Below are 576,716 nucleotides of genomic sequence, written 5' to 3' on the forward strand. Positions count from 1 at the left end.
CTTTGTGTCACTCCCTCAATATTCAAAATCCATTGAGTATCTGATTGGATAAGCCTAGGTTGCTGACCCACATCCTGGTTGTCTTCCACCGTGGGAGGTAAAGCCCTGAATTCTTCACCTCTTGGGGCTTCCCCTAAATCAGCTCAGGTTTGGGTAGACAAAATGAAATAAAATAAAATAAAATAAATAAAACACAACAACCCACAAACCCAACTATTTATTATAAAGATGTTTAGATATTTTTCTTTATTTTCATGCTATTTTAAATGACAGTCTGGTAAATAGCAAGGTTTTTGGTTATTTTCAGGATAGATTCTCAGAAGTAAAGTTTTTGAGTCAAAGGTCTTATAAAAATTTTAAGACTTATGATATATACTGTCAAGTGACTTTTAAAAATTTTTGTACCAATTTTGTTCTCACTCCAGCCATATTGGACTGATCCCATTTCACTGCGCCTACACTCCCACTGACCAAGACATTTTCTTTTCTGTCAACAGTCCATCGTTCTTTCTTGAAAACATTCTGTAGCCCCTTAAGAATACATGGAGTGAGAAGGACACAATGTCATTTCTTTGGGATTCTTGCCCCAAATATACAACCCTTAAGCTGATTATGAGAGAATGTCAAACTCACTTGGATATTCCACAAAAAACCTGGCCTTCAAAAGTGTCAAGGTCATAAAGACAAAGAAAGATTCAGAAGTTGTCCCAGACTAGGAGAGACTAAGGAGATAAGATTACTAAATGCAAAGTGAGATCCTGAACTGGGTCCTGGACCAGAAAAGGGCTATTCATGGAAAAACTAGTGAAATTTGAATAATCTCTCTATATTAGTTAATGATATAATCTCTATGTTTATTTCCTGGGTTTGATAATTTCACTATGGTTATATAAGATGTTAACATTAAGAGAAGCTGGGTGAAGGGTGTATGATAGTACCTTTCTGTACTAGTATCATGACTTTTCTGTAAGTCCAAACTTATTTCAAAATAAAGTTAAAAAACACTCCTGGTTTGTGATGCTTGTATCTTGTGTTTTTTCTGTAAATAGTAAAAAATAAGCAGCAAAAGTTAGTGTAGAGATCCTAGTCTTATTTCTTCTCTCCCCTATTTTTACTTTCCAATGTCTCCTTATCTTATGAATAATGGTAAAGAGGTGTCATAAATGTGGCAAATCCCGCATACCTCATCCAAGGCAGACATAGCTAACGGATCCAGAGTCTTTTTCCAGTTGAGCTCATTTTCTGCCATCATGGCTTGGTTGGAATTGTCATGCTAGTTAAGATGTACTTATTGTCTCTGCATGATGGGATGCCTTACTGTTCTGTAATTCTTAATTGATTTCTGAAATTTGATTTGAAACCATGTATTTGCACCACTTTACATTTTAATACATGCTTCATTTTTTCTAATGTTTTCTTTAAATAATTTAAGTACGCTTCTTCCATTTGTTTCATAACCATGTACTCTGAGCTCTTTAAGCTGTGCTTGACATTTTGTTATTTCAGGAGCAAAAAAGAATTGGAATACAGGCCGGGTACAGTGGCTCACACCTGTAATCTCAGCACTTTGGGAGGCCAAGTCAGGTGGATCACCTGAGGTCAAGAGTTTGAAACCAGCCTGGTGAATATGGCGAAACCCCATCTCTACTAAAAATACAAAAATTAGCTGGGTATGGTGGCTGCACCTGTAATCCCATCTGTTTGGGAGGCTGAGGCAGGAGAATCGCTTGAACCCAGGAGGCAGAGTTTGCAGTGAGCCTAGATTGTGCCACTGCACTCCAGCCTAGGTGACACAGTGAGACTCCACTGCCTCAAAAAAAAAAAAAAATTGGAATACATGATTCCACTCTTCAAATAACTCAGAGTGCAAGTAAAGAGATGAAATATAATCACAAGAAAAACTAGATAATGTGTAAAAACCACATAATAAATATGATATAAAAACTGAATGACTAAATTCTTAGACATTACAAATACACTAATGATTTGAAGGGCCAGTTTACAGAGGGAATATCTTCTGGAGAAGTTGCGTTTCCTGTATTTGTGTAATGTGGAATTGCCTAGGCCTCACCAAATATGAATATAAATGCAGATCATATTAATAGTGACAACACAAATTTCACCCCACCTACTCTTTATGAACTTGCAGCTGTTCTCCAAGTGTTGTGGAAATCCTTCAAAGATGGTGCACATGAATGTACAAATGATCACCTCCTGGCCTTTGATTCTGGCTTCTAGTTGATTTCTGCTACCTGGGAAGGCACTTGACTTGGCTGCTCCCTCCTGGACTTGCTGCTCATGCACTCGATAAGAGAGCTGATGTCCGAGCTGATGCCACTCTTTTTCTGCTGCTTGCTGGAGTCTCAATAGGTCTGAGTCACACTAAAGTCTGCAGAAAACTAAAGGGAGAATTCCTGTTATCCAGTCTGTATCCTACCTCATCTCTCTACACCAAATAGCATTCCTTGTGCCCATGAATTTCTCAGAATTCTTTGGAAATACAGCTCCTCACCTGGAACTGGATGAGAGAGCAACATTCAAGATAGATACCATGGATTTTTCCTCCTAGTACTCATGCAAAAAAAAAAAAAAATTCTCCTCAAGCCCAACAACCCTCATGCAAATTTACCCCTGGAAGAGCTAGTCATGGCATCAGACTAGTTCAGATATTAGATTTTCCAGATAAAGCTCAAGATGCACTGTTGAGATCTCACTCTGTTTCTTACTTGATATCATTGTTTTTCATGTGGTGATTAAAGTTCTGAAATGTACTTTCATTTAGATTGTTTGATTTACATCTTTGGGTAGACATCTCTGTTAACCAATATTGGGAGAATCTTCTAAGGGTCTGCCCTATATGTAATGTCATGGACAACACAGTAATGGATGAAGATACTGTCTGGATTTGGTGACAGTAAGGCTTTTCATTTCTAAATGTTTTTTATACTCTGTTTTACTCAGAAATATCATTAATCCTTGTACTGCGGTCATTTCCCTTAATGTTTTGTCCAAGGCTTATTTAAATTGTCAAGGGCCTTGATAAAATCCACCAGTGAAATTCTCCAACCAAAGAATACTCTGTGCCCTCTGGAGCCTCACCCTATTATGCTTCTGCTTGTTTATTATCTTCTCATCTTTAACACATCTCCACCCACACTCCTGGAGACAGCTCCTCAGTATTTCCGGGAAAATCAATGAAAGTTCCATACGAAGCATATATTTTTTTTAAATTGTTGTTGTTGACTATTACACACTCTCCATTGCGTAGGACTCTCATGCACTGTTTCTGACCTACTATGTCCATTGGTCTTAGAAGCCTGAGGGTTGCTCCTGTTTTCCCTCTCAGTCTCCTGGCATGGACACGGATAGCACTGAATGTAATCTTAGTGCTTACTGGTCCCTCTTGTTCAGGAGTACACATTTACTAATGCAAATTCTTGATGATACTTACATGCCCTTGTACATAATTCCCATTGTCACTCAATTGGTCAGGATGGGGTTTTCTGTCTGCAGTTCAGTAGATGTATAGTAGCTTTTCCACAAAGTGTGGTCCATGGGTCACCTGTACCAGAAGTCCTAGGAGTGCTTTTAAACGTGTATGATCATTTTACTCCTGTCACACCTGCCACTGTGTCAGAATCACTGGACTCATGAAGAAATATTTGCGTGTCTGAACCATCTTCATTCTTTTCTTATTCTTGATTGAAAGTTCCTTTTTGAATATACAACTGAAAACAGAAAATATCAGTTCCTCAGAATTTGAAGAAAATGTTTGATTGTGAGAATTTCCTGGGAGAGCTGTTTCTTCCTAAACCTAGAGCCAGAATTAGAGAGCTGGCCAGAAAGTTTGAATCAAAATCTCTTGGTATGAAAACAAAAAAATAATCTGTATTGTTAATAAGATTTGCTTAGTTTTATTAGGTTCTGTTTGGTCTTTGGCCATAACTACTTCACTCCATATTTGACTTTTCTGGACTTATTTTTACATTCATATCTATACCTCCATTTCATGGAAAGACTAGTTGATTCATTCTTTTAACACACATCTCTTTACTGAGACTCTAATTTGAATGAGACTCTGATACAAAGAAGAGTCAACGTCTCAGCTTTCAAGGAATTCACCTTTGAAGAGGGTAACAGACAAGAGGACAATTACTACATATCAACGATGAGAGCTGCGGTTGAGGAGGGCAGGCCATAGCACAGCAGAGTCAACTCAGTCTGGGAAGGTCAGGCAGAGCTTTCTACAAGTACTAACACTGAGCAGGCAAAGACTGAGGGCAGCAAAGTGTCAGAGCTTTCTGGTGCGTGTGTGTACGTGTCCATGAGTGCCTCTATTAGTTTGATTTACTTTAGTCATCTTCTTTCTACTATTTTTATTCTAGTAGTTAAATCCTTATTGTTTTCACATCCCTCTCTACCTCCTTTCATCCCCTCCTCCCATTTTTACTGAGCCATTTTGAGGGAACCAATCCTCTCATCCCCACTAGCATTGGCCAGCCATACTTCTCCAAGTGTTCCTTCTGCTTCCATTTCCCTCTCTTCTCCCTTGTTCTTGTTGGACCTTGAACGAGTAAGTGCAGGTATTCCTTCAGGATCCCTGCATACCTGCACCTTGTGCAGTGGTCCCCATCAAAGACTGAACTGGCCAATCTCTGAGACTGAATGACATTGAATGAGGAGGGATGATTGGCCCAAAAGAGGCGCAATGATTTCTCTCCACCCCCTAGTGAGAGTCAAGAGCGAGTAGTTTGTTATAGCCTTCCCCTGCCCTAGCTCTGCCTAATACCCTAGCTCTGCCTAAGTTCCTCCAGTCTGCTTGCTGCCCCATATGGATAAGTAAAGGTTGCCACATTACCAGCTCTTCAGAAAGATGTTAGAGACTTTGTTTATTAAGTGTCAGCCATACTGTATGATCTCTGGATCAAATACCTTGGGGCATTTAAGGTACCAGTAGTTTCGATTCACTTACGAATTAGTTGCTGCCTTCTCTAGGGTATTCTTATATTACCCCAAATTATCTTTGGGGGCCTTCTCTAGGGTAGTTTTATATTACAGCAAATTATCTTTAGGGGCCTTGCGATCCCTCGTTTCTCCTTTAGAAACCATATACATTTAAATTTCTCATTCTCTTCCTGTGAAACAGGCTTCAAGATAGGGCAACTGCTTGCACAATATTTAATGCACAGTATTTAAAAGTATTTGGAAAGACTTGCGCTAAGGAAAGGTTAAAAATTTGACAGGGAAGGAGTTCTCAGTAGTGTGCTGTATGAGACACTTCTTGTGCATCACTTTGCCTCCTCTTAGCTGTGCTTCAGTGACTAGTTCCATGCAGCTTTCCATGGGTGTCCTCTGTTAGCACCTCACCTCAGGCTGCTTCATGTTATCATGGCGTTTTTAGTGACAGCAGCTTGAGTTCTGTGCATGTGCAACCTGGAAGTGCCTGTGGACTCATCCTTGACCACTGGGAGACAGAAGCCAATGGATAAAATGTGTCTGTCTCTCTTTTGTCTCCTGAGTGGACAGCTCTGATATTTTCTGAGACTACTTCGAATGCTTCAGCCAGGTCAGATACGAGTCATCCGTAATGCAGTGGCAGTCTCAGCATTGCATCCTTGTATTGCTGTTTCTTTCTCCTTCTCTGTTTCATTCTAACTGGTCCCTCACTCCTGCTCCTTGCATCACATTCCCAAATAAACTACCTGTGCCTAAGGCTTTACATCAGTCTTTGCCTTCAGAGGAATCTCAGACTGTGACATCATGAACGTTTTAGCACATATATTTAATAGTACCATATTTCTTTCTTTTTTCACTCTAGGAATTTTGGGGCCATCACTGAAGCACTAGGAACATTTTATTCTATTTTTGCACTTCTCTCTCCTTTTCACATATTTCTTCCTTCTTTCATTCTTTTTTATTTCTTAAGCACTTGCTATGTACTAAGGATTATTTTATCAGTTTGGGATACATACATGAATAAAACAGACAAAGATTCCTGCCTTTAGAGAGCTGACATTCTGGTGGAGGGAGACAAGCAATAAATAGTAAACCACATAGTCGGTTAGAAGGTGATAAAAAGTATGAGAAAAACAAAAATTAAGGAGGGTAAGGGGAAATCAAGAATTCCAGGGGTTGGATGGGTGTTGTAGATTTAAATAGGGCAGTAAGAGTAGGCTTATTGAAAAGATGACATATGATTAAAGACTTGAGGAAGAGGAGGGAATTACCCTTGCAGATAACAGGAGGAAAAACTTTCCATCAGAGGCAAAAGCTGGAGTAGGCATGACACATTCAAAGAACAGCAAGAGTGAATTCCTTTTCTTTTTGTCTTCAGTCATCTTACTTTCTGCTATTGGCTATTCACTTATGGCAGGTGAGCTTCGCACACCATGATGCACTTTCCTGTATGGTTATTTATGGCTCCTGCTCAGTCTCCCATGAACTTCTAATTTCTTCACATTGTCCTCCCCATTTTCCTCTTTTTCCTTCACACACTCCTAACAATATTTTGCCATTTATTCAAAGGTAATCTTAGGTATATCCTTCCTCTCATGTTGATGGAGCAAACATTTTTGTTTTCATTTTGTAAGACAAGAAGAGGGACTATCCCAATTTTGTACAAGAAGAGACTAAAACACAGGAAATTTGTGATTGCCTCAAAAGAGGAGGAACTTCCAGTCTCATGTGCTATGGATTTCCTAGTTTGATTGTGTAAAATAAAATCTAGTACTTCACACGCTTTAGGATGGTTACTGTCAAAACAAAAACAAAAAACCAAAAATCTGAAAACAATAAGCATTGGTAAGGATATGGAAAAAAATGGAACCCTTGTGTACTGTTGATGGGAATGTAAAATGGTGCAATTGCTGTGGAAAACAATACGGCAGTTCCTCAAAAAATTACAAATAAAATTACCATATGATCCAGCAATTCCACTTCTGGGCACATATCCAAAAGAATTGAAAGCAAGATCTCAAAGAGATATTTATACACACATGTTCCTAGCAGTATTATTTACAATAGCCAAAAGGCAAAAGCAGCACACGTGACCATTGATAGATGATTGGATAAACAAAAGTGGCATACACATACATTGAGGTATTATTTAGTCTGAAGAAGGAAAGATTCTGACACATGCATCAGCATGAATGAACCCTGAGATCACTGTTAAGTGAAATAAGCCAGTCACAGAAAGACAATTACTGTATGATTCCACTTATATGAGGTACCTGGAATAGTCCCATTCATAGACAGAAAGTAGAAGGGTGGTTTTCAGGTACTGAAGGGAGGGGGAATGGGGAGTTGTTTAATGGGTTTAAAGTTTTAGTTTTGCAAGAAGAAAAGATTTCTGAAGATTGGCCATATAACAATATGAATGTACTTAACTATTGAACTGTACAGTTAAAAATGGTTAAAATGGTAAATTTTATGCTGCATATATTTTACTATAGTTAGAAAAATAAAAACTAGTAACAGAAGAAGTTTTCAAAAGACTTTGATAACCAGTTTAGGATGGTACTTGGAGAATCAACAGGCTACAGGAATTACTGACAACCATGACCCTGTCATCACTTTGCTCATATAGAACCTAGACTGTGTTGAGTGTCTGTCTCGCCAGCCTGGAGCTGTGCTCATGAGCATAAAACAGGGGAAGAAGAAAAGCCAAGGCTCAGATGACCAGCTTGGGGCTCGCTTTCCTTACGAGCCAGAAGCTTAGATCTCTTAGCCCGGAATTCACAGGCTAAGCTGTGCCGTTGTACTTTGCCCAGCTTTTGCTAATATTAGTATCTCAAACAACCATGGTACATTTATCAAAACTAAAATAATTAACATTTGTACAGATTTTACAGATTGGTGCAGATTTCTTCAACTTTCTCTGGTGATGCTTTTTCTTTTTTCTTTTTCTTTTTCATTTTGGGATAACATGTTGCATTTAGTGGTTGGGTCTTCTTAGGCTCTTCAATCTGTGACAGTTTCTCAGTCTTTCCTTGCCTTTCATGACCTTGACAGTTTTTGAAGAGTACTTGCCAGGTATTTTGTAGAATGTTTATCAATTTGGGTCTTTCTTATGTGTTGTCATGGATAGACTGGGGTTATGCATTTATTTTAATTTTTTTAAATTTTACTCTAAGTTCCGGGATACATGTGCAGAATGTGCAGGTTTGTTACATAGGTATACACGTGCCATGGTGGTTTGCTGCACCTATCAACCCATCATCTAGGTTTTAAGCAGAACACGCATTAGGTATTTGTCTTAATGCCCTCTCTCCCCTTGCTCCCCACTCCCCAACAGGCCCTGGTATGTGTCATTCCCCTCCCTGTGTCCACGTATTCTCATTGTTCAACTCCCACTTATGACTGAGAACATGTGGTGTTTGGTTTTCTGTTCCTGTGTTAGTTTGCTGAGAATGATGGCTTCCAAATTCATCCATGTCCCTGCAAAAGACATGATCTCATTCTTTTTTATGGCTGCCTAGTATTCCGTGGTGTATACGTGCCACATTTTCTTTATCTAGTCTATCACTGATGGTCATTTGGGTTGGTTCCAAGTCTTTGTTGTTGTAAATAGTGCTTCAATAAATGCAAATCAAAACTACAATGAGATACCATCTCATGCCAGTCAGAATGGCGATTATTAAAAAGTCAGGAAACAATAGATGCTGGTGAGTTTGTGGAGAAATAGGAATGCTTTTACAGTGTTGGTGGCAGTAAAAATTAATTCAACCATTGTGGAAGACAGTGTGGTGATTCCTCAAAGACCTAGAACTGGAAATACCATTTGACCCAGAAATCCCACTACTGGGTATATACCCAAAGGATTATAAATCATCCTACTATAAAGACACATGCACATGTATTTTTACTGCAGCACTATTTACATTAGCAAAGACTTTGGGTTATGCATTTTTAAGAATACCACAGATGTGAAGTGCTCTCCATTGTATCGTATCAGGAGTAACAGGATATCAACATGACTCACTACTGGTGATGTTAACCTTAATCTATTTTGTAAATGGTATATGCCAGGTTTCTTCACTGTAAAGTTACCATTTTCCTTTCCATCTTCTATTTGATAGAAGAGAGTCACTAAATCCAGTTCATGTTCAAGGAAAGAGGAATTCAGTTCTACCTCCTAGAGGGAAGAGTATTAGAGAATGTGAATATATGTTAAAACCACAACAGTAATTAATACTTATTTTGGGGGAGGTTCTTTGAAGCTATTCAACTATTCTGTTTCTCATTGAAATTTTACCCACTAATTTTAACATGCCTGACTGAATCTTATCAGCAGCAATTATTACTGCAGTATTTTGATGGAGATTTTCTGTTTCACTCCTTCCTGCCTGGCTTTACTCATAGCGAGGCAACTATATAAGAAAGATTTGTTTCTTCTCTATTTACTTATTTATTCAATCATTTGTTTATGTCAGTATAGATCCATGAATCTTTATTTTATATTTTGGGTTATAAATCAGTGCTATTGCTATTTATTTTATTGCTCAATTTCTTTCAGCTTTGGTCATTGAGAACCCTTTCAAGTTGACTTCTGTGTCCTTTTGACAGGTTTTTATTCTCCCTCCCTCCTTCCTTTCCTCCTCCTTTCTCTGTCTGTCTCTTTCTTCCTTTCCACATTCTTATTTTCTGTAATTACAAGATTTTCCAGGTTCATCTTGTATTATCCCTGCCCCAGACCTACACTCAGCCATTTCTTCAAGGCGCACTGGTTCCTTTTATTGGAGAATAGTATTCAGAAACCAAGATCTGGATGCTAGATAAGAAAATTAGTTTTAAGAAAGAGTATATGTGAATGTTGAGGATCTAGAAATGAATTTCCTTAAAAGTTATGTCTACATGTCCTCTGGAGGCTCTTGTATGTTGGACATTAGGTATTATGAGGTTTATAATGTATGTCTTAAAATCTGTATGTGAGAAATAAGTTCTATAAGATGCTGAAAGAGTGACTACATGTTTACATCCATGCCATATGGAATAGCTACCATGTTTTATCAGAAATAAGTGCAGGGGCAGATCAAAGCTGGTGAGAAAGAAGGATGCCTGCTAACTCCCTGCTAACTAAATACAACAGATTAACCCCCTTTCCTTTCTTCGTAAGCTTCCTTAAAGCTAATCAAGCCCAAATCTATAATTAATTAGGTGACATTTAACTTCTTGAGTGCTTACTCTGTACCTTTTAGTCTCTGTTGTAGTGGCTTTTGGTAGATATTAAAATCTTGGCATCTTTGCTTGATATCCTTACGTGTCCTCTCTTTTTCCATATATGCTGCATTAACAATTTCCTGCTTCACTGCTCCTTCCTATAAAACAGTTGTAAGGTTTTGCAGTCTTACAGCAGAGTTGAGTAACAGTGCTTCCATTTTGCTTTATAAAAATTGGTCTCCTTTATTTTTGCCTAGTGTTAGTCTTAGCGCAGTCACTCACTCAAGCTTTGAGGATATTTAAATGGTAGCAAAGGAATCCACTGCCCCCATCAGCCGATGAGGGCTCAGCTTCCCTATAGTTCCTCTTGATCCTACACTGACTACATGTCTGATCTACACTGTGGGAAATGCCTGAGATCAATGTTAGAGACTGGGCACACACATATAATAACTGAAGATTTGTGTTGTGCTTACATTCACCCAAATTCATACTGTGGGCTTAAGGAAAATTTTGGCCTTCAGTGTGGGTGCCATTGTTAATTTTTAAACTTTTTTTAGATTGTTGCAGCATCCCTCACTGAAAGAAGACAGTGCTTGAACATCTCAGAAAAGGATACGATAACTGGCCTGGTGTGGTGGCTCACGCCTGTAATCCCAGCACTTTGGGAGGCCCAGGCGGGTGGCTTACCTGAGGTCAGGAGTTTGAGACCAGCCTGGCCAACATGGTGAAACCCCATCTTTACTAAAAATACAATAATTAGCCGGGTGCGGTGCTGGGCACCTGTAACCCCAGCTACTTGGGAAGCTGAGCCAGGAGAATCACTTGAACATGGGAGGTGGAGGTTGCAGTGAGCAGAGACCTTGCCACTGCACTCCAGCCTGGGCAACAGAGTGAGACTCTGTCTCAGAAACAAACAAACAAACAAAAAAACAAACAAAAAACCGAAACCCCCCCCCCCAAAAGCCCCTCAGTTTTTACCTAATGTTGAACACAAGCTGAAGAAGAACTATTTGAATGACATTTGGTTTAATGTGTTTAGCAAGTGCATGCCTTGCCTAATGCCACCAAATGTACACATGTGCTCTGAAACATATTTAAGCAGTGTTCAACATTTTTGAATATGATGAAAACTTTTTAATGTTCCCTCACCCCTAAAACTTCCATAATAGCTTTGTATTTTCAGGATCTTCTGAGAAAACACTTGGTGACAAAAGCTCTTATGAATTCAGCAGTGCTTTGAAGTAAATCTGTATTTTTCACAATAACAGACACATACATTGGAAAATAGTGGTCTGCCTTTATGAGATATATAATATGTATTCAATGTACAAATAAGTCTTGGTTAACATGTTGATTTTGGAACTCCTTACAATAAGCTTGGGGCCAAGATCAGAGCATGATAGCCAGGGAACTACAGATACAAATAGCGGTTGATTTATTTTACTGATCTTATCAGAAATTCTTAATTAAAGAGTGGTAAGCAAGCCAAGACTAAGCCTTAAAGGCAGAAGCATATTCTGTCAAAAGACTTATTAATAAGAACTATGCTTTATAATATGGGGGAGGGCAGAAAAAATAAATACATACTTTATAATGTCAAAAGACAATACACTTTTTCATTGTTTAATCAGGATTCTGTAGAAAAAGCTGAACTTTTTTTTTTTTTTACAATCACTTAATATCTGGAAGTAGGGGCTTGGGTAAATTCAATTGAAGTTTGTCATAATAAGAACAAGGCTCAACTCTGATGACCATTTGTAGAGCAGAGATTTCTCTTAAACAATAATATTAAGATGTGTCAGTGAAACAACCATTCAGATAATATTGGGGAGAGTTAAATTAGCACAACTTCCTATGATAGCAATTTGGCAAGATGCATTAAAAGCCTTAAATAGTTTGGCCCAGTAATCCTATTTAGTGGATATACAAATGCATTTAAACATTTTTTACATTGGTGAAGAATATGAAACCATCTACATTTCCAGCAATGGAAGTATGGTTAAGCAGATTATGGTTCACTGACTGAATGGAACATTAAGCAGTTATTAAAAATTATACTTACAAAGCACTTATTAAGTAAAAAATGCATTTTAAATTGTTTATGTTGTATAACATTATTGGACAAATAAAGATTTCCAGATTTTTATAATAAACACAAACATCTTTTATAGTGAAAACAATACATTTGTTTATTTTCAAACTGTATATTACAAAGTAGTTTTCCATTTTTTATATTATTGGAAAGCAATATGTAAACTAGCAAGGTCATTGACTTTTTATACAGGCAGATTTTGATTCAAATTTCAGTTCTGGGACTTGGTAGGTGTGTGATCTTGGGAAAGTAGTTTAAAAGCTCTAGTATCAGTTTCCTCATCTATATGAGTTGTTATGAAGATGAAATATAATAACAGACATGTAAAATTCTTAATGTTAAGAAACAGTTAACAGTTTCTATGTATGTATACTGGATTTGAACAAATGAAGAAATGAATGGTGGATGATGGGAATCAGTTTTCTCACTGCTGGAGAGTGATGTTAGATAAGCCAGGAGGAGGCAAGAGTGAGCCATGTGAATCAACTATGGATTAGAGATAGAAATCTCCATATGATGTCATGTTTCCCTTAATATAAAGATGCATAAATGCAGACATAATTGTAGATATGTATAAGCCATTTACATGGATTAGGATATATATATATATATATATATATATATATATATTTTTTTTTTTTTTTCTAGCTCTGTCTGCTGAGAGGATCTAGAAATAGTGACACCCTATTAGCGAGGAGCATACCCAGAGTACAGATCTTGGTTTCTAATACAATTCTTTCATTTAAGGAATGATGGCTCCTTGGGGAAATGGCTGACTCTAGGGGTGGGGCAGGGAAAATACAAGATGAGCCTGGAGCATCTTGTATTGCTAGAAAGTAAGGAAGCAGTCAAAAAACAAAAACACGGGAACATGTCTAAGAAGCACAGGAGGTAAAAGAATTACCAATGGCCAAAGCTGGAAGAAGAACAAAAAGAAAAACAAAAAGCAAAAAACAAAAAAAAAAATTTGCAGAAGAGAGAAAAAAATGTAGTGGTAGTACTGGATTGTAACCTAAAGATAAAATACATGCTTATGAATCCATACTTGTATAAATGATTGATCAAGTAAACAAATAAATAAATGGGGGAGAGACACATCTTACTTATGGAAAGATTCCAAATAATTTACATAGACACTATCTCCTGCAAGAGATGGAGCTCAATTCCTCCTACCCCTGAATGTGGGCTGGGTATAGTGATTTTCTTCCAAAGAACATAAGGATGAAAAAAGGGGAAAAACAGTAACTTTATAATGGAGAGATCTGACAAACACTACCTCAGCTTGATGATCAGTGTTAACATCAACAGTGGTACCACATTGATAGTATGTACTCTTGATATAATGTAATTAAAAATGACACTTTACCTCTGTTGTCTTTCCCCTCCAAATTTATAACCTCAGTTTAATAATGAGGAAAACATTAGGCAAATTCAAATTGAAGGACATTCTACAGTATACTAGGTGATTCCTTCTCAAAACTGTCAAGGTCATCAAAAACAAAGGAATTCTGAGAGACTTTCACAGTCAAAGGCACCTAAGGAGGCATGACAACTAAATGTCGTCTTCCATCCTGAATGGAATCCTGGAACAGAAAAAGATTACTACTGGAAAAGCTAGTGAAATCTGAACAAAGTGTGATGATTAGTAAATAGTGATGTTAGTTCTTTAGTTGTGGCAAAGGTACCATAGTAATGTAAGATCATGTTTACTACATCCTGGAAAGTGGTTGAAAAGTTCCCTTTGAACTTTCTAATCCACAAATTGAGGGAGGCTGTTCCAACTTTGGTTAGCTATGAAGATTACTCACTCTTCATTCCCATCCATCCATTTAATTAACACTGATTATGCACCTTAAGGCCCATGCTAGGGCATTAAGGTACATTGGTGAAGAAAATGAATGTAGCCTCTGCCCTCCAGGAGTGACTAAAAAGTGCTTTCTGTAAATTTGTTGAAGTTCCTTATAGATTCTGGATATTAGCCCTTTGTCAGATGGATAGATTGCAAAAATTTTCTCCCATTCTGTAGGTTGCCTGTTCACTCTGATGATAGCTTCTTTTGCTGTGCAGAAGCTCTTTAGTTTAATTAGGTCCCATTTGTCAATTTTGGCTTTTGTTGCCATTGCTTTTGGTGTTTTAGTCATGAAGTCTTTGCCCATGGAAACAAACAAACAACCCCATCAAAAAGTGGGCGAAGGATATGAACAGACACTTCTCAAAAGAAGACATTTATGTGGCCAACAAACTATGAAAAAAACTCATCATCACTGGTCATTAGAGAAATGCAAATGAAAATCACAATGAGATATTTCCATATGTTTCCTTCTAAAAGCTTTATAGTTTTAACTTTATTTTTGGTCTATGATCTGCTCAAAATAAGTAAAGTTTTATTGAAACACAGCCACACTCATTTGTTTACGTATTGTCAATGGCTGCTTTCCCCCTATAACAGCAGAGTTGAGAAGCTGCAACAGAGACCCGTGTGACCCACAAAGCCAACAATATTTCCTACATGGCCTTTTACATAAAAAGTTGGCTGATCCATGTTCTAGGGATTGAGCAGGGACAGGGTTGGTTAGACAAAAAAGGAGATAGAAAAAATACACTAGCGAGTGATATATGTCAGATGGTGATAGATGCAATGGAGAAGGATGAAGCAAGGGAAAAGGGATACCAAGAGCAGCTGCAAAGGATGTGGGGGGTCATTAGGTAGTTTAGGGTTCAAGAGGACCTCTCCAAAATGGTGGCTTGGGATTGAAGGGAGTGATTCATGAGGGTATTTTAGAGAAGCACATTGGGAACTGCAAAGACCCCAGGCTCTAAGAGAAAAGGGTCCTTAGATTTGAGAAACAATAAGCGGCCACTGTGACAGAAGAGAACGTGGGGGACAGGGAGAGTGGAAGGAGCTGAGGTCAGAGAGGAGAGGAGAAGGGGAGGAGGGGCTGAGTAGGCATGTTTGAGACCATTTTTTTCTCTGACATGGGGAATCTGTAGAAGATTTGGGGCCAGGAATGGTGGCTCATGCCTTAAATCCCAGCACTTTGGGAGGCTGAGGCAGGAGGATCACTTGAGCCTAGGAGTTCAAGACCAGCCTGGACAATATAGGGAGACCCTGCCTTTACAAACAATTTAAAAATTTAGAACAAAATTTAAAAAATTTGCTGGGTGTGGTGGTGTTGCACCTGTAGTCTCAGCTATTTGTGAGGCTGGGCTGGGAGGATCGCTTGAGCCTGGAAAATCTAGGTTACAGGGAGCTTTGATAGCACCACTACACTCCAGCCTGGGTGACAGAATGAGATCCTATCTCAAAAAGGAAAAAATAAAAGATTTGGGGCAGAGGAGTCAGGTAATGGGACTCCTTGTAAAGGATTGGTCTGGCTGCTATATTGAGAATGGACGGAAGAAGGGCAAGGACAGAAGCAGGGAAAGCATTTAGTGAGCTACTGTGGGGATCCAGGCAGCACAAATGGTGGCTCAGACCATAGCCACACATGGAATGAGGGGCAAAGCAGGACTGCAGCTCCAGATCAGCCTCACTCCAGAGTCTGTGCTCTGTCAAATGCAAGTGCTAATCACAGAAACTGATACTTTAGGTTTGGGAAATGCAAGGAAACATTTACCTGCAAAGGGTCTGGCCTCCTCAAGGATTCTCTGAGTCCTATCAGGGGAATTTGGGTAGTTCTGATAGACAAATCCATAATAACAAGATAATTGGGGGATGCTAGTTAAATCCCTCGGGCAGCACTCCTTGGGTCTTTTGAGTCAGAGTAGGGACATCTTTAGCATCTGATTAAAGCTATGGAACACACTCTCTGGAAAAGAAAAAGGACACACACACACACAGATTCGCAATATTTTGCATACATTTTTAGAGTGTTGATAGTCTTTGCCTCTAGGATTTAAGATTCTGTTGAGGTTATCTACATCTGAGCAAACTTCAAAATTGAGAATTGGAAGTTCATCAGTAAGAGGAGGTGGGCCTTCACGGAGTCAGTGGAGAGATACTGGGTTGGTGCAAAAGTAATTGTGGTTTTTGTTATTGAAATTAATGTAGTAAAGTAGTTAGGCACATGTGAATGTTATAGCAAGCTTTAAGCCATACTGAGCAAGTCACCTATTGTGACAACATGCAGACTGACGTTTTGCATATGTGTTAGTGAGAAATAACGTTCATTGTAGAACTTAAGACTTGTACATTTTCAATGTTCTAGTTAGCATAATAATATTAATATGTTAGGCCCTGTTATACTACACAGTTCCCTCTGATGAATTTACTGATTATTTTTTAAACACTACAGGAAAGAACTATTTTAACCTCGATGTACTTCTATTGTATTGAAACAAAATGATGTCTTTGGTGGTGTATTTTTCAAAAAATAAATTTATGAATGCTAGAAAATACAGACATATTTGGTTTTATTGCACTTTGCTTTATTGCACTTTGTAGATATTGTTTTTACAGACCGAAGGCTTTTGGCAAACCTGCATCCAGGAAGTCTATTGGCACCATTTTCAAACAGCATGTGCTTACTTCGTGTCTCTGTTTCACATTTTGGCAATTCTTGCAATATTTCAAACTTTTTCATTATCATTATATCTGTTATGGTGATCTGTGTTCAGTGGTCTTTGATATTATTACAATTGTTTTGGGGTACCATGAACCATGCCTGTATAAGATGGCAAACTTAATGAATTTGTGGGTGTTCTGACTTTTCCACTCACTGGCCAGTCCTCTTCGCTTCCTTTCTTCAGGCCTAATCCCTGAGACACACAATATTAAAACCAGGCCAATTAATAACTTAAAAATGGCCTTTAAGTATTCAAGTGAGAGTTTCACATCTCTCATTTTAAATCAAAAACTAGAAATGGTTGCGCGTAGTGAGGAAGGCATGCCCAAAGCCAAGACAGGCCAAAATCTAGGTCTCTTGAGCTACACAATTAGGCAAGCTGTGAATGAAAGAAAAAGTTCTTCAAGAAAATTAAAAATGCTACTACAGGGAACACATGAATAATAAGAAAGCAAAACAACCTTGAATAGATCAAACCAGACACAATATTCTCTTAAACCAATGCCTAATCCAGAGCAAGGCCTTAATTCATTTAAATTGTATGAAGATTGAGAGAGGTGAGAAAACTGCAAAAGAACAATCTGAAGCTAGTAGAGGTTGATTCATGAGGTTCAAGAAAAGAAGCCATCTCCATAATATAAAAGTGCAAGGCGAAGCAACAAATGCTGATACAGAAGCCGCAGTAAGTTTTCCGGAAGACCTATCTAAGGCAATTGATGAAGGTGGCTACAATAAACAACAGATTTTCAAGATGGACAAAACAGCTTTTTAGTGGAAGATGTCATCTAGGACTTTCATAGCTAGAGAGGAGAAGTCAATGCCTGGCTTCAAGGCTTCAAAGGGCAGGCTAACTCTCTTCTTTGAGGCTAATGAAGCGATGAACTTAAGTTGAAGCCAATTCTTGTTTACCATTCTGAAAATCGTGGGGCCTGTAAGAATTATGCTAAATCTCTTCCTGCCTCTATAAATAAAACAACACAGCCCGGATGACAGCAAATCTGTTTACAACATGGTTTACAGAATATTTAAAGCCAACTATTGAGACCTACTGCTCAGCAAAAAGGATCCCTTTCCAGATAGCACTGCTTATTGACAATATACCTAGTAACCTAAGAGCTTTGATAGAGATGTACAAGGTTAATGTTTTTTTCATGCCTGCTAATACAACATCCATTCTGTAGCCCATGTATCAAGAAGTAATTTTGACTTTCAAGTCTCATTGTTTAAAAAATACATTTTATAATGCTATAGCTGCCATTCATAGTTCCTCTGATGAATCTGGGCAAAGTAAATAGAAAACCTTCTGAAAAGGATTCACCATTCTAGATGCCACCCAAGAACAGATGTGTTTCATGGGAGGAGGTTAAAATATCAACATCAATAGGAGTTTGGAAAAAGTTGATTCCAACCCTCATGGATGACTTTGAAATGTTCAAGACTTCAGTGGAGGAAGCCACTTCAGATGTGGTAGAAATAGCAAGAAAACTAGAATTAGAAGTAGAGCCTGAAGATGTGACTGAATTGCTGCAGTCTCATAATAAAAGTAGAGCAGATGATGACTTGCTTCTTATGGATGAACAGAGAAAGTGGTTTATAGAGATAGAATCTACTTCCGGTGAAGTGACGATGAACATTTTTGAGATGACAACACAAGATTTAGAATATTTCATTAAACTTAGCTGATAAGGCAGCAGCAGAGTTTGAGAGGACTGACTCCAGTTTTGAAGGAAGTCTACCATGAGTAAAAGGCTATCAGCTAGCATTGTGTTCTATCTTTCGTGAAAGAGTTAATCAGTGTGCAAACTTTGCTGTTGTCTTTTTTAAGAAATTGCCACAGCCACAGGTATGATCTGCCACAGTCAGACCTGCAGGAACCACCACCCTGATCAGTCAGCCACCATCAAAATCAAGGCAAGACCCTCCACCAGCAAAAAGATTATGACTGGCTGAAAACTCAGAAGATCATTAGCATATTTTAAGCAAATGAGTATTTTAAAATTAAGGTATGCATATTGCTTTTTTAGACATAATATCATTACACCCTTAATAGACTACAGTGTAGCACAAGCATAACTTTTGTATGCATTGGGAAATCAGAAAGTCTGTATGATTTGCTTCATTGCAATAGGCTGGAACTGAACTCTCAATCTCTCTTAGGTATGCCTGTATTGTCAATTTTCTTTGGTCTCTTTTGATATATTTATTTGACAGTTGAGTACAAGGCAATATCACAATTCCTCTTGTTACATTTATGCTACCATTCCCACTTTGTAAATGAAGAGATTGAAAAAGCTTTATAGGGAATGTAGATTCTTTTTCATTTATTAACTTGGCTTGAAATAGAATAAAAAAAGGCATTCAGGCCTAAATGGTGAGTTTTCTCCTTCCTCCTGACAAGTGCAGCATGATGAGAGTTGCACAGTAATGCTGGGTTTTCCATGAGCGGTCTAAACTAGCTATTAACCTGGTATGTATCTGGATTTGAAAGATTCAGACTGCAATTCTATTTCCTTAGACAATGCTCTTTATCTGACCCAATTCTAGCACTTCTTATCTAGAAGCAAAGACATTTTTCTAGTTGTTGTATTACTTTGATAAAGAGATTTGAGAGAGAGTAAATCAGAACAAGAATAATATAATATTTTCTCAAGGCATGCATGTAGAAGGTCTCATTCTCATGTGTGTTCAAGAACAAAGGGGTACATGTTTCCTTAGTCACTGTCATGCAGTGGCATACCGAACATATTTGACACTTGAAGCTGATCATTTTCTTTTCTTTTTTTTCTTTTCTTTTCTTTCTTTTTTTTTTTGGGGGGGGGATGGATTCTCGCTGTGTTGCCCAGGCTGGAGTGCAGTAGCATGATCTTGGCTCACTGCAACCTCCGCCTCCTGGGTTCAAGCGATTCTCCTGCCTCAGCCTTCCGAGTAGCTGGGATTACAGGCCTGTGCCACCACGCCCGGCTAATTTTTGTGTTTTTAGTAGAGTCGGGGTTTCACAACGTTGGCCAGGCTGGTCTCGAACTCCTGACCTTGTGATCTGCCCGCCTTGGCCTCCCAAAGTGCTGGGATTACAGGCGTGAGCCACCGTGCCTGACCAAAGTGGATCATTTTTTAACAACACATTTCCTCTCTATGACAAAACCATCTTCAGTAATTATCATAAAATAAAATTAGAGGCCTGTAGCCTTCATCCATAGGGATAGTGCCTAAATCTTTACTTGTAAGTGTTTCTGTGTCCAGCCATTGGTTTAGGATAATTTCTGGTTTCCTGACGCTGATCATAATATAACAAAATTTTGTTTCAAGGATTTGTTACACCTGCCTCTAGTGAATCTCTCATGCAAGGTAGTTATTTGAGCACTGTTAGATATGAGTTCTAAATTTCTCTTCAAAGATTCAATATGTCCGTATGTTCAATTCTTTGCCTTCTACTTTTAAACTTAACTTCCTCATAAAACAACCTTTTTTGATCACCTGCTCCACCCTGACTCATTCCGATTACCTGCTCCACCCTGACTCATTGCGATTTCCTACTCTGCCATAATCATTTTTCCCTCCAAACCATCACCCCATCTCTCTCTTTAAATTAGCCAATCGGAATTAGTTTAGCCTGTGCTGCCTAACCCTAGCCAATAGGGGAACTACACAACAGCAGGGGCCACCTGCGTCAGGAATAAGAACCCCTTCCCCTTCCTTGTCCAGGTGTGCGCTCACCATTGCTCCGTCGGTGAGAGCGCACCTTTCTATAGAAGTAAATTGCCCTTCTGAGAAGAAAAAAAGAACATTTTATATATGAGTGCTATTTCTTTTGTGGCACCGAAGCTTTATTTATAACAGGACTATAAAGAATACAGCTGAGACTTTATTTAGATCAAGATATATTGTATGAACAGTTCTTTTTTACTTGCTTGCAATTTCATATTTATTTAATAAATGTCTATATAAATGTGTCATAATCTGGTCTGAGATATGCTTTTATTACAATTTGGTAATGAGGTTACGGGGAAGTGGCTGACACCCGCCTTAACATTCTTTTGAGACCAACAAGAGTAACTTCAGAGTGTGCTCAACCAATTTTGTCAGCTCACAAAAACTAGGTATTCAATGGTCACCTTTATTTTCATGTTGCTTTGCTCCTTCTTATATGTGTAGGTATTGCACTCTAAAATGAATCGATTATGAAATGACTTATCTTATAAAAACAGGGTTAACCTTATAGTTACTCTGGTTTTCCAGGGAACAATGGCAATTAGGCATTTATCAATGGGATGAACCCAAACATGCAAAAGACTTAGTTCAACAAAAGAGACAAAGGCTTTTCAGCAATTTAAGAGTATTAAAACAATAGAAAATACTTTGACTATGAGATATCAAAATTAAACTTTGAGGTCTTCTTGTTTCCTTTTATTTGGGATGTATGACTATTATTAGTTTGGTTTCATAGGTGAACTGGGCTATAACATCATATGGCAAACACTAGGTGGCGCTGAAGGACTGTAATAACTGACCACAATTAGAGCGCTTTACAAATCACATCATTGTTGGAATCAAGAAGAATGTGAATGTTTACATTAAAAATGATGCATATGATCAGATTTCTCTCTCTTCTGACTATGGCTTTGCTTAGTAAAAATCCAAGTGCAGTTTTGTCATGAGTGAAATAGAATTTATGCAGTGCTTACTAGGCAATAACTTTTCAAAACAAATTACACTGGGGAAACAACATCCTTTTGTTTGGGAGCTCCTATCTTCAAATTTTGCTGCTCCTCAAAGTCATGGTCTTAGTCTGGTTAACAGTCATCAACTCATTGTAAAGCATTCACAGGAAAATATACTTGATAGTCACCTCCCTAGTGACTGACAATTTCCCATTTTGTGCAGGTTTTTAATTTATTTTTAATTTTTTATCTTAAAGAGTTACTGTAAATCTTGGAGCATAGTAGAGCATGTGAAAGGTGAAGGCTGTTTCTTCATCCTCCATTTGCTCACATTGTAAAAAAGAATGAAAAATGCCTGCTGCAGAAGCTCATATTTTTCATGTCTCATCTTTACTCCTCAATGAGAAAACTCATTTGGTAATCGTTTCATCGAGGGCTATTTTTGTTCATTTTCATTGAAGGGTATCCACTTCCCAGAACCTAATTAAGGTTTGGCAAAAGAGAGGATAGTATGCAAGGTTAATTAGTTACATTTTTATTCTCTTTTTAGAAATGAGAAAAGAAAGCATATACCTAGTTTGTCAATCAGCTTATTTGTTATATTCCTCTGCAATATATGGAGAGTTTCTGTCTCATTCATTAATTCTGAAACCTAAGACACAAGATAGAAGTAGTGAACCTGGGGCTTGACATATAGAAATATATAGTCTTAAGATACAAAGTCTACAGTGTCTTAATATCTTACTCAATAGGAAGATCATTCCTACAAAATTAACATGAGTCTAATATAATTCATTTTATTTTGAATTATAGAAGCTTTTAAAATCCAAAACCTCTACATTATAGATTCACAGTTCACCATGAAAATAACCAAAAAGCATTTAGTGTTATATAAAATAAGAAATTTATTCACTAATATATGGTTAAATTTAAGTTAAATTATCCCAACTTTATATTCCTTTATCAAAGATAATTATAAAAATAGCACTTTGGTTTTGTACACAATTTCTCTGAAAATCTCAACACAACTTCAAGTTTTAGGACAGCTGACTTTAGGGTATAAGCTATACACTGAGGGCACTTGGGATGCTGAGTGACTGTCTTAACTAGAGAATATATTTCCTTTATAGCATCATATGTTGCCATATAACTCTTATTTCTTAGGTTTTTTTCCTTAGAGCCCATGAACAAAAATAAAGCAAATGAGATTGTCAGATTTGTATTGTTAATCTTGAAGGATTCAATTATGTTGGGGTACCTGCTAGTTAATTATTCACTCAGATCTCGAATGGAATGGTATCTCAATGATCTAAGATGGTTAAGAAAGCTTTCAAAATTCACAAGAGTTTCCACACTAAGGAAGTAAGTAGAACATCTTTTAAAATATATCTAAGGTATGGAGTTCAAATAGGCTCAAGAAAACATTTGATTAATAAACCATTCTTTGTTTTGTGTTCTTAAGATCAGAAATCTAAGAGAATGAACATGTGGCAGAAAGATGTTCACTCCAAAGAGAAAATGTATTCCCAGAGTACATTTCTAGCTTGCATACCATTACCGTTTGAGTCAGTGGTAGTCTGACAAAGCTTTGTAGAGGTACAGAACCAAAAGGAAAGAAAGTTGTTAAAGAACTATGTACTTTGCCGTGCTGTTATTTTGTTAAGTTAAGTAATCAAAACAGTTGTGAGACTATAAGTTTGTTATTAAGGAGGAAAAGAGTATAATAGTAGAATTACAATTTCACTGGAAAACAGATTCAGCAAAATCTCATCAATTCTAAATGAACATGCTTTGAAAACAATTTTGAGTTAGGATTCCAGTGGTTTTACTTATGTATTTATTTCCAGCAAGCAACCATGGTGGAAAGAGAAAATAACTGGATTTTAGTAGTTTTGGAATTGGATTCTGAATCTAGTACTGAATTAGGAAGTTTGGGTTCCAGTGTCCTGGAAAAACTTTGGGAAGGTTAACCTTTTTAAAACTATTTTATCATCTGTTAAATGTATGCTACCTACACCTGACAGCTGTCGTGTAGATTAAACGGGATAATGTATGCTCTATCAGATAACTGTACAACGTAAAAGCCATTTCCTTCCATCCATCCATCCATCCACCCACCCATCCATCCAACCATCATTTATTTATTCATTCTATCATGTATTAATCCTTAATTAAAAGCCTTTACCTGTAGTAATACTTTATTTCTCATTTTATTTTTCATTGATACTGAAAGTGCTAGTTAATGAATAGGAGAAACAGAAAACCAAAAATGCTAAGCTTGGTCTAGGATGTTTTTTAAAGTGGAACAAATATAAAAGTAGAATTATGGAGTGCAATAGACAGCACAGGAAATACCTCATGAGGTTGACATAGATATGATACCTAAAATCTGGGGTAGCTATATATTAAAGCAAAAAGCATCCAAATATGGGACCAGAGCTATTCCTTGGTTAGTTTCTAAGAGGACAAAAGCCCTTGGATTGAATGAGGAATTTCCAAAAGATAATATCATAATTAAAATAATATGTGAAAATGAGCAGCTTTTTTTCAGTAAAGTCAACAAAATATCCTGACTAAAGCAGAGGGCTGTATAAGAAAATACTAAAAGACAAATTTTGGGTAGGGCCATTTTATGAAGGTCCTTAAATGTCAAATTGAAGAACAGAAATTTAATCTACAAGTTGCTTGAAGTAGTTAAAAGCTAGGAAAAGGGACAGAGAAAGACATCGGAGAAATATTTATTTGGTTTGCCATGTATTTTTGGATACTCATTGATATGGTTTGGATTTGTGTCCCCGCCAACAACTCATGTCCAAATTGTAATCTCCAATATTGGAGGAGGGGCCTGGTGGGAGGCGATTGGATCATGGGGGCAGACTTTCTCCTTGCTGTTTTAGTGATAGTGAGTCAGTTATCACAAGACCTGGCTGTTCAAAAGTGTGTAGCACCTCCCTGTTGTCTCTCTTCCTCCTTCTCCGGCCATGTAAGACATGCCTGCTTCCCCTTCGCTTTCCACCATGATTGTAAGTTTCCTGAGGCCTCCCAGCTGTGCTTCTTGTACAGCCTGTGGAACCGTGAGTCAGTTAAAACTCTTTTCTTTATAAATTACCCAGTCTCAGATAGTTCTTTATGGCAATGTGAGAACAGACTAATATACTCATTATGGGCACAGAATTGTGCAAAGCAGTGAGGGGAGTGTTGCAGATGTGAAATGAGATACTGATTCTTTCCAATAAGAGCTTCCAAATTAGCTGGAAAGAAGATATAAACACAATTGAAAACTAAGTATCACTGAGGGTGATCGTAAAAATGTGCAAGTAAGAAGATTAGTCCTAGTTGGTGTAGAGACTGAGGGAGAAGAAAATTAAGTAGGATAAAAGTAACGTCCTGAAAGATGATCCATATTCACTGTCTGTACACCTCTCTCCTTACCAATGAATCCCCTCCATTCTAGCTCTCCCTTTATTTACTCACTGAAACTGCTCTTGTCATGGTCAGCAAAGACTTCCATATGTTTTAATTAAATGGTAATTTTTTAAAATCTTACTTGACTTATCAAAGCATTTGATTCCATTGCTAACTCCTCTTTTTTGGTCTCTGCCTGCATCAGTGTGTGCTCATTCTCAGTCTCTTTTTCTGGGTCCTCCTCACTCCTCCACACCGACTGTTTAACATTTAAGTGCTCCAGGACTCTTTTCTCCTTTTTCTTTATTATTATTATTATTATTATTATTTTTTATTATTATAGTTTAAGTTTTAGGGTACATGTGCACATTGTGCAGGTTAGTTACATATGTATACATGTGCCATGCTGGTGCGCTGCACCCACTAACTCGTCATCTAGCATTAGGTATATCTCCCAGTGCTATCCCTCCCCACTCCCCCCTCCCCACCACAGTCCCCATAGTGTGATATTCCCCTTCCTGTGTCCATGTGATCTCATTGTTCAATTCCCACCTATGAGTGAGAATATGCGGTGTTTGGCTTTTTGTTCTTGCGATAGTTTACTGAGAATGATGGTTTCCTTGATGATCTCATGTCTTTAAATACCATCTATATGCTGATAATACCCAAATTTATGTTTCCAGCACCGACATTTACCCTGAATCCTAACTCATAATACTCAATAGCTCCACATGGACGTCCAATGTACATCTCAAACTTAACATGCCTCAAACTGAGCTATCGATCTCTCCCCTTCCTCTGTCTACCTTTTTCTTCCACAGTCTTCCTCAAATTAATGGTGACTTCCATTCTCTCAAGTGTTCAGGGCAAAAACCTTGGAGACAAGTGTCTCTCACATTCCATATTCAATCCATCAGCAAATTATGTCATCTCTCCCTTCAAAATATATCCAGAATTGGTTCATTTCTCACAACCTCTGCTGCAATCCATGTCATGAAGTCACCATTGCTTCTTGTTTGGACTATTACGGTAGCCTCCTAACTGCTGCTCTTGCCCTGCTTCAGACTGTTGTTGACACAGGATGTACAATACTGTGGTTAAAATATGAGTCAGGACATGCTTCTCTGCTCGGTGTAAAGCTATCCAGCAAGGACTTGTGAAGCGGAGTCCTTCCAGTGCCCTTCAGATGCTGCTCAGTCTGTCACCTCTGATATCAGCTCTTTGCCACTTCTTCCTAGCTCACCAGGAATGTGTCTGTTCTTCCCCAGACAAATTGGCATTCTTGCTGTCCCTCTAATGCCCAATGTGTACTCTTGCCTCAGCTTTTTTCACTTGATCTTCCCTCTACTTGAAAAGCTTTTGCTCCAAATATCCACATGGTCTACTTCCTCACCTCCTTCCATCTTTATTCAGTTTTCACTATCCTCAACCACTCCACTTAAAATTGCTTCTGCATTTTACTCCTGCCATTCTCTCTCTCTTCCCTTCTTTATTTTCTCCATAGAACTTATTGCCATCTAACTTAACCACATATTTTATCTTACATTACAATTTGTTTGTCAGTCTTTATGCACTAGAATATACACTCTCTGAGGACTAGGATTTGTGTTTATTTCTTCAGTGATATATCCACAGTACCTCATTCAATAAATTTGCCTTGAATGGATGGATGGATGGATGGATGGGGGAAGCTTGTTCCAGATGATGAACAATGGTTGGATTTGGAGATGTACAAAGGAAGAGGAAGTGGATGGAGAAGAGCATTCTAGTTAGGGGGAAGCTGCATAAGAAAGAACATAAGGGCCGGGCATGGTGGCTCACACCTGTAATCCCAGCACTTTGGGAGGCTGAGGTGGGCAGATCACCTGAGGTCAGGAGTTTGAGACCCGCCTGACCAATACGGTGAAATAGAAAAAAATTACTAAAAATAGAAAAAAATTAGCCGGGCCTCGTGGCATGGGCCTGTAGTCTCAGCTACTCAGGAGGCTGAGACAGGAGAATTGCTTGAACCCGGGAGGCAGAGGTTGCAGGGAGCCAAGATCGCACCACTGCACTCCAGCCTGGGTGACAGAAACTCTGAAAACAAAAAAAAAAAAAGAAAGAACTTAAGACTTGAATCAAGCCCGATATTAATATGATTGGGGGCAATAGGGCAATAAAGTGAAGCAAATGTTCTTGGGTGCACTTGCTATTAAATCTTTTTAAAAAATATATTTTATTTTTAATTAACAAATAATAATTGTATATATGTTTAGAGTACAACATGACTTTATGATATAGTTGGCCCTCCATAGCCATGGGTTTTGCATCTGTGGATTCAACCAAAACAGAATTGAAAATATTTGGAAAAAAATTAACAATACAACAATATAAAATAGTACATATTTTTATTGTAACAATACAACAATAAAAAATAATACATTGTATTAGGTATTGTAAGTAGAGATGATTTGAAGTATGCAGGAAAATGTGCATGGGTTATACGCAAACACTATACCTTTTTATATAAGCGACCTGAGCTCCCACGGACTCTGTGGAGAGGTGGTCCTAGAACTAATTCCCTGTGGATACCAAAGGACAATTGTGTATGTATACATCATGCAATGATTGAATCAAACTAATTAATGTATCCATGTTATCAAATCTTGATGGGTGGGGTAAACAGGAGACTTTGACAAACTTTAATGTCTGCCACAAGGGGTTCAAATGTCATTCTGTGAGATGGAGTTTTAAAATTCCAATTTATCACCTTCTAGGATAAGGTTTCTCAAAGTGTATTCTTCTGACGACCTTCATCGGATCACCTGGATGCTTGCTAAAATGCATCTTTTTAAAGATCAAAGCCCAGACTAGTAAATCCTAATCTAAAGTAGGGCCTGATAATGTGCATTTTACTTAACCCTCCAGGTGGAAATTAAGCAAACTAAGGTTTGGGAATTTCTGTCTTGGGGTATCTTAGATAGTTTCTAGCTCTAGGTTTGCTTGGGGATGGGAGAGAGGAGAGGAGGTAAGGTGGGAAAGGCTGTAGGTATGGATGTAAACATTTTACCCTAGATTCAACCAGAGAAGCTTTGAATTTCTCTATTTTACCTACCATGTTTTTGAGTGAGAATTCTCTTGAATAAATAATTTCTTGGAAAAAATTAATGAATACATAAAAAGTAACCCTGTTCTAGACATGGGAAGATAAGAGGAGATTTTCTGTGTGTGTGCCGAGGAGTAACAGGGCAAATATGTTGTGTAAGCAATAATCTATGGGTAGTATAAGGAAATGATCCACCCATCAAGTAAACATTTATTGGGCATCTACTGTGCAGTAGGCATCACACTAAGTGTTGGAGGTACAAAGATGGATAAGACCTTTGTACCATACAGTCCTTACCACTATAGTGCTCATAGAAGTGAGATTAGTGAGAACTGGAAAACTAGTTAGGAACTGGAAAACCATTTATAAGGTGTCTGTCCACATATGAGATGATGAAGCCTTGTCCACGGTGCAAGGAGGTGGATGCAAGAGATATTCCGAAGGAAGGCTTGACGAGACAATGTGCCTGACTGGTCTATGAGATGAACACAAAAATAACCAGATTAATTCTGAGGTGTAAAGCTACATAGAAAGTTTGGGTGCCACAAATGAAGTCATGGGAGCTGTGAATAGGAAGATATGTGTTGGGGGTGGGGGTGGAGTATAGTGTTGGGGGTATTGTCTAGTTTACCATTGAACATTTTGTATCAAAGAATGGCGGGCATTTGAGTGAAGATTCCGTCTGGCAGATAGAGATATTAGCCTGTAGTTTCAAACCAAAGGGGTGGGCTGGAGGGCAAATTGTCAGCCTGGGAGTGGTTAGTAGGAACAACCAGCACAGGAGACAAAAGGAAACTGTCACAGGTGTAGAAAAGAGACCTGGAAAGAGTGGTTTTATTAAATAGTTACTGGTAAGGTTAATTCAATAGCCCAGGGCTCCAAGGCCTAGTGTTGTTTTTCTCCGGGGATGGCTAACTCCATTTCCCAGGTCCAGAGTTGGTGGTAGTTATGATAATGGTATGCACAGTGCTTTCTGTAACTCTTCTCCCTCTATCTCCTTTCCCTGTTTCATCTGGTCCTGAAGGTAGAGTGATAAGGTGAGGTCTGGTTGTAACAAACTGTTGGGTAAGATACTAATAAGTGGTGAAGCAACTGAACTGTGAGATAGGATTTGGGGTGTACCTGTGCAGAGTGAGCTAGAATTTGGGGACATTGGGGTCTTTTTGGTATCACCACATACTTGGCTCTGGACATGAGGGGGTTAATGAATCTGTCCTGAGTAACCCATTCAGCGCAAATTTTCCATTCAGTTTCTGATTCTGAGCAGAGTCTCTGAGGATGTTTGGGATGAAGGAGCTTGTGCCTTCTGGCCAAAATTTCCCACTCTAGTACTGTTCCTTTTGCTCATTTCACTTGGCTGATGTTTGCCTGAAAACTTCCTCCAACGACGCACTCTGTGAGAACTTCCTAGATGAGGACTTGCTGCTCCAGAGGCTCTGATATGCTCTCCTGCAGTGGGGTACACAAGGCTGTTTTTCGGACACTGAGCTTTCTGAGCATGATTGAACATTCAGCTCAATCTAGTTCAAGGTAAGGCTGGGGGTGCAAAACTGAATGTTGCTGTCCAGTAGAGAAGGGACATGTATAAACAGCATGGTGCAAATAGTAAGAATACGTTTTAGTACACAAGTCCCTGAGAAAAGTGGAGAGGATGAGAGGTGATCTTTGAGCAGAGGTTGTAGGAAGGTGAGGAGTTTACCTAGAGATTGAATTGAGAGGCGTCAAAGCAAAGGAAAGAAGGTGCAGAGGCTCCAAGTTGAGACATATGGTTGTGTGTTAGAAGCTGTAAGGATAGGTAACTGATGAATGTGAAGCATGTAGTTGAGGAAGGGCCAGATGGAAGGAAAAAAAAATGGAGTGGACAGAGGCCAGCTCACAGGGGGTCTCCTGTGCTGAGCTAGGGAGCTGGACTTGATTCTGTAAGCAGTGGAGAGTTTATGAGGAGATTTAAACAAGTGTCTGATGTGGGAACATTTTGGTTTTAGCTCCATCATTGAGGTAACAGTGAGGAGGATATATTTATGGAGATAGAAGCTGAAATGAGGGGAGATCAGTGAAAAGACTATTTCCACAGCCCAGATGACTAATGATATGAGCCTGGGTTATGAGCAGGAGCAGGAGCAGGAGCAGAGAAGAGAGGAGATAAGAGATAATTAGAAATAAAATTGAGATGTGTTGGTAATTTTATGTTTGATGTGGAGGACCAAAAAGAAGGCATAAGAAAATCTGGTACTTAAGTTTTCCAGTATGTTAGTGGGATCAGTTAGTCAGCTTTGCCTGTGATATGCTGCAAAACAACACCGAAATCTAAACAGTTAAAGAGTGAACAATTGCTTCTCACTTTTGGATCTGCAGAACTACAGGTCAGCTTGGTGGCTATGCTCCAGATCCAGGTCGGGCTCTGGTCTTCATGTGCTTTCTCATTTTAGGTCTCAGGCTGAAGGACACAGCATCTACATGGTGTGTGCTGTTCTCCTGGTGGCTGAAGGAGCAAGTGGAAACATGCTATGCCTCTTAAAGACTCTGATTGTGATGGAAAAGAATAAGTAAGTAACACAGGAATGAAAGAAAGAGAGAGAAAGGAAGGAAGGAAGGAAAGAAGGAAGGAAGGAAGAGAGAAAGAAAGAAAAAGAAAATAAAATAAAAAAAGAAAAAAAAGAAAGGCTTTGCATATATGAAGAGGTGTACTTCTCCATTCCACCAAGAGATCTTTTGGCAAAGGGCATGAGCTTAGTCCCATTACAAGTGGAGAACTCCACAGTGTGTGACACCAACTAACAGGATATATGTGTAATATAATGACATAATTTCTTCTGTTTTAGGCATGTTAATTTTAGGTTCCTCTAGCACATCTAAGTGGACATGATGGCAATTGAATATTCAGACAAAGAAAAAGATCAGAAATGGACTTTATGAACTTGGTGGTCACTAGATGTTAGTATATAATAAAAACATGGAACTAGACAGGATTGTCTAGTAGGAGTGAAAAGAAAGTTATTGATGGAACCCTGAGGAGCACCAATGTTTAATGTAGGAAGATTAGTGCACAGATAATCTGAAAAGGAATGGTTAGTGGGTTATTTAAAATACTTGGAGAGAATAGTGGCACTGAAACTAAAATAGTGGAGACAGTTACTAGAGAGAGGGGTATACATTAACGGGCCAGTGATTCTCAGATTTTCAAGTCAGCCTTCATGGAGATGAGTGTGAATGAGATCTTCTCATCTAACCCGGGAAGTTTATTTTTAAAACTAAATTGCTGATTGATGCTCATGGACTCACTAGGGATACAGTGGAATGATATAAATAAAACACAGGGTAGGGTTCCTGGCATTTGCCTGGCACTTGGTAATTGGTAGCCATTACCCTGTTGAAAGCTATGGAGCTTTGAGAAATTACCATCTACTTAATACAAAATTTCATGTTAGACTATTTTGCTTTGAACTTTATCAAAAGCATTTTATTATTGAAACTAAAAGAAGCAGAAAAAATGTAATATTATGTGATTTTTATAGCATGACCCCTGAAGTTAATTATGGTGAAATTGTAATATAGTTGTTTTCATTAATTTGATATTAAAAAGGGAGATTGAAAGGTTTGTTGCATCCCTGTGATATCTCCTATTTAAAAGGTGTCTAATCCAAAACACTGTTATCACTATGACACTATGATATTTGGGTTGAAGCAGTTCTTTGTTCCCTGCCTGTATAAGTCATCTTGTTTTAGAGTGATGTATTCATATTGTCAAATCAGGATAAAAGCTGGACAAACATGAATGTTTCAAAATATCTAGGTACTTTAGATTATGGAGATGAACTATGCATTTACAGACTCATTTTCAGCTTCTGATAACCAAAGAGCTTGTAGCCTTTGTCCTTATAATTTCTTCCATCCCTACGTGGTTGAGAGTCCCAGTGTTCTTTCTGGCTGAAAGCAGATACTGTATTTTGCTTTGTTAACAGAACTTTGGTTATCAAGTTCTTTGTCTCTAATGATTCTGCTTTAGGGAACTGTCAATTAATAATCTCTGGAGGAATCATAAAGAATTTCTGTAATGAGATTATAATGCAAAGGTTTGCTTAGTCACAATATTTTTTAAAATTTTAATTATGATTTTCAGGCGATGACCCCAATCTTTCCATCTTTTACATTCAACTGCCTTTTAAATGCTGGCTTTCTTCAATTTCTCTTATTATGTTTATCCTCTTTTTAAAGTTTTTGAGCATAACTAAAACTACCCTACCTTTGAGAACCCTCTGTCTTCACCTAGTAGAATAAATGAAATGTGGATACAAAGGCTGAGCATATAAATTACCTTTAAAAAAGAAAATGCCTTCTACATAAAGCTTTTAGATTCCCTTTAGTTTTTTTTTATTCTAGAGCTTGACGGCTATTTTTCCTCTCTAGTCCAGTGATCTTGTTATTAAAGCATTCTTGTAAAGGTAATTTAGCACACATGCCTCATAGTTATTAAACAAGTTCTACTACATTCAAATGCCAAATATTCCAGGCTGGTAAAAATCACTTTGCAAATAATCCTTCCTTCCACTAGCAAAATATGTTGGGGGAGTGGAGAGGCCAGGGGCTTTTTTAGTAGTTCTGAGTGACATTTAAGAATTCTGCTAAAGGCCAGGCGCGTTGGCTCACGCCTGTAATCCCAGCACATTGGGAGGCCAAGACGGGCAGATCACGAGATCAGGAGACTGAGACCATCCTAGCTAATATGGTGAAACCCCGTCTCTATTAAAAATACAAAAAATTAGCCAGGCGTGGCGGCGGGCTCCCGTAGTCCCAGTTACTCGGGAGGTTGAGGCAGGAGAAGGGCATGAACCTGGAAGGCGGAGCTGGCAGTGAGCCCAGATCGCGCCACTGCACTCCTGCCTGGGCGACAGAGCGAGACTCCGTCTCAAAAAAAAAAAAAAGAATTCTGCAAAAGTAGTGGAAATAGCTTTGGATCTTTGGATCTTTTCTAACCAATATTCATAAGTATAATAAGGATGCCACTTTGAGTGTAGATTCTCATAAATCAGTGACATTAAAAACATGTACAGAACAATTTACATGAAAAAGTAATATGATGAATTCAATACAGTCAACCTCTGACCTAGAAGAAAGGTTATGAGGGTGGAGCAGGGAAGAAATGCAGAAAAAATCTTTGGCTCAAACCTATAAACACACTTGACTAAAAAATCTTTGAAATGCACCAAAAAAGAATGTTTTTTCAAACTGTTAATATCTTTGAAAATCATAATGCAGTATACAATTGTTTTTTGGGAAGCAGGTAAATTTTTTAAACCTGCATTTAATCATAAAAGGTAAAATGAAGGAACTTTAGAATTAGAAATCACTTAAAACATCATATAACCTTACTTCTGCATTATACGGAGGAGGGTACCAAGGCCGGGGAATATTTAGGCACTTGTCCAGGACTATACAACATGCAAATGCCAGGTTATACTGAATTAAGGGCAGGAGGGTGATACAGTCTTTGTAAGTTTTCTATCACTATTAGGAAAAAAAATAGGTACAATGAAGTACTATGTGCAAAGTGATGTAATTTGGCCTGAAGCTTAAGCAAGACCATAGCTGGATGGTTTGTAACAATAGTTCTCTGTTTTTACTTGGATTTTGGGTAGAATATGATGATATTAAGGTGTTTAAGACAGGTTCATTTTAGGACAAAGTTTTGTAGAACTCAATCTCTCTCTTTATGTCTCTCTTCTCTCCAGCCCCAAGATAATTCAAACCTCTCCCTTCCCTCTCCCCTGCCAAAATAGAGAATCATACAAATGAACCAAACCAAAATAGATAATTACATTTAACAGAACTATCAGTATATGTCAGAAGATTCTAGTTTAATTTCTTCTGGTTTTAACTTTCAGGAAAGTTAATTTCACTATTTTCTTTTGATGCAGCCCATTTTAACCCTTTAAAAATATATTTCTTAGAGACAAAGATCCATATTATTTCTCGTACTGTTCATTTCAGGTTGGACCAGGGAAAAGCAGATGCAAAGGGTTGTGTTTTACAGTGGTTATCATTCATACTAAGTTTATATGTGTATTAAGTTGCATTGCACACAAAGTTTGGAAACAGTATTTCTGAAAGAATTTTCAGCATGAGTAAAGTCAGTAAAAATTGGTACAAACACTATACTTCTTAAGGTAATCACACTTTTGTTCTCACTCAATGAAGCTGACTGTTCATGCATTCTAAGAGTGCATTTTAGAGTAGGATACTACTTTAAACAGAAGAATGTAAGAAAATCATGCTTTTATTGCTCCATGTTCTTTATAAAGCAAATGATAGGAAAAAAGGAGGGTGAATGAACCATTCTTGTCCACTTCTCCCCCAATATTATATTATTAAAACTGGAGTGGTTTAGCAGAAACAATGATACATTTTTCAGTGTTACTTGGTGGCTCGGTATCCTTTTCTGGTTGAGTATTATAGGAGATGAAGACCCCTGTGAAATATGAAAAATGACAATCTGCCACTGTTTTATATCCCAGGCCAAGTGTCTCATAGGATCCAGCGAAGGTTGAATGTCTGGGAAGAAGATCTCAGGTCATTAACAGAAAAAGCTCTTTGGCATCCTGTGTCATAGAACAAAGTGTCAAACCTGTTCCCATTACTAGGTAGCCTGTGGTGCTTTTCTTAAATAATCAGTCCCATTCAGACAGACATTTTAAGGTCTCTGATCATCTTTCTATTTCACAAGCATTTTTTAAAGGCTAAATGGCACTAGAAGCAGAATGTTTTTAAAGTAAGGTTTAGAAAAGAACTTGGTATATTCCAAAGCTAGCCGGATTCTTTCTCATTTTCCCAAAGGTCAGACAGAAGTTCAGCTCTGACAGCGTTGTAACTGGGCATCCAGATAGAGGCAGGCAACATTTGCTCCAGCTCTACACTCCGGTCTGGGAGGCCTGGGAGCTCCTGTACAAATAGGAATCAATTTTAGGATAGCCTCATGAATCCTAGAGGATGGAATTAGACAAAGCTTTTTTTGCCCCTGCTTTGACCATTTGGCCTCAGATACGGGTGCCCCAATACTTTAATTTTTCTTCTTTAAAGTTTAAAGTTTTTAAGAAAATGAAATAGCTGGTAAGTGAAAATAGTCAAGAAAACGTTGTAATTATGCTATATGTACATGTGCGTTTTTTCTGAAGTGGATTTTCAGAGACCCAGTTAGAAGGTGTGCTTCACTGCTTTATTCTGCATATGCCCCAATGAATTCCAGGAGGTCACAGCAGCAGAGTACAACTTTTGAGATTAGAAGAGCTTGCTCTTTAAAGAGTTATTTTTAGCTGGAAGGGAGAGTGTAGACCTCAAAGTGCTGGTAGGTATGTTCTACAGTGGGGATCTAATTTGGAGGTCTTTGGAGATCTGATTCCAGGGGAAGGTCTCAGTGGGGCTCCTCTTGCCTCTGCTGCAGGACTGGGTGGCTCTGCTGATTGTCACTGCCTTGTTTGAGGGGTGGTCTCCATCATCCAGGGGAATTCAGCCTGGGACCTATTGTCTAGAGTGTACACTGTATCTAGGCCCAGACCTGCCAGAGTGTCCACAGCCACACTTGAGGAAAGGACATTCCAGACTCATTAAATATCACAATTCGATTTTGATGTCACTAACTCAGGTTCCTGAGATAAATTTCCATACAATTCCTACAGATTGATATGGATATGTGCATCACCCCAGGAGAGGCTCTGGTGAAGGGCAGGCTTGGAGATGCAATGGGCAAGGTTGGGGAAGAGATACCCTCTTCCGGGTTCCGATTTGTGCCCTGAATTTGGGCAAGTTCAAGGAGCACTGGCAACCCCACCAGCACCAGAAGAAGCTGGTCCTGGCTGTCTCCCAAGACTGGTGAAACTGCTCTGGTGGTGGTGCACTGGAAGGGTGGAGGAAAAAAAGGCAAAAAACAAAACAGGGTTTGAGGGGGAATGGCAGGGACACGGTAGAGGCACAGAGATACAGAGACCTAGAGTCAGAAATCCTGAGTGAGACACACAGAAAGGCAGAAAAAGGCAGAAAGATGCTGAGGGACACAGACGCAGACCACAAGAACGACAGAAGAAGGAGACAGAGAGAGAGAGGGAGTGAGAAAGATACTGAGAAATAGGGACAGTAAGGGAGAGACTGAGAAAGACAGAGACAGCCAGAGCCGGAGCACAGAGGCCGGGTCTGGGAGACGCTGGTTGAGTGGGAGGTGTCAGTAGCGAGGGAGGTGGTGACGGCTCGAAGCATCCCCCGTCCTCCTCCTCCCCCTTCACGCTCAGCCCAGCCGGCGGCGAGGAGTCCAGAGCCCAAGGTCGCCCAGTCCTCTCGGCTGTCTCGAGCTGAATGGCTGGCAGTCTGCGGCTCCCCCGCCTCCGGCCCGGCAGCCACAGGTCGGAGGCGCCCGGCGTCCGCGCTCGAGGCCGGCAGGGGCGCCCTGCACCCTCCCGCGCCCTTCCCCGCCCTACGCTACTCCGGGCTGCTCTTCCCGCCACTCCCCTGGGCTTTGCCATCTTCCCTACGCCCCCCGGGAAGGGGGCGCTGCGGCCACCGAAGACACCGCGGGAGCCACTTGTCCCTGTGGGCCCAGCCCGCGAGAGCCTGAGAGCCGGATCTGTTTACACAGGGTACTAATTAGTCTTTGAGGAATCATTCACCCACGTGCCAAAGTAATTGTCCGTGTCGGGAAGGTAGGCGTGCCAAGCCGCGGCTCTGCGGAGAAACCACGACCACCGCGGCCGCCGGAAACCCAAAGCGCTCCAGAGCGTCCCCGGGTGGCCGGGCAGCACCAGGGACAGCGCCCGGGACTCCACTGGGGACCGGCTCCTGGGCTTCCCAGCGTCGCGGGTAGAGGTACGGCTGCTCCGTGTGCCGCAGGCTCCAGGTTCTCGCCACCCCACCCCTCCCTCAGAAACTCGGACTGCTCTCGTCTGCCGTGTGGTTCTCTTTTCTTCCGAAAGGCCAGTGTCTTATCTCTCAACTTCAAGTCCAGAGGACTTGTTCAGTCTCCTCCCCTTAAGTCATTTCCACCATCCTCAGGCAGCTGTGGGAAGCCGAGAGTCCTGGACTGTTCGTCCGGGTGCCAGCGCTGGCAGTCCCAGTCCGTCCGGTGCAGCAGCCCGGCGCATTCCCCTCTCTCCCTCCCTCTTGCTCTCCCTCCCTTTCTGTCTTCCTCTCTTTCCTCCTCTACTGCTCCCTCCCTCTCTTGCCTCTTAAGTTTCCTGCACCGTGAATCCAACTGTGCCAAGCCTTGGCTCCCGCGAACCAATCCTGAGCGCGACCCGGGCACTGGGACGGCGACTCCGCCAAAGCTGGACGAGGCAGCCGGACCCGTCTGCGCTCGAGCATGGAGACGGAGCGCCTGGGAGGGCACGTCCGGGGCGCTGGAGACGCCAGGCCCGAGTAGCTCCTCCATGGAGCCTGCCCAGAGCTGTCCCTTCTCGCAGGATTCGCCCCAAGTCCTGTGCGGTACGTACCCTTTGCCTCCACTGTTCCCGGAGGATACACCTGGGAGCGGGGTGGTGGGCACGAGGAAGGGACGGCAGCGAGGGGCGCTGGTTAGGAAAGAGAACAAGCCTGGCAGGTGACCCTCACAGCTCGGAGGAGGCTTCTTCTCTAGAAGTTAGCGACCGGCTGTACCCTTTGGCTCGAAAAAAGTAGTGCTAGAGATGTGACTGTGAGCATTCGTGGGTATCTCTGTGTGCGCCAGGGGTTCGAATGGGTAAACTGAGCCCTGCTTTCCTGTATGCAAATTGCATTCTCTTTCCCCACCCCCACTTCACCGAACGTGTTGAGATACCTAGCACCTAATCGCGGTCAGTTCTACCTACCCCTTCCTCTCACCGCGCCCCCCTCGCTCAATCTCTCTCTCCCTTTATCTTTCCCCTCTATCTCTCTCTGCTGGTGTGTACGTGTGTGAGCACTGCCAGGGCTGGCGAAGAACCAGCCGCCGCCTTTAGTCCGAGCCGCCGGGCCACCCAACACTAGGGCAGGTCTCGCTGCCGGAGAAGGCTGGGCTCCGAACCAGCCTGCACGCGGCTCAGTGTGCTCCGCCGCCTGGGAACTCGCACCCGAGGAGCGCAGGGGGCAAGGAGACCCTCACCCTCCCTCTCGTCCGCCCGCCCGCCTGCCCAGCTGCGGACCGCGCGCTTGCTGGTCTCAGGCGCTGGATTTACTCGCTTTTCAATTTTTCGTACCCTCCCTCCCTTTTTTTTTTTGGTCCCCCACTCCCCGCTACGACCCCCTTTCCCCGCTTGATTGTCAAGCCTAACCTTGCCCGCGTAGTCATGGGATGTCTAATTTTATTTGCATCTAGGCTGCTGAGAGCGCTCCTTGCTCTGTAAAGTGGATGTCAGGTGGATCTATGTTTCTGAAGGAACAAAGACTCAAAGAAGGCACCGCCAAGGAAGTTTGAGACGCGGGAGAATGCAGGCTGCGTGCTGGTACGTGCTTTTCCTCCTGCAGCCCACCGTCTACTTGGTAAGTCTTGGAGGGTTCGGGGCTTTCGCATTCTTACCCCGGCCGGGAGGCAAGGAAACTGGGAACACGCGGGAGAAGGGTTACGCCGCCAGTTCAGCGAGAGCAGCTTCCTAGCAGCTGTGTTGGAGCAACTTTGGCAAGCTGGTCTCTGGATTCCTGCGGATTTTCCGGGGTTCCCACCCCATTTTCTGCTCCAATCCCCCAGTCTCCTGCGCGTGATTCTTGAAAGAGGCTAGGGCGCCCCAGACACCCTAAACCCAAGGAGGTAGTGAGATGGGGTGCTTTATGTGATAGAGGGCCAACGAGAAGAAGTGGAAGGCAGGAACTCTCAGTAGCTCATGCACAGAGTTTAAACGAAGGGAAGTGGGGGTGTAGTTGGGTGGTGGAAAGAACAAATCTGCCCAGGTCTGTGAGTTTAAAAGTGAATCTACCCACCCACTTCCCCGATTTGGAGATGAGACACATAAAGAAGCGCAGTTAACTTTCTTTGACTTGTAAGGGTTCCGATAGGATAAGTTTAACTATCAGGGGTACTGCAAGCAATCGGAGTTAGGTCAGAGATACTCCAGCAAACATGTCCACCTTCCTCTCGTCTCGACCTCCCCTTTTCATCAAATAACTAAATCCCATCTCCAGTGACTAGTCCATTATTAGGGAATGGTAGGCCTTGTCGCCAGGGAGAGAATTCTAAACAAAGCCGCGGTCCTTGTCCTTCAGTAGCAGAGTTTTCCGGGGGGCTGGACTTTGTACGCTGCTGGAACTCGGTTCCTGGTTGAAGAGCTTTGTTGTGGTGAATTGGAAGCTGTTTGTGCCATGTTGAGACAAGGAGAATGAGATATTTCAGGTCTGGCTTCTGGGGTGGGAATGGGGGAATGGGGGTAAGGGACACTTGTGCCCTGCTGGTGAAGTTGTGTTCAGTGTCCCGACCCCCATAGCCCATCCTGGGCTGCGGGAGTGCACCGAGGGCTCGCTATGTTCTGTCTAGGGGTGAGGTGCGCTAAAGCAGCCCGAACTCTCTGATGGGCTACACCTCTGATTGGAGGTGATACTGGCGCTCCTCAATCCCAAGAGCCTTAGATAGAACCCAGAAGCCTGAAAATTGCCATCCCTACAATTGACAGCGTTTCTCGGCCGTTGCCCTGGTGCATGTGACTGCAAAGCTGCGAGTTGTGTGAATTCTGTGTATGGGAGTGACTACGTATATATATATGTGTGTGTGAATGTGTATTTAACCGATTTCAGCTTCAATCCAAGAACCCTCAATGTTGCCTGTCTTTGCACCTTTATCGCCTGACCGTAGCAGCCGCGGACGCCAGAGGGCGCTGCGCATCAGCGTCCTCGCCCACAGGACACCTTGGGGTAAACAGGTGAAAGCCAGGGCAGCCAATCCAAAAGAACAGCCTTTCTGACTCTGTCACCGAAGTCTGTGCCTTTACCCGCTGGAACGCAGGCGGAATGCAAAAAGTGTCCTTCCCATTTCCCATCTTCAATCATTTTCACCCCCACCTGTGTTCAGTAAGCCCACTGACATTGAGAGACCATGGATGGGGGCAGAAAGTTTGGCCAGAAGAAATATAGAATTTTTTTATTGAGAGATGGGGGGAGGGAATGCAAAGTGAAAGCGACGGGGGCGGGGGGGAGGTAATTTTAAGGATTCCCTTGACCATCGTAACCCGCTTGCCCTTTTCCTCTGCATACCTTTACGCATGACCTGAACTTGAGGACTGTTCTTACGTCCTTGGGCTGTGCTCACACACACGGCAAGGGCTTGTGGCTATGGTGCAGTTTATTGCTTGGAGCAAGTATTTCGATAGTCTGGAAAATAATCTATCAAAAGCAGAAGTGAAATCAATACGTTGTGTTAAATTTTAAATGTGTTTGTTGGCAGTTAAACCGTTTTCCACTCATTACAACAACAGTGCTGGATTTATTCTAATGCGCTGCGTTCTCAACAACAAGCGCATTAATTCTCCTTTAATTGTAAACTGGGAGCATTTGAAAACCATTCAGTGTGCAAATTATGCTGATTCAATTACCGTTTAGTTACAGACTTCATTACCTGAATGCCTTTTGGCAATACAGAGAAAGGAGACAATTTTTCCAATTTCACTCAAAACAATACGAAATGTGAACAATAAAATAGAGAAGGCGATTTAGAAGTCCATTCTTTTTTCTCCAATCTAAAGTACTTTTGTGTGTCGGGGACTAGAAACCACATGCACCACAAAAACTACAGCTGATGGCTGTGACCCAAGGCAGTATTTCCAGGGATTGTAATCCCATAGATATTTGCCAGCAGAATTCCGAGCTGTTTTCCTGAAGGAGCAAAAAGCTGACTTCTACCATGGAAATGAATTTAAAAGGGTGAATTGGGCAGTCATTTCGGGATGGTTTTAGGCAAATAAAGAAGTAGAGAGCCTTGATTAAAACTCTAGGGCAATGACCCGATCAAGAAGTGATCAAGGCTTCTTTCTTCATCTATTTCATTAAATACCAGATACAGTTAACTGGATTGATTATTTGTTTGTAGCTGCACATTGGAAGATCTTATCCCTTTGTAAGAACCTGCACTGGATGCATACAGATTGTCAGGAGCTGCTTTAAGTTACATTCAAAGAAGGCAAGAGTGGCAAAATCATTATTTTAATTTTCTCTTGAACTGACATAAGCCAGGGAAGAATTTGATGGATAATTTTTGTCTTTGTGAGCTCACACCACTAGTTAAGTGCCTGCATCACTCTGTTAGTGCCTTACCTCTTAGCTGATATCTCAGTGCACCTTGACCTTTAAGCCCATGGTATCCTAGTTATGTTTCCCAGGGAGTAATCACCACATTAACTCCAGGAAACAAGGCTTGTCTAGTTATCTCCTAAAGAAATATTTAGGCTTCTGTTTAAAGAGAATACCTTAAATACCCCCAAATTTGAGAATAACTTCTTATGAAAACTCTGCAGTAGGTCAATGCCCCACACCAAGCCACAGTTTCCTACCTGTATTTGGGTGAATGTTTGCAAAGTATGTTTCTGGGCCTGGGATTCTTTGAATGCTTTAGGTTGAGGATTTTTGTGTTTTTTGAGAGATAAGTCTGTCCTAGTTCAAAATAGAAGCTTATTTTAGTACTTTAAAGGGAAACTAATTAGATATGTGCCCACAGAGTTACCGTCTGAAGCATGTTAGCTGGAATACTCAAAATCCACCACAGGACAAGCTCCAGCCATAAATGCATGGGGGTGGGAAACTAACTTTTAAAAATAAAGGTAAATAAAATTTCAGACTATTGAATGTTATGTATTGCAGATTTAAAAGCCTGAATTCAATAGGAGAGAAGTCTATGGTTAACAATGCTTATTAAAAATAATAAAAAAAAGTTTTGCAATCTTTATACTCTTATTATTCCTGGACCAATTCCAGGATATTTTCAGTATGATACAATGGGATGGCAGGATGATAGCATTTTAACTTTATTGAAGTATATATTGAATAAGCTAGAAAAATATGGTTTCTTGCTGTGAAGAGTGGGGGTTCTAACTTGAATCAGCCTCATTGGATCAAGTAGAAGGATAGGCCAGGACACCAGGAGAGCATCTCCCACAGGGTGTGGCATTCTGTTTGGGGGCTCACCTGTGGTAATTCTCAGTTAGAGAGGTGAGTCTAATGAGCACTTTCTGAGCATGCTAATGAAAAAGTTACTCAGAAATTGAATCCAATGCATCTGACAAGGCATTGTATAATGTTACTGTGACTAGTCACCCATCCACAGCTCTATTCTAATGAGAAGGGGTCCCACCATTTCTGCTAGGAATTAAATTGCTAATATCGAGGTGCTTTCTAAATCAAAATAGGCGGGAATTAAAAATCCTTTCTAAACTTGTGCCACAACATTATGAGCCATCTATTCTCTCAAATTTGGGATATCCTTAAAATGTGAATTCTACACCAATTGTTTAATAGAGTTTGGAGAGTAATTAGTGTATCTATGGGACCACTACCTCTGCACTGTTAAAAGCTAGACCATTTGGGTGAAATCCACTCATTATGAAGATGGCTGTTAAGGTATATTGGAGCTGGGGGAAAAGCAGAGGGAGAGAGACCAGCAATGTCTTTTCTTTGGACTAGGTATGTGTGCTTCTCATTCTTTAAAAATTAAGCCAGCTGCACACTGAAAATTCTAATCAATTTGAGCTTCTTACTGAAAATAAACAAAATAAAATAAATTTCCTGACAGTGGCTATTAAGTGTTCCCTATTAAGGCTAGTTCTTGGAGGCAGTACTAAAATTTTCTCATTCCACTGCATTTCCTGACTCTTCTACTACAGACCAGTCTTTTAGATAGATACAGGATTCAGACTAGATTTTTGGAAGGCCCTCTACCCCAGCAGCACAGCCTTAGAACTCATCAGTTTTAAGATGTATTCCTGAGCTCTGGGGGACACAGAAGTTGCTACTATTCTAGGCATTTCCCTGAAATGTTCAACTTTCCATTGACCAAGAAAGCAGCTCGCCCAAGTGTGTGGGAAGCACTTGGGTGGGACACTTTTCTGCCCCATTTCCAGAAGGATTATCTTGGTCTGAGGCCTTCTAGTGACAGCTTTAGAGAAGCTGACTTTAGTATTCGGAGAGAACCAGGATTGCTCCAACTTTCTCAGCGGTATTTTTTCGGAAAGCCGTTAAATTCGTGGCTCCTCTGTGCGAAGTTGATTTCTATTTGGCTTTGAATTGTTGACGGCTATTTCTTCCTTAATGAAAGTGTTGTCTGGGTGAAAAATATATCAGGTGGCTGGGAAATTGGTTGATGTTTTTTTGAGATAGGTGCCCAATGTCCTATTTTTCTATCTGAGGAAAGATTTTCTGCAGACTACAGAAATTGACAGCATTGTCCGGGTAATAACCGTCGTCGACAATATTTTCGAAAGGGCATTTGAGTGACGAAAGCATTTGGATATTGCTTTTTCAAATAAGAAATTTTCTGCCCTGAGCTTCTTTGATTTTACAGGGGGTGGGGAGTTGACTAGGGGGGCGATGGGGAAGAAGGAGCCTCGCATTGGCAAAGAGATGCCTTCCCCATCCTCCCAGTCCTGGAATACCAAGGTGCTTGTCAGCTTCACCTGGAATTCCTGGATCTGAAGAGCCCTCAAATAATTCGGCTGCGAGTCAAAAGGGAATTTCGGGAATGAGGAATAACACTCTTCTTGCGCTCCTGTAAAGCAAGTGATGGAAGCTCTGAAAGTTTGCCTGCTCTCAAGTGGGAAGTTAGGAAGTGTGCGTTCTTTCTGATTTTTTTAAAAATAAAAAGTGTCTAGCTTTGATTCGATTCAGGAAAGCTCCTCTTGGTCAACCATTGTCCGTTAGGGGCTTCAGATCTCATTTTAAGACCTTAACAGTCCTCGCCGTTCTAATTAAGGAAAGGCAGGCGAGCCTGCCAGCCGAGAGCGGTTGGGTCAGCGGCTTCATGGTGCAGCCGAGTCTCAAAGCGGGTCTGCACTCTCGCCTCCCTCTGCATTCTCTTAGCCACTATTTGCCTGGTCCCGTCGCGTATGTGCAGGAAGTTTCAGTCTTGATTTATCCACTAGTCAAGTTCCCGACCAGCTCTTTTTCTGGATGTCAGCACTAAACCCCTCCCGGAGCTTGGTAAACACAGCGCGCGCATTTTTCTGCCTCAGATTGGCATGTTGACGACTCTGCTTGAAGGAATGTGACAATAAAGTGGGAAACCAAAGCTTGGCAAGCACTTAATCAAGGATAAAAAGGTTCCGCTGTAAGGATGTCACTCAATTTATTGTGAAAGTCGAATGAATTACGTTTAATGAAAGTGCTCCCCAGATGAATATTACCAGCAATTTCCTGAGTTGGCTCTGTCAGCTCGAGATGAGGAAATGCCAACCCAGATCAGAAAAGAGCGCCCGTCTCAATTACTATGCAAGCTTTCCAAGAGCGGCTTTTTATTGAGATGATATATATTGGCGGCTTCTTCAAACCCCTCCGCGCGCCCAAGAGCGCGTTTGCGCATTTTCCAAGTTTGCCCTGCCCTCGCGTGTTGGTGGCTGTTGTTTAAACTTCTGATGAGCGCGCTGCGTTTCTGCTACGGGATGAAAACCTAATTACCTCCTCTGTAAACAGCTTTCCCTAGTATATTTTATTGATTGCGGACGTGGGAGCCGGCAGGGGGTCTGTGGGGGTGGGCGGGGAGGGGATTCTCTTGCTCCGGTGCCCTCTGTTGCCGAAAGTTCCTTAGGCGTCTAGTCAGGGGTTCGGGGTGGTGGAAAGCGAGATGGCGTTGGGAGCCAGGGTGTTGGGACGGCACAAGCAGTGGGGTCCCAGGAGCAGCAAGACAGTAGCGCCTCTCGGGCCACGGCTTGCGAAAAGCTTTCCTAGCTCCTTCTTCCTATAAATTAATGAGGGTATTTTACTCGTTCAAGCCGGAAATACGATGGGGAGGGGGAGACACAGGCCGCATCCAGAGCGCATCCTCATCTGCATGAGAATGGAGAACCGGGAGGCTTTTCTTGTACTGTTTCTTTCTCCCACAATAAGACAAATTGCTGCTTAGAAAAACTGAGTGTTTCCTTAGAAACTGGCTTGCGGGGGCTCTGCGCGTCCCCGCTGAACCTGCCTCTGGCCGCGCCTCGCCATCACCCCCGCCGCCCTAATGGTTTCTGAAGCGAAGGATCCTAGCTGCCGCCGCTAAGGGCGCAGGGGGAGGCCGCGCGTCCTCGCCACACCGGAAGGAGAGGGCATCCGGCTCACACATCCCACCCTATGTCTTAGACCCCGTTCTCACACATTGACTTTAAAAGGCCGTTTTCCTTCTTCTTCTACAAGAAGCAAGAAACTTTTTTCGACGTAGGCTTCATACCCTCCCTTCGGAAACTCAGTCCGCTGACCAAAGCCGCAGTGTTCAGGCCCCGGGGTTTCCCAGCCGTAGTGGCCGCCGCCACAGCTGCGCGCTTTATTGTCTGCTTTCAGTCGCAGGTGACCTCGAGCGATCCCGACAGGTTTATGGAAACACAGATGCAGCCCTCTCGCGTCCGGAGCCCAAGTCCCCATGCAAAAGCGCTGTTTCTGGGTAATTTTCGTCGACGCCACCAAGCTTCGGTGCTTTTGGGACAACGGGCTGGATAGCGGCAGTTCTCGGGAGATAGGCCGCGGGCTATAAGATTTGATCGCGGGCAGGAGGGCGTGGGGCACGCCAGGGCCGGGAGAGCGACTCTTCAGCACCATGGCCAGCGCCACAGGCTCCGCCCCGCCCGGTGCCAGCAGTAGCGCCTCCCTCCCCCGCTGCCGCTCCGGCTGGGTCCTTAAAGTCCAGTTAGCACTCTCGGTTTCCGCAGATACCTCCTCAAGGCCCGCTCGCGACTGTGACGACCCGCCTACCCCTTCCAGTTATTCGGGGGGCAGCTAGCTCCAGTCGCTAGGTCCCCAGCATGACCTGCGGTGAGGAACTCTTGCTTGCACCCCTCTCCATTCCCACACTCCGTGGTTGCGGCGTCACGTGATCACCACGGAGATTATGCGAATCCTTCTTTTCCCCAACTTCTCCCCCTACCCAGTCTCCCATTCTTTCACAGTTCATTAAATCTACCCCTCCCCCGAAACAGAAACGTGAAGCCTGTAACGAAGAGCTAGAAGTGTCTTTAGTAATGTAAAAGTCTCAACTGACAGACAAGGAAACTGAGGCAACCAACTTATTCGCAAGAGTAAAACCCTATGGGGAGAAGCGATTCCTGCCCCTCTTCCCCCGGCGAGGAACACGGCTGGAGCCACCCAGGCGCCTTCCAGGCTAAGGCGCCTTTAGCGGCGCGCAGGGGTGAGGGAGAGGGTGGGGAGAGTCCTAATTATTATGAATTTCTAAGGGCGCAGTAATTATTCACGGGGAGCAGGACAAACCACGGCCAGGCAGGGAAATCGATATATTTGCTATGGAAAGTTCCTGGCTCGCCTTTAATGCAGACGAATGGGGGATGCAGCCTCATTATTCTCCGTGGTTAGGCTCGCCAGCGTGGGGCCTGATGCAGCGTGAAATCTATCATCATTAGACCCGGGATGGAGCGGGGTGGGGGGGGGGGGGGGGAATTTCTCTTTACTTACCAAACCGCAACAACAAACAAACAACGACAAACAACCGCCCCCTACAAACACTCATTCTCACACAACGTTGCCCTACCTCCCTCGCCCCTTGCCCTGGCCGCTGTTGCACACTCCCCTGGGGGCTGTCTGCACGCCCTAGAGCAGACACTGCGGTCACTTAAAGTGCGCCCAGTTCCTCCACCGCAGCGGTCACACCGTTGATTTGATCCGGAAATAAGACGGATAGTACCGAGCGTTGGCGCTAGGGGTTGTCTATGTCAAAGGCGAAGGTTAGCTGGGAAGTTCTGTCCGTTTCTCTTGCCTTAGCATAGGAGTCAATCCTTTTCTTGTCACCCGATTCTGCAAATTCTCGCTGTATTAAAGGAGCAGAGATCTGGCATGTAATGCTCCATTAACCCGTAGCATAAGTTAGCTCGGACGTAAGGCAAGCCCTCGAGAAGGGAACGAATCAGAAGGTGAAAAGAGCGGTCGGAAGGTGAGGAAGAGAAGGTTTAGGCGCAACGCCTCGGAGGTATTCTCTGAGGCCCTGGCGAGATTTCGGCCTTTAGCTTAAGGGCCAGCCCGCTTTAGTTTTCTAGGACTGGGTATAGGCCCCGCCTCCACCCACCGAGGTCACTGAACTGTCCAGGGTCTTGCCTGCTGGATTACAAGCCTATTCCCATTTCTCCTCTCTTCCGCAGTCCACCCTCCCTGGCACAGTCTTTTTCACACTCAGAAGTTGCCTGATGCCCCCGGTGGACAGCTGCTGGGATGAAACTTGTATTCCTGTACAGGTGTCTTCGCAGTTACCTGCAATGCCATAGTACTTAGGGTTAACTGAGGTGTGTGTGTGTGGTATGCATTTGTCAGTGCCTCATCTTCAACGTCTTCATCTAGCTCGCCCCTCCCTTATAACAGTGAATCAATCGCTGCAAAGAAGACAGGATGTAGCAGTTTTAAAATAACCTAACTCCTCCTTCATTGCAGTAAAATGATCGTATTTATAATAACATTAATGAGAACAAAATTAAAAATTATGGCTTTCCAGGCATTAAAGTAATAATATCTGCCCTCTTCTCTTGGATTTTCTTTTCCTCAGAGCCCAGCCTTTTTATGGCATATTGTGATTACCTGAGTGTCTTTGTTTCCTTGTGGTCAGAGACAGCTAGCCAACACAATACTAGGACTGTATGATGTAGGGCATCATTTCCTCCCACCCTCTTCATTTTTAGAGGCTTTGTAATTAAACTCTGTGAGATATATGTAACTTACATCCAGTGGAGAGCTCTTTTATTTATATTTATGTAGCATGCTGAGAAAGGAAAATTAAGGAAGTGCTTATATTGAAGTAATAAGCCTGCTTTGATATTAACAGAATTGTCCTCTTAATTTACTTTTCTCAAGTCTAAAGGACTATCTCTCTGAGATCAGACCCCACAGTCAAGCCTCTTTAAAGAGAGATCCCAATAAAGCGAAAAAGACATTTATTAGCTTGTACTAACTTAGAGGAACAAAAGGCCAGGCTTACCACTCACTGAAAATGTACACTATGGTAAAGTGCAGTATGATGCAGGAAGCTGAGCAGAAAGAGGTGACTGGAAACAGCTGCAGGGCCCTACATTTTTCTGCCTCCCTGCCTCTAACCCACCACAATGCATAAATTTACACATAGTGTAACAGGGCCTTCTAGAGCTAAGATAAAGATACAAATTGGCAGGAATTTTAATACAATTGAAAACCACAGACTAAAAGAAAGAGGCACTTTCTTCTCTAAGAGGTTATTGGCACAAAAATTACGACAAAGATTTAGAGAAAATTTCCTGGTTTTAAAGAGCCTTTTTCATTTACAGATTACACATACACATATACACAAAGCAAAGCAAGGTTATATGTTTCTATGTATTCACCTCTTTAGAGGATTCCATGGAAACTAATTGTGGAGAATTCTTTTGTTTTCATATAAGTTGTTCCAACATGGATTTGAAAGTACCATTTCCTTGGTAGGAATCTGATACCTGACATTGCACTGTTGTCCTGTTTATGTCAGTGTTTTCAGCTACAGAATGAAAGCAATTTTGGTAAAGAGGAACTACAATGGCATGATAGCTGAAATTTTAGTCATGCGCACTCCAACCTCTTCAACTGAACTTTAGAAAATGATTCTTCTCCTTGTAACCTTGTAGCTGGATGTTATTAGAGGCCCATAGGTATATAAAACAGCTTATATGAAATTAATGGACTGCTTTACATTCACAATCTCTTACTTGTGAAGCCCTTGTAAAATATTGCATCTACTTAAAATAGGAAGAATATAAAGTTAGGTTTGGTGTGCAATCAATAGTTGTAAACGGTTCAGTGAAATATTTGATTGTTTTGAGTGAGTTTGACAATATAATGGAAATTTATTGTCTGTCTTAGTGCAGTGATATGAACACTGGTATGCTAATCATGAGTTGTCCCTTCTTTTATGTACTTGACCTGTTTTGAAAGTGATTGTAAGAGTCCAAGGTAACATCTAAGTACATAATCAAAATTTTAGGAATGATGCATTTTCTTAACTTACCAGATACAAAGAAATTTATGGGTCACAAAGAAGTCATGGCTAAGAAAGAAAAAGGCCTCTCTAACATTGCTTTAATATTTTGCTTAAAATAATCAACAATATATGAGTTATGTATTGTTGATATTCTATATGCATTTTTGAATAAATGAATAGAGGTTTTGATTTTAGCATCAAACATAATAAAAATGAGACTTTTTGAATGTAGTTAAATCATTAAAACCAAATCTCTTCCTGTTTTCCACAGGCACAATTTGAGGTCCTTATTTTTTTCTTCCTCTAAACAGAAATTAAAACTACATTTTCTCATTTATTCTGTTACATAGTGTATGGATCTCTAAGAAATGCCATAAATTCCACTATGATTTCCTTTTTTCCTCACTGTATATTTATATTGGGGGAATGAAGCATTTTTTTTTTCTTACCTTCCTGGACTGAGAATTATACACGGTTAAAAATCATGGTGACATTTTAAAAAGCTGTTCCCCTCCCCATTTCATTCCAATGATAACTAGAATAGTAATATTCTTTTTTTTTTCTTATAAGAATGACCACTGCACTATCCTGTTAACATCTCCTCTAAATCAGAAACAGTGCCCTGACTTATCAACTGGCTAGATGCACTGCTGATGCTGCCCAATACTTGATGGAAAACTCTTAAAAGCATGAGCTGGGCTATATGAGACCTGTTATATTTTCTGTTTGAGAAATTTTAAGTGAAAATTCCGTAATTAATCCTAAGTTTAATTCTAAAGCCTGTTTGCAGAATGATGAGTTGTGATTTGTTGTTGGAACAGCTGTGGTGTTAGTAATAGAGCTGTCTATCTAATCTCTGAAATTGAAGATACAAAACACCTTTACTCACATATTTTTTTCCAGTTATTTGTGAATAGTTTCTTTCACCAGGGCACCATCATTTACTGTGTTAGAGAATTAAATGCAGAGAAAGATGCAAGCCACTGCATGTGAAAGGAAGTTATTCATGCATGGTCAGTGTAGTATTTCTCTGGTCTTGATGTGGAACTTAATTGCTATTGATGTGGAGATTTTGCAGAACATGGCAGAGTTTTTGCGTCTTTCACAAGAAATATATAATTGAATGATGAGTGCCTGGTGTTAGCTTTTCAACCTTATTTCTTTCGGTTTAACAATGCAGAATTGTGAACAGCTGCAGCAAATAGGCAGCTACAATATCTAGCTATTATCAAATAAATGCAGATCTGGCATATGAGCTGAGCTACCACTTTTGGATCTGCACCTCTTGAATAAACATTCTGAAGTGTGGAAGCATGAAGAGTGAATGATTTGCCCTGAGGTGTTTAATCCTGCCTTGCATTCTTGACTGAAATTCTTCACAATTTGGGTGACTAACATTAATATGTGGCCAGATGCATTTGCACAGATTGATGGATTCCCCCCCACCCTTGATGTTCCTCGAACAAGTGGTCAAAAGTGTGAGAGGCTTTAAAGGCAAAGCCACGTGCCTCCAGGTGGCTGATATTTTCCCAAAGACCATCATCAAACTTCCAGCCAGGTGGATAATATCATGGCACCCAACCAGGTGTCAACACTGAATTCACTTGGCTCCAATGAGGACCTGGCCATAAGAGAGAGAAAACAGGCCTGTTTTCAGTTATCCCAGGACCTCTCTCTCAGATCCCTCACTGCAATTCTTAAGGGAAGCAGCATCGTGAAAGACTGGCTAGGAGAAAAGAGAAGGTAATGGCAAAGTATTTCCTTAATTCTGTGACTTTGGGCAAGCTTAACTTCTCAAATCCTCAATTTCCCTACTTGAGAAATGGGGCTGACAATACCTCCCACCCATTAGAGTTATTATTGAGAATTCACAAAGTTAATGTATTTTAAAGAGCTTAGAAAGGTGACTGGTACAATGCAATGATGAACTAACAAAGAAAAAAGTCTTGCTAACATTTTAGAAAGAAGGGTTTCCGGACCAGGTTCCCATGTGCTTCCAGCACAGTCCTTATGAATATGACACAGAAGGGCTGATTCTATCCTAGGGCCATATTTTTTGTTTCCTTCTTTCAGCTAGTTGATGGCTATATAGTTGCTCAGTGCTGCCCAGAAAGCCATATGTATTTAGAGTGGATAGTTACCTTTACGATTACAGCCAGAAGAAAATGGACATTTGGCTGGGTGCGGTGACTCACGCCTGTAATCCTAGCACTTTGGGAGGCCGAGGCGGGCGGATTGCTTGAGCTCAGGAGTTTGAGACCAGCCTGGGCAACATGGTGAAACCCTGTCTCTACTAAAATACAAAAAACTAGCCGGGTGTGGTGGCACATGCCTGTAGTCCCAGCTTTGGGAGGCTGAGGCAAGAGAATTGCTTGAACCTGGGAGGGGGAGGTTGCCATGAGCTGAGATTGTGCCACTGCACTCCAGCCTGGAAGACAGAGCAAGACGTCGTCTCGGGGAAAAAAAAAAAAAGGACATTTCTACAGCAACTAGCCAATTGTTTATGGAAATGTAGAGACAAGTCATCAATAGGCTCAATAAATAGATTGCCTAATTGAGATGAGAATCCTTGTGATGTTTTAATTCCATGTGGCAAACACTATGGCCATTTACTAAGATGTGATTTTAAATATTAATTTGTGAGTAGTATTTGCTTTAAACTACTTTTAACATTTGAGAGTATCTTAAAATTTGCACACAGTATAATCAAAACTTATAATAGCCTACTGGGTTTCAAAGTCCAGGGGCCTTTGGCCAGGGGGCTTTTTCCTATTGAAGTTCATTCTAGCTGAATATCTGAGTGTGACACATTAACTCCGTGGAAGGACTTGTCGAAACAGTTTGGTGGAATGAGAGCCACAGTATCCCTCTCATATGCTGCTAAAAATATCTTGTATAGGTTACCCTGTGCCCCCTTCCAAGGCATTGCCCTGGGTATGCAAGAAGAGTTCCTACACAAAAACACTATTTTGTTGTATATTTGACATTAGAGTGGGGAAGGTGTAAAGACTACTAGAAAGGATAAAACGTTCCATATTTCTGTTTATATTTGAGGCAAGCACTGTGCCAGGATCTTAACATGGAGTTTTTTTTCCATTTAGTTATTTTAATGACCCTATAAGATGACATGTACTATTAATATTAGGTCATATTAATATCTTTACTGTTAATACATTAATATGCTCATGCTAGTGATATGGTTGATAATACCCATTTTATAGATGAGGAAATTGAGGCACTGAGAGTGTGTCTGGTGTAAGGTGGCAAGATTCTATCTCAGGCAGTCTTATTCTTGAGCCAGGGCTTTTAATCATTAACCCATGTTATGTTTGTGTTGGAGAGTCTCATAAAAATATTTCAAAAGAAAAAACTGTTGCCTTCCATTTCAATTAAGAGTTCTTTTTTTCTCCCTCCTTTGGGCAGATCTTATTTGGGGAACTGGGGTCTGCATAAAATTGCTGTTGGTACTACTGTAGTTAAGTAGTTTTATTAGATGCAGTTTTTATTCTTTAGGGACTTCCCATCAAATGGGGATACAAAGTTAAGAAATGCAAGCTTTATACTGATGATTGTGACTGCAGCTTCTGCTCGTGGCATGTGGGACACAAGCATTTTAGGAAGTCTGCATCTATTGACCTGACCAATATGAAAAATGATCCCTGGGCCTCAGGGTAAGGTAAGAAGCGAGACTGGGACATAAAGTACAACCCTCAGTCATCTGTAGTAGATTTAAAAATGATACATAACATCTGTATCTCTTCTAACAAATCACACTCATGTTTTTTGAATTATTTGCCATGTCTTGGCAGCAGGAGGTGGGGAGAGAAGAGCAGAGTTCACTTCTAAGGGGGAAACCATATATACAAAGCATAAACTCTAACTTTCCTGTGGCATTTAATCTAATCAGTCCTGCCGTGCTGACAGCTTACTGGATTTAAAAGGAGATGCAAATCTACACTCTTTTTAAAGTAAAATATTTGCACAATTTTACAAACTATGAAACTTCAAATCTGCTTAGTTTAAAACCTTACAGTCAAAAGAGTTTCAGACATCCAACTGACTTAGCACAGGTCTTTCATTGCATTCTGCATGTGTAAAGATGAAGTAGAAAACTTCCTTGACAATATTTTATAGAATTATTCAGTCTATGTTGGATCTAGGAATTTATCTGTCTCTGAAAAATAAAAGTAGATCCAAGACACTTTTGCCCCAAGTGGAAATCCTCTGGTAAGAGATGAGGGAGGAGAGTCTGGCTTCATTTCAGTCTTGTACTACTTTTGACCTTGGGAGAGCTTAGTTATGCCTTGGGGCAAAAAATTAAATGTTCCATTTTGCAGCAGTATCATCTTTCACCTTTATGTGGATTTAAAAATGTAAATAAAATTGCTTTCTGTAAATGGTATACATGAAGGTCATATTCATATTCTCCGCAAGAATTCAAAATGCCATTTGACCCATCATTGGCTCAATAGATAATAATGTGTTCTATTAGTTTCTAGTAATCTACTTTTTAAGCATTTTATGACCCAATATTTTAATGCCTAGTTCCTAGTTTGTGAAATAAGTCAGAAATAAACCTTCTAGCACTTCATTGTAGATTTATTTATAGAATGTGTGCTTTCAACTTTGAACTTTAAAAAATGCCAAATCTTCCCAGAATATGTTTCCTTAGTTATAAAAGTGGTCTGGATGAACATCTGCACTGTGGAAGAATATGCATTTGAAAGATTTTGAGGGATCTAGCTTTTTTTTTTTTTTCAGCTATCATCTGTGTTCCTTTTGCTTATTTTTTCTTGTAGAGCCCTTAGGAATTAGGGTTTAGGAATCCTGATAACAGAGTGCAGCCAACAGACTTGGGAAGTTAAGTGACTGTTCTGTCTTTCAGAGAGCGGGTGTCTGAATTATTTTTATTGCAATTTGGATAATAAGACCCTGATAGATCCTTGTATTTAATTGTCATGATTTTGATCGCTAATGACTTTTGATTGCTTCTTCTGGAGACACCTGTCAGCCGCTTCCGAAGCACAGATGGCTTTATCAGCAGCAGTAGGAGTTTCTTTTTCTTACTAACCTTGAGCTGAACAAATTATTTTGGGAATATGAACATACCAATGTCATCCCAAGTTTTTCTGTCTTTGGAACATTATTTTGTTCATTGAATAACGAATTGAGACTGCTCTTTTTCAAAAGCTTTTGGATTTTGTTCGATAGTAAAAAGCATTAGTCTTTTGTCTGAGTAGGTATGTGACAATTATTCAGTGGCCAAGGCCATACAACTATGGTGAGAGAATACTTCTCTGTTTACTTGGAACAGTTCTGTTTTATGCCCATTGCCTATATCAAAAAAACCCTCCTCTTATATTCAGAAGTATCCTGGTTTGGATGATTAAATCATATCATCGTCTTACATGTGATTCAATGTTCAAATGGCTGACTGAGAAAGGTCGATCATGAGCTATGAAAGATTGCTGCATAGGCAAGAAGAGTATTTCCATTTCTTTTTCATGATCCTTTCCCCATTAGGCATTCAGGGTCCTCATGGACTTGGGTGCATAGGGTTCACCATGGTATGTCTCATGGAACATAGCCCAAACTCTTTTCCTTAAAAATCTGGTAAAATTTTTGAATGAAAATTGGGCAGTACACAGTTAGTTACTGGAAAAGCTGACAGAAGAAAACTGACTGATTAGCCACTCAGATGTCCCGCGGTTTGCATCAGCCTGGTGAAATTGATTTGGTCCCAGGCCCGGAAATGGAACTTTGTCAGTGATTCTAGAGTTAATAGATATTCAGGAATAAACTGACTCTCACCAGAATACGTTTTTGATATACCCTTTTCTTGTGAGAAGAATATCTGAAACACTAGCGTACTTTCCTTTCTAGCAATCCAATAACCGAATCCAAGTTTTCTATGCTGACAAGCCCATCCAGTCTTTCTGATATACTCTTTCTTTAAATATGTTACCACCACTGATGAAACTTCAGTTAAATAGCTGTACCATGGACCTGTTGAATATTCCTCCTATTCCCATTTTTGATTTATTATATCCACTGAAGGCATTTTTATCTCCCTTAATGCCTTGGTTCCTTGATAGGCTAGAATCTCATTGACAGCCTTGATTTTTTCATCATGTTTTACAGCTCTCTTTGTAAGGAGATGTAAAGGCCTTGGGAGTAGAACTGTGAATGTATGATGTTGATTTAATAGGTCAGATTATTCATGGTGGGGAATTCAAGCAATTAGTTAGGATCCTAGGCAAAGCCATTTAGGTATCTGGTGGAAAGAGGGGAAAAGAAAGCCTTTTCCATGCTTCTATTCAAATGTTTGACTGTTTTTCTAGTGGGCATCCTAAAGACATATCTCAGTTTTCCTAAATTTCTTAGGATTATAGAAGTTGGTGCCTCATAAAGTATTAAAAAGAATGGGGGGTAGGGTGAGGTGGTCCTGGGGATTGATACTAGAGCCACTTCACAAATCTTCTCTTTTTGTAAATGTATTGGCAAAAATTAACTGGATCCTTCTTGGTAAGAAGCATCAATGCAGATTGCTACTTCTGACAGCCCAGAAGATGAGGTTACTTCTTAGTTTGCTTTTCTGTGGAAAGTCTCATCAGAACATGTACCCCAGGAATATAGTATCTGCAGGCCTCTGGCACGAACAGAGTTAATAATGATAACATACCAGAATTTCACTCCAGTTAGGAAAGTAAAATGGTCTAAAAGACAGAAAGAATTAAGTTTACTTTCAAAGATACTTTTTTATTTTTTACAGAATTAGAAGGAGAGGGGGAAAGGGGAGAGAGGGAGAGGAAGAAAGAAATACTTGTATTTATATTTATACTGTATTCAGAAACTGTCATCATAAACCTATTACCCTCTCCAATGAGCTGAACAATTGACATGCGATCTTGCCTTCTTAGTCACCGAACATCTGAAAATCATTCTAAATATTTTAATCGGCAGGAAAGAGGCAAAAAAACCCACCCAAACATCAAACATGCACAATCACCAAAAATGTTATAGAAATGCATCATTGGTTGCCAAGGTGGCTGTATATCCCAAACACGGCATTTTTATTTCCAACTGTGGCATTTTGCAGTGGGGTTGTTTTACAAACTTAGTATATGAACAAATATGCTCGTACTCATGAGTTGTAAAGAACCATTTTCTTTAAGAAAATTTAATATGTTTTATTTATGAAACTGCCTTAGAGGAATATTGTGTAGGTTATTGTTGATCTGAGGACTAATGATATTGGTACTACTGCATCTCAGAAGTGAGTAATTCCTCTAACATGCTTTACACATAATGGTTTTAAGATATTTGTTGGTTCACTAAGGATAACGGCTTCCAGCTCTACCCATGTCCCTGCAAAGGAAATGATCTTGTTCTTTTTTATGGCTGCATAGTATTCCATCTTATATATATACCAAATTTTTTTTATCCAGTCTACCATTGAATGGGCATTTAGGTTGATTCCATGTCTTTGCTATTGTGTATAGTGCTTCACTGAACATATGCATGCATGTGCATTTATAATAGAGTGATTTATATTCTTTTGGGCCCGTATCCAGCAATGACATTGCTGGGTTGAATGGTCTTTCTCCTTAGCAAACTAAGGAACAGAAAACCAAATACTGCATGTTTGCACTCAGAAGTGCGAGCTAAATGATGAGAACACATGGACATATACAGGAGAACAACACACACTGGGGCCTTTTGGAGGGTGGAGTGGGGGAGGAGAGAGAGGATCTGGAAAACTAACTAATGGGTACTAGGCTTAATACCTGGGTGATGAAATAATCTATAAAACAACTCCCCATGACACTTATGTAACAAACCTGCACTTGTACGCCTGAACTTAAAATGAAAGTTTAAAAAAGGAATTTGTAGAATTGAATTTTGAAAGAGAAAGTTAGTGGACTGCCTTTGGAACCCAGTAGTTTACCAGTGAACTCTGTGATATGGTTGAAATAATGGGTAATTTTCAATGTCTTAGGTGTTTAGAATTTAAAAGGGAGATAGATTTTAACCACCACAAGGTCTGAGACAAAGCATTTATCCTCTGCTTTGTGCATCATGCTTCTCCTTCTACAGGATGTTTCAGTTTTTCCAAGCCCTTTGTTCATTTGTAAATTTGACTTGTATTGATTGGGAAGTGTCAGAATTAGGGCCAGTCATGGAGCTAGATGTAGAAGATTTTCTGATGACATGCATTGGCCACTAGCCCCTCTTTCTGGCCCCCACCATATCTCTCCTCCTCTATGATATACTCAAAATTACAAATAAGTGCAAAAAGGCTCTTTAAAAAGAGAAACGTGGCTCTAGAGGAACATTGGTGGCTTGTGGTAGAGTTAGAATAAGTCAACTTTTCCAGCAATCAGTGCTCAATGGAATCCCGTGATTGAAACTAGAGTCCACGTCCCTATTGGGCAATATGACACTCTTAGTGAATTATAAATTTCTCCATTCCTGTGGCTTACTACATTAGACAGTCATCTTTCCTAGGAGCCACTGCATTATATATATGTGCTCATGGTAAGTTGTATTTCAGAGACAGAAAATGGATGAAGAGATTTCAAAAGAAGTATGTTTTCTTTGATAATTGCAAAAGATATTAAAAAATAGTCTAGAAGTCTAATTTATGATGCTGTTTTCTTCATTTGTGTAGCCATTAACAGTAGAGTAAATTGTGGACCAGAGGGGCTACATGTTTGTGTCTTCTATTATCAGAGGTAACCTTGCAATCGTATGCCACGCCATTATTTTTTGTTAGACTGCCACATGAATCAATGAATTATTCCACCCACTATATTGTCGGTTCTCCTATATACATAAATCTAATAAAAGGAGATTAAAGCTGTGTTTGCAGAACGGTGGCATACGGCTAAAAAGAAAATAAATTGGCTTAAATTAAAGAGCAACTTGTGGCCACTTTAAAAGAATAATCCTGAGACTTTAATGAGTTGTCATGATATTCCATGTATGAAGAAAATTGATGTGCAGTATATTGTGTCTTGGTGCATAATCTCTGGCCCTATTTTCATCTGTGGTGCCATTGAAAAAGGAAATGAGTGGATCTTTTAATGGAAATCAGGACTGTTAACAGCTTTAGCAGAAGGGTGAAAGGTAAAGCTTTATTTCCTAGCCAGGACATTTCAGCTCACAATGAGAACAGACTTCCCTCTTTCTGTACACCATCTGCACAGCCTCGTGGCCTGCATTGCCATTACTGTCCAGAGAGAATGTTACTTCCCAGAAAGGATCAGAATTTGAGCAATGTTCCAGCCTGGAATTTCAACTGTCATAGGCTGTTTGTGAACACATGTTGGGAGGAAATTGCCTGCTGCTTATCAGCATCCTCTCTTCGTTGCTTCTTCCAAAAGGGTTTCAGCCAATATTCAATATCAGATGCTGTTGGAGCCACTAGCCTATAAAATATCAAGTGGCTTGTTACAAAGCACATTGGCATACTTATAATTTGTTCAAACCAAATATGAGATGGCAGGGTTTTCTTCCCATGTGTCCTAGGGGATATTTTCTTGCCAATCATTTATTTCCTGACCCTTATAGAGAAGGACAATTCTCTGGAATGGTACACATGATCCTTGCAAGGTCATTAGGCAATTTTCTAGATGTAGCCTCTGCTCTGAAAATGGGAAGAGAGGAAAGCCAGGCATGGGTAAGTCATTTGATAAGTGGTGAATATGAGGCATAGGGTAGTTAATTGTCTTACCTGGGTTACACATGTTAGAATGAGAACTCTAGTCTGATGATTTCCATTTTGCCCATGACAGAAATTAAAGCCACAGGATTTTACTGCTTCCCCATCTACATAAGGGTAAAAGTCTAATATGTTACTAAGGAGGGGCTTACCTAACAACACTATGTTTTTAAGGGAGGTAGAGTTCTGGTTTGTCTTGGTAGTAGCTGATTACCTTGGTGATCACTGAATTGGAAATAATAATGAATGCATATTATAATTGTTCATCACTATTTCTTGATTCTAATGTTACAATAATTTCAGCAATTTTACAATATAATCTGTCTATCTCTGTAGAATTCACAGAGGCTGTGGGACCTTGAGTCTGGTCCAAGTGGCTCTGTTTGCTTAGCATGTGACAAAAATGATGAATGGAATTGCAGGTTTAAGGAAACAGAGGTCTTATTGGAATGACATCTGCTTCTCTTCCAGGCCAGACATGACATACCAGGGGTCAGTGAATCATGGTGGAAGAGAAATTTGACAGGCTTGAAAATGTAACATTTTTTTTGTCTATTTGATTTTGAGCTGAAAAACCAAAACAAAAGTAGTTGAATTTTTCTATTATCCATAACTTTGTACATCCAAATCCATAAAGCTATATTCAAATAACTGCAGTAAGAAACACATTTTTGACTTTATGAGACTTACAGTTTAAGGCATGTTGCCCTTTTATATCTATTCCATGGGTAAAGTCTAGCTTGGTGAAAGAGACATTTTGCTTTTGATTTGTGTTTTAAGTTTATTCCTTGCCAGTGATTTCTAACTCCATTTATACCACTCTCCCCACCACAGCCTAGATAAGGTCTCTAACTCTCTATCCTTCTTAGATTGTCAAAATGGTGGCACAATATCTTCTAAACATTGTCCATGGCATCTAGGACAAAGAACCCCTAATGTCCGCAAAGGTCAGTTGGATATTTATGCTTGATACAAGGGTTTTTAAAAACATTGTGTAGGAACTGGGGGTTCTTCCCATTTTAAAATGGCTTTTAAGTGGTGTTTTCAAACTCTTTACCTGTGGAAGAGGCATTAATTCTTGGCTTTTCCACTTAATTTGTGGTGGCCTTGAAGAAATTCTCTTTACTGTGCAACCATTTTACAACAGTTGGCAACTGACACAAGGGAAATAAATGTCTACTTCTCTGGTCTATGTAGCCTAAATTTCTCAGACAATCACAGAGCCTCTTCCTAAATGGGGGAAGAAAACAACCCAGAGATGCAATCTGTGTCTGGGTCAGGATTGGTACACCGATGGAGAAGGCACTTGTCAAGCTATGCAGCAAAGAATCAGGGTGCCTGTGACAGCTAGGCCTGGAGGCCCACATTCTTAACATAGTTGGAAAACCGAGGGTCTAGTCACATACACTTCTTTTTTTGCCATTGGTAGAATGCTTTTCATTGCCCTAATTCTTAGTTTTTTAAAAATTTTATTAAAAAAAAAACTTGAAAGGAGCCTCAGAAGGCAGGTAAGACAATTTCACTGGTTCATTTGGTCTCATATAGCTCCTGGCATTCTCCCATTGTTCATACTTATATTTTCTCAGCATTCTCCTTGACTGGAGTGCTCAGTTCCTGGCTCACCTGAAATATTTGCATACTTATCCCTTGCTTCTCAGCCTTCTGGCAAAGACTAAGTGGAGGCTATGTGTGTATATTGATGTGTTTAAGATCAAGGTTGGCATTTCTGTCATCTTTGTTGCCATTGATTAAAATAATTGAAAAAAAAGTTAGAGCTATAAAAAATTAGCAACAATTCAGCCCAATTTCTTCATTTCAAGAACCAAGGCCAGGAATGGTTCACTTTCTTCCTTCAAGAGTTAGTCACATGCCAGAGGCAGGTTCCCAAAGCAATTCTTAATAATGTCATATTAAATGTTTTTATTTAATTATTTGAGAAAAATTTTAATGGGAACTGATGCATTTCAAAAATTATGAAAATAAATGCTATTCCATAAAAATAAAATGTTAGTGCTAGTGCAATTGAGATTTAATCTGATTGCATATATTCTACGCTTCTTCCTATGTAATCTGTGGGACTGTACTGATGTGAAAAGATGAACAACGGTGTTGCAAAGAGACGTGGAGAATCATTGACTTTAGGGTCTCTGGAATTGACTAGTGGGAAGAAGACCAGATGAGGAATTTTCTCAGGCAGTTCCAGAACCTCTTTCTAAGTGGGGGAACGAAACAATCCACAGATTCATGCTGTGGTTGATATATACTGGATCATAATTAACACATTGATATAGAAAACATTCTAATACAGATTCCTAATATACCCTGATACAGATTCTCTCAGTTTTGGGTAAGGCTTAGAATGTAGAGCTGAAAAGTACTTTGGAGTTAATTTACTTCATCCCCTCATCCTTATTCCTTAAGAAAATGAACCAAAGAGTGATGAAGTGACTAATTCAAGATCACATAGCTAGTTTTAGGGGCACTTAAGAAGAGAATCCCAGACTTCGACTTTATGTCCTTCAGTATTTCTCCTACAATAAACTGCTCTCAGTCATTCAGTTTCTTGAAGTCTCAGTTTTCTAATATGTAAAGTGATGATTGTGGCATTTGGTTAACTATTCAATAGAGTTGTTGAAAAGAATAACCTTTAATGAGAGAGAAGACAAGAGAGAGGGAGAAAGAGAGAAAGGTAGGGTTTACCATAACTTCATAGAGTAGGAATTATGAGTAAAACACTGCAAATTTAGTAGGTTGAAATGATCTTGATAGAAGGAATCACTTTACACAACTATTTGAAAAGATCCCTCCTGGCATGGAAATAGAATTTTGGGGTGAGGTTAAGAAGGAGCAAATGACACATTCCTTTCCTTAAACTAAATTTATAAATTGATTATTGTCTTGGGAGCATTCTTACTCATAAAACTGTAATTACATAAAGCATTCCCCTTACCATAAAGTAGCTTTTTGATTCTGATCTATTCATGATTTTTCCTTGATTTTTTTTTTCTTCCAAGGAGAAGGAGTTAACTTAATGAACATCTTGGGTTGTCTCTGTGGTCTAATAATTTAATGCTTATCTAAGAATTTTAGTATTTCGCATGGAAAGTGGTTAATGAGGACAAAAAATTATTCATTTTTACCTGAATTCCAGATGAAATGATATGAGAGAAGGATGATTAATTTTATCATGTAGAGACTTTACTGGATTTTACAAATTAAAGGCAAACACCCTTCACAAAAGTTCTTGGAGATGTGACAAACTGATTTATATTCCATTAATTTAACTCTATTTAGGCAGAATCATGGACTTGTGTAATAAAACACAAAATTAATTAAATTGCCCAATAGTATAATTACAGTTTCATCAATAGAGAAAACAACTTTGAGTGCCAGAGTTTTAAAATGTTAAACTGCATTTTCAGTTTAATTTGGTTAAAAATGTGTAATTGTACTCTGCCCTGCCATCTTCTTTCTTCTAGAAATATTAATGCAAATGCAGTCACTGCTTTCCCCTACTAATGACTTCAGCTTTGATTCCAGTCTACTAAACTTGTCCACTGTGGGTCCTCAAGACTGAAAGAGACTGAGGTTGGGGCAGCAAAAGCATTGAAATGGAGTGGAAAGGGTAAGGAAAATCTAGGGGAAAAGAGTAAGGATGTGCAGTAGATATAAAATCCCATTATGAAGTCTGCGTGTCTGTAAAGAATATGACAGAAAGCAATATAGACCCAGATATGCAATAAATATTTGTTGCACGAATGAATTCGTGAATGAACATTGCAGGGCTGAAGATCCCTTGAAAATAAAAGCAAACATGAGTTATATGAAACATGGGTGCTTAGCCAAACTGAGCTATGCTGTGACAACCCCAAAGGTTTAATTGAATAAGTGACTTTCTGTAGGATTACATTTTAATGTGTGACCTTCCTTGTTTCCATGTTAGGTCTTCTGTTAGTTTTGTTCAGATGAGTAAATCAAAAGCTTATTTTTATACAAAAGAAGCTCAATAAATATTTAATTTACAAACGTAAGGATGATATAAATATATCATTTTTCCCTAGGCTAGATTTTTGAAGTTAAACTTTTGTTAATTTTATATAAAATTTGTGCTTGCTTCAGCAGCACATATAGTAAAAAAATTTTACCTGGAATTTATTATTTACTAATTTTGTACCTCTGATCTTTTTTATTCATTCTCCCTAATGGCCTTAGACTTCCCATTCCAAAAGAAGATGAAAGTAAAGAGGGACTGTCTTTATATCTATCTTTCCTCGTCCATTTAGTTGTTGCTGTTTTGGACTATATTTTTGTTAAGAATTAATTTTTTAAAATCAAGCAGTAGAGTACAAATTCAGGGGTTTGAGCCTTGATAGCAAACTTGACTCCTCTTTGCATGGCACTCTCCTTAGGATTTTCCTGAAGCAGGTTTGTTTAGTTAGTAATAGAATGTGATCAATGGGAAGGTTTGGATTCAATGAGAAGGCTAACTTTTACATTTTGCGTTGACCATTGGACATGCCTAGCTCTGATCCCTCTAGATGAGTAGAAAGTTAGGGGAAATAAGCCAACAGTGTTTTGAATGGTTATTGCACTCCAGGCTTTTGTTTCTTGCTTAATGGAAAGTAGAAAGGAAAACAACATGAGCCTCGCAATGGACATGCTTGAGTGTGAATCTCAGCACTCCCAATTATTGACCACCTATCTTGGGAAAAATTACTCAACAGCAGTCAAACATCTGTTGCCTATCTATAAAAAGGAAGATTGGAGTGATCATCTCCTAAGACTTTGTGAAAAATCAATGAAATAATCCATGTGAAAGTACCTGGCACTCACTCAGTAGGGCCTCATCACATTTCCTCAACTTCATTTCCCTTACTTTTGGCTATTTGTGTTTGGATCTTCTCAATATTAGGTATTCAAAAACTGCCTTACACTGATGGATAAGTATTGGATGGACTAGAAATGTGGTAGCCATTGTCTCTTTGGAGGGTTATGAAAATACACAAAGATTGGAGAATTGCTTGGAGAAGATCTCAGCACTGGGTTGCAGAGGAAGAGAACATTTGGGGAGTGAACCATGCCCCCTTGCATTCAGTCTCTAATTGTTGAGTTTTCAATTCTCCATCCTCCCTCTGTCACATTACATGGTTAGGAAGAGATTCCAGTTGGCACACATCCCTTTCTCTTTCTCCAGGTTGTATTTTTTTTTTCCTTTCTCTCTTCTTTTGCTTAAAACACCAGTTGAAGAAAGAGTAACTTCAGCTACTCCCAAGCTCTAAGGTGGTGAGAGAAATAGAAAAGATAAAAGAATTAAGGAGACTTGAAGACAGGGGAAGCCTTTGTAGAGACTCTGAAGATGGTATTATTAATGTGAAGTAGATAGCGTTATCTAGGTCACTGTATTTTCCTCAAATCCAAATAGCTTTGTTGTTTTGCTCACTTTAAGAATAAACACACAAGGGCATACGTGCACACCTACATATACTCAAACACCATTTAACACAAATGGAGTCATATTCCACAAGCTACTTGGGGTTTATATGTAGTATATTATTTTTATATTAATATAGATCAATGTTCTTTTCTTAAAAACATTACTCTTTTAAATGACCACACTGTTATATATATCTATATATCTATATCTCTATCTCTGTCTATTTTTTGAGACAGAGTCTCACTCTTGTTACCCAGGCTGGAGTGCAGTGGCGTGATCTTGGCTCACAGCAACCCCTGCCTCATGGGTTCAAGTGATTGTCCCACCTCAGCCTCCCAAATAGCTGGGACTACAGGCATGCACCACCATGCCCAGCTAATTTTTGTATTTTTAGTAGAGATGGGGTTTCACCATGTTGGCCAGGATGGCCTCGATCTCTTGACCTCATGATCCACCCACCTTAGCCTCCCAAAGTTCTGTGATTACAGGCATGAACCACTGCACCCGACCTTGTATTATGATTTATAAATATTTTATGTATTTAAAGAACATATATGTGCTAGGCACTTTACAAATGTTAACTCATTTAATCTAGATAACAGCTCCCTGGTAATAGGTTCTGCTGTTGTCATCACTGAGAAATGGAGAAAAAACTGAAGGATACAGAGGTCAAATAGCTTCCTACAGTCACTCAGCTAATGATGACAGAACTGAGATTCAAATGCAGGAAAGCTGGCTCCACAGACTGTGCTCTTAGCTGCTAAGCTATGCTCCTTCCAGTCTCCTATTGATGAACATTTACATTATTTTCAGTTTTATGGTTTGTGTCAGAGAAAATGCTGATCCCACAATGTATAGATATCTCAGGACAACATGTTGTACATGATATATACAATTTTTATTTGCCAATGAAAAAATAAATAAAACAGAATACTTGAGATGAATACCTTTGCATATTTCTTTTATCCTTTTACTCTTATCACTGTTACTTATCTCTGTATCATTTTGCATTTACTTAGTTATTTCCTTTGGATAAATTGCTAAAAGAGGAATTGCTGGATTGAGAGGCTTATTTTATAGTTAGACTAATAAAATCTCAAAGTTTGAAGCGACATTACAGACTACCATGTTGCTGCCCAGCTTCTCTTTAATCTCTTACTTGAGGTAGGTGTTACATAGATTCCTTTCTCTTTTGTAATCTCCCTTCTAGCCCAGAAAATTCTTTACTTTTTAAGTAAACAGTGGAATTTACTGACAAATATAATTCATAAGTTTAGGGGTAATTATTCAGTCATAGCCAAGGCAATGGAAAATAAGCCTTTTATAATAGATCTGAAATTCTCAAAAGTGAAATACATACTGCTCCTTTAAAACACAAATTGAGGCATATTTACATATACTGACACTTCCTTCTTTTTCACTTACCATCTTGGAGGTATTACCAAATGGTATCTATAAATGTATCTTTTTTTTTTCACGGCCACATAGTATTTTTTTTTTTTTATCATGAACTGTAATTTACTTATTGAAGTCCTCAAATAGACATTTATATTTTTTAACCCTTTGAAAATATAAACAGTGTTGCAATGACTACATACACACTCTTTTATGTGCAGCTATATTAGTATTACCAATTCTTGGAAGTGAACTTGCTGCGTCAAGGATATGCCAATTTAAAATTTTGATATTTCCAAATTGCCATTCAAAAGTTTTGTCTCAAGTTATGTTTCCACCAAGAATGTATATGAGAGCTGTTTTTCATATCCTTTCCAACTTTTTGATTATTAGTATTTTCTTAGATTAAAAAATAGCTACTTATTTCAATTATTTGCATTTACTTAATTTTGAGTGAGGTTGAGTACCTTTTACGTGCCTAAGGCCATTTATATTGCATTGTTCTATGGACTGTTCATTCCCTTTTTGAGTTAGTCGCTTAAGCTTTCTAAGTTTAGTTTCCTTATCTGTAAAATGAAGGTTTTGAGGGATTAAAGATTATCTAAGGGGTTTTGTACAGTGTCTGGCAGAAAATAGGCAATTAATATGAATGTTGACTATTGCTGGCATTATTTCTACTACTCCATACTTGCATCTTTGTCTGTCATTTGGACCTTTCTTAGGAGTTCCTGATTCATATTTCTATTCATATATTTTGTTCAAAACCGTATGTTCCCAGAGACGTCTCTCCTCTTCCTCCTCCTCCTGTTCTTTGTTCTCTACCTTAGTGGCTCTTACGTGCTCCTGCATAATCAGATTTGACAATTCTCAGTGCTCTTTGTCCTTCACTCCTCACTCTTCCTTCTCCCCCATATCTAATCAGCTGCCAAATTGTATCAGTTCCACTTTAATGATCTATCTCCATTTAACCTCCTTCTTTCTTAGCCATCCCTAGACATCTTTATATCCCCCCGTAAAACCTTTTACCAACAATGTATGAGAGGTCCTTATCTGTGACCACTTGCCACTTCCATCCATCATTTTCACTCTTTTAGGAATATTTCTTTATGAAAACAAAGGTGATAGTATGCATCTTTTTCAAATTATTTGATAGCCATCTGTTGCTCATAGGTTAAAGTCCAAACTCCTGAGTCAGACATTCAAAGCATCTTGCAATTTTAATCTTCCAGTCTTTTTACCCCACTACACTAATTCTTTCATGATCCCAAAATGTCTTCCTGATATTTAACCATCCTAATCAATCTTTTGTCTGCTCCCTACACATGCTCAAGGAACCTCCTTAACATATATCACTTGCCTGTAGGAGTCAAGAAGATCTAGATTTGAATTCTGTTTAGTTCTGTTAAGGTAACCTAGAAAAGATAACCAATTTCCTTGTTTATTAAAATCTAGGACAATAAAGGTGGAATGATGCTTCTACAGAGTTTAGTGGAGTGAGAGGCACAGAGCAAATGTGTAATGCATGTAGTTTTTTTTTTTGTACTTGAATACTATTATTGATAGCTTATCTGGAAATGTTTTACTCTCCTAAGAATTCATATAGCAAGTGTATCACTCATTGGGATGGCATCCTTTATAGCCAAGGATTCATATGCCCATGTTCTGGAGGGCCTTAAAGTTAGCCTAACTAGTTTAGACTTTGGACTTTTGATGTTTTTTTTTGAATGAGGGAGGGAAGGACCAAAATGTGCTTTAGGAAACAAATCTGGCAGCCTAAAATAATCCAGATGGGAGAGAAGGAGACACGAAGACCTATTAAGAGGTGGATATAGATACCAGGACTTGGGAAGGAGAACAATTCTAACTAGAAACAGTGGGACTTAGAAAGGACAACAGGAAAATTTATAGTATAGGGGATCTCCCCAAAATCTAAAAGAAAAGCTTTCAATTGCACAAGGAGGTCTCAGTTTGATGGAGAAGTATGGGTAAAATCCAGCTGAAACCCCCAGAGGATTATTGTAGCATCTTTACAGAAATATTTTTCTACTGGAATTTCTGATATAGCCCCCTTTCAGTGTGATCTATATAAAGAATTTAGAATAGTGGAATTTTCCACTCGCTTCTCTATGCTCAGGTGACATTGGGGATTGTGCCTCCTGAAGGATTAATTACCTTTTATAAGGCCTCTCACCCCTGAAAGACTTCCTTTTAGGTCATGGTCCAGCTCAGCTTGGGTTGAGTTGGGAAGGGTTGTATGTGGGATGCCTGCAGTGTCCCTGACAAGTAGACAGATGAGCTCTCATTTCTCATATTGTGCTATTAGGCTCCCAAGCTAGTGTAGCGCAAGACACCAGGAAAGTATTGCAAAGCAGGGGGCATTTTCACGGTCGCTTTCCAGCTGTTGGCTGTTAGCAACAACATCCATTCTGCTGCTGACACTCTGCTCTCCCTGGTGGCACTTATACTTAGAAATTATTTAAACCACTTAAAGACAGTAGAATATTTAAAAGTCAAAATGCCTGCTTTCTAATTATTCCCTAGACCTCACTTACCAATGGCTGGCTTCATGTCACACAACATGACTCTCATGGGGATTACAGCAGCCCCCTGAACAGAAGTGATGGTGTTGGCATGCTACTAACTAAACTGGAGACTGTTGTGTCCACAGCCTTGAAAAAGAAAGAGAATCCCCTTTTGTCTCCCATGTACTGCAAAGTCTCTAATTCAGAGGATAGGGCAATTTCAATGGGTTGTTCTTAGGTGGTTGGGGGAATCTTGAGGCTATTCCTTGACTTGCTTTAATTCACTCAGGTCATTCCTAATGAAACGATCTGTGAAAAATGTGAAGTAGTGAAAAGGGGATTTGGTACTGTTGGCTTCTCTTGACCCTCACTGACTTTTGTGAGTACCTTGAAAAGTCATTAAAAAATACAAAAGGATTAATGAGTTAAAGGAAATCAAGACAGGGACCATGATATTATCAGGAAGTTTGTTGAATGAGCTTTTGAATTTGCTTTGTTAAATCTTGAAAATGGCATTAAGCAGCTAATGGAGTTGATATATTAAATACAACCCTAGTCTGTATACAAGATGGACACTAGCTAATCAGTGATGTGCTACATCAATTGGTATGGGAATGATGAGCTCTTTTTATTAGGTCAGCAGAACCAGTGATGTATGGAAGCACTAAAATGAAGGAACAGATTAGGCTGCTCTTTGCAATTTGAATTATGAATTTTTATGAACAGAAAAACGTAGACATTTTTGACTGCAAGAATAAAGGTGTCTGCAACATTTGCTGGAGTTCTGATCTATTCATGTTCTTTTTTTCTTTAGCCTCACACCTAGATAAAGACTCGAAGGGACATTGTAAATTAACGTATTCTTAGTTTTTAGTATATCATTAAGGAAGATGGTGTGGGGAAAATCCTTTCATCTGACGGCTTGTGATATTACTCATATTACCCATTTTTAAAAAAGTAAAAAACCTAAAACTTTATACCTTGAAGAAACTTTGGGAAGTCAAGTTCTAGTCTTTCGTTCCCTAGTCTTGAAAATTTACTTTTCTTTCAGTTTCCGATCCGCCCCTCCCACCCTGCCCCGCTCCATTTTGTGTTTGGGAGGTGGTATAGGATAGTGGTAATGAGCACAGGGTCTAGAGTCATTAGAGCTGATGGGAATGTGGACTCTACCACTTGCTAACTATGTGACCTGGGACCATTTCCTTAATTTTCCCAAACCGTAGTAGTTTCTGCATCTGTAAAATGGACATAATAGCCTCCCCTCCTTCCAGGGCTGTTGTGAGGATGAATAATATAAATGCAAGAAATATACAGCAGCTAGCACACTGACACTCAATATTCAGTGAATTTAAAAAATTATTTGGTATATGAATCTTGGAAAGTCTTCCTATTATAGAGTACTTTCTTTTTTATATGAAAGTCTGTCACTACTTTGGGTCTCTTGGATTTTTCTGATAATGATACTTAAAGTATGCACAAGTTTAACTAAAATCTGGTTTAAAAGGTCCATGTATTTTATAGATCTATGAAAGGGTATTAATAGCTAAAGACTGTGAAATGAGGAGCCACAGAAACATCAGGTGATGAAGCCTCTTCTAGAATTCTCCCTAAGGTCATATCATGCACATTTGCATATAGTTGGCATATGATTTACAGAAGCTTCCTGTCTGTTCTGAGATATTTTTAACTTATGCTTTTATTATGGCTCCCCTTAGGACACTAATTTCCTGAGTTTCCCTAATCTTCTTCCAGACTATCTTACATCTTACACTCTTTATGTTGTTAACTTTCTAAAAACATGAGCCTGAGATAGTAGATATATAAGTTAAGTGAGGGATATATAGCGGTGGGGGCTAGCACATACCTTTGACTGGGCTTCTTAACCTGTAAATGAAAATGTTGCATTTTTGGTCTAGCATCTTTAGATCTTGTGAGAGCATCTTGGAAGTTCAGGGGAATCAGGTTGAAACTATGACCAGTTAGTTAATACAGTGGTCAGTAACAAGATAGCAACCTCTTTCAATTTAGAACATTTTATTTAAAGTGAGTAATCATGAATACACAGTTCCTTAGAAGAAAGGAGTTATCAGGTGTTCAGCCTGTTTTCTTCTAGAAAATTTATTATCAAGCATGGCTATTTATTTTGAGGCAGCTTCTAAGTTTTTTGGGCATTGTATACTATCAGTATTATTGATTGTACTCTGTAGGAATGCCTGTAATTTGTGTGCAGTTAATTAATAAAGTTTATTGAGCATTTAGTTGTGAGATAAATTGCACAAAAAGAAAAATTTGTGATCCATCCATACTCCATTTAAATAAAGCAAGAAAGATAAGGAAAATGGTTTGTGCCATGTTTTAATATACTTTCACCAAAATTTCTAAAACAAAGCAGGCTATAGAATAAATAATCAATATAAATGCTTCCAGAATGTAGCATATGAGATATTCTATAAAGATAAATCTAGAACTTGGCTAGAGCATTAAAAATAAAGTCAGACAAATGTCAGACAAATGGCCAAGTAAGAATGATCTTTCCTTGGAGTTTTCCTAAAATGGTTACATAGGTGAGTTTAGACAGTTGAAGGGGATTTAAACCCAGTTCAGAAATTTAAAGCCTATTCACATTTTATCTTGAAAAATGTCTTCTTTGAAAATGCTGACCGTTAGATAAAAGCTATGCTTGCAACAATCTGCATCTGTTTTACTATATCTCATTTTAAGATATTTTGTCCATGAATATAAAATCTTTTGCTTTGGTTTTTGGTTTTGAATTTGTGTTGTGTAATCAAAGATAATATCCCATGTCCTGCTAACTTATTTTTCATCAATACTCAACCAATGATCAGGAAACTATGGCCTGGGATTCTTTTCTGTACCTTAGGATGTGTACATTCCCTGGAAGTCTCCAAGATAATACTGGCTTTGGAAAGTTCAAAGCTTGGGGTTAAGTTTCTATGTTGCTTGCAGTTGATTGATTGAAAATGCTTTTTTTATTTGTAAGTTTTTCCCTAATGGTTAAGTTGTTATGATAGTTCAGTTCTTAGATTTGAGCTACTATTCTAGTTGTGCTAGTGTAAAAGACAGTGTAAAAAATTACCCAGGATAATAAAATTAAGGAAAGGTAGTTTCATCTAAAATAATTTATTTTCTTCTATTTCTGGAAAAGTATATAAGGCAATTTTTAAGACTGTTAAATTTTTATCTGTGATTTTGAGACCATTTCTTTTCCATGCAATTGATATAACAGTCTTGTTTTTAACTGAATGCTCATGTTGAAATTCTTATTTTTTAATTCATAAATTTGAAGTTTACATAAAAAGTAGATTTAAGTATCTTTAAGATACAGAAAAAAGAAATATTAAAATGTAGAAAAAGGATGTCAATTTTCTTAGAGTCCCATATTATACAAAGAAAGGGGTGAATGTTATTTTTTTTAAAAAGTAACATTATAGTGATTTTTTTGGGAAATTCTACAATCTCTGAAATTTAAATTCTTGGACTATTTTAGACTTTCACTTGAATTTATCTAGACTTTGAAAATGACTTCTATAGGGACCCATGGACTTTCTGTGATAATAGTCACATGAACATTAAAAAAAAATCTTTATTTGCTAACACATTTTTATTGAGTATTTACCATGTGCCAGACACTGTGCTGGATGATTTAGCTCCAGCTCAGCAGCTCTCGGTTTTGTGAGTATAATCATCTAGGATCTAATGACAGAGAGCGTCAAATGTATGTGTGCTCTCAGTTTCTTTTCTAAGTCCTGAACAATCGTTCCCTCTCCTCTTATCCTTTCATGAAACTACTAGTCTTTTATCTCTCTCTTTCAAAGTATGGTCCCAGGAAACAGTCAGATAATCAGATAACTTACATCTTATATTGAATAAGCTAACTTCATTATGAAGATTACCAGGGATCTTTACACTTTAATTCTATCGAATTGTGGATTGAAATGCACACTATGATGAGGGTAAAATACACACTATTACTATTATTGCTAACTATAGAAGTCTTCCATATATATGATAACTACCAAAGACTAGACATGCTGGGCATTTAATATACATTGTCTCTAATCCATGCAACAATGTTTGTGAAATGTCATTATCCTTACTCTCAGTTTACAGATAAGGAAACTGAGCTTCAGTGATACTGGCTTGCTAAAGTCCATATGGCTAATTATTAGAAGAGCTGCAATTCTATCCTAGTTCTGACTGCTTCCAAAGCCCATGTCCCTCTCATTCTACTAAACTGGTCTCCAACTGTATCTTAACATTGCATACATTAGACAATATGGATTATATGTCTTGTGTATGTAGTTGACATGCATGCACTACAGGAATCCAGCTCAGGTATGGTCAAATTGGTTGAAATTACTTTTGGGCTGAGTTTAGCTTAAGCATCTAGAGTTGGCCATGGCCCAACATGTCAGGCTTACAAAGAAAAGTCTATTTCCCATTTACACTGTACTTTTATCGCTGGATAGATTATGCAGAGATCTACATTGACTATTAAGTTGGCTGAAATGTGGATTTCTATCATTTGATGCACATATAAGTGATGTTAATGCATGTCAACCAAGAATGAGAGGGAAGTTTTTGATATGTGGTCAAGAGTAACAGACTAACATTCTTGAGGACGCCTGAATTTTTTGAAATAATTTTCCTACAAAGGGAAACATTTTGCTTTGTTCAAGTTGTGGCTGTTCCCTAGATTCTCAGAAATTCATGTTTTGCTTGAAGCTGAATCACTTCTGAATATTAGACCATTTAGGGCAAACTTTATCTTTGTAGGGAAAAAATGCAGAGTAGGAACAGATCTCAGGAAAAGGTAGACCTGGTGCCTGGCTAAGCCAGTGGTGAAGTGTCAAACCTTTACTGGAAGTTCAAGAGAGGGTGAGCATGAGATAAACACCCACCTTTAAGACTCTTGCTTAGGCATTACATAGCCTGGTTTACATATGGATTAGTATAATGGCTGTTTATCAAATTCTTTAAAATGTCCTGTCAACTTGTCACCATAAAAACATTGTTGCAAAGGTGCTACTTTTGTAGCATGTTTTCAAGGCTGGCAATTGTGAACAGTCTTCCTCTTCACCAGCTATGGCTCCGCGATGATGAAAATAGATTTTTGTTTTTTAAGAAGAAGGAAATAGCAGAATGGCCTAGACATGGGAATGGGATCTTATAAAATTCTATGGTTCAGAGGGGATCTTACAAATTTTTCTGGAGGTTAGGGCAAGAACAGGAAAAGTGAACAGCTAATTGGAACTTCTTGGGTTTCCTTTTTTTGGGTGATTGGGGTAGTGGGCAGATACAAAGTGATAGCTTGGGTTTTCAGTGAGTTTATATCTGAAAATCAGAGCTAGTGCAGTAGGCCTGGTTTTACCCAAATTGGATTTGAATGACTTATGTGGAACTGCCGAGTTTAGCGTCTCCAAATTAAAGAAAACAATGGGATGTGGTCACCTTTGAATGTTACTCTTTAAGGCAGAGATCAGGCCAATGTGGCGGTACTCTACAAGAAAAGCTGTGCTTAAGGGAATTTATAAGTGGAATGAACCCTCACTCTGAGGGGAAGGATTTGCGAAGTGTAAAAACTCTGGGTCACACGACTATCATTAACATAGAAGATATATTCTTATAAAACTGACCTTTAGTTTAGAAGAGGGTTGGAAGAACAGAGGGTTAAGGATGAGTATTAAAAAATCACAGTCTCAATTCTGCTACTTAAGATGGGAACTGCTGAATCAATGGCTGCTTTGGAAATGGGTTGTAAATACAACAGCAGACAACCTCCCTTAGGAACTCATTTTGTTGCTTCCTACAGAAAAGATCTTGACTTGGCATGGAACAGTAGGAGGAAGGATTCATCCATGGCCTTCAACTAACTAGAGAAATCACTTTTTACCTTTTTATTCTTGAACTATCTATATTTATTTTTTTCTTCCCTGGAGACTAGAGCAAAATCTTTGTGAAGGTTTTTCTTTACTCATGAAAACAAGTATGCTATTACTCTTACATTTCTCATTTTTAACATGTTTCACTGATGTTCCTTTGTTCAACTATACAGGAGAGCATCTTAAATTCTTTTCATTTAAAATAACAAGTTACAAAAACCGTAGGTAGAGTATAAGCTCATGGTAAATGGTGTTTACCATAAAGCTAACATTGATATTTTTCCTGAGAGAGACATTACGGGTAATTTTAATTCATTTATTATTTTTTTGATATCCTACACGATGGCCATAAAAACTTAAAATATAAATAATATTATTTTATCATATTTATAATATAGTAACAATAAGCCATTATTTTGTATCCCAAACATAGTAGCTATTATTTTATTTCCATAGGTGATGTGCCTTCTTTTTGTGCTAAGGATATATAAAAATAACTTACTGATATAGGTATATTCATATTGGAACTGTACAAATTTGTAATAATTGTGCTTTGACTTGTACAACAGCTCTGCTTCTGTTTGACTTTGTTCAAGTCATTTAAGCCCTTGGGGATTGTTTCCTCATCTGTATAATAAGGGACTGCAATAAATGATCTCTAAGGCCCTTCTAAAATTCTGTGATTTCATGAGTGAACACATTCTTCAAAGTACTTTGATATTCATGATTTCATTTGATTCCTTGACCACCTGGTGAGGGATATAATAACATTGCCATTTTACAAATGAGAGACTGAGCCAACGAGGGGTCGGGTGGTTTGTCCAAAGTCACCCTGAGTTGGTATGAGACCCTGTGTGAGGCTATGGCTGTCCTTCTGTGGGCCCAGGCTTTTTGCCTCTAGTGCTGTCAGAGACTCCAGGATCTGGATGCCACACTTCCGTGGTGGAAGGAAGGGCCCAATTTCCTGGTAGGGAAGAGAGTCTGGATAGGATACCACAATCTGAGTTCCCTAATGGCAGAGAGGAGATGGAATAAATCCCAGGCCAAGTCAGGGAAGCTGTTGGTTTAAAATTCTCCTTCTCAGTCTTATAAAGAGTTAAACTAGGCTGCTGAAGGAATTGACTCATTAGCTGCAATAGATTCCCACTTGTCTAATGAAGGCAGAAGCCTCAAACAGAAAGATCTAGACTAAACAAGGGGAACTCACTTGGTTTTAGCACCTAGTCCTGGCATTCCTACAGGCTTCTAGAAGTTTGGAAAAGCCATTACTGTTCTGAGATCTCAGTTTCTCTATAGTCCAACAATAGGGCCAGTCTACCTTGTCACTGAAACATCTCCTTGTGGGCCTTGCATAAGAGGCACATATTACTACCAGTGTTATGTGCTGCTCTCCAATTCTAAAAACAGACCAAGATCTGCACCCAAGAACCACTTTTCTGGTTATGGGGTTTAGACATGGCATAACTGATGGTCTTTTAAAATCTTTCTTACCATGTTCGTATCTGAAGTTTTCAGGGAACACCCTTCAGATTAATTCTTCAATGTAGGGAAATGGCCATTGTCAAGTGCCTAGGACTATACATGCTTTATCGAGCGGCTGTTCCCAACCAAGGCTTGAAAATCATTGACAAAAGCAGGCTACTTAGATAACTTATTATCTAAGTTAGTTGTTTCAATGCATTACACCCAGGCTATGTTATCCATCATAAATGTACAAGAAAGCCTTTTTCCCACTGCTATTGATTTTCGCATGGTGACTATTTGTTTGTATTCTTGACAGGATGATAGTCGGCTGACATTGCTAAGCTCTAGTGTCCTATACCCCCTGCCATCTAAAACTGGCATGCGGGTGTGAGGCTTCAGATTAACACCTACTTAAATAATTGCTCTCTTACTGGAGTTTTCCCGTGTAGCTTATTATTGTACTGTATTATCAGTTTAACATCTTTTCGCTCCCACACAAACTTTTGTTATATTTTTTCAGTTTCCATCTCTCTATGCTGTGTTTTCTGTATAAATAAGCTTATATTATCATTTGCTAGATTCTAAAGGCATTCTAAGGCAGTACACAGTGATTTGAGGTAGACATCAGAGTGCTGTGTTTTGTTTTTTTTTTAAAGAGAACGCAAATTGCCAAAAGATAGACCAGCAATGATAGACTTTCCATTTAGTTAATTTCACAGCCCAATTTGACTAGTCTAGATGAATCTACCCCCAAAGAACCGACGGTTTCAGCTTGGGCAGGATGTCATTTCTCTTTTATAGGCTACTCAGATTTCATTTTCCACTTGAACTGCTGCAGGTATCCTGAGCTCCCTTCAAATTACCCAGGAGCTTGATGAATAGCTGGACTCACCAGTGAGTGGACAGCTCATTAGCCAATCTACAAGAGCCTGCTGTGACTACTCTGAATCAAAAAGCCAGTTTCTAATGGTGGATAGCCAATTAACAGCAAAGTATAACCTCGTGAATTTTAACTTACCCTGTCAAAAGTCTGAGTTTGTTCTCTTCATGATGTTTATTTTCCTTATTGTAATTAGGAATGTGAGAGGACATAGAATCAAGAATCAGGTGTATAAAAATAATTTTAGGATTGCTACACATATTTTGTGTTTTTTTTCTTTCTTTTCAATTGGTGCAAACAATTTTGATCAGTTTCTATCGAATAGGTGCTGAGAGAAATGATACAGAAAAAGAAGTAGTAGCAAAGCTTTCTTGTTTTTATTAATAACTATTATTGTTTTATATATAGTACCAAATTGGGAAATATAGGGAAGTCTAAAAATGAAGATAATCACCCACAATCTCATCATGCATAATAGACTCATGCTACCATTTGATTATACATCTTTCTGTCTTCTTGGCCTTTGTCTCTACTCCTTACTCTCTCACACACATCTAATTAACACATACCAAGTATGTATGTTTAAACACATTTACAAAAAACAGGTTGATGCTCTGCAAACTACTTCGAAATCTGCTTTTATAGTTGATCATTATATTGTGAGGATCCCTATATCATATATCTGACAAAACTTTAATAGTCGCATACTAACTCTCAAGGTTTCACTCAATCTAGCCCTGATCAGTCACCTTTTTCTTCTAGTTCACTTCATCCAGGTCTATACTTTTTCATGTCTCTTTTTTCCAACCTCACTTTTATACCCCTCTCTCCATCTCTAGTACATTGTCCACTTCCCACTGGCTTTTTCTTCCCTCTCAGCTGGAATTTAAGAGGAACACATCATGAAGCTGCAGCCATGCTGGTTGGTTCTTCTAAGTACCTTCTCCCAGGGTGAGCAGAATGAATGCTCCTGAGGCTTATGCGTGAGGACAGTCCCAGGTCTGAGAGCAGAAATGCCACTACCAAAGTCCCAGCCCTGGATATCACCCCTACTTGTGGGAGGCCATCCTGGTTTATGGAGAGGCACTCTGACTGGGGGGTGGGAAGAGGGTGTTGAGAACTTGTTTTCCTGCAGTGTATTATTCTCTTTGCCTTTTCACCTCTACATTCCTAGATTCCTTCTTTAGAGACCCCTAAACTTCAGTTGTTTAACTCTTGTGTAAAGAGATCAAGGGTGTGAAGCCTGATTCCCAATATGGCCTGTCCCTCAGAGGCTCTATTTGAACCCTGCTGCTTGGTGTCCCCAGAGAGAATCTCAGGGACTTTGTTTCCTTTGAGGTTTACCTTTATTAGGAACCTTTCTGTTCTATAACTAAGCCATAAGGTTGAACTATGTAGCTCTGGCCTAAAATCAATGGATAATTTGGGAAAATTTGGTATTAGGTATGTGAGGGCAAATTAGGACTTGATTTACAGTTGAATAGTAACTAAACCCATGGAATGAAGATTTCTAAATAAAAAATAACAATAGCCATGCTGAAAACCCAACTAGAGCAGAAAAGTGATCCTCTGTGAATTGCATAAAGTGGATGTCTTCATATGACTTTCTTCTCTGCTAACTGCAACAAGGGAATCGGGACTGATTGCTGGGGAAAGTTTAGTGTTCAAAGGTTTTCTTCTTCGGTGGGAAGCTCTTTTTTTTCCCCTTTCAGGATATTAATGCTAGTGTTTTCTAATTTTTAAAATCCTTTTACCTCTTCACCTCTTCTTTTCTTTCGCTCCTGTTAAAATAAGAAGGATATAATATCACATATATAATTATTGATTAGGAACACTAAGCCATTTGATTGAAGTAAAATTTAGTCATATTAAAAATGTTATCTTGAACTGGCATTTGAATTCTGTAATCTTTATCTCTGTTTTAATTCCAGATAATACCCATGTCTGCCACCCCTGCACAACCTCTCCAACTTCCACTCACCTTGCCAGCAAGGAATATTTTTGTTTATTTTTAAGGCAATGAGAGTGGAGGTAGGGTGAATCTGAAATGATGCTAATATTGCTCTTACATGATGCAAGTAATGTTCTGAAAATAATTTGATAAGTTCTTCTACAGTAGGTTTCTTAACATTTTGGGGACCATAGGCCCTTTTCTAAATCTGAAAATATTTATGGATCTTCCATTTTAAAGACTTAATTACCTTTCCCTATTCTGCATGTATTTAAAAGATGCCCATGAATCTCTGGCCTGTTCTTGGCAACACTCTGAGCGGTGCAAGTGAGTGTGGATATTCACAGTAGAATGCCCTGTTCTTTCTCTGTCAGCTGACAAGTTTCTTCCCTCAAACACTTAACCTACTTTTTCTAATCTTTTTCTGTTCTTTCAGGCCTGGGTTTGTATCTTCATGTCCCCAGCACACACATGCCTTTTGAGTCTCTCCTATAGAATCCTCTTACCCTATCTGAGTTTAGACGCAATTCATTTTTTTTTCCTTTCTAACATTACTCAAACCTTAGCTTGTTTTTCTTTTCCCTCATATTCATATGAGGGATTCATATAGATTCATATTTGGTGTTCTTTGATATACAGGTGTTATGTTGTTTTTTAATGATGTTTTTACACTAACCTTCCTGATCTGACATCCTTAAATGCAATGCTATACATTCTTTATTTTTTCTACCTTAGCTATGAAGTATATCATTATTAAAAGGCTTCATGTTAATAAAGATAATAAAAAATAAAAACTGTAATGTGTTATACAAAATAAGCTAAAACTGTAAGAAAATGGCTCAATACATGGATTAATTAAATAAAAATACCCAGCAATGAGAGGGTGTAACTCAGGAAAGAACCAGAAATTTTAACCAGGCACAACCAGGTATTGTTGTACTTAAAAATCTAACAACCATATAGAACTATTCCCAGAGCTGACTATAGGAGATCACAATGTACCTATTTCCTTATACTTGCCTTCAAATTTATTTTAAATTGAAGAGTAGCTGGGAATCTTATGCCAGAAGAAGACACCTAAGTACAAATATGTTCACGTTTTTGTGAGACTTGGGGTTTGTCTGTATGTTAAGCAGTACCCAAAAATACATCATGTCTGTGTAGTTGGGAGAGTAAGCAAATGAAGAATTCCTTTTCTCCTTCTTGGTTCTAAAATGGAGACAACCATATGGGGCATGACTCTATAAAAAGTACTTCCCTGGTGGATGACCTGGGACAGCAAATGTCCACAGTTTCTATAAGCAATTAAAGGAAGGTCTACCCAAAGATTGATATGCTTGTACACGTTGTGTTTTACTTACTCTTACTTGTTCCCCTCCCTACAAATCCCCTGCTGTTCCGGAGCTGTATTTTTTAAAAAATAATTATGTTGCTAGAGTGCAGGTGATTGATGGCTATAGATCATCACTCCAGTGGTCAAGCTGAGTTGTTAATCCAGCTAATAAACATACATTTTTTGGACATGAGGATGACTGGGAAAATGGCAATAAATTTTCTTTCTTTCCTAGACTTTTGCCTAGCAATACATACAAATGTACAATAGGATAGAGAGAGCTATGTAATTAAAAAAGAAATATGCAAATGTGCCTAATTTTCTCACAAGTCTTAATGCGCCTCTTAATGTAATTCTAGATTTAATGGCATTTTGGTGCTTGGGTCAGACCAGTGATTCTTAATAGGAATCACCTCCTGCTGCAGGGACAGTGCTGGGGGAGGATGGCTGCATCAGGATCACATAGATGAGTGTTTAATGTGCTGCCTTAAGGAAACATGCTTTCTGAGCTGAAAAATCATCACTGTCTAGTTAGCCATTATTGCTATTCTATTTCTTATGTGTCTTATTGTAGAGAAAGATTGAGAACCACGTAAGCTGATTGTCCAGGGACTTTATTACAATTATGTGTTTGAATTTCTGACTCCCTTATCAGCTTTTAAATCTAGGATTTAAAAGGCCTGAACCATGTCTGCCTCATTAATCATTCTTCTTGCTAATCATTAATAATCTTGTTAATAATTTGATTCCCACTGCTACACTTACAGTAGGTGCTCGTTGGATATTTGCTGAATGAATAAAAAGATGAATGCATGATGACAAGGAGACATTGCAGTTGGAGATTTCTCTGAGATTGGATTGTCTAGTTGGAAATTACCTTGCATGAGAACTTGCAAAAATGTGTAACTGTCTCCTTTCCTCCAAAAGCCACCAGAAAAACATGCTGTAGGTTTCTTAACATTTGATAAGTTCTTCTACAGTAGGTTTCTTAACATTTTGGGGACCAAAAACTGTAATGTGATATATAAAAATAAGCTAAAACTTTAAGAAAATGGCTCAATATATGGATTAATTAAATAAAAATAAAAATACCCAGCAATGAGGGGGTGTAACTCAGGAAACAATCAGAAATTTAAAAAATATCAGTTAAGAAAGAATAAACATAAAACCAAATAAACAGAATGGATAATTCCTTAAAAGAAATATAAAGTAAAATGGACAAATTTTAAGATCAAAAAGAAATGAAGAAGTAAAGTTTTTGTAAAGAAAGATCCAACATAAGTATAATGGAAATTTCTGAAGAAATAAACCAAGAGAACAGAACAAATTCTAAAACCATAATTCAAGAAAACTTTCCAGAAATAAAAAACTGATTTGAAACTACATAGTGAAATATGTAGCTGAGAAAGTCCATCCAGAACAACAAATGCCAAGACATGTTCTAGCAAAATTTGATACAAAAGGAAACAAAGGCCATTTGAGCATATTGATCAAACCAAAAGTGATTTGTAAGTGAAAGAAAATTAGATTATTATCAGACTTTTTTGATAGCAATTCTTTATAGCAGAACAAAATGGAGTAACATACTTAAGAAATTCAAAGAAAGAAAATATGAGCCAAAGATTTTTATATCTAGAAAAACTGACTTACAAGTATAAAGGGCTCAGACTATTATTGGCATACAATGACCCAAATAATGTTGTTCCATGTGGGCAGGCTTTTCCTGTGCTCTCTTTGTGATAGTGAATGAGTCTCATGAAATTTGATGGTTTTATAAAAGGGCAGTTCCCCTGCACGTGCTCTCTTGCCTGCCTCCATGTAAGATGTGACTTTGCTCCTCATTCACCTTCTGCCATGATTGTGAGCCCTCCCCAGACATGTGGAACTGTGAGTCCATTAAACCTTTTTCTTTTATAAATCACCCAGTCTTGGGTATGTCTTTATTAGCAGCATGAGAACAGACTAATACACCAAGCCGAAAACTGAAGCCAAACTAAATAAAAACGTGTCAACGCATCCTCCAGAGGGTCTTGTTCATGGATACCTCAGAAGTTCCTCAGAGGAACTTCTAATTTCTCATTATCTTTCCTCACTCCACAGAAGGATGGCACAAACAATGACTCTGTTCTTCTCCGGGCCCCATGAGCTCCCATTGTCTTCCAGGAGATAGGTAGGGGTGGAGGTGGGATAGACTAGAGGTGTAGTATTTCGCTTAAGTGGGGGTGGGGGGGGCTCAAAAGACTTCTCATTTGCCAAAGTTCTTTGTAGTCTAAATATTATATTAAAAACAACTATTTTTCAACTGTAGGCTAATAAGTTTCAAGGGACACATCAGAGGCAATAATTACAAATTATTTTCCTGAAGAGAACATTTTGGATTCAGGTATTGATTAGGACCCTCTGTGAAAATGAAAAGAAAGCCAAGATGAATAAACTTAAATCAATGTCATAAAAATTAGAACAGCAGCTGCCAGAACCATCTGTGGGTTAAACTTCATTGGTGTTCATCTGGCATTGACTTTAGTTATAAAGATCAGTTTCAACTTATCTGGTGTTCCCTCTCCAGCCTGACTTATGAAGATAAAATGCCTAGAAAGAGTTACTCTTGGGATTTTAAAACATATGATGGGATTTGAGGTACCCCATAAATGCCATTTCTTTCCCCATCTGAATGAGTCAAAAATATTTTATTTCTGATAAAATCGATTTTGGAGATTGTAATTTTTATCTGCTTGCAAGTAGTTTCCCTCCTTCTGAAGGAAGAACTAGACAGAATTCCCTTCAGCCACAGGGAGCAAAATGGCATGGTGCCTCTCCTAATGTAGGAAGACCTAGAGGAGTAGAGCAGAATATATTCTTTAAGGAAGTAGAATGTTCTTTAAGGATAAAGCTAGAAAGCAGGGCCTTGGTTCTGACTGCCGGTTTTACCTTCCAAACTCAGTCTGATTAATTTTCTCCTCTGCAACAGATAAAGGCTGGCCTATTGTTTTAGTAAGCTCCTTTACTTGTAAGAATCATTTGGAAAGGAGTATTCCCTTAAAGGATACATTCTTCTTTTAATAAGACTGCCTTCTGCCACAGACCAGCTGTGTGAACTCAGACAAGTCATTTAACTTTTCTCAATCATTGTTTCCTCATCCGTAAGACAGGGATCATAAAGACCTGCTTAGTAGATTAATTAAGCGAGATAATAAATTCCATGCTGGATCCAGCCCTGCCTGTCTCTCCAAACTCATCCTGTGCTAGTCTACACTTATTTCTAATGTTCTGGCTTTCCCATCTTTCTTTGCATTCCTGGCATACATAATGTTCTTTCTGACCTCATAATTTTTGGTGTGCAGTTCTCTCTATCTGGATAGGTCTCTTCTCATTATTTTTGTTCTGGTTAATTCCTACCTTTTAATCAGTTCTCAGATTAAATATAACTTCCTTAGTTAAACCATTCTAATCTCCCTCATTTATTTAAATTACAGGCCCTTTATTATTTCTTGCTTATAGCCCTTATGAGTTATAATTTATCTTTCTTTGATTATTAGTTTAATCTCTATTTTCCATGATCAGATATTATGCATATAAGAACAAGAACCTGTGTTTTTTTCATTTATCATTGCACATTGAGAGCCTTTAGAGTACTTAACATAATAGTTTCTCAGTACATATTTTTGAATGAATATGTAATCTACTTATCATATAATATATTCTATAAATAGAGGTTTCCTTTTGTTTCTCCTCAATATGTTATCAGTTCACTGGTTTGTATGATGGTAGATCCATCATTTGTGATATGGTTTGGCTGTGCCTCCACCCAAATCTCACCTTGAATTGTAGCTCCCATGGTGGGAGGTAACTGAATCACAGGGGTGGGTTTTCCCATGTTGTTCTTATGATAGTGAATAAGTCTCACGAAATCTGATGGTTTTGTAAGGGAGAGTTCCCCTGCACATGCTCTCTTGTCTGCTGCCATGTAAGATGTGACTTTGCTCCTCATTTGCCTTCTTCCTTGATTGTGAGGCCTCTCCAGTGATGTGGAACTGTGAATCAATTAAACCCCTTTCCTTTATAAATTACCTATTCATGGGTATGTCTTTATTGCAGCAGTGGGAACAGACTAATACTGTAAATTAATCTAGCTTCTCTCTTGTCCTTCCATTTTATCACTCTACTTCCATACTACTTATGCATTGGTACTGTATCTCTCTAATCACTGTGTAACAATTTTAAGTGTCTTGAAATATAAATCTTTTTACTTCATTCACTAGCTTGCTCTGAAACAAGTGACTCTACTCAAAATAGAAAGAATAAAATTTTGGAATTTGTTTAACAAGGGAAGCTTCCCCATTTGGAGTGAGACCGTGGGACATGAGACAGCTTCGGACTGTGGGAAGGGCTCAGAGTTTAATATTAGAGGAGGTGTTTTGAGTTTCTCTTTCAATACCAGATTGCCTTATTAAGTAATTTAAGCTTCTGAAACTTAATTTCCTTATCTGAAGAATTTTAAGGGTCACATAGAATAACATATTAAAAAGTTAAATTATAAAAGGCCATTACAAGGCTTACAAAGGTCATCAGTTGTAACTTGGCAGGATTAGGTACTTATCAGGCTCTGCCACCAGATTATAAGCCAGTTTAGGGCAAAGTCTTTACTCATTATTTTGTCTTCCATAGTTCTTGCTCTTCATTTGTTTAATGGTGATAACAATATCTAACTTATAGATCTCATGAACACATTTTATGGAAAGCATTATCCTACAGTAGGTAACTTTTCTTTTTCTTCTTTTACCACTATCCCATACCATGGGACACATACTGCATCTTACATATTACATCTTACATACTACGTCTTACATAATACATCTTACATACACATTTATGTATGACCATAATGTGATCTGTCAGTTTATAAATCATACATCCATTAGTTGTGATATCAGGCTTCAAAAAAAGTAATGACTTCCCTCTTAAATGTTTATAACATTTGACCATTTAATAACTCTAGAGATTAAATTGATTAAGTGATTTTCCCAGAAGCATAAAGCCAATCTTATAGAAATCAAAATGACTGAAACCCAGGCCTCATCTCCCTTGGTTTTGTAATTCTTTCTCCAACCGTGGCCGCTTATAGTGCTACCAGAAGGTACATAATGGGAATTTTATTTTGTGCCTTTTATTCTAATTTGTATGTTTTTGGTCTTCTGAAGGCTAATCGAGGACTTGCCTCTTTCATGTTCGCCTTCATATAGGAATTTCTGACCTAGATCAATCACCCTTAGCTGTGGAACCAACAATAAATCTACACTGAGTTTCTACATCTGTAAAATGGGTACAATGGTAGGACTCATCTCAAAGCTTCTGAGGGTTAAATGAGATAATCTCTGTATCAGACTGTGTACAGTTTCTGGAAGATAGTAAGAGCTCAATAAAAACAGCTAATGCCATTGCTTCTGTTAAGATGATGGGTTTTGTAACTGTCAACTTTATCTTGTAGCAGCCTACTGAACTTCAACAACTCTGTTTTGAATTCTGCAGTAAGTTCTCTTAATGTCTCAATACTAATTGTGGTTGAAGAGTCTTTGGACTCAAACCTTTCAGAGGCAGATAATTTTGTTCCTTGCATTTGCAAATCATCACGTATGGGGCTCTGATAGATGGGATGTGATTACAAGATTCGTGTCCAAGAGAATTTCATGTGATTGGCTGTTTCGTTGTCAGGGCTGTGACGGGAGGGTAAAATAACTGCAACATCTGTCCCCACGTGCTGGGGAAGATTCAGCCTATCTAGGGATGTTCTCTTCCTTCTTCAGTGTTCTATACAGAACTCTCTGGAAAGGGGGTGGCCTTCTCATATCGAAAAGGACCCTTCTTCATTCTAGGGAGTCTGAATTTTCATAGCACCATTGAGTTATCTGTTCCAGTTCCAGAAAATTCTAGTGGTATAATACAGGGGATCAAGCTACTAACCACAATGAACAAAGAGAAAGGAACTAAAATTTATTGAGTGTATATGATGTGCCAGGTACTTCACTTGGGTAGTTTAGAGCTATTCTCACATTTAGTGTCACCAACTCCACTGAAGTCTGACTGGGGCTAATGGTTGAGTGGGTGGTGCTCTTACTATTAAACGGTTGATTTATGAGACCTGGGCTGTGCAGACTGAACATTTTCTTAGCCAACATTGGCCCATCTGAAAATAATGGACAAATATTAGGATACTGTGATTTAGAAAGAAAAGCTCAAGATTCCTGCTTTGCTATTCCATTTGAAAAAACTACTCAGACTCATGGCATATTAGTATTATGAATGACATGTTGAAAGGACCTGCCTTAACATACCCTTAATTCCCTTAGCTGGACACTTAACCTCCACCTACAAATTCAAACCTGCTCTCAGTTAAGGGACCAATTTAATGGATGTATCAGGAGAATTTCTCTGCATCTCAGTAGCTTTGCTGGGTCATGTTTTGGTCTGATGCCCTGGTTCAAGGTAAATTGGTTCTTGATTTAATTAAGCCAAACAAATCTTACTCAATTGAGCCTATGTCTTGGTCCCTCCAACACTCAAGTTCTGCGGTATCTTCAGTGGAAAAGCCAGAGGCTATTGTATTTCTGAGTCCCAGCCTTAAAAGGAGTGTCCTTCAGTATCCTACTGACTTAGTCTGGCTCTTTGAAATATCCTCTCAAGGCATGTGCTTGATTTGTGCATTCAAAGTCCACAATTTTCCAAACCAAATATTTAAATGCTTTTCTGTTAATAAAAAAGAATTTCATGAATGCTACTTCGAGGGAAATTAACCAAATCATTCTGGCAGTACTTCAGATTGATTTTAAAAAACACAGGAGAGATTAAAAGAATGCATGAATGGTAATCTAATGAGTACAGAAATTACTAGACTAACTTAAATCCATGTATTCCAATGTTACAGTAGGAGGTCTGGGGAGTTGCAGAGAAATAGCTGCTTGTAGTTACACATACACAGGCTGTTTTTTTTTAAAGCAAATTTTAAATTTAATTAGCTGATTACAACTTTGTAACCAAATTGTTTACTTGGTACTTCATACAAAGGAGTATAGTTTTCATTCTCATTTAACCTTCTCTGAGTGAAGGAATGTGGAAGTGATGATTCATTTTTTGTGGTCCTACATTTATAACTGGGGAGCTCTTTGCTTCCTGTGAAGCAGATCAGCTCCAATGTTTGTGGGAAGATTTTGACGACAACTGTTTACTAGTATAAAAATCTGTGTTATAAAATGTGAGAATCACTGTTTTCTATGTAAGATGTCAATAGTTTTAAAATGGCAATAAATATTTAAGGGGGGAAGGAGACAAAATATTTAAGTGATTCTAAAGCTTGATATCCCAAGCCATATAATTTAATCACAACAGCCCCACCTTCCAGGTCTTTAATGTTTTACCAAATACATTTTATGAATAAATATTAGCCAAGTACTTCTGGTGTTTGTGATTAAATATTAACAGGGTTATTTTTACAAAATGCATAAGAACATTTCACAGGACTGTGTCTATGAATGTAAATAGGTTGACAGACATTTTGACAGATGCTTATGATTTCTTTTAGTGACACCTGCGACACCTGCTTTGGTTATTATTTAGTATTAGAAAAACATTTTTTTTTTGCCTAATGTTCACCAGTTGCCTTCTTCCTCATCAGTGTAGCTTGTAGTTTATTATCCTCTGAAAATGTAATTTTACCAGAGCAATGAATAAAAAATTTTGTAATGTATACTAATAAGCTTGAATGGGAATCCACTTGCTTTGGACATTTCCAGCCAGGCATAATTTATCCCTATCCTTGGCTGTGAAACAGTGTGGATCTTCTTAACTGAGTCCCTGACAGATGGTTTCAGCGTTTTCAGGACTCCATTTCCAATCATTTTGCCCATATTGCAAAATTGGCCTTGAAAAAGGGTAAAGAGTTGTTATGCTGCATTAACATCCCTTCAGAATTGCTTGCTGTGAAGGGCATGAAGAAATGAAGGAAATCAAGACAGTAAGGTTTGAAAAATATGCTCCTGGAAGTTAGAAATGTTAGTGACATATTGATAATCCCAGATTACATCACAATCTCCATTTGATTTTGATTGTAAATCTCAAAGACACATTAAATACACTAGTAAAAACACAAATATTCAGTTAGTGTGGCTCATAAGCCATTCTGATGGTATTCATAATGTGGAAAGCTAGAAAGGGCTATCGTTTGGCTGGCTTCCCATCATCTTAAATCCTGCTGATAGGTACCACCATGGACTATTAGATGAACAGGGATTCTCACAGTACTTTTCAAGTCTTGCTACCAGCTCATGATGAAAGCACTGAAATATCTACATTCATTTTCCAAGAAACATGAATTGATCACATTCAGCATGCCAAATTTTCATTTTCTTTTGCAGCTTCAGCTGACAGACTTCTTCATCTAAAGTGCTGTTCTTTTCTTTTTGTCGCCTTTTAGTTTATGATCAAAATCAATGAGGACTGAAGCTTTCCACAGCCATCTATAAAATGCAATTACTGTATACAACACACAGTAAAACTCCTGTGGTGTGTATGTTGAGACATAATTTATGCCACTTACCTCCAGAGGTATCGATCTTTTCCTGTGAATGTTTTACAAAAGGGTCTCTTGAGTGCAAGCACAAGGAAATATGTGGCTATTGGAGCTGATCTATAATTTGATTAATAATGACCAATCTTTTGAACTTGACTCCTTACTGCACTTTTATTGTGATCCGACATTAGAATTTTAGATTTTTTCCTTCTGTCATTCTTTCCAGAAGCATAGTTATTCCTACGTTTTGACGTGCTAATTTTGTTACTTGCCTTATCCATGATGTCACTCTTATTAAGTTCGGCAGCACTATAGGGTGATGAATACTAAATTTGGAGTCAGAAGATCTGAGTTTGCTTTTGATTTAGCCATGTAAGAGCTGTGTGATTGTAGGTACACTGCTTACATACCTGAGTCTCAGTTTTAAACTCTGCAAAATAGAAACAATAATCCATTTCAGGGGATACTGTTTTCTGAGGAGTAAATAAGATATTTATTTATTCAGCAAATGTTTATCAACTAGGCCTTTTGACAGGTTTTGGGGGACACAATGGTGAATAAAACACACATGATTCCTGACTTCATGGAGCTTACACAATCAGCTGGTATGTAAATAAACTTCATATGCTTTAATATGTTATACATATGGAAGATGGCACCATCATCATCACTGCTATGACACATTGTGGTTGTTGTCATGCCTGAGAGTGGAAAGCACAATAATGCTGATGCTGTTTCTGACAGTGGGTCCCATTGGTGGAGGGAGCACTTAGAACTAATGCCATGGAAATTGTTCTGAAACTGCACAATGAGCCTTCTTAATGCTCCAAAGCTTAGCATTTACTAGTTTATCCCCTTAAGTTTGGCTGGAAACTCTATTTATTGATTATTTCCCTTGTAGCCAGAGTGTTCTAAGTGAAAGAGACAGAAAAAAAAGAAGGAAAGGTCTTTTCTTTTGACTCTCCTAAAATGTAATCTGTTAGAGTCAATGAGCACAGGAAGTTCATTTTCAAAGAACAAACCTTCCTGATTCATCCTCGGTCCCTCAGGATCTTATCTTGGGGCAGCATGTGATGAATAATCCACTCTCCTCTCGACTATCTTTGTGAGGCAGGGTAAATTTGTGATTAAGGGGTTGTGGCCCTTTGACCTAGAATATATTTGCTATTGCCAGGGTTATATTATGGGATTTTATGCCCCCCAAATAATGTGAGTATAATGGTTAGTTCACCTGAAGGAATGTCTCCTGCTAAGGCTCTGCACCAGCCATGGAAGGAAGTATGTTTTAAATTACTTGCAATTTTAACCCTATAGCTCAGGCTATTTCATCATGGCTGGAGGAAATGTAGGGTTCAAACTCAGTACTTCGCTGGCATAGAAAATGGCAGCAGGTAAGTAATTGGTATATCAGACTGCCTTATGCTTTGACTTTGCTTACTGCTGTGCCCAGAATCTCATACTTTGCTGGAACATTTGGACTATGTGAAGAAAGAACATTTTGTCCTGCTAGAATGAGAGAACAGCTCAGGCTAATTTACCTTGAGCAGAAAACTGGAGAGTAGTATTAAACTTCATTGTTATGTGACTACAATATATTTTCTCTCCTTGACCTGGAGTAAATGTCCACTTACGGGATTAGAAGAAAATTAATTGCCTACTTTTAGCTCACTGAAGTCAGTGACATAATAAAATGTTCATGTATCTGTGATCAGAAGGACTGTATTGTCAAGAAAACGTTCCAGTGGCACATGGCCACTTTTTGTCTTAAGCACAAAAGTCTGGAAGAAACCACTTCAAGTCAGAGGCGATACTTGTGAGTGCATGAAAAGTTATCTCTTCCTCTCTCGGTCTCATTTTCTGTAAGTTTTAAGTGCCAGGAAAAACATGAGTACTATTGGGCTAAGATCCATGGGATGGGATATTTTATCATGTTTCTGTTCACTCAAATAAGAAAAAGGATCCAAAAAATAAAATGAGGGTAAGCTTAAGAAGAAGTTAGTTGATTTTTATAATCATGTTTTAAATTAGAAAAGTTCCTTCTTATGTATAGTATCCTAGATTTTTTCCATCTCAGGATATTGAAGGCCTTTACTGAGAATCAAGCTGTCAGCAGGCTCACAGGGAGGTACTACTTGTCACACTCTGTTTTCTAACTTGATTTTTCAAATTAGATTTCTTGATTTTTCATAGTAGAGTGATTTTTCATAGGAGAATGATTTTTTTTTTGGCAGAAAGGCATAATTTCTTATGTAAATTTTTATTCCTGCAGAGGAAAAGGAATTAATTTTCATTGACTATATAGAATGTGATAAATCCCATGATTAGCATGTTACACATATTTTTCAATTTTTATCTCTTTGTATCCACCTGTGAGGTAGGTAGTATTTTTTTTCTTTTTTACTGCTGCGGGAATTAGGAGTTAACTTATTTTTTCTGCAACCTTATTTGACATCAGTGAGGCTCAGTTTCTCGTTTGTGAAGTGAGGCTGATCGTGCCTTCTTCATAGATATTTAATGATACAATGTGTGTAGAGTGAAGATCACAATCACATAGTAACAATTTCAGAAAATTGTTGCTTTTTAAAATTTTCATTATTATTACTATTATATTTTTCCCTACCTCCAAATACCTTGACAATGCCAATAATGGAGTCAATCATCTGAATGGCGTATCTTTGTGCGGTACAACCAATTGGTTCTATCGAGTTGACAGAATTATCCTGAACTTAAGTCACTGCATTAATTGTTCTTATTCCAGGTACACATAATTTCATGGATGAATCTGCATATGCATATAGAATACAACTCAACTGGCTTAGTGGTCTAGCTTTTATGGGCACAGAGTAATAGATTGTGGTGGTGAGAACATGATCCTAAGAGTCAGAGACCTGAGTTCTAATCCCGGAGGTACATCCTGATTGTACTCCCACTAAATGCTGTCTCTTGGTTAAGTTCATGCTTTTATTTCCTCATCTGTAAAATGGGGATAATATAGATTTTTGTAAGATTTAAAAAGGGATGTTAAAATGGAAGTTTCAGCAAGATATCATGGATTAGTTAGGTTTCTCCAGAGTAATAGAATCAATAGGAGATAGGTAATAGGTAGATAAGTAGGTAGATAGGGATTTATTTTAGGAACTGGCTCAGTGATTGGGGGCACTGGCAAGTCTGGAGTTTGTAGGGCAGGTTGGTAGCCTGCCTACTAGGATTGATGTTGCAGTCTTGAATCTCAAGGTAGTCTGGTGGTAGAATCCTTTTTCCTCAGAAAACCTCATACTTTGCTCTTAAGGCCTTCAACTGATTTGATGAGACCCACCCACACTATGGAGAGTAATCAGCTTTAATCTAAGTCTACTGATTTAAAGATTAATCACATCTAAAAAATATTTTCACAGCAACATTGAGGCTTGTGTTTGACCAAACAACCGAACACCATGTTAGCTAAGTTGACACATAAAATTTGCCATCACACACCATGATGCCATGGATGAGAAATTCTGAAGCTGGTTTTCCGTAGATTGACTTCATAGAGAATATGACTTAGAGCCAATTCCATACTTTTCTAGCATTTTTTTTCATACTCTAAAAATGTAAGAGGGTCTATGGAGAAGGAAGAGGAATGATTTAGGAAGAGATGTAACTGAAGAGAGGCATATTATTTTGTGGATATGCAGAGGAAGAAAGAAGTGGGATGGGTGTTACTTCCTCTGCCTCAAGCTTTGTGAATGAGATTTCTATAGGACCACTCAGAGAATCTGAAATATGTTCCTTGCATGTGGGAGAAAGACTTAGAGGACTGGGGCTTACACAGGCATGGGAGTGGGGAATGGGCCTATGGCAGCAGGATAGACATGGCTGCCATGGTATTTGTTTGCATTCTTGGAATTTAGTGGGGCAGGCAAAGCATGTAGTTGTGTTTCTGGTGAATCACAGGAGAGAGAACTATTGTGGGCTTGTCATGGGTCTTTCTAATAGGGCCTCCTGAAGGCACAGAGGGTTCCTGTGGAAAGAAGTTAAGTATGAGCACTGGATTTATAGGGGCTTAAGAGGGACTAGGTGGTAGCTAGTTTGAATGTAGTTATATCAAATGAGTTGCAGCATTAGGATTCTCCAAACAGCACACTAAAAGCCCACTGGAGAGTCAGCTTCAAAATCTGCCAGACCTGGAGAGTGCAAAGATTATTACAATAGTACCATTTCATGTCGGGCCTTTCTTTACCCCTTACCTCTCTTCACACACACAAGACCGCTTCACCAATATCAGAGGAGCTGGTGTGTGAAGAGTGAGCACAAGGTAGACAAATCCAGAAGCCAGGCACGTTCCTCTTTCCTTCCTCATTGTTTTCCATCCAGCTGGAGGAGAAAGAAGGCAGAAATTTTAACATTAAATAAAATTCAGACTTTTGATGAATATCATAATCTTGACATTCTAATTTCTAAATTGAGATTGTGTTCATAATTTACAGCAATAGTAATTGCAATTTAATATAATCCAAGAGTAGGCGGAAGAGCCTTGAGACCTGCCCAAGTCTTTAATTGGAGTCAATAAGAGACAAAAGAGAATTGTGTCATGAGTACTTGAAAATGGTTTTCAAAGTGTGGTCCCCAGACAGGCTACAGTAGCATTGCCTGGGAACATGTTAGAAATGCAACTTCTTGGGCCCCATCCCAGAACTCAGGGAGAGGGAGCTCGCAATTGCAAGCCCTTCAGGTGACTGTGAGGCATGCTTTACTTTGAGATAACTTGTCCTAAAACAATGTCTCAATGTCTCACAAGAGAAAAGTAGTTTCCTTTTCTTATGCTCAGATATATCTATTTAATGACCCATGCTTCTCATAATAAATATAAAGGAGGTAGGTAGGTAAATAAAAACAGATTTTTTTAAAATTATAATTTAAGTTCTAGGGTACATGTTCACAATGTGCAGGTTTGTTACATATGTATACATGTGCCATGTTGGTGTGCTGCACCCATTAACTGGTCATTTACATTAGGTATATCTCCTAATGCTATCCCTCCCCTTACCCCATGACAGGCCCTGGTGTGTGATGTTCCCTACCCTGTGTCCGAGTGTTCTCATTGTTCAGTTCCCACCTATGAGTGAGAATGTGCAGTGTTTGGTTTTCTGTCCTTGCGATAGTTTTCTCAGAATGATGGTTTCCAGCTTCATCCATGTCCCTACAAAGGACATGAACTCATCCTTTATTATGGCTACATAGTATTCCATGGTGTATATGTGCCACATTTTCTTAATCCACTCTATCATTGATGGACATTTGGGTTGGTTCCAAGTCTTTGCTATTGTGAATAGTGCAGCAATAAACATACGTGTACATGTGTCTTTATAGCAGCATGATTTATAATCCTTTGGGTATATACCCAGTAATGGGATGGCTGGGTCAAATGGTATTTCTAGTTCAAGATCCTTGAGGAATTGCCACACTGACTTCCACAATGGTTGAACTAGTTTACAGTCCCACCAACAGTGTAAAAGTGTTCCTATTTCTCCACATCCTTTCCAGCACCTGTTGTTTCCTGACTTTTTAATGATCGCCATTCTAACTGGTGTGAGATGGTATCTCATTGTGGTTTTGATTTGCATTTCTCTGATGGCCAGTGATGATGAGCATTTTTTCATGTGTCTTTTGGCTGCATAAATGTCTTCTTTTGAGAAGTATCTGTTCATATCCTTCGCCCACTTTTTGATGGGGTTGTTTGATTTTTTTCTTGTAAATTTGTTTAAGTTCTTTGTAGATTCTGGATATTAGCCCTTTGTCAGTTGGGTAGATTGTAAAAATTTTCTCCCATTCTGTAGGTTGCCTGTTCACTCTGATAGTAGTTTCTTTTGCTGTGCAGAAGCTCTTTAGTTTAATTAGATCCCATTTGTCAATTTTGGCTTTTGTTGGCATTGCTTTTGGTGTTTTAGTCATGAAGTCCTTGCCCATGTCTATGTCCTGAATGGTATTGCCTAGGTTTTCTTCTAGGGAATAACAACAGATTTTAACCTGTTTCCTTATAGCAGTAGTATTAAAACTGAAGTTTCCTCCTCTGTATGAGACAATCATAGGGCTCTGCTTATTTTGTGAGAATATTGAATCAAATGAGCTAATATCTGTGAAAATGCTTTTTAAACCATGAAGCATTGTACACACGCAAGTTATTATTATTACAAGTACCTTATTTAGATGGACATCAGCTTCATTTTGAAAGGATATCCCTGGGGTTTGCTGATCATTTAACTTTCATTATCATACCTGTCAACCAGTTTCCACTGCTAACCAATTAAGTATCAGGCAGAAGAGCCAAATCAGAGGGGAAGATTGGTAAAATCAGTGCTGAATGCTTTAATTTCCGTGGGAAAAAGTAGAGTCGATAGATTTTTGTCTTGGCTGAAATTGGATATTTAGAGTAACTTAATGACTACTGGTTTATCAGTCCCTCTATTTTTTCCCCCTACTTTCGAAAAGGTTTCTGCCAGTTCCATAGACCCAGCCTTGGATGAAGTTAATAAAATTTGCAAACCAGAAGGAATTTCAGGATGTGATTGATTGTTTTTGAAATCTCCACTTGTGGAAAGTTCTTTTCATATTGAAAATAGTCTCTCATTTTTTTGTTCTTATTGGAACATCTCTTTTTCAGTTCTATTGGGAAATTATAGCATGATGGGTTTATAGATACTGATAATTGTGTGTTACAAACTTCAGCATGCTAGCAGTCAATGAACACACTATTTTCAGGACCTATTATGAGCAAAGTCCTAGGGGAAATATCTAATGTGTCCTTGTTCCAAGTTGTTCTAAGAGCTTAGTAAGAGGGATAAGATTTAGACCTAGGAAAGGGAAATGTGATGTCAGTCAAATAGAATCTAGGTTAGAGTTGGGTAGATAATGCGTGAGTGTGGGTGGCTTCCTTGAGAATTTGAGAATTTAACTCTGATTAAATAAATGTCATATATTTTATGTAACATTTGAGTATAAAGTTTGGTATTTGACATTCCAGGAGCTTGGACTTGAGAGAATGTTTAGCATGAAGTGAACAGATTCTACATAGTGTAAAGCCTCCTATCAGGTAAGATGATGTGAGGCACTACAGGTGCCTGGGTGATGATCAATGGTGTTGGACAGGAAGTATCTTTGAGCTGTGCCAGTGGAGAATTCTTTTTTGGTTTCTATACCAAGCAGGAAAGAGGAAAGGACGATTCTTAAGGAAAGTACTTTAAAGTCTCTTCTATCACCACTACAAAAAAGAACAGTTTGTTTGAGCATAAGAATGCTCCTTCCAGCTGAGACAGCACAGACAGAATGCCCAGGTGACCCCCAGCTGTGACAGCTGTACACAGCCCTCCCAGGGTTCATAGCAAACAGCCAGTGCTCCAAGACTACTTTCATCAAATACTCAGCCAAAGACCAAGGCTCTGTAATAAGGGCCCTGATACAAACAGCAGGGATCCCAGCTGAGCTATACCAGCCTACAAAGGCTAGTCTTGATTTGGAAATTAGCAAGAATGAGACTTGGATTCAGCCTAAGTTGCTTGTGGTTTGGTTAATTATTGAGCTATAAAAACAGACAGTGCAAAAATAAGGGTACAAGTAAGTGAGTATATGCAGCATCTTCCCAGAACCTCCCAGGTTGCACACAGAAATGCTCCCAAATTCTGTAATCAATACTCATGCCTAGTGGGAAACTCACCAAGTCAGAACAGCAAAAGCTAGACTCCCAGTGGTGAGGCCCAAGGAGCTCTCAAATGTCTATTCCCCGCTATTTTTGAGGCCTTTACTGCATGCCGTAGTTGCACACTTCTGAGCATTGGCCTCTGCAGCTGGACGAGCCATGGCTTTCCATAGAACCACAGATTTTACAGAGAGGGAAGGACTGGGCCAGCAAAGAGCCTCCTTGTGCGGCCACATTAGGAGTTAAAGGTGCTCACCACTTCCCTCATGAGGAAGAAGCATGTACGGACAGGAAAATCTCTTCATATCCTTTATGGTTTGTTTTGTATGGATTCTGTGTACTATAAAGCGAATAACATTTTTATAACAGAATGTGGATTGCAATATTTCCAACAAATCTTTTTGTTCTTTTCATATATTTGTGAGTTAAAATACTGCATCCAGGTATAAACTCACACAGGCAGAAGTTTCCTCGCCATCAGGTCAAGATCCTGGAACCCAAAGAGGGCAAAAAAGACAAGGCTTTTTGGTGTCTGGCATGGACTTAATTAGTGGTCACTTTTAGATTCTAAATCTAAGTTTTACTTCAGCAGCATCAATTACCTTTTGTCTAGTAGTCCTTCAGGTAACAGTATTGGATCAGATAATTTCTTTATGTTTGGTGTTTTAGGGAATTTCTGAAGTTTGGTTATCTGAGAAAAGGCAGGATATCATGATGATGAATAGCACAGACTTTAGGGTCAGGCTGCTTGAGTTTGAATTCGAGCGTGGCATTTTCTAGCTGTGTGACCTTGGGCAGGTTGCCAACCTCTCTGTGATTCAGAAATGGCATCTGCCTTATTTGGCTGTTGTGAGCATTGAATGAGTTGCTGTGTTTTGAAAATTCATAACAGTGCCTGACATGTGTTTGCTATTATTATTTCCAAACACAAGACTCTTTTGTGAGGGGCACAGTATTATCTAGACTGCTCAGGGTTTGCCTGCTTCTGTCATATAGAATTTTTGAAAGGAGCTTGTTTCTTAACTAGCTTTATGGCAATAACACTGTCTGTAACCACTGGAACCAGCTGATGCATTATCCATAATCCTAATAGCAAAATACAGATTCAACGTCTTTTACTTTCTTAACCTCATTTTTCACAGTGTTATACGATTTTGATGCAGGCCTTCTCCAGTTGGCCCTCCCATTTTTCAGACATGTGATCAATGGTTAAATAATGACGTAGGGGTCCCTTAGCTTGTGGTTGCAGCCTGAATTTGAATATACACGTCTTTAGGCACTTAGCTCTAAGAAGTGTCCAGTAAGACATAATGTTCAAAAGTAAATAGCATGGAAGAGGTCTCTAACTCAAATCTTGAAAGGTCTGGTCTGCAATTGTGGAAGGTGTCTTATCCTTTAATGACACTTGTTTATGAGTTGGGATCTTCAGCATAGTTTTGGTTTTTGCTTTTAGAACTTTGAAAAATCTATCAGCTGTCACAGATACGATTTTTGTCATCTAGCTCTTTTGAGCTCTAGGGATCTGCCTTTTCTAAATTTCATAATATAATGTGGCTATCAGTTCTCACCGATGAATTGAAATTAGGCTATTCATGTGCACAATGCAAACATGAGAAACTGTAGTTTGTTACTGAGTAATGAAATGGCAAATAAGCAGTTCCTGGAAGCTTTTAGGAGTTGTACCATGCAAGATATGACTACAAATCACAGCCTGAGTGCCTGGACACAGTGATTTTCATACCCAGCCATGTATCCTGGGTAGAGCCTTTAAAAATGTGGATTCCTGGGTCCATTCATGACTTGGGAATCCATATGTCTTATGAACAGAATTATGTAAAAAATTTCATAGTGATTCTGATGAACCACTTTCCCAAATGACACATTAAAATAATTTCAAAACTCTAGAGTCACATTTCAAATATTAACATTAAAGCATTTGGACACTGGTAGGAACTTGCATTCTACCATTTTACAGGTGAATAAATTAAGACTGGGAATGATGTAGCAATTTTAGGGTCATAGAGGTTTAGAGCAAGGAGCAAGTACACCAATTATCTGATATGTCATTGGCGCTTTATAAATGAAGAAACTGAAAACCAGTGCAGCAAGTAAAGATAGGGCTGTCATAGCTCCCCACCGCAGCAACGAGAGCTATAGCAAGAGCAGACTAACAGTCTTACCCAAGAGTCGTGGGTACATCAATGAAGACGGCAATTAGAGGGTAAGGCCTAGGGCCTATATACCCATCCAGTGGCCTACACAGATATTCGAAAGTTGTCTTGGAATATTATACAATTAGAGAAAAAAATTAATCTGAGATGTCATCTGAGTTTGGAGTGATATTGTTGCTTGTTAATGGGGGAGTTAATAGAGTGGAGGGAAAAAACATTTGGCTGAGAGCTGGGAGATCTGAGATCTTTTCTCATGTCTATCATTAATTGGCTCTGTGGAACCGTGTGTAAGTCACTTAACCTCTTCTAGCTTCAGCTTCCCTATCTCAGAAATTACAGTGATAATGTCTTTACTAAGTATTTTTCAGAATTGTTGTGAGTATACATTTTTTTAAATGTACAGAAATTTTAGATTTTATTGTACTAAGATGTGTTTAATGGCAAAAACTAAAAGGAAAGCAAATATTAGTTTTTCTTTTCCCAGGATTCCCTATCAAGGGAACATTTTGATGAGGAACTAGGTCTAAAACTATATTTATTTCTTTTTTTTCCTGGCCCTTATGTTAAAGATTAATTTAACAAACATTCATAAAAGTGCATATTATGTACAAGGTGCTGTCTTGCACTCAACGAATAGGATTTTATTAATCCTCTTACATCAGTCAGAGTCCAACCAGAAGACAGAAACCACACAGTAATTTGAGTAGGGTAAATACAATATAAAGCATTAGTGGTGTGACAAGGGATTGGAGTAATGAGGGATTGGCTAGTAAGAAGTAAAGAGAACTCTGAAGAATAGAGGAGTAGCAAGTATAGGAGCACTCACTATGCCCAGGCTGAGATAGAGCTTTCAAGGAAGAAATAGGTCTCCTGTACCCAGGATTAAGATCCAGAACTCATTAGGAAGTGCATAATCATGGCTCACTAGATGGTAGAGGATATATCAAAGTACCTCACTGGCAGAAGTTACTGCAAGCCCATCTTCTGGAGTGCTGGAGAAGCTGTTCACAGAGATGGGCTGGGCCTCCGAATGTGCGGCAATACTGTCTCAGAAGTTTTGGGGAAGCTGCTGGGTGCTAGGTGGGGCTGGCCACTGCATGATGCACAAGGTAGTACTAGAGAACCCATCCATGGTAAGGGCTGGATCCTGGAAAGACCACATATTGCAGGAGCCTGTTGAGTGCAGTGTCTTGGAACTAACTGGGTGGGAAACCACTGAAAATGTCTTTTTAGTGCCCTTTCATGATGGTGCTTTGCTTACACCAGCTGGCAAAGAAATATTTGAAGGGCCCCACTCTATTTGTGCACAACAGACAACAAAGGGTGAATATGGAGCTTCAAAATCAACACATTGATAACTGGAACACTTTTTAACAGTTCTGTGAAATAGATACTATTATTATCCTTATTTTATAGATAAGGAAGCTGAGACACAGAAAGGTGAAACAACTTGCACAAGGAAGTTCACAGGAGTAATAAGGGGCAGAGCTAGGGTTTGAACCTGAGTATTTTGACTCCATAGTCTACTCTAAATTCCTCCCCTGTGCGGCCTCTTTGTCTCCTTCCTCACCGGTGATGCATGGTCAGTGTTATCTTGCATTATCCTGTGACTTTATATGCAAGTCCCACTACACTTGAAGATTGACTCTTACATTTACAGACATCTGTAAAGTCCTGGAACTATTTAGCTCAAAGTTTTCTTGATACTTTTTCTGCCTTAACTATTTCTCCTGCTTGTTTTTGATGTTTCTTCAATTTCTGCTACAATCATGTGTCCAACCCAAACCTCAAACCTACTTTCTTTTTAGATTTCCTGATGCAGGTAAGGAAGGAAATGTGAAGGAGTGGTTTGATCTTCTCTGTAACATTTCTCTGTTTTCTGCTATCTTGCCATACTAGTTCAGACCCATAGTATTTCTGACCTATGAAGACGGCCTGCCTAGCAGTCTGTCTGCTGCCCATTTAAGGTCCGGTTCATCCTGAACACCATCACTGCATTAGCCTTCCTGAATAGATGCCCTGGTCACATCACCACTCTCCTCAGTAATCTCCAATGCTTCCTTAGGCACTGCTCTGTTAAAGCCCATTCCCTCAGTTCAGCCTGCAAAGCCATCTACATTGTGGTCCTAAGTAGAGAGCTTTCCAGCCCTAACTCTCCTGTCTTCTACTAGTGCCTATTCTTCTGCCTGAAGTTGCTATTCAGTGTTTCCTCAACTTTGTTTCTGCCCTGCCCCTGCTTCATTTCAGGGATGCATTATGCCAGGGGCTTTTCTGTCCCCATGTGTGTCCAATGTCACCCATCTTAGAATCAGATGTCCCTCTTTCCACAAAGCCTTTCCCATTTCCAAACAATCTTGTTCTCTTTTGAAGCTCTAGAATGCTATATTTTTCTCTTGTGGTATTGCTTCTTAGGATAGCAGTACTATTCTCAACCTCCACCCTATTATTAGATCACAAATTCCTTGAAGACTGAGGCAATATTTTACTAGTTTTTCTTTCTTTCTTGTTTCCTTTCTTTCATTTTGTTTATATATAATTGTATTTTTTTCATCTGAGAGGCCACTAAAATAGGTTTCAAGGTATGGATTTTCAGTCAAGTTCATAAGACTCAATTAGATTTACTTAGCAGAAATTTTACTTAGAAAAAATGTAGAACAGGGAACTCACCTATGTAAAGCAGCATCATCACAGAAACTGCAGCCACTTAGGAGCAGTTTCTGTCTCTTAGTCATGGCTAGGACATGTTTTTGTCTAAGATTAATAGTAAATGAATGGAGAACAAGGCCTATCAGAGAAATCACATGCTCTGCATTCCCTTGATGCTATGGACTGAATGTTTGTGTTGCAATCCTAACCCCTTAAAGTGATGATGTTAGGATTTGGGGTATTTGGGGTAATTGATTCATGAGGACAGAGTTCTCATTAATGGGATTAGTGCCTTTTCAAAAACAGACATGAAAGCTTGCTCTTGTTCTCTGCTCTGCTAAGTAAGGATATAATGAGAAGATGGGCAACTGAAAACCAGGAAGCAGATCCTCACCAGACACCGGATCTGCTGGTTCATTGAACTTGGACTTCCCAACCTCTAGAACTGTGAAAAATAAATATTTGTTGTTTGAACCACCTTGTCTATGGTATTCTGTTGTAGCAGCCCAAACTTACTAAGGCATTCAGTTTGAATGCCCTGCTAGCTACACAGCCCTGCAAGAGTAAGGGACATTCACTACCATGGTATCCTGCACACAGTAGGGGATTAAATTTTTTTAAATTCAATTTTTTGTCATTTTTTGGTTAAATATCTGATTTTACAGTGCACTGAAGGTCAGTGTTTTCCTCATATTAAATGAATGCCAGGTCTCTGACCTACTGCTGGCTCTGATACTTTCTATACGTACCCTTAACTCTCTGTTTCTAATTCTCAGCCCCATTGAGACCTCCAGTCACTGCTTGGTTTTCAAAACTTTCCTAATAATTTGGACTCATTTTCAGTGCTAACAACCTTCTTGATCTTTGAAGGCTTGTCTTAACCTCCTCTCCAGTTCTAGGTCCTTTATATTGGTCTATAATTTGCCCCAGAGTAGCCCGACTGGCCAATATAGTCATTTGTGAGCAATATACCATGAGAATACCTATGCCTAGAAAGAAATAATAGACCTCAACATTGCAGACTGGATTTCTGAGCCACTCAGCAGGGGTTCCTGGTAGAAGCAATAAAAGAAAAACAGTCTTAAAATCACATTTTTTATATTAGCAAATCTAAATCTAGGGGATATCAAAGTGTGTACTTATGAGATAATTTCCATAATACTTTTTGTAAAACTTGTGCCCATTAGGTTTCTCATGTGATTAATTGGAGATTTCAGTTTGCATTAAAGTTTTGCATACTCTGAACATTCAATCATTCAATAAAAGTTAGTTAAATAACTATGTTAGGCACATGATGTTCTGTTCTCAATTACTAGAAGTGTCATTGTTTGCTAGAAAATTGACTCTGAGGAGCATGCAGGTGTTTCTGTATTCTAAACTTTGTTGTGCGTAAAAACCATTTCCCATGCAAATTAAAAGTGTAGATTTCTGGGAACCATTTTGATTCAGTAGAGACAGAAATGGGCCCAGACACCTGCATTTTTATAGTGTCCATATGGTTCTGATGTATGTGATCTGAGGACCATACTTGAAAAAACAATAAATTAGTCTTTACCAAAAGCATTCAAGAGTTTCACAGTTTTAGAGGTACTTTCTGAGTTGAACTCCAAAATATCCTTGAGGAACTTAGAGAGATTTTTAAAAACAATTTTATTGAAGTATAATTTATCTATTATAAAATTTACCTATTTTAGTGCACAATTCAATATTTCTAATACATTTGTTGAGTTGTGCAACTGTTGTTGCAATGATTTTTACCTCCTCTTCCTTGCCTGGATCGAAGGAATTCTGTTACTCCAAGGGAAGACCACAGAGTCAAAGACCCAAGTTTGAGTTTTGGCTACATCATCCAGTGTCCTGAGACCTAGGAGCAAGGGACATGGGTCTTTCCATGTCTTAGTCACCTCATTTATAAAATGGGGATGCTATTAATATTTCCTTTATAGGATACTTGTGAAGATTAAGTGAGAAAAGACGTTTGGAGTGCAATTTGTAAGTTTATTCAACTATCTAGTGAATGAATACCTACCTTTGGTTGCTTACTTGCTGGTCTAGGAACAGACTATTAATGAGTAAAGACAGATACCATCTCTGCTCTCCCTGAGCAGATAGCCAGTAGGGACAGTGTGTGTTTTATGAGAAAATACAGCAAATAAATTTGATTTGAGTGGGAAGACAGGATCCTGTTTAAGGAAGTCAGAGAAGTTTTACTGAAGGAGGTGATGTTTGAGATAAGAGTTAACAGATGAACTGGCATTAATTAGGCAAGGAGATGGTGGTGCTAGCATATCAGGGGGAAGGAGTGAGGGCCAATGCAGCAGAGGGTACATGGAACATTACAAGTATCTGAACAAATGCTAGGGTAGCTGCAACATGAGGCTCAATGAAGAGGGTGGTGCTGGGGGCAGGCACTAGACCCTGCATGCCCCGCAGCCCATGTGAAGGTTTGGTTCCAATCCCTGAAGGGCTTTCAGTGTGTGTATTTTCATGAGCATGCGTGTGACATGATCAGATTTGCATGTCAATTGCCCACCCTGGGAAGATGAAAGGGGAGTAGGATGAGGGCAGAGGTTATCAGAAAGCCAAATGGGAAGCTATGCAACAGTTCAGGTGAGAGACAATGGGCTAAGGTAGTTGTGGCAGACCTGGAGAGAGGTGGGTGCAGAAGAGGCAGATTTAAGGGATGAAATTGATTGGGTTTAGCTATGGGTTATATTTGGGGGTGGGGTGGGGAGAAGGAAGTGTCTGAATGACTATTAGATTTCTGACTTACATAAATGAATAGATGGTTGTTAATACATTAGGGCATGGAACACAAAGATGAAGAATTTGAAGGTGAAGGGGTAGATCATGAGTGAAACAGAAGCAAAACATTTACACCAGTGTTTGACATAACCAGGGATAGCCACTATGATGATGGTGATAATTTTAAGATGTCATTGAAGCATCCTAGTGAACATCTTAAGCTGTAATGAGCTATACTATTATTATCATTACTTTGGTCATAAAACTTGCAAGCAATATTTTAATTCATGTTTTAATTTCTTACCACATATACATCAAAATCACTTATAACATGAATCCTTCTAGTAGTTCCCCCAGTGGTATAAAAGCAGGATTTTACCATATTACATAGGTGCACATGTTTCATAATCTTCTAAGTTTATTGATTGAAGCTGAAAGCTGCAGCTAGATCATTCCTCAGAGTGCCTCTAGGGAGTGTTACATTAGAAAGATAACAGCAGGCTTATAAATTAGTACAGTTTACCAACTCACAAACATTTGTCACCCTCTCCCCTCCTCACAGGAGAAAATAAGCAGTCTTTCCTCAGCACCTCCTGCCTCATGATTTGTTTGGCATAAATTGCTACCTGCCTTGTGGCTGGGCAGTTAGCTAATTTAAAGGCTGAATGAGAAAGCTCAGAGAACAGCCAGAGTGTTCTATTGAAGTAGACGGTCAGTCAATAGGGAAAAAAGGGAATAAGCTGATTAATAATCAAATCAGGAACACCCTTTGAAAAGAATCTTTATGCTTTGCCAAGCTAATTTCAGTGGATCTCATATCACTGGTCACCTGGTGCCCATCCAATGTTCCTGATTTCAAGTTTAGACAATTCTCAGTATATCACTGTCAAATCATGACTGATATTCCTTTCAGTGGAACAATACTCAGATAATTGCAATTTAGCTTTTCTCTCTATTACAAATTTAGTTGTCTCTTTACCTGTGCAACAAAATCATAATTAGATGAATACCTGCATATTTATAGGTATATTTCAACCCAACAGACGGTCTAGACATTTTCTGCTAACAAACTTTGATTGATTGTTAAGGGCATGTGGAATCAGTAGTTGGCTATGTTGAGTACATCTGTGAGCTTTGCTTTTTCCATCTGTAAAATAGAAATAATATTATCTCCCTCATAGGGTAATTGCTGGAACTAAATGAAGCAAATATCTGTCGTATATATCTGTAAAATTCTTTGAACAGTGCCTCTTACATAAAAAGCATTCATTCAGTGAAAGCTATATTATTGTTAAAGAGTTCCTTCTAGCTCAGCCTGGGGAGATAGGGTGTAACCATTTCTCCATCCTTGGATAAACACTGTGGGTGGAGTTTGAGTCAGACCAAAATAAATTGCCCTTCATTTGTGAGATCTCATATTTGCTAAGCATCTTTTTTTTTATGTCTTGAATGTAAATCCTGGAGTTCAGAGGCTACAGCTATTTCTTCTATAACCCCAGTGTCTGGCCTCATGTGCTGCAAAGGGTCTAAGTTCAATCACTGTTTGTTGCATCAATGAATACATAGCACAGTGATTTGAAGTCTTTTCATTGGCCCTCAAGTCTCTGTGGAAGGAAGTTAGGGTCTTGTAAAAGGAAAGATATCAGTCTGAGACTATTAATTTTATGCCTATGGTCATTTGGGGAGGCGGGCACATTAGAGGAAATAGGACTAGATCCATGGCCAAAGAGAAAGCTCAAACACAATTTCTTGTGGCATAATCCAAACAAGCGATATTCGTAAAAACAACTCCATATCTGTGGATATTTTCTTGTTTTTAGATGACCAAATTTGTCTGAAGGAGGCATGAAGCACCATGAAGTAAAAATTCTAACACTTGGTGTAATTTTGATATCTTTATTAAATGACATTATCCATTAGTGCATGACTGCTGAGCCTACTGTTTACCAGCTTGAGGTGAACTGCAAAACTTATGTATCTTATTTAAAAATTAAAATGTTGATTCTACAGGGTTATCAAAGAATCTAAGACATGCTGATTTCATATTGCAAATTATGTAAATGGAATTAATTTTGGAAGACATTTTGTACAATTTAAGTAGCTTATTTCCACATTAATAAATATGATGTGGTGGCTAGGATAAACACCTTGCTTTGGAAGAGGACGTTTATTTTCCAAAGACAGTGTTAACTTGTGCCCTGTCATAGAGAGTAACAACATATGTGGAACGTCTCTTCTCTTTATTTCTTTCTTCTTTTTTCTATCTCTGGAGACTAATGTCTTCATTTACCTAAGGTCTCCAGCAATTGGAGGCAATCCTAAGGAAATTGGTAGTCCTCTGATTCTTGTGCTCCATTGTATTCCCCCTTCTTTTTCTGAGTGTGTGCTTGTTAGGGAGCTTGCAAGGATCTACAGTGGGCAGAAGCTTGTGTTTCATCTGAGAGAGGAGAGTGACAAAAGGGGACTAGGAAAGTCAGGCGTGACATGTCTATTTGGTGTGATCTGAGTTTCTTCCTGTGTTTTTCACTATGGGCTTCACTCACAGCCATGAAACAGTTAACACATGTTCCAACAAAAGCAAAACCAATGTGAAAAATGTCTCATCAATGCCTTTGTGTGGTGAGCAATGGGAAGTTGGGCAACAACATTTTTTCATGTAGCTGAGAATTAGCAATGATTATTTCTTCTTAAAGCAACATCTGCTTAATGACAGCTCTTTTAAACTTTATCAGGAAAAAGTGAGTGAAAAATCCTGTTATAAATACTACAGTGAAAGATTCTATTTAGATGTTCACTGTTTCAAAGTCACTAGCTCTGAGCTAATCCTAAGCTTCAGAAGCTTACTGTGCACCCTGACATGCTGACTATTCAAATGGGTCTTTCTCAAGATGGCTGGGAAAATTGTTCATATACAAAGGAGCTCAGCTTTAGCACCTAGCGGGGCTGAAAGCCAGCTGTGACAAAGGGTGTCTGGGGAGGCCAGAGAAATAAACTTGACATTTTGCCTATTTTCAACATTGAAATGACTGTTTATAAGTCAATGATGAATGTAATCATAGTCTTAATTAGTAATTACTAATGTTTATCATTATACACAAATATTAAGTGAAATACTTTCACTAACATTATTTTATATAATTTTCACAACTACCTTCTGAGGTAACTAATATGCCTGTCTCACAGATGACAAAGTTGAGGCATAGGGAGGCTGAGACAATTATCTGTAGTAGAATTTGCACTGGAATCTAAGATTAAAAAAAAAATCTACATGTTCTCCACATACAATTCTAGCATTAGCCCCACTAACATATAGGGCCACAGGGGAAAGTAAAATGTTTAAAAATTTTTTAAAGTTTGGTGACTGAAGGAATATTATATTTTGGTTTTAGGTAGAATGAGAAGTGTGGGCACAAAAGCATGGAATGCCTGCTCCTTTTTGAAGAATTATACAAATACATAGTCATATAATGTATAGGAATAGGTAACTTTTAAAAATACTTTATATGCTTATGTTCATAATGTATGTATTTATAACCACTATCAATATTAATTTAAATATTCTGTTATAGGCTCCAACTGAGGGACTAGTATATATTTAAGGCATTTGCCACTCTACACTGAAAGTATAGTCTCTCTCAATAGACGCTTGCTTTTTGGCTCCAATTCATTTTAAGTTTGAACTTCTGAACCCTTCCATTGGAAGTTTCCATTTATTTTGTCATGGGCTCTTGGGAAATAAATACCTGTAGTATGCTGCTACTAGTCTGATCTTCTCTGCTTCCCTGACCTTGGATCAATAAAGGAGGGGTCAAAGTAGATGTTCTCCACTTTGCAGAAAAACCTTATTTTAGGTAGAACAATAGAGCTTGGTTTAACCTGGAATCCAAAAAGAATAGGACTTGAATTACAATTACAGGCAAGTCTTCTAAAAAAATTAATGCATTATGTATAGCATTAAAGAATTATTCTAACCCTTAGTGATAACAGCCAATCTGGGGCATTACTCATATCTCATTTGTAAATACTTGCTATATTTCCAGGCTTTGTGTTGGTGACTTTCTGGGTTAATTACTGCAGAGTCTGTTTTCTTTTCCATAGAGGCCACAACTCTTGTGACAGAGGCTGCCAGCCACAATTTTGCATTTCCTTTCTGCATGTGGAACCTGTCCTGCCTGTGAATATTGTCCCAGCCTTTGATTTCAGATTTCTGCTGCATGTGGCCTGGGCTCCACTGTTGTCTGGCACCCTGCTCCCTCTCTCAGATGTGAGGCTAGTGTGTACAGTATAGACTGACCCCTCATTCAACTAGAGACCTTGAAATATCTCCTTCACTCTATAAGGAGTGGAGATGAACAGCCTAATAGTAGAACAAAAGAGGAAGCTGCACATTGTACCCAAAGGATTTGGGGAAGACTTTTCCACCTCTCTTCCAACCCCCTGGCCCCAGCGAACTTGTAGACTATATGTCACCGTGCGCTACTTTTCTGGCACCAGTATAATACAGCAAATAACAATTATTTCTGTTCTGATGCTGAATTAGATTCTTAGCTTTAAATCCTCTCACACAGAGCAAGTTTGTAGACCCTACTGAAGATTCTGGCACAATTTCAGTCCTGGTGCAGGCAGCTTCAATAAGACATGGTCCAGGGGACTGAATTGAAGGCATATTTTCTTTTATCAAGGTTGACTGAAAGAAAGTAGCCACCGGGAGGTTCTGACAACCCAGGAATGGATGACCCTGCCCAGCAGCTCTGGCCCTTGGCGCCCAGCCAGGGCAGATGCTAGAGATGAGTCTCACTACAGCTGCAGATGCCAAAGCTCAAGATGCATAATCCTGAGCTTGACAGCTGCCAAACTAGCCCCCTGAGTGTCCAAATGAGTTGGCTCTTCTGAAGGAGATGACAGGAAGGAACCAGAGGGATTGCTGTGGCTCCTCTCCAAATACAGCATTAAAAGGAAGCCAAGAGAACTTAGCAATTTTGCCTGTATTGTAAGAAGCGCAAAGAATCATGCAATAATCTTAACCAACTGTTATTTCAGTGGTTGGAAGCGGTTATGAGCTAGATCCCTTATATTTTTGTAACCCTTTTTGAATTTTAAAACATTCATTAATTCCATCATTTGACAAACATTTATGACATGTCCACTGCATGACAAATAGTGAGAACACAGAGGTATATAAAGGTATAGGAACTTACCTTAAGGAAGTGACTCTTAATCTTTTTGAACACAGTCTAATTAGAAGGGGACAATACTGTGGCTCATCAACTCCAGCCTTTCCCCTTTTGGTAGGGGATATTTGAGAGGGTGATTATGATGAATTTACTTTAGGATTAGTGGTTTGTATTTGAATCATAGTGCCCAGTCTAGTAATTTAAAAACTAGAGGCTAAAATAATTTTGATGCAAATACACATTTCTTCATACTATAAAGTTAACCAAGTAGCACAAAGTAAATTAACAACTAGAAAGTTAAATTAATAGTATTTCTTACTAACGGTAACAAATACAAACCACCCCCAATTTATTGTACCCATAATAAAGTGTTTTCTCCCAACTGCAAAATTCTATCTGCTTATGCATGTGTAGAAAAGGAGCGTTTCCATGTTGACCAGAATTGCATGGCGGCCAGACTTCTTAGCAGAAAACCAAATTAGAATTCTAACTACATTCTTAGAAACAGTAATTTTCATTTACAAACACTAAATGTTAGAAACTTATGACACACTGGATATATTACTAGCAAGTAATCCTTAGTGGTACAGGAAGATGAGGCTATACAGTATCGACCTTCAGTCTCTCTAAGGACCTGGAAAAAGGTGTTCTTTCTGAGTGTGTACCAAGTCAATATGAGAATTACTAAAATAGAAATATGCATGTGGAAGACATCATAGAAGAAGGAGGGAAAACTGCCCAACTACCTAAGTAATGAGAGAACGTTACTTGGGACTGGTGGTCTTTGACTGGGGTCATGAACATGGAATAAGAATTTTACAGGTGGATGAGGATGCAAAAGGAACAGTCCAGGTGCAGTAAACAGAATATACAGGGATATCACAGAATAGAATGAAGGGATATCACAGAATAGAATAGGTTCCCAGTCTCTTACCTGCAATTCTGAATTCCCCACATCTTTAAAAACTGAAGGGTTTTCTTAACTCATGTGGCAACAAAATTGACCTTACGTGATGTGAGGCTACATGTAGTTTCTACTTATCAGCATTAATATTCACATATTTGGTTACAGAAATATTAAAGTGTTGATTACAATGTATACCAGTACATCCTGCTGGAGGTTTTACTTAATATATGCTACATGCATCTATTTCTAAAACCTGAATAATTTTGAATTCCAGCACACCTGGCCCTAAGGGCAGCAGGTAAGGGATTGTATACCTTTGAGTAGCTACCAACATTGCATTATGGTTTGGGGGAACAAGGAACATTTGGAGATGTGATTAGAGATAGGATGAAAAAGGTAAGGAGGAGTCATCTGAACCTCTTGAATTCCCTTTGAGCTCTCCACTAAGGCTTTCAAGAGAACCACCTATGTCATATGGTTTGTCAGACTTGCCTGCGTCTTGCTCCATGTATTCGTTTTCTAGGGCTGCCATAAAAAAGTAGCACAAACTTGGAGGCCTAAACAACAGACATATTGTCTCTCAGTTCTGGAGACTACAAGTCTGAAATCAAGATGTTGGCAAGGTTGGTTCTTTCTCAGGGCTATGAGGGAAGGATCTGCTCCAGGCCTCTCTCCTTGGCTTGTAGAGGACCATCTTCTCCCTGTTTCTCTTCACTTTGTTTTCTCTCTGTGCATCTCTCTGTGTCCCAATTGTTCCTTTTTATAAAGACATAACAGATTGGGGTCTATCCTATTCATCTCATCTTTACTAATTACTTCTGAAAAGACTCTATTTCCAAATAAAGTCACATTCTAAGGTACTGAGAGTTAGAACTTCAACACAAGAATTTTGGAGGTACAAATTTAATCCATAACTTACCACATCTTGCCTGCCTTCAATACATTCTGCTTTTTATATTAGTAGGCTGAAGCTATAAGTGTTGCTTCTCCTTCATAGACTCTCTCTCTCCAACATTTTTTAAGCCATATTATTTGGGAAACCTACAAGTTATTTTTCTCATTTAAAAAATCCTCACTTCTAAGGATGATTCAGAGAGGTTCAGTGACATCCTTGAAGTTGCACAGCGAATAGCAGACTTGGGAATCAGTCTCAAGTGTTTCTACTACTATGGACAAGCATTTGGCTTTTGCTCAATGCATTGGAAAATGGTTAAAACAAAAAGAAGAGTCCATTCCCTGATGCTACCTCAGGATGGTAGATAAAACTTCATATCCCGCATGTGCTGTGTGTGTCATGATTGTGGACTTATGAAAGTTATAGGGTCTATGTTCCAAGTGGGTAGATCCCATCATCTCATTGGTCTTTTAGACTCTTAGCTTGTGAGATAATGTAAGTTCTGTACGTATCTCTGATCCAAACAGACACTGTGCAAGACTGCATATTAATTTTTTAAATTGCATGCTATTCTTTTTCACCAAGCGGATGTCCATCTCCACTCCACTTCCTGCCCCTCCACTCACCTCCCCTTGCTACAAGTCAGTAGTTCAGTTGAGATGATTTAACCCAGAGTACACACTGTAAAGGAAATTTACTTTACTGTCTTAGTTTCCAAATGTTTTACAGTCAGTTTAATTCATATGGCCCATATGTCTTCTGTCCCACACAGAGGCAGCTGCATACTTAGTGCCTTTTCTCCCTTCCCAAAGAACATTAGAATAAACAGAGCGTTGCAGAAAGTGATGCCTGTGTGTATGTGTGTGTGTGTAAGAGTGCACACATGCAAGAGATAGTGAGACTAAGAAAGAGAGATTATAGTTTACAAAATGCTTTCCAGCTAAAATGACCTTTTAAAGGAATTTCTAATCTAGCTGGGCTGAAAATGTTTCCCACAGGGGATGATTGTAAGTGAGGCAAGAAGTCTGCATTTCTGGGCAGATGTGTGTCTAGGTGGGAGGTGGGATAAATTAGAGAACAGTTCTGCAGCATGTCCAGCAGTCTGTGTGATTTTGCTTCATCATCATCAATTAATATTTATTGAGGGATAGATCATGGGACACATGGTACTGTATGCTGCTCCAAAGGCTAATATTTTATCTCCTGCCGTGGATTCCTGGAGAGCTGCTACATTTCACAGCTAAATTGTGGATACTTGAACAGTTGGTTAAAGGGATTCATTCATGTATTGTTTATAAAAATGCTTCACATTCTTTGGAATCAAGAAAAGCTTTTATGAATCGGTATAATTTTAGCTGATTATCACAGAGAGGAAGAGAAATGTATATATCGCACCAAAAGTAGTTTGCTTTAAGAATAGAGTAATAACACAACTCATGAATTCCACATTACTTTTTACCATGGTGTTCTAAAGGGCTGTAAATAAGACCTAATGTATAAATTTGGAATCATTGTTGAGAAACGTTTTTATTGCAGGTGTTATCATTTTCCTCATTCAACAATTGGTAGGCCTGAGCGTTTTAATCACATCTGTAAACTCACATGTGGAACATGAATCTGATCACATCAGCCCTCTGAGCCAAAGCAAATTGAATTAAATACTAATTTTTCTTCTGTATGGCCCATGGGTTACTCATTACTCTGCTATCTTACCTAACTCTAAATCTTCCCTTCTTCTGTTCTTACCACCTCATGTTCCCGCAGCCTCTCACACACTCATGCATACCTATCTGGTGTGCATGCACCAACTTCTGTCTTAGTCATATATTTTTCTGCCACCAAACCTTCGATTTGATTGTTTACTCATCTGTAACACCATAGGCTATTATTCAAATCCTGCTTGCTTAAGTCTTGGACATCTTTAAGGAGCTATTCAAATATCACCAGTTATCAAGACCATTTTTTGATGTCCTTTCCTTTCCATCATTAGTAACCTCTCTATTTTTACCTCTTTAGCCATTACTCATCAGTTGGATCATCTACTATATCTCTTTCCTCCTGCCTCCGCAATTTCTCATGCTTTATCTACTTGGGATTTGCTTATTAGTTGCTGAATATTTCATGTTACTGGCTGGGTGCTCTCTTGTACCTTAAGGCAATAGAATCATCAATCAATAAGAAACCAGTTACTCAGAATATTTGTTTGGTTGTCTATTGTGAAGTAATAAACACAAAGAGCATTACAGTGAGCCTCAAATGATGATTTAATACTGTTTTTGCTGATTAGGAATTGTTTTGTATGAAATGTCATTTGAAAGTCTTCAGATATCACCTGGTGCTGAAGGATATCTTGATCCTGCTGAGGTTTCCATTAAGTTGATCAATAAAAGCGATGGTTTTGTCCTCGAGGAACATACTTGCCCAAGGCCAACAGCAGAATGGGGGAATTGCTTCATCTAAGTTATTCTTGCCTTTATTATGTACTTTCAGTTATTAAGAGGAGGTAGAACTCTGGAGCCTTTTGAGTTTAGAACTTTAGTGAGAAGTGGAGAGGGAGAGAAAAAGAATGAATCTCTTGTTATTTATTCCCACTCAAACAGGTTTGCAAAGCTGTTTATTAACAACAAAATCATGAGTGACTATAGAGAGAGCCAATGCCCAGGGTGCAGAAGGTGGATGGAAAGAAAGAGGGCAGATCTTTTCCCTTCATGATGTGTGGTCTGGCCATCTTAGGGGCCTCTGTTTTTGTTTTGTCCTTTAGGGTTTAATTAGATAGGATTCATCATTGAACATCTAAGAAAGCATGTATAAGTCAATAAATTATAAACAAACATTAATCAATGGATTGATCCAATCCACAAATGTACTGAGCACCTACTATGTTCCAGGCATAGTAAAGCACCAAGAACACAACAATAAAGAAGATAGATGTAGCATTTGCCTTTGCTGAGATGGAAAGCTAGTGTGCATAGTAGTGACTCAGCAGTGAGCAACAGTGGCAGGTGACTAGGCTGTTACAGGGGAAGGACAGGGTGTTGCGGGGCCACAGAGAGGCACCTCACCCAGATTTGGAGGCTCAGAGGTAGAGTTGTCTAGAAATTGGGACTAAAGGGTAAATAGCATTTAACTGATCAGAGTGAGGAGAAGAGGATTGTAAGCATGTGGAGGACATATGTGGAGGACTGGGATGAAAGAACATGGAGTGTATGACTGTTGACATGGCTGAAGCATAGAAGCTGGGGGCACAGTTCGGTGCTGTCAGATGTAAATTTTGTTTCTAGGGGAGCCCATCTCCTAGGTAGGGGAGTAAGAAGTGGAGTCTGGAGTGATCCTTGCACATCAGTGTTTGGTTATGTTGCTTAAGATCTGACTCTGAGTTTGAAGCAGACAGATACACAAGGACTGAAGGGATATTTCTCTTTAAAGAGAACATACGGCACTGGATTACTGAGCCCTCCCAGAAGAGATCTCTCCTCATATTTGTGCCTGGGCTTCTGTTTACAGAAATGGTGGAGCGGAGGTCAGGGAAGTGGGGAGAGGAACAACATTTATTTTTCTTATACTCTACTTGGGACATTTACAGAGGCAGTTCCTGGCAATTCTTTGAGATAATGAAACATATGCACTGGGAGAGAGCTAGGGAGATAATCCCTGACATCTCTGAAGAACCGTTAGGAGTGAACAGAGTTGCCTGGGACCATGTTTCGGTGAACAGAATTGTTTTTGAAATTGAGTTTCACATAAGCTTGATGTCCTGAAGCAGTTTCTTTCCACCACTGCAATATTCATCAAACATGTAGATAAAAGGTAGATAGGAAAAGCAAATGCTTAGGTGCTGAATTTTAGTAGCTATATTTGTGAAACTTTGTAGGCCTGAGGTAGGCCTTCATCTAAATTATGACAGTACTTTGTACGTAGTAAATGTAAAAAAATATTATTAGATTGAAGTTAACATTTAAATATATTACTAAAGGGTACAGGTCAATATGAAATTCAAGGAAAAACCCAGACTTATTTTCTTCCATATTAAGAACGATTTATTTACTTCTTTTGCATTATTCCTACCTGGTACTGATCAGGGGCCCTGGGTATGTAATATTTGTTGAAACATTGAAGGAGTGTAGTCCCAAATAAGAGTAGCATAAATATCTTCATCATCAACAACATAGTTACTACGTCTCACATTTTCAAGGTATTTTATTATATACCTAACACATAAAATTATTAAAAAAGAAAATATTGATAGCAAAAATAGAAGAATATATAAAGCATACATTTATTTCCTAGCTCCAAGTAGCTTTCCGCCCCCTTGTTTATAGAGGCAGGTCTTGCTGTGTTGTGCAGGCTGGGTTGGAGTGATGCAATCTCACTGTAACCTCGAACTCCTGGGTTCAAGTGATCCTTTTGGCTCAGCCCCCCAAGTAGCTGGGACTACAGGGACAGGACACCACACTCAGCTAATTAAAAAAAATTGTAAAGATGAGGTCTTCCTGTGTCTCCCCAGGTGGCCTCAAACTCCTGGCCTCAAGCAGTCCTCCTGCCTCAGCCTCCCAAGTAGCTGGGATTATAGGCGTGAACCACTGCACCCAAGTAGCTCTTTCTAATCCATGGGTTTTGGAGCCACATAAGCTTGTGCTTAAACCTAACAGTTTCCACTGTTGAAGTAATATAGGGGCAAGTTCTTAAATTCTTTATATCTCCTTCCCCAGCTTCCCCCATCCCCTGTTCATTTTTTTTTTCTCCCCAAAGACTGGAGATAGTGCATGCTGATTTTGTAGTTTTGTGAAGCTATGAGGAGATTGTATCTTTATGTAAAGCATGTAGCAGAGTGCTTGGCACGGGTAGGTGATTGTTATTTGTCTCCTCAACTTTCCATCACCCTTTCCTTTGTTCTGAAGAATCAAGCTTATGAGCAGTATGGCTAAGCCTCATTAGTATTATCTCATTTATTCTGAATTTGTTATTTTGCCAAGAATAGACAACATATTTTGTATACTCTATAAGGGAAGATTTCCTTAAATAAATGAATGGTGTAAAAAATTATAAAAAGGTATTACATTTACTCAAAAAACACCTTTAGAAAATGTGAGGCAAATGACACAAACATTAATTAAAGTTGCCCCTTCCTATGTAGAGAGTCCCTAAAAGAACTGAGTAATATATATTCTGCAATTCACTTGTTTAAATTCAGGATAGCTTAGCCATGTTGTTTGATTTAGTAAAATTTCCTACAGTGTTTCCCAACATTAAAAATGCTATTTTGTTTTCAGCAATGAACACATTTAAACTGAAGACACACTTAAACTAAGGGATTCCAAGGAAATAAAAGGACTAGGTTATACAAGGAAAGAGTTCTAATATGGAATAAGCATTTTCATTGCTTTTTTTGCTGTGAAATTGAATTGTCAGTTTTCCTATCTTCATAAATTGCAAAACAGCATTCATTTCCTTGTGCCTTCTTCTCTCTCTCCCTCACCCCTCCTTATGTTTTTACCTTTCCGTATGTGTGTGCATTACTTGAAAGCCAGGCATGGGCTGAAGGATGTTGCAGTAGAAAAAAATAAGAAGGCAAACAAAAGCTTATTGAATTCACTGTTTGTTAACAAGAAAAAAATATATATACACACACATATATTTATACACATGTATACATACAAATACATGTATACGTAGGTGGACATGTACTTGCATAGACATTAATGTGTCATTTGAAATGAGAAAGTTTATTGATGAAAACCTATCATCTTAAAAATCTCACTGCCACAGTAGCTACAGATAAATTTCTAGTGTTTTTCACTATCTTCATCATAATGTTTATAAAAAATTATTTATATAAAGATGATGCATAATATATATATTTTCATTATACAAAAAGAATGGGGTTATAAACCCCAAATTCAAAAATGAGAAATACGGATTTAAAAAACTCCTTGATCATGTGTCACGAGAATCTGGAATAATCTTCCAATCTTTCATGCTGACCTGGATTAGGCACTCAGAAAATCCATTGCCGCTATCCATCCTCTCCTGCCAGTAGTAGCTAGACAACCCAAATATAAGGTATTTTTGCAAGTCACTGTTTGACTTTTTCAGACAATTCAACAACTTCTTTTTAAGGGGAAAAGCAGCAGCATTTGTTTTCCTTCAAAGCATTTTTGTTCTATGATTGAGATGACATGGTTTTTGGACTGCTCCCTGCAGGAGGAGAAGCCAGACGGAAGGTGGCTTTCTCTCAGCTCTGGTAATTATAGCAAAGTCATAAAACCCCAGGTAAATGGGAACTCTTTAAACATTTGCAGATATAAATCCAACACGGTAGGAAAGTGACCCAAAGGGAAGTGCTTATTGATCCATTTCCCCCCAAAGCTGTCAGTGACGAATGAACATCATCTAATTTAATAGGAACAGCTCTAAGCCTGCAACCTTGCAGGTATTCTCCCTGGTTTTTCTTGTGTGACTGTTTGAGCATGCCCAAGAAACTTAACCTTTTCAGGTGTCACTCTCCCCATCTGTTAATGGGGATAACAGTGTTTCAGTTCTGAGCCTTCTTATCTAAGGTAGCTCAGGAGAAATATGCTGTTGAGTTGCATTGTATCATAAACATATTTCATGCCGGGTTTTGTCACTTCATTTTCTCTTTGGTAAGGCCTTGTCCATCACTGCAGAATTCATTTTGTCCTAGAGTATAAAGCAGTGAAGGGGGACATTTCAAAGTTGTGGCATTCACATGTAGTTGATTGAAACAGCCACAAGAAATTCTGACATCCCTGCCAAATTCATTTGTCTCGTAAGCTGCACTTTTTCTGCAGCTAGATGTTGGAGCAAAGAGCTATGGAAGAGACATAACTTGATCAGATGATGTTTTCTCTGTCAGTTTTCAGATTAAACCCATCAATAAATACTTCCTAGGGTGATTCTAGTATATATGAGGTGTAGTTCTAGAAACTCAAGCAGAATCCTGAAGATGGATAGATGAATGTTTTGCACTTAAAGACTCTAGAGTGCTCAGACAAGTTAGAGCCACTACCAAACAATCAAAGTGCAGTTTAAACCTGCTTGGCATCACTGATGTCCCAGTCCATTTGGGAAATATGATGTACACTCACTGTGATAGAGAGTGCCAGGGCTCATCTACATCCAGTTTTCCTATTCTCTTGGAACATTTGCCAATGCTATAGTTCCCAGCCCCCTTGCTGTTAGGTGGAACTGTGTGATGAATTCTAGGCAATTCCATAGTAGTGGGTGGGATGTATGTCACTTCTGGGCCAAGGCATTGAATTGCTGAGAAAGCTACCTCCAAGCTTGCTTTATCTTTCCCCACCATGGTATCCTTGAAGGCCAGGTGTTGAGATGGCAGCATTGCCAGATGGAGGGAGCTGGGATCTCTAGTTGTTGAATGATGGAGAGACCCTAATAATCCCCACTGGACTTTATGTGAGTGAGAAATACACTTTTGAAGGGGTTCACAATTGAGATATAGGAGTTTTTAGACATCATTGCATAGTCTGGCCTATTTTGACTGATTGAATGTTAAATCATAAGAATTAAATGGCAGTGTAAGACAATGGCAGTGTAACTGTCACAAGCAGGTAGAAAAATAATTACCAAAAAAGAATTCAGGTGAACAAGCTTCCTCAGCACATGGGAAGATAACCAGTGTGGGTGGAAGTGATTTGAAGGATATGGAGATTTGGATAGGAGGAGGACAGAGGCAGGAGGAGAGATAGCCTGAGAAGAAGGCAATGAGATGATGTTGTGAGCCAAGACTACATGGCTGCAAGGGAGAGTAGGATACTGACACTGCTACCTTGGAAAAGGGAAGAAAAAAGAAAGATAAACTTTGTATTATTGAAATACTAAAAGCTATAAACTCATACACATATAGGTAGTTATTGTTCTTAAGAGGCATTGTTTCAAAATTTAGGACTACAATGCATTACTGACATTCAGGGTGGAGAATATCACAGTTGATTATTTGAAAGAGAGCAAGACAAGTTACAATTGAACAAAGACCATAAGAATCCCTGGGCAATAGGAGGCCATTCTTGTGAAATCCAGGACACCAAGCGTGAGTCTAGCTCTATCCCTTGGTCCCATTTTCTGCTGGGCTAGCTCTCCAGTTGTGTGCAGTGTTGACAGTGCAGGCATAGCATTCATTGCACAGCATTGAGGCCTGTAAATCAGCTAGTTCATACAATTGAATGTGATGACTAATTATGTCCAACATTGCTAAAAAGTCCCTTAGAAAATGGATCTAATTTGTTTTATGTAGTTAATGTTATTTTATTGAGTATGCATTATTGATTTTATAGAGTAGACAATTCTTTGAGAGATATGTTTATGAATTTGTATCAGCTCTAGCACCGTTTTTTTAAAGCACAGGAGATGCCAGTGAGGGTCTTAAAATTCAAGTCCTCATTTTGTGATTGTTAATTTTATTCCATTGTCATTTAGATTAATTTCCTCCTGCATTTCAGAAAACTAATTTTCCTATTTAAAGGCTGAATTGTGAGCCCAAGTCTGGTTCCCTCAGCCTGTATCTTCCATAAATGCCAAAGCTGGATTCATTCCTGCTTCCCACCTCTAGGTCCAGCCCTAGGTGCACCCTGTCCTTCTGGTGGAGACAGTGATTATATTATGCTCTGAGTTCAAAGGCCTGCAGGCTCTGTAGAGTCTACTTTGTACCCATGGGGCTTCCCCTCGGAAAGTGTTACAATGTGTCACAGAGCATTGGCTTTGGAGACAGATGAACCTGAATTTCAGTCCCAGCTCTGTCATATACCAGCTGTGTAACTTTGGGCAAATACACTTTTTGTGCTCAAGCTTCCTCATCTGTAAAATGGGAATATGCAGGTATACTAGTTGTGAGAATGCTAAGAGAGGATGTGTTTCATGTCAGAAGATAACAGGCATGCAAAATTATTGTTGGATGAGTGGATATAACGAGTAATGCTGGCACAGTTTAGTCCACTACTTCCTTTGACTGCACTGGACCTGATTGAGGTCCATCTCAAGCCCATATCTTCCAGAGTTACAGCAGAGAGCCTATTGTTACCTTTCACACTTGGTGCCTCATAACAGGCACACTCAGAATTTCTAATATTGGGAGATGTTAATCTGACCTCTTCTGGCACCTGTATATTGAAGCTGGGGTCCCCCCAACCAGGTTTTCACTACATGAAAATTCTTAGAGTCTTTTCTTCTCTCATGATTGTACAAAAATAACTGAAGGATTTGATAAATATGACTGTACATTTGTCCTTTATGAGAATTAAGTACAATTTTCTCTACACTAGCACTTCTAAAACTGTGTCCCAAGGAACACTAATTCTCTGAATGTTCTAAATGTTCTTAGAGGGAAAAGAATAGGATTCTAAGGATTAGATACATTTGGGGAAACTTGGGTTAAGTAATCTTTTTTTCTTTTTATTCAGGATTTCTTGAAGCGTTTGTAAAGTAATTTGTACTAAGGAGCTCTAAAAGACCTGACACAGACTAGGCATACAACAAACATTTGTTCCATGAGTGAATGAGTAAATGAACAGCTGAGTTAAACCTAAATTTCTCTTTCTGGATCCAGTTTTGAAGCCTCATCAGCTTCCCCTCACTCCTCACCCTTCATACATTCTATATCATGGGTCTGGACATGATTGCTGTCCTTCCCCACTAACCATTTGCTTTTGCCAACCTGCATGCCCCTATCCAGAAAATCAAGCGTGAGAGGAAACACTAGTGTTTCTCGTGTGTCAAGGATACAGGAAAGCTATCTTCAGCCGGGCACGGTGGCTCATGCCTGTAATCCCAGCACTTTGGGAGGCTGAGGTGGGTGGATTAGGAGGTCAGCAGTTCAAGACCAGCCTGGCCAAGATGGTGAAACCCCTTCTCTACTAAAAATCCCAAATTAGCTGGGCCCAGTGGCAGGCACCTGTAATCCCAGCTACTCAGGAGGTTGAGGCAGGAGAATCGCTTGAACCTCGGTGGTAGAGGTTGCAGTGAGTGGAGATCGCGCCATTGCACTCCAGTCTGGGCGACAGAGTGAGACTCTGTCTTAAAAAAAAAAAAAAGGAAAGCTATTTTCATACTGGTGAATCCTTATAGAATGAATATAGTGACCCCAACAAATCTTGGTCAGCATCCTCTTAAGGCTTGGCTCTTTTCCCCTTGAGATGCTATGCTCTTAAAAGGAGTACCTCAGATGGGACTTACAGGAGTCTTTCTGCAGGATCTGCTTCAGAGGTTCAGCTGTCCCATTTTTTCCTTCCTTCCTTACACTGATTGACAATTACCTGTTGGAAATCATAGCATGGATTTTTCCTCTCTCCTTTGCCCAATTAAGGGGACTTTCATTTAAAATGACAATGCCACGGTGTCTGATATGGTTTAGCTCTGTCTCCACCCAAATCTTAACTTGAAATATATCTCCCAGAATTCCCACATGTTGTGGGAGGGACCTGGGGGAGATAATTGAATCATGGGGGCTGATCTTTCCCATGCTATTCTCAGGATAGTGAATAAGTCTCATGAGATCTGGTGGGTTTATCAGGGGTTTCCACTTTTGCTTCATCCTCATTTTTCTCTTGCTGCCATCATGTAAGATGTGACTTTTGCCTCCAACTATGATTCTAAGGCCTCCACAGCCACATGGAACTGTAAGTCCAACTAAACTTCTCTTTTTCTTCCCAGTCTCAGATATGTCTTTATCAGCAGTGTGAAAATAGACTAATACAGTAAATTGGTACCAGGAGTGGGGTATTACTGAAAAGATACCCGAAAATGTGGAACTGACTTTGGAACTCGTTAACAGGCATAGGTTAGAACAATTTGAAGGGCTCAGAAGAAGACAGGAAAATGTGGGAAAGTTTGGAACTTCCTAGAGACTTGTTGAATGGCTTTGCCCAAAATTCTGATAGCGATATGGACAATAAAATTTAGGGTGAGGTGGTCTCAGATGGAGAAGAGGAACTTGTTGGGAACTGGAGCAAAGGTGACTCTTGTTACGTTTTAGCAAAGAGACTGGTGGCATTTTGCCCATGCCCTAGAGATTTTTGGAACTTTGAACTTGAGAGAGATGATTTAGGGTATCTGGCAGAAGAAATTTCTAAGCAGCAAAGCATTCAAGATGTAACTTGGGTGCTATTAAAGGCATTCAGTTTTATAAAAGAAGCAAGAATAAAAGTTTGGAAAATTTGCAGCCTGACTATGTGATAGAAAAGAAAAACCCATTTTATGAGGAGAAATTCAAGCTGGCTGCAGAAATTTGCCTAAGTAGCAAGGAGCCTAATGTTAATCCCCAAGACCATGGGGAAAATGTCTCCAGGCCATGTCAGATAACTTCATCGCGGTCCCCTCCCATCACAGACCCAGAGGCCCAGGAGGAAAAAGTGGTTTCATGGGCTGGGCCCAGGGTTCCCATGCTTTGGGCAGGCTAGGGACATGGTACCCTGTGTCCAAGCTCCTCTAGCCATGGCTGAAAGGGGCCAACATATAGCTTAGGCTGTGGCTTCAGAGGTGGAAGCCCCAAGCCTTGGCAGCTTCCACGTGGTGTTGAGCATGTGGGTGCACAGAAGTCAAGAATTGAGGTTTGGGAACCTCCACCTAGATTTCAGAATGTGTATGGAAATGTCCAGATGCCCAGGCAAAAGTTTGCTGCAGGGGTGGAGCCCTCATGGAGAACCTCTGCTAGGGTAGTGCATAAGAGAAATGTGGGGTTGGAGCCCCCACACAGAGTCCCTACTGGGGCTCCACCTAGTGGAGGTGTGAGAAGAGGGCCACTGCCCTCCAGACTCCAGAATGGTAGATTCACCAACAGACAGCTTGCACCATGCACCTGGAAAAGCTGTAGACATTCAATGCCAGCCTGTGAAAGCAGCCAGGAGAGAGGCTGTATCCTGCAAAGCCATGGGGGCAGAGCTGCCCAAGACCATGGGAACCCACTTCGTGCATCAGCGTGACCTGGATGTGAGATCTGGAGTCAAAGGATATCATTTTGGAGCTTTAAAAGTTGACTCCCCTGCTGGATTTTGGACTTGCATGGGCCCTGTAATCCCTTTGTTTTGTCCAATTCCTCCCATTTGGGGTAGCTGTATTTAACTAATGCTTGTACTTCTATTGTATCTAGGAAGTAACTAGCTTGCTTTTCATTTTACAGGCTCATAGGCAGAAGGGACTTGACTTGTCTTAGATGAGACTTTGGACTGTGAACTTTTGGGTTAATGCTGAGATGAGTTAAGACTTTGGGGGACTGTTGGGAAGGCATGATTGGTTTTGAAATGTGAGGATAAGAGATTTGGAGAGGCCAGGGGTGGAATGATATGGTTTGGCTGTTTCCCCACCCAAAACTCAACTTGAATTGTATCTCACATAATTCCCACATGTTGTGGGAGGGACCCAAGGGGAGGTAATTGAATCATGGAGGCTGGTCTTTTTCATTCTATTCTCATGATAGTGAATAAGTCTCATGAGATCTGAGAGGTTTATCAGGGGTTTCTGCTTTTGCTTCTTCCTCATTTTTCTCTTGCCACTGCCTCGAAAGAAGTGCCTTTTACCTCCTGCCATGATTCTGAGGCCTCCCCAGCCATGTGGAACTCTAAGTCCAATTAAACCTCTTTTTCTTACTAGTCTTGGCTATTTCTTTATCAGCAGCATGAAAACAGACTAATATAATGTCTCAGCAGAGGTAAGGCACAGGTAAATATATTGTCGTGCATAAACTTCTGTTTCTTGGAAGACAGGGGCTATCATAGCTTTTAATTCCTGTTCTTGTAATACCAGTCAGGACCACTCTGATGATAATATCTCACCAGAAATTCTCCTATAGTAATTTCCCAACAGAATTTGCCCCTTACCAAAAAAAAAAAAAATGGGTAGAATTTTCCTATTAATTGATATTTGGGTAAATCAGGTTTAATAGCTTCCTCTTCCTCTCTCATTAGTGGCCAAAGTAATATTAATAACTGACATTGAGTAGGAGAAGGCAAGGCCATTTTGAGTGGCCGCTTCCTATTATGTGGAGATTCTGGTTGACGCTATTGTTGCAAGGAACCACGTAGTGATGTGTCGCCTCCCATGCAGCCTCAGCTTTTGCTTTCTTGGATGCACTCCAGAGGATGAAATTCTGATCCATGCATGATGGCTGGACAGTAGGCAGAAGGGGGCACTCAGTGAAGCTCAGATGGCCTCTAAATTGCTTTCAGAATCTTATCTGCAGTGTATACAACTCATTTTCCAGCTGCAACATTTTGTCTTTTTGGATAAAACTAACATGCCTCCTCCTTAAAAAATGACAGCATTATGGCTTTGGCAAACCCATAGAGGGGACAAGTTAGATCCACACAATCAGAAGGGGGAGACCAGTGCAATTAGTTGGGACCAGGACTTAAATATTTATAAATCTGGCAGGAATTAGTATAGGTGTTCCATACTTTTGAATGAGACTTTTCCGTGGACCTGCTAAATGGATCCAGACTCTGGCAGGAGAGAAATGAACTTGTTGAAATTAGCTGAATCTTTGTCATGTCCTCCAAATGGCTCATTCATCCAGGATCCAATATGAAATTGTTTGACAGACATTTTCCTCTCCTGAAGAGACCTAACTATTGTAATTTAACATGGCAAAAGGACACCCACAACTTGATACACTTTTTAGTGTGAGAGATGGGAAAAGAAGGAACATGGGATGTGGAAATTGATCAGATAGATTTTAATCCACTGTCAATGACCTGTGACATGCTATCTATTTCTAATTGATCATTTGGTAGAAAAGAGTTTCCTCGGGAAGAATCTTCTCTCTGTAGACTATTTTCTTCGTGTTAGTTTTCTTTTTGTAGCTGATAAAACTCATACAGGTAGTTCTTTGACCTAGGTCCAAAAGCACAATAACCGATGGTTCGAATGAGAGAGAGGAGCTGTGGAAGTGGGGAGAGAGGAGTGGGGAAGTGGTTTCATTTACAGAAAACAGAAGCTAGAGAAGGGAGCAAAGGCTTATCTTGCAAAGCCCCCTCCTCCCCTGAAGGGCAAGCTTTGGGGCCTGTGGCAGTGCCCACCAGCAGTGGCACAGATTGTGCCCTTCTCCATGGTACCTGGGCTGCTTGCTGAGGTAATGGCTCTGGGGGGAGCCAGAGTGGGTGGAAGTGCCCATGCAGCTTGGGGCTACAGCCTGGACATTGCAGGAGAATGTGTTGGAATTTAGGCATGACTTTGGTTTGCAGAAATGCTTTTGTTTTTCCAACAGATTGCATCCCACAAGTAAACAACATGTACAGACACATGATTCATTTTAACATGAAATCTGCACAGATGAAGTGCAAGGCATAAACCATATTGAATCGTCTGTCTTGTTTTAAGAGTCTTTATCTGAAAGGATGCCTTATTTGCATATGAAAAATATGTTCCTTTTTGCAGTGGTCTCTTCTCCCTCATTCTTCTTTGAAGGAACAGCTTTAGTTTGCTACTGACAATCATAAGGTTTACTTTGTTGAAGAGTAGAAAGAGACCTTAGGAAAATTGCACATACTTGCTTCATATTTTAAGTTTTATATTAAAGTTGAGACATCTGTTTTTCTTGTCCCAGGTGGACCTTGAAATAAAAGCAGAAGCTTATGATACAGAAGAGAGTACATGAGTTTTCTATTGCTCTAATAACAAATTTCCACAAATTTAGCAGTTTAAAACAACACATATTTGTTATTTCAGTTTCTGTAGGTCAGAAGTTCAGCATGGCAGCACTTGCTTCTTTGGTTAGGTACTCACCAGACTCAATCAAGGTATCCCATGTGGTTCCCATCTGGGGTTCAGTGTCCTCTTCCAAGTTCACCAGTTGTTGGCAGAATTTAGCTCCTGGACCTGTTTCTTGTAGGACTCTATTCCCTTGACATATGACACCTGTCATCATCAAGTTAACAGTGATGCATTTACTCCTTCTCATCCTGGTTGTCTCTCTGATGTTCCTCTGTGTCACATCTCTCTGACTTCTTCTGTCCTTTGATTTTAAAGACTCACGTGATCACATTGGGTTCACCCAAATAATCTACAGTAATATCTATTTTCAGGTCACTAATAACCTTAATTATATACACAAAGTCCCTTTTGCCATGTAAAGTGACGTAGTCATAGATATGGCACCAGGGGGCCAAAATTCTGCCTGCCACAGAGAGGGATTACAGCAGGAAGCACAGTATAGGCAGCTGTGTGGGTGCAGTACACATGGGAAGGTAAAAGGACATATGATTAAGTGTTTTAGAAAGGACAGTAGAGATAAGGAGACTTGATGGGAGTCATGATAAGGGTTCACACCTGCCAAGATCTATTGTTCATGCTGGCAAGAAAGGGCTCCATTACCAGTAGAGTACAATGGCTAAGTGTGGATGGTAGGATCAGGCAGCCTGCATTCAAGTCTTGGCTTTGCCGGTTATTAAATTTATTAACTCAATCAAATTATTTAATTATATTAAGCTTAAATTTTCCCATGTGTATAATAAAGATAATAATAAAGCTTAGCTTATAGGGATGTCATGCAGGTTAAGTGAGCTAGGGCATAGTCTGGCATACAGTGAGTGGTCAATAAATTTTGTAATTTTTATTATTACCTCCTTTTCTTCCTGAATTAAAAAAAATGGTCCAGAGTAATTACATTAAGCTGAGAATGGCATGAATTTAATTTCTGTCCTCTCTCTTCTACCAGCTACCTGGGTGATCTTTCTTTGTCTCACAATTTTGTCACTTTTAATATGAAGATTATGTTAATTATGCTAATCATTCCAAAAGTAAGTTGGTGATTTTAGAGCACTTTGAAGTAATCACTAGTTATTTTTGAAATGTGTATGATAATTTAGGGGAAAACAATCCTGATTTCTTTTAGCTCATTCTGTAGCAGAGTCACCCTACAACTAATGGTAGAGGCCCAGGACATTTCCCACGGGATGTAGAGAAAAACCAATCATCATGAAGAGCCTGTTGGAAGTGGACTTACCCTATGGATGGGCAGGGTAGCTGGTTGGCTAAGGGGTATGAGTTGTGAGATGTCAGAAAGACAAACTGCCCTCAAATATGTGTGCTATTAACCTGTAGCAAATGCCTCAAATATTAATTTTAGAGATCTTATCTTTTCCAATATTGAGACCTAAAAAGCAATGTGTTAGAATACAAAGAACATTTCGCTCACAAAAATCTAGATTGGTTCTAGGACTAATTAGCCACATATCATACATCGTTTCTGAGTCCCATATGTGAATGAAGGAGGTTAGTCTAGAATGATGTTTGAAGTCCTTTCCTTCTTCTAGATTCTGTGAACTAGACATCTAAGACCTTTGATCTTGGAGTATAAAAATCAGACAACCATTCTGGTGAGCAGCAGTTGCTCCAGAAGGTCGTCTCTGAGGAGATGAGCAAGAAAGATGATTGTTGTAGGGTTTCTGCAAGTGTCAGTGAAAACTTGCCTGGAGGGGCATGAGGGAGGAGGTGAGTCAACAGAGGAGATGTTCTCAGGGGTGAGGTGAGAGCAGAGGGTGCCATGCAGGCCCTTGCCCAATTTTCAGCCCTGCTGAGGAGCTCTGACTACAGGCATCATCTATTCAGACATCTGGTTTGTACTATAAAGTTACTAGCCTGTTTCCTGGGCTGATTGAACTCTGTTGGCAAAAGCTTTGTCTATAAATGAAGTTAATACCAATTTATTTGTCTGAAGGCAGGGGGTTAAATTATACAGCTTTTTGAGGTTCAGTTAGCAATGAGGTATATTTATTCTGGGATGTACATGATCTCTTTTGCTTCAAAAGAGGACAGAATGTAACCTAAGGTTTTATATGTTGTAGTTTAAGGAGAACTAGAATGGGGATCAGAAAACATTATTTTCATCTTTGCTCTGGCACTGAACAGAGACACAAACAGGGGCATTCTGAAACCCATCAAGATTATATTCCTTCTTGGCAAGTGGAGATAATAGTATCTGCCCTGCCAGCCTATTAAGCCATGTAAAGTGCTTTGCACAATGTTTCACTTAGTAAATCCTCCATAACTATGAGCTATTATTTTTCCAGCCCTGGCACACTACCTGAAAAATTTGAAACCGTCAATAAATAGCTATAGAGTGAATGAACGAAAAAAGGGTATAGTGAAGTTCAAAGTAAGTTAGTGTGATGTACTACATAATAATGTCATACTCTATTTGTTGAATGAAGCAACAGTTTTTACATGTACAGAAACATTGTAGAAAAATTCTTTAAACATCTCTTCCCAAGTGAGGTGGATGGCATAATGTGTCACCTAATATCAGCGATCTCTTCTGTGAGCACCCTATGTAACTAGAACTCCCTTCAGTTACCGTACTCTCTATTCTCTATCTTGCCTTATTTTCCATCTCAGCACTTACTTATTATCACCTGATGAGCATTTTTTTGCTTTTTTATTGTCTGACTTCCCCCACTGGAATGTGACATCTATAAAGGTAGGTTCTCTGCTTGCTTTTGTAAATTCTTGTTGCTGTAAACTACATTGGTAGAACAATACATGGCACATAGTAGGCACATAAGAAAGATGATGAGTTAATATATTTTGGGGATGCCTCCATTGTGACAATGACTTTTCTTAAATAATCAAGCTGTTTTCACTCTATCCACCATTACTTGCAGCCTACAATATGTTACATCTGGTGTTAAAGCAGTAGCAGTATTTTTCTGTGTCTCATAGTGGGTATCTTACATATGGTTGGATCTTATTACTAGGACCTGGAAACTATTGGTATCTGATCCTTCGTTTCCTTAGGGATGGTCAGGATAACTACTTCCCAAATGGAGGTACCCTCAATCCCAACAGCTACAGAGGTGTCTACGTTAGGAACAACACCAGTAATTCTGCTCTGTGCTCCATAAAAAATTAACAGCCATAAAAGTCAAATCAGCTTCCTCTCTAGCAAATGAACTTTACAACCTGCTTTAGCTTACAGACTCTTAGCAACCAATATGTAAAAAATACCAACCAGGGAAAGATATTTTCCTGCTTTATAGGCTTTAAAAAAACCATTTAATTCAATCTGGCACCCAGGCTGAATGTAAAATAGCTGCAAAGCAGTATTGATGGAACAACACATGATATAATTAAATCTATGTATCAATTCATCCAGTGTAAGATAAAAATCAATCCTGCTCAAACAGACACCTTCAGGCAGGAAAGAAGGAAAGCATTTGCTGCAGCCTGCCCCTATGTTGTACCCTGTTGGTTTCTTATTGGAGCAATACTCTCACCTGCTCTAGAATTATCCTTTCATATTTTTTTTGAAGCGGGGGAGGGGGCTGCTTTTTACAGGGCTCTGAATAAAATATGAGTTTTTGAGCTTCCACTGCGGTTTTGAAGTTACTCCTTTCTGGAAAAAAGTGACAGAAAGCGACTTTCCCATGTAGACCACTCAGGAGCAAAAATCCATGATCTGAGGTCTGAGACCTTCCTGGGGAACTTGTTAAATTTGCAGACTCTTTGGCTCCATCACAGAGATTCTGATTATGCTGGTGGTGGTCCTAAGACCACAGCGTCATTTGCGCCCTGGGTGAGAATCCAGACTCTATCACTCAAACATTCTATGGCCTTGGGCAAGATAATTACATATTTTTATACCTCCGTTTTCTCATTTGTAATTCAAGCTTATGAATGGTAATGTGCTCTGGGTACATTCTCATTTAATCCTACTTTCTAGGTTAGTGTAGGGGTAAATGAGGCAATGTATGTTAAACATTTAGCTTAGAGCCTGATAAATAGTGTACTATTGCCACTGCCAGCAGCCAGAATTACTGAGTGCTTGCTGTCTGAGGGGCAGTGTTCTGAGTGCTTTACATGTATTCACTCTTTTTAAAGCTTAGGTTGGTACTGCTATTATACTTATTTTATAGTTGAGAAAACAGGCACAGAGAAATTAAGTGACCTGTTTTAGGTCACACAGCATTGAGGTGATAGAGCAAAGACGAGAATCCAAGTTTGTATGACTTCAAACACCACATATTTTACCCACTATCATTATGTATTTTCAGCTATATATCACATATCTTTTTTTCTTCTAGCTTTACATCTGTTTGTCATCAGCCCAATACTGAAGTTGTCTTCCTGGTTAATCTGTTGTTCTTTTATAGGTTCTGGCACTAGTATATTTTATTAGTGAAAGGACTCTTAACATATGCTTTCAGCATATATTCTAAAATTAGAATCCACATCATAAAATGTAAGAAGTGCAAATAATCTGATATTCTGTCTCCCTCCCCCATAAAGATTAACATTAGGTGACATATAGGAAAACTTAGCATTTTTTTTTAAAAAATTCAGGTTAGTGTTCATCCTCAAGGGGAATCATGAAGAAAATGTTTAAAAACCAATTGAAAATTTAGTATTGTTTATGGTTATTTATGGCTAGTGGTATTATAGGCAACTTGCCTATCTCTTTACATTTTCTGCTTTTTCCAAATTTTGTACTACAAAGAACTGATACTATTAATACTTTTATAATCAGAAAGAAATTCTTTCTGTAAATAAAAAGCAAATTAATTACAAATAGGACCCCGTGGCATTGGTCCCATGTTTCTTCAGCCTGCTGTTCACTCCTAAGCATGCATCCTGGTCATCTCCATAGGACACCCAGAGAAGAGCTGATCAATATTTTGGTGTCAAGGGGAGGAAGAAGGAGCTGGTGAGAGGGAATGTTTTGAAATTCTTTCTGTGAGCTCTGTTAGAAGTATGCCTCAGTTCACTGACCTTGAAAATTAACCTAGGGTAATCAGAGGACTAAGCCCCAGAATAAACAAACAAGCAAGATAATTCATTTTTAATTTTGACCAAATGTTAACAACATATTGTGCTTCCATGATGCCAAAACTTATTAGTTTAATGAAAACAACATCAGTTAAGTCATTGGAAACACACAAAAATCAATATGGGTGTTATTCTATAGATCAAGCTATCACTTTATAGATGGGATTTCTCTACCATTCATGTATTTGTTTATCACTTGACATAGTTAGAGGTCGCTCTGAGCAGATGCTGGTGCCTCACAGACAACAGTTATGAAAATATGAAGTCAGAGAAGGAAATGTGATGAAGAAGTCTCTAGTACCCTTCAGAGCCATAAAAGAACCACTGGAAACATTCCATTTTCTAATAAAGTGACTGCTAAATTTTAAAAAATAGCACAGTGGAATCTATTTACTACTAGGTTGAAAATGTTTGGGTATAAAGAAATTGTAGACTGTGTAAAAAAATCTTCCACACCAATAATAATCTCCCAGCCACACTGATGCATTAAGCTACTTTATAATAGGAGTTGCTGGGTAGCTAATGGGATAGGAGGCTCTGGAATGAAGGTATTTCATATCTCATATAAAAGCATAGTATGTAAAATAGGGAGAGATGTTATTGTAAGTTCCTAAGAATTTGGAGAAGAAAAGCCTTTTATTTATCTGTGTAAGCTAAAAAAGAAATATCAAACAATAACAGTATCTTACATTTATAAATTATTGTACTCTCAAATATTTGACATGATTTCAGGTCTCTTATCACTCTATTCCTGCTAACAGCGCTGTGTCAGGTAGGCATTATCACCGCTGATTGATGAGGAAATGAAGTCATTGTTAAGTCATTTGCTCAAAGTTACTGGTAGGGCAAAAACTACAACGCAGGTTATGTACCTACTAAATTGGAGTTTATTTATACACTGCATTTTTTTGTCTGTCTTGAGCATTTGTCATCATGGCACAAATGTATCTGAATGAAACATGAAAGAAAATAAGCAAATAGACAAAAAGAAAAAACCCAGTACCTAATTTGCTTTGTTTACAAATCATTTAATATTTAGACATGCCCAAATCAATGAAAGTAAAGTGCAGTGTTCCAAAAAATGTCTAGGTGATTGACTACTATCTTTCCTTGTATCCAGATGCTATAGCATCATTTAGACCCAGATAAAGTTAAAATATAGACAGACAGACATGAACACCAAAAATCTGAATCAAATTATGCATTTGGTAGTAGTCCTATCTTTGACTCAGGTTTGAGTATAGCTAGATGCCTGTCACGTTTAGGTTTGTACCAACAAAAAAAGAAAACAATCAGTGGAAATAATGGGGACAAATTTAGAGATACATAATAGAATCTTATGCTTCATTTGGGATTTTTTGAAAAGATTTGTTAAAAGAATGTTCCAATTTAAGCCGTTGATGATGTACTTCTGAATAACCTTGGCTATTAACAAAAATATACCCTGAAATTAGATGACCTGGATTCCTATCACATGAGACTGATAATGGATATGTGCTGACACTGTCTTGGTGACTGGGATTAATTGGGATATGGAATATAGCACTGGAAAAAAAATCCAGACAAACCAAACACAAGAACAAACCAAGACCCTGCGGTCATGGTGGTCAGAGTCTAGTAAGGGAAGAAAGATAGAAAATAAAAAATCCTAACTATATGCCATTCCAAGGGGCTAGGATGAAAAATAAAGCAAGGTAAGAAGAAAGAGATAGAGAGTGACTGGGGTGTTCTTTTAGATAAGGGATCAGGCAAAGCAGTTTGTGGACAAGGTAAAATTTTAATAATAAATTTAATTCAATTTACAATTTTGAAAAAACTGGATTTTTCAAAGGTGGTTGATATGAAAATATTAAGGCAATACGTGGTGGCAGAACCATGCCATGTTTACCTTTTGTTCACCTGCTGTTTCCTTTGCCAGAAGCATCTCCTTTGTTCCCATATCCCACCCAGGTCTCCCCTTTGCCTAGGTGATTGTGGTAACTCCTGTTTATTTTTCAGGTCTCAACTTGTGTGATCCTTTGCTCAGATGGGCATTCTCTTCAATTCCCCCTAAACAACTTTTACTTCTACTTTTGTAATAGGAATCACATTTGTAATTGTGTGTTTATTATCGGTCTTCCCACTTGATTGAGTTATAAGAGTGCTAAGATCATGTTGCTCTGTTAACCTTCGCATTTTCTTTCTTCTATCCTTGTGGAGCTTGCAGATAAGAAAATATGAGTTTATCTCCTAGTTGGGGAATTGAACTCACTCACATGTATCAACGCATATAATAATAGAATGTTTGAAGCTCAATGCTGATCACATATTGAGGGGAGTAAACATGGGTGTCAGTAAGTTAGATTTTGGAGTGATAAGAACATGGCTTTAGAACATTTCTGTTTTTTTGTGATTGCATTGTGTAGCTAGCAATGTCCTGTTGTTGTTTGCTGTTCTTAAGAAAGGTACCATGTAACAAACTCTGGTAACTGAAGTCATGAATGGCTGTTTTTGCTAGTAGTTTGCCTAGTTAACTGGTAGCTGACAAGCTAGTTGTATTTTTGGGGTTCTTTGGGGAAAGTGCTTAATAAGCTCAGCTATAAACTACAGAAAAGAGGCTATTGTGAGCATTGGTAGACTTAAAAAAAAGGAAGTGACGTCATTGGTTCACTTGCTCTTAGAGACATTCTGGTTGCTAGGTAGAAAATGTATTGTAAGGGGCCCAGAGAAGAAGAAGAGAGACTGTTTAGAAATCTATATTAATATCCCAGACAAGAGAATGTGGTGGCTTAGAGTTGTGGAAATGGAGGAGAGAAGCAGACATATTTAGGTTGTGTCTTGGAAATCGGATCAAGAGGATTTGTTTTATGGATACAGGGTGAGAAGGAAATAAAGATGTCTGCTGATTTCTGGTATGAGTATCCAGATAAATGGTGGTGGCATTCACTGAGATGGCAAGCCTAGATGGTGGCCAATTGATAGTGAGAGTTTTATTATGAATAGTTTTAAGTTTGAGATGCCAAATTACACATACAGCTCTATGTTCTGGGCTAAGACTACAAATTACTGCATTTATTATGATGTTTGGAAATAATTTTTAAATCTTTTCTCTCTGAATTGTGAACTCCTTCTCAGCATAGCATGCTTTTGTATTCCCTCTTGTACTCCTTATTTCTGGAGTCTCTCAATTACCTGGACGGATGAACGGATGGATGATGACAGGGACTTCTACACTGCTTACTCTTTATTTCTCTGTCTTTCCTCTCCCTCTCCCCCTATTCACTTTATGTGCCACCTCCCTGCTTTCTGCAGTTTAACAGAAGCACTGTATTAACTTGTTCTTATGTTGCTAATACAGGCATACTTGAGACTGGGTAATTCATAAAGGAAAGAGGTTTAATTGACAATTTGGCATGGCTGGGAGGCATCAGGAAACTTATGATCGTAGCAGAAGGGGAAGCAAACATGTCCTTCACATGGTGACAGCAAGGAGAGGTGCTGAGCAAAGGGGGAAAAGCCTCTTATAAAACCCTCAGATCTCATGAAAACTCATTCACTATCATCAGAACAGCATGGAGGTAACCACCCCCATGATTCAGTTACCTCCCACCAGGTCCTTCCCATGACACATGGGGATTATGGGAATTACAATTCAAGATGAGATTTGAGTCGGGACACAGCAAAACCATATCAAGCACTAAACTGGGAATTATCACATTTGTGTACTAGCTGTGTGACAATGGGAGCTCTAATTAATATCTTTCTGGGCCTCAGCTTCTTCATCTGAAAGATGAGGCAGTTGGACATGATCTCTAAATTTCCTTTCAGCTTGAAAATTCTGTAATTGATATTTTTTTCTCTGAGATGTTCAAATCAAATATGTACTTTTAGACCTTACTTTTTATGTTTTCAAAGGCATGCATTTTTAGAAAGAGACAATTTAGAGATAATCAGTTCAACTCACTCGTGTGAAAGGCGAGGGGAATGGAGCCCTATGATATGCTCCTCCATTTATAAAATAAGGCTACCAATGATAGTAACAATAACAATAGTTACAGCAATGATGATTGCTTCTCATCCTTTGGCTAAGATCAAGTGTAATAATAGTAGTGATAAAAAGAACACCTATATCAAAATATTCTTGTGGAACTAAAATTAGATAAAACATATAAAAGTGTCCAGCTAGGAGTAAATGTTCAATAAATATTGATTCTCACAGGGGTTTTTAATATTAAATGTCATGTGACTTGCCCCCAAATATCTGGCTGGTGACTGGCAAAGCTGGGACTGAACCGTTTCCTTAAGGCATACAAGCCATTCATTTTTCTTCTAGGCCCCTTCTTGTCTTTTCCTCCAACAATCAGAGCTAAACCATCCTTCTTCATACAACATGGAGATAATACAGTGAAATAGTTATGAACATACCTTAGGGGTAGGATAAAACCTGGGTTTGAAACTAAATTCTGATATTCTCTATTTCTGGGACACTGGGTAAGTTACTGAATGTTTCTGAATCTCAGTCTCTTCATCTGTAAAATGAGGATAATGATAATGGGTACCAACCTCAAAGAGATGTAGTAAGGATAAAAAGACATTATGTCAAGTACTTGGAACAGCTCATGGCATGAATAAGGTCAATAAATAGTATCTATCTTAATTATCAACTTTTCCCCCACGTGCTAAGTGGCAGAAGTTCTCCACATTGTCTCCTCATTGCCTAGACAGAAGTTATTACACATACTCTTGAAAGAAGACTTGGACATTACCACTCATGGCAGAAAAATATATCAATTCAAATGCTGACTGGAGAAATATTGTCAGAATCATTCAGTTTGGATGTTAGAAGGTGACGGTAAAGCTGAAGTCCCAGACAGCAAGCTGTACGGATTTGAGCAGAAGGATGGAGAGGCATTTAAGAGGGTGGGCAGGAAAGAGATGAAATTAGCAGATTATCCAATGTGTTTTGAATGTTTGAAAAATATTACTAGTGGCTGGTAGATGTGTGGAAATATTTTAAAAATTCAGTGATAATTCATGTAAATCTGAGTAAATGAGGCTAGTAAAAGAAATGTCATCATTGGACATCATTTGGCTCAACAGCGAACAATATTACACAGACAAAGTTATGCAAACACTGACTACCTATGTAACCATAAATTGCAACTTCACTCTCCTGGGAAGATGGGTAGGTGGAAGGGGAGGAGTTGATGGTGGTGCTGAAGAAAAGCACCACTATCAGCTAAATTCTCATCTAAATTGACAAGAAGCTAAGGGATAATATCTAAGCTTGATAAATAAAAAATATAAGATTTATATTTAGAAACATGCAGAAAAACAGCTAAAGAAGCTGAAAGTGGCTATACTTGGAGAATAGGACATGGGGAGTTAGAGGTTTGTTGGATAGAGGCCACTGTCTTTTCTTGTAAGCATTTATGAACTGTTTGACTTTTAAAACACTGATCACTCTGATAGCAAAAATAGAAAAAAGTGATAATACATACTATCTTTTCTTTTCGTAAATAAGATATATATGAGTTATCAGTAAAATTTACATGAAATTTTTCCTTTTAAAATGCTTATCAAGACTTTCACAGTGGTTGCAGAACTACAACCCTCACATATTATGTATAAGGATGTTTATAAAATACAGTATTGGATGATAGAATGTTTCTCACATTTATATACAGATATTGTTAATGCTGGAAATAAAGCATGTATTGATTAAATTATCAATGCACATGTATTAATGATATTACCAGACACATGTCCACAAACAAAAATTGAGGTTATAATTTTTAAAATAAATAGATACCATAATAATGCAGGATAATGCTTATTGTTTTACTATACTTTTCTTACATTGAGTGCAGGAATTGAGTTTTTCTCATCTTTGATAACTCTTGGAACCCAACAATGAATATATGAGTTACAAATATTTTCATTAGTGACTTTTGTTAATTATATTTCTTCTTATGAATATGTGCAAGACAGTAAACCTTTATATTTTGTTTTAGATAATTTACTTTGTTAAAAATATGATTTTGATAGTCTCATTTAGTGGTTTGGTTGTATACTTTTTGGAAAATATGAAATTCTATTACACGCTAATTTTATAGCAGATTTATTAGGAGATCCTACAATCTTAAAAACAATATAGTGGTGATTCTTATTTGGGGAAGATCAATGACAATCACAGAATCACCTGGGAAATTTCAGAAATTAAGTTACTACCCACCTTGGATATTCGAAATAACTCTCCCAATACCATGGGAGAGCAGGGTGATGGTTCTTATCAGAATCTGAAAGAAGTAATCCACTTGAACTGGGACTTCTGCTGTCGGTAAAAGTGAAGTAATAGGGGCCAAATTTACACTGAAACAACCAAGAATTAATAAAATATGTGAAACGACAAGTTTAAAGATGTTGGACATCAGACACTGAAAGATAGTGATCCCTGAGAGTAGAAAAATAAACAAGGTGAGCCCTACAGTTTCCCTCACTTATTGCCTTGAGAGGGTTTCCAGGCCACTGTGCAGGGAAGGAAAACCCAAGTGAAGCCCAGGGGACCCCCTAAGTGAGGAGATGAAGCTGAGTGAATGGGGAGGTCAAGGTGGTTAGGATTCACATACAAAAAAAGAGTCCTCGAAAGGAGAGAGCTGCTTTTAAAGAGAATTTCCAAGGTCTGCAGAGAGTACCTTTCAATTCAGTGGAATAATAACTACCATGTAAATGTGAAGAAATTAACCAGCCTACAGAAGGAACCAGCTGAAAATGTTAGGGGTAACAGTGGCTAACACTCACACAGTGCCAGCAATAGTGCTGGTTTCCTCCAGTCAGACTTGAAAACCTCATGATTCATGGGCTGGAAGGTTCTTGTCTCAGTGGTGAAGAATAACTAACCCATGACTGAGCATGCTCCAGACCTCCCCAACAAATCATAAAACCAAAGCCAGAATGAATCAAACTATTTCTAAGTAACAACTCTTCCAGAACAAAGCTTAAGTATATTTATTGAAATCCAAAAATAATGAGCACCCATCAAGGAAGATCTACAATGTCTGGCATTTAATTGAAAACTATCAGGCATGTAAAGAAGCAGGAAAACACAACCACTAATGAGGAGAAAAATCAAACAATCAAAAGTTATCCAGAGATGACATGAATGTTAGATTGAGTAGATATGGAAGAGATGGACTTCAAGGTAGTCATTACAACTCTATCCCATATGTTCAAAAAGTTTAGATATGGAAGATACAAAAAAGACCTAAATTAAACTCTGGAAAAGATGAATAAACTTGAAGACATAACAATAGAGATTATCCAAAATGAAACACAAGAGAAAAAAGGATATGAAAGAGGACATCAGTGAGTTGTGGGATAACTTCAAGCAACCTAATATATATAATTAAGGTCACTGAAGGAAAGGGAGGGAGGATTGGAAAGAAAGATATTTGAAGAAATGATGCTTAAAATTGTTCCAATTTTGATAAAATTATAAATCCAAGAAGTCCAATGAACCCTAATCACAAAAAATATGAAGAAATCTTCAACAAGGCACATCATAAACAAATTTATCAAAACCAGTGATAAATATAAAGAAGGAAGGGCATTAAAACTGGTTGCCACATGGGTTAATAAAGAAGAATTTTTGGTATAATTTAAATCTCAAAAATTGCTTAAACCAAAACAATCACAATATAATATGGAGTTAAAAACATGAGTGAGAATAAAATACATGGCAGTAAAAGCACAAATGTCAGAAGGGGGAAAATGGAAGTATATTAATATAAGGTTTTTATACTATATATAAAGTGGTATAATATCACTTGAAGGTAAACTGTGATAAGTTAAAGATGTATAGAGTTAACTCTAAAGCAGTAACTAAAATAACAAAACTCACAACAGAGAGGATAAAATGGAATAACAAAAATATTTAATTAATCCAAAATAAGTGAAAACAGAGGAAAAGAGAAAGAACAGATAGAACATTTAGAAAACTAATAGCGAGATAATGATAGATTTAAACCTAACCATATCATGAATTAAAATAAATGTAAATAGCCTAAATATTTTAATTAAAAGGCAGATATTGTCAGATTATGTGAAAATTGAGATCTATTAATAACTATATGTGGCTTGGGAGAAACACTTTATCAATTATAAGAAAAAAAGAAAAAATATACAATGTTAACATTAACAAAACAAAGCTGGGTTGGCTATATTTAATATAAAAGTGGATCTCTGAGCAAAAAAATAGTACTGGATATAAAGAAGGTAATTTCATAATAATTAATGGGTAAATTCATTAAATGGTCATGTAATTATAAGCATTTATGTATCTAATTTCAGAGCTTCAAAATACATGAAGCAAAAATTGCTATAACTTTTACAGCAGTGAGAGAGTTAGAGATTCCAACACCACTTTCTCAGTAATTGATAGAACAAGTAAGCAAAAAAAAATCGTAAACTATATGGAATATTTGAACAACACAACCAACAAATTGATCTAATCTGCAGGTATAGAAAACTCTATGCAACAAGAGCAGAATATACAGTGTTTTCAAATCTACATAGTGTGTTATCCAATGTGGATCATATTCTAGGCCATGAAACAGTCTCAGTAAATTAGAAAAGTATTCAAGTCACAAAAACTAGTTTCTCTGACCACAGCAAAAATAAATTGGAAATCAGTAAAATAGTCCATTTAATAACTAAATGAAATTACTTATACAACAATTCAAGTGAAAGTATACTTTGATTTTAGGGACAAAAACCTATCAACTCTCACCTCAGGAGGAAAAATTATTATGTTAGATTATGCAAAAATTACCAATATAGGAATACCATTTTAGGTACAAGTTTACACAGGCAAAATAATGTGGGTACTATGAGAAAGACTTATTCAGCAAATATACATGTACTTTGGATAAATGGAAGGAATTAGGAGACTTTGAGATCTGGAAGGTATAATGCATAGCGTAATTTTATTTTCTCTTTGCATTGCAAATACAGCCTAAAAGTCACTGAAAACACTTTTCCTTCAGACAACATTTAAATTGAATTTACATGCATTTGAGCTATCCCTCCTTGACCCCCATGATGATTGTCCTTTTGGGGGTAGATATTTTGAAATTGGTTCTACCATGTATGTGTAGCTAACTCACTTTATTCATTATTTCTGCTCAATACATATACTGCTACTATAAAACTCTTCATTGACCTTCAATTGCATCTCATCCACTCCCACCTATGTATTTTTGCTCATGTTGAAACTCCACGTTGAATATATTAATACCTTTTCCTTCCATTTTGCTTTCCAAACCTTATCCATGCAAGCTCCCATCTTACCTGCTATGGACTTCTCCTCTATTATTCTGATCTGTCACTTATGTTTCTTCTCTGAACTCCTACAGAATTTCATAGATAATTACGACTAAAGCAATATCACACAGACTCTCTTGTTAATTAATTTTGTACTCAGCAGGTTTTAAACTATAGTATACATTATAATTACTTGGGGGTGATTGTAACAATGCAGATTTGGGGCCAAATCCTCAAAAATCCCAGACCACTAAAACTGGGGGCTCAGGAATTTATATTTTATAAAAAATCCCAGGAGATTCTGATGTGATGGTTTGCAAATCACACTTTGGAAAAAACAAATTTCTTTAATGGATTTTAATAATTTGTCTAGTTCACACGTAGATGCACAGTATCTAATCCTTCTTTTATATTTTTATGTCAACAGGTAGCATGCTAAGCATATAATGGATCCTTAATAAATGCTTGTCCACCTATTGATGTAGTACAGTTAAACATTTTGTGTATGTACTCTTCAGTTAGCTTTTTAAATAAATGATTGCATACCAGGTGTTTTAATTTTTAAATTTTTTTCTAAGCTTATGATTTTGCTTTTCATTTGAATAATGGAATTTTAGAGCTGGAAGCGATCTGTAGAATTAATTTAGCTCGGTTCTTTCTTATTTTTTCTGGAGGCAATTGAGGGCAAAAGAGGTTAAGTGACTTAACTGAGTTCATACAGTTAATTAGAAAGAGAGCTACATCCACAATCCAACTCTCCAGGCTCCCAAGCCTAGTGTTCTTGCTGGGGCACATGTTGCCTCTTACCAAGGAATTTGCCCGGTAGTTCTAGTTAGTCACACAAGTGAGAAGATTCAAACATGCATTTGTCAATAATTTGAGTGACTAAAAACTTTATGTCACTCTTAAGAAATCACAGCAACTGTTGCTTTAGCTTGTTTGCTGTGGATAACTTTAGATTCAATACTTCTTTGTTTTGGGGGCTTTCTTGTACATTGTAGAAATTTTAGCAGGATCCCTGACCTCTAATCCCTCACTCATTGCCAGGAGCACCCTCCTACCACGATTGTGTCAATCAGAAAGGTCTTTAGACATTGAAGAATATTCTCTGGCAAGCAAAATCACCTGCAGTTGAAAACCTCTACTTACAGACAAAGACATAGATCATAGATTCTTGAAAGACTCATAAAGAATGTTTACATGGAAGGATGCTTGGCATTTGAAATAATCCCTATCCGAAGATATCATAGGCATATGCCATAAACAAAAGAATAGTGAAGTTAGGAGTGCAGTGCAATGTTATAATGTAGACTGTACTGAGGCAAATGATGGTGTCATTTTGATTTTATGGCTTTTTTATTTGTATGAATTTTTATTATGCTTCTTAAAAATTTTACTTATCAGTTCTAAAGTGCCTGTTTCTTTAAGTAGAGCATTATGTTATGGTATAAAGAGTGGTTTTCATCATTTATAAACCAACATATATCTATTCTAGACATGAAGCATTTGTTTTGCAGAATTTTCAAAAGTCAAGAAAAATTATGTAGCTATACCCTTTAGAAAATGTAAATACATATAGTGCTTTGTTATATGCAATGTCTTACCTTCTTTTATTTACTCTTTTCTTTGATTGTAGAAGCTTAGGGAAGCTATTTGACCACTTAGTCTAGCTTGACCTTAACAGAATAGTTTCTTAATGGATATCTACTCATCTTTGCTGCAGTACTGAAGGAAACAACTTCTTTCTACTTTCACAGAAGAGGATATAAACTGAGGTTTAACAGATGAGCAGCATGTTATCAAGCAGCTACCAGGGAAATGTCTCTTCAGTGCTATCAAATGTCCAAAATAAAGGAAGAGGAATATTATTTACGGAAAGTTTTATCCCAAAGAGTAACTTGTGAAATTGAGGCAGCATGGAGGGAGTAGAAGATTGAGTTTCAGTTCAGGCTTTGTCACTAGGACAATTTCTACTCTTGGGATCATTTTTATTCATCAATTAATGACAGTGTTGGGCCGGTTGATCTTGTACATGCCTGTGCTGCATATCTACAGTAGAAATTGTAATTATTTATGTTGCTCAAAATAAAATATTTTTAAGCAAAAAGATGAAAAATAGTATTAGAAAAACGCCTCAACTGATAACATAAACCTAATCAGGAAAAACTGTCCTCTTGTAGAGTTAAATATGAGATTTTACTTCGAGGGCATATGTACATATATACCTCAATACACAATGGTTCTAATTAAAATAAAACAAAATACTAACCTGCAAATAACTTTCTTTTTCTATGTTTGAAACAAAATACTGTATTTGCTCTTAGCAACTCTCTGCTCAGTTAGGTCAATTAGTGGTTTAATATTTAAAGGAAATACTCAGCTTTATAATATTGATGATTTTCATAATTAAAGAAATTATAAATATCAACTGCTTAGACTCCAATGAGCTTATTAACATGCAGTAGAGAATACAAATGTTCATAACTGATACCATTTTTCTTAATCCATGGCAACTAAGCACTGTCAGCCCTTAATACAATTACATCAAGCTCTCATACAAGTTAGCTTCTGGCCAAATGGTCTGACACAGGCAGTCAATATCTGGGCTTAATTATGTTGATAAACAACAAAAGTCACTTTTTTGTGTGTAGGCTAAATGCTCACAGTGGGTAGAGAGACCAGCTGTTGTACTTTTGATTTCACCGTAAAGATTGTAGCAAAAGGTCAGAACTCTTTTGATGCCAGCTAATTAAAATATCAATAATTATGCAACTTATAAACTTGCTCTTAGTGTGTAAAGCTGAAACCTCTTTTTCATATATTTTGTGACTAGGTACTTTAGGGTAATTATTTTGATGTGTTAAGTGTCAAGGAGATTGACATGTTAAAGAATACTCAGGCAATCATTCCTGGAGTTGGGTTTTCTTCCTTCACAAAATTGAGTACATTAAAGTATGGTCCTCCCATTCATGACAAAGGGAAATTGAGTTCGGGAGAGAAAGTCACAAATATGGAGGAAAGTATGTTCCATCAGATCATTACTGAAACGAGATGGGGATATTCTTTACTAGTGGTTTTTGGGCCTATTATTATATGCCTGTGAGTATTCCAGCGTAATTAATTGTGTTACCTTCCTTAAAAATTTGTCCCTTTAGATCACACTGCAATCTATGGACTCTGTCTTAGAGTCACTGAGTGTTCTTATTAAAATGCATATTCCCTGGCCTCATGGTCAGATGTTCTGTTTCAGTAGGTCTGGAGTAGAGCTTGTGAATATACTTCGTAAATATTTGTTCTGATACTCATTAAAAGTTCTCAAACCACTAACTTAGGTTGCAGGAACCTAAACTCTGTTAGGACAAATATTTTGTCTATTTGCTTGCTTATCTTTCTGCTCATTCATCTCCCAGTGACCCCTCTTCCCTGCTCCATCCCCTACCATAAGCTTATCTAGGTTTCAGTGAACTGTCAATTGGTATCTGCTAATTGGTGCTTGAAGTATTGATGCTCATGGTGGTATTTTTGTTTCAACGACAATAGTAATAACAGCAACAACCACAAGAACAGTAATATCTGGTTTGCACTTTTGAAACCTTGTATCTCTTTGACCCTCAAATACTTCTGGTGCCACAAGTTGTAGGGAATTTTCATACTGTGAGATGATGTTGGCCTTGGACTTTCATGTAATCACTTGAAATGAGTCAGCAAATTGGGAAGTAGGAGTACACTTGAACATCCTCCTGAACTGAGATGGTTAGCAATAACTTAAGCCTATATGGAAGTAACTGTAAACCATATAAATATTTCCCATTAAGTTCCAACTAAATGTAACCATTCACAACCCAATGCCCCCTTAGGTGAATGCCAAAAATTCCTGCACACAATCGCTGCCACAGCACACAAGATTATTGGAAGTGTGAGAGAGGGGGAAATTGGAGGAGAAAAAGATAGTGGCCTTAATGTCATTGAAGTATCTTCTTTTGCAAATTTTAGAAAAACACATAGATTAGGAGAATATGTGTTGTCCTTCTCTTAAAGGGTTCCAGATAAGTAAGGGGCCCTGAAGCTTAAGCTTCACTCACTTCTCAGTAAGACACTTTTGCCTGTACACCTTGCTCAGTAATAGAAACAGCACAAGATGTATATACGATAAATAAATGAAAGACTAGAAAACGTGTAATTCTTTTTTAAAAATTATTTTAGATTCAGGTGATACAGGTGGTACAGGTACAGGTTTGTTTCATGGGTATATTGCATACTGAAGGGGATTAGTCTCCTAGTGTACCCATTGCCCAAATAGTGAATATTGTATCTGTTGCCTATAGGTAATTTTAAAACCCTTGTCCCCCTGCCCCACTCTCCTGCCTTTTGGAGTCTCCATTGTCTACTATTTCCATCTTATGTCCAAGTATACTCATTGTTTAGTTCCCACTTCTAAGAGGGAATATGTGGTATTTGATTTTATGTTTCTGAGTTAGTTCACTTAGCATAATGACCTCCACCTCCATCCATGTTGATACAAGGGACATAATTCTTTTTTTATGGCTGCATAGTACTTAATGGTATATATATGAATTTATCCAGTAAACTGTTGATGAAAACTTAGGTTGGTTCCATGACTTTGCTATTGTGAATAGTGCTTCAATGAACATACAAGTGCTGGTGTTTTTTTGATATGATTTATTTTCCTTTGGGTAGATACCTACTAGTGGGATTGCTGGGTCAAATAATAGTTCTATTTTTAGTTCTTTAAGAAATCTCCGTACTGTTTTACATAGAAATTCAACTAATTTACATTGCCACCAACAGTGTATAAACATTCCCAAAAGGTGTAATTCTTATCCTCCCACCTTTTCAGATGAAGTGTTGAAGTTGACCTGTTTGAAATCACTTAACTTATTACAATGGGACAAGTATTAAAAAGGATACTTCCTGTTCATGGAGTTTACCATGCTCCTCAATGAGCACTACTCCTAGTGTAGCTCACTGTCACTTGGTTTCCATGTTGGACATCGCCCTGGTTTCAGAGACCAATCTGCATGTCGACATTTTTTTCTTTAAGAAAATTTCTATCTGCATGGACCCATTCTTTGTTAAAAGGAATCCAGAAGAATGTGACAGCCACTATTAGGTTATTTCTTCCAGATATCAAAACTCTTTGACTTAGTTAACTTGTGAGTTCTTAATAAGCCTATAAAGTCGCTGTATAAATGCTGGGTAATAGAGAGAGATAGAGGGATATTCAGACTTTTGGGTAGTTTCCCTGTGAGACTGCCTAATGTGCCACTGACGCTGTCTCTGACATGAGAAGGACTTAAATGCCAGTTTACTAAAGTTAGCATTATACAGGGGTTGACAGCCTGATTTATGGAGTTGGCATTCCTGAGTTCTTAACACAGCTTTGCTGCTTACTATGTGACCTGTGCTCATTCACTTAGTCCTATTTCACTATCACATATTACTATCTGTTAAGCATAACTGTTTTGAGGATTGAATGAATTAATATGATTAGTAAGTAGTCAATAAATACTGGCACTTACTGTTGCTGTACTTGGTTTTGCCTTTGACACTAACTAGCTTCTTGACATCAGCATCAGTTTTGTCATCAGTAAAACTAGTAGTTAAATGGTAGTTAAGATTCATAAAATTCTATGTTGAGGAATATTGGATTATACATATTACACTCAGAAAAAATTATTTTGAAGTAAAAGCTGTTGTAGAGCTCCTTTGTTTAATAATTGAAAGATAAAATCCCACTAATTATCTAGCATCTTAAAAGATAAATTAAAAAATCCAATAAGTTGGTTTCTTTCTTTCTCTTCGGAAACAAGTTTACCGAAGAGCCAGTCTTGTTGCCTAATGAACCAAGAACCCAGACCTTGGATTTCATTACTGTTATGATTCCAGATCCCACTAGAGTCTCTTATCAAATGTGGCCTCATTAAGTGCAACAGGTAATGCAATTCTCCATTAAATTATGCTGAGTTAACTCGTGACTGACATGAGCCAAAATGAAATGTAATTATTTTAAATCGTTCCTATTGGACTGTAGTTGCACATCACAGACAGATATTAACACATGCACCACTACTTGTGAATCCTCATTTACCCAGGCTTTATTCTGAGTAAGTATACTGAATGCCAAGTCTTTTTAATGAAGCTTCTGTCAATAATAAAAACGAAATATAAAACAACTCCTGTGTTATCCTGTTTTGAGTAAGTTGTTGCTAAGACTAATTTAGTAGATTGTTTTCTTCCCCTTCTATGGAAGACAGAATTACTTATAAACAGACCCCAGCCCCCAATATTAATCTCTGCTTTTTGGAATTTTGTAAAGATATTTATAACTTTGAAAAAAGAGAGAGTACACTGCCTTATAATAATTGCTAAGATTTTACACCAGAAATGGTTATAAATGCCATATATGTGTAACTAATTAACTTACTTAATCTGTTTTTACAGAGGAGGAAATAAATGTACACAGAGATTACACATTTACCCATTTATACATTTTAGCTAGTGAAAGAGCTGGATTCACACCCTGGAAGCCCAGTTTCAGTGCGTGTTTGTAACCACTAAACTACCATTGTTTCTCAAATTCCCTCTAAATTATACTGGTTTCCTTAGGCAGAGAGACACACTAAGCACTGAACAGTGAGGATTGAACCCACAGAATGCAAGTTTGTATCTGGTGATATATATATGTCTTATTTTGTTTCTCAGTTAGGAAGAATACAATATATCAAATGCAACCCAATTTTTAAATAGGAGAAACCACCAATAGGTAGTTATAAAACTTGCCTGCGGTGATCTGGAGACTTTAGTGAAAAGCAGGAATAGTACAAGCTTGTGACTCTGACTCTGTCCTTGGCTAAAGCCACTAGAGAATGTGTCTGCCTAGTGACAGCCATCAGTGGCTGTAGGGGATAGAGATGACTTGGACACAATTAGTGATTCCAGAGGGAAGTGACAGAACATGAAACGCCTGGGGGCAAAAGGGGGGTGTTGCTGGGATCCAGCTTACGGTAATAACTTCACCAACAACCTCAACTCAAAACAAAATTGATAATATATTTTAGAGGGCATGCCAAAAGGATCTTACTGTTCAACCCTTGGGTTCCACTGTTATAGAGTAAGCCCGCACTTTCATTCCTGAAGTCTTTTTTTCAGAGGCAAAGACACATGGGCAATCCTATAAACTCTTCCCATGACTTATTGGAAGCATAGTGCTTCTGTTTTTCATTGACTTTTAAAAATAGTATTACTTTATATCAGAAATAATAACTCTTGAATAGACATATTATATGCAAAATAACCCATAATACCAACTCAGAGAGGAAATAGGAATTATTTTAGTCCCACCATTCAGAAACTATCAGTTAACATTTTTCTATACTTACAGCTATAGTTATACCTATAACAACTTTTGAACCACATGCATCTGCAATTTTGGATCTTGTATTTCACTTAAGGTGAATAGTTCTCCAGGTTGTTACATATTTTTAAATTTTAAATTTGAAATACCATTTAATGGGTGGATAATAACCTATTGCACATTGTACCATAATTTATTCTACATGCTCCTGTTGAGCAATTAGATTGTATACAGATGTTTTCAATTTTGAACAACACATATTTTTATACTTGAGTCCTGGAATTTTAAAAATTATTTTTAGGATAGTCTTTCTTAGGATAGGCATTTGTCTTCAAAGAATGTACAGTTTTAAATAAAACTTCTAATATGTAATAGAAAATTGTCTTACTGAAATATCTTAGTTTTTTAAAAATTCTATCAGCTGTGCAAAAGGATGTCTGTCTCATGAGATCCTCAAAAAATTAAAGATTATCATTAAAAATATTTGGTTAATTTAGTAGGTCAACTATTATACCCTATTCAATTTCTATTTTTAAACTATTTGTCATCTGTGTTTCCTCTTTTACAAATGAATTGTCTACTCATATCCTTTGTCTAAGATCTAATATATTAAAGAAGTGTTTGCTACTGTATGTTGTGATCAAAATGATGAATTCTGAACAAACTTGGTTAAAGCAAAACATGCTAAATTCCAATCAACTTCACAAGGAGTTTAAAAGTTTTCCTTTACTAAATAAAATTCAGCCAGACTTTTAAAAATGAGATATGTGGAAAGATTTAGGTGAAACAAATACCATATTTATAATATCTTATAAAATGGTGATGAATTATAAATAATGCAGAATTATCCTTTACGATTTTGGAACAAGGTAAAATACTCTGTTTAAATAAAATAAGAATTATCCTTTACAGTTATCTTTTACAATTTTGAGGAAATTATCCTTTACAATTTTGGAAGAAGGGAAATGCATTCCTTTTTAAACAGAAAAACATTCTTTTAAAATCAGATTTAGGAATATGTTTCATTCCTAAGTCTTATTTACTACTCTAACTGCTCATTGTTTCTGAATTCCTACAGTGCATTATAACGACTTTGAAGAGCAAACAAATGAGCCAGAAAACAGTGTTGTACAAATATTGTCAAATATTTTTTCTCCTTATCCAACCATTTTAGGTTAAACAGTCTAATAGCTTTCTTCACCTTGTTCACCAAGTCAGCTTCCAATTTGTTCAAGTAGATCTATAGCTTTAAAGATGTGCATATTTTTTGAACATTTTTTCCCTTAAATCCTCTGATGTCTCTTTTTTCTTAAACAAAAGACCCAGTTTGCTTAGCTGCAAAATTTGTCTGTACTTTTCAGAAATTAATGTGAATCTTCCCAAGTCTAAGAACAATAATTCTATTTGGCTTAACTCCAATTGTCTGCAGAAAAAAAACCAAAAAAAAAAAAAAAAACAAAAACACAAAAACAAAAAACCACCAAAACCACACAAACTGTAAGGAGAGTAATGTAATTTGTAGAAATCTGCAGGAGGCCTTGGTCCTTGGTCCAGGAGTACTACTGCTGACAATTACACAAATAATGTTCCTATGCAATGATCCCAGCAATAACCGATAGCAAGCAAAAATTATAGAGGCCTGATGGGATTTATACTCAGAGGTTTCTATGTAGCACTTTGTTTGAATCAAAATGGCTGTCTTTATTTTTTTTTTTCTTTTCTTTAAAGAAAATAATCAGTCAACTTCTTAGGAGAACATAATTTTCTTCCATCTAGGTTTAAATGGCATTAGCACAGCAATCAGATGTCAAGGTGAAAGAAACATGTCTGCCCCAGGTACATAAATGGCAAAAATACCAGGTAATATGGGTACCATTTCCCTGGCTTTTGCATTTTAAATTGCATTAACCTTGTGCTGTGTAGAGTTATGATTTCTTGAACTGTTTTCACTCTAAAATGGGCAATCAATTCTACAATTTGAAAATATGCTGTGTGCTGTCAAGTTTTTCTCTTGGATGCGAAGGCGCAGAAAAATATTCAGTTTGTTTTGGTTTTCATGTTTGCATGATTACTGCACTGTATTTATTTCCACAATTCCTTCGATGTCACCATTCGACTACCCTTAATTAAAATCTGCTTGTATTTGCTCTTTGCCTAGGAGATTACATCTCAGGACATTATGTAATACATTTCAAGCAAATCAGATTGGAAGAAATTATTTTTTCCTTTTTTAAAAGATGCAGGTATTAATGGTCACGTATGAAGTGTGTTGAAAAGTAGTAAAGGTCTATCATTTAGGAAGTCAGACAGCCATTTTTACAAAAACTAAATACAACCACAAAATCTAAGAAGGAAGAAAGAGAGCACATGTGTAACAAATTCCCTTCCAATGATCCCTTTTATAAAACTTGACTAGAGGCAAAGAGAAATTGAAAAGCAGTTTTTAGTGAAGCTGTCTTTGGAAATTGTGCAGATTCTCTTTGGCTGAAAAAGAAAAAAAGCAGAGCTGGACAAACAAATTTATTTCTCTATCCTTAATGGATTGAATGGAAAATGAATTCCAGTGGGCAAACCAGTTTTGTCTTCATTGGGGTTTAAAAATTTATATTCCGAAGGAAATTTGGTAGCTTTTAATGAAAGTTCCATATTTTTTTTCTGAGGAAGGTGGTGGGCATTTTTTTTTTTTGGCTTATTATGTGTATTAGAAAACCGGAAACAATCTAATAATTTTCTATATTTAAAATGATGGAGCAGAAATTGGCTGGTACATAATCATTATTAAAAAAAATGCTTGTTGGATTAAATATTACTTGACATAGTCTTGACTTGAAGCCTAGGCCAGTTTTATGACTAATGAGGAAGATACCCAGGTTTTAGCCTTAATTCAGAATGGGTCTTAAAGGAATGGAGGGACTGTCCAGCAAACTTTCTCAGGGTAATAGTTTAGAATATATGTGGCAGTAAATCTCTAGTTTCATCTATCCACCCAATACTGTCTTTTCCTTAAATCTTCCAGCTAACTTATCTCCACAGATTTAATGAATCACTAAGTCCCATCAGGCTAAGATGTTCAAACACCCTTGGTTTGAAAAAATCATCTTGAGCCATGATCAGTGTAGTCATTTGTTCTGTTGGATAAAAATAAAACAAACTACAGGTTTCCCCAAGTTGAGATCTATTACTAATTCCAAATCATCACATAATTCTCTAATGAGTGTTGAGATTTCCTGTGGCATTGGAAAAATTTTTCAATTATATTTCTTTCCAAGAACATTTCTTAGGAAAATAATCCTTTGATTTAACTGTGGAATTTAGTATTGAATCTCTAGAAAGCTGAAATGGTTATGTCAGTGGCTGAGGTGTGGTTTTAATCGACTGTGCTGTAAGAGGTACACAAACTGATTACAGGTGGAGTTATGCTTGTTAAGAGCTAAGTAAGATCTTGGTCTCAACAAGATGTGGGACTCAGGGAGCTTATAACATGATGGAAGAAAAAAGCAAAAAAAAAATAAGACTATGCCAATGTTAGATACTATCATTGCTTAGGTGTTAACCTTCAGGCATTTAGGATGACACCGAAGTTGTCTAAAACACAATAATAGCCAGGGGCAATCCTTCAGTCTAATGAGACAGATGTGATCCAAACCTGGGGATGATGCACTTGTCAGAGGAGGAGGAATACCGACCATATGGTGTGAGATCGACTCACATCCATCAGAATGAGGTGGTCGGTGCTCTTAGGATTTGAAGCTGAGAATGTTGTGCTTATGGGGCTGTACATGTTTTTGGGTGTATGTGAGTGGGTAAATGAGCTGCAGTCCTCAGTACCCTGAATTGTGGTCCATAAATACATTTATAATAGGCTCTTAGTACATTAATATGTGTTATCTACGTTCCACATACTTCCACATCCTTTCTTAGGTTCACATTTCAGGAAAAGCAAAACAGTATTTGGGTAGAAAAGAGGCTCTAGAGATACCTGTTTTAAAACCTGTGTTAAAAAACAGAACATGGCTGATCTATTTCCTGAATTCTTTGGCCTTTTAAGTACAAAGTCCTTCCATTCTTTAGGAAGGCTCTTTGCTTGAAATAATACAGCCTGTTCACCAGAACAGTTACGTTTGTAACTGTATGTGAAACAAGACTTTAAGGATTTAAAAAATGAAAGAAACAATCAAGACCTTAACTTTTCTAATTCCAGTTTAAATTTTTTCTTGATCCTATTAGAATTTTAGGAGGGATATCAAATTGATGGAAATTGCCATGACGTCTTGAATCACAGGGGTGTTAAATCCCTTTTGGATCAAGACACACATAGATGTCATCTTCTGCCAGAGCTTGATAGTAGGGAAGGGCAGTCCTTGGAAGGCAGTGTGGTTTGGCTTCGTTTCTGAAAAAGTGTAGGTCCTCAATAAAAGGCATTGAATGAAAAGACTGAATGCAACCCAGATATGCTGGTGTCAAGAGCCTGTGGTTCTAATGGTCAGGAGTGAATACAGTTCACTGGTTGGGGAAAACTAACACGCAACTGATAGACTGAAGTCCAGTGGGAGTTATTTTCTGCTCAGCGCTCCATTGGAGGCTGCATTTGTGAATCAACTAAGAGCAGCTTTTATTGATATGGTCACTTTGCTTTTAGTTCCCATTTTGAAGTGTGTCTCTTTGATGGATGTGTAAGGAATCTGCTTAGACACCTCTGACAGAAGACACCAGGCAGAAGATACGAGTAGATTTTGAACAATCCTGATTCCACAAAAGAGATGACACAGACTGCTGAGTAAAACACAGCAAGCCAGTTTGTAAAGAGACCAAGCATTACATGACAGAAGCACCTAAGTCACTTTTCAGGTTGCTTGTCTTTGAGGGCTGGAGAGGAGGCTTCTTTCTGAAAGGAGAAAAGAAAAACTTTCCCAAGGCCAAAGCACACCAGGTTGTAAAAGCTTGGAGTAGAGCTTTGCTGACCTCTTGTCCAATCTCCCCAACCTCATTTCTTTGTTCTTCTTGGCAAGGACCCTCTGCTAGAATTTAGGCAGTTTCCTTCACAGATCTTGGCTATAACTTGTTCATTACCAGTTTTGAACCTTTGCATTTGTTATTTCTCACTTACTGAATGTATTCTCTGCCTGTTTCCTGTGTGTCTACTTTATATTTTTTTTCTTAAAAAATCTGGCTTACATCTAACTCTTGGGGAAGCATTTCATATCTAAGCTTCTCCTGTCTATGTCCTATGTCCCCGCTGGGCTTTCTATCTGTACTTGGAACAAATGGATCTAGTTTAGACAGTATAATTTGCATTGGGGTTAAATACTTGTTAACTATGGATAGTCATTCTCTCTAACTATCATATAGGCTCTTGAGGGGAGGAACATATTTTTACTCATGCAGTTGTATTCGCCCTTCTTCCCTCCATCCAGGATAGGCCAGTGATTGGCAAACAGCAGGCACTTAGCACATGTTATGGCTATTGATCCAAAAATAAGTATCTTTATAATGGGCCCCAACTCAGAGAAGGTGAGCATCAGGAAAATGGAAAAGAGTGATTACATAGAGTGTGTGTTCTGGGTGTCTACTGCTGCCTAACAAACTATCCCCAAATTTGGTGACTTGACACAACAGTCATCTGCCATTTAGCAGGGTTTGGAAGTAATTGCTCAACTCTGCTGTGTGTGATGTTAGCTGGATTTTCTCTCTACTGAGTCTGGAGCATCTACCTCCAAGATTGCTCACTCACCTGGCTGTCAAGTTGGTTCTGGTTGTCTACTGGGAGTTCAGCTGCAAGTGTTGGCTGGGGGCTTTGATTTCTCTTCATGTGGGCCCCTCCACCAGGTTACTTGTGCTTTCTTACAGAGTGATCAATGAGTTCCGAGAATGCTCCAGCAGGCAGAAAGTAAAAACTAACTGGCCAGTTAAGAACTATGTATGTCTAGAACTGACACAACATTACATCGTCAGAAACAAACCCTACCTCTTTATGGGGGAGTAACATGATAGTATTGCAGAAAACCACACTTGTTTTAAACATAGGTATTTGGAAAATACAGACTGCTATATGTTGTGTTACTAATAAAACTACACAAAGTCACATTACATAAAGCATGGAAACCCCTTGGTAGTGAACTCTTTTCAAACGAATGATGATAGTTAACATTTATTTAATGCTTACTCTGTGTCAGGCATGGGCTAAAGGGCTTATACATGATTTCTCATTTGATTCTCACAACTTACAGGTCAGACATTTATTCCTGTCCCCATTCCAGATGAAGAAACAGATACAATGAGGTAATGTACCTTGCTCAAGATCATAACTATTAAGAGGCAAAGGCAGGATATGAATTGAAGTTGTCTAAATTCATAACACATACGCTTAACTCTCCTGTTTCCTAGTCGATGACTACATAGAATGAGACATAGTAACGTAGCACAGAGATATGAGAAATACCAGTGGTCACTTGTCCAGAGGTTAAGAACCTGTGTTTGGGTCCATACATGTGCTTATGGGATAGTTGAAACCTCTGTGATTGTGTTACAGCATTGTTCATTTGGGTACATCCCGGGCTTTTGTTAGTCTTAAAAGGGCATGCATTGTAAATGCTTAAATGTTAAAACAACAACAACAACAACAACAAAAATGTGATTAGACCCCTCTTCCTAAGGCAGGCTCAATCTCAAATATCTCATAACAATGTCAATCAACACCTTCCTTTAAAACATTCAGAAGGAGGCTTCCATGGTATACTGGGGTCATGCTTGCTTTGGGTCCTGTGACAGACTTGGTCAAAATCCTAGCTACTCCTTTGCAATCCTTTTAATCTTGGGTAAATTATTGACCCCTCCACTCAGGGTCTGGTTTCTTGGTTTGTAGACTAGAGCTAATGACAACCACCTTTAAGGGTTTTGATGACAGAATAATTTACTGTGTGTAATGTACCCAGCAGTAATAGGGTTTTACCCATTGTTATTTCCTTTAATGGTATTTTGAGTATTGCATAGAACTGGTGCAGTAAAAACATTTCCTTCTCAAGTAGCTGCTACCCTCTAAAGGCAGGACAAACCTCCAGTGAAATTCATCTCTCACATCACTCATATACAGCGACATAAACTGCTCAGCTCACTTTTCAGGATTCAGTAGAATGCTGGACCCATATTTTCCTCCTTGTGCTAAAACATTCTGCAGATTTAGTACCATGTAAAGGCATACAGAAAATCAATCCAGGCAATTGCTTCTTTACTTTCTGATCAGTTCCTCCCAGTTTATCCCCATCTTTGAATGTACTTAATCTCTTCTATGTAGACCATTATCCTCTCTGCCCGCACAGTCCTATCATAAAAAAAGGTTCAAAGCACTTCACACACATAAAAAGGCTTGTTATTAAAATTTCTCTTCTGTCCTCCCTAATTTGATATTTTCCTAATAAAATCAGAGAGAGATTTCTATGAAATTTATGTATGAGAAACATTTTGATTTTAAATTCTTACAATTAGGTTTTATATGGGTTTCTTTATTATCTATCAGCTTTCAAGAGTCAAAATTGTATCTGTTTATTTGGTTATTTTTTTCGGTGACACATTTTATCTATTTTATTTTATTTTTTGGCAAACATTAACAAGTCTTTTTGGGAGGTGGGAACTCCTGTACGTAATGGAAGCAAGTTGTAATTCTTCCAGAGTGTTTTTCTCAGGTGCCACTGGACATCCTGTTAGACTTGAAGAGTTAGAGCAGCTGGGGCTTGGGAGAGAATATTAGTAAATGGTTAACAGTAAAATCAGCTTTTAATTTTATCTTTTTAATGTCTAGGAGACATTGGAGCCAATAAAGCTTAGTTACTACATAAAATGATATCTATTAACAATGCTTCCAGTGTGGTCTCTTTCTTTGTTCTTAGAGCCTTTTCTTACAAGTAGGTTTAGTTCTTTAAACCTTTGAATGTGGCTCCATACTGAGCTAGATTCTTATATCTCATAGGCTCAAGTCACCTATGAGCCCAACCTTTTCCTTTTATATGGTTGTTACTGATATTTAATAAGTTTCATTTCTCCTTGTTATTTTTAAATTAAGTTTCATCAGCCTACAGCAGATTTCGAGGTATTTTCTAGTTAGAATCGATTGTTTAAACTGCCCACCTTTCTTGCTTGCTTTTCATTTTGTTTCATAGATGACTGCCGTCTTTTCTGTTGATTATCTTGCTATAGTTTGTTTGTTTGTTTTGATCTGTTTTTGGAAGTATAGTGAACTGCAGAAAAAAATTAAAAACAATAGAATATTGATTACATCCTAATATTGGGATCTTTTTATTTTATTTTATTTTGAGACAGAGTCTTGCTCTGTTGCCCAGGCTGGAGTGCGGTGGCATGATCATAGCTTACTATAACCTTCAACTCCTGGGCTAAAGTGACTTCCACCTCAGCCTGCTGAGTAGCTGGGACTATAGGTACCATGCATGGCTGATTTTTAAAAATTTTTTAGAGACAAGGTCCCATTATGTTGCCCAGGCTGGTGTTGAACTTCTGGTCTCAAGTGATTCTCCTACCTCAGCCTTCCAAAGTGTTAAGATTATAGGCATGAGCCACCACGCCCTGCTGGTATCTAATTTTAGAACATTAATATGAACATACAAAAAAGTCTTAATTTGATTGAAAAAGAAAAGTCCTTTCTTTCTTCTGTCACCTCCCGAGTGTCTTAGAAGATCTGTATTTACAATTTCCCTTAAATTGGTAAGACATGCTTTTGCCTTAGGTGTTTTCATTAAAATTCATAAACACCAGACAAACTCATTATTTGGATGCCCAAATTTAATAAAAATATAAATTCTTTTGGTTCCTATTTTCTCCCTACTTTCTTAAGACACAGTAATTAATTTATGCTGAGAACACTCATTTTTGTCTTAGCTGAGTTCCCTAAAACTTTCAGCGCTAAGTTAACAGGTACATGAGCTTTTTTCCTCAGTTAGATGCCACTAGTCCATTCAGTGTTGATAGAAGGCTGGGGGTGGGTCTGGTGCCTTAGCAGAGCCAAGTGTGGACCTTATAGGCTTAGGTCCGTAAACTTCACCTTATATTTTTCCTTCAAGATAATGCTACATAGACATGGATTTCAGTCATAGAAACTCAAATGTGTCACTTAATACAGAATGAGTCTTCATGATGTCACCAATTTGGAGTGGGCGTAGCATACTGGGCCAGTAGTCAACTTGCCTGCCAAATCTGATCCATTTGTAGTGGTTGTTTTTCTGAAATTACAACTAGGCTGACATGAAAGATTGCCAGAATCGATTATTGATATCTACCATGAAGTAGGGAGAGAAAAATGGTAACGGTGGAGCCATGCATTTGCCGTCTTTAGGCATTATTTATGAAGAAAACAAAGAAGGACTCCTTTTCATTTTACTTTGATGCCTCAGTTACAAAACAGAATTCTACTTGAAAGGCTAATATAACTCATTTCTGCACATCTTGAATAATCCACTTAATTTCAATATTCATAGTATAGTCAGGTCATATAAAAAATAATAGCATATGTAAAAGTCTAGTATTATAAAAAAATTATAAGCTGTGAAGTTTGATTTCTCAAACCCAACCTTCTCATACTATAATGCAGATGTGCTTTGCTTTACTCCTTGGCATTAGATATTTCAAAGACTGTTGACATTTGAAAACCAGAGTAGCTGAACATGGACTCTCTAAAGAACACACTCTAATTCTAGAAAAAAGGCAGTGTGATCTTTATTATTTTGTTTGATGTGACAGACTGCAAGGGAGTATACTCTGTGGTCATAGGGATGCTCTCATTTCAGAAGCAGCCACTTACTTGAATCCACATTATTACTGTTACGCCCTCCAATGGTAGGTTGTTGGCAAGTATTTATTACCCTTTCTGCAGTGTGTAAGTTAAATTTCTTTTCCAAGGCAATGGGGCCCTAAGGGAAAATCAAGGAAGGGGGAGAGTGAGAGGAGCCTGGGATGAGACGTCTGGTTCTATAACTTCCTTCTAAGCCATTAGTTGATCTATTGGATCAGCTTTTCTCAACCTTTTGTGTGTAACTTTCCTGGCACAGTTGTTGAATTATGTGCAGCCACTTTCAGCAAGCTGCTTAGGTCAGGGGGCTTTTCTTTGGCATTTAGCTCCCACATACTTAAACAAAACCTCAATTTGCTAAGGTTTTTAACACTAGAAGCTTGTTCTCCTTATCTGGTTGTATTATTTCTTCCACACATTGTTATTCATAACACATCTGGCTGCAGGTTACAGCATTTTGGCTGAGTTTCACCATGCTAACCTTTGTTACCTCTCCTAGGGTTTAGGAAACAAGCCCCTCTGGATTGAAATATTAATGATCATAAGTACAACAGCAACCCCTCTGCTTTTCAAGTAATGCAATTCTAAGCTGAAGGGCAGCAGCACCAATTATAACTACGGGAATTCTATATACTCTCCCAGTAGGATAGACAGATGCACACACAGGGACTCAGCTGGGCTCTGATACTTGTAACTCAATGCTTCCTTGTGCTTTGGTGTTTTGAAGCTCTAAAAGAGAAAAATGATTCTAGCAAGGAGATTTGGTTGATGAGGGAGAACCACTCACAACTGCTGAGCTAGCTGTGTAGCAAATTGCCCTTAGGTAGGGTCTCCTTACTTCTTGTAACACTCAGTTTTGGAGATGAGGGAAGCCTATGTGACACACACACACACACACACACACACACACCTCTCTCTCTTTTTCTCTTTCTCTTTCCCTCCCTCCCTCCTGTGGGCTGTTTTCAGTAATTAGAATAGTGTACCAAAGAATGTAGTAGTACATTTTATTTTCAACTCAACTGCCACCTGAGAGACGCCCTGAGACATTCAGCCCAAGGGTGAAAACAAATGAGCAAAGATTATAAAATGGGTCGAGTCACATGGTATAGGGAGCCTGTTGGCAGAAACAGATTCACAGACTGAATCTTTTGAGGCTGACTTTTCTGCTAGACTAGTCCCTAACTCCAGGCTGACAGTCAAAAGCCTTAGATGATTAGAGGGCATAATGAGGTTTTGTAAAGGTCCATGAGTTCTCAACAGGAAGAAAAGAGAAAAAAAGTGTAGAGCACCAGGCAGGGAAAAATTTAGGTATTTACATAAAAAGAGAGTGGTGCCAAAAGAATAAAACTGCAGAAAATGGGCAAACAATGGGGAAAATGTTGCTGAGAAACAAAAGAACGAAGCAGTATGTGATTTTTTAAAAAAAATATTGTATATATTTAACAACATGATGTTTTGATATACATATACATAGTGAAACGGTTACTACGGTTAAATAATATTAAGCATCCAAATGAGAGTTACAGATAATGGCACTTATCATTTATTGAATATCTATACTGTTCCAGGCACCATTTTAAGTGCTTGGCATGCTATTGACTTATGATCCTTGTAATGACCCTGTGAGGAAGGGAATATTTTATTACCATTTTACAGATAGGAAACTGGAGGCACAAAAACCTTAAATTTTAATTTGCTCAAGATCAACCTTATATTCTTAACCATTATACGTCAGCTTCCTCCCAAGACATTGAAGAGGCTTTTTAAGAAGAGGTTGGAACAGTTAGAAAGGCCAGATGGAAAATCTTGATCCTCAAAAAATCTGTAGGATTGAGCTAGGCAGGGGAGCTGATGTCTATTCCAGGCAGATGAATAATATTAACAAAAGTACTTCAGCAAAAGAGATACCTTACAAAAGAGAGCTTTGTAAATGCATGATTTTTAATGGTTGATTCATTTCCTTGAAGCAACTGATTAACTTACTTTCCTTTTCCTCTGTAACTCTGAATTCAGCCCTGGTGATAATGAAATGAGTTTTTTTTTGTTCTTTTCTTTTCTTTAAACTGTAACTTTCTTAAATGTGATTTTTACAGATATTCTTCAATGACTAACACATTCCTGTGCTTGAGTGATTTAAATGGAAACTTTAAAATAAATCTAAAAATAAATACAGTTGATGGATATCCTAATAGATAATATCCTAATAGATAATATCCTAATGGATATTGTCTTAACATATCCTAATGGATAATGTTTAATATAAATGGGAATGCTCATGGTATAAAAAATATGTCTGGTATAAGCTAGTGTTGTTTAAAAATGTGTATTGGTATGTGCATATATTTCAAAAAGATTGAAAAAATATATTTCTAGTTATCTCTGAGTGGTGAGAATATCAATGACATATACTTTTTCTGAATTTCCTAATTTAAAAAATAACATGTATTATCTCTATAAGCAGAAAAGATGCCATCAAAAGTAAAAATAAATATGGCTCTAACATCATGTTTTAGAAATGGCTCCGGTAGATAACTAAGTTATGAATTCTAACCTATAAGCATATACATACTTAGTTCTACTTTTTATTTGAATTAAATCTTTTGACTTTATATGCAAGATAGAACATTGACTTCCAAATCTGTAACAGAATTAGTCAAACCTCAGGAGGTCAAAATGAAACCAATTCTCTATCACACATTGCAAAGAAAACTGCCAGTTCCTGTTCTAAACTTTGGGTCCTTGAATTCTTTATCTGATTTCTAGTGTACAGCACTACTTAATTAGGAGAAGAAAAACATTGTTGTGTATTTTAAAAAAGAAGAAACTGTGTCTTAAGGCAAAAATCAGCCTAATTTTCTGTAGGTTATATTCAGTCATTGTGTTTGAATTCTTAGAGCTCTTTGAGAATGCCCACTAACTAAGAATTTGGATATATGTGCTCCTAGTTAGAGCCTAGAATGAGCAACAAAATTGGAGTGTTCCGTTACAGAAATATAAACTTATGAAAGTATAATATGTTGATGTTACCATTTTTATTGATGACATAGGAAAGGAGGATGCAGAAGGGATTGAAACAAGACTCGGAAGCACTTTCTGACTATGAGCAATAAGGTGTGAAAAAATGTGGAGAGCTAGTATGAGAGCTGGTAAAGGGAAAGGATTTTAGGAGAAGTCAAATTTCCTTGGGGTGATTCTGGTTGGGGGAAAAGGTTACCCATTTAGAAATTCCTCCTTCTCTATAGATTGAGACAAATATCCCCAGCAAATGCTTTATCTTTTTACCTGGAGTCCAAGGCAGCCACTGTGCTCTGCTAATAATGCACGCAGAAATTCTTTGGGAATGCCACTTATTGTGGTTAACTGGCTTGCCCAAACCATAAACCCTGGAGGGAGCTTAGTTAAAAATTGATGGGCCATTGAGATTAAAAGAGCAAAACAAACAGCCACAAAACAAATAAATAAGTGATGCTTCTTCAGTTAGCCAATGCCAGAACTCTTCACTGCCAGTTGGAATTTGAATAGGGTAGAATATATGCAAAGAACAGGCAAAATGCCTCTCTCAGTTCCATTGCATAAAACTAAGAAACTTCCCACCTCCAATCCTTCCTCTTGTCCCCAGAGCACAAAAATTATAGATTTAGCCCATGCTTTTTGACTATCTGCCCACTCCTTGGGCAGAAACATCAATCACCTTGCCATCCGCTTACTCTGATGGGGCTGTATAGTTTTTCTTTTTCATTGTCTGTTTGCCATCCTAGCCTCCTATAGCAAAACAGATTCAAGCCAATTGCAAAATTAATTTTAAAAATAAATGTCTTAAACCAGCGTAGCAGTAAATTAATTTCATGCCTATTCTAAATAGTTCTGTTAATAAAAGTAGAATGCGTATGGTACTTGAGAATGACTGTAGAGGGGATGATTTTGCTGGCTTTCTCCTCAGGATGTGACATTGCTCATGGCTCTTCCCAACTGCTGCCAGAAACTGTGTTGATTGTAGGTTGTGGGTGCTTAACAGCCATCTGGAAGGAAAGTTGGCAACACCTAGTTGAAAGCATATCTCAAACTGAGGGATCCTGGCTGCCATCTCGGTTAGTAAACACTGTAGCTTCCCCACTGGATTGAACACTTACTCCAAATTCCTAATGGGAAGAGAAAATCAAGAAGGAGGGAAAAGAATAAGCGTCACTTGAATGCTTTACAAACTGGCAATTCATTAAGGCAGGATGCTTTTCTTTTATTCCAGGACTCAATCAAGGTGAAGTGTGGTCCATTTCTTTCTTAATCTCATTAGATAGAGCTAGTCAATTCAATTACTGCTCAAGTTTAAAAAGAATATGCACTCTGTGCTTTTTAGAAACCAGAGTTTGTAACAGTCTTTGCTGGAAATAAGCAAAGAAGCAGGAGACATAGGATGATTTTGCTGTATGTTTATTCAACACTACAATGCCAGTTCTGGAATTATTCTATTGAATCTTTTTCTCTTATTTGCTGGACTGTGTCCTCTCAGGAAGTAAACAAGTAGACTTCAAGAGTCCCTTAAATTTTGGATTAGAGGTAGCAGTAGTAATAAAATAGGGAGCTTTTGTTGAGAACTCTTTCCTGCCCAATCACCTGTGGCATATAAAACGGCACCACAAATCAGATGTGGCCCTGTGTATTCTTTCTCATGTTTTCTTTCTCGTAGTTTTCAGGGTCATTCTCAGAAACCTGGAGAGTGATGATGGATAGATTCCAGCCCACTGTCACTCTGGGTGGGTCCTTTCAAAACATCAAAATGTGATTTTGCTGTCATTTGAGTGTCAATTTCTTTTCTCTCAAGAGTATTTACCAAGAACATCACTGGAAAGAGTTTGTCTTATACCCATATTTTAAGCACGCAATGCAGGATCTTAGTATTTTTAAAGCCAAATAAAGCAAGGAAGACATAAGTCAATAGAGAAATTGAAACATAGAATCTAGATTTGTTGCCTAAATCTGATTCAAGAGCTTATGCAATCCTTAGAATGGGACTATTTCTATAGAATCACAGTGAGTTTGACATACATTCAAATATAAAGGAGAGAGGGTTTAGGTATAACAAACCTTGTTGTGTTCTAAACTAGAACATTTTTATCCAAACTAGATGTTAGTTTACTTTTATACTGTAGAAAAAACGTGAAACTATGTAGCAACAAAATATTGAAATATTTTGACTTACGCCACATCTTTTTAAACTTTATAATTTTATTTTTTTGGGTGTTTCACTGGTGTGTTTAGGTGCCCTCACAACATATTTTGTGGAATAAACTTATACTACCTCTGGCCCATGGTTACTTTTAATGAGAGTTTTGTGAAGCACAACTTTACAGTGGGTTTGGCTTTCTATTTCTATGATTCCTGGTGAATTTTAGGGCCACAAATTCAATTACAAAGGTGTTAAAGTATTCATTTAGTTTAGTATTCTCCCACAAACCTCACTGTAGCCTAACTCTCTTCCTTGAATTAAGAATGGGGGATCCTTTGTGTGTCTTCAAGAGCTGACAGTTTCCCTTGGAAATTCTGTTGGTTTGGGGCACCCTGGTTACTCCAAAGTAGGTGGGATGATGCCAGATGAGGACTTTACTGTCAAGAGAATCCAGTTGTTATTGCTTCCTTCTTACCCACTTTGCTTACCAAGTAAGCACAGCATTGTGTTTTCTGAGGCTCTCATAGAGGCTCGAGCAAAGGAGCTTCAGTCTCTCTAGTTCTTTGGCACCATCGATTCTGATGACTCAGATACTTGTCCAGATGGAATCATTGGAATCTTCTCTACGTAATGACACTGTGGTGCTCTCTTTTGGAGGACCATGAAATTGTTCCAAAATTAAACCTGTTGTGTAGCTTTGGTTGCATGGACAGAGACTATGATGATTAATTTTAAATGTCCACTTGACTAAATTAATGAATACCTAGGAAAGTGGTAAAGCATTATTTTGGTGCTTTCCTATGAGGATGTTTCCAGAGGAGATTGGCATGTGAGTTTGAGTGGACTAAGTAGGGAGGATCTACCTTAAAGGTGGGTGGGTAGCATCTAATGTGTTGGAGCCTTGGATGAATAAAAACAGAAGAAAGGCAAATTGGTCTCTCTCTCTCCTGGAGCTGGGACACTCTTCTCCTGCCCTCAGACACTAGGACCCCAGGTCCTCCATCCTTGCAATTCTCGGACTTACACCAGTGGCCCTCATGAGTTCGAAGGCCTTTGGCTTTGAATTAAGAATTACACTATTGGCTTCTCTGATTCAGAGGTGTTTGGACTTGGACTAAGCCATGCTATCAGTATCACAGAGTCTCCAGCTTACAGGTGGCCTGGGTCGTGGGACTTAGCCTCCCTCATCATCTGAGCCAATTCCCCTAATAACCTCATATTCATTCATATTTTTTTCTCTCTCTCATCTATCTATCTACTGTTAGTTCTGTCCCTCTGGAGAACACTAATCCAGAAATCATCATTTACTCAAATTGTTTCAAGAACAAGAAGAAAAAAAGAATACTTAAAGATTCATGTGGCCTAAAATTTTAGTGAAACATTCAGGCTTCTCTCTTGACTGTCTGCTTTATCTCTCACACATACACATCTCTGATGGAAGCTTTGCTTTTCTACGAATCTTCATTATACACTTTCTACTAACTGGTTTGGCTCTGGTCCCTTATACTGTTAGCTTGCTTCAAATCTTAAGTTTCCAACTCTAAATATGATTTTATCTCCCCCAAATAACAGTTTAAGTTCTTTTGGGTTTTCTAGAAACCATTTCTTGAGAAGCCCTGTTTCATTTTATTTTAAATAACAGGTCCTTTCAAAGATCACTTGCTAAGTATGAATTATTTGCCTTTGGTTCATGTTTGCACCTCTGGTCAAATCATTTCTGCAGGGGTCTTATAGTAAATACTGCACCTAAGAATTATGAGCATTACATTTCTTTGTGGAAAAGGCTGTGGGCAGGGCCCACAATGACTAACCACCTGTGTATCTGATATGCAATCCTTAGAATGGGACTATTTCTATAGAATCACAATGAGTCAGACATATACCTTGTTTCATTCTAAACTAGAACATTTTTATCCAGTAACTAAAGTAGATGTTAGTTTGCTTTTAAACTAAAGAAAAAACGTGAAACTATAAAGCAACAAAATATTGAAATATTTTGACTTATGCCACATCTTTTCAAACTTTATAATTTTATCTTTTTGGGTATTCAATGCCACCAGACTGAAGCCTGCATATTTCTCTGAGGTGCTCTCTGAGGTTAGTTTCCTGCTAGTGTGGCTATGTGGAGTGTGATGTTCTTATAATCGACCTAAATATAGTTTAGTTAAAGGAGAACATATGGTCTTTCAGTGTTGCTCAAGGCATGATTTCACTGGACTAATTTCAATCAGGTACTTTGCTTTCAGTGTGGCACTTAACAGAATCATAGGCAGTCTGAGCTAGGAGTGGCCTTACATCGTCTACTCCAAATCAAGTCCAACCCCTTTATATTTATAGAAAATAATTTGACCGAATACAGGTAATCTGTGTGGGTGAAAATAAGCTTGCTGAATTGCAGGGCGAGTCTTTTTTCAATGTCCCATGCTATTTTCAGGGACAGATATAACACATAGCTTTAAAATTGATATTCATCCTAAGTCCTTTAAATACAGGTAAATAAAATAGAGCAGATTATGTGACACTAACTGTAAATGTCCTGAGAATGGTAGAAACCTCTGTTGACTATAACTGGTTCTAAACCAAGACGCCGGAATTTTATTTTCTCAAATGTTTTCAGCATTTAAAATTTCCCTTGTATGTCTCTCTTAAGGTCCCAATTTCCTTGAATGAATAGGCAAACAAGAACTAATAATGTATTTTCTTCAGCTACATTTTCCCTCCTGATGCTATGATTTTTAAAAATCTCATGCTTTCTGCAAATATTTTAAATGATAAATTTTTACACAAGGCCCCAAAATAGCAGCTTATGTGCAGATGCATAAAGAGAAGGCTGTATTTTGTATGTAAACTATGTTAATGCAATGAGGAGACTATTTTTTATTTGTTTCTTTTCACAGCATTATGACCTCCTAACTGTGGTTCTGTTATTTTGTATGTGTGTAAATCTCCAAACCTGATGCTTTGATCAAGTAATATGTCATCAAATATCCCTTACATAATGCATAAAAGAAAGTTTTCATTCTTAGCAAAAAAAAAAAAAATTCTCGTTTCAACAGAATAAATATTTATTGAATCAGTGCCAAAATGTTCAGTGAAGAACTGAGTACCCTGCTGGTACTTGAGGTCTATGTCAACTACAGTTTGAAGGAGGGCTTTTTCTTTGGTCCTTAAATGGGTAGTATTTTCTAAAGCTAGAGACTTTTATCTGCCTCCAAGTCAGTACTGAGTGCAGTGTTTGATATCTTTGCATTTGTAACCTGACCCATTTACTGAGCAATGCAACAGGGATTTGATCATGTATAAGAATTTCAAGTTAACAAATGCAAGGGGATTATGGAATTAGAAAAAAATTATAATTTTAAAAGCCTTTAAAATATTGACCCTTGACAATATAAGTCTATGAATTTAAAACTATTTTGATGAAATTCAAACACAGAGTCATTAATGCATCAGGTTGCCAATTCTGATGCATCCCATCAATCTACTAATTTGGGATTACCAGACATTATAATTCTAATCAATAACTCTGCACATGTATAGCATCACCTATGAAAGTTTTGCAAAGATAATTGAACCAAAATCTAATTAAGCTTCTACACCTAGCTACCAGTTCTACATAAATGTCATGAGAAAATTAGAAAAGGGGGAGGAGCTATTGTACTTTAAAAGAAGCAATATACATAACAACCCATTGAAAGGGATATACGTTGTTAGGATTTAAATTCAAATATGACTATAAAAGAATATTTTTGAGACAATCAAGGAAAAATAGCAAGTATTAGATTTAATTTAGAGGTATTAATTTTGTTAAGTGTGATAATCATCTTATAACTATTTTAAGATATCTGTTAGCAATACATACTGATAAACTTATGAGTAAAATGATATAATATTTGGGACTTACTTTAAAGCTGTTCAGTAATAAAAGAAAATGTGGGAGGGCAGGTGCAGTCATGAATGGCAAGTTGTAAATAATTTTTGAAGCTGGATGATGGGTCTATGGGAGATTATTACACTCATCTCTATTTTTGTGTGTGTTTCAAAGTTTTCAAAGTAAGAAAATTACAAAATAAGCTAACAGAGGTTTGTCTTCTTCCTAGAGTGGGCAAGATCTTTAGAACCACAACTCAGGTTTGACTTGGTAAGAAAAAATGATATTCTGTAGGTTCCCACACTACTCAACACTGAAGGCTGACAACTTATTTATCAGGAGAGGGATACCTACGGTATTACTTTGGTCTATTACTGGTTGTGTGTCTATGGGCATTCACCTCTATCAGCCATTAGAGTTATCATTTGTGATGTGAAAATAATAGTACCCATAGTACATGATTGTAATGAGGTTTAAATATGACAGTGTATGTAAAATACTTGGTATGATGCCCAGCATTCATTCACTCCTCAATAAAGTGGAGCTGTTACTGTCTTTACCTCACTTAACAAAGATCAATTGAGTGCCAGTTATGTGCCAGAACCTGTGCAATATCCATAGGATTTTATGACAAAAAAGATATACTTCTCCCCATGAATGGTTCTTAATTTATTTAAAAAATTGACTCAGAAGAGATTGATGTTTTGTTGATATAAAACTGTTAAATATCAGCAGTTTCATGCAGTTCAACTTGGTAACTAAAGTGAGATATGATAATAGAGGCAGCATAGTTAAGATGATAGATTCTAGCACTGGACCTTTTGGACTTGAAACTTGGCTCTGGCATGAATAAGCTGTGTGATCCTGGGCAAAGTCATCTTTTTGTGCTTTAGTGTCATTGTGAAGTGAGGGATAGAATAGTACTTACCTTATAGGATTGTTATGAAGACGGCACATAACATACACAGCACAGTAATTAGTACATAATAAGCCTTGTATACTATAGTAATCAGCATATGTAGAAAGTGATGTGCGAAGGCACCCAATTGTGGGAAGTGCAGATAATCATATTGGGTGTTGGGGGTTTTTGCTGAGGGGATCATAGAAGGTTTCACAGAGAGAGTATGACATTTGAGATTCAACAGGAAGAAGGAGTTATGCAGGCAAAGATTACTCTAAGCACAACTTAGACAAAGGACCTGGAATGTGCAAAGGCATGGAAGTGAGAGGGAAGAGTTTCAGGAGCAGAGAGAAGTGGAGTAGGGTTAGAGTTTAAAATGTGGGTCTTTGGAATGGAAAGGAACAGGGCATGATATAGTCATGGTAGATTGGGTGGTTTATATTTTGATAATTTGGTAGGCAAAAGAGTCATAAGGAGATCTTAACCAAAAGAACAATAGCAGTATTGTGATGAATTGCAATTGAGGGAAGACTTCTTGGGAGTTTATAAAAATAACCTACTCAGAAGGTGGTTTCTGTATCAACAGAATCAGTATATATGTGTCTGTCTATCTGTCTGTCTAATCTAATCTAATCTAATCTAATCTAATCTAACTCTGGTTAGAAATGGGAATTCCTGGTCCCATTTAGAATTATGTGGTCCCACCTCACCCAGAATCTTTAACAAGATCTCCAGGTGAGCTATAGCATGTTGAAATTTGAAAAACACTGGCTTGACAATGTCACAGGAGAGTCTGGGCTAAGACAGGAATAGTGGGATGTAAAGGAGGGTGTGAGGACCACTCCCAGATATATTTAAGAAGTGGAACTGAAAAGATTTGACTGATATGGTATGGGGATAGTGGGTAGTAAAGAGGATGCCCATCGAGAATATGTCTGTGATTACTTATTAGGGTTTCTTTGTGGATGGCAATGGGAAACACAGGAAAAGGGGAAATTTGGGGGGAACAGAGGTGGGAAAAAGAACTCATTTTATTGCATATTAAGCAGCCTGTAGGACATGGAAGATCCATAAGAAATGGATTGAGGAAAAAGGAGTCACTTTATAATGAGGAAAATCTTAAGAAAGCGGTTATTTTAATGTCAAGGAAGAGTCCCAAAAGGACAAATGCTAGACATATCCCTCTCTACTGTTCTTCTACAACAGAACAAGGACAAATTAGAATTGGTTCTATAGTAAGCATTAACTACTCTGAAAAATTTTGAGCTTGTAAAGTCAAAGATCTCTGGTTCCTCTGTCAAGTATAAATGCATAAAAATAAAACTGTAAGACACAACAAAGCTTAGTAATTTGTACGTAATTCTCCTCCACAGACTTGGCAGGAATTCAAGCTCTGGAATTGGAGAGGTTAAGGAGTCCTAGTGATTCCTTGGCATCATTGTTGGTGGATTTGTTAAAAAAAAAAACAAAACACTTGGTTTGGAAGGATGTGAATAATTTAGATATCTGAATTCACTATCTGCTGAGTTGAAATGAAATGCTACCCAGGGGTAGGCTTGAAAGGTTATTTAGCCAGATTGTGGAATCTCTAAATATGCAATCACTCCCCAACTCAGAGTTGCCACATTTAGCAAAAAACAGGACACCCAGTTAAATCTGAATCTTAGATGAACACAAATAATTTTTTAGTATATCTTAAATAATGCATGGAATATACATATATTTTAAAAAGAATCATTATCTGAAATTCAAAATTAAGTAGATGTCGTATATTTTATCTGGATACTTCCTCCAATGCCCTAATTATATTAAATAATTGCAATATATATATTGCAGATATAATGAAAATAGCAAATAATGTTTAAGGGCTAAGCTGAGAATTTTGTAAAACATTATGTAGAAATTTAAAGCAGTGATTAATACAAACATGTATATATTCAATTTGGAGAAAAAGAAACAGAACAAGCTTGCTGGAAAAATTATGCCATGATTTTTCTTCCTGTGCTTATGATAAAATTACTGACTTATTTTTTAAACCCTGCATACGTTTTAGCACCTCGTTCTATAATCATAATACAGCATTTAGTGGCAAGACAGTCTATTATTAAGGTGTAAGGTATCAAACAAACAGTAGACATAGAGCTGTGAAGATAAAGCCTGATGCTTATTTTTTTAAAGCAGACTCTGATATTAAGCAGATGTGCTTGTAGTGAACAAGGCAATGTTGAAAAATCAAACTCTATTGCAGGTAGCATCTAATACATAATGGAAACCTCCTTTTTGGTTGGATCTGTTTTTTAAAATTTTAAGACTTGGGTATATATTAGTTTTTTTCAATTAAATTCAACAAATATATCAAACAGAATATGCAATGAAAAATAGTTGGAAGTAAGAAATATTATGAGGCCACAGAGAAATAAGGAATTAATTCCATCAAGGGTCATTTGAGAAGGTCTTACAGAGGGCAGCATGAGAGCATCTTCTTAAAATACAGGATTTGAAAAAACCTCAGTATGTTATTTTTTTCTGATTAAAAGTAATACATGCAGGAATTTTGTAGAGGGGAGTTTAAAAAAGCAGCAGAAAACAATTACCCTGAATCTCAAGACCTAGAAATACTGATATTGTTTTGATATATTTCCATCCAGTCTTTCTCTGAGTTTTTTTTTTTACCCAGTTAAGATCATACTGTGTACATGCAATTTTCTGTCCTGCTATTTCACTTAACAAATGTCTTAAACATTTCTCCTTGTCATTAAAAACTCTCTGTTCACATCATTTAAACCAATCATACATTATATTGGTGAGTAGTGATTTTCAGTATAATTGTCTAACTTTGGGTTTTTATGTACTGATAAGGTTTTTAAGCAACTGTTTTACATTTAAATAAATTTATATCTCTATTTCTGAGCCTTAGAAGTAAATTTTGGGAATTAAGGGTATAAAACGACATGAATGGTCTTGACATACATACTACCGAACTACTTTATAAATAGATTATCCCAATTTAGACTTGAAGAGTCAACAGATAGAGACAGGAAACAAAAGAGCACTGTAGGGCATAGGTGGGGAAGTGTAGTATGTATTTGGCAACAAGGAACAGTTGGAATATTTTGGAGCATAATGCATGAGTGATGGATAGGTACAAACAGCCTGAAAAGGCACTTTAGAACCAGGTTATGGAAGCTCTTAAATGCCAAACTAATGCAATGAGCTTTCTTTTTGCAGTGAGTTGTGAGCCATGGAAGGCTTCTGAGTAGGAGAATGCCATGACTTTAGAACTTTCTTCCAGTTAATTATAGGTTATTAAATGTCTCTGAACTTTTGGATCATGACCAAATAATATTTAAGGTCATCAGCTATCAAAATTTGAATGTCTGGAAATCAACTATGCCATTGGCTCCTCATGTTTAAAGACATCATTGACATTTACCTTATTGAACATAAATTGATTTTTACACACTTCTGTCAGTGACTACATAAAGCTCCTGGAAGGTAAAAAGTGCTAGGTCAATTCTATGTCATGGAAACCTTTAAAGGTGTACTCTGGTGGTATACAGAACTGTGAGTGTCATAAAGATTTATTGAGGATTTAAGATGTTCTTAGGACCTTCTAGTTTAATGATGTGCCCTGTAAGTGTTCAGGCTCTGAGCAGGACCAGAAGAGCAAAAATGGTATAAAAAGGCTATTCAGGTACATATTGTCTATTTAAAATCTGTACACAGTTTGCACCTTTTCCCCAAGTGTTCTGTTTGTCTATGACATGAAATATTCATCTGAAAAGCTAAGTAAAATACTCAAATTTATTTTATATTTTCTAGGCAAAACTGTTTTTTTTTAATTTTCAAAATTAAAAACATTTTTTTAAGAGATGGGGTCTTTCTATGTTGCCCAGGCTTGTCTCCAACTCCTGGGCTCCAGCGATCCTCCTGCCTCAGCCTCCCAAGTAGCTGGGACTCTGACTCGAACTGACTTTATTTTATTTTCTCTCATCACATAGATGTTTTTATGGAGCCAGTACAGATTCAGTTTAAGATTGCTCAGTCTGGTCAATAGATTGTCTCTTTCTGAAGGAAAAAGATGGAATCTGTTAACTTCTTTCACATGAGTGCATACCCACAAAAAGGAAGATGGAACCCCAGATGGAAAAGGAAGGCCAAACAACACCACAGGTTGTTTTCCTGGTGTCTGCATCACATATACTTAGGGGGTGGGACAATGAAAGCTTCCAAATTTAGAATCTATTTAAACATTGAAGGTTCTGTGTTTCAAATTCAACTTGATCTTGTTCAGCCTTGGATTCTGTCTCCTGCTGTCGCAACATCCCTTCTCAATTCAAAAGGGAAGAAAAGAGATTCATAGGACCTCAAATAGAGTTTCTCTGGCATGGCTGTGCATCAAGTGTAAATGAATAAGAAAACTGAGCATTAACTTTTACTTGAAATAGATAAGACTTTAAAAAATAGGGATAAAAATGCATTGATGGTTTGAAATAGCAATTCAAGTAGTTTTATGGCACTTACCACCAGACATGCTTGGTTAAGAGAGTGAGGTACTCCTTCGACATTATAGCATTCATCGGAGACGTTCTGTTAAATCTAAAATGTAAATAGCTTCTCCCTTTTATACTATGTTTGACTCTGACATTAATGCTGTATCATTTAAGTGACTAAAAGAGTATTTCTGACTAATCCTTCTAATTTTGTCATAAAACTTTGCTCAGAATGAATTTTTGCTTAAAAGGCCAACTCTAATCCATTTTTCTTTTGGCCAATTTAAAGCAAATAAATCAGGTCAGTTCTCTTTATGACACAAAAGGGAAAAATGATAAGTTTTCTTACTTCATACTCTTTTATTTTTGAATTTCTACAACTAAAATGTCTCTTTTTCTCCTTTAAGTACAAGCTGACAGGTCATTAATCCTTAATGTGAATTTATACCTCTGGGTATTTTGGGAAGAAAACTCATTAAAATTCTTTTGTTTTATATGTGACTGTCCTAATAGAAATTTGGAGTTCATGTTTAGAATTTGTTTAAATGAATAGAAAGCATAGAAATTCTTTTGAAAGAGTTGAAGTATATGAAATTACTTCTACCTATAGTCAATGCTGTTGCTCTGATCTTAAAAGTCTGCTGCTAACTTTTCTGCAGAAAGAACATAAGTTCTGTAAGCTCCATATTTTCAATGTGAATAGATTTATTCCATTTGAATTATCTGGATAGGCCTATGCACTTAATATAATTTTCTATAATGTTTCCTGTTTTTCTGTGAAGCACTGTTTTATTTTTCTTTAATTCTACCAAAAGGTGAGGCATTGGGCAATGATCTTTTTTTTTTTAAATAAGCTCTTACTTGGTCAAAGTTAGCTAGCTATGGCTTATGTATAGGCCCATTTTATGGATACTGGTGGATATATTCTGCAGCCTATTGCTGGATCATAGTTTCCCATTATTTCCTCTCTCTCCAGTTTCTTCCTTCTTTATAGAGTGCTTGAAAGCCTTCTAAATGAAAAAGAACTGCTATCAACAAACTCATATTTCAAGATTATTAGAGAGATTTTATCATCTGTAAAAACCTCCCATCTCAATAGGGGGTGGGTATACCTGCTTCTCTGATTGTCCAGAATAGCTTCTATCTCTTTTTATTCTAGCCACTGATAACAACACAAGAACTGATGAAGAGAGATATGCCTTGTATTTGCTTTCTTTTTCTTAAACAAGTATATCAAACTCTTCCATGGTCTTAACTGTATTCTAGGCATATGTTTGAAAACTCCATTCATTCCATGTTTCCATACTTAGCAAACATCAACTATGCCTTGAACACTGTGTTGGGCACTGGGAGCACAATAATGACCAAAGTAGTCATCATCCATGCCCTTTGGGGTAGGAGTGAGGAGAATGTGGCAATCAATGCTATCTGACTTGTTCCACAGGGAATAAAAGTGACAGCTGCGATAAGTGGTATTAAGGACAGACATGGTGCTATCATGTGTATAATAGGAAGAGCTAATTTCTACTGAAGCGCAAGGAAGCCTTTCTTGAAGTATGTTTGAATGAAAGGATGTACTGAGGGACATTCTAGACAACGTAGCTTATGGAAGAAAGTGGTGAATGACTGTAATGTAGGACTGAAGGAAGGCTGCAGCCTTCTTTCACACGTAGGCTTAGGAGGGGTCTTGTGAGGTGAGGTGGGAAAGTTATATTGGGACCAGATCGTACATGACTTTGTGGAACAGACAGTAGAAAAAAAGGATCTAGGAGATAGTGATTTATTAGATAAGAGAGGTGAGGGAGAGAGATGTGATAGGATAAGTACCATGTTTTTGACTTGTTCCTTGTACTGATGATGGTTGTTCTTCATTGAAATGTTGCTTTTCTCTTGAGTTCATTAGATTATAAACTCCTATAGGGTCAGAGTTATGTTTCCAGATGAACTAGTAATCTTGAATATTAAAGTAATTAATTCTGGTCTGCAAAATTCTCTTTTTACTCTGAATGGCCTTTACTCTTTTATGGTGAAAATTTACAAATATTTACTCAAGCATCTGAGTTCCTTTAAAAACAGGGCCAAAGAAAATGCAAATAATGTTATTATTAGAACTTTGAAATAATGTTATTATTAGAACATTTGAAATGATAATAATATTAATACTGTATTAGTCAGGAATTCTAAAAGCTCAAATCCTCCCTGTATTGTTTAATGTATTTGCATAACATTCACGGGAGTATCTAAATTGTGAATTTCCATTACAAGGATAATGCAAAAAAGATTGACTTTGGCAGTTTCTAATCCTCTTATCGTTTCTTTTAATATAAGTGATAAAGTTCATTTATCTATACATTTTATTCAGAGCTATGCTAGTGGATCAAGTAAGACTGCGTTCAGAAACCTGGGAATTGTTGCAGGGGTATGTGTCTTCTCCCACTATTACTAACCTTCTCCTCAAAACCAGGAGAGTAACAATCTGCTTTGCTGTGGTAATTGGGGAATATGTATGTGTAGTTTCATTACTTGCTTCAGTATTCCTTGTTTTTGTTTGTTTGTTTGTTTACTGTTTACATCAAAAACTACCATTTGTTCCTTGGGCCACCCTTTCATCTATTGATCTATGATTCCATCCATAGTTCCCTTCAAACACTTATTATCAATTACACACTGTGCATGAGGCACTGTACTAGTGACTCTGGACAGAGAAAATGACATCATCTGTGGAAGCCAGCTTGAAGGCTTCCAGTGCTCCTTACCGCCTGATACTGTGCCCTTGTGTAGTCTCCTTCCACAGTGAGTCAAGGCTTGCCTGTGTAACTGAACAAGTATTACGGAGGGGATGATGTGTGATTTTCAAGGCTTGGTTTCAAAGGGCATTGGGTCTTCCATCTTGTTTCCTTGAATCACTTGCTCCTTGAATCACTTGAGAGAGGCTTATTTGAAGAGGGACTGAGGCTACTTATTGTACCAAATTGTGAGCCACATGAGTGAGCAGACACCTTAGAAGTGGATCATCCAGCCCTATGCAAGCCTTCAGATGACTGCAGTCCCAGCGGACCTCAGACAGAAACCTCATGAAATACTCTGAGCCAGAAATATCTAACCACACTACTTTTACATTTTTTCCCCATCAAAACGATGAAAGATAATCAATGTTTCTTATTGTTTTAAGCCACTAACTTTTGGGGCGATTTGTTACACTGCAGTAGACTCCAACACTGGTTCCTACCTGAAGGTATTATTCTCCCTTCTATAACGGAGGAGGGTAGTATGGAGCTACTTGATTTACAAAGGGCTTTCATCCTGATAAACCCATTGTAAGTTGAAAATACTGTAAGATGAAAAGATCAAATTCAAAATTTGAAGCACAGTTTCCATTGAATGTGTCTCCCTTTTGCATGATTGTAACTTTGAAAAATCATAAATCAAATCATCGTTAAGTCAGGGACTGTCTATATTCACATCTCAGCCATGTCCCAAACAATAATAAAGTTCAACTATAGCCTCAGCAAATAGACAGTTACAATTCGAGCTTTTCAGAATTCATACCATAGATAATAGTAGTGACTTAGAATTTTCTAGCAATTTGCAATTTACTTTTGCAGTTTACCAAGTACTTTCATACAATAACTATAGTCCTCTGAAAGCAGAGCAGATTTTATAGATAAGGAGTTAACAAATCTGTATTGAGTAACTACTGCAGGCTGGTCATGAACTAGGTACTGAGGTCATAGCAGAAATAAAGACGGACAAAGTCTCTGTTTTCACTGAAGAGGGGAGGAACACTTAAATACCAGAGCATGCTTGCTGCCAAGGATCAGGCATAAGTTGCTATGGAAACATAAAACAGGGGGAAGCCAAAGTAATATAAGGACCAAGAAAGGCTTCTCTGAAAGCATTTTGGTTCAGTTGAGCCTTACAAGATTGCAGGAGTTATCAAATGCAAGAAGTGTGGTAGGTAAAGATGAGGCAGAATATTCTAGGCATATTAAAGCCTGAGTCAGGATACAACATATGTTGTTTGAAAACCTGAAAGAACTCAGGTATGGATGGAGCAGGACAAGGAAGAGGACACTTGGTGCTAGATGATGCTAGAGAAGCAGGCAGAGGCCAGGTACTCATCACCGTAGACCACTTAGTACCACATGTTTGTGAAAGTTAAAGGGAGAAACGTGAAGTGCAAGGCTGCGTGTGGCTGATCTAGGACTTGAACTCAGATTTTCTTTCCAATCCTTTCATCTTTTAGTACTCACTATTTCTTTATTAGAGTATCCTTGACAGATAGAGAGTGAGCAACCAAATACCTGCTTTAAAAGAGAGGAAGAAAACAGATTCAGTGATGGCAAAGACAAGACTTACCTAAAATTATAACTCATTTGTGGTAGAGTAAGGAACTTCGCTATTAATCTAAGATTCATGGAATTCAAGTTTTTGTTGTTGTTGTTGTTGTTTTTTTTCTGAGACAGAGTTTTCACACTTGTTGCCCAGGCTGGAGTGCAATGGTGTGATCTTGGCTCACTGAAACCTTTGCCTCCCAGGTTCAAGCAATTCTCCTGCTTCAGTCTCCTGAGCAGCTGGAATTACAGGCATGTACCACCATGCCCAGCTAATTTTGTGTTTTTAGCAGAGACGGGGTTTCTCCATGTTGGTCAGACTGGTCTCAAACTCCCGACCTCAGACGATCCGCCCACCTCAGACTCCCAAAGTGCTGGGATTATAGGCGTGAGCCACCACGCCTGGCCGGAATTCAAGTTTTATGACACAAAATTCAGAATGTAATTTGTTTTATCCACTTGGTTTCATTTAAATCACATGATTGTTCCACTTGATTGCCAGAAGCATCTTTGGCAGTGTTGCAGAGCATAGATCACAGGGGCTATCAGAGACCTTGAAGGATGGTCCAGCTATAGCCATCCCTATTAAATCCACTGAGGGGCATCTAGGGATCATCTAGAAGCGGGTCAGGCATTTGTCTGCATTGAATGCCTCTGGCTTCAGACCTACAGAGAAAAAGCAAAGTCTTTACATAAAAAATGGTTGATGTATTTGTTTTCAGAAACAGTGAGTGGAGAGAGATGGGAAGAGTCTATGCCATTCCATAACTACTTTTGGCCAAGAACTAAAAAGTATAAAATGGGCAGTGGCTGTTAGTTAAGGAGAACAAAGTATGCTGAGGCCTTGAGGCCTGCTTCACTGGGGAAGGGGCATGTAAGGATATGGACCGGACTTATGACCTTCCATGTAAGAGAACAGAAGGAAGGTAGCTTATGCAGCATTTATATGCCGAATCAAGAAAGGGTATGGGCAAAGGATAATGCTGATTGAATATGGAGTTTAGAGGAGATAGTCACAGGCTGCTATTGTTAAAAGTTTATACTTCCACTGCCTATGACACCTTGAAAGATTGAAAATAAAGGCAAGAAGAGAGACAGGATGTTACTAACATCCACTTACTCCTGGCAGAAAAAGATTAGGAAACCAAGAATTCTTGAATTACTAACCAGAGACTGCTTCCTCAGGCAAGAAGAAGCTATTACTCTGCTTGGAGATTAGGGGGCTGAGAATGGGAGAGAGGCTGATCCTTGGAAAATTGCAAAGCTGCTGAAGAGGCAGCAGCTGAACATATTTTCCTTTTATTTTTGAATGTTTCAGTGTCTGAAGAAAAAGATATCAGTCATAGTACTGACTGGCAGTGATCCAGACAAACCTCTGGATAGCTTAGAATTCTGATTGGCACTTGAGTGAAGTTCCCTGACACCCAAGCTGAATCTGCGGCATTCATGCAGGCTGAGTTGTGTTGGTCACTTTTTTTTTTCTTCTTATGCAGAGGGAAAAAAGTAGTTTCTGGGGCCTGTTAGGCTTAAATTCCTTCCAGAGCAATTAGGGCACCTGCTTTCTTCAAATCTCTGTCCTTCTATCAATGAAATATTTTAACATCTGGAACTTGGCAGATGGAATTGTTCTTATATTCTTAACATTTTCCTTTTTATTTGGATTTTTAAAAACATAACCATCAGTTCTTCTAGTCCTTTAGTGTTTCTGAATGAGTGCTCATCCCTGAGAAATGCTAAATCCCTGAGCAAAAAAGGAAGTTACAATCAAGGACCAAATGGGAGTCCATTACATTCACCTTCCACCTCTACCATTCTAGAAATCTTTGGTCTACAATCCTAGAATTTTCAGGTTTATTGAAATTTTCCCCAGAGGGGTTAGGATGGAAGAGAAAGCCATTCTCTTTCTCATTCCTGTTCTTCCTTTTTTTAAAAATATATACTTATTAAAGACATCTATGTATCAGGCATTGGGGAAATAATATGTATTAGTCCATTCTTGCATTGCTGTGAAGAACTACCTGAGACTGGGTAATTTATAAAGAAAAGATGTTGAATTGGCTCATAGTTCCACAGGCTGTACAGGAAGCCATGGCTAGGGTGGCTTCGGAAACTTACAATCATGACGGAAAGCAAAGGGGAAGCAGGCACATCTTACACGGCTGGAGCAGGAGGAAGAGAGAGAATGGGGGAGGTGGTACACAGTTTTTAACAACCAGATCATGTGAGAGCTCACTCACTGTCATGGAACAGCAAGGGGAAAATCTGCCCCCAGGATCCAATCACCTCTCACCAGGCCCCTCCTCCAACATCAGGGATTACAGTTCGACGTGAGATTTGGGTGGGGATACAAATCCAAACCATATCCTAAGGATTAGCACAACATGCTGGAGTCTTCACAGAGCTTAGGGTGTAGAAGGAAACACACATATGAAACAGAGCTTTTATAGTCCAGTGTGATAGAAGCCAAAATAGGGAACTAGGGGACAAACTAGCAACATTCAGCTTATTTGGGAGGGAGAGTGGAGGAGGTCAAAAAGGACTCCCCAGAGAAATTGCCATTTAAACAAAGTAATAGTGTCATGGGATCCTTGGGGTGTTGCGTTGCTAGCCAGAAACCTCTGTGGCCAGTTGCATCTTCTGCCCCTGCTGCCTCTGCTTGTGCTACCAGCCCAGATCCTATACCTGCCAAGGGCGAGACAGGTGCAGAGTGGTGAGGGGTGTGTGGGTGAGCAAGTGCTGGGTCCGGCGTTTGCACATAGCCAGGCATACTGGCTGCTGTGGCAGGGTGGGCAGCTCTGGGCACCAGCCCAGGTGCTGGCTCTGTGACAGGCTGTTGCTGGATCAGGTGTACTGCACGCAGCTTCCACTGTGGGCACTGGCATCTGGATGAGGGGAACACAGTGGCACTGGGAAGCTTGTAGATGCCGGGAATCACAGAGCCCCAAAGAGAAGGTCATAGCCCTGGCTCTGAGAGCCCCCAGGTCTGGTCTCCTCAAAGGGACACAGCTCTTCCTGCCTTCTCATTGATCACAGTATGGTGAGTGGGGTCTGTGTTTCAGCCCTGTTTGTGTTACAGCTCTTTCAGTCCTGCCATTTGGCAGGTCCTGAGTTCTTGTCCTGTGACCAGGAAGAATGAGGTATGTGCACACCCAACTGGAGGGCAAGCAAGGTGGAGAGGAGCTTCACTGAGTGCCAGAGTAGCTCGCAGGAGAGCTGGAGCATGTAGCTCCTTTCTTCAAGCAGGTTGTCCCGACGAGTGTCCAGCTCTCAGCAGAGAGGAGACCTGCAGTGGGTAGCTCTGCAGTGGGTAGCTCCTTTCTGCAGGAAGGTTATCCTGGTGACCCGAAGTGGGTTGCTTCTTCCTGTAGCTGGTAGTTCAGACAACTGTGTGAGTCTGGCTGTGTCTAGGGGGTTTTTATGGGCTCAGAAGGGAGGAAGTGCATGCTGATTGGTCCATGGGCCCCACAGGTGGGCCAGAAAAAGCACTATGAGTAAATTCTCACTCTGGGTGCTAACTCCACCTGGAACTGACAGTCCAGCCCCCATGCTTCAGGTTGTCCCTGGCTTGAAGGTGGGGCTTCACTAGGGACCCACCCCTTTCCACCCAGGAGCCTGTCAGCCTCCTGCTGCCATCAATTATGTTGTCAATGGCACCCAGGCTGTTCACGCTGAGGGGCAGCTGCAGGCCCACGCCAAGCCACCCTCAGCACCCCCTTGGCCTTCCTCCCATGCCTGTTGGCACCCAAAGTCTGAAGGGGGCCAAGGGGGCAGGTGGCTGGCATGTCAGCACCACCCTGAATGTGCGTACACTTGGCCGGGTTGTGACAGTGCCCAGGCTTGGCCACAACTTTGCTCCAAAATCAGAGCAGGCACCGGGAGTGGGGAGAGGCCAGGGAGTGAGAACAGGAACTGCCAAGCCTGAGGGGCAGGGTGGCTTCCTGGGCCCGGATATCATAGGGATGCTGGGTCTGGAGCCACTGTTGGGCAGCTGCAGCTGTGCCCAGGAGCATAGGGCTCCTACCCCTTTAACTCAGTAGGGGGCAGGGTTCCTGCCTGTTCTTAGCCCCTGCTGGTTCCCTAGCTGCAGCTGGGATTCCTGCAGTGGCTGTTCCAGACAGCCCACCATGGCAATCAGTAGTGAGCTAGGTGAAATGGTGCTAGGCAGTGTGCTCTGAGCCAAGAGAACAGGGAGTTGAGAAGATCCAGAATAGAGAGATGATGGAATTGTGACATGTTTAAGGTATTGAGAAAAGTTCACATGGGCAGGGTGAAGTTTGATGGTCATGGTGTTCGGGAAGGGCATTACGAAGGGTCAGGGAGGAAATGGTAAGAAATGGTACTGAAGAGATAAGCAGGGGCCAATTCATGAAGAGTGTGAAAGCTGTGCTTAGGGATCTGCTCAAGTATAGGCTGGATGCTTTCTTGCCCACAAGGATATAATGAGGACTCCCATCCTGACTTCTAAATTGTCTGCCAATCTGTAGATCTATTATGACTTCCCAAAATAGGTACAGAGATCTGGCATTTCCCAACCATCTACTATAGGTAGACAGGCATTGTAAAGTGCCTTCTGGGGTCTGGAATCAGAGTGTCTGAGTTTGAATCCCGGCACAGCCATTTATTAGCTATGTGACCTTAGGCAAGTTACATGGCCTCTCTATGCCTCAGTTTCCTTATCTATATGTAAAATGTGGATAATAATAGTACCTGTATCATAAGATTATGTGAATTTTAAGTGAAGTAAGGTCAGTGCCTAACAGATTGTAAGCATTCAATGCATATTTGCTATCATTATTATTATTATTACCCCATTATTACCCCCATCTTACAGTGGGAGAGACTGAGTTGCAGGGGGTTTAAGAAATGTGTTACACAGCACTTAGTGATAGAATCGAGGATGCCACTACCCTGGTGAAGGATGACATACTCTGCTTTTCTGGCAGAGAGAGCAGATATTGAACAGGGGCCGAGAGCAACAAGTGCAGCAACAGTGGTTCACAGAGATTTGCCAGGTGGTCAGGACTTGAGAACTGACAAAGGTAAGAGGGCAGGTAGTTCCCTCCCATTCCCTCTTCATTTTTTGGAACTCCTCTGAGAGGTGGAGGAGAGGTAGGGTAGCAAGTTATTCTTTCATGCTACAGCCCGGTCATGGAGCTCTTGTTTGGATATGGAAGATGTAAAGTGGTGGTCAAGCTTCCAGTAGCTAATGGCATACAGTGAGAACACAGTTATCTGCATAGTCTCTCACAGAAAATTTAACATGGCTGAGCCTGTCAGTTCTCCCAAACTATTAATAAGTGTAAGCTAATTTTTCTTCAGATATTACTATGCATTGGATGCTGTTCTGTGTACTTTACAGATACTAACTCAATTAATATTCACAACACATCGGTGAGGTAAGTACTATTATTATCCTAATTTTATATATGATCAAACTGAGGCATGGAGAGGTTAAACAACTTGCTGAATCTTATAGAGCTGTAAAGTGGAATCAGGACTTGGCCCTAGATAGTCAGACTCTAGAGCCTGTAATCTTAACCTCCATACTTAGAACTTTCTTAACTGTGAAGATTAAAAGAGACTATTGAAACACCAATAACATGGTTCCCCAATCCCTGTAGGAGCACAGAATAGCTTAGTTCGCCTTCTTCCCCTACAGACTTGTCTTCCTCAACAAGAAAATAAAGCTTTAGTTTATTTAACAAATATGCATGCATATTTTTATTATATATAAGCTATTTAGGTTTCATAGGGGGATAAAAGATGAATAAGATTTCCTTTAAGAGGTCAAGATCTAATAAGCCAAGCTTTCTATAGAGACAAATACACACTAAGAGATCCAATACAAAATAAAGTATTAAATGGTATCACAGAGGGATAAAGTGACATGGAAATATGATCAGTACCATGGGTTTGGAGGACTTGTTCAAAAAACATTTGTGATTTATTAGATCCTTAATCACTGATTCCAAGTGGAATCTGGGGGATCAGAATGGAGATGGTTGTTAAGGTTTGAAGTTGTCTGTGTTCACCATTTAAACGTCTAGTAATTTCACAATCCTTTTGTGTCCAAGGTATCCCATTTCAAATTATTACCTATCTCAGTGGCCTTTTCACATTATTCACAATCTTATATTACTTTGTACTATGTATCTTAAAACATTTCTGTCTCATTTAGACTGCTTAGACTCACCACATAGGAATTGCTTTGGTAAACAGGGCTATCGATATCTCTTTCTGTGTTAAAAATTGACTTAAGGCCTCTCTACAGTTTAAAAAAAGTTGTCATTTTACATTTTGATTACTTTTCTATATTGGAGATGTCAGTAGTGTTCAAAGTCTGGAAATTGGCCTACCTAATATTTTTACTGCTCTCTTTTCATTGGGAAATATCAGTAATTTGGGGGACTTTCTCTAAAATTATTCTATGTCTGCAATATCTGGTAACATGAAATACTTCATTTGCTTATAATTCTTTCTTCTGTGTTTTTAAAATATAAAGATATGGCTCTTCTGTTTATTTGTGCCCTTGTAAAAGGGATCCAACCTGCTGACAGGTGCCCAGCTCTGCCTGTGCGGTTCAAATGAGGTATGCTTGCTCTGCCTGGGAGTGGGGAGTTCAACTGAAGCTTTGTGTTTTTGCTATAAACAATCCTTTATTATGGATCTTGAACTGTGGCTTTACTGTAACGTAATTCTTAGAGAGTAGCTCAATTCTTTCAGTGTAACTTGATATAATCATTCATGGGTAAATCATAACCAGGATTACTGATGAAAGAGCCAGGGTTAGTAGAAAGAGTCGTAGGGACAGGGAAACTTGCCCCAGTCTTGCTGCTCTTACATTGAAGTGTCTCGTATCTAAGAGTCTTAAATATGTTTTATGAATCTATTTGCATCCTTGCACTCAATCTGGTAATATGATATGTTTTGGCTGGACTGTTTATATTTCAAGAAACTTCGTTTGTGTATTAAAATAAAAAAGATGAGTGTGCATCACATATGTTGAAACATTTGCAATTAGTTGGTGCTACTCTCTTAAGTGATTGGGCAGGGCAGGCAGACAGCCAGCCTTGGCAATCTTTTCAGATTCTTTTTCATGCCAATTTGCAATTTGTGACAGTGCCACATTTTTATCGGGAGGGCTTTATTGAGCTTTGGAAGGAAGTACTTCTTGACCTGAATAGGTGGGTTCTTGGCTAGAACCCTAGAACTGTTTCTTCCTCTAATATTTTTCCATGGGAATGTTGGGGATAAAACATTTTAGAAAGCTCAGTGTGGAACAGACATTGACCCTTTTACAAGTTATCATGGAGAGGTTTGTAATACAGTTTGCTGTAGAGATGGAGTGATAGTAACACAGAAAGTCTTGAACGATCTCATCATGAACACACCATATCTATCTTAGTTGGTTACATAAGAATGGAATAAGTTGACTAAATCAAATGAAAATTTTAATCCAAAAACACTGAGGAACCTAAAATGCTGGAAGTTCAAATCCCAAAACACTCTGTTTGGGATACTGTACTAGAACCTAATAGAACAGGAATGCAAGGGGAGAAGATTGTGGAGGGAGGTTGTATAAATGGGTTTGAGAATTTATTCCTGATCTCAAAGAGTAGGGAGTTTAGTATGGAATTCAATAATAATTCATAGAAACTTAATTAATAAAAGCCCATGTCATATGAACCAGTGCCAAATTGATTGCTGGTATGCAAGTAGAGACCACAGGATCTAAGAGGAAATGAGGACCCTGAATACTGTGATGGTCAGAGAAGTTTCCAAAGAAGACATGAGTTTTGTTCAGTCTTGAAGAGTAGAGCCAAATAACCAAGGTAGAAAGGGGATTAAGGAACGGCATGACTAAAAATTCTGGGGGAAGGAATGGCATGTTAAGAGAATAATGAATATATATATACATATATATATATACACACATATATATATACATATATATATACACACATATATATACATATATATATATATATATACACATCGAGTAGAAACTTCACATACTGTAAGTTGGAGATTTATTTTAGGATAAAGGAGTGATTTTCAAAACCTTTAACCTTTTGCATTCCAGTTGGAATAGCTCTAAGATTTTTCTTTGTGTTTGTTTTCTGTGTTGTTTTACATATTTGATAATGTGGAGTAAGGTATTTCAATTGATTTGAGTTGGGAATTTTAATTCATCAGACTATGAAGGAGAAAGTAAAACACCATGCAATACTCTATCCCTTAGAGAAAAGACTATTGTTGACATTAGGTAAATATTCCAGGCAATTCTCTTTGAATACATAAAGATGGATACATAGATAATTATTAGATAATCATAAATAATAAAAATGGGATCATGCTATACCCGCTTATAAATTATATTCTTTATTATTTTCATGTAAAAATAGTGTCAAGATACAGTTAAGACTTTACATGTCAGAGAATTCAAAATGACATTTCATTTCCTAGTCATATCTCAGGCACCATGTTTCTCATAACCTTAATACCTTTGTGACATTTATTTGAAAATAGTTGCTGTGCAATCCTTTATTTTAAATTTCCTGGGTTCGTGTATATATCTCTAATTCTTATTCACAATGCTGCATTTATTCAAGGGCAGATTTTTAAACTTTTTTTTTTTATAGAGGGGAATGGACTGCACTTTTGCTATGTTGCCCAGGCTGGAGTGCAGTGGCTATTTACTACAGTGATCAGGGTGCACTATAGGCACCAACTTTTGAGCTCAAGGGATTCTTCCCAATCGGCATCCAAAATAGCTGGGACTATAGTTGCATGCCACTGTTTCTGGCTTCAGGAGATAATCTTTTTAAAATTATACTTTAAGTTCTGGGATACATGTGCAGAACGTACAGGTTTGTTACATAGGCATACACGTGTCATGGTGGTTTGTTGCACCCATCAATCCGTCATCTACATTGGGTATTTCTCCTAATGCTATCCCTCCCCTAGCCCCCAACCGCCCAACAGGCCCCAGTGTGTGATGTTCCCGTCCCTGTGTCCATGTGTTCTTATTGTTCAACTCCCACTTATGAGTGAGAACGTGCGGTGTTTGGATTTCTGTTCCTGTGTTAATTTGCTGAGAATGATAGTTTCCAGCTTCATCCATGTCCCTGCAAAGGACATGAACTCATCCTTTTTTATGGCTGTGTGGTATTCCATGGTGTATATGTGTCACATTTTCTTTATGCAGTCTATCATTGATGGGCATTTGGGTTGGTTCCAAGTCTTTGCTATTGCAAATAGTGCTGCAATTATGATCAGACACTTCTCAAAAGAAGACATCGATGTGGCCAACAAACGTATGAAAAAAAGCTCATCATCACTGGTCATTAGAGAAATACAAATCAAAATGACAATGAGATACCATCTCACGCTAGTTAGAATGGCAATCATTAAGAAGTCAGGAAACAACAAATGCTGGAGCAGATGTGGAGAAATAGGAATGCTTTTACACTGTTGGTGGCAGTGTAAATTAGTTCAACCATTGTGGAAGACAGTGTGGCGATTCCTCAAGGATCTGGAACCAGAAATACCATCTGACACAGCAGTCCCATTACTGGGTATATACCCAAAGGGTTACAAATCATTCTACTGTAAAGACACAGGAGTGAATTTTTTAACATGTTAAATACATTGTATTAAATGACACTATGGATTCAAGGGGCAGACATAATTTGAACTAACTCAAAGAAGAGGGAATTTATTAAGACTGCACTGGGATATCTGATATAAATCAGGAAAGACAGGGAAAGTTGTGTCCCAGGACAGTGAAAAAAAAAATGGAATGGAATCTCTGCTCATTTTTGCACATTGGCCTTCTCTTGCACAACAGACCACATAACTACATGGTGGGGAATATGGTTGTTCAAGGCTCCCAGGCTTTAATTTCCACAGCCCTCCAGAGAGGTACTGACTCTTTTTCATTAGTTCCATCTTGGAAGACTTTGGGGAAAGGCTGGTGTGGCTTGGGTTAGGTGCCCAATGGATTTTGAATAGAGTCACATGGCACACACCTGGTAATTGGAGTACATTCCTGTTTATCTTGTGTTCTAAGATGAGGGAGCTGAGCAGCCACCCTCCTCTAATTGGTGCCAGATATATACATAAAACTACACTTGGGTTGATATGGACAGGGTGCTTAAAATGCGATTATAAGGCCATAAAATTTAGAACACTTTGGAACTTCATCATTTACAATTAAGGAAATAAGGTTGATAAGTGTACAATTTATTTACATGCATGCTGTAATCTTTAAAAAATTTCCTTTGTGTATTAGCACTATATGGAAATAGAAAAAAATCTAGACTATCCAAGTTTGTAATTTAAGAATAAAGCAGTATGTTATTATCAGTGGAGGAAAAAGGATTCAAAACAGCTTTCTGGTGCAATAAAGTTTGCCTGCTTTCACACCTGGATAACTGACTTTTAGAAATATCAAATTTAACTTCTAAAATATTTTTCCTCTGCTCTGGGCTGTGGAAAGGAGGCTATAGGTGAATATTAAAAAATGGTGACTAATCTTAAAGTATAAGATGAAAATGGACACCTAAAATAGAATCTGAGAATCAGAGAATTAGAGGTGGAGCTGAACTATCTTTGGCAGGCCCGGTCACTTGCATCATATTAAGTCACAAGGTATAAGATTTTTGAGCAAGACTTCTGCAAATTGTAGTTTTTGATGGGTGCAATATTAGTTCTTGAAATATTACTATCCAGAAGGAGAAAGTAAGTATGCTCACCAGCAAACAGGAGAAGATAGCTGAGAACTATGTGGATGGAATCCTGCTGAAGACATGAGATGGTGGAAGAGTGGTTTCTGAGGGAGTATGTACCAGAGAGGGTATTATACCTAGCAAAAAGTGAGGGTGAGGAGATCAGCTTCTGATGCTGGACTCCAGGGGCAGGAGACAAGAGCATTGGTCACGCAGACAGAGCAGGTGAGTGAGTCAGAAAAAGAACGAAAAAGATAACCTGAAGAGAAGTTGGTGAATAAGTATTAAATCTTGAACCAAATATGAAGTTGGGGCTGAACGGAAGCTATTAAAGACTATGCTCTGGGAAAGGACAAACCGACCAGACAGCAGGTCTACAGTTGTAGCTGCACCATCCAATAGATAGCCACCATCCAATAGCCACCATCTAACAGCCACCATCCAATAGATAGCCACTAGCTACAGGTTCCTCTTTAACTTTATTAAAATAAAATGAAATTCAATTCCCCAATCTCATTAGCCACATTTCAAGTGCCCAATAACCACATGCGGTTAGGGGTTCAAAGTCAGTGCAGGCATAGAACATTTCCCTCATGGCAGAAAGCTCTATTGGATAGCACTGAGAGGCTATGACAGCGAGCCTGAAGTGAACATGAACCTGAAGCCTTGACCCATGTCCTGGCTTCATTCTTCTTTTCATAGTTATTGGAGGTTGACTATGTTGGGAATCTACTTGGATTCTGACACTAACATTTGGGGGCAAGCATCTAGCATCACTAGAGAGACAGATACTGGAGGGTGGGTTTAGATACGAAACTCTGCATCCAGAGCTCTCTACTTCCTTCCAAAATATAAATAAGTAAGTAAGTCTAGGTCTAGGCTACCAGGTAAAGACTTGTTTTAATTATGGTTAGCCAAACCCTAGAGTGATCTTTCTGCTTCCAATCAAGGCTGTACCTAAGCCATATAAAACAGTCGACTGGCCAAGCTCTTTTTAGATGTTGCTTCATTTCTCCAAGGACATGGTAACTTTGTCCAGGATTTAGTGGGAAAATTAGAACCTTTACAGATGTCAGGTCTTTTTACATAATAGCGACAACACCTGCCTTATCGCAAGAATGTGGTGGTTTAAGATCCTGAAACTAAAGTCATGTCATTTTTGCATAACTCAATCTGTTCATGAACAATAAATGTTAAAAAATGAAATTCACTTTCTGCTATTTGTAAATATTAATTCTTTGACTTGGTGTATTTATTTTAACTTAGATATTTTTTGCCCTCATCAATGATTCTTCCTAGAAACAGGGACCTTTTCACAGTAATTGACTCCAATTTTGTTGAACTGGTAAGCAATTAGGATTTGCATATTTATTTAGTTTTTTTGCTAAATTTTGCTCTTTTAAAAATGGTATTGAGGAATAATGTCAAGGCAACACATAGAAGCTCATTTTCTCACTCCTTGAACTGTTCCTATTTTTAACTCAATGGCTTTTTAAAAAAATTACATCGGCTTTCTGAGGCTATTAGGCTACTCTTCAATTAGGTATTGCTTCTGTGTACACAATAGCACGCCAGAAGCTGGAAAGTGCTCATGCAGTTTCAGAAGTATTCAATTTGCTACCAGGGAATAGCTTAGTTTAGAACAGCATAAGAAAAGCAGAGAGGAGAAAACAAGATACTATTTCTCACAACTACAGTTACCAAAGAAGGATAATAAAAACAATGAGACCTAATGTTTATTGAGTGTTTACAATGGGATAAACATTGTGTCGTTCTTTCATGTGTTTTCTTCGACCCTCACAAGAATGATTTCAGGTAGGTAAGATTGTTATTCCTATTTTGCTGATGAGGAAACTGAGGCTTATAGAGAAAGAGCAATTTACTCAATGACACAGAGCTAGTAAGTGGTGGATCTAAGATTTAATACTCAAATTGTTTGATTCTAGAGACCTTGTTTTTAACCACCACTTTCATATCTTAGTTGACTAAGATGGCTGTTTACTGAACACCTTCTTTGCTTTCCCACCTGTATCTTTTCTAAAGCTGGGCTGGAAATACCCTACTCCTAGTTGTCTTTGAAGTTTTATCATGCTTTAAGATTCTTATCTCCTCCAAGATTTTCCACACCTTTTCAACCAATATGAACATTCTTCTTCTCCCTTTTCTTGCAAAACTTTGTGTTTCCATTCCATTATTTGCAAATTCTGCTTTGTATTGGAATTTTATGTCTGTACTGTGAGCTTCTGAGGAGTCAGAACTTTAACATATAGAAGTTTTATTTCTCCTGTCACCTAGAAGTGTGTTTTAATATGGTAGGTACACAAAATATTTTTGTTGCTGACAATTTTGAAATTTCACTCACAACTTAATGAACATTGTATTTGCTGACTTTGGGTTGAAAGGGAGGGTGAAAGGGCTGAGGTTTCTTTTTTTTTTTTTTTTTGATAGTCTCTTTAGTTGCACTTCCTTATGTTTGAGGACAAGTTGTCTGTTGTCCTTTAATGGTGACCTTCAGGGTTACAGGCATTCATTCAACAGATACTCATTATCATCTTTCAGTCTTCTAGGAGCCAGGCATATGATGGTGACAAAGACTGATTGTGTCACTCTTCTCTTGGAGTTAAGGGATAATCTGGAGAGGTGACAGATTGTCAAAAGTTGTCATCTAAATATATAACTGTAAGGGTACTATGGAGGAAACCAAAGAGGTGTTAGGATGAAGTGATTGAGGAAGTGATATTTAAGGGAAGACATGACAGGTGGAAAGGAGAAAGCTGGGATGAGCAGAGGAAGGTGTATACTCATTATGGGACATGATGTGTGAGAGTCCTGGGGTAGGCAGAAGCTTGAAGAATTCAGTCACCATCTGTTCAAATGTCACGCAATACATAATATAGCAACAATTGCTTTCTGGTGGTCAGTCCTCCATAATCCATGCATGACAGGTTTATGTGCATTTCATGGTAATAGTTTAGACCGTGCCAATATTTCCATTTTCTAGGGGCTTTAGCAGCCACTTAGGGGTAAGTCATGCCTTTTGTAGGCTTGTTTACTTTTGAAGTTGTAAATTGGGTTTAAATTATAGCTTCTTACAAAGCAATCATCATATTTACTGTTCATTGAGGACTTATATGTTAAGTAGTATGTTAACCATTTTATTCATATTATTTCTTTTAATTCACTAAAGCAGAGATCTTGGCAAATGTTTCCACAATGGGCCAGATAGTAAATATTTTAGGCTTTGCAGAGCTCATCGTCTCTGTTGCAACTATTTAACTTTGCTGTTTTAGTACAAAAGCAGCTGTAGATAATACGTTAATAAATAGGTGTGGCAGTGTTCCAGTAATGCTTTATTTTTGGACACTGAAGTTTGAATCTTATATAATTTTCACATATTGTGAAATAGTCTTTTTTTTTTTGTAAATGTTCCAACCATTTAACAATGTAAAAACCATTCTTAGCTCACAGGTCATACAAAAACAGGCACTGGGCAGCATTTGGCCCAGGGGCTGTAATTTACCTACTCCCACCTGCTCTCCTCATTGCCCTCGTTTTACCGACACGGAAGCTGGAGTCACTGGGAAGTTGTTTATAGCCAACCCAGGTCTGGTAGATTCCAAGGTCCATTTCTTTAACTCAAATGCCTCACAGCATTAACAATTTGTTGGGTTCCCGGAATGATTTCTTAATAGTTTCTGGTGTATAAATTTTAGTCCCTAAGCAGATTGCATGTTTCTCAGAGTAAAAAGCATTTTTTTTTTCCATTTGTCTTGTTTCCCCCCACAGGAATGATGGACTTACAGGAGGCATTCAGTAACGGGTTTATCTGCCCTTCAAATGGTTTCTCTGAAAGGGGCTATGAACTGTAGATTTTTGGGAATACATAGCAATCATATTTATATTGCCCACCTAATTTAGCCTTTTAAAGCAGGGCCCTGAAAACTGATTAGAAAGATGATTAAAATCCTGGATGCCATTTTCACATCATATTTGTAGAATTAGTGTCATATTTCCAGTTTTCAAATGCAAATCTTGTAAAACAAAAAAGTTGATTTCTCTTCCCTTGTGGAATAAATTGCCCCCTAGTCCCCTAAACCATGGGGAATTCTTTAATTTCTTGTTTTTAAATTGTGCCTGTGGGGTCAATTAAAGGTGAATGTAAGATCTTTCAAAATCTAAATAAAATGAGTAAATAAATAGAAAAAGTTTGAAGAAATTCATTAATAATACACCAGTAGCCAGTTTGTCTTGATGTCTTGCTGTCTCTGGACCTCTTCATCTCCCTTCCTAGTTACCTTAAAATTAAAATTCAGATGTGACAAAATTGTCATTAACATGTAGAAAGTGGCTAATATTTTTAACAATGAGAACTGGCCTTGTCATTTTGGATTCTGCTTATAACAGACATTTTCCATAGATTGGAAGATCCAAAATGTACCATGGTTTGGTAAAAATATATTTAAAGCATACACGATATGTTACATACAAAAATACATAGATTTTTACAAACATTTCAGCTTATGATAACATTTTTAGATATCAACTTAAAAACATGTAAGTGGGTAGTTTTTCAAAATTCTTGTGGGAGGTATGATAGCAACAAATTTTGAAGATCACCGCTTTAGGGCATTTTTGTTTTAAAGGTTTCTCTGAAAGCCAGAATTCTTCAAGATCCCTAATGATTATCTACCTTAAAAGGCCCACGTTTTACTAGACCACCACACTCCACCCCCACGTTTACTTGAATGGTAAATGTTAAGAGAATGCTGATGAAATGACATGCATACAAGCTACAGTAGTTTTGAAAAGAGTCTCTTTCACTCTGCAGTATTTGCAGGAAGAGGAAGTGTTTTGATATTTACCTTGGGTAGAAACATGAAAGGGCCGTTTTGAAGTTTCACATATTTCAGACATGCAGAAGTATGTCATTGTTGACAATGGTAAACAGCTGGTAAAGATAACTGCCTGGAACAGCTGGAGGAGGGAGTTGACATTACCCTGTTTGGAAGTCTGGAAACAGAGAAAGCATATTTTTTTAACTACAGTGTACATCAGCAGCATAGATGCATAGTCTATGTGCCTATAAAGCAGCCATTTAAGCTTAAAAATATGTTTCTCTTTGCTTGTTTGTGGGAGAAGGCTGTGAACAAAATAAATTAAATGAGGAGGTTCTGACCTCCGCAGCTGGCTTCCACAAAATGATATGGACTTGGGGGGAAGAGAAATGAGTTTTGTCTGGCCTCAGTGGAACCTTCTCAAGGGAGCCTTGGTGGCAAGTTATATTTCTTTGGAAGTCGACTTGACTTTACTCTGGTTCAGGGAAGGAAGATTCTACTTAATAGAACCCTGGTGTCCCTAAAGAATCAATGCCGCTTCCAACTGGCACTTTCAAATTTAAACAAATGATTGTCTTGTGTAGGCTCAGCCTTTTCATTAGGTTTTCATGGGGAATAAACTTTCTGAATTTGCTGCAGGCTGAGTGTGTATTTCCATTAATTAGCAATGCAGGAAGCAGACACCAAAAGATGAGCAAACCTAGGTAAGACTCAAAAGCTCTTGAACCTGAGAAAGCTACCGAGGTTCACAAAAGTGAAGTTACAGCTTCTACACTAAGTGGAATCTCAAGGTCACCCTGGAGAATTATTTGGCCCTAATTTTCAATGGCAACATCATCATAATGTTCTTTGGAAGCACACTTTTATCTGTCTTCTAAAAATGACATTAGGTTTTCTCTAGTATAAAGAAGGAGTGTTACTTCTGCCAGTATAAATAAATAAATAAATAAACAAATATTTGATTTCAAGAATTCTGGCTTATGTCACTTCGAGCAACCCCAGTATAAGAAAATATAAAATAAAGACAACAAATATGCATTTAAAGAAGTCATGTAATGAATTTTATTGCATTTAAAATATCATTGGATGTACAAATAATGATTTATTTTTTACTTAAGAAAAAATGAACTTAAAGCCGTGTTTACCATAAGTTGAGAAGTTGAAAAATGACAACCATCTGGAAATTATTTGGTAAAATATATTGTAAACATATATATATAGTAATTTCGTAATTTAGTTTACACAGCGAAAATCCTTAAATATTGTAAGTATGAATTAGTCATTGGATACATAATATTGATTTAATCTGCTAGGCATTTGTTTGAAAAGTATTTGATAAAATCCAGTTTTTAATGCTGCAACTTCTGACAATTTGTGAAAGTGTATCTGACTTCTACGGAACTCAAGAGTATACTGACTATATTTTAGTTGAGCTTAGTTATTTGTGTGTGTGCGTGTGTGTCTGTGTGCGTGTGCGTGTGCGCTTCTGGGAAGGGATGGTTTTCTTTTGAATTTTTCAAGTTTCTTTCCCTAATGAAAGGAAAATTGAACAAACATCATCCTTTACCATTGCTTTTAGTGATTATGTACCCATTTGTGGCTCGGTTTTACAGCCTGTTCTCTACTCTTAAAAGGTTATTATAAGGACAGATAAATAATAGGTTAAGTGATTTTTAAGTTACTCAGATGAATTAATTTGTAAATTTAACATTGTACTGACATTCGGATCCCTTTTAAAAATTTAGCATGCAAGTTTGATATGTCTATGATGTACATGTCACAGAAAACAAATGGTATATATATTCACTTAGGCATTATATATTTTTTTCCTGGGGATTTTGCATTATTCAATTTTTATACTTATAAAATTAGTTAAGGTTGAGGACTATTGAAGTCCTGTTTCTTCTAAGGTGAGCAGAGTGGTTGAAATTGGGAAGTTCATTTCTGCTAAGTAAGTAAGCTCACGAGCTAATTCTGAATTGCCTGGGGAAATTCTGTTCAGGAACAGAATGACAGCATTGGTACAGAAATAAAACCTTAAAAAGGATAAGAGTGCTTCAGAATTAGAGTTTGGAAAGTGACAGAATAGCGTACCTGGAAGGAGTTAATGAAGACATTTAGTTATTAGGGCTCTTGGAAGAATGTTTCCTGCTAAATGGCCCACAAAATCTAACATCAACCACTGCCAAAGTGTTTTTTTATTAGAATGAACTTTACTATTATATCTTAAGTCAGCCTGTGCAGGCCAGTTAACTGTCATGTCTAAGAGTCTACCATGTGTCCAATGGAGATTAAAGATGGGTGTCATTTACCTTTCAATATCATAAGTAACACTCATTAAACATTTACTATGCTAAAGCTTTATAGAAATCAGATTTTCTAATAATCCTAATAGCTCTCTAAGGTATATATTATCATGATCCTTATTTTACAGTTAAGACATTAAGGCACAGAGAGGTTAGGTGACTTGCTCAGGCCATGCAGTTGATAAAGGCTGATGTTAGCATTTGAAATCAGGGAACTCTGAAGCCTGTGTTCTGAATCACTGCTTTACTTTAGGAGTAGTGCTTGAAGAGCTCACCTTCTAATAAAGGCGAATGGGTACATACAATTTTAATATAGTAGGATAAATACAATCAAACAACTATGTGCAAAGTGCAGGAATCCTATAGAAAAGGAACTATTAATATTATTTGTGGGAATAATCTTGGTATGGGAAGAAAGGCAGCTTACAGAGTCAGTGACACCTTGGTAAAGCACTGAGGATAAAGAGAGCCCTTCCAGGTGGGCAAAGTGGGGACGGTCATTCACAGCTGAGGAAAGAGTCTAGCAAATATAAGAGATTTGCCACTACAACATGAATTCATAGAGCTGCAAATACTAGTTATGATAAATTTTTAAATGGGGTGGGAGTGGGTGAAGTGTTCAAGAGATGAGAATAGAGACGGACAACAACAAAGAGAGTTGGGTCTTTTCAGCCAGAGTAAGATGTTTTGGCCATTAAAGGGTAAAGTTTATTTAGCTAGATTGCTTAGTTGGACATGCATGGTGCACAGACGTGGAGGCTGGGAGACCACTTCGGGTCCAGTGCTAGAATCTAACCAAAGATAATGGGGGTGGGCAAGTGGGTGGATGGTAGAGCACCTGTATTAGGGAATACAAGAGTAAAAGCAGGCTTGGGGAAGATAGTGAGTTTGAATAAAGGTTGTACAATTACTTGATGAGTCATTCAGTGATATTTTGTACTTTCTTTATGTCTAGAATTTTCTTTAATGTACATTTGTATGGGGACAGATACTCAGAGGAACCAGTTTTAAAAATCAAACAGCCTCTGTTTGCTCATTCAGACATCAGAGTTGTCTAAAGAATTAGAAGACTGAGTAAATGCCTCCAGCTCTGCTTATATAGTCAGGTCGTAAAAGGAGGATCCGGGTGGGGGGAGGGGGGGCAGTGTGGGGAGCAGTAGCTATCACCTTTCTACTTGGCAACATGCCCTACTACTCTGAAGACCAGTCATTCTTTAGCTACTGTTAATGCTGATTACACAGAAAATTGCACAACACTTCACTTTGATTTGGCCAATTGAAATGCCCTTTTAGCAAACAAGTGGCACTACCAAATCAGTCAATTCCTGGATCAATGCAAATCTGAGAGTTCTTTTGCTGCGGAGAGTGGTCCTATCATTTCAGTGTAGTCAATTAGCAGAGGTGATATGAAAACCTCCAGCTCTGCTATAGAAAGCAAATAGGCTTTGCATGATTATTAAGCAGTTTTCTCATGTGTTCTTTCCTTGATGGAGTTAAAGGCATTAGGGTTTGAATCCTGCCCATGCTCATATATAGAGCATATGTCATCCTCTCCATCTTTATTGCTATTCATATTGAGGTCAATTATGAGCTGCTGTTTAATGTCACCATGAAATTGTTCAATTATTTTCTCCCAGCGTCTAAGCAGCTATCCTCAAAGGGATTTAGGAGGAATGGTATTAATACTGAGGAATTCTTAAGAAGCCAGTAGGCCTGGATGGCTCTCCTTTTATAATTCACCCCGTCTCAATTATGAGATCCAAAATGCTTGATAAGTTGTTAATGAATAGCTTAGTATCCAATCTTCTCTTTGGCTAATATTGGGGCAAATAGACATAGTTCCCTTCCTTGGTGGTGGAGTTGTAACTAAAGAAGAGAAGTTGCTATCTTTGTCACTTTTCCCCTCTCTCCCGTAACTAGACTCTTCTGGAGCCCCAAGGGCCCTTGCTTGGTTATTCCTAACTAAGGAACAATTAGGACGAGTTTTCTTTTTCCATTTTAATGTTGGAATGGGAAGCAAGGGGGTAGGGGAAAAGAAACCTTTTTTATTGAGTGAACCATAAGTATATTTGTACAGCGTCAGTATTTTTCTGTTTGCAGTTTACAGATAAAATGTACTTGTATCTCTGTTATTATTGTCACGATTTGCAGGGGGATGCAAAGAGAAATATTTCTGTAAAGAAACAAATATCAGTGCTTTTCTTGAAATAGATCCTGTTTCAGTTACTCCTTTTTTCTCTGTATAGCCTGGTAAGAGTTTTCTGAAGCCAGCCTAATTGCTTCTGATCATTTTATGCCTGCTCTAGGCTCTGGGATTTGGTTATGTCTATAGCAATGCAAAATCAGCAAAGTGTCTCTTTGAGACATTTCAATTTGTTCATTTATTCATCCAAACATTTATGCATAAGGCATTGTGCTAAATTTATTGGGAGAAGGGGTATAATTGGATGAATCAGCCAGGGACCCTCTTTAAAGGAGTTTGTGATATAATGGAGGCAGTAGACATGGAAACAGTTAACTCAAATACAATGTAGAATGAACTGTGTTATAAGAGGAACAAACAGAAGGCTGTGGGAGAAGAGATGAAGAAGCAGTTCTCAAAGAGATGACTTCCTGGAAGAGAAAATATTTGAGCTGAGCCTTAGGAGTGAGAAGGATAGTTATAGGTGGCATGGGATTGGTTGGACATTCAGGATGAGAGAATGCCATCAGCACTCACGAAGGTCATTACGCTCTACGATTTCATCTTCTTAACAATTCCCTGCCATGACTTTTGTTGTGGCCTTCAGAATCCTTCTATTTCCTAATGCTGTGTTACTCCTCTGGGCTCATCATTTTTGAAAATCTCATTCTCATCCTGTCTTCCCCACTTAGTAAGTACAATAGTATTCAATTTTCTTGGCTTAGTGTATGAGGTCTGCCATGATCTGGTAGGCGCCTATGTCTGCCATTTCATGTCTTTCTGCATTTTAATTTAGGATTACCTATTCATCAGGCATGAATTTTCACCCGTTTGTCTTACTGCCTTCAATTCCTTCATTTCTTACCTGCCTGTCAAACACTAAGTTCAATCACTTCAATTTGTACTATTGTTAGCACTCAAGACCTGGTTTATTGTACTAGTACTGCAGGCTAGTATGAGTGGAGCCAGTAAACAGCACCATTACAGAGTGCTGTTTAACCACACTTGTTCATAACTTGTGCCCATGTTACCCTTAGATAGTAAGATTTTTTTTTTTTTTTTGGTGAAGGGAGGGATTGTTGGTATTAGTTTAGTAGCAAATATAATTTTCATCTTTAGTCATTATTTATGTATCTTTCAGTCATATTACGATAACTATGCAGATGCTAAAATAGGTTAATTTTGGAGGAAGAGCTTAAGAAATGAAAGATGTGGGATTGTGGGAGTGAGAATTATCTGAAGACAATATTAGTAGTTGAAGGAGGGAAGGTGGCATTGGTGGAGGGTGTTTTCCAACATTTTCAAATTTCTTTCTAAGAAAATATTTATTTATATGATGTTGGTCTTCAAATGAGAAGTTCGATTCAGTAAATAAATATTCAAAAAATGATTATTGCAGGGCGTTGGGTATATACTCGTTCTGGGGCCTTTGCCTACTTTTTTACTGTGTTGACTTTTTAACCGAATCCTTGGAAACCCATGCCAGTGATTGAGAGGAACCATGTAAAAAGCTAATTTGGAAACCTGAAATCCCAATCAGGAGATTTTGCAAGGTTCAATTTATTTCCTACTTATGCTTTTGCCCATTCAGTGCCTGACCCACTGGCTTCTGGTGGTATTGGCTTCCTTCTCTGATCTATCTGTTTAGTGTCAGTTACCAGGTATCAGATTGCATAACTGAACCATCTACTTGACATACCTCTGTGCACCACATATGTGAAAGGCCTGTCACTGTGGTCAGATCTGGTTTGCAGATCCTGCTGTGTGGACCTGCATCAATGTCTAGGCTCTGTCTAGGACAGTTTGGGAGAGATCAGACGTAGATGTTCAGAGCAGAAATGTGGATTAAGTGGTATGACAACTAGTTCTAAGTCTTGAACTTTAAACCACTTGCCTTCATTGAACCTTCTCTCTTCTCTATTACTTGTGATTGACTTTTGGTTTCACAAGAGTATTTAAATTTTATTGCATAATATAAATGAACCACTTTGTTTTCTTTAGGGGACTCCATACAAATGCAAACCCTTTGTTTAAAAACAGAAGTATATACAGTTGTCCCTCTGTATCCCTGGGTTCTGCATCCCTGGATTCAACCAATCTTGGATCAAAAAGATTTAAAAAAATTGTGTCTGTACTGAATGTGTAGACCTTTTTTTTTTTTGTTTTACTATTGTCTACATAATATAGCATAAAAACCATTTACATAAAATTTATTGCATTAGGTATTATAAGTAACATAGAGATGATTTAAAGTATATGGAAGGATATGCATAATTTATATGCAAATATTATGACATTTTATATCAGGAACTTGAGCATCCCCAAATTTTGGTATCCACAGGAGGTCCTGGAACCAATGCCCCTCAGATACCGAGGGATGAGTTTATATATTTTTCCACATGGTGATCACAATTTCTTCCTTCCTGAGCCTTATGCAATTAGTTACTATCATTTCTCTTTTCTGTTTTTTTTTAAAATCCCATTAAAGGAAGTAACCAAACTTCTTTTATTAGTATCTGAATTTTAATCTACTATGGTGTTTGGTCATAGGAGAACCAGACTAAAAGGAAGTGAAAGAAATATCATTTTTGTTGCCAAATCACTTTTCAATGCATTAAGGGAAAAAAATGCAAAAAGACAATGCTACCAAATTGGTGTATCCAGTGACTCTGAGGTTACCCAAGTTCTCAGCGCTCTCTACCTGTTCTTCAGGATGAAAAGTTCTCAGTCCCTTTACCATTTTCCTTTTCTTCCTCATGTGAAGACCAAGGTATATTATTCCAGGAATGATTAGTGATGTTGACCCTTGTCCTCACCAAAGTTATGCTTGAATTGTCTTTCATTGAAAATAGGGACAAGTCCCATAAGAGGTACATCTACTCATCATGGAATAGATCATGTCAGGACCCAATTCCCTAAAATACAGGAAGTCACTGTGACCTTGTGCTTATTTAGGGCCTAACTGCTCTGTGATGAGAAACTCCTTCACTTCCCAGATTTGTGATCCAACTGGCTGTTGTTCCTGTAACTCAGAGCCACAAGGCTATTCTAGGACCAGACTGCAGGATATTCGGTAAAATGCCATCATTTGTTGGCTGCTGGAAATATTTGGCTTTAAATCAGTTACAATAAAAGTCCAGACCGAAGACCAATGGCCACATTTTAGCTTAATCAATACTGAAAGTTAAATACTTTTATGACTTTCAATTTTCTTTTGCCTCCAATCTCTTATATATATGTTATAGTAATAATAATTAGTATGTTCAGTATTGGTGGAGATAGTATATCAGAAAAGTACACAACTTGCTTTTAAAAGTACAAACACCAGTCATGTTCATTGTAAAACATTTGGAAAATGCCAATAGGCAAGAGTAGTTAAATTCTGTTACTCAAAAATTTTACTTTTGTTAATATTTTGGTGTTATATGCTTTTTTAGTTATTTCTCTTTATATTTAAAATAGATTTGTAAGTGATCTACGAATGTGTTCCAAATTTTTCTTCCTTCATTAGAGATCTGAACACATTATTCCTAAACTCAAAAATCTTTACTTGCTTTCTCTTGTGTCTATAGAATAACCTCAGTCTCCCTGGCCTGTTTTTAAGACTCCTCATGGTCTTTTGACTGTTTCCCCTTAAATTTTCTGATTTATACTTTGGTCTCTGACATATGAATAGGTGCAGTTTTGGGTACTGGGTTCCTTTGTCTCAAATACCCTTTCCCCTTCATTATCCATCTGGCTAAGGCTGTTCAAATCCTCTTTCCTTTGAATGTTCTCAGAATTAATGTCTTGCTTTACTGTGATATTCAGCTCATTTATATTAAGCATAATTCTCAGTCTTTCCTTAACTCCATGTTTACATACTGCTTTCTCTACTAGATTTCAAGTCTGGAAGGAGAGGATTGTCATTCTCACAATTTGTTGTGAAGACTCATTTACTGTCAGTGTTCTCCACTCTGCTATTATCTGTATAAAGGCAGGGTCCACCTTCATAGCTCCAATATCATGTTCCTGTTGGCTGGGAAGAGAATAGTACAAACTCAACAATAGTGGACTTACCCTTGTGTCTTTTTTTTTTGATGGAGTCTCACTGTTGCCCAGGCTGGAGTGCAGTGGCACAAATTTGGCTTTCCGCAACCTCTGCCTTCCCGCCTTAGCCTCCCGAGTAGCTGGGATTACAGGCGCCCACCACCATGCACAGCTAATTTTTGTATTTTTAGTAGAGATGGGGTTTTACCATGTCGGTCAGGTTGGTCTCGAACTTCTAGCCTCAAGTGATCTGCCTGCCTGGGGCTCCCAAAGTGCTGGGATTACAGACGTGAGCCACGTGCTCTGTCTACCCTTGTGTCTTTTGCAGCTCTTAGCATAATGCCTAGAATATGGTAATGCCTAAGAGATATTTGTTGAATTGAATTGTTATTGACTGTGAGTAAGGAGCATGCATGGGCTATGTCCAAATTTGTTGGAACATTTTTGAAGGAAGTAAGCTTATTACTCTGAAACCTATTCAGTAGTATAAAGCATTTTGAATAGAAATACAGTTAAGTATTATTCCAGGTAGCAACGTGTATTACAGAGTGTTCTTAGTGACCTCAATAGCCACTATCACCTTTTTAAACGTTATTGTTCTTACTATTTTTGTTTTTGTTTTTTTGCTCAGCTGGACACATTGTCATTAAGATTGAATCAATAATTTTGTCATCAGCCACCTTCCAGGTAGAGGATTCCACCCATTTGCTTAAGACCCCTCAAGTCTGCCTTCATCATTTTGGGTATCATGGGTCTTTACTATCATTTGTTTAGCTTTTCCACATTTTGTGATATCTTTTCAGCTTTTACCTATTAGAATTATTTTTCCAAGTCTACTTTTGGATAGAATATAATTTTACTGTTTTTGGTTATTCTCTAAGTGACATTGAAAGGTACACACTTTTTATTTTTATTTTTTACTCTCTCCAGGATCTTAGTAGGAAGGAATGCATTATATCTTTCACCACACTGTGTAATCTCCTTGGCATCCTCTCCTTTATTTGTTGGATTTTTCTTTTAATTAAAAAGTCATTCCAGGTATGTTTTATTGCTTATTTATTCTTTCCTTATTTACTTTCTCAAAAACTAATTGAACATAGGAAAGTAAATCTTTAATTCTGCTAAAAATATCAAGACTATTATTGAAATCTATTCTTACACATTCTTTAAAATGAGCACACCAAATCATTGTTCTTTCTTGGGACAAATGCAATGAAGATAGTGTGTTAGCTATGCGATATCATCAGTGGTGTGCAAATGAGGAAAAAAATATAAAAAAAAGTGGATGGTTCTATCCTTTCTTCTAAAGACTAAGCTGGTAGCTGCCCTTAATGTTGGTGGCATTTTCTAAGTCAGAATCATGTACTACTTGGTATATTTAGAATGATATAAGAAGTGATTGGGATTAAGTTGTTATAAAACATCATGTATTTTTTAAACTTGTTGATTCAGTGTTCTCTGCAACCCTTTTCAATATAGCGTGATCTTTTAAATTTCTAATTATCTTGTACAAAAACATATCTTGAGCACCTACCTACAATGTACCCAACACTGAATGTACTCTTTGAGTGGTACAAATGGAATATAAGGTGTTACAATGAGAAAATACACTAAAATGGTTTCACCTGCATTTTCTTTTTAGTTGCACTATTCCTGCTTTCTTACTGTATGATTTCCTTTCTTTGTTACATAGTAGATTGCTTTTCTCTCACCATATTTTTGGTTAAAATTGACTTATGCAAGAGGGGCTTTGAAGTGAACAATATACAAAATATAATTTTCAGTCAAAGTTTGAGCTTCATGGTTATATGTTTTTCATTGCAATTTAGAATCTATAATATTTTATCATACAATATATATGCCTTATTTGTGATTTGGAATTTGTATTGAATTATTTTCTAAAACAAGATATTATAGGCAGGTTCCAATATGGTACTAGACTACTAGTGGCAATAGCATAAACAAATACCAGTTTTGAGATTTGTGAATACACATTTCTTACAAATTTGTGGCTGGTCAAAATGCTGACTTTCTGATTAATTAGAAGTCTGTAGCCTCAAATAAGCCCAAATCTATTTATTCATGTCATAGAGGGGATACACTGAGTACTTCCAAATAATTTATATTATATGGAAATAGTAACATGCTTGTCATTTTTTCTCCACCATTTTAGATTGATTCTTAAATATCACAACATTGTACATCATTGCTAATTCTCAGAACTGCATACCATATTGCCATATTTACTTCTAAAGCTTTTCCTTTGTATTTTAACATTTGAAATAACTTCAAGTGAATTCATTCAGATTCATTCTTAATTACTAGATTCCTAATAGGACTGTTTAAGGAATGCCTTATATTTGATGTGTGGAAAATGAAAGGTGATATAAAAATGCAGTGTTATAGGGTAGCTTCTGTGTAATTTTGGCTCACTGGAATGCCAGTTGGGGAATGGCAAAGGCTAATACTCAACAGATGGCAAAGTCCTAAAACCTATAATAATGGTTGCAGTTATTTTCATTACTGTCATTTGAAGGCACATGCAATAATGTGAAAAGGCTTGAACTGGGTAATCACAGTAAATATACTCAAAGGGACCAGATGCATTTCAAACAATCAAAACGGTGATGGATATTCAGGCTGAGTGCCACTTCTGCACATATTCTAGGTACATTTATTGCTAGGGATTAGAAGCAACATTACTTGTCACAGAGAGGAGCTCCATTTCCCCTTTTAGTAATAACAAGCAACAAAAATTGACATCTGTTATAACACAGACAGAATATTTCACATCCTTTATGATTGTGTGTCATTATCATGCATATAAATTTAGTTTGCAGATGTTCAACGTCAGAGATCAAAATACCAATTTTGCCTACAAAAGAGTTGCAATGGATACCGAAAATCTAAGCACTTTTGAAAATAGATAAGTTAAATCTTTTAGAGTGGGGACAATAAAAATCAAATAAGATTAGGAAGAAAAAGCATCAAAAGGCATCAGAAGGGGCTGTGTGGAAGTTTCAGAAGATCTTAATATTTCTATTTCCAGCTTTGTAAAAGCACCATTCTTGATTTTAATCTCCAGAGACTGTAGTTTGGAGTTGTTATATATCTTTGTTATTTTCTTCCATACAATAAATAAAATGAGGCCAACATTTTTTCCTTGAAAGAATCTGTCATTCTAGAAAATTAATTAGTTCACATATGAATATTCATAATTCTTCCTGTGTCTAATATGTAAAAATAGTTCTTGGTGATTTTGTGCAAGGGATGGGGTAGCAATGACCTACAATGATGCTATTAAACATAGTACAACAGACAAGTTGACCTTTTCAGGTATTCAGTACTCAATTTAACATCACTATTTGTAATATATATAATTTCCTTTATTACATTTAGGAAACAGATTAACAGATTGATAGAAGATGAGAGGAAAATTGTATATTTTGTAGTACAATATAAAACACCTAAGAATAAAAAAAATTATATTTTATGGAAAACTCTTCTCCTTTTCCCCACCCTAAGTAACCCCTAACCACATACAACTTCAACCAAAGGAAAGAAACCTACATTACTTGTTTTAACAATCTTGTGCCTGCTTCAAAGGTACTGTTAACAATGTGGATGTATTTTGCATTTGCCTCTGGGGATTTACCACTCAATATTAAAGTACTTCCCACTGTGACATTTTAAAAACTGTCTCTTTCCTCTGCTGAGCTAAAAACATAATGGGGATCAAGAAAACCATCTGAAACAAGCATAGTATAAAATTTCTGCCAGGCATTGGAAGTTAAGGCATGGTTTTTGACCCTCCTTTTGTACGGGCAAAGATACAGGACTGCTGCCCTCTCACTCTGCCTTTTCAAAAGCTTGTTAAATGAATTGGCTCTGTCATATTGTAAACTTGACATATTTGCCCAGGGTCTTTGGTTCAAATCTAAGTGTATATCCTACTAGTCCAGTGAATATGTGCAGAATGGTACTTGTAAATCAAGACATGATAGTGATGATACTTTCTGAAGAATCTAAAAAAACAGAATTGGTAGGAAGCTGGGATTAGATGATGAGAACATATAGTTTCTTGAAAAATATTTTTATTTTTTTTCTAGATATATATTTCTACCTTGAAAAGCAAACCACTAATTTTATTGATTGCTTGATTTCTGATGTTTTGTGAATATAACCTATTCTTAGTAAATTTGGTAATCTGAGGACATATTTTATTGAATAATTTTAGTTGGGGCTTTAATTCTGGTTTTTCCTGGGACAAATATATGGTTGGACTCATATATATCCTGGGACCAATACAGTTTAAATTATAGTAAAATTAACAAAATTAACTCGAAGTTTGAACTTGAACAGTGTGAAATCACATTGGAACATTTTAAATTTAGTAGCAATAATTGGCCTATCCATAATTAATACAGTACTTATATATATTATTGCTTAAATAGGTGTTTAAATTTTACATGCTCTGGGTGATTTTGCTTAAATGAGTTAAAAGCACAGTTTAATTAAGACCAATGAGTTGCTAGAAGAATGCATTTGGCTTCATACTTTTCTTGGATCGTGTCACTCGATACACTACTCATTAACTAGTGGCAAATAAAAAAGTCAATAAATTCCTGTTTCCATCAACTAGACTAATGAACTTCATTAGTTGATCATGTTATCAGTATAATTACTACAGACCACATTTTGCCCTTGGCTATTAATGTAACAGACTTCTGTACTTAGAAGAACTGCCTAAGAAGAGAACTCAGGTTAACTCTGGCAAATAACTTTGACTCTTTTCTTTCTAAAATCATTATTACATCCTCTGGAAATAGAGTATCCCATATACTCAGCTATGATGGTTTTCACATTCAACTGTGGGAATATGTTGCTAGGCCCCTTTGCTTTGTTATAATTGTGTTGGCTATGCCTTTACGGGATACTGTTGTGGGTTGAAATATGTTCCCCAAAAAGATCTGTTGAGGTCCTAACATCTGGTTCCTGTGAATATGGCCCAATTTGGAAATAGAGTCATAACAGATGTAAATTAAGATGAAGTCATACTGAAGTAAGGTGGACTCTTAATCCAATATGACTGGTGCCCTCGTGAGGTGAGAAGAGACACACACATACCTAGGGAAAATGCCATGTGGTGATAGAAGTCAAGATCAGAGTGATGCAGCTGCAAGCCAAGGAATGCCAAGGATTGGTGGTGACCAGCAGAAACTGGGAGGAGGTAAGGAAGGATTCTATCCAGAGTCTCAGAGAGAACACTGCTTTGCTGATTCCCTAATTTTGGCTTCTACCCTCTGGAACTGTGGGAGAATACATTTCCATTGTTTTCAGCCACCCAGTTTGTGGTACTTTGTTATAGCAGCCTGAGGAAACTAATACAAATTTCTTACTTGAATTATTAACCATAATAGATTAACTACTTAGCTAGTTAGGAGGAAGTGATCAGCTGTTCTCAGGGATAAATGGAAGTCTTGAAAGTCCAAGAATTATTCATTAGGACAAATTCTTAAAAAATCAGTGATTTTTTTTTTTTTTTTTTTGAGACAGGGTCTTGCTTTCTCATCCAGGCTGCGGTGCAGTGGAGTGGTCACAACTCAATGCAACTTCAACCTCCTGGGCTCAAGCAAGCCTCTCACCTCAGTAGCCTCCCACTCCTGATTAGCTGGGACTACAGTGATGTGTCGTCATGCCCAGCCTAGTGGTATTTTTAGCAGATGAATAAGAATGGAGGTAGTGGCAGAGGTGGAGTGAGAAGAGAGACAAGTAAAATACAGAAATTTAAGGAAAGTGAAATGGCCCTTTCTGTATTTTTTTAAAAATATGGAGGTTTGCATCTTCTTGATTTGCAGCTTTGAAAACATTGAATTTTTTGTGTGTCATATGACACTAATAACAGAAACTACCCCACCAAAATACCACCACAAACTTCACTTAAAATAAACTCCAAAGAAGAATACATTTTTCGTGTGATATGAATGACAAATGATTATAAGGAATTTTAATAATTTATATAAAAGTCCAAAGAGTCATATTGTAAGTACTGACAGGTATACTAGGGAGTTTTTTATCACACTTAAAAATTACTTGTGTAAGTAGGTACAACATTAAAATGAGAATAGGGATGTATACAGTAAGTCCTCACTTAATGTCATTGATAGGTTCTTGGAAACTTGACTTTAAGGGAAATGACTACTCTATAATGAAACAAATTTTATCCCAGCTTAAATGATATAAATGAGAGTCATTTTGCTTGACATCACTGTTGACAAGAACCTATCAATGATTTTAGGTGTGGACTTATTGTGTGCATAATTTATATATTATTTAACAATATATTAGGTCCAAAGATATATCTCTGGCTTTCTTATTCTACAGATAGTTAATGTCTGCTAGCTAAGCTAGGTAAGTTAGGAAAAGCTTAGAAACTCAATACATGTAAGCAAACAAAAAACCCAAAAACATCATTTTAGATGATTCTTTAACCTTCTATTCTAAAATTATAGCAGGCACTATACGTAAGGGCTTTATAGTTTACATTTTGTAGACGAAGAATATAACAATCAAGAAACAGTCTAAAAAACTGGCAATGGAAGAAAGAATGAAGAGAAACCCAAGACTTAGCTAATTCATGATGTTGCCTCAAATATCAAGAAGCTGGTATTATGCAAATGGATCTTGTGAGAGGAAATGAACTCAGAACTGAGATTATGACTGTGACGTACTTTGAGACACTTTCAGAAAGACTGAAAGACGAAAAGATATTTCTTGGTACAAAGCACATTATGATTGATGACTGTTTGAGGGCAGTTATCTTTAAACTAGTATTACAGACAAAAATCCCATCACTTGTGTGATGTCCTCCATTGTGTTGTAGATTTTATTAGCCTCATGGTTTTATGTGAGCAAAGAATGATCTCAACATGACACAATTTTAATATATTTTCTCCCAAGCTCTCAGAGCTATTTTTTTCTATTAATTTTAACATAACAGAGACTGCAGTTCCCTTATATTTTGCTGTTCTAAGGGAGAATTATGTCTTTTATTTTAAGCCAGGTAGAGGGAAAGCATTTTTGTTGTTAAAATAAGTGAGGACGATTATTTTTCCCATTCAGATTTTCAAATCCCTTGGCGAAGAAGGTATTGCATTATTAAAATTTACTTGTTTGATTTAGAGGTACTGCTTTTGGACATGGTAAGAGTTTTGAACTTTAATTTTGATTTATTTGCTTGCTAGAGTGATAGCTATGAAGAATTCATAACATTTTATTTTAAATGGAAATTGCTAACAGAAATAACTGCACTTTATAATCGTTTTGAGATAATTTTGGTTGCAATTTCACATTTGACTAACAGCATTAGAGATATGATTCCAATTAAGGGAAGTAGTAAATATTTCCCTTTGAAATTTCTAAGAACGGAGAGCCTTTCTGTGAATTAATGCATAGGTTGATATATGCAGAAAACCAAGCACTCTCCATAGCACAAGAATGTTGAATTAGCTAGGAATTTGCACTGAATTAGCTAGGAATTTTATACAGCTGTCAACATTCTCCCCTTTTCTTGTAATTTTCTGTCTATTTCCAAATCTTCATTCCTCATGATTCTATCACAGGACGTGTCAGAGGAGCACACATCACTATGGCTTATGACATTTCAGAAAACATAACTTAAAAATTCCTTTGCAGAATTTTATTACATAAAAATTGATTACATGTAGTAAGGAATAATAGGATACACAAAGAGTACCACATAGAACAGTACAATTTTAGAAAGGGGAGAGAAAGAAGGAGAATATGTATCCTTCCAGATGTAGATCCCCAGATGATAACAGGGTTATTTCTGGGTGGTATGATTACAACTGGTTTCTATTTTCTTCCTTTTGTTTATCTATTCCCTCTAATTTTTATATGATTAACATGTATTAATTGTGTAATATTTTTTTCAACTTAGAACAACTGAATTAGGGTGGATGTTTTAAATCCCATCTCCATAGTACAATCAACACACTAGATATCGAAGGCTCTTTTTTGGAACAGGAGAGCAGACTGCTATTAAATATTATTCCAGGGATATGCAAATGTTTAAGAGGCTCAGGTGGGCATGGAACAAGTGTGCTGGGAGGGTATCACCAATGGAATAGCCATTAAGGGCCTAGGCAGCACTTAACTTGAGTCACAATAGCACTGGGTCTGGATAATAGCCACTGTAGCTGAAACGCCGCTTAGAGTTGTACTCTGTGCCAAATTCACTTTACCCACAGAAATTGCAAATGAGTTATCATTCTCATTTTTTCCTTTTATTTCTAGTTGCCACATCATTGTACATATTTATGTGATACAGAGTGATATTTTGATACATGTATACAAATTACGATACATGCCATGATCAAATCAAAGTACTTAGATTGTTGAAGGGCAGGCAGAAGACTACATGATATAATTTGATGGGCTTTTAAAATGTTCCCTTACCCCCAAGTTTCTCTCAATCGGCTGGCCCTAGGGTTTTCAATTATCTCTGTCTTCCTTTGGGTTAAATCACCGTATTTTGAGAAAATGTCTTTGAAAATACTTGCGTTACATGGTCAAGACCACCATTCTGCAGATTACTTGCTAAAGACCAAATCTCTGAAGAAATGAGCATAAAGTAAGAATATTGACAGAGGAAGGGAGACAGAGAATCGTTTGGATTGTTGATCACTATCAGTAGCAATAGGTGATGAAGTCAAAGTGGAGGGTTTTTTCACCAGGACTCAGTGTGAAAATCCTAAATATTTGATGTGAATTTGTGAAGGAAGGCACTGAAATAGGGAAAGAAAAATTTTAAAGCTTGCTCTGTACAGTGAAACCTTGTGGTATATTTAACAAATATGTTTTCAATAACTCCAATGATCTCTTGGTATGTTGGAATGCATAATTTTGCCAAATTTGCATAAAGTTCATGGTAAAGTGATGATAGGAGACTTTGGTTAGGTAGTAGGTGCATCTATCCAGCCACTTAGCATCTCTTTCTAAGCAGGGCTCTTTTGTGTGTTCCTGGTACTACTAAGTCTAGAGTAACATGGAGAATTGTCCTACAATATTCTTAGCAGTGAAACTTTAGGCAATTAATTTGTAATGTCAGAAAGTTCCCAGCGTGCATGTAACACTAGAAGGAAATGTGATTTCAGAATGAGCCAGATGCATTTATAAATATTTCAAGATTGTAAATTTCTTGAAGTTTCCAGAGTAATAAAGAATATCAAGAACTGACTCTTTGGGAATTCAAGTTGTTATAAAGCTAATTGAATATGTGAAGGCATGTTCAATGTTTGAGTTCTTTTTCTCTTATTTTTTCCCTTCCCCTTCTTTCCTTTCTGTCATTTCTCCCTCTTTTCTTCACTTTACCTCTCTCCATCCCTCTTTCTTTTTCTTTCTTTCTTTTTACATTCTCTCCTTCCTTTCTTCCTACCTTCCTTCCTTTCTTCCATTTTTTTTTTCTTTTTCTGCCTTTTGAGTATTTATAGTGATATAATCAAGCAGCTCAGGGAATTTGGCTGCAATAAAGGCTGTTTTGGTGACTCCCTGCTTCTCTTTTCTTCTCTCAGACATAGTTTTGAGAAGAGGAGATACAGTGCTAGTAGGAGTACTCAAGAGACACTTGATTAAACTTGAAATTTTACAAGCATTCCAATGCTATTACATTAAATGTATATAAATACTGACTTGGCCCCTTTTGCCAAGAGTGAATTAGTAAGCATTCATATGTGCTAAGTTATAAGAGAATCTAATCACTTCTGCATTCTAACATTGCCTTTTGCTTCTACTCCTGTTACAGTCCGAAGAGAATATTTAAAAGATTCCATGTTTATATTCTTATTTCTTGATATTAGACCACTACTTATTTTGTTAGCATTCTGTCTTCACAGTATGTCTCATTCATTCATTATACCCTTTTCCTGGCCTGGTATCATTAACCTTGCTTTGTAAATAAAGAGAGACACAGAGGTCAACCTTCTTGGCGAGTGTTTTGTCTACTTATTGCTATTGCTGATATTAGATAAAAGTATTGAAAAAATGCAGCTTCATTTCCTTGTTTACCTTACCTGAAGTTAGGTCTCAATTATGCACCAGGGGATTCTATGCTGCAGTGAAACTGCTTTGTTGGGTAGGATGTGACCAGGGAATGCAGACTAACTTTCAATTTTCTGTGAAAAAATAATAATAAAGATGGTCAGTGTGTTGCCAAACTATAGGGATATGTGTATTTTTACTTGTCACTCTATACATGTGTATCCACATTTACATAACCGTGTTTGAGTTTTCATGCCACTACTACCTTGAGTCTTCCTTAATATATAGGATTCAGAGGGTTTTTTTCAATCATTATCTCCATTACTTTCACATAGCCAATTTCAATAATTATAGTCATGTTTTAAGTTTTGCGCACATTTTCTTTTAGCCAGAAAAGCTCCATTTTAAATGCTAGCAAATCCAGTAACTCAAAAGCTTTCAAATATAGTCTATTGTCCAGGGCTTTCGTGGTGCATTTCAACAAAGAGAATCTCTATGCTCACTCAATTTGCAAACATCTGGAGGAAAATAATGTGATAATTAGAAGGCACCATGGGTTCATCAAAAACAAATCATGCCAAACTAACTTAATTTCTTTCTTTGATTCCTTAACAAGCTGAGTGGGAACACAGTGGGTATTTTTATTATAGTAAGACACTTGATGTAGCTTTCTAACAATCTTAAAAGGCTTAGGGAAAATGCAGATTAGGGAAAATGACTGGCTAATGTAGGATATCTTTGTAAAAAGGGACCAGCAACCATTATCTATCTATGGTTCAGAATACAGTTAGTAGAGGCTGTTGGATAAATTTTATTTTATTTATTGTATCATTCAATATCTTAAGCCTTTGACTTTGATTATCTATATTTTATATCTCATACTGTTTTTTAAGGTAACTGGCTATAGGGATTTTATTTTTAACTAATAACATTGGTAATTTTTTTCTAGAAAGGAACATATATCTTGGCCAACTTTTTTCATTAAAAATCTATGAAAATCATACACACACATATACATATAAATCACATATAGACTGAACACACGTGTATATATAATTCATAAAATTATATCATAAATCATAATCTTAGTTTCAACGACTAATATTGTTTTAATAACTGTTCTTATGGTTTTGTGTCTGTCCATAATGTTTTTATAAAAGTGAGAGTATAGTAAGTTTACTATTTCTGATTTGTTTTACTTTAATAGTATAGTGTTAAACACAGTCCTAAGTTGATAAATGTACTTTTACAGATTTATTTATAATTATTGCATAGTATTTCCGTGGATGTGCCATAATTTATTGACTCATCTCCCTTTGTTAGATAGATTATATCTTTGTTGTTGTTTTTACAACTATAAAATATAATGGAATAGCTATACTTGTAGTTAAAACTGTTTTCTTATACGGCATATACCTAGACATTGTATTATTGGGTAAAAAATGCAAACATTGTAAGAATTTTATGTGTGCTCTCTAAATGCCTTCCAAAAGGTTGAACCAGTTTACATTCCTACTGGCTGTTTAAGAGAGGATGCTATATATATGTATTCATATCTATAGACATATATGTATGTCTGTATGTGTATATATATGTAGATATATGTATATGTCTATAGATTTTATGCGTATGTCTATAGATATGGATACATATATATACATACACGTTTAGAAATAGACATACATGTGCACATATAGGTGTATATGTCACATACACATACACATTTAGAGATAGAGACATATCCATATACATATATGTAGGTATGTATATGTCTGTAGTTTCCATTTGGAAAAAGGAAAGTTCCTCTTTGGGAAAAATGAAACTCACTGGAAAGATTTAAATGATAAAAGTTGCCATAAATATTTTAGAAACTCTATGTTTGATTATGCAGCTGTGATGAAAGAATATCAAAATATAGGCTTAAATTGACTTTTCTCCTATTTCTCTGTAAAGATTTATCAAAAGGAGAGATTCATTTTGTGGCAGTTATTGTTCTCATTGAACATCCTGAAATAAGAATTATTCTATGCCTCAAAGTAACACTAAATTATATTCTTTGTTAATATATTAAACAAGCAAAGGTCTTTTAAATGGTGTTTGAGATTAAAGATTCTGTTTTGTATTTTAATTCTGCAGCAAATACAGCTTCCTAGCTGCTACTGTTAGTTGGCTCTGATTTCTAATTCTCATCTCTTCTTTCTTTTTACTTGTTGTGCCTCATTACAGTTTCAAATGAAACTGTATGACGCTGATTGGAATTGTTTCTGTTGGGGGAAAATGTACGAATTAGATGTGCCCAGGAATTCATCTGCATTTGAGCCCTGCTATTTGTTTGACACAATGGGTTTTCAGGAATGGGATTGCGGGAGCTAAATCTTTAATAAAATTGTTATTGACTGTCCCTGCAGGAGGCAGTGCGCATGGTGGCTAAACATGAGGATTCAAACCCTCAGCTCTGTAGCTTATTGGCTATGTAATTAACCTCTCTGAGTACATTTACTCATCTGAAAAATGTAATGATACAAACCTCTTAAGGTTGTTGAGAGGATTCGATGGGATAATTTAAATAAGTACAGGGGACCTAGTAAGCTTTCAACAGATGTTAGGTGTTACTGCTATCTCTTGGTGATCCACACTTCCCTCAGATGGGAGGGCATAATCTTTCCTATAGCTATTGCAAAAATAATCTGACTCTGCTTGTCCCATATTATTGCCTCATTTTGGAACAATTATATCAGAATCTGTAAAATAACTATTATGTCAATATTTTCCTGCCTCTGTCCCTTCCCTCTTTCCTTCTTTCCCTTTCCTTGCATTTATTGAGAACCAACGGTATTCTATACTTTGCTAAAGATTGGAGAAGGAAAACTGATAAGAATCATATTTTGAAGAAGGTAACACACCAGTGGAGAAGAGAGATGTTAATCAGGTAATCACATAAATAAATGTAAAATTGCAAGGATGACAAGTGCTACATAAATGACAAGTGCTACATAAATGACAGCTGCATGGGTTATAAGAGCATATAGGAGATTGGAAAGACTTCTCAGAAAATGAAACAGGGAAATAAAGTATAAGAGGTAAACAGGTGAAGCAGTAGACTTCTACATAGTGTCCCTATTTTTGCCGTTATCTTCTTAAAGCTTATTCTCCGCATAGCAGCCAGAGTGACCACATTAAAATGAAAGATAGATTATATTAGATCTCTGCTCAAATCCCTCTCATCATGACTTCATTACATCTCACTCAGAATAAATCTCGTAGTTCTTATTTTGTTTTATAGACCCCTATGTGATTGGTCTCCTGCTATCTTTCTGACCTCATCATCTTTCACTCTCTTCTTACAGTCACGTTCAACCACACTGGCCTCCTTGCTGTTCTTGCTGTTCCTTGAACATATAGGTAAACTTCATTTTGAAGTCTTTTGATCTTGTTCTCTGCCCAAAACACTTTCCCCAGGTACCCCCTCATCATATCAGTGAGCTCTTCCCTGATGACCCTATAGAAAATAGCAACTCTGTCTCTATCAGGACTCCTCATTGCCCTTATGCTGTATTTATCACCATCCCACATTTTATAAATTTACTTGTTTATTTTTTGTTCTCCCTCGTCATCTCGACTCAACTTGTTAAAAACATCATGGGATCAGGAGGTTATGTTTACTGCTGAAATCCCAACTCCAAGAATAGTGCCTTGAAGGTACTAGGAACCCATTCAATATTTGAGGAATGAATTAAGGAAGAAGAGACATGGTGGCAAGAGCATTTAGGACAGAGAGCGAAGCATATGTAAGGGCCCCAAGGCAGGTAGAAGCATGGCAGCCAGGGGGGACTGAGGGAAAGACATTGTTGCTTTTGAACACAGTGAACTAAAAAAAAGGGTGGAATACTAGAGGCAAAAAAGGTAGGTAGAGACTGGATCATGCAGTTATAAAGATTTTCCCCTAAAAACAAATACAAGCTACTGAAGTATTTTAAGTTGAGATGGGGTTGAAGGACCAGATCGAGTTTATGTTAAAAAAAAAAAAAAACCACTCTCCTGAAGTATGGATATCAGATTTGAGGGGAGGACAGTGTGAATGTGAGTAGATCAATTAGGAGTTCGTTATAGTAGTTGTGCCAAGAGATGGTGCCAGCTTGGGCCACTGGCTTCAGTGGATAAGAAAGGAGCGGATTGTTTGAGAGCAGTGGTTCTCAACTGGAGCAATATTTGACAATGTTTGGAAATATTTTTTGTCATTACAATTGTTGGGGGAAAGGGGATGTCTACTGGCATCTATTGAGTAGAGGCCAGGGATGCTGCAAACCATCCTACAATGCGCAGAACACTCTCCAATTATCCAGTCCCAATGTCAATGGTGTTGAGATTGAGAAACTCTGCTTTAGAGGTAAACTCAAGAACTCTCTTCATGAGGTACAAACTCAGAACTTGCTGTTGGAGTAGACATGGGAGTTAAGAAAGTGGGTATTTCCTATAAAAGAGAGGAAATCAGTATATCAAAGAGATATTTGCACTCCTATGTTTGTTGCATCACTGTTTAGCTAAGATTTGGATGCAACCTAAGTGTCCATCAACAGATGAATGAATAAAGAAAATGTGATATATATATACAATGGAGTACTATTCAGCCATAAAAAAGAAGGAGATCCAGTCATATGCGACAACACAGGTGGAACTGGAGATTGTTACATTAAGTGAAATAAGCCAGGCACAGAAAGACAAACCTTGCATGTTCTCATTTATTTATGGGATCTAAAAATCAAAACAATTGAACTAGTGGACATAGAGAGTAGAATGGATCAGAGGCTGGGAAAGATAGTGGGGAGATTGGGGGAACATAGCAGAGGTACAAAAAATAGAAAGAACAAATAAAACCTACTATTTGATAGAACAACAGGGTGACTATAGTCAATAATAACGTAATTGCACGTTTTAAAACAACTTAAAGAGTATAATTGGATTGTTTGTAATTTAAAGGATAAATGCTTGAGGGGATGGGTACCCCATTCTCAATGATATGCTTATTTCACATTGCATGCTTGTGTTAAAATATCTCATGTACTCCCATAAATATATACACCTATGTACCCACGACAATTAAAGTTTTTTAAAAAGCAAGTGGGTACATCTCATGTAACCCAAAATATATACATCTATTATGTACCCACAAAAGTTAAAAATTTTTTAAAAGTAAATTAAAAAAACTTCCAGATTTGGGGCATGGGTAACTAAACTGATGAGTGTCACTCGCCGCAGGGTTCTTCTGCCCATAAGGAATTATGATTTCTGTCCAACCTACATCTTTTCTTTGATGTTAACAACACTAACCAAAAGGGTAGAATGGATACTCATGTTTGTACTTTATGATCTGGGCATTTTGGGATCTATTTTATGGTATTAGAATGGAGGTTAGGAAATACAACATTTAGTTTGATATTTTCACTCAATTATCTGATGCCACTGATTCATCTGACTGTATTCATACAGCTGACATGTGTGGCACTAATTCTCAGAGCTGGCTTTATCAAAATAGCCATTGAATGCATCTTTTAGGGAGCATCAACACTGTGCTAACAAAATCTTGGATGTTTAGCCAATGAGCGTAAAGGTAATTAAATATTTTATTAACTTTGTATACAAGAGCTCAAAGCACTTTCACATACATTTTTCCTTCATACTCTTTATGTGCTTGTATTGGCAGAAAGAGGACAAAGTAGCTGTATTGCATTATAGCACAAACTTTCAGGCAATGAGACATTCCTGAGGCTTAAATTTCACTTGCAAACTAGGAGAAGAGGTGGAAAAAAGGAATCAGAATTTACACTTTTGCTAATGCATTGTTTCCTTAGAAATGTAATCACTGCATCATTCTTTCATTTTGAGAGCCTTCTGAGGTTATACAAGATATTTAATCCAATATCTTTATATGTTGAATCTGCATAAGAAGAACTGGAGAATGTGTGTTTTTTTTAATTTTATTTGTTTGAATTCATGCTAAACACACTCTACAGAATTCAAGGAATGCTAATTATGTGTGCTGCAATTGAAGTTATCTGGACCCTGTTTTTTTCTCTTTTGCTGCTGCATTTTTCATGGCAAGAATCTGGTAGAAGATGAAAATTATAAAATTGAAATCTTTTCAGTTTGTGTGTTACTATTTTTAAGCAGGAAAAGTTTAGTATGTACAAAAGAGATGGTTTCAGTGAATTCCTGTGACATTAATGTGCTATTTTCTCTCTCTAAGAAGGAAGTTGAGAACTTGAGCTTGATTTTAGGATTATGTCTGCCCTGGTACCCTTGGTGAACATTTCTGTTTTTGCCATGTGTTCCTGGCATAGTTTTGAGGTGGCGTGCATTTTGAAGGGGCACTGATTTGTGTTTGAAAGAAATTAGGTCCTCTGTAATAGTCAGCAATCCCTGTCTTGTCTCCTTGGTTCAGATTGGCCTCTAATCTTCTATTACCTCCAGTTAACTTCTGCAGTCTGCTTCTATTCTCTTGTTAACATTTGTTGCTGCATCTGGGATGAAGCTTATAATTATGTGTCCATTGCCAACTCTTTACTAGAGTTTTGGTTAATCCAGGTCTTATTTTGTTTATGTTTGCTTAAGCAAATGATGTTCAATGCTCTTTCAGATATCCTTTAAAGTAATGGGATCAATAATTTAAGCCTTTATAAGTATGCATATCCTGGCTAACCTCATTTTACCCATGTGTCTGTACCGTCAGTTATATTTACTTTGAGCAACCTCACTGACTCTTGTGGATTTATGTAACTATGAAGCAAAATAATAGTTATAAATTCAGTATGAGAAAGTATTACAGATATCATGTCTTATCTTATTCTCCAGCGTATTTTTTAAGTGGGAAACTGAGTCCCAGAGAATAGGAATAATTCTCTGCATTTGTAATAACACTCTGTAGTTTACAAAATATACTAATACCATTATTTCATATGATGTTTTCAGTAATTCTGTGAGGTGTGCTAGGAAGGCATTATTATCTCTATTTTACAACAAGGAAAAAAAGATGTAGAGAAATTGAGACTTGCTTCCTCAACTACCTACAACAAGTATGTGGTAAATCTGGATCTAAAATCCAAGACTTAAGGCTGTTAATCAAGTGTCCTTTCCCAAATATGATCTTGGCTCATGAGCAGAGTTTTTCCATCCACGTACTGCTGTGCTGTAATGTGTTGAGATACTGACTCTCTCAGCACTTAGAGCTGCCAGAGTAGCCATTGACCTCTAGTCACAAGGATCCTTCTCACCTCAGTGCAACACAGAACTACTATTATCTTCTGTGTACCTCGACATTGAAAAAACACAGAAGCACAGTTCTAACATATAATGGAAAAAGCCCTGATTAAGTCACTCAGTGAGTTTATTGAAAGATTACTAGGTGCCTAACAGTCCTGGAAATGTTTTCACAGTCTCCATTCATCCACCTCTGATACTCATATATATTTACCTCCAAGGAACCTCCCCTTCCTACCGACAGTTTGTGTGGTTCCAGGAAGCCAGCTGACAACAATTCTGACCCAGGTTAAAGATGTGGGCCTCAGTAAGCCTCTGTGCTGCCTCTTCTTGTCATGGTGATTAGTTCAAGGGGAATTATGGAATTCACCCAGAGCCAACCAGATCTCATGAGACTGTGACTTTTGGGCAAAAGAATATTGCTACTATTCTGTAACAGACTCTGGAAGCATGCAGGCTGAGGCTGCTGCCACCAGCCTGACTCCTCATGTAGCTTAAGATTGAAGCCAATGCTGGAATTAAGGAGATCTGAGAGAGAAACTGAGCCCCGCTGATACCATTTGATGTCAAGCTGACAAAAAAGCTGAAGCTAATTCTGCGCTTTAGAATTATACGAACCAATACATTTCTCCTTTCCTTAAAATGATTAGATGAAGTTACTGTCACTAAAAATCATCTGTATTCTTTCATAAATGGTTAAAAATTCTAATTTGTCACTTTAAAGGCCTCATGGGGACAAGGACGATTTAGAAATGGATGTTCCAATTTGATCTGATCTCTTCCAGGTTGTATGTTTTTCTTCTCCCTTTGAAAAGGTAATTCATAACCTATGAATAAAAATGCTCTCTCTATAAACTTTCACACAATCTAAAGGTGTTTTTGTCATAGTCAGTTGCCTATATTAATTCATCAAATAATTATTGTTATGACACTGAGGTAGGCTGGGGAACAAGACATCATCTTTGCTGTCAAAAAATTTATAATTTAGTTGGTAGAAAAAACATGTTATAATGGAAAGGAAATTTAATTTAATTAATGTATATAACTAAATCTGATGTGAGTGTCACTGGAGTAGGTCAAAGGAGGACAAGGTGCCATAGATTCAAAAGTGATAGTCACCATGAAAGAGAGAACTGGAGTCAAATCTTTAGGATTTGGGCAGGTGACCAGGAAGAAGTCTGTCCAGGAGCTGCAGCATAGCACAGACAAAGACTCAGACAGGAAAGAATGGTGTTTGAGGAAGGTAGTGACTCAACAAGATGGGTTGCAGCAGAGGAGTTAGGGTGAGCAACAGAATAGCTTGGAAATTTCCATCTTTGACTTTTGAGAAGAACTTTGGGACAAAGCTCTTTGCTTAAGATTGGTATTGAGAAACAATAACATGCTAGCCACTCTTTTTTTTTTTTTTTTTTTTTTTTGAGGTGAAGTTTCACTCTTGTTGCCCAGGCTGGAGTGTGATGGCACGATCTTGGCTCACTGCAACCTCCACCTCCTGGGTTCAAGCGATTCTCTTGCCTCAGCCTCCCGAGTAGCTGGGATTACAGGCGTCTGGCACCACACCGGCTAATTTTTGTATTTTAGTAGAGACAGGGTTTCACCATGTTGGCAAGGCTAGTCTCAAACTCCTGACCTCAGGTGATCCACCTGCCTTGGCCTCCCAAGGTGCTGGGATTCAACTCTTTATTGAGCACTTACTACATACATGACATTAGGTTAAAACTTCACATGCGTTATCTCACTTAATAATAATAACTTTCAGGTAGGTATTATTGTACCTACCAACCAACCCTGTAAGTGGATGAGGCAGAATGAACCAAGGACAGTCTGCCTCTGAAGACCATGCAGTTGCTCTGGCCATGAAATTCCATCTGTCTAAGATGAACAGAGCAGTCACTTTGCACATGTCATGTAAGTTTATAATAGTCCTCTGCACATTTTGGTGAGTATTTGTATTTTTGGCAAGTTTAATATTCAGAGTTACTACTAGCAAATTCTTAGAATTACTAGATTTCAGGCATTTAAAAAGCCTCTATTTTACCATGAAATTCATTGTTATTTATTCCACACTTAAAGCAAGGGAGTGAAATCTCATGAATTAGATTGAAGTAATAATTATTAAGAACATCACAACTTTTAGGGATTGAATTAAAGTATTTGCATTATTATTTCATTTTTCCCCAACAGATTGTGAATGAGGATGTTGTTATTCCCTTTGTATAGACAATAAGACTGCGATCAAAAGTATTTAAGTAGCTTATACAAGGGCATATAATTAGTGTGAGCAGAGCTGTGACTTGAATTCAGGTCCTTCAATTATAAGTCTAGTTCTTTCCCAACTACATTAGTCTATAAGTGGCCAAAAAGTACATATGAAACTTGGCATTTTATATGTATTGGAGTTACATTAGACCTTAAGTGGCCATAGAGTAACAAATGAGACTTGGCATTTGTGTTTACTACTAGTGACTGTGAAAAGTCTAAGTAATTATCAAATACGAGGGATAATTTGACAAAGTTAAGTCTCATTCAAACTCAAAGTTTGAATTTTCCATTTGTCTGGTTATTCTATGATTTGTCAACAAGTCAGGATAACAAATATTTATTGAATATCAATTTATTAGGTAAAAGTATATGCTAATGTAAAAAGAACTTTGTGCAAACGCTACACTAATGGAATAGAAAATATGGTTGAGGACAAGGCAAAAACCTATACAGTACAAGTGCGAGTGATCTCTGAGAAACGATTAAACGAATATTTTGAGGTGGGACATAACTAATATATCATATGAATATGAAGGACTATGAGTGCAGAGGAAGAAAATATTTGTAGCTGCTGGAGTGGTCTTGGGAAATGTTAACATGAAATTTATTGTTATTCATGAAGGAAGTATTTGAACTACTCCTTGAGGGGAGGACTTGGAGAAATCAGAAAGAGCAAAAGCAGAGTGGTAAGGAAGTACATGGTGTGCTCCAGGGAGCAGTTTGTCCAGAACCAATATTTAAATACAGGATAAAATCACAGAAGTGGGTCAGGGTCAGCTTGAGGAAGTCTTAAAGAAAAACTAAGAGGCCTGAATTTAATGATGCAGGAGGGATGGCAGTGCGGGGCTGCAGGTGCAGAGGAGTGGAGACAGGGAAGACTCTGGGAGACGAATTAAAACAGGAGAAGAGTAGAGACAAAGGTTCATTTGTTATAGAAAATACTGGGGAAATTGGATGAAATAACTAACACAAACTACAAAGTGATTGGAACAGGTCAGGTCCCCACAAGTTAAAGGGGGAAGAATAAATAGATGAATGGCATTTCAAGTAAACAATCAGACAAATTTAATTTATCTGACATTCTGTAACACAAAGTAAACTGTCATGAAAACTAAATACTAGAGAGAAAAATTAAAAAGATAAAAGAAACAGAATAATTAACTACAAACACAACTTGTAAACTGTGATCGAATCATAGTTAACAAACAAAAAACCAAAAGCTGGGGGACTAGTGGAGAGATTTGAATATAGACTGGATTTTAGGTAATATTAATGAACTGTCAATTTTTAGTTTTGATAATAATTTTGTGGTATAGTAAGAAAAAGTTCTTATTTTTAAGAGCTATATACTGAGAAGTCTCATATGTGCCTTTTATTGTCATTTTTTTCTGCAAAATATATGTATATGCATATGTGTATTTTTATTTGTATTCTATCTGTATCTATATTTACATGTAAACCTTTTCTATGGCTTTGTATATATTTATATCTACATTCATACTCAGACCCATACTCATAGTCATTCCATCCCTATCTCTGTATATATAGCTAGATCCAGATATAGATCTAGAAGAAGTATATATGACATAATGTTAAAAAATTTTTGAGTCTAGTTTATGGATGTACAGATGAGCAACGTGCTATTCTTATAATTTTTTGGTGTGTTCAAGATTTTTTATAATAATATTTGAGCTAGAGGGAAGGGGGATAAATAGGTCAGGACTTGGAGCCTAAAGGAGAAGCAGTGTGAGTGGAAAGGAGGAGCAGATGTGCAGTGATAATTGGTAGCACAGGGTGAGTTTTTTAACCCAAAGCATCAGAGGAGCCTCTTAGGTATGAGTTTTGGCATTAAGGCCTTGCTGATTGGCTGTGGCCACATTTTGAATAAGGGCAGGATTGTCTTTAGAGAAAGTAAGTTTGAGGGAGAGAATGTACTCGTTTTCAGATGGGTTTTGTTTCCAGCGAATATGAGCTTTCCAATTGAACCTTGTTGGAGGAAGGTTGTCCAGACTCTGAGAAGATCAGAGCTAGAGATGCCAATTCCATAGTCAGACACAGCAGATGGCAGTCAAAATCATGAAATTGGATGAAAATTATGAGTAAAGAAGTGTGCAAAAGGAAAACTGAGAAAAACCCTAAGAAATGCCCATATTTAGGTGGTGGAAAGAAAAAGTGAGGAGAGCAAAGCAGACAAAGCAGGCCAAACCAGAAGGGAGAAGATAGTGTCATGTGGAGAAGTGGAGGGAGCACACAGCCCATGGTGAACACACCATGCATCTTTTTGAATGAATGAATGAATGGAGTTGTACAAAAGAGTGAGGGTCATTAAAGTAAAGATAAAGAGAACAGTAAAGACAATTGCAGAGTGAATGAAAGGCATTTGGGATTAGGAGTTGAGAGGTTATTTTAAACTCAGACTAAAGGTTTGGTGGAGGCTGTTGCAATGGTTCATTGTGGAAGCAAAAGCCAGCATGAGAAAGTGGGGAAGCTGAGTAGTAGAGGGCTCCTCAGCGCAGTTTGGGGATAGGAAGACCTGGATTCAAGTCATGACTCTTAACTCTATAACTGCCTTCCCTGGGCTTCAGTTGTCTATTTCCCTAAAAAAGTGGGGTAGGCTAAGTGATGTCCAACATTTCTTAAAGCACTCACATTCCACTGGCCCTTCAGCTGTTTTAAAATATATATTTAGAGAAGACTGTCCCAATCCATATTGTAGTGTCATTTTCAGCTTCCTATGTGTCACAGTTGCTTTGACTATAGAGTCCCTATGTAGAAATAGAATTATCCTATTCTTTTTTTGGCAACCTCACTGATTAACAATGAAATTATTGGAATGGTCAATAGATACATCCATATAGCATTTTGACATAAGCAAAATGTAACTTGACTGAATAGTAAAATAATACTGTAATTTTTTATTTCCAATTTCAAAGATTATTTTAAAGAACTGAGGAGATGATATGTTGCTATGCATTGGCAATTTCTGGTAGGAAGTTAGGGGGAAGATCAACTCAAATTCTGAAACTTTACTCCATTATGAACTTTTCTACATCCTATTAGGTCCAAATATGCAGAAAGGGATTGTGCAGATGATACCATTCTGCTTAAATGACAAACCTGGAATGATGAATGCTTTTCCTGGTCAATTAACCCCTGCCACAGCTCTCAGTGCCTAAAAGAAATGCTGTGGAACACAGTCTCAAGTAGACTATAAAATATACAATTAGAGGTCTTCCGAAGATGATAGTGTTCCATTAGAAATCTACCAGCTCCTTTTAACTCTATGGGTCCCTATTTCTCAGAACTTTTACCAGAGGTTTGTTCAGAAACTGGCTTATCACCAGTTTTCTTAACAAAGCTTTCAGATCTTTGTTATCACACAAAGAGATAAAGAGTCTGAAATCCTCCTTATGATTCAGGCATCATCTGTTATCCTAGATCAATGTCAAGCTAAAGATTTTTGGAAAGGATTTTGGCAAAGTGTAATTGTAGATTAACCCCACAGCCTTCCATTAGATAAATGGCATAATGGGAAGTTTCAAACAATGAGTCAGAGGACTGGGCTCTGATCTTGAGAAAGCTGATTTTCTCTATGACCTTCAATTAGTTATATAATCTTTTTGTCTGTGAATCAGTTATCTAATCTATGATATATGGTAACTACTTTTTTGTTTGTTGGTTGAGGACTATAGGAAATACAAGATGTTATTTTTTCTCATATGTTGGGAAGACCCATTCTTTCTGCATTTCTTCTAAGGGACCTCTTTCTCCTTAAGCATGTGGACTTCACTGGCAAACAAAGGATGTATTTAACCTGATGAGGAAAGTCAATTCTGAAAAAAAAAAAAAGAACATTTTAATAAGGAAAGTGCTGGTATTGACCTCATATTGAGTGTAATGAAGCATGGTTGGATATACATCATAAATTATGCATCTTTGGGCCTTAGTCTATTGCAAACTGCAACTTTGTTGAACCTCATGGACTATAATTCTGATGTGTCAGTGGGATATACTCATTGTCATGCAGTTTACTTTTTTTTTTTTTTTTTTTTTTTTTTGGCAACTTCAAATACTTACCTTACTCCAGATCTAACTTTCTGCTGAGGGTAGCTTGCCACCCACCTTGGATTCCATTACTTTCTCACTTTCCATTACAGCCACGAGGGACTCCTTTCCAAGCACTTGAATTTTCATTTTTTTTTTTAAAATTACTCCTTACAATGACTGATAAGAGATAGGATTCATTAGCACAGTTTGCTAGTACTTTGTGCTAATATTACACTGAAGTCAGGTCATATGAAATCAAAGTGTTCTTTAATTGTCCATTTTGCACATTCAACATGTTGCATATGGCCCTTCAGGATCTGGTCCTTGATAATGTCTTCTACTATTTTTAAGGCATATTTCACTCTGATTTTATGCCTTAGTAACAGTAAAGTAGTAATTTCTCCCATGCGATGTGGTGTTTATCACCTGCAAGCCATTATCCATGCTTCTCTTATTCTTGGGACACTTTTTCTGGGCACTCTGCCTACTTACCTTCTATTCTTCCTATATACCTCTGCTCAGACTCCCTCTTTACCAGGGTCTTTTTCCTGACATCCTCATTCCTTTAAGCATAAGGACAAAGAGCCTCTCTGGGTGTTCTTTTAATATCCTGTGAACGCCTCTGACTTTATGCCCCCACCTTGTTTATATTTCTGTTTATGTCTATTATATTAATTAGACAATGATATTCTGCAGATCATTCCAATACCCAGCCCAGTGCTTGGCACACAGTAAATGGCTAATATACATTTAAGTGAATTGGCCTACTTGGAAGAAGAAAAAGATTCAGATTAGTGGCCATTTTTATGTATATTTGATGTCCAGCAACTATTATTTACATACCTGGGAACACATGCATGACCTCGGGCAAGGTAACAAGGGAATGCTCATTCGGTAAATGAGGCAGAATAAAAAACTACTTGTTAGTCTAGAAATTAAGGCCATATATAGATAGGCAAGTCTATATGGGAGGAGAAAAGAACTCAGGGGAAATAGGTAATGAAATAAGCCTCTTAAATATGCAATGTTCTTCAGTTAATATCTCATATAAAACAAAGAAAAGACTTCCAAGCCTTCAATGTTCTAAGTTGCCATGGCAGCAGCACCATCACTCTTGGCTCTTTGAGTAGTAGGATTGCAGGGGGAGAAAGGCCTGACACTAGTAGGCAGAATGCCAAGGGGCTGGGAGAGGTTACTGAAGCATTTTATTACTGACACTGAAGAAATGATTATAGATCATGAAGCAGGAGAACCTACCATACCGTGGCAATGAGATTCATTGGTTTCCAGAGAGTTGCATTTTGACTTTTAAAAGGAGATTTTAAAAAATGATAGTCAAATTGCACTTCAATGGATTAAAAAAAATAACCATTTTAAAAGCAGAAGGGTAGAAGCTGCTAGAGAGTGTATTCAAATCCATGCTTCTTAGCAACCAGACCAGATTTCATCCATAAAAGAAAGCCAGAGGTACAATAAAAAAAGCCTCTTTGGTTCTCTAGAGAATATAAAGGCATATTAGAAAAAAAGAAGCACTTTGAGATCTGTGGATAAAAGGCACTATATGGGCATAAAGTATATTACAAAAAGAGAAGGACAAGGAAGAAGTGATGTCTAGACTGGGCAGGTTATCTTGGGTACGTATGAGAATAATTGCCAAAGTCAAAATGAGAGATCATGACAACTAGAATCATTAGAGTGTTCAGAAGTTAGTATTATTTTAAAACATAACAGATATGTATTTTTTCCTGAATCAAAGCAAAATAAATGTAAAGGGAAAATAGAGAATATGTGGATTACTTAGTAACTACATACTATTTCCTCAAAAGATTTTCACAGTGAAGAGAGATGAAAAGGTGCAAAGAAAAAACGTCACTAACATGTTACAGAGTTTGATGTTATCTATCTTCGAAGTTTCAGTGAAATTCTACACAGTAATTGATTCTTTCTGATTCAGCCAAGTAGGAAACATTAGAACATTTTATGCGTAGGTGTTTTTGTTTTTGTTTTTGTTTTTGTTTTTTTAAGATAATGTAAGGTTAGAAGAGTCATCACAAACAAAAAAGCAAAAACCAAACTAAACCAAAAACCCAAACCCAACAACAAACAAACATTTAAGAGGAAAGTCAGGGACAAGAATGTAGTTTCTGGTGATAGGATAAGAAAAATTACAAGTTAAACTAGAACTCTCATTTTCTCTAAATTAAGCCAGCCCTTTTTGTGTATGTATAAAAAAAAAAGAACTGGGGGGTATGAAAGAAATGATTCTTTTCATGTACTATAATCAATGCAGAGATTATCTTCAGGAAGATTCAACAATGTTCTTGAGTGGTATACAAAAAGCCTGATGTATTTGAAAGAAAATAAATATAAATGAATGTTTTCTGGATAAATGAAGAAGCAAAGCTTGGAAGTAGAATGTGTAAATTTAGCAGAGATTTGACGCGTATGTTTGAACAGACGGTGGTGCAGTTGTTATCTTCCGAGGTTATTTTATGAAAGCTGCATTTTCCCTTGAAGCCAGACCCCATATGGGGTTGAGATGACGAAAGCCTCATGTATCTCACTATCATTAGGCTAATGAGATTGGTCAAGGCCACATGCATTCTAGATCTTGGCAAAATTTAAGATAAATCTAGTAAATTCTTCTAATAGCTTTGTGCTGTTTTTGGAAAGAAGGAGAAAGATAAGAAATGAATAAAAACAAATTTTCGAGTACAAAAGATTCCATTTCTGAAATACTGTTCCATTATGAAAATGATTGATTTTAAGATAGATTATTTACCCCCATTGTTATAAAATTTTATGGTCACAGAAATAATTTAAACCAGGTATTTGTAAAAAATCCAATATGTAAACACAAATATTAGGAACATTTGTTTTTTAAGCATTCCTTTTGTACCCAAAACTTTCCAGTTTTTATAGTGAAGCGTTTTGAAAATTATGGTGGATGGACATTGAAAATGGGTTAGTTTAGCTGTGAAAAAGTTTATTTTTGAACTGAGACCAACTGTTGGAAATTATAGACAATTTGTAACTATTAAGAAAGGTGAATTGGTGGGAGCCATAATAAATGCTTTCTGATAGGAGGCTTATAATGACTTACATGCAGTTGGGGGAGATATTTCATTTAAAATCTTTGGGCAGGTTTTCATAGCCAGTTAAAAATAATGCAAACTGATTTTAAGTTTGGTGTGTTAATATTACAAGCTGTTATGTACATAAGTCATCGAGATTACTAAAATTGCTCTTTATATTGGTAGGAAATAACTCCATAGTATTGTCTGTAAAGTAGAGGCCACTGGGTGAAAAATGCTTTGATTGCTGTCCAAACGCTGAAGTTATAATACAGTGCAGAGCAACACCCAATAATAAATGGAAGTACCATCTGCAGTATATTACAAATGAGTCACTTTAAAGCCTTGTGTGGGACTTTTTAAAACACAGTTGTAGCTGCACAAAGTAAAGTGGGGAGTTTAGAAATTGCCTGGTGCTTTTATCAGCTCAAGCAGCTACTATGGATAATTTAGGTCCTACAACCTTTTGCCTCTGTGAGAATTAGATATTGTTGGCCTGAATAGCTTATATATAGCTTTAAGTTCATATATCTCTTGATTTGGTTGTACTATGCTAAAGAGGCCAAGATGGGTGGATTGGTGAAAATTTTACTCCCCCACATTTCACCCTTGGGTCTTAAGAAAAAAGCATACTATTAATTTTGCCAGAATAACTTCTGTTGTAAGGCATACTGATGGTTGTTCAGACGCATCACGTTGACATAATACTATGATAATAGATGCCATCAGAGGGTGACATTCTAGTTCTGGGTCCAGTGCTTCATTAAGAGACTTCACCTGGAAAGTTGTTCCTACTAAGACATGTTCTAAGATATAATAATTAAATTAGTATTGAATTTAATTCAATCCAATACTGAAAAACTAATTGAAGAATTAAAACTGTACAGTGTTTTATAATGTCTCACTATTCTCAAGATATTTAATGATACATTTTATGTCCAGGATTGGATATTGTTTCAGGTGCAATGCTTCCTCATGGGAGCTCCCAAGTTGCAATACATTCCCACCAGTGCTCCCCATGCTGACCAAAGGAAAACAACAGCAAAGATTTTGAGGAAGTAATGCAAACAGAACTAAAGACAGTTGGCATAACATTTATAAAAATGTTCTACAAGCATATACGTAATAAAATCCATCATTCAACATTCTAAGTTGTCATTTTTCGAGGAAAAGAAATATGCCCAATGTAATTAAAACTACTGAACTTTTATGTCGTGAGTTTTTCAGTTCTCTTGTTGCCTTTGATACTACTGAGCCAAAGTCAAACTATTGAAGATTACGCATAATTTGACTTCACTTTATTGTTTGAAATTACAAATGCTGGTTTTTTTCTCCTTTTTTAACTTTTAACCTTTAAGTTCAGGGGTATAAGTTCAGGTTTGTTAAATAAATAAACTTGTGTCATGGGAGTTTGTTGTACAGGATATTTCATCACCAGGCATTAAGCCTAGTACCCATCAGTTATTTTTCCTCATCCTCTCCCTCCTTTCACCCTCCACCCTCTGAAAGGCCTCAGTGTGTGTTGTTCCCCTCTATGTGTTCATGTGTTCTCATCATCTGGTTCCCACTTATAAGTGAGAACATGTGGTATTTGGTTTTCTGTTCCTGTGTTAGTTTGCTAACGATAATGGCCTCTTGTGCCATCTATGTCCCTGCAAAGACATGACCTCATTCTTCTTTTATGGCTGCATAGTATTCTATGGTTTATATGTACCACATTTTCTTTATCCAGTCTATCATTGATGGGCATTTAGGTTAATTCCATAGTTTTGTTATCATGAATAGTGCTGTAATAAACATACATGTGCATGTGTCTTTACAATAGAATGAAAATTAACTCAAGATGGATTAAAGACTTAAATGTAAAATCCCAAGCTGTAAAAACCTGGAAGACATCCTAGGCAATACCATTCAGGACATAGGGACAGGGAAAGATTTCATGATGAAGATGCCAAAAGCAATGGCAACAAAATCAAAAATTGACAAATGGAATCTAATTAAACTAAAGAGCTGCACAGCAAAATAAACTATCAGCAGAGTAAACAGATAACCTTCAGAATGGGGGAAATTTTTTGTAAACTATGCATCCAACAAAGGTCTAATATCCAGCATCTATAAGGTTTTTTTTTCTGGTATGGTACTAATAATAGGATTAGCACTTTTCAACTTTTATTTTTGACTGCTTTGTTGATTTGTTTTATTCTTAGTATGTCCACGAAATGACCACTTAAAGGATTTTAACAGTTTTCGGTCACCACAATGTTGATAGCACTTGCAGGTGCTGTAGTCAACATCCAGAAAGCCATGGATTATTGGATATTCCAGGTGTCAATCCATTTAATTCTATTCTATTCTTTAATTTCTAACATTCTCTTATTAGAAGCAAGTTATACCTTAGAAGTGTTGTTAGGACACAGCACTAAAATCTATAATTCCAATTTCCATGTGTCTTTATTTAATTTCAAATGTATTTGATCAAGATGAGTATTACATTTTTGTAATAATAAATGTCCTCAGTTTTCTGGTCTGAAGGAGGACACCACTATTCATGTGTAGGTTATAGGGTATTCTTTACTGTGCCTGAGATAGCTAAGATATTGATAAAGATTTAGAGATTCCTGTAAGTTCAGCTTTGAGACCTTATGTCTGCCATTCAGGGAGCGTCCATCAGATGGCTGTGGCAACTTGAAAATTGCCATATACTTCCTTTTCTCTCCAGGGGCTGAGTGTTTACTAATAATTAAAATTTTCTTCCTCTAATTAATTCATTTAAAATAAATATATTGAATTAAGAAAATCTTATGATGACTAACCAAATAATTTTAGCTTGAAGCAAGATTGAAGATTTAAAACATCTCATGGCTTTTCCAGCAGTACTTTTCTATCAATATTTTATATGTTGATTGCAATTTACTTCTATATTGGCATTCTTGATTCCATTGCTTACCTGTTTACATTCAAGTAGATGTATAACTTTATGTCTTTGGCTCTTTTTCTCTGGTAGCCTCATTTCTGACTACTTCGAGGGTTGCTTGGCAGTGGTGAGTGGGAAATCAGTCACTTTAAGGGTTATCCTTTGATTTTTCTCACTTATATGCTTAGCGGCTAGTCTTGTCTATTTCCCAAATGCAGCAACTGGCACAGTGACTGGAGCATGGAATCTGTTCTTATCGCCTTATGATTCTTCTGAGTTAGAAAGCATTCTCCTCAAAGATGGCAGCTGTGTGGCTAGCTTTCTCCTTGTAAGTTAATATACTGTTGCCTTAACTTACTCTCAAATTTCCCCTCCCATGAGAATTTCCGTGGTGTAGAGCTGTAATTGTAAAGTAGGGCTTCTAAGGCCCCTAGAAATATTGTAGTTTGTTAGAAGATTTTGAATATATCTTTCTAGAATTTTATTGAACCACAGTCTACTTAGATGAGCATTCTAATAATCAAGTACCTAGTGAAAAGGAAACATGACAAATATATTTTTGGGGCAGATTATTTACTGCTCTGTGCATTATTACATCACTTCAGCCACAAGAGTATGGATGATTCTTTTTCAAATTGTAATTAATTCATGTGTTGAGAATGTGGGAAACTACTTCATGAAATTTTACAAATATTATCAGTGATACATCCATGTGCTTCTACATGCAACCAAACTCACATAAAATCAATTAATAATGAAGTTAATACAACCATAATGTATCATTAAAATAAAAGTAACAGGCCGGGCATGGTGGCTCATGCCTGTAATCCCATCACTTTGGGAGGATGAGGCAGGTGGATTACGAGGTCAGGAGATGGAGACCATCCTGGCTAACATGGTGAAACACTGTGTCTACTAAAAATACAAAAAGCCGGATGTGGTGGCATGCGCCTGTAATCCCAGCTAGTCAGGAGGCTGAGGCAGGGGAATCACTTGAACCCAGGAGGCGGAGATTGCAGTGAGCCAAGATCGTGCCACTGTAGCCTAGAGACAGAGCGAGAGTCCATCTCAAAAAAGACATCCTTGTTGATGATCTCACAATACAGTTTCCTTCTTTAGAATTATGCGGATGTGAAAGCGCACACACATTGTACTCCAGTGTTGCATGACAACCGAATTTCTTAGTAGAATACTGAATTTCAGCCTCAGTAAGCTCTAATGATCTTCTAACATTCATTTATAAAACCCAAACTTTAGAAACACTTAACAAACCACTCAATAGGATGTTTAGTAACCTTTAACAATTTGCAAAAAATAATTGCCAATTACCCAGAAGACCTGAAAAAATAATTCGTAATTTTTATACAGCCCATGGTTCATCAAGCTGAACCTTGCATGAGCTGACAACAATGCATGTTTGACAGTCTCTCTTGAGTTGAACCCTCTTTTTGTGGATGACAAAACTGAGGTCTGCAGAAGGAAGGTTCTTGTCAGTTGTAGTAAAGTTAAATATTTTTCAATTTTTTGTGTGAAGTATTTGCTTAAGAATTTGAAGTCCAGGTTATATGCTGGGCCAGTTTCCTTATTTATTAAAACACCTTTGCTTAAGAGCATCTGTAAATAGAGATTTCTTCCTATTATGGGGTCATTTATTCCATTATAGGGTAATTCTGATTGTTTGAAAGTTGAGTCTGATGTGAGGCTGAAATCGAATCTGTCTCATGAAAATTTCTATTTATTTTTTCATTTCCTGGTGATGTAGTTTAGCTGTGTCCCCACTCAAATCTCATCTTGAACTGTAGCTCCCATAATCCCCACGTATCATGGGAGAGACCCGGTGGTACGTAATTGAATCATGGGGGCGGGTTTTCCCATGCTGTTCTCATGATAGTGAATATCTCATGAGAATTGATGGTTTCATAAAGGGCGGTTCCCCTGCACATGTTCTCTTGCCTGCAGCCATGTAAGGGGTGCCTATGCTCCTCCTTCACCTTCCACCATGATTGTGAGGCCTCCCCAGCCATGTGGAACTGGGAGTCCATTTTTACTTAGTAAATTTAATTTACTTTGTAAATTAAGTCTTTTACTTTGTAAATTACCTAGTCTTGGGTATTTCTTCAAAGCAGTGTGAAAATAGACTAATATACCTGGATAATGATAAGGTTTATTTTGTTTTGCTATCATACTCATCTGAGTGTTTCAGGCCTACGATATGGCCAGATTTGCATTAACTTACAAAGCAAGAGTTATAAAATTCTTTGGAGTGAGTTCTTTCTTCTGCAGTTATCTGCATGGTAGAGATTGTCCAGAAGAGTTTTTTTTTTTTTTTTTTTTTTTCCCAAAGAGCAGCCTCACTTCACCATGTGATTTGCTTTGAGATGGAAATGGCCCAGGAAATGATAGGGTTTATATCTATCTTCTTACTTAATAGGAAAGCATGCAGATGTAAAGAACTCCTCTCTGCCCCAAATCTCTGATAATTTCCCCAAGAATAGGTATTGAGAACTCCAGAATTCAGATGTTTCAACTCTTTCACAAGACACTTTTAAAGTACTTGAATAATAATTTCTGTATAACTTTCTGCTATGTGTAGAAATGACTCTTTTGCTTCTCACCATTGACATATTACTGGAAGTGCAAACAATATTTGATGATGTAGCTATAATACCGGGAGTTTTGAACAATAGCTATCTCTAATCACATTTGTCAAAAGCAGACTAGAGATCTTACCTGTCTGAAGTTGTCAACCCGTAGGCCATTTTTCTAGAGGCAACCTAAAGTGCTGAATAAGATTTGCAAGTGGAAAAAAATGCTATGTCACCGAGGTAGAGGTAAGCTTGGAGCCCAAGTACTGTGCATAATTCTTCAAAGGTTATGAGAATGACAGCTATTAGCAAGCTGAAGGCACAATCCTTTAAGAACTAACACACAGCAGTCTTTGTTGCCTTTTGCCCTAAAATCTCACATCACATTCTATTTGGTTAGACAGCTATTGAACTCAAAAGAACTTCAGAGTTTCTTTCAAGTTTCTTTTCCTACCTTTCTCTTTTTAGTGGTATAAATGCATTCAATCTCTTGGGCACCCTTTGAATTATTCTATTAAATTCTGCAAGATCTTAGTGATTGGTTTCTGGTATTTCCTCCATTATCAAGACCACTGCTAAATCTTAAGGGCAATGTTATGGGTATAGAAAAAAGAAAATAAAGATGCATCAAGATAGATATGTTAGATAGAGAACCTTCACTCAATTACCTGCCAGAACGTTGGAGAGTGACTGTGATGACACTGGCTCTAAAAGCATTTGAAATATTTAAAAAGAAATGTAATAACAGATCAACCCCCTATAGAAATTGTATTTTATTCTACTGAATTGTTTCTTGGAAGCATTTACGTCTTTAACCAATGGAAAGATGAAACAGTTTTTTTTCTTTTTTTGACAATTAAAAAAGTTTGGTCCGACTGAACTTAGAATATATACACTTGGATAGTTTGCCCATTTGTTTCAGCTAACTGGTAGGGTTTTTAAATGTGTATTAATTGTACCTCCTATTTATAGAAAAAAAGTGCTGTTCTTTGAGAGAGAGAAAGAATCCAGGAAATATGATGCTTAAAGGTAATGTCTTTCACTACACCCACTGAAGGTCACTTTATCTATCCAAGGGTAAAGTTTTTCTTTCTCTCTTTTATTTTTATTGAAGTTGGACTGCAGCCTGCATAGACTTTCTTTTTCCTTTAAAGATATCGTTTTCCGCCTAATTGTGCCCAGCTTCATTTATACCCTGAAAAGGATTGTGTTTGTGCTTACATACTCAGGAGACTCTTTCACTCAATAGCCAAACTCCAGCAACAGCCCTCTGGGATATTTGAGTAAATGTAAGTGAAAGCTCCCTGTGTTTGTCTCTGTGTTCCTTTTAAACAAAAGTTTAACTCAGGACACCGTGGGCATATTTAAAGAAATTTATCTGTAGAACTGTCTTCCAGCTAAGATCTGAAAAATACATTTTGGCCTGCAAAAGTGTTCATCAGTCAGCAGAATTTCCAGTAATGCCTCTTGTATTTTCAAGCCACTTTCTCCCCATATTAATAGGTAAAAGAACTAGCAGCACATGCCTACAGCCCATAATGATGTGCCTTTAAAACTTTCCATGAGAACTTAGCAAAGGATTAAAAAGGAAAGGGCAAACCAAGGATAGCAAATTGATTCAATTCCAGTGGAATGCCAATTCCAGTCATTTAGTGAGTATGGCATCCCATGCAAGCTAAGGGGAATCATGAGGATGCACTCAGTAGGAAAGCATGCTGTGATTGATTTGATTTTGCCATGGGCATGGGAAGGCAAATGATGACATATGTTACACACATATTCCACGTCTGGCTTAATCTTCAACATCAGGTTTGTATAGTCCTACAAATTACCTGTTTGGGTTTCTGAGCTACATCATTCATATTCTGTTAATTTGGGGTTCTTATTTCCAACTGAATATGAAGATTCATATTGGATTTCTTTAACTAGTGAAATGTTCAAATCTGAGCAATAATTGAAGGTTCAGTAACAGGCTAGCTTTGCTTGCTTGGTCTTCCAGTTCTAGATCTAGGGACATTGCTTTGATATTTATGACCATAACCTACTTTAAGCAGCCTAGCTTCATCTCCTTGAGAGCCCTGTGCATGGAACAACAATCCTTTTGTGTACATTTTGTCCTTTTTCTTCCTGGGAGCAGAATCATGGTATTGCCTATAGACATGTGGTCAGCCTTTACACTTAAATCAAGAAAATGGCAGGACCTTTGTCTTTTGCACAACTGTAAACATTTGAATGTCCCTTACAGTTCATATTTCTCATCTTGCTCACTGCTGGGACTGACTCTTTATTTATTTATTTTTTTTTTTGAGAGAGAGGGCCTGGCTTTTTTAACCAGACTGGAGTTCAGTGGTGCAATCATGGCTCACTGTAGCCTCGACCTCCTGGGCACAAGTGATTCTCCTACACCAGCTTCTTCAGTAGCTGGGACCACAGGCTCGTGCCACCATGCCTGGCTAATTTAAAAAAGTATTTTTTAGAGATGGGGTTTCAGTATGTTGCCCAGGCTGGTCTTGAATTCCTGGGCTCAAGCAATCCACTCCATCAGCCTCCCAAAGTGCTGGGGATTACAGGTGTCAGCTACCGCACCTGGCCAAGAGACTGACTCTTATTTCCTGTTCTGGTCAGTGAGGCTGGGCTGTCCCTGATTAACCTGCTTTTACACGATCTAATTGGCCACACTAACAGCTCCTTTTTATTTTTAGATGTTGTGTTTAGATTTTTGTTTAGATTCAGAAATAAATTTTAGGCTTTGAGCTACTTTGGCCTTAATTTGTGCAATGAACTCACAATACAGTACATGCTCTTCAGCTTCATTGAATTTGTTGTTTACACAGAGATTGATATTTTTCTTACATAAGTGGTTTAAGTCAGAAAATAAATAAGTTATTCAACTGGGTAAATATATTAATAAGAGGGACTTTGGTGATACGATATAAAGCAAATCAAAGAAATTTATTTTAAATGTGCTCCTGGTTTTTAAAAACATGCACTGAATAAGCTGAGCCCATACCTGGAATAGGAATCCAAGTCTAGACTATCAAATTAAATAAAAGAAACTCCTCCAAAAATAAAAAGTCAGCTAAAGAAAATTGGAGAATTGAATATAAAAATGGATGTGGTGCAGGTGGCCATTACTTTGAACAGAAAAAACTCCAGCTTGTAGCGACAGAGATGAAGAACCTGGAGAGGAGAATGCTGATCTACTAAAGCAGATGGTCCAAACAAACACGAGCTAGGAAAACAAAGCAGAAAGTCTGGGAGAAGAGCCAACATCTACAATGGACTAATAAAAGCGAACAAACACCTCGGCAACCACATCCGACAGCTAGGAACCCGAATTGGCATTGCTCAGCTCATTGTTTTGGGCATATCAGAAAAAGCAGAGGGACCACCAGCCCGTAGATGCTCCCATTCACTGCAGGCCAACAACCACTGGGGAGAATTAGAATCCTCCTGGTGCCAGGAAACCTCTTGAAGTTTGCATATTACCACAGCTAGTGCTATTCTCATTCAAATATACCAGTAAACCAAGGAATTGTGTAAGATATTATATTAAAAAGTTGTAATCCACAGTAGAAAGCTTTAAAGAAAGAGAATGGTGAGAGCGAAGGAATGCCTTATTTAAGGATTGATTGTTGTATTTTTCATAAGTAGTTGTGTTTTTAGTTAGATAACAAACACTTAGAGGGGCTTTTAAGAGGGAGAGAGAAGAGCAAGGAATTCAAAAATTCTTTTCTCTGTCCATGCAGTGCTGTGCATATTAATTTGGTGAATGATTATTGTGTTTAGTGTTTCAATAGTATGATTTTAACAATGGATCCTATAGTTAATTATGTATAATAATTTGTAATATAACCCATCTTGGCTGCATTATTTTTTACCCACTGCACTTTACTGCTTATATTTTACAATCACAACATAGTGGTTATGATGTTTGGGGCACCTAGACCTTGGCTTGAATTACCTACTTCACTTACTCTTTGACCATTGATAAGTTTAAGTTCCTTGACCTCTCCAACCCTCAGTTTCCTCAACTCCAAGCTGAAGATAATAATATTTAATGAAACATTTATTGAAACTATGAAATGAAATGTATAAAAGGTGCTTAGTTTCTGGCATAGGGCAAGCAGTCGATCACTGGTAGCTATCAACTTGTTTTTCTGTCAGTGCCAAATAAAATTGATAACAGAATTACTAAAAATTCATATAAACTAATAAGGAAATCTTTAATAACCAACTAATAATAGAATTAATATTTTGAGACTTCTGACCTTCCTAATACCACATTATCAAACTTCAGATCTGTCTAGAACTATTTTAATTTGGAAAAAAAATAGTCTGATAGCTGCCTCTATATGGGCAAATGGAGATATAAGGAATTCTCCAGAGAATGTGTAGTCAAATAGATTTTCACGTCTTGATTCCAGACACTACAAACAAAAGGCATGAACATTTACTTTAGATAGATACAGCCACATTGTCCTCTAAAAGAGTACTTATTTACATAGCTACCATCGGTGTAAAAGAAAAAAAAAAGGCTGTTTCTCTATATACTTTCAAATTTTTGCCGATTTGTTGGCTGAAAAGTTGTATCTTGTTATTTTCATTGACATTTTCTTAATTATTAGTGAGGCTGAACATCTTTTTATAAGTTATTGGCTACTTACCTAGTGATATGGTTTGGCTGTGTCCCCCACCCAAATCTTAACTTGAATTGTATCTCCCAGAATTCCCAAGTATTGTGGGAGGGACCCAGGGGGAGGTAGTTGAATCATGGGGGTCCTTCTTTCCCATGCTATTCTCGTGATTGTGAATAAGTTCTCATGAGATCTGATGGGCTTATCAGGGGTTTCCGCTTTCACTTCTTCCTCATTTTTCTTTTGCCCCGGCCATGTAAGAAGTGCCTTTCGCCTTCACCATGATTCTGAGGCCTGCCTAGTCATGTGAAACTGTAAGACCAATTAAACGTCTTTTTGTTCTCAGTTTCAGGTATGTTGTTATCAGCATCATGAAAACGAACTAATAAACCTAGCTTCTGTGAATTGGTTGATCTTATAGTTTGACAACTTTTCTACTCAGTTATTTGTGTTTTTCTTATTGATTTATAGGAACTCTATACATATTTTAATTCATAATGTATATTGCAAATCCATATTCCCATCCACTACTTGCCTTTTAATTTTTGGTTGTTTAACTCCATAGGAATTATTACTATTTATGTCAGTGTACATCTTTTTCTGTAAGGACTTTGGGCTTCATATCTAACTTACGAAGATTTCAAATTCAAAGAGAAATCTGTATTTTAAATGCTTCTAAAGTTTTAAAAAATGTTTAGTGATTTATACAAAATTGATTTTAAAAATATTATATGGGGTGGAAATCAGAATTAATAATTCCATTAATGTTTTCTCTGTAAGAATATTCAGGGTCCTCATGTAATTTTTGAGTACTCCATTTTTTTCACCACTGATTTGAATATTATATTTATTAAGTATTAAATATATGTATAGTTTTAAATTCATTTTGCTTGCTTTCTTTGACCTAGTCATACATTTCTGTATCCTGTACTTCTTTACTTATCTTTAAATAAGTAATATAATCTTAAAATGAATTGGCTTTATTGTGTGTTTTAATATATAGAAAGTGCTCACTCATTTTTTATGTGATAGTCTCATAATTCTTATTCTTTTAGATAAAATTTAAAATTAGCTTACGAAGTTCTATCAGAAATCCTGGCTGGGCATGGTAGCCACACCTGTAATGTTAGCACTTTGGGAGGTCAAGGCAGGAGGACTGTTATGAGTCCAGGAGTTTGAGACTAGCCTGGACAACATAGGGAGACCTCATGTCTACAAAAAGTAAAAATATTAGCTAGGGTGGTGGCGAGCCTGTAATCCCAATGACTCAGGGGGCTGGGGCTGTTGGATCTCCTGAGTCTGGGAGTTCAAGGCTGCAGTGAGTTGTCATCACACCACTGCACTCCAGCCAGAGCAACAGAGCAAGACTGTCTCTAATATAAATAAATAAAATTAAATAAAAATTTAAAAAGTGTTATTTATATTAAAAAGTGTTATCATTTAGTTTCAATTAACTAAAAGTTTGTGACGCTGTAGCATTTTAATTGCACAGACTTCCATGTAAGAACAAAGTTTTGTCTTTAAAAATATTTATTTAGTTAAGTTTTATCATATTCTTGATATTGATCTTTAACACTTTCAATAACATTTATTCCTAAGTATTTTATAATTTTTAAGAATGGGGACATTTTTATTGCTAATTTTAAGCTATCATCCCTACCAAGTATTTGTTTATTAATTTTCAAAGTAATACCTGTGCACAGTTTAATATTAAATAATAAAAAAGAGTTCCCTTGGATTGAAAACCCTGGTGTGCAGGAGCAAGCTTGTGTGGATCTCTTCCCAACTCTGTGTTCAGGGATGACAAATTGTTATTTTTAAATTGGCCATGGTGGGAGTATTTCTACCACAGAAATTGGCATGTGCTATAAATCTGAACTTTTTTTTTTCCTGGAGAGCAAATTTTAAACATTTATCAGCCTAACACTGCAACAACCCTACTCCACTCCAATTCCCACCCCCAGAGACAACAATTTTCAACATTTTTAGCAGTCTCTTCAACTATGTGTATCTGTTTCTAAATATGCTTTGTCGGTTTCCTTTTTCTTTTTTAAAAATTTCATTAGCCATTGCTTATGGTATTTACTTCCCACCTTGAGTGATGAGAATTTCCACCACTCCTCTTTCTATAATAGTTTCTATAATAGTTACATCTCATTTTATTCAGGCACACTATTTTGATTATGTCCATATTTTTCATGAGTTATATACTATAATTTAGTTTTCATTCTTATACAACATTTTGTCCTTATTTGAGTTAATAATTGCCTAATTTTTCTTAGCTTAGTTTTCTATGAATATATCACTAATTATCCTCTTCACTCAATGAATGTGTGAAACTTCTACAATAAAATCAAATGCCAGGGAGTTTACCTATAAGCTTCATTTCTTCCCCTTTGGAGACATTCCTGGAGCCCTGCACCTTCCTATTCCATTCTGCTCTCGATGTTACTATGGAAGTGTCATCCTTGGGCTTTCCTTCACCATCATTTTGGGAATTCCTTTTACTTCTGTTCACTGGAATTTATTTTCCTGGGCTATTTCTATATGTTGAACCACCCAATTAGCTTCCTTAAAAAGAGTGTTTTGAAGATCCTTTTTACTGGTACTTTGCAGGACTGAAAGTATCCTTATTCTTGCATCATACTTGGTTGATAGTTAAACTGAGTATAATGTTCAAATTGGAAATCATTTTTCTCTAGTGATTTTAAAGACATTGCTCTGTTGTCTTACAGATTCCAATGTTGCTGTAAAAAGGTCTGATGCCATTCTCATTTCAAATGTTTTGTAGGTGGCCTCTTTTTTTCTCTCTCAAAGCTTTTAAGACTTTCTTTTTAAATCACAGGTATTCTTAATTCAAATGATATCCCTTAGATGGGCATGTTTTCCTTCATTTGGCAGATTTTTTGAGGATGAGGGTGCTTAAGCAGTTCCCTCTGAGATTTATTAATTTTTAAAATTGGTTACCAAAACTATGTAAAAAATACTTTATCTTTTTAATGTTGCCTTTTTGTTTGACCATCTGTCTGGATTTTGTTATTCTAACTTTCTAATTTTTTTTGTTGATTTTCTTGGATATTTTACATGAATATCATCAATAAATAATGACTTTTTATCTATTCGTCCATATTTTCATATTCCTTATTTTTCTTGTCTTATTTAATTGTCCAAGCATCTAGGTCAATGGAGAACAGTAACTGCAAACAGCAGATATTCTTTCACTTTCACTGACTTTAATGGGAAAGTTCTTAATGTTTTACTATGGATGTCTGGGCATATACTTTTTTTTTTCTTTTTCTTTTCTTTTCTTTTTTTTTGAAATGGAGTCTTGCTCTGTTGCTCAGGCTGGAGTACAGTGGCCCAATCTCGGTTCACCACAACCTCCAACTCCTGGGTTCAAGCGATTGTCCTGCTTCAGCCTCCCAAGTAGCTGGAACTACAGGTGCACGCCACCATGCCTGGCTAATTTTTGTATTTTTAGTTGAGACAGGGTTTCACTATGTTGGCCAGGTGGTCTCGAACTCCTGACTTCATGATCCACCTGCCTCAGTCTCCCAAAGTGCTGGGATTACAAGCATGAGCCACCATGCCTGGCCAGGCATACACTTCTATAAGTGAAGGACACTTGATTTCATTCCCAGCTTTATATAATTAGTATGATAAATAGCTGGTACATTTTCGCTATTTTATCTTGACATTAATTTTTAATAATATATGTATATGTACATATATATTCTTATACGTGTGTAATTTTGCATTCTTTGGAAAATTGATTTGAGGCTATGATGAATTATTTTGTTAAGAAACTGCTGAATTGTTGCTAATATTTTATTAGGAATTTTACATGAATATTCTCAAAATAGGTGTTCTAAAGTTACCTTTTAAGTGCTTTTCTTCTGCTTTGATCAGGTTATGTTAGCCTTTAGAAATGTTCTGGCTAATCTTTTGTTAATATGACAATTTGACTGATTTATTTAAATCTCACTTGTCTGAATATATTGAGATTTTTTTATTAGCCTAATACATGTTCAGGTTTTATAGTTATTGCAAAGGACATTTGAGATAATGTATAATACGAACAAGATTTCTCTATATACCTACTTATTGTAAGCTTACTAATTATTGTTATTTAACTGAACAAAACTTTTTACTTTTAGGTTCTTTATTACTTTATTACTTTTGCATAGAGGTTTATTAGAGTACCCTTCTATGATTATAATTTTTGACAATATCTTCCTTCATATATAAATTTTAACTTTAAATTCCATGTTGCTTAGTGTATAAAATTTGAAACTATGTGGATTTGGCCTTCTATCAATCTAAATATTCATATTGTTTCATTTCATACTTTTGTTCTTATTTTAGTATTACATTTTTGCTAATAGTACTGTAGCACGTGCTCATAGAGGGCTTTCTTTGGGGTTCATGGACAACAACAGGCTGAAAATCTTTGCTCTTGGATTAGAGAAATGTGGTGTGTTTCACAGCTGGGCGTTACACACTTACATACTACATAGTTATCTCCCTGTCTTTTGAGGAGGTTTGCTTTGCTTTTCTTTCTGGCCTGGATATCTAGGCTAAAAGCCCTCTCACGGAAGAGTTTTCTTTCTTTGGAAAGTAATTCTTAAGACTTTAACCTGGGAAGCAAATGTCAGTGTTCCTAGATGTTTTGGTTTTTGTCTGGGAGAAGGAGGGCCAACACTGACACAGCAGTTGCTGTTTGACTGATGGTATTTTAATTAATTATACTGATGAATGTCCTGCTGTTTGAATTTGCTGACTCTGAGCTTGGAGTTTCTCTGGAGTTCCTTTGGGAAGAAAGGTTCTCACCTTGGCAATGGCTTTCTCTCAGGCCTACTTTCGGTTGAAGTTTTTTCACTGTATTTTCTCTCAGTTTGATCCTCTCTTTATTCTCTTGTCTAGAAATCCTTCCGTATTTCTGGTTTGTTGATGGCATTTTTTCTTCTTGATGACTGCAGTTATTGTTGAATTCTTATTTTAGACTATTTTTTTTTGCCATATTGGGATTTCAGAAAGAACATTGTGCTCAGCCTGCTGTCTCAAATTGATAGTGTCATGTTTTTTAACAGACTAGGACTTTTTTTGTGAATATAAAATATCTAATATCTAAATATAAAAAATATAACCATTACCATCCAGATTAAGAATTAGGATATGATAATGACCATTGGATCCCATTGTGTATTACAGCCCAGCACATCTTCCTCCTCTCCAAGTGGTAACTACTCTCTTAAATTTTGTGCACATCATTCCGTTGCTTTTAGTGATAATTTTACTATATATGTTTATCTCCCTAAACAGTATATGGTTTAGTTTTGCATATTTTGTACTTTATATAAACACAATGTCTTCTTTGGCAGTTTACCTTTTTGCTTAGTATATTATTTGTGGGATTCATCCCTGTTGATACATGCAGTTCTAATTTATTGGTCACTTTTGCAGATGTACAATGTTCCACTGAATAAAAATAGTGCTCGTTCTCTTGTTGGTAAACATCTGAGTGGTTCTAAATCTTTTTTATTAGAAACAATACTACTATGATTCTTTTACTTTTCTCCGAATGCAGACAAAGAATTCTTACGGTTTATACAAATAGGGTTAGAATGATTGAGTCATGAACTATATACACATCTTTAATTTTATTAGATAACTTAACCTTTTCCCAAAAGTTGTACCCACTACATTTCCACAAGTTCTATGTCAAAGTTTTCAAGGCTCTTCTCCCTCAGCAATATTTTCAAAGCTTTAAAATGTCTGCAAAATATTATATGGAAGGTTGTATTTCATTGGGCTTTTCACTTACAGTTTGTTGATTCCTATGATCCTGAACATCATTTCATATGTTTATGGTATTCAAACTCCCTCTGTGATATTCTCCTTTATATTATTTGCACATTTTATTGGCATCTTTCTCTTTTAAATTTACTTTTAGGAGTTTATTAAAATAAATTTTAGGTATCAACCCTTTTTTGATTATATCTAATGAACATCACATATATTATAAATGTATTATCTCTTTTTAATTCTTCTAATGTTTTCATCATGGTTTGGGCTTTTTGTATCTTTTAATGGAAATATTTCTGTATCTTGGTCTTAAAGTTATTCTATACATTTTAATGTTTTGTTCCTTATATTTGAGTGTTTGATCCATATGGAATTGAGTTTTGGAGTACATTATGATGTAGTAACACAATTGTGTGTTTTTATTTCATTTGGAATTCCCAACACCATTATTTCTCCACTGATAAGCAATTCCACTTGTTATATATCAAGTTTACATATATTTATAGGTCCAATTCTTTGTTTCATTTGTCTCTGTCATCTTTTTGCCAATTCCATGTGTGTTAATTGTATTTTTATTATAGGCACTAATGTCCATGAAGTATTTTTTTCCTTTGTACATGTTTTAGTAACATCTTGTCAAGTCCTCTCATGACCCTGTAGATATTTTGATTTTGCTATTAATTAAATTAATGAATTTTGAAAAATTGACATCTTTTACATATTATCATCCTATCCATTAATGTGACCAACTCAACTTTTAAATGGTCTTAAAATATGTCTTTCAGCAAAGATTTTAACTTTTTCTATGATGACCCTGTGCCACTTTTCTTAGATGTATTACTGGGTGTAATTAGTTATTTTATTTTTTATTGTAAATGAACTTATTAGAGATACATTTTTAAACTCTCCATGAGTGGTAAATACAAGTGCAATGGATTTTTGTACGTTTATCTCATATCCGACAATCTTTTAAACTCTATTATTCTTATAATTTGTATATTATTTCATGCCTTATCTGTTCACAATTTGTACATAATGACAATATTATTTCTTTTTTGCCTGTCTTGATTCACTTTATTTTGTTTTCTTGTCTGATATTCCTGGCTATAACCTCCAGTAAAATTTAGAAGAGAATGCTAATAAGGAGTATCTTTTTCTTGCTTTTAAAAGAAATATGACTATAGGCTTTGTTGTACTATTTGTAGTTATATTTTATCAAGTTCAAGCATTCTCTTCTATTCCTAGTTTCTGAGATTTTTGTTTTTAAAGTCTTGAATGCCAATTTTATAATATGTTTTTCCTATTCTATCAAGGTGATCATATAATTTTTCTCATTGGATGTGTTAATATAATGTAATATAAATCTTGCTGGAAATCAGTGGACCCCAAACAGTCCCTCTATAATTTTATTTTTATTTATGTTTATCATTTATTTTTAAATCAGGTTTACTTAATCAGAGAGCCTCTGAAGGCATCAGGTTTCTGTCATTTTTTTTTTAAAGGCAATAAACTGGCAACTCAGGTGCATGATGTGTAGGAACTGGGCATGGGGAGCTGGGAGGGGTACATGGAGAGAACACAGGGGAACAGGCACTGGGGAGGGGAGGAGAGAGAAGAAGGTGGAGGAGTATCAGATGGGACCATACAACAGTCAGACCCAGCTCCTAGCCACCCCTGGGACAGGCAGACAATCGGACAGACACGGATACAGACACACACAAAGACACGTGTGTTCTCTGAGCTCAAGAGCCTCTGCTGTCCTGCACAAGCAGGGATCAGTCAGAGCCAAGTGTGGAGAAACTCAAGCAGATTCACAGGCTGCGCCTGATCCCTCAACCCTGACCCTCAGGCCCACAGTGTCTCCACTGGCCACCCAGAGGCTCTCTCCCCAGGGACTGGACATCCAGGCCCAGCGCAGGTCATGGCAAAGCAGAAGTCAGCTAGAAGAGAAAACCTCCAGACCACTCATGCCCAGCCCTGGCAGGAAAAGAAAGGGGTGGGAGGCGGAGAGGCAGGCAGTCCTTCTGTCCATCCATGGTCACACGATTGCATCTAACAGGAAGAAGACAGCCCCCAGTGCCAGGCCAGTTCAGCCATAAAATATATATATTTTATATATATTTCTTTGATTTCATTTATGAATGTTTAGGTTTTAATGTTTATATTCATGAGTGTGTTGGTTTGTAATTGTTTTTCTTGAAATTCTTTTGTGTGGTTTTTATATCTCTAAATGATTTGGTAAGTATTCCCTATCTTTTAATCTCTAGTTATGTTTAAATGATGTTGGAATTATGTTCAATTCCAATATATTATATCCTACTCTAGTAGAAATTTTCTGTAGGCCTAGTGTTTTGTCTTGTGTGAAGGTTTTTAATCACTGATTCAATTTTCTTAACCATTCGGTTTTTTTTTAACTAAGTTTGGTTATTTTTTTCAAGTAATTTGGCCATTTTATCCCTAACCCATTATCTTATCCTAATTTATCCTTGACCCATTATTTCCCTATGACTATGTTTAAAAATTTGAAATATATGAGTTGATGTAGTTCTTATAATGTGTTTCTATCTTAATTTTTAGTCAAAATATTACATGGCCTATATGAAACTATCCAAACTCACTGTATGCCTTTTTAAAATAAATTTTTAATGTTTGTGGATACATACTAAGTGTATATATTTATAGGGTACATGGGATGTTTTGATACAGGCATGCAATGTAAAATAAGCACATCATGGAGAATGGGGTATCCATCCCCTCAAGCATTTATCCTTTGAGTTACAAACAATCCAAATTATATTCTTTAAGTTATTTAAAAATGTACAATTAAGTTATTTTTGACTATAGTCACCCTGTTGTGCTATCAAATAGTAGGTTTTATTCATTCTTTTTTTTTCTTGTACCCATTAACCACTCCCACCTACACCCAATCCCCCCACTACCTTTCCCAGCCTCTGGAAACCATCCTTCTACTCTCCACGTTCATTAGTTCAATTGTTTTGATTTTTAGACCCCACAGATAAGTGAGAATATGTGATGTTCATCTTTCTGTGTCTGGCTTATTTCAGTGAACACAAGGATCTCCAGTTCCACCCGCGTTGTTGCAAATGACTGGATCTCATTGTATTTTATGGTTGAAGAGTACTGCATTGTGTATACACACCACATTTTCTTTATTCATTCATCTGTTGATGGACACTTAGGTTGCTTCCAAATCTTAGCTATTATAAACAGTGTTGCAATAAACATGGGAGTGCCTTTTTATTATAAACTTACATAAATCCCTCATATGTGCTTGAGAATAATGTTTATTATTTTATTCTTTGGAGCAGATCTCTGTATTTGTACATTAAACCAAATGTGTTTTCTTGAAAACATCTGAAACAAATTCATTTTTATTTGCATAAGTTATCAATTACTAAATGAGGGCCCTTCCTTAGAAAGCCAAAACTATATGGGGAATTTATCAATTCTTATTGTAGTTTTTTAAAAATTTTTGTTTTATGTAAGTATATACAAGTTTCTAATTGGTATATCCTTGTCTTACATTGAAACATTATTATTAGTGAGATGACTCTTTTTCCAATGTAATCATTTTTGCCTTAAAAATCTGTTTTTTTTTAAGATTGCTATTTTACTCTCCATTACTTTTTTAGTTTTTTTGTATTTACACCTTTTTGCTTTTGATGGTACTTATTCATCTATTCCATATATTATACTACTTTTCTTTCAACCTTTATATACATCTCTTTAAATCAGCCCTAAGCTGAGTTTACAAAAAAGATGAAAGTCTGTCTACATATCATTTTCTTTTTACTGGAGAGTGAGTTTAGTCCATTTACATTCATTGTGATTGCCAAAATATTTCAATATAATTTTGCTATCTTATTTTGTGCTGTTTTTCATATGGTATTTATCTCTCTTTTAAAACGTATTTCTTTTCTTTTTTTGTATTCAATGTTTATTTTGTTTTACTTTTTCGATTTATGTTAGGATGTACATTCAAACTACCTACTTTACAAACATGAAAATCACCATGCCTCTCAACACCTGTGTGTATGTGCACCTGCATGTACACACACAATTATACTCTTACACACACATCCAAAACCAAGACCAGGGCAAAATATTTCCTTAGTATTTCTCTTTGGTGGGTGAATTTTTAAAATAATCTATGTTTTTACTGATTGTGCAGCCCTTTGGAGACGCGTTCTTTCCAGCTTTATGTGCCTAGGTTCCAAGTCTATTGCAAGTGACCAAGGCCTTGTTTCTTGTCTTTGTTGGCTGCTAGAAGAGAAATGGAGTTTGAAGGTTAGCAGATGCTTTTATAATAGCCACAGCCTTAAATTATTGCTTATAATTTTCTTCTTTATTCCTACTTTATTATTCTCTTTTGAGTTTTTTTCTTACTTTGCAGAATAAACACTAGTATTACTTGGTGTTGGGTAGTGGGTATGTTCAGGGGATATCTAATCTACCATCTTGACAGAAACAGAAGCCCCCGATGCTATTTTACTCTTCATTGCTTTCCTATGATATCCTCTATAGAGGTAAAGAAGGCTTGAATTAAGGAGGGACTGAAATACTATGAAGTACAGTCAGTGAATTGGACATTGGACAATTTTACCTGGTGAAACCTGTCTACTTGGAGGTCTGTCTTTATCACTCAAGAACTCTGTTGCTGGTATTTCTGGACAGTTGTACAAAAAGGATGCAATGAACAATTTTTATCTTAATTTACTTTGATTTAGAGAAAAAATAGTCTGTGTGATATAGGAAAATCTGATCCAGCGTCTTTTGTTCTTAAGGTTTTATCAGCATGATTTGAGATTAAAATGAATTAGAAACTTCCAAGTCTGCCTTTATTTTTTTCTAATACAATTATTTGCTAAATATGTAAAAAATAAAAAGTTTTCAAGATTGCTTAGGTTTATTACTATGTGATATTCATCTACATAGAAGAAACAAATACCTTATAGTTCAATTAAACTAGCCTTTACCTTATGTGATTTTTATAACATTTAGAAGGATGTCTTGTGATCTAAAGACACAGCTTCTTGGAATGAGCCTTAATTAGCAGTCTAAGTTTTAATATTATGTTTGTCACTGATGCAAGTCAGGTAGTTTATACATTTCAGTTTTGTCTTCTACCAAAGGCTGCCTAATCTTAACTCTGAAAAATGTTAGAATATGCTGGTATTCTTGCAGCTTTCTCCTTTTTGTTTTTATTTTTCAAAATACTTGCATGTCTGTACATTACACAATGACAATCATGTGGCCTCTTGGTCAGTCTCTTTAGTTGCCACATGGCAACTGTCTCTCAGCTATCATTTCAGTTTTGGCAGCATCCTATTGTAATTCACTTGTGTATCTCAATGACTGGAAAAAGAGAAATGACAGTGCTGTTGCAATAAAGGTAGAAGCCACTAATACAGACGTAAGTAGTATTTAGTCTTATTCAGACACTCATTGTACTGACTGAGTTCAATGGTAAAGTAAATGAACAAAACTAAATGGCATGAATAAAATGTTGACAATATACCATTGAAGGTTGATCCAAAAGATGGGATTTCATTTAAGACATAATATTTATTTATTTATTTATTATTATTATACTTTAGGTTTTAGGGTACATGTGCACAATGTGCAGGTTAGTTACATATGTATACATGTGCCATGCTGGTGTGCTGCACCCACTAACTCGTCATCTAGCATTAGGTATATCTCCTAATGCTATCCCTCCCCTCTCCCCCCACCCCACAACAGTCCCCAGAGTGTGATGTTCCCCTTCCTGTGTTCATGTGATCTTATTGTTCAATCCCACCTATGAGTGAGAATATGCGGTGTTTGGTTTTTTGTTCTTGCAATAGTTTACTGAGAATGATGATTTCCAATTTCATCCATGTCCCTACAAAGGACATGAACTCATCATTTTTTATGGCTGCATAGTATTCCATGGTGTATATGTGACACATTTTCTTAATGCAGTCTATCATTGTTGGACATTTGAGTTAGTTCCAAGTCTTTGCTATTGTGAATAATGCTGCAATAAACATACGTGTGCATGTGTCTTTATAGCAGCATGATTTATAGTCCTTTGGGTATATACCCAGTAATGGGATGGCTGGGTCAAATGGTACTTCTAGTTCTAGATCCCTGAGGAATCACCACACTGACTTCCACAATGGTTGAACTAGTTTACAGTCCCACCAACAGTGTAAAAGTGTTCCTATAATTTTAAGTTGCCAAATAAAATTCTCTGTACCTTTCGGATTTATTCAGATTTAATTTAAGCCTTTTGGATGAATTCAGAACATTTAATTTGGGTTCATCATTTCAAGTTTACCTTTTGCCTTTATCCTATGTTATGATACATGAAGAAAAACATTAAGAGAATCATCAACTGCCTGGTGGTTATAAATGCACTAGAAATATTTTTCAATACATTTTTGAAAATGCTTGTAATGGATAATTCATGGCTAAAATAATTCTTTTTTGTGTAGTCTATTAATTTTCGAGAACAAGTATAATCTTTAAGATACTTTTTCCTACTTTGACGTAATCTGTATATTTTTTCTGACACACAGAACAATAAAAGGCCATTGATCCTCCCACCTCCACCCTATTTTCTGCTTCTTTTTGGTAAATCTTAGAAGCATTTGAAATTCCATCTGTCCCTTTTTAAGCTTTCACCAATCTACGAAGGACTTACTCACTTTCTGGAGCACCTAGCTTCAATCTCAACCTTTACTTGACAAAATAAGCCTTCCATGTAAACATATATTTGATGAAAAAATTTCAACAAACAATGAATTATTATTATAGAAAATGAGAAAAAGCTGTAACAAAATCACCTTTAATCTGCCTGCCAAGAAATAACCAATGCTACATTTTGATATAAACTCCCTGAAGTATTTAAATTTATGTGAATAAATTTTACATATGTGTTATTTTATCTATTTTATTTAGAGAAATGAATCAAATAATTAAGATTTTATCATTTCTTTTTATTCATTCAAAATAGAGCCATTTATATCATACTTATTTCCATATCGATAAATGTGCCTCTACAACTTATATTTTGTATATAACAAAATTCTATTACATGATATAACAAATTTTAACTAATCCTCAATTACTAGAAATTCAGGAGGTTTCTAAGAACATTATTACACACAATTTTTGAGCACCTACTATGTGCCAGCTCATATTTGAGGCACTGGAGTTTAGCAATAAACAAGACAGGTAAGTTTCTGCTCATATGGAGCTTATTTCTGGAGAGTAGCCTTGAATTAATCTCTATTTTCTTTAACCGAGGTATTTTTCCTCATTATCACACAGGTATCTTAGGTTGTTGTCCAGAGGTGATGCTTTTTATCCTTCTTAAGGGAAAAAACATAACTTGGATGTATCTTCCCATCACTTTCTTCCACCAACTATGAGTAACAATTCATGGTTAAGAGATTTAATTCTCTTTTTTATGTAGCTTATGAATTTTTAAGAACAAGTACAATATTCTTTAAGAGACTTCTTTCTGCTTTGATTTTTTTAATATATTTTGTTGACACAGAAAAATATAAGGCCATTGATCCTCCCACCTCCACCCTACTTTCTGCTTCCTTTTGTTTATTTCCAGAAGCACTTAAAATTCATTTTGTCTCTTTTTAAGTTTTCACAAATCTATGAAGAACTTTTTCACTTTCTGGAGCGTTTTTCACTTTCTCTGCTTTTTTTTTCAAGACTTTGATGGTACAGAAAAATGACTGCTCTTGCAAAACTAAAAGTGTAGCTGGAATATTTGTATTTATTGATTAAGAATCATCTTTTACTATCACTCTTTTAAAAAATAAACGCTCCTAAATAAACACAGTTTAGTATATATGAGTTACAGTACAGTTTCATCTAAGCCTCATAGGCTACATATATTTTAGCAGTTTTGGTGGTGGAGTTTTGACAGCCACTTTTTACTCTCATGTTGTCCTGTGTGGCATTGCTCCATATCCTTAACCATAAAAGCTGAGGTGATTTCTATAGCGCTCGTAAGCTCTGGACAGAGAAGCATTGTACTAGCTACCGTAAAAATAGTTCTTAAGACTCTGGTACAAATGACTTTAAACCCTTTTGTATATATGTAATCATCCAATCTTTTGGCTTTTAGTTCTGGTTTCCCATAAAGATGTTATACTACCTTTTTCAATTATGGTAATGGCCGGATTTTCAAAGGAGGATAGTCTATACCAACAACCTATTCTATATACATAACTTCAATTTCTGTCCTCTAAATCCTGGGGAATATTTGCCCTCTTGAATGCAGAAAGGCAGCCCATCTGCTTCTTTGGGTAATTTACTTCATTATTAAATTGTTCTATAAGGTGATAGGAGAACTTTTCAGAGGCGTTTTCATCTTATCAGAAACATGATATACCATTGGACTTCATTCATTTTCTTGTTTTCATTTCTTACAATACATAGCTGACTATTTTCTCCTCTACATACTTTTGCATGGCTAGGGGTCAACTCCTATCGTTAGAAAAATGTAGATTACAAGTGGCACTATTAATGTAAGAGTTAACTTTGCTTGGATTTCATGTGTGGAAGTTCAGAGATAATTGATTGGGCTTTCATTGTAGTTTTGCCTTTTTCATTTCAATGTATAAATCTATTTTCAGGGAGGGCTGGCTAGCAGGACACCAGACATCTAAGTCTTCCATAACCTTCACCTTTTGAAAAACTCTTCATTGCTTTTGGATAGTCTCAATTTCTTCTTCTATTTCTCTTAAGAAAATTCAGAATTAGTGTTGAAACTTTTTTTTTGTTGTTGTAAAATCAAACTCTGTTAGATCCTTTCAAGTAATTCATTTACCACAGATTTCCTGGAGTTAGATTCCAACTAGTATTTATGTTTTTAGTTGACATTTAGGAAAGGTTTTTAGCTAGAGTTAAAAAGAGAGTGAGGGGCGAATATGTGTAGCTCAACTGTTTTGAAAATGATCTGTTTTTAGAAGGCCACAAAACAAATATGATTATCTTATTCTTATTCTGAATTTTCACCACTAAAACCACATTCTATTGAAGGAATATATAATAAAAGTGCATTATCATATAGTGTCACAATGAGGGATTCAGGTGTGAAGGGAAGACTCATTCCTGTGAAAACATAGCCCATCCCCAGCAGTTGGTGGAAGGATTTGCTGGAGTTCCTTCTCTTTGTGTGGCCTATAAAACATTCCATGAGGCGTGTGGCAATAGTCACAGTGACAGTGGTCTTATCTCCTCCAGTCTTTGCATCCTCACTCAAGCCACCTCTTTTCATAGACACATACTTTATGTTTGGGAAGAGGCGCTCTAGGTAGGACACCCCTGCCTGCTCCAAATAATTCCTACTGACATCCATGGCAGCTTCATTCTATCTGAGCTGGAGATTTGGGAATTTAGGTGGGCACAGAAGAAAGAAGGGGTTTGGGGCAGTGTCGTTTGGATGATTTTCACAGATTCTTCCTGGGCGTAAAGAGAGTTAGGTGGGTCTAATCATCCAAGGGAAATAAAATGCAAAGGTGTGTATATGGAAAATCAAGGGAGAGGAAACTAAAATTATCCAGATTGCTTATTTAATAGTCAGGAAACTCAGCTTTCCATGAAGGTAAGATTCCCCACTGTGTCTTTCTCTTTTTCCTAGAAATTGACCAATTTCTGAGTAGATGAAAAAATACAGGTGGCTGGGCGAAGCAGCTTATGTCTGTAAACCTAGCACTTTGGGAGGCCAAATTAGGTGGACTGCTTGAAGCCAGGAACTTGAGACCAGCCTGGGCAAAATTACAAAACCTTTTCTCTACCAAAAATACAAAAATTAGCTGGCCGTGGTGGCAAGTGTCCATAGTCCTAGCTACTTGGGAGGTTGAGGTGGGAGGATCGCTTGAGCCTGGAAGGTGGAGGTTGCAGTGAGCTGAGATCGCGCTACTGCACTCCAGCCTGGGTGACAAAGGGAGTCTGTCTCTGTCTTTGTCTCTGTCTCTCTCTGTCTCTCTCTCTCTCTCTCTCTCTCTCTATACACACACACACACATACATCAGATATGTCCATCACACACACACACACACACACGCACACATGCTTTCATTGTAGTTTTGCCTTTTTTATCTCAATGTATAAATGCATGTGTGTGTGTGTGTGTGTGTGTGTGTATGTTTATGTGTGTGTGTGATGGTTATATCTCATATATGATTATTGTTGATTATTAAAAGATTTTCTTCATAGGATACTGCCCTTGTATGGAAATATCTATCCAGAGAAGAGAATAACAAGCAGTTCAAGAAGAGTTCACAGGCAGCCAGGCAAAATAAGGATCTGTTTTTTCAGACTCTTGCCTTTGCCTAGAATTCTCTCCTCAGCTTTTGCATTTGGGAAATGTGACAAAGTTTTCAAGGTCCCTTTCATATATCAACTCCTCTGAAAAGCTTTCCTTGATCTCTAGCAGAATTAACCCTTACTCCAATGTGTTCCCTTGGCACAACCGTAAGCACAGTTTTGTTTTACAATATTATATTTTGTTGTGCATGTGTCTTTCTCCCTAGCTACACTAAACTATATGGGGCTAGGAAGGCATTTAATATTGCATCTCTAGTGCATAGCAATTTGGTGGCACAAATTAGATGTAAGATAAAATGTTATTGAATGAATGATCTTCATCTAAGTGATTTATATCATTGGCTTCAGTTTATGTTTACATCTTGGTTGCTGCACAAGGAAGATATGTATAAGAAGGAAATGTAGCAAAGGCAAAATATTCTAGTTCACTTCTGATAAGACAAATAATAAAGCTAATTAATAATGAGTAGGCGTTACTTGCTTTTGCATCACAAAAACACAAGTAGGTTCTTTGTAATATTTGTAGAATAAATGAATAATTAATAAAAGCTTTTTAAAATTAAACCCTTAATATATGCTAGACACTGAGTAAATTTATTTACTTATCTCATTTTACTTCTATTAGACTGGGAGCAAGGTGTTGTTATCCCCATTACAGAGAAGAGGATATAGACTCAAAGAAATGATGTAACTTTACTAAAATCGGATAACTCACAAACTGTAGAGTTAATGTTTTTTTTTTCAGAGGGTGGTCTTTCTTTTTTTTATTATTATACTTTAAGTTTTAGGGTACATGTGCACAATGTGCAGGTTAGTTACATATGTATACATGTGCCATGCTGGTGCGCTGCACCCACTAACTCGTCATCTAGCATTAGGTATATCTCCCAATGCTATCCCTCCCCCCTCCCCCCACCCCACAACAGTCCCCAGAGTGTGATGTTCCCCTTCCTGTGTCCATGTGATCTCATTGTTCAATTCCCACCTATGAGTGAGAATATGCGGTGTTTGGATTTTTGTTCTTGCGATATTTTACTGACAATGATGATTTCCAATTTCATCCATGTCCCTAGAGTTAATGTTTGAACTGAGGTTTGTCTTACTCACTTTCTCATTAAGGTCTTCACCACTCTGCGAGTTTCCCATGAATTTACAATTCTTCAGCAATGGATTTTTTATTTTGGTCCTCATTCCAATTGTGTATGGCAGAGTAAGATTCGAGTTTCCACAGCTGGTGGATCTTTGATTCAGTGTTTATTGTACTTTTATGTACATGATGTCCTAACTGCTATAGGATATACAGTCTTAGCTACATAAGGGCAGGGATTGTGTTTAATTTATTTCTTAGTCTTATAGTGTCTGCCTGACACAGCACATTGCTAATAAAAGCATACAAACATTTAATTTGAAATTCTGAATTAAAAGAGCAAAAAAGCAGCACCATAAATGCCATAAGGTAGTGCAAGTGCCAAAGAAATGTTACAAGGAAAATGGGCTATGAGCTCAGAATTGAGAGGAATCATTGTAGGTGAGAATTGTCAGGGCGGTTGGATTTGATAATTTTGTAAGATATTTTGAAACTTCCTGCCTTAGGTTATTTTTGGTAATTCCTGTATTCTTTTGAGCAGTGATTTGCAGGACATTTCCTTTCACATCAAGGGTCTGGACGCTTGACTTGGAAACAAGGCGAAAGTAGAGAAGCCCTGGCCCACTCCTAGGCAGTCACTGGAGGAAGGGTGAGGAATTTGGGAAAAGGAACCAGCATCAAATCAGAGATGAGGGCTCATGGCAGCTAAAAGGGAAGTGGACAGCAGCCTGGAGTATAAGATTCAGGTATGATTTATGATGAGAACTCCAGCAGCAGGAGATGTCAGGGATATTTCCGATGTTATAAACTTCAAAAATTAAAAGTTTCTTGGCACCAACAAAATCAATTGGAATATTAAGAAAGCAATACTGGACCAGGTACAGTGGCTCACTCCTGTAATCCCAGCATTTTGGGAGGCCAAGGGAGGTGCATCACCTGAGGTCAGGAGTTCAAGACCAGCCTGGCCAGCATAGTGAAACACTGTCTCTATTAAAAATGCAAAAATTAGCTGGGTGTGGTAGCACGCACCTGTAATCCCAGCTACTCGGGGGGCTGAAGTAGCATAATTGCTTGAACTCGGGAGGTGGAAGTTGCAGTGAGCCGAGATCGTGCCATTGCACTCCAGCCTGGGCAACAGAGCAAGACTCCATTTCAACAAATAAATAAATAAAAATAAAAGCAACACTGTTTTTTGGAGGAAGAACAAATTCAGTGAAATGCAATAATTCAAAGTTAATTTCACTCTGCATTTCTGTTTTCAGACCAGTATTTAGTGACTTCGAAAATACAGTATTTCTATGTCCATGTATACTTTCTACATAAAGTTTGAATAAAATTAGGCTTAACACTTATATATTAATACACTCTCTCAGTGCCTAAATTGTAAGTTCCTACTACTATGTTTTATTCTTTTTATCTTCAGTACTTGCCCTGGTGTCTAATTTATGTTAAGTGCTCAACGAGTGTTTGATTAGTGAACACATTTCCATTTAGTATGTGGCAGTGTTTAGTACTTAAGAAATTTTTTCTTAAGTTTCCCTTGGTTCACAACTTACGCATTGTAACTACACCTACAATAAATTGAATACAATATGCAGTACCAGGCTCCAAGGAAACTTGCTTCATGTTGATTTGTGCTTATGAAGTTGACTTTGGGATTTTAAAAAACATATAGATTAACTGTGATCACATTCAGACATTTAAAAAAGGTTTCTTATCTATCCTTGGCTTTGATTTGTAAGTTATATAATCAAGATGAAAACAGTCATTTATAATCATTCCTGGTTCCCATATCACAGTGTATTTATAAAAACAATATGTAGCACTATGTGTATTATTTTATAGTATTACGTATTGTCCTTCTTTTGGTTGCTTACACTCTAGTAGAAAAAAAAGTCAACCAATTTAGGTTACCTATAAGAAAATAAAATAATATAGATTAATGTGCATACAAAGTCAGTGTGAGGTAGAATAGATGATTTTGGGACAAGGTAGGTTAGTTTTGAATGGTCTAAAAGAAATAATGAATTATATGCACAAGATTTATATCTGATAACTTAATATTTAAATGCTGTGATTTATAGAAGAATAGTAAAGGGAAAGCTGGCATAAGAATATATATATATATAAACTTTTTTTTTTTTTTTTGCTAAAACAGAAAAAGTATAAGGTGAATGCCCCAGCAAATGGGTTTGTTTCATGTATCAAGGCCAAGTGACAATTGGCTCTGTGTGGTTATAGTTTTCAGTCCCACTTAGAGGGATGTAGAAGAATCCCAGAAGTTTTGAAAGCTGATTAACAACTTAAAAAGGAAGATTACCAGAGTGCTATTGACAATAACTAAATGGAGATAATAAACGGCCTTAAACAGGTTTATCAGTCCAGAAAACATTGCTATTTAGAAAAACGTTGGATGCCTTCAGTATTTAGGGATATTGTTTCTCAGACCCTCTATTAAGGGTATCAGAAGACATTTTCTTTAATCAAGGTTTTTAGCTTCTTTGCGATGTGTTCAAACATCCTCCTTTAGCTCAGAGAAGTTTGATCATCTGAAGCCGTCTTCTCTCAACTCGTCTGGAAACCGTCATTCTCAGCAAACTATCGCAAGGACAGAAAACCAAACACTGCATGTTCTCACTCATAGGTGGGAATTGAACAATGAGAACACTTGGACACAGGAAGGGGAACATCACACACCGGGGCCTGTCGTGGGGTGGGGGCGGGGGGGAGGGATAACATGAGGAGATATACCTAATGTAAATGACGAGTTAATGGGTGCAGCATACCAACATGGCACATGTATAGGTATGTAACAAACCTGCACGTTGTGTACATGTACCCTAGAACTTAAAGTATAATAACAAAAAATAATAATAAAAGAAATTTTCTTTAAAAAGAATGAATATAACTTAGAAATGTATTGTGTTATTTTTTCTGTCAACTCAAATTATTGTGTACTGTGCACTTAGTCACCTGAGGGTGCACAGCACAGCAGATAGTCTCAGCTCTGATGCAACTTATCATCCAGTGCTAGGGATGTGTGAATGATTGTGCAGGCAAACAATTTGGGGACATTTCACAATACAGAGAGAAGTGCTGGGATGGGATTGGCGTCAAGTGTTTGGGGAATACTTAAGAGGAGCAGAATCCTGCTTGGGAAAAACCCAGTGTGACTTTCTTTATCTTGCAATATTACTTTAAATTAATTTAAATTGCTAAAATATGGTAATGATAATGACAGCAGATATATGGAGCATCTTATAATGTGTCAGCACTGTGAAAATATTTTATATAAATTATTTCATTTTAATTCTTAAAATTACACTGCCAGATAGGCATTAATTTGTTTTGTTGTTTCTATTTTGCAAATAAGGAAAATGAGGCTTAACATTTTAAGTAACAGTCTGAGTAGCACAGAATTAATCAGGGGTGGTGAGAGGATTCAAACTCTTGGACTTACCTTACAACTCTTAGCTTACTGAACCTTTAGCTCTTAAAACTCTGTTAACTTACATAAACACGGGTGAAACTTTTGAAAAGAGACACTAAGCAAAAGCATAGTATTTGTTGCTAAAACAATTACTGTTCAAAAATTAAGAACAAACTTTCCCACATTTAAGTAGCTATGAATTTTAAAGATTGCAATGCCAAACTTGTTGAAGTTTTAAAAATGAATAAGGCTCAAATGTAAAACTCATTTTTTGGCATCTGAGGACAGGAAATGTAAATTTGAAATGAATTGGACAAAAGTAAAGCTACTCACTGAAACTGAAATCCTTTGTCATAATAACAACTGCAGGCTTCTTTGGCGCAATAATAATCGTAAAATTTTAATGTATGATTGAAGCAGAACTATCAGACAAGGAAAAGATTCACAATCTTTCCAATAATAGATATGTTAATTTTTTATGACACTGTACAAGAACAAGTTTAAGGTTACTCTAGAAGGTTAAACATTTGATTTTTAGTTTTACTATTTGTCTTTTATTCATCAAAAATTTCCAGTCTAAAAATGGTTAATTTCACAAATGCAGAAAAGTATCAATTATGGAAAAATCAGGGGACATAATTTTTATATCATTCCTTTTTTTTTTTTAAAGTAAGTGGCTAACACCATTATACATTGCCTTATATGGAATGATCTTTTCCTCAGGTAATCTCTTTTGATTAAGAAGCTGCACAGTGACATAGAAAAATATAGCAGAGTGATTGCTTCCTCTACAAATCATATCTGAATAATAAGTAGTCAAAGCAAGAATAACTGGGAATATTGAGGTGTCTTCATTTTCTAACCTCAGAATATTTCACCAATTTATTTTACCCTTAAAATGCATTTGAAACTTTTTGTTGCCTTCAGGTTTGCAGCACATAAAATGATATTGTTGGAGAACAATTTGAACTGAGGATGGGTTATGAAAAGATCTTTTTATCCCAAGTAATACCAATACCAAAGTGATGATTTCCTGTGCCTACTGATTCTTAAATGACAGTTTGGCTCACCACACCCAGACTTATCAAAATAGTTCAACCTAAGTGGATCTGACAACTGCCTAGAAAGCTTGTCCGACCCACCTTATTTTGTTGTTGCTGTTTTTCTGTTTTGTTTTGGGCTTTTAGCAGCCTGAAGTCATGTTTTTTGTTTTCTGTCTGAAGTGGTAAGCAGAAAAGAGGGGAGAGGAAGGGGCTTTACTGGCCCAACCAGAAACAGAAACTAAGAACCTATGTCTGTATTCTCTCCCTTGGATACCTGAAAAAGGACATTAAAAAGTCAGTGTAAAACAAAGAAAAAACTAAAATGTAAGCGGAATTTATGACTTTGGTTCAATTATATCCCAGATATCCCAAATCTGTAGAAATAACCAAGGGGAGATCAAAAATTTTCAAGTACAAATGTAGTACTCAGTTTTTAACTTCTTAAATGAGGAGTGCCCCTCAGTCTTCTGTTATATAAAAATTTACTATTGCATATGTTTCCAAATAATGAATCATCAAGTATGACTGATACATAAAATTATGCTATGAAAGAAAACTTACAAGTATTTGAAATATATCAAGTATCCCCCCAAAAAACAAACCAATTAACTTGAAATTGTAAATTACACAAAATGTAATAAGTAAATTAAAATATAAAGTCTTTTGTAAATTAAACAAAATATATCAAGTAAGTTAAAATATAAAGACTTCCCAGGTAGATTCCAACCAAAAAGTTGCTCAGGAGCTTGAAAATACCTTCTTAAATGCTTTGGCTCACATTTCTAGTTTAAATGATTATTGCATATATTTTTGAGACATGGCATATGATTTTATATATATGTATATACATACACACATATATATATACACACACACACATATATATACACACACATATGTATCTCAAGAAGAGATGGATAGTTGTATAGCTTGATATTTGTTTCTATGTTTGATTTAACATTGTCATATAAATTTGTAACTGGCACTACATGATATTGATGCCTTATGATTCCCATAAGTAAGAAAAGTGGACAGTTGTTTTTTATTTATTTCCGTTCATAAATGTCAGAACAGGTACCCTTAAACTATGGGGATAAGTTTTGGCTTAAGTTACTGGAACTTTTTGACCAATATATTTAACTAGAATGAGAAAATGTACTTTGACAACTTCAAGCATAGTTATGATTCTATTTCCTAAATAATTGTACAAAATTTAATATTTTACTTTTATGTAGGTATTTTTTTAAAATTTGTGAATGAAGGACTTTCAATTTTTTATCAAGTCTGGGTGAGTGGTAGTTGTTATTGCATTACCTTTATGCAAATGAGAAAACTGAGAAGTGACTAAAGTCAGATAGCAAGTAAATAAGTATCAGTCAGGGCTGGCTGGCTGACTTCAGGTTCAATATTCTGTTCATTAAACTACAAGTAATGTTTTAAATCTATTCAATGTTGCAGTGATATCAAAAAGCCATAGTTTGTGATATTTGTGCAGCTACTAGTGTTGTTTCTTAAATATATTTTAAAATACGTGTCATTATTCAATGCTTGGAAGATGCAACAATAAAAGGTTATGCATTTTTTAACAAGTGAGGACATTTCTGTATAAGATTATCTTATCCATGTTTTTATCTTAATCAAAAATTTACTGATTATAACACAGTAAGTGCTAAAGGAAGGTATGAGTGTAATACTCTGAACTGATATGGATAGAATATTTTGGCGTGTTGGGAGATGAATGCTTGCCTACAGAGGATTGATGACAAAGTCAGAGGGTATCAGGATGTGGTCCCACAGAAAGCTCTGGGCTTAAAATTGAGATATTGGAGTCATTTAGTATACATGGAGTCAATGTTTGTGAGTATCTAAATTCTTACTTGTAAAAAGAAGGAGATTGGTAGACATCAGGGTCCCCCATCGTTGAATTCTAGCTAATTCTGCCTTATCATCCCTTTCGCACTCACAGTGTGCACAATTTTCCTTTTTAAATCCCTTTGGAAGAGGATGCACTTGACATTTAACCATGGTCCCCATCATCCTTTCTGGTCTTACGATCCATCTGATTTACAGTTTTTGTTATCTGCCTAGCCCCACTGTAGATTAATTCCAAGTTCTCTTTTTGCTAAGCAAAACAAAACAAAAAAATCCTTGCGGCATTTTCATCTAAAATTAACTGGTTGTATGTGTAATTGCAAACAAATAATAGCTAAAGCCGGCTTCTGTTCCAGATAATACTGTTTTAAGGCTACAAAACCTACTAAAATTGTTAAAGGTTTCTCAATTGCCAAAATATAAAGATATCCCCTTACAAAATTATTAACATTAATCTAATATTCTCATTTATGAAAATTCTTAAGAAGTACATTAATTACTTGACTAATCAGCCAGGGGATCCAGCATTAGCTTTCTCAAATTTAACTGAGCTGAAAGGAGTCTAATCCTGTGATACAGAGAAATAATTGGGTTTCCATTGTCTGATAGTCTTAATTCATGGAGATAGCTTGAGTCCCTTGAAGAAAGGTCTGGTCATCAGGGTCTGTTAGCCTCTAATCGTAATCCTTATTTCTTCTCAAAGTTCTTGCTACCCTTTTTACTGGATTTAGAACGCCATGTATGATGCTTTAACTTTCCATCTGTAACAGATTTTCTCTGTCGTTTTGGGTATTTCCACTCATTTTCTTCTCTTTGTCTCCCATCTTCCTAGAGAAAGAGAAGTCTTGCTACCCTTTTTACTGAATTTAGAATGCGATGTATGATGCTTTAACTTTCTATCCCTAACACATTTTCTCTGTTTTGGGTATTTCCACTCATTTTCTCCTCCTTGTCTCCCATCTTCCTAAAGAAAGAGAAGGGTAATCTTATCCCATCTCCTCCCTCAAGTGCTTTCTCTTTGATTTTTAATTCTCTTTGCCTAGCTTTTTCCCCTTTGTGAGGACCAAGAAAAATATCCTGTGCTTCCTAGAACATGTGCACTCTTCTTTCCCTCCTTATATTGCCCAACTTGTTTAAAAGTAATCTGCACAAAGCACACTTCACATGTGCCTCATCTGCTCACTACCTAACCTCTTACAGTTGGCAATCTTCTCCCACTGCCCTTCTGAAATTGCTTCTGCTTTGCCTTGACTGGCATTTATTGCTTTCTGTCTGATTTTAAAAGTGATATCTATTTACTGTAGAAACTTACAAAGATATAAAAAAAGAAAGAAAAATTACCTTTAATACCATTCTCCAGAGATGCTGGATTATAAGGCACTTCTATTTTTAATCTTTTGAGAAACCTCTAGACTGTTTTCCATAATGCCTGTACTAATTTATATTCCCACAAACAGTATTCAAGGGTTCTCTTTTTTCTCACCTCGTCACCCACACTTCTCATTTTTTGTCTTTTTGATAATAGCCATTTGAACAGATGCAAGGTGATAGCTCATTGTGGTTTTAATTTGCATTTCTCTGATGATTAGTAATGTTCAGCATTTTTTCACATACTTCTTGGCCATTTGTATGTCTTCTTTTAACAAATGTCTATTCAGTTTATTTGACTGTTTTTTAATTAGATTTTTTTGCTATTAAGTTGTTTGAGTTCTTGTATATTTTGTGTTTTAATCTCTTATCAGGTGTGCAGTTTGCAAATATTTTCTCCCATTCCATAGGTTATCTCTTCACTCTGTCAATTCTTACCTTTGGTGTCATAAAGTTTTATATTTTATGTAATCCAGTTGTCTGTTTTCACTATTGTTACCTGTGCATTTGGGGTCATATAAAAAAAATCACTGCCAAGACCAATGTTGTGGAGATTTCCCCTATGTTTCCTTCCAGTGGTTTTACAGGTTCAGTTCTTATATTTAAGTTTTTAATCCATTTTAAGTTGATTTTTGCAAATGGTGTAAGATAAGGATCTGATTTCCTAATTCTACATCTGAATATCCAAATGTTTCAGCACCATTTATTGAAAGGGCTGTCCTTTCCCCATTGTGTGTTCTTGGCACATTTACTAAAAATCAATTAACCATAAATACATGGATTTATATCTTGGCTTTCTATTCTATTCCATTAGTCTACTTTCTTTTTATATGCTCTACCATGCTGTTTTAATATAATTTTGTAGCATATTTTAAAGACAGATAGTGTGATGCCTTTAGCTTTGTTCTTTTTGTTCAAGACTGCTTTGGCCATTTGGGGTCTATTTGTGGTTCCATATAAATTTTAGGACAGTTTTTTTCTATTTCTGGGAAAAATACCATTGGGATAGTTATAGAAATTGCATTGAATTGGTAGATAACTCTGGGTTGTATGAACATTTTAACAATATTATTTCTTCACATTCATGAACATGGGATAGCTTGCTATTTATTGTGTTAAATTTATTTCATCAATATTTTATAGTTTTCAGTGCACAGATCTTTTACCTTCTTAGCTGAAATATTTTAAAGTATTTTATTTTTTGGTAGCTATTATAAAAGGGATTTTTTTTAGTTCTTTTTTTGGAAAGTTTGTTGTTAGTGTATAGAAATGCTACTGATAATCGTATATTGATTTTGTATCCTGCAACTTTACTGAATTGATTTATTAGTTCTAAGAGGCTTTTTTTTGTTGTTTTTTTGAAGGAGTCTTTGGGTTTTTCTATTTGTTAAGATCATGTCATCTACAAACAGGGACAATTTAGGATTTAATTTCCAATTTGGAGACCTTCTAGGTCCCTTTAGTTCTTTCTTTTGTCTATTTTTTCTGGCTAGGACTTCTAGTACTACACTGAAAAATGTGGGAAGAGTGGGCCTCCTTGCCTTGTTCTTGATCATAGATAAAAGCTTTCAAGTTTTCACCACTGAGTATGTTAGCTTTGGGCTTGTCATATATGGCCTTTATTGTGTTGAAGTACATTCCTTCTATTACCAATTTGTTGAGAGGTTTTTATCATGAAAGGTTATTATGTTTGTCAAAGGATTATTCTGCTTCTATTGATATGATCACATGGTTTTTGTCTTTCATTCCGATAATGTGGTGTATCACAATTATAGACTTGTGTATGTTGAAACATCCCTGAGATAAACACCACTTGATCATAATAAGTAATCCTTTTAATATGCTGCATAAGTTCTTTGCTAGTATTTTGTTGAGAGTTTTCGTATTTATGTTCCTCAGGGATATTGACCTGTAATGATCTTTTCTTGTAGTGGCTTTGCCTGGTGTTGGTATCAGGGTAATGCTGGCCTTGTACAATAAGTTTGGAAGTATTCCAATTTCTTTAATTTATTGGAAGACTTCAAAAAACATTTGTATAAATTATTCTTTAGATGTTAGAATTCAGCAGTAAAGCCATCAAGTCCTGGCTTATCTTTGCTAGAAGACTTTTTATTGCTTATGTAATTTCCTTACTCGTTATTGGTATGTTTGGGTTTTCTATTTATTCATGATTCAGTTTTAGTAGGTAGCGTATGTCTAGTAATTTATCCATTTATTCTAGATTATCCAATTTGTTGGCATATGATTGCTCATAATAGTCTCTTATGATCTTTTGTATTTCTGTGGTATTAGTTGTAATGTCTCCTATATTATTTCTAATTTTGATTCTTTTTTTTAAAATTAATCTAGCTAAAGGCTTGTCAATTTTATTATCTTTAATTTTTTTGTTCATCTACTATAGGTTTTTGCTCTGTAACTAACATGGGGCTTGCTTAGAACATCTTATAGTTATAACTACGGTTATTTTAAGCTGATGACAACTTTTATCACATTAAAAACTGAACACTTTTACTCCACATACTCTAACATTTTGTTTTTAATGCCACAGTTTAATTTTTTAATTACATATTCCTTAACAGATTATTGCAGCGGTTTTTTTAAATACTTTTGCATTTTACTCTTTATACAAGGATATGTGATAATTAGCCATTACATTATTAGCATATTCTGAATTTGACTTTCACCAGAGAGTTTTACTTTCAGATGATTGTGTGTTATACATTAGTGTCCCATTTTTTTTCAGCTTGAAGAACTCCCTTTCACATTTCAGGTCTGGTAGTAATTAATTTCCCTAATGTTTGTTTTGTTTTGTTTTGTCTGAAAAAGGCTTTATCTCTCCTTTGTTTCTGAAGAGTATCTTTGCCAGGTGCAGTATTCTTGGTTGACAGTTTTTTTTTTCCCACAGCATTTTGAATATGCATTTGCCATCCATTATCTGTTGGTGTTTAATAATTTTTTTTTTCTGTGAAATCTGATTCTAGCCTGATTGGAACTCTCATATATGTGATTTGCATCCTTTCTCTTGCTGCTTTCAGGATCTTCTATTTGCCTTTGATTTTTGGCAGATTGTTTATAATATGTCTTTGTGTAGTCTTATTTAGATTGAATCTAAGTGGAGACTCTTCTATACCTAGATATTTATATCTCTACCTAGATTTGAAAAGTTTTCTGTGATCACTTATTTGCATAAGCTTTCCACCTCTTTGTCTCTGTCTTCTTCTTCTTGAACCCCTAAATCTTGAATATTTGATCTTTTAAAGCTGTCCCATAAATCCCATGTTTTATTTATTCCTTTTCATCCTCTTTTCTTTTTTCTCCTCTGATTGTATATTTTAAAATAAACTGTTTTCGAGTTCACAGATTGTTTCTTCTGCTTTGATAAATTCTGCTGTTGATGTTCTCTATTGTATTTTGTTGTTGTTGTTGTTGTTTAGTTCATTATGTTTTCCAGCTCTGGGATTTCTGATTTAGAAAAAAATTATTTTAATCTATGTTAAATTTCTAATTTGGTTGTTTATTATAGTTTTTCTGATATCATTTTATTGTTTCTCTGTATTTTCTTGAAGTTTTCCAGACTTTCTTAAAATAATTATTTTGAATTATTTGTTAGACAGTTTGTTTCTCCATTTCTTTGTGGTCAGCAACTGAGAGATTATTGTATTCTTTTGATGGTGTTATGCCTCTTTGTTTTTTTTTTTTTTTTTTTTTTTGGTTGTTGTTGTTGTCTTATGTTGATAACTGCACATTTGGAGAAGTTGAGACTTATTTTAGTCTTTGCAGACTGACTTTGTCTGGGAATACCCTTCAGCAATCAGCCCATCCAGAGATTCTAGACAGGCCATTTGCCACAGTCTACAGGTGAGCTTGCTACTGGAGTTCTCATGCAAGCTTATTTGATTCTTGGGTTCAGCAGGTAGGCAAGCCTGATGCCTGGGTCTATGGGATTGGGCCTGAAACCTGGATCCACTTGGGTAGACCTGTTGATTGAGTCCATGGGGGTGGGCCTGGAGCCTGTATCTGCAGGGGCTGGCTTAAAACTTGGGTCCACAAAGGCTGATGTACTGGTGGGTTAGGCTTTGAGCCTGAGTCTGCAGGGGCTGACCAGGTACTGGCATGCGCCTAGGACCTGGGTCTACTAGAACAGGCCTGGAGCCTGAGTCCATAGGGTCTGGCTTGGTGCTGCAGCAGGCCTGAAGCTTGTGTTCATGGGGGCAAGTATGGCTTCTGGGTCCATTGGGGGCTGGCCTGGAGCCTGGGTCTGCAGGGGTTCATGAGGGCTACCCTAGCACTGCCCTGGCACTCAGGGGTCTACTGTAGTTAGGCCGAACCCTGGGTATGCTGAAGCCAGATTCGACTCTGGATCCAACTGGAGCATGGGTCCATGGGGACTGGCATGAAGCCTGGGTCCTCTGGGGTTGGCCTGGAGCATGGGTGTGTGAGTGCTGACCTGGAGACTTGTTCTATGAAGGCCATCCTGGAATTTGGGTCCACAGGGATGGTCCTGGAGCTTGAGTATGTTCCAGCCAGTAAATTGCTGCGATTTACTGTGATGGGTCTGAAGCCTGTATCTGCTGGAGGAGACCTGGACCTCGGGTCTGCTGATGTGGGTGTGTGCTGGGGCCAGCCCAAGACTGGGCAGACATGGAGCACGCGTCCATGGGTGCCAGCCTAGGTCCCAAGACCAGGAGTGCTAAGCTAGCCCTGTGTGGACCTGAAGCCTGGGGCTGTGTGGGTCCACCCAGCTCTGTGCTGGTCTGAAACCTGGGGTAGACGTGGAGACCAAAGGGCCTGGCCTAGAGGTTGAGTCTGAAGATGCTGGCCTGATTACTAGGGATGTGGGGGCTGGCCTGGCACTGGGGTTGACCCGAATCTCAGACCTGGCTTGGGGGACAGTATGAAGCCTGGGGCTGTAGGAACTCAACTGGTTTTGGCACTAGCTTGGAGGTTCAGTCTGAGGGTACTAGCCTGAATTCTGGGAGCATGTGGGCTTGCCCAGCTGTGTTTTACTGGGGTGAACCTGGTGTTGGAGTACAAGGCAAAGTCTTGGCACCAACTCTGAGGTTCAGTCTGAGGTCTGGGAGCATGTGTGCTTGCCCAGCTGTGTTTTACTGGAGTGAGCCTGGTGTTGGAGTCCAAGGCCAAGTCCACTGCTTACTTCCCTCCTTTTCCCTCAAGCAGAGAGTATTTCTCCCCATGCTGTGCTGCAGGGGAAGGATTGATGTGGGTAATGTACAACTGTCCTTCCTACTCTCTTTAATGAATCTTTTCTTATTTTTGTGTCACACTCAGGTGCTATAATCTTTCACCTGTTCCTTAGCTCTTGTAAAAATATTTTCATGCATGGATAGTTGTTCAAATTGATGTTTCTGCAGGAAGCCAGGGAATGAGGACTGGAAAGTCCTATTCTGCCATATTGCTGACATCTTGCTGATCAGAACCCCAGTCTTCAGTTGTTAAGGATTTAGAATATTTTCTATTATAAACAAGTATTGGAATTGCTCTCTTGAAGGTTATCAGTAACCCCTAATGATGTAAACCAGTGTCATTTTCTGGGCCTTCTGGCATTTGGAATGGCTGCTGCATCTTTTGAGATGAACTTCCCTCTGCCTTTGATTCTCTTTCTTTTGTTCTGACTTTTTATTCCTCTCCCTCTCCTAAATGTAGATGTCCCTTGAGGTAGTGTCCTTTGCTTTCCTTTGCTTTCTAGTCTAATAAACTCTTCTCTGGAAAATTTACTTTTCTGAAATTTACATTTTTAGTGTTGAAATCTCTCACAAGTTCTATCCCTTTTTTCTTCTTAAACATTTCTACTTAAAACCAATGTTAAAACCAAATTTGGCTTACCAAAGATTATATAAAATTGAACTTCACTAACCCCAAATTTTTGACTTTTTGTAACTTACAGATTTAATGGTACTAACTATTGTCTGAATTATCCAAGCAAAGCTTCTCAGGTAAACTCGTGCATCTTTTCTGCCAACATATCCAAGTCCTTTTGTCCCCTCCCTCCTTTCCTTTCCATTTAATCTCAATGAAATTCATCCTCTACTGTTTTAACAGAAGTTATAACTTCTAGTAGCATCACCTTTAGGCTGCCCAATATCGTCATTTACCAGAAAAAATGTGTTCTTTAAAATATACGTCAGTGGTCCAATATCTATCACAATATAAAAGCAATTTGAAAAAGTTTTTGATACTTCAGTTACCTGCATCACAGAAGAGTTTTCTTTTTCTATGTAGAGGGTTAGGGACAGGGTCTCTTTGTTCCTGCTTCTTCAAGGATTTGTGGTCTGGAAGGTTTTTCACTATGGGTTCCCCTCTGATACTGCTTTCTAATCATTGAAATCCATACACAGTGTGTTAGGTAATATCTAAGCTGATAGCACCTCTGACATGGTCTTATCTACTTGGGATGTACTCATCTGCCTGAGTCATCGTCATGTTCTTTAACAAGAAATCATTCAAAAATTGCCCTACCGTGGTCTGTGGACAGTTAAGACAGGCACTCCACAGATACATACCATTCAACTCTAATAAAGGCTACACATTTTTCAGATTACTTTTTGAGGCAAGAATATTTCTGTACAAATAGTTAAATAAATTACATATGCTATTTTTGTGTGTTCGTGGTGCTTAAATGAACAGTTTTATTTCTATGTGAAAGAGAAAAAAATGGTAATGTTATTACAGGAAAATACTATCACGTTAAGAAGAACATATGTTTGACTGAGATTTTATCATATTAAGCACCCAGCTGTCTTTGGCCATTGAAGCTTTCTTGGACAGATATATTCCTGAGCATTCTAAAAACACTCTTTTTGATTGCCAACATGATGTTTGGTTTCAGAGACTTTCTGTCTCATGTATTTGCCATAAAGAATGAACATACTGATGCTCTCCCTCAGTTTTAGCAAGAGAAACATTTTAGAGCACTGGAATGAGGTACTATGGAAGGCTGTATAATTACCTTCCATTAAGGTCTTTAAAAACAGAATGGCTGTTTATATTTCTTGAGTTGTCTTAAAGAAGCTCTTTCTACATGGGAGGAATGGTTCTGTGATGGTTTTTGAGGTCATTTTAGGTCTTGAGTAGTTTTTATGTTTTAGATAAGTTTGGTACAGAAAAACACACTTGTTCAGAAAAATTGGGTCTGGCACTGGTTCTATCATAAGGTTATTGCATAAATCCTAATTCTGTCACCATTTCTAAAGAGTGTTTTAGGATGGAATGAAATAGTAAGTGTAAACATTCTGTCGCCTCTTTAGAAAACAGCTTGATTTGAATTTCTCTGATGGCCAGTGATGATGAGCATTTTTTCATGTGTCTTTTGGCTGTATAAATGTCTTCTTTTGAGAAGTGTCTGTTCATATCCTTTGCCCACTTTTTGATGGGGTTGTTTGTTTTTTTCTTGTAAATTTGAGTTCATTGTAGATTCTGGATATTAGCCCTTTGTCAGATGAGTATGTTGCAAAAATTTTCTCCCATTTTGTAGGTTGCCTGTTCACTCTGATGGTAGTTTCTTTTGCTGTGTAGAAGCTCTTTAGTTTAATAAGAAAATGTGGCACATATATACCATGGAATACTATGCAGCCATAAAAAATGATGAGTTCATGTCCTTTGTAGGGACATGGATGAAATTGGAAACCATCATTCTCAGCAAAGTATTGCAAGGACAAAAAACCAAACACCGCATATTCTCACTCATAGATGGGAATTGAACAATGAGAACACATGGACACAGATAGGGGAATATCACACTCTGGGGACTGTGGTGGGGTGGGTGGAGGGATAGCATTAGGAGATACCTAATGCTAAATGACGAGTTAATGGGTGCAGCACACCAGTATGGCACATGTATACATAGGTAACTAACCTGCACATTGTGCACATGTACCCTAAAACTTAAAGTATAATAATAAAAAAAGATTTAAAAAAACCATAAAACACACCATAATAAAATGAAACCCCTAGGGAAAAAAAAAAAAAAGAAAACAGCTTGAAAGACAAATCCAATACAGTCTTGTCTAATTGTTTTTTAATGTCTATACAGCTGAACTGTTGTGGTGGTTGAGGCAATTAATAAAAGAAGTCTGCATTTTGAAGAAATAATCAGAATAAAAGTCAGGGAAGACCATTGTTTCACAGAGGCGACCTAAGTGGTTTCAACTTATACCAACACTGTGTGCTAACAGCTGTGGGTCCTTTCTCCTTTTCCAACTTTGAGAAATTTTCTCCTTTCAAACGGTTCTTTCTTATCCCACAGTCTGCTCTGCCATCTCTTTCCTCATCACTTTTCTTGGCCTGAGCATCTGTTCTTTCCCCTGTGTGCTGCTAAGGGAAGAGGCAAGGTGGTAGAGTGAAAAGAACAGGGATTTTGAATGAGACAGACCTGGATTGGAATCTTGCTTTATTACTTAGCATCAAGATTGCTTTAGTCAACTTACATATCTCCATCTAAAACACTGAGATAATTTCTGTTACAAAACGAGGTGATATATTGAAAACATCTTAGCAGGGTTGCTGACAAATAATGAATTCTCAATAATTATTAGGCATTATTGCTCTATTTTCATATGGCATGTCAAAATACCACCACCACCCAATTTAAACATAATTATTTTAAGCCTAATAAAAGGAATATAAATTGGCTTTAGAAAAAAAGTATAAATAGGAGCAAAAGTTATTTGAGTGAGATAGCCAAACATAAATAAAAGCAGGCATTATTAACATAAACAGTTTCAATTAAGATGCATGCTTTTAAACTGAATACTTTATGAGAAAAGTATCAAGTTCTCAGATATAAGTTGAGGATGGATACCTCTGGTAATTTTCCCAAATTAGAGGCCACTATGAAGAAATAATATTGCAGATATATACTCAAAAATGGAAATGTATTTCAAATCTGAATGTTTGTTGGTGAAAGCATGTGATATTTTCCAAGTCAAAGAGGCTGTGTGGCATTAGAGTTAAGTGCAGTGCTGGGTTTGTATTCCAACTTTATTAGTTACTAGCTGTATTATCTTGGGCAAGCTATCTAACTGCCCCATGCTTCATGCTTTCATGCATACATTTCGAATAATAATAGTTCTGTGCTTACATAGTTTGTGTGTGTGTGCATGTATGTATGTATGATAATTAACTGAATTATTTCATGAAAGGGATTACAACAGTCTTCGGCAAAGACTAAGTGTTCAATATTAAGTAGGTGCTCTTATTGCTATCATTATTAGTAGTAGTAGCTACAGGAAGATAGTGCTACTTGAAAAAAAAACACATCTTCCCCAAATTATTTTATGGCTAACATGGATTGAGCATTGAATATCTTCACAGACTAGAAGAAAACACTGTTTGAGCCTAAAACAAGGGGACCAATATTATCAGTATTTCATTTATTTATTGATGAAGAAGTTAAAGATAGCTATAATGTTGAAAGCTACTCCACATAACAAAGTAAAGATCTATTGTCTACTTGGTTTGTAAATAAGATACAGTATTGGAGTTGTGCCTAAGTAAAAATTATTTTTTCTATTGTGAAAATATCAATTACACATTTATTTTTTGTAAGGTACATTTTTAATCAATGTCCCTAGTACTTACAAACATATAGACACACACACACACACACGCACATACACACATATGCAATTCAATCCTTGCTGCAATTCTGCAAGGCAGGTATTAATATTTCTATTGTACAAATGGAAAAATTGGAGATGAGAAAAATTCTGTGGGTTGCCTAAAGGGATGACTAAACTGAGTAAATGGGATACTTCTTGACTCTTCTTTGGGTCGCTTTGTTTCTCTCAAAGTATATTCACTTCCTGAGAGTATGACTATTACACTTCTCTGTGGACCTCTGCTATATTTTATGCTCAGAAAATGTACCGTATTTAAGAAGAAAGTTCATTCTTTGCAATTAAACTCTACTAAGAAATATGGGTGCATTCATATGGAGAGCTGCTGAATGCCTGAGACTGGCAAGCAAATCTCTGGAGGCAGAATGGAAACAAAACTCACTCTAAAGGAGTTTGGGGTTCCAGGCATTTACAAAAGTAGAAGGCCAGAGATAAGCATGGAAGATGCTGATCAATAGACAGACTGGAAAAATGTGACCATAGTCACAGAGGGGTTGAATTGTAGCTGCGTTAATGAAGCAGGTTCTTGACAATTTTGGTAAACCATGCTGATAGCCAGCAGCATGCACCAAAGAGTAAATCATGCTCTCTGGAGGCCTATCACAGAAGGGATGCCAACTAATGAGATTCCACACATCATTGTGATGAGGTATGAATGCTCATCAGGAACAATCGACCTAGAAACCGAGGCCAGTATTTCAAGGGGTATCTTACAGTCAAGCCCTTACTGGTGTAGACAGCTCCAGATGAAATATATAATTTTTCTAAGCCAACTTAGTGACAGAGCAACCCTGACTATTTCCTACCAGGGCTGACAGGTTTTTTGGACTGGGTATGGATGAGTAAACCCTAAAATAGAACAAGGGGTAGGCTAAATCCTTCTGGTCTTGTGTGTTGCTGGGAGAATAGGAACTCTGGAATCAGAGAGACCAAGATTCAAAACTCAGCTCTTCCATTTATTTTATATAATATTGGGTAAGTATTTACCTTCTTAGGCTTTAGTTTCTTTATCTCTAAAATGGGACTAAGAATACCTACCTCAAAATGCCTAATATAATATACATAAATGTCTATAATGTAACATCTATTTAATAATTTTTATTTTATTTCATTTAAAAATTTTTTAATTTCAATATTCTAATTTTTAGGCATAAGCCAATAAATATTAGTTTTATCAGCCTCCTTCTATTAGTATTTGAGACCAGAATTGATATACGGTGTACTTCATATCTTTTCCTGATTATAATTTCCTCACATTCTTGCTTTTTTCTTAAAGTTGATGATGCGTTTATTCATTCGACAATCAGTTATTGAACAAATATAATGTGCCAGGAACAGTGTCAGGTACTGAGACTGCATAAACACAAGACATGGCCTTTCTTCCAAGTTAATCATTGCAGCATTCATAGACAACTTCCATACAATATGGTGAGTACAGGATGCTAAGGGAGCACCTCGGACAGACAGAGTGATGACGGTTAACATCTGTGGTACATTTTAAAATATTAGTATAGGTTATCCAGGTAAACGTGGATGAGAATAATGATACATTCCCCCAAAAGGATAACATATGGAAAGATATGGAGGCCTTGCATGGACAAATATGGGTCTCTTTCTTGTGTTTTAGGCCATTTATAATGTGTAAATGGCTTCCAATAAATTAGTCAATTCAACTGCTAATCACGGACACCCATTTCCATCTAGTCTTCTCTTTTGCCACTTGTTGGTCATTCTTGGCTCCAGCCACCTCTAATTATCTAGTTTTCTATACTGTTTGGCTGTGTAAACTAACAAATCTCTAGGGATAGGCTTTAGATTTGCAAGCAGAGTCTGGATGTTTTTCTTAACAATTTAACCATAGTCAGTGCCACAGATGTGTTAGCAAAAAATAAAAGTGTAAAGTTTTATTGGGAATTAACATTTCAATGCAGTTGCTGCTGTACTTTACACACAGCCTTGAAAACAAGTATTATAAATTGAATAACCAGAAAAGATTATAACTCCCTACATCTAAGATGTGTGTTATCCTAAGTGTCTATTGTGTGCAATAATGTAACTAGTTTAAAAACAGTGTTCAAATTTTGTCCAAATAGTCTATCAAAGCAAAGGATGGAATTCTGGTGCTCTGTACTTTAGTTGGCTTGTGTGTATTAAGATGAGTAGCTGTAAACTGAAGTCATTTGCATAACACTCCACCTGAGAGCCCCAAATCAGGCCTCATCTATGCAATTGTGATTTTTATTTTATTTTAGTTAGATAATATATTTTGAACAAAGGAATTTTCTGTTTGTATATTATTACCTTTAAAATGTCACTTTGTCTAGCAAAGTGTAAGCTCACAGAAATGTGTGGATATATAGAGAAATGTTGAATAAACACATTTACATTACTAGAAAAGAAAAAGTGATGGCTGGTGACTTAGGATTCCAAGACGTGCTTATTTATCAGTATAGAGCTTGGCTGCCTCTTTATAGTTTTCTAGTACTTGTAGGAATATTAGTAAGTTGCTTAACTGGGTAAAGAAGTAGCAACTTAAATATATATAATCCATTATGACACAGGGCTTAAAGGCCAGAGAGAAAACATACTGTTTGGGACCTATAGTTTTATACTCTGTTGTTTCAAATCTCATTATTTATCAAGAAGTGTAAAGAGCCAACCAAGGTGATTAAGGGGGAAAAGACTTCTGAACCAAATATGTTTACTCATCACTCTAAAGTATATGGGCTTATGCAGAAATGCTAACCCTGCTACAAATTTACACTGTTCAGCAAATACTGGGTCTCTATGTTTTGTTTATTCCAATTGTGTCCTTTAGTCTCTGAGTCTCTGAAAGCATGGTACAGGTTGAATGTAGCCATCTGTGATGTCCTGTCTGATGTATCAGAGTTATCTTGACAACAGACAGCAAAGTTATAGATGTACTTTGTTTCATACTAATCTGGTATTGAGACCTAAGGAAACTAGAATAATTATAAAGGGCAGTTTTTGAAGAAATTCCCCATGCTATATTTAACCAGGTTGATAATGACAGAATTTGCAAATTAAACTAAATTAAAAAATTTCTAAGGTTATAACATTTATACTAAGATCTGTGATTCCTTAGAAAGTTAATGTTTTAGTTGGGTTCCATTTAAGTAGAAGGTTGTCAGAATGTGAATAAAGAAATAATGGGAAGGTATTTAGAAGTGCATTTAAGAAATGACAGACCAAAGAGAAAATGCTAGTTTGTTAATAGGAAGAGTAGACATTAAATGAATTATTTGCTAAGATATTTACAGGGAAAGGCAGGGGACAGATGCCAGCAACAGACATGAGTTTCCCCAGAGAGGAAAAGAGGAACTATGATAGCACAAAACCAGATGATCAAGGTATTAGAATGTGAAGTCTGACAAAAGCTCCCGGCCATATGGAGCCCATCCCATTACTGTGAAATGAAAAAAGAAAGAAATAAACCTTCCTCTCTATGCTTAGTTTCCAACTATACAAGGCACTATATTAAAAGAAAATGCAAATGCATTTAGTTTAGAAGAAAACTAAATATTAATTTAGCTATGAACAAGATGATTTTATTGATAATAAAACAATGCATTTTACAGGTTATAAATTGAAGTTTATTTGAAACTTATAAAATGACTTAATAAAATATACTCTCAATCTTTTTGTCACCAAAGTAGTTAGATTACATTACCAAATAGTTGCCCAAAGAATTAGTGTTTACATATATATAAACATACATACATTTATATATATTTTGTAACTATAGATGGTTGTAAAATAATCTTTAGTATCAACCAATATAAACATCTCAATGTTGTATGTTTCCAATGAAAATGAAGAATAATTTGGATTAGTTACAGCTTGATGGAGTTAGAGGATACTTTTGAGAGAAAATGTTGGATAAGAGGAATACATTTATCCTATTTCAAGTACTCTCTAAAGTAGGTGATTTCCTAAGTGTTTTAGGTCGCTAGTACACTAGTACTATTGTTTAGTAGCCCAAGGGCCTACAGAACTCACCAAGTTATGGGTTCAGAAGCAGGTTATGGCAGCCGTTAGTCCAGAAGTTCAATAAACCCCACCTCTAGGTGCTTGGTCTAATTGCCGTTATATAAATTCACATCTTTCCCTTGAGTAGATACATTTTTCCTTTTCCTTTACTCCTCTTAGAACTACTTATGTCTCTCTTATGTACCCTTTCCCCTTCTAGAACATCTCTTGGGGTCTGTGGGAGTTTCTCATTTACAGTCCTTTTGCATCTCCAGTGTTTTTCTCCAGTTGCATCCTAGCTTCCTCTGGTTATTGCTCACTACAGCCAGCATTGGAGCTGTTTGCTGGCTGTAGTGGATGGGCAGCTATGCCAGTGTTCAGGGGCACCCATCCTCTCTTGATCACCAAAAATCTCTTATTAATCTCACTCCCACTGCTCTCAGCCAAGTCATAGGCTCCTACGGGTCCGCAGAGCCTCCTGTTAAGGAATGGATCACTTCCTATTAGTTGCTGCTTGTGTCATTTAGGCTATTACCACTGCCTGCAGGTTTGTGGTCTGCACATGAACTACTCCTATGGAAAAAAAAATAGTCCTCTTGTTGTTATTTTGTTTATGTAGAGTGGTCCCACAGCAGAGGTGCTTTGGACCTTATTATAAAATCTATTTTATCCTTGCAGACCTCTCCTCTCTTAGTTTTGGTTCACTTTTCTAGATTTATCTTTGCTTTATCCAATTTTTTTTTTTTTTTTTTTTGAGACGGAGTCTCGCTCTGTCACCCAGGCTGAGTGCAGTGGCACGATTTCGGCTCACTGCAAGCTCCGCCTCCCGGGTTCACGCCATTCTCCTGCCTCAACCTCCCGAGTAGCTGGGACTATAGGCGCCGGCCACCACGCCCGGCTAATTTTTTGTATTTTTAGTAGAGACGGGGTTTCACCGTGTTAGCCAGGATGGTCTCAATCTCCTGACCTCGTGATCCGCCCACCTCGGCCTCTCAAAGTGCTGAGATTACAGGTGTGAGCCACCGCGCCCAGCCTGCTTTATCCAATTCTTATTGGCCCCTAACATTTTAAGAAATAGTTCTGTAAAGAACACGTTCAAGTGTAATTCAGTACAATTTGCAACATTATGGGCTAGACAAATATAATTTCAAGGAATTGGGGTGCCGCACTGGAGAGCTCTATGAAAAGAGAAACTGTATCCCATTTATCTGTGTATCTCATATAATGGCCAGAATGTTTTTTAATTAATGTAACATGTTTAATTGATAACGTTAGAGTAAGAATTAAGGAACACTCTAATCATAGCAGGTTTGAAATTGTTAATTGTTAAAATCTTATTGTCAATTTTCCCTCAATGTTTCTTTGTCACAAGTTAACTTTTGTTATTATTTTTGGTGTGAGTTGAAAGTCTTTGGTTAAGAATAAATATTTGTGATCAAATGTGTCTGAATTGGGTGAAGGCTTGTTTCATGGTGGCCTTAATCACCCAAGTCTATTTGTTGCACTCTCTTCATTAAGATTTAAGCTAGGCTGGGCGCAGTGGCTCACGCCTGTAATCCCAACACTTTGGGAGGCCAAGGTGGGCGGATCACGAGGTCAGGAGTTCGAGACCAGCCTGACCAACATGGTGAAACTCTGTCTCTACTAAAAATACAAAAATTAGCCAGGTGTGGTGGCGCGTGCCTGTAATTCTAACTACTAAGGAGGCTGAGGCAGTAGAATTGCTTGAACCCAGGAGGCTGAGGTTGCAGTGAGCAGAGATTGTGCCATTGCACTCCAGACTGGGCAACAGAGCGAGACTACGTCTCAAAAGCTAAATCATCTGTTTGAAACCCTAGTATGTTTTCAGACACGGAGTGGTATTTGTTCATGACCTGATTACTCTCATCAACAGCATAAAGCTTTTATTCAGTGCCATTTGTGGGTTTTCCTATGTTGGTAATTGTATAAAAAAATTCAATTCATTTCAAACATTTATTGAGTACACGTGGTGCATCAGGTACTATGATAGATCCTGGGGATATGAAGGTGCATTAAATGTGGTAAGAGTGTGCTGGTGGTGAATCGGGGAGAGGGATAGTTTGTTTCAGATGGGAGGAACAGCATATGCAGAAAGCACAGAGTGTGGAAAATACATGGGCTGTGTGAGGTCAGATGAATAATCAGTGCAGGTAAAGTTAAAAAGATATGCAGTCTGTTCTTCCAAGCCATATAACCTAAGATTGTAGATTGCATTGAGAAAAACAAATCTCATGTCTTATAGATTATTTCTCCAAATGACTAAAGAGAAAATGTTAGGTAGTATATATAGATGCTTAGTTAAAACTTGTTCAATGACAAAAAAGCATTTTAAAATGAAACAAAACTAAAAATATGTTTCTGATGGAAGTAGGAAGATGGTGCACATTTCAAAAAGTGAAGTACAATGCCAAGACACTTGTGCTTAGTGACTAAGGAAAATTGTAGAATTATTATGCAATGATCAAAGGAATGAATTCATGTAATATCAAGGATCACTGTAACAGTTATTGATATAAAGTTAACACCTGGAGCTGCCAGTGCTAATGAGGTAGCTCCCATCAAGGATACCTGTGATCAGCATCTTTTATATGCAAAAAAGTGCTAAAACAGCTCCTGCATAAGCCATGAGGAAAATTTCTATTAACAGAATATTAGTGCTGGAAAAGGATCACATGACCTAAAGCTATCAGCAACCTTCTGAATACTTCACCTGGGACAGGGTTAAGAGACTATTGAACTAGATGTTTTACAGATGAACAAACTGAGGCTACAGAGGTAAAGAGAGTTGCTCAAACACACAACTGGCTAGTAACAGAGCCAGCCCTAATGTCCGGTACAGTGCTCCCCTCCTAGACTTTGCTGTCCCTGGCCAGCCCCTTTATATTACGTAGTTAGATAAGTAGATATTTATGACATCATTAAGTGGCATAAGTCATTTAGCTTCAGAGCTATAATAATAAAAATCCATCCCTTTTACTTTTAGATTTGAGACCTTTCTACCACATCACACCATCTTTCATATATAAGCGTTTATTTTCTGACCAAAGTGATATATGATGCAAAAATACCAAATATAAACTGGAATTGCTTTATGCTTCTTTCTGTGAAAGTTAAGTAATATTTTGAGACAGTTTACCCAGTAATGTGGATTTCTTTAACTTTGTAGACACCAAAGGGACCTTGTGTTTATTATAATATATATGTGACATAAATTGTAATATATAGTTTAATGAAGCTACTCAGAGTGGGGAAAGTCCATGAGTTGGAACTATGCCACTGCCCTGACGTTTGCTGCATCCACTGACCCCTTGTCTCCTTGACTAGACAGTAAGTCACAGGATTTCTAGGAAGGGTGTGTGCATGTAGAGGGCAATTAAAATACTTCAGGCATTTCTTCAGTGTTAACAGTCATATCTAAATTTTGATTCCATAATATACAATGTATGGTGAAATGAAATCTTAATTATACTGCATTACAAAGTTTATGATTATTAGTACAGTGTGGCTGTTTTTCTTGAGAAACATCAGGCCTGTGTCAGGCTGCATCTGAGATGATTGGGAGACATTGGCCTATCTGGCCTACCACATCTATATTTTTCCAGTCTTTCTCTACTATTGGGAGGTTGTAGAAACTTGTCCAGCCCATATGTGCCTCATTTACTGCAGTGAAACTGAGCTTTGCCCCTTTTCTAGAAATCTGAAAGTTGAGATCCAGAACCAGAAGTCCTCAGGGCAATTATCAGGAGCAAAAGCAAGGAGGCAAGGGAGGAGATAAACAGGAGGAAGAAGAGAAGTGAAGGGTGAGCATGCCAGTGGAAGGGTCTGAATGGGTGCTGGGGTGAGGGGTGATTGATCACCTTCACCTTTGTGCTTGAGTATGCCTGTTTCATTGAAAGGGCAAGGGAGGGGCCGAGCAGGCAGTGAGGATGAATGTGGTTACTTAGGGTCCTGAGGAGCACAGGTGGGAAAATAATTCAGACCTCTATAATTCTCTTCTGGCCTTAGAAATAGTAATTCTCAAACCTAGCCGTGCCTCAGAAGTTCTTTGGGATCAGATTCCCAGGAAGATGCATTCTGACTTCATAGGTCTTGGGATGAGATCAGGAGTGTATGTGTTTTAAAAGCACACTAAAGGATTCTGATACACAGTTGATTTGGGCTATATGCCGCTGGAAATTCTTTACAGTACTCACACAATGATTAAATGATTATATTTTAATATTTAATAAAGACTCTGGAATATTTACAAGATACCACTTTTACTTTACCAAATTCCTTTGCTCCATATAAAGGTCATACAAATAAGAGGCAAGACTTTACTCTCCTATTCTTATATCATCTGGGGAAAAATCACTTGAAATAAGCATCAGTGGAATCAACATACAGATATAAAATTGAAATATAATCTCATGCCTCTAGTGCTTAATGGAAATGAGTACCCACCAACTAGACTTTGGGCATGAATAAATAGAAGTATTGACCATCAGTCAGAAGCAATCATTATAACATTTTATAAAGAATGAGTGATGCTTCTTCAGAAATGCAGTACAAGATATGCCATTTAAAGGAATGCACACATTATTAACCTTTTAATAGTTCAAGTCATTAGAATGTGATGTTGAATATTTTCAGGTATCAAGAGAAGATGAATTTACCACAAGGCAGCTTATTCCAGCACAAAGAGCCCTTGATTTCAATTCAAGAAATCTGGGTTCTAGCTCTCATTCAGCTCCTAACTAGCTGGGTATATTTTTCTGTTTTGCATTACCATAAAGGAATATCGTGTAGCTTGTGAAGAAGAGGTGTTTATTTGGCTTGGAGTTCTGCAAACTGTGCAGGAAACATGACACCAGCATCTGCTTGGCTTCTGGTGAGGCCTCAAGAAGCTTTTATCCAGGTCGAAGGTGAAGTGGGAGCAGGTGTGTCACATGGTGAGAGATTAAACAAGAGAGATGTCAGGCTCTTTTAAACAACTGTCTTTTGCATAAATGCATAGAGCAAGAACTCACTATTGTGGGGAGGGCATCAAGCCATTCATCAGGGATCCAACTCCATTAGGCCTCACTTCCAACATTGGAGATCACATTTCAATACGAGATTTGGAGGAGAGAAACATCCAAACTATTACACTGGCTGAATTGCACAACACTCCTTAGTGTCTTAGAAAAACAGTGGGGCTATATCTCCAAAGTTTCCCAAAATCAAATTTTCTATGATACTTGTCATTGTGATTTAGAATTCTTACACAGGAATGGGTCAGATTACTGCAGTACTACAGTGGTTGGTTGGCAGAAAATGATTCAGCCCAGTGTGGTTTCTTCTGGTAAAATGCTACAACTGACAAGATCATTTCTGGGTTTGCCATTTATAGTCTCTAAATATCTTTAATTTAAAAATAACCTATTTTTTTCTGGCTTTTTGATCTATTAGGTTGGCACAAAAGTAATTGCATTTTTTTTGGCATTAACTACTATTACTTTTGCACCAACAGAATTTTTTTTTGTTCTAGATCATCTTGTCACTTAACAAATATATATTGACACATATTATGTTCAAGACACTAGCCTGCTTAATATGAAAAATATACCCCCAAGGAATTTAGAGATTAATAGAGATGACAAGAAATAGACAATGCCCAGGGAGCTAGAGACATTGCTATAAAATGATAATTATAAGAATTCAGACTAGGAGACCTTATTTCTACTATGATTCTGCTTTATAGAGATGGCATCTGTGTTGCATACTAAAGTTCAGGAAGGATTTGGAAATGGAAATTTGGTGGGGCACAGCACTTCAGGTAGAGAGAGATGAAAGAACTGTATCATGTTTGGAGAACAGTGAATGATTAAGTTTGATGTATAAGACATAAGAAGAAAATCCCTGGGAAACAAGCTGAAAAGATGGGTTGGATGAGTGACGGTGAGGCTCATGGGTCTGCCTTTTCAGGAAGAAACTTTCTACGGTCAGGCTATTTCTGGGTTTGTTAATATCATATTCCTGCCCGTGAGGCACCTTTGCCATTAGCTGTGATCACCACATAGTATGTGTGTGTTTCCTCACACCAGAGCTTATTTTCAGGAGACTTTTGACATGGTATCCTGGCCTTGAAACTTGGCCTTTGATATGCGATACTTGATGTGAAAGGTTAGGTTCACTGTTCCTACTTTGTTGACTGTTTTCTTTCAGGCCATAGTCTGGTTTTATTAATTCTTAGTCTCCTTCCTTCAGTATGTTTCAAGATGGTATGTATGAAGGAGAAACTGATGCTTGAAATAAAAGAGAAAGTGCACATCTCCTGATACTAAGCACTAACGATCCTGGATGTTCAGAGCTTCATGATCGTCTTGCTAACAATCTGGCACACTTACAGAACTGTAACTGCAAGAAGAGACTGTTTGGAGAGGTTTTACTTTCAATAATAAACCAGATCTACTCATTAATTATATTCTAAAACCAACTTTTGTCATGGTGAGAAGAAAATTTCAAATCATTTCCTTCAGTGTCCAATGTCCCCTGTGCTATTTATTATATTCCTCTGGAAACCATTTTGTTTACCTATTTGAAATCTATTAATTTTGTCCCATTGGTCATATTTAGGCCCTTCTATAAGATGTACTTGCTGTGTTAATTATTTAACTATCTTCCAACATAAATAATGTGTGGATTTGATTTCAAGTGTAGATGATCCAGGATGTGTTTTAAAAGGCTCAAATTCACCATGTTGCACTGTATAACTACATTAGGTGTGTCTGGGAATGGCTCTGAGCAGAATTAGAAGTAAGGGAACTTTGTTCTTCATCCTAGACCTACTTTTCTTGTCCCTTCCCTCTCCTGCCAGTGGTCTTGGCTTCTGTCTCTCAGGAACAGTTTCTATCTGTTCCTTTCAAAACCTGCCCTTATATGATGCTCCTTTAAATTAATTCACACAATAGTTTAATCAACTGATAACTGAGAGTTATCCCTTATTATGTGCATTTGATTTAATAGGTTATAATACCCTAAGCCAAATGAGTTTTTTTTTTTTTTAATTAGGTATGTTTGAAGTAGAGAGGCATTCCTGGCTTATTAAAATGTATCCTTTTGACTTTTAGATCCCACAGATAAGTGAGAATATGTGATTTTTATCTTTCTGTGCCTGGCTTATTTCACTTAACATAATAATCTCTAGTTCCATCCATGTTGTTGCAAATAACTGGATCTCATTATTTTTATGGCTGAATAGTATTCCCTTGTGTATATGTACCACCTTTTCTTTATCCATTAATCTTTTGCTGGACTGTTAAGTTGCTTCCAAATCTTAGCTATTGTAAACAGCGCTACACAAAACATAGTGCAGATACCTCTCCTTTGATGTGCTGATTTCCTTTCTTTTGGGTATGTACCCAGCAGTAGGATTGTTGGATCATATGGTAGCTCAAATTTTAGCTTTCTGAGAAACCTCCAAACTGTTCTCCACAGCGGTTGTACTAATTTACATTCCCACCAATTGAACTCATCGATATAGAGAGTACAAGGAAGGTTACCAGCGTCTGGGAAGGGTAGTGAGGGAATGGCGGGGGGAAGTGGGGATGGTTAATAGGTTAAAAAAAAATAGAAAGAATGAATAAGACCTATTATTGGATAGCACAACAGGATGACTACAGTCAAGAATAATTGTACATTTTAAAACAAAGAGTGTAATTGGATTAGTTGTAACACCAAGGATAAATGCTTGAGAAGATGGATACTCCAATTCTCCATGATGTGTTTATTCCACGTTGCATGCGTGTATCAAAACATCTCATGTACTTCACAAATATATACAGCTACTATATACCCACAAAAATTAATTTAAAAATGAAAAATGTATTCTTTATCCTTTCCTATCCCAATCGAAAAGAGCCATTTTAAAAAGTTAAGTATTTGATAAAATATTCTAAAGCTCTTTGTTAGGTATGACCTTAAGTTTAGCAAACATACCTGATATTTTATACCTACAAGATTCCTCTTTCTAGTTTGCATTTAGAATGTGCTTTATTCCTCAAGTGTTTCGATGTTTCTTTTCTTACATCTAATGAAAATTCTGTATTGCTGTCAAAATTCAAAAAGAACCATTATCATTTCTCTGTGGTAGTTCAGGAAAATTTAAATTAGATTTGTACTCTTCAAAATCAAAGCCTGTTTAGGCATAAACAAATTACATGCAAATAATGCAGAAAATATCAGGTGTATTTATTACACTTGGATATGACCTTTGGAAAAATAATGTAGTGCCTGGTTTTGTTAAAGAAGCAGTGGAGAACTGTGGCTGAATAAAAAGTCATCTATACACAGTAAAAGTATAGTTTCTTTAAGTAATTGTTCATATCAGAATTATACTCCTGTTCTGATATGTAATGAGAAAAAGGTGAAGAAAGTTAGCTCCACAAATGTGCTAAAGACAAAGAGACAAGTGGCATTATTTCATCTGCCTTTGGTTCTAATCTTGTTAAATTAGGGGACAGAGGAGAATAATCTTTAAAATGCCATGTGTGGAATGTCATACATGACTGGAATCTAGGTTCCTTCAAACCAACTTAATATTAGGATAAACTGGAACTGTTGTCATTGTTGTCATTTATGCCATCACTGTATTTATGGCCAAGGATGCTGCATTTTATGCTGAATTACACATTACCATAAACAAATGACGATAATTTTGATGCCTATAAGAAGTTTTATTTTTTAATGAAAAAAAGCAGGCAAGAAGTTGTACCGTTTGGCAAGATAGAATTTTCATGAAGACAAAGTATGTCATTGTTCATATAATGTAGTTTGGCAAGTGCTAATTAAGGGTCTCAGTCTCAAAACAAGACACCCTTTTGACTTCAGCAGATATGTAAAGGCTGTTCATTACCTTCCTACTTACTCCTTTTGGTAGATTTCACAGTATGTAATGCATCAGTGCAGAGGCTCTCAGGATACCATGCATGTAAACTGTGATGACTGGTGGAGTATTGGGATCATTAGACTAAGTTTGGGTTGTAGAGGATTGGGCACTGCCTGAGTGAGCTTTTGGAGGTGAGTGAGAAAAAGGAACAGGGGGACTCCAAGAAGGAGGAGTGCTAACATGAGAGACAGAGAATCCAAATTTCATCAAATCTTTTAATATTTAGTAGGACTAATTTTAGGCCCAGTATTACTAATTTTTTCCCATTTGATATTTAGCTTGTGAAAAGTCAACATGTAGACATTTGGTTGGGAAAAATGTTATATTAAAACATCATTTTACTTCATTTTTCTAATCATAGAAACATGGTTCTTTTTCCTGTAATATTTATGTCTCTGGACATTTTTGTCCCTGAACATGCATGGGTACAAAATCAGAAAGAAATGAGCTTAAATACTGCCTTTGCACATAGGAGCAAAGTGATTTGGGGCAAGATAACCACACTGATCATAATTTTCTCATTTGAGAAATAGAGATAATAACCTTGATGAGATTTTTACGGAGCAGTATGATGATATCTGTACATCACCTCATTGAGTGCTGGTACATGGTAATGTTCAAGGTTAGCTAGTATCATTGTCATTGATACTACTGTCTCTCTGCTGAGACATTCTGAAAATTATTTCTTTCTAGAAATAAGCCTTTTGGTCAGACTTAACAAAAATGTTATTTTATTTTTAATATATTTGAAAATCAGGACTATCAGGCTCTGTTGCTTTTTTTCCACGTGGTACAAATACATGCAGAGTTGATTTGATTTTAAATAAGGAAGGTATGAGAATCTTAGTCAAACCTTTTTTATGCCAAGAAATGTAAAGATTCCTTATTTGAATATTGTTGTGGTTCTTTGTATAAATGTAACCATTATGAAATGTACATTATGACTTGCTTCTCCATGGCATCTTGGACAAGAGCTTTTGCTTACTTTGGCAGAGGTCTGTGTGTATAAGGGTGTCTTCAAAATGCACAGCTGACTGATCAAAGGGATGCTCTAGGATCTGATGTTCTTGATGTAGGTAAGACTCATTATTCAGAAACTTGATAAACAGAAATATAAACTTTTTAATAACACTAATGTAAGTCATGGAACTGATTCATTATACATTATAAATTCATTTACATATCTTGTAGTTAATTCAACATTTTAAATGTTATCTTCTATTATTTAATGTCCTGTAGTATATATCTGGGTAAATGTGGTTCTTATTTTTTTATGTTACTGTAATATATTAGATTGCTGCTTCTGTCCTTATTTTGCATATCTTCCTTGCTTTAGGCCAAACCAATCTTTAGATTGTGTCTGCCAACAGAATTGGGAAGTACAGTTAAAGAAGCAAAGGATTACAGGTCATTGATCTGTTGCATGACAGGCAAAGATGCGATAGAAAGTAAGTGATGTTTTAGCTTAGTGTGTTGTATTCAAATTAGACACATGCATGTGTCTTCTTTTCACTTATAAGGCTTTGGCACTCATCAGACAGTCCTATGCTGGGAAGGGGAATTGTAACTCCTGCTCTTATTTATCTCACCATCTCCTAGTCTTGTTGAGAAATCTACTTTGACTTTGCAGATACATTTTCATTGTATGACACAGTTAATAATTAGGATTTCAATTTATCAGAAAGTAATTGACAAATGTTGCAGAACAGGATTACAGCTTTCAGGCACATCCTTCTAAAGGTGCTCTTGGATACTGTATTGTTACATTTTGAAATTGACATCTGTTAATGTTTCTAGGTACCTTCGTTTTCCATGGTCTTTGTTTTTGATCTCTTCTGGTGCTTTCCTTAATTATTACAGCACCAAATTCATAGTAGTCTCTTTTTCAAAAAATGTTTGCTGACTGAGTATTTGCTCTTATGTCTCTGGAATTTTTTAAAGCACGTATTGTGCCATTCATTATCTAATTGATAGAATGAGAGTATATAGGATGGCTAACTTCATATAGGAGGATAACCCATAGTTTTCAGAGTCAAGGGCACTCAGCTTTGAATCTCATTCTGTCCTGTACTAGCTGGAAAAAATAAAGTAGCTTCACTGAGCCTAGTCTTTTACACAAGTAAAGTAGGTGTGCTTTCTATTACATGCTACATTCTATGCAGATGAAGTGAAAAAAAAAAACCAACTTACTATCAGTCAGCTCGCTGGCAGGAAACATAGGACACATTCAAATGGGAAATTGAGGGAAGCAACACCTTGTAAAAGTATGGGCAAGTTTAAAGGGGACCTACAAGGTAATATGAAGTATCCTGGACCAGCAACAGTGGGGGATCCTCCTCGCTATGCATAGGCCTGAAGGGGAGTGATAGGAATGAAGTTTCTAGAACCCAGAAATAGTGTTAGGGTGTAGGAGAGTGTCTTCTGGAACTGTGGCCTTTGGTAGAAGAATGAAGCTGAACCATAGCCTGGTAGGGCATGAGAACAGGGAGTAAATACAATAACTTGACTTGATTCCCACTCTCCCATTTTCTGCTAGGGCTTCTGATTGGCCAAACTCAGTCAGAAAGGAATCCACTAATGCAATTTATAGAAATTAGCCTCTAGGGAACAGAGAAGGGTGGAACTGAGAGGAAAATAAACATATCTAGCTATCTATGGATCTATCATGGACTTAGTGACTGCTATTTAGCATATAGGGTGGCCATATAATTTATTGTCCAAATTGCAATACTTTTGAGAACAAAAGGAGACACCACTATTAATAACTGCACTGGGACAACAGGCATAAAGCAGAGCTGAGCCAGGCAAATTAGGCTTACTGTTACCTTACTAAGACCATAATAAGCCTAGGTGAATATGAATTGCCTTTCCTTTTTTAACCACTTTTCTCAGATTCTTTCTTTTCTTATAATAGTGTAATGTGAGTATTTTGAGAAAGAAGATTGGATTATTTTAATAAAGCAATCTAGACTCATACCCCTGTGGCAGGCTTTCCAAAGTCGTAATTATTACTGAGTCCCTTGCTAACATCTGCCAGAAGAGTGCAAAGGATTTAGGTTATTCGTTAAACTTAAGTCCTGATTATCTTGTTTAGTAGTCTCCCATTGCTTAGAAACCTCTTTTGAGCACTGAAGACAGTGGAAGCAGCAGAAAGTCTATTAATAAATGGGGTATACATGCTTTGCATGAAGAAATTTGGTGAGCTATTTATTTTTCTCTAGCCATGGTCTTTCTATTTCTATCTTAAACCCAAGTACTTCACATGTAGGTTGCTTTGTTTTTAAAGATATCTATGATTAGTATTTTTCGTTTGTGTTAATATTGGTGATTGACCAGGAATGGTTTTTAATGTCTTATTTCAAGCAAGAAATAAGAATACTAATGAATACAGGGAATTAATGATATCAACAAACATTTCAGCATAGATACTTGTAAGTTCAAAGACCAAAAATATTTTATTTAAGTGAAGAAATGTCAGTAGGATTAAATGGAATAAAGTGCATTTGGAACAAAGGAAACTCTATGGAAATTGTAGTTTACCTTGTATATATGTCTTGACTGTCATTTTTTGACAGCAAACTTGAGAAATAAACAATCCTGGTGATGTCTGCTTATCAGTGTTCCATTTTCATATTGACGCATTTACTGCCCCGTTTGTGACATCCCTGCCAACATCAATAACCTGCTGCTTCCCTTTCCTGGCCCACTGACTTTTTGAAAGTGCTTGCTTTGCCCAACTTTGATGTATCCATTTGTTCATAGGATCTTGCACTGCTCCTTTGCCATTCATTCAGATTTGAATGAAGTCTCCTCAAGGAGTGACTTACTCCTTTCCTCTGAAGACTTCCTTTTAGTTAACAATTGGTAGATTCACTTGACTGTGAGTCTAACTGATTGGGGTGACATATGGCTCTCTCAGCCCTAGTGTTTTTCCAGCCCTTTTGAAAGACAGGGTATAATCCTAACTTTCCAATGAGTTCTTTTTAGAACTTCTTTATTTTATTTTATTTTTTTTTGAGTTGGAGTTTTACTCTTGTTGCCCAGGCTGGAGTGCAATGGCGTGATCTCGGTCACCATGACCTCCATCCACCTCCTGGGTTCAAGCAATTCTCCTCCCTCAGCCTTCTGAGTAGCTGGGATTACAGGCATGCACCAGCACGTCCAGCTAATTTTTGTATTTTTTGTAGAGACGGGGTTTCTTCCGGTTTGTCAGGCTGCTCTCCCACTCCCGACCTCAGGTGACCCGCTCTCCTCAGCCTCCCAAAGTGCTGGGATTATAGGCGTGAGCCACTGTATCCTGCCCTTTCTAGAACTTCTTAATGTCACCTCTACAAAAACAAATTAAGGAGTTTACACAATTTGGTATTGGTAAACATGATTTTTTAAAAAAGCATATGTAATTATAATAAAATATTTTTTGCTACCAAATACAATTTTTTAAATTGAAAAGTAGAAATGGAAAAATTTTAACCACTGAAACTGCCGTATAAAGGTAAAGCAAATATTTGCAAATAAGCTGGTTAACTAAGGTATCTATTCATTCACAAAATACTTTTTAAGTCCTGTTATCACCAGATGTTCCAGGCATAGGGGTACAATGGTGAGTAAGATAGGCATGTTCTCTAATCTAATGGAGTTTAAATTTTAAATAGGGAAGACAAGCAATGAACAACTACAACACAAGTAAACAGTTTATAAACCATCAGAGACTATCAAGTGCTATGTGAAGAATGCTGTTATGGAGTCACAGAGTTGCTGCCTTCTAGGTTAAGGAAAGTCTTTTGAAGGAGGTGACTGTTAAGCTAATGTCTGAGTGACAAGGGGCACTAGTCAAGCAATGATCTGGGGAGATACTTTTCTAGTCTGTAGGAATCTCCAGCACAAGGGGGCTGGGGCTAGAACCAGCTTGGCAGGTTCTAGGCACCAGAAGATGGTCAGGGAGGTTGGAGTGAGCAGAGAGGAGAGTGCTATGAGATGGCAGGGAGGGCTTACTAGATTCTGTTGGGCTTTGTAAGCCAGGATAAAGAGTTCAGCTTTTATTCTTTGTTCTCTGGAATATAATTGAAGTGTGTTACATAAGGAAGTGAAATGATTTGATGAACATATTTAGAAGATCACTCGGACAGCTGAGTGAAGAATTAACCACACACGTAAGCCAGAAAGGAGGCTTGAAGATTATTGAAAATCTATTGCACCACCAGTGATAGATAGCGGTGGCTGACAGTAAGGTAGTGGTGACAGCACTGGAGAGAAATAGGCAGAATGGGGTCAAGTTTTGCTTTGTTGGATGTTTGACTTTAGAAAGCAGTCTATAGGAATATAATAGTTGGTGACTAGAATCAAAGGATTGTTTGTTTCTTTTTAACATAACAAGACTTCCTAGGTAAGAACTCAGGAGGGACTTATATGTGCTCTAGCTATACTACTTTTTTCCTGTTTAGTTTTCTTGGCCTATTATCTGGAGAAGTGCTACTCAACCTTTCTCATAAAATATTATGGGAAAAGTCTCCATAGTTGCCTCTCAACCTGTCCATATTGACTGGGTGCTTTGTGTTCGTCTAACTCCCAGTATCCTTTGTGTACACAATTGTAATTCCTACATTTTTGTGCTATTTAGAAAAGGGTGATGGTAACTTCTAAAGCCGAGTTGAAAGAAGCATGATAGAAAGGGATGCTGTGTGTAAGTAGGTTGTTTGGTAGATGAAATGACCCATGCTGAATGAATGTGACAAGGAAGAAGGGGATTTGAACGAATCACCCTTAGACAAAACACCGCCTGTAAGTGATTCTAAGGATGCATTACAGAAGCCCTTTACAAGTAAGTGAAGTCTTCCTACAAGCCCACAGCTGATATCTTGATTAAATATTTAGAAGGAGCTCTTAGGAAAATAGAAAACAGAGGCAAGTGAAGGGGCAAGGAGGAAAAATTTAGAGTGGAAATGGAACTTAAGCAGAGTCAAAGCAAGAAGAAGGGAGAGTCTCATTCTCCATTTGCTTCAAAAACAAAAACCAAGAAACAACCCCCGCCGCCAAAACAAAAACAAACACAAAAAAAACAAACCTCAGTCTGTGAACAAAGCCCAGGTCAATATTTGGTAGAAAGAACATTGACTTTAGAGTCAGGCAGGCCTGAGTTTGAATCCACATTCCAAGTTACATGTGTGTCCTTCTGTGCGTAAGAGAGGGATGCTTATACACAGCATCCCTTCCTATCATGCTTCTTTCAACACGGAATTGCCTTTGAGTCTCAATTTTTTCATATAGAAAATGGAGTTGTAATGTCTAAATCATAGTGACCCTACAAAACACTTAATGAGATGGCTGTATTTGACTCTAACTCCTGTCTGTTTATCTAAGTGTCTTTGGCAAAAGACTTAATCTTTTAAAACTTTGTTTCCTCATCTCTAAGGCAGGACTAATATCTATGTCACAAGATTGTTGTCTAATACATTATCATTAAGTGTCATTATTTTTGAAGTTTCATTGTTTAAAATCTCAGACCAGAAAAGGCAATCAATAAATATTTTTTCCTTTGTTATTTTCTTTTCTTCAAGTCTTGTATATTATTACTGTTCATCTTCCATTACAGAAAATCACTCCCGTACACAATGTTTATAAGTTGGTTTTCAAGTTTGCTTAAATAAGTACATACTTGCTTTGAACTATTTTTCTCCTGGGATCTCTGCATAATGTTTTTCCTCTCAGTTTGGTGTAATTACTAATGGCTTCTCTTTTCACTCTAAAAGTGTCCCAGTTTGGACAACAAATTATGTCGTCACCCCACTTATGGTTTCTATTACTTATGTAATCATCCAATGTATAATTTAAAATATATATCTTTTAATTTTATGAAGAAAGAGTCATGTCAGGATGACATTTGTGAAAACAGTTTTCTGAAACAAAGCAGTATCTTGTTTACTGAATATGCAATGAACGAATCCACTGGCAAGCCCTGATTGATTAGGACACTCATGATGATCTGTCACTCCTGGAACATGCTGGGGCAGACCAGTTACATTCTTGTGGATCATTTCCTCAAGCTGCATGTCATGAAAGTGCTCATGATGTTAGAATGCAATCCACTCTTTCCTAAGTGCAGGTGCATGGTGGTCTCTGTGATTCAGATGCCCCTATGTGCATTGGTTGAGTTGTCCCTTGACACCCATGTCAGGGATGCTTGTAAAAGCAACATGACTGTCTTTAGGGAAAATGAATTTTTGAAGTCTCAACAGAAAGTATAGCTCAGTGCTTTTGGGGGAACCACAGGGATGACATTTTTTGGGAATGGTGATTTCATTTCTCAACTTGGTCATATGGTAGAGAAAAAAAAGGCTCTTTTAAAAGTATAGTCTGGACATAGCCCTAGTACCACATCAGATTGGAAAACTATGAAACTTTGAATTCTTAATATTTCATTTCTCCTTAAACGTGTTATAATAACACATCTATTTTTTTCATATTTGATTCATCATTTGATTGATTTTTATATGTTCTAGCAGGAAAGGAGCTAAAAAATTCATAGTATTATAATTAACAAATGTCAAGTACCTTTACAATTTATCTCATTCTACTTTCTATGCCAACCTCTTTCCTATCACAATATAACTAGAAATTCATATAAAACAGTCCACATGAAATAGCATCTGCTTTCAGCTGGCTTTCTAACTTCTCAGAGTTAGATACATGAAAAAAAGTTGAAGAAAATGAGAAGAGAGTAAAAAATAACTGTTAAATTAAGTTTAAAATGAATACTTCAGGGCAGGATTTGGGATTCTGTGGATAATTCAGTCTACCTAGGAAAGAAAATCTCTAAATACATTATTATTTTAAAACCAAGTATTAGAGGGTTTAGACTTTTAAAAGCATTGGATATAATTTTGGATGTCTGGCAGAACTAGGATATCAACTTTTATTAAAACAGTCCTTTTAGGAAAAAACATGAAATATTCATTGCTGATATTATTCCAAATTTTCTTCTATATTAAATCTGGAATTAGAATAGGGTACTTTTAATTTTTATAATGGTAGGTACATTGTGCTGTAACAATATTAGCTCCAATTTAAGGGCTTGGCGGATGCTAGGTCTTTGAAGTTTACTGTCTCATGTAATCCTCCCCACCTTCTTAAGAGTTAGTGTTGTCTTCATAGCACAGGTGGTGAAACTGAGGTTACTAACTTGGTCAAAGCCACACAATTAGTGATTGATGGAGCCAGTTTTCAATGCTAGAACTTGCTCTTTTACCATGTTACAGAATGTAGTTTGTTTACAAGAGTTATTATGTTTTTTTTTCCTAGATGTCATCATAACTTTAGTGGAAGTCACAATTTACTGCAACCATAATGTTTGCTAAACACCTCTTTATCCCTTACTTATCAGATTGCCATCATTAGCCTTAACTACATTGCTATTTATATGACCTTTACCTTCTACTTTTCTATGGTTAAGTAGATATGAACCATTTCAGCCTTCTTTGTTAAGGAATTTTGGATATTTCTTGGTTCTGGTCTTCCAACTTAACTTCTAATATACTAAGTATTTTGTGCCATAGTTAAACGTTTACTACCATTGACAAGAACTGTCAGCACTCAAAACTTTTTTATAAAGAAAAAATACCCTACAAATGTTAAGATTCAGATTGTTGAATTTTAATCAATAGGAAGCTTTGCTTACCCTCTGCAGTGAAATTTTCTAACTGAGATTAAACGTGGTTCCTACTCTCAGCTGTGCCCCAGTGAATGTTCATGGAGTCATTGTATTGCTTCTTAATTTCTTCTTTTTAGAAATATTGATGTACTCCTTAAAACTGAAAGAAAATAACACCATGTGTCCAGGGATTTGGAAGCATAGTCTGAAGTAACTTCTAATAGCATAAAGTTTCAAGTTTTGTTTCATATTAAAAATTCATGTGTGCCCTGTAACTTGTATATTCTTATCTCTGATGTAAATATATTGTCTAAAATACTTTCACATAAAACTGGTATTTCAGGAAGACGTGCTACATTTTCCTCTGGTATGAACTGTTTTGGAAAACTAACTTACGTTTTCTGGTGGCACACATAGTCTAGTTTGAAAATCATGAAGCTAAAGAATTTTCTCCAGGAAATCTTATTAGAAAAAGGAGCCACTCATCCATTTATTCACTCCACAGATATTCTTTCCTGAATTCACTCTAATGACTGTGGGGACATTGGGCACAGGCTAATGACTAATTCCATCAAGGTTCTTGCTGTCATGGGTCTTACATTCTGAGGAGGAGTATTACTAAATAACTAAGTAAGCCAGAAAATGCCATATGACAATATTAGGATGAAAATAAAGCAAGATATTGTGATTGGAATAAACATGGACTTTTTCAGATCCCATAGGTTGAGAAAGATCTCTCTGGGGATATAACTTTTTAAACGGACACCTGAATGATAGGCAAAAGTCAGTCATACAAATATATGTTGTAGTAATTTCCAGGCATATAGTTCCAGCATAGAGCAAAAGTCTTAGGGCTGAAATGAGTGTGACTTTGTCTTTTACCAGAAAGAAGGCAAGTTGTATAGAGAGAGTAGAATAAAAGTGAGGCCTGTAGTCCCAGCTACTCGGGAGGCTGAGGCAGGAGAATGGCGTGAACCCGTGAGACGGAGCTTGCGGTGAGCCGAGATCTTGCCACTGCACTCCAGCCTGGGTGACAGAGCAAGACTCCCTCTCAAAAAAAAAAAAAAAAAAAAAAAAAAAAAACTGAGGCCGGGCACGGTAGCTCATGCCTATTATCCCAGCACTTTGGGAGGCTGAGGTGGATGGATCACTTGAGGCCAGGAGTTTGAGGCCAGGAATTTGACACCAGTCTGGTCAACATGGCATAACCCTGTCTCTACTAAAAATACAAAAATTAGGTGGGTGTGGTGGTGGGCGCCTGTGATCCCAGCTACTAAGGAGGCTAAGGCAGGAGAATCACTTGAGCCAGTGAGGCAGACTTTGCAGTGAGCTGAGATTGCGCCACTGCACTCCAGTCTGGGTGACAGGGAAAGATTCTGTTTCAAAAAAAAAAAAAAAAAAAAAGTGAATGATGAAGTGAGGGGACCAGATTGTCAAATACCTTGTAGACTGTGGTGCCAAGAGTTTGGGCTCCATTCTCAGTGTGAAAGATGCCAGTTGGGGGTTTGAAATGGGAAAGTGACATGATCTGGCTTATCCTTTTAAAAGGTCACTGTGGATGCTGCATGGATAATGGATTATAAGGGTAAGAATAGAAGTAGTGTGACCAGTTAGGTGTCCTATGAAATGGTACAGGTGAGAGATGATAGTGGCTCAGACTGCAATAGTAGCCATGGCTGCTATTTGTGGTATATTTTAGAAGTAGACAGAAGACTCACTCATTGTTTAGACAGACTGAAGTGCTGGGGTAAGGAGAAGAGTATTGTCAGAGATTTTAACCTGAACAACTTGGTGTGTCTCTTTTTTTGTAATTGAGATTTTATTGGTTGTGTGATAATTAGTATATACATTTCAATTTGTACACCATTGATGAGATGGGGAGGATCATGATTTGAGGAGAATGAACAAAGTATCTATTATGGAAAATGCTTACTCAATATTTAGGTGAAGAAGTCAGGTAGGATACAGAAGCCAGAGAAAGTCTCAGGCAAGCATGTTGCAGAGAGCGAGAAAACTGTAAGTACAGAGGCTAGAATAAGCTTGATGAATTTTAGGACCGGCAAGAGAGCCAGTGTGTTTGGAGAGTGGAGCAAGAGAGACACACTGGTAGAACAGAGATCACAGAGATGACTCCTATAGGCAGGATCATTTATGGCCTGAAGGTCATGCAAGATAATTTGGATTGCATTCTAAGTGTGGCAGGAAATCATTGGTGGATTTAACCCAAGTAAAATGGCCTGATCAACATTTGTAAAGTGATCACTTTGGTTGTTATATGAAGAACCAATGGGGAAAGGACAGTGCAGAGAGCAAGAGTAGAAGAGGGAGATAAAAAGCTTACTAGGAGGCTTTCGGAGTCAGAAATACTAGACGTCTTACAATGTATGGCTGAGTTCTGTACCATGACAAACATTTACACCAATATTCCATGTGTTGTTTGAATACTCAACTGAAGATTCATGGAGGTAATAAACCTATTTTCAATTCTATAATATATATAAATACAAACCATTTTTGCATAGTTTTATTGTACACTAAGTTTTTCAGGAATACAATTATTGCACATATTGAAGAAAATGTTGTACTTGTTTCGTTCAGAACTATACCAATAACTATTCACCATTTTATAAAATCAAGTCATTGATGGTAATGCTACCCCTGGTATTTAAATTGGGGTGGCCAATATCTCATACCAGTATATATCTGTGTTTGTAATTGCTATCTTATTGATTGCTCTATGTATAGGTATAAGCAACTGATTTCAACATGTCTTGTAGGATAGTAGTATCTATGCATTTACATATTGAAAGACATCTTATGGGGTACTATACTGATTTTTTGTAGTGTATATAGGTTACCGTATCTATGAATTTTATTTCAGAGTGATAAACTATTGCTATATGAAGGAAGCTATTAGAGTGATAAGTTGAGAACCACAGATCTATATAATTATGGATAATCTGGAATCTTAAGTTTATGGTTATGACCAGTTTAGGGTAGATGAAATTAGAATTGGTAGTCTCTTATATCAATGTAATTTTCCCAGGAACACATAGCTAATCAGCCACTTGTGCTAGTTTTGAATTCAGCCCAGAGTGTCTCTAAAGCCCATATTCATTACCATTATACCATTATATCAGGGTAAAAATTTATTTTCAGAAGTTTATTCATTGTAGTAGAGTATGCTGCTTAAATTCTTGGTGCAAAGAAAATGTTTTAAAGCTGTGTCTCTATTAGCAATAAAATAAATTTGTTGATTCAGCCAATTTAGTGATACAAATAATTACATTTGGAGGATTAGAACAGATCAAATTTTTTTGGTCCATTATATGATGAACAAAATCTGATTGTGGTTTCTTTTCACTTAGATCCAGTTGTTGAGATATCTTACAGAAAAGGCTAGGTTTTCTCATTTTTCATTTTAAACGTGAAAACAGGCTCCTATTTGTTTCTAATTATCTTCTCTTATCACAAACTTGCCTCATACTTGGTTAGATAAATGCTTCAGGACTATCACAATGGAAAACGTACATACTTTTATTTTAAGATTTTAAAACTACTAATTGTTTATTAGAAAAGATCTTCAGTTTTTATCTCTGATTTTCCCTTTGCAAATTCACATAGTGAAATGTTCTTTTTAGTGTCAATGTTTTATCTCATCAAGTACCAACAATATTATTATTCTGCAGAAGAATAGCTAAGAAGGAATTAACTTGGCAGTAATTCTCATAAAAAAAGTAATTTTGAACAGATAGGACAGTTTTGTGAGCCATTGTCCAACTATCACCAAAGCATTTTAATTTGAACGTTAAAAGAATTTGCAACAATTAAGAAAGATAGTTGCTAGGGAATAATAAATCAACACATTGTGTACTATATCAAAGAGTTTTTTCATAGGGTTTTGATGATGGGGAAAATACAAGTTAAAATACTAAATCTGTCTTCCGTTTGGGCCACTTTGCATTGGAAATTGATGTGGTTTTAAAAGATTGATTTTTAACATTTCCTTTTTATTGTGGGGCAATCCACAGTATCATGGAGGATTTCTTAATCTTCATGTTGCACCTTGCTCTTCATGGTGATTTGTGCTGTCTTTGTCTTATGGATAGAAAGGGAAGATCCACTTACTATGTGGAAGATAAAAAAGAAATTAATTACACTGCCTGTGGTTATTATCTTCACAGAATCAAATTACTTGGTTTAGGAAATATTTCATGTGTTAAAAATCCAGTGTGAACCAGAGATACTGCACCTCAACCAAATGAATGGTGAAACCTGAAGATAAATTTTCTTTTCATTACTCTGCCTGTGAAAGGCAGCAGAGCACATGTTTAAAAGCTCTCTAGTGAGGCACCTGAGAGAAACTGTCATCGTTTCTTTACCAAATTGAATTGTAAATTCTTCCTATTTAGGATCGTTTATGAGCAGTTTGAATGTTATTTAACAAGCATAATGTTGTGGAGTAGTGTTACATATTGCCTAAGAAGGAGGTTTCTATTACTTCTATTTATCTTTTGCATCAGTGTTTGACAGGTAACAAATGAAATTCCTTTTCTAAAATTAAATCAGGCTTCATTTCTGTCTTTCACCCATAAAGGATGAAACATTATTTGCTTCTTAGACAGTTCCTATACTCTATCATCTTTCATTACTTTTATAAGTTCTGTCATAAATGCTTTACCTCTTTGGCCTTGGCTTCTAATGGCCTATTATAGAGATAAGTGTCTGGGTTTGATAATATAAAAACCTTAGATGTTGCTTTACCCTCAATTAAAAAGTACTTTAAAAGCAGCATTAGAGTACAATATGGTCTTTCACTTTTTTATTATATTTGCCTTCTTAAATAGTTTTGGTTCTTTATGACCATGAAGAGCAGCGTTTGCAGAGAATTTGGGGTAGCTCCCTTTACTGAAGTCCATAGCTGTACACCTGCCTTCTGGACATCTTTACCTGGTTATCCCACAGCACCTTAAATTTAGCCTGATCACTGTTCCTTTCCATGTTTTCTCTATTACAGAAATTGGCAAATGATGGTCTCTGGGCTCAATCTAGTCCACTGCTTGTTTTTGCATGGCCTTGTAAAGTGAGAATATTTTTATATCTTTAAATGGTTGAAATAAAATAAAAAGTAATATTTCATGATATGTGAAATTTAGATGAAGTTAAAATTTCTTTGTCTATAAATAATGCTTTTTTGGAACACTGCCACACTTGGAAAGTTTCACCACTCTCTCAACTCCTAATCTTAAAACCACTGAATCACCTTCCAACCTTTCCTTTTATTCATATTCATATTCTGTTAATGTATATAAGGCATATCTCCAAGGCCAAACCTCTCTTTACTGTAACCTTTATCTCTTGCCTGGACGATTGCAATAGTTTTCCATAACTCTTGCTTCTCTTCAATAAAATGTAATTCTATAATGGTATCAGAATTATCATCTCATGAACATTAATAAATTAGATCATTTTTCTCCCATATTAAAGATGTCATTGGGATCCTTCTTTCCATAGAATCCAGTCCAAACTCCTTAGCACTGTAACAAATTATTTCATTCACTGGCCCTGATTCCTTTTCTAGTCTAATCTCCTGTGGCTGCCTGTTCCCTCCTCTTGCACCTCTTGCATCTTAAATTCCTACAAGACAGTACTTCTTATTGTTGTCCCCCAATATGTTGATTTCTTTCAAGATTCTCTGCCTTCGTAATGCGGCTGTCTTATCTTTATTCCCCTTTTACTACTTTTTACATAGCAAACTTGATTTAAGTTTTTGAGATTCAGCTTAAATGTCACATTTAAGAATCCTTTTCAAGGGCTTTCAGGTAAAATTAAGTGTTCTCCCACTGAATTTCTGCACTTGTGTTTTAATCATCTATGTAGAAGTTCTTCCTCAGAACCTAGCATTTGTTACAAAGATAGTCAGTAAATATTTGTTGGCTGAATAAGTGCTCATTTACTTTAGAAAGATTCTTCAGTTTAATTCAGCAGAACCAAAATTCTAAAAATAATAACAATCAAGTCTATTATTCTATATGGTCTGGAATGAACCTCTGAATCTTTGTGGGTGATTATCTAAAAGTCTCTGATAAGCATCTAGAACAGTCTTCCTTATTTAATTCTGTGGTTTCCTAACTTGCAAATTTATTGAATAAAATGTACCAATTTATCTATTAACTATTTGCTTCCCAAATAATTATTCACGATCCCAATTAAAGAAAAAAAAAAAGCCCTCCGAATTCTAACTTTTGTTGTCTGTGTTATGTTGATCTAGTTTTAATCAATGAATTAATTATTTCTATAGGCAATAGTTAAATTTTCAAATTCAGCTTTTTCTGGTGCTTTTTGGCATCTCAAAGATTAGAATGGCAAGAAGATCAGGTCATGTAGAAATAGTACATGGCCCTATCACCTCAAACTTTTATGCAAATTATGCTAGCTGGATCATTACATATTGCATACATGTATTGAAACATCACACTGTACCCCATAAATATGTATAATGATTGTGTAAATAATAAAATAAAACTTAAAAAAATTATGTGTTATGTTTCACTTATTCAAACCCGACATTTATTTGAGGAACTAGCTAAGCTTCTGATGTCCTATCATTCCCCCTGTTCTGTCCTTGGATTCACATTACTGCTTGTTAGCATATCCATGGGAGGCTAGTCATGGGCCTTACTGAACTATTATATATGTGCCTTACATAGACTGGTTGGATGGGAAAGAATATAAAACCATCTAAATAAAGTTTTTAAGATTATCTATGAGTTTCATTCATCTATTATTTTCCTGGCTCCATTTAGTGTGGACAATAATAGTGAGACAAGCTTATGATTATATAGTACTTTATACTTATTTAAAGTGCTTTCACCTACATTATGCCTCCTGCTAGGAAGGCATAGGTGGTACTGTTACAGAGATTTTTCAAGTGAAATGGATGCTCAGAAAAATGAAATTACTTTCTAAAACTCTTACCGTTAGAGAAGTGATAAGAGTAAAACTTAGTTCCTGACTCCATGAAATTTTTCTGATTTTTTCTTCATATAAAATATGTAGTCATTATCCAACTATTGCCTCTGGGCTCTAAAACTAGCCTTCCATACTCTGATCTGTGGTACAGGGATAGGATTTGCAGGGTCCTGTTCTCCTTCATTAGATGGCCTCCTGTTAGTTTCTGCCAATAGAGGGCACATGAGGAGGCTAGATATTGCTGGAGGAAGACAGGGATTTTACCTTTCCCTTTTTGCTGCTGTTTCTGTCAGCATATCCCTAGTAATTGAAGTTGAATGGAAACTTATCTTGGCCTTCCCCAAATCAGCCTCATCATACTTCCTTAGAGCTACCAGCATCCGGAAAGCAGTGCCTCTTCTCAGAGGTTCAAGTCCCAGCCCCTCCTGTGAACTTCTAGATTCTGATCGCTACCACACCTCTCATATTTCTCAATCTTAGTCATGGTAGCTGCTTTCTGCAATTATTACGTCTGTGCTACTTTAGTGTTCCATTCATGCTTTCTCAGTCCCCTAATTTAATACCTGTGAAATCAATTCCCTATGTTATATGCACTCTATTGAAATACCTGGTTTGGTTTTTGTTTTCCTGAAAAAATCCTGCATAATGGTATGCTTGTTATCAGGAGTAGTCACAGAAAATATACTCTGGGAGTGGTGATATTCTGGGGTTGGTTTGGTTATGTATTTGTCTTTGTCTTGGAAGCAGTACTGATTTTTTTTTGCTTATAGTATGCAGTGGCACTCAATTAAATTATTATCTATGGTTGATTGAAATGAAGTGTCTGCTGAAGCAAGTTGTTGGAGGGATTAAATGGGTGGGATAGCTTTTTATGACTTCACTGAGGAGCTTTTGAAAAAGAAAAGGGCAAACTCCTTTCTTTAAACCCTTGTTTCAAATCACTGTTAGATAATCAGAGAGCTTTCATAGCAGCCCTGAAAGATTTTATTCCTTATGATTGCGGGCCAACCCACTAGAAAGAGACATAAAATGACACCACCCTCCCTTTGTTCAATTATTTCACCTGGGGAACTTGCAGTACAAAGGGATGTTTTTGTTTCCAAACCCCTTCCTATTACTTCCAGACCCAGAACTAGAATCAGATATCAGAATACTCCAGAGGAAGAATGAAGTCTGACCCAGGATAAGATAACTTATATTCTAGAATGAATGAAAAATTTTGCTAATTTATATCAAAAGTTTCAAGGGTTTTAGACTAAGGAGGAGATATGTAATGATATATATATAGCATAAGGTTAAACTTACTGCTATGGTTAAATTGGCAGAAATTTGTGATTTCATGTTTTAGTTTGTTTAGTATTTTAGTTCCAGCTCTCTGCTGAAAGTGGTTGTAAAAATTTATCTGGTTAGTAACTGAAACTTTGACTCAGTGGTAGCCTACATTCAATGAGGTTGAAATCCTAGAACTTCTGTGGCATACTATGAAGGAAGGAATAAAAGGGCATATGGAGGTAGGTAGGTATTTTGGAGTAGATTTATTCCATGGGTCTTGCACAATCGATTCTCTCCATGCCATCACCACCACACGAGACACTGTATTCTCAGAGAGATCCCAAAGGACATTCTTTTAACTTAAGCATTGAGAAATACATTGACAAATAGAATACCCCAGAAGTCACTCTCTTCTATAAGCCAGAGATGATGGTGGGAGATGCTGCCAATGAGATAGCTTCCTGAATTCACTGGGGTTTCTGGAATTCTACAGGGGCAAGGTAATTCCAAGTGGTAATGCCTAGCCTTTAGAATTAAGGGGAGACCATTAGTAGAAGGCAGGAGTAGCCAATTAGCATGGAGCATTTTTATTATCTGCATGGATTTTTTGGTTATAGATAATTATGGTATTCATAAAAGCAAATATATAAACACTTTTCTAAAATATCACTTAATCTGTAAAAAAAAAAGATAAAATTGTAGGTCTGGTGGCCAGGAACTTGACTTGAATCACCACAGTGAAGGGTCCTGGCCTCTCACTGAGTTCGTAGGTTAAGTCAGCTTTCAGAACTGGAGGCAAAATCCTCCTAAAGGTGAATCCTAAAGTACTTTCACAAGTATATATAAAATCTTCCTTCAAGTTCTACCCAAAAGGACCTGCAACCACTAACTAGGGTGACTATGCACTTGGGAGAGAGAAATGCCCAAAATATATAGGGATTAGTCAATGTTGTGTCTAAATTTATACTAATTCATGGACCCAAAATGCTACTGCAGTCCACTAGTCAAAGTGGAGATTGTGCTTGTCCTGACACAGAGCCAGGACTAGGGTAAAGCAAGCCAGGCATGTAGGGCATACAAAATTGTAGACTGCACTCACAGGTTTATGCAAGTGCTGAGTCTTCCTGAAGTCTCAATCCTGAATTAACAAATGGAGTTTTGAACACAGCTTATCCCCTTAGTGGGTCCATGGACCCATATTGAAATTACTTCTCTGGCATCTGTGTGAATAATTGCAACACACTCAAACGGCAACTGTCAGGTTCCATACATTTATCCCTGATTCATGAAGTGAAAGTTTTTCTGGCAGGATGGGACATGGGTAAACTTCTGGAGCTTTTCATCCCTGCCAGGACGGTGAACCTAAAGTAGTACTGCAACCCTAGAGAAACTGCAGATTAGTGCCACCACCAAAAGCTTGAAATATGCAGGGGTGGTGGTTTCCATTATGTCCTCATTTTATTTCCTTGGTCGGATTTTGAAGAAGATATATGTATCTTAAAGAATTACTGTGGATTATCTTAAATTTAATCAGGCATTGATTCCAGTTGCAGCTGTGGTCCCATATGCGGTTTCTTTATTGAAGCAAATCAACGTAGCCCTTTGGACGTGGTGCACAGTAATTGATCTGGGCAATAGTTTTGTCTCTATAACTATTGCAAAGATCACCAGCAGCAGTGTGCTTTTACCTAGCAAGATCATCAGTGTATCTTTAAAGTCTTACCTCAGGGCTATGTCAACATTTCTCTCTGCCATAATTTAGTCCTCAAAGATTATGGTGGCACAAATCTTGGTTAGCTTATTTGGCTTTGGGGGACAACATAAACCACATTTCTTTGTTGCTCCACTGTGTCTATTGAGTAACTGAAAAGGCATCTCATAGAAGGAAAAGCCTCTGCACCTAGTAACGCTGCAGTGCAAACTACTCTTCTACATAGGCCTAGTGTCCCAGTAGACATAATAATATTTGATGTATCTGGAAATGGAGATACTTGTGGAACTTCTTAAAAACCCTTATAGGAGAATTAGGGTTATAGTCTCTACGGTTTGGAGAAAAGCTATGTCAACTTCTGCAGTTAACTAACCTCTTTTCAAAAAATGGTTCCTGCAAAGCTATCAGGCCTTGGTAGCATTGGAATACCTGAACATGGATCATCAAGTAACCATGCAATTTTAGCTGCCATCATAAACTATTTGATTGGGCGTGTGTGCAACAATTTATCATGTGTGGAAGAATATGTTAGAGACCAGGCTTAAGCAGATTCAGAAGGCACAAGCAGGTGTCTCAAACTTTTACTACATATAATCCTTCTGCATTACCTCTCCTCCCTCAATGCATAACTAAGCCCTCATGGGGGAATTTCTTAGGAATAGTTGAGTGCCAAGAGAAAAACTCGATTGAGGTACTTGAGTGATCCGTTTGAAATGGTCAGAGTGTGAAGATGTTGCATTCTATGTAAATGTTCAACAAAGGCACTGCCAGAGAACAGGCTCAGAACAACCATGTGGAATAGAAGACCCATCCTCTGGTTGTCAGTTGGCCTCTCTCCTCAGCCATTCTCATTCCTACTCAATGGGTTCATGGTCATGGTGGCCATGGAAGCAAAACTAGACACTATTCCTGGGCTCAACAACACGAATATTCCCTTACCAAGACCGGTCCAATTGCTGCCAGTCCTGAGTGACTAATCTGACAGTTGTAGAGGCTAAGGCTGTGTCCTCTGTGGGTACCCCATTGAAGAGCGAGGAGGAGTCCCTCTTAGGAGCAGATTGACTGTATTAGACAGATTTGTTTTCATTGTCTAAAAAATGTTTTTGAGATGCAGAATGGTGAGAGTGAGAAGGGGGTGAGTGATGAGAAATTAATGGGTACAATATATATTTTTCACACGATGAATACACGAAAATTGCAGACTTCACCAGTACACAATATATCCATGTAACAAAATTGCACATGTGCTCCATAAATTTATAGTAATTAAAAAACAAAAATATTTTAATATGTTTTAATGATTATTGACTATATTAGTTTGACTTTTACTATTTAAGCTAGAAACCTGTATCCTTGACTTCCATCTTTAATTTGCTCTCTAGCACTTCACACTCACTCCACCCAATATTTCTTATAATTACAAGGAATTTATTTGGCATTTGTAAACACATTATGCTTTTTAAGCTTCTAGCAGGCCCAGCTTTTCTATTCTACCTGGCCAAAATAATATTCAATATTCAAGACCCATCTTAAATATCACATCCTTTAATTCCTGACAACATTTCCTATGTATTTACAGCATAATATTTCTCAGGCTATTATTAAGACATGTTATAAGTGCATGTTTACCCCATCTAAATAGTATGTTCCACAAGGAGTTGCCAATGCTATTATTGCATCCTGTCCTTCTGCTTCCAACTCAATGACTATTATATTGTTGGTTCTCAGTATGTATTAGTCAGTGAATGGAATATGGTGCTTTCCACTTTTTTTCTGCTTTTACCATTATATTGAATGGCAATGAGTATATATATATGTATATATATATATATATACATATATATATACATATATATACATATATATATATATATATATATACACTCATCATCTCATACAGATCCATCAGGATCTGTAGGTCAGTTTGAATAATGATAGTAAAGCAGTAAGACATATGAGAGATGAGCATTGGTCTAATATTCAAAGGCCTAACTCTAGGATTTGCTAGCTGTGTGACCTTGAGAAAGTCACTTAACCTCCCTGAGCTTTGATTTCTTCTCTTCTAAAACTAGGCCTCTTTTAACTTTGTAATTCTACTGCTTAATTACTCACTTCAAAAAAAGAAATAAATTGTATTATTGGAACAATTAACTTTTAGAATTTCCCTTTCTTATTATTTTCATATAGTTTAGATTAATTACTTAAATAATGCAGATAAAAGCTTTTTTTTCTTTTGAAAATGATCAATGCTTAAAACTTTGCTAGGATACAAAACATAAATCTTTAAATAATTTAATATGCACTCATATATATGAATATGCAAATTTTAAATGGAATTAATTTGAAGCTGAAAATATTTATAACATGCTATTACAAAGGATTCATCCTACATTTGGAATCACTATAGTGACAAAGAGCCAAATCATGGTCTATAAAGAATTCTTAATTCTTTTCTTCACTCAGAAAAATGATCAAACATGAGGAACCTGATGTCTGTTAGTTAATTCATTCAACTGACATGAAGGAAGATAAGTTTTTCCCCCTTTGCTTATCTAGGTGTTCTAAATTTTGTCATTTGGTCAAAATAGATTAAGAGATATGTGTACCTAGAATGCATGTTTTTCTTTTCTTTTTAATTTTTTTTAATTTTTTTGGTTTTGAGATGGAGTTTTGCTCTTGTTGCTCAGGCTACAGTACAATGGCACGATCTCAGCTCACTGCAACCTCATCCTCCTGGGTTCAAGTGATTCTCTTGCCTTAGCCTCCCGTGTAGCTGGGATTACAGGCACCTGCCACCATGCCTGGCTAATTTTTTGTATTTTTAGTAGAGATGGGGTTTCATCATGTTGGTCAGGCTGGTCTGTAACTCCTGATGTCAGGTGATTTGCCTGCCTTGGCCTCCCAAAATGCTGGGATTACAGGTGTGAGCCACCATGCCTGGCCTAGAATATGTGTTTCTCTATATCCACCCCATACAATTTTTTTTTTACAGAATTGCATTTACTGAATTGGTGGTATGCTATTATCATACTATGAAGAATGCTATAAGGAAATTATGAAATTCGCTTTTGATGGATTGTTAGCAAGAACATCCTTGATATTCTCTATGTCTTGCTACTCAACATGTGTTCCATGACGAGCAATGCTGACAATACCCAAGAGCTTATTAAAAATTCAGAGCCACAGGCCCTACCTGTAGATGAACTGAGTCAGAATCTGCATTTTAACCAGAGGCTGAGGTGATCCATATGCACACTGAAGTGAGAGAAGCACTGGACACCATGACCAAATGGTGTCCTTTTTAAGAGATTCCTCATAAAATTGGCTTATGATAAAGTTTATTTATCTTAAAATAGTAATTATATGATTATGACAGTATACATAATTAAGAAAAAAACTGTGCTTCTCCAAATAAGAGTATTTGTTATTGTTTTCAATCTTTTGAACACTGTGAATTTTGTGGTTGATCTCATTTCCCTATCTGCTTTGGCAGTGTGTGCTACCACTTTTGAGTACTGTATGGTAGTCCTCTTTGAAAGTACTTTTCTTATCCTTTTATTTGTTGATTTGTATGTCATTCACATGCTCCCTTTGCCTTGATACCTTCAGTTTTTAAAATTCTTAAATGGTGTATTAGGTGCTTCGAATTCTTGGTGGGATGAGTGTAAAGAAATAAAACCAAAATAAAGAGCCTAAATATTTCCAGGATTTGTTATATAACTTGAGCATTGCAAACCTACTCTTTCCTCTTTGCCACCTACCTCTCAGTAACATCATAATTAATGTTCAGTATGAAGATTTTTGAGGCACTCTGGGGGTTACAATTATCAGAGAAGTATTAATTATACTCAGCACACTATACTGTACTTACTGAGCCAGAAACATGGACTAATATGTTTTATAAAGAATTTAAACAGGAGTGGAAAACCCAAAAGATTTCTGACTAAATCAGAACATTCACTTCAGTTAAAACATTCTATTTTATGAGAACACTGGTGAATATGAGTCTGTTAAGTCTTTATAGATAAATTATTTTTCTAGTCCTTTTTTAAAACCAAAGTACAATGATTTTCTAAGAATCTAGAAATTATTTACATCAAATTTGTACTGTTAAAACAAGTTGCAGGTAAATTCTGAGCTAATGTTAGGCTATATATCTTTACCAGCAGGCAGCCAAGTAGTTGAACTTACTGCCTCAGGAATCCATTGAACCAATAGTGGCTGAATAATTTTATGACCAGTAATAAGGCTCACAAGTTATACATGCTAAGAGAGGGGTAATCAAATCCTATGCTTCAGGGCATTAATTAATCACTGCAGGGGTCAGAAAAGAATCTCCTTTGCCCTATGAACAGAATTGAATAATTAGGCAGTATCTGTATTGATACTGTTTTTTAAAAACAATTTTGTGACTTCGTGGGGGTGTTTGAGCTCTTGATTAGAAGAGGAGGGGTGCCGCAAGTTGAGCAGTTTATGCTGGCAGACAGAAAGGTTGGGCAGCTTCCTGATTCCACACTGTTCAACCTGATTTTCATTAAAAGCTCAAAGTCCCTGCTGTTAAAATGTCTCCAGGCAGCTGGGGCAAATGGGCCTCCTTGCCTATCTGGAAATCTTGTGGTGGGTTTTCATCTTTTAATCAATTCTTCCATGAGGGAGGAGGGATAGTTTACTAATGTGTGAGGTTTGTTCTCTGTCTTCTGCAACTCATATTTTACATTTTAAAGAAGCATTTTTCTGGATTGAGGAATTAAGCCTTGAGTACTTTTTCAGGAAAACAAGATCAAGGGGAAACATGATAATCAAATGACATTGAAGGCCAAAATCAACTGCCAAACTCATAAATCTTTTCAGGTTTTTCTACATGGTTGTTGAACAAAGCATGTCAACTGTTACGGTTTTATGATAACACAAGGATACTGTATTCCATGGAAAGTAGATTTTATTTCCTACATCTTTCTGCTATAGCTCTATCCTCAGCAGTTTTAAATTTAGATATGGCAACATAACTTCCAAGTTATCTCCCTGGAGTATTCCTACTAAAAGGAAAACTAAAGGGTGAACCATTTCCAAGTAATGACTGCCTATGAGTGGCCTAGATTCTCAATACACCTGGAGAAGAAAACAAAGACTTTATTGACATACTTATTTTTTGACCCCATTGGCCTTCTAGTTGTTTGTATATTTGGTTCTCTTTGTTCTTACTTTGTTTTCTTTTTGAAGTCAGTAACATATTGTTAGGCTAGTCCAGCATGGGTTAGACATATTTATTTTTGATGTAAAATAGTATATTTTTTTCATGAAAGGATTTACTATATCCTTTCTAGAGGCCTAACACTGAGGCAGGCATGTAAGTTAAAATAAAGGCAGCAAGTTTTCTCTTTGGAAGCTCATAATCTGGTTTGGAAACATAGGCCATAGCCGGAAAACACAGTTAAGTCATGTTACAAGCAGTCAGGTTAAGTGTCAGAATAATGGTGTCAACATGGGCTGGCACAATTTATGGAAGGAGTGAGGCTGCTCTGGGTACTGAAGAGTATGCATGCTTTTTTTGGGGTATGGGAAGAAAGCTATCACTTGGGAGCATGAGTGTGTGCATGTAGGGGTGTGTATGCATTCATATGTATGTGAGGGGATGGAGATGCTGCAGAATGAACAAGGACTTGAATTCAAGAAGGAACTGAAGGTAAACAGGGTCATGTAAATGGAAGGAAGCCTGACCTCTGAGGAATTGAATGCCAGGGTAAGCGATATTCTAAAGAGATTATAAAGCCGTTGTTGAAAGCAAATTTTGGGAAGGATATGGTTACAATAGGGAAGCTGGGATAGAACAGGAAAGGGCCAGGGTCAGGAATTCTGACTAGAATGCCATCCAGTTGCGAGACAATTATGTTCACATTATCTGCCATTCGCTTGGGTTTCACAACTAGAAATTCTTCTTGATCAGCTTGGCTTTTTATTTCCTCTGAAAGCTCAAGGTTGTTCTTTGCCAAAAGAGAGTTGAGAAGTGGAGCTTGATTTCACTGACATGTGCTAATGTGACTACAGCACTGGTATAGACTCTTAGGAGCTAGATTCAAGCATCTATATGTTTAGATCAAAAACGAACACAAGTATGTGCCCCTAAATCAGTGTTGAACTCAGTATGTTTAATTTCAGGATCAGTTTTCTTTATGTTATTTTTTTCCAACCAGGTATCCAATATTTTTTACAAGGCCATTCTCTTGAATTAAATATACATTAGATATCTCATCTAGATAATAAATCTTTGTGTCAGCACCTATCATGATCTCACCAGATTTCATTTTGCAGCATTTCCCTGATGCTGTAAGATAGCAAAGTAAATCAACTGCTTTGACAAATGAGTAGCTTAAACTCCTTCAAAAAGTCAGTCAATAGTGCCCACCGAATGAAAATTCTTCCCTCTGTGTCTTGGGAATACAAAAAGAACTGGATGACTAGTCTCCACTCCTCATAAGATTTCAATAGAATGAGAAAACGAAAAAGCACAGACTAAGCATTAAATGAAAACATAAAAAATCCTAGAATAATAACATCTCTGCATCAAATAATTACTGTGTACCAAAAACTTTACAAGCATTATCTCATTGACTTCTTATGTCAGCCCCATGGGTTGTGTTATCAGCATGAATAATTTTGCAGATGAGGAATATGAAACTCAGAGAGGTTAGCCTCCTTGCTCATGGTCACGCATCTAGTAAATTGCAGAGTCAGAATTCGAACTCTTATTTGTCTCTTTCCTCTTGCTGCTTTTAGGATCCTTTCTTTACTCCTGACCTTTGACAGTTTGGTTATAAAATGCATTGAGGTAGCCTTCTTTGGGTTAAATCTGCTTGGTATTCGGTAACTTTCTTGTACTTGAATATTGATATCTTTCTCTAGGTTTGGAAAGTTTATTATTCCTTAGAATAAGCTTTTTACCCCCCTCTCTCTCTACCTCCTCTTTAAAGCCGTAACTCTTATATTTGCCATTTTGTGGCTATTTTCTAGATAGGCTTTCTATTTTCTGCAAGAAGCTTTCTTGTAGGCATGCTTCATTCTTTTTTATTCTTTTTTCTTTTGTCTCCTCTGACTGTGTATTTTCAAATAGCCTATCTTCAAGCTCACCAATCCTTTATTCTGTTTGATCAATTCTGCTATTAAGAGACTCCGATGTGTTCTTTAGTATATCAGTTGCACTTTCAACTCCAGAATTTCTGCTCGATTCTTCTTATTTATTTCTATTTCTTTGCTAAATTTATCTGATAGGATTCCGAATTCCTTCTCTGTGTTATCTTGAATTTCTCTGCATTTCCTCCAAAAAAACTCTTTTGAATTCTCTTTGTGAAAGGTCACATATCTCCGTCTTTCTGGATTGGTCCCTGGTGCCTTAGTTTGTTTGGTGACATCATGTTTTCCTGGATGGTCTTGATGCTTGCAGATTTTTTTTTTTTGCTACCTGGGCATTGAGGACTGAAATATATATTGTAGTCTTTGCAACCTTGGCTTGTTTTTACCCGTCCTTCTTGGGAAGCCTTTCCAGGTATTCAAAGAGACTTGTGTGCTGTGATCTAAGTTTTTGGTCACTGCAGCCATATCTGCATTAGGGAGTACCCCAAGTGCAATAACACTGTAGTTCTTGCAGATTCACAGAGTTATCACCTTGGTGGTCTTGGATAAGATCCAGAAGAATTCTCTGGATTACCAGGCAGAGATTCTTGTTCTCTTCCTGTAATTTCTCCCAAGCTAATGGAGTCTCTCTTTCTGTTCTGAGCTGCCTGGAGCTTGGGAAGGGGTGAACACAAGCACTCCTTTGGCCACCACCACTGGAACTGCACAGGGTCAAACCTGAAGCTAGCACAGCACTGAGTCTTGCTCAAGGCCCTGGTAACCACTGTTTGGCTACTGCCTTGAATACTAAAAGACCTAGGGCTCTACAATTTACAATTAGCAAGTGTCAAAGCCAAACAAGGCCCTGGGTGGGTTCAGAAATGCTGTCTAGGATCCAGGGTCTAGAGTGTGAAATCTTTTAAACCTACCTGGTGCCCTAAACTACTGCAGCTGAGCTGGTACTGAAACCACTACACAAAGTCTTTCCCACTCTTCCCTTCCCTTTCTTCCTGTGTCCATCACCACCATAGGCCCATGGAGAGTATTGCCAGGCTACCACTGGTATTCATTTAAGGCCCAAGGGCTCTTTACTCAGCTTGTGGTGGATGCTGACAGAGCTGGGACTGACTCACCCTTCAGGGAAGTATGCTTCCCTCTGGCCCAGGATAGGTCTAGAGATGCCATTCAAGAGCCAAGGCCTGGAACTGGGTACCCAGGACCCTGCTTAGTGCTCTTCCCCACTGTGGCTGAGTTGGTGTCTAAGCTTAAGACAAAGTCCCCTTTACTTTTCCCTCTACTTTTCTCAAGCAGAAGGGGTGTTTCCATAGCCACCACAGATGTTAATGTGCTGGGTCACACATGAAGCCAGCATATCTCTGTGTCTCGCCCAATGCCCACAGTATGTACTACCTGGTTACTGCTGCTGGTTATTCAGGGCCCAAGGGCCCTTTATTCAGCAGAGGATGAATTTTGCCAGGACTGGGTCTTTCCCTTCAAGGCAGCAGGTTCCTTTCTGGCCTAGGTTGTATCTAGAAATGTCATCAGGTAGCAAGGGCCTGGAATTGGGGCCTCATAACTCTGCCTGGTGCCAAATCACACTGTGGCTGAGCTGGTATCCAAGTTGCATGACAAAGTCCTCTTTACTCTTCCCTCCCCTCTCCTAAAGTAGGAAAGAGGGATCTGTTTTGGAACTTGGAGCTGCCCTGCCTGGGGTTGGGGGATGGGTGGCACAAGCACTCCCTTAGCTTCCCTGGTTGGTGTCTCATTAGGTCACATGCCCCTAAGTTCATTGGCTCTGAGCCCAGCCCAGCACAGCACTAGGACTTGCCTAGGAGTTGCAGTCCTTGTGGTTTAGACAGCCTTTCAAGTTTATTTAGGATCCCAGAGCACTTTAGTCTGTGGTGGTGAGGCTTGCTGAAACTCAAGTTCTGATTGCTGCAATAGGCAATTCCCCTCTGGCTATGGCTGGTCCAAATGCCCCCTCTGTGGGTGCTGGCCAAGTTCTGTCTAGCTTTGGCAGCACTGTGTTCCAATGCAAAGTTCCACAATCACTACACTCTCCCTCCCGCAGGTGCCCAGGTTCTCTCTCCATACCACATGGCGAACTGCTGTGAGGGGATGGGGGAACGGTGGCATCAAAGTTTGAGACTGTCTTTCTTATTCTCTTCAGTGCCTCTTTCAGTGACATGAAGTTGAAACCAGATACTGGTTTTTGGTTCTTTTGAAGGTGCTTTTATTGTGTAGATAGTTGTTAAATTTGGTGTTCCTGCAGGGAGGACAATTGGGTGTCAGGAGGAGGCTTCTATTCGGCCATCTTGCTCTACTTCCCCAGAATCTGAACTCTTGGCTCTTGAATTTTTCCGCCAGATCTCCTTTCAGGTTGCTATAATCAGTTATAAAAAGGCAAAAATGCCAAAGTTATTGTTTCTTAATTACAAATAAAATGATTTGGGAAGGTTACACAGAGTCTGACTTAGGAGCCACTAGGGTTGTGGAGAAAACATACGGGTTAGATAAGAGTCTTCAAGAGAAAATTCCAGGTGAGGGAAATGGCAGGCTTGTAATTACAATGCAAAAGACTACGGGTGTGGGACAGCAAACAGGACCAGTGAGTTGACGTGAGAGATGAAGGGAGAGGTGTCCCCAAATTAAGAGCATTATAAGAAGTTGAAATCCTGATTTGAAATCTTAGTGCTGGACACATAAAACATTGTATGTGTGTGTTTGTGTGTGTATATTTATATATACATATATATATATAAATGTATTAGCAATTGTCAATGCGTATATATGAATATACATATATATGTACATATATGTATATTTACAATGGTGGGTTGTAGGTGCTGAGCACTAATGTGAGTTTCACATGGCAAAAACAAAAGAGGGACAGCAGATAAGGTGAAAAAGCCAGCATCTTTGGGTATTAAGAGACCCAGAACCACAGGACTTAAATTATCCTTAAAACTCCTTATGGCAGTAAAGGAATGTGAGTGTCAGAATAAATTTCATACCTAAAAATTTCACATCTTACTCTTTTTTATATTACACACCTCAAAACTTCAGAAAGTCCTCCCATATCATCTCCCCTTTAAGGTGGCCCTGACTATAGCTTTAATCTGCAATTCTTTGTATAAAAAGTGCTAGGAAATGGAGTTTAGCCAATATAATTTTCCCAAACCTTGGACCATGGGATTAGGATTCATCAAGGAGAAAAACGGCATCAATGTTGTTTGCATGAGATTAGAAAATGTCAGTGTGACAAAATTTTTTGTTTAGAAAATTTATAACTAAATTTATTAAGTACAGATTTTTATCCAATTTATTGTATCAGACAGCAATAATTCAAAAGAATTTCACCTCTGCATTGCCAAAGGGCAAATATAAAAGATAAGAAAAATTTAAACTTGTGAAAAATATGTTTCTGTACTTTTCATTGCCTTTCAACCATTTTGAATTCTTTGGATTTTGGTGTTAAAAGGGTATTACTGGGATATGTCTGTGTTTCTAGGCTGATGAACAATGAAGAGTACATGATTAAAAAAAACCTGCAGGGAATATTTAACTAGTATGTACCAGCAATAAAATATTTAAAAACCTATGTACTAGTTGGTAAACAGTCATTGCCCTGAGCCATTGGAGTGTCTTCCCCTACAATCCTTTCCTCCCACTGCTGCATGGGGCACTCTAGTCTCTGGCCCTTCCCCCAGGATTATTTCTTCACCTCCCTAATGCACGGTATCTAAAGGGTTGATTAGTACAGCAGTGAGGCTCCAAGACACTGCTCTGGTGCCCCAGTACCCACCTTCATGTTGTATAGTTGTTAACCATTTTGAATTGCACCCCAAGAAATAACATGCAAGTTACTGGGTGAATGTGATTGGAAATGTAACCATGTCTTCTCTTACTCAAGTACTTCTGTTTGTACCTCTTTCTTTCCCTACTTTTCTTCCCTTAGTAGGTTTGCTAAGAAACATACACATATAACTTTGGAGATGATGCATCCTTTCTCTTAAGTGTGTCTCTAGCTGTATTCATGTCCTATATTCTTGTTCTGATTTTAAGAAAAAAAATGTTGAAAATAATAAGAGTGGTATTTTGGTCACTGTATTTGCCTATGGGCTCAAAACAAGAAGGATTTATTATGTATGTTTCCCCAAAGCAGAACAGTTCTGAGATTGATGAAAAAACTCCAACAAATTGACTGACTGATCTTCAGTGAGTCAACCTCTGCAAAATGTTCCTAGGATTCGGCTGAAAGAGATAATGTGTGGATTAAAAAAAACCCCTTAGATGTATGTAAGATTCCTGAAGCTCCATCACTGAATTAATCATAACTTTGAAACATTAGTTAAAGACTACCATCTAAGTCCCTTTTCTGACTTTTGGTTTTTCACTGAGAAGTCCAGAATAAAGGTGCCTTCACTTTCTGGGCCACAAGGCACTGGAATGAAATCTTTTGTAATACCAATGAGACTTGTGCTCCCATCTAAGAGATGCTAGCTCCCTCCTGCTACATATGTGGTAAGCTTATTTTTCTACCACCTGTGAATATAGTTTAATAATGACAAACTTCTTGATCTTTACATCATTCATGTCTATTTTAAAGTGCATTTGAGAATAATGGATTCTAGGTTTTCCTAATAAATATTAAACTTTAAAATAAAAACTGGATCATGTGGGTGTATTCTTCTCTCTGTGTGTATATATATATATACACAACATGTAGATATGCATGTGTATACATATACACATAGACACAGAGCCCCTATATACATTTATTTTGGCTTGATGACTCAGGATGTAAAATGTTGTTTCTCTTAATGTTTAATAATACATTAATGTATTTCTGGTACAATACTTCTTTAGTTGCTTATAATATTCCTTATGATGTGGAACTGTTCTTTGCATTTCTACTTGAAATGCATTTGCTCTCTCTCAACATAGAGTATTTATGCAGTTTTACTTACAGTGACAAAGAGATATTTCTTTGAACATATTATATGTAAAGCAGGCTTGAACTCAGCTTTTGATTAAAACATAGTTATGTGGCCTTCTAGCTCAGCTGTAATTGCATTTAAAATTCCTTTCTGCACTGTACTGAAGACCGCAAACCAATATTAATAAAGTAGGCTTAGAGCAGTGTAGCACCTGAGCAATTGGTTCTTGACAAACGTTATTTACTTAACTAGAGTTTCATTTCAGAGCTAACATGTCTCTGTGCTACTTGAATAAAGCACTCATCTGAAAACTCTGTTAGACATTTTAACCCAATTTAATTTATTCCCTGAAAGTTTAATCCCCTGTTGAAAAGAGTAGTTGCAAATTTTCTGGAGTTACAATTCACTGAAGTGAAAAATAGTTAATGACACCAAGAGTTTAGTTAAAAATCTTTCTCAAAATGTAAAACAGGGGGCAAGAGTTAATAGGATATTTTATGTAGTTATATTTCAATCCTTTTCTGAATCTTCCTAAAGTCACTTGCTTCTCTACCATTAAAGAGGTATGAAATGAGTTACTTAGACATCTCCAGGAAGTAGGGGGAAAAACCACTTATATTTTAAACCAGAAAAGCAAATCTCTTCTGAGCTTTGTCATTTAAGTGGCACATTCAGTCCTTTTACATTTTATAACACCCTTTTTGTATCACATCCACCAAACGAAGCAAATATTAGGTGCCGGCCATCTACAGCTTTCTACCTAACTGTATGAGGAAGTAGGGTACAGTCTGCAACACAGAATGCTTTGGCACTCATATGCCATCAACCCAGACTTGATTTTATGCAGTAAATTGTCCAACAGAAGTCTATTTATCTGTTATTGAAATATTTTTGGTTTCACTGCCAAAGAGGATAAAAATATGGGTGGAGAGAAAATAAAATCTGAATTGACTTTGTTTTTGGCATAGTAGAAAGCATTTTGGTCCCCTTTATAGTCTCTTAAAAATTTAATTATTCATTTGGCAGATATACCTCTATAGCACAACTGGATAGTTGTTTTAAAATATGCAAAGCGCAGATTTCAGACTTAATAGGAGATAATGACTGCTTTATAGCCTGTCAGGTCATGGCCTACTTGGCCTAGTTACAGAGATATTGCTTCATGGTTCAGTGCTCCAAGAGCTGATGATGGCTCCAGGCCAGCAAAGGTGTCATTGACATAATAGAAAGTAAGGGTTTCTCTGGAACTCTAATGGGATGCTCCATAAAGCATAGATCAAAAATATTATGGCTTGGATAGTACAACCCTAGTGGGGATATTGGGTGGTATTTTTCCTCCATATGTCATTAAGAAAACAACCCAAAATTTATGTGCAAAGTCATAATTTCACATTCTAAAAGTAGGATTATTAATGAAAATTATATTTGGTGGATAACCATTTGAAAAAGATAACAGTGTTCTGGTTGCCAAAATGACTTGGAAAGTCACCATTTAGGCAGTTCCCATAAAAAAGGCATCTGCCTTAAGAGCTGTCAGCCTGCAGCCTGGCTCCAGAATCTAGGCTCTTACCACTATGCCATGCTACTTAAAATGTGCAATGTTTTCCGACATGAATTTAAATTATGGAAATGAAATACTTTTATACAAAATTAACGACATAGATCAATATAATCGTATTGATTATTAATGAGTAAAAATAAAAAATACAATATTATTAACCACTGAGAAGAACAGCTTATGTACATTCTAATTCTCAAAATAACACTGGGACCGGGGGATTCTATCCTAAATTAGAATAAGAAAATTTAGATTCAAGAGATTATGGCTTCATAATCAATTGCCATTTGGCTATGAAGTCCTTGCTGAATATCCTTGAGTGTCTGTATAAGCACCTGGTGTATTATGAACAGTATGATCTGCTTGTCAGCTCCTTTTGGAGAATGATGATTGAGGTTACACTTTAACTTGAAGTTCAAGGATTGGGCTTCCAGGATTGAAACCTGAGAATGCCTCTACTTGGTTAAGTGTCCATTCTTGGTTCATATCTGTTCAATGAACTGAATCACCATAATGTACACTCTTAAATAGCAATAGATAGTACAACCACCTTTCATTTGGTAATAGCAGTAATAGTAATCTTGTGGTTTTGGGTCAGAACAGCAGGATAAGAATTCAAATGCTGTTTCTTGTATGTGTGATTCTAAGGCCATCTCTTGGGGCAGTGGGTCTTGCATTTCTCTACTCTATCATTAGGTTACTGGTATCTACATCACAGGCAGATCTGTGGGGATCAACCCACTCACATAATGTATTAACATATGATGGAAATGATAAACACTATGCAAATATTTGTTTAAAAATCTTTATGATTAAAATAAAAGAATGTCAGCCTCAGACTGAAAGATAAGTTTAGTAAATCCAGCAAATGGATTTTAAAAAACATTAGCTTCGCTTAAACAAAATGTGAAATGAAACAGACCACAAAATGACAAGATTTAATGAGCTTATTATCAGTAAAACAATTGAATATAATGCAGATTAATTACCTGTAAAATTATGTTAAACAGGCTAAATGACTTACTAGGCGATGATTTTGCATAGTACAATAATATTTTACTCTCTGCAACTACTAAAAACATTGCTTTCTATATACTCAAACCAAGGAATACCCTTTCTCTAATATCAATTTGTCAATCTAAAGTTCTAGAACTTTACTATAAAATGATTTGCAGTGCACATCAGTACAACCCAAACTGAGGGACATTTTACTGATTAATAGCCTATGCTGTTCAAAAATGTAAAGAACCAGAAATAGAAGGGAAATAAGCTGCAGAGTCATGACAACTGAATGCAATGCAATTGCATGTATTGGATATAGATCCTGGACTAGAAAAATTGGTAGGCATAATGGGGTAACAGATGCCATTAGAATAATGGCAATAGGTTAAATTATGGTAATATATCAAGGTTAAATTTTCTGATTTTGATAGTTCTACTGTGGTTACATAAGATAACATAATTTTCTTAGGGTCTACTCCAGGACCTGCTTAAGGGTAAATGGGCATGATGTCTCAAAGTTACTCTCAAAATGGCTCAGAAAATTTATACACACATACATACATATATGCATAAATATGAGAGAGAGTAAGACAGCAATAAAGTTAATGTGATCAAATGAAACTAATTGGTGAATCTCGGTAAATGGCATATGGAAGTTTCTTGTAACTTTTTGTAAATTGGAAATTATACCAAAATAAAAAAATAAAAATCTAAATACGTTTTTGTGCAGGTTTAAATTAAGATGGATAGTCTTTAAGAACCAAGATTACTTAAAGAAAGACAGTTTCACTTAAAAATGCATTTCTTGTGGCTCACGCCTGTAATCCCAGCACTTTGGGAGGCCGAGGTGGGTGGATCACGAGGTCAGGAGATCGAGACCATCCTGGCTAACACAGTGAAACGCTGTCTCTACTAAAAAAAATACAAAAAATTAGCTGGGCGTGGTGGCGGGCACCTGTAGTCCCAGCTACTCGGGAGGCTGAGGCAGGAGATGGCCTTGAGGCCAGGAGGCGGAGCTTGCAGTGAGCTGAGATCATGCCACTGCACTCCAGCCTGGGCAACAGAGCGAGACTCTGTCTCAAAAAAAAAAAAAAAAAAAAAAAAAAAAAGCATTTCTTGATTGTTTAAACGATCATCCAGTTCGAAAAAACCATAAATCTCATACCTTCCTTTAACATTATGTGAAATTATGAAATAAACATTTTAATTAAAAGGAAATTAATGATACACTTAGAATATGCTATTTAATTTCACCACCCCCACGGCAAATTCCATGATCCTTCTTAAATATTACAGATCAAGTTACCTTGGGTTTACTTTAGTACTTCCTGTTGAGAGTTACTGACTTTCAAGGCTTGTAGCAGGAGAGAGCCTCCAAAATACCAGGACCTTTATTCATTAGAGGGTAAAAAGTACCGATGATGTGGGTTATATGGAATGAGTTGACTTAGAGATGGATTTGAAGTATGCGAAAAAAAAGACTTCCATGGAATAATTTTTTTAAAATTTTAATATTATAGTTATTTAACAAAAGCTTGTTGATGGATTTATTTATTTTTGGCTGGGATAGAATAGAAAATCTGACATTTTACTTTTACTTTCCCCTTTTAAAAGCAAGACTTCTGAAAATAGGAATGAATGAGATTTTGGGAAACACATATAAAACATTTTCCCTTCAGAGCCTGAAGAATAATTCCCTCTGTGTTATTATTTGCTTGACTGAAATTCTGTTACAATGGTTCTCTCATTTCAATTCTCTCCTTCCTCACAGTCCTCACTGTTCAGATAAAAGCCTGGGAACATCTGTGCACAAGTTTGTGTCCAAAGTCAACCCAAGAGACCCCGAGGTGTAATTGCAATAGACTAGGTTAATGCCTCTTTTTTAGGGGTTTGCAAATGATGCCAATTTTCTAGTATCTCTTCCTTTCACAAAATTAAAACTTTCCAGCAAAGTTAAGCAAGTTCCTTGTTTTGAAGTGATTTGGTGATTTCCAGAGCTTTGAAGCTTTAAAAGCTCTGAAGAAGACGTTAAATACCAGCTCTCAATAAAGGAAAACCTTGGAATGCAAGAGGAGGGGGCTGGATGCTAAGGAACCTTCATCACAATTTTGGCTCTGCTCCTAACCATCTTGATAGCCTTTTGTGAGTCACTTTAGCTCTATGAGGCTCAGCTTTCTAAGTTATAAAATATGTTCAATGGCCCCTTCCAGCCTCAGATGTTTAGTGATTGTAACTCTCAACAGTCATGGGTTTTCATGACACAACCACAGAGCAAAAATGTCACAGTCAAACTGTGTTTATTTACACTTTATCAACTGTAGAGTCAAGCCAAAAATGCCTTCAATACTCACATTTTAATATTGTTTTAATTTGTGCTGTTAATGAACACTTTTACAGCTCTATTTTAAACCGTTGCAAACATACCCATAAAATTGTGTTTGCTTCACATTTTAAAAACCGCACTGCATTTCCCAAGCAAATAGGCATTTATGCAAACAAATAGCCTAACACGTGTCTAACTGCCTGTTTCAAAGCAATTATTATTTGTCAATACAAATGTCCACTTGAGTAGTGCAAAGAAAATGCTCCCAGAAAGTTTGGCAGGCTCTGTTCTCTGCTTCAGTTCTATCAGTATTCTTTTCATTACCACGTTAGGATCAAATTTCTAGAAATTCAAGGAAGAAAATGTAGAATATGATGCTAACTTTCTTGCCACCTAAGAGACCATACTCACTATTTTATTAAGTTTTGCTAATGTTTGTCAACCCCCCCAAAATATAGTTTTATGCTCATCTAGGTATTTTGCTCTTATTCAGTTTTGTCTTAAGTAAAAATACATTTATTTGGGGATTTTTGATATAACATTTTTGGTTATAATGGCCTGTAGCAGTCACTTGTATTTTCCAAGAAGAATGCCACCTTTTTTTCTTGTGCCACTGTGCATGATTACAGAATTACACAAAACCTCCAGAAAGGATTACAATACAAACACCTTTATCTCTGCCAGATATATAATATTCAGGAAGGATTTGTATAGGGTGCTATGAGTGGGTCAATGATTGCTGTAGAAATGAAGTTTATGGGGAGCTAGATAATGCGGGGTTAGCTTAGCTAATGGGAATGTGTAGATAGGATTCCAGGAAGGGGAAGCAGCTTATACACAGGTTCTAAAGTTGGAATAAAGAGAGCACATGAAAAAGTCTGATGTGCAAAAATCCTGAGACTAAAGGGAAAAGTAGCCAACATGAAGCTAGAGACATAGACACATGTTGCATTGACTTAGACTACTTTCCAATAAGTAAGCAAGTAGATAAGTTAATAAATAATCAAATAAATAAATAGGTAAGTGTATCTGAGCTTTGAACATCCTTTCTCTCAGGAATAGGGCCCACAATAACTTCTTTAGTGGATGACGGCTTTTAGTAGCAGTTCCTTGAACAACAGCTGCTCCTTCCAGGTCACTAAAGCTCACAGAATAGGTGGTTCCCACAGAGTGCCTCAGCCAGTAGTTACCACAAAAGTTCCTGTCCATCTTTTTTCAAAGAGACCTGGGACCCTTAGTGACACAATCCTGTCTTTCAGCACCATGAATAGAGGCAGCTGTCATATGTCCTAGCTGTGCCCTCTAGCGGCAGCTGGAATGTTACCCGGCTCTTTGAAAAGGGTAATTAAAATACCTCTCAGTATTTGAAGTCAGTGAGTTTAGGGACATACTAGGAGAGGAAAGCCTTCCCCAACAACCTGTTCTCTCAGTTTGCCTATGATGCCTTCTATCCACAGTGCTCAAGGTAAAACAAACTGCTAATAATGAGTAAGCCATTTTAAGCTACATTAAAAGAGGGTTGAGGGAATTTCTGAAAATATATACAAATTTTCATCCAACCTCTCTGTTGTGACTTATCTTACAGCATCTCTAATCATTTTGAGGTTATGTCTGCCTCATTCTCTCTATGACCTATTTCATCTTATGTTTGTATGAATACCCTTCTTTGATTTAATGGAACTGTTTACTTAAGACTTGGCTCTTTTTGTTACCAAGGATATTTTTTCTTTTAACCCCAGGAGCACCACTCAGTTTTATGTCTGATTAACTTTTCTTAACAGAATCTAAATCCAGAGGCCATCTTTTTGCTTATTTATGAGATCTCTCTGGCTAAACATCTTTTTTCATTAGCTCATGTCTCTTCAGTATCAGATTTCACACACCATGCTTTAAGAACCTGGGAACTGAGGAAAATGGTGAGGCAAGACCAAAGCAAAATCTAGCCCAGGCTTGTGGACAGCAGCAGCATCTGATTCCAAATCTGGCAGTAAGTGGTTAAGAGATCTGCAGAGGGCACAGTATAGTAACCCAGTGCTAGGAATCTTGCAAGGGAGAAACAGAAGGTCAAGGAATGGATGTTACCTTCTTAGGGAAGAGCTTTTTAAAAGAATTCTCAAGGGAATAGTTTTCTTATAGAAATAGTGGTGTTTGATATTCTCAGTGCATGAGTTGTATCTTCCCTGAGCTATGCCTAAGAACGCATTGTAGGACAGGCGCTGTGACTCACGCCTGTAATCTCAGCACTTTGAGATGCCAAGGCAGGCAGATCACTTGAGGCCAGGAGTTCGAGACCAACCTGGGCAACATGGCGAAACCCTGTCTTGACAAAAAATACAAAAATTAGCTGGGCATGGTGGTGGGCGCCTGTAGTCCCAGCTACTCAGGAGGCTGAGGCATGAGGATGGCTTGAACCTGGGAGGCAGAGGTTGCAGTGAGCCGAGATCCAGCCACTGCATTCCAGCCTGGGCAACAGAGTGAGATTCTGTCTCAAAAAAAAAAAAAAAATCCATCGTAGGGCCTGGTACTCTAAGTTGGATGTGTTTTTACCACTTCTTGCTCTGGCCAAGTCATGATTCACCAAAAATATTTATTTACTTAATGTGAAAAATTCTTGAAGGAATTCAAACTCCAGCATCATCCACCTTTGTTGAAAGGGTGAGAGGTCTATTCTATCTACTAGACTTTATTTTTTCTTAGACAGTGCCACATTAGAACATTGGATTTGCTCTGCTTCAGAGAGTTGGAGATTCCCAGGACTTTTATAGGAGTGTGGAGAGGCTCTATTTCCAGGATCTTTATGTTATTTTTTGTATTTCTGGGTTGACTGACATTGTCCACTCAGTACCTGGAAAGCTCTGAGCACTGTCCATGCACAATACTCTGATCAGAAAAAGACACTAGAAGGGTTTTTGAATCAATCTAAGGTCTAAATGACACAGGAATGTTATTCCTTGGCAACTAATCTCCATTATTTAATTTATATAATGCTTCCTTCTAACAAAAGTCTTCCAGGTGAAACTCTGGATAATCAGAGTGTGTTAATTTAGGCATATTGTATCAAAAATATCAAAGTCATTATTTCCTTAGGAATTTGGACTTCCATTGGATAAGCTACAATAGCTTATCCAATGTGTTATTATTGCTACAAAGTGTGTTTTTATATAAAGTTGTATATAAGAACATCTGTATGTATATTATTAATACCAGTGGCTAATAGGTACAAATGTCTTGCGTATACTACTTTGAAAATATAGTTGGAAGGTAAGTCAATCCTTCCTCGTTTGTTTCTTTTTCTTTTTTTTTTTTTTGCACTTTACTGCAATAATTTTCATTTTTTTTGGTTTTTTTAAATTTATTATTATTATACTTTAAGTTTTAGGGTACATGTGCACAATGTGCAGGTTAGTTACATATGTATACATGTGCCATGCTGGTGCGCTGCACCCACTAACTCGTCATCTAGCATTAGGTATATCTCCCAATGCCATCCCTCCCCTCTCCCCCCACCTCACAACAGTCCCCAGAGTGTGATGTTCCCCTTCCTGTGTCCATGTGTTCTCATTGTTCAATTCCCACCTATGAGTGAGAATATGCGGTGTTTGGTTTTTTGTTCTTGCGATAGTTTACTGAGAATGATGATTTCCAATTTCATCCATGTCCCTACAAAGGACATGAACTCATTATTTTTTATGGCTGCATAGTATTCCATGGTGTATATGTGACACATTTTCTTAATCCAGTCTATCGTTGTTGGACATTTGGGTTGGTTCCAAGTCTTTGCTATTGTGAATAATGCCACAATAAACATACGTGTGCATGTGTCTTTATAGCAGCATGATTTATAGTCCTTTGGGTATATACCCAGTAATGGGATGGCTGGGTTAAATGGTATTTCTAGTTCTAGATCCCTGAGGAATCGCCACACTGACTTCCACAATTGTTGAACTAGTTTACAGTCCCACCAACAGTGTAAAAGTGTTCCTATTTCTCCACATCCTCTCCAGAACCTGTTGTTTCCTGACTTTTTAATGATCACCATTCTAACTGGTGTGAGATGGTATCTCATTGTGGTTTTGATTTGCATTTCTCTGATGGCCAGTGATGGTGAGCATTTATTCATGTGTTTTTTGGCTGCATAAATGTCTTCTTTTGAGAAGTGTCTGTTCATGTCCTTTGCCCACTTTTTGATGGGGTTTGTTTTTTTCTTGTAAATTTGTTTGAGTTCATTGTAGATTCTGGATATTAGCCCTTTGTCAGATGAGTAGGTTGTGAAAATTTTCTCCCATTTTGTAGGTTGCCTGTTCACTCTGATGGTAGTTTCTTTTGCTGTGCAGAAGCTCTTTAGTTTAATTAGATCCCATTTGTCAATTTTGGCTTTGGTTGCCATTGCTTTTGGTGTTTTAGACATGAAGTCCTTGCCCATGCCTATGTCCTGAATGGTAATGCCTAGGTTTTCTTCTAGGGTTTTTATGGTTTTAGGTCTAACGTTTAAGTCTTTAATCCATCTTGAATTGATTTTTGTATAAGGTGTAAGGAAGGGATCCAGTTTCAGCTTTCTACATATGGCTAGCCAGTTTTCCCAGCACCATTTATTAAATAGGGAATCCTTTCCCCATTGCTTGTTTTTCTCAGGTTTGTCAAAGATCAGATAGTTGTAGATATGCGGCATTATTTCTGAGGGTTCTGTTCTGTTCCATTGATCTATATCTCTGTTTTGGTACCAGTACCATGTTGTTTTGGTTACTGTAGCCTTGTAGTATAGTTTGAAGTCAGGTAGCATGATGCCTCCAGTTTTGTTCTTTTGGCTTAGGATTGACTTGGTGATGCGGGCTCTTTTTTGGTTCCATATGAACTTTAAAGTAGTTTTCTCCAATTCTGTGAAGAAAGTCATTGGTAGCTTGATGGGGATGGCATTGAATCTGTAAATTACCTTGGGCAGTATGGCCATTTTCATGATATTGATTCTTCCTACCCATGAGAATGGAATGTTCTTCCATTTGTTTGTATCCTCTTTTATTTCCTTGAGCAGTGGTTTGTAGTTCTCCTTGAAGAGGTCCTTCACATCCCTTGTAAGTTGGATTCCTAGGTATTTTATTCTCTTTGAAGCAATTGTGAATGGGAGTTCACTCATGATTTTGCTATCTGTTTGTCTGTTATTGGTGTATAAGAATGCTTGTGATTTTTGTACATTGATTTTGTATCCTGAGACTTTGCTGAAGTTGCTTATCAGCTTAAGGAGATTTGGGGCTGAGACAATGGGGTTTTCTAGATATACAATCATGTCGTCTGCAAACCTGGACAATTTGACTTCCTCTTTTCCTAATTGAATACCCTTTATTTCCTTCTCCTGCCTAATTGCCCTGGCCAGAACTTCCAACACTGTGTTGAATGGGAGTGGTGAGAGAGGGCATCCCTGTCTTGTGCCCGTTTTCAAAGGGAATGCTTCCAGTTTTTGCCCATTCAGTATGATATTGGCTGTGGGTTTGTCATAGATAGCTCTTATTATTTTGAAATACGTCCCATCCATACCTAATTTATTGAGAGTTTTTAGCATGAAGGGTTGTTGAATTTTGTCAAAGGCCTTTTCTGCATCTATTGAGATAATCATGTGGTTTTTGTCTTTGGCTCTGTTTATATGCTGGATTACATTTATTGATTTGCGTATATTGAACCAGCCTTGCATCCCAGGGATGAAGCCCACTTGATCATGGTGGATAAGCTTTTTGATGTGCTGCTGGATTCGGTTTGCCAGTATTTTATTGAGGAATTTTGCATCAATATTCATCAAGGATATTGGTCTACAATTCTCTGTTTTGGTTGTGTCTCTGCCTGACTTTGGTATCAGGATGATGCTGGCCTCATAAAATGAGTTAGGGAGGATTCCCTCTTTTTCTATTGATTGGAATAGTTTCAGAAGGAATGGTACCAGTTCCTCCTTGTACCTCTGGTAGAATTTGGCTGTGAATCCATCTGGTCCTGGACTCTTTTTGGTTGGTAAGCTATTGATTATTGCCACAATTTCAGATCCAGTTATTGTTCTATTCAGAGATTCAACTTCTTCCTGGTTTAGTCTCGGGAGGGTGTATGCGTCGAGGAATTTATCCATTTCTTCTAGATTTTCTAGTTTATTTGCGTAGAGGTGTTTATAGTATACTCTGATGGTAGTTTGCATTTCTGTGGGATTGGTGGTGATATCCCCTTCATCATTTTTTATTGCGTCTATTTGATTCTTCTCTCTTTTTTTCTTTATTAGTCTTGCTAGCGGTCTATCAATTTTGTTGATCCTTTCAAAAAGCCAGCTCCTGGATTCGTTAATTTTTTGAACGGTTTTTTGTGTCTCTATTTCCTTTAGTTCTGCTCTGATTTTAGTTATTTCTTGCCTTCTGCTAGCTTTTGAATGTGTTTGCTCTTGCTTTTCCAGTTCTTTTAATTGTGATGTTAGGGTGTCAATTTTGGATCTTTCCTGCTTTCTCTTGTGGGCATTTAGTGCTATAAATCTCCCTCTACACACTGCTTTGAATGCGTCCCAGAGATTCTGGTATGTTGTGTCTTTGTTCTCGTTGGTTTCAAAGAACATCTTTATTTCTGCCTTCATTTCGTTATGTACCCAGTAGTCATTCAGGAGCAGGTTGTTCAGTTTCCATGTAGTTGAGCGGTTTTGAGTGAGTTTCTTAATCCTGAGTTCTAGTTTGATTGCACTGTGGTCTGAGAGATAGTTTGTTATAGTTTCAGTTCTTTTACATGTGGAGGAGAGCTTTACTTCCAAGTATGTGGTCAGTTTTGGAATAGGTGTGGTGTGGTGCTGAAAAAAATGTATATTCTGTTGATTTGGGGTGGAGAGTTCTGTAGATGTCTATTAGGTCCGCTTGGTGCAGAGCTGAGTTCAATTCCTGGGTATCCTTGTAGACTTTCTGTCTCGTTGATCTGTCTAATGTTGACAGTGGGGTGTTAAAGTCTCCCATTATTAATGTGTGGGAGTCTAAGTCTCTTTGTAGGTCACTCAGGACTTGCTTTATGAATCTGGGTGCTCCTGTATTGGGTGCATATATATTTAAGATAGTTAGCTCTTCTTGTTGAATTGATCCCTTTACCATTATGTAATGGCCTTCTTTGTCTCTTTTGATCTTTGTTGGTTTAAAGTCTGTTTTATCAGAGACTAGGATTGCAACCTCTGCCTTTTTTTGTTTTCCATTTGCTTGGTAGATCTGCCTCCATCCTTTTATTTTGAGCCTATGTGTGTCTCTGCACGTGAGATGGGTTTCCTGAATACAGCACACTGATGGGTCTTGACTCTTTATCCAATTTGCCAGTCTGTGTCTTTTAATTGGAGCATTTAGTCCATTTACATTTAAGGTTAATATTGTTATGTGTGAATTTGATCCTGTCATTATGATGTTAGCTGGTCATTTTGCTCGTTTGTTGATGCAGTTTCTTCCTAGTCTCGATGGTCTTTACAGTTTGGCATGATTTTGCAGCGGCTGGTACCAGTTGTTCCTTTCCATGTTTAGCGCTTCCTTCAGGAGCTCTTTTAGGGCAGGCCTGGTGGTGACAAAATCTCTCAGCATTTGCTTGTCTGTAAAGTATTTTATTTCTCCTTCACTTATGAAGCTTAGTTTGGCTGGATATGAAATTCTGGGTTGAAAATTCTTTTCTTTAAGAATGTTGAATATTGGCCCCCACTCTCTTCTGGTTTGTGGAGTTTCTGCCGAGAGATCCGCTGTTAGTCTGATGGGCTTCCCTTTGAGGGTAACCCGACCTTTCTCTCTGGCTGCCCTTAACATTTTTTCCTTCATTTCAACTTTGGTGAATCTGACAATTATGTGTCTTGGAGTTGCTCTTCTCGAGGAGTATCTTTGTGGCGTTCTCTGTATTTCCTGAATCTGAATGTTGGCCTGCCTTGCTAGATTGGGGAAGTTCTCCTGGATAATATCCTGCAGAGTGTTTTCCAACTTGGTTCCATTCTCCCCATCACTTTCTGATACACCAATCAGACGTATATTTGGTCTTTTCACATAGTCCCATATTTCTTGGAGGCTTTGCTCATTTCTTTTTATTCTTTTTTCTCTAAACTTCCCTTCTCGCTTCATTTCATTCATTTCATCTTCCATCGCTGATACCCTTTCTTCCAGTTGATCGCATCGGCTCCTGAGGCTTCTGCGTTCTTCATGTAGTTCTCGAGCCTTGGTTTTCAGCTCCATCAGCTCCTTTAAGCACTTCTCTGTATTGGTTATTCTAGTTATACATTCTTCTAAATTTTTTTTGAAGTTTTCAACTTCTTTGCCTTTGGTTTGAATGTCCTCTCATAGCTCAGAGTAATTTGATCTTCTGAAGCCTTCTTCTCTCAGCTCATCAAAGTCATTCTCTGTCCAGCTTTGTTCCCTTGCTGTTGAGGAACTGTGTTCCTTTGGAGGAGGAGAGGGGCTCTGCTTTTTAGAGTTTCCAGTTTTTCTGCTCTGTTTTTTCCCCATCGTTGTGGTTTTATCTACTTTTGATCTTTGAAGATGGTGACGTACAGATGGGTTTTTGGTGTGGATGTCCTTTCTGTTTGTTAGTTTTCCTTCTAACAGACAGGACCCTCAGCTGCAGGTCTGTTGGAATACCCTGCTGTGTGAGGTGTCAGTGTGCCCCTGCTGGAGGGTGCCTCCCAGATAGGCTACACGGGGGTCAGAGGTCAGGGACCCAGTTGAGGAGGCAGTCTGCCCATTCTCAGATCTCCAGCTGCGTGCTGGGAGAACCACTGCTCTCTTCAAAGCTGTCAGACAGGGACATTTAAGTCTGCAGAGGTTACTGCTGTCTTTTTGTTTGTCTGTGCCCTGCCCCCAGAGGTGGAGCCTACAGAGGCAGGCAGGCCTTCTTGAGCTGTGGTGGGCTCCACCCAGTTCGAGCTTCCTGGCTGCTTTGTTTACCTAAGCAAGCCTGGGCAATGGCGGGCACCCCTCCCCCGGCCTTGCTGCCACCTTGCAGTTTGATCTCAGACTGCTGTGCTAGCAATCAGCAAGACTCCGTGGGCATAGGACCCTCCGAGCCATGTGCGGGATATAATCTCCTGGTGCGCCATTTTTTAAGCCCGTCGGAAAAGCGCAATATTCGGGTGGGAGTGACCCGATTTTCCAGGTGCCATCTGTCACCCCTTTCTTTGACTAGGAAAGGGAACTCCCTGACCCCTTGCGCTTCCCAAGTGAGGCAATGCCTCGCCCTGCTTCGGCTCGCGCATGGTGCGCACACCCACTGACTTGCGCCCACTGTCTGGCACTCCCTAGTGAGATGAACCCGGTACCTCAGATGGAAATGCAGAAATCACCCGTATTCTGTGTCGCTCACGCTGGGAGCTGTAGACCGGAGCTGTTCCTATTCGGCCATCTTGGCTCCTTCACCCTCGTTTGTTTCATTCTAGACAGAGTTGCACTTTGACTTTAAGAAGCTAAAAATTTGTCTAATACCATTCATATAATAGCCTTGTTATGGAAAAATCATTTGTATTGACCACTAATTCAAGTAGAAAGAAGCAATTCCTACATATAGAACACTTCTCTCTTCCTGAAAGGCATCTGGATTTACTGACAAATTCAAATCGTTTTATGGGTAATACAAAAGTGATTCTGAAGTGTCTGTTTTAGCAAAGAAATAGTCTTTCAATGTGTTATTTTAAATGTTTTGTTCATTATTATAACCATGTACTCAGGGATCCTTAGATGAGATACTCCTTATAACTTTTAAAATAATGTAATATAAAATATAAGCTATTTTCTTCTGGGTTATTGTCTCCTTGTTAGTGGTGAATCAGTGAGTGGTGAGGAAATGTGAAGGCCTAGGATACAACTATTTACTATTGTAGACTTTCTAAGGACTATACCCTTGGGCTTCATGAAATTTATAATTTTTAAAATTTTTAAAAAATTTTACTTTACGTTCTGGGATAAATATGCAGAGCATGCAGATTTGTTACGTAGTTATACATGTGCCATGGTGGTTTGCTGTATGCATCAACCCATCATCTACCTTAAGTATTTCTCCTAATGCTATCCCTCCCCTAGCCCCCTACTACCTGACAGGCCCCCCGTGTGTAATGTTCCCCTCCCTGTGTCCATGTGTTCTCATTGTTCAACTCCCACTTATGAGTGAGAACACGTGGTGTTTTGTTTTCTGTTCCTGTGTTAGTTTGCTGAGAATGATGGTTTCCAGCTTCATCCATGTCCCTGCAAAGGACATGAACTCATCCTTTTTTATAGCTGCATAGTATTCCATGGTGTATATGTGTCACATTTTCTTTATCCAGTCTATCATTGATGGGCATTTCTGTTGGTTCCAAGTCTTTGCTATTGTGAATAGTGCTGCAATAAACATATGCATGCATGTGTCTTTATAGTAGGATGATTTATACTCCTTTGGATATATATACCCAGTAATGGGATGGATGGGTCAAATTGTATTTCTGGTTCTAGATCCTTGAGGAATCGCCACACTGTCTTCCTCAATGGTTGAGCTAATTTACCCTCCCACCAACACTGTAAAAGCGTTTCTATTTCTCCACATCTTCTCTAGCATCTATTGTTTCCTGACTTTTTAATGATCACCATTCTAACTGGCGTGAGATAGTATCTCATTGTGGTTTTTAATTTGCATTTCTCTAATGACCAGTGATGAGCTTTTTTTAAATATGTTTTTTGGCCACATAAATGTCTTCTTTCGAGAAGTATCTGTTCATATCCTTTGCCCACTTTTTGATGGGGTTATTTTTTTCTTGTAAATTTGTTTAAGTTATTTGTAGATTCTGGATATTAGTCCTTTGTCAAATGGATAGATTGCAAAAATTTTCTCCCATTCTGTAGGTTGTCTGTTCACTCTGATGATAGTTTCTTTTGCTGTGCAGAAACTCTTTAGTTTAATTAGGTCCCATTTGTCAATTTTGGCTTTTGTTGCCATTGCTTTTAGTGCTTTAGTCATGAAGGCTTTGCCATGCCTATGTCCTGAATGGTATTGCCTAAGTATTCTAGGGTTTTTATGGTTTTAGATCTTATGTTTAAGTCTTTAATCCATACTGAGTTAATTTTTGTATAAGGTGTAAGGAAGGGGTCCAGTTTCTGTTTTCTGCATATGGCTAGCCAGTTTTCCCAACACCATTTATTAAATAGAAAATCCTTTCCCCGTTGCTTGTTTTTGTCAGGTTTGTCAAAGATCAGATGGTTGTAGATGCGTGGCATTATTTCTCAGGCCTCTGTTATGTTCCATTGGTTTATATAACTGTATTGGTACCACTACCATGCTGTTTTGGATACTGTATCCTTGTAGTATAGCTTGAAGTCAGGTAGCGTGATGCCTCCAGCTTTGTTCTTTTTGCTTAGGATTGTCTTGGCTATACAGGCTCTTTTTTGGTTCTATATGAAATTCAATGTAGTTTTTTCTAATTCTGCAAAGAAAGTCAATGGTAGCTTGATGGGGATAGCATTGAATCTATAAATTACTTTGGGCACTATGGCCATTTTCACAATATTGATTCTTCCTATCCATGAGCATGGAATGTTTTTTCCATTTATTTTGTCCTCTCTTATTTCCTTGAGCAGTGATTTGTTATGATTTCCGTTCTTTTGTATTTGCTGAGGAATGTTTTACTTTCAATTATGTGGTCAATTTTAGAATAAGTGTGATGTGGTGCTAAGAAGAATGTATATTCTGTTGATTTGGGGTGGAGAGTTCTGTAAATGCCTCTTAGGTCCTCTTGGTCCAGAGCTGAGTTCAAGTCCTGAACAGCCTTGTTAATTTTCTGTCTCATTGATCTGTCTAATATTGACCGTGGGGTATTAAAGTCTCCCACTTTTGTGTGGAAGTCTAAGTCTCTTTGTAGTTCTCCTTGAAGAGGTCCTTCATATCCCTTGTAAGTTGTATTCCTAGGTATTTTGTTCTCTTTATTGCAATTGTGAATGGGAGTTCACTCATGATTTGGCTCTCTGTCTGTTATTGGAGTATTAAAATGCTTGTGATTTTTGCACATTGATTTTGTATCGTGATACTTTGCTGAAGTTGCTTATCAGCTTAAGGAGATTTTGGGCTGAGACCATGGGGTTTTCTAAATATAAAATCATGTCATCTGCAAACAGGGACAATTTGACTTCCTCTCTTCCTATTTGAATTTCCTTTATTTCTTTCTCTTGCCTAATTGCCCTGGCCAGAACTTCCAATACTATGTTGAATAGGAGTGGTGAGTGAGGGCATCCTTGTCTTGTGCTAGTTTTCAAAGGGAGTGCTTCTAGCTTGTGCCCATTCAGTATGACATTGGCTGTGGGTTTGTCATAAATAGCTCTTAGTATTTTAAGATATGTTCCATCAATACCTAGTTTATTGAGAGTTTCTAGCATGAAGGGGTGTTGAGTTTTATTGAAGGCCTTGAGCAGGTATTGAGATAATCATGTGGTTTTTGTCATTGGTTATGTTTATGTACTGTATTATGTTTACTGATTTGTGTATGTTGAACCAGCCTTGCGTCCCAGGGATGAAGCCGACTTGATCATGGTGGATAAGCTTTTGGATGTGCTGCTGCATTTGGTTTGCCAGGATTTTATTGAGGATTTTCGCATTGATGTTCATCAGGGATATTGGCCTGAAATTTTCATTTTTTGTTGTGTCTCTGCCAGGTTTTGGTACCAGGATGATGCTGGCCTCATAAAATAAGTTAGGGAGGACTCCCTCTTTTTCTGTTGTTTGGAATCATTTCAGAAGGAATGGTACCAGCTTCTCTTTGTACCTCAGTAGAATGCTACTGTGAATTCATCTGGTTCTGGGCTTTTTTTCGTTGGTAGGCTGTTAATTAGTGCCTCAATTTCAGAACTCGTTATTGGTCTATTAAGGGATTCAATTTCTTCTTTGTTTAGTCTTGGGAGGGTGTATGTGTCCAGGAATTTATCCATTTTTTTCTAGATCTTCTAGTTTATTTGCATAGAGTTGTTTATAGTATTCTCTAATAGTAGTTTGTATTTCTATGGGATCAGTGGTGATATCTCCTTTATCATTTTTATTGTGCCTATTTGATTCTTCTCTTTTAGTCTTTATTTGTCTTCCTAGCCATGTATTTTGTTAATCTTTTCAAAAAAACAACTCCTGCATTCATTGATTTTTAGAAGCATTTTTTGTGTCTCTATCTCCTTCAGTTCTGCTCTGATCTTAGTTATTTCTTGTCTTCTGCTAGCTTTTGAATTTGTTTGCTCTTGCTTCTCTAGTTTGTTTAATTGTGATGTCAGGGTGTTGATTTTAGATCTTTCCTCCTTTCTCCTGTGGGCATTTAGTGCTATAAATTTCCCTCTAAACACTGCTTTAGCTGTATCCCAGAGATTCTGGTATGTTGTGTCTTTGTTCTCGCTGGTTTCAAAGAACTTATTTATTTCGGCCTTAATTTCATTATTTACCCAGTAGTCATTCAGGAGCAGGTTGTTCAGTTTCCAGGTAGTTGTGCAGTTTTGAATGAGTTTCTTAATCTTGAGTTCTAATATGATGGCACTGTGGCCTGAGAGACTGTTTGTTATGATTTCTGTTATTTTGCATTTGCTCAGGAGTGTTTTACTTTCAATTATGTAGTCAATTTTAGAATAAGTGTGATGTGGTGCTGAGAAGAATGTATATTCTGTTGATTTGGGATGGAGAGTTCTGTAAATGCCTATTAGGTCCTCTTGGTCCATAGCTGAGTTCAAGTCCTGAATATCCTTGTTAACTTTCTGTCTCATTGATCTGTCTAATATTGACAGTGGGGTGTTAAAGTCTCCCACATTTGTGTGACAGTCTAAGTCTCTTTTTAGGTGTCTAAAAATTTGCTTTATGAATATGGGTACTCCTATATTGGGTGCATATATATTTAGGATATTTAGCTCTGCTTGTTACATTGATCCCTTTACCATTATGTCATGCCTTTCTTTGTCTTTTTTGGTCTTTATTGGTTTAATGTCTGTTTTCTCAGAGACTAGGATTGCAACCCCTACCTTTTTTTTTTTTTTTTTTTTTTTTGCTTTCCATTTGCTTGGTAAATATTCCTCTATCTCTTTATTTTGAGCGTACGTGTGTGTTTGCATGTCAGATGGGTCTCCTGAATACAGCAGATCAATGAGTCTTAACTCTATCCAATTTGCCAGTGTGTGTCTTTTAATTGGGGCATTTAGCCCTTTTATATTTAAAGTTAATATTGTTGTGTGTGAATTTGATCGTGTCAGTATGATGCTAGCTGGTTATTTTGCCTGTTACTTGATGCAGTTTCTTCATAGTGTTGATGGTCTTTACAGTATGGTATGTTTTTGCAATGACTGGTACTGGTTTTTCCTTTGTATATTTAGTGCTTCCTTCAGGAGCTCTCATAAGGCAGGCCTGGTGGTGACAAAATATCTCAGCATTTGCTTGTCTGTAAAGGGTTTTTATTTCTTCTTCACTTATGAAGCTTAGTTTGGCTGGATATGAAATCCTGGGTTGAAAATTCTTTTGTTTAAGAATGTTAAATATTGGCCCCCAGTCTCTTGTGACTTGTAGGGTTTCTGCAGAGAGATCCACTGTTAGTCTGATGGGCTTCCCTTTGTGGGTAACCTGACCTTTCTCTCTGGCTGCCCTTAACATTTTTTCCTTCATTTCAACCTTGGTGAATCTGACAATTATGTGTCGTGGGATGGCTCTTCTTGAGGAGTCTCTTTGTGGCATTCTCTGTATTTTGTGGATTTGAATGTTGACCTGTCTTGCTAGGTTGGGGAAGTTCTCCTGGATAATATCCTGAAGAGTGTTTTCCAACTTGTTTCCATTCTCCCTGTCACTTTCAGGTACACCAATCAAAGGTAGGTTTGTTTTTTTCACGTGTTCACATATTTCTTGGAGGCTTTGTTCATTCCTTTTCATTCTTTTTTTCTCTAATCTTGTCTTCACACTTTATTTCATTAAGTTGATCTTCAATCTCTGATATCCTTTCTTCCACTTGATAGATTCAGCTACTGATACTCGTGTATGTTTCATGAAGTTCTCGTGCTGTGTTTTTCAGCTCCATCAGGTCATTTATGTTCTTCTCTAAATTGGTTATTCTAGTTAGCAATTCATCCAACCTTTTTTCAAGGTTCTTAGCTTCCTTGCATTGGGTTAGAACATGCTCCTTTAGCTTGGGGGAGTTTACTATTACCAGCCTTCTGAAGCCTACTTCTGTCCGTTCGTCAAACTCATTCTCCGTCCAGTTTTGTTCCCTTGCTGTGAGGAGTTGTCATCATTTGGAGGAGAAGAGGCATTCTGGATTTGGAATTTCAGTCTTTTGCACTGGTTTTTCCTCATCTTTATCTACCTTTGGTCTTTGATGTTGGTGATCTTTGGATGGGGTTTCTGTGTGGATGTCCTTTTTATTGAGGTTGATGCTATTCCTTTCTATTAGTTTTCCTTCTAACAGTTAGGACCCTCTGCTGCAGGTCTGTTGGAGTTTGCTGGAGGTCCACTCCAGACACTGTTTGGCTGGGTATCACCAGAGGAGGCTGCAGAACAGCAAAGGTTGCTGCCTGTTCCTTCCTCTGGAAGCTTTGTCCCAGAGGGACACCTGCCAGATACCAGCTAGAGCTCTCCTATATGAGGTGTCTGTCAACCCCTGCTTGGGGGTATCTCCCAGTCAGGAGGCACGGGAGTGAGGGACCCACTTGAGGAGGCAGTCTGTCCCTTAGCAGAGCTCAAGTGCTATGCTGGGAGATCAGCTGCTCTCTTCAGAGTCAGCAGGCAGGAACATTTAAGTCTGCCGAAGCTGTGCCCACAGCTACCACTTCCCCCAGGTGCTCTGTCTCAGGAAGATGGGAGTTTTATCTATAAGCCCCTGACTGGGGCTGCTGCCTTTCTTTCAGAGATGCCCTGACGAGGGAGAAGGAATCTAGAGAGGCACATTGGCCACAGTAGGTTTGCTGAGCTGTGGTGGGCTTCACCCAATCCGAACTTCCCCCAGCAGCTTTGTGAGGGGAAAATTGCCTACTCAAGCCTCAATAATTGTGGATGTTCCTCTCCCCACCAAGCTCAAGCATCCCAGGTCGACTTCAGACTGCTGTGCTGGCAGCAAGAATTTCAAGCCAGTGGATCTTAGCTTGCTGGGCTCCTTGGGGGTGGGATCCACTGAGCAAGACCACTTGGCTCCCTGGTTTCATCCCCCTTTCCAAGGGAGTGAACGGTTTCGTCTCACTGGAGTTCCAGGCGCCAGTGGGGTTAAAAAAAAAAAAAAAACCCTGCAGCTAGCTCTTTGTCTGCCCAAATGGCCACCCAGTTCTTTGCTTGAAACTCAGGGCCCTGGTGGTGTAGGCACCCGAGGGAATCTCCTGGTCTGTGGGTTGTGAAGACTATGGGAAAAGTGTAGTATCTGGGCCAGAATGCACCGTCCTTCAAGGCACATTCTCTCACAGCTTCCTTTGGCTAGAGGAGGGAGTTCCCTGACCCCTTGTGCTTCCTGGGTAAGGCAACACCCCACCCTGCTTCTGATTGCCTTCCATGGGCTGCACGCACTGTCTAACCATTCCCGGTGAGATGAGCTGTGTACCTCAGCTGGAAATGCAGAAGTCACCCGCCTTTTGCATTGATCATGCTGGGAGCTGCAGACTGGAGCTGTTCCTATTTGGTCATCTTGCCAGTCACCTATTTTCCTCTTTTTTCTTTCTTTAAAATAACCTTAGCATACTGTACCTTTTTTCTTTATAAACTTTTAATTTTTTAAAACTTTTGATTATTGTGTAATAACACTTAGGTTAAAACACAAACACACTATAAAGCTGTACAAAATATTTTCTTTCTTTCCATCCTTATTCTATAAACTTTTTCTATTTTTTAAATTTTTATATCTTTTGCTTTTTAAACATTTTTAAAAATGAAGACACAAGCACACATATTAGCCTAGGCCTACACAGGGTCAGCATCATCAAGACATTATTAGGTGATAGGAATTTTTCAGCTCCATTATAATCTCCTGGGACCACCATTGTATATGCAGTCCATCTTTGTCTGAACATCAATAGGCAGTGTGTGACTGTACCTCTAAAGATGACCACAGAGTTGTCAGAATTATGCTAATTCCCACTTCAGTTTGTTTGGATTATTTGAGCTGATGTAATGTTTCCAGTCAGAAGACAAGAATAGAATAGCAGTGCACATTCTGAAAGCCTTATTTTCCTTTCTCCTTCAGGGTTTCATAACCTAACTTGGCATAATAGGTCTCATGTGTTGTGCTCAAACTGCATATAACGCTATATTTATGCCTTATATTTGTAGCCCCTATATTTATACCTTAGTATAAAAGAAATGAAGGAAATAAGTGCGTATCCTCTTTTCTGATTTTTACCCAGAATTACATAGATAGCTTCCCATTGTTTGGGTGGCAAGAAGAATAAATACAGGCATGTATTTATCCCCATGACATGCACTACATACAAATTTTTTAGTTTTTTCTCCACAAAAACCCAATGAGTTAGGTAGTATCTAAATTTTTTAAATGGATAAAATGTGGCTCTAAGAGATAGACAATGATGAAGTAGCAGGATTTGCATTTAGACCTATGATCTCTGACTGCAAAGCCCATTCTCTTAGTTCCTATGTAATACAGGCTCCTGGAGCCTACTGGGTTAACAGAGAGCCATGAAGCTCCTTTTCTGCTTTTCCATTGTTAATGCAGCTCTGTGGTACCTGAAGCACTGCTTTGCATGAAGGAAATGATGTACCTTTTTTGTTGCTTGTTTTTTGCTTTTGTTTTTTTTTCCTTTAAATTTATTTATTTATTCCCAGCTTTACTGATATGTAATTGACCAATAAAAATGGTATATACTCAAGGCTTATAATGTGATGTTTTGATTTATGTATACACTGTGAAATGATTACCACAACCAAGCTAATTAAAATATCCATTACCTCACATAGTTACCATTTTTTGTGTGTGTATGTAGTGAGAACTCTCCTACTCTCTTAGCAAATTTCAAGTATAGAATACATTGTTAATAACTGTAGTCACCATGTTGTACATTAGAACTCCAGAACTTATTCATCACATAATCAAATGTTTGTATCCTTTAACAAACATCTTTCAATTTCCCCCATTCCCCAGCCTCTGGTAAATACCAGTCTACTTCCTGTTTCTGAGTTCCACTTATTTGGATTCCACATACAAGTGAGATCATGCAGTATTTGTTTCTGTCTAGCTTATTTTACTTAGCACAATGTCCTCTAGGTTCATCCATGCTGCTACAAATGACAGGATTTCCTTCTTTCGTAATAATTTTCTCATCCATTATGCATATTTCTCATTAATTATATAGCTCATATCTTCTTTTTCCATTCATCCCTTGATGGACACTTAGGTCTATATCCTGGCAATTGTGAATAATGCTGCAATGAAGATAAAATGCAGATTTTTTTTGAGACCCTGATTTCATTTTCTTTGGATATAAACCCAGAAGTGGGATTGCTGGATCAAATGGTTGTTCTATTTGTAGTTGTATTTTTTTGAGGAATCTCCATATTGTTTTCCATAATCTCTCTACCAAGTTATAATCCCATCCACAGTGTACAACTGTTCCCTTTCTCCACATCGTGATCAGCACTGATTATTGTTTGACCTTTTCATAATAGTTATGCTGACAGGTGTGAAGTGATATATCACTGTTGTTTTGATTTACAGGAAGGAATGTATTTTTGATGTATTAAAACACTACTTTCCTCTGGCTTATGTAAAATGCAGGTACTTTGGGTATTATCAATAAAATACAGGCTCTAAATTTGTAAGAAAGGAATCTCTGAGTGCCATGTATCCCCCTAAAATATTGATTGTGAATCAAATAACATTCACTATTAAAATAGATGTAGCTAAGAATATGAACAATACAGGTAATTTATTAAGTGCTTACTCTATGCTAGGCACTCCTTTTGCCAAGATACACATGGCATAAAATAGAAAGAACATCTTTCAAATATTCTTAAGACTATAGTCTTGGGAAACTAAACCCTTGAGATAATTGTATGAAAAAGAGTCTAACACATCTTTAAATAGCTGCCTACCTTTCTCTAAACTAGTTAAGAAAGGGTCTAGTGAAAACATGGGCACCACGTAATCTACCTTGTAAGATTCAGAGTGCCTGAGATAGAATTCTAAATTTCTTTGCAGAGAGATAAAGCAAAAGAAATTAAAAGATGAAGGAATACTATATCCATGTAAGTCTATGGCCAGTAAAGACACTTTTGGGTATGGACAACTCATTTTATCCTATATGAACTTCTTTTAAAGTAATCATACAAATATATACACCCAGAAAAAATGAAAATGCAATGAGAGAGGGGAGTGGGATATCTGAAAAAGCAATGAGCAAAGAAAACAATGGAATTGAGGCTAAAATAGTAACTATGTAACCTGGCTATAAAACAATGTAATAATTAAGGATCTATCACACAAAACGTATATAAAATGTAAAAATACGGTATATTCATAATATAGAATTCTAACTATACTTAAGTTTAAAATAAAGGTGATGTGCATTGTAGAATGTTTAGTTAATAAAATACAGGTGATATATCTGAATATACTAGCTGACATGTGTCTCTAAGATATTTTGTTAATTGGAAAATATATAATGTAATTTATAAAATAGACACCATGTATGTAAGATATTTATATATGAAAAAGAAAATACTTAGGAACAATATATACCAAAATTTGAACAGGTTTTATCTTTGGTGGGGGTGGGATTGCAAGGAAGCAGGGGTTGATGATGAAGAACATCTTTTACATTTTATTTTATTAATTTCCCATAATGTTTAATGTTTTAATAAGCATAAATTAATGTAAAATTTCATTATTAAAATGGCTTTTAAAAATAAAGGATATATCCTGTGGAATAGTGAGAAGTAGCTTACCAGCAGTGATCTTGGACAAGTGCTATTTGAGTTTCCATATCTCTTCAGTAAGCTGAAGACTTCGCTATTGACCTCAAAGTTACTGAGTGTGTGAGTGTGTGCGTGTGTGTGGTTTAAATGTAATACAATGCCATATGTAAAGTGCTAATTACAATGTCAGTGATATAGTGTGCCCTTAACCAATAGTAGTCAATATTATGCAACATATATTCAACGTAGGTAACCATAAACCACTAAAATGAAGTTGTAATCATAGAGCAATGTTTGTTTGTTGGTTACTTATTCACCAATGAGCAATGTTGCTTAAGCAATAGTTTTTTTTTTAAACATTTTTGTTTGTGTTCATACATTTGGTGAAATAAATATAAATTTTTCAAAGCAATCTTGAGATTATTTATGCTGAACAGTAATAGATCAACAGTAAAATATGCAGATTGGTAAAAGTTAAAAGACATCTCATTTCTCATTTATAAAAAGAGATATACAAATGTTTGGAGACACTTGTAGTTGAAGATTGTATATATAAAAGAGATATACAAATGTTTGGAGACACTTCTAGTTGAATATTTTATATATAAGGAAGTAAACATTTTGTCACGTACGGCCAGAATAGTTGAAGTGGGAGTGAAGTCGAGAAGTGGTTTATTCCCCCAAAATGGTGTCTTTCAACAATATTTTAAAAGGTAACATATTGGCATTATGGCATTATTACTATAAACCTATTATGAGATGATATTAGAACGAGCAGTGTGTAATTATGCTCCTCAAACATGTATAGGAGGAGCTAGAGCAAAGTGTGGCAACTCTTTTTTTTTCTTTCTTTCTTTTTTTTTTTTTGAGATGGAGTCTCGCTCTGTGGCCCAGGCTGGAGTGCAGTGGCGTGATCTCGGCTCACTGCAAGCTCCGCCTCCCGAGTTCATGCTGTTCTCCCGCCTCAGCCTCCCGAGTAGCTGGGACCACAGGCACCCACCACAGTGCCCGGCCAATTTTTTTGTATTTTCAGTAAAGACAGGGTTTCAGTGTGTTAGCCAGGATGGTCTCTACCTCCCGACCTCGTGATCCGCCCGCCTCGGCCTCCCAAAGTGATGGGATTACAGGCGTGAGCCACCGCGCCCTGCCAAAGTGTGGCAACTCTTCATGCGCTCACACTTCCACCATCCAATGGTGGTTTTTTCTCTCTAGCCCCAAACTCAGTTTCTGTCCTAGGTATGCTCCTTTGATGTTAGATCTAAGTTTGGTCTTTGTTTAATGTTGAAGAAAATGACCCTTGTCTATGCCCCTATTTTTATATAGTCTCAAAAGAATCATATATTTAAAAATGCATACACTTATGTTAAGAATCTTTATGTCTCAATGTTTCTGAAACAATGAGACACATAAAATTTGTGGAAATGGTATCATTGAACTAGAGAGCCAGCTCCTTTGGTAATGGGCATTGGCCACTTTTGACATGGAAAATTATCCTCAGGAAGTATATTTGGTGTTTTCATTATAATATTATAGAAAATAGTTGTAGAAAAAGGTTCATATGCTTTGGTTTTTTGTTTGTTTGTTTGTTTTTTGGTAATCATCTTTATGCCATAGTCCTTACCACTTCTGATGATCAACCTGGCTCCTCTTCTGCCTGTCCTCAAAGTGCTAACATTTTTAAAGATATTCTTAGCATACTTCTTTATTACCACACGTTACTTGCACAATACCATCTACTCATACTACAAAATCAACATTACCATCCCTCTCATGTCTCCAGACCTTCAGATCCTTGTTCCCAGTTTCCTAGTGGATGGCATCACCAGAATGACTTCCCACAGGCGCTTAAACTCCCAATATTTCTATGAGATTTCATTTTATTTTCCAGCCAACTTGTTACCACTGTTTTCCTTACAGATGCAAGCAAACTTTCTCAACCTTTTCATGTTTCTATTTAGCCAAGAATCATCAAGCTGAGTTAATCCTATGTCTGAATTATCTCTTAGATCCATCATTTCTTCCTCTTTTTCTCTGCTACTGTTTTGGTTCAGGTTCACTTCTTTTTCAAATGAAATATTGCAATTAGTTATTTAACTAGTCTCCCTTCCTTCAAGGTCTCTATTAAACCACCCTTTAATATCTACTCAGCGATTCTTCTAGAGCCAGGATGACCTACTTAAAAAGAAAACAAAATGAAATGTAGTGACTCCCTTTTTCCTGTAAGATTAAGTTTAAATGCCTTAGCAGCACCTTTACGATTTGGCTGTAGCCTGCCTTCTGCAGGTTTTTGGCAAGCTCTTCTATTTCTCCTCTAAAGTAATGCTCCCTGGCATTCAGCAGTAAGAAGCTATTTTCTTTTTTTCCCCTTTCTTTATTGACAAGTGAAAATTGTGTATAATTATGGTGTACAGTATAAGGCTATGAGATATGTATACATTGTGGAATGGCTAAATCAAGCTATTTACCATATGCATTATCTCACATACTTGTTTTTTGTGTATGGTGAGAATGCTTAAAATCTACTCTCTTAGCATGGTCTCACTTAAATGCGGAGTGTAAAAAAAGTTGAACTCATAAAAACAGAGTAAAATGGTGGTAACCTGGGGGGTGGGGGTGGGTGGAGTAGAGAGATGTTTGTCTATGAATATAAAATTTTAGTTAGAGAATAATAAATTTGTTTTTTCATTCTTACATTTGACACGTCCTTTCTCTGCTCTGTGCTTTGGCACTGTCTGCCCCGAAACAGAGTCTTGCTCTGTCGCCAGGCTGGAGTGCAGTGGTGCGATCTTGGCTCACTGCAACCTCCGTTTCCCTGATTCAAGCAATTCTCCTGCCTCTGCCTCCCTAGTTGCTGGGACTACAGGCGGGTGCCACCACACCCAGCTAATTTTTTTTTTTTTGTATTTTTAGTAGAGACAGGGTGTCACCATGTTGGCCAGGATGATCTGATCTCTTGACCTCGTTATCCTCCTGCCTTGGCCTCCCAAAGTGCTAGGATTTCAGGTGAGAGCTACTGTCCCCGGCCCTGTTCTTTATCCTTGGAAGAACTCCTCTGGCCCATGCACTAGCTGTTAAACTACCAAGCCTCTTTTATGTACCACATCTAAGGATCATCTCTTCTGTTATACCTTCTCTACCTTTCAACTTTGACTATGATTGCTGGAATGTTACACATAGTGCTGGTTGCATCACACTGTGATGGCTTAATTGATGCCTCCAGTAGACTGTGAACTTCTCCAGAGCCAGGACCATGTGCCATTGATGTTTGCATTTCTTTATTCCACTCAATATTCTTGTAGTCTCACTATACAGCTATTTTGTTCATAAGACAAAAGAAATTGGAGTTGTTAGTCTTGAACAGCTCTGGGGACTTTGCTAAGGAACCTTCCTGTTTTTTCCAGATTTATATTCTCTTTTAGACATTGCCCTACTCCCTTCCTAAGTAAAAAGCAAGGACTGAGGGAATAAGAATATTTAAGACAGTGTTAATGATGATTACAGCTGAAAACTGCTTTGATTCTTTACCCACACTGAGATGTTCCAGAGAGGCTTCCTGACTGTCAGCACCACTTGAAGCCTTTCCCATTATATCACTGAAGGCAAATAATTCATTGCATTTGGAAGCTAAGCTGTTTAATAGCTAAAATTATGCTCATCCTTTGTTAACTTGAGTTCAACCACTTACTTTATTTGCCATATATTTAGGTAGTCACAGCAGCACTTTCAAAAATATATGCTTGCTTTCTTTCCTTTTCAACATTTCAATTCATGTTACATTGTTTGGAGTTCAATATATATTGATGCTATCCTTAATATAAATTTTAAAAATTATTTTATTATGGTATGAGCACTTAATGTGAGTTCCACCCTCAACAAATTTTTAAACTGTAAAATACAATATTGGCTATAAGTACAAATGTTGTACAGCAGATCTCTAGAATTTATTTCAACCTGATTAACTAAAACTTTATGCTCATTTTCTCCCCATTTTCTTCTCCCCCTCCTTTCCCCCACAGCATGCTTTTTTTGAAATTGTTTGCTTTATGTTTGTGGTTATATTGAAGGGAGATTTTCTTTCAAGAATGGTTTATGCTCTTAAATCCGATTATAAATTAATAATTTACATAAAATATTATGTAGTGAGATTCAGAGGTAAAAATATCTGGTGATGACAACAGCTAAGACGACTATTGAACAGTGTTCCAGGTACTGTCCTTAGTAATTTGAATGGAGTGCCCTATTTAATCCTCACAACAGCCCTGTGAAGAAGATTGATATTATTCTTCTATTCCCTGGAAGAGAGAAACAGTGAAGCTTGAACAAGTTAAGTAACTTGCCCACATCACACAGCTGTTAAAGATCAGAACCTGGACTGGGATTCAGGCAGTCTGACTCCAGAGCGCACTCCCATAATTACTACAGCTGTGGATAACATAATTTAGAACTAAACAATTTTTATTCTACCTGAAAATCAGAGGTTTGTCTGTCAGAGGAGTCTTAGCAACTTTTTGAATAGATTGATTCTTCCTTCTTGAAACCATATTCACTACTTCCACAAGTTTTATTTCCCCCTATGCTACTGGTAAATTGAACTGTAAATCCCTCTTTTCCTCCTTCTTTGGGATAATTTCGTTACTGCTTCATTAGCCAGTGCATCATGAAAGCATCTCAATACAGCCCTTTGCTGATGCTGAGATATAAGCACTAAGCCACTACTAAATGCGTTCCTGTATTTATTCTTTTTGCCACACAAACAATGGGAAACTGTCTAGATAATTCCAGGCAAAAGCCAGAGAAGAGGATACACATGTATTTGTTTTATACTGAGGCGTAGATGTAGGAACTGTGATAAGGGCAATGCTTATGTAACTAGGCAAGCGCAGATTCAGATGTTTAATCAATTAGATTTTATTCACACACACACACAGTCTCCCAAATCCAAAGGTATGTACTATTTTTACTGATTAATGTTAGTTTTAAATTTTACATTATAGCTACTCTGTGTTATAGAAAAATAGTATCTTTTGAAATGCAGTACCTTCAGAAAATGAGTGGGAAAGCTGTAGTTATTTTTATTAGTTTTATAACTATAATGAAAAATACTAACTCTGGAACTGCTAAGGATAATCCTTTTGATGTGAGAGTAAATATTTTTCCATAATGGAATGGCTTTATTGTCAGGATAGATTGGAAATGTATTGTTTTTTTCTTAAGAAAAGTTATATATTCCTATGCATAATCCTCCTCTCCCAAGGAATATTTTTCCTCTCAACTTTATCCTATTAGAAATTAATATTTAGTCCTTATTAAAAATTACTTGTGCTAAAGCAACCATTTTGCTGTTATTAGTCATTTCTACTGTTTGAATGTGGTCCATTTCTGCGATACTATTTTGGTATGAAGAAAATCTGTAAACAGGAAACAGTTTGGGTACATAGGGGAAAGGAGAGATACCAAAGCAAGGGTTGAGCAAAAGTGAAAGGGAAGTACTTACAACTCAAAAAAAGTTGGCAGCAAAGATAACCTTCTGTCAATTTCCTATATTTTCCCCAAGACCACTAATGGCCATCTGATAGCCCCATTTGACTCCACAGCAGGGTGTTTGCTTATTGTGGGGAGCAGACACTTTAAAAGGACTGACTGCATACACGAGGCTGGTCCGTGTTTCTCTTAGATGTGACCTTGCCCTGACAATAATCCAGAGACTGATTCTCCATTGGTCAGTGTTATCTATTCTTCCTTCATCTCTGCACACAATGGCCCTCTGCATCTTTCCATGAAGGCATTGCTATTGCCTTGGGGATCACAGCAGATGCAACTGTACTCGAGCTAGCAGCCTGAAAGAGTTCACAGTTTTTTTTGTTAGCCTACCCAAAGTTTCAGTTTTGGCTTTTCAGGGTGCTGTCATGGGATACAAACACATGATGAAGTTGCGTTTTATCTCAGATGCAATGAATTTTCATGGAGACAAACTTGCACAGTTTTAAAGCTCAGCATTATTAGGAAGATTACAGCTTCAGCTGGTATTCTTTCTGTGGTGAGAACAGTCCAGCCACACTCATTTTATCTCAATTTGAACAGGCAAATAGGAGACTGCTTCTTGGCTTGAAAAGAAGGATTACAAGATCTAAGAGCTTTTGTTCTAGTTTAGATGACGAAGGTTCTCTGCATCCATGTCCCTGGGGGAGCCCATTTTTTTCCACATTCCAAGCACTTGGCTGTGTAATCCTGTGCAAAACTTCTCCCAGGCAAGATCTCCATATGTATTATTTGGTTGCTTTCTCTAATTGTCCTCAAACATCAGCTTAGTATTCACAATAATAGCTACATTTATTGAGCCCTTTCCAAATGCTAGCCACTGTTCTAAAGGTTTTACCTGTTTAGCTCACTCAATCCTCACAAACTTATGAAGTAGCTATCATATTGCCTACATTTTACAGATTCAGGAAACAGAGGCAGAGGGAAGTTAACTAACCTGACCAGGGGCACACAGCTTGGCAGTGTCAGAGCTGGGAGGGAATTCCAGGGAGTCTGGCTCTAGAATTTATGGTCTTGCTCTCCAGGGATTGAGAGCGCATCCTTTCAGTAACAAGTGGTTGAGTAAAATGCTATTTTCAGGTCACATTTGTATCCTAACAAGAGTCCCACACAACTAAGTCTAGGGAAGTGTCCCTGGAACACAGCTATAATTCCTAATGGGCCTGAATTTTAAAAAGCTTTCCAGGAATGACCATTCATTTTAAGAACAGTTTGGAAGGAGACTGGAGGGTCCAATGAAGCTGCTGAGTAGTAATCAGGCTGGTATCTGAGACAAGACTCAGAACTGGTTCTCCAGGGGCATGGCAATATAAGTTTATTGTGAAATGTGGCTTTTTAATGGGTAGCTGAGGACTCCATTCAACAGCCTTACCTTAAAACAGCAAGTCCACATATTGAATGGTTTACTGGTCTTGGCTATTTTAGTTCCCGTGGGTCCTTAGTTCTGTTAGCTCCTGTCCTTGATTCTTCCATGTCAGGATAAGAAGTTACTGCTTTAACTACAGGCCAGTGTGGTCATTGTGGCCACTGGTTCTTCTGTATCTCTGTGCAGTTCGAAATACAATTCTTTCCTAAGAAATAATCTTGGGGTCCTAGGAGAACAGTGTCTGCATGTGACTCTCATAATCCACCCTGAAGTGACCTCTCAGTCATTGACCACATGTTGTTGGTTTCTCTAGAATTGACAATTACTTAAAGTCACGTTCCTAGATCACATGTTAAGCCCTGCAAGGTAAAAAATTATGTCTTATTCAATATATTCATTGCTTATTATAGGTTATAGTAAACATGTTATTTTGTTTTGACCAGTTAAAATACACCAGAGTCTCTTTGCAAAACTAACTTTTCTAATATGACTGTAATATGGATAACGAAATAGTCTAAAGGGTGTCAGTTGACATATGTCTGAGAATCACAGTTTATTTCATATTTATATATTTCTTCTAACAAAATGGGATACATGTGCAGAATATGCAGGTTTGTTACACAAGTATACATGTGCCATGGTGTTTTGCTGCACCTATTGACCCGTTCTCTAAGTTCCCTCCCCTCACCTCTCCACCCCTCAGCAGGCTCTGGTGTGTGCTGTTTGCCTCTCTGTGTCCAGAGAATCATACAGTTTTAAAGCTTAGGGTAATTTTGAAATAGAAAAAGAACATAATGATTTATAAAATTTGATTTCAAAAGTGTTTGAATTTTTGTGCTAAGAAGTAATTACTTTGGTTTATATTTGAATTTACTTTGCTTTATTCATGCTGGGTGGCCTTTTCTTCCATTAACCAATGGTTTTATATAATTTTTAGGTCATATTTAGTAGTTTTTCCACCCACATCTCCTTTCTTCCATTGTTATACAAAAATATAAGTGGTGTTTTATCACATATTAAAAAATAGTGGCCAGATGCTGATGGTGCTTTTAAAATGTAATTATTTAATTCTGAGACTCTGGGAGAGGGGGCTTAGATCTCTGCTTTGGGTGGTCTTCTCAGATGCGGTGCTTTTAAAAAAAAGTGTAATTATTTAATTCTGAGACTCAGAGAAGGCTTGGATCTATGCATTGGGTGTTATTCTCAGATGCAGAGATGTAAATGGCATTTTTCTGTTCTGTTTTCAGGTCACATGTGCCAATTTAACGAACGGTGGAAAGTCAGAACTTCTGAAATCAGGAAGCAGCAAATCCACACTAAAGCACATATGGACAGAAAGCAGCAAAGACTTGTCTATCAGCCGACTCCTGTCACAGACTTTTCGTGGCAAAGAGAATGATACAGATTTGGACCTGAGATATGACACCCCAGAACCTTATTCTGAGCAAGACCTCTGGGACTGGCTGAGGAACTCCACGGACCTTCAAGAGCCTCGGCCCAGGGCCAAGAGAAGGCCCATTGTTAAAACGGGCAAGTTTAAGAAAATGTTTGGATGGGGCGATTTTCATTCCAACATCAAAACAGTGAAGCTGAACCTGTTGATAACTGGGAAAATTGTAGATCATGGCAATGGGACATTTAGTGTTTATTTCAGGCATAATTCAACTGGTCAAGGGAATGTATCTGTCAGCTTGGTACCCCCTACAAAAATCGTGGAATTTGACTTGGCACAACAAACTGTGATTGATGCTAAAGATTCCAAGTCTTTTAATTGTCGCATTGAATATGAAAAGGTTGACAAGGCTACCAAGAACACACTCTGCAACTATGACCCTTCAAAAACCTGTTACCAGGAGCAAACCCAAAGTCATGTATCCTGGCTCTGCTCCAAGCCCTTTAAGGTGATCTGTATTTACATTTCCTTTTATAGTACAGATTATAAACTGGTACAGAAAGTGTGCCCTGACTACAACTACCACAGTGACACACCTTACTTTCCCTCGGGATGAAGGTGAACATGGGGGTGAGACTGAAGCCTGAGGAATTAAAGGTCATATGACAGGGCTGTTACCTCAAAGAAGAAGGTCACATCTGTTGCCTGGAATGTGTCTACACTGCTGCTGTTGTCAACTGGCTGCAAAATACACTAGTGGAAAACAATCTGATGTAATTTCTGCCCAGTCAGCTTCATCCCTCAGTATAATTGTAAATCATCACAGATTTTGAAGTCACACGTGAAGACATGCTCTCACATATAGAGGTACACAAACACACTGTCATGCACATTTCAGCTTGCATCTATCATGATTCCTGTTGAGAGGGCTTTCATTGTCTGACTCATAATGGTTCAGGATCAACTATCATCAAACGGAAGGATTAACTAGACAGAGAATGTTTCTAACAGTTGCTGTTATGGAAATCTCCTTTAAAGTCTTGAGTACATGCTAATCAATAATCTCCACTCATGCATTCCTACTGCTTGGAGTAGCTGTACTGGTAAATACTACTGTAGGAGTATCTGCTTGTTAAAATGGAAAAATGTGTCTTTAGAGCTCAGTATTCTTTATTTTACAAACACAACAAAATGTAGTAACTTTTTTCCAGCATACAGTAGGCACATTCAAAGTGGTCCAAGATGGCTCTTTTTTCTTTGAAAGGGGCCTGTTCTCAGTAAAGATGAGCAAACATTTGGAATTTACATGTGGGCAGACATTGGGATAACAACTTTCATCACCAATCATTGGACTTTTGTGAAGTCGACACCAGCTAAGGCTGCTTAAAATAAGTTCTGATCATTATATAAGAAGGGAAATGCCTGGCAGACACCATGTAAGTTATAAGTGTCTGTCTTATCTTTACTACACATATTGTAACAAATTCAATATCCTAGTCTTCATTTGTATGAATGGTTTGTATTGTACATAGTTTAACCAAGTGTTATTTGAGCTGCTTATTAATATTAACTTGTACTTGTCTCTCTGCTTGTTATTGGTTAAGAAAAAAGGATATGAGGAATTCATTTTATCAATGTAGCTGTGAAGGCCATTAAAAAGACAAACAATGTACAGAGCATTTATTCAGATCAAGTATTGTTGAAAGCTATACATATACAACATTACAGTCTGTCTGTATTTAGATATTTTATTTCTGGACAAAATGAAATGTACATAAAAATAAAACACTTAAAGTTGAGTTTCAATATGTACTTGTGTAAGATGGTGATTTAAATGGTTCTGACAAGAAGAATGTGCTGGAATACAGTCCTGGCTTTGCATCTCATATCTCTAAATTTGTACAGAACTATCTAAACGGCTGTTAGTTGCCCAGTCAAAACAACTTAAGAGTTTCAATCTGAAGCCTGGGGAATTTGTGGCATACAGCATTGCATACATTTTTGGTTTGGTGTCATGCTAGTTATTCAAGAATACCAAAAATCAATGAACATCAGGAGATAATTGAGGTCTCCTAAATTAATTATATATAGTTGAATTATTTCCTGACCAGTCTTTATTTAGCAGAAGAACGGAAGTGAAAGCATTCTTTTTGCTTTAGCAGAGTCAAGATGCCTGAAGATTGTGGCTGAATTTTCCTGATTATACTGTAATGACTCAACTCAACTGAAGAAATTGTGATAACATTGGAGGGCTTCAATGCTCAATTTACCTATAGCAGATTGGATCAACTTTATATATATATATATATAGAGAGAGAGAGCGAGAGAGAGAGCATTGTTTATGGACATTATTTTAAAAAATAATTGCTGTACACAATCTCAGCAAAATAACCAGATGAATAGTTGCTGTACACAATCTCAGCAAAATAACCAGATGAAGAAATATGGGAGGTGACCAATTTTTAAAGCCATGAGTTGGGAATCGGAATTTGAATTGTTTCAAAGGTTAACAAACTATGTCAAATTAAGAACACAAATTCATTATCATCTTCCCCTTATGGTACTTAGAAATAAGTCTGTTTTCATACAGAAAATAAAGTACTGCAAGAGAAACAAAACCAGAGTTCTAAAGTGAGAACTCAATAACCGATTTGATTAACGAGAGTCAACTGCAAATTGAGCACTCATTACTCTGTTAAATGTCCATTTCTTGAAATGCTCCAAAATATCTAGACCATTTATATCAATATAGTTATTAATTAATTAATTTACCATGGAATTTAGAAGCTAATGTTAGAACGGCGTCTCTTTGGCACTACAGGCAGTAAGACCATAATGAGTCCTAGCTGCTGAACATACTTGCCGTAGATAAATCTTGTCATTCTGGAGTTTACTTATCAAAAGTGATCACTTAGGAATTAGTTGGCTCTTAGCAAACATGAGAGTAAGTAAGAAAGGAAAAAAAATATTTTTAAAGGATCCTTCGATTAGTGGACTATGAGTCTCATTGTATGGTCTGATCTGTCGTTTTGTAATACAAAATTCAAAGTAAGATAAAAATGTACTTCAGTCTCCAACCCTCTATCTTGCATTCTAACCTCCCAATGAAATATAGCTTATACAGTTTTATAAACACACAGAACACAGCTAACTAACATTCATAGACTGAAATGTTTTACTGAGATTTTCTTTAGAAGAAAAACAAAAGAAGAAGAAAAGATGTAGCAAACTTCCAACAAGCATTTTAATTTTAAAAAATCCAAACCTTCAGGACCCTTATTCTGGCCCAGTACACATTCATCCCAAACTTCTATATCAACAACACCTCTATCTGTAATAGAGAAAAATTATTATGATATAGAACTTTGATTCAAAGAAACGTATTTGCACCCATTAAATTCTTCCTTTCTTAGACAAGGAAATGGGTGAAGGAAGATGATCAATGTCAAAAAAAGATCAAAGGCTCAGAGGAAAACTGTTAGACCAACTTGTTGCTTAAACAAACTGGTTAAGTTTTAACTGTGTTAGAAAATGCTTTTGTTATTTGGAAAATAAACTTTAAGCAACACTAAGAAAATAACATTCTCTAGAATCTTAAATGTTATTTTACGCCTTTGCTGAAGTATAGAAAAAAAATCTTCCAGGTGGAAGTGGTTAGTATCTGATGCAAACATGGGTTTGTCATCTCCTAGTGTTCGTTTCAAAAACATTTTAGTAAAATCAAAATTATTATAAAGTAATGATTGTTGTAGCTTCTTGCCTCATGGAAGAAAAATGATACAAATTACTGGTTTATTTCTTTATAAAACAACAAAAAAATGAATTGTCATGTTCTCAGTTGGGCATTTTTGGGTCCATGGCTCTTGAGAGAATTTCTCTGAACGAGTGGAAGGGGCATACCTGGTAATGTCACACAGTGAAGTTCTGGAAGTGATTACCTTGCAAGTAATTGAGACACTTGTTAAATTTAAAAGTGTGGACTGGGAATCTTCAGGTTCCTACATTTCAGCAATAAATTGTAAGCCATATTTTTGCACAGAATAGATTAAAAAATCATGAGAAGCCTGAGAAAGTGTTTTCTTTTCACTTTTTTCCCACTGCTTTATATGTAAGAAGCAGCCTAATGAATAAACAGCTCTTTGGAAAAGTAATGTCCATTTTCACCGTCAGCTTTGAATGCCCAGTTTTAGCCTGAAAGAAATTCTAATGGCCGTATTTACAAACCATTGGAAGAAGTGGTTGATATACCAGTTTTAGAACTTTATTTACCTGTTCAACTATCAATCTATTTATTTTACATTTGTTTCTTTTACGTTTTTCAAATAAAATGCAAGTTAGTATATCGATTCAAATATTTAAAAATAAACAATTTGCATAAAAATTATGACCACTTATCGAATCTCTAGACGACAAAAATTGAGTATAGGCTGAATACAAAAATTGACTATAGGCTGAATCAAATCCTGAAAAACTTACTGCAAGGTCAGGGTTTTCTCAGGAGTCCCATGCATATGAAAGAATAATTGCGGGGGTTGGGTACATAAGACAAAAAGTCTAAAATTGCAGTGTATCATTAAGTTTTATATACAATAATATCAGAAATATTTTACTTAACAAATTTCTAATTTCTGTTTACTAGGATGGGAAAGACAGAAACCTCCTAATAAAAGTTTTAGTTAGGATTTGCTCCATGAGCAAGGTCTAGAGAAACAGCCTTAAGGTAGGGGAGTACTGGCGCCAAGCAGCTAGCCAGGTGTCCCATGCCTGACCAAAAGTACTTTCCTAATTCTGCATCAGTGATAATATGCCTTTTATCACTGATGGTTTGCAGGATAACTGTAAAGCTCCCAGATGTGATGGCTATGGAAGGCCTAGAGACTTTCTGTTGGTGGCTGGAGTAGCTGTTGCCATCAGAGGCCAGGTGTTGCTACCCAAAATTCTAGCTACTGAATTAGACATACAGCTCTGTTCACATCCTCACCCAAAAGTCTCTGGCTTTTTATTTCCTGATCTTAGTAGTTCAAAGGGACAAATAGAATGCAATTCTTCTACTCAAACACAAGAGTAAACTTGGCCCTTGTGATTGTGATAATTTAAAGAAACAATGCAAGCAAGTTGTTGGAATGCAGCTATTGTTGAATACTTTTTTTTTTTTTTTTTTTTTTTGAGATGGAGTCTTGCTGTGTCACCCAGGCTAGAGTGCAGTGGTGTGATCTCGGCTCGCTGCAACCTTCGCCTCCCAGGTTCAAGCGATTCTTCTGCCTCAGCCTCCCAAGTAGCTGGGATTACAGGCATGCACCACCACATCTGGCTAATTTATGTATTTTTAGCAGACATGGGGTTTCACCATCTTGGCTAGGCTGGTCTTGAACTCCTGACCTCCTGATCCATCGCGGCCTCCCAAAGTGATAAGTATTTTTTTTTAAATAAAAAGTCTACCATTGTTTCCATTACTGCCAAAATTTACCATGTCAATTTTCTGAAGTCCAGTTTTATTACCAAAATCAATTTGTTTTGCATTTTATAGCAATTTTTGATAGCAAGCATGGCCAAATGACATTGCCTAAGCAGGTTAAAAATATTTCATAAACTTTGTAAGAGAGGTAAACAATTGCTATTCTCTTTTATTAACCCCCTTAACCCAAAAGAGAAAGGGGTACAGGTCCATGATAATGGCGAATATTTGTTGAACACATAAGGGTGGGCCATTTACTGTGCTAGGCATTTCTACCTATTCCCTCACTTAAGCATCATGACTCTGTGAGGAAGGTGCTCTCATGCCCGTGTTACAAGAGGAGACTGATGCTTAGAAACATGAAGTAACCTCCCTGAAGTAGCACAGCTCTTAAGTGATAAATCAGGGAGTCAAAACCCATCTCTAGACTCCAGAAACTGACTTTTTAAACTGTTACTCCTCTCTGTTATTCTATTTTCAAATTGCATTGAAAACACTTCTACCCCAAATTAGCACATTTAATGTAAACATAAGCATGGTATCATTATATCGAAAAGAGATGAATAATTCATTTAATTCATTTATTTTTCTTCAGCTTTTTGCTATTTTTCTTATTTGCTCAGGTCCCCCTCATAATCCTGTGGCGAATTCCAGCCCTGGTAGCTCTCAGGCAGAAACCAGCTATACAATGTAGTTGCCTCTGCCAATACACTGCTGCGGTAGCTAGCATTGTTCCCCAAACTACTTTTTATAAAATCATTTTTGATTTAGGGCCAGAGTTGTTTCTGAGCTTGATACATATGAAAGTTGCAGGTCAGGGATAAATGGAGCTATAACGTAATTCAGAATTACTCAAGATTCCTTCACAAGAATCTCATTTCAGGGAAATACTACTGCATGCTTAGGAAGCTTTCAGCAACGTGACTTAAGTTTTCCTCAAAAATGACTTAGATAATTTTAATGTGGCTTTTTTTCAACTGTATTTATTTCATATCATAGTGAGTCTTTCTGCCCTTCTGCTACAGGCTTTGAATTGGGTATTCTCATGGAGTCAAAACAAAAACACATGAGGGTATTTTCTGTAAAAAGCTTAAGTGAGTTGAGGATACTTGAAAAGGTTGCTCAAATCCTGTCTTCTGATATGTTTCATTTTCCTTGCTTTCAAGGTTTTATTCTTAAACACACACACACACACACCAAAAATGGTAACAATTTCCTTATTTTACTTTCTCAAGTTTGTTAGAAACCCAGCTCTATACACAAAACAGGAGTTGGAATACACTGAATGTTTGTGGCTGCTGTGCCCTGGTACTCTATGACAGTGATACTTATACTCACTTACTTTTTGTAACTTATTCATGTTTTGCTCATGTATAAAATTAACATTCTTTAAGAGAACCGTAAGTGTGAAGGCAACTTGTACTCCATTATGTTAACAGAATCATGTTCAAATTCTAGCATGTTATAAATAATCTGTGAACTCAATGTATGAACTCTGTTATTAACTGAACCTGGTCACCTTTTCATTTTTCCCCTAATTTTGGAAAAAAGTGAATTTTATTATTAAAACGACACATGTTCAAGTCTAAGCTATTTCACTCTCTATAAATTACAAAACACTAGAAGTGTAGTTGAGCTTAAAATGATCTTCGTTTTCTTTGGTTCACAGGATTTTTGTTTGTTTTCATCAGGTATTTGTGAGGTATTACTCTTGCAGTTACTTTTAGTGGGGCCTTTTGCAGTATGTGCCCCCAATCCCCATACACACATTTACCTATTTGCACCATGTGCGCTTCCCCAACTTAGGCAACTACAGCTTCCCACATTCAGGCCTCTGCTGTTGCAGGGCCAAAAAACAAATAAGGACATTGGAAATTCTTGGCAAATTTATTTTGAAAATTTGGCAGAGCTAATGATCTTGTCATAAAAAGTTTTTCTGTTTGTTGCTTTGTTTTCTTTCCACTTGAGTTATGTATATCAAAAGGAATGCCTTGAAGCACGAGGATATAAATTCTGCATCATATCTAATAGAGTTTCTTGGAAAAAGTTAAGGTCATGCAGAGCCAGTTCCTCCTCACTCATTCCACCAACTCAAAATAGGTGTTCTGTATTCACACTGTGAGGAAAAGGAATTCACTAGTGGAGGCAAGATTATAAATGCTGGGGTGGCCCTGGGAAAGGGCCTTGACCTCTTGGGGCTTCGGGATCTGACAGCAGGGGGATACTTCCTCCCGGAATGGAATATGGGGAAACAGCAAGTCTTGCAGCAGAATTGAGATGGCTGTATGCAGTAGCTAGGCCATTGGGAAAGGGGTGTCAAAAGTCTCATGAGAGCAGCAGGAAGTTTTCTGTTGTAGCAAAGTGGCATAAACTTGATGGAGCCCAGAGTACCAAAGAGGCCTTGAGATTAGAACAAGAAGTATGCAGGAGCCATCTACCAGACCTGACTACTGCAGACTAGACAGGATTTGAGTTTCTGGGAGGCCAGTGTGGGCTCATAGTGATTGAGAATTGGGTAACAGCTTCTGCCAACACCATGGCATTTTATATGCCCTGTGAAAGTTGTATGCAACCTTTGGAACAGGTTCGAATAATCCCTAGATAGGTTGAAAACGACTTCGATTGGCTGAGATTTTGTGTGTTCTCCATGTGGCAGAATTTGGGTTTAAGAGAAAAAGTTATGCTACAGAAAGGTAAAATTACTTTTTCTACAGTTGATTATGTGACTAATTAACAGCAACTAGATGTTATTTTATTCATTTGATGAAATTTGGTGGTATATATTTTGGGAAAAGTAGAATGGTAGCACACTGTGAAACAGAGGTTTTAATATAGAGACACCTATATTGAAGGACAAGATAGCCTATTAAAATGTAGAGAGGATTTTGTGACCTTTATGATGCTTCCCATCCAATAGAAATTCAACATTTTAATATTGGCTTAGATAATTTTCATAAATAATGGTTTTAGATTCAAAGGACAATTACAGAAGTATGAAGGAGATGGGTCAAGTGTAAATACGTTTGCAAATCACACCTTCAACATTATTCCCCCCTTTGCCTTCTGGAATGGAATTTTAATACTTTGTGGATAAGTGTAGAACTTAGTTTCAAACACTGACATACTGAAAGGAACAGAAGATTTTTTACACTTTGTGGATAAGTGTAGAACTCAGTTTCAAACACTGACATACTGAAAGAAACAGAAGTTTTAGGAAATCTTACACACCTGTGCTATGGAGATGCATTGCACTGGGAATGGGACTCAACCTAACTCATCAGCTGCACATCTAACACTCTTCTGTTATACCAAACTATACTTTCTCCACTCTCTCTGAGAGGTCCTACTTGTATAATTGTAAAATAATCTTTCTATATTAGGGCCATGGTCTACACATATGTCCCAAATTCCTAAATTTCCACAGACATAGTAAAATTTCCATTGCCTGGTAAATTTCTATTGCCTGGTAAATTTTGTTTTCTTTGGATCACAAGATTTTTGTTTTGTTTTCATCAGGTATTTATGAGGTTTTCCTCACAAATATACATTGCCATAGTAAATTTCCATGCTTGGGCCTCTGAAATAGGACATGAAGGAGGCTAAGAAGGAGACAGAACTAAGCTATTTGTGTAATTTTCTATCTTAGCATTCATGTATTCATTTGACATATTTACTGAATGTCTACATGTGTCATGTGCCAGGTTAAGTTCTGAGTATATAGCAGTGAACAACATAGACAAAGTCCCTGACTGACTTCGTAGAGCTTAGAATCCAGTGAGACAAGACAGCACTCACTAAATAAACACTTAGTACATCTGGTGGTAATGAGTGTTACGAAGGCAAAAGAGAGGTATGATGTAGTGGTTTATTCATTTCTTTTTTTTTTTTAAATTGATGGTTTGGAAAGGTGGCTTTTCTATTCTGTGGTAACATTTGAAGGAAGTGAAGGAGCTAGTCATAAGGATATCTAGTACAAAAGCATTCCAAAAATCAGAGCATAGCAATTCTAAGTGTCTGAGGTAGGGGCTCACTTGGTGTGGTTTTGGTGAAAGGCAAAAGGACCAGAGTAGCTGGAGCGGAGTGAACACTGGAGAGAATCTTAGAAAATTAGGTAAGAAAGGGAGCAGAATGTTGGCTTTACTTATGAATGTAAAATAAATCTTCAGGACTAGTGCTATGACCTGCCTTACCTTTATGGACCACTCTGTACTGTGGAAAATGGATTGTAAGTGGGAAGGGTGGCTGCATTGAGGCAAGATGTGAAGCTAGCATAACACAGAGGAGAGATCATGAAGGCTTAGATTTAGACCATTATGGTAGCAGTGTTAGCAATGAGGAATGATTAGATTCTCCATATAGGACAAAAGTGGAGCCTAGGATTTACTGGCTGAATTGGTTATGATGTGTGAAAGAGAGAGTTAATGATGCCTTATTTATTTTTTATATTCAGGTTACAAATAAAGATAGATGCTTTATAAAAGCAAACATTTGAAAATCTGCTTTGACATTAGTAGAAAGTTACAGATGTGCATGCTCCTTCTTATCTCTATTACACTTGATCTATCTCTTTGGAATTCATAGAAGGAATAAATTAATTTTATATTTTGAATACTCTATATCTTCTTTGGGTCCATTCTGATAGTCACTTAATTGCTCTTAGAAGCATTATGAGATTTACACAGTTATTTTCTTTAGATGCCACTATTTAAACATATATGAAGAACTCATTCAACAAGTGTAAAACTTGCTTAATATTGATCCATTGTTGAAAATTTGAGAGAAAATTTACTATTATGTCAATTGAAAGGGACAAGTAAATAAAAAAAGAACATGTAAATTTCTTTATGTTCCATTTTAAACCATTATTTCTTATTCATATCTAAGTAGATCTACATATAACCTGCCAATAAGGCAGAGGTTCTGAATTTGGCTTTCAGGGAGACCACGAAACTTCCCAAATTGTGCATATATTCCTTTTTCTTGGAAGAGAGATTCTATTTTCCAACATATTTACAAAAGGGTTTTTAAAAGTTAAAAATGTTAAGAACAACTAAGTTGAATGGTTAAGGAATTAGAAAATGATTGGTGGGACTGAAGCTACTCGCTGATTAGCTAAATTAATAAAGGAAAATTTTGAAAGATTTTTGGAAGATTACTTTAAAATTATCTATTTTACACTTAACCATCTGCAATTTAAAAAATTATTTTTGAGGTGGCTGGACGGTTATAATTTTTGTGTATTTTTAAACTTCTGAATAAAAGTTCAATGAACAAAACAATAATTAAACTTAAAATATTACATCATCCTAAATTGTCTAGAAACATACTTGGGGCATACCTTAAAATCAGGTGTTGTCACCACAATTACTTGTTAACCTACAAAACCTTTTCAAAGTCTTGAGCACTAACACTGTACTTGTACTCAGGATTCCCTGAAATGTGCAATTAAACTGAAAACCAGGAAAGAAGCTACAAATCATAGGATGGAAAGACTATAATAATCTGTTTGTCTAGAAAAAATTAATTGATTATGTAATTGGGTATGCCATTGTACACTGGATAACACATTTAATTCATATTGATGTACTTCAGTGGGACAATTGATTCAAAAGTATTGTGTGTGAAGATTAAATATGTAGAACTGATATTTACTTAGAAATGTAAATACATGTGGTGGTTGAATAGTCAGCTATAGCCATCAGTTGATGCTGACTCTCCTTGTATTATTGTTTAAAAACAAAACAAAATAATAACAAGTGTAATTGTTTCATTTCATATGTGAAAATTGATATTAATATTTATAGGCCTCTGGGATAGCATTTAGTATACTGCTGTAGAATAATAGTTTGGTAGTTATAACAGTTAAGTGTCTTAAATATTATATGTATCCCTTAATATATTTCTGCTGATAAGGGATCCTGGGGATGATGTAGTTATCAATGCCAAATAAAGACTACTGCAGGAATTAATAATTGAAACACTTATTAACAGTATTTGTATCTTTTTTACAATGATGTGATTTAATTTGATGATAACATTCAATGATATTGACTATTTCCAGCATATTTGAATGGCATAAACCTGACTTTCAAATTTGTGGTCAGCTCATTTTGACTTACATCTTTCTAGTTGTAAAAGGTGTGTGAGTCTTGAAAACAAAATGAAAATAAATGTATAAAGGATACAAAGTTGTCTTTAACTCTTAATATTTATATGCCTAAAATTCCTGAGTTAGCAATGAACTTTAAGTTATCGAGTGTTCTTTTCCGGCACTGCTGTAGCAGACACTGATACCGTCCTGTCTATGTCACTACTTTCCTTATCACTGCAGTCCACGTTAGCTCAATTTCCAACTGCCAGCATGTGGATTTCTTTTCCTGAAGGCTTTCTTTGTCCGCTGGAGCCTGCTCTGCTACCTGTACAGTAGGACAGAAGTGCTCAGGAAATAATGCTGTTTGGTACCCAAGAACAGGCTTCCACAAGTTACCTGAGAAGTCCTCATCCAATGATCTCAAGAGGGATAACTTTGATGCATGTATTGTATACGGATTCACCAAACCCCACAATGGTAACTTTCTTGATGGAACACACTTTACTAAACTACTTTTTTCTGCTTCAAATCTTCACTTCCTTACTTCTTCATTATTGATGCCTCATATAATCACCTTTAATATAAATTACTTTCATTCAAACCTTTGTCTCAGTAAATGCTTCTAGGGGAATGGACACTAAGATATATATAGATTGAAAAAAATTTATTTGATCATGATATTTGCTCTCAATCACAAATATAAAATGATATCTTTTGTGAATGTAGATTTTAAAAATCACATTTATCGAGGTATAATTTACACACAATAAAGTACAATCATTTTAGTTGTACAGTTCAATAAATTTGATACAACTATGTAATTTCCTTCATTATAATCAAGATATGGAACATCTCTCTCTAAAACATTCCCTCATGCCCCTTTGTAGTCAACCCCCATCACCCCCATTATAGATTCCTCACTATTGATTAGGTTTCTTATTCTAGAATTTAATATAGAAGGAATCAGAGTATATACTCTTTTGTCTGGCTTCTTTAACTCTGCATTATGTTTTTGAGATTCATTCATTATGTTTTTCATGAATCAATAGGTTTTACTTATTGCTAAGTAGTATTCCATTGCATAGAAATGCTACAATTTGTGTATGCACTTATTTGTTGATGGGCATTTAGGTTGCTTTCAGCTTTTGGCTATTATGAATAAAACTGCTTTGAATATTTGTGAACAAGCCTTTGTGTGGACCTATGTTTCATTTCTTTTGGGTAAATACCTAAGAAGGGAATTCTGGGTTGTATAATAAGGGTATGTTTACCTGTAAGAAATATTTAACTGGTTTACAAAGTCGTTTTATACATTTTATATTCCCACCAATGGTCTATGTGAATTAGAGTTGCCCCAGGGCTTTCCCAACAATAGGTACTGTCAGTCTTTTAAAATCTTAGCTATTCCAGTGTGTATGTAATAGTGTCTCATTGTGATTTTAATTTGTATTTTACTCATGATTGGTGAAGCTAGGTATCTTTCAGGCTTTCCATTTGTGAAGTGTCTATTGAACTCAATAATTTCAAAATTATTGAGTTTAAAATTTTAAAATTATCGAGTTGTAGATGTTCTTCATATAGTCTGGATAACAGTCCCTTGTCGGATATATATATTGCAAATAATTTCTTTTAGTCTTAGCTTGCCTTTTTATTAATAGTGTTTTTTGAAGAACAGAGTGTAATTTGTCATTATGTAAATAATTAGTACTCTCTTGATGTCCTAGAGAAGCAAAGATCTAAGAAATCTTTGTCTACTCTTAATTTTTTTCCCAGAAATTTTAGAGTTCTAGATTCTTTGTTTTGGTCTATGATGTATTTAAAGGTAGGTTTTGTGTGAGGTGTGAGGTTTTTTCAAATGAACATAGTTTTTTCCAGCAACATTTGTTGACAAGATTGTCTTTTCCTCACTGAATTATATTGACAATATTGTAAAAAAATGATTAAACATATATATGGGGTCTACTTTTCCACACTACTTGGTTCCATTGATTTCTATCTATACATTTTGATATGTTGTGATTTCATTTTTCTTCACTGCAGTATATTTTCCAAGTTTCATTGTGATATTTTTGACTCATCATATCTTTAGAAATATGTTGTTTAATTTCCTAATATTTGTAGATTTTTCAGATGTGCTTTTGTTATTGATATTTAACCTTATTGTGGTTAAAGAATATACTCTAGGTGATTTCAGTCTCTCTAGATTTACTGAGATTTATTTTATGGGCTAGCATATGGTCTGTTTATTTTAGTGGGTGGCTTGTTTATATGCCTTTGAGAAGAATGTGTGCTCTGCTGTTGTTTGTTATAGCGTAGTGTAATGTCAATTATGTTAAGTTGGCTAACAATGTTTAGCTATTCCATAGCCTTACAAATTTTGTGTATATTTAATTTTTTGTTACCAAAGGAAGAGTATTAATATCTGAAACTATCCACATTAGTTTTATCTATTTCTTCCCTCATTTCTGAATACTTTTGGCTTCATGTAGTTTGAAGATTTATTATGGGCATATACACAAATAGGATGTTACATTCTCTTGACAAATTAAGACTTTTTGTTATGAAATGTTCTTCTTTACTCTTGGTAATATTCCTCAATCTTAAGTACATCATTTAAAAATGTTATATAGCCAGTTCATCTTTATTTGATTAGTGTTTTTATAGTGTACCTCAAAAAATCCTTTTACTATTTAGCTACCCATGCCTTTATTTTTACATTGTGTTTCTTATAGACAGCATATAGTTGAGTATAGTGGACGCCGTGCTGTGTCACTCATATGCTCCTTCAGTAAAAGACTTCCAGCCCAAGCTTTTGAGAATGCTGTCAGCAGATAGGCTTTAGCTTTCACTTTCTTCATGAATTGCTTATGCTCCAGAGGGCTGCCTCATCATGTCTTCAGAAATTACATTTCTGGCTCCAGTTGATATATCAGAAAAGATAAGGCTAATCTGAGTTTTTTTGTTCATTGTAGAAGACCCATTTTTAAAAAATCACCTTTACACTTCACCTTTATTCTGATGCTTTCATTAAATTATATAGAAAATCAAATAATTATATGCAAATGTTTAAGAATGTTAAGAGACATTTAAGCTACTAAGTTTCCTTTTCTGTGTTAATCAATGAAATGTGGCCTTTGCCTGAGTTTCATGTCCTTTGGAGCTAGGAATGGATGATGTATGTTAATCTAGAAAGGATCATATCTTTTATAAAATAAACCAATTTTAACTTCTTTTTAAAGGATTGATTTAGATGAGACAGGATAAAAATAAAATGCCAGGACTGATTGGCAAAATGAGTCGGTATATTCTCATCAGTAGCCTCAATGACAAATGCATTTATTTTATTCTTCTACCCTCTGCAAGTGTCCTACAGAAGTACTTATATAGCATATAAGAGTGAGCAGTTTCCAATTTGATAACTAAATGGAAACCGTAGAAACATTTATTGAATGCACGTTAGGTCCCAATTACTATCCTAGGCACTTTACACATTCTCTATTTCAATCCTGGAAGTAAACCTGTGAGAGCTATAGATGCAATCCCTCATGTTTTATTGGTAGTGAAACTGAGATTCATAGAGGTTAAGAGAGTAGATATTGACAGTCTGATTCCAGACTGGGTGTTCCTTTTGTGCTTTCATTTTGGTCTTAATTTTTGGACATAATTAAACAGAAGTTTTGGTACTAATTTTTTAGTAGTCTGGGAAATATGCTAATATATCTCTGAGTATATATTTTATTTTTTGTTGGTAAAACTATATAAAGAAATTTAAGAACTCTAACATTTATTTATATTTGAAGATGATATGAATATTTCATTTCAGATAATGTACATTAAATATTTCACTCTGATGACCTAGATACATTAACATTGTACAGTAGCATTTCAATATTAACATTTAAAAATGCACTCACTTTTCAATTATACCCTTATTTTGAATTATGGGGTCATGATTAAATATTTAACCAAGAACTCAAAACAATGGCAGAGGTACATAGCTACAGTTTTGATTTGACATAGCTACAGTTGTGATTTCAGGGTTTCTCCCTCAAGGTGACTATTTGCTTCTAGCATCTGCCTAAATATGTAGATGCCTATATGCCTATAGTATAGGCATATAAGCATGGATTAGTGTTGATTAATTTTTTTAGGGCACTTAAAAAAATCTTTTTACTATTAACTTATTTAAACCTTTATGTGAGAAAAGAAATTTGTCTATTCATAAGAAAAAGAATGTGCACATAGCATAGTGACATTAGTAGGGCATAATGTGTGAAATAATGTAGACATCTTTAATGCTGTGAAAACCAGGTAAACTATTATTTTTAGTAATTTTTAAATTTTGAGTGAATAAATTGCATAGGAAGACATATTTTAGAGAACATATTGATTTTTGTATAAAACCACTAGTTCATGATATATGACAGATTCAACTGGCAAGCCTAATGCATGGTTATAATTTCTTCTTAATATTCCATTTTTCAACCACTGCTTAGCTTTACCTTACCCAAAATATATTTGTCTTTTTCTGCATGTTACTGATTTCTCACTCTGTTAGTATTACCAGTATTTGAGGAGATCAAATAATATTTTAAATATTAGGCTCATTATTGCAGCCATATTTTTTTAAAAAATTACGTAAAAAGCAATTATTGAGCCCCTACAATGCTCTAGACATCATAATAGGTGCTGAGAACACCAAACTAATTTTTTAAAAGAAATTCCACATTGTAGGAGGTAAAAACAATTTGTCTCATGAGAGATATAATTATATTATACCATATCATATCAACATGATATGATATAGAAGATAAATTGCTTTGGTGGCCCAGTTGAAGAAATAAAATATCTTGCCTGTAGATAGAATGAGGTGTATTATGGTTTAGATGCTCCCTCTAGTTTGAATGCAAGTAATTTATTTGAAAGGTAGATAAGTGAGACTAGGAAGGACAGCCAATAAAGGGGCTTTAATAATCATAGGTAAGCAAGGGTAATATTTATACATGGGATTGGACACAGAATAAAAATAAGCTGATAATTCTCTGAAAGCCATAACATTAACTGGGAAACTTAAATAAAGGATCTAAGCTTGATTATAAGATGAAGAACAAATAATTTGGGGGGGCCCAGACCGATGCTATTTCTTTTTTCTTTTTTGAGACAGAGTCTCACTCTGTCACCCCGGCTGGAGTGCAGTGGTATGATCTCAGCTTACTGCAACCTCGGCCTCCCGGGTTCAAGCAATTCTCTGCCTCAGCCTCCCGAGTAGCTGGGATTACAGGCGTGCGCCACCAAGCCTGGCTATTTTTTTTTGTATTTTTACTAGAGACAGGTGTTCACCTTCTTGGCCAGGCTGGTCTTGAACTCCTGACCTTTTGATCCACCCACCTCAGCCTCCCAAAGTACTGGGATTACAGGCGTGAGCCACCACACCCAGCCAACTGATGCTATTTCTATAGAGAAAAATGATTGTATGAGCTCTTTGCTGACATATATTTTTCACAATTTTCTTAATTAGTCCAAAGCACCTTGAATGCTAAACTTGAAAATATAAGACCAGTGTGAAGCTAACATTTTCCACTAAGTATATCTCACCAGTGGGCATGTTCTGTGAAGAAAGTAGACAGTTTTGAGTGTTCTTTTTTCCTTAGGATTTGATAAGAATTTGTGACATAGATTGTTGGAGTTGAAAAGTGAGCCCTCAATAATAGCAACATTCTTTTCTATCCATTCTACACAATGTCACAAATAAAGAGTAAATTTGCAGGCCAAAATATCAACTTGCTTATTGATAGAGACTCTGTACGAGGATGTAATTTATTGTAAGAGCCAAATGGGTCTGAAATCCACACCCAAGGACTGGGCTGACTTACCCAACAGTTGGGGAAATATGCTTTTCATGTGGATCACCTTCCCATGGAAGATGGAGTAAGGTGAGAGGAATTTCTACTTTTGGGGGCCAGCTTGTTCTGGGTGGAGCTGAGTTTAACATGCACAGTTATCCTCCTCACATTTGTCAGATATACCACTGTGTTCCCGAGTGGCAGAGATAGTGAAGGAGTAGAGAGAGGCCAAGAGTGTGTGTAGAACAGATTCTCCTTCATAAAAATCAGAATTTGTGTTGGAGAGGTGGCAGGAGAGGGATATTTCCCCTTTTTAAGAGATTATGTAAAAAGATTAGAAAAAAACAGAAAAAATTGATTTAATATTTTTCCTGTTAGAAAAATTTGGGTTTGTTGTTGTTTAGGACAAAATGAGGAAAATTCATTATTTTATAACTACTCATAATGATAAAGATATAGAAAATTATAGCATCAGAGTATCCCTTAAATAAAAATTTTCTATTTGTTTAAAATCTGATTATTAACAGTTTGGGCATCACCTTTGTTCTAAACAATAAGTGTAAAGACCAGTTGTAATAACAAACTTAACTAAAATTTAACTTTGCTTCAAATTAGCTTTAACAGTATCACTATATGTTTTAATTTAATATAGCCTACATCATCTTCCAAATTTTTACTCTATAGAATATCTAAGCAGCGAGATGCTCACATTTGAAAAATGGCACAGTCACATTAGTTGGGAAAATATTGAGCTCGTAAAGCTTTGAAGGTCCCAGACTATGACTATGGGGTTTCTTAATTTGAATATAAATTGTGAATAACCTAGAATTTTAAAAACTTGACTACTGTCCTTTCTTTCACAGACTAATTAATAGGACCATTTTTTTTCTGTTTAAATTTCTTTAATGTGTGTTATTTTATTTTGTTCTCAAAGCTATCTTCTCAGGCTGGCATTAAAATCGGAATATGAGAGATGAAAAAATTGAGATGTTAAGCTACATCATGGGTTCAAGGCAGAGGACTAGAGAGCTCGAGTCAAACTGGAGTCTTCTGACTTCCATTCTGTCAGCCTTTCCATTGTGGTGTTTTTATTAAGTACAACGTAAAGTCTTTCTTCATAGAAGTTCAATGCAGTCAATTAAAAAGGGAAACAAAAAAACCCATAAGCATTTGATGTAATAATAATGAAAGGAAGCTGACATTATTCAAAATAAATTTTCTCTTACTGAATTGATGAGTAGTTTGGAGGAAGGCAAAAAGGATTGAATTACAGTGTTTTGTGCCAAAGGGTTTTTTTGACCCTGAACCCAGTTTATTTTCCTGACTTTGAGATAAGATGCTGAGGTGGCAATCAAGTTTTCTAGAAAAGGTCTAACATGATATGAACAGAAGAATTTCTCACTTTCTCATATTAGAAAACTTTCCTTTTCACTTGATATTTGAAGATGAAGGGCTCGTTGATACATGTTTTCACTAACCCTTAGCTTAAAACTACTCTATAAAAGATTGTGAAGGAAATAAATATGAACCTAATCTTGATTTCTGAAAAGCTATTTCTTGTGAAACAAGAATGGGATAAATTGGTAATGCAACCTTTGTAAACATGATTTTAGATTTTTTATGCTAAGGACTATACTCATAGGAGCTTCATCTTCTACTCATTTGCATGATATTTTATGGGTCAAACATCCTCTTCAGCTCAAGCGAGGCTAGTGAAACATTTAGTCTAGAGGAAATTTTTATTTTTGAATAAACTTTGTGTATCAGCTTATGGTAAAGGATTCTACTGTTTTTGGTCTTTTCATTTTTTTTAAGAGTGTTTTTGTTCAGGATTGCTGTTTACTAGTAGTTGAAAATTGTATGGAAATGCATAGGATTTAGGTCTGTTTTTGAGATGATTTATGTGCAAGTAAATCCTGTAAACCATCACCCCAAAGCATATTTATGGCTTCAAATATCTCTCTGTTTCCATTGCTCTTCTGCAGGCAGGAAGCGTCTCATTTAGGATTCATATCCTCTGGGAGGGAGAGAAAGTAGTTAGTATGCATTTTTTAGGATATTCTCTTAAAGATTGCTCCCATTATTAAAATGTTTTTTGAAACCAAAATACAGATAATTTTGTCAGCTTTCAACTTTTTACTTTAGTTTACTGAGAAGGACAGTTCCTGCACTCTGAAATGTGTTGACTGGACTCCAGGATAAGCAGATATAAAACCAGATCAGTTTATGTTGAGAAATTGTATGTAGAATTGGAAAGCAGAAGGTTGTTGGGAAAGATGCTCTATACAGATTTACTTTTTAAGCTGTTTTTGTTTCACCTAGTGCAAATCATTTTACCTCTCGAGTCTCAGATTCCTAATCTGTGAAATAGATGTAATAATACACACCTCCGAGGGTTATAAGGATTAAGTAAGATGAAATTTATAAAGTAACATAGCATGGAGCTTTATACATAGTGGATAGTCTATGAATTCTAGTTGCTATTATTGATTTATTATAAAATATCTTTTAACCTGAGAATCCAAATGAAATGTTAAAAATCACACCACACCACCACCACCACCACATTATTATTTATTTTAGATTACTATAGAAGCAAGAAAAATAGGCTCCTGAAGGCCCTTGAGTCAAAGCTATTTTAATGACTTTGTTCTTTTCACTACCTATGTTGATTTGTATGTAAATATATCTTCATTCTAAACCAATAGTTCTTAACTATCTCAACCAACATTTATCAAAGTTAAAAAAAAAAAGAATACTCAGTCTCCTTTTCTATGACACTTAAACCAGAATCTCAAGGTAGAGCCTGTGTATTTGTAGTTTTTAAGAGCTTTTCAAGTCATATGCAGCCATTGATGAGAATATCTGGCCTACCATGCATCTAACCCCAAGACTGATGCATCATTTTTATAAACTGCAATAAGACAATCAAATTAGGTTAAGTATATTGGTTAAGGTAGGCATCTTAGGCTGTGATGCTTAATTACACTTCCTAAATCTTTTACTTTCTGGGTTATGGGCAGCATTAGAAACTTACAAGAAAGTCAAGTTTAGCGGAATCTGTGTAATAGGCTGCTGAGCAGTGAAAAAAAAAAGTAAGTAGATATGGGAATTTTATTTGGAGAAAAAATGAAAAATGCTAGGTTATTGATTATTGATAGGCCCTCCATTTTACCATTATTTTAAGAAGAAACCATGACTGATTCTTAATTAACACTCATCTCAGAAAATTTTTACAGTTGAGAATGTGCAAGATCTGGGACATTCATATGGCTGCTTTCTCGTACTATAAATCACCTGTCTAGAGGCTTGTTTCGGGTTTGGTTTATTTATACAGAATGAAAAAAGGAAGAGTTCCATTATAAGATCAATTTGGAATTGACTAGGCACCCAAATTCAATGATGCAGAATCAAAGTGTCCTGATGATGCAAAGCCAACTTTGCCTCTGAAGCCCTGGATTTAAGCAGTGTTTGTGATGCTAGATCATATTAACATCCCCCAGGCAGTTGGCAGTGGTAATGTTCATTTAGGGCATCAATCTTTATGCCCATGTTGGAGTTATAAATCTGGGCATTCCAAGGACTCTTGCAACAGTAATCATGTGGATAAGTGATTTTTTTTTATTTCCATGTGGCTTAGATAGCTCTCATTTTGTATAAAACTAGTATATTCTTGATGACTAGAATAATACATTTCTCTTTGTAAGTACATATATATTATAGCGAATGTATACACTGACACATCTAGACATCATGTGTAGATAGTATGTACCTCTTTGTTTCTAAAATATATATAATATATATTGCTACATTTCCCTATTGCTTCCTCGAAGAATGTACATGGTCAAAACATTAGTAAACATATACTATGCTATAATGTATCTATGAACTGAGTAATGAAGCCACACTGACTATTTGCTTTGCCAGAATCTGTCCAGCAATTATTTTAATCCATAATTTTGGTCCAGTGAGAAATTGTTAGTACATACAGCAAGAATGTGACATCATCTAGGATAGTAGATAGATTGATATGTGGACTACTGGAAGTGAATGAGAAACATACAAATGAAAATGTTTTCCAACATTGTAAAACACAGTATTTTTTATCAGAATATTTATGCGGTTTCTCTTATGTACAATGTGCTATGCTACTTAGAGAACACAGGTTTTTAGAAAATCTAAAATTATTAGTCTTCAGCTTTTAAAATGTCATATTTTGCTTTATAATTTTATATGCTGTAAGTAAAATATTTAATTGGTATATATGGTAGATTTTTGTGCCAGAGATTGTTCAAATAAACTTATGGAATTCTTTTTTTATTTATTTACTTATTTTCAACGTTTATTTCAGAGTCAGGAGGTACATGTGTTAAGTTTGTTACCTGGGTGTATTGTGTGATGCTGAGGTTTGGGGTATGAATTATCCTGTCACCTAGGTACTGAGCATAGTGCCAAACAGTTTTTCAACCTTGCCTGCTCCCTTCCTCCCCACCTTTTAGTAGTACTCAGTGTCTATTCTGGCCATCTTTATGTTTACGAGCACCTGAAGTTTAGCTCCCCCTTGTAAGTGAGAACATGTGATATTTTATTCTTTTGTTTCTGCATTAGTTTACTTAAGATAATGTCCTCCAGCTGCATCCGTGTTGCTCCAAAGGATATGATTTCATTCTTTTATGGCTGTGTAGTATTCCATGGTGTATATGTACCATATTTTCTTTATGCGATCCACTGTTGATGGGTACCTAGGTTAATTTCATTCATTTGCTGTTGGGAATAGCACTGTAATGAATAGGCAAGTGCATGTCTTTTTGGTAGAACAGTTTGTTTTCTTTTGGATATATACCCAGTAATGGGATTGCTGGGTCAAATGGTAGTTTCTGTTCTCAGCTCTTTGAGAAATCTCCAGACTCCTTGCTATAGTGGCTGAAATAATTTGTATTCCCACCCCAACAGTGTAAATATATTCCCTTTTCTCCACAGCCCAACCAACATCTGTTGTTTGTTGACTTTTTAGTAATAGCCATTCTGACTCATGTAATATGACATCTCATTGTGGTTTTGATTAGCATTTCTCTTATAATTAGCAATGATGAGCATTTTTTGATATATTTGTTGGCCACTTGTATATCTTCTTTTGAGAGTGTCTATTCATGTGTTTTGCCCAATTTTTAATGGAGTTAGTTCTTTTTTCCTTGTTCAATTGTTTAAGTTCCATATAGATTCTGGACATTAGGCATTTGTTGGATGCATAGTTTGTGGATATCTTCTCCCTTTCTGCAGGGTATCTGTTTACACTGTTGATAGTTGCTTTTTCTGTGCAGAAGCTCTTTAAAGGTTCTACTTGTCAATTTTTGTTTTTATTGTAATAGTTTTTGAGGACTTAGTCATAAATTATTTCCTAAGGCCCATGTCTAGAATGGTGTTTCTGAGGTTTTCTTCTAGGATTTTTATAGCTTGACGTCTTACATTTAAATCTTTAATCTATCTTGAGTTACTTTTCATATATGGTGAAAGGTAGGGGTCTTGTTTCATTTTTCTGCATATGTCTAGCCAGCTATCCTGAGCATCATTTATTGAATGGGGAGTTCTTTCTGCATTGCCTACTTTTGTTGACTTTGTTGAAGATTAGATGTCTGTAGGTGTGAGGCTTTATTTCTGGGTTCTCTAATCTGATCTATTGGCCTATGTGTCTGTTTTTGTACAAGTGCCATGGTGTTTTGGTTATTGTATCCTTATAGTATAGTTGGAAGTAGGGTAATGTGATGATTCCAGCCTTGTTCTTTTTGCTCAGGGTTGCTTTGGCTATTCAGACTCCTTTTTGGTTCCATATGAATTTTAGAATAGTTTTTTTTTTTCTCTCATTCTGTGAAAAATGACATTGGTAGTTTGATAGGAATAGCATTGATTCTGTAAATTGCTTTGGGCAGTATGGCCATTTTCATGATATTGATACTTCTAATCCAAGAGCATGGAAAGTTTTTCCATTTGTTTGTGTACTCTATGATTTCTTTTAGCAGTGTTTTTAAATTCTGCTTGTAGAGATCTTTCACCTCCTTGGCTAGATGTATTCCTTGTTATTTAACTTTTCTGTGTGTGGCTATTGTAAATGGGACGGCATTCTTAATTTGGCTCTCACCTTGAATGTTATTGGTGTATAGAATTACTACTGACTGTTATATATTCATCTTGTATCCTGAAAGTTTGCTGAGGTCATTTATCAATTCCAGAATCCTTATGGCTGTCTTTAGGGTTTCCTAGGTATAGAAAAATATCATCTCTGAAGGGATATAGTTTGACATCCTTTTTTTCTATTTGCATGCTTTTAAATTCTTTCTCTTTACTGATTGCTCTGGCTAGCAATTTCAGTAGTATGTTAAATAGGAGTTGTGAGGATGGGTGTTCTTGTCTTCCAGTTCTCAAGTGAAATTCTTCCAGTTTTTGCCCATTCAGTATGATGTTGGCTGTGGGTTTGTCATAGATATATGTTCCTTCAATGCCTAGTTTATTGAGGGTTTTTATCATGAAGGATGTTGGATTTTATCAAAAGCTCTTTCTGCATCTATTGAGATGATCATATGTTTTCTGTGTTTAGTTTATGTGGTTTTGTTCTGTTTTTGTGGTAAATCACATTCATTGATTTGCATATGTTGAACCAACCTCTCATCCCAAAAATGAAGCTAACTTGAACATGGTGAATTAATTTTTTAATGTTTTTGATGTCAAATTCAGTGTGCTAGTATTTTGTTGAGGGTTTTTGCATCTATATTCTAATCAGGAATATTGCTCGGTAGTTTTCATTTTTTGTTTTGTCTTTGGAAGGTTTTGGTATCAGGGTGATGCTGGCTTCATAGGATGAGTTGGGGAATAGTCTTTCCTCATCAATTCTTTGAAACAGTTTCAGTTAAACTGCACCAGCCCTTCTTTGTATGGCTAGTAGAATTTGGCTGTGAGTCCATCTGGTCTGGGGTCTTGGTTTTCTTTCTTTCTTTTTTTTTTTTGACTGGTAGGTTTTCTTTTATTACTGATTTAATTCAGAACTTGATATTTGTATATTTAGTATTTTAATTTTTTATTTGATCTTGGGAGATTCTATGTTTCCAGGAATTATTTATTTACTCCCTATTTTTTAGTTTGTATGTATACAGGTGTTCATTTTCATAGTAGTCTCCAAAAATCATTTGTATTTCTGTGGGATCATTTGTAATGTCACTTTTGTCATTTCTGATTGTGCTGATATAGATCTCCTTTTCTTTGTTAATCTAGTAGCCATCTATTGATCTTGTTTATCGTCATAAGAGACCAACTTTTGGTTCATTAATTCTTTGTATGGATTTTTGGGTCTTAATTTCATTCAGTTCCACTCTGAGTTTAGTTATTTCTTTTCTTCTGTTAGCTTTGGAGTTAGTTTGTTCTTGCTTTTCTAGTTCCTCCAGGTGTGATGTTAGATCATTAATTTGAGATCTTCTACCATTTTGAGGCAGGTATTTAGTGCTATAAACTTTTCTCCTAATACTGCTTGTTTTGTATCAAGAGATTTTGGTGTGTTGTGTCTCTATTTTCATTTATTTCAAATAATTTTTTGATTTCTTTCTTGATTTGTTTGCCCGAAAGTTATTCCACAAGTGGCTTAATTTCCATGTAATTGTGAGGTTTTGAGAGATCTTCTTTGTATTGATTTCTGTTTTTATTCCACTGAGGTCTGAGAGTATGATTGGTGTTATTTGGATTCTTTTAAATTTATTGAGACTTGCTTTATGACAGAGCATGTGGTTGATCTTCGAGTATGTTTCATGTGCACCAGAGAAGAATGTATATTCTGTGGTTGATAGATGGAGAACTCTGTAGATGGCTATTAGTTTAAGTGTCAAGTGTCAAGTTTAAGTCCAGAATTTTGTTGTTAATTTTCAGCCTTGATGGTCTGTCTAATGCTGTCAGTATGACGTTGAAGTTCCCCGCTATTATTGTGTGGCTTTCTAAGTCTTTTCAGAAGTCTAGAAGTACTTGTTTTAGGAATCTGGGTGCTTCTATGTAGAATGTGTATATACTTAGTATAGTTAAGTCATCTTGTTGAATTGAACCTTTATCATTATGTAATGTCATTCTTTATCCTTTTTTTACGATTGTTGGTTTAAAGTCTGTTTAATTTGATATAAGATTAGTGACCCCTGCTTTTTTTGTTTTTCATTTGCATGAAACACAGGATTAAAATACCTTCTAATCTTGGATTGACAATCTACCTTGAACTAAAAGATATGTACATCACCTGATTTCCTCTTTCCTTATTCTTTATATCTGACTAAGCCATTTCCTTTGACATATTGTTTTATATTTTTGGATCCCTTACTGTTTATGTGACTTCACTTCACTAGACTGCCCACTCTTCTGATGTTTTACCACAATCCAGTAGAATCTACTGTAATATTGAGAAGATATTTTAGATGCTCAGTTTCAACTAAACCAATTATGCCATCTAATATTGCTCTAGTTAAATTGTAGTTACCTTGCTCTTAATTTCAATTATTATTTTTATTATTTTGAGACAGAGTCTCACTCTGTCACCCAGACTGGAGTGCAGTGGTGCGATCTTGGCTCATGGCAACCTCCACTTCCCAGGTTCAAGAGATTCTCCTGCCTCAGCCTCTTGAGTAGCTGGGATTACAGGTGCATGCCACCATGCCCAGGTAATTTTTGTATTTTTAGTGGAGACGGGGTTTCACCATGTTGGCCAGGCTGGTCTCCAACTCCTGACCTCAGGTGATCTGCCTGGCTCAGCTTCCTGAAGTGCTGGGATTATAGGCATGAGCCACAGCACCTGGCTTTTAATTTCTTTAAAAAGTAAGACCTTTTTTTAAAAAAAAAAAATTAAAGTATATGTGCTTATATATAATTGTATCCTAAAGATATTAAATATATTTCATACATTTCAAAGATATATTCACATTAATATAATGGATTGTATTAAACAGTGAGATTTTGTCCAAGAAGATTGACAGCTTCGTTTTGTTATACGAAATTTTTGGAATTTTTTTCATAAACATTTATGAAAAATGTTTAAAAACCTTGGAAGAAAAGTAATACACATGGCAACTTCCCTCTTTCCTTAATGACTTTCAAAACAAAAGAAAATGCATATAAAAGGAAACACTTGTGGCCTAATTTTATTTTTTAAAATTAAATTCTTATTACTTAAAAAATGGGTACTACCTCATGAAAAGTCAGTAAGAGTCAGACAATCTAAGTATTTTTGTACATTTGTTTGTTTTTAATTCTAAATTATTTTCTAAAATGCTCATAGAGGGGTATTAATAAATGTTAATTAAATTGCTATAATTTTTACCTAGTTTATTCATCATTGTCATCTGTTGCTACTCTTGCAGCAGAACAAGGAAATTGGTATAAACCATTCGAAGTTCAGAAGTCCGTCTTGAATGCCTTTTAAAATGTTCATAATTCATTTAATAATTTATCTTCTAGTTATGATCAAAATTATATACAAATATTTGTTTACAGGACCTTTATTACACCCTTTAACATACAAAAAGATCATGCAAAATAAAAAAAATGCCCACTAACAGAATTGTTAAATAAATTGTAGTATATCTATGCTGTGGCATAGTATATGCTTTTTAAATTCATATTTTTGAAGGCTATTAAATGGCATGCAAAAGTCTTGTAATATAATCTGAAACATTCACTATTGCAGGCTCTTTGTATAACGTGATTCTGGTTGTTGTGATTTGGTGATTTAAGCACTGTGCTTATGGCATTGTGTGTTTCAATACATTCAGAAGGAAATGCATCAAATATTAAAAGAGATCATTGCTGGCTTGTGTTACTAAAAGTAATTAAAAATTTCCTATACTTTTCTATATATTTTCCATTTTTATTGTAAATATGTATTATATTTTTGTTTGAAAGATGTTACAGAAAGAAAACTGTGGCGCTCAGTAAAGATAACAATGGACCCCAAAAGATCATCATTTCGAAGCCAAGTTTTTGTTAGTCTCTGGAGGAATACAGCCTGTCAGTTAACGACTCCATAACCGAGAGACCATATCATCCCAGTCAAACAGAGGATGATGAAAGATACTCAGAAACCTCCACTGAGCTTATGCCAAACACAAAGGCTTTGTGTCAGCTCTGTTATGCTCAAGTTTAACAGCCTTGGTGGCAGCAAATATTTGGTTCATATAAAACAAGAATAAAGCTGATGTAGTAAAGTTTTAAACATCATAATGTGAAAAATAAGATAACCCTTTTGGGAGCAATTGGCAATAGTATCAAGAGCTTTAAAAAATGCTTATATTTCTGGGCTAATTTAACATCTGAGGGTAAGTCCTAAGGAAATAATTTCAAATATTGAGCAAATTTTAGGTACGAATATGTTTAGACATTTTTTAAATGACAAAATATTAGGTGCTAAATATCTATTAGAAGAATAATTATAGGATATTTACTTGATAAACTGTTGTGAAGATATTAAAAATAAAATATTGAAAATGCTTAAAATATGTGTGGTGAACAAGCAGGATGTATCAATGAATCTACAGAAAGGATTTTAATAAGTTTGCATAAAGGGGCATTGGACAGAAAAAAGAATGAAATGAAATATGCCAAAATGATCAGTGTGGTTCTGTTCGGTGGTAGACCAATAGGGTTATTTGTTCTTTTATTTTTCTCTATATGCCTAATTTTCTTTTCTGACCATTCTTTCATAAGACAAAATAAACGTGACTAAAAAAAGACGGTGTTGGAAAATTTTTGTCTGTATAATTTTAAAATAAAAATGGGACACTTAAAGTAAGCTCTCAAATGGTCTATACCACCTTGACTATAACTCAGTTATTTTACTGGCTCCCCATCCATCAGTATCAAGGCAGATAGAGATCTGTCTCTAAAAAAGGCTCCATCTTTCAGAAGTCCACACCTGAATTTCACCCAAGAACCCTGCATCACCATTTGTCTGTGGGTGCTATGGACAGTGGTATGAGGAGGGATTGAAATAAAACTCTACTGAACAATAAAAAATTGTGTTTGAAAATAAGTTTTATTGATAATTTTTCACTAAATTCTCACATGCAGGTATGGGGAAAAATCACCCCCATCCTTATATTGGAATCTCTGCAAAAGAAGTACCAAGATGGGAAAGAGTGACCTGATGGGAACGTAGGGTTCTGCGAAGACAATGTGCAATTGCACTTTCCTTGTAGTGGGAAAGCCAAAGGAATTGTGAGAGCTGAGATAGAGAGTATTCAATAATTGTTTGTTTACTTTGCTGTGTAGTAAACCTCATCTATTTACTCAAATCTCCAGTAAAAGTCAGTTACAGACATAGCGTTATACCAGTGGCTGTTTTGGGGAATGAAAAAATCAGTATTCCTTGCAGTGGGAAGTGATTCAGGGAAGGAAAGGGACAACATATTTGGGTAGCAAGACAAACTGAGCTAAATAAGAGGAAAGAACTTGAAGCCAGTAATGACTAGGAGAGATGCAAGCCCCCAAGAATTTAAGCAGAGATTGGGAGAGATGTTTCCTCCCATTTGGTTGACAAAGCTAGTTTTATTTGTATTTCAAAGGGCAAGATGATGCCAGGTGGCATTAATTTATGGTTGAAAAAGGCAGAATTTTTTATATGAACTCGGGAACTCAATAATGAATCCAGCGATGTTGCATAAAATCAGAATTACCAAGCTCCTTTGCCTTTGTCGATTTTTTCTTTTGCTTCTAATAGTTGGAAGAGGGTTCTAACATCTCAGATATAAGACAATTTATTTTCTAAAGTTAATTCATTCACCTAAAAATATGTATACTGTCTACTATATGCCAGGCATTGTTACAGGCACTGGTGATACATTGACTAGTAAACATACTAAATGCCCTACCTTCATAAGACTTATATTACTCTAAAATTAAAACCTCAAATTGAAAAAGTTAACACTGAAATATAAATAGACAAATATAAATATAAACGGACAAGTTCATTACATTTAAGCACCAATTCAACTGTATCCTAGAAGAATAGTCATTTTTTGGTAACATTACAGATCTTTTACTAGGTCCAGAAAGATAAGAACAATGTATTTATGTAGCTTAGAGGTATGTTGGATCCTTGCTACATTAATACTGAGAGTTTTAGACTTTTAGGGCCAAAACACAGCCCTATACATCCTTCTAGCCCAGTTAATCTGCAGAGTGACTGGATTGAGAATAGTTATCTAGCAAGAATTTATTCCACTGTCTGGCTTTAAAAAATGGAAGTGGATGTGGGTAATAAATGAGCTGTGGAGTTAATGTGCTGTGCTTTGAATATTTGTGTCCCCAGTAAAGTTTACCTGTTGAAGTCCTAATCCCCCAGGTAATAGTATTAGAAGGTAGGCCTTTGGGAGGTGATATAGTTTAGGAGGACTACTTAATGGATTGTTGACCTTAGAAAAGAGGCCTGAGAGAGACCTCTCAGCTCTTCCACTATATAAAGACAAAAATAAGACACCAACTATGAACTAGGAAACAGGTCATTGCCAGACATCAAACCTATTGGCACCTTGATCTTGAACTTTCCAGGCTCTAGGACTGTGAGAAATAAACTTAGTTTGTTATACACTGTCCAGTTTATCATACCTTGTTATTTTAACTGAAATGGAAGAAGAGAGCACAAATGCTTGTTAAAATGAACCTCATGAAAATTTGAGATTTTTCCTTCAACATTACTGATTTTATTTATTCGTAAGCCAAAATGGCCAGACCATATGGTTACAAGACTCTTGACATCATGCTGAGGGTTGGCACTCCCTGAATCACTGCAGTGTAATTCAATAGCAACTGAAGTGAAACAAACATCACAAAAGCACACAGGCAAAATCCAGCAAAATACCACAGGAATTGTCCTTTGTTATTACCATTTGGTCACAAATACTTAAATGTGGCTTTTATTAGGGACATGCTGTAGAACAGTAGTTTCTTGTGATACTTGTGGAAAAAGGATTCAAAGGTCAAATGAATTTCATAAACCATTTATTTCCTGGAGGTTCTCAAAAGCTTGTCAATCTAATAAAGTCCCTAAGACATCCAACGTAAAGAAATCTCTTGGCCTTTGTTTACTCAAAGTTTTTCTAAAGTTTTTTTTTTTTTGAAAATGAACTAAGTTTTTATATTTTGGTTTTTTTGGTTTCTAGAAACATCTATTATCATCCCATAAATGTACTTTAAAAATGTTACTGTAATGTGTTTTAAATTTTGAGTGAAAAGATAATTACATTAAGAAGAGAATTTACTTGAAGTTCATGAATGGTGCATTTAATCATATTTGGTAGGCATCAACAAACCTGAAAAATATTTTTGAAGTCTTTATGAATAGTTTTTTTTCACTGAACGTCTAAACAATTTTAAAATAGCAAATAGGTTCCTAGGCCATACAAAGATGATGGCAATTTGTTGCACAAATTTGCACCAGTAGATAATCGGATTTTTATCACTCATTTCAAGCTGATTATGCTCTTCGAAGATGTTCTGCTTTTCCTCGACTTTGCATCCAAGGCACACATTAGCTGGGCAATTGCTTGCAGTTTTTGTTTTTCATTCTCTAGCTTTTAATGCCATTTGAAGATCCAAAAACGTTCAAGAAGCAGCAAAGCAAGAAAGTACTATCCTGCTAGCTAAAAGAAAATAAAACCATTTTCAAGGTATGTTTACTCCTCCAATTTCATGGATGCTAAAATCCATGAATGGGCTCCATCTCAAGGCCATCTTGAGCAGAATCACACTGCTTTGCATGTAATGTTAGATTCCTCCACCTAGGAGTATTTTTCCTGGGAGAGTATTTCTTATTAAAGATGAGCAGCAGCATTTCCCAAGATGAGCAAAACTTTGTAATGGCTTGGTTTTTAGACACCTGATGGGATATGCTAATGCAACCAAAAGTGCCTCTGTGAAAGAATAACAGCATCCTATGAGCAAAATAAAACCTTGCTATGCCTTTTTACTTTTGCTGTTAATTAAAATTATCAGGCTAATGAATAGAATTCCTGTCCTGTATATAATTGTTATCTTTCCTTGTTAAAATATCACTAAACACTTAAACACTATTTATATTTCATTTGTGAAGAGACACCACTTATTCTAAAGTTCAGATAACTGACTGGATTGTAAAGGAAATTAATGTCAGGTCTCTGAGCCTAAGCTAAGCCTGATCATATCCCCTGTGACCTGCACATACACATCCAGATGGCTGTTTCCTGCCTTAACTGATGACGTTGTCTTGTGAAATTCCTTCTCCTGACTCATCCTGGCTCAAAAGCTCCCCCACTGAGTACCTTGTGACCCCCACTCCTGCCCACCAGAGAACAACCCCCATTTTTCCTTTACCTACCCAAATCCTATAAAACGGCCCCACCCCATCTCCCTTCGCTGACTCTTTTTGGACTCAGCCCACCTGCACCCAGGTGATTAAAAGCTTTATTGCTCACACAAAGCCTGTTTGGTGGTGTCTTCACAAGGACGCGCGTGAAAACTAACATCAATAATATGCTTTGGTATCTTTAAAATTAATTCAATAAAAGAAGTTAGCTTCAAAGTAATATCCAACCAGCTTTTAGTTAAATTATAATCCTATTAAATAGAAGACTTAAACTGAACTTCTTAGAGGTATCAGCTATCAAAATCAAGTAGAAATTAGTTAAATAAATAGCTATTAAATTGACATATATTACTCATATTATGGGCTATGCACTCTGATAGATGTTAGGGAGATAGACAGCACAGTCATGGTCCCTTTCTTAAAGAGGTTACATTAGAGTAGAGAAAAAAGTACAACAGCTATGCAATCATGCCATGCTCAGTGTTAGAGAGTAGGGAGGAAGTGGCAATTCACGAATGCTTCCAGAGGAACTGAATCTGAATTGAGCTTTTATAAGTGACTGATAGTTAGACTTGGTGAGCTGAGGGGATTAGACATTCCAGGTAGAATGCACAGTATTTGCAATGGTACGGGGTGAAAAGGAGCTTGCTGAGTTCTGACATCTGGGATTAGTTAGAATAAAGTCAGAGTTAGTTTAGTTATATTCCGTGCTAAGGAGTTTATATTTTATCCTGTAGTCAATGAGGGTCATTGACACATCTTACTCAGGGATTTCAGACATCAGACCTTATTCAAGCACATATTTATGATTATGATGGGCAGCATTCAAAATATCAGATTGCAGTGGTGGTGGTGTCGTGTGCATGTGTGTGCCAGAGAGGAGAGAGACCAAGAACTCAGCTATGGAAAGATTTATAGGGCTCAGTAGTTTAGCAGTGGTGGTGGCAGCGAGTGGCGGCTGGGGTGTGAAGGGCACCCTACACTGCTGGCAGGTGAAAGTAAAATTCCTTTTTGTGATTAGGAATAATTCACCATATGGAGCCAAAGGTAAGAGTTTTTCTCTTGTTCAAGGAAATAGTGATTTTTCTTCTGGTGAAACCAGAAGGGGAATACTTCTGGGTTTCAGGTTTTAGGCTGGATGGTAAAGATGTCTCTTTTCCTGATCCTGTGACTCTGTCTTCCTTAATAAGATTAATTTACTTCATCAATCTTTTATCTCCTTTATGTCTGAAAGAAATTTTTTCATAATGTAAAGTACAATTTTCCAAAGTAAAAGCTACAGCTGATTATAAAATCCAAACTAAATCTGCATTGTGCTGAGAGTGTATCAGCTTCATCAAATGCTCAGACATTTATCCACAATTCAACCTTCATAGAGCTGTCAGTTTCTTTCCTTTTAAAACAAGTTTATCAATTATATATATATAGTATATATATTTATTTATATATGTAAAATCTTTAGTGACCCTTCATTTCATATATGATGCAACATCATTTCCTGACATGTGAGAGTAGTTTATTTTTCAAAAATAATTAACACTATTTGAGCCCCAACTTTTCTTAGTACCTGCCATGATTTTTTTAATACAAAGGGTCCTTTAGAGATAAGCAAATTAACTCAGTCTACTAAGTTAAGAGTAAAGGAGATTGAGTGTGTGTGTGTGTGTTTTCTTCTTTTGGAAAGGTAAGGAGCCAGTCATTAAATTCAAGGGTAGGAAGATAGGCTAGGCATTATAAAGCTACAAGAATCAGGAATTGAAAAGTCTTTGTGCTTTTTCTTTCTCCAGGTCTGCCCTGCTATAATCTCTTAACCCTCTTCCTCTCTATATGCCTGTTTTAATTCTCTTTTGTAAAGTCTGGTTCTGTTTAGATATAAACTGAAGGTCTTAGTCACAGATTTATACAAGCTTTCCAGTAAAGACCCCAAATAACAATCCTACTACTGGCTAGCTACTTACAGGGAAAGAAGACATTATATAAAATAGATACTTGAACATGTATGTTTGTTGCATCACAATTCACAATTGCAAAGATACAGAATCAGCGTTAAGTGTCCATCAACTGATAAGTGAATAAAGAAAATGTGGTATCTATATACCATGGAATACTATCCAGCCATTAAAAATAAAAAAAATAAGTATTTTGCAGTAACTTGGATGAGACTGAAGGCTATTACTCTAAGTGAAGTAACTCAGAAGCAAAAAAGCAAATACCACATATTCTCACTTATAAATGGGAGCTAAGCTATGGGTGTGCAAAGGCAGAGTGGTATAATGGATATTGGAGACTCAGAAGGGGGAAGATGAGAGGCAGATGATGAAAAACCACCTAGTGGGTAAAATGTGTACTATTCAGGTGCTGGGTACACTGAAACTCCAGACTTCACCACTACACAATTCATCCATGTTACCAAAAACCTCTTGTACCCCTAAAGCAATTAAAGTGTAAAAAATAAAATTAAAAAAGAAAAAAAAGCAAATACCTAATGGCTCCAACACAATTCCAAAATGACAGGAAAGAAATCCTAATTGGTTCATCTTAGGCCACATATTAGCCCATTTCAGTGGGTTAAAAGCAGGGGGCTAGGTAGCTTGGGCCAGTGCCCACTCGCTGAGGATGTAGAGAGGAATAGAGAGATGCTCCAAGGAGGAAATCTGGGGGCAGGAAGAAAAAATTGGCACTCTGAATCACCAGCTGAGCCACATTCCTGAGTCTGCTGCTACTCCCCCACTTCTTTTCCTCAGAGCATCTCACAAATTTCAACTTAACCTAAGTTCTAACTCTTTAATTTAGATGCTAATGAGCAGTGAAATGACCCAACTATGGACATGAATAAAGAAAAGGTAGAATGAAGGTCTAAGGGGAAACTCATGAAAAAGATAATGAAACCTTGAATAATCTAGCATTACCTGGCATATGTGTGACCTACTGTCTGTGGGGCAAGAGGACTCACTTGTCTTCCTAAACTATTGGTATGGTTACAAGGACCTGAATTTTCTCCTGCCAATGTAGCACAAGCTGAATTAGTTCTATGAATCTTTCCTGGAAACTGCTTGGTACTTAACCTCTCCTCACCTTCTGCTAGCAATTCTGAAGTGGATATTTGTCTTGTTTCTATTTGTGCTGTTTTACTCCTCTCTTTTCAGAAACTGCACCCTTAGTACATTACTTTGTTTCCTTAATAATGAGAATATCAATGTCCCTAGAAGCAAAACACGTAAATTTAACCCTTCTTGCTTTTTTTGTGTGGAAAAAAAGCTTTCTGGAGTTTTTTTCTCCACTTTAGTATGTGTGTAAGAATGAGCGTTGATAGTTGCAGGAACATATTGTCTTCCCTGTGGGTGATCCAGGATTATAACTAGGGGCGAAGGATAATGGTCTTCTTGTCCACACCGCTTCTAGCTTTGGGTGAAGTAGCAGTAGAGCTGATGGGAAGGCACTACCATTCTGATGTTGGAGTAATGGCTCAGCAATGGAAATATTCAAATTAGCTTTCAACGGATTTATATAATTATGGTTTGACATATGGCCTCATCTCAGGAGCTATCTTCCCTAAACGATGCCCCCTCCGTTGAACATCTGTTTTGGTTTGAAACTGGCATAAAAATAAAAAAACACCAAAAATTTTTAAAAAGACCATTTACAAAATTAAACCTATGTTTTTTCAAGCCCTTGATGCCAAGGTTTCCACAGAGGTATGACTAAAGCACAAACAAATACCAGAATAAGGCTGAGTGGCCCATTCCCTTTGAACTAAAACAGTTTCACAATCTTGAGTGATTTATAATCTATATGGAAGGTGGACCATTATCTTTCACATGTCAATTCATTGACTTCCTTATTTCCAATGACTTCCTTTTCCTCTTCACCTTAACAACCTACTTTCTTCTTCATGCCTTGCCCCTATAAGTGCCCCATCCTGTAACTGCTAATTCAAGGATCTAACTTCCTGACCCAATTCTCCTCCATTTTCAGCATACTTGTTCAGTAGTTCTCATTATGCCCATCCATAGATCTTTTTGGCTCCTCCTATTCTGCCAACTCATTTTCCGGTTCATCATGTTTCACTTCTATTCGCAACCCTTATATTCAGTTTAAACTTTAAGTTATATTAGATCAATAAACTCACTATTATCATAAATTCCTTTTCACTTTCTTTTTGTCACATCTCTATGGCAGAATCCCATTCCTAGATGAAGCCAACTGTCTACTTTACTTGTACTGGTGCCCAGGTAGCACAAAGGTCTTTGAGAAAATATTATAATAAAACATACTTTTTCTTCTAAAAATCATAACATGACTTCAGACAAACTCTTAGTATTGTTGGCAATCATGGTTCATAGCTCTGGGCAATCTTCCCACTACACATAGATATTTCAAAGTTTCTATACTCTTCTCAGATGCCTAATATATACATTCCCACTCAATTCCTCAATGTCAGCGTATTATCTTATTTTCTATTTATAGAGAGAAAAAAAGAGAAATAGACAAAAGAAGAACCAATTCCCAAATGTAGTTGTACTTCTACCCATCGTCCTCTCCCTCTTACAGTGGAAGAACTGGTCCTTCGTGTCCTCCTGGCCAAGACTAAAGTGACTCCATCTGTTTTCTCAGAAACTGTAGGCTATTGCTTGTCTTCTTACCTTTTCCTTTTAATTACATCCAATACCCCCATCTACTGGACTCTTTGCAGTGACAATTGAGCATGTTCAAATCACTTCTACCAAAACAAAACCAAAAAACAACAGCAAATAACTTTTGTAGCACATTTCTCAAAGAAATTGTCCATGCTCAATTAGTATTTGAATAAACAAAGACATTATTTGAAAATATTTGGCTTATCAAAATATTTCATTTTGAGAAGGACTTTCACTGTGTAAAAGCTTTAAATCTAAATGTATATTTATTGAATTTCTACTGTATTGAGTATTAGGGATATAGTATATACAGGAGAGTTCTCTCTATGTATCGATGGGCTTACTGTCTAGTAGGGAAGACTGGCAAGTAAACATTAACAACACAACTTTATTGATGCTATGTAAATGTATATGTATGGACTATGGAAGCATACACAAAAGCAACTGAAAATTTAAAATGAAAATACAACATAATTTTTACTGAGGTAGGGTAAAATTAAGACAAATGTGCTTTTAACTTAAAATGAGAAATGTTCTCCTTTTAAACTTTTATCTTAGGTTCAAGAGTACATGTGCAGGTTTGTTATATGGGTAAATTGCATGTCATGAGGGTTTGGTGTACAGAGTAGTTCATCACCCCGGTAATAAGCATAATACCCAATAGGCAGTTTTCCTATTCTTCTCCCTTCTTCCATCCTCCACCCTCAAGTAGGACCCAGTGTCTCTTGTTTCCTTCTTTGTGTCCATGTGTTTTCAGTGTTTAGCTCCCACTTATAGGTAAGAACATGGAGTATTTAGTTTTCTGTTCCTGCATTAGTTCCCTTAGAAAAATGGCCTCCAGCTCCATTCATGTTGCTGCAGAGGACATGATCTTGTACTTTATCATGGCTGCATAGTATTCCATAGTGTATATATACCACATTTTCTTTTTCTAGTCTACCATTGGTGGGCACTTAGGTTGATTCCATATCTTTGCTATGATGAATAGTGCTGCCATGAACATATGCATGCAAATGTCTTTATGGTAGACCCATTTCTATTATTTTGAGTATATACCCAATAATGAGATTGCTGAGTTGATGGGTAGTTCTATTTTTAGTTCAAGAACTCTCCAAACTACTTTCCACAGGGGCTGAACAAATTTATATTCCCACCAACAATGTATAAGCATTTTCTTTCCTCTGCAGCCTTGCCAATATCTGTTATTTTAAAACTTTTTAATAATATCCATTTTGACTGGTATGAGATGGTATCTCATTGTGATTTTGATTTGCATTTCTCTGATGATTAGTGAGGTTGAGTATTTTTTCATATATTTGTTGGCTGCTTGTATGTCTTCTTTTGAGAAGTTTATGTTCTTTACTTGCTTTTTAATGGGGCTATTTGTTTTTTTATTCCTGTTGATTTGTTTATTTTCCTTGTGGATTCCAGATGTTACTCCTTTTGTCAGGTGCATAGTTTGTAAATATTTTCTCCCATTCTGTAGGTTGTCTGTTCATAGTTTATTTTGCTGTTCAGAAGGTCTTTAGTTTAATTCCACCCTGATTGTCAGTTTTTATTTTTGTTGAATTTCCTTTTGAGGACTTAGTCATAAATTATTTCCCTATACCAATGACCAGAATAATATTTCCCAGTTTTTTTCTAGGATTTTTATAGTTTTTGTTTATAAATTTAATTCTTCAACTAATTTTGAGTTCTTTTTTGTATATGGTGAGAGGTAGGGGTCAAGTTTCATTCTTCATAACTATACCTCATACGGTTAGCCAATGAGGAATCCTTTTCCTATTGCTTATTCTTGTTTACTCTGTCAAAGATCAGTTGGTTGTACATGTGTGGCTTTATTTCTGGGTTGTCTATTCTGTTCTATTGTCTATGTGTCCATTTTTATATCAGTACCATGCTGTGTTGGTTACTGTAGCCTTATAGTATTTTAAAGTCTTGTAATGTGATGCCTTCACCTTTGTTCTTTTTTCTTAGGATTTCCTTGGCCATTTTGGCTCTATTTTAGTTCTATATGAATATTAGAATAGTTTTTACTAATTACTTGAAGAATATCTTTGGTAGTTTGGTAGGAATAGCATTGATTCTATAAATTGCTTTGGATAGTATGGTCATTTTAACATTATTGATTCTTTCTACCCATAAGCGTGGAATGTTTTTGCATTTGTTTGTGTCATCTCTGATTTATTTGAGCAGTGTTTTATAATGCTTGTTATAGAGATATTTTACCTCTCTGGTTAGTGATATTCCTAGGTATCTTATTCTTTTTTTTGATATTGTGAATAGGATTACATTCCCATTGTGTATAGGATTTTGTGAATAGGCTATTGTGACTAGGATTTGGGTCTCAATTTGGACTTTGTTGGTGCATAGAAATGCTACTGATATTCTTACATTGATTTTGTATACTGAAGCTTTGCTGAAGTTGTTTTTCAGATCTAGGAGCTTTTCGGCAGAGACTATGGGGTTTTCTAGGTATAGAATCATATCGTCTGCAAACAGATAGTTTGACTTCTTCACTTTTTATTTGGATGCCTTTTCTTTGTTTCTCTTACCTAATTGCTCTGGCTAGGACTTCCGGTACTATGTTGAATAGGAGTGGTGAGAGTGGGCATCATTTTCTTGTACCATTTCCCAAGGGGAATACTTCAAGCCTTCGCCCATTCAGTATGATGTTGGCTTTGGATTTGTCATAGATGGCTGTTATTGTTTTAAGGTATATTACTTCAATGCCCAGTTTATTGGTAGTTTTTAATATTAAGGGATGTTGAAATTTTTCAAAAGTCTTTTCTGTGTCTATTGAGATGATCATGTGGTTTTTGCTTAAGTGATGAATCACATTTATTGATTTGCGTATGTTGAACCAACCTTGCATCTCAGGAATAAAGCCAACTTGGTAGATTAGCTTTTTGTTGTGCTGTTGGATTTGGTTTGGTATATTTTGTTGAAGATTGTTTTGCATCTATGTTCATCAAGGATGTTGGCCTGAAGTGATCTTTCTGTGTGTGTCTCTGCCAGGTTTTGGTATCAGGATGATGCTGGATTAATAGAATGAGTTAGGGTGGAGTACTTCCTCCCTAAGAGAATAGTTTTTAAGAATAGTTTCAGTAGAAATGGTACCAGCTCTTCTTTTTACATCTGACAGAATTTGACTGTTGTGTTGGAACTGTAGCATAGTGTGTATTTATGTCTACAAATTTTATATAAATTTTGTGAGGTCATTTTAGTCGAGACTTGCAAAAGTATTTATTAAAATTTATTATAAATTAATTAATAATAGATTTTAATACTTGTGCAAGTCCCGACTCAAATTAAAGGATCTTAGATTTTACTCTAAAATCTTCTAATTACCCATCAAATCTTTCCAATATTTAAATTCGGTCTATTTTTTCAAGTGACCACTCTTTCTTCTATAATGAGTTCCTGGTGTTGACTTACAGTTCATAATATTTTTGTTTCAGTTTACCAACTCTGGGAAACTCTCCGTATCAGAATAAATCTCCCAAAAAGAACACTTAGCAACATTATATTTTAAAAAATCATCTGTTTGAAGCCACACGAGAATTGATGACATGAATACCCAATATGTGGGTAAAGTAAAATAAATACTAAAATATTAAAATAACAGTGATATATTGTGGAATTTATGCATGCATAGACATGGATGTATGTGTGTGTGTGAGAGAGAGAGAGAGAGAAAGAGAGAGGAGAGAGAGAGAGAGAAGCAGTAATATTTAAACCCTAAGTTATAATTACATGAAATGTAAATGGACTAAATACTCAAATTGAAAGAAAAATATTGCCAGAGTAAACAAAAAATTAAAATCATTTCTATATTACTTACAAACGGGGCAGCTTAATTATAAAGCTGTAAAAAGATTGAAGCAAAATGCTGTAAAAGATACTAACCAAAATGGCTGATAAAGTTATCCAATATCATACAAAGTAGATTTTTAAACTGAGACATTCTAGAGCTAAGGATAATTTACAGCGAAAATGGGTTAACATACAGGTATCTCAGTCCATTTTGTTGCTATAACAGAATACTGGAGGCTGGATAATTTGTAAAGAAAAGAAGTTTATGTGGCTTATGATTCTGGTGACTAGAAATTCCAAGAGCATGGGTGCTGGCATCTGTTTGGCTTCTGGTGATGGTCATGTGCTGTGTCACAACATGGCAGAGAAGTAGAACAGCAAGTGGGTGTGTATAAAGAGAGGCACAGAAGAATCTGGGCTTACTTTATAACAACCTGTTATTTGAGGAACTGGTATATTTTCAAGAGAGTGAGAGAACTCACTCACTCCCATAAACTTACTCATTCCCACAAGATGGCATTAATTTATTCATGAGGGCATTGCCCCCATGATCCAAACACCTTCCGCTAGGCCCTGTCTCCAAACACGGCTACATTGGGAATTAAATTTCAGCATGAGTTTCAGTGAGGACAAATCAGAGCTAAATCATAAGCAATAGAACAGACACATAATTCTATATACACGACTCTATATTCATATGTACCTAGTAACATAGCTTGAAGGCATATGAAGCTATAACTTGTACATCTACAGGGAAAGTTAATCAAATCCACCATCATTTGACTTGAATGAATTTCTCTCAATAAATGATAGAACAGACAAAAATTAAGTGTGTAGAAGATTTAAAAATACAATAACAAGTGGTTATATAGATACATTAGGTTTTAAAAACTAATGCTTGAATAATTAAATCCCAATAAAATAAAAATATTTTAATTGAAAGATAATGAAAAGATACCATTTAAAAACCTGTGGCTTAAAGCGAATCAGTACTTAGAGAGAAGCTTATGGCCCTAAATAAACATCTTAGAAACAAGATTAAAAATAAGGATTGCTCTCAATAAGTGGTTAGAAGAACAGTTCAGTAAATCTAAAGAAATTAAAAGGAATACAATAGTAAAGAGAGTAGCAAAGATCAATGAAATAGTAAGCAGGAATAAAATAGAGAGGGTCAGCAAAGCCAATAAATAGTTCTTTACCAAGATTAATAAAATTAATAAACTTTTAGTAAGATGGTTGGAGAGACAGAAGCAGAGGGAGAGAGAAAAAGGCAGTATGAATTATAAATTTCAGTGATGAGAGAAGTAATAAAATTAGATATTCTACAGACTTTCAAAGTCTAATAAAATAATATTAACGACCCTGTGCTATTGAGTTTAAAAATGTAAGGGTAATGGGCAAACTTAGAAAATATTCAAAACTAACAAAATAATAAATAGCAAACATATTAAGAAGCTTTAGGCATAATTTTAAAAGTTCCCACAAAGAAAACATTTAGACTCAAACAGCTTTACTGGTGAAATAATTCTTTCAGCAATTTTTAGAAATAAATAACATCAGTCCCTTACAAACTCTTTAAACAGAGAAAAGGGAAACACCAAATATCAGCATAATCTTGATGATAAAATCTGACAGGTACCTTATGAGAAAGAAAAATTATAGACCAAATTCATTATAAAAATACATGTTAAAACCTTTAACATGACATTAGCAAACCAAATCCAATGGCATATGAAATGAATAGCCTATCCAGGAATGTACACTTTTGATAATTAATGAAATTGATAGATTCAATATATTAAGAGCGTAATAGATGTTAAAACGCTTTGTCCAATTTTACTTTTGTAAAATTAGAAATAGAAAAGAACTTCCTTAGTCTCATAAAGAGTATATACATAAAAGATAAGAAGAAAATATATTTAATTGTGGGATCCTGATAAGTTTTTCTGTGAGCTGGGGAAAAAGGCATTACATGTTATACAAACTCAATAAAATGGACGGATCTATCTGTATATTCTTGCATTGGAAGTCTCCATATTGTACAAATGTTAGTTCTACTGAAATTGGTGCAAGGTTGTATGGAATATTAATCAATGAAGGGCAATTCATAGAGTTCAAAAATATTGCAATATTCTGGTTTAGGTACTTTCATCTAGAATATGTAATAGTCTCCTAAAAGTCCATTTAAAAAGACAGAAAATCTAACAAAACTACTTTACACTTGAGGTGGTACAATACAAAAGAGAATATTCAAATGGCTAAAATAACATACAAAAAGGTGCTTAACCTCATTAGACCTTGGAGGAATGCAAATTAAATCCATGAGCTACAACCGCACATCCACAAGAATGGCTAAAACTACATGCTGGTTATTACTCATGATTGGGAAGATTGTAGAGCAAACGAAACTCATACATTGGTGGTTAAAGTGTAAATTGGTACAACAACCTTGCAGAACTGTTTGATAATATCTGGTAAAGCTGCACCTATACAAACCCTATGACTCAATATTATCATCACTGGCTGTTTAACCATCAGAAATGCATACATGCATTTATTTAAAAAAAGTCCACAGCATTAATAGTAATAGAGAAAAGCTGTAATCTACCCCAATGTTCATTAAAAGGTAGAATGGATGAATATATTGTGATATATTAGTATAATGAAATACTATATGGCCATGAATATAAAAATATTTCTACATGAAATAATAGCAAGAATAAATCTCATGAGCATAATGTTTAGTGAAAGAAGTCTGATACAAAAGCACACAAAGTGGTACTATTCCATTATATGAAGTTCAATCCCTGGCAAGATAAATCCCTTGTGTAAAGAGTCTGGCTATGGGTTACTATTGTGGGAAGGAGTAGTGTCTGAGAGGGGCATGGAGGAGTTTCTGAATTGATAGTAGAAATCTATTTCGTGGGTGGGCAGAGTTAGATGGATCTATTCCATTGAACAGTATTTGTGATATATGTGCTTTTCTATATAAATGTTGAACTTGAATATAAACCTTTGAAATCTCTATGATTTGGAATTATTAGAGATATGGGACGTTCATATGAGAAAAAGAGAAACCTGTTATTTTTTAAGCTTGAGAATGTTTTCCATCAAAAAGAGGATGGTATAACAAAAGGGAATAGACTTTGGGATCAGGCGATTTTGAATTCTAATTTTAAATTTATTGCCTACCAGCTTTATGAAACTGAACACCAGAACACATCACCTAATTGATTTGAATAGGTAAAACATGCCTTATAAGAATACATAATGTGTCAATAGACCTGTGTTTGTTGGTTGGTTAGCATTTTTTGCGTGTTTAGTGCTGTTGAAGGAGTAAAGCCAGTGTCCTCTCAGAATGACCTAGAGCCAAGAGATGTGGGTTTGATGGTTACTACATTTCTGCTTCTACTCACTTGGAAAAGTCCAATTTAGAAAAAAAAATAAGGTGCTTTTTTACACACAATTCATAATTACTTTGCTTTGCAATCCTTGCTCTTTCATGGTTAGTTCTTAGGCATGTCAAAACAGCAAAAATAAACAGACTAATTTTCCTATACTGAGGACTCACTCAGGAAACTCATTTATCTCTTCTGTGCCAAAAGTAAATATCTTCACAGTCTCCCTGCTTTGCCTTTTAGGTGACTCAGAACACCTGGTTGCCAATTGCTAGCTGATGATAATTAGCTTTCAATTATCACCAGTTACATTTTCACCTGTTCAATTTGCAAATTCCTGAATTTTTTGGCTTGTTCCATTAACAAGTTCTGATCTCGTCTGTCTTCAGTGCACCTGGCAATGTGAGAGTGAGGGAACAGTTCTTTCACTGGGGAATTCCCCTTTCATCTGCCATTCTGTCCAGTTTTATCCATCTGGTGTTAAACCGGGACATGCTCCGCAGAGACACACGGAAAGACCCATGTTGTTAGTCTCTTATGCTTCCAGTGCTGTCTTGATTTCTGAAAGTGTTTCTATGGCTTTTCTCACTTTATTCACAACCAGCCAAATAATCCTTTATTTCTGTAAATTAGCATTAAGAGATGACCAAAACAATATCCAGGCAATATAACAAATAAGTGTATTTTTTAACAATGGAGGGGGTCTCTTAATAAAATTCAACAATGACTTAAGACTCAATAAATCTGGAAATGAAGTGAAGTTAGTGGAGATAATGCAGTAAGATTTTGAGCAGGAATAGGAAAATATTCTAGTGAAATTTGTTGGTAGTTACATTTGAAGACATTCATTCGTATCAATTAAACAGAAGATATTCACTATCTGATAGGTGGTCTTGGAATAAACATAAATTAAAATGGAATCCTATAAATATGTTAGCACCATGCACAAGGCAATATTGCATTATAAGATAATATTAAACTTAGTGTTAAGTGGACACATCATATTGACTTATACCTTAAAGGACATATAATTCACTAAATCATTCACATATTTTGGGGTATTTGTGTTGCCTCTGTTTCTTACATTATTAAGAGTAACACTGCAATGAACATCCTTCTATTTTTATGCCTTTTAGTATATTTATGGAAAATTATTTGTCAAAGGGTATATAACTCATATATAAAGAATTTTAAAATAACATTGAAAAAACAAAACAAGGTTGCTTAAATTTTTCACTATTTTCTATTTAAAATCGTTGCTTAAATTATAAAACAACAAAACTAGGACATTAAAAGTACTATAAAGAGAAAAAACCTCCAGCACCTTTCTCTAACTTTATATTTAATTTTGCGTATCTTCTTATTTTTACCAACATATATCATTTTAACCATGGTTTACAATAAATACTATGTTTTTAATTTAATAATGTTTAATGTTTTTCTGTTCCCACACTTTTTATTACTATGAGGGGGTGCAAACTTAACTGAGATTTTTGCCATCAGTTTTAATGGCAAAAACCATAATTACATTTGTACCAATCTAATATAATGATGCAAATTAGTTCACTAAAATTGTGTATTATAATTTACCAAATCATTCCTGTAGTTTGGGGGTTTTTGGGTTGCCTCTGTTTCTTAAATTATCATGAGTTACACTGCAAGGAACATCCTTCTGTGTTTATTCCTTTTAGAATATTTATGGGAAATTATGTGTCAAAGGGTATGAACCATTTCTTATGCACCTTGGTATAATACCAAACTGCCTTTGCAAATATTATTAATTCGTGTTTTTGAATTCCAAATCTATATTACTAAAATGATAATGTTAACTATTTTTACATTTTTTTCAACACGGATATCTTTTTACCTTTTTATATTACAAATTAAATAATGCTTAATGAAGGGAACTTACAAAATAGGAATATTACTAAGAAAAACAAAACCAAAGTTAACATGATTCTATGACCTGAAAAATTCCTTAGCATTTCAAATGTTTAAAATTTTTACAGAAAATATTTAAAAACTGAATTAAAATGGTGATATTTTAAAACAATTAATAATATCCATTTCATAGTTTAATCTTCCTAATTACATTTTGAATTTTTTGGATGTAAGCATCATGCCTTATATTTATTTTGAATCTGCACAGTACAAATCATAGTTCTGTCATATGAAATATATTCAAATACTTGAAAAATTGGTGAAGTCCACTATGTTCCCAGAAGGAGGCATGCACATTTTACAAAATCCAATTTACTTGAACTAAAAACTTATTTTAATATATTAAGTTTTTGCTATCTCATAAATATGATTTAATTTTATATTTATTCATTTACTCAGGGGATTTCTTGAGTGGCAAGCAAAACACCAAGAAAGATGTGGTTATTCTAAGATAGGCCATAGGCTGAATAGGAAAGACTTTATTGAAAGAGTAAAACTTGATCTGAATATTAAAAGATGCTGATAGACAGTAAATAGGTGTTTATTAGGCTTAAGTGGATAAGAGAAGTATTTCAGAAAGAAGACACAGCCATCAAAGACTCAACCATGTGAGGGAACCATGACACTGACAATAGCTTGATGTGAGGAATAAGTGTTAAGAGCTTGTAGAAGTAGTCAGAAGCCAGACCAGAGAGGACATGATGTATCAAGCTAAGGATAGTTACCAAAGGTATTACAACACAGGTACTGACTTTGTAATTGGAAAATTTCTAATGACATATAATTAAATAGATATTTATTACGTCAAAGCCAAAATTTCCTAAATCCCAGGGAACATGTTTCATGAAACTAGTCAGTATAAACTGATGTCTGTGGAAGTAACTTCTTAAATACAAAATTAGAGAATCATTGTTTCACGCATATGTTCACAATCTAAGCAATGCAGACAGTATATTTAAGGGTCATCTCCCTCGTATGGTAAATGCATGAAAAGGCAACTTTAAGACTTCATCTCAACTAGAATTTAACCCTCAAATCTCAACTGTTAATACCATCATATCTCTTAAAACAGTAGGTTCTAACTATGCAGATACATATACTAGATGACAATTTACTCCCATACAAACCTTTTCTCCTGAAAACTAGCATTCTGATTTTTAAAAATGGCAGTAAATATTAATGAAGCATGAAAAAAGGTAGATGGGGATGATAGCTAAGCTGAGCCACCAAAGATGGCCAGAGACCAAGAATATATTCAATGCATGCTCAACAATTTTAAGTGAAGTAGGCATGTCAGACCAAAGGATATGGCTCTGAGTGGACATCGAAATATACACAAGTGATATCGTTGGACCCACAACAAGCAGTAGTGCTCAGTCTGAATGTTCAAGAGGAATTCAACATATTTCATTTGTAGTTGAGCATTTCTTTAGTATTACAAATAGTATTTCTGGAGCCTCTGTATGGTCCCTCAATTAAGATTTGATGCATTTTAGTTCAGCTGCCTGGGAATGTGCCAGGCATTATGGGGCAGTGCTGCAACTTTCCCAGACTTCTGCAAGAAACTAGTGTAGGATGTAGAAGAGTTTATAGTAATTATTAAACTATTTGTATTGGCTTTAATTTCTGGGCCTGGATAAGAAAATCTGGTTCTAATTGTTTCAATTACTTAATTCCCATTCCATGTTTTTTTCTGACTTTAGAATGTTCATTGCAATGATGTCTGGTTGCAGAACTTTAGTCTCTGGATTTTTATGCACTCTTACACCACTGAAGTTTTTGCTGTAAATACTGAAAAATGTAGTCAGCAAGAAAGTGCTTAAGGAAACTTTAAAGATCTGACATATACCAGTGAGTTTGCTATCTCTATTTGGATAGTCAGTAACTGCTTGCATTGATAAGCCACTTAAAAACTGCCACCTTCAGTGGTTCACTGATTCTGTGATTTATATTTGTGCAATTTGGTATATATCATATAAATATCTTATAAAAATTATACTCTTGTACGTTTGGTTTGCCTGGGGCTTTTAGGTGGTATGATATATTTTTTGATATCTTCACTTATTCACCTGAGAATTAAATGTGTTATTTCTCACTCTAAATGTTATCACACTCCTTCAAGGTGAAATAATTATGAAAGTCAGAAAATTTCTATTGTTTACATGAGGAGAAAATTCCCAGAAAATCTAGGTATTTTCCTCACTTCTGTGAATTCATGTTTCTTGATAATTGATGAGTTTATATAAACTACTTGTACTTGCTGCCCTCTTAAAAAATGACCCTAGGACTGAGATGGCATCTACATGTAGAATAGCAGAGAATGAAGGATTTCCATACTGTGAATTACAACTTACCTATTGCAAATGTTTTAGAATATTGAGTGAAGTCTCACTTTCATTTGCTTCTTTGTGATATTTGAATGTTTGCAATGCTCCAATTAAAACAAAAGCTACGTTTCCCAGCTTTTCTTTATCCCAAAGGGTAAATATATAACTTTGGTTGTTGAATTATGAGAAGAAGTTGCCAGGTGGGAGCAGCTTCAGCTAGCACCTCCCATCTGTTTTCTTCTTTCATTTCGTGTGACAGAGACACATGTGTGACAGTGGAGCAACCATTTTGCCTCCACAAGATGGCAAGAATAAGAGTGGTGTCACTTTCTAAAGAGACTGTATTTATCTTGAGCACCATGGGCCTGCCGTGTCAGAATTACACCATCTATGTCTGATCTTGTTGTGTGAAAAAATAATCTCTTTTTGCTTAAACCACTACAGCTTGGGTTTTCTTTTACTTGTAGCCAACTTAAAATCCTAACTCATATACCAGACAAAAAATATTTACTACATGTACTAAATTTAATATATTTATAATATAACGCTAAGTTTTTAAAAAAAGAAATGTGAACTTTTGCTTCTGGAATAACTGGTGTGGAATTACTCTCTCCAGACAAACAACCAGAAAAATGAAACTACGATAAAACCACCATTTCAGATGTTGGACAGCCGGCAGAGCAGGACTGAGATCCCTGAGAGAAGGCAAACGCATAGTGTGGGCCATATGCTTGACCAGACGTATTGCCTGGAGGCAATTTCTGGATGGCCATGCAAAAAAGGAAAATCCATGAAGAGTCTGTAAGTCTTCCTGATTTGAGGAGAAGGGTGTTGTCTAATCAGAAATGAAGAGGTATACGAAGACATAAATATGACCCAAAATGGGGAAATAGATCAATAAGTATAAACAGTTGTAAAAAAATTACTAAAATGATGAACAAGAACATTAAAAAAGTCATTATGGTCAATATGCACAAAAATTTCAGAACTGAAAATATAGATAAAAAAGCAAGTTAGAACTTCTAGCAATGAAAAATACAATGTCTAAAATAAAAATTTTATGGGGTTAACAGTTTACACACTGCATGATAAAAGACCAGTGAACATTAAAATGAAGCATCAAAAACTAACCAAAGTGAAATACGGAGAGTAAAAATACTGAACAACAAACAGAACCTCAGTGACCTATGAGACACTATCATGTTTCTTTAACATATGTGAAATTGAGAACTAGAAATACCATTTGACCCAGCCATCCCATTACCGGGTATATCCTCAAACGACTATAAATCATGCTGCTGTAAAGACACATGCACACGTGTGCTTATTGCGGCATTATTCACAATAGCAAAGACTTGGAACCAACCCAAATGTCCAACAATGATAGACTGAATTAAGAAAATGTGGCACATATACACCTGGAATACTATGCAGCCATAAAAAATGATGAGTTCATGTCCTTTGTAGGGACATGGATGAAATTGGAAATCATCATTCTCAGTAAACTATCGCAAGAACAAAAAACCAAACACCGCATATTCTCACTCCTAGGTGGGAAATGAACAATGAGAACACATGGACACAGGAAGGGGAACATCACACTCTGGGGACTGTTGTGGGGTGGGGGGAGGGGGGAGGGATAATTTTAGGAGATATACCTAATGCTAGATGACGAGTTAGTGGGTGCAGCGCACCAGCATGGCACATGTATACATATGTAACTAACTTGCACATCGTGCACATGTACCCTAAAACTTTAAGTATAATAAAATAAAATATGTGAAATTGGAGTCACAGAAGGAAGGTAGCCAGGAAAAAAGTATTTTAATAAATAAGGGCCTGAAACATTCAAAATTTCATGAAAAAAGTATGACAGACACAGGAAATTTAATAATCCCAAACATTATGCACACATACAGTATATTAAAATCAAATAGCTGAAAACCAGTAATAAAGATAAAATGTTAAAAAGCAGCCAGAGCAAAGAGATACACATATTGCAAAGGAGTGAGTGCAGTCATGAGTTGCTTAATAACAGAAGACATTCTGAGAAATGTGTCATTAGGTGATTTCATCATTGTGTGAACACCGTAGGGTGTACTTACACAAACATAACTGGCACAGCCTACTACACACCTGGGCTATATGGTTTATCCTATTGCTTCTAGACTTCAAACCTTCACAATACATTACTGTATTGAATACTGTAGGAAATTGTAAAATAATAGTATTTGTGTATCTAAACATGGAAAAGTGCAGTAAAAATACAGTATTATAATCTTATGAAAGACCACTGTAGTATATGGAGTTTATCATTGACCAAAACATTTTTATCATCAGAAACTATGCAAGACCTATGACAATGGAATGACACGATATTAACAGATTAAATTAGAAAATCAATGTTATCATTTCAATAGATGCAGAAAAACTTTTGACAAAACATTTATTTAGGATAAAAATTCAAAATTAAAAAAAACATTTTCAACTTGATAAAAGGTATCAATAAAGCTTGCAATTGATTTCATACTTAACAGTAAAATTCTGTATGCTTCTTCCTTCTCCCCTAATATTGGTAACAAAACAAGGATGTCCACTCTCATCACTGCAATGCACCATGATACATAATATTTTGGTGACTGCATTGGTTCAGTAAGAGAATAAAAATAAATACAAGGAAAGAAAAAAGTAAATTTCTCTTTATTGAGACAACATGATTGTTGTAATCACTCTACAGAAGCAGGATAGGTCCCTCACCCAAAATTAGTTTTAGTTGTTGAGACAGATGACCCCACATATGTACCAAAAATGTATAAAAGGATTTAGCACTAAGAGAATGAGGCTTTCTAGGGATAGCACAATGAAAATGACTTGAGGCTGGGAGTGGTGGCTCATGCCTGTAATCCCAGCACTTTTGGGGGCTGAGGAAGGTGGATCACCTGAGGTCAGGAGTTCGAGACCAACCTGGGCAACATGGTGAAACTGTCTATACTAAAAATACAAAAAGTAGTCAGGCGTGGTGGTATGCACCTGTAATCTCAGCTATTCAGGAGGCTGAGGCAGGAGAATCTCTTGAACCTGAGAGGTTGAGGTTGCAGTGAGCCGAGATCGTGCCACTGCACTCCAGCCTGGGCAACAGAATGTGTCTCAAAAAAAAAAAAAAAAGAAGAAGAAGAAGAGGAAGAGAAAGAAAAGAAAACGGCTTGAGAAAGCAAAGAAAATAGATTGAGTTGGGGTTTTATGGTGGTTAGTAAGAGTGAGTTGAGAGTTTCTGCATCCCTGCTGACAATAAAGAATTAGAAATAGAAGATAAAATGGAATCTAATAATTCCCAGATAAAAGGAATCTGAGCTTTCTTATCAGTTTGCCCAGATGTTGGGCAAAAGTAGTGAAAGGGGTAGGGCTTAAAAGCCATCAGTTGTCAAATATCGAAAATAGAGTCAGAATTTTTATTACAATTGTATGCACAGAAAATTCTAAGGAATTTCTTAGAATTAATCAAAATGAGACATCACAGAAAGGTCAATATAAAAAATCAGTCTATATGCTGAAAATGAACAACAGGTAAATAAGTTAAAAATATCATTTTTACTAGGCTCCAAAAGCATGAAACATTTAATGTTCATTTTAATGTTCGTGCAAATTCTGTACATTTAAATCTGTAAAATATTTAGAACTATTTGTAAAATACTTAAATGTAGACATAGATCATGTTCATTGAACAGATGACTCATCAAGATACCAATTATTCACAAATTGATCAATGGATTCAATGTAATTCCATTCTTAGTCTGTCTATGCTGCTATGACAAAATACCTGAGACTGGGTAATTCATAAAAACAAATGTATTTTGGCAGGTTTGGTGGTCTGGTTAGGGCTATATGCTCCCGAGGGGAGAAACACCATGTCCGCATGTGGCAGAAGGCAGAAGAGCGAATTAGCTTGCAGAACACTGCATGAAGCCTCTTTTATAAAAGCTTAAATTCCATTAAGGACGGAGTCCTCATGCCCTAATCACCTCTTAAAAAGCTCCACGTTGAGAAATAGAAATGCTTTTACACTGTTGGTGGGAGCGTAAATTAGTTCAACCATTGTGGAAGACAGTGTGGCCATTCCTCAAGGTTCTAGAATCAGAAATACCATTTGACCCAACAATCCCATTATTGAGTATATGCCCAAAGGATTATAAATCACTTTACTATAAAGACACATGAATACGTATGTTTATTGCAACACTATTCACAATAGCAAAGACTTGGAACCAACAGAAATGCCCATCAATGATAGACTGGATGAAGAAAATGTGGCACGTATACACCATGGAATACTATGCAGCCATAAAAAAGATGAGTTCGTGTCCTTTGCAGGGACATGGATGAAGCTGAAAACCATTCTCAGCAAACTAACACAGAAACAGAAAATCAGACACCACATGTTCTCACTCAAAAGTGGGAGTTGAGCAGACTGTTCAACTGTTTTGCAGACAGTAAATTTTTAGATAGGATACAACACAAATGTTAAGAAGAAAACAGTGTTAAATTATACTCCAACAAAATTAAAACCACAGACTGAGAATATTTGTAATACATTTGATAAAAGATGTGCATCCAGAATATATAAAGACCCTCTAACAATTCAAAGACAAAAACTCAATTAAAAATGGGCAAATATTTGATCAGACACTTGATCAGAGAAAATATATGAAGACCAACATGCACATGAAAGATGTTCAACATCTTTAGTCCTACGCAAATGGAAATTGCCACATGATCCCACTGTACACATGTTAGAATGGCTAAAATTAAAAAGATTAAACACCAAGTTGAAGCTCTCATATGTTGCTTTTGGGAAGATAAGTAGTATAATCTCTTTGAAAATCAATTTATCATTTTTTAATTAAACACACACTTACATACCTGAGGCAATTCCAATTCTGATTATATACCAAAGAGTGCTGAAACACATGTCTGGATATACTCATTCTAGCTTTACTCACAATAACCCCAAACTGGAAAACCCCCAAGGTTTTTCAACAGGAGAATGAATGTACAAGTTTTGCCCTACTCATATAATGGGATGTTACTTTAAAAATACTAATACATGGAAAAATCATGGGTAAATATCACAGTATTATTCTATGCAAAAGAAGCCATGTACACTGTTTATACTGCATGATTTTATTTATATGAAAATCTAGAAAAAACAAATCACATCTATGATGACTGAAAGATCAGGTTTTCAAGAGCTTGATGTGTAAGAGTAATGACTGGGAAGAGTTATAAGGAAACCTTTTTTGAGTGTTGAAATGTTCTGTATCTTGAGTGTGGTGGTGGTTAGCCTGGCAAACATATTTGCAAAATTATCAAACTCTATGCTTAAAATCAGTGCAGTCTCTTGTATATAAATTATAACTAAAGTATATTAAAAGGCATAATAAAATATACGTACATATATCTACAGATGCACTGTAACATTTATACTGCAATATAAAATATAACCCCAGAAGATTAGAAAGTTATATAACCATATTTTAATAATAATTACCGATATGTTTTCTTCTCAGTATTAACCTTTATTTTCTTTATTTCCCAAATGAACTCATGTTGTGTTTATAAACAAACAAAAACAAGAGAAAGCAAAGAGTTTCAGGGCTGAAATTAGCAACATGGATCTAAGCTATTTCCTCTGGTCTTGTATATAGACGTCATGGTTATTTCTCAAAAAAAGGAACTTATTTTCTTCATCCTTAGCAAAATATTATCAATTTTAAAATGTCTAAATGACAATATTAGTTTTCGACTGAAATATAAGTGACTTTTATTTAACAAAATAGTGTTTAGAAATTCCTACATTTATATATCCTAAACCCAGTATCTAGTGTTCCAAGAAAATCATCTATAGAGAATATATTTTAGTTCATTTCACACTGTTAATTGTGTAACACACTGTAACCATTACCTTTTACCAACTACAATTACTCTTCTAATGAAAAGTGATGAATTTAACAAGAAATTATTAGATCTGTTTTATCTAAGCATGAACAAGTGGTTGATAGGAAATGCTTCCTAATAAATATTTAATTCCTTTTACCACTCCCTCCTTCAATTTTATAATTGAATTACATGCTTCAGCTCAGTTAAATAAATAATAATTTTACACATCTAGTGTACAAAATACCATAATGTGCAGCACTGGCTATAAATAATCTTGATTTCAGACCAGTGAAGATAGTGGCTTCTTGACTGCTTCTGTCATTTGCTTTTACTTCATCCAGCATGTAAAGGCAAACATTTGGAAGTTATTTTTGTTCTTTTAAAATTTTTCTTCTTCCTAATTTTTCTGTCTCCCAAATGGTTTTCAAATATATCACTTTCTATGTAAACCATTATCTCTGAGCTCCTAATCTGCTGCTTCCTTTTCTTAGCTCCCATTTTTCTTCCATTTCTATATCAGAAAACCCTTCAGAAATGCTTAAATTCTGGTTTCAATCTTGTAGTGGCCTCCAATTGCCTTTTAGGACAAGGTGCAAGTATCTTAGAATAGTGTAAGAAGTCCATTGGGATTTGTTTCTCGCTACTTCTCAGTGTCATTTTCCCCATGCCAAAGTATATCAGAAGCATAATTTTTATCCTAAGAATACTGTAAAATAATCTGTATATTTTAACCCATCTTCCTTATCAACTTTTCATTTTTTTGATTTCTATCATGTTTACAAACAGAGCCTTCAAAGAACCTTAAAAGAATGCATAATGAAGAAGAGTGTAATGGACATGACAAATACACTACTCATATCTCCTCACTCTTTTCAATGGGCACTAGAAATGGAGAGAACTAGAAACCACTGGGGCAGCCCTCAACAAATTAAGGAGAGAAATTGATATATAAATACCACAGGCCCTTGTTCCTAGTTTTGGTAAGAACCCTTTATTTGCAGTGGCAATTTGCTGGATAGCTGACTCTTTGTTCCCTTCCCTTCCCGCTCCCTCTCCCTAACTCATTTCTTCAGATCCTCTCCAAAATAAACTGCTTGCACTAAAATCTTTGTCTAACGTCTGCTTCTTGGAGAACACATAATGAGACATGAGTATAATGTCAATTTTTCATTAAACTGTTTTTGCATGTCATCATCTATTAATGTTCATTTAATCAGAATATCTTAGGAGTTGCAAAGTAAACGATGATACCCCCATATGAGCACATAAACTTATATACAGTTTGTGTATAAGGATACAGATTTTGAACATATAAACTTCCTTGATATCCAAATAAGTGAAAGTAATTTGAAGGCTAAACAATAAGATAAAATAAACCAAGGAAGATGATATAAAACCAGCCTCAATCTATGGGTATTATTTGACCTACAGCATTCTTCCGTTAGCCTTGGGAAAAAAAAAATCCCTGAGTCAAAGCTACTATCAAAATATCACTTAAATCTATGTATTATTCTTATGGTCTGGAAATACAACTTTAGACTTTTCTTACTTTTTTTGTTTGTTTTTTAAAATTAATTTCTGCCATTTATTTTACAATAAAATTTTATTTTAACACAATATAGTAAATCAAAAGGCAAAAGAAAATAAAAAGCATAGCACTCGTAATTTCTCCCTGAAAGGCAACACTATGAAAAATCTGGCATACCTTTCCATACAATTTTCCATATGTACTGATATAAACAAATGTAGGATATCGCTGTTCATATTTTTATGAACACTTTCCCATTGAATATATTTGGAAATATTTTTGTGTCATTAAATATTCTCATAAAATTATTGAATAGATTTGGAAATATTTGTCATAAAATATTGTCATAACATTATTTTGGTGGTTATAGTTACTCCTTTTAAAATGTTTCATTTTGTTTTGTTTTGGTTTGCTATTATAAGTGGCATGTTTATAAATCTTTAAAGTTAAATTTTATAGAGTGATACAGATAACAGAGCCCACCCATGGTAATCATATACTGTAATCATATGGCTTGCAGAATCTTGGGAAATTTTACTGGGCAAATGATGCCAACTGGCATCAGAGAATCAAGTAATTCATTGATGTCTCAAACCAACTTCAAATTTGCCTCTGCTCAAATTTTATTTTATCAAAGATCCTTCTCCTATATAAGCACTTTCCCTAACTTTCACTTTAATTTCATCACCAATCATCCTCTTATTCTGCTTCCTTTCCCCCACGTAACACACATCATAACCTTATTTATTACGTAGTTACTCATTTTTGTGTGTTTCTTGTCGGTATCCCTAATAGACTTTAAGAATCATGGAGATTCTGGCTATTGCCTTCCATTTACTGTAAGAACCAACATCCCATAATAGTTAATAGTTTATATCTTTTCTTCAGATTGGAGACTTTTGTCCAAAGGTAGATCAGTTGCTAATTTTCCTGTGAGTTCTTGGACTATTTTGACATGTATCATCTGTTCATTTGCACTAGAAATTTATTTATTATTATTTAATAATATGAAACTGGGTGCTTTAAACGCAAAGACAGAAAGGACTGACCTAAAATCTACCTGAGTTCTTCTCAGAGCCCAGTATCAAAGTTAAGATGTACCAAGCATGTCCAACCCGGGGCCCATGGGACTCATGTGGCCCAGGATGGCTATGAATGTGACCCAACACAAATTCATAAACTGTCTTAAACCAGTATGAGATTTTTTTTTTTTTTTTTTTTTTTTTTTTTTTTAGCTTAGCAGCTGTCGTTAGTGTTAGTGTTTCTATGCATGGCCCAAGCCAATTTTTCTTCTTCCAATGTGGCCCAGGGAAGTCAAAAGATTGGACACCCCTGGGTAACCATTACAACTATTACAAAAGTAAATGTGAACACTCACTTGATAGGTATGTATTATCTATAATACGTTAATGTCTATAAAAATCATTATCTACATATTTTACATACTATATTTTTGTTTTATTTTCAATTTCCATGGGTACATAGTAGGTGTATGTATTTATGGGATACATGAAATATTTTTATAGAGGCATACAATGCTTAATAATCACACCAGGGAAAATGATGGATATTCACCCATCACCTCCAGCTTTTATCCTTTCTTTGTATTACAAACAATCAATTATACTTTTGGTTATTTTAACATGTACAATAAATTATTGTTGACTACACTCACCCTGTTATGCTATCAAATACTAGATCTTACTCATTCTATGTTTTTGTACCCACATTAACCATCTCCAATTCCTTTCCCCACCCAATACCCTTCCTAGCATCTGGCAACTATCATTCTATTTTCTATGTCTCCATGAGTTCAATTGTTGTAATTTTTAGTCATAAAGAATGAGTTCTTGTCATTTACAACAACATTGTCTATATTATTCCCATAGAGTATCTTCCTAATAGAAATGAAAGTGCATGAGAATTTTAAGGATGTTGCACATTCATTACTTTTACTTAGATTTTGTCATATTAAACATTTTCATGTGACTTGGAGTACGGGAATAAAAATGTTTTTATTTACTCATATTTTGTTTGCTCATTAAAAACATGTATTTCTCTTTATTTGCTGCTTTTGGGGGTAACACTAGGTGCTTTCAGAGGAGAACTTTCCCTTTCCATTGCTGAGCTTAGCCAACAGTGTACCAGAGGCCAGGGTATTTCATCACGAGTTGCTGCTGATTAGCACAGGTCTTGACACATGAGTTTTGAGTATTATCTTAGCTCTATGCATGGGGTTCACTGGAGAACATGAAAGGTCTGAGAGATATGGGCAGAGCCTTTGTCTGCCCCAAGGATCTTCCCCAAAATTGGGCAAAGGAGAGGGGTAGTTGATGTGGGAGTTTCAGAGCCTGGCCTACTTGCCCAGAGGTTGGGAAATGGGGCTTGAAATGGCTCCAGGTTGCCATGATTATTGTGAACCAAAACCTTTTGTGCAGGGTAAAGGCTGATTCAGAGTTTGCTATACTTGGCCTTTCAGACCACCTGGCTCTCACAGCTTCTCATGCTTCACAAAGTAGGCTCTATGGCAAAGCAAAGAAGAAGGAACAGCAGTTTCAGCCCTGTAAATGGAAGACATGTGTATTCTTAGGGAATAGGATGTCCCATTGTCAGATATAATTAAGGTAAAGTTTGGCCTCAATGTTAAGTGGGGCATAAAGACAGGGTAAGTTAGAAAAACAACACTGTATAAGGCTTCTTGTACCCAATTATATAAAACAAATTAATATCTGCAATGGATGACAATATATCTTATATTATTGTATTAATATATATGCAATATAATTTTAATCTAGTTTCTGTATTCCATTATAAGGGTGTGTCATAATTTATGTAACCAGTCTCCTATTGTTGGACTTCTGATATATTTTGAATAAAATTGAGATGGTCATCCTTGACTTTTATCTATGTGAGGCTGAAAATTTTCTAAGGAGAAATTTCTTACTGTGGAATTCTGGATCAAAAGGTGTGCAGTTGAAGGGTTTTAAAACATATTCCATGATAGTCTTTCAGATGTATATATTCATTTATATATATTTCCACAATCTACTTGGGGTTTTATAGATGCACAAGCAGCATTTCAAAGTATGTCTTTTAACTACATACAACCATTCCTAACTTCCCTGTCTTAATCTTCTTTTACGTCACAATTTAACAGAAAGTCATCAGTTATCAGGACAGGTATATCAAATGGTACCACATTGCTCTTAATGAGACTAGTTGAGATTCTTCTCACTTGTGAGATATATTTGGAAACTGGAAGATTTTTTTCTTTGATGTTTATCTAAACCCATTTGGTAAATTTGCTAGCTTTTGTCTAATATTCAATTCAGGTTTGATTTGGTGTCAAGGAGTTACCAAAATTTGAGTTCTTTGACTCATGTTTTTCAGTTTTGTTATATTATTTTGTTTGCATGATGAAAAACTGATAAACAAAAGTCCATGTATATTTTAAATACCACTTATTTGATTTACAACACTTGAAACTCCCCGTAAGTAAAAGGAAGATGAGAGAGGTTGAATTTTTGATAAGATTAGAGTACCATCAGGAAGTAGTATTAAAATTGGCTTTCAGAATATAGGAAAGCATTTGTCCAGTTATCTTTAATTGATCTGCTATAAAAATGAGAGTACAAATTGTAGATGAAATTGCAGTGCATTACAAATCAAAGAAGAGGATAAAATAAAGCAATAAGATAGGATGTGGATTTTTAGTTCTTTTTTCATCTCAGTACTCATGGGCTACTTGGTATTTTTCAATAGTGCTAGTAAAGGAACAATGTTCAATAACTTAAAATGAACCTGGACTTTAAAATGAAATGAAAAAGCAAGTTCTTATAATTTCAGTTACTTTTTATTCAAGAAGGGGGTTTCTGTGACAGACTGCTTGTTACCGCATTGTCTGACAGCCTGGAGAAACTACTCACTCAGGCAGCATGGGTGAAGGGCTAATTATGTCAACGAGGGGAGAGAGGGGAATAGGAATTAATGAGCCTGAATCTCCCCAGTGCTATGCTACTCCCTTACTCCCTGTTACTAAGTTAGGCTTGGAAAGATGTGAGTTTCTTTTGTAGCCAGAAGTGCTCAGGGAAGCAGTCAAGAGCATGGAATTGGGCATCACACAAACTGAATCTCATCTGTTTCTTACTATCTGAATTACAAGTTATTTAATCTCCTTGAGCCTCAGTTTCCTTGTCTATAAAATGGGAAAGATAATGTCAATCTCATTGGGTTATTGTGAAGATTAGCAAAGATGAAAATCCATGCATTGTCCAAGTTTGTATGTGACATACATTAAGCATCAAAGGATAGCTATATTATTTTTACTTGCTGTTTTGGCTATTATTCCTACAATTACATTACAATTATTTCATGGTTTACTTTGGTTGGGGGTTAAGTCATTTAGTAGAAACAAAGGAAGCAGTTTATAAGATTCAACTTTCCTACAAGTCACACTTAAAAATGAGTTGCAAGTGATTCTTTTACTATAATCAATAGAATAGGCTTTGTTAGATCTGTTGAAGGGGCATTCTAAGATTCTAACTCTGCATAATTATTAAGAAAATTAATACACAAATGTGAGCATTTATATTATTTATTCATATGAATAACAACAATACAAATACTACAGTGGTTAGCAAAACTGGATGATGATCAAAATCACTTGGGCAGCTTCTACATCATAACAGAAATAGAGGTCCTATCCGAGACCTTCTGAATTAGTGTTTCCAGCTCGATTATTTATCTGTAAGACAGGGAGCACTTCTGATGGTCTGACCCATGCAGCAACTCTTCCCATATTTGAGGGTTAACTTTCAGAAATGCACTGAAAGGTAAACGAGCTCTTCCCTTTCAGTTTTCTAATAATATAGTCCTTAGAGTTATTCTAGTCTAGTCTTCTTCATGTGCAAGTATCCTGGCACTCCTGACTCATCCAACAGAGAGACTATATATCACTCCGTGGATGCATCTAATTTAGTTAACAGAAATCCCTTCTCATGAAGTTAAATATGCCGCCTTGTAACATTTGCAGAAATTTAGGGAGATAGTTCTCTGAGTGCTTCTGTGTTTAAATTTGAAACTATATTGTTTAAAAACCAAAGATTTGTATAAAATGCTGGGAAATAAAATTCAGCTGTGATGTGTGGGAGAGGAACGTGACAGAAGTTCAATGGCTTGTTTATCCATTGAGTTTTCTTCATCCAAACCATTGTTGCTCTCTTCAGACCAAGTTTGCAAAATTAAATGCCAACAAAAACTAAGCAGGTAACATATATGAGTGACATAGGTGGAGTCTATCATATAATGGTGTTGTTCTTAATTACCTAAATTGAATTCTTTCTGAATCGTTTTGTTTGTAGGTTATATATGGAGTGATAATTCACTTTTCAGAAGGTGTATGTATTCCTCCAGTTTAGTTGAAAGTGCTGGTCCTCTTGGTAGAAGTTTTCTTTTTTAAATTTTGATAGAGACATGGGTCCAACAAATATTTCATATTCCCTTTAAGAAAACTGACGGTGCAAGTGTAACGATAAACGTGGCTGACACTGGGCTTCACTATCTGGAGGCAGCAGGGAGTAGAGAGGATGAGGATGAATGGAAGAATTCATTTATTATCTGAGGAGAATACCATTTCTTAGTTGACTGCTGCCATATAGGAATAAAGATGCAATGTTCCTGGATCTGATTTTTTAAAAAAGATATCTCCATATGTCTAAGAGCTGGAAATTAATACAAAATTTAAAAATATATTGTTGCCTGTACAATCAGGCCAACAAAGACACATCTGTGGGATAAGATGTGGCCCATCTTATACTTTCCTTCAACTTCACTTTAGACCTTTAATTTTTTCTAACATAAATGTAATCATGGATATTTACCATCAATCCCCAGTGATGCCATGCATTATTTTTTCATGTGTATTCAAGAATAAGATTTTTAATTTTAAATTCTATAAAACTTTTTGCCTATAATTTTCTTTCTTTTTTTTTTATTGATACGGAGTCTCGCTCTATCGCCCAGGTTGGCATGCGGTGGCGCAATCTCGGCTCACTGCAATCTCTGCCTCCCAGGTTCACGCCATTCTCCTGCCTCAGCCTCCCGAGTAGCTGGGACTACAGGCGCCCGCCACCATGCGGGCTAATTTTTTTTGCATTATTAGTAGAGACAGGTTTCACCACGTTAGCCAGGATGGTCTTGATCTCCTGACCTCATGATCCGCCCGCCTCGGCCTCCCAAAGTGCTGGGATTACAGGCATGAACCACCGCGCCTGGCCTTACCTATAATTTTCTAACATTTAGATACAAGTCACTAGAAGAATATCTAGAGTCACAGACTATTAGAGTTGGAAATGTTCTTGAAATTTTCATCTATTAATTTTGTAGATGAAGAAACTGAGAGGAAAACGGAGTTGCTAAAATTTATGCATCTAGTTAGTGGTAGAGTCAAGGTTTGAACCCAGAATTCCTCAGTATTTCTCTAATGCTGTTTTAGCACTATCATGGCGCCTCTGATTTGCTTGTTAGTTTATTATATAAGGCCTGGGAAATAAGACTCAATTTTCTTACGCAAATTTTTCTACCCGTCTGTTCCATAAGGAAAGAGACATATATTTGGCACTTTAGATAGTAGCAAACTAAAAATGACCTCCTAAATGTATTTGGCACTTTAGATTGTAGCAAATTAAAAATGACCTCCTAAATGTATGCTTTGTTACGTAGGATACTTCAACATAACAGACTGACAGCAGAATTAAAATTGTCAAACTCCCTGCTGTACATTATCCATTTATAAACTACTAGTTTTGTGCTTGATTGATTATATTAGTCAGATTTGTTTCAGCATTGGATAAAGCCTCAGAAGTAGGGAAGGAAGGCACACACTGTGCTACTCTTATTAGTCTTAATTGTCTCCTGCAATTCATGAAAAGTGAGCTTTCCTTGAATCTTGTTTTGGTATTTTTATTTTGACTTTGTTCAGCACATTTATTAACACTAGTAAATTTCAGGCTGTTTTCCAATAGAACTCAGATGTTCGAACACAACCATATTTAGGAAATAGCAATTGATAATGCAGCTATTTAGTTTCTGTTCAGAATCTGCTATTTCTTAGTGCCGAAAGATGCAGCCCAAATCCCATTTGCAGTGTTTATTACCTCTCAGAATCTGTGAGCAAGCATCTTTCCTGGTCCTTTTACTTGTCTGTCTTGTCTATTGGCTATCCATTTTCCATTGTTGTCCCAGGTTGGCTGCCAATGGTATATTTTTCAGCCACTTAATAACTTTACTTAGACAGATTTATAAGAAGCCAAGTGCTGTCAAGTCCCTGAGATGTATAGATTGAAGCATTCTTCCTCTCCTCCACCCATTCCAACTTTACAGTATAAGTCTGTCTCCTTAATAGCACTCTGGTCTTAATAGAGTGTGTCTCTCAGGGTCCGGCATCTGCTGCATTGTTGGAACACGGCTGATGCTCATCTCTTCTGAGCTGGACGGCAGTTAAATAGGAGCAATTTATTTCTGCTGTTGTCAATATCACATTTCATGAACCTGAAACTCATTACATTTTTTTTAAAATTACCTTGCTTGGCTTTGTAAGGGCATTTTGTATTTGCCACAGATCATTCTTTTAGATTTGGAAAGAACTGAAACTTTTTGTTACACTGCTGATTGGTATAATAGGGTGCCATTTAGGCTAAGTGTAGGCAGGAGAAGAAAAGCACACCTTTTGACTGCAGAAACTGCACTTGACTTGCTTAATAACAAGGATAGTGGTTGTGGAGCATCTAGTTCACAGTGCAATAAAGAGAAAAGATAGCTTCTGGCATCAAGAAGTTTCTAGAAATACATAGAGACTGGAAAATTTCTCTCAAAAGGAAATTAAGAAACATATCTGAGGAAGAGCTATTGGTATTATAAAGGACATAGCTGGGTGGGCATTATTATGCTGAATCCAGATAAAATTGTTTTTTTCCTAAGCACATCTTATGTTGCAGTTGTGCCCTCTATCATTTCTATCTGTATGTTCCTGTAAAGCAGAGGATGACAAACTGCAGCTCACCACCTGTTTTTGTATGGCATGAGAGCTACGATTTTTGCAGTTTTATATAGTTGAAAAAAATCAAAAGAGTAATCTTTCTGACACATGAACATTATATGAAATTCAAATTTCAGTGTCTACAAATAAAGTTTTATTGGAACACAGCTGCACTCTTGTTTACATATAAGGTCTGTGGCTGCTTTCATGCTACAACAACTGTTTATCCCACAAAGCCTAAAATATATATTATCCAGATTTTTCCAGAAAAACTGCCAGTCCCCGATCTAGAGCAAAGTGCTAGGCAATCAGGCATATTTCTTTTCCTTTCACCTCCCCATTCTGCTACTTAGAGAAAACACTGATAACAGAAGTTGCAAAGTCAGGGCTGGCTCGTGGCCCAGATGGAGGTGCATAAATGAAATGATTTATAGGATACAGCAAAGTTTCTTCTACCTACCAATATCTTACTATGTCCTGCCAAGATACAATTCTATCCTTGTCTGACGTAAGTCATTCCTTTGAGGTCAATTATCCAAAAGTGGTGGGGAGGAGCATTATTTATAGAAGACTACAAAAAATATTTTAGAGTAGAAAAAGTCCATACTGAGACTTAAACCTGAGATCTAATTAGGAATTACCAGTGACTCAGCCATATGCCCTTAAGCACTGCATTTAAGCTTTTGCAGAATGTTTTCATCTGTAAGGATGATAAACCACCTGCTCTCTAATGTCTGTTTTAACTTCTTATTTTGTACTTCCCAATGTGTGGGAGGGAGGCTTAGGGCATAATTTGGATTTCTCCCGTTAGGATGATTGAATTTACTAAATAAATGATGTGCTACTAAGAAAAGATGCAGAGATTCTGTCCCTTCATGCACATTATTGGTCGCCATATCAACAACACCTATGACAAATGAGATAGTTAATAATATGATTTGAATTAATGAATAAATGATTGCATGAATGAAATAGCCTTGTTATGAACTGGGTATCACGTCACTAAATTTCCCTTTTTTACTGGATTCTATCTTTGTGATTTGTCTTTTTATGACCTTACCTTACACTTGTACGTTGGGAATGAACTTGACCTTTTGCTATCCTTCTCCATATCATGGCATAGATTTTCATATTGCCTTCTGCTGGCTTGGCTTACCCAGGGCAAACATATCAGTCAGATCTGCTGGTATGCTAGATCCTTAGCAGAACTTCCCCTGCGAGACTGGCTGAATTCCCACAAGTGGGAGCTAGAAACCTTAGGGAGCTGAGAAGCAGCCATAGAATGCCAAGTCAGAGGAGATAGCATCTAGATTTTTGGATGAAGCCCAATTAGAGGACTGTCAGTAGCAAACTAATACTTCTAAAACTTGCCCAGAATGAACGCTCCATTGGATGTCAATATATAATCTATATGTTGGCTCTGTGGGTTTTTGCACTTACAAGCTCCTGTAGCTCTAGCATTTCTATGTTCAGAAGGGTCCTTATTTCTAAACAGTAGCTAAACATATGTTTAAGGAAGCAAAATACAGTCTTTTTAAGTAGGACAGTCATAATTTTGTTTTGGACTTCAAGAAATAAAGAATTTAGAAATGGTGGTTACATGGGAATGTTTGCCTTGAGAGAGGAGCTATTGTAAAGGAGCATCCTCTATTATAGTTTTGTTTTATTTTCATCACTTCTGTAGTGGTAATACCTTCTAATATCTGCTTTCCAAGATGAAGACAGATAGGAAAAGTTGTATGTGTTGATCTAACACTTGAATTCACTCTGTTAAGGGAATTTAATAGAGATTTTTTTAGCCAAGGAACTGTAGCATCTCAAATATGATGCAGGAAATATTAAAATACGTTTAAAGAACATTCATATTTACTTTTCTTGCCTGTGGTTTAGGAGGCAAATGGCTATGAAAAGATGACACTTATAAGAGTAGAATGGGATAAAAACAATAAGCAAAAATAATATATAAATATTCTGTTTTCTAAATTGAGTACCATTAATATAATCTGTATGTGTGTGCTTCTGTCTTTTGCCAAAAGTTACCTCTGATTGCTTATTAGACCGATCAAGTAGCTAACTACTTTTATATAATCATTGTTTACCTTGTAAAATGTTCGTGTGAAATTCAATGGTTATAAAATATGAAGAACATCTTTGAGTCTTCCTATAACTAACAGTCTCAGTTCCTAGAATGCGTTTGTGTGAGGTTGAGGTGTAGATGAAGAGGGTGGAATGGTATCGCATCAGATAGCTATTTGGCTATTTACTTTGATTTTCTCTATCTACATTGAAATAATTGCTCTATGTACCCTCACAAATGTAAAAACCAGATTAAGAAGACCTAGTTACATTCCTAGGTCAATCCTTGATAAGTATTATTTTAAAGACTTCTATAGGAGAAATTTCTAAACTTTTCCCATAACATTTCTGTTATTTTTAAGTAACTTTTCCTTTCCCACATTTAAAATTCTGGTTCATTGCCTACATCAAGTGGTTATAGCAAAGGTGAAGTGAACGATCATAGTACTATCATTGATTTTGATATAATCATGCTGACATAATTATGTTTTCTATGGACACATTAATACCATAGTCAATGATAAATAATAAAACCTTGCAAAAAGAACAGCGGATTATGATCATGACTAGTTTTTATTGAGAACGTCAATATGTCAGGAATGGTTCTAAGTACTTTGTAAGTTATAATGTTTATTTTCAAAATAATTTTGTGAGTAGGCACTCTTCATTGTTTTATAGATATGTTATAGATGAGGAAATTGAAGTACTGAGTTTTAGGCAACTTGCCCAAAGTGACACAGTCATTAGGTAATGGAGCCAGAATTTGAACCCAGACAGTCTGACATCAGAGTCTGTGTGCCATCTGATTAGTTTTTTAGACATATTTCTGAACTTATTATATTTGTCACAAAAATATTATTGATTTACTACACTCAACTTCCAAGTTGCGTTTTGCAAAATCGTTCCTTGGAAAGAAGTTCCAAGACGTTTTAACTCATATGGGGCATTCCTTGGCTGAATATGATCGGGAAGTAATGGTTTTAATAAAAAAACCAGTTTCTGTGATGCAGGCCTTCTCAGAGCACTTACTCTGTAATGCACATTGTAGTGCTTCAAAACTGGGAAAGAATATGCAGTATTTGCCTCTCCTGAAAACACTAGTACTTTAGACAGTGCATATATAAAACATTTCCATCCTCACAGATATTTCCGATAGGCAGCAATGCTGTTGACTTTTGTGTCTGCGTTTGTGTCTAGATAGAAATAATGGTTACATGGGTTATTAAACCACATAGGCAGACACTGGTAACACTGAAAGTGAATCACCTAGAGATTAAAACAATTTTGACTTAGTTTTTCTACTGAAAATGAACCTTTTGATTACAATAGAATTTTAGTACATATGACTCACAAATCCCTTACATCTACAGAACAATTACGTTTATAGTACTTGGAGTTCAGAGTTTAAATAAATATAAGCAGTAAAATAAAACAGGGGAAAGCATTGAAGAACGGATAGATTAGTAATTGATCTTGAGAGCAAGAAGCTGCATTCAGGGATTCCCCTTCCTTTGTACTGGATACAAAAATCAAATGTAATTGTAAGATACAAATGGCATACTTATGCCTCTAACTTTAGAGCAATAACGATTGTGATACTTAGCTTGATAAAACTAATGATATAAGACAGACCCTCCCATCAAAGTAGCATTAATGGAGGTGTGGGAATCAGAAAATAGATTATACTTAGGGTTACTTTTAGATACTTAGGAATATTGAAAGCAATTATCTTAGAGATCAGGTAGGTGAGGTAAATACATAAAGAGAGACGGCATGGAAGTAGGGCAGTATATTAGTCTGTTCTCATGTTGCTAATAAAGACATACCTGAGACTGGGTAATTTACAAAGGAAAGAGGTTTAATTGACTCACAGTTCCACATGGCTGGGGAGACCTCATAATTATGGCTGAAGGCAGTGGAGGAGCAAAGGAACGTCTTACATGATGGCAGGCAAGAGAGTGTGTGCAGGGGAACTGTCCTTCATGAAACCATCAGATCTCATGAGATATATTCACTATCATGAGAATAACATGGGAAAAACCTGCCCCCATGATTCAATTACCTCTCACTGGGTCTCCCATGACATGTAGAGATTAGGAGAGCTACAATTTAAGATGAGATTTGGGTGGGGACAAACCCAAACCATAGTATTCCACTCCTGGCCCCTCCCAAATCTCATGTCCTCACCTTACAAAAACAATCATGTCTTCCCAATAGTCCCCCAAAACCTTAGCTCATTTCAGTATTAACTCAAAAGTCCACAGTCCAAAGTATCCTCTGAGACAAAACCAGTCCCTTCTGCCTATGAACCTATAAAATTAAAAGCAAGTTAGCTACTTCCTAGATTCAATGGGGATACAGGCATTGGGTAAATACACTCATTCCAAATGGGAGAAATTGCTAAAAGAAAGGGCTACAGCCCCCATGCAAGTCCAAAATCCAACAGGGCAGTCATTAAACCTCAAAGTTCCAAAAGAATCTGCTTTGACTCATGTCTCACATCCAGAGCATGCTTATGAGAGAGGTGGGCTCCCATAGCCTTGGGAAGCTCCACTCCTATGGTTTTGCAGGGTACAGCCCTGCTTCCAGCTGCTTTTACGGGGTGGTGTTGAGTGTCTGCAGCTTTCCCAGAACAGTGCAAGCTGTCGGTGGATCTACCATTCTGGGGTCTGGAGGATGGTGGCCCTCTTCTCACAGCTCTACTAGGCAGTTCCTCAGTGAGGACTAAGCCTACATTTCCCTTCTGCACTGCCTTATCAGAGGTTCTCCATGAGGGTCCTACCCCTGCAACACATTTCTGCCTGGGCATTCAGGTGTTTCTGTACATCCTCTGAAATCTAGGTGGAGATTCCCAAACCTCAATTCTTGACTTCAGTGCACCTGCAGACTCAACTCCACATGGAAGCTGCCAAGGCTTGGGGCTTGCACCTTCTGAAGCAATGTCCTGAGCTATATCTTGGCCCCTTGTGGCCAAGGATAGAACACCTGGGACGCAGGGCACCAAGTCCCTAGGCTGCACAGAGCAGTGGGGGCCGACCTGCTCTGCAAAATTTGGACTTGCCAGGTCCTACAATCTTATGAGCCAATTCTTTAAAATAAATCTCTTTCTCTTTATATATACATACATCCTTTTGGTTCTATTTCTCTGGGACATGCTAATATATAGCCATAGAAAGACAACATTGAGGAAGTGATGCTTAGTTTGAGCTTTGAAAAAAGAGAAGGAATAGTTGAATGAAGAGGGAATAGAAATAACATTCCAGCAGAAGGAAGAACATGATCAAAGGCCTTCAGGTGATAACATACTGCATATTCAAAGAATAAATGCAGAGAGTATTGACGAACGTGCCATGAGACAAGTCAAGTGAGATAGACAAAATCGTACAGAACTTGGCCATTTTATATGAAGGAAATTCACAGAGCATCATTTTTTTGTATTTAACTTTATAAATGATAACATTAGATCTACATAGCGGTATTAATTATATTTTAAATTGTTCATAATTTAAATAGTAGTTTAGTAGTACTTTTTTCTTCTATTAATGCATTGATCAAGAGCAAACTGTTATCTGCTTTTTATTATCCAAACTCAGAGACAATCTGGAAAAAATAATAGAAACAAATCCCATGTGGCTCAAATGGATGTTTGAAAATGTGAGAAAAGATCAAATATCTGCTACATTGAATCAAAACATCAGTAAAACATTAGCAGAGGTTGAGTGAGCCTGACAAAAGTTCACAATTCACTTAAGATAATGAAGAAGGAAGTTCAAGTGTGAGGGAGGCAGAAAGAGATTCAGACTATTTAATATTGCTTAGTTATTGTGCTTTAAAAAATACCATTTGGCCTTCTTCTAAAATGTCAGTGCACATTTTTGTAAATTTCACTGCACATCTATTCATTGTATCACTTCTTTTAGACCTTTTAATGCTGTTGCGCACGTTCTTGGGATTGTCAAATATTTTTGAAACCATACACGTATTAGTGTTATAGAAAAAAGTGGATGAGTAAAAGAAAAAAATACATACATCTTGAAAAAGCTTTATGATAGATGCTTTTTAAATAATTTGCATTTAAAAAATCAGAATATATTTTTAAAGGAAGGGATATAGTAGTAAATGAACATATTAAGTGTTTCCCATTCTTAAGTCCGTTTTTTGTAATTAAGAAATTGAGCATAATGGTGGGAGAATAAATTTTTAGAATATAAACCAGGCCAGGCGCCTAGATTACATGGTTCATGCCTGTAATCCCAGCACTTTGGGAAGCTGAGGTAGGCAGATCACGAGGTCAGGAGTTCGAGACCAGACTGGCCAACATGGTGAAACCCCATCTCTACTAAAAATACTAAAATTAGTCGGGCATGGTGACACGTACTTGTAGTCCCAGCTACTCTGGAGGCTAAGACAGAAGAATCACTTGAACCTGGGAGGTAGAGGTTACAGTGAGCCGGGATCGCGCCACTGCACTCCAGCCTGGGCAACAGAATGAGACTCCATTTCTAAATAAATAAATAATAAAAAAGAATATATAAGCTACTTTTCCCCTAGGAATTTAGTGAATAACCTTTCAGGAAATATATTAAATTCTGCATTATACACACACATCTACATTATAATGTATTGACTAATATAGTTATGAAGGCGAAGCTCAGCAATGTGCTTTCTGCAAGCTGGTGTCCCAGAAAAGTTGCTGGTGTAGTTTGAAGGCATCAGAGCCAGAAAGCTGATAGTCAGATTCTAGTGAGACTAAGAAGGCCTGAGGATAAGGAGCACCAAGGGCAGAAGAGTGATGTTACATCTCAAGCAATTAGGCAGAGGTTGAATTCAACCTTATTTGGTCCTTTTTTCCTATTCAGGACACTGGGGAGGGCCATCTGTTTTACTCAGTTTATCAATTGAAATGTTAATCTCTTCTGAAAATACTCTCACAGACACACAAAAATATGTTTAGCCAGCTATCTGGGCATCTTGTAGCCAAGCTAATTTGACACATAAAGTTAACCATTACACTAATATGTAAATGCTATATTTTCTAAGAAATGAAACTAGTGCACGTGCTCCTGAAACCATGAAGTTCTTTGAAAAGTCAGCTCTACCTTGAAAATTTTTCCATGTTCCCCTTATCTGCTTTATCAACTATTTTAGCTTTACACTGTTGTTGAGGTTTTTGCTGCCTGAATGTTCACGTCTTTGTGTTTCTTAAATGGCTGTATGTATCTGTTTTATGTCAGCTAACATTGTGACAGCCAATTGTCCTTTTGTCATAATCTTTTTTGTTTTTAGTCCACTCTGAACAATTTGTTGTTGTTGTTGTTGCTTTAGATGATGCAGAAGAGGGTAGATTAGGGAATGCCAAACATCCATGATACTATTAATTACCATACCTTTAAAAATCTGTTTAGAGCCACTGCAGCAAGAAAGAAAAGAGAAGCACTGAAACTTCAGCTGTCAGCAACTGGCTACCTTCTGCCAGGAGAATATAAAACCTACTAAAGGGATTTTTGTTCTCAGAGAGAATGTTGCTGTGATGGTAATGAGATGCTGACTTCTAAGTTCGGCTATCAGATGACATAATTTACAGTGCACATATCTCATCAAAAGCATTCAAAATGACCAAAAGATCACTTGTGGGAATAAAAGTTATGTAACATCTGGGCAGGTGGCAGGCAATATTTGTTCAACGGTCTGGCAATTGGCTTACTTCACTAAGGACTGTGTGGTTCTTGGGTCTCTTCTGTTTAATATCATTCATTGGTCCTTCACTTTCATAGCCACTTCCAGGTTACATTTCAAAAAGAATTTTATTTAGTAGGATGCATAGTTACACGTATTGAGGAAATGTAAAATTAGATTACTGCAGACATAACTAAATCTCATACTAGGGAAAGTTTTTAGACTTACAGACTTAAATCATTAGGAAATAAAGGATATCTTATTTCTTCAACCCTGAGACCACTTTTAGTCTAATCCACTCTACACCCCCATATCGCCAATAGATTTCTTGACTGTATTGTAACCACGTATCTAATTTCAATTAGTGACAAGATTCTTAACTTACAGCCTGGTACTCCTTCTACTATTTCATACTGTCTTTACTGCCCTCCAGGAGAGGATACAGAAACAAGAAACAATTTGACTCGAACTCACCAAGATAAATCATTACCACTTTTCTTTGCTTCCATTTGTGCTATATACCCAAAGCCTTGGGAAATTAAAAACATGAGCTTTAGTAGTGAAAGTTCTTGCCAGCATTGTTTGCCAAGCAACCACATAAAAATACTGAACCCTTGTTTTCTTAGTAACATTTCCTTTCTTTACTGAGAAATGGATAAGTTGCAAGTATTGATTAATTGCATTATAGAACAAACAATTACTGAAAAGCAATTTGATTTTAAAAATTAAGCTACTTGAGGGGAAACTTTTATTAAACCTCATGAACTAATATATCAGCCAGAATGTCCAGACAGTACAGGCTGATTTTTGTTATTCTTGGGCAGCCAGCCTTTGGTATTGGATATAAGACATCATACTCACAGAAGATTAGTGAGTGGCAATTTTTAAATTATAGTAGTTCTTTGCCACATGAAGAGTGTTTTAAAAAATGTTTTTTTGTTCAAATAGCATTGCTCCCTGAAAATGACAAGAATGAAAGAACTAGCTATCCTTTAATTTCAAACAGTGTTATCTCAAGCAACAGTAGTTCAATGATTTTGTTCTTCTTTTTAATGACCTAAGCCCAGGGTAAATGATTTATAATGTTTGCTTCACAGTCACACCAGTAAAATCATATCGTGAAATGATCTCTTCATTTTTCATGATAGATTACTTTGAATAAAATTGCATTTAGGCAATATCCAATATTTACTAGCCTCTTCCAGATATATCTAAATTACGACAAACAGTAGGCTCTTTTCGCTGCAAATTGTTATATTTCTGAAACAGAAATTTCTTTTCTTTCTTTCTTATAACCCTTATTCAGAGAGTAAAGATAATTCTAGAAATGGTGATGTCATCTGAATATTATAGTCGATCTCTGAAAAGTAGTTATGAAATAGACCTATAATGTAGGAATACAATAGCTTAATTTAGCCAAATATACACTTACATGTGCATATTACACACATATATATATATATATATACATACACACACACACATATATATATATATATATGTACTCTTGGAAATGATCTTGAAACCAAATTTATCTTATAGCCCTAGAGCACTGTAGTTCTAACTAGTAATTAATTTTTAAAGATAGCTTTATGAATTAAAACAGAATTTTAAAAATTTTGTATTTGTATTGATTTAGGGGTACAAGTGTAGTTATATTACATACATAGTGGTGAAGTCCAGACTTTTAGTGCACCCATCAGACTAACAGTGTACATTTTAGCCAATAGGTAGTGTTTCATCCCTCAATCCTCTTCCCTTCCCTTTCAAAGTTTCTGATGTCTGTTTATTTCACTCTATATGTCCATGTGTGCCCATCGTTTATCTCCCACTTATAAGTGAGGACACATGGTTTTTGACTTTCTGCTTCTGTATTATTTTACCTAGGAAAATGGTCTCTAGTTCCATCTATGTTGCTACAAAAGACATGGTTTCATTCTTTTTATGGCTGTGTAGCATTCCATGGTGTGTATGTCCCACATTTTCGTTATGCAATCCACTAATGATGGGCACCTAGGTTAATTTCATGACTTTACTATCGTGAATAGTGCTGCAATGAATATATGAGTTTATGTGTCTTCTTGATGTAATGATATTTTCCTTTGGGTAGATACCCGGTAGTGTGGTTGCTGGATCAAAGGGTATTTCTATTTTTAGTTCTTTGAGAAATTTCCATACTGTTTTCCATAAAAGTCGTACTCATTTATAGTCCCACCAACAGTTTATACTAATTCCCTTTTCTCTGCATTCTTGCCAACATCTGTTGTTTCTTGACTTTTTAGTAATAGCCATTCTGACTGGTATGAGATTTTATCTCATTGTGGTTTTGATTTAAATTTCTCTGAGGATTAGTGATGTTGAGCATTATTTCGTATGTTTGTTGGCTGCTTGCGTATCTTCCTGTGAAAGATATCTGTTCATGTCTTCTGACTGCTTTTTAATGGGGTTATTTGGTGTTATTCTTGTTGAGTTGTTTGAGTTCCTTGTAAATTCTGGATATTGGCTCTTTGTCTAATTCATTATTTACAATTATTCTCTCCCACTTTGTAGGTTGGCTGTTTTTAGATTACTTCTTTTGCTGTGCAAAAGTTTTTCATTTAATTAATTCCCGTTTGTCTATTTTTGTTTCGGTTGCATTTTCTTTTGAGCATGTACTCATAAATTCTCTACCTTGACCAGTGTCCAGAAGAGTTTTTTAATAGGTTTTCTACTAGGATTTTTATAGTTTCAGGTCTCATATTTAAGTCTTTAATCCATCTTGGGCTATTTTTTATGGTAAGAGATAGGGGTTCAGTTTCATTGTTCTGCATAAGGCTCTCCAGTTTTTTCAGCACTGTTTATTGAATAGGAATCCTTTCTCCAGTGTATGTTTTTGTCGATTTTGTCAAAGATCACTTGGTTGTGGGTGTGAAGCTTTATTTCTGGCATCTCTATTATGCTTCATTGATCTATGTATCTATTTCTATAACAGTACTATGCTGTTTTGGTTACCATAGCCTTGTAGTATAGTTTGAAGTCATGTATTATAAAGTGTCTGGCTTTATTCTTTTTACTTAGGATTGCTTTGGCTATTCAGGCTCTGTTTTGGTTGCACATTAATTTTAGGGTTATTTTTTCTAATGCTGTGGAGAATGATATTGGTAATTTGATAAGGATTGCATTAAATATGTAGATCGTTTTGGGCAATTTGGTCATATTAATATTAATTCTTCTGTTCTATGAGTATGGCACGTTTTTCCATTTGAAATAAGACAATATCTTATTTGGAGTCTTTCTGTCTGAAATCCAAAATTCATTTACTCTCCTGTATAGCTAAGGGGATTTGAATTGTGTTATGTGAGTGTAAATTAATACTAATTTTAAATAGTAATCTTCAATTATTTTCATAGATGAATATGGTGTACAAAATAAGATATTTGAAGATTGAGCTAGTGTGAAAGTCTCTAGATAAACTGAAGATTTTGAGATACTTGTTAATAAATTGCAGTTTATTTGTTGTAATAATAAGAGTTTAATTGGTTTCAGGATTTCATTTCTGGATTATTAGTGTTCTATAGATAAGTTTCATGCAATAAGTATTTGTTTTGTTTCTGAACACACATCAATTTGAGCACCTTACCAAATCTGGCAGCATTGACTTGTTGAGCACTTGGTATAATGAACTAAGTTGCAGGTCATATTTATGCCAGATACAAACTTGTAATTAATTAGTACATAAAATTTTACTTTGAAATATTTTATAAGTAGAATATAAAATCCTGACCTGCAAGGAAAAAATATATATAACGAATGGCAAGAAAGGACAATCAATAAGAACTAAGAGAACATTAAAAAATAGTGAGATCATTAGCTCAAGCCCCTCAGACAGTCTTGGTCTCAGTCTAAAGTGATATGGGATTGGAGAGCATTATTATTCTGTAATCATACTTTATGTTTAAGAACTTCTTGACACTTTAAAACTGTGAGCTGTTTTGCATGATTTACATGCTAACCAATGATATGAACAGATGAGGGAGGAGGTCATTCATACCTAAGTGTAGGAGCACATTTATTTTGAATATACATTTTATTTTTCCTTTGAGTAGGCTAATTTCTTTTTAGAGAAGTGTCACCAAGGATGGAATGAAAAGAAGGAAAAAGAAAAGAAAAACATGCAGACAGAGCAAATATACATAAGAAAATTGAATTAATTAGGGAAAAACAAATTTTATCCCTTGCTGTAGGATTTAATATGACTTGGAGAGTATATCATCTCCGTGAGAACAACTTGAAAAATAAACGAATGGTATTCTAGTTTGAATGTAAAAAGAAGATTAAGTGTCCTGAATATAATAATAAACTCAGAAAAATAATGAAATTCACTCAGATACTAATGTGCAAACACCAGGAGGGCTCTAGGAAAAATATAACAATAAAAATCTTGTTTCATATTAATTGCATCATTTGACAAACTGAACATTGAGTTGCTTATGTCCAGCAGCCCTTACATAGGCAAGATCACAGATGTACTCTGAGATGTTAAAATGCTAGAAATCCATCTTCCCAGGAGGATTTTTGCCAATTAGTTTAGGACTAAAGAATCCTGCCAGGCATGTGGCTGCCCAGCAAGGTAGAGGATCAGAAACAGGAAAAAAGAAATATTTTATAAGAGAGAGCTAAAAAAACAGCAACTCAGCTGGTAGCACAAAACTATGCTTAAAAGTAACTTTAGGATTAGAAAGCTTTCATAGTGGATTGCATTATAATTTTAGAAGTCTTTTTGGGAAGATTTGCAGTATTTTTGGCATCAAAAAATTGTGTAAAGATTAAATGATGTGCTCATTCATTATGATGGCCTGCACTTAATAAAGAATCTAATTAATCGCTTTTGCAGATATTGCAGAGTAATTGATGGGATCATGATGAGCCAATTTTATCACCTTAGAAATATTTTGGATATTTGGACCTCTGTAACAATTGATTAGATGGACTTTTACTTTTTAAGTCTGTATTTGGAGATGAAGCATCACCATATGTGGAGGAAAAACTATACTCAGTAAAATAAAAATCTAAAACATAAATATAACTTTCAAATTATTGAGCAGCTCTAACTCATTGCCAGAACTAAGGTATGGACTTTCTCCTTACTTGAGTTAATTAGCTACATTTTTTCTCCTTACTTGAGTTAGCTACATGGCTTATAAAGAAAAAGAGAAATACATTTTCTGCTCATTCTTTTTTTGTTCTTTATTTCTAAACTATTTAGCCATAATTTATTCCAAGATATCTTGAAATAAATATGTTTGTTTGGTAGAGGCTTGCATTCTATGAAAACCTACAAGAAGATATCTCTTCTGAGTTTCAGTAGTTTGCTTGCCTTTATTGGCCTTTAGTCAATTTTCAATTTGTGTTTTCATGATACAATTAAAAAATATTGAATGGCAGGAAGACATAACTGAAAGACAAAGCTAGAAAAATTTAGGATGCAAAAACTCACTCTGTGACCATAAATGAATGTGCACATCAAAATAAATATGCTCCTTCATACTCTTCACTGTTTTTCTTAAGAAAAACTCTAGTCTTTAGGCCTGGGTAATATTATACTCCTTTAGATTTCCTATTACGTTTTTGGGGTAAGGAGTAGGTAAGATGTTTGACATATTCCCAAACATTCAGAATACTGCTGCAGACCTTGCAAATATTCAAATAGTACTTATTGGCTATAAGCCAATTATAGAAAAATGACCACCTACTTGGTGCTAGACCAATGCTGATCAAGTAAGAGATCACTGTGAGAATATATAAAAGAAAATTTTCATAGTACACAAATCAGCTTTATACAATCAAGGCTCAGAACATTTAAGTGTTTGGGTATGAATCAGTCAGGGCCCAACCACAGACATAGAATCAGTTGGAGATATGTATTAATAGATTTATTGCAAATAACTGCCTTACAGGATTGTGGAGGCTGGCTACATCAGTCTGACATCCGTAGAGCGGGCTGTCAGAAAGGGCAGACTTGCAAGCTCAAGTATGGACTGAAGCTGCTGTCCACAGGCACAATTTCTACTGCTTCAGGGAAGCCTCAGCTCTGTTCTCACAGCCTTTCAACAGGTTGAATTAGGCCCCCACAAACTATCTAGTATAATTTCCTTTACCTCTAGTTAATAATAGACTTTAATCATATCTACAAAATAACTCAAGAGCAACACCTAGATTAGTGTTTGGTTGAATAACTGGGAACTGTTACCTTGCTAAGTAGACACATAAAACTGCCTAATGCGTGGTAATTCCCAGAGGACTAGCATAGAAAAAGATAGCTTTGGATTTAGTAAGATTTGGGCACTAACTGAAACTTTAACTATTATTAGCTATGGGATCTTGAGTAAATAACAAAATATTTATGTAGTTATTTCTAAAATTTGACATTCTTATTAATGAAGTATGTGATATCATCATTATCAGAATGAGGCTAGGTGTAACACACTTACTGGCACTTAGTACTCAACGAGTGTTAGTTCTTCCTGTCCTTAAAAAATCACATCTTATGGTTAGTACAGTGATGTTTCTAAATAGCAATGCTTTGTACAATTTAAGAAAGTAAAAAAAAAAAAAAAATAGAAGTGAAAGCTGTGACAGAAAGATGGCAAAATATATTGCAGTTTAAGATATATTAACAGGGTTGTTGGAATGAGGCCTAAATTTGAGTATTATCTTAATTAGTGAACAACTGTGACAACCTGGTGTGCCACTTGATCATTTTAAGCCTCGGCTGACTCACTTATAAAATGCGGGATGTAAGTACTTGCTCTACCCACCTTATAGGAAAATTATTAGATAATTAGCTACATCTTTTCTCCTTACCTGAGTTAGCTAAGTGGCTTATAAAAAAGTACTTGCTCTACCCACCTTATAGGAAAATTATGAAAAATAAAAAAATGCATATGAACTCCAAAAATTACACAAATTATTACATTGGTCATTAATTCTGATCCACCCTCTGTTGAGGAAATTATAAGGATCTCTTGAGTGCTTCCTTCAAAGATTTAGAATACCAAAGGGTTTTTTTTTTTAAAAAAATTAAAAATGGGGGAAAATCCAAAATCTCAGCTATTTATTAACATAAAAACTAATTTCTTAGGACTAAGAGAAAAATAACAAGTAATTAACTAAGACATTATAGAGTTCTCCTAGGCTTTATGAAAATTATTTTAAAACATTTATCTTAAGAAATGCACAGCTAAGTAAGCTTAAAACTCTGTTATGACACAGAACTCATTCTGTTCAGGTTATGGAACTTTGAAGTTATCAGCAATTTACTTCTGTGTTAGTATAAAGAGCAATCTCCCTGTACTTTATGAACAGGAAATCTTTATGGAGTTTCTGTGTATATTTAATCCAGTTATCAACTGCTGAATAACAAAGTATCTCAAAACCTAGTTGCATCAGAAAAAATTTATTTCTTAATGCTCATGAATCTGTGTGATAGGAATTCAGATAAGGCATAGTGGTGATAATTTGTTTCTTTTCTAAAGTATTTGGGGCCTGAGATGGGAAGAATAGAATGTTTCGGTAACTTGCTGTGGGCTGGAAAGATGTGAAGGCTTGGGGGAAGGCTTGAGATGTTTCTAAGACAGAGTTCAGCTATAACTGCAACACATAACTTTTCCATGTGGCTTTGGTTTTCTTACACCATGGTTGACACAAAAATAACTGGGCTTCTTATATACTGGCTCAGAGCATCAAAAGTGACCAATTTCAGGGATTAAGGCAGAAGCTGAGCACCCTTTGTGACCTAGTCTCAGAAGAAACAAAGTATCACTTCAACCACATCTATTGGTCAAAACAGTCACAAGCTTACCCAGATTGAAGGTGATGAGACATAGTACCCAAATCTTACCAGGTAGAAAATAAGTTTTAGCCATTTAAATTTAGTTCTATGATACATTTCAAATCAAATTTTGCATATGGAGTAGATATTTGAGATATTGGTTGAGGTTAATTTTTCATGATAGACCTCCAATTTTTCCAACTCCTTTTGTTGAACAGATTATTATTTCTCCCAGTACTAATGTAGTCCCTGACTGAATGTGCAACTTGCATACCAGTTAAAGCCAGAGGAGACCTGTAAACTGTTTAAAGTCAAAAAGCATTTCCAGACCCACACACAGATCCATTAGCAAAGAGTCAAAACTTAACTGCCTCAAGGGGTTTAAGCACAACCGCTTACCAATTATTGGCTGACCGCTAAGCTATGTTGATCCAGGTATAATACTAGGAAATCAGGCTTAAAATTAAAAATACCACCCACCACTGGAGAGATACGCTTTACTGTGTTACTCTAAGCAAATAGTTAGAATGTAATTGTCAAGATAATAATATTGGAAGGTGATTAGATCATGGTGGCTTTGGCCTAATGAATGGATTAAAGCCATTATCATGAGAGGGGGTTTGTTATTGCTGGATTGAGCTCCTGATAAAAGGATGAGTATAGTCCCTCCCTCTTTTGCTCTCTGTCTGGCATGCTCTTTCCCTCGCTTCTACACTCTCTTGCCTTGTGATTCCTTCCCCAATAGAATGACCCTTGCTAAATGGTGGCACCGTGCTTTGTGCTCTGCTGCAATGACAGAAAACCACAAATGGGGTAATTTATAAAGAAAAGCCAAGATCTTTGCTACTGCTTAACAAGAATGGCCTTTAGTCCAGTTTTCAATACTTTGATCTTTATTTCCATCTAAGGAACCCCAAAAGTGGGCCTGTTGCTATGCTAAATACCTGAAAATGTGGAAGCAGTTTTAGAACTGGGTAATGAGTAAAGGCTGAAAGAATTTAAAGGGTAAGGCTAGAAAAAGTCTATATTGCTGTGAATGGAGCATAAATGATGATTTTGATGAGGACTTAGAAGAAAAGGAGAGCTGTAGGGAAAAATCTAAATCTTCTTAGAGATTACCTAAGTGGTAATGATGAGAATGCTTGTAGAAATATAGACAATAAAGACCATTCTGATAGTATTAGATGGAAACAAGAAGCAAAGTACTGGATACCAGAGTAAAGGCCATTTTTGTTCCACAGTAGTAAAGACCTTGGCTGAATTGGAGGCAGATTTCTCATGAATGGTTTAGCACTATCCCCTTGGTGCTGTCCTCTCAATAGTGATAGTGAGTTATTATGAGAACTTGTCATTTAAAAATGTGTGGCAGCTCCCTATCTTTCCTATTCCTGCTCTGGCCATGTGACATGCCTGTTCCCCTTTACTTTCTGCCATGATTGTAAGTTTCCTGAGGCCTCTCCAGAAGCCAAGCAGATGCCAGCATCAAGCTTCCTCCACAACCTGCAGAACTATATGCTAATTAAGCTGCTATTCTTTATATACTACCCAGTCTCAGGTATTTCTTTATAGCAATGTGAGAATAAACTAATACAGATATTGAGCTATTATTTTCTATTTTGTCTTGAGTTAGTTTGGGTAAGTTGTATTTTACAAATAATTTCTTTTTTATGTTGTCAATTTATTGGCATAAATTTGTTTTTAAAAATCCATTTAATATCAGTAAGATCTATAGGAATATTACAACTTACTTTTCTGACATTGATAGTTGGTGTTTCTCTTTTTTTCCACTTGATTAGTCTTGCCAGTGGCTTATCAATGTTATTTGTTTTCAAAAACCAACTTTCAGCTTGTTAATTTTCTGTTTTCTATTTCATTATTTTCTTATTTCCTTCCTTCCTTCCATTTAATTTGCTCTGGTTCTTCTCATTTTTTAAGTTAGAAATGTAGGAAAGTTCAAATACTTCACGGTATAAATTTTTGTCCACATGATGCTATAGTTTATTTAAATTTTTATATGTTGTGTTTTTATTATCATTCAGTTTGAAAATTTTTTAAATTTCTCTTGTGATTTTTTCTTTGAAACAAAATTTTTTAAAGAATATTTTAAATTTTCTAGACATTTTGGAACTCTCGATACTTAATATTTGTTTCTACTTTAATCCCATTATAGTGAAAAACACATTTTGTTAAGTATCAATCTTCTGACATTTTTTTGAGACTTACAAACCAGGATTTTGTGTATCCTGGTGAATGGTACCTGTGCACTTTAAAAAAATGGGTTTATTGCAGTTAGATTTCTTTTGGTAGTTGTTTGGTAGTGTGCTCTTTCAGTTTTTGCTCCATTATTTTTGTGTGCTTTGTTATTAAATGCATACGTGTTTAGAATGTAAATGCATACAGGTTTAGAATGTTTATTCTCTAGTTGATTTGTTCCTTTTAACAATATGTAATGTTTCACTTAGTATTTTGTAACCTTGTTTACCTTGAAGTCTACTTTGTCCAATGTTAAGATATTTCAGTTTTTTTATGATTACTGTTTGCATGGGATAACTTTTTCTATAATATATTTCTATCTTTGTTTTTATATTTAAAATTTATTTTCTTATAAAAGATAGCATGTAACTTTATAATAAACTTTATAATTTTCTTAACTTTAATTTTCTTAACTTTTATGATTTCTTTACTTTAATTTTCTTAACTTATACTGTAAAGTTATAATATAACTTTATAATTTTCTTATAAAAGATAGCATATAACTTTATAATAAACTGATTTTCTGTGGAATCTAGTAGTCTACAAAATGAAGAGGTTACTTCTGATTCACAAAAAATGAATATTTCAGAAATATTGTTCTAGTGTTTCTTTTTATTCTTGAGATGAATCAGAAATGAAAAAATGATTTGAGAAGTATATTTAATAGGAAGCTGGGAGAAGTCAAGTGCCAGAAAAACTATCTCAAATTTGCTGGAAATAGTGATAAAAGTTTATGGTCAAAGATGTGGGATTTTTGGACAAATATCATAATTCTCCCAAACCCATGAAACTACCCATAATAGCTTGGGAAGTTGGACTTCTATTAATTAGAAAGTAAATATAGTATGTGGTATTTTTATTCTCTGATTTCCTAAACAGGCATTTATTATTATATTGTTTCATGAAAAAAATCGATACTTTTTAAAGGTTAAACAGTAGTGAGAAAAATTAGCTGTCATATTCACAAGTTCTTTATCTTAGGAACTGAGAATTATTTTAAAGTATTTTATTTGTTATTTATTTTCTCCAAATAGTCTTGGTGAACTAAGAGTATTCAAATATTAATTCTAGTTAAGTTTTTAAAGGCTCAATTATTAGACAAATATCAAACATGATATGATTTCTGATTATTCTTCTCATTAATTTTCTTACTTTACAAGGCATATATAACTGTAAATTCATTTAAAAATATAAAGGAAGGGCAGTAGTAAGAAGAGTCAGGTCATAAAGTTCAATCTATTCAGCATTAAGTGAAAACTCTTGCTTAATTTACCAAATTGAACATTAATTAAATAAAATGAAAAGTTTTGTTTCCTATACAAAGTTTTTTTTTCTTACTGTAAACACCATTTGGTGTTTTATTTATCACAGTATTTCAGATCTAAAGCATGAAATACCACACACTAACTTGTTATTTATTTGCAATCTGGGACCACTTACATTGAGTTGCACCTGTGAGGTTGTCTAGTACATAGTAATGTGAATTTTATTTTATCAATGCACACAACCAAGCACACATACTCAAATGGATAACTAGGTTCCCTTTGTTGCCATTTGTTGGTAGTTGGATAACACCTTGGAACAAAAATAATAGCAGTTCATATGACAGAAAGCACTTTGAATGGGAGAATAAGTTTTAGAGGTATTTACCTATTTTTGGATTGAAGGTCCATAAGCTAAACGACATAATTTCTCAACCAAAGATATTTAAAAAAATAAAGAAAAGCTTTGGTTTAGTAATAAAGAAGGAGAAATTCAAAGAATATCTTAAAGAATGTCATTTATAGGCTTACGTTATTTGGGTTACTTTTTAATAGATGCACAGAATTGTTTGGAGATTTGGCTGAATTTTAAAAAATGGTCTAATTTCTTGCAAATCCCATATAGCACAACAATAGCCAAACTCTTCAACAACTCAATTTTCTGCATTCTGATACCTCTAGAAATCTTATTTAGAAGTATAGCTATTTAATTCCTGTGTAGTTTTTGTCATTTTGTCCAATGACTGTATTTTCCCAAAATAATTCTTCTTGCCAGTTCCAAAACTGAGCATCTTTGCATAGACAGATGCCAACACAAATATATAATTATTGAGCTATGTTAGAAGAGGTATATGCTTCATATAACAATTATTACTTGGCTCATCTTCAAACAGAGTGCATTACAAATTAGTGATGATGGGTGTCACTCTCTCTTCCTTCTAGTTGCATAATGAATGACATTTCAACATTTCAGTAGAGTCCTATATTTACATTTCCTTATTTTTATTAAAATTTTTTGCCATATAAATTTTAAGTTTAATCAAAAGGCAACTTAGAAAGGCCATTCTGCCTAAGGGATATTTTTCTATTAAGTATTATGACATATTGGTGGCCTTGAGGGATTATTGGTTTTTGAAGAAATATTAACAGCTGGAAATTTGCATTTTAATACAGTTCTCCTCAGCTACTCGAGCAATTTTATTTTTAAGACCTGTGACAGGTTTCAAAGCTTTAGTTCTAAAGCAATCTAGTCAAGTAGAGCTTACATCATTTTATTACAAATAACTAAGTTTCTAATAGTACTTTTTTCACCTGAAATTTTTAGTTTGAGATGTCGGGGAAATCAACACCCAAATTTTTTATCTGCGCTAAAACCAGACTTGATAATTAGGGCAAGTAGAGATGAATTCTTTTTAAGCCTTTGCTTTCAATAGTTGAGGAATAATAAAATAGCACATCTAATTAGGTTTCTTTGATTAGTAGTTAAAAGTGAAGTAGATGCAAAGCAACCCTTCACACAATTGTTTCAGTCTATCTAGATGGTTGTCCCTGGGGGAAATGATTCCTGCGATAGCACTAGAAGATTCTGTGAAATAAGAACAGAATCCATCACCCTTGATCCTGGTATTAAATATATATTCGGAATCGCTATTGAAATTAATTGGGGATTTTGAGTCAGGATCAAGTGTCTCATCACCACTTAAGATGGTGGCAGTTAATAGAACCTAATGTTAACCACAACAATTACAAACGGATTTTTCCTTTAAAAACGACTAAGTAGTTAAATACCCGAGGATGGTGCGATGAGTGATACATACTTTCCCCCTTGATTTTCAGTCGGAAGTGAAAATTTGATTTGTTAATCAAACCTAAACGCCTGAAATAACAGAATCAGAGCATGAACAAATTGCCCATTCGCTAATGAGCAAATCAAATCACCATGTATTAGTGCTCTCAATACATTGTAATATGTACAGTGCCATTCTGGGAGAATGGAAGACTGGAGAAGAAATAGTAAGGAAAGGAAGAAGAGAACACCTGGATTTCTGGCAAATAGATGAGTGCAGTTCTTACAGTACCAAATCAGCACCATTACTTTTATAAATGATTTTCAAAAGATTCCTACTTTGCAAATTCTGTCTCCTAATAGATTCTTACACTGTGATTTAAAAAATTCACCCATAGTTAGCAATTTTCTTTCAGATGTAGACCCATTTGTAGACAGGAAATGATATATAAACATATGCCAGCCCTTTTGAACTAAGAGGTTTTTGCATTTCTTTGGCTAGCCTTGGTGGTGCTGGTTTCTCCTTATCTTTCATGCATATTTTGTTTGCAATTCTATTAAGACCACAAGTCAAATAGGTAGTAATTATTTCCAACCATATTTTGAGTAGTATCTACTGCATTGCTTTTGCTTGATAATATTTTAAAATAATACAACAAACAGCTAGAATCATATAATAAATTTAGGTGATTAAAAGAGATCACTGTTTTGGGAATATGGAGAAATAATTACTTTTTCAACATAATTTAAGCTCAAGTAGATTTTCAGATCTAAATTCTGTGATACAAAATGGCATTATTCTCATTTAGCCAATTGTAAAGTAAGGCTTACAAAATATAAATAACTTGCCTAAAATCCTACCACCTGAAAAATGGAGAGGTCATTCAATCCCATTTTTGTCTGACTTCAAAGGTTATATCACCTCCAGCAGAGCATGATTTGATGGAAAAGACATGTGAATATGCACTTGTCATTAGACAGGTGGAATCTGTAATTTCCCCCCCCCAAAAAAAATTTTGTGATGATTTATTTGTCTCTATCACCTGCATTTTATTTTCTTTGAGGATATAGCCAGTAATGTTGTTGATGATGGAATTTTCATGAACAATAACAAATATATAGACAAAACCCAACTTATGATAAATCTTTTATTTGCTTATGTGGTATTTACTTATAACACTTGACTTTTAGAATACCCTATCATCTGTGGGATTATGTTTTCTATGTGACCTTCAGTATCTTAAAATTTTAGTATATTAAAAACGGTACATATCTTGAAATTAGTTATAAATAGGTTTACTGTTTATATTTTAGTAACACTATGAAATAAATAGTTTAATTTTTGAGCCTTAGTTTACTCATCTTTAAAATGGGATTATTCCTGCTCTTTCCTCAAGGAGAATAACAAGACAGAGGATAAAATGATGAAGAAAGTATAACACTTTGCAATTTGCCACAGAAAATATGCTCAGTAAATACTGGCTGTCCATTTCATTTTGCTTCCAGAAAATATACTTTTAATTTTTTCACAGCTCTTCAAAAGCAAAGGACATTTGCTATTCTTTACTCATAAAATACCTGGTAAGAAGTACTGAGTCTCTGACAATTAGGAGACAGGCATTATTGGGTGATCTATTTTAAGGAAATCGCAGGGGATGAAAAACCAGAACTGAGTCTGATTTCTGCTTTTTCAGTAATAGCTGTGTAGGCCTACATAAATTACTTAATCTTTTCTTAGGCTCAGCATTCTCACCGATGAAATAAGTCTAAACCCAATACTTACTCAATAAAAGATGAAATTAATTCAATGTGAGACATGTTAAAAATGGCCAATAAGGAAGGCCACTGAGAAGTCCAGATAATCCAACTAAAGAGGAATGGATGGTTCTCCTCAAATTAAAGGCCATACTCCAACTGGCCTCCCACCTCCTGTTCCCACCTATATCCTTCTCTAATGGATTTGGCCCAAGACTGTTAACATATTGTGAAATCTCTGCCATCTCCCAACTCCCAAGCAAGACATTCAATTCCTGGGGTCCCACTTAAACTACGAATCAAGATTTCCACTTCAGATTTACATCCTAACTTGCTGAAAAAGCTTCTTGAATATACAGCCGGTCACCATTTCCTCAACTCCCATTCACCAACCTCAATCCACCCTTCTCTGGTTTTTCCCTTCCCACCAAGTGTGCCAGGACTGCTTTAGGGGAGATCACTAATAACCTGCATTTTGTTAAATGTAAAGGATGGTAAACCTGACAGAGGCATTTCTGTCCTCGTCTTTCTCATCTCTCAGCATTAAGGAACACAATTGACCTCTTACTCCTTGAAATGCTCTTCTCCTTGGTTTCCTTAACATCAAAATCTTCTAGCTTTATATCTCTGATTTTTCTCACAGTTTATACCCAAGTCCTTCTTTTTTTTACCTTATGTTTAAATATTAGTATACAGCCCTTCAATATCTTTCAAGCTTCATACCTTCTCCCTAAATAATGCCACTTTCATAACCCTCAATATCACCAGTTTGTTAATGATTCCTTATGTCCCTATTTCAAATATCCATACTGACCTACAAAAATCATACAGCAAACCACTTTGTGCTGTAAGTTGCCACTGCCCCATTTCCCTTGGTATTGATAGCATGTCCTCGCCTTTCAGTTGGCTCTTCCCTAAGTCATTGATTGTAGTTCCCCTTTTTCAATTATCTTCCACACAACCATAGATACCATTGTAAGTAACACTATATCACAATCATAATTAACCCAGGCTGCATTTCTCTGCTCAAACTGAGGCTGACGACTCCATGGCCAGCCCAGATCCTGGGTCTCAGAATTAGCCACAGCATTGGGCTATTTGCCCAAACATGTGGATCTTCTGGAATGTCAAAAGCATACCTTCTTTCTAGCAGTCAGCCCCTGAAGTGATCATTAACTAGGAGAGTAATAAGATTGTCCCTGGTTTGGAACATAGATGCTTTATTGGTGGAAGTGAGAAAACATATAGATTTGGAGAACATCCAGTTGTCATCTACTATATAGTCCAGTAGTAATAAAGTATCCAGGCAAAAAAGCAGAGTTGATCGTATGTCTGCTTGACATACACCTTACTTTACACATTTATTTTATACTGTTCCTTTTTCCTCCTTCTACCCAAAATAACTGCATAAAACTTCCAATGAAGAGACATGGAGCTATCAAGCTTTCTCAGAAAGCACCCTAAGCTTTTGAAATGAAGTCATGTTTTTAAAGTGGAAGTTAATTCAAAGTTAGCTTATGCTTTTTATCCCTAGAGTGGGATAAATAAGTGTGCAATTGATTTTAATTTAATATTCATGGTGTATTACAACTGCCAGAAAATATAAGTATTTAAAAAAATAAAAAATAAAGAATGAAAGCACGGCCTGGACCTAACTTTATCCTTAGAATTATTGCCAGAGTTACAAGGACACTCTTGAATACTAAAGAACATGTGTTTAGGAAATAACTGTACAAACACATTTTTAAAAGGCTGTGCCTCAAGCAGAGCTTTTTCTCTAAATCCTGGTTTACTTCATATAAATCCTGGTCTACTTCATATAAAAATGCTGTGATGGGCCAGACGTGGTAGCTCACGCCTATAATCCCAGTATTTTGGGAGGCCAAGGCGGGCGGATCACGAGGTCAGGAGTTCGAGACCAGCTGGGCCAAAATGGTGAAACCCCATCTCTACTAAAAATACAAAAATTAGCCGGGCATGGTGGTACGCACCTGTATTCCCAGCTACTCAGGAGGCTGAGGCAGAAGAATCACTTGAACCCAGGAGGCACAGAAGTTGCAGCAAGCTGAGGTTGTGCCACTGCACTCCAGCCTGGGCGACAGAGCGGGGGAAAAAAATGCTGTGATGTCTCATCATATACAAATTTCTACCTGGAACATTTCTGCCCAGATCTTCACTTGGCTGACTCCTCATTATTCAGTTCCTAGTTCAAATGTCACTTCCTCAAAAAGGACTTCCTTGACCACCAATTTAACACAGACCCTGCCTTTCCACAGCATTTATCATTCCATGAAACTACACTGTTTTTTTCATTTGTTTATTTTTATCCCCTCACCACAGGAACACGTTCAAATATAAGCTCCACAAGAACAGGGACAATGTCTGCTTTCATTGTTATGGCAATGACAGCTATTTCCTGTAGGTGGATATATATGTTTGATACATGCATATGGCATTATATGGCAGAGAAACACTTAACTCTTTCTTTTTTTTTTTTTTTTTTTTTGATGGAGTCTTGCTCTGTTGCCCAGGCTTGAGTACAATGGCATGGTCTCACCTCACTGCAACTTCTGCCTCCCGGGTTTAAGCAATTCTCCTACCTCAGCCACCTGAGTAGGTGGGATTACAAGAATGCACCACCACATCTGGCTAATTTTTGTATTTTTAGTAGATACAGGGTTTCACCATGTTGGCTAGGCTCGTCTCAAACTTGCGACTTCAGGTGATCCACTTGTCTCAGCCTCCCAAAGTACAGGGATTACAGGCATAAGCCACCATGCCCAGCCCACTTAACTCTAAGACTCGGTGTCCTTTATCTAGAAAATTAGTCTAAACCTTGCTTACAAGATTGTTGGGAGTCAAAGTGGAAATAGAAAGTGAGAAAATATTTTATATAGAAAAAAATTCTTAATATATCAGATTTTTAAAAAAGAAAATGCATGTTGTTGACTCTACAGTTACATATAAAATAAAACCCAGACAGTTTTTATTTTCACTAAATGGTACCCAGAACCAACATGAGATTGGATTGACTAATTCATACCTCTGAGTTCTTCGTTCATGAGGTACAATGCAGGGGCTATATTGTGAATTTTAGGTGTTTTCTTTTCTATATAAGTACTATGTTCTTCATTTAATTCCATTAATCTGTCTATTTAGATACTGCTGTTAAATATGTAATAAACTGGTGTTGCATCTGGCTATGGCAAATCCTATAGGTTCACTTTTGGTTCTATAGGTTCTATAAATAGAAAGAATTTTGACACTTAAAGTTACATTGATTGCCAGACACAATGGCTCATGCCTGTAATCCCAGCACTTTGGGAGGCCTCGGCAGGCAGATCACTTGAGCCCAGGAGTTCGAGACCAGCCTGGGCAACATGGCAAAACCTCGTCTCTACAAAAAAAATGCAAAAATTAGCCAGGCATGGTGGTGCAGGCCTGCAGTCCCAGCTACTTGGGAGGCTGAGGCGGGAGAATTGCTTCAGAGCAAGAGGCACAGGTTGTGCTGAGCCAAGATTGTGCCACCGCACTCCAGCCTGGGTGACAGAGCGAGACCCAGTCTCAGAAGAAGAAAACAAAAAATGCTTATACAATCAAGTTTGATGGTTCTATGTCAATTTGCAAAAGAGCTAGTACTTTGATGCCAACTGTATTTAACTTTATTTTTTAACCTAAAAATTTACAGACAAAATAATAAAGCATGTAACAGCTTTCCTTTTGATCTTCAAATGGACAAAAACATCTATTTTCTCAAGAATAAATTAAGGTGGTTGAAGTCATTTAAAAGCAAGTAAGAAGAATTTAAAGAACACAAAACAGTAAGTTTATGATGGCGTATTTTTTTCTTACAAATGATTTTTAGTCCAAAAATCCCAAGCATATTTTGTAAATGCTTTACCATCCCAAAGATGAAACAGATTACAAAGATTCAAAGGGATGTATAAAGACAGATAAAATTTTAGGCCATATTTAAGTAGCTTAGCTGGATAAACAAATCACAGTGGAAGAGGAGTTTGTCAGGTATGTCAAGGATGATCTTACAGCAGTCTATCAGATTAGGACACATCCTACTGGCACAAATGTCACCTGTCCTGGAAGTTTTACCTGACCTCTTTAAGTAGGATGAAGCACTATTTTCTCTGTTCTTTGGTTCAAATGATCACAAAAATCTCTCACCTTCTTAAGAGAATATATGAAATATTTCTTTCCCTCCTAAACTATAACTCTGGGAAGCAGAGAGTTTATATTTGTAGGTTGGATGGTTATTAAATAACTAGAGGTTTTATTATATGCATCTGTTTTATTTTGTTGTTGCACATAACTGCTCTTGAAGCCTTTGCAGTTATATAGATCATTTTTCCTCACTACTTGATATACCCCCCAACTATTTTATTTTCAGAGGCCTTATATTAGTTTGTGGATATTTTTTCTGCCCTATCCATGTTGTTACATTACATATACCCATAGCAACTTGTTATTCTTACATCTAGTATAATGAGTTCATGTAAACCACATTGGTAACCTCTGGATTAAAATAAGATTATTTTAATAATCTTTAATAAACAGGAGATACTTCCTATGTATCTGCCTGTCTATGACTCTTGGGAAAGGATTTGGAAAGTAACTGGTAATTACCTTGGAAGGTAATTATGGAAGGTGATTAAATACATTTGTTATAAAGTATGTATGAAGAACATAAGCATAATATTTCACGTTATATCATATTAAAATTTAAATGTATTTAAATACTTTTTATCTCTATTTTAGAATAATTTTCTAGAATAACTTAGATGCCACAGATATTTATAAATGGCACCAAATTAGAAACATTATTTCTTTGCCATTTTGAATGTTTCTTCATAGAAAGCAGAGAAATTCAAGTCATTACACTGACCACACATAAAGACTAATTCTAGCATACCCTAAAATTGTAGTCAATGATGATGCTATTTCTTCCACTGTAAGAGAAAAAATTTAAAAAGTAAGATCTAAAGCGCTGTTTAGTTCTATTGTCTTCTACATCCTCAGATGAAAATACACATGTGTGTCTATTCACTAGCAATACGGCAAAGAATCCATAGTTCTGTTAAAATACTCTCAGCTTTTATGGAGTTGGTACAACAGGAGCACTTCACACATCATTGGAAAGCCAAGAGAACTAGTTCCAGATTGTTATCACAAACTCTAAAGCATTGCTCAGAGGATTGCTTGCTTAGCACTAATGTTATTTCCTTTGAGAGAGTTTCACGGACCAGTTTATTATTAACCTTACCTTCTGTGTTACCATAACGCTATATGTAGTCCTCTATTGACACTGCTCATTTTGTATAATAATTATAGCATAGTCTCTGGCCTATATTTACACAAAAAGTTCTTACTGAAATTATATAAATATATATATATCAGTTTATGGGCATATTCTCATAGTAACAAAAATTTTATTTCTAAATTTTTCCAAATGTTTTCCTAAAACACCTTAAAATTTCATGTCTAGATAATATTCAGTATTTATGCAACAAAATTAAATAGATAGTTTTGCAATTTTTTGGATTCTATCCTTTATGTTACAGCTAACACAAATATTTGTTATATAAAAGAATAACATTCTAAATGGTGACTACGTATCTTGTACATCTTGTATCCATATTTTATAAAACAAATGCTAGTGTTTAAAAGACTATTAGTAAAGGCTAATCAATAACATGCTTACCCAAAAGTGAGTTATCTATCAATCTGTACTGATATGCATCTCACTGATTATAAATTTGCATTTTATAAAGTATCATGTGTGTTTTCTTCACCAAATAACATGTCTAATTCATATATACAGCCTCATGTACTTGATTAATACAGAAGAGACATTTAATGCTAATTTAATTCATACAAAACCAATTTATTTGGATTTTTGGTTCTAGAAGTGGAAAAGTAGCTTTTTAACCAAACTAATTCTCCTACAGGTACAAATTATAATAATTGTAAAATATTAAAATGAATATTTGCAAACACTAAAATGTGGCTAAAACACATAGAAACTGGAGGGGATCAAACCCTTGAAATCAAGGGACTCCCTTGGTTGAGATATATTCTTATATGTCTTTCTCCCTGAGACTGTTCCTAATATCGTGTGGCATAGGGCAGCTGGAACTCAAGCAGAAAGCTTGAAGTTTAGAAATATGAACTTCAGAGTTACAAAAGCAGCTATAAACTAGAAGAAAAAATTAGGAAAGGGAAGATATCATGGAGGGAGCCCAAACATCTGTGATATTCCCCCCCGAGAAATTCTACACACAGCCAGGGGACTCAAAAAGTCCAAGGAACAATAGCAGCTGAATAGCAGAAAATTTGAGCATGGATTTGAGAATCTTCTCACTCCAAAGTAAATATAATTTGCAGTTTGAATTTTCCCATATATGAAGCATTTGGTAGTAAGTAAATACCTTAGGTTTTCATCAAAACCTGAGAATGACCACACTTAAGGATTAGTGACTAAATTCCCTGAGATTAAAACCAAGACCAAAACAGACATTTTCTTAAAAAGTATAAAAGCCAGATCAGTCATTAACTGAACTCATTCCCAGAAGAAAAATCCATAGTCAAAGAATCCAAACTTCTTATAGTGTATTATTCGCAATATCTAGTATACAATGAAAAAGTTAAACCAATATTTCATGCAAAGACATGGGCAAGAGTGGCTCAAGGTCAAGTGAAAAGGTAGTCAATGGAATCATACCACAGGATGACCTGAATATTAGAACTAGAACATTAGAACTAAAAGAACTGCAAAGTAGTTATTATAACTATGCTGAAGGACTTAAATGAAAGTCATAATGGGTAAAAATATGGATCATATCAGAGGAATGGGAACTACAAAAATGGAAATTCAAAAATTAATAACTACAATTTCTGAAATGAAAAGTTCAACGGATACAATTAACAATAAATTTAAGATTACAAAAGAATGGGTCAGTAAAAATGAAGAGAGTAATATAAATTATCCCATCAAAAGAAAATAGAGATAAAGGATGAAATTTTTAAAAGAACAGTACCCTACCCACCTATGGGACAATATCAAGTGGCGTAATAAATGTATAATTGGATTTCCAGAAAGATAGAGAGGAGAAAGGATAGGGAAAACATCTTCCAAAAAAAATCGTTGAAAATTTGCAAATTTTGGTGAAAAACCTCGTTACAAGTCCAAGGATATTAGAAAAGATGAAGCATAATAAATACATAGAAAATGACATATAGGTTAGAATTTTACATCCAGCAAAAATAATCTTCAAAATTGAGAGGTAAAGACTTTTTCAGAGAAACAAAAAACTAAGAAGTTTTCATCAGCAGACCTATATGGTATAAGAGACACTGAAAGAGTTCTTTGGGCTAAAGAAAATGACATCAGATAAAAATTTAGAGCTACGTGAAGTTATGATGTCACCATAATTGGTAAATATGTGAGCAAATGTAAGAGGCTATTTACCCCTTCTCTTTAATTCTGAACTAAAAAATTATGACCATTTATAATATATGTGTAATTAAAATATGTGATCCAATAGCACAAAAATAAATTTAGGTGGTACAAATAAAATCATATTACTTCAAAATTCTTACATTTTATGTAAATGATACAATATTCTAATTAGTTATAACTTGAAGATAGATATTGTATGTCCTATAGCAACTACCAAAAATAACATTAAAAGTATGAAAAAAGCTAATAAAGAAATTTAATTATTAAGAGATATTCAATTAACTCAACATAAATCAGAAAGAGAACCAAAATTGAGATATAAATAGAAGAAAAATTGCAAAATAATAAACCTAAATCTAACCATATTAATAATTACGTGAAATTTCAATAGACTAAACACTTTAATTAAAAGGCAAAGTTTATTAGAGTAGACCAGAGGTTGACAAATTATGGCCCATGGGCTAGCTACCTGTTTTGGTAAATAAAATTTTATGGAATACTATTATTCACATTCACTAACACATTGTCTATGGTTGCTTTTGTGCTCTTATGATAGAAACGAGTATTTGGAACATATGATTCTCAAAGCCTGAAGGGAGCATAAGATGATTTTCTGAGATGATGGAAATAGTATGTATTTTAATCGGGTTGATTGTTGTAACAGTGTATTCACACATCAACTCTGAGTTTTGACTCAGTTTTAAAATTAAAATCTATACATTTTTGTTTATATAAATTTTTATCAAAAATAAAAAACACAATAAAAATCACTGGGAAAATTATTCATTCCTGAAATTCTAAATGCACAACATTTGGGAAAACTACTTTTAGCCATGCATTTTGTTTTTGGTTTTTTGAATCAGATAAAATGTTAATTCTTTGTGTATTGGTGTAAAGAAGATGATAAATTGTCCTTCAACAAATTACATAAATTATTGGTATTTTATTCTTTAGAAAAATGTTGCTGCTAATAGTTTTATTTGCTGACCTCCTGGTAATATAAGCCAAATGAATAGGGCTGGTATATGTCATTAATCTGTTGGCCCTTTTCATTGAGTCCATGTTTGGTTTTGTAGTTCAATATACATGAACTGTTAGGCTTCCAGAGAGCTTTCAGGATATACATTGGTTTCATTGCTAAGGAGGCATTTTATCTTTGTCTCTGAATTTCTATAGTAGTTTTGGAAAATGTTATTTAAATGTTGTAAATTTGTGAGTAAATGGTAGAATGCTATGAACTATATAGGACTTAATGATATCTATAATGAGTTACTAATAAGACTTGTTACAAAATTACAACAATGATGTACTATGAAAAACAATAATTACAATTGTAATAAGAGTTGGGAAATGATTTGAATTAAATCAATATGGAACATGTAAAATCTCCAAAAGTATTTGTGCATGAGAAAGACAAAGAACATATAGTTGGCTATCAATACTTAAGGTAATTCATTACATTAAAGACTTCCCAAAAGGTAGAATTGGCAAAACTCTCAAAATAAATGGAAATGCTATGAAAGTGAGATTTACAAAACTCCTGGATTATCTAACATTTTTATGCATAAAACTCACTATTTCTATGTAATTTAAACTATACTTCAGTGTTCTTTCAACCAGATCCAGCCTCTTTGGATAACTGGGGCATATGTACAAAAGTGGGTACATGCCAAAATTTACCTGCTTCCTTCAAGTTAACTTTGTGCTGCAGATCAAACTTTAGTTCTAGTTTTAAGTTAAACATTGAGAAAGAAGCATGGCTGACAGGTGGGGGCATGTGGACCTGCTATGTTCCCTGCGTAACTGGCTCAGTGTATACATTTGCTGTTCTTCTTTATGATTACATGCAGCTCTACGCCATAAAAAGAAAGGCAACCCACTGTTTAAAATGCATTTAGGGGATATGAAGGTCACAATTGAAGTGTGAATTTATTTTAGTTGGTTTGAGTTTCAATTCTAAATGCCTTTACTTTACTGTGTAAAATCTCTCTTGCTGTTTTGAAAATTGCACCTGAACAGAGAAAGGTCTCATTTAATTCAATATTACTTTATTTTATATAGAGTCTTTCTTTAAAATCATGTTCCAAAAGGCTGAGTTAAATAATATTGCTTCAAAGGGAAATTAAAAAGTATAGTTGGGGAGGAAAAAAAGCAATGTCCACCAAAATGGTGAAATACTAAATAATTTTAATATTATTATACACATAGCCAGGTCTTCAGATAAATCTACCATATTGTTGGCAAGTACAAGAAGAGCCATAGCTGAAGACCTCCCTGCAGTGTTGGTATAGATTTTCTTTCCCCTTTTTTCTTCCTCAATGTTTCAGGTCCTTTCTCTTAGAGCGCCCGATTTACAAAATGAAAATACAAGATACCAACTTAAATTTGAATTTCAGGTAAACAGTGAATTTGTTTTAAAGAAGTATGTTCTGAGCAATATTTAAAACACACTAATATATGTCCTGTATTTTACTTGCATCCCTTTCTCACACTCAAACCCCCAGTGGGGAACTAAATGGTGGTCTTTCTGATGACCAAGGGCTAGAAGAGAGACCAAAGTAAAATCTTGCGTAAGATCCTGGTCTTTAAATATAGCTCATGGTGTCATCACGATTTGGCAAAGGGGCAAATATATATACTGGAGGATAATGATGGCTCTAGATTCTAGAACTTTTTCTACATGACAGATTCTCTAGAGAGAGGTTGCAATTATATGAAATATTGCCCAATATGTACATATTTGTCATTAACTGCCAAAATCCATAGCTCCTTGGTACTAGCCTGACTCTCCTTGTATAAATATTTGCTCTCCTTCTGTAGACCCCAAACCACCAAATCCAACCATGCGTTCTGGTCCGCAGAACCCCCAGTCACTATAAAACCCCATCTGTGTTTTTTTTTTTCATGAAATACATCATCAACAATGTCTTTTTTCTGCAAATCTACTTTTTCAGATTTTTTGTGTTTTAAATAAGAAGTGTCTGGTTGCCTTGATGAACATCTATGCAGAAATCCTCAATAAAATAATGGCAAACCGAATCCAGCAGCACATCAAAAAGCTTATCCACCATGATCAAGTGGGCTTCATCCCTGGGATGCAAGGCTGGTTCAATATATGCAAATCAATAAATGTAATCCAGCATATAAACAGAGCCAAAGACAAAAACCCTGGGATGCAAGGCTGGTTCAACATATGCAAAGCAATAAATGTAATCCAGCATATAAACAGAACCAGTGACAAAAACCACATGATTATCTCAATAGATGCAGAAAAGGCCTTTGACAAAATTCAACAGCCCTTCATGCTAAAAACTCTCAATAAATTAGGTACTGATGGGATGTATCTCAAAATAATTCATTTATTTTTCTGTTTATGTCTTCTAATTTATAAATGACTTACTTACTTAATTTTATCTTATTGTATTTATCATATCTTGAGACATTAAGTTTACATTTTACTTATTAGAATTGGTGCACTTAAAATGTTATTTTCCCTTGTCATTTAGAAAATATATTTAAAATTTTATTATATTTTTATGTGATTTTATATTTTATTCAGTTTTATTTAAAACTATTTTTTATTTAAGGCAGTCTTTAAAATACCAATAGTTGTTCTTTTGTTCCTATTCTAAAATTAATGTCTGGTTTTATTGTACTACAGTGGGACAATATAGAATACATAATTACATTCATTCGATTTTTAAGATTTTCTTTAATAGGGTGGTAAGTTTTTAACAATAAGAGGTTAATTATTTTTGGCTTTCATATATAACATATCAGTTTTATTATCAGCTTAGAAATGTTGTAAAGGTAGTTCTCACCCTAAGTCAGTGAGCATATTACAAAAGAAATTCCATGGAAGTGATTTACAATTCATCAAAATTTCCACTTATCTAATATGACTGGCATGTCAGAAAATGTTTCTCAGAGGAGAAGCTTCATAATTAAGTTGTATATGATGAACTGATATAGTCAGTACCAGAAGCAGGGAATGTGTAAGCCTGGCAGTAAGAGAGCACGTTAAAAACCACCTAGGATAGAGTACACCTAAGAGAGAAAAGGTCTAGTATGATTCCAGGTTTCCGGATTGAATGACTGAGTAACTGGTGCTGCTTCTTATCAAGGTGCAAATACAGAGATCGTGAGAAGGAAGATATCAAGTTTGGTATCAGCCATATAACCATGCAGTCATACCATTATGTACACATTTCAAAGCAATTTCAATATAACATCCCATTTTGTATTTACAACAAAATAGTGAATGAAATAAGGCAGTTAACATTTCCATTTTATGAATGAAGAAATTAAATTAAGTGACTTGCTGAAGGTCACAAAGCAACTCAAGAATGGACTCAGAAATCAAATTCTGGTTTCTGATTTATGAATTCAGGGCTTTTTTCTGCTATTGTACTAGAAATCCATATTGTAACTATTAGCATCCCCTGTACATATTGGTTGTATAAATTATTTTGAAATGAAGCAGATGCTCATTCGTGACCTGCTACATATATTCATCTCTCTCTCTCTGTAAAAACATTGACTTTCTGACAATATTAATGACATAACTTCTTTTAATACATTTTTAATGTACTAAAAATTCCTCGTTTTCAACTTTAGGAGAGACTAAACATGATAGCAAGAAAAAAGTAAAGTTTTTACATCATGACACTAGTTCTGGAGAAAAATTATTTCTAAAGGCAAGAATTTAGTTGAGCTGGTGAAACGAAAACCATTCCTTTCATTACAAATAGCTTAAATCTGTAGTCTCATAACTACCCCCTAGCCATGAACTTCAAAGCTCTGCCACAGCAGTCCTGGAACAGGTTTCTTATTTTTTCATTTGAACTTCTTAATCAATCTTCTTCACTACCTACTATTCACGCTTTGGAAGCCGAAGAAAATAGAAATCTGAGTTTTAGCTGAATCAGACATAAACAAGAGCTAGGAACCAAAGTGAAATCTGCCATTCAGTTCAGGTCTATTTTAACTCTGGAAAACCCTCTGAGCTCTCTTCTTTATAACGAACCAAATTGAATCAGTCACCTGCACATGCTAAGAAGTTTGTACTATAAAAAATTGATTTGTGAAATACAGCAGCAACTTAATAAGAAACACAAGAAAACAGGTAGTGGAGCAACAAACTGGATGCATTAACTTCATTCTACTTAGTTCATGTATGTATGGTTTAAAGAAAATACACACTTGAGATAGAGCCTAATTTATTGCAGTGGTTTGTGTTCATTTTACTTACTTCCATGAGGAGTAAATGCATAGGATCTAGGATTGCAAAGAGGGAAGAAAGTTGCATGGGGTGAAATCAGTTACTAATTTGAGATGTGAGACAGAGCACATTTTTCAAAATTGGCTACAGCAATATTGCTTGTCCCTCATATTCTTCCAGATGCTTGTCAAACCCCATCAAGAGTTGGAGACAATGTTTCTTCTTAAACCTGGGTGGGGCTTTGTGAGTGCCTTTATGAATACAGTCATGGGGAAGTACATTTTAAGGCTACATCACAAAAAGAGAATTGAGTCTCCACATAGCTTCCACTCTCTTGGGAAATTCATCTGGGGAGCTCTAAGATCAGATGTAACCAGTGGGGATTCCTGAGCTAGACAGACTACAATTAGAGGCCACATAAGAGAAAAGGAGAAATTCCGCAAGACCTCCAGCTGTTAAAGCCCTTAGCTGTTTGAGTCTTCGCAGCATCAGCTGCCAGACATGTGAGTGAACAAGTCTTAAGATGCTTCCACCGGAGCCTTCAAGCTGTCCCAGCTGACACTGAGTGGAGCAGATAAGCTGCCTCTAAGCCTTGATCAAATTGCAGATTTGCAAGGAGACTAAATGTTGTCACTGTTTTAAGCCAGTAAATTTTAAGTGATTAGTTACAGAGCATCTGATACAATAAAAAAATTTATGTATATTTTAAATTGCATGCTATCAATAAATTCAGTCCTCCATTATTTAGGAAATAGTTTATGCTTTATTTATACACTTAATTCTTTGTCATATCTCTTCTGCCCATCTATTGGATGTTGCATCCCTAATAATGCTACACTGGAAATAAAATTAACATTAGATAATAGGTTTGTCATTAGGATCTTTAAAAAGAGATAGTTCGGGAAAGAAAACGGGGAGAAAAATTTGCCTAATTAGGACACTGTGATATATTCAGGAAGTATACAAAAATAGTATTTCTCCTCAATAGCATTTTCAATGAGTATAGGGTAAAATTTTTTCATAGTGGCCATAAAATTAATATGGATTCCAGAAATAAACTTAGTTGACATTTGTTATAGTGAAAACTTTTTGGATATAATACCAAAGACATGATCCATGAAAACAATAACTGATAAACTGAACTTCATTGAAATTAAAAAGCTTCTGCACTGCAAAAGACACTGTCAAGAACCTGAGAAGACAAGCCACAGACTGGGAAAACATATTGGCAAAAGACACATCTGATTAGGGACTGTATCCAGAATACAGAAAAAACTCTTAAAAGTGAATAAACAAATGACCTTATCAAAAAATGGGCCAAATACCCGAACAAATGTTTCACCAAAGGAGATATACAGTTGGAAAATAAGCATATAAAAAGACATTCCACATCTTATGTCACCATATGTTTTAATTTAATTCAAATTAAAATAATGAGATACCACTACATACCTATTAGAATGGCCAAAAGCTGGAACACTGACACACTAAGTGCTAGTAAGAATGTGGAGTAACAGGAACTCACATTCATTGCTGGGGGGAAGGCAAACTAGTGCAGCCACTTTTAAAGACAGTTTGGACATTATGCAAATTAAACATACTTTTACTGCACAATCCAGGAATCACATTTTTGGTATTTACCCAAAAGAATTGAAAACTTCTGCCCACACACAAAAAACATGCACATGGATGTTTATAGCAATTATATATTCATAATTGCCCAAACTTGGAAGCAACCAGGATGTCTTTCAGTAGGTGAATGAATAAACTGTGTACATACAGACAATGGAATATTATTCAGCAATGAAAAGAAATGAGCTATGAAGCCATGAAAAGATGTGGAAGACCCTTAAATGCATATTACTAAGTGGAAAAAGCCAGTTTGAAAAGCCTACATACTGCATGAGTCCAATTATGTGACATTCTGAGAAAGGCAAAACTATGGAGACAGTAAAAAGATTAATGTTTGCTGGGGGTTGGAGGTAAGGAGGAATTAATGGGTAGAGCATAGATTTTTTTGAGAGGAGTGATGCTATTCTGTATCATACTACATTGGTGGATACCTGTCATTATACATTCATCCATACACGTTGAAGGTACAACACCAAGAGTATACCCTAATCTAAATAACCAACTTTGGATGATTATGAAGTGACATTGTAAGTTTATCAATTTAATAAATGTACTCTTTTAGTGGGAGATGTTGACAAAGGGAGAAACTGCATGGACAGGGGCAGGGACTGTATGGGAAATCTCTGTACTTTCCTGTTACTTTTTCTGTGAAACTAAAACTAATAAAAATCATCTTAAAAAATATTGGCACACATCATATGAGATTAGTAAAATATGGTAGGTATATCAATTTTGTAAAGGGTAGGAGTGATTAAAGACTATAGAAGACTTTAATGTTAACTTTATAAATTTTTTTTTTTTGAGATGGAGTCTTGCTGTGTTGCCCAGGCTGGAGTGTAGTGGCGTGATCTCGGCTCGCTGCAACCTCCACCTCCCAGGTTCAAATTATTCTCCCACCTCAGCCTCCCGAGTAGCTGGGACTCTAGGGACGTGCCACCACACCCAGCTGATTTTTGTATTTTTAGTAGAGATGGGGTTTCACCATGTTGGCCAGGCTGGTTTCAAACTCCTGGCCTCAGGTTACCTGCCCGAATCGGCCTCCCAAAATGCTGAGACTACAGGTGTGAGCCACCACACCTGGCCATATAAATTTGTTTTATTCAAACAATATTTTAATGCTTTTGGTTTAGAAAATTACTACTTGTGAAAATATTTCTAGTCTTTTTAATTGCTTCTTACATAATATATTTTCATAATGTATTTATTTTAGGTTAGTACGTAAGTCTTTCATTTCCCCCCATGTGGTAAGTACAAAACATCTCATTGTTCCTATCACAGAAAACACACTAGTAGAACAGGAAGGTGTTTTATTTGATATGTTAGGTTCTAAAAATACAGTTAAATATAAAATCCAACGAGTCTGTAGTTCTGATATGCTAAAAATACATAAAGTCACTTTGGATACTATTAGGTTTTCTTCATTGCTGATGGTGAGGGAATTAAGAGTACAGGTAAGGTGCAGATTTTTATGTAAGTTGTGGATTTTGATATTGTTTTATGAGAAAGAATAGTCAGTGTATTAAGGAGTTTAACAGATCTTACATTTTCAACCACCATTCATCTTTAAATTTTATGATTTAACTTTTGAATCCTCATAGTTAAGCATTGTGATTTCTTTGATATTTCAGATTTTAAAATTTAACATTAATCAAGTTACATATAATTAAATCCAGTGTTATTGGAGAAGAATCATGACATGCCAGGGAGATGAGGAAGGAGTATATTCAGTATGTAATTTTTAATACAAAAAAAGAAAACACTGGTTATTAATTGCTTCATATAAGTGTACTTAAAAGTGTCAATTTCTAGAATGCACAGGCCATATTCCTTGCTTAAATTTATCTGCAACTATCCTAAAAGTTCATATGCAACTATTTTAAAATTAATGCATATGCATAATAAATTTTATTGATGAATGATAAATTTAGGTAAAATTTAATACACTTATATACACAAATATAGAGCTAAATTTGCCTTTTTAAAAATTATGATGCTATGGTATGATTCTCATATTTATGTCTCTATGTGATATATAGTCACTACATTATCTTGTGTTCCTTAAATACTGAATAATTACAGCTTGTTTATAGCCAAAATTCTTTCTTCTACAAGATAGAGAATTAAATAGTATAGCATGGTTTCTTTCCTATCTTATTCTCATTTCCTGACAAGTAAATAAAAAGTGTTATCAACTTCAGTTTCAGGTCTTTAGTTATGATGATTTCTCTTCATGTAATAAAATATCATTTTTGTGAGTTTCTTTCTTTTATTCTGCTGTCACTGACCTGGCCCACATAAATACAGTTTCATAGAGCATTTCTTAGACAGTACTTTCAGAAATGTCATTGCACCACTAGAGAATTGCCATTTTCTGTGCCAAGATGTCATTCCTAAAAATACAGTGTCTTAGGAAGTGAAGCTGGGAGAAATAGCTAGGAGGGTGGTGAAGGATGGGTTGCCACATCTGTAAATAACAGTGATTTGCAGGATGATGATCTCACCAACAGGGCTCATCTCCTCTCTTCCTCTACATTAGGATATTCAGCAGCACCAGGGTGAGGCTGTCAAGAACCCCAGTGGGGACTGAGAGTGATGATGGAAGCTGTTTTGCATTTTAGTCATTCCTGATTGAACTCTAGCTCTCCTCATTGCAGAAGGTAAGGCAGCAGGATGTTCTATACAGACCAACAGAACTTATCTTTCCATGCTGCTAAGTGCAGTTCCTTTCTCTGCTAGAGTTATATTCACTCTGTTATTCAACCTAAAATTCCTTTAAGGGGACATGGTTAGGTAATGTTGGTGGGAAAATCAGGGACCGTATTCAGGTGGGAATTTAGTGACTTACTCTGTGGTTGCTACTGCCAAGCTCTGGGGGAAATTTCTTCAGTCATTGTACCAGAGAAGATGCAGTGAGTGTATTTAGGTTTTTACTAGACAAAATTGTCTAAAAGATAGTGTCTATGTTCCTTTGAATCACACTGCACATAACCTGTAATAGCACCACAATCATGGTCATATAAAATTTTCTACAGAGATGAAGCTGCATATGGAAATATATCTTAAAGCAGATTCCACTATAGACTAAGGAAGAGGGACCTGCTTCAATAAAAGCATCTTCTTCCAGGAACCAAAATGTGTCATTTCAGAAGACTTTGTGGTACTAAAAAAGTTAAACTAACAAACAACAAAAGTGTTTTACTAGTTAAAAAAAACTGAAAACTACAGGTGCAATGCAATAGGCATTACTAACATCAATATCCAATTCACTCCTACTGTCTGAAACAGAGTGACACAGACCATGCTTTTCTCACACTAGCAGAACTCAAGGTATTTTCATATTTGCGTGGTCTCAACTTTTCCAAAATTGTCTTCCTTCATTCACCCATTTGTCTTTTCTGCTCCAATTACGCAGGGCTAAGTACTGGTAAAGGAGCACACACCTGTGTCCATATTCCCTTACTTAAAAAGATCCTGGCAGTGCTCTGTCCAATTGTATAATAATTCCACTAGTTCTTTAACATCTGCTTCATGACAAACTTTTTCGATCATGCCTTCTGTGATTGCCTATAGCCCAGTTTGATAAATTCTTATAAATTTTTGTGGGTTATAATGTTATTCGAACATCAAAAATCAAATCAGAGTTTTGACCATATTAAACAAGTTTAGTGAAGTATGAGAGAGGAGATAGTTCTGTCTCACCAAACTCTTCTCCAAGACTGTCAGGGGAGATGATGATGACAATTGTAGTATAGAGTAGTATCTTCCAGTCACCTTAAATTTTTTGCATGTATGAAAACATTTATGTGAAAACCTTGTGAAATATATACTCACATTATTACTATCTCACAAGAGTAGAAATTGAGGCAATGAGGTAGTGAGCTACTTGCCAAAGGTCATAGAGTTAGTAGGTGCCAGGGCCCGTGTTTGAATCTATGCCTAACTGTCATACTATACTTAGCAGTCAGAGGGCACAGGCTTTAAAAAATCTTATCACTTAACGGCTGATAATCCAGCACGTAAAAATCAGAATTAAAGAACACTTAAAAGACACTTAAATTCATTTCAGAAAGAAATGGGTCAGGAAAACTTAGGACAGACATGGTAAGAAGAAAATATAGGGTAGACATGTTTACTGTCTTCAAGTATTACATAGGCTGTGAAATACGGGGGATTAACTTATCTTAAATTGCCCCAGGACTATAATTAAAATCATTAGGCACATATTTTCACCAAAAATATAAAGAAGCTATTTCTACCTGTCAGAACTGTCTAAAAATAATTTCAAAAAAGCTTTGTGAGAGAGAACATTTCCTGTAGCTGAAAGTTTCCCCACTTTGGGCTAGTTGACATGTTTTGGCAAGAGTTTTGTCGGTGGATATCAAATATCAGAAACTAGTTAGAACACACAGATTATAAGAACCTGCACATTCCATGAATTATCAGAAGACTGTCCTCTGACTGCTGGGACTGGGAGGCAATTTAATACCATGGGTAGATCAGGGACAGAAGGCAAAAATGTGAAGGAGGAAAATAGGAAATAAAAATGGAAATGGAGTGGGTGGGTGATGACTGGGAGGAGAGCAAAAAAGATAAACCATCATCTAGTGAGGCCCCACTGGGCAGAGCCGCTAAGGCAGAGAGAGTTGAGCCCCTGTACAGCCTTTCTCCGACCTTTCCAATGTTCACACGTTTAACGGTGGTTTAGGGTTGGTTTAGCTCTGCTGTTATGTTTTTCCTTTGAGACAGCTTTTTCCTCTTTAGTTAGGAAGGCAGAGCTCTGACTCTGTTGTGGAGAAAAAGCTATTGAAAGAAAATTGTGGTATATAAAATGGAGACACATTTTTGATCGTATTTCAAAAGATTTGAAGGGAAAGACAAGAAAATCAATAAATGCATAGATTCTTTTACACTTTAAAAAGACAATTCTTTCCTTTCTAAAGTCTGTTTCTGGGTGTTCCTGCTGTGAAATCAGCCCATAACACAAAGATTTGATGGAAATTTACTTGGTAAAAGGATAAAATAGTAAACAGAAGAGTGAAGGTTTCAGTTGCTTCCCACCCTTTCTACTTTTTGACAAGTGATAATGCCTTCATTGGGAACCATGTAGTTTTCAACGTGTTTATTTATTTGGTTAGAGGAAGGTTGACATTCATTTTTAAATCTAAAGTATAAAACAAAGTCCTTTTTATTAATCATAATTCCCAATATTTTACAGATTTAAATTATCTATGACCCAGGGACTTCTTTCTCATTGTTATTTTGGCTAACAAGAACATAAATAACAGTTACATAATACCATAAAGAGAAAATCACCATAATAAAATCTCTGGCAATTTGTGAACATAGGTCTCCATTTGAGATTCTTGATTTATTGTAAACAACAAACTATTTTAAAAATTTGAAAAATAATAATTTTTGATTTGAGGAGATTTTTTCCAAACCAAATCCTTCTCCTTTCATTAAATAGAAAAATGGAAACTCTGCCCCTGTAATTACTCCATGTAATTGGAAATTTTGTCCTGATTCATCTAAATCATTTGGTTCTTGCTAGGAGTATTAGATGGTATTAACTTCTCTTTCTCTGTGATGCATAGCATTTTTAAACATTTTTATTTTGAGATACTGTGGGTGTGTATATACTTATAAGAAATAATAGAAAGAAATCCCATGTACACTTTTCTCAGTTTCTCCCACCAGTAGCATCTTGCAAATTCATAGTAAAATAACCAAGATATTGATATTAACACAGTGAAGACACAAAACAGTTTCCTTACCAGGACAGTCTCTCGGATGGTCATTTTATAGCCATACCCATTTTTCTCCTGCTTCCACCCATCCTTTAAGCCCTGACAACCACTATTTCTTCATTTCTATCATTTAGTCATTTCAAAAATGTTGTATAATTGGGATCATATAGTGCCTTAATCTGTTCATGCTGTCATAACAAAATGCCATAGACTGGGTGGCTTAACAGAAATTTATCTTCTCACAGTTCTGGAGACTGTGAAGTTCAAAATCAAGCTGTTGGCCAATTCAGTTTCAGGTGAAGCCTCCTCTCCTGTCTTGCAGATAACTGCCTTCTTGCTGTGTTCTCACATGGCCGAGAGAAAAAGCCAGCAAGCATTCTGGTGTTTCTTCTTATAAGGGCACTAATGCCATTATGAGGGTCCCACCCTCATGACCTTATCTAACTTTAACCACCAAAGTGCCTTCTCCAAACACCATCACCTTAGGGATTAGAGCTTTCACATATTAATTTGTGGGGGATACAAATATTAGTCCAGAACATACAGCATGGAGTGTTTTGATAGTGGCTTTTTTTTCCCACTTACCATAATTTTCTAATTTATCCAAGTTGTTGTGTGTATTTATAGTTCATTACTTTTTATCACTGAGTATTATTGTCTAATATGAATGTGCCATAGGTTGTTTAACCATTCACTTACTGAAGGCCATCTGGGCTGGTTCCAGTTTTTGGCTATTACAAATAAGCTGCTATAAACATTTGTGTACAGAGTGTGTGTGTGTACGTGTGTGTGTGTGTGTGTGTGTGTGTGTGTGTGTGTGTGAGAGAGAGAGAGAGAGAGAGAGACAGAGAGAGAGAGAAAGACAGAGAGATTTCTTTTCCCTGGGATAAATGCCTAGGAGTACAATTGTTGGGTCATATAAAAGTTGCATGTTTAGTTTTTAAGAAATGATCAAACTCTTCCAGAGAGGCTGTACCTTCTTACAGTCACACCAGTGATTTTTCCCATTTTCTAATTGGAATTTTTATTATTGAGTTTTAGAATTTATTTATATATTCTATATTCTCATCCTTCATTTGTTATGTAATTTTCAAATATTTTCCTCCAGTCAGTATCTTGCATATTCCTAACAGGACATTTAGCAGAGCAGAAGTTGTGAATCAATGATGTTTTAATTTGTCAAATTTTCCTTTTACAGAATATGCTCTTGGTGTCAAGGATGAGAACTCTTTGCCTAATTCTAGATCCAAGTGATTTTCTCAGATATTTTTTCTTAAAGCTTTATAGTTTACATTTTACACTTAAGTCTGTGATCCATTTTGAGTTACATTTATATAAAGTGAGTCTCTTGTTTCACTTTTTTGACTATCAGTATCCAAGTGTCCCAACACTATTTATTGAAAAGCCTCCTTCATTGAATTGTGTTACCTTCCCTCTCTCTCTTAAATGACAGGAAATTCCAAATGAAGCATGGAGTTTAGCTACCCATTCCAAACTAAAGTTTTTGTTTTTAGTCAAACTTCCTCCACATCTCATATGTCATCTTATGCCTTTGTACCCAGGCACAAATATGGTACACAAAGTTGATGACCATTCTTTTTTCCTTTTTTTTTTTTTTTTTTTTTTTTTTTGAGTTGGAGGAGTCTCACTCCTTGCCCTGGCTGGAGTGCAGTGGCATGATCTCGGCATACTGCAACCTCTGTCTCCCAGGTTCTAGCAATTCTCCTTCCTCAGCCTCCTGAGTAGAGTAGCTGGGACTACAGGTGCGCACCACCGTGCCCGGCTAATTTTCGTATTCTTAGTAGAGACAGGGGTTTCAATGTGTTGGCCAGGTCGGTCTCAAACTCCTGACCTCAGGTGACCTACCTGCCTTGGCCTCCCAAAGAGCTGAGATTACAGGCGTGAGCCACCACACCCAGCCCCATTCTCTTATTTTTCTAATCAATCATCTAAACCTTCACTTATCTTATTATTGAGAACATTAACAACTCTTTTAAATTTGCATATATCTTTTATATTGTTAAGGAACCAGAATAACTTAGGCTGTTAAAGAAAAAAAGGAAAATGTTGGCTGCTCCAAGCCGAATGGCAGGTGATTAGTATATTACTATCATTTCCTATTACTGCCAAACAAAATTATGTTTGGAGACTGGCCTGAGAGATGAAGTCTGTCCCCTGCTGCAATGACTTTTTACAGGTTCAGATCCTTTCCCAGACTCTGGTGAAATTTAACGGGTGGCAGGGGATGATCTTTCTCAATGCCAACCTAGCCAATGGGCCTCCATGCTATGGATTCCAAAGTTGAAGACTCAATTTCAGCAATTTCAATTAATTCACAAAATCATTTACTTTGGTTTATACTGAACCTGAGAGAGAAAAATCAGGCCTGGTTTGTGCATCTGCTCCCAAGTATTCTTGGAAACACTTCCTCCTCTACTCAGTCAACTCAATTCTCTCCCGAGTTCACCCAATGTGTTGATAAATTATTTCTTAAATTCTGAAAACAAAGATCTTCTGACTACTCACTCCCAATCAATTCTTCCAGGAAACTTTACTCTTACTGATACCAAGGTGATTTATTCCTAATCAATACGTGTAATTCATGGCTCCGCTCTTACCAAATAAAGAAACATTTAATCTTTGGCGGATATATCAAGTAAGAGCTGTATTAATCTCTAAGAAGGGTATATAATGGACCAGCTTCTCATACTTGGTCTTGGAATCAGTCTTTTCAATATCTCTTGGGACCAGTGTATTATTGATATTTGCAGAATATTTTGTTTTTCTAAAACTTGAATAGGGGAAATAAAACATTTCTAAAGAAATGTGAAAGTAGGAAACTAAAATGACTGTCTCAAGATCATGCCAAAAGTTCTGGTACATGTTTATTTACAGTTCATTTTAAAACTGTTTCACAGACAAGGACCTGAGAAATGCCAACTACATTCCAGAAATTGTTATTCAAATTGAAACCTTTAAGGAGATTCTTAAATGTATCTTATCTTGGATTTTATGTTTTAAAACTTTTTATTTCCAGAGTAAGAGCAAAAAAGAAACTATGTACTTGTATATCACAAGTAAACAATTTCCGGTCCCTGGGGTTTGTTGTTATTTGCAAGCTCACTTGTTTGCCTTGTGAATTATCTATGCTTCCTCTTCAAAATCACTGAAATACATTTCCTTATAGAGACCCAATAATCTTGAGATAGAATGGTGTAATGTATCATCCAAAACACAAAATCACTTACCTTGGTTCATACTGAACCTCAGAAAAATCAGACCTGGTTTATAAATAGGAATAAAATTTCCCTACATTTTTAATGGAAGATATCTGAGGTGTCAGAGTAGAGAAAAAAATGGCTTTTGCTTCCTAGAATGGCAAGTCAATGTCATAATAGTATTACCATCTTTGTGAGTTGCTCCTTTTTCATAGTCTCATCTTCAAAAAAAAAAAAACTCAAGAATAAAGCAAAACTATTTTTTGGGTGAAAATATATTAATTTTCTAGTCTGCATACTGGCTGTTATCTGTATAATTACTGGTTTGACTTAACCTCGGTATACAGGAAATTCTTTAAAATGGTTTTTTTATGTTAAATTTTGACAGCTGCTTTGATTTTGACAGACATCTAGTGAAGTGTTTCCTATGCATTATGACAGTGCCAGCCATGACGTTAATTGCATCTTTTGTTGGAAAATGCCACATGTAACATTTCAAACAGAATCCAAACACCTGTATGACTATTCATTTATTTTGCTTTGCAGTAGAATTCTAAAATATTAGACTTCATTTTTTCTTTCTCAGTTTTCTAATTGACTACTTCAACTATGTGCACTGACCATATTAGCCGGCGCTATCAGTTAACTGGATAGTCTAATCAAGGATGTCTTTTATCAACAACATGCCATACTCAGTCCTTTTAAGAACATGTTAGAGTTTTAATTGGTTTTTAAGTGTAAAGTTAATTTGAGAAACAAGCCAGTATCTTTTCTAGAAAATCAAAATGTGAAATATAACTTCAGACTTAGAGACATTGATATGAATGTGCATAAAGTAATGTAAAGTAATTTAACAGGAATTAAGTTTGTTAGGGGGTTTCTGTTGCTATTTTGGACAGGAAGTTCTTTCTTAGCATACATTGCAGAAGTGTTATCGCTATGCACTGTATGCTTTCTTATATGTGTTTATTCATATATTGATTTAAGAAATACTACAGAATCTATTCAGTGCCAGGTACAATAGAGAGAAAAATAATAAATGGTTGCTGCCTTCATGAGCGTTGCTTTACATCAAAATATTGTTTTAAAATAATAGTATCATCGAAAGGCCCATGTTTTCTTGCACCTGGAATCAGCTTTACCATTGGATATATCACAACCCCTTATCTACAATCATAAGGTCCAATTTTGCCTTATAAGCAATACAATAATTTTTACCACGATTTTATTCATCACAGGGTCAAGTTGTGTTTAACTATTTACCTTCTTGAGAGACTTAAAATCCACAGCCATATTTACAATACCACAATTCTAACCTTAGGAAATTAAAATATCCCTGCTTGTTTTCTGATTTATTACTGCCATGACAATGCAAAGAAAATTAAAAATGAATCTGAAAGTGTGCCAGATAATTTAGACTCACTACAGGAAATATTTTCACTAAACTAATCATTATCTTTTGGGTTTGGTGGTAATGATCAGTTGCCATTTTGTGACATCTATTTCCATATTGATAATGTCAATTTGTTTATCAGATTTGTGCTCCTACTGGTGTAATTTTAAAAAATTGACCACCAGCAACTGGTGCCATCCAATGCCCTTGGAAGCATTAGTCAAAATAAGAACATCCAAACTTCATTATTGATGGAGCCACTGGAGAAAAAGACATTTAGAAATTACTGAGTATATTGATTATCAGATGTTATTATGATATTGAAGGGACTAACTGTCCTCAATTTGCTGTTTAGACTGTTGGGACATCAATAGAGTTATCAGCACTGAATCAGATGATGCATTATTCATTTGCTTTCAGCCTTGACCCATTACTTAAATATAAGTTTGAGATTTTGTAACCACCTCTTATGTTTTATCTTAACATTTGCCTTAAGTGAACGTCTGCTCTTATAAATTTATTTTAATGGCTTTCAAATCTAGATCACTCTCCTAAACACAATTTTCAATAATTTGCTCTATATCTTTATACTATTTCTTTTTTATTATATCTTTGAGATTTAACTGAGGTGCTATCCCAAATTCTGTTAAATGTCTCTTGTTTCCTAAATTGATTTTCTATCATTTAGCTAATTCAAAATATTGGTAGTGGCCAACCTCTACTTCTAGACCTAACCTCTACTTCTAATTTACAAAAATGGGCACTTTTTTTACATTGGTGTTCTATTTTTTATTTCTAATGCCACCTAAGTCAGCCCATATATATTTTTTGGGTGTGTACAACACACATTTGCCTATTTCCATAGCCTTGCAACATACGCTTTCTCAGAGTTCTCTTTAAAAATTACAGGATCATTCTTATTCCTACATTGCTAGCAAACCCTTAGTAGCTCATCACCCCAGGCTCCTAAGCCTAACATCAAGGCCCTCTCCATACTTGTTTTCCTGCTTCCACACATGCCCACTTCCAAACTACTCTCCTCATACACCCAAGAGGGACAAGTTAAACATGCAAATCAGAGCATGTCCCAACACTGCTTATGGTAACAGTGTATAAGCTTTCCATTGCTGCTAGAATAAAATCCAACTTCTGTTCCTCGGGGTTGTTCATGGTCTGGCCTGACTACTTGCCTGTCTTTCCAGATTGTATTTGTGCCACTCTACTCTTTGTTATGTTCTGGAAACACTGCTCTTGATAATTAAAAAATACTTTATACACTGTGTCCTCTTAAGTACCAAGTAGATGGTTTCTCAACCAAGATGGCTGAGAAAATAATGTGCCAGGTCGACTTAAAAAAGGGAAAAGAGAATTACATGAGGAATAATTGCTATAATTCATGCCATATTACCACTAATAAGGAAAACCAAAGAAGTCTTTATCACTAGTACACACCTACTTAGTGTCATTAGTATATGTTTATTTTACCGTAAAAGTCTGAGAATGTTTGATTTGTTATTTTTGACATAATTCATTAGTTTCTATAACTGTATAGATGTCAATGTACAACTTTACACACATTAACACAGTCAAGCTGAAAACATTACAATAACATACAATTTGTTTCTATACTGAGTTGTTTCTCAAAAAAAATACTTCACAAATTTTAGCAGACTTTAATATTATTTTGAGTTTGTTTCAATCTTGAAATGTTTATCTTACTCAAGATAATCTTGAAATGTTTATCTCACATTTTTGGCATTTTTTTCTTAGTATTACTTATTGGTCTGGTTCACTATCGCCACCAGAATACAAGTCTCATTACATACACTCATAGGCATCTATGGATTATGTGGGAGACAGGAAGATGAGCGAGGAAGGCTGAGCTGCTACAGCTCAGTTGAGAGACTTCACAAACACTAACAGCTGAATTCTCTTGTATATTCCTATTGGTCCCTTAACTGAATTCTTTTATCTCCTCTTCTTTCACAAATAGGAAGACTCTTATGAGATCTTCTGAGTTGAAATAGAATCAAGAGACAATAGGTTTTGAAGCTGTATTAAATTGCAAGACTGAAGAAAATCTTTATGTAAGAAATAAATTGGCCTTCCTTTCAGAAGATTTTGTGTGTGTGTGTGTGTTTGTTTTGTCTTTGCTTGTTTTATTAACTGACAGTTGTTATAGGTAATCTATGTGTTAAATGAATTTAGTTGAGAGTTCACCATTTATATGTGGGTTAAAGACTGAAATTAAAGGCCTGGTTAACTATGCCCTTATGTATTAAGGAAGGTTATACAAAGAAATATCCACATGTCCACAGATCCATGAGTTGTTATATCATAGCATAATATTTTAAAACATTTCAAAATTAACTGTCTCTTTAAGAAGTACATCAGCAATCAACATTTACTAAAGTTTGTTAAGATGAGTTGTCAGACAGCTGTTTGTGTTATTTATGGGAAAATTTACATTTTTTTGCCAAAATTGAATTATTAATTTGTCAATTTGAAATAAATTTTTAATCTAAATTTATATTTTCAAAGAGTTTGCTTTAGGAGGATATGTAATTATTCCCTTAATTTTTTTAGGATCAACCCCTCCAACTTTCAAAATTCTCTACTTCACCTGCTCATTAATTTTTATAATTGGAACACTGAAAATTTTACAGAGAGCTGTTTTTACACTCTTCTGAGTAGTATTTATGGATGATTTAGAGACGGGATTAAATGTACATGAAATCATCACGTTTCCCTAGATGTCACCATAAAATTACTACTTTCCCCTGCAAATTTCCATGAAATTACAAAAATTATTGCATCTTTGTCTCTGGATATCTTGCTTGAAAATATAAATGACACCGAGTTAACCTTTATTTTAGTTCAGTTCCTGGTATAGATACTTATTCGTGAATTTGTTAATTAAGCAATAGGAGAAAAATGTATACATTTTATATAGGAAAATTTTGAAGTTGAGTCATATTAAATGCCTAAATTCAGTGATCAGAATCCTACTATTTCCAGTGAGTGACAGCCTGTAGCATAGGCAAGTTGCCTATTTTTGCCAGTTTCACAATAGTATTTGCTGTCACCAAATATCTCATGTAATATGAATTTTCATCAAGATTGACTAAATTGGTGAATTGTAATGAAGTATACTTTTGTCTATGGAGATAGCCTTTTGAGTATGATTTAAAATATATACTCTGATCTCACACACATACACACTCAACTACATCTTATGTACCATACTTCCAACAATTTTAAAGTTGCTATAAGAGATCTTTAAATATAATTTTGCCCTCATTTTGTTGGGATTATATACTGCAGACTTTTAATGTACTGTTTGGATATGTGACTTAAACATTCCCTTTTTGCAAGACAGTGGTTTCTTGCAAACCATATACTAGGCTTGATATATGATTTGCCTGGGGCAATTTAATGTGAGTAAAGGAGCTTTGTACCATAGCCAAACAAATGTTTTCCGGGCCATTGTAAAGCTTTGTTATGGTGTCTTTTACTTCTGCCATAGAACTTGTAAGTTTCTAGATAGGGGCTTCTTCTTTATTCCAGACTACCTCTGTCCTGAAACAGAAACAAAGTAACTTGAGTTACAGCCAATCCACAATAAATATGTGAAATAAGTGAAAAAATAACCCAAATAATAAACCCAAATAATGAACATATGGAGTTTATGCTGTTTTTTTAGCCCTTCTCCCCCCTCTCTTGCTCCCGCCTTTTGGAGTCCCCAGTTTCTAATTCCTGTCTTTATGTTTTCGTGTACCCAGGATTTATCTACCACTTGTAAGTAGAATATGCAATATTCTATGGTTTTCTATGTCTGCATTAATTCGCTCAGGATACTGGCCTCTAGCTACATCCATGTTGCTGCAAAGGACATGATTTCATTCTTTTTATGGCTGCCTAGTATTCCATGGCATACATGTACCATGCTTTCATTATCCAATCCACCATTATTGAGCATCTAGGTTAATTCCATGTCTTTTCTACTGTGAATAGTGCTGTCATAAACATATGAGTGCAGATGTCTTTTTGGTAGAATTTTTCTTTGGGTATATACCCAGTAAAGGAATTGCTGAGTTGAAGGATAGTTCTATTTTCAGTTATTTGAAAAATTTTCCAAACCCTTTCGACAGGGGCTGAATAACTTATATTCACACCAATAGAGCATAAGCATTTCATTTTCTCTGCAGCCTTGCCAACATCTGTTGTTTTTCAACCTTTTAATAATAGCTATTCTGCCTGGTGTGAGATAGTATTTCATTGTGGTTTTGATTTGCAGTTCTTTGATGATTAGTGATGTTGGGCATTTTTTCATATGTTTGTTGGTTTCTTGCATGTCTTCTTTTGAGCAGTAGCTGTTCATGTCTTTTGCTGGTTTTTAATAAGGCTATTTTATACTTGTAGGTTTATGTTGCTTACAGATTGTGGATGTTAGTCTTTTGTTGGATGCATGGCTTAATTTTCTTTCACTTTGTAGGTTTTCTGTTTTCTCTGTTGGTAATATTCTTACTTTGCAGAAGCTCTTTAGTTTTAATTATGTCCCAGTCATCAATTTTTGGGTTTTGTTGCATTTCTTTTGGAGGACTTAGTCATAGATTATTTGCCTAGACCAAAGTCCAGAAGAATATTTTCCAGGTTTTGTTCTATGATATAGTTTTAGGTCTTATATTTAAGTATTTAATTGATTTACTTTTTGTATATGGTGAGAAGTAGGGCTCCAGTTTCATTCTTCTGCATATGGTTAACTAGTTTTACTAGCACCACATATTGAATAGGTTAGTCCTCTTCCCATTATTTTTGTCAACTTTTTAAAAGGTCAGTTGGTTATAGGTATGTGGCTTTATTCCTATGTTCTGTATTCTGTTCTATCAGTCTATGTGTCCATTTTTGTATCAGTACCATGCTATTTTGATTATTGTAGCTTTGTAGTATAGTTTGAATTTGGGTAATGTGATGCTTCTGGCTATGTTCTTTTTGTTTAGAGTTTTGTCTATTCAGGCTTTTTGGTTCCATATGAATTTTAGAATTTTTTTTCCTAATTCTGTGAAGAATCACATTAGTAATTTAATAGGAATAGTATTGAATCTGTAGATTGCTTTGTGTACTATGTATATTTTAATGATATTGTTCATGAGCATGGAATGTTTTCCCAATTGTTTGTGTCATCTGTGATTTTCTTCAGCAGTGTTTTGCAGTTCTCCTGCTGCATCATGCAAACTCTAGAAAGTAGTGTTTTCCTTTCCATGTAGTAAAAAATATTTTAACTTTTCATAAAGATTTCTAAGTACATTTTTATAGGAAAAATTTAATTCTCCTAAACCATGCACATCCTTCTGGAACCTAAATGTTGATTTTGATTTAAACTCACTAACTTTTCAGTGAACTGTGCATAACCGTCTAACTTCATTTGGTCTAAAATAACTATATAGGGTTATAAAGCCAGAAGTACTGATGGGATACAATGATGGGTAGCTAGTAACTTGAAGGATCTACTGTTCAAAGTATTAATTCTTTACCAGACTGTTTTTGTAAGGTACACAAATACAATTTCTCTTTTCATAGTAGATATACAATTTTTTCCATGAAAATAAAATTAAGACAAGTTTTGTAGTTTTGCAGGTCTTCATAATTGTATAGGTTTGGTAACCTTTGTGATTTATAAGGTGATGTGATCCAAAAACCTCAATAGCTGTGTGTGTACTGGACTTTTGCCCTTGGTATTGGGATACATATAGAAAGAGCTTCAAGGGACCTTGAACATCAACTAAACAATCATCTTTTAACAAAAAAAGAAATAAGGGTCAGCCTTTCCTATTTCCCAAAATTCTATGTCAGGTGTCTATTTTTTTATAGTGTTTTGTGTATCTTCTATCATAGCAGTATATTAAAATTGGTTTTTACTTGCCTGCTTTTCACTATAATGAAAGCTCACTAATTGCTTAGTAAGTAGATTGTTAGCATTGAATTCCCAGAACATATAAGACATTTTAAAATCTAGAATTATAATAACATATAACATTTACTGAACATTTACTATGTTTCAGGAAATCTAAGTTTTATGTATGTTATATAAGAAGATATATATCTGTGTATATATGTATAACATTTCCATATATACACATATGTACAACATCTATATCTGTCATACATACACACAAACATATACCTATATACATGTGTATAAATAGACATCTCTTCATATATAACTTGTCAATTCTGTGAGGAATGGGCTATTTATTATCCCCTGCTTACAGAAGAGGAAATTAAGAGTCAGCAAGGTGAAGCAACTTGTCCAAATTTACAGTGAAGTTAGTAAGTGGATTCAAGATCCAAACGTAGCATTTTAATTACAGAGCCTTCATTTTTAGCCATTATATTTAATTGCCTATTATAGAGTAGATGTTCCATAGATGTTGAAAGTAGATTAAATACATCTAATTGAGGGAATGAACATGTAAAACACAATGACAATATAATTCAACATGCTAAGTTATATAAAATCTGTAAGCAAAAGCTATGCTATACTATTTGTATACTAGGTACATAAGAACGGGTCAGAGAAGGCTTCATAGAATATTAACATTTCAAACTAATATTTAAAGTAATATTTTAAAGAAATATGTGTTCAAATCAAATATAAGAAATTTTATTTTATCTTTGTTAGTAGAATGCCCACTTGAAATCTTGAAAGACTGAAATCTTTTGATGTTTGCTTACAAGTGATAAAATTGGGGCATTTTATAAAGGTATTTGTTATAGAAAATTAGGGAGCAACTTTAGTGAATTCATTTGAATATAGACATTGAGCGTACTCTGCTACCAAATATTCACATGCAAATTCACTCAAATGAAAAGCTCTTTTCCACATACTGATTTTTCAGTGTTATAATGTAAATGTGAAGAAAATCTGTGTTCTACAAACTTCCTGAGGAAGTCTTCAGATTTAAACTGAACCCTGACTTGTCTTCTGTGTCCCCACAGTGTCACTTGCCACATCATGGGGGACAGGCTAACCTTTAACTGAAGAAAGGTAAGTAATTGTACTCCCTTCTGAAGCAATTGTATTTTGGGTATGTAGGTAGTGTTTCTAGTACATGGCAGGCACAACACAAAGTTTTATTTAAAATGCATGCAATATCGGTGGCTTAGAATCTCTTGATATAGTGTCTTTCCCTGAGGACAAGGCTTTAACCACATCCGTCTCTAAAAAATATTTAGGCCAAACTTTCATCTTAGTATAGAGGAAAAGTAGTACATTCATCGCCCCTGCTTGATGCATACCTGGATATGATTAATGTAGACATGCTCTCAGGACTAGGATGACTATTCACAGAGGTTGGGACTGTCAAGCTCTGAGTTGAGTCAATCCTTATGCTTCACAGTTGTAGTTTCTATTCCTCACCAAAATTTTAACATTTTCTGTTTGGATATTCTTCTTTGCCCAGTTAAAAAGTTATCATCCTCTTATTAATCCCTGTCCTCATCCCCAAGCCTTTCCCCTGTGCCCTGCAGAAATTCTCTTCCAATTGAGAGCAATTTACAAAATTCTTTAAGTTAACATGAACAGTTTCTTCCATTCTTTTTTGATTGAATCCAGGATCTTCTGGGGTCACTACTTCCCTTGCAGACCTCTTAGTCACTTTTTTACATTTTCATATAACATGTGTCCCCAAGGGTCAGAAGTGATCTACGTGTTTTCCTAAAATTAAAAATGACTATTTGAAAGGCCAGTGAAAATAGAATGTTAATGTTTATGTGTTTTCTAGACCAATTCTCTTCAGACGCCTCATTTCTTTCACTAAAAATATATTGAGTATTTTTTCTTGAGCAAGGTACTTGATCAGTCCTGCTTTAGGTGCAGCAAATTCTGTTTCAGTAAAGATTCTACTTGTATTGGTTATCTTTGCCTACGCATACATTTACTTAAGAACTTACAGGCTTAATACAACATATATTTATTATCTCACAGATTCTGTGGACTATAAATCTGGTCATTGTTTAACTGGTTCCTTTGCCTCAGAGTCTCTGGCAAAGATGTAATCAATGTGTCAGTTAGGTCTCCAGTCTCATTTGAAGATCTGATTGGGGAATAATCCACACTTCTAAGCTCATGTTGTTAGCAGGATTCAGTTCCTGGTGGACTGTGAACAGAGGACCTGATTTCTTGCTGCTGGTTGGTCAGAGACCACCCTGAGTGATTCTCACTTCTTTGTTTCACCAGAATTGCAGAGTTGGAAGTGAGAGGGAAGGAGGGAGGGAGGGAGCATGAGACAGTGAGAGAACAAGAGAGCATGCTAAAGTCAGTCTTCTGGAATATAATTATAGAAGCGACATCCCATCAACTTTTCCGTATTCTACTTGTTAGAAATGAGTCAATAAATTCAGCCTACACTCAAAATAATGGGATGACAGGAAGAGAAGTATCATGAAGTGGGGATTTGAAAGCTGCTTGCCACAAACAGTCCGGAAAAAAAAAAAAATCACGCACTGAAACTTTTCCTTTATGTGCCTCATACTTTTGGCCTCTAGGCCTCTGCCTGCATTTTCCTGTGCTGGAAACATGCTTCAACAGCTGCCTCCTCACTCTATTATCAGCATGTTTCCTCATCTTTAAAATACAGATCAGGTGTGATGGCTAATTTTATGTGTCAATTTGACTGTGCCATGGGATGCTTCAATAAAACATTATTTCTGGGTGTGTCCATGAAAGTACTCTGAATGAAATGAACATCTGAATCAGTGGGAATCATCCAATCCATTGAAAGCAGAATAGAGCAAAAAGGAGGACGGATGAAAACTTAGCCCCTTTTGCTTCCTGCCTTGAGCTGGAACTTTAATCTTTTCTGCTCTTGGACTGGAATTTATATCATCGGATTCTCTGATTCTCAGGCCTTCAAATCTTAAAGGAGAATTATTCCACTGGCTTACCTGGGTCTTCAGTTTGCAAATGGCAAATTATGCAATTCCTCAGGCTCCATAATCATGTGAGCCAATTTTTTATAATATATCCTATTGGTTCTGTTTCTCTGAAGAATCATAATACATAATCGATTACCAGGGTCCTCTCTCTGGTAATGTTACCTTTTTCATGCAAAACTTTATCACCAAATATAAGGTAAAAGATATTTTTTTAAAAAAATGTTTATAATAGAAGGCTGAAACTTGAAGAGACCAAAGATAATATCTAGTTTCTTTTTATAGGCATTGACTAGGTAAATTTACTTTCCTAGTGCTGTATAATTTTTCAGACAAAAAAACAGTTTCTTGGTCCTGAGATTCTGATAATCTTACCACTTCTGTAAACTGGGCGATATGTTATTTGTCATTATTAAAATTATCAAAGGACTGTTTGAATTCATAGTAATGGGTTTTTCTCTGAATAGTAGCTATACCTGAATACATGCTAATGAATATATCAACTTGAAGTTACATGTTATTTTAGTATGGAGAAAGGTACATAAACAAAATCTTTTTCCCCATAGATGACCCAGGATAACTTGTTAGGGTAGAAAGAATTTTAAAAGGGGGAAACTAACTATTTTCTAGATTTCTCATGTAGGAAGTGTGTTAAATTTACCAAATTTGCCTTACAGGATGTGAAACAAGTGGCAATTCACATCAGTAACTGACACATTAAAAAATGCGGCTCATTTCAATTCCGTGTATATTGGCCCTAATCACTAAATGTTGGTTTATTTAAAATATTCCTGATGTCTTTAAGCTGCACACCATTTTAGAGACTGAGTGTGAACCTATATGTATTAATTTATAAACACACACATACAGAGCACTTAGATATTCAGAAAATAACTGAAGACAACGAACTAAGTTTTTAAAACTCATTAGTAACTGATACAGAAAAGGTACCATTGAATGAGAGTATACACAGCTACTAGAGCTTGCAAGTTCAAGTTACATCTCTACATGGTGCACAAGGTTATCGAAGTCTGTATCTACAAATAAAATGACAAATGCTAACTTTTCTCCTTCATTTATAATGTTGAAGTGATAGAGGAACATAATCGCCTGCATGATTGTAGGCCATATACCAGAAGAACAAGGATTTTAGCACAAAGTTTTCTCATTTGAACACTGATTCATAATTTGATCATACTGATGTCATCTAAACCACACACACAAAAAGGTTTCCATTCTTTTCTTGACCTGCCACACTGGCCAATTACTATGACATTGATACACAGTTGAAAACTGATCTTTGCAGGACAAATAGCTAATGCATGTGGGGCTTAAAACCTAAGTGACAGGTTGATAGGTGTAGCCATGAACTATGGCATGCATATACCTATGTAACACACCTGCACATTCTTCACATGTATCCTGTGTAAAAAGATAACTTAAAATTCTAGCATCCAAAAAAAATGACCTTGAATACTTCCAATCAGATTAATTTTTGAACCACCTTCTTGTACCAAATTTCCTTCTCATTAAAATGGAGAGAGTATGGTACATGGACACTTATTAAGGTGAGTGGAGGGCACTTAAGTGGCTACACCACAGAGCATGACTATCATGAAGCACAGCCATGGCGTATTGTGTCCGTCATTGCTGCGACTGTGCTTAACGTGCTTAATGTAGACGTGGAACTATTTGATGGAATTATGATGAAAAAATGTCAAGCCTTATGGGAGATGCTGGGTAATGATAATGAGCCAAGTGTTGTAGCCCATTGGTGCTGGCTGCCTGATTTGTCCGGATGGGCTTCTGCCTGGAGGGTTAGCATTAGTCTTTTGACAACATCTCCATTAATTCTCACTTTACAAAGAGTGATGGCATGGAAACCCGTCTCAATTCTTGTGCTTATGAGATGTGTGACCGTAAGGCATGCCAACCATTTCAGGGAATGGTAGGGACAACACTTAAAATTTGTGCTCCTGAAAAAGTCAAATGAGAAGGCACAAACATCTTCAGAACTTGAAAATAATTTTTTTAAAGTGCCTTTATTAAACTCAGCATGGGAGACAATCTGAACCAGGATCTTCATCAATCAGATTAACTACTTTCCAAGATGAAAACAGACGAGGCACAGTGTGAGGCTGAGCAGATATTTATCAAAAGCCATATTAATAACCACTTTCAGCTTTTTCCTGACAGTTTCATCTGAGGTTCCATGTTTAACATTTGAGTATCGTATGTTTTTGTCAGAATGAGGCTGCTAAGAGCATCAATTAATTAATTCTTTTGAAGTACAGTTCAGAAAGGTAATAAAGTAACTGTCCCTAAGGCCAAACCAGTAATGGTAAGCAACATTCTGGAGCTACACAATTTGTTACTTGGGAGAGAAATTAAAAGCAAAATGTCTTCTTGAACTCACCTGAGAATAAATACAGATATATTTTGCAAAGTGGCAATAAGGTATATATGTATTTATATATGTATAGCCACAAATATATATTTGGTATACATAATTGCCTACTTGGCTGAAATATTTCTCATTTACATTCTAGTGTATACTTTAGCAGAATAAAAATGGACTCTTTAATTTGCTTTATTTAAATGGCCTGTAAATAGGGCAAAATTAAACCTGGAAAAATAATGAGGAAATTTTTATATTATTAAGATTATCAACCACACTTTAGTGTTTTAGAAAATTAATTTGGTGGGTTAAAAAAATTTCTCAGCTCATGAAAATTAACACTTGAAGTAATGCAACTCAGAGTGTAGAAAACATTTGTACCTTGTCACAGCCAGATGTGAGTTACATATATTTAGGGACCCCTTTCTGCCATCTCCACTTTATGCAGGGCCCATCACAGACATGGCTAATGTAGTTCTCACTTCAATGATGTAATATTAGCAACTGGAAAGCAACTAAATCTTAGTAATCTCAGAGATACTTTGGCTTGACACCTTACGTACACAAAAGTGCAAAATAAAAATAAGACAGGTGTGTGCTGATGTAGGCTCATTTTACATGGGATATTTCTTCAGTCTGGAGGCATGTTCCTTATGAATAATTTAGAATGAGCTTTCTCTCTGTTACTTGAAGCTTTATATCATCCACGTTTACAGTGACCCAGCCTTATGACAAAAATTTGTCACATAAATTCCTGGATGAGATGGTCTATTTTGTAAAACTCTTTCACTAATAAACAGATACTAATTCAAAGTGGCATGACTTGGAGTGTGAGCTACCTTTGGAGGTAGATGGCCTGCCAGGCAACAGCAATGTAAGGTGCCTTCTCACTCTGATGACCTGTGAGTGACAACTCTCAATTATTATGTTCCTGCATCAGAGGCTTGGATCACAACTTTCTTGCTATTGTGACGTGGGTTCACATATTTCTTTTCCATTTTCTTCCATTTCCTATCCCTATTCTAAGACAGGTTATTTTTTCTTCTAATTGATTAAAAAAAGGTAGTGATGTTTTATCAATTCATACTCAATATTCATACTTCTAGTATAGAAGTATTAAGAGTTTCATGGTCTCATCTTTTTTTGTCAGCTAGGATTTCAGAGGTTTTTGGACTGATATCTTTATGGGAGCCTGGCACCATGGTCTCAATAATTGTCCCCCTAAAATTCATATGTTGAAACTTACTCCACAGTGTGATATTATTAAGAGGTGGAATCTTAAGGAAGTAATAAGGTCAAGAAGGCGCTGACCTCATGAATAGAGTTAGCGATCTTGTAAAAGAGGCTTGAGGGAACACTTTTGCTCCTCCTGCATGTGAGGACGCAAAGTAGGTGCACTGGACATGATCGATATGGTGACTTACTGGTGTGCTTCCAGCCTCTATAACTGTAAACAATAAATTTATATTGTTTATGAATTACCTAGACTAAAGCATTTTATTATTATGACCCAAACAGATGAAGACAGCTGGCATCTCAGTTCTCCAGGTATGTTTAAGTGGAGTAATAATACATTGAGCAGAAAAAAAAGGGATTAGGTCAAACATCAGTGGTAAGTTATAGGAGTTCAAGTCATTGAACAGTACATTTTCAAACCTCAATTGTCAGATTTTTTAAAATCACTCCTTCAAAATAGATGTTTGTAATGGTAAACATTCCATTATTTTCTACTTTTAAAGTGCATTCTCACAGTGGAAAAGGTGCCTGGGAAAGACTGAGGTGCCTGGGAAAGACTGGGCTGCCTAGACCATCTGCAAGTGACACAGTTGACCTTATTTTAATTATAGAGCCACCACATCTGTGATGACAATATGAGCTGAAAGAATGAGTCATAAAAAGAGATGAGTGATGGTGGAGAAAGTTGAGATTCTTCACCTTCCCCAGGAGGGGGACTTTCAAACACATGAAATTCAAGACAATGAAACTAAGGCATTCTAATTATATGCATAATTGACTCCAGCTGATTTTTCCTTTCCCTGCTACCATCCTTCCCCCTCCTCCCTCTTCGTGGTACGTTGTATTAAATTGCCATTTTTGAGTTTCTGTTAAAATACAGACACACACACACACATACATACATATACACATTATATATCTATATAAATTTATGTTAACTTAGAATTGTTATAAGTCATTCTACTGCCTTGATTTATGCTCTTTAGATTTCCTTTTAAATTCTATCATTTGCTTCATGCATTTCTTTAGAGTTTATATGTTATATTTTATATAATGTTTTTAATTTTATATATTATGTTTTAATGTTATTCTTTAAAGTAGGAACTATTTTTTATTTATTCAGTACTTACTATATACTAGCAATTACACATTAATAATGCATAAACTAAGTTCAATGTAAAAATCATTTCTAAACCACATGGACTGGCCTATTTGCTATTCTAAGTATGAGATCGTGCATTGCTTCTGATGGTTTTCATCACCTGAGTTATTTTACTGGATTTTTCTGTTCATGTCTGATGCTAATTTTTCTATTGAAATATTTTTGTACATTACATAAAAAGAACACTATAAAGTTATGTATATTCATATGTATATTAAACTTTTGCCTTTTTAAACATTTACTGATGTAATTCTATGTGCTAGTTATTGTACTTTTTACAAGTATAAGCCAGTATAACCTTCTTGGTATTCCTATTTGATAGTATTGCAATATCCATTTTAAGCTGAAGAAATTTAAAAGTGAGGAAAACTTTGTTGAAAGTCACATGGCTAGTAGCAGATATATAGCTTTAATATTAGCCTATCTTATTTTAAACCCATGTACTTAACTCCATTTTATGCTACCTTCCTATCTATGCAATAATTATTTCCCTCAGGCTTTTACTTTTAACTTTAGTTTCTCCTTAAAAATTGTTTAATATTTATGTAGTGAACCATATCTATATTTTCCTTTAGGGTGTATGCTTTTGCTGTTATGCTTAGAGAGTCTTTACCTGCTTCAATATTATATAAATATCACTTAAATGTTCCTCTAGTTTCCTGTTCTAATCTTAAAAAATATGAATTACAGGTCCTTTCACAAAGCTTTTGAAAGGCAAAGTCTTTCAGTAAAAAATGTGCACAAATTTCCGTATATAGAAAAATTTTCCTACAACTTCAGGAAGTTTATACAATGCCTGAAACCTGTGCATTGAGGTCAAAAGGGCCATATTCTAGTATGTTTTGAAAATTCTTAATTCTTTTGAAATGAATTTTGTATGAGTATAATGCACTGAATCATGTGCTCCCAACATTCATATGGTGAAGTCCTAACATCCATTATCTCAGAATGTGATAATGGATGCATTTGGAGATGGGTCCTTTAAAGAGGTAATTAAGGTAAAATGAGATCATTAGGGTAGGCCCTAATACAACATAATTGGCATTCTTTTAAGAGTAGATTAGGACACAGGCATCCCGAGAAAAGACCCTGTGAAGACACAGGGAGAAGATAGCTGGCCATCTACAAGCCCAGGAAGGAGGACTCCGAAGAAATCAACACTGCTGACATTCTGATCTTGAATGGCTAGTATCCCAGAATTGTCAGAAAATAAATTTCTAATGTTTAAACCACCAAGTCTGTGGTACTTTGCCCTAGCAAAGTAGCCCTTGTAAACTAATACAATGACATAGGGATATAATTTTTGTAGCTTGCTAGATTTATTTTTATTTTTGGCAAATGAGTTTATCATTTCAACACCTTTTATTCAGTAACTTCTTATGTACTTACTGAGAATATCACTTAAATCATATTGCAAATTCATACTGTGCCCAAGTGTAAGATGTGAGTCTTGATATATAGGATGTATATGCATGCATACATGCATGTGCAGGCTGGCTTGTTTCCATCTTAATTCATATGGTAAGAGCATATGCCCTTAACTATTCCTATTTTTAAAAAATAAGTTACAGTAAAGAAAAACAAATCCTCCCACATTTTATTCTTTTGTTGTTATTGCTGTTTGTGTGTTCTTTGTATGTCAAAGGAACTGTAAAATTGCTTTTTTCGTAACAAGACAATTCATTATTTGGAGTTAGATTGGATTCAATTTATAGCTTCATGCAAAGAGGTTCAACATTTTTATAATAATCTTTAAACTTGGGGCAATGTATATGGCTTTCTCTTGGCTATGCCTTTTCTGCTCCTGGTTATGGTTTGCTCGTGTTCTTCCCATGATGTTGTATATTTCATGATTTATTTTTTCCTGGGCGTTTTATGTTTCAAGGTTACAAATATGATTTCCTTTATGTTTTATTTCCTATTCGTTTTTGGCAGTATCAGTAAAGCTCTTGGTGTTGATGATGTTGATAATGATAGAGATGACAAAGACAATGATTTACCTATTATATTCTCATTTTCATTATATGATATTGTCATTATCTCCCCCTACTTTCTTTTTCTTAGAAAGTCTTTTTTTTTCTTTATATTTTGGGATTCACATATATCACAGAGTCATAAACAAGCATTAAGATAGCTGGTCCCAAGCAGTTTGGCCTTTAAGGTCATAAAAAATATCAGTTCTGGAATTTTTTCCCCTGGACGGAGTCTCGCTCTGTCGCCAGGCTGAAGTGCAGTGGTGCAATCTCAGCTCACTGCAACCTCCACCTCCCCGGTTCAAGCAATTCTCCTGCTTCAGCCTCCCAAGTAGCTGGGACTACAGGCCTGCACCACCATGCTCAGCTAATTTTTGTATTTTTAGTAGACACATGGTTTCACCACGTTGGCCAGGATGGTCTCGATCTCTTGACCTCGTGATCCACACACCATGGCCTCCCGAAGTGCTGGGATTACAAGCGTGAGCCACCGTGCCCGACCTCAGTTCTGGAATTGTTGAAGATATTTTCTGTAAGACCCTTTCTTTTAATCTGTTTTTGTCTCTTAAGAGAGAGAGAGATCTTTGCTTTACACTTTCATAGATGACCTTGAAGTATTTCCCTGCTAGATCCTAGAACCAAAAACATTTTTTTCTTTTAAGTCAAATAACTGAAAACAAAGAACAGCAATTCTCTTCTCTTTATCGTTGGCCTGTGACCCTTTATCATGACCTGGGTGACTAATGCCTTGTCTTCGTCCGTTTTACTCCATTCTTTTTACTCTTATATCCCTTCTTCCTTCTCTACTGCTACCACATCCAAATGCACTCACCAATTGTTTTATGTTTTTAAAACTAAAGCTGCCACTCCAAAACAACACTTTTACAAGCTATTTTTACCCTATTTAATGAAGCAAGACCTTTGCATCCTTCCTTCTGGGCTTTTTCACATGAGCTCAAATGAAAGGCGTAGTTGGGAAGACTGTGGAGGCAGTGGTACTGGTTACAAGGCAATAAAAAGAAACCAAACTAATTGACTATTTGTGTAGATGGGAACATAGAGAAAGGCCTAAAAATAAATTAGCACTGGGATGCTGAGAGTGAATGGCTTGGGAATCTTCAGAGAGTGGGTAGTTGGGAGTCTTCAGAGAGTGGGGCCTTAACAAAAAAGATTTTTATAGGGCATATTGGGGAGTCAACGTCATTTTTGTGTTTCTCCTCATTCAATAAAAAGCTACACATAGTGCAAAACTTAGCCTTGTAATGTTTGTAATATTTCCTTAATTTCTCAATTTTTGCCCCCTCCCATCATATTGAAATCAATTAAAAAAATATATATCAACCGTTTTCAAACTACTCTTGTTCTGTCTCTACAACACCCCTCCAAACTGTAACCAGAGGTGGATCAATGTATTCCCTTGTCAAATAACCTTGTTATCAATGTTTGCAGAATAAAGTATGCTTTTTATCAAGAGAGAAGAGACCCTACACTGATTAGTTTGCTTAACTCTTTCCTCTCTGTAGATGTTAACTGGGTTTCTGTGATGTACCAGGCTATTTGAGCTTCACAGCTATGAATATGGCACCCTTTCCCCTCAAGTTTCTCACGGTGTAATGGGGCTGTCAGAAGGGTTAATAAACCTACTTTTGCAGTCAAATAAGCCAGGGCACCTTGCTTTGAATCCTATGCAGCAAACATGCTCTATGTACAGCAGTTTTTCTTCCCAGAACACACATGCCCCTATCTTTGCAAATGCTCTTCTTGGACTATAATGCCTTGCTCTCTTCCAACGACAAAGTATCACATTGTGTTGGTAAATGTTTATCAATTAAATATTTTCAAAACTTATACATGACTTTCAACTGATTTCGTTTAAACACTGTTTAGCCCAGCAATCCTGTTTGTACAGTTAAACCAGCATTTCTCCTCAGATTCTGAGAAGTGCTTATCTTCCACATTCCCTTTCCACACAACATTTTATCATGACATAAATGCAATCTAAAGTGAGATTTCTAATTAACTTTTCCAGTGTGTTCAGTTAAGTTCAAATTTCCACATAGGTTTTGTTTATAAATAAGAAAATAGTTTTTATTTGGGTGGCAAAGGGCATATAGAAATCTGTTTGGAAGAAAAGGAAATACATCACACACATACTTGGAAGTGGTACATAATTTCAAAGAAAATCTGCCAGTGAGGCTAATTGTGACTCAGTGATAAATGACAACAGAGCAGATTTGTATTAATGTTATTATTTTTCTTTGATTTTCCTTTATAGTTTGCATTTTTTAAATCTCAGAATTATTTTGCTGATATCAATAATGCCTGATTTATAAAAGTTTGTTTCAAATCCGATTACTGTTTTATAACGTATTTCAAGTGATAAATAACTGAACATGCATTAAATCTAAGAATATTTGAATTAAACAAATTTAAATAGAGTAATAAAGGTTATGTTCAATAAAAACCATACCTGAGAAAGCATACACAAAATAAACATAAGCAGATAGATGACATCAAATAACTTGCCTTTTCATTCTAATTAACAGAATTATCTGTTACTAAATATATATGTTTAACATATAAAGAAATATTTAAGGCATACTTTGGCTGTCTGACCTACCCCAAAGCCACTAATAAATGTTTTGGTTCTCAATATTTATTAAAATGTTTTTTATTTAACATTTTTAGAAGTCAATATACTTATATCAAAAAAAGCCTTATCAATGTGGATGCCATATATATGTATATATAGACACAACAAAATGTTGAACAAAGTTATATTGCCCAATTCTCATGCTAGCATAGTCTTTATTGAGTGAGAGAAGGGCCAATATCCTATTTTTTATTTGTGAATGATTATTTGGACATTGCAGAAAGATCTCTTATTCTCTTGTCAAGGAAAAAATGACATATGACAAGAGGCAATGAAAAAAAGTGTTTAATGAAAATTTACTATAATGGAAGAATTGTAAAAATGAGTCAGATACACACAACCACGCATCAGCATGGTCAGAAGATCTGGCTTTGGATTATTATGTGCTAGTTAAGAGACATTAAGTTTCTTAATCTAATTTTTACCTTTTGATTTCTCATCTGTAAAATGGACTTTATACTAGTGCCTGTACATAAAACTGTTAGGAGAAAAGTGAGGTAGTGTACGTAAGATACTTAGCTCCTAGTATTTCAAAAAGCCAGCTCTTCTGCTGACTTTAGAACCATTATCTTCATGTTACAATGATGTCATTTGGAGTTGGCAGTGAATATTTGTGTTATGAGAAACAGTATATATATAAATATATATATATATATATATATAGTGCTGTGTGAGGTAAAAAGCACTAGATTTGGAGTTAGCCGCATGTGGTTGAATCTAGGTTCTTCTACGTAGAAAATGTGACCTTGGGTATATTAACTCCTGAAAGATTGAATTCTTCAACAGTAAAATGGGGATAAAAACAATTCCGCCTTTCAGGGTAAGAATTGCTCTGCATAATGACAAACATTGAAGTCTGAAAAATTAGTCCTTCCTTTCCTTTAAATTATAGGGGATCATTTAGGTTAGTCACTTCAGCTCAATTTTTTGCCCACATTGATAGGAATTTACTGAACTGATACTGTTCAGGTTTGGAGGACTTGAAGCCATTTATAAAGCTATTGCTTGAACAAGTGCTCAGCTACCACATATCAATTAGAAAGGCCACAGTCGCCAGCCCATCACCCTCATGGTGAGCTGACCAGTCAAACCTCAAGAGGGATAATGCTTTGGTCTTTATACTTTACAATGGGACTTATCATGTGAACCTTGTAAATTTCTATGCAGTGAGTATAGTAAACAAATACTGAAGTAAATGGCCTAAGGTTACAGCCAGGGCATAAACACAGTTCTCCCAGTGTCTTAGAATATATTTGAGTTCCCACAGCCTGGGCTTAAAGAGCTTGTTCTTTGAGTGAGAAACATTTCTATTAAGGGAAACAAAAATATTTAGAAGTTCTAATGCTAATAGCACTTGCTTTTACTACCACCTCTGGTCTCCCTTCAGGTATCCCTCCCCCATGCTTGAACCATTGATATGCCATAGAATATTGAACCTGTATTTTTTTGGAAAATTTAATCAAGTTATAGCCATTCCTCCTTGGCCTTTGACTTGAATATATTAATAAGGCAAGACCTCGCATTAAGGCAGCGCGTCTTCAACTATAAGACAGGATTTCTATGAGATTAAAGAGCTCATAAGAACCGCTGCACAGCCTTGTAGAAGTTGTAGGTATGAGCGCTGATGTTTCCTAAAGAAAGGAGTTGTCTGTAGCTCATTCTTTGACCAGTTTTGATCTAGAATTGAAAACTAGCAGGCCAACTTTGTTGCTTGGCAGTGGAAGTAACTGGTATACAAATAATTATTTGGTCTTTTATCATTTCAAAAGTTTGCTTTTGTATTAATAGTATTCATAGTAGTACTAGTAGTACTTTTACTAGTATTTTTGTGGGGCTCCTTAATCTAAAAAAGTTTAGAATAACTTCATTAGCAGAATAAAACCTATTTATGCAAAGACATTCTCTAGGTTTCATGTATTTGTGAGGAAGGCCACTGTTTTAAACATCTGCTTAAGTAGGGAGCGTGCCTGGGAATGAATGGGGTAGGGCTGCTTTGGCAGAGCAGGGGTGGTCAGATTACATATCATTCTTATCTCTGTCCTCATGGTGGAAGATATAACCCGAGAGCCATGTGGCTTTGTGGTGCCTGAGGCAAGACTGGCACTGATCAATCATTTCAAGCTTCACTGGCTTTGATGCAATCTAGACAGCAGAACATAATTTTGCATTTTTTAAAACATGCACCATAATTCGATAATTTTATGTTTGTATTTATCATAATCTTGCTAGATTCCATTAGGCCTCAGGGCATAGCAAAATCTGAAAATGCCGACAATTAAGTGTTTTAAATCACTTAAACAGCAATAAACAAAGTCACGCTTTCTACTAATAAATGCACTATTAACAATTTCAATTTAGACTATTCTTGAAGGAGTGAGTAAGGCTGGCCAAGTTTACAGGAAAACATAATTATGAAAACATGGGAAAATACTGTGCTCCCAACAGCCTGATATACAAATTCAGCAAACAAGCTGAAATCGTTTAGCCAATTTATAATACCATTACTGGCATCCAAATCCAAGCCTATAATGATGCAATATTTATCAATTTACTCAATTATTTTCTCTGAGCTAGAGAATTTGAAGTCAGACATTAAGCTCATCTGTAGTCCAGAATTCTCTGTAAGACCAAGGGAAATCAGAGAAAAATCCAAGTCCTGTGGCATCACTCATAATTTAGGAATAGCTTCATATTTCGATAATATTTTAAATCTTTAAAAAATTGCTGTATTTTGGGCATTTCCATTTTAGTAAACATTAAATGTGATGCTAGATTTTTATCTTATAGAATATTTCATTGTATGGAGATGTGATAGTTTTATTTATGACCTATGGCTGGAAATTTAGATGGATTGTAAATGATTGCTATTTTGAAGAATTCTGAAGTAAACACCTTTTTCAATAAATGTATAAATTTCTGATGATTTCCTTAGGATAGGTTTCTAGCATTAAAATTAGGGTAAAAAAATGTTAGACATGTTTGTGTTGTTGAATGATAAAATAAATTTTTAAATTGCATAACTTTTCTAGATGGACAGAATGATAGACAATTTTTTCTTCAAAAGTTTTTCTGTTCACAATTAACTAAAATCAGGAATGAAAGCGGGGATATTACTACAGACCTCACAAAAAAAAGAATTCTATGAACAATTGCATGCCAATAAATTAGATCAACTAACATGGACAAATTGTCAGAGACACACGAATAACCTAAACTAACTCAAGAAGAATTAGAAAATCTTTACAGAACTGTAACAAACAGAGATTGTATTAATAAAAAAAAAACTCAACAGAAGTTCAGGGCCAGTTTCACCAGTGAATTCTACCAAATATTTAAAGAATTAACATCACTCCTCTTCCAAAAAAGAGAGGAGGGAACACGTCCTAATTCACTCAACGAGGAATTACCTTGAGCCTAACACCAATTAAAGACGTAATATAAAAAGAAAGTTACAGACATATTCCTTATGAATATAGATGCAAACATCCTCAACTAAATACTAAAAATGTAATCTAACAGTGTTTGAATAGATTATATACCATGAAGTAGGATTTATCCCAGGAACAGAAGCATGGTTTAACATAAGAAAATCAGTCAATGTAATGTACCAAATTACTAGTATGAAAGGGAAAAAGCAGCTCATAATGATCTCGATGCAGAAAAAAAGACTTAAGAGAAGCCAACACCCCTTCTTGATAGAACACTCAACAAGATCAGGAATACAAGGAAACTCTTCTTATAAGGAAACAGGACAAAGAGTATTTACAAAAAAAAAAAAAAAAAAAAAAAAAAAAAAAAAAAAAACAGCTAACATTACACTGAATGACAAGAGATGGAAATCTTTCCCTCTAAGATTAGAAAAGAGACAAATATGTCCAGTTTCTCCACTACTATTCATCATTGTTCTGAATGTTCTATCAAGAGAAATTAGACAAAGAAAATAAATAAAAGGCATCCAAATTGGGGGAGGAAGAACCAAAACTATATATATATTTGCAGATGATATGTGTACACAGGAAACCCCAAAAAATCCACAGAAAGCTAACAGAGCTAATGAATGAATTTAGCAAAGTATCACAGTACAATATCAACACACAAAAATCAGTTGTGCTTTTATGCATCTACAATCAATAAAGGAAATTAAGACATTTTATTTACAATAGCATCTAATAGAATAAAAATACCTAAAAACAAATTCAAACAAGCTAGTGAAACACTTGTCACTAAGGACTACAAAACATTGATGAAATAAATGAAAGAAGTCTTAAATTAATGAAAAGACATTCCATGTTTAAGGGTAAGACGACCTAATATGCCTAAGTTGTCAATACTACCCAAAGTGATCTACATCTTCAATGCAATCCTTATCAAAACCCCAACAGCCTTTTTTGTGTAAATGGAAATGCTCATTCTTAAATTTGTATGGAATTGCAAGGGGCCCCAAATACCAAAACAATATTAAAAACAAGAACAAAGTTGGAATACTCACACTTCCCATTTCAAAATTTGCTGGAAAGCTGCAATAACCAAAACATTGTGGGACAGGCATATGTCTATATATTGATTTATAAAGACGCACAGGCCAAAGAAATAGAATTGCGAGTCCAGAAATAAACCTATACATCTATGGTCAATTGCCTTTTAACAAGGGTGGCAAATCCATTGAAATGAGGAAAGATTATCATCGAATGGTGTTGAAACTGGATTTCTACAGACAAATCAATTGGACCCCTTAAACTGTATAAAAACAACTAAAAATAGATTAATGACTTACAAATAAGAACTAAAACCAAAAAACTTTTAGAAAAACATAAGGGTAAGTCTTCATGTCCTTGATTTGGCAACAGATTCTTAGATATGACATCAGAAGCATCAACAGAAGAAAAAATAGATATACTTCAAAGAGAAACATTTTTTGTGCATTAAAGGGGATTATCAACAAAACAAAAAGACAACCCGAATGGAAGAAAATATTTGCAAAGCATATATCTTGTAAGGGTTTAATAACCAGAATATGTAAAGAATGTCTACAATTCAACAACAATTTAAAAAACTGACACAGGACTTTAATGCAATAAGCCCATGAAAGGAAACTCAACAATACTAGTCATTAGGGAAACGCAAATTGAAACCACAATGAGATACTGCTTCACACCTAGATAAATGGAAGTATACAATAATAAATGCTAGATAAATGCTAGATAAATGGAAGTATACAAAGAATGAGGGTCATGGGAATGAAAAATGAGATATTAATATTTTAAATGAAAAAATTCAGTAAGACTTGTCAACCAATTTGACAGAAAGTGAGAGAATAGAGTTAAAACAAGTTTGAGGTTTTGACTTCAGTATCTGGCAAATGAATTGTGCTACTATGGACTGAATGAGTCCCCTTCAAAATACCCATGTTGAAACCTAATCCCGAATGTGTTGGTTTTTGAAGGGGGGCCTTTGGGAAATGCTTAGGTCACAAGGGTGGAAACTTCTCCATGAATGGTTTAGTGCCATTTTAAGAAGTGCCCATTTAACAAGAGGCCAGAGAGCTTCCTAGCACCCTTTCAACATGTGAGGAAACAGCAAATTGTCCACTAGATTCTAAATCTGGGTATTTTGATCTTGGACTTCCCAACTCCAGAACTCTGAGAAATAAATTTGTTGTTTATATGCCATCCAGTCTATGACAGTTTGCTATAACAGCCTGAACAGACTAAGATAGACACTCCTGATGAAAGTTGGAAACATGATTAAAAATTTGACCAAGAATAAATCCTTGAAGAGGACTCAATATTGGAAACAATCCGATGTTGGGGAAGTAGGAGAAACCAAGGTCACCCGTTAATAACTATAGAGAACAATGAGCAGGAAAATCAAGAAATGACTGTTGGTTTTAGAGACAGAACATCAAGAGCCTTTGAGAAACTCCTTTTGGTGTTGTAGTGAGGATGGAAGCCACGTATTGAAGAATACAGAGGTATTTTGCTCTGTAATTTTCTAGCTCTGTGAATACTGTCAATGTTTCATTCATTCTTGCCAGCTTAACTTTTGGCATTATTCTCAGCACTCCTTCCCTTTCTGCTACTCTCCGCAATCAGTTCAATAATTTCTATTGATTTTACTCACTAAATATCTCTTAAATATATCCATCACTCTCCTTTCCCATTCCCAAAACACTTCTTCCAAGTCAGGTCTGTCAGTGTCTCCGTATTAAGCCACTGCAATAACACCACTCAACCCATTCTCTGCATAGCAGTATATATCTGATTTTGGTAATATGCCACTGAATATCCTTAAATATCACCTTTTAAGATAAAGACAATTCTTTGATATGGCTCCCTTAGAACTAAGCTATTTGGGTCCCACATATCTTTCCAGACTCATTTAGTAATTTTCTTCCCCAGACATTACAGTCCAGTCACACTTGCTTCCTTAGAGTTCTCCAAATATACTTGTCTCTGTTACCTACTAGACTGGAATGCTAATTGGGAGGGAAGATATTTTCACTATAATTTCTCCCTTTTTACCTCTTCTAACACGTGGGATATAGTAAAGTCATAGGTTTTCAATAAAAGCTCGTGGAGAAAATGCACTTGACATGGTACATTTCCTCACTTTGGTGACAGTGCCCAGTATCATTGAATTATAGTTTAGAAAGACATTCAAGGTCAGTAAAACATACTCTCAAAGTGCCTTTTATGAGCAGAAAGCAGTATTTTTGGATAATTCAGATGAACACAAACTGCTGATTGTTAAATATTTAAATCAGAGCTTCCTGTTGAAAAGCATGATTTGAATTGAGGCATTATCTGAGGGTATTTACTCTCCTGAGGAGATAAACTAGGAAACCACTTAGTAGCTCATACTACCTCTTGACCTGCAGTGTTTGTATTTACGTTTCCATGTTAGTTCCTGTTTATAATCTCTAGGTCAAACATTGGTCTCATCAGCCGGCATGAATTTTGGTATTATCATGATATAAACGCACATTGTCAATGAAATAATTTTAAGGCTTGTTGATATTTGTATTTCTGGAAACTAATGGATATAGATTTCCAGTCAACGTAAATTTTAAAGAATATTGATTCATTTTCTAGTTGTAATCTAATTTAGATGAACCGTTTAGTATTATATGTAATTTTTATAACAAAAAGTGTTTTCCTTGTACAGGTTGTTCATCAGTTGGGTTTCTTTACCCTTGCTGCCTGTCGTGCTCGCCTCTGCTACAGTTGTAGGCTCCGATTCTGCTGATGCATCAGAGGGAATATAGACTTTTGCATTTCTGCAAAACAGGATTGATTATGTTTCCCTAGCATCGCCTATTTCAGTGACTAGCACTTATCTTCTTAGTTGGGTGAGCTGAAATTTCCTTGCATCTAACATGTAGTTCATCAGCTCCAAAAAATATCAGGAGTACCGTGATTAAGGGCGCTAAGTAACACCGCTCTCTTTTGCTTCTCCTTTCCAAGGGTAGTAAGCAGTTTCTTCGGTTATTAATCGCCAAGTAATCTCATTTCACTATCTTTTGTTTTCCAGTTTTTCCAGTCCTTTAATGCTATATTTTAAATCCCTTTATATAGAAGGATGGCCTATGCTGGCTAGTTGTCTGTTGGCTTGCTCCTCAATTCTACACCTTATCCTCTCCTCCGTATTGCAGAGAGCTAGAGGTTAAAGAGATTTCCCTGACAGTAGAATTCTGATTAATTTCTTCAAATGGGAAGCACAAGCCAGGATATTGAAAACTGGAAAGAAAGGAGAAACAATTTATATCTATTACTGGTAGAGTTTCAAGCAATAGTAGCTGAAAAGTGCCCAAGAGTGGGCACCTGACTTCATGGGCAGTATGGTTTTAACAGTATGAGAGGTAATAGCATCAGTCAAACCGGACTCAGCACTCATTGTCTCTGAACACATAGCAGTAGCTGTTGTTCTCCTAGGCTTCTGCAGTGACAGTAGTTGTTTGTGGGTCCTGTAAAGACACCATGGCTGTTATTCTTACAGCAGATACATCAGCAGAAATGTCCTGGACTCTCAGATACATTATTCCTTTTTTTAGTCTAGGAGTTGCATCACCTTTCTACGTTTACTATTCTCTAAGCATCCTAATTTTAGTCTTATTTCCTAGACTTTTCAATACTTCGGTAACTAATTATCTGTGTTAATTTCACTTTGTATGAAATACTGTTTTTGTGAGGGTTCTCTAGAGGCACAGGACTAATAGGATAGATATATATATATATGAAAGGTAGTTTATTAAGGAGTATTGACTCACATGGTCACAAGGTGAAATCCCACAATAGGCCCTCTGCAAGCTGAGGCACAAGGAAGCCAGTTCGAGTCCCAAAACCTCAGAAGTAGGGAGTTGACAGTGCAGCCTTTAGTCTGTGGCCAAGGCCCAAGAGCCCCTGGAAAACCACTGGTGTAGGTCCAAGAGTCCAAAAGCTGAAGAACTTGGAGTCTGATGATCAAGGGCAAGAAGCATCCAGCAAGGGAGAGAGATGAAGGCTCTAAGACTCAGCCAGTCAAGTCCTTACAGGTTCTTCTGCCTGCTTTTATTCTAGTCGCGATTGCAGCTGATTAGAGGATGCCCACCCAGATTGAGTGTGGGCTGCCTCTCCTAGTCAATGACTCATTGTTAATCTCCTTTGGCAATAAACTCACAGACACACTCAGGAACAATACTTTGCCTCTTTTAATCCAATCAAGTTGACATTCAATATTAACCAACACAAATACCTTGAAACAAATACCTTTTTAAAAAATAACTAGACAGTATATACATTTCATACTTTTTAAAATACTATATATACTTGTCTAGATTTCGTAATTATAAATTAATCATGTTGATGAATGTATCATTGTATTATCCTTTTTTAAAACTTCATATTTCCGTGATGCCTCAACATTCTCACAAACAGGCTGTGAACACTCTGCTCAGGCGACCAGAGGCACTAGTGTGATAAGACTGGTGTCTGTTCCATAAGCACTCTTTTTTGCCCTCGCTTAACTATGATCTGGTAACATTCATACACACTAATGAAATCCCTTCACGCCTTTTGCCTAACTCCCAGTATAGGCACTTTTTCAGGGGTCCACCTGCTTGGTTGAGCCCACTCCCTGGGAGCTCTTTGTATATGACCTCCTGTGTGGTATGCTATGCCTCCCTCTTGTAGTACCTATAATAAATCTTTAAACTTCAAATGCCTCTCTGAATGTAATTTCTGATGTCATGTTGTAATGATCTACAAAGATACTACAAGGGAGACTTACTTCCGCACTTACAATACAATCATTAGTTCTTTATTTCATTTTACTGTATAACATTACATATAGTATGGTATAAATTACATTGTATTACATTGTATGAATAAACCCCACCTTCCTTATCCATTCTAACATTTAGATTTTCATTTTCTAGATGTTAGGAAAATGTTACTTCTATGAATATTCTTATGCGTCTTTCAATATTCTTACATATATTTCAGTATCTCATTATATGTATATATTAGAATAAATATACAACTTGGTATACAACTTGACTTGGAAAATTGGTTTTATAGAATATTAATGTATTAATTCTTAGCAGATACTACCAAAAGATTTGCTTACTGGATGTACCAATTCATATTCTCACCGAAACTGTATATGACGGTTTCATTTCTTTCACATTCTTTCCAATACTTGGTATTTGTTTTACAATCTACTTTTAGTGCCTTAAAACAAAAATATGACTTTTTCTTAGAAATGAGCAATTTAGGCAAGACTTGGTGAGATAATTGTCTTTGTCCACCCACCATTTGCATCAACTTGAAACCTGATGACTGGACTTATCTGAATTTTCATTAACATATGTTTGGTGGTAGATACTGGTCATTGGCACACATATAAGGCCTTTGTACGTGTAGCTTTCTCACAGCATGATGCCTAGATTCCTGGGGAAAGCACAGGCATGCAGAAACACACACAGAAATTGAGAGGGGAGGGGAGGGGAACCCAGCCCTTAATTCTATATGCTGTAGAGTCTAATGCTTTCATTTTTGTTGTGTGCTAAAAGTTCAAGTGCATCCTGTTGAATTTCTCAGCAGCAGAAAATACATTTAGCAAAATAAAAATGTTTTACTGAATTAAATTCATGGTACTTGCACAGCCTGAGAACACACTCCCAAAGATCTCAATAATATTTCACTGTTTTGTTAGGATACAAACTTTCCCAGTATCAACTTTTGACCAGACCATTATTCTAATGCCTATATTGATCAAAAACATTAAATATTATGTCTTTGTAGCTCAATTAAGTGAAATGTAGGTGCATAAAAAGTAGCTGAATCCAGTATTGGAGAATGTTTTTATCTATTTTACAAAATTACAGGTAATTTGTACTTCCAAAATCTGATACTGTACGTTAACAATTGATCATTCATTTCATATGAAAAAAAATCCCTTATGTCAAGACAAACTATGGTAATTTTTTTCATCTTTGCAATTAAGTCACCACAATTCTAGTTTCCTGTGGCATTCTCCATCCTGCATTCCAAACATTTCCAAGCATACAACTAGATAATTAAAAAGTTATTACCCTTTCAATTGCCAACCACCATTTGTGGCAATTCTGCCCATTATCAGGCTGGTATATTTTGGGGGCATGTAAATTGGTATGGATTGAATGAAGGTTGCCAGATACTGTGGTTTTTACTGTTTCGAAACATACACAAAACATCACCAGCCTGGCATATAACAGGATAAAAGATATGAGTAATGTTGCACACCTCACTTGTGTCGGGTACATGCTATGAGACTTTCCAATACCATCACATTTTTCCCTTCCCAAAACCTTCTAAAGTAGATATTTTAATCCTCAGTTTAAAGAAGAAATTGAGGCTTTGATTAGACTAAAATATTTATCAAATGGGTATCTACCGGTATCTCAAGAGCAGTTCCTGTAGAGTCATTTAGACCAACTGAGTCATGTCTGTCTCTTGCAAATACTTGGTAATCCACTGTGCTTGCACTGTTCTTTGTGACATTTGTGGTCACTGAGCACTGAGATAAAAGTTTCAAAAGCAAGTGGCCATACTACAGAAGAAATTCTTATATAATGAGGCATTTGGCCAGAAAAAGCGTCAGATGGACCATGAGTCAGCAGTTTTTTCCCATCACAGAATCAGAATTCACTCTATTGGTTTCCTCTGTTAAAATTGTGTAATAATGTCAGTGAGGACACAATTTCCAAGTAAAAACAGTTATGTTGAGTTATGTGATGTTTTCTGAAGAAATTAACTGAATTTTAAAAATCTGACTAACACACAGGGGAAATGCTTATGTTATGGTTTAGGGTTCATAAAAACAGTATTTAGAACCCCTATGCTAGGCACTATGCTAAGTGATTTCACAGTTATTAGGGCGGAGGGGCAGAATAGGTTAAGTTGTTTAATAAGTAAGTCTTATAGAAGAATGAATTATAATGCGTAAATTCACCGTATTACTGCTTTACTGGCACATTCCTTTCTTATTCTCTTTTACAACTCAAAAGAGAATCATACAAGATTCAATTGCTTGCCATTCCTTTTTGACTAGACAAAAAGCAAAGAAATAAAGGAAGGCATTTGCTGGTGCTAAGAAAGCTTCCTTTAGGAAAGCTGAAAGGGGCTGTAATTAGTTCCCAAATACCATCTTGAATTCACTGTGCATTATTTTTCACACACAAAATTGAGCATTGGAGACCAAAGGACATGGAATGTAAAATGATGCCACTAAACTCCATTTAGAAATAGTTGTAATGCAATTCCCCAGTTGCTGGATTGATTTTCTCTGCTCATCTTGAAAAAAAATTGAACCCTGAAATACCACTAATATTTCCTAACTCTTTTCTTGTTACAAATTGACAGTGATTGATTTTGAGTAATTATCCTGAAAAATAGATTAAAAAATAATCTTCTAGATTATAGGGCAGTCTAGTTCATGTTTTTAATTAGTCCCTTTTTTGAAAGTATGATGGTATAACATTTGAATAGCACAGTGGATTTCTTAAATAACAACTTGACTTTACTATGAAAAAAACTGTATAAATTAAGAGCCAAGTTTTTAGTAAAAATCCTATTTGTGGATTAAATTCTTCTGGAAGAAAGCAGCATAGAATTAAAATAGCCAGGGTATCAAAATCAGGGGGCCAGACATTCTTGGTTTAGCCGTTAGTTACCTTCGTGAAGGCAGATGACCTTTTTGGCCCTGATTTCCTGCATCTGTAAAGGAATTCCGGGAGAAGATGCTCTCCAAGGCCCTTTCCTCTTCTAACAGCCTGTTTTTATGTATTATATAATTCCATCTTACTTAAATTAATGGTCCATTTTCCATGCAGGCCTCTAAAGTAACATTGGAGAGTGATTAAGGGGAAGCGTAAAGAAAGACTAGCTCATAGAAGAAATAATTCCTTTATGTTTCATTGCTTATAGAAAGATGATCTCAAGAGTAGTGCTTCTTAAACTTAATTTGCATTCACATTGCCTGGAGATCTTAAAATGCTAAGTCTGATGAAGTTTGGAGAGAGGCCTGAGAATATGCATTGTTAGCACACTCCTGAGTGATGTCCTTCTTGCTGGTTCCAGAAAAACACAAAAATGTAATAAAGCTAAATTTAGAAAAATATTTCTGGAAAAGGAAAAGATGCAATTAGTTAGATGGACACAGAACTCTTAATAGTATTAGTAATGTTTTATTTTTATTTTTTAAGCCGTGGGGTGGTTATAAATGTGACCATTGTCTTAATTGGTGTACTATTTTTTTCTGCTTCATTTAGCAATTTTTAAATACATACAAATACTTAGTTGACAGCACTGCTGTATTTGAACTTTTTTTTTGTAAGGCATTGTTGAGAGCCTTAACTTTCTGCATATTTTAAGGTAGAATTTGATGTATCTATAATAATTTTTTCAACATCTATTTAGTGAAAACTAACTGTATGCAGTGTATTGGAGCCTCCAGCTCCATCCATGTTGTTGCAAAGGACCATGTCATTTTTTATGGCTGTGCAGTATTCCATGGTGTATGTGTTCGTTTTTCATCCAGACTGTTAATGGGCAGCTAGGTTGATTCCACGTCTTTGTGATTGTGAATAGTGCTGCAATGAACATGTGCATGTGTCTCTATGGTAGAACAATTTATATTTGAGGTTTATACCCAATAATGGGATTGCTGGGCTGAATGGCGATTTCTCAAAAAACTTAAAACAACTACCAAACTGCCTTCCATGAAGCTGAGCTAATTTACAATCCCCAGCAGCAGTATATATGCATTCCTTTTTCTCTGTAGCCTCACCAGCATCTGTTAGTTTTTATTTAAAAATTCGTTTTTTTTAAAGCATGCCAGCAGGTGTTAAAACTTTCTATGGAAGAAAACAAAGCAGGAAAAGAGGACGCAACGTTTTGGAAGATTAGTTGTACTTTCTCAGGGAAGAAAGGCCTCACTGAAAATGTGACATGTGATCAAGGACCTAAGGAAGGCGGAGAATGAGCTCTGCAGTTTTATGGGTTGTTCTGAGCTTCAAAGTACAAATGCCCTTATGCATGTGGCAAGTTCGAAGAACAGGAGAGTCAATGTATCTGGAACACAGCAAGAAAAAATGGGGCAAACATACTTCTTAGAAGCTCAGTATGCCGTATTAAGGATTTTGGGTTTATACTGAATGAATTGAGCAGCATGGGACATTTTGAGTAGAGGCATCATGTGCTATGGTTTTTATTTTGACATGGCCACAGTGGCTCTTATGTTGAGAATGTACACCAGGAAAGAAAGGTAAGAGTCAGGGAGATGAACTAGAGCAGATACTGGCAAACTCCCGTACAAGGATCTAATCTAGACTGCCTGTTCTGGGAAATGAAGCCTTACTGGGACATGGACATGCTCATTTAACTGCATAGTGTTGATGGCAGTTTTCACATTGTGGCAGAATTAAGTAGTTGAAACAAAGATCCTGTGGCCTACTATATCTAAAACAACTGTAGATCTAACTCTAAATACAGAAAACAGTTTGCACATCTCTGAATTAGAAGGTTATAACCCAACAGATATAATGGAGGCCTGTATCCAGTTAGTAGTGGAAATGATTAGAAATATTTAGATGCTGCATATATTGAAAAGTAGAGCCAAAAAACATACCGACAGGAAAAGGGTCTAAAATAATGATCGACTTCACCTGAGCAGCGGGAAAGAACCGTCATTTACTTAGTTGAAAGATTGTGGGAAGAGCACATTTAGAGGTTCAGATCATGAGTTTGGTCTTCAGACACCTAACACATCCAACAAATAGGTACAGTAGACAGTTGCACATTTAAGTCTAGAGTTCAGCAAAAAGACCTTAGCTAGTAATATAAATTTGGGAGGTTTTGGCATGTAGGTGGTTTTACACAGCATGGATGAGATCACAGGACAGTGATGCTGGATGAAGAGGTTCAGAGGTTACACCTGAGGCTTTTCAGATTTGGGAGGTAACGCAGATATGGTAAAATCAGCAAAATGCAACGATAAAGAGCAGCTAAATGAGAAAGACAAGGACACATGAAATCTTTGATGCCTCAATAATAAAGTCATCAGTCAAGTTAAGTGCTGCAGCTCTTGTAGGTAAGATTGAGAAGGAGAATTTATTGGCCAGCTTAGAACAATGTGGAGATCATCAATAACCTTGAGGGACATCATAGTGGCATATGGGGTAAAAATCCCGATTGGAATGAATTCAGGAGAAAATGAAGAAACTGGAGATGGTTCATAAACAAAATTGGAAGTTTTTCTCTGAAGGAGAGAATAGAAGGTAGCAAAAGGATGTGGTATTGAGAATTCTTTAAATTTCTTTTTCAGATAAGAGAAATAGCAAGATACTTGTATGCTATCGAATAATTTGGTCAAGAGGAGAAAAGGATAATACCCCCCCCAAAAAAAAAAATTAAAAGTGCTGTTTGAGTAAGTGCACGAGTGGAAGTGATGTCCTTCAATGAGAACACAGGTTGTTCAATCAAACTAAGAGAAGTAAAAGCAGAATATATAGGCAATATAGAAACAGGTGAGTAGATAGGAGTGTAGCAGCTGGGGACAGTCTTCTGATTACTTTTTAAAAATTTTTCTTTTTTAGCATAAGAAGCAAAGTCAAACTGAGGGAAAAGAGGTCTTGGAGGTATGAGAGAAGAGTAGAGGGTACGCAATATCCATTAAGAGAGGAGGCAAGTGAATAGGGGAATATAGAATTTCTGCGTAATACCTTGGGCTAACAGTCACAACAAAGCATACATTAAAATACAATGAAAATATTCTAAATATTCAATAAGAGGATAATAGAAATAAGGATTCTAGAACTTTCAGTAAGTGAACTACTGTGAAATTATTTTCTAGATATGCTTAACATAGGAAAATCTTAATGTGGAATAATAAAACTACAATTCTTTATATTCCATATTGTTACCAGGAAGTGCAGGAATCCTCAATTCTTAGTCTTACTTGGAGAAAGTTCTGCCAAGTGATTTAGCCAAAAAAGGAGAATTTATTGAAGGAAAGTAGAGTGCAGAGAGTTTGCTTCAAGCAACAGTATAACTCGGAAAAGATGAGTCAGAGCCAGGTACTTAAGGGGAGTGGGCCAGCTGCAGCCCCTGAGAGTTCCGCATTGGGTTTTTATGATATCAAATTCTTTCTTAAAATTCTTACTTCTGTCTTAAGCCTGTTTTTCGGTCTAGTTTTCCCACTCCTACATTAAGTCTCCTTCCTTTCCCCCATGGACTTCTCAATCCAGGCTTGTGGGACCCTCCCTTACTACTATTAGGGTGCATGCGTGGGTCTGGTGTCAGATACAACTGGCGCCTGCATTATCCCTTATAACTTTCTTTGCTTTTTGCCTCTTGTTAGGCATGTAGCTATCTCTATTCTGACAGGTTAAATGCAGAGTGAATCACTATGGGGCATCTTACCGGGCATTCCTTTCTGCATGGATATCTTCCCTCCTCTTTGTTCATACCTATAGTATGTAGATTTCAGGTAATCTCTGGGCTGTGAGATTTTCCAGACCTCCCCTTTCTCAGGGGCTTCCCTCTCCTGCTCAAGTTTGGTTCTCTGCCTACTCCAACATTACGCAATTTCACAAGTGACAGACATTAAGACTCCAAAGTCACAATCCTGGGAATTGATAGCCTAGGTTACAAACCCAGTTTGATTTCAAACTGATTTCCAGACCACTTAATTTGAGTTTCAAGCATGTTTAAAACCTCCGAAATTTTTTGAAAAGCTATTACGTAGATAAGTACCCTATGTTTTCTAACTGAAAAATTGTCTCAATTGTAATGTCTAAGTTCAAAAACGTTACATTTCTAATGTTCCAGGTCAATCACCCTGAACAGTTTTTGGACAAACTATTTGTCATTCAACACCTTAGTCAGCTTTATAAAAACTTTAGCCAGCTCTGTTAGTTTTTAATGGTGCTCTAGTGAAATCTTCATGTAAATCACCAAAATCACTAACATGCTAATTCATTCTTGAAAATAGCAAGTAAAAGTTTTAGAATTACAGAAGCTTCTTTGAAGAAAGAAAATGCTCTTAAATAACGAAAAGGAATATGTTACTAGATAGAATCATCCCAGCTCTTAACATTTACGAATAAAGAATTAGAACAAAATTCACAAAGTAGCAAAAGATAAAAGCAAAGGAAGATAAACACAGCAACAAAAGAACTGAGTAAAGAAAGCACAAACTTATTCAAGATAATTCAGACGGAGAGAGAACTCAAGAAAACGGCTCTAAGAACGCCCGACTGCACTGCTCCTCAGGGTTTTTATAAAGCCAAAAGAACTGGCAACAGGTGCCCTTTAGAGGCCTCCAAATGGTTACACCCTATGACCAATCAGAGGCTGAAGTGGATGCTTGGCTCACAGTCAATCAGAGGCTGAAGTGGAAACTTCTGTCTCCTTATCACAGGCACGAGGATGTGGCCTGTATGTGACCAGTCTTGCCAAGAACTGGCTGCACCTGCTGTTGTTTAGTGTATCCCTTAACCCCCATTTATACTAATTCCCTATTCTGCCTCAGAATGAATTTCTGGCATAAATGAATCAAGAAACAAAACCCAAATTTGGTACAGTTTGCTCCTCTATGATAATCTCTTCAAGCAAACATAGTTTAAGTTTCAGATTGTATCCAAAGACTTTTTAGGTTTTTTCCACATGTGAGACTTACCCCTGATCTCTAACACCTGACAATTAGATGATCTTACCTTGTCCCATGACCATTAATATTTTCTTATACGTTAATGACTTCCAAATTTATATCTTCTATCCAGTTCTCTTCTTTTGCGCTCCAGTCAGGCACATTTATCTGTCTTGTTGACGTCTCCCTTAGGTTAATTCAAGCATAATATGGTCAAAACAGATCATCTGAGAGTTTTGCCACATCTGCAAGAATAACGATCATACTCAGTAATCAGACTGCTGGCATTCCAGAGAATGTTGACATCACTCTTAAGGAAGGCCTAGTTATTTTCAAGGGGCCCTGAGAAACTCTGTTGAGGGACTTTAATTATGTGAATATAGAACTCGGTCTCTTTGGTGGATGGGGGGAAGAAAGGTAGAGGCTCCAGCTTGACAAATGGCAGGGAAATAGAAACTGGCTACAGTGCACACTATCTGTGGCCATCCACAGAGCTTGATCAACGTGTTACAGTGAGTTTCCATTACAAGAAGAGATCTGTGCATGCTTACTTTCCCATCAATGTCATTATTCAGGAGAATGGGTCTCTTGTTGAAATTCAAAATTTCTTAGTGAAAAATGCATCCACAAGGTTCAGGTGAGTCTGGGTGTTGCTTGTTTAATATCTCAAACCCAGAAAAATGAGTTAATTCTTGAAGAAAATGACATTGAACTTATATCAAAGTCTGTTGCTTTGATTCAGCAAGCCACAACAGTTAAAAACAGAAATCAGGAAAATTGTGGATGGTATCTACATCTTTGAAAAAGGAACAGTTTAGCCCCCTGAGAAGTAAAGCCTAAAAGTTGTCCAGCTTAGGAAACAAAATGCTGATTCCTCAAATCCATTTATGATGTTTTAAAGATTTAACAAAAACCCTCTACTGAAAAAGAAAACAAATAACAACAACAACAACAACAAAAACACACACACAAAAAACCAAGCAACCAACTAATCAGACTATCTGAATTATAGCTCTCCCCTCAAGTTATTCCCCATTTTTGTAATGTCACCATCATTTGCTCGAGCCAAGAACCATCTTTAATTCCTCTCTTTCTCTGAAACCATATTTACTCAATGAACAAGTTTTCCAGGACTTTTTCCAAAATACATGTAAATTCAGTCCTTTGCTCCCTTGCAGTTCTCTAGTCCAAGCTCCAATCATCTTCAGCTTGTTTTATTATAACAATCTTCTAAATAGTCTGAATATTTTTCCAGTTCCTCTAATTTATCCACAAAAAAAATTTTTTTGAAAGATCATTCAGATAACATCACTTTCCCATTTAAAACCTCTCAATGCTTATTGTCATGTTAATATAAAATGGAAACTCACTATTCTGGTCTATAAGATACTACATGATGTGGATTCTGTCTGGATTTCTACCTATCACTCTACCCCCTGGCTTTTTCTTCAGTTGCACTGTTCTTTGTGTTTTGGAAGACACTAAGATTTTCCAGCCTTAGATTCTTTGTGTCCACTCTCACCACTGCCTAGACCACTTCCCATGGCTCTTATATTTCAGATCTCCTATGAAATGTCACACACTGGGAGAGTTGTTTCTTGACCATTCTATCTAGGATAGATTTTCCACCTCTGAATGTATGTTTTCTCTACCAAAACATCTGCTTATTTCTCCTATGGAACCTAACACAATCTTTAGGTATTTTTTTATCCATGTGTTTCTTGTTTATTTTGTGTCTAATTTTTCATAGGTTTTTTACTGAACCGCCAGTGCCTATCACCTATCACGTTCTTAATTTTTGAATGAATGGATAAATGAATAAATGAATTAATGTACCATTTTCACTCATCGCAGAAGTGATAGTTCATGTTCATAGTTTATAAATTCATTAGTTTCCATGCACAGTCAATTGATATTTAGATTACAGGTGATAATTGTCTTCTTAACACTTCTTTACTCCCCATTTTTAGGTTGTAAGGATTCTGTTTTAGTCAACTTCTACAGCTATTTGGTACATCATCTTTTTTTTTTTTTTTTTGCCTTCTTTCTTTATAATTCGAATGGATATTTATAAGGAAACTATTTGGCTGAATACCTCCAGCTCTTTCTCATTTTCACTCAAGCCCTAACCTATGGGTGGATATTTTCCCTATTTTAACCACCTGACCAGTTTTCACATTGCATAAATCAAAATACAAATTTACAAAACACAGGATCTCTACATAAATCTGTAGAAGGTAGTGAAAATACGTTTTTAAAAAATGAATTTGAATCAGAGGAAAAAGTGTTTAATCATAAAAGCTCATCCTAAGTGGCTGAAATCACAGCATGAGACAGAATTTATTAAGGCAATACATAGCCAGCTGAAAATTATCAGATCCTTTTTTTTTTTTTTTGAGACGGAGTCTTGCTCTGTCGCCCAGGCTGGAGTGCAGTGGCGCCATCTCAGCTCATTGCAAGCTCCGCCTTCCGGGTTCACGCCATTCTCCTGCCTCAGCCTCCTGAGTAGCTGGGACTACAGGTGCCTGTCACCACGCCCGGCTAATTTTTTGTATTTTAGTAGAGACAGGGTTTCACCGTGTTAGCCAGGATGGTCTCGATCTCCTGACCTCATGATCTACACCACAGCCACTCATTAATTTTAGAGAATGCCACTTCCAAACTTTTGGTGATCTTTAACCTAAATTCCAGAACCTCACAGAAAGATGTAACTGGAGATTATATAATGTCATACCTCAAACATCTGCAATAGAAATTATTAAATTGTCTTTGGAGATTCAGTGAATTTATACTTATATAATAAGTTATCCTTTTCTGTCACAGAGAGCATTAGCAATGCCTCTTTTAGATTCTGTTTTACAGTCTGTTGGGCCAAATGGACATAGCCAGAGCCCACTCTTGCTGTTTTCTATACTGGCCCATATTAACCCAGCTAATGCTTCAACAGAGTAGAAAGCACATTTACTTTCACTGTCTAATTTAATGTTCTTTATCCATCAACATGTACTGAAGAATGTTTAATGGAGAGACAGAGCATGGTTAACTAGATAGACATAACCTTTTACTGAGGTATGCCTTATAGAGGCTGACACATGTTTTAAAGATGTAGAACAAGGAAAGGAATGTCACAAAAAGTATCAAGTACAAGTACCCTCACATCTATCTTATTGGTTGAGGGGGATTGAAGAGTACATGAGGTAAAGAGAAAGACCTATGTCTTTCTAAGTACTTCTAAGAAAATCAGAAAGTCAACATAGCTAATAATCAGAATGTGGGCGAAATATTACTGAGATAAGGGAAGGAGGAGGAGGCCGTGATCAAGCAGTTTGTTCTTAGGAAAATGAGAAGTCACTGAGACTATAATAAGGATAATAATCTTTTTGAAACAGTTCTCAATACTGTCCCACTCACTGATTTTCTTTTTTAAACATCTTGGCTCCAGGGAATGGAAGAGCAAATTGTAAACTCAGAAAACTAAAAGTAGAAGTAGCCATTCCCGTTGCCAGAAGGGAGCTGGTAGGCAAAGACAGAAAGTGAAGTAGAAAACTTTCCTGTTGGTCCTCTCCTTTATTTTACCTCAGTCAGCAACATCATAATTCTAGCAATGGAAACAAGCACGTAATTTTTCAGGAGGGTGTTTCTCACTTTCCTAGCTGCATATTAGGAAAATTTAAGTTTCCTGAGAGGGAATGCCAGTGTAACACAGGTGGTATGTAAAGCAGTAGAATAAACAGTTGAGAAAGGGAAGATTCCCAATTTTCCACAGGTCTTCTAGTTTTCCTTTAAGCTTCGAGAAAGTCGTGGAAGATAATTGGAATATGATCGGGCTTCCCACCTCACGCCAAGGTCTATACAGTTAGGTAAAAGAGCCCCATAGAGAAAGGGAAAAAAGAAGTTCAATTAGGCCTCTGACAGTATCTGCAGAGCCACGAGGCTGCAGAGAAGGTTCGCAGCTGAGTGTCTGAAGGCACTGAAAGCTCCCACAGCAGAGTAGTATCCTACCTAGCAACACCAGGTAAGAGCCAAACCAGGTGAGCCAGACCAGGTAAGAGCATTTATAAGAGCCAGATAAAATGAAAAACAGGCCACAGGTTTCCCTTGCAATAGACATCAGTAGCTGTTGACAGTTAGTGCAAGGGGTTTTACACTGGGGCCCAGGAGATTTCACAAAAACTTTCAAAAAAATTAATGTCAGAGGAATGAATAATGCAATCTCTGCAGAGCGTGTAGTACAAGAAAAGGGGTCAGGTGCGGTGGCTCATGCCTTTAATCCCATCAATTTGGGAGGCAGAGGTGGGCAGATCATGTGAAGCCAGGAGTTCAAGACCAGCCTGGCCAACATAGAGAAAGCTCCATCTCTATGAAAAATACAAAAAAATTAGCCACGTGTGGTGACTCATGCCTGTAATCCAAGCAACTTGGGAGGCTGAGGCAGGAGAATCTGAGCTGGGAGGTGGAGGTTGCAGTGAGCCAAGATCCATCCCACCATTGCACTCCAGCCTGAGTGACAGAGGGAGACTCTCAATTGAAAAAGAAAAAAGAAAAAGAAAAAGGAGGCATAGGACAGAACTCCGAGTTTTGGAGGAAGGTTCCAAAAGAAAATAACATTCTGAGTAAGGAATGTTCGATTGCATTGACTGAAAATTTCCACTGGACTTGAAATTGGAAAACATTAGTGACCTAAATATAGACAGATTTTGTGAAGAGGAGAACTGAAGAGAGAGTGAAGTAGCTGTTGAGTAAATGAGAGAGTAAAGGATAGATGAGGAATAGAGGCAACAACTATAGGCCTTTCAAGAAATTCAACAGTGAATGGGAGAGAAAGTAGGTGATTCTTGAAGTAGAGTGAGAGAAGGTTGTCTTTTGTTTGTTAAATAATTTCTTTGTTTGTTTTGAGGAAGAGTCCTGAGCATATTTAGTTGTATGAGGGAAGGAATCAGAACACAGAGAGAATAGATAATACTCCATGTGTGCCCCCCGAAAAAAAAGAGCAGCAGGAAAGGCATTGTGGCTTCCATTTTACAAATAAGAAAACTAAGACTTAGATTTAGTGGTTTGCTGAAGGTCAGGAACTGTTGATGTATTTGAACAAGAAGAAAGCCTTTTTTGTTTATGTGTTCCAATTCTTCTTTCAGTGTATTTAATATCCTCATTTGCATTAGGACACTGCTGGATGTTGAGATTGGTTAAATGACCTGTAACGTTTCATCTCATTGCATTGAATTCACAGACTACTAAGAATTGTGGAGTCCCTGAGTGATCAGTACATGAGGTTCTTGTGAGATCACTGCATGTGAGGTAGCTGGGTTTGTAACTCCTACTACTGTTTGTGAATTTTTTGGTGCTGGTTACTGCAACTTCCACCTCCCAGCTCAAGTGATTCTCCTGCCTCCGCCTCCCAAGTTTCTTGGATTACAGGCATAAGTCACCACACTCGGCTAATTTTTTTGTATTTTTAGTAGAGATGGGGGTTTCTCTATGTTGGCCAGGCTGGTTTTGAACTTCTGGCCTCATGTGATCCACTTGCCTCAGCCTCCTGAAGCGATGGGATTACAGGCATGAGCCACTGCACCCAGCCCCTTTTCTTGTACTACACACTCTGCAGACATTGCATTATTCACTCCTCTGACATTTTTTTGAAAGTTTTGTGAAATCTCCTGGGCCCCAGTGTAAATCCCTTTGCACTAACTGTCAACAGCTGCTGATGTCTATTGCAAGGGAAACCTGTGGCCTGTTTTTCACTTTATCTGGCTCTTATAAATACTCTTACATAGTCTGGGTCTTACCTGGTCTGCCTAGGTAGGATACTATTTTGCTATGGGAGCATTCAGTGCCTTCAGACACCCAGCTAGGCACCTTCTCTGCAGCCTCATGGCCCTGCAAATACTGTCAGAGCTACTGCTTTGCCCTTTGTAATCTTGAGAGAGAAAAACGGGGAAAGCTCAAACAATGGAAAAACAATGAAAACACTTCTAGTCTTGGACAATGGGTAGAGGAAACAATGTTTCCAGTTCTTAGTGCTTGGTCAGCTGAAAAGCAAGAATTTCATCCCTTTTCATAAGTTTTGGGAAAACTACAGTGTGGTTTTTGCTAAATGTAAGGAAAGGAGAATGCTGATTGATATTATTTTATCTATATTAATATAAACAGCTAAAAATGGATAACCTTTATGAATCCTGGCTATGTGTTAGGCACACAAGTATGATAGCACTAAATACCTCATTGAATCCTTACAGAGCTCTGAGACAGGATATGCTCTCTCCATATTAGGAATAAGTAATAACTAACTTCAACTCCTCACTCTACCACTTGTAAGTGATGTGACTTTTGGCTAATATGTTAGTCAGTTTTATGTTGCTATAAAGAAATGCCTGAGACAGGGTAATTTATAAAGCAAAGAAATTTATTTGGCCCACAGTTCTGCAGGCTGTACAAGGATGGTGTCAGCATCTGTTCAGCTTTTGGTGAGCCTCAGGAAGCTTTTAGTCATGGCAGAAGGAAAGGGAAGCCAGCGTGAGACATGGCGAGAGATGGAGCAAGAGAGATGGGGTGGGGGTGGTGGGTCTCAGACTCTTTTTAACCATCAGATCTCATGGTAACTCATTACTGTGAGAAGGCACCAAGCCATCCCCTAGGGATTTGCCTCCATGACCCAAACATTTCCCACCAGGGTCCACGTACATCCAACAATGGGATCGCATTTCAACATGGGATTTGGAGGGGACAAACATCTAAACCATCTCAGCCAGTTATTCAACCTCTTGAGCTTCAGTATCCTTATCCATTACATTTAAATGAGAATGACAATAATAATACTTTCAACATAGGGTGATTTTTGAGAAGCAAATGAGTTACCATTTTTTCAAAGAAACGTACAGTGAGAATATCTAAGTTTGTGTAATATAATTATCTGATTTTAAAACAAATTCTGCTCCACCAGCTCAGAACTATACATCAGTTTCTTGACTCCCCTGTTGGAACAAATAATGCATTTTTCCAGAGCAAAATAAACAAGTATAATTATTTGGGTTCTATAATTCAGATAAGTCATAGAGCTTCTGGACTACCTTAAAGAACAAGTGATCATGCATTACAGTAGAATCTGGAATATATTTTTGATTAGAAATATTTACAAGTGTCAAGGAAATATTTTTTGTGAGATGAGTTGGAGATTGCTTGTTGTTTACATATAGAAAACGGGAAGAAATTTGATACCTTCCAATGAGTTATCAGTCAGATAGGTTCTGTAGTTACTTGGCTCAGGTTATTTTTATTTACTTGGTTCAGTTTAATTGACGCTTAATACACCTGCTGGAAATATCACCAACAAACCACAGCAGAAGAGTTTAGGTGAGAAAAGCAGTTAAAATTCCCCTCTCTAGTCTCCACTAGATCATATGGAAAGCAAGTGATTTCTGAATAACTGAATTCATTTGAACTTGTATTAGATTATCTGGCAGTTTTGTTTTGTTTTTGACTGCTAAAAATACTATTTTCCATAAAATCCAGATACCTCCCTACCTCAGCCAACTTGTATCTTTTACTATTGATTTTGTCCTTACCAGTTGAATTCTTATACTTGAAAATGCTTCAAAAAATAAAAGTGCACTATAAAAGATAATATTTATTTATAGTATGGTGTTATTTTCTATGTTTCAGAACTCTGCTAGGTTAAGAAATACTGAGTTCACTCCAAATTATTTAACGAGTAGGAATCAGTTACAGGAATTATCTAATCTTGAGAAATGAGATGGTTTTCTGGCATTTAAAATATCTGCTTAGACTGATGTTATAAAGGTTGAGAAAAAGAAGAAAATGATGAAAAACTGATCAATGAAATATGTTTTTATCTTCTGGAAAGACCCTCAAATGTCCAACATTTCCAGTAATTCCTAATAATTTCTAACTGATCTCACAGTATAGAGATGAGTAAACATATCATTTTTAAAATTGACATATTGAATAATCTCATTAAAATACCACAAAATATAAACCTTATACATCATTCTACAGGTAAAAGAACACATAAACAATTTTAGTGACATACTCATAATTACCAGAAATATGTATATTTTAAATTTCCGCATGTATATCTTTTATTTGAGCAAGATACATTAAGTTCTTAACAATTTACTGTGTCTATGTCTATAAAGAAGATGAGGGCAGGGTGCTGCTACCTTCTGTTTCTGCTTCTGATTTCCTTTCTACCCTGCTCTATCCCCAAGAATCTGAGATTAGCCACATCAATGCATTTCTTTGCCCTCTGTTTCTATTTGGATTTGTTCAACAGGCTGCATCAACAGAAGATCAGAGGGAGAGAGAGAAGTGATGTAGGAGTATGTTTTTCCTTTTGCTGTCTCCATGCCAGACTGAGGTCAGGTGATTTTGTCCCTCTAGAAAAGGCTGTAACTTCTGTCAGGAGGCCCTGTTCCTGCAGCTATTCTCTTCAGGTTCCAGTCATAATTTGCATCCCTTCACCTGAGGCCCAGATAAAATACTTATTTCTCTTGCTATCATTAGTCTCAGTATATTGCATTATCTATGGATGAGGTCTTTAAACCTTGGCCTACTTTGAAAATAATTCCTTTAATAAAATTTCCTCAAATTACACCTACTTGAGTGCTCTGTTCCCTGACTGAATCTGTTAAAGAGTGGGGAATGGATTCCTCAGGGTACTGAGTTTTAAAGCAGTAACTTTCAAAGGCAGCATCGTCTCTTACTTGCCTTGTTGCAATAATCTCTTATTGGTCTCCCTTCTTCTAACCTTGACTCATCAAAGTGGATCTTCAACACTGCTGCCAGAATAATCTTGTTAAAATGTAAGGAAGATCAGTTCATTTCTCTGCTCAAAGGTCTTAGAGGATTTTAAATCTAAATATCCAAGATATTTCCATGTCCTTGGAGCCCTAACAATCTGCCCCCACCTGGCTCCCTTACAGCTCTGCTCTGGTCTCCTCTGCTAGTTACCCCTTAGCTGTTCCACTGCTCTGGATGGCGATGTTTCTTGAACACACCAGACATTCTCCCTGTTGAGGATCTTAACACTTGCTCTTCCTGCTGCCTGGAATGCTCTTCCATATGGCTTTTTCCTTCACTGACTTCAGATCTATCTATGCTGCGATTTCAGCTTCCAAAGTAGTCTTTTCCTAAACACTCTATTTAATGAAACAACATCCTCTCCTGGGCTCCTTTACACAGTTTTTATTTTATTTTTTCTCTAAAGTACCTATCACCAACTAACATATTTATTTTGTGCTATTTCTCTTTAAAGAATGTAAATTGCATAAAAATTGATTTATTTCTGTTTGCCCCTACAATCTATATCTGCAGAACAACACCTGGCTCTTAGTAGGCACCTACTATATACTGACTGAAAGAATGAAGAAATGAATGCATATAACTCACTAGAGTTAAGCAACATTTTACTCAGCTCACATTTACTTTAGCTGTAGTATGTTGATGATTAAATTAATTAAATCAATTATTTAGTAAATAGCATTGATACAGTTCTATGCTGAAAATTTAATTGCTCCCTGATATTTCCATCTTTTTAATATACACAAATAGATTGCAAGTCTTAATTTACCCTTAAAACAATATTTGTTACATAAGTAAAATTAATCAGTAAACGGATTTTTGAACTAGCTCTACTAGTAATTTACACTAGATAACATAAGGCAAAGTCATTTTAATTTCTTTGTGCTCCAGTTTCCCCACCTATAAAATTAGGGATAGGATTAGATGATTCTTAAGGTCCATTCTTCTTCTGAAATTCTGAGAGGTGATTGTTACATAAAATGTCTTTTAAATATGTTTATATATTTTAAAATATCATCTAAAATTATAGTGTAATCGATGCTAAGTACAAAGAGTAAGTGACATCTTCAGGATACACACAGGCCTTATTATTTGTCTTTTCATTTTCTTTGCTAACAATATATCAGAAAGTCTCTTTCTGGAGGATAAAAACAGATAAAATTATCAAGAGACTAGTGATCATAGATAATACATTGATTGAAATAAAAGCATAATTTTGAGTTGACTGTTTTTCACTAATGTGTTAAGAAGCAGATGAAGTATGTCTGAATTCCAGATTATATTGCAATGAATATTTTTGGTTTTTATATGTCTGGAACTTTACGGAAGATTATCTCTACAGAGGATCATCTCACAAATTTCCAAATTCAAAAAATGACTTTACATTGATCTCAAATGAGTACTTTAAATTGAAATGAACCTTTTATATTTGACATATTTTTTGCTTATAAAATTGACACTGCACTCCCAGAAAATTCATGTAAAATTTATCGGAGTCTCTAGATGGTTCTTATCTGTTTATCGATCTGAAAATACGAAGCGACAAATTTCTGAATTTTCGTCAGCACTTGTATTGTGCCAAAACAGCAAAAATCAGATGCTATTTATCATTTTTGAATTTTCACCACCAGAAATGTCATTAATTTTAATGATAAAATTCTGTTATACTTTGCATAGAGTTGACCTTTTGAGCTCTCAGAAAAAATGTATCATATAACCATAAGATGGTATTATTGTTACTTGGAAATGAAATAGATTTCTTATCTTTTCGTAATAGTATGGACAAAAATGTGTGTCTTTTGTCATTTTTTACTTTCTACATATTAAGTGCAATATTCATTTTGAAAATAAGTACTTCTTGTATATTTACATGTATATTTTATTTTAAACTACTGGAAAGTAAAAACAAATACACACAATTATTTACATACCTCTAGCAGGCAGCTAGAAAGTGTTTTTATTACATTTATTGTTTCATCATCTCAATTATTTTCAATAAAATCTGAACTAAAATTATTACTTATTAATAAACTCAAGCCCATAAATATCTTTTATCCTCCTACAAAGTGGTTTTTTATTCTGCATCAATTTATCTTGATTATGAAACAAACAAATTCTCAAATGAGTAAAAAATGTAGTGTCTGCTTGTCACACATTTGGACAGTGAAAGATTCTTTTGTTTGGAAAACAAAAGAACTCACAATTTCTGGCTTCTTATAGCTTGATGATATTTGTTTCCATCATGCCATTTTACTTATTGTACAATACATAGTAGAATGCTTTTTATTGACTTCAAACATAGGCTTAGAACAGGCATCGTTCAAAGAAAAGGGTCTCTAGATGCATCACAATTTCTTCCTTGCCACTGCCGTTTCGTATATAGTTAGGTGATACATCCATCCTCATTAGGAACCACTCTTCTTTACGCACAGACTATTCCTGACAATCAACCAAGCCAGTTCTTCTCTTGGATTTAAAATACCCTCATAACATTTATTCTCACTGCTTTGCTTTTTGTGGTCCCTAATTAGTACAATCATTTTTTTAAAGAATAATACCTCCTATATTTATTCGTGCCAATAGAATGAAACAGACTTCATGGGTAGAAGGATGCAAGCAATACAAAAGGCAACAATAAGAGAGTCACTGCCAAGTACTGGATTTAAAAAAGTAGAACTCACAAAGAGCAGCCCTTAAAGAGTATGTTTAATCATTGCTAGAAGTGTAAACTATAACTACTTTATATGACTGGTCGCCCACCATTTATTATTTATAAAGCACATTTCTACTTTTCATGAAGTTTAATATTTTATGATTATTATTTCTATAATTCCACAAGAACCCCTCAGAGAAAGCATATTACAAGTTAAAAATGATCTGATAGGGCAAGGGGAACACGTTTATATGACAGCTTATGTGATAGAATGAATTAAAATAACTCACTGGGAGATGGTGATACGGGTTGCATTCTGGTTCCTACCATTTACTACATTGGTGACAGAGCAAGTTCCGTGGTTCCTATGTTCTTTAGTTTTTATTCCTGGTAATGAAAGACATGACTGTCCTGTTCTACCTTTTGCACTATTTTGGAGTTTATTGATAACGTGTAGGAGGATACTTTCAAAAGAGGAAATGTTCTTAAAATATTACATTTAAACATCCTAAACTCTGTATTCCTTGCTATATACCTATGTAGAATCTACTTGACCTATGAAATTGGTCCTCACTTGGCCTTTTCCTCATTGTTGCAACCATTTAGGTACAATTCTGTTAAATTTAATCTTCAAAAAATTAGCCTTTATCTCTATAATTTGATCGTTTTTATTCTAAGAGTTTACAAATGTGATTCTACCTCTCTTACTCAGAATCACCTCCCTTTTTTAAGGTATTTTACAGTGGGCAGTCTTTTATTCATCACCTGAAACTGAGCTAAACATTGATGCTATATTTTGGACATGAATGCTGTATTTCCCACTATAAATCTTTAACCTTTCACATTTTGTGGTTAATAGATGGACTTGGCAATCTCACTTTTGGGTATAAATCCAAAGGAAATGAAATTAGTATCTGAAAGAGATATCTGCACTCCCATGTTTGTGCAGCACTTCTAACAATAGCTAAAATTTGGAAGCAACTTAAATGTCCATCAACAGATGAATGAATAAAGAAAATCTGATACTTATGCACCCTTCAGCCATAAAAGAATGAGATTCTGTTATTTGCAACAACATGGATGGAACTGCAGGTCATTACACTAAGTAAAATAAGCCAGGCGCAGAAAAACATCACGTGTTCTCACTTATTCGTGGGATCTAAAAATCAAAACAATCAAACACATGGAGATAGAGAGTAGAAGGATGTCTACCAGAGGCTGAGAAGAGTAGTGAGGTAGGGGTGGGGAAATGGGGTGCTCTGGGGGAGGTGGAGATGGTTAATCAGTACAAAAAATTAGTTAGAAAGAATGAATAAGATCTAGTTCTTGCAAAACTTAAAAACAGATTTACCATATGGCCCAGTGGTCTCATTACTGGGTATATATCCAAATGAAGATAATTTTCCTACCAAAAGGACCCATGAATTTATATATTTATCTCAGTGTTATTCACAACAGCAAAGACATGGAATCAACCGAGGTGCCCATCAACAATGGACTGGATAAATAAAATGTTATATATCCAGTTCGCTGTTGATTGGATATCAACAAACGATATGTAGGATATTAACAGAGGAGATATATATCTATAGATATCTATAGATATAGATAAATATAGATAGATAGATAGATAGATAGATAGATAGATAGATAGATAGATATAGATAGCTATAGATAGAGATCTTGCCACTCCACTCAAGTCTGTGTGATAGAGCAAGGCTCCTTCTCCCCCAAAAAAAAGAAAAAGAAAAGAATAAAATCATATCCTTTGTAGCATCATGGATGCAGCTGGAGGCCATTATCCTAAGCAAATTAATGCAGGAACAGAAAACCAAATACCATATATTCTCATTTATAAGTGAGAGCTAAACATGGGGTAGACATAGACATAAAGATGGCAACAGTAAACACTAGGGACTACTAGAGGCAGGAGGGAGGGAGGGAAGGAAGAGGGCAAGGTTCAAAAAACTATTAGGTACTATGCTCACTGCCTGGGAGACAGGAACAATCATGCCCCTAACCTCAGCATCACACAATATACCCATGTAACAAACCTGCACATGTACTTCTGATTCACTAAAGTTGAAAATTATTTACAAGAAAGAAATTTGATAAAAGATTGTGTGTGTCTTCATCTCTTACACCCATACACATAAATCACAACTATGGTTGGTGATGGAGGTGTTAATTAATTTGACTGTGTTAATCATTATACATTGTACATGTATACCAAATTATCACATTGTACAGCTTGGATATATACAATTTTTATTGATCAATTAAGTATTTTAATATTTTACTTAGGATGACCTGTGTTTGAAACTTTGCTTTACTGTTTATGAGCTGTGTAATCACATGCAGGATGTTAAATCCGAAGCTTCAAAATGGGAATAATAATAAAACAAACCTAATGTAACCTTTAAGAGTAGTAAATGAGAGAACTGATTTGAGTGATAACTCTAGTTGTCCTGTGTGGGCTGGCCTCAGGTCATTTAAACTCCTTCTCTATTGCAACACCATGGTCTCAGTGAATTGATTTTGTGTAGTGGCCAGGAAGAAGCCATTAGGTGTGTACATCATGCTGCTGCCCACCTGACCCAGCAGGGAACCAGTCTCTCGCAGAGCCCCATATTTCTTGGCATCCTCAAGTTAGCTGGGAGCTGTTGTATGTGGTCACAGCATAGTACCTGCCAGTTCTGCCTCTCCTCCTCCATCTCCTACCTGATGCCACTTGCGGAAGTCTCACAACTGGTCCTCCTGACAGCGTGTGTAGTGAGAAAGCAAAGATCAGCATCTGGCGTGGTCTCCACCAGTTGTCTGGGCACCCAAGGAGAAAGCCAAGGGCTGGGCCCAGCATGGACTCCACTGGTACTACTAGCACCTGAGCAGAACTGATTTCCCTCCACAAGGCAGTTTGAGTTGACTCCCCTCAAACTCAATGTTTTACTGTGCCACGAGGAACCAAGCAGCTCTGTTTAGGCCAAAATCCCAAAGTCTCAAGGATGAGTTTCATAATTCTAGGTCCTCAGATCATGCCCAGAATTTTATCAAGTGTTATGGAATCACTTCCATCAGTTTTTGGTTTTCTCTTCTTTTATCCCAAGAGCTGAAACCCAGAAGAGAAAAGATGTTAAGTCATGCCTATTCAATTTTCTCCAGACCCCTCAGCTAAAAACAGGCAAACAAAGAGTAGTAAATAAGATTATGTAAAGGGCTTGCTTCATGTTTGGCACTCCATCAGTTGGGCCTATCATTATCAATGTATCATACATTCTAGTTCCTTTTGCTGCCATTCCTGACTTTGCAAAATTTATGCTAGATTTTCCATTATCTTTCTTTTCCTTCCACAAAAAATAAAGTTGCTCTTCTTTATTACAAGCATATAAACATGTGGAAAGCTCCTCCTCATGAGCCTCTACAATCTTAGGCATTCCCTTCCTTTATTGATTTTTTTTTGTCAGATTTTGTGCCAACTGTCTCATGCCACCTTCAAAAATCCTGAAATGATAGTGTAATCAATAAACAATAACAACATTACACATACCTGACTGTCAGTTTCAAGATACTCACACTCAATGGCATCATATCTTAACAGACACATATTCCCAAATAGTCATTTCTAAAACTTGTGATCCACTACCCTTTAAGCCCAATGTTCATTCCCCATACTATATATATTTAATTCTTTTTTTTTTACTCAAATCATCCACAAATGGGCCATTTCCCTCATTGTGATAGCCCCTATTCTGTTCACCAATATTAGATGCAATTTTGTTGACTGGACTATTACTTATTACTACTCAGTGCTTTATTTTCTCATTTACATAAAAAAGATGGAAAATAGTACATAATGTTTTTATTTGGATTAAATGAGTAAATAAAAAAATAGTGTACATATAGATTACTTGGAAGAAAGAACCATATGGTAGTTCATGTATGTTTGTATATTTCCTATAATATTTAACACTAAATAAATTTTCTGGCCATGTATACTATATATCATTTGGCATACAGAGGCCAGATACCTAATATATTTATGTATATTCATAAAACATACACACACACACAGTATCCATACTTTTAGTTCAATGTTTTATTTAAGTATTAGTATCCTCAAAAGAACTCTGACAGGTAGACATTATAATCTTCATTTTACATATAAAGAAACTATGGCTTTAAGAAGTTATAATTTCTTTGGAACCACTCAGCTAAATAGCGCAGAACAAGATTCCAAATATATGCTCTTCTCTTGTAAGCAAATGCTGCTCACACCACTTCATCTAATTATCAGACACTGTTTTATTCAATGATGAGGGTTTGTGATTTAGAGTAGCCATGTCCCATGTCCAAGCCTGAGATCTCTTCGTCAACTATTTCAACTGGATGAGATAGGACATCATTTCATCACTTTAAAGGGAAACTTGAGTTGAACATGCCACTTTCATTCTCCTCTGTGAAAACATGACTGATTTTCTCCACATTAAATCTGGGAATCAAACATCTTTGAAACATCCTCACCCCACCCCACCCCCAAGCATTATCAGCTTTCAGTAAGTAAGTGTTCCCCTTCATGAATTAAAAATAATAAAGATGCTCTTTGAGAATGCAAGAATTCCTTCATTTCAGTCATAGATGTGTTTCAACAAAATTGGTGAAATGTAATTATATTCCAGCCTAAGATTGGCACCAGTTTTAGAAGTAGTTTCAAATAATCACAAATGAATTGGAAAACTTGATGAGCCAATTATTCTCTGTCCATGACACTCTCAGTATTTTAAAGTGAGTGTGTTTCTGTAGGTTGTCCATAAATTATTTTTATCTTTGTATTAAACAGAGTCAGTTTCTTAAATATTTCTGAAATATGCTCTATAATGTGTTTCAGGTAGAAAGTTCTTGCATTCCAAGCTGCCCATTTCCTTAAACTTAATATTCACTTTAATCCTGTGGATTCAGTGTTCTGTAAAATGAATTTACTTCAAATGAAGAAGGTTTTTCTATAAACATCCACGTGCATCATTTTAGTTCTCTAGTGAATCTGGTTTTATTGCTCTAAGCAAATATTCCTTGATTCCATTTGTAAAATATTTCTGAAGAAACAAAGATGGCTTTGAACATATTTTCATTTTTCCCATTTTACTGAGATTATGATTCCTTTGAACAGTCCTCAGATGAATTTCACCTTTCCTTTTTGTCTATTTCAAAGAAAGGGAGCCTTTGAAGAGTGTTTTTTTTTTTAATTTAATATAGCTAAAGCTTCTCTTACATGCAAATGAAATTTCCATTTAATATTTTGGGTTTTTACTGAGAATAGGCTATGCTCAGTGGAGAAAAGAAAAGAAACTTATTTGCAGCTATTCCTACTTTCTATGGGGACCCAAGACCCAGTCACCACTTTTGCTGCTCTGAACACGACAGGGATGAAGCAGGCCCCGATTCCAGCACAATTTGCTGTGAGTATGGGGACCCTAAGTGTGCATACAGCTGGTACCATATACCTTTTCACTTTCATGAGTTACGAGTTTAGGAGATGACCATGGGGGACGTGAGAAGGCAAGATATATTTCACCCCCTTATGTACTTCCAAATATACCTGACCAGAGACACAAAGAGAATGCTTCTTCTCCTTCACTTTGGTGGTTACCAAAAGCATGAATGTGCCTATTTTAATTTTAACGAAAGAAACAGAAAATGTAGAAATTATTTCTATGGGATGCAATATTCATGCTATAGCTGCCATAGACTTTCTGGGAATCCTTTTTGCTTTTCCTCTTTGAGTTGTTGCAGGATCGCTAGAGCCCAGGAGATTGAGGCTGCACTGAGCTGATATTGTACCACTGCACTCTACCCTAGGCAACAAAGACAGACACTGTCTCTAAAAATAAATAAAATATTATTCAAGTTACATATAAGTGTGAATTTTTGTTCAGTGGCAATTCCATTTAGAGTACTTTTTATGTACCAGCAAAAAATATATAAACTATGTTTGATTTTAGAAATTAAAATATGATAGGCTATTTAATTTTGTCTGAAAAATTACAACTTGCATAGAAACAGACATTATAAAGAGGACCCTGGAGACTAAGTTACAGGACACATACTAATTAATTTTAAAATTCAGTTAAATGATGACAGTACTTCACATAAACACATAACAATATAAACTGAGAACTGTAACTGTTCTTTCTTTCAATATTTAAATAAATCAAAGTTTGCATTTATAGAAATAAAGTAACAGAAAACAGATGTTACAGATCTGTGATACTGGCCAGAGAGGAGAGATGAAAAACAGACTAGGTACCATTTTAAAGTCTTGGACTGTGTAGTAGGCATCTTCCTACTCCCATCCATTCTTCCTGCTTCCTATTACTAAATAAATAAGTAAAGATACTCTCACCATACATTTTCTTGCCAAGCAAACTTTGTGTTTTACTACTTATACTAAAATGAATAAATCCTGAAATTTTTTCACTATTAAAAGTTCTAGATGTGTCCTGATCTACCTTTTTAATAATTTTGACTTACTACTTACTCTACCAAAAAAAATTCTCAAATGGTTCTATTTGTTATTCCCCAATACCTTCCTCTCATTTCAGCTTTGTTTATGCCAGACATGTAGTGTTGTAATGCACATTAAGTCCTCCTTACCACATATCTTCAATCAAAACCCACTCTCTTCTTCAAGTATATGTTCAAATTCAGCCTCAAGCATAAAAAGCCTTCTTGATTGACTTGGCCAGTTCATAATTCTGAGCACTTGTTTTGTACCATTTCTAGCACTTTCCCTGTACTACCTAGTATATTTTGGTTTATATATTTACTCAACTGCACTGTTAATTTTATGGAAAGGAGTACCATCAAGATTTTAACACCTCTAAATTCCCCTCAGTATTAAAGTCATATTCTATAGAAAAAATGTGGATGAAACAATGGATTGTTCTTGAATGCCTCTGAATAGCTTGATTCCATGACTCTCATCATAAATGAAGGTCTCATAATTTTATACTTACAATGTTTATGGTCTTGGCTACTATCAAAATCCATTTATATTCAAACTTTCCAAAGAAATTAGCCATAGACGAATATTCCTGGGGCTCCTGCTTTCCCTTCTTAGTTTGCATCTTCAGTCACACTTCACACTACCTTTAGCTATTTTTTAATCACCCTTTATCACCTCAGTTTGTTTCTCCATCAACAAACCTTTGTTGCATTCCTGTATTTACATGAAAGAAATGTCCAATTTCCTCAACCTACTTTCTTGGTCTTATAATCACTTTATTAGGCAGTTCAGCTTCTTCCCAACCTCTTATCCTTTCAGCCTAATTGGTCTATTCCTTTTCACAATTCAACTATTTTTACAAAATAAACATTTCCCATTAAACAAAGAGGAAGACATGGATGTTCTTTATACTATTATTATTTAACATTGTGCTGAGTTACTAGCTAATGCAATTCATAAAGAGAAAGAAAAAGGAGATATGGAAATTAGTCAAATATAAAATAATAATTACCTGCAAATAATAAAGATTTTTTATCTGGAAAACTCAAGATAATCAACAGAACTTTTATAAAAAGCAAGAGAATTTAGTAAAGTGGGCACAGAGCACGATCAATTGCCTTCATATATTGAAAGAAGGAGCTACAAGATCTAATAAAATAAACAACAATTTTTATAATAGCAACAGATAGAGGAAATACCTAGGACTAAAAAAGGAGTGATCAATACCTAAATGAAGAAAACTGTAAATCACTATGGAGATTCAAGAAAAGATATTTTAACAAATGGAAAGTACAGCATGTTCTTGCAGAGGAAGACGCACAATCATAAAGATATCAATTACACTAAATTGACCTACAAAGTAAACATAGCAGTATTAGTGAGAGGTGATTTAAGTGCCTGGGTTTAGTGAAACTAGCAGACTTCAATTTGAATTCACTAGCTGTGTGACTGTGGAGAGTTTACTTAACCTCTCTGGGTCTCATTTCCCCATCTAATAAAGGAAAGAATCTACCTCATTGTGAAAGTGAAAGGAAATTAGAATTTGTTTATGAAAATACTGAACACATCACCCAACCCTTGGTGCATTCGAAAAATACTAGTTTAACATGATCCCATTAAAAAATACCAGTAGGATAAATTTGTATAACTAAAAAGGCCGATTTAAAAATATATTTAGAACAATTGGACATATTTCCCTGAATCAGTGCTGTACCCCTGCTCATCTATAGCTTCATCTTGCTCATCTATAGCCTCAGCCAAACTTATCTTCCTATAGAACTGGCCACAGTGCTACCTCTGTTAGGTAGCTTTATTCGCCACTGACTACCACCAAGTCATAGAAGGCCTATTAATTCCTATGCTCTTCATTTGACACTTAAATTATTTTTTTTGCTATTCTCAGGCATGCCTTCATATGACAATAGTTCAATTCCCCACCTACATATTGAGTCTAGGTGTCTTATATGTATCTGAATATTTCTTGGTACAAGTTATAGTGTCTGTATAGGCATTAGTTATTTAGAGTAGGAACTTTTATCCTACTTAATTTTAGTTATCTCCTTTATTTATTTTCAGATGTCTCATACATGCCAGCAGAGTTGATTCCAACCTAATTACGCCCCAGGATTAAATTTTGTCACTTTGTTCCAGGTGTTCTAAAATGTGCTGGATAAAATTGGGTCTAGGAAGTTGGATATATAGCTTATTAGTCTATAGCTGAAACAAGCATGCATATTCTGGGAAATTGGTGCTTATTTTGGCTTAATCTCATGATCTTATGCAAAATATAAGCATACTTAATAAAGCCAGGCTTGAGCCAGGCTCCAGGTTGCCTGATATAGTCTGGAAGTTAGAAAATTGAGGAGAAAAGGTAGAAACTGGCTCTAATAACAGATACGATGCTTAGTTGCCAGGAAGAGCAAAGATGATGTGAAAATAGAGACAGGAAAGCCTAAGCAAAATTCTTTGAGCTGTGGAGTTGAAGGCAACTCAGTCTCCTGTCAAGATAATGAAGCAGGAGAATACAAAAGCAAAGATCAATGTGTGTGTTATCTCCTGTTAGATTTTAGTCTTGAGAAGTCCTGTAAATATTCTTTCTTTTTTTTTTTTGGTATATTTTATTGAATCTGGATGGTTTTTAAAGTACTGTAGGTCTATAAAATAAATATGAATTACCAAAGAAAACAGAGCAGTATTAGTGAGAGGTGATTTAAGTGCCTGGGCTTAGTGAAACTAGCAGACTTGAATTTGAATTCACTAGCTGTGTGACTGTGGAGAGTTTACTTAACCTCTCTGGGTCTCATTTTCCCATCTAATAAAGGAAAGAATCTACCTCATTGTGAAAATGAAAGGAAATTAGAATTTGTTTATGAAAATACTGAACACATCACCCAACCCTTGGTGCATTCGAAAAATACTAGTTTAAAAATGCAACCTTCATTCTTCTAAGGTTCAAAAATACTCGAGTTCTTTTAGATACCTAATTTCTGATAAATCCTAAGAGCAGATGCCTTGCTTTTACTTCGCCATAAAATTAATCAGAAATAGGCTGGGTGCGGTGGCTCACGCCTGTAATCCCAGCACTTTGGGAGGCCGAGGCGGACGGATCAAGAGGTCAGGAGATCGAGACCATCCTGACTAATGCGGTGATACCCCCTCTTTACTAAAAATACAAAATATTAGCCGGGCGTGGTGGCGGGCGCCTGTAGTCCCAGCTACTCCGGAGGTTGAGGCAGGAGAATGGCATGAACCCAGGAGGCGGAGCTTGCAGTGAGTGGAGATCGCGCCACTGCACTCCAGCCCAGGGGACAGAGCGAGACTCTGTCTCAAAAAAAAAAAAAAAAAAAAAAAATTAGAAATAGTGTCATTTCTCAGAGGATTATATACAGTAGTTAATTTATTTCAGCGTCAAGAGAAATGTTAATGTCCCAGTATATAATTCGGGTTTTTGCCAGAATTGAAATTTATGGATTATCACACCTTCTGAATTAAATTTAGAAAATTTTTATTTTTCTTTTTCTCGTGGCAATGAAATAATGACAAACATTTTTCGGGGTGGCACCTAAAGCAAAACAAATATGATCCTAAAACCTTCCTCCCTTTCAAAATCTTGTATGATCTTACTTCAGGCCATCCTCCAAGTTTCTCAATTACAGTCCAGACAGTCTTGCAAACGTGGTGTCTGCGGGAGGTCACAAGAGCTTTTTGCAAACCATGCCCCACTTCTATAAAAAGGGAGTAATTAATATGTGGCTGTCAAAATGTGGTGAGGATTAATTGGGTGTTTATAAAAGTCTTTAAAGGTACAAAATGCTGTAAAGGCTGTTTCTTTGCTTTTTAAATTAATCATAAAACGTGGAGATTTTCCAGGAAAAGTATTAAAAATATTAGAATCTCATTGCTCACTTTCAGGAGATAATTAAAATATGTAGCATTTTTATTATATAATTTCTTGATAAGAATCATAGCTCTTTTAACTAGAGAATTTAGGAGAGGTTAAAATGAAGTTTTCATTGATCCTCAATGATCACATAGCAGAGGTATTTTTTGATGAAATTTATTGTAAATGAAAAACGAAGAATCCATGAATCTATGCGCATTAACATCCTTTTTATCAAATGAGCTTTGATTGTCTGAAAGAGCGGCCGTTCTTTTCCTCATTTCTAACCCATGACACACTATTTCTAACACTGCTCTCCTTTGGACACCTTATTAGTTTTCATGTAACACAAAATTCTTAGCAAGTTTAATTATTTGTTTTCCCACTGCATACAGAAGCTCTTAGAGCTAAGCACAAGCAGAACAGGAAAAATTGTATTTGATGGCACAAAAGGTGGGGAGAACAGAAATACTGTGGATGTCAGTGCACTAGGTGTTGGTTGTGCTGCTGTGTTCAATGGCTTGTCTGAGGAAGCACGGATGTTAGTAAAATTCTTTAGTGGCATATCCATCAACAGTAATTGAGAATAAAACATGTGAAAGCTGTAGCACTTGAAGAGTTTATTTTGAATACGGAAAGTCTTTTTGCTTTATGATATTACATACTATGAGACTTCGTTGCACATAAAATATGCTGAGGAAGAACTCTGTATTTCATTACATAAGTATGGAAATAACAAAGTATTTTTAGAGCATTCCTAGGGTAGCCCAAACCTAAACATAGAAACTACCCATGAATAGTTTCTCTCCAGTTCTATGGAGCCAAGGATTCACTAATTAGCCAGGCAGAAAGGGAAGAAAGAAAGAGAAAGTGTATGTGTGTTTGTCTATGTGTGTGTTTAGTGTGTGGTGTACATATTTATGTCATGCAGGAGGTATTGTGAGATAGTGGTGGATCGTCTCGGGTTCATGGAAAGGCAGTATTGCACATGGATATAGACCTTTGGGTTAGATTTTGGGTTGAGGTGACTTTATAGCCCAGATTCACCACTCGTATAGTTGGGTGAGTGGACAAAATCTCTGAAATAATTTATTTTGTAAAATGGCAGTAATAGAGGTGCATGTTATGTAGATTACTTATTAGGAAGCCTTGTCTAAATTCATGTTAAAATGCTTAGCAGGGTGTCTAGTAAGCAGAGTAAACACTTCAAAAATATTAGCTATTATTCTTATATTTATTATTGACACAATATTTCTACTGATAGTCTTGGAAACAATAATAAAGTTTTATTCAAGCAGCATAGAACAAAATCCACCTCCCATCTGCCCTCACCATCCTTCCCACACGAATATCTAAGCAGTTAAACCAGTGATTCTTCCCTTTTTCCAAGCCTAACACACCAACGATAGGTATAGCACCCACATATTATTAATTGTATTCACCAACTAGTAATATGGGGAGAGATTCTCAGGGGTGAGTAGGAGGAGGAGTGGATCATAGAGACCTGTCTATGATATATAGAGGAGTCTATGATATATAGAGGAGTCTCTTCAGCTTTCTGATACACACTTGTTCCTTGCTGAGTCTCTAAGCACAATATAAAATGAGGACTTTGGAAGAGTAAGGAATAATCTCAGGACTAAACCCAAGGCCATTTTTTTTTTAAGTTGATAATTCTTTTAAAAAACTTTTTGGACGTTCAAAAATTCTGGCATCTCTGTGTCATTGTTTTATATGCTTACTGAGTATACGAAAGAAAACCATACTGGTGCTATTAGTGGAACAGAATTCTAGATTCAAGATCCGCTTCCATGAGCAATTTTCAGAGACCACATAATTACAGAATTATATGTATATTGCCTGTTAAGAGACAGGCAGTGCTCAAGTTAAAAGGGCTGACCCTGGAGCCAGATGTTCTCTTCAAATCCAGCATCTATCTCCCCCTTACTGAATTGGCTTCTTGAGCAAGTTAATCTCTGTGCCTCCATTTACTCATTGTAAAACAAAGGTAAAAATAATTACCTACTACCTCATGAGATTCAGTAAAAATTAAATGAGATAAAATATGTAAAAAGTATAGAGTGGCTTCTAGCATAAAATTGCTCAGAAATATGTTATTATTATGTTTTCCTATGGAAATGGCATTCTCAAGTACTAAATTAACTGTTAATAATAATTGAATTGAATTGAATAATGACACTATATGTATTTGAGTGATGTTTAATTTCCTTATATCAGTTATACTTACGGTTAGAGGAGAAACCAGAATGAAGCTATTAGTTGTGCAATTGTGCTTAGTGGGGAAACAGTAACTTCAGCTAATAATAATCTTCTACAGTTTTGTAGGCTTTAGAGATCACAGATTTCTATGTATTATGCTTGACAATTTGCAAAGTGCTTCACAACTATTGCATCATCTATCCCTGGCAATAATCAAACAATTATGTTTATTTTCTTTAAAAAAATAGGATTCAAAGTGGTTGTCATGCAACCCTAGTCAAACACGATTGCTGGTTACCATAAGTCTAATAAACAAAAAGGGCCAAAAACATATAGCATCCTGCTCTTTATCCCTCCTTTTCTCTCTGCCTTTTTCCCCTTTCCCTTTCTTCTTTTTGTTCTTTTTTTCCTTTCTTCTATCCTTGCAAAATATGGGCTAAACTTAAGCATGTGTCATGTACTGTGCAAAGTGCTGGATCTAGAGTGGTGCAATGAAGACATATCATTGCCTTCTCTGCAGATCACATTTTGATGGGAGAGTCATAGCATGTAAGCAAGAAAACAAATCTGTTACATTAATGACTATATATTGTGAAACGATGAAGAAACAAAGGCAACAGTGTGATAGAAAGAAAATGAGTTGGGAGTGGGGACTACTTTTAGGCAAGATGGTCACAATACACTTCTCTGAGGAAGTGGCATTCCTGAAAGTTGAAGGAAGTGGAGAGCCTGTCAAGGGAGGAGACAGGTGAGGTGCGTAAGTATATTACAGTCAGTCTGGCATAAGTTGTTTAAGATCCCTATTGTCTTGCAGGTTGAAGTACTTGAATTGAGTCTGGAGTACAATTCCTCCAGGGAGCCAAGAGATTTACAGGGTTGTGATCATCAGTGTAACCCTGATCATCAGCCTTACCCTAGCAAAGGGCTGGGACTGTGCTTCATGGTTGTATAAGGGCTACTACAAAGTTTCCTCTTCTGTAGGCACCATAGCTATGACAAGTGGGGCCCACTCTGTATTAATTCATTCCTCTCCAAATGTGTCTCCAAAGGCCCTTTCTTGTAACTGCTATATTCAATGTGCAGTTTAAGTATTCCTTAAACTTCATCACAAGGTAGTTATTTTTTGTTTTTGCTGCTTTTTTCTCTATAGCTTGTTGGACCAACAAGAAGATTCTAATTCTACACTGAAACCTACAGTTCTCATTCTAGTCTGATATAGAAGATAAAAGTCTTTTGAAAAAGAACAGTGGCCTACACAGTATTAAAAAGAAATCTTATCCCCAAAAGGATGCAGCGTAAATAGAGCAGCACATGGCCAGCTGTCAGAGGAAATCTCTTTGGCTTTATACTCCCCGCAAGAGTGCAGTGAGCAGGTCCTTTTAGTATGTCTACCAGGATACTAATAAGATGCTAAATGAAAACATCTTTTAAATATCTGTATCTGCCAATAAATTCCCAGGCTTATAAATCCAGTGGATATGACATTTTGTTGTCATGTTACTTACACTCAGTATTTATTTTGCACTGCCTGAAACAAACTCTTTAGCATCAGATGCAGAATGCTGAAAGATGCTACTGCATTACATGTAAGTTTTTCTGCAGCATCTTTGGCATTTCCCATGAGACATCATCATGTACGTAGCTTTGAATGCAGAGTGACATAATAAAGCAGGATGAAATATGGCTGCAGAATACAATGATGGCACCACGGCAGGCCTCTTTAGCTTTTTTTATATTGAAGATTCAGCAGGACCATTAAAGTGTAATGGCACAGAACATCTTGTTAAAAAACAAAAAGCCACAGCCTTGTATGATATTCTTGTTTATGGATGATATTTATTACTTTTGTATTCTTATTGTGTGCTTCGAAGTCAATTGAAATGCAAGTGCTAATGAAACCTCCACCATAACACATTTATTTTTCCCTACCCCAAATGAGTCTACAAGATGTAAATGACTTACATATATCAACTGCTCAGGTTTTATTGTTTTGGGTTAATTTATTCGCTGTAATATTCTTAATGAAAGTAATGACTCTTATACTAGTTTGTATATTCACATACTACAGTTTTATTAAATCACGCTGGGAAAGTTCACAATGAAGTTCCTAAAATAAAGTTCCATGTTTTGTCAAATATATAAATGCAATCCACTTACCAAATATCAACACTACATATTTTGTTATTCATTGTTTCCTAATTTCACCTCACCAAAATTTTAAGGTTAGGGCGGTCCAGGATATAACACATTAGTCATATGTTCGTATTGCATAATTTTTAAAAAGAATACTCATCAGAGTTATCTACTACCTGAAGTTTATTGCACATTATATTGATTATGATGACCTAAAACAATCACTTTAAACTTTTATTCTCAATGTTTGCATTTCTGTGAACATACGTACTTTAGACAAAAGCAAACATTTTCATAGGATTATGGACATTCCAGACGGAGTGAAACAGAAGCTTTCAATATATAGTTAATTCTAAACTATGTCCTAGAAAAACAGCAAACAAATCAATATATAAGACCAATGTGTAATATAGTTTTAGAAATAAACCTAAAAATTTTTGTATGTTCATTCCATGTTATATACTGGATGCCTGGTACTGGCATGACACCTAGGAAGCTCTCCCAACATTTTGCTGAATGAGCAATCTACCAATATTTAACATCTTGTAGCCAACAATTTTTTTTTTTTTTTGAGACGGAGTCTTGCTCTGTTGCCAGGCTGGAGTGCAGTGGCGTGATCTTGGCTCACTGCAACCTCTGCCTCCTGGGTTCAAGCAATTCTCCTGCCTCAGCCTCCTGAGTAGTTGGGACTACAGGTGCACGCCACTATGCCCAGCTAATTTTTGTATTTTTAGTAGAGATGGGGTTTCACCAGGTTGGCCAGGATGGTCTCGATCTCTTGACCTCGTGATCCACCCGCCTTGGCCTCCCAAAGTGTAGGATTACAGGCATGAGCCACTGTGCCCAGCCTGTAGCCAACAATCTTAATCTGTCCAAAAATTAGCCTTTATTCCTACTTTTTTCTCTAGTCATTTTTTGGTCATTTTTTTATTAGAAGATATGACTTATTCTGCAGACTAGTCTTAAAATTTTGAGATAACAGTCAAATCAATCTCCCTCTATGACCCAGTTTAATCAAGTATACCTTCACAAGTCATTTCTAAACATGTTCCCTCTTCTTCATCACCACTGCATATTTCAGCCCTATGCTTTTAGGCTTTGTACTGCAATAATCTTTCAATTGGCCTTGCTGATATCTTCCACCTCCAATTGATCCCTATATGGCAATCTATTTCTCTTCCTAGCCTATAACTGATTGTGTAGCTTCACTGCTTGAAAATTATAAAGGCTCCAAAACAGTAAAAGTTTTTCATAATCCCAATTCCCTAGTATAACGTGTAAGTCTGAGATCTAATGCCAACCTACCTTTTTTAGACACTTCCCCTCCCCTTTCTTTATTGATCTTATGCTATAACTAATCTTGAAGTCTCAGTATCCCCAGAATCCATTGCCTTTGATCCTTCTCTCAATTTAGATTGCCTTCCTGAACCTTTAGATCCACTTCTATAGCTTGAGCTCCGTATAGCCTTCTCTGAATAAAAACCAGTGAAAAGTATTTGTTTATTTCTCACAACCACTCTCCCCCCAGTTATCTGTCTGAATCTTCTTTAGAGCCATTGAAGTATTTACAACTAACAGTAAAATATTTGCCTACTTAAAAATATTTGCCTTCTATATTAAAACCCCTTGAAGGTCACTATCTTGTTTGTTTCTTCTTTATGTCCCTGTATGATGCTTAGTACAGAACTGTTAACATTTTTAGTGTTCAACAAACATTTGTTGAATTAAATTGAATCACCATAAAATACATTACACGCTTAAAAACTTCAATTCTCCATCTAATGTCTGCCAAATAACCCTTAGCTCCTTTAATCTCGACTCAAAGCCTTATTTTCCAACTTACAAGTTATTTTATTTGCTCTTACTTGAAGCAGAAGAATAAAGAAAGTGGGGAGATGAGGAAGAGAAATGCAAGATGTAGGTTCTATGAAGGCACCCAGAAAAGTTAAATCATGCATGTGATCTTAAGAAAAAAATCTGAGAGGTGCAGTCCTCAGAAGGCTTGTGCATGCTTCTTGAAGTAGCAAGTGGTTTTATCCATTATATGAAAAGCATTTATCACATGGTCAGCCTTTCCATTTTTAAAGAAAATATGTTTTTTGAGTTTACAAAGCCACTTTCTTCTGGTACTGATTTTCTATCCATATGGCAGCAATTTTAAGCTCATCTCTGAGTGACAGCTAATGTTGCATCAGTGCGAACTGGTGAATGATGGCTTCCAAAGAAATAGCCAAGAAACCCTTCAAGGTATCAAAAAGCTTCTGGTGAATAATCTGGTTTTGATTTAGAACCTGTAAGAAAAGGGCTTTTTAAAGATGTCATGACTTTCACTGTCCTTTTCCTTCTGTATCTCCCCATTCAGCCTCGGGTATTTATAGCACAGTAATGGTTACATGCTTTGTGCTCAGGGCAGATTTTCATTTTCATTTCTTTTATAAAATTAATTATTCACATGGCAGAGAAAACTTTGTAAAGTTAGACTTCATATTTTGATCTTCAACATAGTTTGAAACTGATACTTTTTTTGTTGGTTTGTTTTTCTTTTCTAGATGACAGCACTAAGAATTGATGGAATCTTTTTTGCAAACTCTGAAGAGAATCTGGGATGACTGCCAGTTACAGAAATGGAGGTGGGAGGTGATCTTTAAGTGTGAAGATATACCTCTCATTTTAGTGTGCTGAATGTCTATTTAACCACATGATCAGAAAATTCTTCCTTATACTCAATGAGATCTTCTTTGGAGTGAGATGAGCATATTTTTGTCTGACACTCTATGGAGTTAAAGTTAGACATTTTCTAATAATAATTACCATCTATTTAATGTTTTTATATGCAGAACCTATGGTAAGTATCTTACATACTCTTCTGATAAATATGCATTGGTATTCTGAATTTACAGATGAAAACATTTAGGTTCAGTTGCCCAAACTTACATGAGCAGAACCTGGATTGTATATATGTATCAAGGTCCGTAGTACTTTGAAACCCATGCTTTTAATCACTCCACTCTGCTCACTCTTGACATTAAATTTTCAAGTGTTTAAACTGCAATGATGTAAGCAACTGCCTCTTACTGCTCTTTTAGTTTTGCCCCTGGGAGCATTGGCCGCCTTAGTTTCTTGAATATGACAATATTCTTCTCCAAGTAGTGATACAAAATACTATCTGTTGGATTTTTTCCTAATAGTGCTGACAGTTAATTGTACCTATAGCATACATCATTAGTATATGGGTTTCACTACCATAAGGCTTTAGCCTGGTTGTTGTTGTTGTTTTCCTCTCCAATTGTAAATGCCAGCTTCTAGGCTTAGTTTTTATTTTCAAGACTCTTTTTGCTTAGATTCCCATTTCGGAAGCATAATGGGATTGTTCATTTTTAATAAAGTGCTCTGTAAAGTGAAAGTTGAGAGCTAGATGGAGATTTTGTATGACAGTAAGTCTCCGGTTTCAAATTGCTTGAATTTTGCATTATCACATTTTCTCTTTTTGGTTAATTAGTCTTATCTTGATCATACTACTTAGATACTTGGAAGATATTTTTAAGCTTCTCATTCTAATTTTTATTTTTAGAAGAAACCTGACTGAAACTTTAGAAACATAATTGTAAATCATGTTAAGGGATATACAAAGCCTCTGCATTCCTTTTATAATAAGGATTTATTTGCGATATGAACTATGGGCAATCAGTTGCTACTAAGACATAGCCTTAGCCTACATTCTAGACTAGTATATAAAAATTTGCATCATTGTTCAAAGAATTCAACGTAAAAGGGTCATAAGAGTTCCAAAAATGAATTACACAAATTCAGATAAAGAAGAACTTCCCAATAATTCCTGGAGATTTCCTCGGAACAGGTAGCATGCTTTTTGTTTTCATTTTCCCATAAAAATATATTAATTTTATAATTAACATGAATTTTCTTTTAGAATAGAGCAGGTAGAATCTGTAGACATGGTAGAACAGATCAAAGTGGAAAGTATATATTCTACACATTTTAAATACATAACATACATTTCACCTTGAAAAATAAAACACCTGAGCCCTACTACTGATTTTTCTGCCATGATAATCAAAAAGGAAAGAGAGTGAGAAAGGTAAGGAGGTTATAGAGGAAAGAATGAGAAAAGGTCGGCAGGGAGGAAGAAAGCAAAGCCAAATATTTTGGCTATACTTATTAACCACAACTAAAAACTAGTGTGGGTAGATGAAGCATAGGAATATGCACAGTTTCACACAATATCTCAGCATTTCCTCCTCTTCCTTAGTTGTTATTGTCTACATATAACATTCATATTTATATTTGCAGGCTTTTCATAGTTGATCATTCTTGTGGGTATGTGCATCCAGTCCTCTTCAATAATGTTGAGAGAGTTGGATAATTCTCATTCCAAACAGTTCTTGGTCATTTAACTCTTAATGTTCTTCATTCCAGAGAACAGACCGATTCTATTCTAGGAAATATTAGCTTTCTCTCAGGTGGCTAACAATTTTATAAGAACCAATTTTATCATGTCATTGTACAATTTTGTGCAAATGAGTTAGCTTGTAAATGACAGGCAGTAACATTATAGTGTTTTCAATGCTATTCAGATTGTGAACAGCCAGAAACATCATAGAGCTAGTCTGCCATTGAAATAGTAAAATAAATATTTTTATTGAAATGCATTAAATGGTTGGAGAGTCATAGCCTGAAATAAAATAGAAAGGGACACTCAGAGATAAATTTGACGGGAGATCTCAGAGCTACTTCCTACATAATCATAGTGCAAGGAATGGGGATCCAGTGATAGAATTTATAGCAATGGTTTAGCCTTGAATGACTATAATAAAGAAAGTATGGAGGCTGAACATTTTATCACTTTAGAAAGGATACTTGAGACTGCTTCAACTGCTTGAATATAATTCAGCCTCTTCAATTACAAATATGACCCAATCAAATCCCAAAGACCTGAAACAGTGGGGGTCAGTTCCCTTTTTTCTGTGCTTAGAGAGTGATGTGCAAACATGAAGCACATATTTACTTCAACACGTTTGTGTGGAGAACTGTGGTTGTAGGCACTGTTTTCAATTGCAACTGTGTTGGGGAAAAAGAAAATAAAGGGAAAAGGATCAAAGCATAGAATGAAGCCTAAACATATTTGTAGATGTCCTATTGATGGAGAATGGTATTTATCTTTGAAACAAGAAGCTTTGTTTAAATCCATAACATTCTTTTTACTAAGAAACAATAGTCCTTTGTTAATAACATGTGATAATCATACAAACAGTTCAAACATTATCAATAAAATAATAAGAATGTTATTGTTGGTTTCTGGATTTCTGCTGTTGTGAAACAGGAATAGTAAAAATGTAAGCTTGTTGACTATTTGTTTTTTCCATAAGTAGTTAGTGAAAGAAATCTTGGTAGGTGCAGGTGAAATAATGGCAAGTATTGAGATAACTTCCAGTTTTGCTAAAAGGAAAAAATACAGTACTTATTTGGAAACTCTTATTAAAAGCTTCAAACAAAATGTAAAGCTTTGAATTTATCAATAAAATCTGTTAATAAGACATTGGTATTAACTCATAAAGATATTGATTCATAAAATCCCCATAATTAGGATGTCTAATTTTTTGAGACTACCAAAGCTTCAAAGGCCTTTAGACCTCTTAAAAATAATATTTTACTTCATTTATATTAAATCAGTATTTAATAAATTAAATAATTATTTAGATTTTAGACAATTTCAACATTTAAAAAAATACTACTAATGTGCTTAAAATCTTGCAAAACTTAAAAAGTGATCACTACAAAACCAATAGTCTTAACAATTGAATGTTATCACACATACCTACTTGAGGTGACATCATAGAATATTCAATCTTCTGCCAGTCACAGAGTTTTATAGTTTCGGGTCTTACATTTAAGTCTTAAGATGAATTTTGAGTAGATTTTTGTGTATTGTGTAAGATAGGGTGCAATTTCATATTTTTCAACTTGTATATCCACTTTTCCCAGTACCATCTATTGAAAAGAATATCTTTTCTTCATTCTGTATTCTTGGCACTCTTGTGTAAGATTAGTTGGCCATATATGTAGAAATTTATTTCTCTGTTTTCTATTCTGTTCAATAGGTCTATGTTTCTGTTTTTATGCCAGTACTATACAGTTTTGATTATGATAGCTTTGCAATATAATTTGAAATCAGGAAGTGCAACTGGTCCACTTTTATTTTTCTTTTTCAAGATTGCTTTGGCTATTCAGGATTTTTTTTGTGGTTCTACTTGAATTTTAGAATTTTTTCTCTATTTCTGTGAAAACGTAATTGCAATTTTGGATTACTTTTAATCTGCAGATCACTTTGGGCAATATGGATATTTAAAAAATATTACTTCTTCCAATTCAAAAACACAGGATATCTTTAAATTTGTTTTTATCTTCCTCAATTTATTTCATCAACATTTTATAATGTTTAGTGTACAGATCTTTTACCTTCTTGGTTAAAATTATTTCTAAGTATTTTATTATTTTTTATGCTATTATAAATGAGATGGTTTTTTAATTTCATTTTTTGATAATTTATTTTTACTGTATTGAGCACAATTGGCTTTTGTATGTAGATTTTATATCCTTAGGTGTTAATGATTTCATTTATTCTAACATCTTTTTGGTGGAGTCTTTAAGGTTTTCTATATATAAGAGCAGACCATCTGAAAACAGAGACAGTTTTCTTCTTCCTTTTTGATTTGGATGCCTTTTCTTTTTCTTGCCTAATACACCTGGCTAGGACTTCCAGTACTATTTTGAATACAAGTGACTAGAGTGGACATCCTTGCCTTGTTCTTGATCTTACAGAATAAACCTTTCCATCTCTCACCAGAGGATAATGTTAGCTGTAAGCTTGTCATGGCCAATAAATATGGCCTTTATTATATTCAGGTACATTCTTTTTATATTTAGCTTGTTGAGCATTTTCATCATGCAAGGGTGTGTTACATTTTGCCAAATACTTTTCCTGTATCTATTAAGATGATCATATGACTTATCATTCATTTTGTTAATGTGGTGTGTCATATTTATGATTCATGTATGTTGAACTATCCTTCTGTTTTAGGGATAAATTCTACTTGACTGTGATCTGTGATCCTTTTAATGTGCTGTTTGATGTGTTGATTTTAACTATCTATCTATCTATCTATACATATATATATGTTAATCTTGGATATTGGCTGTAATTTGCTTTAAGAATTTGTTCTGCTTTTGATATCATGGGAATGCTGGCCTTAATAGGGTGAGTTTCAAGGTGTTCCTTCCTCTTTGATTTTTTTTTTGAAAGAGTTTGGGAATAATTGGCATTAATTCTTCAAATGTTTGGTAGAATTTACCAGTGAAGCCATGTGGTCTTGGGCTTTTGTTTGTTCATTGGTTTTTGATCAATGAGTTAATCTCCTCATTTATTGTTGGTCTATTTAGATGTTCTATTTCTTCTTGATTCAATTGGTATAAATTGTATGTTTCTACGAATTTATTCATTTCTTCTAGTTTATCTAATTCATTGGCATAAAAGTGTTCATAGTAGTCTAATGATGTATTTGTATTTCTGTGGTGTCAGTTGTAATGTCTCAACTTTCATTTATAATTTTATGTATTTAATCTTCTGTGTTTCCTAGTTAGTCTAACTAAAGGTTTTGTTTACCTTTCCAAAAAAAAAATCAATTCTCTGTTTTCTGTTTTTTTTTTTTTTTTCTAGTCTGTATTTCCTTTATTTCTGCCTGATCTTTATTAACATCTTTCCTCGGGCTGACTTTGGGTTTAGTTTGTTCTTCTTATTCAATTTTCTTGAGGCATAACGATAATTTGTTTGAGATTTAAAAAAATTTTTTCTTTTCTGGAGACAGAGGCTCACTCTGCCAAGCTGGAATGCAGTGATGCAATCACAGCTTACTGCAGCCTAGACCCCCTGAGATTAAGCAATCCTCCTGTCTGAGCCTCCTAGGTAGCTAGGGCTACAGGCATATTCCACAACACCTGGCTAATATGTATGTGTATATATATATATACACACATATATATAATTTATATATATATAATTTATTCACAAATAATAGAAAGCTAAGAGAGTTAATTACCACTAAACCTGAGCTACAAAATCTAATAAAGGATTTCCTTCAAGTTGAAATGGAAGGATGCTAAATAACAATATGAATTCATATGAACGTAGTATCATAATTAGTGAATTAGCCAAAGAACAAGATATTTTTCTTTATTTGTATTTTTTAAAACATTGGCCTAAATATACGTATTCCATCCCCCAAACACATTGTTCTGACCCAGATATCAATTCATGAAAACTTGCTGTCATAAAAATGTAGTAGTCAAGTCAAAATATTTATTATTTACTCCTTGGTATTTACCCAAATGAATTGAAAACTTATTTTTACATAAAAACCTGTACAGAGATGTTTGTCAGCTTTATTTATGATTGTCAAAATTTAGACACAAAAAAGATATCCTTCAATAGGTTAATAGATAAATAAGTTGTGGTTCATCCAGCCAACCAATATTATTCAGTGTTTTAATAAAATGCACTATCAAGCCAGCTATGAAAAGACATGGGGAAAACTTAAATGCATATTAAGTGAAAAAAGCCAATCTGGAAGGGCATATGCTATATAATTCCAACTGTTATATGATATTCTAGTAAAGGCTAAACTTCGGAGTCAGTAAAAATATCAGTGGCTCCCAGGAGTTATGGAGGACGAGAATTTTTTTTTTTTTTTTTTGAGATGGAGTCTCGCTGTGTCACCCAGGCTGGAGTGCAGAGGTGCAATTTCAGCTCACTGAAACCTTAACTTGGAAGATTTAAGAAAACCAGTTAGTGTTCTAAAACAATTTCAAAAAGTTACTCTTTTAAACATGTAATTGCATAAAGCTGAATCTTACTTTACTACTTTTCATTTTGTAGCAAACTATATTTCTCGGGTATTCTTGGAAGACGAAATTCTCAGTATGTATTTGTGTGCCACCAACTCTTGCTCAAAACATTCTGCTTTGTTGAAAAAGGCTCTTCATTTTGGGCGAGAGGGTAAAAGTAAGTGGAGTCAACTGGTAGTCATGTAAAGAGAGGTTCATTTGTGGACTGTACTCACATACATTATAAGATGCTTTTGGTATTAATAGTTTGACTTCAGTGCCTTTGTGGGTGGTTTAAAATGTAATACTCTATATTCCTGGGTGATATAGAAAAAAAAGAATTATACTTTTTGTGGTATTTTTTAAAATAAATGGACAGAGATGTGAGATAATGGGAAAAAATTGAGGTATCATAGTATCTAATGCTAATGAGAAACTCCTGGGCCAACAATGTCCTTTACTGAATGATTATCTTCATTTGGACTGAATATGGACTTGGCAAATCTTGGGGACAAGCCTAAAGAGTTGTAGACTTTCTGATGTGCTGTTTATTTGTTTCCTGGTCTCTCAAAACCACAGATAATCATACTTTTTTAAAAAGCAAGAATTTCTAAAAATCATCTTTTCACTCTCACTCCCAGGTTCCCCAAATCACTGAGAAATATTTGAGGACTTTGTTGCCCAGTTTAAAATTACTAGTCATGTCATGTTAGCACAATAGCAATAGGCACTAGTTATGTAGCCTGCTTGTGTTAACAATAAAAGGTCAGGATTTAAGAAAAAATATATGTCTCCAATCAATGGCCCTGGTGTTTTTCTGATTAAAAGGAAAGAAGGCTTTACACAGAAGCCAAATGAAGTCATTGAAAGTTGAAAATAAACAATTACAAACATTGTGTTTTTCCTTTCTCTTATTTTATTTTCAGTTAATAAAGAGCATAATCTATTTGTACCTGCTTTTGCCTTAGGAGCTGGAAGAAGATAATGAAAATATTTTACTATCTGTTTTCAAATTATAAGCTGTGTTTCCAAAGAAAGTAAAAACTCATGTATATTATCACATTATTGTTCTCAGGGGATTGCAGTCACCATAGTGATTGTAATTACATGGCTTCATTAACTTTATATATTCTACCTGTTATGGGGGGGTTCACATTAAGAAAATTTGCATATGCAGGAAATGAATGTCATTTGCAGAGAGCTAATGTCATTAAAATTTAGGCAGTCCCTATCATGCAAAGGGGTTTCCATTGGGATATGCTTTTCAGTATGCCCTTTATAGTCATCGTACAGAAATCTATTTCCAAAGCTCTAAAAGTAAAACCTTTAGAGGAAAATATTAGAAATCAACAACTATTTTAACAAATCTGGTTTATGCTGGAATTGAATTACTGACACGAATGCTATTAAAACACACCAGTATAACATGGTTCTGAAGAAAATGTAAATATTTTGAATATTTGCAGTGTTCTTGCACAGCATGTGCGTATGTGTGAGTGTGTGTGTGTTTGCATGCTTTCTTGTACTACTTGATTGTGTGACCCATATTTTTTAAATGCGTATTGTTGTTTGTTGGCACTTTCTATAGTTATTGACCAATTTAAGCTGCTAATCTTCACTATAATTGTTTAAAATTTCAATATAATGGCAAGTGAAGAAATAATAAACAAACAGGAGACATAAATAAAAGAAAAAAAGGAAATGAACTTTTAAAATACTAAATTCAGAATTAAGGCCCCTACGATGAATGCATTTTAGAAATTTTGAAAGGCAGGATAATTTTTAAAAGGGTTTCATATATCTTTGTGTTTGGAGCACATGTACTTAAACTTTTGGTAACATCAGAATGCTGAGTAGTCTAGAGAGGAAACTATAAGGTGAGAGCAGGTGAGGGGCTGCCCATCATTACCAAGGAAATGAATACCCATACTCTCATACGCTTGCCCTAGCACACTTCAAGGCTGTATCAGAAGTTCTTGTCTTTCTGATTTCTGTTTGCCATACTAGGATCAATATCAACTATTGAGAACAATGTCATTAACAGCAGTAAAGCACTCATTGTATAAATAGGGAAATGGGTGTGATATTTGGCATATGGCAGAGGCTATCAAAATTCCTAAGGAACAGTCTTGAAAACCAGATTCAAAGCAACTCATAATTTATTTTTAGCTATTAAAATTCACAGTAGTTCACAATAATAAAGAAATTACCCATTTTCTGGTATAAAATTACATCCTAGGGAATTACATTACACACGTAAATTATGGTGGGCTGTTTTCAATCTGTATCTTTTTAGGTTAATTAATTCTTCAAGAAAGGTGATGTATGTAAGTATTGAGTGAAAAAAATCACTTTATACAGGCAATTCACATAGATCTCATAGTTGAAAGCAACAGAGTTAACAATGACAGAGTTCAGAGGTAACGGGAAAAAATCAATTTTTAATCAAATTATTCCTATAACTTCTGAAATTTTCTCTATCTGATTAAGAAGTTTATAACATTTATGTTAAATAATTTAGAAGAATGAATACATTGAGTGGATAAATTAAAATACGTTTTTCCTTTTCTGCTAGCCAGACAATTTTGCTCTCTTTTTGACTGTAATATATAGGACGGACTTTCCTAGGGTAAAGGTAATCACCTTTTGGATCAAAATAACATCCTGATTTGTTGGCAGAACATCATGTAAGTTAATTTATGACCACTTCTAAATGAAAATGACCCAAATCAATTGACCTCTTATTAAATGGGTTGTGTACCTATTATTAATTTTGGACACTGCAATCAATGCCTGTTTAGATTTGTTGGAAAAAAATAACACATAGCCTTTTTTGGTTAGTTTGTTGTTTGAAAATACAACAGAAGTTTATGGACTTATTCCCCCAAATCTATCAACAATTATTTATTTTGTATTTTGGAAGCAAGATAACTCTTTAAATAATTATATATTTATTTTAACTGTGACTCTTAAAAATATTCAGTTCAATCAACAAATGTTTTTGAGCATCTACTGTTCTAATCCAGTGTTTGGCAACCATGGCTGTTTCCTGAATCAGTTAGTAAAGTTTACAAAATTACATACGCATAGGTACTCCTTCAAACTTATTATATCAGAGTTTGTGGGGCGAGATTAGTTCTTATATATTTTTTAAAGCTTCAGAGAGTTTCCAGTGTTTAATAATAATTGAGGACCACTTTTCTAGGCATTATAAAGCATATAGAAAACACACGGCCAGGCCCGGTGGCTCACGCCTGTAATTCCAGCACTTCGGGAGGCCGAGGCGGGCGGATCAGGAGGTCAGGGAATGGAGACCACGGTGAAACCCCGTGGTCTCGAAACTAAAAATACAAAAAATTAGCCGGGGGGCCGTGGCTGGCGCCTGTAGTCCCAGCTACTTGGGAGGCTGAGGCAGAAGAATGGCGTGAACCCGGGAGGCGGAGCTTGCAGTGAGCCGAGATCGCGCCACTGCGCTCCAGCCTGGGCAACACAGCGAGACTCCTTCTCAAAAACAAAAAACAAAAAACAAAAAACAAAAAACAAAAAACAAAAAAAAGAAAACACACATGTGAATGACAAATATTTCACAAATCTCTTGACTTTGATAAAATAATTTTTTAACAAAAATTCCTAAAACAACAAAATTTTATCAACTACAGTCCTCATTTGCACGTTAGATTTCTAGGAGTGTTCATCCTATATATCTGCTACTTTGTATCTTTTGTACCATATTTCCCCATTTCCTCACCACCAGCCCTGCCCCCTATAACCACTGTTTTATTCTATTTTTGCTGTGTTTGGACCCTTTTAAAAGATTCTACCTATAAGTGAGATCATGATGCAATATGGTTCTGCCTCTGTTTTACTTCACTTAGCATAATGTCTTCCAGGTCCATCAGTGTTGTGGCAAATGGCAGGATGTCCTTTTATTTTTACAGCTAAGTAGTATTCCATTGTGTTTAAATATAAATAATATATACATATATTTATAATATATTATATATACATGTATATATAATGTATATGTAATATATAAATATAATATGTAATATGTATATAACATGTATATATAATCTATTACATATACATTATATATACACATCACATATTTTATGTATATATGCACATATAATATGTATATATGATATGTGTATATAACCTAACATAATAATGTATATATAATAATGTATATATAATATAAATACATATATACATATATTTATATATCTTATGTTAAGAAGGAAGTTAAATACAAAAAATTAGAAAATTACACTTAGAGCCACTTTGTGAGAAGATTAGTTGAGTGATAAAGAAAAAATACAGTTCTGAGTGAGATAATTTAGTACAGTACTCACAAATTTCTGTGTGTCTTAATCTCTTGGAAACCTTGCATATGCAGATGCAGGTCAGCAGTGAAGGAATAAAGACTCTTTCCACCTAGAGGATAGCCCTGACAACCGGGGAAGATGGGAACACTCTTCACTTGCTACGTCCCTAGATAGACAAAGATGGAGAATGGAGCTCAGAGGAGAGGCCTTGCCCAGAGTTATACATTTGAGAACTGGAAACTTATAGAATGCTACTTGAAAACTACAGAAATGCATGGTATTACCAATGGAGTGTATGCAAACAGAGAAAAGAATGTTCAAGATGAATCACTAAATATGTAAAACATTTCATTTCGAGATTAAGTGGAGGGAAATTAACTAACAAAGGAGATTAAAAAAGGGTGGCCAGGGAGGTGGAAACAAAACCAGGAAAATATGACTTTCCAGAAGATTAATGAGGAGACCTATTTTCTTTAAGGGAGTGACTGTGTCTAAGGCTGATGATTTTAAGTCAGGTACACATAGAAAATTGTCCATTAAATCTTGCAATATGAAAATTAAGCCATGGCAGCTGTATTTCCCCTGCTGTAATGTTATGTCACTTTATTGACTAAATTGCTTAATTTAGCACTTATATGTAGCCTTCATTTTTATTCAGCTTTATAAAAAATTTTTTTTCTCTTTCAGAAAAAATAATTTCTACAGGATTGGCATTATTTTATATGTATTTTTTTTGTATTCCCACTTATTAGTACAGTGTTACCGATTTAACAAGCCTTCAATAAGTACTTGTACAATTGACATGTTAACTTTTTCATGTCAGGAAATAATTTAGAAATTGGACTTTTCTAAATTAAGGGGATGAAGTCAAATGTAGTTATGTTATTTTTAAAGGAAATGAATGCATTGGAATATGCTGAATCTCACAAATAATATGTGTATTTTTCTATGAAAATGAGTTTAACAGAGATTTTATAACTATTTTTGCATCTTTCTTGTACTACTTGGTTGCCGCCATCTTGATTGTTTTAGGATGTTTTGTGAAATCTGTATCTTTATATTTTGTGAAAAGGGAATAAAGCTTCTCTAAATTGATTTGATGCACTGAAGAAATTGGGCAATCTCCCTTTGTTATATTAAATGACCCAAGACATAGAGTAGCTTAAATATATTCTCTTACAAATGCTACTATTCAGAAAAGTACAGTAATATGGCATTACCAGATGTCTTTTTACTGCCTTTCTATTGAAAAATGCAATTTTTAAGGAAAATTAAGTACTTCTATTGTATAAACTTCATCAACAATCAAATGACCATAATCTGATTTGATCCTCAGGGCCTTCCTTATCACACACAGGTCCTCCCAGAAACTCAAAATGAAAATGGTGGCACTGTAGGAATCTACAACCAGAGCCAGCATCTATTATGATATATTCAGTTCCCACACAATGCATTTGCCTTATTAACATTAATTATGTGGTAAAGGAAATTGGATGATTCATAAAAGCAGAAAGCATTCGGCTTGACCACATTTTATAGCAGTTCAAATAAGAATTCTTAATGCTGTTTAACAAATGTCTTTTCCACTCTTCATTAAAGCCCCTTGTTGCCATCCAATCTTGATTTTAGAAATTAAAGCTAACAACCAGATTGAGAGAATCAGGAGAGTGACAGCATGGGGCAAAGTCTCAAAGCCACAACTAACAGCATGGAGCAAAGTGAACCTCAAGCTATTGCAGCTCTCAAAGAAGGCTGGGAAGGGGAGGAATGCATTTGCAGGGAAACTCAATTATAGCAACCCTCAGCCATAGGAAGTACTTGTGAATGTTGACATGAAAGCTTTTTCCCTTAATGTTTTAATTAAATACCTAGAAGCCAACGCTTCTTCTCAGTTAGTGTCAGAACACTGCTTCTTGGTGGATAAATGCTTACAACACAAGCTCAGCTGAGGATTTCTACAAACATGACTCTAAGAACTAAGAAGGCTTTTGCTGAGGCACTTGAGATCAAGAAAGCAGTAGTGATTATAAACTAGCAGCACAATAGCAGGATGGTTTAATCCACCCAAATGTCAGTTTTTGGTTTGCAAGTTGGCAATCCCACCTTCATCTTCAGACAAAAGGGCACTGGTTAGTCATCTGTTTAATTCTTTAGCTTCAGTGTGTCATTTGGATATTGAAGGAAAATCCCTTGTTTCAGTCTGCCATTTCTGACAGCCTCCCTCTAGACCCCATTAATAAGCCTTTTAGAGAACAGAATGCAAAGTAGGCAGCAGGCAGTCCACAATCAAAATGGAGATAGAATAGACAGTAGAAATATATTCCCTTTGTGAAGATGGTGCTTAGGTGACCTTTGTTGAAGAGATTTCTTTTTTTAATTTAAACTGTGTCTTTCAAGATATTAAAGCAGCATTTGCGGTGTGGTAGATGTGGGAGGTCATTTGGAATTTGGGAGTTTATGATAGGATACAGAAAAACTCAAGTGATATTTACAAAATGTGCAAACAATGGCACAGACAGGAAGCCAGGCTGGCCTTGGGCATGCCTAGGGAATATCCTTCAGAAAACAAATATGCCACTCTTTAATGTTGGTTTGAATCTCATTATAAAATTGCAAGTGAAATGAGACACACTTTGCCTCTGAAATCGTGATTCCAGAAGCAAAGCAACTGTTCTCTAATAAAGCAGCCCTGTTAAGATTTTTAGGATTTTAATGTGCTTTGAAAGCACATAATTTGTTAGATTATGGACTCTTTCTATTGAATCCCATTTTCCACTTTTAATTCATTAATAATTTTAAATTGAGAGTGTGTGTGTGAGCAACATTGTTTAATGTACCTCAATTTTGAGTTGAGTGTGTGTGTGTATGTGTGTGTACATTCTGAGCAGCATTGTTTAATGTATCTCAATTTTCAGTTGAGTGTGTGTACATTCTGAGCAACTTTGCTTAATGTATCACATGCAGATTGATGTATCAAGTCTCTAGAGAAGTGTCATTCCAAATAACCTTTTCACAGGCATTGCCTGGTCCAAAGAAACATTTCAAAATGCAGTTTCCAGAGATGTAAGTTTGCCTAGGGATGGAGATCTTTAAAGAGACCAAAACAACTACAGGATCTTGTAGGAAAGTTCTTTATTAAACGAGCAAGATCTTTTAGGGACCGAGTTTGGATCTGAATCTGTGTTGTACTGATTTCAATGCAATGCCAAGTGTTCTGTTGTAATCAAAGACTGAAAAGCAAGAACACAAAAGAAATGGAGATATCAATTACCAGAGAGATCACTTTTATTTATAGAGTAGCACTAGGGAAGTTACTTATTTTTTATGTATTTAGTCCTTTAATAAAACACTAATAAAGCTTTTATGTACTTCTATATCTCAGTAAACAATCAGGCATGCCTTTTAAAATATACAAAGTGAAAATAGCTGTTTTCTGCTAGGAATTTGTTTCTGAACTGTCCTTTTATTAGAATGTACGTAAATCTGAATTCACATAGGTAAAACAGTAAAAATATGCTAAGAGTACTTGAAAAATGTACACACAAAACGGGCACTTAAGTAAGCTACATCATGTATATAATGCTTACTAAATATGGAAGATTAGATCACATTTATGAAAGAGATTGACAATACACACCCGTGTGTGTGTGTGTGTGAATGTGTTGTGAGAGATCAATTTATTTTCAAAAGAAATAATTAAGATGTTAATAGCCTTAGGCTCACCAAGGTTTCCATGGACTATCTAGTATTGCTACCTGTTTAACTTTCCTGTAACCAGCGGTGGTAATTGGTGTGTTTATTGGGGATATTCCCTTGGCTAAACCCTACTGAAGCATCTGTTCCTTGTAAAATAGTGTCTGAGCTAATCAGCCTGGGAAGTCATCTAGCCCTGTCCTATCACATTTTCACAGATTTTATGTGAACATTTTGTTGCTAACTCTTATTATAATTTTTTGTTATATTATTTATATCTGGGTCTATAGGGTTTTGAAAGCCTACTTTCATTAGAAGGGGTCCTCTGAAGGACTATTCATTGATGCAGAAGATAGTTAATTGCTCTGTCCATTTTAATGGAATTCATGAAAAACATCCTGCATACTTACTGTGTGCTACATAATTTCTGTGAGAAATAATTAATTTTTAAAGTTTTTAAACCATAAATGATAACTTGTATTACATTTAACAAAAGCATTATTTTGCCTTCAGTGATGTCCTTTGTAGAAATATCAATTTCAAAATACATCTTGCATCTGAATGTCTAAATCCATACAGAAGAGGTGGGAAATAACATCCATCTTTTGATATCTCACGGTTTACTCAGGATATTCCCACGCCTCCTTGGAGTCCTTTAAGTAACAGGGAGAAAAAGGTGGCTTATTAGTAAGTTGTCACTCCCTATAAATCACAGGCACTGCCAATGAAGTGAACTCTGCATCTCCCAGTGCAAGAAGGCTGATAGCAGAGGAGGCAAGCAATGAGAATCTCATACTACCGATGTGTTTACACAGAGCAGCAACTGATCAGGGAGAGAAACAACAGGTGTACAGTATCACAAAATTTTCTAAATTTGTAAGTGTAGAGTTATATATTTATTAACTCACCGTTAACAATAACACAAACCTGTCTTAACATATTATTGTTATACAGTTATACGTTGCTTAACGACAGGGGTATGATCATAGAAATGCATCAGGCAATTTAACCATTGTGTGAACATCATAGAGCGTAGTTACACAAACATAGACGGCACAACCTCCTACACACCTAGGCTATGTGGTATAGCCAATTCCTCCTATGCTACAAACCTGTACAGGCTGTTACTATACTGGACACTCTAGGCAACTGTAACACAAAGATAAGTATTTGTGTATCTAAACATAGAAAAGGTATAATCAAAATATGGTATAAAAGATTAAAAATGGTACACCTGTATGGGGCACATACCTTGAATGGAGCTTGTAGGATTGAATGTTGCTCTGGGTGTGTCAGTGAGTGGTGAGTGAATGTGAAGACCTAGGATATTCTGTACACTATGAACTTGTAAACAGTGTACACTTAGATTGCACTGAATTTATAAAAATTGGTTTTCTTTCTACAACAATAAATTAACCTTAGCTTACTGTAAATTTTTACTTCAAAACTTTTTATTTTTTTAACTTTTTGATTCTTTTGTAATAACAGCTTAAAACACAAATACACTGTACAGCTGTCTGAAATATTTTCTTTATAGCCTAAGCTTTTTTCTATTTAGAAAATTTTTAAACTTTTTTTCTACTTTGTAAGCTTAAATAAACTAACACACAAACACACACACTAGGTTAAGCCTACACAGGGTCAGGATCCTCAATCTCACTATCTTCCACCTCTACATCTTGTCCCACTGGAAGATCTTCAGGGGCAATAACACACATGGAGCTCTCATCTCCTGTGATAATAATTCCTTCTTCTGAATATCTCCTGAAGGATCTTGCCTGAGGCAATTTCACAGTGTTCTTTTGAGCAGAAGGAGTACACTCTAAAATAATAATAAAAGTATAGTATAGTAAGTGTATAAACCCATAACATTGTCATTTATTACCAAGTGGTATGTGATGCACACAATTGTATATGCTATACTTTTACATGATTGGCAGTGCAGTATGTTTGTTGACACCAGCGTCACACAAACACATGAGTAATGTGTTGTACTACAACATATAGATAGCTACAATGTCCTTAAGTGCTAGGAATTTTTCAGCTCCATTATTATTTTATGGGATCATTATCTTATTATTTGAGTTTCATCCTTGACCAAAACATCTGTATGTGGTGCATGACTGTGTATGGAACATTTGGGGTCCTATAGCATGGTCTTCAAATTAGGGTACATGTAGCTATGTAGGTAATGAACCACTTTTGGGGGGGGGTAACTGGGCACAGGTGGAATTGAGGATATTATTTTCCATGTATACCCTTTCCAAAAAAAGATCCGACTTAGCAAAGGATTAGTGTGGCTTTCCTAACCCCAACTCCCTTTTGAGAATCCTGCTACAATGTTACAGAAGGAAGTGGAAACGATCACCAACTCATTCCAAATTCCATTACGACATGGTTCCAAGGTATAAAAATCTCGGCTCGGCAGGGTGGCTCACACCTGTAATCCTAGCACTTTGGGAGGCCCAGGCAGGTGGATCACGAGGTGAGGAGTTCGAGACCAGCCTGACTAATACTGTGAAATCCCATCTCTTCTAAAAATACACAAATTAGCCAGACGTGGTGGCGGGCACCTGTCGTCCCAACTACTTGGGAGGCTGAGGCAGAAGGATCACTTGAACCTGGGAGGCGGAGGTTACAGTGAGCCTAGATCGCACCACTGGACTCCAGCCTGGGCAACAGAGTGAGATTCTGTCTCAAAAAAAAAAAAAAAAAAAAAATCTCCAGGGCACCAAAAAAGAAAAAAATCAAGAAATTAACTGCCTTTTCTACTTGTCTCTGCACTCCTGCCTCCTTCACCAGCCCATTACCTGTCCATCTATCTACCTCCCACCTATCTATATATCTATTTAACTATGTCTGTCCATCTATCAATCTCCCACCTGTAAATACCTATATATCTGTGTCTACCCATATTTTTACCTACCTATCCCTTATAATTAAAAATCAAAACTGAGATAGGTTTTGTGGTGAAACTTAATAACATAAAACTTGAAAAGTAAAGTCATCTTTTTTCTTATACGAAGTTACACTGAATTTGAGAAAGATATGACTAGCTTTGTCATTTGTATTTTTAGATATATATTTTCTATAAATTGAATATTCTAAATCTGCACTTGCAAAGTTTTAATAAAATCATACCTATTGTACACATGCAATATAATTATGGGTATAGTTACATTCTTTGCAACTATGAAAGTTAAGATAAAAACTTTAGGTGTCATTATAAGCATGTACGAACAGAAACAGTTTTTCAAAATACTTTTAGGGGTACTGAAGCAAAGATTTGAACATGGATTTTATAGGCTTCACTGTCTGACGCTTGAAATAATCTAAGTCAGGTATCTAAAAACCCCTGCCCAGAGACCAAATCTAGCCGTTGTCTATTTGTTGTTGGTTTTAGGGATAGAAGCTAAGAGTGGTTTTTGCATTTAAAAAAATTACATATTAAATGGCTTTGGAGACGAGGTAGCTTCCTCAATATTTAAATACTTTTATTTTAGTAATCTTTGGGCCAAGTGATGAAAATAAGGATGCAGTTCTAATCCCAGAGGAGGTAAGAGGGAGAAAAGGAAGGTAAGAGGGAAAAAACAAAGGCAGAAGAAGTATGAGATCCTGGAGCAATTCTAAGAAAGTTTCAGCAAAGATGATGGGGAGTTCTCAAGTCAAATGAGTTCTCAGTGGAGTCCACTGTCTCCAAGAATGCGTCGGCCCTGGTATCCTGCTTCAATCAGTCGTGGCAGGAAAAGCCAGCAGGATGTGTGGTCTCATCATGAAATGAGTGACAGATTTCAGAGCACAGTGCCTGGAGTTGTTGATCACTTACACTTCCTGCTGTTTCTGATCTAAGAGACGTATGTTCATGACAGCCATACTTTGTAACAACAGAATAAACTCTAAGTTTTATTTTTTCTAAAATAATGTCTGAACTTGAATACTAATATGCTTATCTCTCATCATGTTACTCTCCGTTTTATGTCGACTTTGAGATCCCTCTCAACCTGGAGGAAATAAGATATATCACTATATTTGTTTCTAATAGTTTTAATAATATTTAGGGTTTGATTGAGCAGGGAGAAAAAGGACATCATATATGCATGCACATAATACATATGCAAATACATAATATATGCATATGTTGTATATAATATGTAATATATGGTATATTAATCATGATATATAGTATATATGTTTATATGTTACAAAATCAATAATTTGAGAGCTCTGTAACTATTAATGCAATTTATAATTAAAACACTCCCAAAATACATCTCTGGGCTTAGAAGGTTTCACTGGAAGGAATATATTTTATTAAATGATTAAATAATTATTAATAACTATACACAATTTCTTTCATAAAATAGAAGAAGAACCACTTCCAATTCACTTTATGATGGTACTGTTGTTCTGAGAACAAAACCAGACTATGTGGTACAAAAAAAGAAAAGTACAGAAAAATATTCCCTATGGCATAAACGCAAAAATCCTTAAAATATATTAGCAAATAGAATTCAACAATAAATAAAAATAATTATAAACCAAGGCCAATGAGGTTTATATTATGCAAGCCTCAGAGCTTTAAAATTAATCCTGTGATCCATCATATGAAGAAGCCAAAGAAGAAAAATCATAAAATTAATCAATGCACAAAAAATTTTAACAAAATTTAATATGTATCAATGATTAAATATCCCAGAAAGCTCAGAATAGAGAAACTTCCTCAACTTGAAAATAGCATCCCAAAAACCTTGAGGGCAACATACTGAATGGTAAACAACTGAATGCTTTTCTTCTAAGATCAGGGACAAGGCAAGGATGTCCACCCTCACCACTCTTTTCTAACAGTATTGTAAATATAGCCAGTGAAATAAGTCCAGCAGTACTGTAAATTCTAACCAGTGAAATAAGTCTAATAGTACTGTAAATTATAGCCAGTGAAATAAGTCAAGAAAAAGAGAAAAAGGGTATTCCCATTGGAAAAGTAGAAATAAAATGTTCCCAATTTTCAGATGACATCTTTGCCTATGTAGGGAATCTCAAGGACTACAAAAAAGAAAAAATTCTAGAACTAATAAGTGAGTCTAGCAAGGTTATAGGATACAAAATCAACATACAAAAGTCAATTATACCTCCGTATACTTTTAATGAACAGGTAAGCACAAATTAAAAATATAATATTTATAATTGCTCATACAAAAGAAAAACTTAGGTATAAATCTAACAAAACATACAGGACTAATATGGTTAAAACTGCAAAATGTTGAAGGAAAAAAAAGAAGATCATAAATAGAGTGCTGCTTATTCATGGTTGGAAAACAATATAGTGAACAGTATTCTAATTTTCCTCAAATTGATATTCGATTTAACACAATTCCTATCAAAATACCAGCAAAATGTTTTGTAGATGTAGATGTGATTATCTAAGAATTTTGTACAAGAGGAAAAGGACTTAATTGCTAAAACTATTTTTGAAAATTAAGAGTTAAATGAGAAAATTCAGTTGACCTTTATTTTAAGAATTATTATGTAGCTACATTAATCAAGACAAGGTAGTGGTACAGGGATAGACACATAAATCAGTGGAACAGAATACAGAACTCAGAAATAAACCCACAAAAATATGGCTAATTGATTTTTAACAAAATCATAAAAGCAATTCAATGGAGGAAAGAAAGGCTTTTATAAGAAGGAAAAAAAAAAAGGAACCTCATCTGAAGCTATCAGCTTATACCAAGATTAACAAAAAATTAATCATGGGCTTAATCGTAAACTATAAAACTTTTAGAAAAACACACAGGAGAAAAGCTTTAGGATCTGAGTTTAGGCAAATAATTATTAAGCTTGAAACCAAAAGTATGGTCCATAAAAAGAAAGATGGGCAAATCTTTTGTTCTTTGAAAGACATTGTTAAGAGCCTGAATATATAAGCTGAGGACAGAAAATATTTGCAAAACACATTCAACAAAGGACTATATCTAAAACATATAAAGAAATCTCAAGACTTAATAGTAAAAAAATATATAATTAGAGAACGAGCAAAAACATGAAGAGACATTTCACTGAAGGTACAGGTGGCAAACAAGCACATGAAAACATTCAACATCATTAGCCATCAGGGAAATGCAAATTAAAACCACAATGCGATATTACTACACATCTATTAGAATGACTAAAATAAAAATTAGTAATGACACCAAATGCAGGCCAGTATTGGAGCAAATGGATTACTCATTTATTGTTTATTATGTTGTGAGACTGCTAAAAGGGTACAGCCACTCTGGAAAATAGTTTAGCATATTCCTACCATGGAGTTACTAAAAATGAAAGAAGTCATTGATATGTATGACAACTTGGATGAATCTCCAGAGAATTATAGTGAGTGAAAAAAAGCCTATCCTAAAAGGTGTCATACTGTATAAGCCCATTAATATTAGTCTTGAAATTATAAAATCATACAAATGGAGAACAGAATGGTGGTTGTCACCTCTGGAAAAGAGGTTGGGGGTAGGAGGTAAGTAAGCATAGCTATTAAAGAACAACATGAGTGATACTGTGGTGATGAAGATGTTCTGTATTTTTATTTTATTAATATCTAGTCACTATAATTTTGCAAGGCATTACCACCGGGGGCAACAGAGTAAAGGGTACACAGAATATTTCTGTGTGTATTTTTTACAATCGCATGTGTCTACAATTATCTCAAATAAAAAAAGGTTTGATTTAAAGAGTGGCTTAAATACTACATAAGTAAAAATTCTGTTTCTGTTTAAAGTTTTATTTTTAGAAATCTACTCTGTTCCATTTAGTTGCATGCATAAAGACTTGAGCTGTTCATAAGGTTTTATAATAAAATCTCAAATTTTCAAATAACAATATAATCATATTGTGGCTTTGCTTGATCACAGACAACGAAAACTTCTACATAGTTTTTGAAATACAAAATCTTCACATTTTTATCATCCTTGAACATGATTACTGTGGGGTTTGTTTTTGTTTTTGTTTTTGTTTTGAGACGGATTCTTGCATCTTGCTCTGTCATCCCAGCTGGAGTGCAATGGTACAGTCTCGGCTCACTGCAACCTCCGCCTCCCGGGTTTAAGCAATTCTACTGTCTCAGCCTCCTGAGTAGCTGGGATCACAGGCATGCACCACCATGCCTGGGTAATTTTTGTATTTTTAGTAGAGGCAAAATTTTACAACGTTGGTCAGGCTGGTCTCGAACTCCTGACCTCGTGATCTGCCCACCTCAGCCTCCCAAAGTGCTGGTATTACAGGCGTGAGCCACCGCTCCGGGCCAAACATGATTACTATGATTTTAAATGGAAACAAATGATTCATGAAATACCGTTTAATTACTACTACTAATAAAATAGCTTTAGCGTATAAATCTTTGAGTCAAATGTGTATGTACTTTTTAATCTCCTTTTAATATCAAATCTATTTATGGAACACTTGTCCCATTTAAATGTATGTTTTCTGTTGATCAGTTTGACTTACTTACCTACCGCGGTCAGACTTTGGATATTATAGGTATTCTCCTGAAAGTATCCCTCCACTATTTTCTCAGCACACCGGGCTGTATGGTTTCATTCCATCTATGTTTTGCTGTTGGCTAATTCATACCCATAGCCTCTTGTTCAAAGCTAAAGATGAACTATAGGTCCTTTAGCAACTACAATAGAGAATACACTCGCTTTAAGAAATGCTTACCATAATACTAACATTGTATTACAGGAAATTGTATTTAGACTTCTAAGGAAAACATCTGTAGCATTATTTACAACACTCTCTCCCGAGCCCTTGACATTACAAAACTGGCTCCTTCTACACAGACCTTTCTGCTCCTCCTGGATGCCTTTGGAAAACTGCCAAACAATGGTAATAGTCATTGTCATGGGAAGGCTTTTATGTTCAAAACATACACCTCTATTAGAAAGTGAACTATATTTGGGGAGAAAAAAAAAACATGAATGAGAAAGCAGAGGATGATTCAAGTTCTACTCACTTTAAAAAAATGAATGTGAGGGAATTATTTTCCACACTGTCTGAGGAGAGAAGAAAAAAGCAACCTACATTACCATAGAAAGGTTTAGCTAGAAATTTTAAATAACTCCTTGTTTTATAGGTTTGAAAGCAATCATAATCTTTACTAGAGATCATAATTTTCTTTAACTAAAATCCTAAAATCCAGTAGCAGAAAATTCTTATTTTTATAGTTATCTTTCAAGTTATAGTCATTTTTCTCAATTTCAGTGCTACAGATGGTTTGGGCCAGATAGTTCTCAGTGAGGGGTCAGAGGGAACCATGTAAATTGTCAGATATTTAGTAGCATCTCTGGCCTTTATCCCGTAAATAGCAGTAGGACCCTCTCAGCTTCTTTAACAACAAAAAAAAATGTCTCCAGACATTGTCAAATGAGCCCTGCAGGAGGAGGGGGGAATCACCCCAGTTGGGAACCACTGCTGTAAATCATTGGCCTATCATATGGTAGAATGGAGAGGTCAATGTGTAAGATTTTAGGAGTCTTATTTTCCATCCTCAACAGTGACTATGTCATCTATATACTACTCCAACATCCAGCTTTGTTTCTCTGCCTTATCCCTCTCACAGCTGATGGTCTTCCTTATACTTTGGTCAAATTTCCCTAGTCAGTCTCCTTTCCCATCCCAAAATGATTCTTCCCTCCCTTCATTTCTTTCTTCATTTCTCTCACTTACTTTTATTCTTCCTACATTCTTAATTAACTTTCATTCATTCTTGATTAAAAAATTACCACTCTTCAGGGACATTTTGCTTCTTTTTGATCACATGCACATTCTCTGTTTGCTGTTATACTAAATGTGTCAATCCTGGTCTAAAAGCAGGACAGTCTGTCCAGCTGGGTTCTGGGCTGTATCTGCCATCGCATTCTTCATTGCACCTCCCTTATCCTTTCTTTCTTTTGCATCTTTCATGTCTGCCTTACCAACGAATTATTCCCAGCAGCATGAAAACCTTTTCATTTTATTAAAAAACTAAATAAAATGAAATCAAAGTAGTGTGATTTTCTATCCTCCTTCAGGATTTACCCCAAATTATGCTTTCCTGGATAGTAGAACTTCTCAACACATCCGTTCATACTTTTCATCGTCTATTTAGACACATCCGTATTTACTTTCAATCTATTTATTCTTTAACCCATTGTAAGTTGTCCCCATAGCAACTATTTCACTAAAACTGCTCTCATCATGGTACCCAATAAATTTCAGTTTGTAAAACACTATGGGCACTCACACTTCTTTATTCTGAACTTACTTGACTCCCCAACTGATGTCAACACAATTGCTCACTCTTTTTACCTTAAAACCTTTTATTTTCTTATGTTCTCTGGCAGCTGTCTCTTCTGCTTTTCTTTTTCCTTCTCAATATTCTTCCTCATTCTTTTTATTTTCTCTTCATTCTTTGTTAGTGCCCTTTTTTTGAAACTGATGTCTAAAGATTGGGGCCCCATTCTGATTGATATTTCACCTTATTACTTTCAGAGTACCCTATACTTTTTGCATATAATGTATCAGCTTTTGCCATTCATTTTTAGGATTAAAATCCTCCCTTACCCTCAAGATAGAAACTCCTTGATGACTGAGACCATGTTTGTTTGTTTGTTTTTCAGAATCTGTAGCATTTCCTGGCATACCACAGGCATCCAATAAATTAGTGAATTATTTAATGAATGAACTTGATCTGACGTGAAGCACCCTACTCCTAGCTCAATTCCCTACTGACCGGCTCCTAATTTCAGAATTTCTCCAATTTTTGTTATTTTTCATATAGTGACAATTTCTTCTGCCCAAGGAGAGAAGGAACGAGTCCAGAAAACAATGTGTAATCGTGAAAAATGAAATCTCACCTACTTTTTAGTTCTGTGCAGGTCTTTATCTGTTCATACATGTTTAAGAGAATAGATGTAAGAGAATAGAGGAGCAAGCAGAGAGACTTCTATCCTTGGCACTACCTCCTGAGTGTTGCTAGGATCAAAATATTACTGGATAATTGTTTTCATATAGAATCATACCTCTATATTCTGTTCCATATATTATCTTTTTAGTAATCCCATCTTTTCACAGAAAGGTGTAATATGTTTGATGTGAATCTAAAATTTCTACTGAATATAAGCGTGCACACACACACACACACATTTCTCTACTCTTTTGAAGAGATCAGTAAATGGGCAGAGTTTATAGTAGGATTCTATAAAAATGATGGGAAATTTGAAGAGGATGCCCAATTACTTACAGCTCTGGCTTTTTCTTTTCCAATGGGATCCAACCAAACATTTATTCTGTTGTTATGGCTAAGATTTCAAATCACTCAAATTAAATAATCATTTTCTTTTCTACAGCATGACAATCGAGGCTATTGTTTGATGATCCCACAATAGTTTAGTGATAATGACTGGTTGAGCAGGTGGCCTTGAGATGTCTGGGGCAGAGGCCACTCTAGAGCAAGAAGAGACCTAGCCTTAAGATAAATATGAAATCTCTTTCTGCTCTGCCTTCAAATTAATATCACCTTGTTTTGCTTCTGGCTGCTCAGAATTGAAATGTAGTTGAGTGATGAGATACACTTGTTATTTATAATGATCATTTTATAACTTACTGGAAAGGTGTATTTCTTTTCTGATCAGCCCTTTCTGAGTAAATTTGAATCCACTGCTAACGTAAAATCTAACTCTGCACATTCCAGACCCTAGCCATTAGTTTTATTATGCATCAAAATATCTTAGGAAGCTCTGAAATATAGCAAGTCCCTAGTTCCAGTGATTCTGATTTCTTTGCTTCAGTATGAAATCCACCATGTAGAATTAATTATTCACAAGTATCCCATGTTAATTTAATGTGTAACTAGTGTTGAGGGTGTTTTTCAAAGAGTGGTTCAGGGAACACCTGTACCATATTCACCAAAAGCACCTCTCCAAACCTGCTGAATCAAAAAAAAAAAAAAAAAAAGGACCCCAGATTATTCCTTTCCAATTGAACCTTGACACCCTCTGCTTTATGTGGCTTTAGTTAAATAAATTTTCAGTTGGCTGTTAATAGTGGTAAAACTTTGCTTCTGTTGCATCAAATAGCTGTCCATCTTCTGCCTTATTTATATTGTCTCTAGACCTACAGAAATTAATCCTACAGCACTACTTCTTTCAACTATATCCTGTGTTACTGGAAATTACTGGAGTCAGAGACATTTTCTGATAGCAAAATGCAGAGATTAAGCATAAAGGCAAACCGAGGAAAACAACAAAAATGCAGAGGAAGTAGAAGTAGACTATATCCTTTATTCTAGTTTCATGAACTGAGTTTAATTGGACTAGTGTTTACCTCATAGTTCAGAAATAATTCATACTTCTAAGCTGTGTCACTAAGCTGCAGTAGTAACTGAAATTGGTGGGAATTTACATACTGTACAGTGTTGGTACAATATGCAGACACATACACATGGGACACAGTACAATCTTAACCATCTTTCAGGATAGGAGTAGAGGATATGCTCACATTTCTCTGGATCAGTCTTTGGAGCAGGGCTCACTTTCTCTTTGCTACCCTTGCATCTACTTTTCTTTATTATGATTTCCTTTTAAACTAGTGGTACTTAATCCTGGTTGACTATTACAATTAGCTGAACAATACCAAAAAACAAAATTTGGTGCCTGAGTTCCATCTCTGTATATTCTAATTTAATTGTTCCACGAAGTGCCTGAGCATCTCTGTCTTTTTAAAAGTTCCATAGATGATTTTCCTGTGCAGCCAATATTAAGAACCACTGAGTAAAGAGTTCTTGTGGGCTGTGGAAATTTATTTTGTTTTGCAACAAGAGAACATAAGGGAATCACTGAACATATCTCATTTCAATTATTATAATAAATTGATTCAAATGTATATACTTATATGGATGAGAAACAGCACACCTTTATAAAAGAGGTTATTTGACATTGGTACAGCCCTTCCCCAACATCAGATCTTTTCTTTCTTGGTAACATGCCAGAGATAAATGAAATCTGATTTCAGGGTAACAGTGACTTTTTTAGGCTCAAAATTTACTTTGATTCTCCAAATGTGAGAAATATATTCTTATATTAAAATGTCAAGTTAACCAATAAATAAAAAGGCTAGAAAAAATGTAGGAAACATGTCAAGAATGTGAAATGGTTTCTGCTCTCAAAGAGTCTATCTAAGGATGCCAGGTACAGATATAAGACAGTGTAACAGTAAATAATAGTTAAAATATTTACAGAAGATCACAGTATTTGTTTCCTAAAGAAGAGAGGAGATATGCTGTAAGAACACACAGAATGAAAACACATTGTAAGCTAGGACAGTGAGTGTTTAATAAAAAAGATTTGTGAAAAGAAAAGTTGTGATCCATGAGCAGATTTTGAGGTCTTTCTTTGGTACAGGGAAGCAGCAGGCAGGACACAGCAGATGACAGAGAAGCAGTGTGAAATTCAAAAGCTAAGCAGTTCTAGGTACACCCAGAAAATAAATGAGTAGCTCATTTTCAAAAAGATAAGTATTTAAAACTGCAACTTGAGATCTGTTCAAAGCATATATTAGAGTCAGTATAGGAGCCTTTAAATAGGCAAATACGTCGAAAATTACTTCTAATTAAAAGGGACATTTGAAGGACTTTTAAAATCTTAAATGTAGAACAAACAAACAAACAAACAAAACAAAACTGAAGCCTTTTATGGGCTCATTGATTGCAGTCACTCATCTTTCCTTGCACTGATATAAAACATACCAAGGATTCTGGCAACATAAGCCCTCGAAAATTATATCAAAGCTGAATGCCTAGTTTATTGTCAGTCTAAAGAAAATGTTATTATATTGTACATTTAAAGGTTAGTGAAGTTTGTGATTTTTTTCTCACATGAATGTGGTTATGGAAGCAATATGCAGGCAGATGTTTAATATAAACTATGCTTCGCATTTCAGAATAAACAACATATGGAACAAGTAGCCATTTTACTTGATGTGCTGAAGTTGAAAACAGTTCAGAACAGATCTGCTTTGATTTAGCTTATCACGATTATAACACTATGCCAACCAAGATGTTCCAGCAGATTACAATTAATATGGGCACATATTGTTAAATTCTTTAACTTTAAAGCTGCTTTTAAGGTATACTACTTTGTTCGATGATATGGCAATGAGAGATATATTCACAGCTAGTGGAATTAAAAAAAAACTTCTAATTAGTAAAGTGATATATGGGAGTTTTCTATTCTGAATAAAAGAGAAATATATTCTAACCTGGGAAATGTTGGAATGAGAAAATATTATAAATAGGATTGATCTCTTTAATTGCTCAGATCTTGTCCAGAGAAGTAAATTGAGCTCAACTAATCCATTCTGTTCCTTTTTTAGCATATTTATGGAAAATCGGGTAATTAAATGATGAAAGAGGGAAAAAATAACTGATGGATGCATTTTATAGTCACATATTTTATTTTTAGATAGAACTTCCAGTATCGTTTTATTGCAATAAAAAGTCTTTCATATCAACCAAAGGAAATTTAACATTTAAGTTGCATGTTAAAAATAAAATATATTGTTTTTTCCCCAATTCAAATTTAGTATATTTAGCCAACAAGAATGCTAACTATTTTGTATGAACATGTTGGCAGGGAGTGGATGGGTTTCATGTATTGGAATGCATTTACATTGAAATGTTTCTTTCCCACACCACCTTTGTGCTCTAAATTCAAAGTTCATGAAAATATAATTTTTCAACATAAAAATTTTTCAGCGATAGAAGGAAGCCAGGAATCCAGCAAATTCAATAGTTTTTCCTAAAGTGGCTCTGACAGATGAACACCCAGCCTCTGCTTTTACAAATTTTTATCACACTGCTAATACGGACAGTTTCCTGAATACCTCTCTAGGCACCTTGTCTTATTATTCAACAAATCTTAATTTAGTCATTTGACAAATGTGACAAAAGAAAAAAAAATGTGTTTATTCCGTTCGCTTGCTTGCTTATTTGTTTCTCTTATCAAATAGAAACAAAACTGCTAAATCAAGGCAGTTCCATTTGTTCATCCTTTTTTTTTTCATCTCCTCCTCAGCTGCATCACATATAAGCACAACGGGTTCTTGTTCTCATCTTAGGGATCTGTGTACGCAACCCTAATTTACCCAGACAGAAAGCAATTCCTCAGAGGCAGATCCAGTTAAACAGGTTGCCTGTAGTCGACAAATTTCAGACAGAAATTGTGGGAGTACAGAGTTTCTAGGCACAGGCGGGCTTATCAATATCAAAGCCCAGCTTGACTGCAAGAAGTTTTATTTTTCTTCTCTGCTACCTGTCTATATGAAAAGGCATTTTCCTGCTTGGAAAATAGTTGCTAAGAGAAAAAGTCCAGGCTTCCTTATCAGAGAGGTGGAAGCTCAAATCTGCTGCTCATATTTATTGATTTTTGGCCATGCACAAGTTATGTTCAACCTCAGTTTTCTTGTGGGGAAGAACAACAATGCTCTAAGGGACAATTGTTCAATCTGTGGTGGATATCATTATCTACATTTGTATAAGAGAATGCACTGCTCTACCTCACTCACAATCTAAATATTCTGACTTGGGATGTAAAGAGCTTCCTTCTCATCAAGAAAAGACTATGAACTAGGCTATGAATTTGGAGTCCCCTACAACTTCTTCACATGCATAAATCGGTTTCCCTTTATATTACTTGTTATTTATAGAAGTTCTTCATTTTAGACAATATGAATAAATACCTATGAAAAAAAAAGTCTGTGGCATACATATTGTTTTTAAAGAAACAATTTATGCATCTTTACTAACTACATGACAATCTCTATATTTCTTAGTTCTTATGTAAAAAGATATTTATTTTTATTTTTTATTAACTCAGTCTTACTATAGACTATCTACACAGAAATATACAAATCAAAAAAAAAAAACACTAAAAAAAGGGACCCTTAAAAATTCAGTGACTCTCTACTAGGTCTTACAGTGGTAAGGGGATTGAGATGTGACTGTTCAATACTTTCTAATTGACCAAATATAAACCAACATTTATATTTAAATAATGTTTTCAGAAACAGGTAATTAATTTCCATATAAATACTTTATTATACCATTCTAGAAAAAGAATTAAGTATATTCTTATGATTAGTCAACTGATTTTTGGGATTAAGAAAGAAACTCAGATGGTCATAAAGATAAGAAAATTGGTTGATTTTTAATTATCTTATATTACATTTTGAAATGTTGTCTCATGTATTTTGATTGTTATGAGCTTTAAATCCATTTCTTCTGGGTTCTTATTTCAGGATTATTTTCTTATCAACTAAATACATTAAATGACAGAAAATATACCTTTTAAACATAGTAAGGAATATTCTTATTAATGCCACATCAGATGCATACCATAAATTTCACTAATTCAGAGAACCATTTTCATAGGCGTTCGCTGTTTTAATTTTATGCTTACAGGTTTCAGAAAAAGACTGTCAGACTAGATGAAATTCATTTATAAGAAAAATGCAACATTCAACTGTTATGAAAGGCTATATATCATGCCATTTCTGGTATATGGAGTAATTTGAGTATACTTGGAACTTTAAAAAAAGAGATACACTAAAATACCAAAACAACTTTTACAGATAAAATATTAGAATCAAAGATAATATACTCAGAATTATTTTTAGTCAGACTTTATTTATTACTGACCAAAACTGTGTTTCTGTAATGAGAAGGCTTAACGCAACCAGATTCATATACATTAAATATAAAATAAAATATTAGGACAAAAAACAGTCTCAGAAATTGCCTGTTTTTTGGGAGGATAAAGTATCAGACTGATCATATACTATTTTAGATTAAAAGCTTTATTCTGTATATTGTGGTATCCCAAACTTGTCTAATCCCCACCCCATAGTAGATACTGCATAAAATTTGGCTGAATTTTAATTCAGTGAGTGAATGACCGGCTTTAATTCAGTGAGTGACTGACTGGTTTGAAATTCCATAGGAAACCACCACAGTGCAATATCCTGGAGTATTCCGGGCTTTGTGTCTAGGACAGATCCCTCTGTGACAATATTGGAAAGTACTTTCCAGCCAGGAAAATACTAGTTATATTTGGTGAATAATCTCAAAAATTAGCCAGGATTTGGGGACCAGTTGAGACAAAAATACACAAATGGAGAAAGGGTTATAATTCTCCCAATTTTGATATCAGCTAGCTATCATTAAAATGTTAGTGCCAATAATTCAATTACACAAATTCATGTGTCTAAGTATTTCCTATGCCCTATGTGTCTACACAATTAAATACTAATAATACAGAACATTATATCTAAATTAAAGCTCTCTGTTTCTCTGTCTCAGCTATGCACTGTGTAATTTTAAACAAATTTCTGGGCCTCTGTGGCTTCATCTGTTAATATGGTATAATGGGATGAATAAAGCCTACAATGTAAAAAAAATGATTTTTTATTTCTCATCCTCCTTACCTACCATTAGTCATAAGATCTGTGGCAATTACTTTCTGATATTTGTTTTCTTAACTCGTACAATGGAAATTACAATAAAAATTATAGTAAGTTTCTACTCATCATTCATAAATCAATTCAGTTGTTACCATTTTGTGAATAGTAACTCCATTGTCACTCCACTCTCCACCCAGGAAAATTTAAACATCCATACATATTTTTATAAGAGCACTTTAACACTGGTTTATAATTGTTCATTTGCTTTTTTCCTCCCCCACTAGATGGTGAACTCCTAGAAAGAAAACATTATGTTCTTTATCACTTTATCCCAATAGTGTGTGATACGTGATATGAGTTCAGTAAATGTTGACTAATGAATGACTGAACAAATACCCTGTCCATTCATTCTTCACTAAATATTTATTTATGCTTATTATAGGCCAGATTTTAATTTCATAATGTTAATTAATTAAATCAAATTTTTTTCTCAAGACTTAAGTCATACGTGTCTCCAAGTTGGCTTCCCAAAGCATCTTCAATATGACTTACATCATTCGCACAAAGAATGAGAGACACAATAGGCATGCTGTCTAGAAATAAATCATTCACTTGTTGTTATATGTTCTTATATTCTACAAACTGATGCATTCATTGTGATTAAATGGTACATTGTCCATATAATTAAAATTCTCTTTCTCATAGATTAATGTAATTGCCCATTTCTCAGAATAATATATATATATGTTTTTCCTACTTATGTTTTGACTATGTTATTTACATCAAGAGCTCAGTGGCAAATGGCCTAAAGTATAAACTAGTTTGTTTTTACATAGTATTGATGCACCTTGTGGAATCAACAAGTTGATCAGAGCACCAAACAATAGCTCAAATAATTTTTTAAAAAATTATTAATAATTTTAAGTTAATATGCATGCATGGAAAATTGGATATACCTTGGTGGAGCTTGCCTTTCTTACATTTATTGGAAATTGGGCTGTTTATATGTGTGCATAGAAAAAATCTGGAAACTTATGCTATGAAATATTAAGATTAGTTATCTCTGGTGTGATTTGGGATGATTTTTACTTTTTTCTTAAGTGTTTTCTTTACTCCATGACTTACTTTTACAATAAATATATATCATGTATATAATCAGACAAAACAACAGTTATTTCTCATTTAGAAAAATAATTAAAATCATCATGGGGATGGTGCAAAAATAAAAATTTAAGATTAGTGACACAAAATAGGGAGCTTAAAATGGAGTTATTTTTGGCCAGGTGTGGTGGCTCACGCCTGTAATCCCAGCACTTTGGGAGGCTGAGGCGGCGGGTCACGAGGTCAGGAATTTGAGACCAGCCTCACCAACATGGTGAAACCCATCTCTACTAAAAATACAAAAATTATCTGGGCATGGTGGTGCGTGCCTGTAGTCCCAACTCGGGAGGTTGAGGCAGGAGAATCCCTTGAACTCGGGAGGTAAAGGTTACAGTGATAGCGCCACTGTATTCCAGCCTGGGCAAGAGTGAGACCATCTCAAAAAAAAAAAAAGGAGTTATTTTTACGTATAAAATTTCCACACTTTAAAGCATTATTTAAAAGGTGATTTACAGAAATTAAACTTGAAAGATTAAGTTAGTAAATCTTCCTTAAAATTATGTCCTCAAGGTTATTACCCAAGGCCTTGAAGCCTCTAAGCCAACAAAGATTTATTATCTTATATGGCAGATCAAGGTCTGAGCAGGGTTTTTCTAGCTTTTGACCAGATAGCTTTATTGTTTTAGCAGATCTTGGCTCAGCAATTTCTTCTACTCTCAGTCAATACTCCTTTCCACCATCTGCAAGCCTTCATCAAGCTGATCCTAAATGTACCAAACAACTTCCTTCCCCTTAATTGCTGCCCAGTGTTCTTTGCTTTTAAATTGTAGATCAGGCCCACTTCCTTGATTTAATACCACTAATTTTCTAAACCTACCATTTAATTCTTGATTCATCACATTCAGCCCACACTTGAATTTTCATAAACACGTTTATCTGAATGTTTTATTTATGTCTTAGCCTCATCGAAAAGGTAAGCTTTGAGTCAGATCTAATCCGAGTTTTACCACTTACCTTGAGAGTGGTGTAATTATACAAACTCCAGAGTCCCTTTTCTAAAAAAATAAATAAATAAAACAGTTAATAGGTTTGGTGTAGGAACAGGCAAGTACCTCTGAGATAGTAAGTTGTCAACATAGAGTACCTATTGCTATGACAAGATTCTAGTCTGAATTTTGGTTAAGGCCAGTCTTATTCTGAAATACCTGTTACATATTATCAACTAATTACTTGTTCCAAACCAAGCTAAATTTTATCCAAAACATTCTTGTTTTTACTCTTTTAGTCATTAGACTGAAAAGTTTAGTGATATCCAGTATCATACCATTCCTCATACAGTCAGCTGAATGCTTTCTCTTTCTTGTTTCAAATTTACGGACTTATGGCCTCATGCTTTAATTGTAATTGTTTGCTTTTTGTGATCTTTGCTTTCAAATATTTTTTTCTTTCAAATCTGTTTTTATGATATTTTCCATATCAAACTCCCCTGAAAGTACTCTCAGGTGAAATTATTTTTTCTTATGTATAAGTAGCTCTGCAAACTGATTATGTGTCTAATCTGTTCTCATAGCCTCAGGCCTCTCCACCAATGCTGAAGAAACCTCCACTTCCCCAGTGCAGCCTTGGTCATACAGCATCCTCTGCTTCAAATTATTTCCTCACAAGTTTGAACTTATCCCAAGTCCACCATTCTTCAAGGTAAAATGTTATCTTTATCATGAAGACTTATTAGACACATTTGTCCTTATGTGATATTCTGCTCTGAACGCCTAAAGCCCTTTCTGCCAGCCCCTACCTCCGGACTTTTTACTGGGTACAGAGTCTGTCTCTGTCTTTTCCCCCTCACCTTTCTATTTCCCAGGGCAGGCCCCTTACCACAAGGAAGGAAACTTTGTACATCAATATCTTACCCACTGCATCTAACCATACAAACTGTTCAAAACAGATGCCCAATGGATATTCAGAATTTCCAGTTTATATAATGTATAAAGTCAAAGAAATATTAGAGTACATTCAACATTATCTTATGACTGAGGAAACAGAGTTTGACTTATTCAAAGTCACAGAGTTCATTGGTAGCATAAGTGACATTGAAACACCAATCTTAAATGGTTAAGAACATACATTCTAACTATGTATTTTACATTCATTATGAATACACTATGAGTATTTGTTGATTATACAATTTGTCACTCTGTAGATTGAGATGCTTTAATTTTAACAGGTTAGGGCAAAAACAAATCTTAGAGATCTCTCAAGCTATTAAACACACATGCATTCACCTTGCCACTTTCTGAAATATAATTTGTGATATTATATATTTTTTAAATTTTGGTTTGTGTCATTCTCCCAACATATTAGGTACACCCTCATCTTTGGGCCTTTGCACCTGCCTTTGCACCTGTCTGGTACACTCTTGCCCTGAACACATCCTTTAGTTGATATTCAGATATTACCCTCCCATGCAGCCTTCTATGTCTGGTCTATTTAAAAATGCATCTTTTCTACCCAATAGTTAGTATCTTTGTCTCTAGCTTTATTTATTTCCAAATAATTAATACTGTATGATATGCCATTTATTTTATAAATTTATTTGTGTATTGTTTCTCCCATCTAGAATGTAAGTTCTAGGAAGATGAAGATTATATTGTTGAATTTGTTTATTATTCTATCCTCAATGTCCGGAACACAATAGGAGCTTAAAACATATTATGTTGAAGGACACGATGCCAAGAGATAGTTCTATTCCATAATATACACAATTCAGTTTTACTTTTATAAACATATTTTTTGCTTCTTTAAATAGAAAAACAAATGGTATTTCTAATTTTAGAAGCAGTGCCTTCTGACGTTTAAGGGTTTTCATTATCATATTTGCTTGCCCACATATTAAATAAAAGACCACCAAATATGACAAGAAGAATAAAGATATAGACATTCTGAACCCACTTAATTAAAAATTGAGCCTTCTTATTTTATCTCTCTAGGTGTGAAAGTTTGAGTTGAACTTGATTCATTAAAAAGGTATTTTCTTGAGAAACCTCCAGAAAGTCTTTTAACTGCAAACTCAAATTCAAGTTGGTAGCAGTTTTTGAAATCTAGTTTCTCCTATGACTTTCTGCAAAGTCAGTTTTCAAGGAGAAAAAAAATATTTATTATAGTGCACTTCCATCGCAAGTCGCTGTAAGCTAATTAAATTCTAAAAATGACTATCTTTTAATTTTGAAACTTAAACCAAGAGAGAGAGGCAATTGGTATTGTGGTCAATTATTTAACTCTTTGCCTAATCTCCACCCTGCCAGCTCTGTATAATATATTATATGTTTGCATATCTTTCACTAATATTTTGTAGCTCCTCCTAGTAGTAGTAACATTTTACAGTTAGGAGATATAGAGAAAAATTTCTCTCAGATTGAGGGGTGGGGAAGCATATGCTTTGTATACTCTGCAAACTCCTATAGTGGGATAACCTAAAAATGTTATATTTATGAACAAGTCTGGCATTTGTATTTATGCAGAAAAATGCATCCTTGGTTGCAGAAATAGTCGTCATGAGAAAAGAAACTTTCATGTTTTTCTAAATATGATGCTTACTCCACCCTTCACCCAAAATTTCAGAATGAATTGGAACAGAAAATTTGATCATTGCCCTTTGGAATGGTCACACACACACACACACACACACACACACAAAGTTGTTAATGTTATTTGGGGGTCAGGGAAAATAAAATGCAGACAGCAGATGGGTGGGCTGTGTGTGTAGGTGTATATATGTATGTGTGTGTATATAGACTATATTTCTGCAGATACCATTTTCCCATTTTGTTGCTAATTTGGGGAACCTAAAGGACACTAAAAGCTCATTTTCTTTGCTCATTTATTCTCTAAAGTAACCTAGTTTATGTATTCCTCAACTTGAACAAGACAGAGAACACAGTTATACATTTGTTGGTTTAAATTTTTTCATTCTTAATTCAATAAATACTCATTAACATCTATTTGAGCTAAACATCAGGGCGGATTCTGAGGAAATGAAATAGAAAGTTATTCTTTTTTTCTCAGTTTAATCAGGGAAATAAATATATAAACAAGCACAATAATTTGATAAGTATTCCAACTATACATTCAAGTGCTATTGACACAAAGAATAAATGTTTAATTTTAACTGAGAAGGTAAAATGACTCTTTTGGTAAGATAGTATTTGAGCTGGCCCTAAATAATGAGTAGGAAAGTAGCCTAATGTAGGTAGTAAGGAAGGGCACTCCAGAAAGAATATTCCAAGCTAAAAATGTGCTATGGTAGGCAGAGAAAAATAGAAGTTGTTTCAAATGATAGGAGATCATGGTACATAGGGTGGAAAAGGAGGTTGAGTTTGAGGAGATTTGATTGTAAAGTTTGTCTCTTCAACAAGGACCTTTATCTCATGCTAATTAGTAGGAATCATATTTGGTAAATAATATATTTTTATTGCTATTTATAAAACAGAATAAAGCAAGGTGATAGGCTTCTAAAGATAATGAAAATTTATTCTCCATACATATTTTGGAGCAAATGATATTTAGATATAAGCATTTTTACTACATATGTCCTGATTTGTCATAAATATAGCTGAGAAATAATTGAGTTTCATAGTGAACAGTGCTAAAAAATTAATTTTATTAAATTTTGTATTAAATATATTTTGTTTATAATCTATGTATTTTGTTTATAATATATTCTAATGGAAAGTAGTTGGAAAAAAGTAGTCTGTCTAGTAATTGAAGTTCCATCTGCTTTGCGGATCAAATGATTTTGTTATTATTCAAATAAACATTCTCTACATTTATAAGTATAATCCCAGGCCATGCATGGTGGCTCACACCTATAATCCTAGCACTTTGGGAGGCTGAGGCAGGTGGATAACCTGAGTTTAGGAGTTCGAGACAAGCCTGGCCAACATGGTGAAACCCTGTCTTTACTAAAATTTAAAAAATTAGCCAGGCGTGGTAACAGGCACCTGCTATTCCAGCTACTTGGGAGGCTGAGGCAGGAGAATTGCTTGAACCCGGAAAGAGGAGGTTGTAGTGAGCTGAGATCGAGATTGCACCATTGCACTCCAGCCTGGGCAACAGGAGAGAAACTCAGTATAAAATCATCATCATCATCATCATCATCATCATCATCATCATCCCATGCATGAATTTCATTTTGTTCCATATTCATTTTCTATTATATCTGTAAAGTATTTATCTCTTAAATCTATTGTAGTTGCAGATGGAAATAACTTAAGATGAGTGGATTAATACTCTGTGCCTCAATCTAGTTCTTCAATTTAGGACTACAGGGCTTTGAAAAGAAACCTTGTATTGCCCACAAATGTTTTATTTAACTCCTTGATTTTCTGCGTCCCTACTAGTTTTGATGATTATGAAATATATGAATAAAATGCACACTGATTAAAAACGGCTTCTGACCCACTTCAAGGCAGAGGTCCTCTCTTCTCCAAAAATAAGTATAGCTTCACCAAATGCTTTGCTGAAACAATTTAAAAATGTTCTTTTGATAGGTCTCAACCAACCAAACGCAAAGATCTATATCAAACCAGTATCAGTTTATCACTGTTTAGTACTTTGGCTTATTATTATTTCTTCACACATCATTGTTTTCAGGATTATGATGAAAGCCTAAATTTATTAAGCAAAAAGTTTATTTCAATAATTGCGGACTTTACTTTTGACAAATATTTAAAATTATTTGGTTTGTTGTAAATTAAGTTGGCAGACCATGAATGGCTTTTATGTCCTTTGATCTCAGAAACCTCAGTAAAAACTACAGTTTTATGATAGCTTTATCGAGACAAAATACATATATAATTCAGTTTTTTGAATTCAATGATTTTTAATGTAGTCACAGAGACATGCAGCCATCAATTCTATCCAGTATTAGAACATTATCATCACCCAAAAAAAGGTTTCATCCATTAACATCACTTCCAATTCTACCCTCCCCTAGTTCCTGGGTAGCCACTTATATACTTTCTGTCTCTAAGAATTTCTCTATTCTGGACATTTTATATAAATGGAATCATATGATATGTAATATATCTGTGAATAGCTTCTTTCAATCAATATAATATTTTCAGGTCCATGAAACAGTCTCAGTATCATGTATCAGTGACTCATTCCTTTTTATTGATGAGTAATATTCCAATGTGTGGATAAAGCACATTTTGCTTATCCATTGATCATATGATAGGAAGTTAGGTTATTTTAAATTTTGGACTATTATGAATAATGTTGCTATGAATGTATTTACGTATACTTTTTGTGTGAATATGTGTTCTCTTTTTTTTGGGTATGTACCTAGAAATGGGAATTTTGACTTATATAATAACTCAGTGTGTAGCATTTTGAGGAACTGACAAGCTGTTTCCAAAGTGGCTGCACCATTTTAAAAATCACATGAGCCATGAATGAAGGTTCTAATTTCTGTACATCCTCACCAACATTGAATGCTGTCTGTATTTTATATTATGGTCATTGTAATGAGGGTTAAGTGGTGTCTCATTGTGGTTTTGATTTGCATTTTATGATGGCTACAAATGTTGAGTATCTTTTAATGTCCTTATTGGCTATTTCTATACATTCATTGGTGAAATCTCTATTTGGATCCTTTGCCTATTTCTTAAACTGAGTTATTTGTCTTTTCTGTTCAGTTGTAAATTTTTATTATATATTCTAGATACAAGTCCTTTATCAGATATATTATTTGCAAGAATATGTTTAAGTAATAGATGGCATATTTTAAAGTACAAACATTTTTATATTGAATGACGTCCATTTTATCTATTTTTTTATTTGTCGCTTGTGGTTTTGGTGTTGTGTTTATCAAATCATTGCCCAATCCAAGCATAAGAAGATTTTTCACTCATATTTTCTTCTCACAGTTTTATAGATTTAAATCTTAAGTTTAGCTCTTTGGCACATTTTGAGATAACTTTTGTATATGGTGTGAGGTAGGGATGAAACTTCAATCTTTTATAGTGAATATCTTGTTTCCCTAATGTCATTTATTGAAAGACTATTCCTTCCCTATTGGATTATTTCTGTCCCATTGTCAAAAAGCAGTTAGCCATAAATGCATCTTTGTGGAATATTGTTCTATTTCATTTATTTATATATCTATTTTTATGAATAGTACCACACTTTCTTCATTAGTAGCTTAATGGTTAGTTTCAAAATCAGGAAATGCACATTTGTTCTGCTTTCTAAATTGAGTTTTAGATTGTTCTGCATCTTTTACATTTTTATATAAATTTTAAAATTAGTTTGCCAATTTCTCAAAAACATCAATGTTGGATTTTGATAGGGGTGGTATTGAACCTCCAGATCAATTTGGTGAATATTGCTATTTTAACAATAGTATGACTTCCCATTAATGAACATGATATATCTTTCCATATCTTTGGTCTTCTTTATTTCAACAAGATGTTTTTAGTATGTAATGTATAAGTTTTGAATTCCAATTGTTGAATTTGTTAAGTGTTTTATACTTTTTTAGTTATTGTAAATGCAATTTTGTTTTTGATTTCATTTACTAACTGTCCTTTGCAAAATATAAGTGTTTTTGCACATTGATTTTGTATCCTACAGTCTTGCTGCTTTCATTTATTAGTTCTCACATATATTTTGTGGTTCCTCAGATTTATATTTCTACCAATATTCTATTTACATTCACTTAGATAATCCCTGAAAAATCTTTAAGCTTTCTGTACAGCTCTTCTCTCCTTGTGAGTCCTTAACAGAATTACCCACAATGCTCCTTTCACCACAATACAGACTTTCCCCGCATGTATTTCAAAACTGTCAGTGTCCACCTATTACCTAATTCCAAAGCCACTTTTATATTTTCAGGTATTTGTTACAGCAACACTCTCACTCCTCTCTACCAATTTTGTCATAGTTTATTTGTGTTGCTATAACAAAATAAGTGACACTGGGTAATTTATAAATAACAAAAATTTATTTCTCACAGTTCTGGAGGCTAAGCAGTCCAATATCAAGATGCCAGCAGGCTCAGTGTCTGGTAAGGGCTGATTCCTGCTTCCAAAATGGCACCTTGTTACTGCATCCTCTAGAGTGGACAAACACTATAACCTCCCAGGAAGAAACAGATAGAAGGGACTGACGGGGTAACTTGCCCAATCAATCTCTTTTATAAGGTGTTAATCCATTCATGATGGCAGGGTCTTTAATGGCCTATGGCCTAATCACCTTCTAAAGGCCTGACTTTTTAATATGGTTGTATTGAGGATAAAATTTCAACATAAATTTTGCAGGAGACATACACAATAAAACCATAGTAATCATATTGGTCTACAGTTTTCTTGTAACCTTTCTGATTTCATCATGAGGTAAATTCTGACCTCATAAAATAAGCTTGGAGTTATTTACTTCTTTTGTATTTTGGGGGAGAGTTTGAGAGAGATTGCCATTCTCCTTTAAATGTTGAGTAGAATTCACAAGAGAAGCCATTTGATCTTGGGTTTTATTGTTGTTGGGAGGTATTTGATTACTAGATTTAGACTCTTTACTAGTTATAGTTCTGACAGAATTTGTTTCTTCTTAATTTAGTCTTGATAAGTTGTATTTTTCTAGAAATGTATTTATTTCTGTTAGTTATCCAATTTGTAGGCAAATGATGATTCATGGTAAGAGTCACAGTCTCTTATAAACCTTTTAATTTCTGTAACTTAAATTTTGGTACCTCCTCTTTGTTTTCTTATTTTATTTATTTGTGTCTTCTTTCTTTTTTCATAATTAATCTGGCTAATAGTTTTTCAATTTTGTTAATCTTTTCAAAAAACCAAAGCTTAGTTTCCTTGATTTTCTGTTTTTTAAAATTATCTGTTCATTTCTATTCTCATCTTGATTCTTTCCTTCCTTCTTGTAACTTTGAGCTTAGCTTTTTCTATTTCCTTGACATATAAAATGTTTTTTTAAAAAATTGAGATTGTTCCTCTTTTTAAAAGTTATCATTTATCACTATAAATTTCCCTCTTAGTTCTGTTTTTGCTGCATTGATATGTCATGTTTTCATTTGCATTTCTCTCACAGTATTTTCTAATTTCCATTTTAATTTGTTATTTGATTCATTGGTTATTTAAGAGTGTGCCTCTTTATTTTTTACGTATTAGTGAATTTTATACTTTTCCTTCTGCCACTAATTTCTCATTTAGTTCCACTGTGATCAGAAAATATCCTTGGTATGATTTTAATCTTAAATTTTTAAAGAACTCTTTTGTGACCTAACATGGGATCTATCCTGAATGATGTTCTGTGTGCATTTGACCAATATGTGTATTCTGCTCTTTGGTGAAATGTTCTGTATGTGTCTGATAAATCCACTTTTCCATAGATAGCATTGTTCAAGAATTTTTTTTTCTGATATTGTGTCTGAAGTCTGTTTATTTTTGATAGGTTTTGAAACTCCCAACTATTTTTTGTGGTCACTGTTGTTGTCTATTCCTTCATTTAGTTCCTTCAATGTTTGCTTCATATATGTGAGTGTTCTGATGCTGGGTGCATATGTACCTATAATTGCTATATCTCCCTGATAGATTGACCTTTTTCATCATTATATAATGTTCTTCTTTATTTGGTTCGACATTTCTTGAGTTAAAGTTTATTTTGTCTAATATAAATATAGCCACCCTCACTTTTTTGGTTACCGTTTACATGGAATGTTATTTTTCCCCCTTTTACTTGCAGCTTATATATGTTCTTAAATCTATAAGAAATTCTGTTGGCAGCATGTAATTTGATCTTATTTTTTTTAATCCTTTCAGCCACTTTCTGTTTTTTAATTGGAGAGTTTCATCTATTTACATTTAAAGTAATTATTGATAGTGAAGATGTTACTGTTAATTGTCTTATAGAATTTTTGTCCCTTTTTTCTCTCTTGCTCTCTTATTTGTGTATTATTGTCTTTTTAGTGTCACGTAGTAATCTCTCTCATTTCTTTTGTGTATCTCCCATACATATTTTCTTTGTTGCTACTGTGAAATTTACATAAAACAGCTTATAGTTATAACACTTTGTTTTAAGCTGGTAACAACTTCATTTACAAATATTCCTTTTACACACTTTATGTTATTGTTATAAAAATTACATCTGCTTATATTGTGTATCAATTAAAATATCTTTATAACTATTTTTTATTCCTTGTGATTTTAATTTCATACCAGAATAAAAAGTAATTTATGCACCACTATTAAAATAATACAGTACTCTGTATTTTTCTATATAATTACTTTTACCAAGAAACTTTTTATTTTTATATGTTTTTGTGTCATTTTTTATTGTTCTGTTGTTTGAACTTGAAGAATTCTTTTTAGCATTTCTTGTAAGGCAGGTCTACTGGTAATGAACTTCCTTAACTTCGTTTATCTTAGAAAGTCTTTATTTTCTTCATTTTTGAAGGATACTTTTGCAGATACAGTATTCTTCATTGGTAATTTTCTTTTCAGCACTGTGAATGTATCATCTCATTCCATTCTGGCCTACGAGCATTCTGCCGAAAAATCCACTGACAGTCTTAAGGAAGTTCTCTTTGCATATAATGAGTCTCTTTTCTCTTGCTGTTTTCAAAATTCTGTGCCTTTGATTTTTGACAATTTAATTATTTTTTTTAAGGTATGGAATTCTTTGGGTTTATCCTAGTTAGAGACTGTCGCACTTCTTGAATCTGGATGCCCATGTCCTTTTCCAGATTTTAGAAGATTTCAACCATTCTTCGAATCAGATTTCTTTTCTTCTCTTTACTCCTGCTGGGATAACTTCATGCATATATTAGTTCTCCCAATAGAGACCCATAAATCTCTAAGTCTTCCTTTACTGCTTTTATTCTTTTTTCATTATGTTACTCTGATTGGATAATTTCAAAGGACCTGTCTCTGAGTTTACTTCATCTTCCTTCTGCTTGATCAAGTCTACTATTAAACCCCTATACTGAATGTTTTAGTTATTACATTTTTCAGCTCCAAAATTTCTGTTTAATTTTTTATAGTTTCTTTTTTATGATATTCTGATTTTGTTTATGAACAATTTTCTTGAGCTCATAGAACATCTTTATGATAGCTATGTTGAATTCTTTGTCAGATAATTCTTACACCTCTGTCCCTTTAGAGTCAATTTCCAGAGACTAATTTGTATGTTTGGTCCATGTTTCCCTGTTTTTCTTGTGTGCATCATAACTTTCTGTTGATATCTATATATTTTAAAATATAGCCACCTTTCTCTATTTTTATAGACCTCTTACTATCTTTATAGACTGACTTAGAAGAACCTCCACAATCAGCCCAGCTAATGATTCTGGGGATTCCTGATAAATTTTTTGGAGGGTTATACAACTTCCCTGGGCTTGTGTGCGTAATTTCTGTGTTAGAGAGTATTGTCAATTTCTTTTTCAGCAGCTTGTAGTCTGTTCCTGTGTTCGATGTCTGCCTGTAGCACTGCAAATTCTCTGAGTCTACAGCATCAAGCCGCCCATTTCTCCTTTGTTCTTAGTAGCCATCAATAATTTCAAATATGTTGGCTTCCTATAAGTATCCAAATTAGGTGGAACAGATGGAAGAGTCTTTATTTCTCTTCATTTTTGAAGGATACTTTTGCAGATACAGTATTCTTCATTGGTAATTTTTTTTTCAGCACTGTGAATGTATCATCTCATTCCATTCTGACCTACAAGCATTCTGCCGAAAAATCCACTGACAGTCTTAAGGAAGTTCTCTTTGCATATAATGAGTCTCTTATCTCTTGCTGTTTTCAAAATTCTCTGCCTTTGATTTTTGACAATTTAATTATATTTTTTTAAGATATGGAATTCTTTGGGTTTATCCTAGTTAGATAAACCTTCAGTCCCTTAGGAAGCCCTCTAAAGAGCCAAAATGCCAGTCATACGCTACTCCTCTCCATTCCTGGCAAGGAAGAAGCCTCAAATTATGTCCCTTCTCCTTATCACACTGAGTTGTGCTAGACACAGGAAGCCAATTCCTGCTCATCTTTGTTTTCAGCGGCCCCCAGGTATCCAAACTATGCGAGTTCCATCAGCATTCTGAATGAGGTGAGACAAAAACCTGTGCCCTGGGAAGCCCTTTTACAATCCAGAACGTTTAATAGTAACTCAACTCTTCTTTCCCCCTGAGGTTTAAGTTATGAGCCAGTGTTTTCTCTCCCAGAACTGAGCTATGAAGGCTTAGGAAGGGGGCTGTTGAATATAAAGTAAAATTTCTCTTCTTAAGCATTACGTGGCTGTTCTGGGTGTTGTGCTCACTTGGCATACAATAACTTCTTAACTGGATTCTAGAATTTTCACATAGGTATTTTGTTGTGCATACCATTAATTTAAATTTGTGATTCTGTGGAGAAATTAGGGCCATCTTGCTGATGTTATTCTTTCCTCCTTTTTATGTACGCATTTGAGAGTATACATTTTCCTCTGAACACTGCTTTGCTGTATTCTATACTGTTTGGTATATTCACTTTTTAAATTAGACATCTTTAAGTATTTTCTTATTTTCCCATTATTTCTTCTTTGAAACATTATGTGTGTTGTTTCATTCTGACATATTTGAGAAATTTCCAATTTCCCATTGTTGATTTTCAATTTCATTCTAGTTTGGTTGGAGAACATATAATATATGATTTAAGAATTTGTATGGCTTTCCATATAGTCTCACTTGGAGAATTTTCCTTGCGTACTTGAGAATAAAGTGTACACTTCTGCTGCTGAATGAAGTGTTCTTGATATATCTGTTAGGTATATTTGGTTTATAGTATATTTCAAGACTTGTTTTCTTGTTCATTCTCTATTTTTCCTAACAATTATTGACTGTAAAGAATTAGAGTTTCCAACTATCATTATTGAATAATTTATTTTCCTTTTTAATTATGTCACATTTTCTTTCATATATTTTTGTGGTATATTGCTAGGTGCATACATGATTATAGTTGTAATTTTTCTGATTATTTAACTCTCATAATTCAAAAATGTCCTTTGTGCCCGATAGCCCTTTCTTTGTGTGTGTGATGTTACTATAACCACTCCAGCTCTTTTTATCACTGTATGAATGGGTATATATTTTTCATCCTTCTGTAGTCAACTTATTTTTTATTTGAATCTAAAATGTGTCTCTTCAAGAAACTGTGTAAATAAAGTTTTTTTCATTCTTCCAATCTTTGACTTTTAATTGAGGTATTTAATCTATTTTACATTAAATATACTTATTTATAAGGTAAGATTTATGCCTAGAATTTAATTTTATGCGTCACTTAATTTTAATTCTCTATAGTCACCATTGTTTCCTTATATTAAATGGTATTTTCTAGTGTATGATTTTCTTGTTTCTTTTACTAATATTTTCAAAAATTATTTTTTAATATTATTATATATTTATATTATTTTCTTATATTTCTAATTATATATAATATATAATTATATATCCTATTGAAATTAGATTGTATTAATATGAGTTACATTGTTTTAAATTACAATATTAATTTTAATGGTCAGGGCAAACCAATTATTTAAGAAAATAATTTTTAAAAATATTAGTAAAAGAAACAAGAAAACTAATGATACACTAGAAAATATTATTTAATACAAGATAAGGAAACAATGAGACTATAGAGAATTAAAATTAATAAGTGACACATAAAAATAGCAAATTCTGGGCATAAATATTACCTTATAAATAACTATATTTAATTAATATATTTATAATTAAAAATATATTATATATAATTATATATTATAATTAATACATTCTAATTTCAGTAGTATGTATAATATATACTATATAGAGATTAGCCTGAGGAATAGAAATATATGTATATGTATATATACATATATACTATATTCTGGGAGAGAACACACTGGCTCATAACTTATACTATATAGTATATATAGTACATATATATGTATATATACACACACACACATATATATATAGCTCTGATATAGATACATTTTCTCCACCCTCCCCTGTGCTATTTATTGTGAAACAAATTATATCTTTGTAAATCATAATCCCATAAGCATAGTTTTAAAATTACCTTTTATGCAATTGTCTTTGAAATTATGTAGGAGAAGACTTTAAAATTATATTTATGCTGTATTTTACATTTACCTTTGTAATTATCTTTTTCAATGCTTTTTATTCCTTCAAGTGGGTTCAGTTACTGTTTATTTTTATTTTATTATTTGTATTTTATTTTATCCTGAAGAACCCCCTTTAGCATTTCTTAAGTGGCAGGTCTGCTTAACAAAGCTCATTCTCATTTTTTTTTCTTTTCTGAGAATATCTTAATTTCTCTTTCATTTTTGAAGCACTTCTTTCCTTCATATAGAATCCTTGTTTGACATTATTTTCCTTCAGCCCTTTAAATATGTCATTTGACTGCTTTTTTCCCCACCATTATTTCTGATAAGACATCAGGTGTTAATTGTACTGGGGAACCACATATTAATAGATGATGAGGTTATTCTCTTACTTTTTTCATGTTCCTCTTTTTTAATTAGGCTTTTGACAGTTTGACTATGATGTATCTAGATACTGATATATTTAAGTTTATTCTGCTTGGATTTTGTTGAGGTTTTTGTATGTTGGGAAAAAGCTGAGTGTTAGGAGGGAAACTGAGGCAGGGCTTGCATAATGTCCTCTGGAAATGTGTCTAGACTTGCTGGCGCCTTGCTTCTAGCCTTCCTAGGCTCCTATTCCCATTATCTCAAGTAGCAGAACATGCTCCATATAAATGCTAAACCGTCACAGCTGTGGATCATGCGCCTGCCCTTTATGACCTCCATATTCTCACCACCTGTTTCTTTGTTGGATCACAAATAAATACCGTGGGCTCCCAAAACTCGGGGCTTTCGCGGCCTCCATATGGTAGCGACAGGTCTCCGCTGTCCCACTTTTTTTCTACTCTCACTCTCCTTTTCTCAATCTTTTGACTTCGCTGGACTTTGGCACCCCCACGACCTGGTGTTGGGTTTGATCACCCCAACATTCCTGGCTGCCCAATATCGGGCGGCAAAGACCCCAATGAAAGAACGCTAAAGCAGATGAAAGCAGAGCATGTACTTTCAAAGGACGCTCGACCTCTTAAATGAAGCTCGGTGGGAAATCTGAGCGCTTGGAAGAACGAGGGGAGGGAAAAAGGGACAAAGTAAAAGCAAGCAAACTTTCTGCTTATCTAAATTTCTTAAGGCATTTATTAGGAGGGGGAGTGAAAGTTCGTACTCAGAATTTATCACTCTTCAGTGCAGTAAAACAGTTTTGTCCGTAATTCTCGGAACAAGGGACTCTATGGAGTTGGATGAATGGGGGAGAACTGGCAGGGTTTTGTTACTAGTATAAACAATCGTGTAGCCCGAAAGCACAGACCACTGACAACCCGTAGCCTTCCTGTAAAATAATCCTTAACCCAGTAACCCCTGGATGGCCCAAATGCATTCCATCGGTAGAGGCAACTGCTTTGCTAACAGAAGAAAGTAGAAAAACAACTTTTAGAAGAAACCTCGTTGTGAGTACACCTCACCAGAGCTATCCTAAGTGAAAGAGCAAAAAAAAGGTAGCTTACTAACCCAATCCTAAAGTATGTGGCTATTCTGTTTAAAAAAGGTGATTTAACATTAACCGCTGAAAACTCCCTTAACCCAGCAGGTTTCCTAACGGGATTTAAATCTTAATTACCATACAAAAGTCCGACCAGTCCTAGGAGAAACTCCAGGACAGGACGATAGAAGTTTCCAGGTGATTGAGGGGAAAAAACAAAACAGGTATTCAGTAATTGATAGGTAGGCTTTTGTGAAAGTACTTAGAAAAATTGCCCAATAATTGGTCTGCTCAAAGGTGTGAGCTGTTTGCACTCGGCCAAGCCTTAAAGTACTCACAGAATCAAAACTTTCAATCCTGACTCAAAAGCTTGCCTATACCCTGTCAAACGAATTTGCGTAAGAACCGTTTATGGGAACGCATCTTGACGGGGAAGCTGGGTTGTTAGGAAACACTCAGGAACCGAGCCCAGCTCTAGAACTCACCCCTGAGCACAAAGGCAATGTCGGGCACGCTGGTAAAGGACCACTAGAATCCAGCAGCCCGGACCCATTTCTTTGTGGTCAAGAAAAGCAGGAAAAACGGGTGCAGGACTGCTACATCGGTGAGCGTAACTAATCCGATAAGCAGAGGTCCATGGGTGGTTACGCACCCTGGAAAGGAATAAGCATTAGGAACATAGAGAACACTCTAGGACTTAATACTCATGGGACAATGACTAGGGGTGCTGGCATCTTTTTTTTTTTTCAAATGGGAAACGTTCCCCCCAAGGCAAAAACACCCCTAAGATGAATTCTGGAGAATTTGGCCCAAAGCGTATATACCTTTTTCCCTGTCCAACTCGAAGCAAATTAAAATAGACCTAGATAAATTCTCAGACAACCCTGATGGTTATACTGATGTTTTACAAGGGTTAGGATAATCCTTTGAATCTGACATGGAGAGAGATAATGTTACTGCTAGATCAGACACTAACCCCAAATTAGAAGTGCCGCCATAATTGCAGCCTGGGAGTCCAGCGATCTCTGGTATCTCAGGTCAATGATAGGATGACAACAGAAGAGAACAATTCCCTACAGGCCAGGAAGCAGTTCCCAGTGTAGACCCTCATTGGGACGCAGAAGCAGAACAGGGAGATTGGTGCCGCAGACATTTAACTTGCTTGCTAGAAAGACTAAGGAAAACTAGGAAGCCTATAAATTATTCAATGATGTCCACTATAACACAGGGTCCTACCACCTCTGGAGAGATGAAGGGGAGGCATTGAGAAAGCATACGTCTTGTTCACCTGACTCTCTTGAACGCCAATTAAATCTTAAATGGTGTTTATCTCTTGGTCAGCTGTAGATTTTTTGTAATAGAGATGAGGAGCAGGCTGAATGGGACAAACAGGATTTAAAAAACACTGCTTTAGTTATGGCCCTCAGGCAAGTGAACTTTGGAGGCTCTGGAAAAGGGAAAGGCTGGGAAAATGGAATGCCTAATAGGGCTTGTTTCCAGTGCGGTCTGCAAAGACACTTTAAAAAACATTGTCCGAATAGAAATAAGCTGCCGCTTCGTCCATGGCGCTTATGTCAAGGGAGTCACTGGAAGACCCGCTGCCCCAGGGGACAAAGGTCGTTTGAGTCAGAAGCCACTAATCAGATGATCTAGCAGCAGGACTGAGGGTGCCCGAGCCAAGTGCCAGCCCATGCCATCACCCTCATGGAGCCCCGGGTATGCTTGATCATTGAAGGCCAGGAGGTTAACTGTCTCGTGGACACTGGCGCAGTCTTCTCAGTCTTACTGTCCTGTCCCGGACAACTGCCCTCCAGATCTGTCACTATCTTGAGGGGTCCTAGGACAGGCAGTCACTAGATACTTCTCCCAGCAACTAAGTTGTGACTGGCGAACTTTACTTTTCACATGCCTTTCTAATTATGCCTGAAAGCACCACTCCTTTGTTAGGGAGAGACATCCTAGCTAAAGCAGGGGCCATTATACACTAGAATTAGGAGAAGGAAAAAGGGTAAATATACATGCAGACTCTAAGTATGCTTACCTAGTCCTCCATGCCCACGCAGCAATATGGAGAGAAAGGGAATTCATAACTTTTGAGGGAACACCTATCAAACATCAGGAAGCCATTAGGCCCCTAATTCTCCTTACCTCTGAGTCTACTTTCTCCGATCCCTGCCTAAAGATAATTTTTATGGGGAAAAGGATTTGCTTGTGTCTCTCCAGGTGACAATCAGTTGCCTATGTGGGTGCCCACCAAACATCTGAAGATCTGTCATGGGCCACAGCATCTAGTGGAACCACCTGTACAGTGTGAATTGAAGGTTTGAGAAGCCTCGATTTGCTTTCTCTATGCCTTCTGTTAATCAGAAAAGGCCTGTTTCTCATTATCGGTGGCCTCCCGGCTACAGCCACAGAAGTTTTTGCTTCTGTTTAGGTAGATTTACTAACGGGCGGCGGTGGAGGGTATGCTTGTTTTTGCAAGAGATGAACGAACCTTGTGGATGCCCTCAAGATGAGTACAACCATGGAACGGGAGACTGGAGGGGACCCATGGATCCCAACCATAGACCAGGTTTCCCCAGTACGAGCCATGAGACAGTTGAATCTGAATGCGAAGATGGAATGAGGACCGACCTGAGTCACAATGCTTAATGGACCAATGCTTCCTGACTCATCTCTCTACCCTGAATACAAAAGACCCTAACAGTTAGGCAGGAATATCATCGCCCCTATTCAGCATGAAGAAGTTACAGAAGACGGACCTTCATCCTTCTGCAACCCCTAGAATTAAGGGTCCCCTTGTAAAAGGGAAAAAGGGGGAGGTATGTAGGAAGCATTCAAACCAGAGTGACTCCAGTTTGAATTGAATAAGGGCTAAGAAAGAAAGAAGCTGGGTCACTGACCAGCAATTAAGAGCTGCACAGCATGCAATTGCCTTGCTCAATTAAGAGGCCACCTCTTATGTGCTAGTAATGATAGTAATATCATCTTTTACAAAAAAGGGGGGCATGTTGGGGGAAAAAGCTGAGTGTTGAGGGGGGAACTGAGGCAGGGCTTGCATAGTGTCCTCTGGAATGTGTCTAGACTTGCTGGCTCCTAGCCCTCCTAGGCTCCTATTCCCATTATCTCAAGTAGCAGAACATGTTCCATTTAAATGCTAAACCATCACAGCTGTAGATAATGTGCCTGCCCTTCTGACCTCCACATTCTCACCACCTGTTTCTTTGTTCGATTACCAATAAACGCCGTGGACTCCCAGAGTTCAGGGCCTTCACAACCTCCATATGATAGTTATGGCCCTCTGCTGTCCTACCTTTTTCTCTCACTGTCTTTGTCTCAATCCTTTGACTCCACCAGACATTGTCACCCTCACGACCTGGTGTTGGGTCTGATCACCACAACACTTATGTGCAAATTTATGTTTATATCATTTAAGACATTTCAGCCGTTGTTTCTTTGAATATGTGTCCTGCTCCTTTCTCTTTACTACTTCTGGCACTTGCTGAAGTGTACCACCATATGTACCATATCCATTATGCACATGGTGGTGCACTTGACCTGAGGCTCTGCTTTTTTTATTCATACGTTTTTCTTTCTATTCCTCAGGCTAATCTCTATTGTACTATTGTCATATTTGCTATTTTTACTATCTCAAATCTGCTGTTAGCGCAACTGGTAAATTTTTTATAGCAGTTTCTGTACCTTACAATTCCAGAATTTCTATTTTAATCTATTTGGTAATTTGTATTGACCTCGACAGATTGTAATTCTTTAAATAGTTTTCTTGATTTATCTAAACATTTAACATAGCTGATTTAAATTGCTTGTCTACTTAATCCTATATCTAGACTTCTTCAGTGACCATTTTTATTGATTTTTTTACTCCCTCGGAATGAGTCATACTTTTGTTTGTTTCACAATTTTTTGTTAGCACTGGATATTTAAAACAACTTAATGTGACAACTCTGGAAATCAGATTTTTTACTTCCTTTCCAAGATGTTTCATTGCTGTTTGCCTGAAGATTTTCCTGAAATAATTCCATAGTCTGTCATGTGTGGCTAACTAATACACCTGCTCAATTCAGTAGTTGTCCACTGGGGTTTCTATAACAATACCTGAGGATAATTTATTATAAACAATTTATTGCTCACTGTGGAGGCTAGAAAATCCAAGATGTAGATAGCATCTAGATTCAAAGATAGCACCTTCTAGATGTGTCATCACATGGAAAAATGGGTGAAAATATGTCTCTCAGACCTCTTATTTTTGGGACAGGTTCTCTGTCACCCAGGCTGGAGTGCAGTGGTGCAATCTTGGCTCACTGCAACCTCCGCTTCCCAGGTTCAAGTGATTCTCCTGCCTCAGCCTCCAGAGTAGCTGGAATTATCAGTGCCCACCACCACGCCTGGCTAAATTTTAGTGTTTTTAATAGAGACGGGGTTTCACTATGTTGGCCAGGCTGGTCTCGAACACCTGACCTTGTGATCCACCTGCCTTGGCCTCCCACAGTGCTGGGATTATAGCCGTCAGCCACCACACCCGGCCTCTTAGACCTCTTTTATAAGGGCACATATATCATTCATGAGGACACAGCTCTTATGATCTAATCAACTTCCAAAGGCCCCAAATCTTAATACCATTACTTTAGGGAATAGGTTTAACATATATGAATTTTCAGTGGACATATATTTACACCATAGCTTGTAGTCATCCAATGATTGAATTAATCCTTAGAACTTGTAAATCCATTGGCCTTTGCTGCAGAGACATACACATACATACTAATACATATACACACACAACAAGCACACATGTGTTAGAGAACACTTTTAACACTTTGACAGTTTACAACCCTGTCTAAACTTTCACCTCCTTGTGAAGAGCCTCAAAGTCAACAGAAGGATGGGAGATTATGATCTTTTAAGGTCTTTTATGAGCATGTGTGCAGTTCTGTACTCTTGTGTGACCTTGAACAGCCCCAGGAATATATTAGAGCTTTGCAAAGCCTCACATGGATAGTTCATTTTCCAGACCATACTTTGATGTTTTTTGGTTAGCCTCTTATTCAACCGATTTTACCATTTCAGGCTTCTGTGTTAAATAATTGCCCTTGACTTGTTTTCAACAATAATCTGGGTATGAAGTTTTTTTTAGTGAACCCTGAATCAGGTCAAATCGTCATTCTGTGAATGAGGCTTTCCTAGGAAGCTGATATAGGTCAACTACTGAAAAGTTTTTGAGGTGTCACTTATTGAAAGTTCCAAACACACTATGTCCTCTCGGCTGAGAGAAATACTAGCTGCTAGGTTTCTAGTATTTAGTTACCTTGGTTTCAGTTCTAGTGATATCCAAGGTATCCGTGGAGCTGGAGGGAAAGGAACCCCTTAAATGCCAGCAAACTTTGTTATAACGAGATTCAGCTGTGTTTTTTTGTTGTTGTTTTTTGTTTTGCTTTTTTTTTAAATCTCCTAGGACTATTGTAAGACATTGGTAAATTTCCAAAGTTTGACAAAGCTCATATAGACAATACTTGGCAGTATTTTTGTTGCTGTTATGGAAAAGCGAATTGTTTATTAACTCCATTCTGAAAGTGCTTCTCAACTTTATACTTTAACAAAATCTTTCAACTAATAGATCCCCTATAGTGTTTCAAATACAATGTATTTTCTGTATAATTCCTAAAGTACGTGCTATTTTACTTTTAAGGCAATTTATTCCATCCATTATATGCTAGTGACATCTGTTGCAGTAAAGTGAGATAGGACAAGATCTAAATCATTGATATTTCTTAGATTCCATGCTGAAACAGATATATCAACAATGCTTCATTGGTTTGAGTATTCCAGTTCTCCAGCAATAAGAAAAAGGCTGTTAATACCGAACAACTGTTTCCATCTCCTCTTGGAATGACAATTTAAAAAATGTGCTCCCAAAGTGAAAAGCACTACTTTTTAAAGATTGCATTGTGAGATTAAAATGAGTTTTTACACCAAAATTAATAGCATGGAAGAAATGCATACATGTTTTTTAGAAGGAAGTAGGAGAGCACATATTGAGAGTTGAGGACAACATACACTCCACCAGAATTTAGGCCTGGCGCCAGAAAAATGAATTTCATCATTTGCTGCAGCTGTGTGCCACACATATCACCTCGACTGTTTCTCATTGGATTATTTCTCGGCAATCTTTAAAAAAAATTCTCAATATTTAACCAAACAGACGACATCCATTTTCTCAATTCTGTCTCCTAATTACTTTCACCCTTAATAAATGGCACAGAAAAATGCCTTAAGGCTATGAATCTGTAAGCACTAGATGATGTAGTAGTTCTGAATAATCTAATGTACTGGGCAGTGACTGCATTAAGGAATCGGAAAAAGATTGGGGCACAGATTGGAGGGCTTTATATCCATGTCTATCTGCATAATTATTAAATATTCTACTCATGAACTTCAAGGGACTTCTAAAAATAAACTTAAATAATGATTCATATCTTAAATGTAGTTGCTTTGTAATAATATAGCTAAAGAAGCAGATGGAGAGCCTAAAAATAGGGACTCTTGTCTACATGGCTATAGGCAAATAAGCATTATTGTTTTTCTTATGTTATCAAGAATAGCAGTTCGAGTGTAGAGTAAATTTTGAGTTAAATGTAACTGACTTCAATACAGTAAAATTTGAACAAAAATGGCTAAAAACAGAAGAGAAAAATG

At 36.4% G+C, this 576,716-nt stretch overlaps 1 protein-coding gene across 1 annotated transcript; it reads left to right on the plus strand.

Annotated features, from left to right (window-relative positions):
* Positions 1-36,280: 36,280 nt before the first annotated feature.
* NXPH1 (neurexophilin 1) lies at positions 36,281-349,331 on the plus strand. Its single transcript, XM_008978685.6, has 3 exons — positions 36,281-37,428; positions 38,276-38,439; positions 347,380-349,331. Exons 2-3 carry the CDS (start codon positions 38,386-38,388, stop codon positions 348,139-348,141), a joined length of 816 nt encoding a protein of 271 aa, XP_008976933.1. The 5' UTR covers positions 36,281-37,428; positions 38,276-38,385; the 3' UTR covers positions 348,142-349,331.
* Positions 349,332-576,716: the final 227,385 nt, after the last annotated feature.

This window comes from Pan paniscus, chromosome 6 (assembly GCF_029289425.2).
Source record: "Pan paniscus chromosome 6, NHGRI_mPanPan1-v2.0_pri, whole genome shotgun sequence".
Lineage (NCBI taxonomy): Eukaryota > Metazoa > Chordata > Mammalia > Primates > Hominidae > Pan > Pan paniscus.

Coding starts and splice junctions, on each gene's coding strand:
- NXPH1 (XM_008978685.6), top strand. CDS start 38,386: ATGCAGGCTGCGTGCTGGTACGTGCTTTTCCTCCTGCAGCCCACCGTC. Junction 38,440..347,379: donor TGCAGCCCACCGTCTACTTG/GTAAGTCTTGGA, acceptor TTCTGTTTTCAG/GTCACATGTGCCAATTTAAC.